Source organism: Aquarana catesbeiana, linkage group LG04, assembly GCF_042186555.1.
Source record: "Aquarana catesbeiana isolate 2022-GZ linkage group LG04, ASM4218655v1, whole genome shotgun sequence".
Classification (NCBI taxonomy): Eukaryota; Metazoa; Chordata; class Amphibia; order Anura; family Ranidae; genus Aquarana; species Aquarana catesbeiana.
Genome location: NC_133327.1, coordinates 542155508 through 542570948, shown reverse-complemented (window position 1 = coordinate 542570948; position 415441 = coordinate 542155508). Strand labels below are relative to the sequence as shown.

The window sequence follows — 415441 nt, the reverse complement described above, 5'->3', positions numbered from 1 at the left end:
CAGGTGCCATACACGCGGGCCGAATGTCGGATGGTTTTTATTGAACATCCGATGTCGCCTGACATTAGGCCTGTGTGTACTAGGCTTTAGATAGTAAAGACTTTATTATAATTATTAATATTATTGTTAGCCTGCAATATCTTATACCTCTCACAGATACATTCAAACATCTTGGATCCAGATATCTTTTGATATAACACAATCTAGTCAAAAATAATATAGCTTATTTGATATCTCAACTTAGAGATAAAGGTAGACTAAATATCCTCTTTTGGTAATGGGTTGAGCTAACTAATAGTAATTATGCCACATGTATTATACTTTCTCTGTAATACTTTGACTACAGTAAAATAAAAATATTCAAAAATTTAAAATACAACATACAGTGTATTTCTTTAAAGGAAAAATAGCTCTGAATCAAATTGGAACAATTGCAATATCTAAAGAAGAGGAGAGGAATTATCCTACCCAGACCATAGCTAAACTATTTAACTGAACAATGCCAGTATCTTGTATGCTTGAAAGGTAACACTACATCTAGGTGAAATGTGAGATTATGTGCTGTTGTCTCTATTTGCAAGAATAATTAACGTCTTCAGGCCTCTGTAAAGGAATATACCTGAGCATGTTTTATAAAATGAAAGGAATACTGTTCATCCTCAGGCCCAAGATACTGTATGAGGGAAAGTTAGACAGGTGCGAAAAGTCCCATATGGGCCAATCCCAGTTACCCAGAGTTGAACAAACTTTAGGGAAAAATGTCAGAAAGCTAAATTTCATCAGGTGTTTCAAAACAAAATCCTTAATTCCTTTAAACAATTGCGGTAGAAGTCTGGATTACCATAAAATACATTATATTAATATATTCAGCAATGAAATGATCCCAGCCGAGGTTAAGTCATTTGCCCTTTTACTTCACCTTGCAGCACAGCAAGGCAAAATGTAGCAAAAAAGTTTGGTTTAAAGACAAGGAGAGCAAAAGATTTCTATTGTCTCTAAATTTTGCAAGTTGCTATTTGGACTATATTTATCTATCTTTGAAAGCGAATAAAAGTATAGAACAATACATACAGGATTTTGATACTAGACATAATCAAGGCCATTATAGTGTCCCTTTAACCACTTCATCCCCGGAAGGATTTACCCCCTTCCTGACCAGAGCACTTTTTACAATTTGGCACTGCGTCGCTTTAACTGCTAATTGCGCGGTCATGCAATGCTGTACCCAAACAAAATTTGCGTCCTTTTCTTCCCACAAACAAAGCTTTCTTTTGATGGTATTTGATCACCTCTGCCGTTTTTATTTTTTATAAACGGAAAATTACTGCTAAAATTACTGCCCTTGATCTGACCTTTGCAGTGATATCTCACATGCATGGTGCAATTGCTGTTTACATTTGACGCCAGACCGACGCTTGCACTCGCCTTAGCGCGAGAGCAGGGGGGGACAGGGGTGCTTTTTTTTTTTTTTCTTTATTATTTTTTTGCTTTTTTATCTTATTTTTAAACTGTTCCTTTCATTTTTTTTTTTCAATCATTTTTATTGTTATCTCAGGGAAGGTAAATATCCCCTATGACAGCAATAGGTAGTGACAGGTACTCTTTTTTGAAAAAATTGGGGTCTATTAGACCCTAGATCTCTCCTCTGCCCTCAAAGCATCTGACCACACCAAGATCGGTGTGATAAAATGCTTTCCCAATTTCCCAATGGCGCTGTTTACATCCGGCGAAATCTAAGTCATGAAATGCTCGTATCTTCCCGTTTCTTAGGCCATAGAGATGTTTGGAGCCGCTCTGGTCTCTGATCAGCTCTATGGTCAGCTGGCTGAATCACCGGCTGCATTCTCAGGTTCCCTGTTGAACAAGAGAGCCAGAGAAAAACACGGAAGACAGTGGGGGGGGCATTCCCTCCCACTGCTTGTAAAAGCAGTCTAGAGGCTAATTAGCCACTAGGATTGCTTTTACATGAAAGCCGACCGCTGGCTGAAAAGAATGATACCAAGATGATGCCTAAACCTGCAGGCATCATTCTGGTATAACCACTCAAAGTCGTGAATGGCGTACCTGAAGACAAAATAATGGTTAACAATAAAACACAGTAAACAGTAAAGTATAAAAAATTGCATACCAAGGAGGCGGAGCCTAGCGGAGCAGACATGCATTGTTAGAGCTCCACACCGCTGAGGAGAGAAGAGAAGGACAAAACGGAGCCTGCAGACTCAAAAGGTATCCATTTGAACCTTTTTGCCCCTGGGAACAAACTGTGAAAGTTTGGGCAGGAAATATGGTACTGGGAGGAAACCGTGGCAGAAATAAAAATCACCTCACAAAGAGCTCACAGGCACTCACTGCAGCTGAAGCAGCTCCAGTCACCTCACAAGATACAGCATCAGGGCGCTCTCACAGACAGAAAATGTCACAGCAAGACTCTCCATTTGAGTCAGATACAGAACAAATCCTCTCACAAACTTCTCCACAAGCCTCCTCAGTATCCCCAGTAATATTATTACAATTTGAAAAGGTGCTTCATAAGGCTTTAAAACAAACCTCAGACCAAATAACAAAAAGCCTAACCAAAGAAATAAGAGAGCTGGGAAACCGCACCGCAGCCTTAGAAATAAAAATGGATGAAATTGAAATTACAACCCAAGAAAATATAACAGAATTGGAACAATTAAAAAAAGAGAATTTAATACTTCAAACTAAGCTCGAAGATTACGAAAATAGAGCCAGACGTTCAAACTTGCGCATAAGGGGAATACCTGAAACTGTGACAGACCTGCAATCTACTATTACTGCTCTATTACAAGAACTAAAGCCAGATATCCCTATTGAACGTTTAGAACTGGACAGAGTACACAGAGCCCTCACAGCCAAAAAGAAAGATGGACCCCCACGTGATATAATCACAAAATTTCATTATTACAGAACGAAAGAACAAATACTAATTGCTGCAAGAGAAAAAAAGGAACTTAATTTTCATGGACACAATTATCAAATTTTTGCTGACCTATCCCAACTTACTATTACTAAAAGACGATCCATGAAACCCCAACTAATGGAACTGCAAGGCCACAACATTATGTATCAATGGGGCTTCCCCTTTTCAGTCAGATTTAACTACCAAGGTACAATTTACAGAAGCAGATCAGCAGATGAACTGCAACAAACCCTTTTAAAATTAAATCTGACAGAACCCACAAGCAGCAACACTTTCACACGCAGAAGAATGGCATCATCTTCACCTTCAGGCAGCACCCAGAAAATATCAGAACAAAATGGGAATCATCATTCTCACAAAAGAGGCCGTTATGCCACATCATCCATGGACCAAGAAGATTCAATGGACTGACATCCTAATTCCTGATATCTCTTCATTTATTATACTAAGAGATGGTTCTCTATAAAAATCCTGTATTTATAACTGAATGTCACTGCATTCTGATAGTCACACACTGTGTGGGATCATGTTACATTCCAGTTATATTTCGTATTACTTCTGATTCATATAGCCTTAGAATATATTAGTGAAATAAGGAAATTCTTGTTCAGTTATATATTATCAGGTAATAATAATAGATTTATTACTTTTTAGGACAAATATGTTCAATAATCCAGAAGTAATGGAAGCTTTTTCTTTCTTTTCTTAAAACAAATATATTATTACCTAACTAGTTCCTAGAATTATGTTTTTGTTTATTCTAATCTGAAGCAATACAACCTCAATTTCATGAGTTAACATATCTAAACAGTTACATATGAATAAAATATGTAATTGTTTACTCTAAAAGGGTTAAAATCCCAAAATAATTCAAACTATCTTCATCAATACCAAAGTTATTAACAGTACCTTTCTAACTGAATTATTTAGCCTAGGGCAAGAATAACCATATACAACCACCCTGGAATAAATAATTTCAACAAAAACTATATTCTGCACTCCAATTAATGAAACATCATTTTGATGTCTTTTGACATAGCACTTCTCTCCTGTAAGCGGAAGATCCGTGTACCCCCATTAGCCCTCCTCATTCTCCCAACCATATTATGTGGGAGTGTGACGAAGGCACTTATTCCCCTGAGAGAGATATTTATTCTCTTTCACGGGTAAATTGTGATTACTTGCAAAAAATAATTTATACAATGTATCATCTAATCTCATATGTTTTTTGTTTACTCTTTGCTCCAGAATTCACTGGTTTCTTTTCTATCTATTCATCTCTTCAGTCCACACAGGTTGATCTGCGCAGTCAGCTCTGCATAACAAAAAGTAAGTCAAAACTATTTGATCTATTGCCATGGCACCACTGAATATACTTTCCCTGAATGTTCAGGGAATAAATGTCCCTCAAAAAAGGACCAAAGCCTTCCGTACTTTCCATAACAAGAAGGCTCACATAGTATGCCTCCAAGAAACACACTTCACCAAAGATTCTACTCCAAAATATATTTCTCCTTTTTATCAACAAATTTACACGGCTTCTGCCTGTACCAAGCAAAGGGGAACTCTAATTGCATTTCACCGATCCACACCATTCACCTTATCATCAGAAATTAAAGACCCAGAAGGTAGATACCTGATACTCATGGGTTATATAATGGATACAGCAATCACGGTGATTTCCTACTACGCTCCTAACAAACAACCTACACCATTCCTCTCACATATATTACAAGTGATTAATACACACAAAATAGGAACAGTGATAATGTGTGGGGATTCGAACCAGGTCCTCCTCCCATTTCTAGATAAATCACCTTTTACACCATCCAAAATAACCTCTAGATTACCTTTTTCTCAACTTCTTTCCAAATACAATCTGGTAGATTCATGGAGAGAAAGTAACCCAATGAAAAAGAAATTCACTTATTTCTCGCACCCTCATCAAACCTTCACCAGAATAGATCATATTTTTCTAACAATAGGAATGATACCAGAAATTATTGCATCAGATATAATTCCGATTCCGTGGTCTGACCATAATGCAGTATACACTACTATAGCCTCAGCCATACCAAAAGCGCATGACCCAACGTGGTACTTACCAGACATAATGCTCAAACACCCACTACATCAGATGGCCATTGAACAAGCTTTAAAGGAATACATATCAATTAATAATACAACAGACATCTCCCCAATAACACTGTGGGAAGCTCATAAGCCTGTCTTGCGTGGTACAATACAAAGACAAATGGCACTATTTAAACGGGAACGCAAAAATCTAGCAAAAAAACTAGAACTCAATTTTAATGCAGCCTACATATCATTTCAAGATAATCCATCTCAGAGTACAAAATCTCATCTGGAAAAATCTAGATTGGAATACGATCTATTTCTCACTGAGTCAGTTGATAAATCCCTCAAACGCTCCAAACACAATTTCTACATGAATACAAACAAACCAGGTACATATTTGGCTCGGGCATTAAATTCAACTAACAAATCTTTCAAACCAATACGTTTGAAATTATCAAAAAATGTTTACACTTGTAATCCAGTTAAAATAGTCCATAAATTTCACTCACATCTCGCAACTTTATACAAGACAAACAATGAATTTAATCCTACAGAGGCTGAATCCTTCTTCTCAAAAATAACCTTACCTGAGTTATCTCAGAATCAAAAAAGCAGTTTGGATGAGCCTATAACTATAGATGAAGTTGCTAACGCCATAAAAGACCTAAAACTTAACAAAAGACCAGGCCCAGACGGCTACTCGGCTTTATACTATAAAACATTCTCAGAAATACTCTCTCCCATTCTCACTAAAACTTTTAACAAACTTCTAGATGGACATTCTTTTTGGCAAGAAACACTAATGGCAATTGTTTGTATGATCCCAAAACCCCTTTCTGATGATACTTCCTGTGTGAATTATCGGCCTATCTCTCTGTTAAACCTCGATATTAAATTATTAACAAAAATAATAGCAAAACGCCTCAATAGCATTATAGGAAAATTAATACATAGAGATCAAGTAGGCTTCATGCCAAATAGACAGGCAGGCGATAATATACGCAGGGCAGTGTTATTGGCACATATTGCTAAAAAACGGAAAATCCCTTTATGTTTTCTATCTCTCGATATTAAGAGGGCATTTGACACAGTATCCTGGCAATATATGCAATATTCATTACAAAAATGGGGTTTTGGACCCCACTTTTTAACATGGATCAAAGCATTATATAATAAACCCAAAGCCTATATAAAATATGCTGGATACAAATCTGAAGCCTTTAATATCGAAAGAGGTACCCGACAGGGTTGCCCATTATCTCCCTTATTATTTGCCCTTATACTCGAACCCATGGCCCAATACATCAGAACAAACCAAACTATAACTGGCATTGAAGTAGGAGGTATTACACACAAATTATGTATATTTGCAGACGATATATTACTTTTTCTATCATCACCACAGGTCTCTGGTCCTAACTTAATACCAGCTCTTGATGGATTTGCAGCCCTATCCGGCCTTATGATTAATCCTAAGAAATGCCTAGTGCTTAATATTTCACTCACAAACATGGAATTGATCCCGGCTAGGGCTGCACTCCCATTCACATGGGCAGAAAAATCAATCCCATATCTTGGAATTCATTTAACAGCATCTCATTCTGACTTATTCTCAACCAATTATCCTCCTGTATTAAGACAGATCACAAATCTAATAAAACAATGGTCGCAACTTCCTTTATCCTGGATGGGGAAGATTAATGCAATCAAAATGACTATTCTACCCAAATTGCTTTATCTATTCAGAGTCCTCCCTATTCCAATTCCTTCCTATTTTTTGAGAATAGTACAAAAAAGAGCAACTTCGTTTATATGGGGCTCTTCTAAACCACGTATACCTATACACACACTACATCTTCCCAAAAATAAAGGAGGCCTGGGATACCCTAATTTTACTAACTACTACAGAGCAGCACATTTGGCCAGTCTGTCCAAATACCATGCAAAACAGGAAATCCCATTATGTGTATTTATAGAGGCTTCAGAAAATGACCCTCTATTAATATCAAATTTATTATGGCTTGATCCTAAAGACCGCTTTAAAATTCATAATCCCATAACTAAACACTTCTTATCTCTCTGGGATAAACTAAAAACCAAATATCAGTTACAATCTCCACACAATCCTCTCCTTTCTTTTATCAGAAATCCGGCCTTTTATCCGGCATGGATCTACCCAAATTCTTTTAAAGCTTGGACAACATCAGGCATTCAGACACTAAATGACTTCATAGCATCTAAATCATTCCTTTCATTCCCATCTCTTAGAGAAAAATATGATCTACCAAACTCTGAGATATTTAGATATCTCCAAATCAAAAATTTCTATACACCATTCCTAAAGGGGGATACACCATTATCCCAATTATCCATTTTTGAATCAATCTGTACAAAAGATCCATTTGCTAAAGGTACAATTTCATCACTTTATAATCAATTATATGGAGTAGCAATTCTTAATAGACCCTCTTACGTTCAGAGGTGGGAGGAGGACCTGGGACGAACTTTAGAAGACACGGACTGGTCTAACATATGGCTCACATCTAAGTCATCTTCACCCAACATCTTAGCACTGGAGACAAATTATAAAGTCCTAACTCGCTGGTACCTTGTACCCGCTAGAGTGGCAAAATATTCACCTAATACCTCAGCTCTTTGTTTTCGAGGATGCCCAGAAATAGGCACATATTTACACATAAGGTGGACGTGCCCAGTAATCCAAACCTTCTGGAAGGAAGTCTTCGTGATTGCATCTAAAATATTTAAAAAAATAATACAACCAGATCCATATTTAACTTTACTTAATCTAAAACCGGAATGGTTAACACTCTCTCAATTTAAACTAATGATCCAACTAATAACGGCTGCAAAACAAACAGTGGCCAAGGCATGGAAATCTCCTACATTGGTACTAGCAGAAACAATTCACAGAATGAATAATACAATGTCCCATGCTAAGATGGTAGCCATCGATCAAAATCAAATTCCTAAATTTGAAAAACTTTGGCATCCTTGGATAAAACAACAGTTCCTGTCAAACTTCAATGACTCTGTCCTGTTGCCATGGTAACAGATTAAATGACTTACAGAGACACCCATTCTAAGGCTTCAAAGAGAACTAAAAAGAATAATAAACTGACAAGCGGGACAACCTTGTGGACCATACCTCTACCTTTCAACCCTTTTTCTTCTTTCTCTTTCCTTTTCTCCACCTTACGATTAAAGCTCATTATCAGAATTTATTTGACCTATATACACTCTACTTGTAAACAATATGTATAGTAGGTATAAATCATTTAAATACCTACAAAAGTAACTAAGGAAATTATATATATCTTTAATTTAGGTTTACGTGAACCCAACGTTTAATATTTGAAATTTCATGATATTTACCTATATAAACCCTACTGTAAAACAATGAGCTTACTTTTTAGATCCTTGTAAACTTACTTTATGTATCTTTATAACATTGTATACTCAATAAACTTCTTTTGACAAGAAAAAAAAAATTGCATACCTGAAAAGCAAACGTGATAAAACATAATAACAATAAAACATTGCAGAATTGAATACAGTAAAAAAGAGCAGAACAATAGAGAGAGAGAGAACAATGAAACGACAACCATTATTTTTTATTTTATATATATTTTTTTTTCCTTTTACACTTTTTTTGTAACTAACTTTTATAACTGTAACCGGTTCCAGGTTCGGGTCTCTCAAAATGCGATGGCATCTTGGGAGACCCTGTGAAAGTGTGCCTAGTCTGTGCAATGCTGTACCCTGCGCTAATACTCAACTAGTGTATGGTAGCGTTCAAAACATTCACCAATGCAAAGACCAGGATTGTCAGGACAGGAGGGACAATAATAGCGGGTGTCACGCCTATATCCGCGCTTGCTGCAGACACAACATCTTTTTTGGGGGGGGTTCGTTGGGTAGGGGTATTCGGGAGGACATAAAGAAAATGCCTCTCATGCAGCCGACTGCATTTGGTTGGGGATGTGAATGGGGGAAGTACGGGTGCTGCAGAAGCGGTGGGTTCCCAATTAGGATTGGCGAATGCAGCAGGAAGAGTATTATGGGCACGACAGGCCTGTGTTTGTCTTCTTGGTGGCAGCGGGACACTACTTGTGCTTGCCACCTCACCAGCTTGAACTGCACTTATGGGACTCGCCACGTCACCAAGTGTTACTGCAGTGCTGGTTTGACTACGACCTGGGTGTACTAGGCCGCTGGTGCTTGCCAGTTCACCAAAATGCTACCAAAAAAACTGTTAGCGATCGCAGGGATCAGGCCTGACTCTGCGAACGCTGCAGTTATGCGTTTAGTGTTTTGTAAGTGACAGTGATCGATCGATACTGCACGTGGGTGGGCTGGGCTGGGCCGGGCGGAGGGGCAAAACGCAGGTGCTAGCAGGTATCTGGGCTGATCCCGCTAACACTGTGTTTTTGGGAACCCTAAACTGCTGGGGACGCTAGTATAAATCTGATCGGATCAGATATTGATCCGTTCAGATACTATACCACTAAGGGAGGTGTACAGTGCGTGCGTGGGTGTTAGCGGTACTGGCGCTAACCTGACGCTGCCTGGGGCTGGTGCTTGGCAGTTCACCAAAATGCTACCAAAAAAACTGTTAGCGATCGCAGGGATCAGGCCTGACTCTGCGAACGCCGCAGTTATGCGTTTAGTGTTTTGTAAGTGACAGTGATCGGTCGATACTGCACTTGAGTGGGCTGGGCTGGGCTGGGCTGGGCCGGGCGGAGGAGCAAAACGCAGGTGCTAGCAGGTATCTGGGCTGATCCCGCTAACACTGCGTTTTTGGGAACCCTAAACTGCTGGGGACGCTAGTATAGATCTGATCGGATCAGATATTGATCCGTTCAGATACTATACCACTAAGGGAGGCGTATGCTGCTTGTGTGGGTGTTAGCGGTACTGGCGCTAATCTGACGCTGCCTGGGGCGACGCATATCACCGCCGGGCGATCAGGGGGCTAAACCTTTATTCGGTAATAAACGGCGGGTGCCCTGACACTATAAAAATTAAACGAACTAACCAGCGTCACCCGTAACACTTATACGGTGATCAGTGGTGAAAGGGTTAACTAGGGGGCAATCAAGGGGTTAAAACATTTATTAGGTAGTATATGGGGGTCCCTGACGCTATAAATTGCTGACGGCGAACCTAAATATTTACCTACCTAACTAGCGTCACCAGTGACACTAATACAGCGATCACAAAAATGATCGCTTAGTGACACTGGCGACGGGGGGTGATCAAGGGGTTAAAACTTTATTAGGGGGGGTTAGGGGGGGTATCCTAGACCTAAAGGGGGCTAACCCTAACTGCCCTACCACACTAACTGTCACGAACTGACACCAATGCAGTAATCAGAAAAAAAAAACTGCTTGGTGTCAGTGTGACGGGGGGGGAGGGGTGATTGGGGGGTGATCGGGGGGGACCGGGGGTGTAATGTGTGCCTGGCATGTTCTACTGAGTGTGTGTGTGTTTTACACTCACAGTGATGTCTTCTCTCCTCGGCGCCGGAACAGAAAATACCGAGCCGAGGAGAGATGACATCATTTTCTTTGCTGCTGTTTAGCATACAGCAGCAAAGGAAGATTCTCATTGGCTGGGAGTGATCGCGAGGGGGGGCCACGAACGGCTGGTCTCCCCCTCACCTCTCATCGCTCCCAGACCAAAGCCGACCGCCTCGGGCACCGGGGGGGGTCCGATCGGACCCCCCGCCCACTGGAGGCAGATCACGTACAGGTACGTGATTCTGCCTGCCCGTGCCATTCTGCCGACGTATATCGTCGTGAGGCGGTCGGCAAGTGGTTAATAATATGATGATAAGCTTCTTGATATTCTTAAGGCACAGTTGTGGTTGGGGCTTTATCTGTTTAAAGCTTATGTTTTAGTATCATAAAGATTGTGTTTTAGTTCTTTACAGTAGCTTTGACCCACTGTGGCGATGAAATATGTCAGCCGCAGATTTTTTTTTGTCCCATAAAGGTATTAAAGAATATGTAAATACAGTATATTCCTGAGAGGTGCCTGCTATACCATGTACTTATATGAAAAAGTATCCTGTTCTCTTTGTATTGCTTCTTTTATGTTAAATCTCTGGTGATCTTGCCAGTCCCTCTGCTTTCCTATTAAAAACTGACCACACCATGCAGGAGAACACATCGTGGTCAGTTCTCTAGCTGTGCTGAGAACTCCTCCTGCTCTCCGCAAATGAAAAGAATTGTCCTGACATGTCCCCCCTGCACAGCCTTTCACTGGGCTGCTGCTTCTCCCCTGCTCTTATGTAGCTGAGAACAGAGGGAATGTGACCACTTATAAAAAAGGGGAAACAAGGTATTTATATTGTTTTTATATCTATACACAAATGTTTTGCCTTTCATTTCTATTTTAGACTGAATGGGTTGTTTTACAAGGTGAGGGTTTACAATAACTTTAAGTGGTATGTCGAACCTAAATGTACAGCAGTTTTCCTGAGACAATTAAAAATACTGGGGACAGCTGTACCTTCAGAAATGTAACACTGAAAACACAAAAATGACAAGGATATATGAGACTTTAAAGGTGCTGTAACTTCCACCCTCAGGAAAAAATACACTGAAAATAAATATAAAATCATCAATTTTATTAGAAAACTGGAATTAAAAAAAGTTGGGTATCATCCCCTTAAAATGCACCTTCCCTTGTCTCTTCCTTTTGTTTTGTTCTATTTGCGTATACAGTATATGATTCTTTTCACCTATGGATTAAAGCCTAGTACACACCATTCCTTTTTTTTTTTTTCATTCAAATCGGAATCAGGAGCTGGTCGGCCGCTGGTTTTCCATACATACCAACTGTCATACATTTGGCCCATGTCTACTAGGTTTTAGTCTATGTGGATTACATTGTCATTTAGGGAATGGGTATGGGGTTGCTGTGTTGATTATCCATGCTGATTGTTTTTAGCATTTTTGGAAGTAACAGCACCTTTAAAGTCCTGTACATCCTTCTTTTCAACGTTGTCATCTTGAAACAATTACTATTCAGGTTCAAATGAGAAAATACAAATTCCATGATATAAAAAAGCCCCTTTCAAAGCATTTTGTAAATTTTCTGATGCATATCGGCTTATTGAATGAAACATAAAAACAAAATAAAACACAAAAAAAAAAACAGAAAGTATTTTGTAAAAGAGAAGATCCTTTCATTCATGCATCTCTCCCCATTACCAAAACGTGTTGCAAATAAAAACAATACAAGGCAGGACTGTTCTGATTGGAGGAAAGGACAGAAAGGGGCAGATGGCCATCAGGGCTTCTTCAATGTTCTGCAATGTTAGAGCCACGGAAGCTAACCCTCGCAGCACAAGAAGTTCGGTGCTTTGGAGGGGACCTGTCATGACTGCAGAGAACATTTCACTAAGAAGAAATTAGCAGGACATGGGATACACTTCATTAGAAGTAAGTCATTTTACAATACCTAGAACTAAATTTCATCTTTAACCTTTATGGGGGAATCTTTGATGGCTTTACATGTCTATGCAACTTAAGCCAAACACAGCAGCGACAAGCTTGTCAGCATGATTCAAATAAACCTCAATGGTACAGTGTGGATGACAGTTCAGAGATTGCGTTTGACCTGCTTTGTGTTGCATTGAGTTTCTCTGAATGTAGCATGTCCCATCTGAGATGCTTTCAAACTTTTTGGTTTCAGCTGTGCTGCATTTAAATGCAAAAGCCAACAATGACAGCAACACCTGTGTATACAAGCTCTTATTGTGATACGACTGTAACTTCCCCATATAATTTCTAACATCACAATGCTTACAAATGCAATTAATTTTTTTGTGTGTCCCATTACAGTATTAATTGTGACATCAGAAAATCTACAATAGCATAATAGAACAAACAGTGACATCAGTCTAACACACTAGTTGTAATGATAGAAGAAATATAAATGCTTTATATTACTGTAGTCTCACAATACAGCTTTTGATATAACAATATCAGACTGCAAATTATTCATGTGTTTATTAATCTTCATCCTTAGACCCAGCATTGCTAGTTCATTATCAAATATACTAACAAACGGTTTATTGTTTTTCTTACATTGTCTTATTGGCCAAAAGTTATGGCCAATAAGACAATGTAAGAAAAACTGCATTCTTGCTTCAGAAAAAAAATATACAGTACTGTGCAAAAGCTTTAGGCAGGTGTGAAAAATTGTTAGTATTAATAATTTATTTATCAATTAACAATATGGAAAGCAATTGAAAAGAGAAATCCAAATCAAATCAATATTTCGTGTGACCACCCTTTACCTTCAAAACAGCATCAGTTTTTCTAGGTACACTTGTACATAGTTTTTGAAAGAACTCGGCAGGTAGGTTGTTCCAGACATCTTGGAGAACTAACCACAGATCTTCTATGGACGTAGGCTGCCTCAACTCCTTCTGTCTCTTCATGTAATCCTAGACAGACTCAATGATGCTGAGATCAGGGCTCTGTGGGCGCCAAACCATCACTTCCAGAACTCCTTGTTCTTCTTTACTCTGAAGATATTTCTTAATGACAATGGCTGTATGTTTGGGGTCGTTGTCATTAGAAACTATCTTCAGCGTAAAGAAGAACAAGGAGTACTGAAACTGGTGGTTTGGCCCCCACAGAGCCCTGATCTCAACATCATCGAGTCTGTCTAGGGTTACATGAAGAGACAGAAGGATTCAAGGAAACCTATATCCACAGAAGATTATTAGTTGTATCATACCACAGAGTGGTCCTGTGGATACAAGAACAGTAACCAGTGCCACGTCCTATGACTTTGAAATAACAAGTGAAATGGGACTTGGACTTTTTAGGCACAACCAAGCAATTATACAAAAATATAGTTTTTATTAAAAAAACATAAAATTTACATGATCTCTAAAAAACCCACATTAATAGATCAACACATAATATACAGAACCGCTACTGTACAAAACCATAGCATATCTAAAAGGAGACTAGGAGATGAAACAAAGTAATTCCATAGTATGAAAGAATCCAAGAGTGAGGTTTAATTACAGAAAAATGGTAGAAAGATATGTGTTGGTGTTGTACAGTAGTGGTATTATATAGTATGTGTTGATTCTCTTCTGTTCATTTACTTTCCATTTTGTTACTTGATAAAAAAACTTTTTATTTCTCTATATTTACATAAACTTTATTGAGAAATTATAAAAATAAACAATTAAAATATATATTTCTAAAAGCATTCTAAATTTACAGCATTTTTCACACCTACCTAAAACTTTTGCTCAGTACTGTATATAAAAAAATTACTAAGACATGGCAAAATGACCAACATGAAACTTCTGTGACACAACAATACTGTTTGTAAATTTATTCCCATAAAGGCAACATTATATTCAAGGCTGGGCCAAGGGGGAGTCTTGGATTTAAAGGACCTTCTTCCTTGGATTTAAAGGACTGAATATATGGATTGTGACATCATGATACCTACTATAAGATCATGATATTTAATACGACATAACTGATAAATGAAATTATAGTATTAATGTTGAGATTTCTAAAAATAACTGTGGCATAAGAATAGTAGTTGTGAGATCACATGAACAATATCATAATATTGGTGTCATACAGTGAATTTGTAACATTACAACACCTACTATGCTATGGATGTGCCACCTATGGATAGCAGCCCTGAGTAAAGGGGCATGGAAGTTTCTAGGGGTTGTAGCCATGGGAAGAACTTTCTCACTTCACGTCATTATTACATTATTAGTATGACAGGAATAGCATCAGAGTGACGGCTGTTTGTAATGTACTGTAATAGTGGCTCGTGGTGGAAGACTCTTTCCAACCAACGCATGGTAGGACAATAGGATCAGCTTGGAAGGTATGACGGAGTGCAAAGCATGGATACAGCATGAATTCCATGGATTATTTTTCCTGTGTGTACATCCAAATTGGGCAGTGGATATGGGAGGAAGGTATTCTAGGGGCTCACACGGCTCCTATAAATAGTACAGCTTGGATGCCATAGTAACATAAATATAGCTACAGGAGAGTGAATGTTATTGTGCTACTGTACAAACAGTAGAATTATTACAAAACCATGTATTAAAAAATTCAAATCCTAACGATTATGTAAAACAAAAGGGTAAAAACATGCAGAGCAAAGCAAGAAGAATGCTGATCGTTATTTAAAAAGCATGTAGGTCCATTTCTGGAGCAAAGGAATATTTTTGAAGTTCCTTGAAAAGCACTAAGGAGCATCCTAGAGATCTTTTGTCACTGGAAAAACTGTGAAACCACATATAATTAGAGAATCACTTGTTTTTTATCCTTATTTATGAGATAGAGCAGGTACATCTATTCTAAAGCATTCACAATCTTTTTTTTTTAATCCTTTATTTAAGTAAGGGTCACACAGACAAACATGGGAAAAATAATCAGAGCTGACCAAGAGAAGCAACTCATAATACACACATAGCCTGAGAGACTTCATCAGACAAATAGTCATACCCCATGTCGTTAAATGTTGCATATGGATAACTATCGTGTTTATACCACTCTGCCTGGACTTAATTTTTCAAACCAGCCAAACAATATCAGACCCAAAGAAACAATGAAAAGAGAAAGGGGGGGGGGCAGTACCAGTAAAACCACTTTTTGTTAAATTCCTCTTCTTTACCTCTCAAGACAGCTGTGATATTTTCTATGGCATAAATATCAGCCACTTTAGTGAGCCGCAATAAGATCATAGGAGGGGAGTCCTGGCAATCACAATCTTGATATGTATTGTACATCCTTCTAAAAGTTTTTTGTTTTTCCAAAAGTTTACATAATAAAATAAAGGTTACGGAAAAACAATTCCAACATCTTCACTATTGTATAGTAAGTTTCTTAGGTCAGAAAAATAAGCAGTTGCACACCCCTCTTAATTTGGGTGGCCTCAGAATTAGAGAAACAGCAATGGCCAGAGTGGCCATAGAAAATGGAGGAGAAGATAAATAGCAGATGATATAAAAAATCAGGATATAGAATAACCCAAAAGTTGCCCTATAGTTTGACGAATTAATTGGAGAGACTCAAAAATGTATCACTGTTTCTAGTTTATGTGATATACTGATTAATGGTGATATGAGTAAAGATTTCTTGTTTTGTGAAGCCTTGGAAAGGAGAACTGGGGAAGATATTTTTAACCATGTTAATATATTCTTTCAATCAAACAACATGTCTTGGGCCAACTGTGTTGGAGTTTGCATTGGCTACCTAAGAAAAAAAATCCTTTCAAGATGCTATTATTGTGAATGTAAATTTTTTTAAAGCAAATGCATTAGACAGACAGTTTTTTCTGCCTTGCTTAGGAAGAAATTTAGCACTGATCACAATAACCTCCTGACTCCTGTAGCACACAAAATTAACTGGCCCTGAAGCGGAAATGTATGCCATCTTTACAATCTTGAAATGTATGTATTGCATTGTATGTATTGTTTTAGGAAAAGCCTGGATTCTTCCCTAAATGCGCATAATATAACTGAACACTAATATTTATAGGTAAAGTTGATCCAGTGAATTTCTAATTGCCTCTTGGAGGATCATCAAGTCATTTTCCCCCTGCTGGAGCAAATTGGATCATGCTTTATTGTTTTTTTGTTTTTTTTTTGCCTTCCTCTGGATCAACTGTGGGTATTGGATAGTGTATATGGAGGTTTTCTGTTTGAGCGTGTTGGTTTTGATTTTGATTTTGATTTTCCCTGTTGGTTGAACTAGATGGGCTTGTGTGTTTTTTCAACCAGATTAACTATGTATAGCCAAAATGGGGTTTTTTTTGGAAGGGTTAAACCTGTGCTAGTTTATTTTTGCCTTCTGTGTTCCACTGGGGGAATTTACCTTCATTTCCTTCTCCAGAGATACATCAGAAAGTGTGTAAAATTTTATTTCTACAGCAAAGAATGGTATGACAAATCTAAATGAAAAGCGTTTGCTTACAAATCTCAGAAATCTGGCAAGCAAAATGAGTGAGTTAAAAATGTTGGTGTATGAAAAATACACCAAAAATTAATCTTTTTTTCTAAAATAAAATCTTACAATTTGAAAGATGACCTTGTCTATGCATGGGTCAGGTGAGTGTAACACACAGCAGCCAGAAGTGGATACTGCAAGAAGTTCAGGGGTCAGGAGTGCATAATGTACAGTGCTAAGGAGTGTGTTATGCACAGAGTGCAAGACTTAGAAGTGTGTCATACATAGAGTGCAAGGTTTAGGAGTGTTTTTTACGCAGAGCGCAGGGCTTATGAGTGGGTATCACACAAAGCACAGGGCTTAGTTATACGTAATGCAGAAAGTCGGGAGTCAGAAGATCGTAACGCACAGAGCACAGGAGTGCATAATACACAGAGTGCAAGGTTTAGGAGTGTGTATGTAACAATAGTTACATAGATACATAGCAGGTAAAGTTGAATAAAGTCCATCAAGTCCAACCTATGAAGTGTGTGTATTGCAAGGAGTGCATAACACACATTGGTAAGAGCTCAGATGTGCATAATGCATGAAGTGTAGGACTCAGAAGTGTGCACTGCACAGACTCCAGGGCTCAGAGGTGCATAATGCATAGAGTGAAGGGCTCAATAGTGCATATCGCATAGAGTGCAGGGCTCCGCAGGGCGTAACACGGAGAACACAGGGCTCAGGAGTGCATAATACACAGCGTGCAGGCTCAGGAGTGCTTATCACACAAAGTGCAGGACACAAGAGTGCTGAATGAACAGAGTACAGGGCTCAGAAGTGCATAATGCACAAAGTGCAAGGATTAGAAGTGCTTAAAGCGGTGGTCCACCAAATTTTTTTTTAAAAGACAGCAGCTACAAATACTGCAACTGCTGACTTTTAAAATAAGGACACTTACCTGTCCAGGGCGCCTGCGATGTCGGCACCCGAGGCCGAACCATCCCTTGGTCCTCGGATGCTGCCGTTGCCATCTTCGGTAAGAGAATCAGAAAGTGAAGCCTTGCGGCTTCACTTCCTGGTTCCCTACTGCCCATGCGCGAGTCGCGCTGCTCAAGCCGAATGGTCCCTGCTGTCTCTGGGACCCGTGTGTCTCCCAGCAGACAGCGAGGGGGGGGGAAGTGGCGTAGACCGCCCGCGGGGGTCTATGCCTGGAAGTGGGTGCAAATACCTGTATTATACAGGTATCTGCATCCCCCCTCCCCCCTGAAAGGTGCCAAATGTGACACCGGAGGGGGGGAGGGTTCCGAAAAGCGGAAGTTCCATTTTTGTGTGAAACTCCCCTTTAATACACAGAATGCAGGGGTCTAAAATCAGTTATTGCATGGAGTACAGGGGTCAGGAGTACAGAACACAGAGAGTTATGGGTCAGAAGTATGTAACGCACAGAGTGCAGCGGTCAGGAGTGGTTACTGCTTAGAGTATAGGGGTTAGGAATGCATAATACAGAGAATTATGAAGTGTGTAATGCATTGAGTTCTGAGGCCAGGAGTGTGTAATGCAAAGAGTGCAAGATTCCCAGTATAACCTCCTTACACCCCTATATACCCCGCAGTACAGATCTACCCACAACAGCCTCAATTTATTCCTAGCACATATCCCCCCTCCCCCCTCAATACCGACCTCCCTTCCGGACCCTCCAACTACACGCCACCCCCTCACAAATCCCTCCAACTATCATAGTCCCCCCCACCTTCAGTACAAATCTCCCCCCTCCCCTAAACTCACTCACCAGATGCAACAGCAGTTCGGAATGAGGAGAAGTCTTCCCTTTGTTGTGTCGAATGACGAGCAAAGAAGGAGGCTGCCAGGACTTTAAACTGCCACTGTCAGATGGACAGAAGCGGCACTGCAATGGAAATGTCATGAGCACTGCAGCACCATACAACACAAAAAGAAATGTCAGGCAGTTGTGGCCTTGGGACACGAAGCACCCCGTAAAAGATGGGATTCGACCTAAAATGTACTGGAGATAAAGCAAAGACGTATTTATCTTTTTTGATAAAAGATTATGGAGAGGCTAAGGTAGAACTATGGGCAAACTGATTTTTTTTTTGATAGAGTAAGGGAAGATAGAACCTCTATCAGTTTTTTTTCCCATCTGTGCCCCATTGTGGGGATTTCCTTTCACTTCCTGTCCCATCGCCAAAACAGGAAGCGAGAGGAAATCCTTCCAAAGTGAGGGGAATCCCAGTGTGTCACCAGAACTAGTGTCCCCATTGGAAGATTCCCCCTTTTACTGTTCTGTGGACAACCCAAAATTTGGGATTTTCCTTTGCTTTCACTTTTATTGATAACAGTCAACAAGACAAATAGGGAGGGTGAATCTTCCTAACAGGGGCTCAGAGCAGTAAAAAATTGACAGGTGTTCTAATCTATTTCCACTTCAAATTTTGCCTTTGGTTATATTTTAAAACCCCTAAAGTTATTTTTTGCTAGCTGTGTCCAACTGGAGAGATGTGCCTTTTTATTCAGTTTCTAGAAATGCAACAGGATATGAGAGTAAAGCTTCGTACACACGATCCGATTGTTGGCCATTCGAGCGTCTGGTTTTTGTCCAAAGGGCATGTGCCAGGAACTTGTCTTGCATACTAATGGTACACAATTGTCGGCCAACAAACACGAACGTAGTGATGTACTACGAGACTACAAAGAGGAATTTCATTTCTCAAGAGCCACCCTTTGGGCTCCTTCTGCTTATGTCGTGTGAGTGTCGATTCGCGCTTTTTTTCAGTTTGCGCTTTTCAGTTCGTGCTTTTCTGTTCGTTACTGAATGGCCGTTCGTCAACCAGCCATGTTGTGAAATCAGAGGAGAGAACGTGCTATTATTGGGCTTGGAGTTATTACTTTGACTCGAGTCCAGTCCAGGAACAGGAGGAGGAGTTCTTGGACCAAAAATTGGTTGCTTAATCGTGACCAATTATGTCATATGCCATTGCTACGGGAGCTCCAGTAGAATAATCCGGATGATTTTTCGGAATTCTCTCCGGATGATGGACCCCTGCTTTCACCAACTCTTGGCATTGGTGACCCCCTATATTAAGAAGCAGGACACATGCATGAGGCTTGCCATCACTCCAGAGCAAAGGCTCATAGCCACCTTGTGGTACTTGGCGACAGGGAGAAGTCTCCAGGACCTCAAGTTTACCACTGGGATCTCCCCCAGGCTCTTGGACTCATTATTCCAGAGACCTGCTCAGCCATTATTCAAGTCCTGCAGAAGGACTATATTAAGGTAAGTTTTTACCTTTAAGATCACATTCTATGTATTAATGTTTGCTAATGTATTGTATTCATTTGTTGATTACATAATTAGCAATATTGTAATATGCTGTGAATGTCCTCTTTGTCCTCATGCATGCTGTACGCTTTTCCTACTCCTTTTTTGGCCTACATGCATATTTTCCATAACTAACCTCCCCAGCATGCTATCCTGGGCCCAAACACACCTAGCCTAGTAACTTAACAATGTTTTTTGTCAGCTACATTTTGGGGCTTACCCTAAACAACCCTTAAAATGTGTACAAATGTTATTGTTGTCTTCAAATTCAGGCAGAGTTCAAAAGACCATTTTTGGGGGCCCAAACTCATTTGGAACCCTCCCTCCCCCCCAAAAATGCTAAGTCAACAGATACAAATACTCTATCTGCTGACTTTGCAAAATCCATACACACTATCCCTCTTTTGTGTTCATATTTCTGTATAAATTCCCCAAACCATGTAGTGCAAGGGCCTGCCTTTTTACCTACAAATTGTAACATAGAAAGTTTTTGTCTCCTATTATATTGATAGTTTTTTCAGAATGTAAAAATGTGCTGCAATTTGGACAGTGTGTATCCAGATTTTTAGATTATGACACTTCTTACCTGTCCACTGGGCTGCCAATAGTGTAGGAGGGGCTGGCTAAAGTATCGCAGATTATTTATGCAAACAGCTCTCATGGAAGTGGAGAGGGTTACCTGTCCAAAACATCTACCCATTACCTCCCCCCACCCTAAAATTTTGCTAATGGGCCACCAGAGGGGGTGATGAATCAGATAAGTTGACCTTACACTTTTGTCTTTAAATACTCATTTAAGTTTTATCCTTATGTTGGCCTAGCATGTTTGTGTCAAATCTGCTTGCAATGTTATGTGCAGAAGTAGTCATTTATTTTTTTAATTTTTAAAACCAAAGTTTCCTTCCAACCCAGAGCAATGGCAGGATGTTGCAGCCCAGTTCCACCATCAGTGGGATTTTCCCAACTGTGGTGGTGCTATTGATGGCAAGCATGTCCAGATTGTCCCACCACCCAACTCTGGCTCATATTATTTTAATTATAAGGGCCTTTACAGCATAGTCATGCTACATGTAGTGTCTGCCAACTATGAGTTTTTTTTTTATCTGGATGTTGGGAAGAACAGCCGCAACTCTGATGGAGGAGTGATTATGCAGACAGAGTTCTACAAGCGGCTCCAGAATGGTACCTTAAACTTGCCACCTACTGAGGAGAATGTTGAGGACCTCAATTTTGTTTTTGTTGCAGATGAGGCCTTTGCTCTGGGGGAACATCTGATGAAGCCGTTTTCTATGAGGAACCTCACCCCAGAGCAGGCTGTCTCATGCCAGAAGGGTGGTTGAAAATGCCTTTGGCATCCTATCAAGTAGTTTCAGGCTGTTTTTGACTCCAATCGACCTGGCACTCTACAAGATCAACCATGTGGTCCTGTGCTGTTGTATTTTACATAATTTTTTAAGGAAGAATGCTACCAGCTACCTTGCCTCACTGCTAAGTGACGTGGACCCTGCAGTGGCAGGCCCAGCTGAAGAGGCTGCAGCTCGGCTGTCTGTGGGTGTGCTGATGCCTTTTGAAAATACCCGTGCTGGATTGCCCTCACAAATTGCCAGAGATTTACGGCAGAAATACCTTGATTATTTTGTGGGTAGAGGGGCAGTGGCTTGGCAGCAAATTGTAGCTGATTATGCCTAATATAATTTTGAGATCATAAACTCATATTTAATTTGAACTACTGTTGTCTGTGTTTCTTATCTGTCTAATATGTTCACAAATGGGCTTTATTTTTGCCACTTGCTCCAATAGCGCAAATGTACCTTATTTGCTACATGAGATATCTTCTTCGGCTAACTATTATGGTGTGCTGTGAGTCTGCTACACACACAATGTTTTTGTTCTTAATGGATCTAATGCATGAAGTTCAAAAACATTATGCCTTTTCAATTTTTTTGATGAATACAAATTGCAGGAGTTGGCCACATTTAAGAGCACATTGTCACTGTAACTACAACAACTGTTGTTGAAATAATAAGCCACACATTGTTTAGTAAAAACATTCACATGTGCGTTTAAGGTTTTAAAACAAACCAACATCTTGGTGTATAGCATGTATGTTTTGCATTATTTCTCCTTTTTTGGGGCTAAACCGGCATGTTCTAAAACATTAGATACACATCCCAAACTCAGGAACTTACAAAGTTCAATTTTGGTAAAGTGAAGGCCAAATGAGACATTAGTATCCCAAGACTGTGTGGATGTTGCCTTCCTCATATGGGGTGAGCTCACCCCTTTAAAAGCCAAAATTTGAAGCCCATACACGTAGAGGCATAACAATTAAATTTCCCTTATGATCCCATGCCGCAAATGTGTGTAGTTACACACATCTTTTTTTCTAAACCCACAAAACACAAAGTGTGTCAACATGTGCTATCTCCTGTCACAGGGTATCAATGGCCGTGTTTCGGGGGTGCAACCCCTTCCTCTGAGCTTCTTTAGTTGTGAGGAAGGGGTTGCACCCCCAAAATGTGTCCATTGATACCCAGTGATGGTAGATAGCACATGTTGACACACTGTGTTTTGGGGCTTTTTGCAAACTAGATGTATGGAAATACGCACATTTTAGGCATGGGATCATGAGGTAAATAAGAATGTTAAGGCACAATATGGGGGCACCTTCACATTTTGGGTTTTATATTCTTAAAAACACAGAAACATTACAATTCACATTAGTTAGGGCAGTGTTTCCCAACTCTCCTCCTCAAGATGCAAACCCAGGTCATGTTTTCTATACTTGTAGAATTTGGCACAGGTGATGTTGTCATGTTCACTGTTAGTTTTGCACAGTCATTTTTAGACTGAGGCAAATACAGAAAACATGACCTGGTGGTGCACCTAGAGGAGTTCTGTCCCTAAACTTTCACATTTCAAAGTCCTAAAAACATGGTAAATATTAAAAGGGCAAACAGGAGCCAACAAGTGGAACAAAAATATTTAGAACAGACAAGAGGAAATTAAAATTTGGCAAGCATGTCCACAAAATCTCTGATTCTTCACTGTAAAGCAGTGGCAGCCTCCTTGATTTGTTCCAGATCCTTCAAACAATGCAACATATCTGCACTTATTCTGCCAATAGTGCATAGTGGAAAATCATGACCTAGTAAGAAGAGAAAAAAGTATTAAGGAAACGATGGTCAAGTGGCTGAGGCCCTACATAGTGAGTTATGGTCAAGTTACCAGTCAAATTCAGGAAATACTTACCTACCCAGTCTATTGTTGCTTGCAACCTGCTTGTACTTCAGACGCCTACACTACTAGGAATGTACACACTGCAACTACTCTGTAATCTTGGCCCTGGTGCCTGGTTCTCCAAAACTTGGGTACCTAGCAACACTGTCAGCTCCTTCTCCATGCTAATGTTAATGCACTACATACTTTGCTAATGTGTGGAGTGTGTGTTTTGTTTGGACATTTAAACACTCAACATGTATACATATTTGAAGTCAGATTACAAGAATACTTACTTGCACAAACAAGAGGCTCCCGAATACTTTCTTCCTCTTCTGGGTCGCTTTGGCCCTCAGTGTGACTCGCGTCAGGGGATTTGATGTCCACAATGGCAAGGTCTGTGCTGGGTTCAGGAGTCAGATCCCATGGCTCCAAACAAAGATCCTGAGTGAGCTCACCACACTCACTTTCCCTTAAGAAGAAACAATACACATACACCATTCACCATTCATTAAGCCAGCCCAAGTCCCATCTGTTTCTAGCATCCATTTTGCTACATTAATTGACCAACCTTGCACTTGGTCTGATATCAATGTTTGCTCTTGACTAGTGGACTCCACCATGCTGCACTCTGGTTGTTTTTCTGTGAAAAATGCATAGAAAAGGGAAGGTGAAGTCATTTTACAGAGGGCAAACACTGGACAAGTGCCAACATTTAAAAAGTCCATCAGTTGCCCCCCACCCCTCTTGTCTCCTATGGGATAGGGGATATATGATGATCATCCTTGCGTGTGTGATGCTGTGTGATTGTGATCCCTGGGGCCTCTCCTCTACCCATGTCTACACTGGCAAGGCTGCATTAATTGGCACTGATGAGCCAGGCAGCAACCAGAAAGTGTTCTCTACCCCTTAAGTTCTGCCCTAAGCCCATGGCCTTTGGCCCTGTTGGGGCCCAAGCGAGGGTAGCCTCCCTTTGTCCCTTGTGGTGGCTTGGCTGGAGCCTCCTTTTTTGGTGCCTCCTGTTGAAAAAAAATAATTCCAAAAATAAAGAAATGTCCAAAAACATGACCAAATAAGAATGTTCCAATCTGCTTTATATTTACCTTCATCTTTAGAATACCAAGTCATACAAAGATTTGAGAAAACCTTATATATAATTCTCTAGAGCTACTTGGAGAAAGAACATATACAGACAGCTAATTTACACACATATATATTGGTTAGATCCAAATATTGCTTACTTTTTTTATGATCTGATGTACTGTATGTACTCCATCTGGTTTTGTTCACAGTTTTTGAGATCAGACCATCGTTTTCGGATTTGGTCCTTTGATCGTTCCACCGAAAAATCATGTCCTTTCGGCTGTTGGGACTTTAGTAATTGCGCAGCTTTCAGTCGTAATCATGCTTCTCTAGGATGCGCACCATCTCCACATCTCACCCTTGCTCATGGGGGTTGCTTTGTGCTTCCTGTGAGCTCCACCACTGCGGGGCTGCCATGAATCCACAGAATCCGCCATGTTGTCCCTCCAGAATGTTCCGCCATGTGTGTCGCATGCAGAAGAGAGATGGCCACGCCACAGTTTCATGATGAACTGAGAGCAGAGTTTCACGCATGCGCAGTGTATATAAAGCCAGAACGCACGGTCAATGGAACGGCCATCTTGGAGAGGAGGACAAACGATCGCCAGCGCAAGAAAGAAGCCATAAATTGAAGGTACGATTGGAAATAGGGGGCATAGGTGGTTAGTGGCATATACTGCTAAGATTGAGGCCTATATTGGGACCAATTTATGAGTTAAGCCAGACATTATGGTTTGTCTTGTGTTCTGTCTTGCAGGCATCATATCATTTATCATGACGGATAATTTTACTGCGCCTGATTTTCTACCCCAAATCATTGACCTGTACCGGGAGCAGCCCTGTCCCTGGAAGGTCAAGAGTAGAGACTACTCCAATAAAATATTGAGGAAGGCATCTCTGGAGAAACTGCTCAAGTTGGTGAAACCAGTGTATCCCAGGGCAGACATCAACTATGTCAAGACAAAGATATCAAACCTGAGGAGTACTTTTAAAAAGGGAGCTCAACAGCCTGCAGTTTTTGACTGACCAGACAGAACCCAGGCCATTGCTGTGTACACTCCCTTTGACATTTGCTGAGGCCACAGCTCCTGAGGTCCACCCAGGTTCTGCTGCACAGGAAGAAGATGTGAAGGAGCCCAGCTTCACCCAGGTATAGCATTGTTGAACATATTTGTATCCAAAAATACAATGATGATAACTAGACGTTATTTTTAAAATATTTCTGCCTTAATAAAGTGGTTTGCATATCAATAGACACCAGTGACCAAAAATGATTTGAATAAGAATTAAAAATGCTGGGGTCAGAATGATAGTCTTTTCTATTTGTCCACATTCAATTTGCAACAGTGAGGAGATCAAAATTGTGTTTGATTGATGACCAAACCCTAAAAAAAGATTATAATTATGTCCCATTTTTATACACAGGAAAGTGTCAGTCTGAAGGAGCCAGCGGTCAGCAGCCAGAGTCCCGGATCCCTCCCCTACACCCTCCTGCTAAAAGGGCCAGGAAGAGCAGCAATCTGGAGGAGGCCACAGCTGCCTTCCTCAGCCAGGCCACTACTGCCATCCGGACAGACCCAGATGAGGCTGAGGGATTTGCCATGGTGACGGTCAATAAATTAAGGGAGATGGACGGTGAGCAAAGAAGCAGGTGTGAGGAACTCATCTTGCAGCTCCTCACACACCTGTGTAATTTTGTGGCCCCACATCCACCACCTCCACAGCCACCCCACCCACCACAGCAGCATGGCAGTCAGCATTTCCTTTTTTTTTTTTTTGGAATAATGATTTTATTTGTTATATTTTCTATATTTTTGTATGCATAGAATGCACTTTTTAGTAAGTTCTTTGTATTTGGATGACAGATAGCATCTCTAATTAAATTTGCTTTATTTTTTTATGCACAATAAAAAAATTGTGTAGAATAATACTTGGCTATGTGTTTTACTTCAAATGACAGTTTGGGGGTAGGCAGTTACAAAAAAAAAATACAATGTAAAATTAACAAGGGACACCAACATAGTTGTATCTTTGATTTTAAAAACTACCAGATAATGGTGTTGTGGTAACTTGCCCAAAAAATAAAACAACAAGCATAATAATAATATTCTTGATATCACTAGAAGACAAATGCCTTTTAAAATACGTTTACCATAACTCCATCAGTATCACCGGCAAAGTACCTTCATTATTATCCCATTAAAGAAGAAGAAAAGGGTGCTGCATTTCGACATTTCAAAATTTTTCCACGTCACGAATGTTAATTCTCCAATACAAACGCTAGTTTACAAGACTGACCGCTTCTGGCTCGTTCCTTGCTTCTGATCATACGTGTTTTTAGACTTTTGTGTGACGGACTTGTGTACAGACGATATGAAAATCATACAACAGACCGTTGTCCGCCAAAAATTTACTAGCCTGCTATCCATCATTTGTTGGCCGAAAGTTGGACAATTGTCTGAATGAGCGTACTAACGGTCTGATTTTAGGACAACAGTCTGTCAACAGAAAATCTCCTGCCAACAATCAGATCGTGAGTACGAGGCCTAAGTTTAGGTTCACACTGAGTGCGGGAATGAAATTTTATTTCCCACAATTTCATTCCCACATGTCAGTCCCAATTTCCGGGATGATTTCAGAGACATCTGTGTGGGTTTTTGTACAGATGTCAATGGAAATCGCATCCCGAAATTGCCAAAAGTAGTACAGAAACTACTTTTGGAAACCAGTGCAGTCCCGCAACTGCGGCGGGACGGTGCCATTGCCAGCAAATGCCGCTGATTTGGCATGCGATTTGAAATGTTAAATTGCATGCCAAATCACACCAATGTGAACCAGGGCGAAATGACAGAAGAAGTGAGGAGAATTCTATGGTGACATCTCTACTTTTTTTGTAGAAATAAAGGTGTATCTCCATCAGGTACAGCTATAAAAACTTGAAAGAAGTCTAATCCCGCCTTATTCTATCCAAAACTAAAAAATGATGATTGAAAAACAAGCTATTGTTTCAATGCTGGGGACATGTTTATAAGATGCCCAAAACTTCTCACAAAAATGATTCGGGTCTGTTGGAGTTGAATGACCTTTTAATGGAGAAGACAACAAACTGTTAGTTTATACTTTAGAAAGCTTGTGAGATAAACGAGGCATACGAATCAGCTCAGACAAAGGATTCAGCCCCATTAGCTGATACTCATGGCTGGGAATGAGAATTTGAAAACTGCCTCTGCAAAAATTGTACCTAAGTTAAAATCTTCTGTGATGGATGCATGTATCCATTACAGAAAATCGGTGGTTGGCAAATCATTGATCGTGATCTACCGATCAACTGTGGGCAGCCAATGGGTAGATTGCGACAATGTTCCTGCTTTGTCAGTCCTTCCCCTCAGGCGCCACCACTCTCATCTTCACTGCAGAGCGGACAGTAGGAGGCAGCACAGTACTGGATGAAGGGTGGGAGCGGAAGCTGCCTCAGTTAACCTTTCATGTTAACCAGCAGGTGATTGGTTGCTAGGACGCTGGGCGGTCCTAGTAACCAATCACCAGCTTGTTAAGCTTGTATGGGGAGCGTATCCAAAGTGGCTCTGTGAGAGGACATACTATTTGGAGGCTCTGGGATCCGGCATCCATAACACCTGCTCTTTACAGTGCAGTGTATACCCCTCTGATTCTTTTAACTCCCCAGCCACTGCTCTATCCCCTTGAGTTTGGTACAGTGACAGGAGACAGTGCAGCTGTGCAGGGCAGCAGCTGCTCTCAGCCTAGGAGCTCCAGCAATGCAAACAGGTGGCTTAATCCTCTGGCTCTGCAGCCTCTCCCCCACGTGGAGCAGTAAGCCTGCCCCCTCTCCTCAGTGTGCACATCCTCCTCCTGCACCCACTGTCCTGGGAGTTAGAGGGCAGAGGGGCACAGTACAGCCTTACTTAGGAAGTCCTGGGAGCCTGTGGGAACCAAACCTATACAGTGTGGGACATTTTACATACCCATTGCAGCAGCACATAATAAGCATCTTACAGTCTGTCACCTCTCCTCCTTAACTCCCCTTGTTGGGATATGCCCAGAGGGAAAAGTGTGATACCTACTCACCACACAGGAGCAGATAGTGGGTCCTCGAGACCAGAGGAAACTCCCATTACCTCCACCACCACTGCGCAGATGGCTACGCAGATAGATAGCCCCCAAGCTGGCAAGGAGGGGCAGAAGACACTACTGTGACACACTATGTGCTCTTCATGCCTACTGTCTTTTTATTGGGGGCTTTATAGTTATTTAATTTTTTTTTAAATAAAGGATGCTTTCCGCCTGGAGTTCTTTGATTTCCTCCATTTGTCCAGGTAGATCTCAACCTGTGATGCAGACACGGACACAGCACGCTCTACTCAATGGGCCCTCCAATCAGATTCACCCAGATAAAAGGCGACGGATCCCTTTCTGTTTGTTTAAGTGGATCGGATTGGAGATAGGTGGGTGTGAGCGCACACAAGTCCATTTACATCTGCCATTCTATGCTGCTGGCTGGTACTGCTGGGGAGTACTGCTGGCTGGTACTGCTGGCTGGTACTTCTGGTGAGTACTGCTGGCGGGTATTGCTGGATGGTTCTCAACCAACCATCCCCAAGCAACAGTGTGACAGGAGCCAATGCTACAGGAAGCATGCAGCTGCAGTAGAGAGGAGAGCCGTTGCTTCCGGTATTGCTCCTGTCACAGGCGAAGTACACTCCGCCTGTGACAGGAGCCGGTGCTATACAGGAAGCATTGGTTCTGCTTCCTCTAGTGTCGGCTCTGTTCTTCACACTGATGCTCTGGGGTGGCAGGTTGGGAATCCGCGATCTGGGCTTGCCGATCCGCCATCCCAGAGCAGGAGGTGGCGGGCCAGCAGTTGAGCACCCCTGGTGTAATGTGTGTAATATGTGGTACTTTTACTAAGTGATCTTGCTGTTTTCTTATTGCTTTGCAGGGAATAAAAAAAGCAAGATCGCTTGTCAGTGTGAGCTCTGTGTTGTTTACAAAAGGTGGTGGTGGTTGGCAGGGGGGGGAGTAGAGCCGGTGGTGGCAAAGTGATGGATCGGGGAAAACAGTATAAGGTTTTCCATGATCACAATGGTGGGAGGGAGGACAATGTGGCCCTCCAGGGCCCCTTGGAGACTTGTACCACCATGGCCTCCAGGAACTAAAGTGCAAACAGTGCAGACAAGTCCTTGTATGAATCCCTCAGAGCTGAGGACCTGACCCCCCACAACTAGTTAAGTACTACAAGTCCAAGCATTAACACCTGAGATCTAAGAATGTGACCCACTTAGATCTCACGGGTTTATCCTGTGACCTTTAGTTCTTCACTAGTCGGGGGGGAATGTGTGTGTGACACATCCTGAGCTCTGAGTGGTTCATGCTCGGATCTGTAGTTCTTCACTTTTGGGGGGCCACATCCTCAAAAGTGAAGGACTATAAGTCTCAGCATGAACCTCTGAGATCTAAGGATGTGACCCCCTTAGATCTCCTGGGTTCATGCTGTGACCTGTAGTCCTTTACTAGTTGGGGGGTGACACATCCTCAGCTCTGAAGTGTTCATGCTGGATGCTGGGACCTGTAGTCCTTCACTTTGGGGGGTCACATCCCCCAAAGTGAAAGACTACAATTCCCAGCATGAGCCCCTTAGAGCTGAAGATGTGACCTCCTCCTCTTCCTTCCATCCCTCCAAGAGTGTCATCTGCTCCCTGCTCTGCTCCCAGCTCATCTGCCGTCCTCTCTGTATGGGTCTCTGGTTGCCGGCTCCCTCATGACATACATGGTTCAATCCCCGGCGCCCAGCCACACCTCACAGTCTTGAGAGACTCTCACATCCAGTTTCCTTCTTCCCTCTGAGCATGCCGCTGCACAAGCTGGATGAGGTGGGTGGAGCTAAGCACTAGGCATGGAGGAGGAAGTTAAATCCTCCTTCGCTATGAATGCTGGGCCCTCGTCTTTGCAACTAGTGGCCAGCGGTGGTGGAACAAGTGAAAATGGTTCTCAGTCGGCCAGGACTCTCCTGTCTATAAGTGAAGTGGAGTTGGCGCTGTGGCAGCCTTTTTTTGTGGGTATCAGAGCAGCTCGGGGGAAAATTGCCACCCTGCCCCCGGCCCAGTCCGCCCCTGCTGTTAAGTAGGTTTTTAGGATTAGGTCCTAATCTAAAGGGTGTATATGCTGTGTGAGTGGATCCTCCTTAAACTTATATTTAAGCAGTCAAAACCCAGATGCACTGGGAGATCAAAAAAATTGTAATGTATATAGTTCACCTAGAGGGCTTCGGCCTAGGTAGACCATGGTGTACCTTGACTCTTTTAGGAGCCTTGTGCCCCGGAAGGTTCAGGGTTAGAGTTCTATTCTCTTTAGAGCATTGGGCATACTGTACCCTCTGTACACTTTTTTGTGTGCTATGATTTCACGGTTCACTTTTTATGTTCACAGGGGTTTTGGCAAAGTACCGCAGCAAGGAGCTTAAAATAAATAAATAAAATGTTATTGTTCTCAACAAAAATATAGTGGTTACACTTAAAGGGCAAAGTAAAACTGGTAAACGGGATTTTTAGGACCCCACCTAGATCTCTCCAGTACAGTGTGGTGTGTTGATGTGCATTGTTACGTGTTAATATTTGTTCTGTTTAGGCCTCATGCACACTGGATGTTTTTACAGCTGCTGTTTTTGGCTTCAGACATTTTTTTCTGCAGCCAATAAACTCCCCAGCATGTTATCCTATGTGTCCATGCACGCATAGGCTGTTATCAGCAGTTTTTGGTAGAGGCGTTTTCTGGCTCTAATGCTGAAAAAAGCTGAAAACAGCTTAAAAAAGCCAAAAAACACGGCTATTCAGCAGATCAGCGTTTTTGAGCCATAAGCTTTTATGGGAGTATAGTTTTTCTAAAAAAAGCTAAAATACGCTACAGCTAAAAACACCAAAAACGCTGAAAAAAGCTAGTGCAGAAACACTGAAAAACTCACTCTACAGCTTTCTACAACTAATGTCACTGGCTTTTTATAACGTCCAGCGTGTATAAGACTGAATAAGCTGCCAATGCACCACAAAGTGACAAAGCACACTATAATGCGTGGTAGTGAATTGTGAATCCAGCCGTAGTCTACATAACTATGATGGTATGGGTATCCTGTTTATTAATCCTCAGATGGCAACTGCAAAAATTATAAAGATACTTGCTGGCAGATGTTTAATATTAGATGTGAAAATAAAAGTGATATATTAAATAATTATAAATGTATATGCTCCAAGTACAGAGGAAACGGAACATCACTGTGCAGATTAAATTGTGTCGTTTTACTACAAAAGTTGGCTAATTAATTGATGTATGTAAATATCAATTCCCCCATAGCTTTTGTTATATTTTCTGCAACTGCAATAGACAGTTTGTATATAAAACAAGGAAACTATATGCTTAATTTACAAAGCTGTAACGCAAGGTTGAATTGGAGCTATCTGCAAAATGAAAAATGGCATATACAGTACTCTGCAGTCTATCATGAGCATTAACACATACCTCCCAACATTCTGAGATGGGAATGAGGGACACCTACTAGCAAATGTATGTAGGCATAGGACATGCCCCTCGCCACACCCCTTTTAAGGAGAATTAACCAAAAAAAAAAAGGTTAATTAAATCCACAAGTGCTTTTTTTTACCACTACTATTCCTTTATATTGGCTATTAAAATGTACAAATGCAGCGATTTAGAAACTGGATGAAAGGTTTAGCACTGGGAAACACTTTTTGAAAGATAAAAAGTGCATTTTATATACAACTATATAGATCAGACCAAAATGAGGAACAAATGAGGAGGAATGAGGGACAGAGGGACATTGGTCCAAATCAGGGACAGTTGGTAGGTATGTTAACACAGCAGTTTTTGTTTTTGTAAGTTCTCCCTGTAAAACAGTTTTATTACCTGTTGATACTACCAATAAATTGCCTCACAATAAATACTGTAAATTGTTCTATTTCATTAATAGGGTGATACTGCTGTTCATTCTGCATTCTGTGAAATCACACAGCAATGCTGGCGGTGTAAAAGAGAGGTGGGAACGCCTCATATTTTCTGGTACTGTCCCAGTCTGAGGCCATTTTGGAAGGATGTGACATCTACTTTTAAACATTCCCCCCCAGTCGACCTTAGTGGAAATCCAGGCGGTATGCCTTCTCCACCTGGTGGACAGACCCCTCCGTAAATACAAGTCATCACTTTCCATTTACCTACTGAATGTGGTGAAGGGCTGTATTCCATCTCTTTGGAGGTAGGCCCAGCCACCGACTAGAGCCCCGTGGTATGCCAAAATCAATGACATTTACCGTATGGATGAACTCACTGCCACCTTCATAATACTGAAGGGAAGTTCAGGGAGAGGTGGAGGCCATAGCGATACTTTACATGCATGGGATGGTTAAATCCAAAACATGATCTGCTCTGGATCAACAGAGAGTTAATCCACCCACTCACCACCTACTTATCTATTGGCTTCCCTCGATTAGCAATCCCTGGAGAGTGTCCCCTCTGTTTCCTCCCCTCCCTGTCCTTCCCCCCACATGCCCTATCCCACATCATGCTCACCCCTCATAGTTTGAGATACACTCCTGGCTGCATTGTGCCAAATCTGTGCAGCTAGAGTGTAATTTATACTCATTTTATCTTGTTTGCCGTATGTTCCGAACTTATGTAATAGGCCATGTTGCATAGGAGATATTTGGAAGCTAATCTTTATGAGTTTTTAACTAAAGATGACTTGAATCTTTTGGTTTTACTGTATGAAATAGTACTCTAAATACACTGGTTATTGATATTTTGCTTTAGATTCTCTTTAGGCTTCTCCTCCTATTTTGTACCTCATAGATGGCTGTGATTGTAACTGTATAAGACCCTGTTCATTGTATGTCACATTGTGACTTTCTGTTATGTGTACAGCGATTAATGTACAGCGATTCTTTTGAAAATAAACTCTGCCTTTAGGTTGTCTCTGAGGCTTATATTACATGCCCAGGAATGCCAAGGCTGCTGAGCATCTCAGGGGGGGATGACAAACTTCCTAGCTAATCATTCAACCATGACACACATCAGCAGGGAGTGGGGCACGTCCAATGATGTTGACACATTTCACCCTATAGTGGACTTCATCAGGGCATAATGATCCTCCTACAGATGGGGCCTTTTCACTCAGAAGTATGCCTCACATTTACGTCCACTTTTTTGCCCTAAAGGGAAATCAACTTTTGGTATTATAGTCAGTAAATATAATGCAGGAACATCAGTGCATTCACAATTAACTTGATCCAAGTCCTGGTTGTCGTTAAGGATCAAAATGACAAAAATGGCTGCAATTTAAATTCCTTGTTAAGGCTGCCAGGGAATAATATATCAAGATTGTAGATCCACCTCCTTTTGAAGAAGGATATTATTCTTATCTCCTCTTGGGTACCTGGTTTTGACAAGTACCCGCTCCCACTTCTGGGTAAGATCGCAGATCGGCGAGCTACGACATTTCTGGCACCCCCACTGCCTTCTGGGACCCACACAGGTCCCTAGAATATGGCAGGACCATTCAGAGAGCACAGCACGACTTGTAGAATCGGCTTGGGGTGCCAACATCGCGGGATCCCTGGACAGGTAAGTGTCCTTATATTAAAAGTCAGCAGGGTTGTTTCCTTGTGCGCACAGGGGTGGAACAAGTTAAAATGCTAAGTGTAGAGTGGAACAGACTGGTGGAGATGAGCATTTGCTCAGGGATACTATCTCAGAATGCTTTGGAGTCATATGTCGGGACAGGTAGGAAAAGACCATGTCACCGGCTGGAAGGATGAAGAGGTAGACACAGTTCTTTTGTAGAGGTGTGCTAACATAATTGTATTAGGGCATTTGGCCTGAAAGTATTGCCAACTGAAAAAAGTGTGCACTGTGAACTGATATACAGTATCATGAGGTGTCACTCAGGTGCCCCTAGGGGGCAATATTCCCAACCCACCTCCAAAAAAATGTGCTAGTGGGTCAAGGGGAATGTATGTTTTTCCATACTTAAGGGTGAGGGGTGGGTGTGTTATTTTTTCTGTAATATTTTGTATGTCATATTGTCTTAATAAATTTGATACATATAGATAATTGGATGGATTTGTTGCTGGGTGTGGTGTCCAGAGTCACTTTTACCTGTTTATTTCAATTAAATAATTAGTGGGGACACCTGTCCAGATTTTGGTGGGAGGAGCACGCTACACATAGCTGACCAGTAGACCCATTAATCTGTAGGTGTTTATATACAGTGTGGAGAATATCTACAGGGTGGAGTTTTGTTGTGGTCCTCAGGGTGCTGTGGCAAGATGGTCCTCAGGGTGCAGTGTTGAGATAGTCCTCTGGGCACAGAGTTGAGATGGTCTGTAGAGCTCAGAGAGGTGATTGTTCTCAGGGCACTAAGACAAGATTGACCTTGGGGTGCAGTGCCAAGATGGCCCTCCAGGCTTAGAGACAATATGGTCCACAAGGCTCAGAGAGAAGATTTTTTATCATGGGACAGAGATGAAATTGTCCTCGGGGTCCAGAGATGGGATGACACTCAGGGAGCGGAGCAGAGATGGGCTGTGGTGCACAGGGCTGAGATGGTCCTAAGGGCGCAGAAATGAGTTGGTCCTCAGGTGCAGAAATGAGATGGTCTAGAGTGCGCAGAGTTGAGATGATTTGAAAGACCAGTTTTTAAATAGTCCTTAATGTGCAGTGTTGAGAATGTCCTCAGGGATAGTTCTTAGGGTGCAGTATTGAGATGGTCCACATTGCACAGAGAGAAGATAGTCATCAGGGAGTAGTGTCAAGACTGTATGCAGGGTGTAGATTCAAGATGCTCTGCAGGGCACAGAGACAAGATGGTCCTAACTGAGTAATATTTATATGCAGTTTAAATGATGTAGTTATCCTTCAAGCCCACAGCAGCATTGTTTGTATGCAATGCAAGCAGTTCCCCTTTACTGATCATTTATGCCCACCTGGAGCAGTGTTGGTATGCAATGCAAATCATTTCCACTTGCTGCTCTTTAAGCCCTAATAGAGCAGTGTTATTTATGAAATGCAAATGGTGTATTTATCCTTGAACCCCACTGCAGCAATTTTTTGTATGCGATACAAGTAATTCCCCTTTTCTGCTCATTTATGCTCACCTAGAGCAGCGTAAGTATGCAATGCTAATGATTTCCCTTTGCTGCACTTTACAGCTCAAAAAAAGCAGTGTGATATATTTATCATTGAAGCCCACTGGGAGATTTTTTTTTTCTTTAGCAGTTCAAGTAATTCCCCTTTATTGCTCATTTATGCCCATCTGGAACAGTGTTTATATGCAATGCAAATTATTTCCCTATGCTGCTCGAGATGCGTGCCCAGGGTGCAAAGACAAGATGGTCTTCAAGGCACAGAGACAAGATCGTCCTCAGTGTGCAGAGAAGAGATTGTCCTTCGGACGCAGTGTTGCAATGGTCTTCATTGTGCAGAGACAGGATGGTCTTCAGGGTGCAGAGAGAAGATTGTTTTCAAGGCACGGAGATGAGGTGGTCCTCAGGACACAGGGCCGAGATGGTCCTTAGATCACAAGAACGAGATGAATGCAGTGCAAATAATTCCCCTTTACTGCTCATTCTTCATTTTTGCCTGTGGCCATCAAATTATATAATTCTTCCCTGTGAGTGCTGCATGTGAGGATTTAATCTGGTTTATTATCTGGATTTTTGTCATAATGTTATAGTATGTTGGTATTAGGTTACCGTAATTATGATTTTTGGTAATGTTAGCAAGAGTGGTTTACTATTTGCATCTTGGTATCTTGATTTTCTGTTATTTTTCAATCGGTGTTATTTACAGTATTTTATGTTGTATTTTAATAGTATGCATGGTTTATTAGAGTATAGTTTTAATTTTGTTTTATTTGGTACTAATTGCTGTTATTGGTAATTTTATTGTGTAATTGTGTCTTGTACCAGTGGCGGAATTATCAGGGTCACAGCAGTCACACTTGCAACTGGGCCCTGCAGTTCCACCACTTCAGGGGGGCCTGCAGGCCCTCCTGCCTGTCCATCTGCCAGTGTGGTGAGGGGCGCGTGGGCCCCCCGCCCATCCGTCTGCCAGTGTAAGGGGCCCGCAGGCCTCCCCGTCCGCCGGCCTGTCTGCCAGTGTAGCTTGATTTTCTGTTGTTTTTCAATCGGTGTTATTTACAGAATTCTATGTTGTATTTTAGTAGTATGGATGGTTTATTGGAGTATAGTTTTAATTTAGTTTTATTTGGTACTGATTGCTGTTATTTCTAATTTTATTGTGTCATTGTGTCTTGTACCAGTGGCGGAATTATCAGGGTCACAGCAGTCACACTTGCGACTGGGCTGTGCAGTTCCCCATTTCAGGGGGGCCCGCGGACCCTCTTGCCTGTCCATCTGCCAGTGTGGTGAGGGGCCCGCGGGCCCCCCATCCATCCGTCTGCTGATGTGAGGGGCATTCTTGTCCATTCTTGCTGTGCTAAAGCCCGCCCATTGTTCGCTCCGCCGCGGGGGGGCGGGCTTTTGCCCGCTGACGGCGCTGAGGGGAGAGAAGGCAGAGCTGGGACTGTGGACCACCCCGCCTATCCAGAGAGAATGAAGGGAGGCGGGGCGGACACTGAAAAAGAAAGTCAGCTGACCAGCTGACACCAATCGAGTAAAACAAATAAACTGGCGCTCAGAGGCTATAAGGCAAATGACTATAGATAGCCAATCGTAAGTAAAACCAGCTAAACAAAGGTAAATGCAAGAGAAACCATTCTGAATATATATAGGAAGGTGTTGATTTCCAGTTCCTCGCATACATGATCGCATTTGTATGCGATTTGTTTGTATATATTGTTTGTATGTATTTGTTTGTATGAAAATGATATATGCAACAATGCGTGAATAACATTATTACCAAATAGCCGATAGTGGGCTGGCAAGCTAAACCAAGACAAATAAAACAGATGTGCATGTAAGATGATCTAAGCACTGGAACATGGGTTGCAATATGTGCATTTGCAGATTTGCAGGAACAGCCATGAATCAAGTAATTTTTATTAAACTTTTTTTTTTTAAAACAAGACATCTATTAAAAAAGATGTATCACAATGAAGAGATATTAACAAACAACAGGGAGCTAACAGCAAATAGCACCTACCATGACAACACATGGAGACAGCTCACGTATTATATCAGAGACTGAGTAGCAATGTATACGTCGCCATTCCAAGCATAAATCAACATCCAGGGATGTTGATGTAAAGGTTGGCTCCTTAGACTCCAACCATTGGGGCCAAATTGTTCAGAACTTTTTAGGACAACTCCTGTGTTTGTATGTCAACTCCTCTCTCCTCAAGATGAAATTAAGTGCATCACGCCATTGGGTATATAATGGTGGAATGAGCAACATCCATTTTTGGAGGATTGGTTTTCAAGCGAAGTATAGGAATCTCGTCCACACTAAGTGTAATTCAGCTGGGAGCACTTCCTATTTGTTAACCCTAATACAAAAACCCAACAAGAGTGATTGCAGAGTCAATAATTATATGCTTCTGTTTCCCTTCAGAAAACATTTCTTACTTCAACAGCCATGTTTTGAAGAGGGAGAGAACACAGGGCATTTATTGGCCACAATTGTAAAGGCCCAAAAACCATTGGTTTATGTAACTGAGTTACAAAAAAACACCATGCACTGTGGTAAATACCTCCTCAGATATTTCCTTAGTATTCTGTGAATTTTTTCAAGGTCTGCATAGCAGCAAGGTATCCTATTTGAATGAGGATTTAAAAAGGTTTCTTGACTCAATCTCCTTACAAGTCCTGTCTGATGCAGATAGAGAGGCATTGGACAAGCCTATCACTCTAGAAGAGCTGCAAATAGCAGTTATGGGTGTCCCTAATAATAAAGCCATGGATGGATTTCTGGGAGAAGTGTACAAAACTCATGGAGCTGCACTTCTGCCTGATTTACTGGCCATGTTTGAGGATGCCTTTGCTACAGATTCTCTCCCTCCAGCCCAAGCCTGGTAAATACCCTATTAATCCGGATTCTTACTGTCCGATCTCATTGCTGACGTCAGATGTTAAGATTCTGGTAAAAATACTGGCTACAAGACTGGCAAAAAGTATTGCTAATGCTGGTTACACACGAGCGGACTTTCTGGCAGAAAATGTCAGATGGAACGAATCCGTCGGGCATTCCGATCGTGTGTGGGCTTAATCGGACCTTTTCTGTCGAAAAATCTGACGGACCTTAGAAATAGAACATGATTTAAATCTTTCCGACGGTCTCGATTCCTATTGAAAAAAACGTTCATCTGTATGCCAGTCCGACGGACCGAAAACGATGCAAGGGTAGCTATTGGCTACTAGCTATTGAACTTCCTTTTCTAGTCCGGTCGTACGTCATCATGTTCGAAACGATCAGACTTTGGTGGGATTGTGTGTAGGCAAGTCCGTTTCGTCAGAACTCCGTTAAAAAGTTCTTTGGGGTTCAGTCCGACAAGAAGTCCGCTCGTGTGTACACAGCATTAGACAGTACACCCAGATCAGTCGGAATTTATTCCAGATAGGTCAACAGCTATCAAAATCAGGTGACTATTTCTTAATCTGCAAATACCAACTGACAAAACTAGTACGAGCTGTCATGTCCCATAGAAGTGGCTAAAGCTTTTTGACAGCATAGCATAGAACTTCCTGTGACACTGTTTACAGAAATTTGGATTTGGGTCCAGATTCATAAAATGGGTACCACTCCTTCATACAGTTAAGGTACAGGTTAATGGTCATATATCAGACCTCTTTCCCCTACAACGAGGCACAAGGCAGGTTTGCCCCAAACAACTCAAACTTGTCTTGCATACACACGGTCACACAAATGTTGTTGGAAATTCCGTATGTCAAGAACGCGGTGACGTACAACGCGTACGACGAGAAGAATGAAGTTCAGTAGCCAGTACGGCTCTTCTGCTTGATTCCGAGCATGCGTGGAACTTTGTGTGTTGAAATTGTGTACACACGATCAGAAATTACGACAACGGATTTTGTTGTCGGAAAATTTGAGATCCAGAGCTCAAATTTTGTGTGACGGAAATTCCGATGGAAAATGTCCGATGGAGCCTACACACAGTCGGAATTTCCGACAACAAGCTCCCATCGAACATTTTCGGAAAATCGGACCGTGTGTACGGGCCAGTAGTCCAATATCAATTCCATCTCAAATGTACCTTTCCTACATTTCACTTACTACATAAGATATGGGAATCTGTAAAGAGCCTTACCTACCATAAAGGATACACACAATACATGCCTATTTGGCGAAACTGAGCATTACCCGAGTAAGAAAAATTGGTAGGGGTTCACCTTCCAAAAAGTGCATGCTGGATTTGATCTGAGCAACAATTTTAAAACTAAAGGAGAATGATCGGAAAGAACTTGGGCTGAATGCAGGACTTCCGAGACTAGTGGCAGTACAGAGGAGGTTCCTAATGCCAGATCAATTCTCCATAAAGCCTTATGAGTAGGGGAGAAATATGAGAAGTATCGTGTGTCTGGATACCATATCCTCCAGATATCAATCACTCCTAGTTCCTGAACATAATTTGCAAATGCTGTGCGAACTGAAGTCACCTGACCTGAATTAGAACAGTATTTATCTAAGGATGGGTTCAGGTAGTTGTTAAAATCCCCTACCAAGAGCCATGGAGTGTCAGATATGTCAATTACAGAAAATCTTTAAACACTTCTGAAGAGTAAGGAGGAGGAACATATAGGTTAGCCAACACATAAGGTTTTTTAAATAATGTACAGTATAAGAATATATATCATCCTCTGTCGTCCTGTCACACCTGCCTACAGGAGAAATTAACACTGTTAGCAATCAATATAGAAAAATCTAGAGAATAGGAGGTGTATAAGGAATGATATTGAGTACTGAATTGAGTACGTTTTCAAGTATCTAGGTGAAGATGAGTCTCCTGCAGGCAGATTATCGAACAAGAGAATTGTTTAATTGAGGTGAACATAGCTAACCTTTTTACCAGGTCACTTAGCCCTCTTACATTCCACGAAATTAGAGCATCTACCTGAGGACCCATGGTTTTGTATCGATTAACATACTGTTTGCATCTACCACCCTCTTAGATGGAGGGCACAAGTGGTGGCTGGTACTCCATCGGTTGGGGGGGCGGCCCCCCGTCGCTCCAGCCCATACCGCGCAACATACCCACACTCCCCCCCGGTCGCCAGCTCACTTACCCTGTGCTGCCCCCAGACTGACATATTGGTGGGTGCCCCCTCCGTCTCCTCCGTGTCCCAGCCTCCATGTCCCCCCTCTGTCTTCCAGTGGTGGCTGGTGGGTCAGTCGGTCGGGCTTCCCCTTTGTCTCCTCGGCATCACGGCGGCCATGCGTTTCCTCCTCCTCCTAGGCCAACAGGATCGCTTCTCCCTTCAGCTAATCGGGAAACGGGTCTCAGGACCCACTTCCTGACTGGCCGGGAGGAGAATCAGTGTGACAATAGCGAATACTCATTCGCCTTTGTCACACAACTGGGTGGGCTCAGGGAGCAGTGCTCTGCGCACCGAGCCCACCCTTTTTTGAAGCCTATTGCAGCCTCTGGCTCTAATCACATGCTTAAAAAAAACAAAAAACATTGTAATCCATGCGTGATGCATGATGGGGGGCAGCGCTCCTGCCCCCTGCATTACTAATCAGCAATTAGCAACAATTACCCGCCAATGTCCCTTGGAAAGAAGGAGTCCAGGAGACAGGTAATGATTATGGAGGCTAAACAATCTCCCAGGAGCAATGTAGGCTGTCTCCATGTCATCCTCTAGCTAAGAACAGATAAGACCGATGTTAAGGATCCAGAACCATGCACGATTAGAGAGTCCGCTGAAGGAAAAGTCAAACAAAGAAAAAAGAAAAAAAAAAGAGCAAAAATAGTCTAATGAGCAGTCACAATAAATACTGTAAATAACCAGAGAATTAACCTGCTTCTCGCAAGAGCCACTATCTGGGGGGCCATGTGACCAAGGAGAAAACTTTTGACTGTTTCTGGACGCTACACAAGACCCACACAGTGATGATAACCTGTGCCATTATACAGGCAACAGCCAGAAACATTCTTTTACATTGTAGATAGGACAGAGCATCACATGACTTCAATGTAAACCACAAAATCATATCGGGCTGATCAAAACCATGAAAACTGAAGATCAGGCTAATGTAGGAGAGCGGTCTGGTCGCCTATAGGTTTTCAACCACCGAGCCACAGCAGCAGGTGTTTCAAAGAAGTGGTCATTGCCTTGAGCGACTACCCACAATCTAGCTGGGTATAAAGTAGAGTAAGTGAGATCCATTTGGTATAGCCTTCTTTTACATCAGAATACTTAGCACGTTGGCGCTATACTTCCGCGCAAATATCTAGGAAGAAGAAAACTTTTGAGCCATCCAACTTGATATCTGCATATTGTCTGGCTTTCTGTAGGACAATATCTCTATCTTTATAATTCAGCATTCGCAGGAGAAATGTTCTGGGGGTGGTTCTGGAGGTGGTTTAACTGGGACCCTATGTGCTTGCTCCATGACAAACAGGGGAGTAAAACTCTCGACCCCAAATATGGTTTTGAGCCACCGCTCGATGAAATCAACCAGAGCCCTGCCTTCTATTCTTTCAGGCAGGCCCAATATTTTATCATTATTCCAGTGTAGCTGGTTCTCAAGATCTTCCATGCGAGCATAATGGGCAGTCAGCTTCTGAGATACAGCTTTAGATAATTGCAGCACAGAATATGCTGTACAGAGTCCTCGAGGGTACTAATCCTTTCCTCTACTCTAAAACCCTTTCTTTAAAGTTGCACAAATCTTTTCTAAGCAATGTGATTTCTTCCCTCATACCGCCAAAGCCTTGATTAAGAGAGATCAGACAGCCTTGACATGGGGTAATTGCCTTTATAATATCTGTTAAAGTGGGCTTAGCATCCATAACAGGAGAATCTGCTGAACTGGTATTATCTAGAGCAGGATTACACACTGCGTCATCTGTGGAGCCCCATGTGGCATCATCCTCTTCCCATGCTGGGTGGCTGGTGCTTCTGCTGCTACTGCTGATTGCACTGGGACAGGAGCAGTGCTGGGTCCACTGGAATCCTTGGTTGGTGTTCGGGCAAATCGCTCCAAGCGAGCAGTGGTGTCCCAGAGTTTCTCTTTGACTTACCGCTGTGGCATGGTGCTGGTGCCATCTTGGGAAGAATGATCGGCCGTCTCTTCTTTGTCCTTTTTTGTCATGGCAGACAATAAAGCACCCCTGGAAAGGGGGCTGAGACGATGCAGGAGGATGAAAGCTCACTAATCAGACGGTCAATGTAGGATGGATCCTGAGGCAGGATGGAGATAGACAGAATTATGCAGGACCACACGTCTGCTCACATCGCTGTCCAAGTCACGCCCGAGTCCGACCTTCTTGATAATATTTTTTTAAACCTCCTGTCCCGGAGAAACCAGTGAGAAGAAGTCTTTAAGCAAATGATAGATATCACTATTAGTGGCTGTGTAATGAGGTCTACTGTACTTATTTTCCAAACAGAAGAAGGGACTACACATACCTCTTGATGATGGTGGCTCCGATCTGTGGGGGGGCAGTTGCTTAACTGGGATACAGCCCACATGTATCCTCAAAGACTAAAGACTAAAACAACTTCTGGGCTCTACCCACATGACCACTTCAATCATTCACAGTTTCCTGTGAATGCACTAAACTACGACTACCGTCAGCCATTGCAGCTGGTGGCTTATAGTTCTGAATGGACTGCAAGGTCACCGATGAGCGGCCTTGTAAATCATTCACAGCTTGCAGCTTGTAAGATACGGGCTGAAAGCTGCAGGGCTTGTCTTCAGGAGTCTGGCACTGCACCCATGATCTGCTGATTGTGGGTGCAATGCTTTCCAGGCTCCTTAGGGAATACATGCACATTTTTTGCATAGTACATGCACATTTTTTAATGCAATAATACTGTATGTGCATTTAATATTTTTTCCCTTTAAGTTTTACAAATATGAAATACACTCACTGACTTTATTGGGCAGAAGACCTATGGTATCACTTACCGAATGATACCAATGCAGGACAAATTTCCCGCTAGTGAAATAAACAAAATGGCATGACCAAAATAACGCCACAACTCATTACCTTGGATTGACGATACATGTGGGCTGTATCCTGGTTAACCAACTGCCCCCCCCCCACAGCTCGGAGCTACCATCGTCGTCATTTTTTTTTTCTCATTTGTTGAGTCGCTATAATTTACTTTGCAATGTTATATTTTTGTTATTCTGTATATATTTTGCTATTTTGAAAAAAATGTTCTAGCATGCTGGTTGTTGCATCCAAAAGGCATGGTTCCTTAAGAAGGAAGTGCTACTGTGAAACGCTTCGATCCATTACGCCATTTTGGGATTTTGATTCACGCACCGATTTATCAAAATCTATATGGCAGTCTGACTACTGTATGACTTTTATTATGTTTTAATTGTATGTTTTAACATGTAACATGTTGTAATATGTTTTAACTATGTAATAAAGATTTGTAAGATGTTTTTATCAAATTTGTAGTGTGTATCCTCCTTGTGGCTCATTGAAAGTCCAGTCTTTTAACCCCCCATTTTTTTCCCCCTTTATATGAGGAGAGAGAGGGTAGTATATTTCAATGTTGTGAGCAACAGTGACGTATCATTCATGTGTGCAATGCGTGCGGTGCACATGGGCCCTGAAGAAACTGGGGTCCACTATGCTCTAACACACAATGCACACATGGAAGAGTCCTCTAACATGCCCCCCGTCCGCTATTACAATATATGTAACTATGAAAGATGTTTACATAAATTATATCATTCACAGGATATTTCATCAAAGTTTAATCTCTTCATGATGAAAGTAGAACAAATATCAATGCATCAATGAAACTTTGATACATGTTAGTAAAACTGTACATATCATTGCAACTACTTAGTGTATCCAGGTGAATTATACCTTCATTTTTCAGGACAAATTTGGATTTTATTTGCTGGTAAATAGTTATGGATATTTCTTTATTTTTTATTATAAAAGAACTGGCACAAAATAGTATTTTTTTTAAATTTAGCGCTATATTTCTTGCTATTACCATAACCTACTACCAAATTCTCCTATGTCAGGTGATCGCAGCAGTGTGTATATTATTTGTTGTTTGTACTCGTAGTAGGGCCCAGAAACCTAAGTGCGCATTATGCTTAAGGCCAGGTTCACATATTCACATAGGTTTCCCTGCATCCAATTCGCATGACATGCGAATGTGACTGGCTCTCAATGGAGCCGGTTCACACAGATCCAGGGGGGGACGCAGTCCTCATTCAAAAAGGGTCCTGTGTGTGTTTGGGTCAGGTTCAGGTGCGAATTTAGGCAAAAATTCAGACTTGACTCGCATCTGAACTGGTGAACAGGAGTGCACCGGACCACACGCTGAGAACCGCAGTAGCACATGTGAACCCGGCCTTATTATCCTATATCCTATAACTGACAATGATACTAAATTTTAAAAAGTTTTCTTTCAATCCTGCCTAAAAAACACTGAAATTGATCTTTGACCTTAATTTTTACTCTGAATATGACCTTTGACCCAAACCTTCACCCTAATTTTAACCTGACACTCACCGATATCAAACCCTGATCTAACTACTTTATCTTTATTTTTTTTATTATTATTTTATTCTTATTTTTTATTATTATTATAATTTTATTTTTATTTTTACACACCCTTTTTTTGTTTACAATTTTCTCAATGTTTTTTTTTCACCATGCAAGAGGGGAAAAAATATAGGGGCAAGCTGTGTAGTGAATAATCACTGTGATTGCCAATCACAGGCTATCATAGGGATCAGGTGATTAAGAACCTGTCCTCCTAGTTTCCGATCATTAGTAGGAGGCCTGGCAATTTTTGTGACACCGCAGACTCTGTGCTGGGAGCACGCTGTGCAGCGTTCTCTCAGCACAAACACAGTAGTGCATATATTCGGCCTCACGGATAAAGACCCACTTTCGTGAGGCTGGATATACTGTATGCGTACTCTCGGTGTGAAGGGGTTAAATACAGACACAGGAGATGATATGATTCCATGCCAATTGTGTTATGTAGCTGCCTTTAGAATGAAGTACACTATACATGGTCATTCTGCCAAGCCAGTAAACCTTCTGGGGAGACAAAGAAATAAACTTCTTCATCGCTAAGGTTCATGACATGATAACTGTGTAGGCCCATAAATTGCACATCTTGAGCAGAATTCAGGGGGCAAAGGGTCTAAAGATGCCCTCCTCTTTTACATAGTAAAAATGTTTGCTACACAACAAGTAAGCACCACATTAATAAAATTTTCAATATTCAATTTACTCTCAGAAAGGAAGAATCACCGCTTTGTAGAGTCTGAATGTGCACTCAGCCGATCATTAAAGATAGTAACTAAGTCTATGTCCACTGCAGAGCCACATCAGATTCTCTGCCAATCAATGCTTCATCGTCCATGATGACATAAAGTGATGATCCTTGGCCTACCGGAGCGTGGTCCAGGCCGGCAGAGTTCCCTGAAACCTTCTTGGCACGGCTACTGGATTTGCAAGTTCTCCCACTGACCTTTGTGGTTGAACGGGCTCATAGAGTCCCCTCTACTCTATCTATTCTGGGTGCTCTAGCGAGGCCCTTAATACTCAAAATGCTTAACTATTGTGACAGGATCCTGGCTGTGGTGAGGAACAAACCAGATCTCCATTATGAATTCAGCCTTTTATACCCTAGCAGGCTCTGGGTTGTGGATGGTGACCGTGTGCATTTCTTTGAATCACCTGAGGTGGCTGTTGCCCTATTATGGGTTCTTAGCCTGGTCTATGCTTAAAGCTGTTTGCATACCTTATGTGCCTTAAGATTCCACAATGTTACTTTCCTACATCCTGACATGAGGAGGGCCCGTATACTGGAGTTCAGATGGGCGCCATCCCAGTGCCTCTACAGTAACTCTACACCAACCGGGACACTAAAGTGTCTTCTAGCTGAAGTACTCCCCATCACAGAGTGGTGTTCTGAGCCTTCCTGGCCCCCCGTACTGGACATAGTGTACTGGTTGTGACCTGTTCAGTTACTAGTTCGTTTTGGGATTTATATCCCTACTTGTCACCCTTCTTGTTTTTGTTTTACAAACTCTTTATTGATAGGAAAATAAATTCAACAGATTAGTGTAATGTCGCGTACACGAGGTCGGACCTGCCAACGGGACAAGCTCCGTCGGCATTTCCGATGGAAAAATTTAGAGCATGTTCTCTATCTAAGTCTGTCGGAAATGGCGACAGAAAAAGTCCGATGGGGCATACACATGGTTGGATTATCCGAACAAAAGCTCCCATCGGAGTTTTTCTGTCGGAAATTCCGACCGTGTGTACGCGGCATTACAGTGTGATGGTTACATCAAACATAGCATGAAGAAGAAGATCCCAGTAAAGGGATGCTATACACATGGTACATTATTCATCAGTACAATAGAAATCATCAGCTGTACGTCACGATAAAGATCATTCAGTGCCCCAGATTATACTACATGGTATGGTATAAAAAATAGTGCAATAAAAAAAGGGGTGCATACATACATAGATAAACTGCTTATTAAATATGGATAAATGAGTAAAATTATTTTATTTTATCACTGTAACCATCTTCACTAGACCATATGAAAAAATGCAGCGCATAAATATGAATAAATAATAGAAACTAATAAAGTTGTGAATAGGTGCTAGAAAAATAGTAACAAGCCAAGGGTGAATGTCCATAAATGAATGTGAATGTCCCACAACACCGGAAATGGGGGTACTCCAGGGGATGGTGGTATTCCGATGGTTGTCAGAAGTCACCTTGCATCTAAACTGACCTCTCAGCAGGACAAGCCAAAAAAGCAGAAAATAACAGGGAGACTCTTACCAGATCCCGTGGATTCCCATGTCGGCCACAGGAAATCGCATGCGCAGTGTGTCACCAAGGACGTGGAGTGGAAGGTCTGGACGCTCCGATCCTCTGGGTTGCGGTCTGCGTGGATCTCCAGGGACAACGAGATGAGTCTTCACAATGGACGGCCAAAGCGTGGATCAGGAGGGCCAAAAAGACGTTGGTGGAGCAGTTGGAGGCACTAGACCTCATACAGTGGATGGAAAGAGAAAAGAGATGTGCCTCCATATAGTGCAGATAAAAAGGGTGTTTTTAATGAAAAAACAACCATATATACATAAAAACGTGATCATGATAAATAAAAGCAAGTGGGCAACATGTAGAGTGGTGTATGGGCCCGACGCGTTTCGACCTAGGGGTCTTCAACAGGGGCATAGACCACCCACTCCAAGTTGCCATATATATATAACTAAAATTATCAAGAAAGAACCAATCACAATGTGTGAGAAACAAGCCATTTGATTGGGTGAGTATAATCACCTGACTTGACTTTGCAACACACTATAATGTTCATTAATTGTACCTATAGGTTAACTGAATAACACTCTAGTGGGTAATAGCAAATGTAAACAAATTGTCCAAAGGTGAAAACAGCCTAAAAATCTCTCTAATAACCATAAGTAAACTACATATTCAGCTAATTGTCTGAGGTACTCCTCTGCTGACAGTACAGAACGGAGTTCCGCCCTGTCTGCCCAAGGAGCCAATCTTAAGAGGATTAACAAAAAGTGCTGGATAAGGCAGCCAATAAGCGGCTAGCTATAAACCAGCTCCTGTCACCGTCAGTCAGCGTATCAAGCACACGAAGGGAATGCCGTCACGTCCGCAGGCATGTCCGGCATCACCCCCGTACGTGACCTGAATGGCCAATCAGAGAGCGGGTATAGTACACCGCTCTACTAATCATACCATGCGTGTGCAGCAAACGGACATGACGTAGAGCCTGGAAGCGCGCCAAGCGCCCAGGCTCTCTCACATGACCGCCCACGGATACCTACTAGGGCCAAATAGCTAGTCTAACCTGTCAGTACCGGACTGGTATGAATTGGGCTGTTACCAGCAATCCAGATATAGAAACCCAGGTCACTGAACAGGAAACTGTTTAAATGGGGACACCAAAATTAAGATACATAGTGATAAAAACAAAAGATATCGTACTTATTGCACAAAAATTAATGTAACCATGTTTGAAAAAGTGCATAATATATGTGTAAAAGGTGTACCATAAACGTCTCACACATATCATGCTCTCTATGTAATAGGCATCTGCAGAATAAACCATAATCTATCCAATTTAAAGAGCCAGATCTTAGAGTGGATATCTAACCCTTATGCAAATATTGAAGGGGTTGAAATAAAGCAAAATAAGAAAAAGTAGGAAAAAATAAATTTAAGAAAAATAGTTTTTACGATTGATTGATAAAGGAGTTGAGGTGTCACTCCACGTTCAAACCGAACGGGAAGTAGGACCTCAACTCGTATATCCAGTAGGTCTCGAGGTGTGAAATCCCTCGCAGACGGGACTCTCCCCTCCAATGGGGAACGAATTTGTCAATTACTTGGAATAAAGTCCCCGTGGGGTCTTTGTTGTGACACTCCAGGTAGTGACGAGGTACTGTGTGTTTGCTTTTACCTTTCTTAATGCCTGCGACATTTTCATTAACTCGGATGGAAAAAGTCCTAATAGTGCGGCCGACATACTGTTTATGACAAGGGCAAGTCACTAAATAAACAATGTAATGTGAAGAACAGGTGGTGAAATGCTTCATGTGGTATATCTGAAAGGTGACCACAGATTGAAACGTGGTACTTTTTTGTCTACCTCCGATGTTGTGGAGGCAGACATTGCATCTGCAACAAGGGTAATAACCCTTGCAATCCTGAAAAAAGGATACTTTTTTGGGGGGATCTATTATGTTCGGAGCAATCTGTCCTTGCTCCCCTAAGTACGACAGCCGCCCGTTCTGGAAGAACCGAACCAAAGAGATTGTCGTTTAGGAGCACTTTCCAATGTTTCTTAAGTATAGCCTTAATTTGTTTGGATTGGATGGAATAAGTGGTAAAGAACGACCATTTATGCATAGATTCAGCTGTGGTTTTCACACATTCTGTCAAGGTAGATCATCTATCCGTAAATAATGCTCTATTAAATTCCTCATCTAGATGGTTAGGATCATAACCTTTTTCAATGAATCGATCCCTAAGGACCTGTGACTGTGACTGAAAATCAGTGGTACTAGTGCAATTACGACGTAGTCTCAAAAATTGGCTACGGGGGACAGACTTAAGCCATTGTTCATGGTGACAACTGTCGACCGGAATAAATCCATTCCGGTCGGTGGCCTTGAAGTACGTACGGAACTCCAGATGTTTTTCCACTACAAATATTTCCAGATCTAGAAAATGTACCTTGGTGGCGCTGGCCTCATAACTCAAGGATATCCCTCTATCATTAGTGTTAAGGATAGTCATAAAAGTGTCTAGTGATGCACGGTCACCATCCCATAGGAAGAGGATGTCGTCTATGTACCTGGCCCAGAGAGTCAACTCAGGTCTCCGGGTCGCATAGACGACTCCTCTTCCCACTGGGCCATGAAGAGGTTAGCGAGGCTGGGGGCAAACTTAGCCCCCATAGCCACGCCCCTCTTCTGCAAGAAAAACTGGTTATGAAACCAGAAATAGTTATGTTCGGTCGCAAACTTCAGTAATTGCATAATGAAATTGCGTTGAAGGGAGGGGAGCTTATTGTCTCTGGAAAGATGCTTCTCAACCGCCTCGAAGCCCAAATGATGCGGAATGCACGTGTACAGTGCCACCACATCCGCTGTGACTAGAAGCATCCCTTCTGAAAAAGAAACTGATTCCGATAATTTTATGGTATCCCTAGTATCTTTAAGGTATGACGGGGTAGAGCGAGCCAACAGCTGCAAATAAAAATCAACATATTTTCCAATGCGGGCCATGACTGAATTGATCCCGCTGACAATAGGTCTGCCAGGGGGATTAACTGGGTCCTTGTGAACTTAATGTTCTCAAGTTCACACGCAAATTGAGTATACAAAGGCATTTTCTTACTAGACCCTCCATCGGATCCACAAGTCAGGGGATCTCATCTACACAAACCCCCTTGGTCCCCCCTATTACTTGCATAGGTTTACAACCTACAGATACTATTTCTCCGGATTTGCAGGTTATGCATTCAGGATTGTCTAATCCATCTTTATTTAACCCTCCAGGTTCTCTGGCACCTTTCATTCAGGTTATTAAAAATCTTGTCTTGGGGGACCTAGATAAACTAACAGAACGCAAGAAACGTCTCTATGTCAAATCTGACATTAAAGATGGCCTTAGATCACTCTGTGATAAAAAGAACCTTTTAATCCGCCCAGCAGATAAGGGTGGTGGGATTGTAGTCCTTGATAAGGCAGACTATTTCAAAGAGATGCATAGAATCCTCATCGATTCTAACACTTATGGGGCGTACACATGGTCGGACTTTTCGTCTACAAAAGTCCAACGGACGCCGACGGACTAAAGCTGGCTGGTAATCCGATCGTGTGTGGGCTTCTCCGGACTTTCAGCAGACTTTTTCAGCCTCAAATCCGACGGACTTTAGATTTGAAACATGCTTCAAATCTTTACGTCGTAACTACGACGGACCCCGAAATCCGCTCGTCTGTGTGCTAGTCCAACGGACAAAAACCCACGCTAGGGCAGCTATTGGCTACTGGCTATGAACTTCCTTATTTTAGTCCGGTGTACGTCATCACGTACGAATCCGTCGGACTTTTGTGTGGTCGTGTGTAGGCAAGTCCGTTCGTTAGAAAGTCTGCTGCAAGTCCGCCGAAAGTCCGCCGGAAGTCTGTCGGACAGGCTGTCGGACTTTTGTAGACGAAAAGTCCGACCGTGTGTACGCCCCATTACAGTCTCATTCCCGCTGACCCTACCATGACCTTCAAAAAAGCCCCGGTGGAACTAATAGATGAGGGATTTGCACTGGGGATTCTAAACAAAAAAGAAAAAAGCTTTCTAGTTCCCCAAGTTCCGCACATCCCAGCCATATACTACCTACCTAAAGTCCACAAGGACCCAGATAATCCCCCTGACAGACCTATTGTCAGCGGGATCAATTCAGTCACGGCCCGCATTGGAAAATATGTCGATTTTTATTTGCAGCCGTTGGTTCGCTCTACCCCGTCATACCTTAAAGATACTAGAGATACCATAAAATTATTGGAATCAGTTTCTTTTTCAGAAGGGATGCTTCTAGTCACAGCGGATGTGGCGGCACTGTACATGTGCATTCCGCATCATTTGGGCTTCAAGGCGGTTGAGAAGCATCTTTCCAGAGACAGTAAACTCCCCTCCCTTCAACGCAATTTCATTATGCAATTACTGAAATTTGCGACCGAACATAACTATTTCTGGTTTCATAACCAGTTTTTTTTGCAGAAGAGGGGCGTGGCTATGGGGGCTAAGTTTGCCCCCAGCCTCGCTAACCTCTTCATGGCCCAGTGGGACGAGGATGTCGTCTATGCGGCCCAGAGACCTGAGTTGACTCTCTGGGCCAGGTACATAGACGACATCCTCTTCCTATGGGATGGTGACCGTGCATCACTAGACACTTTTATGACTATCCTTAACACTAATGATAGAGGGATATCCTTGAGTTATGAGGCCAGCGCCACCAAGGTACATTTTCTAGATCTGGAAATATTTGTAGTGGAAAAACATCTGGAGTTCCGTACGTACTTCAAGGCCACCGACCGGAATGGATTTATTCCGGTCGACAGTTGTCACCATGAACAATGGATCAAGTCTGTCCCCCGTAGCCAATTTTTGAGACTACGTCGTAATTGCACTAGTACCACTGATTTTCAGTCACAGCCACAGGTCCTTAGGGATCGATTCATTGAAAAAGGTTATGATCCTAACCATCTAGATGAGGAATTTAATAGAGCATTATTTACGGATAGACGATCCTTGAGAGAACGTGTGAAAACCACAGCTGAATCTATGCATAAATGGTCGTTCTTTACCACTTATTCCATCCAATCCAAACAAATTAAGACTATACTTACGAAACATTGGAAAGTGCTCCTAAATGACAATCTCCTTGGTTTGGTTCTTCCGGAACGGGCGGCTGTCGTATTTAGGGGAGCACGGTCTATTCAAGGACAGATTGCTCCGAACATAATAGATCCCCCCAAAAAAGTATCCTTTTTTCAGGATTGCAAGGGTTATTACCCTTGTTGCAGATGCAATGTCTGCCTCCACAACATCGGAGGTAGACAAAAAAGTACCACATTTCAATCTGTGGTCACCTTTCAGATATACCACATGAAGCATTTCACCACCTGTTCTTCACAATACATTGTTTATTTAGTGACTTGCCCTTGTCATAAACAGCATGTCGGCCGCACTATTAGGACTTTTTCCATCCGAGTTAATGAACATGTCGCAGGCATTAAGAAAGGTAAAAGCAAACACAGAGTACCTCGTCACTACCTGGAGTGTCACAACAAAGACCCCACGGGGACTTTATTCCAAGTAATTGACAAATTCGTTCCCCATTGGAGGGGAGAGTCCCGTCTGCGAGGGGTTTCACGCCTCGTGACCTACTAGATATACGAGTTGAGGTCCTACTTCCCGTTTGGTTTGAACGTGGAGTGACACCTCAACTCCTTTATCAATCAACCGTAAAAACTATTTTTCTTAAATTTATTTTTTCCTACCTTTTCTTATTTTGCTTTATTTCAACCCCATCAATATTTGCATAAGGGTTAGATATCCACTCTAAGATCTGGCTCTTTAAATTGGATAGATTATGGTTTATTCTGCAGATGCCTATTACATAGAGAGCATGATATGTGTGAGACGTTTAAGGTACACCTTTTACACATATATTATGCACTTTTTCAAACATGGTTACATTAATTTTTGTGCAATAAGTACAATATCTTTTGTTTTTATCACTATGTATCTTAATTTTGGTGTCCCCATTTAAACAGTTTCCTGTTCAGTGACCTGGGTTTCTATATCCGGATTGCTGGTAACAGCCCAATTCATACCAGTCCGGTACTGACAGGTTAGACTAGCTATTTGGCCCTAGTAGGTATCCGTGGGCGGTCATGTGAGAGAGCCGGGACGCTTGGCGCGCTACCAGGCTCTACGTCATGTCCGTTTGCTGCACACGCACGGTATGATTAGTAGAGCGGTGTACTATACCCGCTCTCTGATTGGCCATTCAGGTCACGTGCGGGGGTGATGCCGGACACGCCTGCGGACGTGACGACATTCCCTTCGTGCGCTTGATACGCCGACTGACGGTGACAGGAGCTGGTTTGACTTTTTGTTAATCCTCTTAGGATTGGCTCCTCGGGCAGACAGGGCGGAACTCTGTTCTGTACTGTCAGCAGAGGAGTACCTCAGACAATTAGCTAAATATGTAGTTTACTTATGGTTATTAGAGAGATTTTTAGGCTGTTTTCACCTTTGGATGATTTGTTTACATTTGCTATTACCCACTAGAGTGTTATTCAGTTAACCTATAGGTACAATTAATGAACATTATAGTGTGTTGCAAAGTCAAGTCAGGTGATTATACTCACCCAATCAAATGGCTTGTTTCTCACACATTGTGATTGGTTCTTTCTTGATAATTTTAGTTATATATATATATATGGCAACTTGGAGTGGGTGGTCTATGCCCCTGTTGAAGACCCCTAGGTCGAAACGCGTCAGTCCCATACACCACTCTACATGTTGCCCACTTGCTTTTATTTATCGTGATCGCGTTTTTATGTATATATGGTTGTTTTTTCAATAAAAACGCCCTTTTTATCTGCACTATGTGGAGGCACATCTCTTTTCTCTTTCCATCCACTGTATGAGGTCTAGTGCCTCCAACTGCTCCACCAACGTCTTTTTGGCCCTCCTGATCCACGCTTTGGCCGTCCATTGTGGGGACTCATCTCGTTGTCCCTGGAGATCCACGCAGACCGCAACCCAGAGGATAGGAGCGTCCAGACCTTCCACTCCATGTCCTTGGTGACACACTGCGCATGTGATTCCCTGTGGCCGACATGGGAATCCACGGGATCTGGTAAGAGTCTCCCTGTTATTTTCTGCTTATTGGCTTGTCCTGCTGAGAGGTCGGTTTAGATGCAAGGTGACTTCTGACAACCATCGGAATACCACCATCCCCTGGAGTACCCCGATTTCCTGTGTTGTGGGACATTCACATTCATTTATGGACTTTGTGTTCCATTCACCCTTGGCTTGTTACTATTTTTCTAGCACCTATTCACAACTTTATTAGTTTCTATTATTTATTTATATTTATGCGCTGCATTTTTTCATATGTTAGTTCACCGTTTTTGTCAGACTGTATGCAGCAACTCCTGTTAGCCGTACTAGTTAGCGCGGTGTTTCTTATTTATCTTCACTAGACCGACTGCTGGAAGCCAATTGTATCAGAGAGAAAATTATACAGAAAAAGAAAGGAAATGGTTAGACGGGATGTAGAAAGCAAGGAGGGACATAGGAAAGGGAGAAGAGAAGGAGGGAGAGAGAGGGGGAAGAGGGGGAGGAGTCCATCGGTTGGGGGGGTACATCGGGAGACCCTTAAATGAAAAGAAGTAGGTTATTGAACCTAGAGGATTGATTGTATGATATCCATGGTTACCAGACCCTGAGAAATTTATTGTGACTGTCAGAGTTAAGGGCGCTACTTTCTCATTAATCATAATGTCATTCATGCGGTTTTCAAAACTGAGCACAGGAGTTTTTTATGCCCTCGCAATGGTCAACTTAGTTGCATTAAAAAGATGCCAATTGGCGTACCGGGCGGAGGAGTTCAAGGATAGGTTTACACAGAAGGGCTTCATAAGGATCTCTTTTAATATTGGAATGGAGCATATATTACGGAGAAGGGTATAGACCCTGATCCATAGCCTACATACTTTAGGACATGTCCACCAAATGTGAGCCATGGTACCTTCCTGTGAGCAACCCCGAAAACAAAGAGGGTAATAGGAAGGAATAAAACAAGCTAATCTAGCTGGCATATAGTACCATCGGTAGATAACCTTGTAGGCATTTTCCAGAATGAGGACGTTCCTAGAAACCCTTCTTGTTTTTGAATGGGGTCAGGTATGGACAGGGAATGGGTCTTTTGTTTTTTATTTCCATTATGGTGCCATTGCGTTGGCTCATGCTCTTTTTGTTGCTCATCAGATGCCCCCTTACCCAGAGCATAATCAAGCCCCCATTTAATTGTTCCTCTTTTCATCATGGCCTTGAGTACTTTTAAGACAATGAAAATTATATTGTGGAATGTTAGAGACTTGAACTCGAAACTCAAATGACTCTATTGTTCCAATACCTTAAGCTTCATGCCCCCCAAATATTGTTACTTCAAGAAATGCATCTTATGAGCAGCAAAATGATGGCATTGAAGAAGCATTGGGTCCAGAAGGCTTTCAAATTATGCCAGAGGGGTTTCAATATTTATCAGCGAAACTTATCAGTGTAGTTGAAATGGTACATACTGATCCCCGTGGCAAATATATGATAGTGGTACTGACTTTGTGGCAACAAAAGTATGTGATAGTTGCTATATATATTCCCCCTCCCTTTTCAACGGATTTGTTATATGCCATACTGGAGAGGATTACCCCCGATTGTCCTCCTAAATTATTACTAAACAATTTTCAGGTGACCTGTTTTCATAACACCTGTTTTGAATAGGCTGAATACTGCAGGAAAAAACATCATGGTGCTGAGAGGTAGGCGAAAATAACAATTTGGAACAGACCCGAACCAAAGGCTGTATTTCACTCATGGAGAATCCGCCCTCATCAACTAAAGGATGTGCTGTCAGAATGCTTTCCAACAGTTCCTCATAAGTGAGATCCTACCAAAATGAGTGACCAAAGTTTTAATTTCCTATTACAAATTTCACAAATGACAAATAACCTTCGCTCGAAGCATCTTGACAAAAAGGAAAGTAAATACTCAAAAAAAAATGGCTCCCAGTTCCCAGGTGTAGCTGATCTGGTCATTAGTGGCCCCAGTGTTAAATTAGGAATCAGCAGCTGGGACACCAGATATACTGTATGAGGCTACACACACAAACTGAGGCCAGGCTATGTATGTATATCTTTAACCACTTCAGCCATGGATGGATTTGCCCCCTTATTAATGACCAGGACATTTTTTGCGATACGGCACTGCGTCCCTTTAACTGACAATTGCGCGGACATGCCACGCTGTACCCGAACAAAATTGACATCCTTTTTTTCTCACAAATAGAGCTTTCTTTTGGATATATAATGATATAACGACGGCGGCTGGTCGGCAAGCGGTTAAAGTGAGATTTATTTACAGTGAATAATAACCACACACCAACAGCAATAAACATAAGAAAGCATGAAAATCAAAACTGAACAACCAAAATGCAGAAACCTAACAACTAACTAAATATACAAATATATATATATACACAAGAAATACACAAGGCAGGGAGAAAACTGGGGGAGCGGATTGGAATAAGGGAAACAAGATTGAAAAAGGGACAAGGCAACAGGGTACTGGATACAGGGCAAGATCAAGGGTAAATGGCAACAGAATCTGGCAAGCAACACAGCAAACAGAGAACAAGGCAGGAGTAGCCAAAACACTGAGGCAAGAAGCCATAGCAGAAGTGGAATTTAGGTACCCTCCCAGCAGGTGCAGCCAGGTGGAGCTGATTGCTTGAATCTGCTAACTACTGGGAGATACCTGCTGGTGGACACTGGAACTGCAGCAACTGGCCCAGAGCACAACAGTGCCAACAGCAGACGAACTCGATCCTAAGGACTTCTTCACACTTGCTGGGAGGGTACCTCAATTCCACTTCTGCTATGGCTTCTTGCCTCGGTGTTTTGGCTACTCCTGCTTTGTTCTCTGTTTGCTGTGTTGCTTGCCAGATTCTGTTGCCATTTACCCTTGATTCTGCCCTGTATCTAGTACCCTGTTGCCTTGTCCCTTTTTCAGTCTTGTTTCCCTTATACTGACGCTTATCAAATGTGTCTATAGCATTATATAGAAATTCTCAAATTGATCAGTAGGACTAATTAAACAATGATATCATAACAATATAGGCTGTGGTAACCAACCTTAAACCTGAGGTCACTTTCACATATTATAAATACATTTTAAAAACAGAAAACATTCCTACCTAGGGGCTATGGTTCAGTCATACAGATGGGAAAGTGACCAAGCAAGGGTATCCACTGGTCCCTTGAAACACATACAATCTTTGGAGGCCATATGGCAATAACCAAAACCTAGGAGAGAGTCCCCAGTCAGCTTCTGCGGGTGATTCCTCCCCCCTCCCCTGCTCGCTGACACTGCATAATGCGAGCGTTCACACAACCACGGCCGCCTGATCTGCTCCTTCACCTGCATCCTCATTGGCAGGGAGAAGAGCGAGTTGCAGGAAGGACTCCACCAGGACTTTCAGTTACTGAAAAAACAGACTGATTTCTCCTGTCCTTAGGACAGGAGAACCAGCCTGTAAATTCCAAGAGATGCCAGACCAGCACTGTCAATAGCAGGGGCAGGACAGCAAGAGGAGGCTGGGGAACCCCACAGTGGCAGAACACCAGGGCCCGGAGGCAAGACAACCTTTGCAACCCTGATAGTTCTCCCACTGCTTTGGATCCTTATATTTTCTTGATATGCTGGTGACATATATCTCTTGTTTTCTGCCACCCTGGGGGACCCCAATACAGTAGGAAGGGAGCTTACTGCAGAACATGTGAAAGGGCCCGTTGTGGGGTCATAGTAAAGGGCACCAGGATATATATATATATATATATATATATATATATATATATATATATGCATTTTATAGTTGCCCCCCTACTTTTGTCCCTGTCCCCCCATGTGCCCCCCCTAAATTTGAAAGCTGGAGACGCCACTGTATAGCACCCATGCACAGAGTGCAGCCAGTTCTAATCCAGAAACTCCAGTGTTAAACATAAAGTTAATCTAACCTTGCTGTCAATGCATTATCAAACAGGCTGTAGAAAAGCAAATTAAGCTTAGCCGAAGTGTTAAAAATGCATTTGGCAAAAAGAAAATGCATGTAGGTCTGTAAACCAGCAGGCTCATCTCATTATAGAGGCAGAGACTATAGGGCAAAGCTGGATGGTTCACAGGTAGATGGAACTGTAGCTCTCACCAGATTAGCATATTGATTGCAGCTTGCAGTCTTAGTATGCCTTACCCCAGCTGAATAGCCAACCTGCTGTCTGGGGGGGTAACATGTCCGCCCCTGCCATGACTCCTCTCCGACTCCCCTCCTGTATGTGTGCAGGAAAGCATCACAGCCAAGGAGGAGGCAGGTTCAGCCATAAGCCACTGTGGGCTATGTATGTGTGAAGCAACCGGCATCTATCACCACCGACTGCCTGTCACATTTACACAGCTATGCTTGCAGCGTGCGGGACACCAGACACCCTGCACAAGCCGCAGGGTGGGAGTCACTGGTGCCCACGCTAGTGTGTACTCGTGGGCAAGCCACTGGAGCCAAGTGCTGGAACTTGTTCCAGCACTTGACTCCACTCCAGGACAAAGCCTTCATTCGCCGGAACGCCAGGACTTGCATCAAGTCTGGGGACAGACCCGGCGAATCTGGGACAGTTGGGAAGTATGCCTAGATGATGAGGACTGGTTGGACATTTGGAACCTTCTTTTCAGACATTTGGTCTCCTTAAGAGATAGACTCATTCAACTTAAAACTGTTCATAGAGCCTACTTTACCCCATATAGAATTGACTCTTCTGCCTCACACGAGTACTGACGATGTAACCATTCTCCTGGTGATTTTTCACATATTTTGATCTCCATTGTTAATAACATTGCAAAGACCACTCTTGTGCCCTCTATGAGTCTCTGTTTACTGGAGTTTGTGGAGGATCTGTCCCCCACTGTTACAGAAAGGACCATGATCAGTCTCTTCCTTTTCTATGCTCGTAAAATCATTACTATGTAATGGAAGAAAGCCAATCCTCCCTCCCTTACTCTTTGGAAACATTTGGTCAAAGTGAATTTACCCCTGTACAAAGATACCCTTTGCTAATAGGGGTTGCCCGAGGAAATATGAACAAGTGTGGTCAAAATGGCTGGCTGACCCCTCCACAGCCTCTATGCTTAATGTTTATTGCTCAAAATTGAGGCATAGTATTTTATCTAGGGACATCCTTCTACCAAGAGCATAGTCAGCAAGCACTGATGTTCATTTTCTCAAGTGTGAGCCATCCCTTTGTACACACATCTTGTTATATTGGTAACTGTTTGGCCTGGCACCAAGAGTTATGTTCCCTTTACAGCCACTTGTTCTTATTTTACTTTTTGTTGTTGTCTTTGGTTGTTTTGTGTATTGCACACTTGTACTATGCTATTAATAAGATATATATATATATATATATATATATATATATATATATATATATATATATAAAAAAAAAGAGATCCGTGCAAAAAGAATTCCAATGAATACCCATGTTACAGCAATATTCACACATATACAGATACATATGTTATGTCCCACTTATTTGTATTTTTCTGTGTAGTATTGAACTGCATCTGTTTACTATTGTTCTATAGCAGTGGTTCTCAAACTGGGGGTCAAATGATGATTTGCCAGGGGTCACCAATTCCTGGGCTGTTCCTGAAGCCCGCACTTCTTTCCCAGCCCTTTTGCGGTCCCCCAGCAGGGCTGCCCCTGGAGCCTGTGGCCGCCCAGCAGGGCTATCCCTGGAGCCTGTGGCCACCCCGCTGGGCTGTTCCTGGAGCCGCCCACTCAGCTTCTTCACAGCGGCCCATTCAGTTCACGGCATGGCTGGGGGGCAGAGACTAGAGGTCAGCTGACTGGTGAGGAATGTGAAGTGAGAGGGGCTGGTGGAAACCCTATCTCCTGATTTTGGCATAGGTGTCACTGCTACGAGACACCACAATGTCAGAGACACAGTGAAGCCTGAGACGCAGTGAGTAACACTACCTGTGATTGTATTTGCCATTAAAAGTCCCCACTACAGTTCTAAGATCAGCAGATGACCTTGATCAAGAGCACCCAAGTTGGCTGATCAGAACTCCCCCCCAGCATTGCCACTCATCCCATTCTCCCTACACCCCCCACCAAGGAGTAAGAGAAGGAATGAAAATAGAGAATACATGGAAAGGAGAGGAAAAGAGGGGGAAGAACAAATAAAAAGGGAGAGAAAGAATAAGAGAAAGAACAAGAAAGACAGATAGAGAGAGGGATGGGAAAAAAACCCAAGAAATTAGGATAGAGAGAGATAAAAGGGAACGAAAGGAGAACAAAGAGTGGTACATCCTAAAATGTACCATAAGGGGTTTAATACTGTACCAGTGGAAGGGACTCAGGGAGCGCTAAATGTCCATGGATTAGGGGCGCAAATTACTTGTCATGCCTTGGGTGCTGACAACCCATGCTATGAAAAAAATTTTACTGTTAGGGGTCCTCGCAACTTGTGAAATTTTATCAAGGGGTCACAACACTAGAAAGGTTGAGAACCACTGTTCTATAGTATGCTGACATCTAGTGGTGGTTTCAGATCACTAATACTTGTTTACTTATAGTATGTGATTTGGTACCTGCCTCTGTCTTCCTTTCCTGTCTAAAGCTAGTTAGTTTAGTCTTAGCTAGACCCTCACAGTTTCTTCCACATTCCTGTCACATGCCTGATATGAGACTGAAATGATGAGGGTGGCCTCTTTTGTATCTCTGATTCAAACACAAATTTGAAGTGAAACATACATTCCCAAGGGACACGAGGAACACGAGTGCCAAAAGATGTTGATTGCAGAACCTTCGAATGGAGATGCCAGCCTGGAAGATCCAGCAGAAGATACGAGGTGTGTCTAAAAAGTTTGGTGAATGGTCCGATATCTCAATGGCAAAATGGGCAAGGTGCACGCGCATGCACATGGCTATCCAGAGACACGTCGAGCAGCACCACCTAGTGGGGAGTACACGTGACCGTCAGGGTAAGCCTGCTGCCGAACATAGTCAGTGTGAGAGGTAGGGTCACAGTGCAATGGAGTAACGAGTGCGCATCAAGTTCTGCTACAAATTGGGGAAAACGGCGATGGAGACACATTAAATTTTGGTGCAAGTGAAGCCGTGAGCAGAAAATGTGTTTACGACTGGTTCAAACGTTTTTGCGATGGCAAGGAAACAACTGAGGATGAGCCACATTCACGTCAGCCGTCAACAAGCAGAACCCAAGACATGATCAAGCGTGACAAATGCTGGCATGAGATCGGTGACTGACTACGATTGATGGTGGAGGAATTGGGCATTAGCAAGGACTTGGTGCGCACCATCGTCAGTGATGGTGCGCACAAGCTGACAGACGAACAGATAGCAAAACGGATGGAAACCTCTGGAGATTTAATTACCATGTGTGACCAGGATCCATCCTTTCTGCGAACCATCATCACAGGGGATGAGACCTGGTGCTACCAAATTGATCTGGAATCCAAACAGCAATCAATGGAATGGCGTTCACCGTCTTCCCTGCGAACCAAAAATTCTCTGCCTGAAGAGCATCATGAAAGGCGCATGTTTTATGGACATGGCAGCAATCGAAGAATGTGTGACAGTGGTTCTGTGATTGATTCCTAAAAAGGCCTTTGCTGACAGTTTCTAGCTTTATGAACGTTGCCAAAAGTGTGTTATGAAGAATGGTGATTATTTTGAAGGCCAATAAAGGTAATTTGTTTGTATCTTCTGTTTTGTTTTTTGATACCATTCACCAAACTTTTTAGACACACCTCGTATAGCCAGCAGTGTTGGTTGAGGGATCAGCAGCACCAAGAGGGAAAACAGCAGAGGTTAAAGGGCAACCCTGGTTGGGTCGCAGGCTCAGGATCTTTAAGCATATGATGGCTTGATGAAGGGGTCCTGCGTGGCCCAGAAATGTCACAATTTCCTGTTGTGATATGATAGCCATAATACATTTTTGGATGCTATTTTGAAGATCCATGTGTGCTGACTATGTATGCTTTGAATTGTATCTAGTTGTGAGACATCAGGGGATGTGTCCAGTACTGATGCCTGGTTCTTTACTCCTCCAACTCTCTCAAAATTCAACTTTTCCAGGAATGGCATCAGGTATGTTCGGATGCTAGGATCCTGCCAGGAAGCTGCCACTGCAGATCACCAATCAGCCTTGTGTATACATGAGACTTCAGGGAGGGTAATGCCTTGGCCACTAATGATTGGTGGTGTGCAGTGACAGCTTCTTGGCGGGATAACTAATGTGGTTTTGAACTAGTATCTGAACATACCTGAGCTCATCTCTTTACTCTTCAACAAAGAAGAGGAAAGCCACAGCAATCAATTTGCTTGTACAATCCATGAGATATTCCGAAATCAGCAGACAGCCAGTTAGCACACCTCTCACAGGATCAGAAAGCAGGAAAATGGCCCTAAGGTGTTATATTTGCATAATTTATTTACATAGTATATTCATTTTTATTAATTTGGGGATCATTTATGACCTGGGGGAGTGATTACAGTATCAAACATGTCTAAATGCTTTCACATAACCATGAATGATCTACACACCAACATGCTTGTTTTTTTTTTTTTTTTTTTTACGCTGACAGCTGGATTTGTCATTTATTGGGGTATTCCCACACGCCAAGTGAATGAGGCCTTTCACTTTGTGGTGCGGTGCCCATTTGTATGGCTGTTCATTCTGATGCTACATTAGACCTGCTTTGGGTTTGGTCAGATTCAGCAGGACCAATTGAGGGGTGCGTTCTACTAGAGGCAATGCAGGCAAAACCTCTGCTGCATCTTTCATGCGTTTTTTGAACGCAAAAAGCAGCATTAGACAATGCCAGTCTACACGAACCTTATTCCTGACTGGTCCTGTGGAAGCAGAATATTGGAATCTTCTTCATCGAATAGAAAAGGGGTAAGACAGATTTATGAAGCACCATTGTACAAAGGCCAGATTTATTGATGATGAATTGGCACAGATTGTGATTTTATGAGAAGAAATGTTCGGTATTACTCGCCCCCTAACACTGGTCTGCATGTAAGCACTGAGGTAATCAGGTATGATGGAGGTTTCTAACATCTGGCTCTTGATATAAATAGGTGGTACCTATGGGAAAGGGGATGTTTACATGAATGTGACGTTTCTTTCTGACTGTGAGGAAAAATGAAAGCTCCCACAGCAGCAGCACACTATAGCATGCCTATGTGCAGGCCTTGCTGCCAGTATTCTGGGCTCAACCATTCCAGTCACACACTCCAAAGGCTGGCAGAGAGAGGATGAGAAGGAGGAGGCAGGGGGGGAAGTGACAGACAGCCTGGAGCAAGGGGCAGGCTTGGGAAGCCGAGTCATGTGACAGGGATCACGTGTCCAGAGAGATGGAGGAGGGGGGGACATTGGAGAGATAGGCCCTGCATTGAAGAGCAGAGACAGACAGAGGAGGGCTGCTTCTGCACTGAGGTGAGGTGCGGGACATGGAGGATTATGTGTGTTGTCCTAGGTGTGGGAGCCCAGCACGGAGCACAGGATTCGGAGAGGGGGGAGCCGCCATGTATAGCGCTCATTGCTGCAGGCTGGGATCTGTGTGATTGCATGCAGGCGGCTGTCTAGCCATGCATTGGTGGGTGCGCGGATTGGTGCAGATTGCAGGGCTGCTGCTAGGCTGGGTAGGGGAAGTTGTTGGTGGCGGAGCAGTGCGGGCACCATGTATTGTATGTGTAGGCGGAGAGCAACCATCACCACCATCATCACCATCTACCCATCCACCTTACCCATCGACGGAGGCTTTCATTTCTTAGATTGCTGCCCTCTGATTTTCAATCGTGTGTGATCATTGGTGTGCAGCAGGTTATACACCCCTGCCATGGCACCATGCAAACCTACCACCATTCATAAATGTCATGACATCATACATGAAACCCACTTCTTCATCACCTGTCACCCCTGCCATGGCACCATGCATACCTACTACTATTTATATACATGAAATCCATATCATCAACTGTCACCCCTGACATGACACATCTACTAATATTTATAAACATCAATATACATGTCATTATGCATGAGATCCATATCAACTGTCACTCCTGCCATGACACCATGTAATGCTGCTATTATTCATAAATATCAATATAAATGTCATGACATCATACATGAAACCTATTTCTTCCATCGCTGTCACCCCTGCCATGGTATCATACAAATTTACTAATATTTATAAACATTAATATACATGAAACCCATATCATCAACTGTCACTCCTGACATGGCACAATGTCATGACATCATACATGTAACCCACTTCTTCATCAACTGTCACCCCTGCCATGGCACCATGCATACATACTATTATTTATATACATGTCGTCCTACATGAAATCCATATCAACAACTGTAACCCCTGACATGTTACCATGTAATCCTACTATTCATCATAAACGTCATGACATCATACATGAAACCCACTTCTTCATCACCTGTCACCCCCGCCATGGCACCACGCATACCTACTACTATTTATATGCATGTCATCATACATGAAATGCATATAAACTGTAACCCCTGACATGACACCATACACATCTACTAATGTTTATAAACATCAATATACATGTCATTATGCATGAAATCCATATCAACTGTCACTCCTGCCGTGACACCATGTCATGCTACTATTATTCATAAACATCCATATAAATGTCATGACATCATACATGAAACCCTCTTCTTCATCGCTGTCATACAAATTTACTAATATTTATAAACATCAATATACATGTCATCATGCATGAAATCCATATAATAAAATGTCACTCCTGACATGGCACCATGTCATGCTACTATTATTTATAAATGTCATGACATCATACATGTAACCCACTTCTTCATCGCTGTCACGGCAGCACGCATACCTACTACTATTTATATACATGTCATCATACATGAAATCATCAATTGTCACCCCTGCCATGACACCATGCATACATACTACTATATATATGGATTTCATGTATGATGACACATAAATAGTAGTATGTATGCATGGTGTCATGGCAGGGGTGACAGTTGATTATATGGATTTCATGTATGATGACACACAAAATCAACTGTCACCCCACCATGACACCATGCATACATACTACTATTTATTTATGTGTCACTATACATGAAATCCATATAATCAACTGTCACCCCTGTCATGACACCATACACATCTACTAATATTTACTAACATCAATGTACATGTCACCTGTCACCCCTGCCATGGCACCATGTAATGCTAGTATTATTCATTAACCTCAATATAAATCTCATGACATCATACATGAAACCTATTTCTTCATAGCTGTCACCCTTTGCCATGGCATCATACAAATCTTCTAATATTTATAAACAACAATATACATGTCATCATACATGAAATCCATATCGTCAACTGTCACCCCCGCCATGACACTATGCAAAGGTGCTACTATTTATAAACATGTCATCATACGTAGAACCCATATTGTCACCACTGCAACCCCTGCTGTAGCACCATGTAATGCTACTAGTCATAAAAATCAATATACATGTCGTGACATCATACTTGAAACCCATGTGGTCATAGCTGTCACCTTTTGCCGTGCCACCAACAATCCTACCAATATTTATAAACCTCAGTGTACGTTATCATACATAAAATCCATATAATCAGCTGTCAACTCTGCCATGGCACCATGTAATGCTACTACTAATCATAAATCTCAATATAAATGTCATGACATCATACATGAAACCCATTTCTACATAGCTGTCACTCTTTACCATACAAATCTAATATTTATAAACATCAATATACATGTCGTCATACATGAAATCCATATCAACTGTCACCCCTGCCATGGCACCATTCAATGCTGCTACTAGTCATAAAAATCAATCTAAATGTCATGACATCATACATGAAACCCATATCCTCTTCACTGTCACCCCTGCCATGGCACCATGCAAACCTCATAAAATGTATAAACATGGATATACATATCAAGTCATCATACATGAAATCCATGTTGTCATAGCTGGCACTGCTATTTATAAATATCAACATATATGAAACGTATATTCTCATAGCTGTCACCCCTTGCCATGGTACCATTCAACCAGCTAATAATTCTAAACACCGATATACATGTCATCATACATGAAACCCAGATCATCAGCCGTCACCCATTGCCATGGCACCATTCAAAACGACTTCTACTTAACAAAAACCTCAATATACATGAAATTCACATCGTCATAGCTTTTGCCCCTTGCCATGGCACCATGCAAACCTTCTATTATTTGTAAACACTTATATACAATACGTGTTATGACATCATACATGAAATCCATATCGGCTGTCACTCCTTGCCAAGCTACCATGCAAAGATTTGTAAATGTTAATATACATGAAACGTGTGTCATAGGCTATACCTATTGCTATGGCACCATGTAACTGCTAATGTTTTATTATAATGAATACACATCATAGCAAAATACATGAAATCCATATCATTAGCTGACACCCCTTGCCATGCCACCATTGAAAGCTTCTAATATTTATAAACCTCAATATACATGAAATCCATATCATTTATAGCTATAGCGCCTTGCCATGGCAGCATGCAGACCTGCTTATATTTATAAACGCTGATATACGTGTCATAATACATGTCATCAGCTGCCACCCCTAGCCATGCCACCATGCAAGCCCTAATAAGATTTGTAAACATTTATATACATGAAATCCATGTCATAGCTGTCACCCATTGCCAGGGCACCATGCAAACTACTAATAGTTTATAATCATTATTAAACGTCATATCAAAATAAATGAAATCCATATAATCAGCTGTCACCCTTGCCATTGTACCATGCAAACCTACTGATTTTCAAAATCATTATTGTTAACATGAAATCCATAGCTTCATAGCTGGCACCCCTTGTCATGTCATCCTGCAAACCTACTAATTTTTAAAAACATCTTAGTACATGTCATGTCATCATACATGGAATATTGATCTACACAAAGTCCATATCATCATGAAAACCTACTAATATTTACAACCGTCAATATACATATCATCATACATGAAACCTACTTATTCATTGCTGTCACCCCTGCCATAGCACCATGCATACCTACTACTATTTATATACATCAATGTAAATGTCATGACCTCATACATGAAACCCATGTGTGCTCTCAGTCCTGCCTTGGCACCATACAAACCTACTAATATTTCTAAACATCAAAATACATGTCATGTCATGATCAATGGAATCCATTTCATCAGCTGTCATCCTTACCACTGTACCATGCAAACCTACTAATATATAAAAACTTTGATATAAGCCAGATCCACATAATCATAGTTGTCACCTTTGCCATGGCATAATACAAGCCTACAAATGCAGTAGTTATTATTAATACACATGTCATGTCAACATACATGGAATCTCTATCATCATAGTTGCCACCCCTGCCATGTCTCAAGCAGATCTACTACTATTTCTAAAAATCCATATACTTAAAGGAGTTGTAAACCCTCAAGGTTTTTCACCTTAAAGTATTCTATGCAAGGTGGAAAACCCGTGCTGCAGCTGTCCCCCAGAGCCCCCCTTTTGTCTTACCTGAACCTGATCATTTCAGTGACAGGGACGAGCACAGCAGCTCCAGCCACTATCTCGGGTCCTCATTTGATAAATTGATAGCAGCGCAGCCATTGGCTCCCTGCTGCTGTCAATCAAATCCAGTGACACGGAAGCCGGGGGTCAGGGCCGAGTCCTGCTGTCTGTGTCAATAGACGCAGTAGCGGGACTCGGGAGCGCGCCCGCACGAGTGCCCCATGGAATGCGGCTATCCGTGGGGGAACCTCGAAGAGCCAGGAGCGCCGCCAGGGGACCCTAGAAAAGGAGGATCAGGGCCGCTCTGTACAAAACCCTTGCACACAGCAGGTAAGTATAGCATATATGTTATTTAAAAAGAAAAAACCTTTACAATCGCTTTAACATGTCAACATATATGGAATCCATATCATCAGCTGTCACGCCTTGTAATGACATCATGCAACCTACTTATATTTATAAACCTTGATATAGATGTTATATCAACATAACCATACCTGACGTCCTGTATGAACATAGGCCCAATTCACAATGCCTTGATGCAAGGATAAGAGTCTTTATTTTTTAGCTATGTGACTGTATGTTTCAAATCTAACCTGAAAACTCCCCTTTTTAAAAAAATAAAATAAAGATCCTTATCACGGTGTGTTATCTGTGTGAATTGAGCCTCCTAGCTCATACATGAAATCCTCTGAGCCGAAGGCTTGCTAGGGATTGGTGTTACGGTATGTTTAGATTTCAGCCCAGGCTTCCATGGTATATTAGCATTCGGCTGGAAATTGCACTGTATGACTGTCTACTGTTCACCAAAAGCAATAACCCAGATAGGTGATATTATGTATTAAAAATCAAGATGTTTTGCCATCCTGTGTGAATATTGCTGTCAGTATTTTAGGGCAGTATGTCGGTAGTATTTTTTTTTTTCTGTTTTACTACAAAGCAAAATTGAGGTTTTTTTTTTGTTTTTTTTTTTTGTATTTTTTGTTTTGTTTTTTCCATCATGTTTAAATTGAGTGGCACATTTTGTCACAATAGCTTTTATATCTTTTTCTTATACATATAATTGCCATTTGTATTTGTTTTTTTTTTTCTTTCACAATATCCTAAATACATTTGTTGCCTTTGCTGCTGTTTGTGGAATTGCTACCCTGAAGAAGTGAATTTCTTTTGAACAAATAACAATTCACACAAGCTTTACCGGATTGTTAAATCTATTGTCTTTAAAAGAAAACTTGTGGCTTGCGCAGATTGAAAAGAGCGCTTTCAGAAACGAAGATTTCTGGTATGACCACTCCCGATTGTTGTGTTTTTTTTTTTTTCCTTAGGTTACCTATAACAATAGAAGATGGCATGTGCTAAGCTGTAATTGTCCTCTCCCGTAATCTAAGATATGAGTGCATGGTTTGCTGTGAATTGAAATATTTTGTAACTGAAATCTCTCTTTCGTAATGGAAGCATAGAAGTGCTTTTAACAGTCAATGCTGTCAGTTGTGTTTGCTCAATGGGTCTGTCTGCTGTGCCACAATTGTGTTTTTTTTTTTTTTTTTCCTGCTTACTTTTCTGTTCGCAATGCTGCTTCTTTGTATGTAGTAACATGCAGAGAGAGTAAAAATCACTGGCTTTCTCGTCTTTCAAATGAAGCTGTACTTGGCACTATATCTGAAAACAAATGTCACCTAAAGTATTAAACTACCGGCAGATAATTTTATACGGAGCCTCTGTGAAAGTGACCGGTCTTTAAATATGGTTTAGCTAACTACGCATTATTTTCACTGGCTGATTTTGTGCCCCATCGGTAGTGGTGTGCACGATACATATTTTTTTTTCTTTGCTATATTTAATTGGGTAATCACATTTCTGTCCTAGTTTCACATTCAGATGGTCTTATCTAGGGAAGTGGTGGTCAACTTGGGTGACATAAAGTACCCTTAAAGTGTCACTAAACCCACATCATAAAAACTATCAATAAATGCTGTATTATATGCTGTTCATACTCAGTCACTTTGAGATTTGTTTTTTGTATTCTGCAAAAAAAAAACCTGGTTGATCCTGCTGCTCTCTATCTACAATTTCTGTCCATTTCCTCAATTCAGCTAGGGATTTTCCATCTGTTTTGGCAACTCTGCACATGCTCAGTTTTCAATAAGTTTCTGTGCTGTGCATTTCCTCCCTATCACATCTGAGCAGCCCATGTGACTATAGAGTCACGCGTGTGGGCATATACATGGTGTTAAATGACAGCCCACTCCCTCCCTGCTCCTCCATGCCCACTAACCAGCTAAACACAATGAAGGTGAGATATTACATGTAGATTAATGGAGGCTTTACCTCCCTCTCATTCTAAGACACAGGCTGGAGGGGCGTGACACAGTCTGGGACTGGCAGAAATCCGCCCACACAATGTTATTGCCAAATAATAAAGATGTGATCTTAAATATATATTTGTATGACAATTTAAAACAGTTTATTGATTAATATTAATTTATTTTTACTCTGTATTCCAAAGGCTGTTTTTTTTTTTTTACTTTGGACATGTGACCAGCAGCAGAGGACTAGAAGCTCCTCCTGCTTATGTTTCCTTACAGACAGGCTGGGAAATAGCATTTGTTTATGCAGCATTATGTAATCAATAAATTGATTTATTGCATTTTTTTGTGAACGTGTGCCAAATCTCTCCCACCTCACTCAAAGTCCCAGGGCTATATTTCTGTTCTTCTAGCTGGGTCATGTGACAGCTGTATATCGATTAGGAAAAAAGGTACTCAGATGTTTTTTTTTTGTTTTTTTTTTAATGAAATTTACTACAGTGCCATTATCCATATACAGAAATAGAAGGGAGAATATAAAGTAAACAGTGTGTTTTAGTGTCACTTTAAGTGCGGCCCTTCACATTTTCAAAGGGCCACACTTAGCTGGCCATGCACTGTACAATTGTCATCAGGAACTGGACAAAATTTGCTTTGTAGATGATGCTGTCAGCTATTTCTAGCCTTATATACTTGACTGAACAGCATCCAGTTTAATGCACCCACTGTTCAGGTATTCTGACAGCTGTTTGTGGCGGCTGTCCGATAACTATACTTCAGGGGGATTTGTCCATTCATGTAAGCTTATATTGGATTGTCAAATACAACTACTTTTTGTATTGCTGTTACAATGCTGATGATATAAAATGAAAGTGTATGCCGTGACCATAGATTTCCTTTATTATTTTTCTTTCAATGTCCCCAAGTGAGCAAATAGGCATGAAAAACACTGACTACTAGTGGCTGGGGTCCAGGGACAGAACACGAAGTACCAAAGGGCTGCAGGGTGGGCAGCAATCATCTTGAGGAGAGACAGAGGCAGCTGGGTGGAATGTCTTTTTTTTTTTTTTTTTTTTTTTTTTCTTTATGTGCTGGTACAATAAATCAAATTTCCCTAATTTGCTCCATCTGAAAATTCTAAAGCCAACCATAGATGGAGCGATTTTTCTTTCCTGAAACCCATGAAAATCGCTAGATTCCCCCATCAACACTGAATGTGTTGATGGGGGAATCCCTCCCACGGAGCCATTGTGTTCTCTGTCCCCGCTGGGTAGAGGGGAGGTAGGAGAGCAGACACACGTCCCCTCTCTTTCACTTGTTGCTAACCTCGAAGTGACGTGTATGACATTAATTCCGGGTCCCCAATGACAGTTTCCCCGGCCATCAAGGCCACGAAAGAATGTAATGCAGTACGATGTGCATTGCATTACATTACATTCAGTGGAGCACAGGGGAGACATCCAGGGTCTTTTAGACCTTGGATGTCTCATTAAAGAGAACCTGTCACCAAATAAAAAATCATCATGCAATGTAAAAAAGGTAAGTAGCAAAAAAAATGATTTAAAAAAATTAGTTACACCCAAACACATAAAATGCCCCCCCAAAAATTGAGGTCCCCCCCACTTATACCCACACATGTAAACACAGAAGTTGTGCTGCCTACACCTAAAAACGTGGATTATGTTACATATCGCCGCGCAAGCCAGAATGAGAGCACTAATTCTAGCACCAGACTTCCTTCGTAACGCTAAACTGATGACCAATAGAGGGTTTTTAAAGTGTCGCCTATGGAAAATATAGGGTATTGAAGTTTGTTGCCATTTCATCAGTCATGCTTTGCAAACTTGTTCTGGGTCCGTGACTCAAATTATTGAAGCCCCTGGATAATTATTAGACCTCTTGTACACTACTGCCCAGAAACTTAGCATTTTTAGGCATACAGGCGGTTTTTTAATTTTTTTTTTTTTTATCTAAATGCAACACATTGTTTTCAGTGTGCTGGTACACACAGGCGTGTAAACATGCACAGCATAAAAATGAGTAAAGAAAAACAGAAATCTCTATTGCCTGTCAGTATTTTACACAAGTAAGATGTTCATTTGAAGAGGTTAGAATTGCATTGGGGAAGTAGAATTTATTTTTCTCGTGTACGTGCAAATACATGTGCAGAATACATGAAAATTTGGCCAGGAATACAGTTATTTTTTTTTTATAAAATATTTATTGAACTTTTCAAAAATTACATGCAGCACAAGATCTCAATACAGAAGGTAATATTTAAAAGAGTAGTGCGAAAACAGATCCATATACAGGTGATACTCGAAAAATTAGAATATCGTGCAAAAGTTCATTTATTTCACTAATGCAACTTAAAAGGTGAAACTAATATATGAGATAGACTCATTACATGCAAAGCAAGATCGTTCAAGCCGTGATTTGTCATAATTGTGATGATTATGGCTTACAGCTCATGAAAACCCCAAATCCACAATCTCAGAAAATTAGAATATTGTGAAAAGGTGCAATATTCTAGGCTCAAAGTGTCCCACTCTAATCAGCTAATTAAGCCATAACACCTGCAAAGGGTTCCTGAGCCTTTAAATGGTCTCTCAGTCTGGTTCAGTAGGAATCACAATCATGGGAAAGACTGCTGACCTGACAGTTGTGCAGAAAACCATCATTGACACCCTTCATATGGAGGGAAAGCCACAAAAGGTAATTGCAAAAGAAGTTGGATCTTCCCAAAGTGCTGTATCAAAGCACATTAATAGAAAGTTATGTGGAAGGTGGAAGAAAAAGGTGCACAAGCAGCAGGGATGACCACAGCCTGGAGAGGATTGTCAGGAAAAGGCCATTCAGAAGTGTTGGGGATTTTCACAAGGAGTGGACTGAGGCTGGAGTCAGTGCATCAAGAGCCACCACACACAGACGGATCCTGGGCATGGGCTTCAAATGTCGTATTCCTCTTGTCAAGCCACTCCTGAACAACAAGCAACGTCAGAAGCGTCTTACCTGGGCTAAAGAAAAACAGACCTGGTCTGTTGCTCAGTGGTCCAAAGTCCTCTTTTCTGGTGAGAGCAAATTTTGCATCTCATTTGGAAACCTAGGACCCAGAGAATGGAGGAAGAATGGAGAGGCACACACTGCAAGTCCAGTGTGAAGTTTCCACAGTCTGTGTTGATTTGGGGAGCCATGTCATCTGCTAGTGTTGGTCCACTGTGCTTCATTAAGGCCAGGGTCAACGCAGCCGTCTACCAGGAGATTTTGGAGCACTTCATGCTTCCTTCTGCAGATGAGCTCTATGGGGATGCTGACTTCATTTTCCAGCAGGACTTGGAACCTGCCCACACTGCCAAAAGCACCAAAACCTGGTGGGATTACTGTGCTTGATTGGCAAGCAAACTTGCCTGACCTGAACCCTATATAGAATCTATGGGGCATTGCCAAGAGATCGATGAGAGACATGAGACTGAACAATGCAGAAGAGCTGAAGGCCGTTATTGAAACATCCTGGTCTTCCATAACACATCAGCAGTGCCACAGGCTGATAGCTTCCATGCCGCATTGAGGCAGTAATTGCTGCAAAAGGGGCCCAAACCAAGTACTGAGTACATATGCATGCTTATACTTTTCAGAGGTCCAAATTTGTTCTATGTACGATCCTTGTTTTGATTGCATGCAATATTCTAATTTTCTGAGATTGTGGATTTGGGGTTTTCATGAGCTGTAAGCCATAATCGTCACAATTATGACAAATCACAGCTTGAACTATCTTGCTTTGAATGTAATGAGTCTATCTCGTATATTAGTTTCACCTTTTTAAGTTGATATAGCACTTTGGGAAGATCCAACTTCTTTTGCAATTACCTTTTGAGGCTTTCCCTCCTTATGGAGGGTGTCAATGATTGTTTTCTGCACAAGTGTCAGGTCAGCAGTCTTTCCCATGATTGTGATTCCTACTGAACCAGACTGAGAGACCATTTAAAGGTTTAGGAGCCCTTTGCAGGTGTTATGGCTTAATTAGCTGATTAGAGTGGGACACTTTGAGCCTAGAATATTGCACCTTTTCACAATATTCTAATTTTCTGAAATTGTGGATTTGGGGTTTTCATGAGCTGTAAACCATAATCATCACAATTATGACAAATCACAGCTTGAACGATCTTGCTTTGCATGTAATGAGTCTATCTCATATATTAGTTTCACATTTTAAGTTGCATTAGTGAAATAAATGAACTTTTACACAATATTCTAATTTTTCGAGTATCACCTGTAATACAATACAATATGGGCCAATAGGTCATAAATGGCAAGAACAACACAGAATGGCTACTGATACAATAATGGCCGAATAGGCCTCACAGCCAAGCTTCAAACAGACAGCTATGTGTATAGGAGCATTTAAACTTGCAGGTTCTGCATCTTGTGATTAGTTGGGGCCACCAAAAACCCTATGGAGGAAGCAGTATATACACTCTGGACAAGCTGGGGGCTTAAAGCCCATGTGTAGGGCATTCTGAAATCATCTGCTCGCTCTATTGTGGTCATAGTTGGACAACACATATACCATTCTAATTATTATGTAATCTGTGTGAAATGAAAATAATATTCATGAAACTTATGATGGCTAAAGTTCATGCAGTACAAGATGAGACTCATGTATATATTGAATTCAATTATATTTAAACCACTATATCATCAGTACATATAGAATATCATTTGGTATTCTTTATACATCTGCTATAGAAACATGTCCAGGCACATTCTAGACCAGTGATATGCAATTAGCGGACCTCCAGCTGTTTCAAAACTACAAGTCACATCATGCCTCTGCCTCTGGGTGTCATGCTTGTGGCTGAGTCAGAGTCTTGCCACGCCTCATGGGACTTGTAGTTCTGCAACAGCTGGAGGTCCGCTAATTGCATATCCCTGTTCTAGACTTACCACTTGTTTACCAGAAATCAGTCATCTATGTTGGTACAATGCCAGTGGCCATCTTAGGGTAAGTTTAATTAAACTCTATGGGAGATGTCCACCATATTATGGAAAGTCTAACCTTACTTGATACAGTGCCTTGAAAAAGTATTCATACCTCTGGAAATTTTCCACATTTTGTCATGTTACAACCAAAAACGTAAATGTATTGGCATTTTAGATGATAGACCAACACAAAATTTCACATAATTGTGAAGTGGAAGGAAAATGATAAATGGATTTCAAATTTTTTTACAAATAAATATGTGAAAAGTATGGCCTGCATTTGTATTCAGCGCCCCTGAGTCAATACTTTGTAGAACCACATTTTACTGCAATTACAGCTGCAAGTCTTTTTGGGTATGTCTCTACCAGCTTTGCACATATAGAGAGTGACATTTTTGCCCATTCTTCTTCTTTGCAAAATAGCTCAAGCTTTGTCAGAGTGGGTGGAGAGCGTCTGTGAACAGCAATTTTCATGTCTTGCCACAGATGCTTAATTGGATTTAGGTCTGGACTTTGACTGGGCCATTCTAACACATGAATATGCTTTGATCTAAACCATTCTATTGTAGCTCTGACTGTATGTTTAGGGTTGTTGTCCTGCTGGAAGGTGAACCTCCGCCCCAGTCTCAAGTCTTTTGCAGACTCTAATGCCGTGTACACATGGGCAGACTTTTCGGCATCAAAGGTCCGACGGTCTTTCCGGCAGGCTTTCAACGGACTTTAGACGGACTTCTGACGGACTGTCGAACGAACGGACCTGCCTACACACGATCTCACCAAAGTCCGATGGATTCGTACGTGATGACGTACGACCGGACTAAAATAAGGAAGTTGATAGCCAGTAGCCAATAGCTGCCCTAGCGTCGTTTTTCGTCCATCGGACTAGCATACAGACGAGCGGATTTTTTGACCGGACTGGAGTCCTTTGGAAAGATTGGAAACATGTTTCAAATCTAAAGTCTGTCTGATTTTCGCCTGAAAAAGTCTGCTGCAGGTCTGATGAAGCCCACACACGGTCGGATTGTCTGGATTCGTCCCGTTGGACCAGTCCGGTTGAAAAGTCTGCCCGTGTGTACACGGCATAACAGTTTTGGTCTCATCTGACCAGAGCACCTTCTTCCACATGTTTGCTGTATCCCCCGCATGGTTTCTCGCAAACTGCAAACAGGATTTCTTATGGCTTTCTTTTAACAATGGCTTTATTCTTGTCACTCTTCCATAAAGGCCATTACCTCTGCTGGGTTAGCCCCCCCCCCCCCCCCATCAAAATTTTTGAAAAAAATCTTATGCAGTGGTTTATTAAGCCCCATACACTTTATCAGATTTTCTGCTGATTTTTGGCTTAAAATTTACCTAAATTATGTAGTGCAAGGGCCTGCCTGATTGCGTACAAATTGAAACTCCTAAGGTTTGACCTCCTATTATATGGTTTTGGTAAATCTGAAGACAAAAATCAGCAGAAAATCTGATGGTGTGTATTGGGCTTTAGATCTTTGTTAGATCAGGTTAGATCAACTGTTTGCATTAGATCTCACACAGAAGAAGCAATATTAACAGTTATTTGCTGGGGGGGCTAACCCGTCATCAGCCCCCCCTTATTAAAAAATTGACCAAACAGTTAGCTATTTTGGAAGCTATTTGTTAGATCCGGTAAGATCAAGTGGTTTTAACGTTGGATCTCACATAATTTCAAAGATATTCCATATAGAGATATTAGGTGGTACATAAGGATGGGTTGGCCTTCCCACATGCAACTATCTGGCCAAAAATCATTCAGGCTAATAGATATTTAATAGATCCGGTAAGATCAAGTGGTTTTAACGTTAGATCTCACATAATTTCAGAGATATTCCACATAAAAATAGAGATATTAGGTGGTACATAAGGACAGGTTGTTCCCCCCCCCCCCCCCCCATACAGTTTTTTAGGCAAAAAACATTCAGGCTAATGGATATTCATGTAGCGCTACCCCCATAGGAGCCGCAGTTTGTTCAGTCCGTTACTTTGCCCTTCAACCCCAAGAATCGTCCCAGCCCCTACTGGCACACCTAGCAATAAGGTTAGTGTAATAGCACAATAAATGACACACAGACACAGTTCAAACTGTTTTAGCTCTCTCAGATTTACTTAATCAAGAGAAGAGACTTAAAAGGGCATTAGTCAGCCAAGTCCTGGGTAAACAGCCAAGACGTGGTTGAAATAGTTCTTAAAGCAGTTAAATAACAATTAGCAACAACCAGCAAATGATACCAATGTACACAATATCAGACAATCAGTGAATTGATTCCTCAAGAAGGCTATTGGTTGCTGTTAATACTACCACTGCTAAAGGGGAACCCCAGGCCGGCCTATAATACCTTTAATCTTAATGAGAGATGCGGTAATATAGATACCAGTAACATGTTTCCTTTTAAGAGCAATAAGATAACATTGTACAGAGTACAAGGTCTTGTAAATGTCTTCACCAGCAGTTGGATCTCATAGAAGAGAATAAATCATTAGTCAGCATAGAGGATTTGATATGGCTGTAACAGGCCCTCTTATTATTTCCAAACTATAATGTCTGCCTGCAGGGTTCAAAAGTGGGTAATGCGTCAGCAAAGTGGGCAAGTGCCCTCTTACCAGTCTCTGGAACAGTCTTTGGATGTTTCTTCAGCGGGTGCCTGTAGTCTCTCCTTGCATGTCCGTTCACCTCCTTGCCTCGTGGTGATCTCTCCTCAGACCAACAAGCTGGAGTCTTTAGCTAAGCCCCCCTTCTTGCAAAGCAGGCTGGGTTTGGTAGTTCCGCCCCCTGTAGAAATCAATGGGGTCATTTTGTGATGGGACTTTAAGCCCCATGGTCATCTGCTGCTGCTGCTTGATTGGCTCCCTCTCCCTGCCAATAGGGACACAGAGGACAGAGCAGAGTGGGTGGATGCCTGTGAGTGAGTGCCGCTTGTCACTCAAGGAAGAGGAGAGGGAGGGGGAGAAATCCCCTGCAGAGACTGACAGGCGCGCTCTCACTCAGTGAGTGCCTGTGTCAGTGTATATTCAGTCTGGCAGTCACCGGCGGGAGGTGCGGGACCACGGGTGACAGAGCAGCCCCCGCTAGACTCCCCCCATCAAAGAACCTTTGGTCCACCAAAGAAGGTAAAGAATCTATGACCTGTTACATGCTTTTGATATACACCTGGAGAAAAAAACAGGTTAGTGTGCACAGGAAACCATACATCTGCATAAAACCCTGGCAGAGAAACCTCCCACCAATTAGCATAGGAGGGGAGGTTTTCCTGCCTACAGGTCACTTTACCTGGAATGGCCCAGCTAGATGTGCCAGGGGGGGAGTTGGGATTGTCCACCACCAAATCTGCGGTGGAAGGGTCAGGTGCTTCAAGAGTCCTTTTTGCAGTGGGAACGACTTCCTCAGAGCTTTCACCCAAAGTGTCATATGTTAGTCTTTTCGGCGGGTGATTAACCCTTCGCTTTCTCTGTTCTTTTAGGCTCTGGGGTTACAGGCACACTGGTCTCTTCTTTTTTTTCTTCCTGCATTTCAGCTTCCTCCTCAATGTAGGTTGGAAAGTCTTCGGGGCCTTCTTCTGCAAGGGGTACAGAATGAAATCCAGTCACTGGCCAGGATCTCTGAGAGGCCGTGGGTGTGGACTGTGAATCTGGCTGTGGTGGCACGCCAACTGCTTCGATTGCGAAGTCTTTAGAGGGCCTGTGCTTTTCTCTGGCCAGATTTGATATACTGAGAGTCCTGGCAGCTGCTTGCAAACGACATATGGTTGCGACTTCTGGTGGTTAGCCAAATTGTGCTTTCCAGGGACACCCAGGTTTCTCAGCAGTACCTTGTTGTCCAACTGCAGGTATTCGTACTCTGAGGTCAACATTTATTATGTTTCTCTGTCCTCGGGCATATGGGGCAGGTTGAGCCTTATCATAGGCAATCTTCAGACTTCTCCGCAGGCGATCCACATACCCTCTGTGGGAAGTTGCTGAGGTATGGTCATGGGATGTGCCGAAGGTCAAGTCTACAAACGATGAGGAGAGTATCCAGTGGCATCATTGGCAGTGCTGTTATAAGCATGCACAATAGCCGCTTTATGCTTGCTCAAGTGCTGCTTTTGTTCTGAATTTAGAGTTACGAGCATATCCAGGAGGGTTCGTTTGTATCTCTGCAGTTGAGGATCTCCTTGAGGATGATGCGGCATGGTTTTAGACTTCCTGATGCCCAACAGGTCTAAAAGTCTGATGCCGCATCTCAAATGCCGCGTGCACACGAGCGGACTTTCCGGCATACTTGGTCCGGCAGACCAGAGTCCGCTGGGCAATCCGATCGTGTGTAGGCTTCGGCGGACTTTTTTTCCCCAAAAGTCCGCCTGACCTAGATTTAAAACATGTTATGTTTTAAATCTTTCCGTTGGACTCAGTTTCTGACGGAAAGTCAGTTCGTCTGTATGCTGGTCCGACGGAAAGCCCGCTTGTCTGTATGCTGGTCCGACGGACCAGATACGACGCAAAGGCAGGGTATTGCATCTCGCGCTCGCTGCAATAGGAAAAACAAATTTTCCTATTGCGGCGAGCGCGGGGCATACCAGGCCCTTAGGTCTGGTATGGATTATAAAGGGAAGCCCCTACGCCGAAAAAATGGCGTGGGGTCCCCCCTAAAATCCATACCAGGCCCCCCACCCCAAAGCACCTTGTCCCCATGTTGATGAGGACAAGGGCCTCTTCCTGACAACCCTGGCCGTTGGTTGTCGGGGTCTGCGGGCGGGGGGGGCTTATTGGAATCCGGGAGCCCCCTATAATAAGAGGGCCCCCAGATCCCCGCCCCCCCACCCTATGTGAATGAGTATGGGGTACATGGTACCCCTACCCATCTACCTAGGGAAAAAGTGTCAATAATAAAACACACTACACAGGTCTTCAAAATAATTTATTAGACAGCTCCGGGGGGTCTTCCTCCGGCTTCGGGGGTCTTCTTCCGGCTTCGGGGGTACCTCCAAGTTCCTCTTCTCCCGGCGTCCGGTTGGTTCTTCTCCGCTCTCTCTGGCCACTTCTCCCGGTGTTCCAGTGCTGTCACAGTCCCAGCATGCCCAGGGACTGTGACGGCATAAGGGAGCGGGGTCTCCGCCTATATAAGTCACAACGGAGCGCTCAGAGAGCATTCCAGCCGGAGAGAGCGTCGTGTCAACATCGGGGGAAGAAGACAAGAAGCCCAGAAGTCCGGACCTCCGCTAGCAAAAGAGCGACATGAAGACAGCGGAGGAACCGGCAGAAGAACTGGAACACCGGGAGAAGAGGCCAGAGAGAGCAGGGAAGAACCAACTGGACGCCGGGAGAAGAGGAACCGGAGGGACCCCCGAAGCCGGAAGAAGACCCCCCCCGGAGCTGTTTAATAAATTATTTTAAAAACCTGTGTAGTGTGTTTTATTATTAACACTTTTTCATAGGGTGGGGGGCCGGGATCTGGGGGCCCTCTTATTATAGGGGGCTCCCGGATTCCGATAAGCCCCCTGCCCGCAGACCCCGACAACCAACGGCCAGGGTTGTCAGGAAGAGGCCCTTGTCCTCATCAACATGGGGACAAGGTGCTTTGGGGTGTGGGGGGGCCCCCTCCCCCAAAGCACCCACCCCCCATGTTGAGGGCATGCAGCCTGGTACGGTTCAGGAGGGGGGGGGGCGCTCGCTCGTCCCCACCTCCTTTCCTGACCGGCCAGGCTGCGTGCTCGGATCGGTGTCTGGTATGGATTTTAGGGGGGAACCCACGCCATTTTTTCGGCGTAGGGGCTTCCCTTTATAATCCATACCAGACCTAAGGGCCTGGTATGACCCGCGACGGGGCTTGCAAGGTGTCAATCTCGACGATAAAAGCGGCAACGTTGACTTCCTTTTCTAGTCCCGTCGTACCCGAGTCACGTTCAAAATGAACGGACTTGTCCGTGTGTGGGCAAGTCCGTTCATTCTGAAAGTCCGGCAAAAGTCCGTCGGAAAGACGGGCGGACCTAGCCTGCCAGAAAGTCCGGTTGTGTCCGGTCGTGTGTAGGCAAGTCCGTCCGTTTCAGGTAGTCCGGCGGAAAGACCGTCTGACCAGGTCTGCTGCAAAGTCCGCTCGTGTGTACGAGGCAAAAGTCTCTCTCTTGATCAGGGTGGATGCGTTGGGACAGACTACAGTGCACAAAAAATTTCTCCACTAAGATCTTGGCCACCGTGGATGCTTGTTGGTACCTCGTGGAAAACACCAAAGCATACCGAGTGAAATGGTCCGTCACTACCAGGATATTTCCCTGCCTGCTCAGATCGGGCTCCAAGCACAGAAAGTCAATGCACACCAGCTCCTTGGGTCCCTGACTCTGCAGATGGCCCATTGGGGCAGCTTGGTGAGGCAGTCTTCCTTTGGATACATCTCATGCAGGAGTGGCAATAGCCCTCAACTTCAGCCTGCATGCAGGGCTAGTAGAACCAGTCCTTCACCAGGTGAAAAGTCCCCTCGGACCCTAGGTGGCCATGGTTTTCGTGTAGGGCAGTTAATTCTCTCTCTCTCTCTCTCTCTCTCTCTCTCTCTCTCTCTGTGTATGTATGTACAGGGGGTCCCCTACTTACAAACATCCGACTTACAAACGACTCCTACTTACAAACGGAAGGAGACAACAGGAAGTGAGAGGAAATCTACCCCTAGGAAGGGAAATTCACTCCTGTAAGAGTTAATATGGGAAAAAGGTGTCTCCACTGATGCTTTATCACCTATCCTTATTTCCCTAATAACCCCAAATTTTCAAAATCCAATTGTCATTGGGACAGAAAGTGAGGTGAAATCTTCTGAACAGGGGCACACACAGCAAAACAAATGTTACAGGGGTGATAACCCTTTCCTATGCTATCTACAAAACTTAAAAATAGATTTTTTGGCTGGAGCTACACTTAAAAAATGTACCTGTTCCGACTTACAAACAGATTCAACTTAAGAACAAACCTAAAGTCCCTATCTTGTTTGTAACCCGGGGACCCCCTGTATATGTGTGTGTGTGTATATATATATATATATATATATATATATATATATATATATATATATATATATATACATATATACACACAGTGGGGACGGAAAGTCTTCAGACCCCCTTAAATTTTTCACTCTTTGTTATATTGCAGCCATTTGCTAAAATCATTTAAGTTCATTTTTTTTTTACTCATTAATGTACACACAGCACCCCATATTAACAGAAAAACACAGAATTGTTGACATTTTTGCTGATTTATTAAAAAAGAAAAAACTGAAATATCACATGGTCCTAAGTATTCAGACCCTTTGCTCAGTATTTAGTAGAAGCACCCTTTTGATCTAATACAGCCATGAGTCTTTTTGGGAAAGATGCAACAAGTTTTTCACGCCTGGATTTGGGGATCCTCTGCCATTCCGCCTTGCAGATCCTCTCCAGTTCTGCCAGGTTGGATGGTAAACGTTGGTGGACAGCCATTTTTAGGTCTCTCCAGAGATGTTCAATTGGGTTTAAGTCAGGGCTTTGGCTGGGCAATTCGAGAACAGTCACGGAGTTGTTGTGAAGCCACTCCTTTGTTATTTTAGCTGTGTGCTTAGGGTCATTGTCCTGTTGGAAGGTAAACCTTCGGCCCAGTCTGAGGTCCTGAGCACTCTGGAGAAGGTTTTTGTCCAGGATATCCCTGTACTTGGCCGCATTCATCTTTCCCTCGATTGCAATCAGTCGTCCTGTCCCTACAGCTGAAAAACACCCCCACAGCGTGATGCTGCCACCACCATGCTTCACTGTTGGGACTATATTGGACAGGTGATGAGCAGTGGCTGTTTTTTTTTAAAAAAAATGAAAGCCTGCATTAAAAAAAAAAAAAAAAAAAAAAATACAAAACCGTTTTTAAATTGTGCAAACAGGTAATTTTTCTCCTTCATTGATGTACGCTGAGGCTACACTAATGGGCACCGATGGGCTGCATTGATAAGGCGGCACTGGTGGGTACTAATAGGTGACACTGATGGGCATTGATAGGTAAAAAAGTCTCAATGACTCGGGTGATCACAGCGCACGCCGCACGCACCCTGCAGGGGGGCTTGGCCAGCTTGCTAAGGGGAGGAACGTCTATTGACGCCCTCCCGGCAAAGCAGATCCGCATTGTAGCTGTCATTCAGCTGTAGTGCGGATCTGAAGGAGTTAAGCGGTGGAGGCCTCCCACCTCTCCTGTCCATTCCCTGGTCTTTCCCCTCCACTCCTTCCTCCAGCACCTCCTCCATCCCATCCTTGCCTTACAATTGAATCCACTAGCAGCAACTGTGTACAGCAAGAGATGGAAAAATACAACCTATATAAAAAAAGGGTAGGTTGATTTCAGAGTGATCAATGTTATGCTATAATGTGACATGGGGAGCATTAGATCTGGTCGTTACATGTGATGACGGTTTGGTGGATGCAGAGATGCACCCTGTCGCTAGTGCAGGGACATAGCCTCCTCTCTATGGGAGTAAAAATGTGCCTAGATGGTTGACAGCGTGATTTAATATGTGGTATGTTTTGATGGATGGACATGGTAGGAGGCTCCCATCGGGATGGATGTGACAGGCCCTGGTGGGCGTCCACCCAGACATGTTAATGTGGCTTTATATAGAGGGAATGTAGAGAAAATTAGTCTGCTATCGTGGGAGGGCAGCAAGACCTTTGACATTCCATATTTTATCCGAAGGGTTGGCTACACCACCTACACATTGACTAAGCTCCTGCGCGCAGGAGATTGTGTTGTGTTGGTGAGAGGATTGTTGTCTTGATCACAAACTCCGCTCCATAAGGTAATCCCTCAGCTTATCCACCACCGCCCACTTCAAGGCCAGGAACTCAAGTTTGTGCATGAGGTAATTCTTCTTGTCGGGGGCCAAGCTCCGACTCACGTAGGCAACAGGCTGTAGATGGCCATCATGCTCTTGATATAGCACCCCACCTAACCAATCTCAACTGGTGTCAAAGTGTAGCTCATATGGCTTGGTTGGATCTACATAGGCCAAGACTCGAGCGGTTGTTAGGCTTCACTTCAGCTGCCTAAAAGCCTCATCACACTTTGAAGTCCGTTGTTCCTGAATGGACTTTTAGTTTTCTGGGCCCTCCAGCTGGTCTGACAGGCTTCACCAAATCTGGGTCATCTTCTTCCTCTTTGTCCTTCAGCAGCTCATTAAGTGGGCAAACTATCTTGGCGAATCCCTTGACGAATCTTCTGTAATACGAGCAGAATCCCAGAAATGACCTAAGCTCAGTCACGTTGGTAGGCCTCGGCCAGGAGGTGACCACTTCCAGCTTCTGGGGGTTGGTGGCCACTCCGTCGGTAGACACAATGTGGCCAAAGTTGACTAAGGGTTGATAAAACTGGCACTATTCCAGAGACCGCTTCAACCCCTCATTATGGAGTCTCTTCAGGACCTCCAAACGCCTTTCCTGCTCTTCCAGTGTCTTGCTGAAAACAATGATGTCGTCTAAGTACACCAACATCTTGATCAGTTTCTTTTCACACACGGTCTTCTCCATTAGCCTTTGAAAGGTGGCTGGGGCATCAGACAGGCCTCGAGGCATACGGTCGAATTGAAAGAACCCCACCGGGGTAATGAAAGCGGTCTCTTCTCTATTCTCATGGTGCATGGGGATTTGGTAATACCCACTCTTCAAATCCAGCACATTGAACTGCTTCGCTCCTGACAGGCTCTACAAGGCATCCTCTGTCTTTGGGGTGGTATATTGGTCGGGAATGGTCCTTTGGTTCATTGTTCGGTACTCAATAGACAGCCTCAGCGACCCATTCTTCCTCCGTACCACCACTATCAGGGAAGCGTATGGACTCTGGGACTTTCTGGTGATGCCTGCCCTCTTCAACTCTGCCAGTTGTTCATGCAGATCTTCCAAGTCCCCTAAAGGAATCAGTCGAACTCTTTCCCTGAACGGCTTATGCATGCGAAGAGACTGATCCAGTGTTTGGCACTTTTTGCACACCCCACATCAAATTCACTCTTGGAGAATGCAGCTTGCCATCTCAGGAGCTGAGTCCTGGCTCTTTCTTTCCATTCCGACGAAAGAGGAGCATACTTCGCATAGAACTCTTTGAGAGGGATCCCACGCCAAATAAAAAATAAAATAAATGGCATGGGTTCAACCCCTCCAAGACCATGCCAGGCCCTTCGGTCTGGTATGTATTTTAAGGTGTGGGGTCCCCCCCCCCCAAAATCCATGCCAGACCCTTATCCGAGCACACAGCCTGGCAGGTCAGGAGAGGGGGTGGGTGCTTTGGGGCATGCGGCCTAGTACGGTTCAGGGGGGGGGGGGGGCGCTCGCTTGTCTCCACCCCCTTTCCTGTCCTGCTGGGCTATGATGCGCTCGGATAAGGGTCTGGTATGGCTTTTGAGGGGGAACCCATGCCTTTTTTTTTTTTTTTTTTTTGACGTGACGTTTCCCTTTTAAGATTCATACCAGACACAAAGTGCCTGGCATTGCTAGGATCAAAGTCGGATCCCCGTTCATGGAAGTCGGACAGATATTGGACTTCAAGTCGCAGGGCAGAGTCAGATCCACAGTCGTACGACTGTTGTGTCGTTCCAGTGTGAACGTGGCCTCAAGGCACTGTACATCTGGTCCTTCCATGTGACATAGGGAATGAAGTAATGTCTAGAAGCACCTTTTATATGATTGGATGATACTATGTAGCAGGAGTGTGGGGAATTTGCAGTTTTATTGGATATATTTCAATTCTTAAAGTGTAAGTTCACCTTGACAGAAAAATCTGTAAGGTGAACTTGTCTGGGGCTTAGAAATCTCCTTTCTGAGATTTGTTGTTTACAAGTTAAAAACAGTTTTTTTTTTTTTTTTTTTGCTAGAAAATGACTTAGAACCCCCAAACATCATACAATTTTTTTTTCTAACACCCTAGAGAATAAAATGGCGGTCGTTGCAATACTTTCTGTCGCACCGTATTTGCGCAGCAGTCTTACAAGCGGGCTTTTTTGGGAAAAAATACACTATTTTGAACTTAAAAAATAAGACAACAGTAAAGTTAGCCCGATTTTTTTTTTTTTTTTTTATATTGTGAAAGATAGTGTTACGCCGAGTAAATTGATACCCAACATGTCACGCTTTGAAATTGGGTCTGCTCGTGGAATGGTGACAAACTTTTACCCTTAAAAATCTCCATAGGCGACGTAAAAAAATTTCCACAGGTTACCAGTTTTGTGTTACAGAGGAGGAGGTCCTGTACTAGAATTATTGCTCTCGCTCTAACAATTGCGGCGATACCTCACCTGTGTGGTCTAACCACAGTTTTTATATGTGGGCGCGACTTGCGTATGCATTTGCTTCTGCGCGCAAGCTCGGAGAAAGACAGGGTGCTTTTTAAATTTTTTTTTTTTTTTCTTATTTATTTTACTTTTTATTTTTAGACTGCCCTTTTAAAAAAAAATAAAATTTGATCACTTTTATTCCTATTACAAGGTAGAGCTGCACGATTCTGGCCAAAATGAGAATCACAATTTTTTTGCTTAGAATAAAAAGATCACGATTTTCTCACGATTCTCGCGACGTAAAATCTTTCACATTATACAAAAAAAAATTGGGCTAACTTTACTGGTTAGTTTTTTTTTAATTCATTAAAGTGTAATTTTTTCCCAAAAAATTGCATCATTTGAACGACTGCTGCGCAAATACAGTGTGACATAAAATATTGCAACAACCACCCTTTTATTCTCTAGGGTCTCTACTAAAAAAAAAAAAAAAAAAATATATATATATATATATATATATATATATATATATATATATATATATATATATATATATATATATATATATATATATATATATATATATATATATATATAAAATGTTTGGGGGTTCTAAATAATTTTCTAGCAAAAAAAATGATTTTAACTTGAAACCGAAAAAGGTTTAGTGTTTAAGTGGTTAAACTTCCCTCATTTACACACCAAAGTGTATTCCTTTGATCTAAAGGACAAATTGCTACAATGTTTCTACTTAAGTTCCACTGCTAAAGAATGTTGTGATTCTTTTTTTTTTCCTTTGCTTTTGATGGCTGTCTGCTTTAGCAGAGCAGAGAGCATTCTCTGCATAGAAAGAATCGGGAAATAATTTTTTCAAGATCGCAGCGGGGAAAAAAATCGCGATAACGATTCTTAATGATTAATCGTGCAGCTCTATTACAAGGGTTGTAAACATCCCTTATAATAGAAAAAAAAGCATGACAGGACCTCTTTATTGTAAGATCTGGGGTCAAAAAGACCTCAGATCTCACATTTACACTTAAAAGCAATAAAAAAAGTGTGTGTGTTTTTTTTTTTTTTTTTTTTGTTCTTTTTTCCAATAAAAAAAAAATTGTCCCTTTTTTTTTTTTTTTTAAGGCCATTGGGCGGAAGTGATGTTTGACATCGCTGCCGTCATCCAATGGCATAGAGTCTAGTGGGGGGCCATCATTCCCTCACTCAACTTGGTGCCAAGCCAGAAAGGTTCGGATTGTCTCTGCCACTACCGATGGCTCCGGTAAGCAGTGGAGATGACCGGGACGCAGTGGGAGGGGGGTGGGCACCTTTCCCGCTGCCGATAAAAGTGATCTTGCGGCAAATCCGCTGTAAAGACCACTTTTATCCTATCCGCCCGCCGCTAAAGAAAATACCGGATTATGGCAGCTCTCTGCTGCCATAACAATGGCATTTAACGTCAAAGGACCGACGTATATCAACGGCGGGCGGTCCGGAAGTGGTTAAACTGCTAATCTACTGGAATTTTCATGCACAACCATCTCTAGGGTTTACAGATAATGGTCTGCAGTTGTGTGGATGAAAATGCCTTTTTGATGTCGGAGGAGAATGGGCAGATGGGCAACAGTAACTCAAATTACCACTTGTTACAACCAAGGTATGCAGAATACCATCTTTAAATGCACAACACAATGAACCTTGAAGCAAATGGGCTACAGCAGCAGAAGACCACACCAGGTGCCACACCTGTCAGCTAAGAACAGGAAACTGAGGCTACAATTTGCACAGGTTCACCAAAATTGGACAATAGAAGATTGGAAAAACGTTGCCTAGTCTGATGAGTCTTGATTTCAGCCTCAACATTCAGATGGTAGGTTTAGAATTTGGCGTAAACAACATTAAATCCATCCTGCCTTGTGTCAATGGTTCAGGCTGGAGGTATGATAGTGTGGGGGATATTTTCTAGGCACACTTTGGGCTCCTTAGTACTGATTGAGCATTGTTTCACCAGATCTCAATCCAATAGAGCACCTTTGGGATGTGGTGGAACGGGAGATTAGCATCATGGATGTGCGGCCGACAAATCTGCAGCAACTGCGTGATGCTATCATGTCAGCATGGACCAAGATCTCTGAGGAATGTTTCCAACACCTTGTTGAATCTATGCCACCAAGAATTAAGTCAGTTCTGAAGTCAAAAGGGGGTCCAACCCGGTACTAGCAAGGTGTACCTAATAAAGTGGCCTGTGAGTGTATTTCAATCCTTAACCACTTGCCGACCGCCGCATGTACATGTACGTTGGCAGAACGGCACGGCTGGGCAAATGGGCGTACCTGTACGTCCCTTTGAATTTGCCACTGTGTGGTCGCGTGCGCTACCCTGCCACGAGCTCCATGAGTAGGATCGCAGGTCCTGTGGACTTGATGTCCGTGGGGATACCCGCAATCATCTCACAGAGCTGAAGAACGGGGAGATGCTAATGTAAACAAGCATCTCCCCGTTCTGCCTAGTGACAGTGTCACTGATCATAGCTCCCTGTGATCGGGAGTGGTGATCACTGACGTGTCACTCGTAGCCACGCCCCTAACAGAATCACTCCCTAGTACACACAACCCCTTCCTAGCCAGCTAGTGGTTAACCCCTTCACTTCCAGTGTCATTTTTACAGTAATCAGTGCAATTTTATAGCACATAATGTCGCAGTCACGATAAAAATCGCAGATCGCCGCCATTACTGTTACAAAAATTTTTTAATAAAAATGCCATAAAACTAACCCCTATTTTGTAGATGCTATAACTTTTGCGCAAACCAATTAATAGACGCTTATTGCTATTTTTTTTTTTTTTTTTTTTTTTTTACCAAAAATATGTAGAAGAATATGTATCGGCCTAAACTGAGGGGAAAAAAAAAAATTTATAGATTTTTTTTGGGGATATTTATTATAGCAAAAAGTAAAAAATAATGTGTTTTTTTTTTTTTTTCAAAATTGTCACTATTTTTGTTTATAGCGCAAAAAATAAAAACCGCAGAGGTGATCAAATACCACCAAAAGAAAGCTCTATTTGTGGTAAAAAAAGGACGGCAATTTGTTTGGGAGCCACATCGCACGACCGCACAATTGTCAGTTAAAGCGACGCAGTGCCGAATCACAAAAAGTGTTCTGGTCTTTGGCCAGCCAAATGGTCCGGGGCTTAAGTGGTTAATGTGTAATTGGATGAATTTGGATCTGTAAGATGATTGGTCAGTATTGAGCCAATGGTAATTCAAGTTAACTTCTTATCTCAATGTACTAAGAATATATATACCAAGGCAAATGATTTGTTTGGCGGAGATCTGCCACCTTACTCCCCGCACAGTACATCCTGGTTCTTGAATTTCACTGCTGTAGGAAAAACGTATCCATAATACTCGCCCATAAAGTCCTAAACAAGAAATGAAAAAAGCAAAAAACAGGACTGTGGGAAGAAAGAAGAAGAGAGAAGAAAGAGGAGAAGTTGAAGAGAAAAGAGGGAGGGGAAGAGAAGGTCCCACGGGAGACCACCACAATGGGGAGTCTTGTCAGCGTTCTCAGTTTGAAAGCAAAGTTCAAACATCAGTACCGTGTACAAGTACCACTACTAGTCTAATGGTCTATACATAATCATTTATCATACTCTAGTATAATTGCACTGCATTATGTAATGAGAGCGTTTGGGGAACACTGACCCGCAGTTCTCCTAGGATGACTACCTAATTGCAGTGGACAGAGCTACTCTATCCTTTTTCCAGTGTCTAAGTACCTACTTTTGGTTTTAGATACAATAGAGAAAAATCGATATTTTTGTAATGATTTTATTTCTTTTTATGACCCTGTTGGGGTAATACCCCCCCTTTTCGTGGCTACTGTACAAGAAATGAAGGGAAAGGGGGTGCAGTCAGTGTCGCTATTAGAAATCATTGGGCCTCATACAGGTTACCTGAGGGCTTCCCCAGTACCTGGAGAAGAATGAGGCTAATCTGTTGCTGCCTGCAAAGTCCATCTCCAGGGAAGCAGCCATCACCTTGCCTGGCCAGATGGCATGCTGATCCTGGCACTCCTCTCCAGGCTTCGGCTACAATGTTCTCGTTGCTGGTCTCCCCATAGCTAGCTCCACTCCTATCCACCTAATATAGAAAGGGAGAAGGTGTGATCCACTCAGAACTCCCTGGACAACATCGCAAGGAAAGGGTCGCATAGCAAAGCAGAGTACACACTTCAAGTACAGATTCTTGTATCTCCCATGTTCCTAACAGATACATTGGTGTAGTCAGAACTGGCAATAACTGGTCCTCAACATGGAAAGGACTGACCAGAGTCCTCCTGCTGGCATTAATCACTCAGTGCCCCTTGTTTTGGTTGGGAGATTATCATTCGATCTGAATTAGAGCGATTTCTATCTCTAGTATGCCATACCAGGGCTCCTCTGCTGATCTTATAGAGCCTGGTACTGGAGAACTACCTGTACCCCCCTGTTGGTGGCTCTAGGTAGTGCAGTCATCCACATGGCAGGAAGGCAAATCAGTCAGATCATTTGAGGGAGCAGGGGGTGGGGCTGCACTGTGTGTGTGTGTCTGTGGACGCACACAGCCCGGCTCGGGTGGGAGACCGCATGTCTGCCCCAAGCAAGCAGCTTGCTCCAGCATGTCTGCCCCAAGCAAACTATTGCATAGAGCAGGCAAACCTACTGTTAACATGTTTTTCAGAACCTTTTACATCTGCTTTAATAAACGTCCTGTGGCCATATAAATGGCATATTATGGAATGTCCTGTTTTCTGAGGTTTCATGTTACCATGGCAGTGCCACATTTCAGTAGATTTTCTGGATTTCGAAAGTAAAGTTTTATTTCCTAGAAGAAATGCGTGTGCTCCTAACATGTTCCCCCCTCCCTTGGTGACAGGTGTACTATGCTGTCTTGTGTTGACATATTGGGCTTCATCCCACTCATCCTGGCATGTAAAGATGAAGAGCTTTATGCTTCTAGTAGAAGAGAATGGCTGCTTCGGCATTGGTTATTATGGGATAGCTACATACTGAGCTGCCGTCTTTTGAGTGTAACATGCCAAAAATTAAGTGAGACTGGTAAAAAAAAAATCACGTCGATGTCAGATTGGTAGGCAGTTATACATTAAGTTGCAAATCGTCATTTCTGGTAAGGGGGCAATAACCGTTTCTGAGGCCAAGGTTGTATATACTTTTTCAGCAGTTTTACATTACATATATTTTTTGTAAAATAAATGATAGGGCACATTAGGACTCATGTACACTGCTGCTGGTAAACGGACGTTCAGAGGCAGTTGGATGCTTTTTTCAACTGCCCCTGAACTCATCCAATGTAATCTTATGTGTACATGTACACAGGTTTTAGGTAGTTTTCGTTTTATAGGCTTTTTTCTTAAGGCAAAAAAATGAGTTCAGACACCAACGTTTCCAACGCCAAACACGTATAAATGTGGTAACTCGCGTTTACAGGCGTTTTTCATTTTTGGCCATTTTGGAAAAAATAAATAATTTTTTTTCAGATGCTTCTAAATGCAAACGCGGCTAAATGCGGCATGTAAACGCGGCAAAACGGATGTTTTAAACGTGGGTTACTATCTGTTAAGTCGTTCAGGAGAGGTTTTAAAAACGTCCCGTGTACATCAAGCCTAAGGCCTCTTTCACACGAGAGATCCTTCCGTTTTCGGATGAAAAACGGACATACATGTATCCCTATGGAACGTCGGATGTCAGCGGTGACATGTCCGCTGACATCCGACCCGCTCCGATCCGAAAAGTGTAACGGAGGAAAATCCTACTTTTCCATCCGTGATCGGATCGGGTGACGACGGACACTACTGTCCGTCATCATCCGCTCCCCCATAGGGGAGAGCAGTGCTCTGACAGGTCCGTCGCTGCACAGTGTGCAGCGATGGACCTGTCATCTTTCTGCTCCGCGATCCCCGCTGAACAAGCGGGTGTTCACGGGGCGGATCATCACTGATCCGCCTCGTGTGAAAGAGCCGTAAGTCTTGTGTTCTTATTCAAGTGTATCACATTTATCAGAAGGCACTGATTAAAGAAGAATCTAATGTTTACCTGGTCAAATATGTTGAATAACTTCCATGGGATGTGTTTATTTTTTGCATGATTATATATGCAAGAGAGAGATGTTATTGCTGTGTGTGGTTGCCTTCTCGCTACACTTGAAGTAATGATGGTTAACAGATTTTAAAAGAAATTAAAACTAGTATAAAGCCCCTTTCACACAATGTCCGTTGATCTCCGCTGAGCTGGCGGATGACAGGTCCCTCTCTGCTCACTGAGCGGGGAGGGGCTTGTCAGGCGCTGCTGCCGCCTATGGAGGGATCAGATGAAAACGGACGGCATGTCCGTTTTCATCAGAACTCACCTGATCCGATCCGCCAGCGACGGACCTGGACGTAGGGCCATTCGTCTGCTTTTAGCGGATCGGACCGGGTCGGATGTCAGCGGACATGTCTCCGCTGACATCCATCGCTCCATAGGCTAACATGGAGCGCCCGTTCAGGGCCGCCGTCAAAACTGACAGGCGGACCTGAGCGGTCCGATCGTGTGAAAGGGGCCTAAGGCACATAGTCATGTGAAACCCTAAAGGGGAAGTTCCATTTTATGCCCTCCTCTTCTATTTTTTTACATTTTTTGGGAGGGGGGGGGGGGACGGGTATCTGGTTTTGGCAGGTACCCCCTCCCACTTTTATTCAGATCACCATGGAGATTCCACCGGAAGTTCAACTTCACAATCGCCACCCCCCACCCACGCCTGTAGCCTTCTGGGACACGTCTTAGGACCCAGAAGGCCACGGGACCATTCACAAAGTGCTGCGTGGCTTGCGCATATGCAGTGGACAACCGGCCACAGTAAACATGCCAGTGCTGCAGACCTGAAGACTGACGAAGAATTGGTTCAAGTGAGGATGTCGCCGGATCCCTGGACAGGTGGGTGTCCTTTTATTTAAAGTCAGCAGCTACAGTATTTATAGCTGCTGACTTTTAATTTTATTTTTAGACTGAAGAACCTTCTACAAGTACACCCCATGGAAGTTGTACATTGTCATGTTTTTAGGATTTCCCTCCGATGAAACGGCTGTGGTAATTACTAAGGCAGTGAAACTGATCAAATCACATGTGCAAAATAATGGATGGCCCGAAAACATGACCTGTTGGGGCGCCTGGAGGGCTGGAGTTGAGAAACACTGTCCTATGGGGTCAAAATTGTGCTGGAATTGCACCAAAGTAGTTAAGGAACCTATCCCAAAATCGTGGCATGCTGAGTTGCACTTATGTGAACGGGCACCATTAAAAAAACAAAGTGACTTTCATTGTCATGCAATTCTGTGCGACTCCAGTTGCATCTGAAATCAAATTAGTGTAGATGGAGCCTAACTGCTCTCCAGTCTTTGACATTGGCTGAAATTTTTGTCCATATCTCCTGCAAAATCCATTCAGTTGCAAGGTTTTTGTAGGTTTCCTTGCATAAACTGCCAAATTCAAAATCCCCTTACAAAATGTCAATGAGACTGAATTCAGAGCTTTGACTAGGACAGTCCATAATCCTTTATTTCTTATTTTTGAGCCATACCTTGGTGGATTTGCCAGTGTGCTTCCTATCATTGGCGTGTTCATTTCCGTTTCAGGCTGCCCTAAAACAGTAAAGCACCACTATAACCTTTCCACCACTTTGCTTCACAGTTATGAGGTTATTCTCCTGAAATACTGTCTTCAGTTTGTATGCAGCAAGGTCCCATGCCTCGTTTTGATCTAATGAGGACCTTCAGGGCCAGGGATCGCTGATATTCTTCTGTATGTAGTGGGTTGTGAGGCATGGTGGGAGCAAATTAGTTAGTTATTGGGCGCCAGACACTTCTTGAATACAAAAAGTTTATTTCTCTTAAACTTTTTGGGGGAGAGGAGAGGGTTAGGACCAGGATATCCTTAGGTAGTAGCAAGATTAATTGGCAGACTCCAAGACTTCAATAGGAGGACAGCCATGCAGGGAAAGGCATCCAGCAAGATGCCACATCTGCATGTGCAGGAATTCTGTCTCCTATGGCAACAGTCTTTACCAGTTCCTAACATAAAGCTGAACAGTTCCTCTCTATTCCTCTACAATCGCTCCTTGTAGTTCTTTAGCACACTGAGCTCCCGGTCTCTCACTAGGCTCACTGATTCACTGCCACCTGAATTCCTTGAGCTCCTCCAATCTTCATGTGGTATCTTCCTCAAGCATCACCCCTGCTTCTCTGCTGGCTCCCTAGCTTGGCACTCTAGATACTGCTCAAGCTTCACCCCCGCTGGCCTGTTTGGTCCCTGGCTTGACACACTAGGCTGCTCTGCAAGCGTCACCTCCGCTGGCTGGGTCCCTGGCTTGATATCCACTGAAGTTTCCTGATTCTTCACTGTCCCTGGTTGGTGAGAATGCTGCCCTGGTACTTGCTTCAGTTACTCACTGTGGTCCCTGGTAATTAGGAGGATAGTCCCTTACTGGCGACAGCTTCTCCTCTAACTCCGACCACGACAGGTTCTCCGACCGACACAGCCGTCACTGTTGGTTGGACTGCAAGCCGCAATCCCAACCCTGCACTGCTCTCTTGCTTCTGGATAGGCCCTCAGACAGCCTAGCAGCCAGATGTGCCTATGCAAAACCAACTGCACAGAGGAGGTAAGTACAGGCATACCCCACTTTTAAGTACACAATGGGGTTTATTTACTAAAGCTGGAAAGTGCAAATTCAGGCTCACTTCTGCATAGAAACCAATCAGCTTCCAGGTTTTATTACCAAAGCTTATTTGAACAAGCTGAGGTTAGTAGCTCATTGGTTTCTATGCAGAAGTGAGCCTTATTTTGCACTTTCCAGCTTTAGTAAATAAACCCCATTGTGTACTTAAAAGTGGGGTATGCCTGTATGATGTTTGTTACTGAAAAAAAAATGAGGGTTTAGTACCCCTTTAGTGTTTAGGAGTGCAGTATTAGAAGGTTTTAAGCTCTTTCAGAGCCAAACTCTAAATTGATGCAATGTTTTTATTACAGCAGCAATTACAGTAAGTAAATAAAGTAAAGACACGCTTTTTTTAAATCCTAGGTTTTATGTGATTAAAATAATTTACACAAACGGATGCTATAATATATGCAATTTTATAGTAGACTTACCAGCAATCTTTCAACCAGTGAATGGCATTGTAACAATAACACAATTATTCACTGGCCCTATTCCCATTGGTCATAATGCTGTGTCTCTATTAATGAAGAGGCTAGGTGAAAGAGACTGTTTCTAAGCAACTGTCACTTTTTTTTCCCCATCCATGTGATTCAGGTAAGGTTAGGCATGTCAGAAGTTGTACCCAGAGAAAAAAGGATTGTAATACAGTATAATATATAGTAAGCTTGTTGTTTAGACTTCATATATATTTCTAGGTCATAAAACTCCTAATTAACCTTTAATGCAGTTTTGTGCAGTTTAGTTACATTTTATCCAATTTTTATTTTGAGACCGTGCTGTTTAGAAGGCAAGGTCTTTCCATCTAGATGGTTTACCTGCACTGACAGGTATACATTTAATCATAGAACACTTTTAGGGGTTCAGGTTACATGGCTGCAGTAGTAATACAAGCAATTTACATAAGTGTAGGCTGAGTAGGAACCATTGTAGACATGCGTAATTGTACGATATATGTGGATCTGACATTTTTGTGTGTACATCACCTTTACAGAAAAATAGACACTGCATTATGATGGGAAATGACCATTCATCTCTTGGTGAATTGGATAGAAATTTGTAGTGTAATTGGCCAGCTAAGGTTATATTTCAGATTTTAAATGTTGACTCTTGGCTGCTCAAAGACAGTTAATAGCTGATATTCCATGCATTTGATTTCATCAAGAGCAAGAATTCGATTTTGGAAGCACATAGCCTTGGTCAGGACTCAAAACCGGTTAAAATAACATTCATAAAGACTGACTGCCTTAGAGCTTAGTCTGAGCAGTTTAACCTGGGGGACTCAAACAGGTAAAGTTTAAATAAAAAAAAGACTGGGGTGGGGATAGGGAGTACTCTAGGACAGTGTTTCTCAACTCCAGTCCTCAAGGCGCCCCAACAGGTCATGTTTTCAGTCTTACCATTATTATGCACAGGTGATTTAATCAGTATCACTGCTTTAGTAATTACCACAGCCATTTCATCTGAGGGAAATCCTGAAAACAAGACCTGTTGGTGCGCCTTGAGGACTGGAGTTGAGAAACACTGCTCTAGGATACCATGATCTTTTTTTTTTTTTTACCTACTAGCAGAAATGTGCAGACGGGTCTGATGAGTCTGAGAGTAAAAAAAGTGTGGAGAAATATCCTTAACTGCTTCCGGACCGCCCCACGTTCATTTACTGTGGCAGGGCTGCCTGGGAGCGCAGAATCGCATACCTGTACGTGATTTTGTGCGTGCGGTTTAGGAGGCGGGTGCGATGGCCACCTCGACCCGCCGATGTAAACAAAGCACACCGTTGATTTGTCAGGGGGGAAAGTAAGAGATCATGTTTCAGCTAAACAGAATCACCATCTCTCTTTTCCTCCAGTGAATCCACTCCCCATCACAGTTAGAAACACCTCCCAGGGAACACATTTAACCCCTTGATCGCCCCCTAGTGTTAACCCCTTCCCTGCCAGTGTCATTTATACAGGGATCAGTGCATTTTTTTTTTGCACTGATCACTGTATTGGTGTCACTGGTCCCCAAGAAGTGTTACTTGGTGTCAGATTTGTCTGCCGCAATGTTGAAATCAATATACGCTTATTGGGATTTTTTTTTACCAGAAATATGTAACAGAATACATATTGGCCTAAATTGATGAAGGAATTTTGTTTTTTTACAGTTTTTTTTTTTTTGGGGATATGTACTATAGCAGAAAGTAAAAAATATATATATTCTTTTTTTCAAAATTGTGGGTTTTTTTTTTTTTTTTGTTTATCAAATACCACCAAAAGAAAGCTCTATTTGTGGGGAAAAAGAGGACATTTTATTTGATTTTGTTTCGGTACAGCATCGCACGGCCGCGTAATTGTCAGTTAAAGCAACGCAGTGCCCATATAGCAGAAAATAGCCTGGTCAGGAAGTGGGTAAAACCTTCCGTGGCTGAAGAGGTTAAGGCTCCTTTCACACTTGTGCGACCTGAAAGTCACGCAATTTTTTTTGCCCTGATTTTTTTTTTTTCCTTGGGATTTTGACGTGACTTGAAGCAATGCCTGCGTAATCTTGAGATTTGTAGACCTCAAGTCTCATCAAAGTCGGACTAAAGTAGTACAGGGACTACTTTTGAAGTCACTGCGACTTGAAGACGCACAGATATGAATGGTACGCTTTGAAAATCATGGGGTACGACTTGTCATGCCACTTTGGAGTCACAGGACAAGTCACGCAAGTGTGAAAGGGGCCTTAGCTGGGTCAAACAGAGACTTTTCAGTGGTGTGCAGTAAGTAATGTAGATTGCAGTGTAGAAAACATCCAGTACACAGTGGATTGTTATTATATTCAGCACTATGAACAGAGCCAAGCCGTGTATCCGTATATAATGTACACCACAGTGTACATATCAGTGCAAATTTCAGTATACAACAGTGTGGCATATCTAAGGTATAGCACGTTGTACTGAGTGGAGCGGTGTGACATATATAATGCATAGCACAGTGTACAGATTGGAGGGGTTTGCAGTATGCAGCAGAATGTATAACGTAAAGTGTGGAGTATATAAATATAAAGCACAGTGTATGCAGTACAGAATGCACCACACATTGTAAAGAGTGATTCCTCAAACAGATGCTCAAAATGTTGATGTTATTGAGAAACAATACCTGCCAATTATGGGTATGTCAAGAATAACTGGCACACTGATAGATAAGCATGGTAAAGAAATGACATGTGAAGGGTTGTAAACCCTCCTTTTGTTATTTTTCTAAAAAAAAAAAAAAGTGCCTATACTTACCTGCTCTGTGCAATCGTTTTGCACAGAGAAGCCCCAATCCTCTTCTTCATTGGGTGCCCTGCCGGCGCTCTCCAGGCCTTTCCTCTTCATCGGGTGCCCCCATGGAAAGCCGCTTTCCATGAGGGCACCTGTGCGGGCTCACTCCTGAGTCCCGCTGCTGCTTCCATTGACACAGACAGGGGGACTTGGCCCTGCCAAGTTCCCGTCTAAGTTTTTCACCTTAATGCATAGGAGGCACACAATGGGGAAATTATGCAATGGGAGAAAGACACTGAACAGTAAACACAGAACACCATAATCAGCAGATTACACAACAGCAGGAGACCCCACCATCAGATTTTTTTTTAAGCTGATTATAATCATCTGCTTTGAGTCTAGGAGGGGATTGAAGCAGTTAATGCTGGTTTGGCTGTTGGTTCTATACTCCCAGAAAACACACAGGTCCTGAATCTGTATCTGGATCCTCCAGTTCTCAGATTCTGTCTGTTTCAGGGAAACATGGACTTGAACCTGAAGTAAAATTACTCCTAAGGTCTCCCAGGCAAAAACCTCCTAAAGAATAGAGCCCCCTAAAATGCCAGGGCACAGAGTCAGCAGGCAAGAGGCAAGCCTACAGTCCCCTCCAAAAACCCCTGTCCTGGTTGGGTCTGTCACACTTCTGTCCTGGATAGTCCCTTATACTGTATTAGCCTTGCCGTCCCTCCAGTAACTACAAAAAGCATACCCTCCAAAGTCAAAGCATCTGCCAGTTTTAAATGAGCTGCCAGGTTTTTGGGGTACTATGGTGGCCAGTTTATTTACAGCTGGAATCACACCTTTTATTTTATAGGCCTTATGTACACTGCTGCTCCTAAACTGAAATTTTTGAGGCTTCTGCCATTTTTTTGCCAAAGCCCCTGAATGAACCCTCGATAACCGTCCATGCACACGTAGAGGGTTATTTGCTACAACTGGAGCGTACAAAATCTGGTGCAGCTGTGCACAGAAACCAATTGGCTTCCAGGTTTTATTGCCAAAGTTTAACTGAACAAGCTGAAATTAGAAGCTGATAGGCTACCAAGTGTGAAGGGAATCACTTTTGGTCTGGGGGCCGCTGGAACCTAGAATCCCTTGAAGAGGATGGGAAACCCTTGTTTCAGCTCCCCATGCTCCCACCTATGTCTAATTGAAAGAGCTGATCACATTGGCCCCTGTACAATGTAGCAGACGGATAGTCTGGTACTGGTGGGCTCCTGCTATTGTGAGAAGGTGTCCTGTGTTTATACTTATGATTATGTGGATTGTGTCTTCTGAGTTAGGAGATGACAAGGCTGACCTGAAGGGTCAAACCTCTGAGTCACCTAGGCTGGTTAAATGATTAGCTAATTAGCTCCTGTTAATTTATGTTTCTGGTTACAGTTTATATTGTTAGGGTAATATGATCCTCAAGTGTACAAAAGCCTGTATACTTACATAATAAGTAATCACTTACATAATCACTTACGTAATAAACTGTTCTATTTCTGGTGTACTGCAAAACTGGTGTTGCCTGGTTCTTGGGGTTACTATAGCCAAATCCATTGATTCCGTGTTCCTGCAAGCTAGTGTCGGCCAGTGTTGTACATTTGGCTGTAATATCTTATATCTGAAAGTCCGGACTGGAGGAAGCAGTGTACCGACAGAAGCACTCAAGCGGAGTGTGACGGGGTTCCGTTATACCATGCACAGCTGCACCAGATTCTGAGTGCTCCAGTTTTAGTAAATCAACCCCATAGGCTTTTAGGGGAGTTTAGGAGCAGCAGAGTTTAGAGTCAGTCAAAGCTCCTTCTCCTGAATGCAGAAGAATCGCGTTCAGGAGAGGAGCTGTTGGGCATAAAAATGCCAAACTCGGCTAAACCAATAAGCACTAGGCACCTTTTAACACTCCAGCGTTTAAGTGCAATAAATAAATGCCCAATCACCAAACGCTGCTAAACTCACCTACACTGGTTTGAAAAAACAATGTTTACGGGAGTTTTAAACGCTGATTTTCTTCTGGCAGGAGAAACAATATTTACAATAAACCAGTGGGCATGAGGCCTTAAAGTGTTTTGATGTCCTGAAGTGTGAAAAAACACTTGTATTAAAATGCAGGCAAAATGTACCAAAGTACACCTCTATGCACATTAAAAATGTGCATTCATGTATCAAAACGTTCAATGAGGAACCTAAATATGTGCTTTTAAAATGCATGTATATCCAGCTTAATAGTGGGTGTCCTAGATACTGAAATAATCGTTGAGGTTGGATGCACACGCATTTAATAAAGGTAATGTTTTCAGCATACCTAAAGTGTTTTTTAGTTTATTTATTTATTTTTTTTTTAGGAGCGTGTTTGGTTCTAGTAAAATGAAGTGAGGCACATGGTGCAGAATGCAGTGTATCACACAGGTGACCCTCCACAGCCTACTCTATTTGCCAATTGTTGGGGGAATTTACGGTTGATATCCCTTTCCCATGTGTGAAGTGGAGCTCCAGCTTTCTGCACTACCCACAACACGGGATACATTAGTGATGTAAGATCCGATGAATTAAAACTCAACATGTGGCAGGGGATGCAGACAATCAACACATAGAAGTGTGTTGGACATGAAGATTCTGCCACAAGCTGTAGCAAAGTTTCGAGTAATGGGTGGTAGGATAGGAGATTTGCGAGCGTTGTATCTGCTTTTGCAATTATTTTTAAAGCTGACGCTGTTGCTTTACACATCGTAGAAAGATATCAACCAGCTTTGGTTTAAAGACTCATGTTTGGGGGCTCTGGTATCCCTAAACAGTTGGCTTCATTAGCTATCTGCTTATATCTCCTACTGTCTCCTTCAAGCAAGTTGGCCTTTAACGAGCATTAAGCAGATAACTAAAAGCAAGTCATATAGAAAATGGTTTCTTGATTGAAGCCTTGCATTCCCAATGCCCAGGTAGCAGCCTTACAGACACAGTTATGCATTAACCTGTGCAGGGCCATACAACATGCCCCACGTTCGAATAGAAACTTCTGACATAGAAATGTGAAGATTTTTGCTACTATAGGCTGTGTGAAGTAAATGGCACCCTGAAACTTTGTGATCAATGCACATCTAATTCAGGTGAAAAACAAGGTGCAGCTGCCAAATCTAAGGACTAGTGAGCTACCAAAATATATGATTTATATAGCCTGCACTGTGTCCGTGATGTATGAAAAATAAATAACTACCTAGGTTATGCGTCACTTATAAGTAAATTGACGCACCTCATTTTCTTCTCCAGTGTCTGAAAGGTGATGGTTGCTGAAGTGCAGCTCTCTGCATGGTAATACCAGGTTCTCAAGTGATTCCAGCAGGGATCAGATTGGTCAGCCAGATCTATTCCTACAACAGATGGGGTGCTAAGATAAGATGGTACCTGGGCCCAGCTACGATGGGAGGGGAAGTTTTAAGCAGGAATTTCCTGTAATGCGGCCAGTCGGCACTGGTCCTTCCAGATACAGAATCCTGGGCAGTTATTACTGACCAAGGTGTTTCTAGTGGGAAATGTACAGGTGCAGGGCAGTGTACTCCAGGAAGAGGGATTGAGCGTCTGAAGGGATATGGCTCGTTGTGATGGGTTAATCGGAGCCTGTGGCAAGATTTGGTCAGTGTTCCTGCAGTACTAGGGTCCTTTAAGAGAGGATCACTGTTTTGCTGCCATAGGTGTCTTCCTGGTTTTCTCTACTAGGAGTAGTGGTGTACATTATGGGTGCTGTAATGCTGCAGCTTGATGCAAGTCACATCTGAGGTTGTGATCATGCCAGTCTCCCCTTTCTTTTCTGGGGTCCCCCGTGTTTATTTTGTACTTCGGCGATAGAAATGGGAGCGATCACCTTTGCCAGCCTCCTCTCCAGTTGAGGAATGCGTGGATATAGATGAGGAGGCGGTAGGGATGGAACCTAAAGAAGGTCAGCAGTTGATTCCGCATCTGGCGAATCTGAACCCAAGGAAGTCCAGGGGTTGTCTGTCTCTCAGACGCAGAGGACGTTAGTGCATTTCCTCACTGAGATGGTTCAGGCCAATTTCAAGTTGCCACCTGCTGAGTCTTCATCTGTTAAAGTTATTATAAAGCTTTCTTTTTAAAAACAAAAAAAAAGACAGACAGGTACTAAGTCGACCATTTCATGGTGCATTTATCAGCTTATTGCCCAAACCTTTGGCTTGAAGGGTAAGAATACACATTTTCAAGTGAAGGTTTACTCTATACCAGAAGTGTTGGAGCTTCTTGAGCTATCCGTCATCAGGTGACAGTGGCTAAGGTTTGCAAGGCTGCAAACTGTTGTTCAGCACACGCTTTTAAAAGATTATACCATTATACCAGGAGGATTTAAGAGCCACTAAGGATGCTGCCTTTGGCCGCAGTATTTTGCAGGCTGCTGAGTAATTTCTTTTGGCCTGATGGTGGCTGCTGTCTCTCTCACCCTGTGTGCATTACATTGGGACATCATGATTTATAGCCTGCTCTGTGTCCCCTGATATACGAAAAAGAAAATTGGAGTCGCTCACCCTCTTTTGGTGTTCATTGCTTGTTACAAAATTGAGAAGTTTCCCGAGTAGGAGGGGTTATTTAGGGGGACTTCCTGTCTGTTTCTTCGGCCAGTGTCCATTCACCAATAGGTGGTGCGTAACCCAAGTAGTCATGATTTATAGCTTGCTCTGTGTCTTGTGATGTACTTCAAGAAATTGATTTTACAGGTAAGTACAAAAATCCAATTGGTCTTTTGGTTTTAGATTTTACTTTTAAGCCTGGACAGCAATGTGGTCATGGCAGTAGGCACTTACAGCCTACATGTGGGGAGTAAGGGGATGGGATATTCAAATGGGTAGCTTTGCTTCCTCCTCTATTAGCATGTAAAGTGTTGTAGAGTGGTGGGATACATGTGGGGAACAGGGGTTGACAGTTTGCATTTTTGCAGGGAACCCAGCCTAATGTATATTATAGGAGGCTGGCTTACAACTTTTTCTAGGCCAGAATGATGTACCATGCTTCAGCAGCCCCCTTTGGAAAACCTTGTTACATATTCCAGGAGGCCATGGGATCGCTTTCACAGTGCAGTTGATGGGGCAGAGCTGAAAGTCAACGGGGGCTAAGCTGCCTGAACCTTGTTGGGGATCAGGATGGCGGCTCTGACAACCAAAGAGTGGTTTGCTGCAGGACAGATCTAGATCCACTGGGCAGGCTGGTATGGTTCTTCTTTTTTTTTATTTTTATTTTTAGAACCCAACAAAACAGGAGAGAGGGAGGGTGGAGTTATATTCTGCTTTAATTAATTTGATTTCTCCCTGATTTGAGTATAATATATGGCATATTTTTGTTCTTGGCTATTTTATTATTTCTTTATTTTCTGTTGTGGCTTAATCCGAATATTTAGATAAAGCTACAATATAAAAAAAAAATAAAAATTGTGAAACATTTCATCTCGTTTACAACTAGAATATGGTAAAATGCGGTTTTAATTGATTAATAATCTAACTATATATTTGATTTGTCTGGTCCTTTTTATATTCTCTTTCCCTCATTTAACTCTGAAACCATATGTTTGTCAGTGTGTTTGGCAAATTTCAAAACGTGTTTTAAAAATGCTACTTCACTTGATCTGTCTTGATCTCCGTTCTAACTAGTACTGCAGACATGTTTTTCCATGTGTGATAAAGCATCGGTGGTAAATTCTACTTGGGTAAGTGCTCAGTGTTGGGTGGGGCAGCTGAAGAATCTATTTGTGTAAACCACCGCCAGACAATGAAATAAAATCATGCAGTTGCCAGGAGACTGGCTGCGCATCTTTGTGCTATGAAAACCATAGAAATATTGACTCAGGTCCACAAACTCTGGTGTGCAATTACAACCAGAGCAAAAGACCTTGTAAAATTCAGTGTTGCGTATTTTATAACTGCAGTATCAAAACAGCAAGCAAATACAGCTATTTACTTGATTTTCAAAACCACCCATCCTTTTTTTAAATTTGCGTTTAAAGCAAACCTGTTGGATGTGAAATCAGTGTTGCAGAACAGGCTGAAGGACTGAAGAAATTGCTTAAGTTGTTTTTCACACATGCTGCTATTGCAGAGTAAGCAGTAGTTAGGAAAATAATTGCTTTTGATGCCATTTGTTTTAAAGTGTATCTCTAACTAAAGCTGGCCATACTGCGTTTGAAATTTGGCCAGTCCAGTAGGGATTGGCCAAATTTGTTTAGTGTTTGGGCTCTCTTGCTTGACCAGAAGTCGATTGTTTAATCCAGCCCTTTTCACCCTGGGGTGCCTTGTCAAAATGTCTAAAAATGAACACAAATTGCCAAAAAATAGACAAGCCAGTGAGTGAATCAAGCCTGCCTTTAAGTTACACAAAGCCACAGGTTTTTATTGTGCACCATTACAACCATTATAGACCAGCAGCTGGCATCCTAACAATGATGTCATTGGTTGATAAGGAGGACATCCTGCATCTGCACAGCATCCTTGTTTGCCTCTCTCCTGCCCCGCTCTGTCAGCACTGGGGGCACAATAGCAGAGAGGCAGAAGAGAAACGCTAGGATACTAGTCTGTACTAGTTTGCAAAGATGGAGGAATAAATCTCCTTTAACCGCTTGCCGACCAGCCGCAGTACATACGGGTTCAGGGCGCGTGCATGTGCCCCCGCCAGCATTGCTGTGATTGAACACACCGGGACTTGGCACGTCCTTGCCAATGATTCATGGCCAGGACCTGCTGATCGACTGTGTTCAATCATAGCCCAGAGTCCAGGGCTGTGTACAGAGGGTGCAATCTCCTCAAAAAACAAGAGATATTTAGTAAAAAGGAGCCCGCATTAAATACCTTGCACATTGTTAGGCACACACTTAACCCTTGATTGCCCAAGATGTTAACCCCTTCGCAGTCAGTTTCATTAATACAGTGACAGTGTATAATATTGGCACTTATAACAGTGTCAGTTAGCCAGTTCTCGCAAAGTATCAGTGTCAGATCGACTGCCGCAGTATCGCAGGCCCACTATACGTCACTGACCACCGCCATTACTAGTATAAAAAAAAAAATTATATATATATATATATATATATATATATATATATATATATATATAAAAATTATTATTATTATACAGGATTTATATAGCGCCAACAGTTTGCGCAGCGCTTTACAACATGGGGCAGACAGTACACTTACAATACAAATCAATACAGGAGGGATCAGAGGGCCCTCCTCGTTAGAGCTTACAATCTAGAAGAGAGGGTCAAGTGGAAACAAAAGGTAATAACTGTGGGGAATGAGCTGATGGAAAAAATGAAAATACAGTTGTTAGGTATGGGTAGGATAGGCTTCTCTGAAGTGAAGGGTTTTCAGGTATCTTCTGAAAGCTAATAAAGTAGGAGATAAGCGGACAGATTGGGGTAAGGAGTTCCATAGGATTGGAGAGGCTTTGGAAAAGGCCTGGAGGCGAGCATGGAAGGAGGTGACAAGGGAGCTAGAGAGCAGGAGGTCTTGAGAGGAACGAAGAGAGCGAGTAGGTTGGTATTTAGAGACTAAGCTAGTGATGTAGCTGGGGGCGAAATTGTGGATGGCTTTGTATGTAGTTGTTAGAATTTTGAATTTAATTCTTTGGGCGAGTGGAAGCCAGTGGAGGGATTGACAGAAAGGAGTGGCAGACACAGAGCGATTGGTAAGGTGGATGAATCTGGCATCGGCATTCATAATGGATTGAAGAGGTGATAGACTATGTAGAGGTAGGCCAATGAGAAGGGAGTTGCAGTAGTCGCGGCGAGAGATGACCAGCGAGTGAATTAAGAGCTTTGTTGTGTCATTGGTTAGAAAGGGGCGTATTTTGGAGATGTTGCGGAGGTTGAGGCGGCAGGATTTGGACAGTGATTGGATGTGTTGCTTGAAGGAGAGTTCAGAGTCTAGGACTACACCTAGAACCTTGGCATGTGGGGATGGGCTTATAGTTGTGCCATCGATTTTGACAGAGAGATCAGGGGAAGAGGCATATGGGGGAGGAAAAATTATAAGTTCGGTTTTGGCTAGATTGAGTTTAAGGAAGTGGTGAGACATCCAGACTGATATGTCTGAGAGTAAATTACTGATACGTGAGGAGACAGAGGGAGTGAGCTGAAGGGTAGAGAGGTAGATTTGGGTGTCATCAGCGTAGAGGTGGTATTGGAAGCCATGGGAGGCTATCAGTTGACCCAGGGAGGCAGTGTAGATTAAAAATAGTAGAGGTCCAAGAACAGAACCCTGAGGGACCCCAACAGAGAAAGGAAGAGGAGAGGAGGAAGTAGAGTTATAAGAAACGCTAAAGGTGCGGTTGGATAAGTAGGAAGAGAACCAGCGAAGTGTACAGTCACGGAGACCAAAGGCGTGTAGTTTTTTGAGGAGGAGGGGGTGGTCAACCGTATCAAAGGCAGCAGAGAGGTCCAGGAGTAGGAGTACAGAATAGTGTCGATTGGTTTTGGCCGTTAGTAGATCGTTTGTTAGTTTTAGGAGAGCAGTTTCTGTGGAGTGTTGAGGACGAAATCCAGACTGAAGGGGATCAAGAAGGCCATTATCAGCGAGGTATATATATATATCATAATTTGTAGATGCTATAACTTTTGCACAAACCAATTATTGTACACTCATTGGGATTTTTTTTTTACCAAAGATGTATAGCAGAATACATTTTTGCCTACATTTATGAAGAAATTTTTAATTTATTTTTTTTATTTTAAATTCTGTCTTTTATGTTTTATATAATCAACAACATTTTTTAAAAAAATGTTTAAAAATGTTGTTGGGTCCCCACCTAAAATTCATACCAGACCCTTATTCGAGCATGCAGCCTGGCAGGCCTGGAAGGGGGGGGGGGGGGCGAGGAAGCGCCCCCTACCCCCTCCTGAACCATACCAGGCCACATGCTCTCAACATGGGGGGGGGGGGGTGCAAGGGCCTCTTCCACACAATCCTGGCCATTGGTTGTAGGGTTTGCGGGCTTATTGGAATCTGGAAGCCCTCTTTTAACAAAGGGGCCTCCGGATTCCGCCCTCCCACGTAAATGAGTATGGGCCCTACTCATTCACCAAAAAGTGTAAAAAACTAATAAAAACCCAGCACAAGTTTTTGACAAGTCCTTTATTAATCAGATTAATTAGTAGTAAAATCTATCATCAATCACAACGCCAGCCAAAACCTCCGGTCTTGACGAAGGCTTGTGCCATCTGGCAGCTTTTAAATAACTAAGAGGCGGGCTACTCGGTGACGTCGCTGACCGAGGGCATACCAGGCTATTGAATTGGAGGAGCAGCAGAATTCAGTTTGATTTTTAGTAGAAATGTTGTGATCAAATGCCTTGCTCTGATTATGAGTGCAACACTGGGGAAAAGGGGCAACACCTGTTACGTGTGGCATTATATATAATTTTAAATGAGATCTTCCCTTAAAAGTGTTAATTGACCAATGATCTGTGGTTTGCCAATTCTCCTGCCACAGACCGCCTCCAATCTCTCTCTCTCTCGGGAAGGGATTAGGGGCCTATCCTGTACAGGGAATTAAATATCTTGCTGAGGGATCACGTTTTCGTTTTTAGCATTTGTAAGCAAGAAAAAAGCATGGGCAACAAAGTTTTTTTATGTGTAGGTAACTGAATATTTCCATAGATGAGTGTAGATTTTGAAGGGAAGGAAAACTAATAACTCCTTAGAGAATTACTAAGTTATAAAGGCTCATTGCCACGCACCACCTAAACCTAGTTTGTTTTGCGTATCCCACAGTGATTAATGGATTCGGTTTGTAAATAATGGAAGTGCATGGGGTGTAGGGAGGAATTAATTTACTGGAGTACTTGATGCTGTCTGAAACTTTGAGTGGTGTATTATAGGGTTGAATCCCTTTATGTGAAGAGGGGGATCCAGGGTAATGTTTCTACCAGGGTCAGATCTACTTCAAAGGCTTCCAGTGCCACCCATATTGGTGGGTTTGTCGTATTGTGGTAGGCTGAAGATTAAGATTAAGCTGCTGTAAAAAAAAACCCCAAAAAAACCAAAAAAAAATGATAAGACAATTCTTCCATTGATACAGGATGGCCCCAGATAAACACCAATATTTGCCTATGGAGAATGTTTAGGCCCCTTTCACACTGGGGCGGGGACGTTGTCTGCAGAGGCGCTTTGCCGGCGGTATAGCCGCACCGTCCCATTGATTTCAATGGGCAGGAGCAGTGAAGGAGCGGTATACACTCCGCTCCTTCACCGCTCAGAAGATGCTGCTGGCAGGACTTTTTTTCCCGTCCTGCCAGCGCACCGCTCCAGTGTGAAAGCCCTCGGGGCTTTCACACTGGAATTAAAGCAGCAGCACTTTCGGGTCGGTTTGCAGGCGCTATTATTAGCGCAATAACGCCTGCAAAGTGTGAAAGGGCCTTAATATGAGAGGGAATTTTAACAAGGGAGCATGTGGAATAAATGCGAAAGTTCAAGTACAAATGTAATTGACTGCCGTTTATGCAGTCTAGCCAAGAAAATTTTCTCAGGGAAAAGGGAAATTGATCTAGACTAGCAAGGTACTTTTGCCCCTTACTCAGTAAAGCTGTTGGCACAATATTAATGCTAAAAAATGAAAATGTAGTGGAAGGTAATGCATGTCACAATTTTTTTTTTTTAATTCTTTATTTCATAACCTAAAGGTGTGTTGACAAGTGGCATTGAAATATCACTTCTCAAAACCTTTATATCCATCCAGACAGTTTCCTCTGGTTTAAATATCCTTACTAAATACAGGATTGTGTTTTTGTTATCTAACCACTTAGGCATCATTCCCGTGAGGCGGATCCGCTGCCTTGGAGTCCGCCTCTGTCCGCCAGCTCAGCAGGAGATCTCTCTGTTGATCTCCGCTGAGCTGGCGGATGACAGGTCCCTCTCTGCTCACTGAGCGGGGAGGGGCTTGTCCAGCGCCGCTGCTGCCTATGGAGAGATTGGACGAAAACGGACAGCATGTCCGTTTTCATCAGATCTCGCCCGATCCGATCCGCCAGGGATGGATGCGAACATAGGGGCATCCGTCTGCTTTTAGCAGATCGGATCGGGTCGTATGTCAGCGGACATGTCACCGCTGACATCCGTCGCTCCGTAGACTAGCATGGAGCGCCCGTGCAGGTCCGCCTGTCAGTTTTGATGGTCAGACAGTGTGAAAGGGGCCTTAAAGACCGAGTCTCTTTGAGATTTGTTGTTTACAAGTTTAAAAACAGTTTTTTTGCTAGAAAATTAACCTCCAAACATTTATACATTTTTTTTTTCTAACACCCTAGAGAATAAAATGGCGGTCGTTGCAATACTTTCTGTCACACCGCAGCGGTCTTACAAGCACACTTTTTTTGGAAAAAATGCACTTTTTTGAATTAAAAAATAAGACAACAGTCAAGTTAGCCCAATTTTTTTTTTTATACTGTGAAAGATAATGTGACGCCAAGTAAATTGATAGCCAACATGTTATGATTCAAAATTGCGCCTGCTTGTGGAATGGCGACAAACTTTTACCTTTAAAAATCTCCATAGGCGATGTTTAAAAAATTCTACAGGTTGCATGTTTTGAGTTACAGAGGAGGTCTAGGGCTAGAATTATTGCTCTCGCTCTACCAATCGTGGCGATACCTCACATGTGTGGTTTGAACACCGTTTTCATATGCGGGCGCTAGTCACATATGTGTTCGCTTCTGCAAGCGAGGTCGTTGGGACGGGGTGCGTTTTTTTAAATTTTTTTTTTTTTATTTATTTTACCTTTTTTTTTTTTTTTGGCCCTTTAAGAGCTATGGGCGGAAGTGACGTTTTGACGTCGCTTCCGCCCTGCAGTAATATGGAGATGGGTGGGGGCCATCTTCCCCTCACTCGTCTCCATACCCAGGCAGAGGACAGACTCAATCGCCTCCGCCGCTGCCAACGGCTGCGGTAAACAGCGGAGGGCACCGAAGCGCAGCGGGAGCACTCTCCCGCCGCCGATTAAAAGTGATCTTGCAGTGAATCCGCATCTTGTAGCGGACCGCCCGCTGAAGAAGAGGATACTGGGGTTATGGCAGCTGGCTGCTGCCATAACAACAATATCCTCCTTCAAAGTCATCACGTAAAACGACGGGCGGTCCAGAAGTGGCTAGCAAAGGACTCTAACCTACATAATTTTACTGATAAATCTGTTCTATTTGGACTGTGAGCAGCATGTGGTTGAGAAGGAAGTCTAGATTGACTTGGCTAGGATTAGGAATGAAGGGGTCATTATCACAACATGACAGAAATCTGAGGTTGGTTTATTACAGCGTGTGCGTCTTTCCCTTTCATATATTTTAAATCAACACATGCTTCCACATACAACAGGGACAATTGATAGGCTTCAAAGCATTAAAATGTTATGCTATTTGGCTATCGATGTCAAGTCCATGAATGGGCCTTAGTTTTAGAATACAGATTATTCGACAGAATGTTACTATTCAGTTGACTGGATTCTCTTTACTTTTTAACTGAATTTTACGCTGATCTATGTAGCTACTTGCTTTAATGTCTTTAGTATCAGAGGTGGTAAATGATGATGTCCATACTGCTGGGATAACCAAGCTCTGGCTCATTCGTTCATGTTGGCAGATGCCGAAATTCTACATTGAACTGCACATAACATTGTTGGGGAGATTGCAAACAGGCAGGTAAGACTTATTTCTTGAAAAAGACACAAAGTACTTCTCTTCTGCAACAAAAAGCCTGCTTAGTTGCCCCTTTTTAAATTTGTTTTTATGGCTGGTTCACATCAGAATGCGGTACAGGAAAGGTGGTTTCCGTGTGCAGTTCTGACACCATGTTGATAATTCGCTGCCTTTGCAATCTGCTGTTTGTGCCAATACGTTGTTAACAGCACCCCAAATGCAGGTCGCAAATGCAGTGCTATTGCCTGCACCAGATCCCATGGTACTGCAGTATAAGGCAATTTGGTGCAGTGTGTTTTTGAAAATTGGTGCATGCACAACATTTTGCGCAATCCGGTGCGATTTGCAGCCTATTGAGCCATAATGCATAGAGGTACCCAAAATTCAAGAAGCACCTTTTGGCTTTCATGGAGCATAAACTACGCATCTAATTTCTTGACTACCTGTCACATTTTTGGAGGCCTTGGAGCACTAGGCTAGTGGAAATTTTGAGTTATTTTTAAATTTTCATTTTTTTGCCACAAGTTTTTTGAAAATGTATTTTTTTTTTTTTTTTTTTTTTTTTACACAAAGTTGTCAATAAGATATTTCTAACACATATCATGTCGTTCTTAGATTATGCTGGCATACACTGGTCTGGTGGCACTGGGACTGGTGTGGCACTGATCAGGGACACTGGTCTGGTGTGTTGGCAATTAGGGACAATATGTCTCTTGTGGCAGTAAACAAGGACACTGTAACTGTTGTGGTGGTGAACAGGGTCAATATAACTGGTGTGGCAGCAGGGTGGATTTGATTTAAATGAAGTCGATTTAAATCACGATTTAAATCACTAGTAAAAAGGCTTGATAAAAATCAGTAAAAATCAACTTGATTTAAATCATAATTTTTAAAGCGCAACTGTCGTCTCTGTCCCGCAGCGGCTCCTACTCTGACCCGCTGTTGACTCACCAACAGCCCCATTCACATTAATGGGACAGCTGGTGATGCGGCAGTGACACAACAATGTGAGGAACGTGGTGGCAGCAGGTGAGTGGATGCCCGCTAACAGGCACTGCCATGATGGATCTGAAATGACAGGTGCTCTTTAAATGTAAGGACTTATTCTTGCTGGTAGTTAGAATCTTTAATATTTGCAAACAAAATTTAAAGCGGTGTTCCACCCGCAATTTATTTATTTTTTTAAGTCAGCAGCTACAAACACGGTAGTTGCTGACTTTTAATAAGGACACTTACCTGTCCAGAGAGCCACCGATGTTGCCCCCCCCCCCCCCCCGGAGCCGATCCGTCTATCGGATTGGTTGCAGGCACCACCATTCTAATTAAGGGAGCATTGCGGCTTCATTGCCCGTTTTCTAATGCGCACGCGCGAGTCGCGCAACGCTTTGTGACTGGCCGGCTGTCTTCTGGGACACACCCATGTCCCAGAAGACATTAGGGGGGCTCGCCGAAGAAGAGGATATGACGACCTGCACCGTGGACCGGATGGATTGGAAGTACAGGCTATACTTCATAAAAAGGTAAGTTAGAAGAAAAAAACCTTTTTTTTTAACTAGTCAAAAAAGAGCAGTGGAGAGGTGGTCTTTCATTTAAGACCACCTCTCAAAAGTGGGTGGAACTCCGCTTTAAGGTTTCCTATTTAGAATAATAAGCTGTCAGGTTAGTAAAACGGCGATATCCGAACCGAGTCAATCATACAGTTTGTAGTGTACATAGATTTGCAAAAACAATGGGCTAAAGGAATATCCCCGAAATTAGTTTTATCTCCTGGTTACTGTGAAATTGTCTGAATGTGGGGCGTACTTCTGAGAGTACTTGTGGGTGCGTCCTCCCAAAATAACACTTGTCCCACCTGTGATACTGAAACTCCATGATTGAAAGAACTGGTATTCAATAAACGAAATGGATGGACCAAGGACAACCAGATTGAGAAGGAAGGGGCTAGCAAGGATCTTCAAACTACGGCCCTCCAGCAGTTGCGGAACTACACATTCCATGGATAGTATAAAACAGCACTGGCAGCCTATATCAAACAATATACATCCTAATGAATAGTGCCTAATACATCAATATATTGTGATAAAACAAATATACACAAAATGTGAAAAAAGTGCTTAGTTGCTTCTGTAAAAAGTGCAACGGTGCTCCAAAACTTTGGACGGGTGAAGCGACTCCCCCTTCGGTGACCCCACTCACCAGAATTAATAGATACTCAGCTTCGCAGTCTGGGATCAAAAAAGCATTGATCAAATAATCTGGGGATATGCAGGATGTTTCCTCAGCAAACTCTTGCAGAAAGAACTCATAGTAAAACACCATTTAGCATAGGTTATCAAGCGCATTAAATGCGCAACTTACAGGATATTTGGCAAAGACAGGCTTCAGTAAAAAAACATACGAGTTCACCGCTGTATGGCGTGCATTCCCCGGAGGCGGAAATTGCATCACTGGTTAACACGAGCCGGAAGTACGTTGACGTGTTTCACCCCTCCTCCAGGGCATCATCAAGGACATCACTTTTGGTTCCATTACAATCTATTTATACCCAAGGGAAGATAACCCCTCCCTCTGTGGAGGACAAAATGACCAATTACGATCAGTGTATGGAAAACAGACACTCACTTCCTCCTCTTACATCATTTCCTGTTGCCAAATATAAAACTTTAATATCAACAAAAGCTCAAACAGACAAATTGCCTGTTTAGCTATATAACAACAATAAAAACACATGATGCGATAGACATATGCAAAAGATTTCCAATACATGATAAACAATGAATGAACAATTTTAAATAAAAATAAAATGAAATAAAATAAAAATAAATCTAAAATTTAAAATTCTAAAAATAAATATAAATTTGAAAATAAAAAATGACAATAAAAATAAAATACAATCAACGAGTGAAAAAAGCACTTCTCAAGTAGTATTACCAGTTTGACAGAAAACAATTGAGATCTAGTTCAATGTTAAGGCCATAAGGACTCAAAGTCCAGAGCCTATGGATCCATTGGGTCTTATTCTGTGAGATAGCTCTCTTGAGATTGGAACTTCTCCAAAGAGCTCAAAAATGTCCTGCCCGCATAGCCAAGATTTATTTATACTAAACCACCAACACTTAGGCTTAAACTGGCACATAATGTTATTAATCCTCCCAAAGAAGCCATTTACCTTTTTAGACCAAACAGTTTTTTTCAGTTGTGGTAAATGTGTGATGTGTAAAACCTCCAAACATAGGAAAAGAAAAACTACCCACTTTAGCTCTTTTTCAGAGGGTAGGTCTTTTGAAATGAAAAAATTAATTACGTGTGGGACCACGCATGTTGCCGACCTCTTTTCCAGTCCCTGTGGTCTCCAATACGTGGGCAGGACCACAAGGAAATTAGGGGTAAGTCTCAGGGAGCATATTAATAGAATTAAAAAGGGCTAGAAGTACCATGGCCTGTCCAACCATTTTAGATTATTTCACAATAAAGATCCAAGGGGCCTTACATTCTGTGGGATAGATAGAGTGGTGGAACATTGGAGAGGTTCCAATCTCAAGAGGGCTATCTCACAGAATGAGACCCAGTGGATCCATAGGCTCCGGACTTTGAGTCCTTATTGCCTTAACATTGAACTAGATCTCAATTGTTTTCTGTCCAACTGGTAATACTACTTGAGAAGTGCTTTTTTTCCCCTGTTGATTGTATTTTGTTTTTTTTGTTTTTTTTTAATTTAATTTAAATTTAATTTTTATTTTAATTTTATTTACGGTAATTTTATTTTTATTTATTTAAATTGTTTAATCATTGTTTATCATGTATTTGAAATCATTTCCATATGTCTATCGCATCATGTGTTTTTATTGTTGTTATATAGCTAAGCAGGCAAATTGTCTGTTTGAGCTTTTGATGATATTAAAGTTTTATTTTTGGCAACAGGAAATGATGTAAGAGGAGGAAGTGATTGTCTGTTTTCCATACACTGATCGTAATTGGTCATTTTGTCCTCCACGGAAGGAAGGGTTATCTTCCCTTGGGTATAAATAGATTGTAATGGAACCAGAAGTGATGTCCTTGATGACAAACTGGAGGAGGGGTTAAATGCGTCAACTTCCAGTTCGTGTTAACCAGTGACGCAATTTCCGCCTCCGTGGAACGCACGCCATACAGCGGTGAACTCGGATGTTTTTTTACTGAAGCCTGTCTTTGCCAAATATCCTGTAAGTTGCGCATTTAATGCGCTTGATAACCTATGCTAAATGGTGTTTCACTATGAGTTCTTTCTCTGTCTCCCCATCTATGGAGTGTGGCATATCCTTCCTGTCATAAAACACATTCCTGCAAGAGTTTTCTGAGGAACCATCCTGCATATCCCCAGATCATTTGATCAATGCTTTTTTGATCCAAGACTGCGAAGCTGAGGATCCATTAATTCTGGTGAGTGGGGTCACCGAAAGAGGAGTCATTTCACCCGTCCAAAGTTTTGGAGCACAGTTGCACTTTTTACAGAAGCACCTAAGCACTTTTCAGATTTAGTGTACATTTGTTTTATCACAATATATGGATGTATTAGGCACTATACATTAGGATGTATATTGTTTGATATAGGCTGCCAGCGCTGTTTTATATATATATATATATATATATATATATATATATATATATATATATATATATATATATATATATATATATATTGCTTTAAGGTTGTAGCACCTTTGTGCAGCAGCTGCAGTCTTATCATTTTTTTCATTTGTATTTATTTTTATTTTTTGATTTAACACTCCAGTGCGAGCTTTTGAATTAGATATTTTACACATTCCATGAGGCATTGTAAAACTCTGACATTCACAGACATGACTAGGCATGATGGGAATTGTAGTTCTTGTACAACTGGAGGGCCATAGTTTGGAGACCCCTGCTAGAAGATGATGAACATCCTCCAGCCAGGAAGCGAGGCTGGCATCAGACGTGCTGTGCATTGAAATTGGAGTAAGCCATTTCAGTACAGGAGATGAGCGTGTGCAACTGTGCAAGACTGAAGGGAGGACCGGAGTTCAGCTTTAAGCTGATTTAAACTGTGGGTTCAATTGGGCTTTAAATTTTCCCTACAGTTCTGTGCTGACATCTGGGGAAAGCAGTGAACCAATTACTCAAGCAAGAAATTAGATTTCTGAAAGTGTTCTGGGCACAAACTGTATTACCACAACTTCAGTGTTGCTGTGGTTAATGAGAAGTAACATTTTAATTTTTATAGCTGCCTGTAGCTTGAAATGGAAGGATAATAATTAAAGATGACCTGTACTGTGGATTGTTCTTACTAACCTGCCAAACCTTGTTTTGAGCTCTGACACTTTGTGGAGGCCGCCATCTTACTAGAGAAGCAGAGCTTTGCTTCCTGATGCCAGAGCTGCCCCCTGATAACTATTGATCTGGTGGGGTGATGTCCAAGAAGCTGCAGAAGAGGTAAAAAGGTGGAGGAAGCAAACGTACACAAAATTAAGCAGAAGCAGGCTTTGCAGATCCCAACATGAACACGGCCCTATCAAGTGCTGTGTGTTATGCCCGTTTATGCTTCTGTGTGTGGCGATCTGTGAAGCAACCCACCGCCCTTTGACTTCTTTTCCAGTGGCTTAAAGAGGAGGTCCAGCCTGGGTGAAAAAAAATTAAAAGTCAGCAGCTACAAATACTGTAGCTGCTGACTTTTAATATTGGGGCACTTATCCAGAGAGCCCATGATGTCGGCACTCCAGCTGATCTTCGGATCGACTCCCAGGTGCTGCCGCTGACGCCATTCTGTTCCCCACTTCTCCCTGAAAGGTGCCAAATGTGGCACCGGAGGGGGGAGAAAGCATATAAGCGGAAGTTCCACTTTAAGCCCCCTTGCTCTTGTGTGATGAATTACATTAGTGACAAATGACCGTCAATACTTTATCTATGTATTTCTCATGAGCATTTGGATGCAGTTACTTCTTCTCCACCTGATAGCACTCCTACATTTCTGCGTGCCAGTTTAAGCCTAAGTGTTGGTGGTTTAATATAAATAAAACCTGGGCTGTGCGGGGGCCGGTATGGGGGGGGTGATTAGAGTAATTGGGGGGGGGACACATCTGGACCCCCCCAAGCAGCACCTGAAGCCGGCGGGAGCGGCAGAGGAGGGATATGCCAGATTATGATGGTAGCTGCAGGGGTGGGGGGAATCGGTTGGGCTGCTTACTCAGTGCTGGGGGTGAAGGGGATAGGAAAGGAAAGTGGAGGAAGTAGTTCTATGTAGAAGGGAGCGGCGGGGGTGGAGAGGCTGGGGACAGGGAAGCAGCGGCATGGAGGGTGGGTGATCACATTTAGGGTTAATAACTCTGATCAGCAAGTTGCAATTAGCTGATCAGAGTTATAGAATTGCTCAGCAGAGCCTGCTGAACAATTCGGCTATAAATTTATGGTCATTGAAGTGACCATGAGCTTATAGAAGAGGGAGAAAAGAGGTCTGTAAGGACTTGGCCACCTGGGGGCAGTGTTGTAGGTCCGTACGGACCAGGCAGCAATAGGATTAAACAAGAAAGTCTTGGAAGTTACTTCCGGTAAGGGGAGGAATAACGATGGGTTTACAAGTTCAGTAATTGGTTTGGAATTATTTTCTTTATATAAACACAGTGAAGGATGGGGGCCCATACCCCAGATGCCGTCTTATTAGACGAAACGCGTCGTTGAGGCTCTTCCATATCATTGCATTAGACCACAATACCTGCTACCCAAGCGTTTTGGATTATTTGATGAAATGCCTGTTTTTCCTATGGGATGTAAGTGTTTCATTCCTTTTTAATAAATATTACTTAAATGGTTTTACACTATGTGGAGATATTCTTTGTTTACATGATGATTAACCTACTGGATTGAAAGAGAAGTTCTATCCTGAGATACGTGGAATCCGATTAGTTGGCCCATCACATAGTTTGGGAGAGCTTATTCTCCTAATGCCTGCTTGACTCTTGTTGCTGTTACTATGTAAGCGCATTTAACCCTTTGTGTGGGTGGCAGATATGTACACCGTGGTGATCTCTTGTATGGATTCTCCAGGTCTCTCCTATCAATATTGAAGTTAAAAAAACTTGTGGCCTTCCCTTTTTATATGAACTTTTTTTGTTTAATGACAAATCCATTAATGGACTTTTGAGTTTACTGTTTCCACCTATTTGCACTACATGTATGTCGAAATGTCGTATTGGTGCATGTGAGTGAATCCATATATTGTGACATTTGACACTTTTTTTCTTTGTTGCGGTACTACACAATATTTTGTCAAGTTATTGTGCTTGCAGCTGTTTAGCTGTTAATAGTGCGGTATATTACAATGTATGCTCATAAAGTGTATATTTTATTAAAGCAATATAATATTGTGGTCGCATCTAGTATCTGCATTTCTTCTTTGGGGTTCTACTTCCTTTTTTGTTTGCAGATGATCCCCAGGTACAGCTTTCTTGCTCCAGGAAGCCCTCGGGAGAAGGGTGAACGGCACAGCAGTACCATCATTAAATGTCACAAGACTAGATGTCAGGGGCAGCAGTGCCATAGGTCAATACTTCTCAAAAGTTTTCCAGCCATGGCACCCTCTAAAAGTATGCAAAATCTCGAGGCACCTATGTAAATAGGACCATCAATGGGAAATCTGAACCTGGAACAATGCACACAACCCCCTTGATGAAATACGCTTCATATCAGTTGCCCCCCTTATCAGAAGTTCACCCATAACATCCAGGTCCCATCATCAAATCAGCAGTGTCCCCCATCATAGAATCCTCTCACATCAGAAACCCCACCTTTGCCATCAGAATCCTCCCTATACATCAGAGTTCCTTCCTTCCTTCAGAGTCCTAAGGCTTAAAGCGGAGTTCCACACAAAAATGAAACTTCCGCTTTTCGGAACCCTCCCCCCCTCCGGTGTCACATTTGGCACCTTTCAGGGGGGAGGGGGGTGCAGATACCTGTCTAAGACAGGTATTTGCACCCACTTCCGGCATAGACTCCCATGGGAGTCTATGCCTCTTCCCGTCCCGACCGCGCTGTCTGCTGGGAACACACAGCTCCCAGGAGAGAGCGGGGACCACTAGGGACGCGCAGCGCGACTCGCGCATGCGCAGTAGGGAACCAGGAAGTGAAGCCGCAACGCTTCACTTCCTGATTCCCTCACCTAGGATGGCGGCGGCAGCTGCCGAGAACCGAGCGGGTTCTCTGCATCCCCTGCCGACATCGCTGGACCCTGGGACAGGTGAGTGGGCATGTACTAAAAGTCAGCAGCTGCAGTATTTGTAGCTGCTGGCTTTTAATATTTTTTTTTTTTTTGGCGGTGTGGGTGAACCCCCCGCTTTAATGTACACGGGACGTTCTAAAACCTCCCCTGAATGATTTAACTTGACAAACAGTTTATTTACATGCCACGTTTACGTTTAGGAGTGTTTGGAATTTAATTTTTGACTATGTAAAAAAAAAAACAAAAAAAAAAAAACGCCTGTAAACGAAACATGGCTAAATGCTTGTTACCGTGTTTACAAGCGGTTACAGGTGTCTCAAATGCCTCTGAACATCCGTTTTGAATGCATTTTTTTTGCTTGTCAAAAAATGCTTCTCAACTCAACTGCCTAGAAACGACTTTGTGTACATGTACTGATAAGATAACCGAGGAGAGTTCAGGGGCAGCTGAAAAAAAAAACGCCCAACTGCTCCTAAACGTCTGTTTAACAGCAGCAGTGTACATGAAGCCTAACTTATTCCAGCAGCATGGCAGAGGACAGAATACGTGCCTACGCACAGTCACATGTTAAGAATGCAGGTATAATAATAATAAAGGTATAATATTCAGGGTACTTCTTAGGTACATCTAACCTTCCTTTACTTTTTGATTTCAGGTCCAGTATAAACACATTTAAGTTAGTAAACCCATTCTAAAGCAGAGTATACACACATCTGTGGATTGAAGGGGAAAAAAAGTACAAATTCCTGCAACTGCACATGCGATGTTGTATTTTAGCCGACTAAAATCTAATGGGTGTATTTAAATTGTAATGCATTATTAAGACCCCGTTCACACTGAGCACCTCTGTTAGCGCTATAGCGCCGTTCATTTTAGCGCAGTTTTTCAGCTGCTTGCGGGGCACTTTTAACCTCAAAAAAGGGTTTAAAACTCTGGTTTTGCGGCGCATTCAAATTGTTTTTCTGGCGCTTTGGAAGTGCTGCCCATTCATTCCAATGAGCAGGGAGCTTTGGGAGTGCTAAATACAGCGCTCCCAACCCGCCCCAAAGATGTTGCTTGCAGGACTTTTCAGAACGTCCCGTAAAGCAATGCTCGAGTGTGAAAAATCACACTTTAATGAATGGAAGGCGGTTTTCAGGCGCTTAGCAGAGGCTATTTCCAGCGCTAACACCGCCCCAGTGTGAAAGGGGTCTTAAGCATTTCTCTAGAATTGCCAAACTCGTTATATACTCCTGGTGTAAAAATCTAATAACGTTATTATTTATGGTATTAGGGTTTGAACATGCACCACAGACTCAGATTTAGCTGTTGTGATATATAAAGTCTTTATAAATGAAACCAAGTTTCATAAACAAATAAAAATATTGCTTTTTGACAAACAGAAGTTTAAAATATAAAAAAGAAAAAAAACAACGGAAAGCTCTATTGGCTGTAATGCCATTGCACATATTACATTAATATATTACCAAAATTTAATATGAAGGAAAAAAAATAAGAAAAGCCTTTTTTTTTTTTTTTTTTACAGCAGCTTAGTAGATGCCCCCTACTTATTTTTATGTGGTAGTGCAGTGTTTTGACTTCAAATTTCAATTCAGTTTCAGTTCGTTTTTTTACTAAAATGCCATTTTAGTTTTAATCGTATTTTAGTCAACTAAAATCATGTTAATTTAGTTGATAAAATGAACACTGGTGATCATAATGGTATAGCTGGTTGGTGTAGGTTTAGTCACTTAGGCTTCATAGAGAATATTTTTTTGTGTTGTATTTTAATTTGTTAATTTGGTGATCATAATGGTATAGCTGGTTGGTGTAGGTTTAGTCGCTTAGGCTTCATAAAGAATATTTTTTTGTGTTGTATTTTAATTTGTTAATCTTGCTGTTTTTCTATCAGTCTTCTTACTCCCCTGGGTTTTAATGTGTCCTGATAGTTTTCTTCCTGGGGGCCAGGTTTATGCTATTGTAAAGTTGCTTTGATCTTTCAGAGCTCTGTTTTCTCCATAAGAAGTATGTATCTTCTATGTAACACTGTAGTCGGTCTTCTAAAACCAGATTATACAAAGACTTTCATGCTCCTTCAAAGATCTATGGGATGTTTCTATTTAATTGGATGTGTGTCATACCTCAGTTTTTGAAAAGTAACACAATGGCCTTTCAGACCAAGCATTTTTTAATAAGTAAATGACCTGCATTACTGTACAACAAATTAGTAAAATCTGAATAAAAAGTGTGTGTGTGTTTGTGTGTATTTAATACTAACACACACACACACACACACACACACATATTTTACCTTTCATTTTAACCTGAAAGGGCTGTTTTACAAGATAAGGGTTCACATATACTTTAAAGTGGGGGTCAGGAACCAGTAGATCGCGGTCTGGGCTTGCTGACACGCCATTCCAGAGCATAAAACAGAGTCCAATGCAGAGGGACAACTTGTTAATTTGGAGCTGTAGTAGGTAGCAAGAGCCGCATAAGCTGATGCCTCCTCTGTAGTGCCGCCTCCTATCCCATGCGGCGTGATACCAACTGCACTCCACCCCACCTCTTATCCCGGGTAGTGGTCTCCAGAGTGGTGCCAGCAACAGGAAAGAAGAGATCTTAAGGTCAGCGTTAAGCAATACACCGGGTATAATAGTATAGGGCTGCTTTCACACTGGTGTGCTGCAGTTGGGTGCAGGGCAGTGTACCTGCAGCTTTCCTGCGGCTTTTCTGTGCTTAGCCATAGACTTTTATTACCCTGCGGGTTTGATGCACTTTCTGAAAGCAATATGTTGCCTCCTCACCACCTGATTTAAACCCATAATTGCCTGCAATGCACATGTTTACACACAGTAGTACGGCAATTAGAGGTTTAAATCCGGTGTAAGAAGGCGACACTGTGCCTGGTAATCTTACTTCTCCCAAGTTGTTCAGGTAAATCTCCACCTCTTTAACCAGTTGCCGCCCGCCCATCGTCAAATGATGGAGGGACAGTGCGGCTCTCATTCTGGGTGGACGTCATATGATGGCACACCTGTGCACCCGCTACCGGGTGCCCCCAGGGGCGCAGTGATCACGGCCGCGCCGTGTTGCTAGGACATGGCACGACCCAGATCTCTGTAAAGGGCAGCTGTCCAATCACAGCCGGTTACATGTAAATACAGGAAGTGCTGGTAATTGGCTCTCATCGACTCACACTGACAGAGTGTGTGGCGAGGAGAGCCGATCAGCGACATCTCCTCACAGGGGACAACAAGACATGTAATCAGGACACTGACCATCAGTGCCCTGATTACACTAAAGTGCCACCAGTGCCAGCAATCAGTGCCCATTAGTTGATGCCAGCGCTGCCCATCAGTGCCCACAAGTGCGACCCATCAGTGCCACATATCAGTCGTCATTGCACATCAGTGAAGGAGAAAAATGTGTTTACAAAAACACTGACAGAAACTAAGAAACCTTGTTTTTTTTCAAAAATTTTGGTCTTTTTTTTTTAGTAAAAAATAAAAAACCAGCAGTGATTAAATACCACCAATAAAAAGCTCTATTTGTGTGTAAAAAATTTAAAAAATGTCACATGGTTACAGTGTAGCATGACCGTGCAATTGTCATTCAAAGTGTGACAGCGCTGAAAGCTGAAAAATGGCCTGGGCAGGAAAGAGGTGAAAGTGCCCTTTATTAAGGTGGTTAAGATTGCCTACCCCTGCTTTAAAGTGATAGTAAAGGCAGTTTTTTTTTAAACAACATATCATACTTTTATGTGCTTTGTGCAGCGGTTTTGCACAGAGTAGCCCGGATTCTCCTCTTCTCAGGTCCCCTGCCAGTGCTCCTGGCCCCTTCCTCCTGCAGCTTGCTATTGGGCCACACAAGATGGCTCCCCCCAAGCCGCTGCTCTGTGTGTCCATTCACACAGGAAGCGTGGGTCAGCCCCACCCCAACTTTCTCCTCATTGGCTCGCTGGCTGTGATAGACAGTAGCTGCTGTCTCAGCCAATGAGGAAGAAGAGACCCAGGAGCGCCACTGCTCTTGTGCACATTGCTGGATCTAGAGGGGGCTTATGCAAGTATTAGGGGGGCTGGCGTTGCTGCATACAGAAGGTTTTTTACCTTAAAGCATAGAATGCATTAAAATGGTTGTAAAGGCTCAAGCTTTTTTACCTTAACACTGTTTTAAAGCCATTCTTATGTACTATACTTTTGGCTGGGGTCATTGTTTTACTGGAAGATAAGTCTTCTCCCTTGGCTCAGGTTACTTATAAACTACACCAGATTTTCCCTGTATTTTGCAGCATTTTGTTATTCTACTCTCATAAGCTTTCCAGAGAAGCATGCCCAAAGCATGATGCTGCCACTATCTGTGTTCCATGCTTGCAGTATACTTATGTGATGGCACACTTCACAGTGCACCCACTATTAATGACAAGTCCAGCCTCGAGTCTCTGTTCTTTGAATTGGGCTTATTGATTATCTAGAGACTAAGGCCATACATTATACACTTTTCTTGTACAATTTTCTTTTGATTTACCAAAACCATATATTAGGAGGACAAACCTTAACACTTTCAGGCCCTTGCACTACATAGTTGAAGGTAAATCTAAAGGAAATTTTATAATGTATGGCCAGCTTAACCGCTTCCAGACCACCCACTGTACATATACTGCGGCAGGGCGGCCCAGCTGCGCAAAATCACGTACCTGTATATACATGATTTTGTGCAGTGCCTTATTGCAAAAAATGGCCTGGTCAGGAAGTGGGAAAAACCTTCTGGGGCAGAAGTGGTTAAATCCTACAGTGTGTTTTGCTTTGCCCAAAGTGCTAGTTTTTTTATTTTTTGTATTCTTTATTTAGGTTTTTCAACATGTATAGAAAAAAGATACATGTGCCAAACATATGGCGCTAAGCTTTGAGGATAAGCACACATTTTCAAAGGCCTACATAGGCTTACATTTAGCACAAGAGATAAGAATATGTGATGCAAAAACATAGCAAGAGCAAAAAACTGCATAGGTGATGTCCTCAAGACGAGACATGAGGACCAACCCATGTACTTGAAATATAGCTGGTGAGTGTCTAAGAGCAGTTCGCCCTTGCAGATATGCACATGCAATGAGTGCGCATCCACACAAATAAAAGTCCCCAAACATCAAGTGAAAAACATCAGTAATGTGCAAATCTTCTTAAAAACAGTAAAGTCCAGGAACAAGTGAAAAGATTCAATTATCCACCGACTCCGTGAATGTTTCTTGAAGAGACGGCCAAGACACTCATGCCCTTCACCACAAATAAGGTTGGCCTTGTACCAAATGTGAAAGATTCTCACCACAGAGATCAGCCAGGCATGTAATTAACAGACCTCCAGACATTCATCATTGGCAATGGCAGGACACCAACTTTCGTTGCCAGTGATTCCAAGGATCAGAATGTCAGATCAGGCCGCATCTGCACTCATAGTGGAGAACAGAGGCCACAGATGGTGTAAAACCAGCAAACAATTTATTTAAAACAATAGACCGGTACAAACAAAATATGATAAATATAATGTAGTGCAAGAAAAACCCATAAATCGATTTAAATATTGACAAAATTCCAACATAGTGCAACTTTCAGTGACAGTTCATTGATATCCAGTGACTTCAGTGACCACCACCTCTAGCTGGAATGCTTGCTCACCTCCCAATGTTGACCCCACTACAAAATAACACACGCTTTTACTAATGTCTCTCAGGATGCTTCTGGGAAAACCTTCCTCCTGGTGTTCTTGGACAAGACAGACGACCTCCCGGGTTCTCACAGTATGGTCTGTCTTGTCCAGGAACACCAGGAGGAAGAGTTTCCCCGAGGCTTCCTGAGAGATATTACTACAGGCATGTGTGACTCTGTAGTGGGGTCAACATTGGGAGTTGAGCAGGCATTCCAGCTAGAGGTGGTGGTCACTGGATATCAATGAACTGTCACTGAAAGTTGCACTACGGTGGAATTTTTTCAGTATTTGACTTGATTTATGAGTTTTTGGTTGCGCTAAACTATGCTTTTCATATTTTGTTTATTACGTATTGAGAATCACAAGTGGATAACACTCTAAGTGGTGTGGGCAGCAGTAATGTCAAGCCTATTGTTAGGGTCGGTTCACACTACAACGACTTGGGATCCGACTTGTCAGCCGCTTGACATTGGGAAATGCCTTATAGTCAATGAGAGCGTCTTAATGTACACTACTGAAGTCGCTCCGACTTCAAAAAAGGATCCTGTACTACTTCAATCCGACTTCTAGGCGACCTGTACCCATAGAATTCAATGGAAGTCGCCTCCAAGTCGGATCTCCATCTATATTGAAGCGACTTTACAGGAAAAGAAATTAGTTTACCCAGGCAAACCCCTCCCTCCCAGAGAGCTGATTATTCTGTGATTGGCCAAAGCCAAAGTCGCCTGTCCTGGAGGTGACTTGAAGTTGCGCTGTAAGTCGTGTTGAAGTCGCCTTGCAAAGTCGCGCTGAAGTCGTGTTGCCCCTGTGTGAATCGGCCTGTAGGCTATTATATTGATTATTTCGTTTTTATTAGGGTTGTCCCGATACCGATACTAGTATCGGTATCGGCACCGATACCGAGCATTTGCCCAAGTACTTGTACTCGGGCAAATGCTCCCGATGCTTCCCCGATACCTAAAAGTCAGCTGTGATCGGCGCATGGGGGAGATACAAGCTTCTCCCCCAGCGGCTTTCAGCTGCTTTAGTGACACAGCGGTGATCGCTCACCGCTGACTGTCACTGCATTATCCTCCATGCCCCCTCCTTTCCTCTGTGCTTCTTCGCTGTCCCCCTCCGTTCTTCTCTCCTTTTCTGTCCCCCTCCGCTGTCCCCTCCGTTCCTCTTTCCTCCTCTGTGCCTCTCCGCTGTCCCCTCCGTTCCTCTTTCCTTCCCTGTGTCTCTCCGCTGTCCCCCTCCGTTCCTCTTTCCTCCTCTGTGCCTCTCCGCTGTCCCCCTCCGTTCCTCTTTCCTCCTCTGTGCCTCTCCGCTGTCCCCCTCCGTTCCTCTTTCCTCCTCTGTGCCTCTCCGCTGTCCCCCTCCGTTCCTCTTTCCTTCCCTGTGCCTCTCCGCTGTCCCCTCCGTTCCCCCCTCCTTCTCTGTCCCCCTCCGTTCTCCCCCTCCGTTCTCTCCCTCCGTTCCGCCGTCCTCCTCCTCCTTCCTTTGTGAATAGACAGAGTCAGCTGACTCTGTCCATTCACATAACTGAAACATTGTAATCTCTTGTGATTACTATGTGTCAGTTTATGAATGGAGAGGAGCCGCTGTCTTCTCTCCATTCATTCTCAGTGCAGCTGAGGCTGCAGAGAAAGGGACTGGGGAATCTCTATCCTCTGTCTCTTTCTCTGTCTCAAGGGGGAGATATCAGAGGTCTGTTAAGACCCCTGATATCTCACCAAAGCCCCCCAACAGGGCTGATTAAAAAAAAAACAAAAACAAAAAAAACACATATTGCAATAAAGAATAAAAAAAAATTATTGTAAAAAATAAAAATTGTAAATTAAAAAAACAAAACACACACACACACACACACACACACACCGTTCACCCCCCCCCCCCCCCCCCCAAAAAAAAAAAAAAAAAAAAAAAGCACTGTTAAAAAAAAAAAAAAAAAAAAAAACACTGTCACGTGACATAAAAAAAAAGTATCGGTATTCGGTATCGGCGAGTACTTGAAAAAAAGTATCGGTACTTGTACTCGGTCCTGAAAAAGTGGTATCGGGACAACCCTAGTTTTTATATTCACAATCACATTGTTTATTGTGCTGTTTATATATATATATATATATATATATATATATATATATATATATATATATAAATATAAATTTTTTTATTTAATAATTTTTTTTTTCAATAGACAGGTACAGTCATGGCCAAAAATATTTTTTTTTCGGCCGATATTTGGCTTTTTTTTTAAATAAATCGGCATTGCCGATTATTATGCAAATTAGGCCGATTAACACTGACCACACCGTGCCCCATAGACCCACCAGTATTCCTCCTCCCTTCCCCACATCCATTGGCAGAGCAGCTTGACGCTTGCCAGAGCCACTGAGTGTGTGAAACTGACATATGTAACTGAATGCAGAGAGAGACCAGCTATCAAAATTGAGCATTGATGTCGGGGGTGGGCGGGACCCAGGACCCAGCAACTGGGATCTGAGCGGGTGGCTACGTGTATGTGGCCCCGCCCCTTCCTTAAGCAGCCCAATCATTGGCTGGTCTTTGGTAGGTGCTGGGTCCTGCCCACCCCAGGCCCCGTCCACCCCTGATATCGACGCTGAATTTTGAAGCTGGTCTCTCTCTGCATTCAGTTACATGTGTCAGTTTCACACACAGTTACACTATATTGGCTCAGTGTGAAACCTGCCAGTGCCAATCTGTGCCATCTGTCAGTGCCAACCAGTGCCACCTGCCAGTGATGATTAGTGCCAACCACTGCCACTTGCCAGTGCCAATTAGTGATGCTTGCCAGTGCCACCTGCCAGTGCCAATCAGTGTCATCTGTACTGAGGACATAGAGTGTGTGGTAGAGTGAGAAGAGCAAGCATGAGGGAGTGGAGTGGGAGTGGGTGAGATGAAGGGGGAAAAAAAGAAGAAATATCGGCTGCAAAAATTGGCATCATATATCAGCCATTGGCTGCCCCGATTTCTAAATCGGCCAGAGAAAACCCCATATAGGTCGACCTTTACTCATGTTCATTTCTTTTGTTTGTATTGAAATGACACCAAAAAATGCAAAATTCCAAAAATGGACTGGACAAAATGAATGGCACCCTCAATTTAATATTTGGTAGCACACCACTTGGAAAAAATAACTGAACTCAATTGCTTCCTGTAACATCTATACATTTCTTACACCTCTCTACTGGAAATTTGGACCTCTCTTCTTTTGCCAACTGCCCCAGGTCTCTCAGATTGGAAGAGTTCCTTTTCCCAACTGCTGTTTTGTGATCTCTCCACAGGTGCTCTATGGGATTTAGATCTGGACTCATTGTAGGCGAGTTCTGTACTCTTCAGCACTTTGTTTTTAACCATTTCTGGGTGCTTTTTGACGTGTGCTTATGGTCATTGCCATGCTGTAAGACCCATGACCTCTGACAGAGACCCAAATTTCTGACACTGGGCCCTACATTGCGCCCCAGAATTCTTTGGTTGTCTTCAGATTTCATAATGCCATGCACACAGTCAAGACATCCAGTGCCTTAAGCAGTAAAGCAACCCCAAAACTTTTGTGACCCTCCACCATGTTTGACTGTAGGGACTGTTTTTTTTTTATTTTTTTTTTTTGAAAGCCTAATTTCTTTTTCTGAAAACAGTAGAGGGCTTTACCAAAAAGCTGTAATTCTTGTTTCATCTGTCCACAGTACATTCTCCCAAAAGGATTTTGGCTTCATCAGGTAAGTTTTGACAAACTCTTTGATCAATTTTTCTCTTTCACCCATGTCCAGGGAGATCACCTACAGTGCCATCTGCTGTAAACTTCTTGACAATGTGGCGCACCCTGGACACAGGAACATTAAGATATCTGGAGATGGACTTGTAACCTTGAGATTGTCCATGCTTTTCCACAATTTTTATTCTAAAATCCTCAGACGATTCTTTGCTTCTCTTTCTCTTCTCCATGCTCCGTGTGGCACACAGACACTCAACAGAAAGGTTGAGTAAATTTTTCACATTTCGACTGGTTGCCGGTATGATTTCTATATTGTCAGCACCTGTTAATTGATACAGGTGAGTTTAAATACAAATTACAGGAGCATCACAAACTTGTAAGAAATAATTGCATTCAAATTTTGAGAAGGTGCCAATAATTTTGTCCAGTCCATTTTTGCAGTTTTGCGTGGAATTTGTCAGATTTGGCTTTTTGTTTCTCCAATTTTTTGTGTCGTACCAATACAAACCAAAGTAATAAACCTGAGAATGCCTAAACATTTGTAATTGCAACAATTTTCTCCCAATTTTATGGCTACAGTCACTGTCTGCCGTGATCTTGGAGCCTAGGAAGATAAAATCTGTCACTGTTTCCATTACTTCTCCTTCTATTTACCAAGGAGTGATGGGAGCGGTTGCCATGATCTTTAGTTTTCTTAAACTCTCCTCTTTCACCTTCATTAAGAGACTCTTTAGTTCTTCACTTTCTGCCATTAGTGTGGTATTAGTATGGTAATTAATACATTAACATAAGGCAAAAACAACAGTATGATCTCCAATACACGGTACTCCCATCATATCTAAATACTACCGGGGCTGGTCCATATAAAAAAAAAAACGAGGGGAGGTTTGAGGTGATTGTTATATCTCAAAGATCACGTTACAGTGGGCTACCAGGTACCCACCTGGTGCCCCGCTCAGGGGATTCTTGGTTAGTGGTCCATCGTCCACCACTTTCAATCCAGACAGCCTAATCCAGGTCGGGGCTCAGCTGATCTCAGTCAGCCATATAGTTTGGCAAGAAAGTATAATTGAACCAGTAAAAACAGGTTTTGCAGTATTGTTCTTTATGATTGGAAGATGCTAATATTTCTTCCATAGTGCAGATTTCCTGAAGTCACATCCCCTTGAGTGGTAGTTTCGTTTGATGCCAGAACAGGTGTATACAGGCCTTGGCTGGGTTAAGCATTTGGATCAAAGTGCCAGTTTTGTGCTTGCCATGTTTTATTCTTGCATTTGACTGTTGTTGAATCCATAGCAGGCTTACATTTGATTAGATGCCATGTTAACTCCAAGTTCCTTTTGTAAATTATGTGCAATATATTTTCTTTTATTTATCAACGCAGCCAAAGTGAGTTATATTGACATTTCCCACATCTGTGGTAAACCAGGGAACATATATAAAGCAGCAGTGAAAAGAGTGTTAGAAGCCTTCGGACATATTTTAATGAATATTTTTTTTTTTTGCTTTTGTTTTGTAGGCCACCACAAGATTTCACCTGGACTGAAACACCTCCTCAGAATTCTCCACTGCACAGCACTGCCAAAGTCTGCTAAATTAAATTGCCCTTTGTTGCAGGCAGCTATGCAAATCTCCAACATCACCGTACCACTTCATCACTCCCAACAGGAAAAAATAACTGAAATGTGTGCCAATGTACTGCCCAGAGTTCAGTAACCCAGAAATAAACCTTTGGTTGGATTTTTTTTTTTTTTTTTGTGAAATGCTAAGGAGTTAGTAGCCAGCTGAAAAGGAAACTGGAAAAAAACACTACTAAAACATATAATTAAAAAATGGTCAAACATGTATGCTACAAACTATCAGAGGCCAGTAAATGGCAGCATCTAATGTGTGCCGATGGTGTGGAAGGGAGCACGTTAAAATAGACAAGTCTGGGCATTCAGCTGACAAATAGACTTTACTGTGCACTGTGTGAACTGGGTCGTGAAATTAATTTACTTTTTTTCCCTTCATGTCTTTTACTCGCTCTCTTCTCACTTCCTTAGATGGTTTAAATGCCATTTAAATCATAACTTGGTGGTTGACTGGTTCTCGAAAGGAAAGAGGCATGCCTGATTTCTCTTACTTCATCCTTACAAATCATCGAATATATTTGTGGGGCCAGTAAAAGGGCTGTAAGCAAACAAAAAACTGAGTTAAAACAAGAAATGTTGGTTCTTAAACTACATTGACCTCCCAAAAGCTCTTTTCCAGGAACTTTTTATATCTTTGAAATTTTGTCAACTTGCTGGCAGTATAAGACTTTTGCACCAGTGTTCATAGTAGTAAAGCACTAGTGGCAGTGGAAAATGAATATGCTGGTTTATAATCAGTGTTTTAGAAAGTACAGGGGACACTCTAGCTAGCAGAAAAATCAGCTGCTTCAAACTAACATGGGAGAGTTATTACTTCTGCACTACTGGTTAATCAGATCTAGGAAGGGATGTTGTGTATGGGTGGTCCGCATTTCTGATCATTTGTCTTTAAAGAAAACCGTTGGCTGCATAACCAAAATAGGGTTAGCAATAGCTGTACTGTAGGGTTGTAACAGGCATTAAAAAAAATAAATAAAAAAAATAAAAAATAAAAATAATTATTTTTGCACAACTGGATATATCTTAAAGCCGTTCAGAAGAAAAAAAAAGTTGGCCTGGAAAATTTGCACAGTTCATGTGCCTTTTTTGCTTCTGCTTTTTATGCAAATATGTGTTGGCTGTAAGAACCTGCCAGAATGTGACACAATGTCAAATATATGTTAAAGCAGATGTGTTGTGCATTTGAAGGATATCGGTGTATGTACACGAAGCCTTAAAATACTTGAAACCTTTACAATCCTCTCCTTTGTGGGAACATGTCTGTGATCTTATTGAGCAGATCTAATGTCATCCTGGAACTGGAATCTCAGGCTGTGTAAACTATTGCATAGTAACTTGTTGGTAAAGTAAACCAGGCAAGCGGAAAGGAAACCGGACCAGTAACCATGACTTTCCAAAGGGAAACTAAACCACACAACCTTCATGGCAAGAATCCAGACTGCTGGGTAATTTTTTTAAGCTAGATCACCGTCATCATTTTGTACATGGATATCTGTTACTATGCATTAAGAGGACCTTTGTCAGAACTGACCTTTTAAAACACTGAAGGTCAGCTTTAACATTTAAAGAACTTTGATTATTTATTTATCTTTTTTTTTTTACATCTTAGAGGGTGTTAATCTAAAACTTTGTGACAGCATGCATGCATCCGTGGAGCATGGGCCTGTGCTTTGCAGCGATTCCAACATATTATGCCTCTCTTGGAAGGGTAGGGTTCCAAAAAGTGAAAAGGAAAAGCCAGTGTGTCGGAGACGTTACTATGAAGAAGGGTGGCTGGCTACAGGAAATGGAAGAGGAGTTGTTGGAGTAACATTTACGTTGAGTCATTGTCGGAGGGACAGAAATACACCTCAGAGGACCAACTTTAATCTACGGGGGCATAACAGTGAGGTAAGCGGCTCTTTTCTTTTTCTATTTTTTTTTTATTTTTTTACTTTTTGGTTTGGCTTACTGGCGTGTACCATGTAAAATGAGTGCTACAGAAATACCCCAATCCTGAACAAGTTGTTGTGCCTCTCTTGTCCTCCTATCTGTCCCCCATCCTCTCTCTCACTCTTTTTGTCTCCGCTCTCATCCTTCTATCTGTTTCTCTGTCCCCGCGTCCTCTCTCTCGTCCATCCTCTTTCTGTCTCCTCTCTCCCCTTCTATCTTTGTTTCTCTGTTCCCCGTCCTCTCTCTCGCTCATATTCTCCACCATTCCCCCTCTCCCTCTCTCATTTTGTCTCATCTCTCATCCTTTCTCTCCCCCTTTTTCTCTTTCTCGCTCTCTCAACATCCCCTCTTTGTTCATTTGAAAAAAAAAAATTTACATCCTGCTCCTTTGAATTTTCTTGTCACTATTTGAAAACGAATGTCTGTTTGTTTGTCAACACTAACAATTCTAAAATCAAACGTTTTTAAAACCATAAATTATGACCAAAATTTTAGTGGCTTATTAGAAGCACGCTGCTCTCTGGCATTTCTTGGGCTTACCCGTCTTGCCGGGGAGCCCAGCATCCTATCTGGCAGTGTCAAAATAAAACATTTCTAATAAGCGCCCCTGTCCCTCCCATGCTCACGCACAGAGGTGAACGCATATGTAGGTCATGAGTGCATATGTAAATAGAGTTCGTATCGCACATGTGAGATATCGCCGCAAACGTTCTAGCAAGAGCAATAATTCTAGCTCTAAACCCTTTTTGTAACTCTAAGCTGGTAACCTGTTAAAATGTTTAAAGCCTCGCCTATAGGGATTTTTTAGTATTTTGGTTTGTCGCCATTCCATGAGCGTGCACAATTTTAAAGCATGACATGTTGAGTATCATCTTCTATATTTTACCAAAAAAATAATATATTGTGGTTTTTTTTTTTTTTTTTTTTTTTGCATTAAAACTTATCAGTGTATTTTTTCCCCATAAAATTGTGTTTGAAAAATCACTGTGCAAATCCCGTGTGACATAAAAAATTGCACTGACCCCCATTTTATTCTCTAGGGTCTCTGCTAAAAAAATTATATTTATATAATGTTTGGGGGTTCTTAATAATTTTCTAGCAAAAAATACAAATTTTTACTTGTAAACGAAAAGTGTCAAAAATGCCTGGTCAAGTGGTAAAGCTCCCTCCATTGACCCCACCTCCCACTCGCTCTCATTCCCCCTTTCTTTCACCTTAACCACACCCTTTCACTCTCATCCGTTCTCTCTTGTTTTCACAATATATATTTATATACTGTATTTTTTTTTTTTGTCGCTTTGATGCTGTTCACGTTCTTCAGCTTGGGAAAAACAATATGGTTAGCAGGTTAACTTCCTGGCAGAAATATAATTAGAAAAAAAATAAAAATATTTTGACTGAATACAAGTATAAAAATAAGTTTAAAGTGGATGTAAGCCCGAATTTTTTTTTTTTTTTTTTTTTTTTTTTTTTTTTTTTATCATACTGTAGAGTATAAGATTTCCTATCATTTGAGCCCAGTCTTGCCACACAGAGTTAATCCATCTCTGAGCAATCCTCTTTTATTGTTCAGTGAGAAAAATCTTGACAGAGAAAAACTTTGTCAGATCCTCCCCCTTGCTGTGAGTGACAGGTGATTTACATCTTGTGCACTAGCCTAAGACACAGGCATTATTTTTTAATTCCCTCCCCCACTCCTTTCTTCAGCAGCTCTGCAAGGATTGGCTGTTCCACACCTCAGCATGATTTGGCATGCTGAAGTCATGTGGTTACTTTCCTGTCTTTTCAATGGATGTTAGAGATCATAGCAGAAGTTCAGTGTTAGAAATACACAGGAGAAAATGCATATTGACAAGGGGAGTGTAGAGGTGGGCGGGGAGTCTACTGACATCACGACTCCACCCACTGAGCTCCAGACAACAGACCAGCCCACAGAATATGCAGTTTTTCGGGTCTAATAACAGACAGAGGGGAGACATTTGACACGTAAAGATACATGCAGGAGGCATGTATATCCTTATAGATAACCCAAATGGCAGTAGTTTAGAAAGGATGAGATCCATGGGACTGAGGCCCAGAGTGTCCAGCCAAAGACCCCATAACTTCTCAAATCTGCCAGGGCATCCCCTATGCATCCCCTATGCTGATAAACTAGATGTGCTTAAACTAGATGTGCTTGCTTAAGCATTTCACCCATATATTTACCCATTCAACGTGGGTAGGTGGGTCATGGGACTTCCAGTGTACAAGGCTGAAGCAGGGCTCAAGTTCTCCACTTGCAGGTCATCCCAGGATCCCCAGAACGCATATTTTAGGGTCTACGACAATGCTGTGTGGAACACCCTATTAAAGGGGTTGTAAACCCTTGACATTCTAAGCATTAAGGTGAAAAACCTTCTTTACTGCAGCAGCACCCCCCGAGCCCCCCTTATACTTACCTGAGTCCCGAAATTCGCATTGACGGGAGCGAGCACATCAGCTCCGGCCGGTGTCTCATATCCTGATTGGATAGATAGCAGCGCAGCCATTGGCTCCTGTTGCTGTCAATCAAAGCCAATGACGTGGGGGGCGGGGCCGAGTCCTACATTCGGCATCTATGGATGCCGAATGCTGGACTCGGGCGCGCGCCCGCAAGGTAACCCCCCTGGAGAAAGCTTCTCCTAGGGGGTTATCTGATGCAGGGAGGAGCCGAGAGAGCCGCCGGGGCACCCCAGAAGAGGATGTGTGGGGCCACTCTGTGGAAAACGAACTGCACAGTGGAGGTAAGTATGACATGTATGTTATTTAAAAAAAACAAAAAAAAAACATGAAGCCTTACAATCACTTTAAGGGTGGTCACTATACCTCCAGTATGTGTGCAATTTTTGGCAGATCCATAATAAGTGTATTAGGTCGCAATAGTTCCTTTATACTTTATACATATGGGTTTAGGTAAAGCACCCATTTTAAATAGATTTGTTGGAGTGTAATAGGCCCGCAGTATAATATAGATCTACATAAGCCTTTTTGTGACATTTAGGGAACAGGCTTGAGTTGTCGCAAAGGCCTCTAAATTAGAGTTTAAATGTAGATTTCCCAATAGAATTTAAAATTAGTCTTTGCTAAAAAATGTTTTTTTTGTTATCTGTTATTTTTTCTGATGCTGTATGTTCTAATTCTCCTTTCAGCTTGCAGTATAAATTCCTATTTTACCTTCTATATAGCTTGCTTGTTTTTTGAAGATAGTTCACTAATACTGTGCTATATTTTTTTAAACCTATACCTTTGATCAAGACGCCACTTGTTTTTACTGTGAAATGAATGAACATGTACCTAAAGGCTTCCAGTGAATTCTTGCATACTTGATCCAAAACTGAGGGTGGGAGAAGGTTTGCAGCAAAAACATAATCCACAGCTATTTATGGCTTTTGCTCTTGATGGATTGAATTGCAATGAGGGGTTCCTGAGGTCTGAAAACTGTTTGAAATGTTTGAGAAATTATTATTGTACAATTGGGGAATTTGGTCATAGATTATATGTTTCAAGCCTTCAATTCCAATTCCTACAGTTTTGTTTCTGAAAGGAAAAGGTGTTTTGAAGCTTGAAAAGCGTATGTGAGTTTTTATTTTTTGCTTAACAAATTTTTGTAAATAAGTAATTTTGCTCCTTCACTGATGGGCGCTGATAGGCTGCACTGCTGGGGGGCTGATAGGCTGCACTGCTGGGGGGCTGATAGGCTGCACTGCTGGGGGGCTGATAGGCTGCACTGCTGGCGGGCTGATAGGCTGCACTGCTGGCGGGCTGATAGGCTGCACTGCTGGCGGGCTGATAGGCTGCACTGCTGGGGGGCTGATGGGCTGCACTGCTGGGGGGCTGATGGGCTGCGCTGCTGGGGGGCTGATGGGCTGCGCTGCTGGGGGGCTGATGGGCTGCGCTGCTGGGGGGCTGATGGGCTGCGCTGCTGGGGGGCTGATGGGCTGCGCTGCTGGGGGGCTGATGGGCTGCGCTGCTGGGGGGCTGATGGGCTGCGCTGCTGGGGGGCTGATGGGCTGAGTTTTGTTTCTGAAAGGAAAAGGTGTTTTGAAGCTTGAAAAGCGTATGTGAGTTTTTATTTTTTGCTTAACAAATTTTTGTAAATAAGTAATTTTGCTCCTTCACTGATGGGCGCTGATAGGCTGCACTGCTGGGGGGCTGATAGGCTGCACTGCTGGGGGGCTGATAGGCTGCACTGCTGGGGGGCTGATAGGCTGCACTGCTGGGGGGCTGATAGGCTGCACTGCTGGGGGGCTGATAGGCTGCACTGCTGGCGGGCTGATAGGCTGCACTGCTGGCGGGCTGATAGGCTGCGCTGCTGGCGGGCTGATAGGCTGCGCTGCTGGCGGGCTGATGGGCTGCGCTGCTGGCGGGCTGATGGGCTGCGCTGCTGGGGGGCTGATGGGCTGCGCTGCTGGGGGGCTGATGGGCTGCGCTGCTGGGGGGCTGATGGGCTGCGCTGCTGGGGGGCTGATGGGCTGCGCTGCTGGGGGGCTGATGGGCTGCGCTGCTGGGGGGCTGATGGGCTGCGCTGCTGGGGGGCTGATGGGCTGCGCTGCTGGGGGGCTGATGGGCTGCGCTGCTGGGGGGCTGATGGGCTGCGCTGCTGGAGGGCTGATGGGCTGCGCTGCTGGGGGGCTGATGGGCTGCACTGCTGGGGGGCTGATGGGCTGCACTGCTGGGGGGCTGATGGGCTGCACTGCTGGGGGGCTGAAGGGCTGCACTGCTGGGGGGCTGATGGGCTGCGCTGCTGGGGGGCTGATGGGCTGCGCTGCACTGCTGGGGGGCTGATGGGCTGCGCTGCACTGCTGGGGGGCTGATGGGCGGCACTGCTGGGCGGCACTGCTGGGCGGCACTGCTGGGCGGCACTGCTGGGCGGCACTGCTGGGCTGCACTGAGGGGCAGCCTTTATGGGCAGTGATAGGTTGAACTGATAAGTGGCACTGATGAGTCACTGACAGGCATCACTGGTGGGCATTACTGGTGGACATCACTGGGGGGCACTGGCAGGCATCGCTGATGGGGCTGCACTGTTAATCAATGCACTGATTACCAGCGCTGACCCCCCCCCCCCCCCGTCAGGAGAGCCACTTATCGGCTCTCCTCTACTCATGCCCTGTCAGCGCGACTAGAGGAATGCCGATAACCGGCACTTCCTATTTACACTGTGATCAGCTGTGATTGGACACAGCTGATCACTTGGTAAAGAGCCTACGTCATAGCATTAGTACAATCTCTGTAAACTTTGGCAGCTATTCCTTGACCCCACGCGGTGGGGACAGCCTATAATGTTGCTTTGGGCACTGGATCTTGTATGGGTGCTAATTTTGACATTTTTTTTCAACTTGTATACGAAGCCGCAGGGTGCTATATAGGTCCAGGACTGTTGTCCACCCCTATGGAACTCAGTCCCTGAAGACCCATTTGGGGCTATGCCCACCATGATGGGCAAAGCCTGGACTTTACATACAGTCCAACCTCATAGACAGGTAAGACGGGGTCACCCTGTATGCTTCTGACTGCTGCTATAAAAGACTGGGCCATATTTGACTTGTATTTATTATGGTGTATACAGTGCCTTGAAAAAGTATTCATACCCCTTGAAATTTTCCACAATTTGTCATGCTGCAACCAAAAACATAAATGTATATTTTATTGGAATTTTATGTGCTAGACCAACACAAAGTGGCATATAATTGTGAAGTGTAAGGAAAATGATAAATGGTTTTCAATTTTTTTCTTATTTTTTACAAATATGTGCATTTGTATTCAGCCTCCTTTACTCTGATACCTCTAACGGTAATCTAATCTAGTGGAACCAATTGTTTTCAGAAGTCACCTAATGATTAAATAGAGTCCACCTGTGTGTGATTTAATCTCCGTATAAATACAGCTGTTCTGTGAAGCCCTCAGAGGTTTGTTAGAAAACCTTAGTGAATAAACAGCATCATGAAGGCCAAGGAACACACCAGACAGTCAGGGATAAAGTTGTGGAGAAGTTTTAAAGTGGTTGTAAAGTGGTATTGTTTTCCTTCCACTTCACAATTATGTGCCACTTTGTGTTGGTCTATCACATAAAATCCCAATAAAATACATTTACGTTTTTGATTGTAACATGACAAAATGTGGAAAATTTCAAGGGTTATGAATACTTTTTCAAGGCACTTTTCAAATTTAGTGCTAAAACGCAAACACTCAGCTCATCCCATAGGTGGATGACCGGGTACTACATCAAACCACAGGTCACACATTTTACACCCACTTCCTCCTAGAGCCCCCATTAAGACGAATCGACGAGACCAGTGCATTACACATGGGTTTATGCATTCTCCTTCTAGACCAGGGGTAGGCAAACTTGGCCCTCCAACTGTGGTGAAACTACAAGTCCCATGAAGCATTGCAAGACCCTGACAATCACAGGCATGACTCCTCCTTGTACCAGTGTTGCCAACCCCCCTGAAGTGAAATTTACCAAATTTACAAATGGCACCAATTTTTTACTGGCAAAAACCCATGAAATTTGCTGGCCGGTGCATTTTTTACTGGCACTGCAAAAAAAAGTGCCTAAAATGCCTGTTTTCAGTGCTAAACAGTACAAATATCAATATTTAAATGATAAACATGTTGCTAGTGCTATTTGCAATGTGTTTAAGTTAAACATAAGTCAAGAACCATATTTCTCCATTTACATGGAACAGGAGGGGGTCAGAGGCTGCGTGGACATGGTACAGGGGGGTCAGAAGCTATGCGGTCAGAGGCTGTGTGGACACGGTACGGGGGTCAGAAGCTGGGTGGACACGGTACGGGGGTCAGAGGCTGCGTGGACACGGTACAGGGGTCAGAGGCTGCGTGGACACGGTACGGGGGTCAGAGGCTGCGTGGACACGGTACGGGGGTCAGAGGCTGCGTGGACACGGTACGGGGGTCAGAGGCTGCGTGGACACGGTACGGGGGTCAGAGGCTGCGTGGACACGGTACGGGGGTCAGAGGCTGCGTGGACACGGTACGGGAGTCAGAGGCTGCGTGGACACGGTACGGGGGTCAGAGGCTGCGTGGACACGGTACGGGGGTCAGAGGCTGCGTGGACACGGTACTGGGGTCAGAGGCTGCGTGGACACGGTACGGGGGTCAGAGGCTGCGTGGACACGGTACGGGGGTCAGAGGCTGCGTGGACACGGTACGGGGGTCAGAGGCTGCGTGGACACGGTACGGGGGTCAGAGGCTGCGTGGACAAGGTACGGGGGTCAGAGGCTGCGTGGACACGGTACGGGGTCGGTCAGAGGCTGCGTGGACACGGCACAGGGGGGATCAGAGGCTGCTTGGACACGGCACAGGGGGGGTCAGAGGCTGCTTGGACACGGCACGGGCGCATCAGAGGCTGCTTCAACATGGCACAGGGGGGGTCAGAAGCTGCTTGGACATGGCACAGGGGGGGTCAGAGGCTGCTTGGACATGGCACAGGGGGGGAAGTGAGAGGCTGCTTGGACATGGCACGAGGGGGGGGGGGGTCAGAGGCTGCATGCGTAGTAATGTTCTATTGAATGGCTCAGCTCTGCTCTAGCTGTCCTCTCCCTCCTCGACTCAGGCTGGTAAGCACGATTCATTCTGACTGACCTGGAGTGGAGAGTGTCAGGCCAGCACAGCGGCGTTCTGTTCAGCACTCCCGAGTCCCTCCGATCCAGGCAGAGACGGACAGACCTCCTCGACCACCTCCTCTTCCTCCTCCTCCTCCTCCTCCTCCTCCTCCTCTGCTGTCATTGTGGCGAGCCGCGAAATGAACAAGAAGGGAGCGCGGAGCCTGACATTCAAAAATGGCACCAGGCGGCGCCGTCACTTCACTGCGCATGCGCCCGCCCTTTCCGAGCATGTACGAGTTCTTCCAAGCTCGGCCGGCTTCAGAATGGCGCATGCACAATTGCGCTGTCGGCAGGCAGCAATCTTTTTTTACGGGCAAAGTTGCCTGTAGCGGACATTTACGGGTGGCCCGAAAACAGGGTGAAATTCACGGGCTGCCTGTAAAATAATGGACGGTTCGCAACACTGCCTTGTACCAGAGCAGGCGCCATCTCTGCACCTAATTCTAGCTCCATTTTAGGCACACAGTAAGCTATTTGACAAAAGCAGAATTCTTTGCATCTGTGTCACAATTCCTTGGACAAATAACCGCCTTAATACACCCATCTTTACACAGGGGCTCAAAAATGTCACGCCTTCCTCTACTCCCTTTTCTCTACCTGATTCGGATCTCAAAATGCCTTCCCCAAATGAGGTAAGCACAGAAGGCAAAGACTAGGACATTGAGGCAGCATTGGAGGAAGCTGCAGAAAATTGTTCCCCCCAGAATGTCACTATATTGTAGAGGGCACTTTATGCAACAAGTTTTCTAACATGGAATGACTCATTAGTGCCCTCTTAGCATTGTGCAGCTTAATTTTCCTTCATCTCACCATGTCTCTTTGGGTACAAAGAGACCTGCAAAATCTTTCAAAACATTCCCTGTTCATGCATAGATAGCATATGCAGTCTATAATGGGTGAATCACTCCAGACGGGATTTTTACTTTCCCCACCTCCACAGAATTTTTGCCGTTTGCTATCCAGTGGAAAAAGAGTGGTCTACGCCTGTGGTTGATCTTTGCCGTATTACCCTTGGACATGCATTTCACCATACCTATTGAAGATGATCCTTTTTTTTCAAATATTCTGTAGATAGAACATTTGAGATGTCCTTAAAGTCTCTTATTACTCGTGCAGGTCCAGTCCTGCAAGCAGCTTTCGATGCACTTTTTAGTTAAACTTCAACTAACTGGACTAGCCCAATGAAGAACCAACATGACCCTGTTTTCCAGGATTGTGCCTTTAAAGTGGTTGTAAACCACTTTAAAATATGAACAAAGCATATCCCTCTATAGTGTGCATTTGTCTCAGTTAAGAGCACTAAATGTGATTTCTGTCTGCTGCTTCCTTCTTACACCAAGAGAAAAAAAAACAGATGACAAGGGAGGGATCTCCAGCTGATTGACAGCCTCAGCTCTGTTCCTGTGTGCTGTTTGAAAAGGGGGGGGTGTCCCCTTCCCATTCCCCTACTTTCCCTCCTCTTCTTTCCCTCCCCTCCCCTCCAATCAGCTCTCAGGCCTCTCCTCACGGTGCTCTTCAGAGTAAAACTTCAGCTCTCTGCCCCCTTTTTCTCACAGCTCATACAGGGCTGTATAAATTCTGGACCTTAAATGGATGTAAAGAAGTGAAGACTGCATGTAGACAGGTAGAACTTATGTAGGAGGGTTTGTTTAATCTCTGTGTATCACTTGAGGCCAGTCACTTCACTGGCTATATGTAAGGGTTTACAACCACTTTAACAGCAATTATGGCAATTGCCCTAATTTCCATTCACATGTGCAGAATCTTGTGACTAAAAAGCCTGGATAGCTGAAGCTGCCTGTAAGAAGCACCACATACAAGAATGTTTAAGGTAGACATCTATTTGGAGAGGCACTTGACCAATTCATAAAAATTGCCCGAATAAAGAGTTTTACTCTTACAGTGCAAGATACGAAAACTCTACCTGCACCTAACCGCTCTACCCAGATTTTAGTACTTCTTTTCAGCACAAGGCTTGGGCCACTAAACACAGCAAGTCTTCCCCAAAGCCCTCTTCCTAATGCGGGGCCACCCTCACTCCTAACAGTGTGGAGATCTCTGTTACAGTTTTTGTCTTTCTCAGGGTCACCAATGTACCAGACCCCTGGATTCAGTTGGTGATTTCAGAGAAGTGCAAAAGAGAGTTCAAAACTATACCCCCACTGCTTTCTTCTCTGAAATCAACCAAAAACTGCCTAAGGCCAGTCAGATTTGCAGAATGCCCTAAACCACCTCTTGTCCCAGGGAATAGTTGAGCCAGTACCTTCACATGACAGGTTCAAAGGATTCATTCAAACCTGTTATGGTACCAAAGCTCAACAGGTGTATTCATCCTATTCTGGTCTGTTTAATCAAAAGTGATATTGTTTAAGATGGAACTTGGTTAGCTCCTGGCTACTTGGGTGTCCCTATCCACTCACCCACCACCATCTCCCCTGCACTTTCTGTTGCATGCTTCTATCCTAAAAAAAAAAATCCAGAAAGGATGGTGGGAGGCCCTCCATAATGGGCACAACAGGTGTGTAGAACCTGGAACTCCCATCACTAGGTTCCTAGGAAGAAAAATGAGAACTGTCAGGGTTATTTTAAAGTGGTGTTAAACCCAAAACCAAAAATGTGGTATATTGCAGCTTACCAGTTCTTGGATGTGGTGACTACATTAGTTTTCTTAGTTTTCTTTTCTTAGGCTCCCCCCCCCCCTCTGTTTTTACCTGATGATCTGGCCAGTAATGCACCTCTTGTGTTAGAGTGCCATTTCTATGGATGAAGGAACACAGGGAGCACCTTTGGACTGCAGCATTGTCAGTCTAGGGCACACGTGTCAAACACACGGGCTGTGGGTCGAATCCAGCCCACCAGGCCATTTCATGTGGCCCTCGCACTTGTCCTGCAGCTCTGACACCCCCTTGTCTCAGCAGTCGCCAGCAAAGAGATGGACAGAACTCCTCCATTAGATCCCACACTTCTCCGTGCAGCTGCAGAGAAGCTCGTCTCTGCCTTCCATCATTTCAGGAGTCAGCAGCAGAGAGGACTGGACTCTTACAGATCCTGTGCCTCTCTGTGTAGCTGCAGTCGGCTTGCCTTCTTCCTATACTGCATCCTGGTGCTATCTCTTCTCCAGTAAGCAATTCGCCTGGCCATCCACATGATTTAACAGAAGACGTGATTCATCAGACCAGGCCACCTTCTTCCATAGCTCAGCGGTCCATGTCTGATGCTCATTGTGGGTGCTTTTGGCTGTGGACACAGGTCAGCAAGGACACCCTTACTGGTCTGCTTTTACGCAGGCCCATTCACAAAAAATTGCGTTGCACTGTGTGTTCTGATACCATTCTATCAGAACCAGAATTAACTTTTTCAGCAATTTTAGCTACAGTAGTTCTTCTATTGGATCTGACTACATGGGCCAGCCTTCGCTCCCCACAAGCAGTAGTGAGCCTTGGCCACTTATGAGCCTTTTGCCTGTCTGTCGATTTTCCTTCTGTGGACCAATTTTGGTATGTCCTGACCACCACAGGAAAAAGTAATACATCACCAGGTACCAACAAATATGTTGAATACAGTGGATGACATTTACTTTTACTGCTTGAACATCATTGAGCACAATTTCAATTAGAATTTTAATGATCACAAACCTGCGAAAATGTCACACTGCATTTTTTTATTTTTTCCCAAGTAAACCCAAATTAATCTTTTCCTAATGATACTAATGACACAAACAATTTTCAATAATGGTAGAAAACTTTTTGTTTTGATATCTCATTGATTGCTTCTTTAATTATTAATAGAACATGTACACAAACTAGGCTGTTTTTATAGCTGAAAATTGCAGGCAGTACAATTTGGAAAGCTGGAGCAAAGAATGGGAGTTGGGGTGTAAGAGAAATGCTCTAGGAAGTTTATTGAAGTTTTTAGGTCATGTCTCCTAGGCCTAAAGTCTGGAACAAGTTAAAGTACACCTGTAATGAGAAAAATATATAGGCATTTTATTTTTAATCACTGAAATTGCCACTTGCCTGGCTGTCTCTCTGATGCTTTGTCTTTGATGATTTCTGAGTAAATGACCCAAAAGAAGCATAGAAATAAGGAATTCTGACACGATGTGCTGCTTGTTTGTTCTAGGCCAGAAGTTGCAAAGCTGAAATATTTGCTATGCATTTTTTGAGCAGCGTATGTTTACCTTAAGATAATTTTGATATGACTTCCCGTTCACACCATAATGCATGCATTTTCATGTGTTGAGGCACATTGTGTTAAGCTACCCAGTTATTTTGTATGAGTGGACAATGTGCCTCAATATTAGGTCTTGTACAGTTTTTTTTCTTTTTCAACACAGCACACAGAACATGTGCAATCATGTGCTCTGGTATTCTATGGTGCATTGGATATGTACATTGTGATGCAGTTAAAGCCCCATACACATGGGCTGAATATTGGCCAAAATCAGCTGTTACAGTAGAAACCGGCCAATTTTTGGTCCATGTGTACAGCTGCTTGTCCGACTGAGATGATCTTACGATTGGCTTCTGTCAAACGGGCATGCTGGAAAACCAGCAGCTGATCGGCATCTGAAAAGCACTCTCAGCCAATGGCTGCAAGTGCTAGCCAGTTTGTTCTGGTGTGGGGGGGCTCTGTCAGAACACAATAGGACGGCTGGGAGATCGCTGTACTAACATTGCATAGATAGTATACAGTCCTGGCCAAAAGTTTTAAAATTGACACAAATTATTGTTTTTCACTAAGTCTGCTGCCTCCGTTTTTATGCTGGCAATTTGCATGTACTCCAGAATGTTATGAAGAGTGATCAGATGAATTGCAATTAATTGCAAAGTCCCTCTTAGCCATTTAAATTAACTTCCCAAAAAACAAAAAAAAAACAAAATTCCACTGCTTTTCAGCCCTGCCACAAAAGAACCAGCTGACATAATGGCCGTAAACTCTCTCGTTAACACAGGTGTCCCTGTTGACGAGGACAAGGCTGGAAATCACTCTGTTAAGTGGGGTACACACTATAAGAAAATCGGGCGAACGTTTGTCCGATTTTTCTCAATGTTTCACAGCAAATCGTAACCGATAAAAGAAAATTCTTACGAATATTCTCATACGACAAAGGCTTTTTTTTTTGTTGTTAATTGTTTCTGATCATGTGCGCAGTCTTGTCTGATTTTTCTTGTACGAGTACTCATTAACCACTTCAGCCCTGGAAGGATTTACCCCCTTCCTGACCAGAGCACTTTTTACAATTTGGCACTGCGTCGCTTTAACTGCTAATTGCGCGGTCATGCAATGCTGTACCCAAACGAAATTTGCGTTCTTTACTTCCCACAAATAGAGCTTTCTTTTGATGGTATTTGATCACCTCAGCGGTTTTAATTTTTTGCGCTATAAACGGAAAAAGACCGAAAATTTTGAAAAAAAAATGATATTTTCTATTTTTTGTTATAAAAAAAATCCAATAAACTCAATTTTAGTCATACATTTAGGCCAAAATGAATTCGGCCACATGTCTTTGATAAAAAAAATGTCAATAAGCGTATATTTATTGGTTTGCGCAAAAGTTATAGCGTCTACAAGCTAGGGTACATTTTCTGGAATTTACACAGCTTTTTTTTTTTTTTTTTTCTTTCTTAATTCCATACTTCTTTATTATAAACATTTCAACATTACAAACCAAAATATATTATTGGATATAGTACTTATCACTTATACAGTTTGTACATAAATTCCTTATTTCGAATATCATACATATGGTCTATCCACAGCAAATTCTGAAATTTTTCTATCTTTTTTTTTACATATATTCTCCAATCAATATAACAAGTATTTAACCACAAATAATAACAACATACAACAAAACATCACACACAAAAAAAACAAACAAAAAAAAAAAATTCCCCAGCACAAGCAACTTGGATGACTGTTCCATTTCCTGTATCTTTATACAGACAGGTTTCTATGAACAAGGCCGCGCGGACTGACTTTTTGTCCAGATGTCGTAGTTTTGAGGAGGGTGAAAAAACGGGCAGAATGTTATCCGTAATTGCGAAGTCCCAGGAAAACACCAAATTTATTTCAGCCATTCGTACAATAGGGGGAGATATTTCTCAAGATCAGAATGTAATCCTGGGATCTTTTGTCTCTTTCTATAGTAACCTATATCAAAATAAAACTAAACACTCCAAGATAAGAATTAAGGAATTCCTAGATCCACTAAAACTCCCCTCCTTATCGGTAAATTCTAAAGAGGAAATTGATGCCCCCCTGACCTTAGAGGAACTGGTCAGGGCAGTATCAGAAAGCCCAAATGATAAGGCGCCGGGTATTGACGGCCTACCTTCAGAGGTATGTAAACATTATGGAGAGGCGTTGCTTCCGGAACTACTGAAGGTTCTCAATCATGCCTTGGAATTATTTAAGCTTCCAGATTCTATGAAGGATGCCTGTATCATTGTATTGCCAAAAACTGGAAAGGACCCTTTGGCCCCGGAATCTTACCGCCCGAAATCATTGCTGAACTCGGACGCTAAGATTGTAGCCAGGGTCCTTGCCACAAGACTAAATAGACATATTCAGGGATTGATTCACCAAGACCAGTGTGGCTTTATCCCTACAAGATCTACAGCAACCAACTTGAGAAGGCTATATTTAAACATGCAATTACCATCTGATAACCCTGGGAGCAGTGCGATTTTGTCACTCGATGCGGCGAAAGCTTTCGACAGCGTCGAGTGGACATACCTGTGGGAAGTGATGGGTGCGTTTGGCCTCGGGAAAAGATTCATATGGTTGATTAAAATGCTGTATTCTACCCCAAGGGCCTGTATGCAAATAAATGGTATGGTATCCGAATCTTTTTCATTATACAGAGGAACAAGACAGGGATGTCCCCTGTCTCCCCTGCTATTTGCAATGGCCATTGAACCCCTGGCTGAAGCCATCCGACAATCAGAATCAATCTGCGGATTTATTAGAGGAACGAGGATTGAAAAAATCTCTCTATATGCAGATGATGCTCTGCTATTTCTTGGGGACACGGATAAATCTTTAAGATCTTTATTGGCACTTATACAAAATTTTGGCATGCTTTCGGGATATATGATTAACTGGGATAAATCTGTTTTGCTCCCTTTAGACAACCCTAGCTTGTCCATGCTAAGAGAAGCTCCTCAGGTTAAAATTGTTTCTTCATTTAAATAATTGGGAATAATGATACATTCCAAGGTAGAAAATTATTTGGCAGATAACTTATCTCCTATTCTTACTAAATTCCAGCATAACAGTACGGCATGGACTAAGTTGCCATTATTGGTGGTGGGTCGAGCAAACCTTATAAAAATGATCTGGGCCCCTCAATTATTATATATTTTTCATAACTCACCGATATGGATACCTCTCAAATGGTTCAAAAAGATTGAATCAGTTTTTCGAAGGTTATTATGGAAGGGAAAAAATCCCAGGATTAGGTTATCAATTCTCCAGAGAGAAAGGGATGAGGTGCTAAAATGGCAGGGCAGTACAAACCACCCCCCAAATGACCCCATTTTGGAAAGTAGACACCCCAAGGAAATTGCTGAGAGGCATGTTGAGCCCATTGAATATTAATTTTTTTTGTCCCAAGTGATTGAATAATGGAAAAAAAAAAAAATTACAAAAAGTTGTCACTAATTTATATATTGCTCACACAGGCCATGGGCATATGTGGAATTGCACGCCAAAATACATTTAGCTGCTTCTCCTGAGTATGGGGATACCACATGTGTGGGACTTTTTGGGAACCTAGCCGCGTATGGGGCCCCGAAAACCAATCACCGCCTTCAGGATTTCTAAGGGTGTAAATTTTTGATTTCACTCTCCCCCCCCCAAATGACCCCATTTTGGAAAGTAGACACCCCAAGCTATTTGCTGAGAGGCATGGTGAGTATTTTGCAGCTCTCATTTGTTTTTGAAAATGAAGAAAGACAAGAAAAAACATTTTTTTTTTTTTTTTTTTAATTTTCAAAACTTTGTGACAAAAAGTGAGGTCTGCAAAGTACTCACTATACCTCTCAGCAAATAGCTTGGGTGTCTACTTTTCAAAATAGGGTCATTTGGGGGGGTTTTGTGCCACCTGGGCATTCCATGGCCTCCGAAACTGTGATAGGCAGTGAAGAGTGAAATCAAAAATTTACGCCCTTAGAAAGCCTGAAGGTGGTGCTTGGTTTTTGGGGTCCCGTACGCGGCTAGGCTCCCAAAAAGTCTCACACATGTGGTATCCCTGTACTCAGGAGAAGCAACAGAATGTATTTTGGGGTGTAATTTCACATATTCCCATGGCATGTTTGAGCAATATATCATTTAGTTGACAACTTTGTGCAAAAAAAAAAAAAATTGTCTCTTTCCCGCAACTTGTGTCACAATATAAAATATTCCATGGACTCGACATGCCTCTCAGCAAATAGCTTGGGGTGTCTACTTTCCAAAATCGGGTCATTTGGGGGGGGTTTAAACTGTCCTGGCATTTTATGCTTAACATTTAGAAGCTTATGTCGCACATCACCCACTCTTCTAACCACTTGAAGACAAAGCCCTTTCTGACACTTTTTGTTTACATGAAAACATTTTTTTTTTTTTTGCAAGAAAATTACTTTGAACCCCCAAACATTATATATTTTTTTTAAGCAAATGCCCTACAGATTAAAATGGTGGGTGTTTCATTTTTTTTTTTTCAAACGCATTTTTTGGGGAAAAAACACACTTTTTTAAATTTTAATGCACTAAAACACACTATATTGCCCAAATGTTTGATGAAATAAAAAGATGATCTTAGGCCGAGTACATGGATACCAAACATGACATGCTTTAAAATTGCGCACAAATGTGCAGTGGCAACAAAATAAATACATTTTTAAAAGCCTTTAAAGGTTACCACTTTAGATTTACAGAGGAGGTCTACTGCTAAAATTACTGCCCTCGATCTGACCTTCGCGGTGATACCTCACATGCATGGTGCAATTGCTGTTTACATTTGACGCCAGACCGACGCTTGCTTTCGCCTTAGCGCGAGAGCAGGGGAGACGGGTGTTTTTTTTTTTTTTTCTTATTTTTTTGCTTTTTATCTTATTTTTATATTGTTCCTTTCATTTTTTTTTTTTTTTAATCATTTTTATTGTTATCTCAGGGAATGTAAATATCCCTATGATAGCAATAGGTAGTGACAGGTACTCTTTTTTGAAAAAATTGGGGTCTATTAGACCCTAGATCTCTCCTCTGCCCTCAAAGCATCTGACCACACCAAGATCAGTGTGATAAAATGCTTTCCCAATTTCCCAATGGCGCTGTTTATATCCGGCGAAATCTAAGTCATGAAATGCTCGTAGCTTCCGGTTTCTTAGGCCATAGAGATGTTTGGAGCCACTCTGGTCTCTGATCAGCTCTATGGTCAGCTGGCTGAATCACCGGCTGCATTCTCAGGTTCCCTGTTGAGACAGGAGAGCCAGAGAAAAACACGGAAGATGGTGTGGGGGAGGGGGGCATTCCCTCCCACTGCTTGTAAAAGCAGTCTAGTGGCTAATTAGCCGCTAGGATTGCTTTTACATGAAAGCCGACTGCTGCCTGAAAAGAATGATATCAAGATGATACCTAAACCTGCAGGCATCATTCTGGTATAACCACTCAAAGTCGTGAATGGCGTACCTGAAGACAAAAAAATGGTTACCAATAAAACACAGTAAATGGTAAAGTATAAAAAATTGCATACCTGAAAAGCAAACATGATAAAACATAATAACAATAAAACATTGCAGAATAGAATACAGTAAAAAAGAGCAGAACAATAGAGAGAGAATAGAGAGAGAGAGAACAACAAAACGACAACTATTTTTTTTTATTTTATATATTTTTTTGTTTTTTTGTTTTTTTACACTTTTTTTTGTAACTAACTTTTATAACTCTAACCGGTTCCAGGTTCAGTTCTCTCAAAATGCGATGGCATCTTGGGAGACCCTGTGAAAGTGTGCCTAGTCTGTGCAATGCTACACTACGCTAATACTCAACTAGTGAATGGTAGCGTTCAAAACATTCACCAATGCAAAGACCAGGATTGTCGGGACAGGAGGGACAATAATAGCGGGTGTCACTCCTATATCTGCGCTTGCTGCAGACACGACATCTTTTTTGGGGGGGTTCGTTGGGTAGGGGTACTCGGGAGGACATAAAGAAAATGCCTCTCATGCAGCTGACTGCATTTGGTTGGGGATGTGAATGGGGGAAGTACGGGCGCTGCAGAAGTGGTGGGTTCCCAATTAGGATTGGCGAATGCAGCAGGAAGGGCACTATGGGCACGACGGGCCTGTGTTTGTCTTCTTCTTGGTGGCAGCGGGACACTACTTGTGCTTGCCACCTCACCAGCTTGAACTGCATTTTTGGGACTCGCCACGTCACCAAGTGTTACTGCAGTGCTGGTTTGACTTCGACCGGGGTGTACTAGGCCTTTTGCTTGCCAGTTCACCAAAACGCTACCAAAAAAACTGTTAGCAATCGCAGGAATCAGGCCTGACTCTGCGAACGCTGCAGTTATGCGTTTAGTGTTTTGTAAGTGACAGTGATTGATCGATACTGCACTTGGGTGGGCTGGGCTGGGCCAGCAGAGGGGCAAAACGCAGGTGCTAGCAGGTATCTGGGCTGATTCCGCTAACACTGCGTTTTTGGGAACCCTAAACTGCTGGGGACACTAGTATAGATCTGATCAGATATTGATCCGTTCAGATACTATACCACTAAGGGAGGTGTACGGTGCGTGCGTGAGTGTTAGCGGTACTGGCACTAACCTGACGCTACCTGGGGCTGGTGCTTACCAGGCCAGTTCACCAAAATGCTACCAAAAAAACTGTTAGCGATCGCAGGGATCAGGCCCGACTCTGCGAACGCTGCAGTTATGCGTTAAGTGTTTTGTAAGTGACAGTGATCGATCGATACTGCACTTGGGTGGGCTGGGCTGGGCCGGGCGGAGGGGCAAAACGCAGGTGCTAGCAGGTATCTGGGCTGATCCCGCTAACACTGCATTTTTGGGAACCCTAAACTGCTGGGGACGCTAGTATAGATCTGATTGGATCAGATATCATACCACTAAGGGAGGCGTATGGTGCGTGCGTGGGTGTAAGCGGTACTGGCGCTAACCTGACGCTGCCTGGGGCAACGCATATCACCGCCGGGCGATCAGGGGGCTAAACCTTTATTAGGTAATAAACGGCGGGTGCCCTGACACTATAAAAAATAAACAAACTAACCAGCGTCGCCCATAACAGTTATACGGTGATCAGTGGTGAAAGGGTTACCTAGGGGGCAATCAAGGGGTTAAAACATTTATTAGGTAGTATATGGGGGTCCCTGACGCCTTTAAAACGCTGACGGCGAACCTAAATATTTACCTCCCTAACTAGCGTCACCAGTGACACTAATACAGCGATCAGAAAAATGATTGCTTAGCGACACTGGCGACGAGGGGTGATCAAGGGATTAAAACTTTATTAGGGGGGTTAGGGTGGTACCCTAGACCTAAAGGGAGCTAACACTAACTGCCCTAGCACACTAACTGTCACAAACTGACACCAATGCAGTAATCAAAAAAAAAAAAACAAACAAAAAAAAAACAGCTTGGTGTCAGTGTGACGGGGGGGGGGGGTGATTGGGGGGGATCGGGGGGTAAAGGGGGGTGTCATGTATGCCTGGCATGTTCTACTGAGTGTAGTGTTTGTGCACTCACATTGCAGTCTTCTCTCCTCGGCGCCGAAACGGAAAATACCGAACCGAGGAGAGATGACATCATTTCCTCTGCCTCTGTGTACTATACAGAGGCAGGGGAATGATCCCATTGGCTGAGAGCGATCGCGGGGGGGGGGGCACAAATGGATGGCCTCCCCCTCACCTCCGATCGCCGGGGGACAAATGCCGACCGCCTCGGCCACCGGGGGGGGGGGGGGTCCGCCCGCGGGAGGCAGATCACGTACAGGTACGTGATTCTGCCTGCCCGTGCCATTCTGCCACAGTATATCTGCGTGAGGCGGTCGGCAAGTGGTTAAAGGAAAATTGTTCATTCTGTTCCCGTATGAGAAAAATTTTGGCGTTTGTCCCTTCGGGAATTTTCGTATGAAAATTCGGAATCAGCTGTTGAAAGTTGTGTACACACTAAACGAAAATCATATGAAAATTATTTGGACGAAAATGTTCGCCCGATTTTCTTATAGTGTGTACGAGCCTTAATGCTGATTGAGTTAGAATAACAGACTGAAAGCTTTAAAAAGAGGGTAGTGCTTGATATCGCTGTTCTTCCTCTGTTAACCATGGTTACCTGCAAGGAAACACATGCAGTCATCATTGCTTTGCAGAAAAATGGATTCAGAGGCAAGGATTTTGCTGCTACTAGGATTGCACCTAAATCAACCATTTATCGGATCATCGAGAACTTCATAGAGAGGGGTTCAATTGTGAGGAAGGCTTCAGGGTGCCCAAGAAAGTCCAGCAAGTGCCAGGACCGTCTCCTACAGTTGATTCAGCTGTGGGATCGGGGCATTCGGGTGAGGCGAAGGCTTTTGAAGGATGGCCTGGTTTCAAGAAGGGCAGTAAAGAAGCCACTTCTTTCCAGGAAAAACATCAGGGACAGACTGATATTTCTGCAAAAGGTACAGGGATTGGACTGCTGAGCACTGGGGTAAAGTCATTTTCTTTGAATCCCCTTTCCATAGAAGAAAAGGTGAATGCTACCATCAGTCCTGTGTCATGTCAACAGTAAAACATCCTGAGACCATTAATGTGTGGTGTTGCTTCTCCGCCAAGGGAGTGGGCTCACTCACGATGTTTCCCATGAATAACAAATGGTACAAAAACATCCTCCACGAGCAACTTCTCCCAACCATCCAAGAACAGTTTGGTGAAAAACAATGCCTTTTCCAGCATGATGGAGCACCTTGCCATATAGCAAAAGTGATAGCCAAGTGGCTTGGGGAACAAAAAATCGAAATTTTGGGTCCATGGCCAGGAAACTCCCCAAACCTTAATCCCATTGAGAACTTAAGGTTAATCCTGAAGAAGAGGGTGAACAAAAAACCCTTTAAAATTCTGACAAACTCCAAGCATTGATTATACAAGAATCGTCTGCCATCAGTCAGGATGTGACCCAGAAGTTGATTGACAGCATGCCACAGCGAATTCTCGAGGTCTTGAAAAAGAAGGGTCAACAATGCAAATATTGACTCTTTGCATAAACTTTGTCATTGTCAATAAAAGCCTGTGACACTTATGAAAGGCTTGTAATTATACTTCAGTAACCATAGTAACATCTGACAAAAAGATCTAAAAACACTGAAGCAGCAGACTTTGTGAAAATTAATATTTGCATTATTCTTTTAGCCAGGGCTGGCCCCATGTTTACCGACCACACATCCTTTTCTTTTTTTTTTTCTTTTTTCCCCCGTTAGCAGTAATTTTTATCTCTGGTCTGGTGTTAGGCAATAGGAAACGCTCATGCCAAGTAATTGGTAAAAGGAGGCATGGTGTTGTGTCCAGCAGACTTTTGAAGATTTTCTTGTAAGATGCTCTGCCAAAGTATTGATTTCTTTTACACTACCCCCAGGTCAAACGTGATCTTTGTTTGCTACTGTTCCTTTATGCTTTATATATCCCACCTTGATATGAATGCACACCTGCCACATTTATTATGTCCCAGTGACTTGTCTATGATTGGATAGTGAACTGCAGTTCCCAACCTGTCATTTACTATTAATGTTAACTATTAGTAAATATTGCATTTACAATCTTCCCTAATAGTCATTTTCTGCACTGATGAGTGCAAGAAGGATGCCTGATAATCCATTGGCTGCCCATTCATAAAATATGGGGTAGAACCAATCTCCATTGAATAGCTAAGCTCTGGTTGGAAACTGCACTTCAGCTGCATCCTATTATGCCCCGTACACAAGGTCGTATTTTCCGATGGAAAATGTCCGATCGGAGCATGTTGTCGGAAATTCCGACCGTGTGTGGGCTCCATCGGACATTTTCCATCGGATTTTCCGACACACAAAGTTTGAGAGCAGGACATAAAATTTTCCGACCACAAAATCCGTTGTCGGAAATTCCGATCGTGTGTACACAAATCCGACGGACAAAGTGCCACACATGCTCAGAATAAATAAAGAGATGAAAGCTATTGGCTACTGCCCCGTTTATAGTCCCGACGTATGTGTTTTACGTCACCGCGTTTAGAACAATGGGATTTTCCAACAACTGTGTGACCATGTGTATGCAAGACAAGTTTGAGCCAACATCTGTCGGAAAAAATCCTAGGATTTTGTTGTCGGAATGTCCGAACAAAGTCCGACCGTGTGTACACCGTAATGCCCCGTACACACGGTCAGACATTGATCGGACACTCCGACAACAAAATCCTAGGATTTTTTCCGATAGATGTTGGCTCAAACTTGTCTTGCATACACACGGTCACACAAAGTTGTCGGAAAATCCCATTATTCTGAACGCGGTGATGTAAAACACATACGTCGGGACTATAAACGGGGCAGTAGCCAATAGCTTTCATCTCTTTATTTATTCTGAGCATGCGTGGCAATTTTGGCGTCGGATTTATGTACACATGATCGGAAATTCCGACAACGGATTTTGTTGTTGGAAAATTTTATAGCAAGCTCTCAAACTTTGTGTGTCGGAAAATCTGATGGAAAATGTGTGATGGAGCCTATACACGGTTGGAATTTCCGACAACAAGGTCCTATCACACAATTAAGATAAAAAATGTGTGATGGAGCCTACACACGGTTGGAATTTCCGACAACAAGGTCCTATCACACATTTTCCGTCGGAAAATCCGGCTGTGTGTACGGGGCTTTACAACATGAACCTGCTCCCCTTTTTAATTAAAAACATGGCACTGTGTGGTTTAATAACATCACAGTGATCTGCAGCAGCCCTCCAGTATTCCTAGGTGCTGCGCATTCAATTGGTAGCCAATGGATTATGGAGCGTATGTCTTGCATACACCCACTTCAACATTTTCCACTTCATATACAGGCTAGAGCTGTACGATTCTGGCTAAAATGAGAATCACGATTCTTGCGGTGGAACACCGTCTTTCACATTATTAAAAAAAAAAAATGAAAAAATGGGCTAACTTTACTGTTTCGTTTTTTTAAATTAATTGAAGTGTATTTTTTTTCCCCAAAAAATTGCGTTTGAAAGAATGCTGTGCAAATACAATGTGACATAAAATATTGCAACAACCACCATTTTATTCTTTAGGGTCTCTGCTAACTCCCCCCCCCCAAAAAAAAAAAAAAAAAAATATATATATATATAAAGGCCCCTAAGGTCAACGCTGCGCTCAGTAATTAGCAAATAATAAAAGTGTAAAGCAGCCAGCACCCAAAGTTCAATACCATAAACTTCCAATAGAATAAACAACACAGTAAGTGCAGAGCTAAAAAATGTGAAATAGGATATCAATTAAGATAAAAAATTATGAACTACTAAAAAATTATGAAATACTCACAGTGGAATTAAGAAATAGTCAAACAATGATGCTTCAAGTAATAAGTGAAATTGAAAAATACCAATAATTACATAAAAAAGAAAAAAAAGAAGAAACGAAAACTAAAGCAGTGTCCCATAGTGATCAATAGGCTGTGACACCAATCTTCCTAATGCAAACCAGCGTGTATTCAGGTCAACACCCAAAAGTGAGGTAGCTTGCTTACCAAAAAGCCATGACTGCTGCTAGCAGTCTCTCCCAGCACAGGGAATTTGGAAGTCTCCTCAAAACGTATAATCCTCCGGATCAGCCGTTCTTTCTGTTATTACTGTTGTTTTGTTTATACAGGACTAGTGGAATTCCACTTCATTCTCAAACTATTACCGGACATGGAATGTGGTGATCCATGATTGGCTCTTTTATTATGTGTACCAAGACCTTCTGTGGGTAAGGGCCAATCCTGATGACCACAGTGGTCTGTCCTTCTTCTAGCAAGCAAGATGAGATGGCTGTTCAGTCTGCTGACACCTTTTCTGTCAGTGATGCTGCTGGGGTACCCCTGGCATGGCGAGCAGAGTCTGTCCCACCTGGGCTGGAACTGCAGTTGCTGTGGATAGCGGGGTAAGCTGCAATCCTCCCAGGAAAGTGGCAGAGCAGTGTCACTCGATGGATCCCAGGAAGCAAGAGGAAGATCCCTCTCTTGCTCTCATATATATATATATATATATATATATATATATATATATATATATATATATATATATATATATGTTTGGGGGTTCTAAGTAATTTTCTAGCGGAAAATAGTACTGATTTTAACTTGTAAGCAACAAGTGTCAGAAAAAGGTTTAGTCTTTAAGTGGTTAAACTGACCTCTTTTACAGACCGAAGTTCATTCCTTTGATCTAAAAGAACTAAAATATACTTTTGTTTTTATAGTTCTCTCCCAGTGCTGACAAACATTGTTGATAAACATTTGTTTATTGTTGATAAACATTTTCCGGCTTTTTTTTTTTTCTCTTTTCACAGCTCTGAGTGATTAGAGAACATCTCTGCACTTACATGGATGAATCGTGTAGGCTCGGTTCACGCTTTTGGGATGCAGGAACCCTGCAAGTCCACTGCGGGTCCCGACATGGCACCCGACTCGCACACCAGTTCACACTGCCATATGCGAACTGCCGGGAGCGTCAATAGATTGTTAATGACACCCCCATTTCAGCTCACATATTGCACTGCGAACTGATAGTTCGGACATGAATCGCATCTGTTTCTGGTGCGGACCAAAAAAAAAAAGGGTCCTGTGGGAGTTTGCACAGAATGCAATATCAGCCATACTCTCTGTATGACTGAAATCGCATCACACGAACCTTGCATGTCATTTGCAGTGTGGTCCGAATCACATGTGATCTCGCAGAGCACGCTGGTGTGAACGGGCACTAAATGCTGCATAGAGATCGTAAAAGGGGATTGAATCGAGATCGAAATTCTTTTTTTAACGATTAATTGTGCAGGCACAGATTTGCTGACAGAGTATTTTTGGAAGACCATGGCATAGTGCTGCACGATTAATTGTTAAAAAAAATTGCAATCTCGATTCAACCCCCTCACAATCTTAAAGCGGAACTTCAGTAATTTTTTTTTCAACTTTCCATCTATTAAATCCGCTGCCCTTGTTGTTTTAACTTTGGATAGTAAAACATTTTTTTCTGCCAGTAAATACCTTATACAGCCCACTTCCTATTTCTTGTCTGGTACAAAGCCTAGGCTTATGACATCATGCACAGCTCTCTCTCTCATGAGAGTTTGCCAGGGAGGGAGGGGGGGATGAGTCATAAGAGGGCCAATGAGAGCTGCAGGACTGAAGGTGTGCCTCTGTGTGTCTGTGTAAATCCAGGAAGTGAACAGGCAGCAGCTTCAGCTGCCCACAGTAAAATGGCTGCAGCCAGACTTAGTGGAGGGAGATTTCTGCAGCATATTTAGCAAGTGCAGAATCACAGTATATATAAAATAATATGCAAAGTGGTTGGAAGGAAGCTTCAGAATGGCAAAGATGTTTTTATTACAAATTATGTGAGTAGACTGCAGTTCCTCTTTAAAGTTGTCTAATGCCGCGTACACACTGTCGGAATTTCGGCCCGCAAAAGACCGTTGAGATTTTTTTCGTCGGAAAATGCGACCGTGTGTATGCTCCATCTGTCTTTTGCTGGCGGAATTCCTGCCAGCAAAAGATTGAGAGCATGCTCTCAATTTTTCGGTCGGGAAAAGTTCCCATCCGAAAATGCGATCTGTGGCAATTCCGACGCGCAAAATCCCTACGCATGCTCGGAAACAATTTGACGCATGCTCGGAAGCATTGAACGTCATTTTCTCGACTCGTCATAGTGTTGTACGTCACCGCGTTCTTGACGGTCGTAATTTCAGCGAACTTTTGCGCAACCGTGTGTATGCAAGGCAAACTTGAGCGGAATCCCGTCGGAAAAGCCGTCATATCTTTTTCCGACGAGAAAACCAATCGTGTGTACACGGCATTACGCTACAGAGTGGCTAAACAATTACCACTTTGCATTGGTTTGCTCTAAAAGTAGTGTACATGTACACCATTTTGCATTGATACAAGTATTTATCTATAGTAAACTATGAACATTCCCTCACTAAAACTTGGAGGAAAAATATCTAAAGATTGTTGTTAATGAACTATGGCATTTGTATGTATTTACCTGCAAATGTTCTTTAGAGCAATATAATTTTTATTGTAGTATAAAAAAATGAAGAGGATAAAATGAGAAGGTTTATAGTAATATTTCTGACTTGAATGACCCTTGCTGTATTTGCTTCATCAGCAATCCTGTTCCATTTTGAAAACTATTTCCCAGGGTGAATAGGGAGTTGTCATGTCAGCACCTCAATTCCTTTCTTCTAGATTGGTTCCACACTCTTATTTAGGAAGCTACTGGGGTCACTGGATGCCAGACTCAGGACTTTTTATTTCTAACAGAATTATTGACAAGGATCCTATTCAAGGGACTTCATATACACATTAAATTCACATATGGTACTGTTACTTTACTGACACTGGCAGCTTTCATTTCTAAATTTACACTGCAAAGTAGCTAACACCTACAGGTCACTTATTAGAAGAGGAATGGTATAAATATCACAGCAGTACAACTAGCTCCCAACTTGGCTTTCAACATTTCTTATGTTTAGACCTACAATACTCTGTTGAAAAGTTTTAGGTAGGTGTGAAATAATGCTGTAAATTATGATTGCTTTCAGAAATAGAAGTGTTAATAGTTTTATTTTATTTATCAATTAACAACATGGAAATTAAACGAACAGAAGAGAAATCCAAATCAAATCAATATTTGGTATGACCACCTTTTGCCTTCAAAACAGCATTAATTCTTCTAGGTACACTTGCACACAGTTTTTGAAGGAACTCAGCAGGTAGGTTGCTCAAAACATCTCAAAACATCTTGGAGAAGTAACCACAGATCTTCTGTGGATGTAGGCCGTCTCAATTCCTTCTGTCTCTTCATGTAATCCCAGACAGACTCAATGGTGTTGAGATCAAGCCATTACTTCCAGGACTCTGTGTTCCTTTTCACATAAAATAGTTCTTAATGTCATTGGCTGTATGTTTGGGTCCCTTGTCCAGCTTGCAGAATAGATTTGGGCGTAATTACATGCCTCCCTGATTGAATGGCATGATGGCTAAGTATGTGCCTGAATTTATCAGCATTAACCACTTGCTGCCCGCCATATAGCAGAATGACGGCTGCAAAGTGGTTTCAATACCCTGACTGGGCATCGCGGCGATCGTTGTTGCGATCTGTCAGTCTGACACACCGCAACTCCGATCTAGGTAAAGAGTCTCTGATGAGACTCTTTACCATGTGATCAGCCGTGTCCAATCACGGCTTATCACGATGTACATAGGAAGAGCCAGTGATCATCTGATCATCTGACAGACGCGAGTAGAGGAGAGCCGATCGGCTGCTCTCCTGACAGGGGGGGGGTCTGTGCTGATTTGTTTATCAGCCCATCCCCCCTTGGATCCCACCCAGGACCACCATCATGCCGCCCAGGACCACCAGGATGGCCATCCACACTGGACCACCAGGTATGCTCCCCCTGGACCCCCAGGGAAATACTAATTTGTGCCAGGCAGCTGCCAATCAATGCCCAGGAAGCTGCCAATCAGTGCCCACTCACAATGCCTGCCAGTGCCACCAGGGATGCCTATCAGTGCCTCATATCAGTGCCCATCAGTGCTGCCTATCAGTGCCCAGCAGTGCCGCCTATCAGTGCCACCCATAAGAACCCAACTTTGCAGCCTTTCAGTGCCCATCAGTGCCACCCAGTGCCACGCATGAGTGCCCATCAGTGCCGCATATCAGTGCCCATCAGTGAAAAAGAGAACTTATTTACAAAATTTTATAACAGAAACAAAAGCAAAACTTTTATTTATTTTTTTTTAATTTTCTGTCTTTTTTTTATTTGTTTAGCAAAAAATAAAAACCGCAGAGATGATCAAATACCACCAAAAGAAAGCTCTATTTGTGGCAACCAAATGATAAAAATTTAGTTTGGGTACAGTGAGGATGACCGCGCAATTGTCATTCAAACTGCGACAGCACTGAAAGCTGAAAATTGGTCTGGGCAGGATGGTGTATAAGTGCCCTGTATTGAAGTGGTTAAAGACCGCATAGATCCTGACCAAATGTCCAACTCCATTTTTAGAAACGCAGCCCCAAACTTGCAAGGAACCTCCACCAAGCTTGACTGTTGCCTGCAGACACTCATTATTGTACCTCACTACACCTCTTTGTGAACAAACTGCCTCCTTCTACAGCCAGATATATCAAATTTTTGCTCCTCAGTCAAGAGCACTTGCTGCCATTTTTCTGCACCCCAGTTCCTATGCACAGTTGAGTAGCCTTGTTTGCACGTCCTATACCCCATGTTGAGGGCCTGTGGCCTAGTATGGTTCAGGAGGGGACTGCTTCTCAGTCTGGTTTTAATGGCAGTATTGCAGCCTAGAGGGGGTTTTTGAGTCTGTGATTTCTACCTTGTTATTACCACACCTGGGAATCCTTTTTTGCCTGGTGTGAAAACAAGCACTTCAATCCCATATATTACTCTGTTCCTCGCATTCTGGCCTTCAGTTTGACCTTGACCAGAAATTGGCCTTAAATACTCTTAAAGGTCCTGTCTCTGCCTTTACCCATTCTTTTTTAAAGACCTGTGGCTTTACTCTCCCTTCTATAAAACTTTCTTCAACAAGTATCTCATATTGGTCCCCCTTTGCAGCACCCTGTCCTTCCTCTTAACTTGTTCTCTCTGCCCTGCATAAACCATCCTTAGATGGGATGTTCCTCTAGAATGCAAAGTAGCCTATTTGGTTGTTATCACCTCTTGTTTTTTAACTGAACTGTAAAAACATTTCTTCATACTTCACAATGACAAGGTTCTCTTATACCCAATGCCGTGCTTTCACCCCCAAGGTGGTTTCAGCATTCCACCTCAGCTAGGACATTGTGCTCCCTTATGCACTGCTCTTAAAGTGGTGCTTCAGCCCCCCTCCCAAAAACAAAAAAGAAAAACAAATACTGTAGCTGCTGACTTTTAATATTATGACATTTACCTGTTCCGCGATGTTGGCACCCCAGCCAATTTTTCAACCAGCTCTCGGGTGCTGCTGCTCCATTCCTTTGTAGGGGGAAACCGGCAGTGAAGCCTTGCAGCATTACAGCCGGTTCCCTCCTGTGCATGCGTGTAGCATGCTGCATTTCCTGAATGGCCCGACAGCGGTGGAAGGAGGAGGGGGGCCGAACTTCCAGGGGACCTCGTCTCTCTGAAGTGGGGATGGGTACCTGTCAAAAACTGGTACTTACTACCTCTTCCGTACCCCCCTCCCCCCCCCCGAAAGGTGGCAATTGTGACAGGGGGGGGGGGGAGCAAGCAAACAAGTGGAGCTTCACCTTTTGGGTGGAGCTCCACTTTAAGCATCCAAAGGAAATTGCTTTAAGGTGGTTCTAAAGGCTGAAGGTTTTTTTAACATTATTGCATTCTCTACATGAAGGTAAAGGTGAAAAAACTTCAGTGTGCAGCCCCCCCCCCCCCCTTACCTGAGCCCAATCTTGATCCAGCAATATGCATGAGAGGAGTGGCTCTCCTGGCTCTCTCCCTCCTCATTGGCTCAGACACAACAGCAGGAGCCATTGATTACCGTTGCTGTCAATCACAGCTAGTGAGGATGTTGTGGGGGGTGGGGCCGAGCCACATTCTGTGTGCCTATGGATGCACACAGCCGACTCGAGAGCAAGCCTGCATGTGTGCCCCCCTAGCAAGTGGCTTGCAATGGTGGGCACTTGGAGGGTGGAAGGAGTCCAGGCGGAGTACCTAAGAAGAGCAGGAGCAGGACTTTACTGTCCAACAAATATAGCAAGTCTGCTATTGTCTTATGTATTATCCATTCAACTTGTAAATTATAGCTAAACTCTAGTCAAATATACAAGCTTAAGTACAACCGTAATAATAAAAAAAAAACACACAAATCAGTGCAAGGGACATAACTTACATGTCAGTAGGGCATGTCCCTTGTGCTGATGCCTCTTCTGTTATGTGAAATCTTCCTCTGTCCATGTCCTCCCCGCCACCGTAATCTTCCAGTGCGGCAGGGATTAAAAAAGCTAAGGGGCTGTTAAAGGCTTTCATCAAGAACTTCCAACTATGCCTGCCCTTTCTGCCCAGCCAGTACTACACCTTCTGTGAATGAAACAGGATATCTGTATAGAGCAAGTGGACCTTGCATTCGTTTGCCCGTCCTCCATTTATTGATCGCTTTGCTGTCATGGAAGCAGTAGTATGGCTTCTTTGAATGTCTGAGCTGCATGGAAAGGCTGAGCATAGTAGAACATTCTTGATGGGAGACCGTGTTGTATAAAATGCTGCAGAAAAAGGTTGTGTCACGAAGCTGTCTGTGCAGTAAGGCTGTTGAAATCTCAGAATTTATATTTTGTCAGGTAATATAGCTTCTGTATATATTTTCAAATGTATTGAGCTGTTATGCACTGGCAACATCTGTTTTTGTTTCTCGAACTAACAGCAGGAAGCCTATTTGGTTGGATTAGGAAAACCTGGCCTTTTTATTCACATGGCTTGCCAGGCAGTATGAGCAGGGGAAGACCAGGTGCACTATAAAGAATATATATATATATACACTACCGTTCAAAAGTTTGGGGTCACCCAAACAATTTTGTGTTTTCCATGAAAAGTCACACTTATTCACCACCATACGTTGTGAAATGAATAGAAAATAGAGTCAAGACATTGACAAGGTTAGAAATAATGATTTGTATTTGAAATAACATTGTTTTTACATCAAACTTTGCTTTCATCAAAGAATCCTCCTTTTGCAGCAATTACAGCATTGCACACCTTTGGCATTCTAGCTGTTAATTTATTGAGGTAAGCTGGAGAAATTGCACCCCACGCTTCTAGAAGCAGCTCCCACAAGTTGGATTGGTTGGATGGGCACTTCTGGCGTACCATACGGTCAAGCTGCTCCCACAACAGCTCAATGGGGTTCAGATCTGGTGACTGTGCTGGCCACTCCATTACCGATAGAATACCAGCTGCCTGCTTCTGCTGTAAATAGTTCTTGCACAATTTGGAGGTGTGTTTAGGGTCATTGTCCTGTTGTAGGATGAAATTGGCTCCAATCAAGCGCTGTCCACTGGGTATGGCATAGCGTTGCAAAATGGAGTGATAGCCTTCCTTATTCAGAATCCCTTTTACCCTGTACAAAGCTCCCACCTTACCAGCACCAAAGCAACCCCAGACCATCACATTACCTCCACCATGCTTAACAGATGGCGTCAGGCATTCTTCCAGCATCTTTTCATTTGTTCTGCGTCTCACAAACGTTCTTCTTTGTGATCCAAACACCTCAAACTTGGATTCATCCGTCCACAACACTTTTTTCCAGTCTTCCTCTGTCCAATGTCTGTGTTCTTTTGCCCATCTTAATCTTTTTCTTTTATTGGCCAGTCTCAGATATGGCTTTTTCTTTGCCACTCTGCCCTGAAGCCCAAAATCCCGCAGCCGCCTCTTCACTGTAGATGTTGACACTGGTGTTTTGCGGGTACTATTTAATGAAGATGCCAGTTGGGGACCTGTGAGGCGTCTGTTTCTCAAACTAGAGACTCTAATGTGCTTATCTTCTTGCTTAGTTGTGCAACGCGGCCTCCCACTTCTTTTTCTACTCTGGTTAGAGCCTGTTTGTGCTGTCCTCTGAAGGGAGTAGTACACACCGTTGTAGGAAATCTTCAATTTCTTTGCAATTTCTCGCATGGAATAGCCTTCATTTCTAAGAACAAGAATAGACTGTCGAGTTTCAGATGAAAGTTCTCTTTTTCTGGCCATTTTGAGCGTTTAATTGACCCCACAAATGTGATGCTCCAGAAACTCAATCTGCTCACAGGAAGGTCAGTTTTGTAGCTTCTGGAAGGAGCTAGACTGTTTTTAGATGTGTGAACATGATTGCACAAGGGTTTGCTAATCATCAATTAGCCTTCTGAGCCAATGAGCAAACACATTGTACCATTAGAACACTGGAGTGATAGTTGCTGGAAATGGGCCTCTATACACCTATGTAGATATTGCACCAAAAACTAGACATTTGCAGTTAGAATAGTCATTTACCACATTAGCAATGTATAGAGTATATTTGTTTAAAGTTAGGACTAGTTTAAAGTTAGCTTCATTTAAAAGTACAGTGCTTTTCCTTCAAAAATAAGGACATTTCAATGTGACCCCAAACTTTTGAACGGTAGTATATATATATATATATATATATATATATATATATATATATATATATATATATATATATATATATATATATATATATAATATATATAATTTTTTTTTTTAATATTTTTTTTCATAGATGAAAACAGAAGTACGTAGACTGTAAAGGGGGGGAAAAAAAAACAGAATGCAGGAAAATCAAATACTTTAAAAGACCTAAAATTTTTATTGTAATTATTCAAATTTGTTGATATTTAAAAAAAGGTTGTTAGTATCGTCCTAACATAAACCATGCAGTAAAGAAATATAAAGGCTACTATAATAGGATACTCTATGGCTAATACATTTATTTACAGTTGATATCTATGAGGTATAGTCTTAAACAGCTTTTTTTTTTTTTTTTTTTTGTAATTCTCCACTGATAGTGGTTTTTATTGCAGAATGGTAGTTATTTTTTTAAAGCTTATCTATTCTGTGTCTATAGTGACTAACCTTTTTGTGATGAAAAATATTCCAATTTAATTTCCATAGCTGATGAGCTGACTTTAATTTTTTTCCTCTATTGCATAGCATCCCTTTCATGTAAGCAGTGCCATTGATTCTGGCTCTATTGATCTTAATCTGTGAGCTTGTGATAAGAACCATTCTTGCTGAATAATTCATTATCTTATCTGGTAATTGACATTTGTTTCATGAAGAAGTAGGATGAAATTGGGTAAGAAAAAGAAAATATATTATTTAGCATTAATGTTACTTTACACCTTGGCATCCACTTATAGGGGTTATATGCTGCTGCTGTTTTTTTTCCTCTAAAGCTTTTACCATACAATTCCAGGTGAGCTAAGGTAATGTAGCTGCAATCTCAGCACACCATAGTTGCCGTGTAGGCAAGCCAAAAATAGGCACCAGACAAGAATAAAGGGGGGATTGTTTAGAGACTAGCAATTTTATTTTGAACTATATGCTAGAGAACACAATTTTGACAATAAAATAGACTGTTTTATTAGCATTCTAATTGCAATGAAAGAAACACTAATAGAAATACATAAAATATCCCTTTGAAAGATATTACATGTTTACAGTGACAATGAAGAAGACCATTTTCAGAGAGTGTATTGATTGATCTGTCATTTCAGGGCTTCCCTTTTGACTAATCTCCTGGCTGTCATGATGACACTCTGAATTCAGTTTTTTAAGGTGCTAACTGAACATTAAGACTCCAATCTGCATAGTTCTGACTTCTGATCTGAATACTTGTCAGTGCCTTTTGACAGTACTAGAGATGGGCACGGGCATGTTCGAGATCCCACCTGCCCAATCCCGCCAGGATGCGGACACTGCACATGGCTAATCATGGGCAGTGAAAGATTTCTCGATCTGTGCAGCTGTGGATCGGGAAATGTCTCGCTGCCTGTCATTAGCGGTGTGCACTGTTGACTTCCTGGTGGGATCGGGCAAGTGGGATCCTAAATACGCCCCAGCCCTTTCCTACCGATGACATTGCGGGAGATTTACTAAAACGGGAGCACTCAAAATTAGGTGCAGCTAGCTGCACATGGTAGCCAATCAGCTTCTAACTTCAGCTTGTTCTAACAACCTTTGACAATAAAACCTGGAGGCTGATTGGTTTCTATGCAGAGCTTGACTAGATTTTGCATGCTCCAGTTTTAGTAAAGTCTAGTCTGGCAACAAGGTTTTTCAGAAGGAGTAAGACTACCCTTACAGGCATAATGCTGTGGAGGGGATCAATAAAAATAAAACTGAAATAAAAGCATTGTCCATTTGCTTTGATGCAGAGGCATGAAACGCGAATCATTCCATAGACCCTTGTTTTGCACTCATTTCTATGAGATCTTAATGCCAGTAAAGTTTTACTGAGCTTTGAGAGGGCGACAGAGAGGACTACAGAATTGTACACCAAGCCTAAAATTATATGTGATCTAAGAAAGCCAAGTAGAAAATTATAGGAAAGTGTGAGCCTATATATAATATGTTTTTGTTATGCAGATACACCTATGGAGCCCTTCAGCTTAAAAGGAATATCAATCTTGACAGATTAAAACCACTTGGTGTCCATAGGTAATTTAACAAGTTCTCGGTTACAACTTGGTATCTTTTTTTTTTTTTTTTCTTCTTGCCTGGTTTCCAGGTTTTCCTATTCCTCAGGGTAACCTAGGACCATTGTCTCAGAATGGAGAGCAAGAGGAGCTCAGGGAACATGGCTAATTAACCTGGAAGCGGCAAGCATTTTTATCACTTCCAGATTCAGAGCTGTCATTCCCCAGCTGCTGTAGTCAGGGAAGCAGCTTATTAAGCACAGTTTTTGCTTGATTAGCTGCAGTGGAGACCAAGGGAGACATTGGGAATCTAGTAGACCCCTGATGTCTCTATAAAGATGTCTCTATAAAGAGAACTGATCACCTGCCCGTGCTATCACATAGGGGCTTTTGGCCTAAAGTTATATGAAAATAAAAGCATTACAAACAAATTATAAAAGGGTAAATAAGAAGGGGTTAAAATCACCCGGGTTGCGGCGCTTCCAAAACGCTTTTCAGGTGCTTTGGAAGCGCTGCCTATTCATTCCAATGGGCAGGGTGTTTTGGGAGCAAAACAGCGATCCCAAACCGCCCCAAAGATGCCACTTGCAGGACTTTTCAGAACAACCCGCAAGCGCACCGCCCGGGTGTGAAAAGTCACACTGGAATGAATATGAGGTGGTTTTCAGGAGCTTAGCAGAGGCTATTTCCAGCGCTAAAGTGCCTGAAAACCGCCCCCGTGTGAAAGGGGTCTAAGAAAGTTGATCAATGGATTTATATACAGTAGATAACCTTGAATGTAGAAGTGTGTTCAGGAATTCATAGGGGTCGATTTACTAAAACTAGAGTGCAAAATCTGGTGCAGCTTTGCATGGTAGCCAATCGGGTTCTAAAATCCCTCATCAATGATTAGAAGACCACATTCCCAACATGCCCGATCAAGTTCCATGACCGCACGAAAATCGAATATTACTACGACCCTGCTACTGATGCAAAAATTGACCGATCGTTCTGTCAACGTGAATTTTTGCCGGTTTTTGACTCATGTGTATCGCCAGCTTTCCTTTAGCTTGTTGAAGTAAGGGCTCACACAGAAGCAGTGGGGGAAACGGCATGCAATTCAGACAGTAAATACACCACATTCCTGTTCAAATCACATGCGATTCTTTGCAGTGCGATTTTAGCCCATTCATTTTGTATGGGCTCAAATCTCGCTGCATAGGTATCGTTTTCAGGTATTGGAGCATTTGCATGAGTACTCGTGCAAATGCTTAGTATTGGCACCAAATATACCAAATATCCGGTATCAGTACTCGTTCAACCCTAGTTTCTGTGCACAGCTGCATCAGATTTTGCACTCATATATAATTTTTGGACACCATAGTCTGATAACCTGCATATTTTGCACTGGGGATTGATGCTAAAAAACAAACTGGGCCATGACCTAAAGCCATACATTGCACCTATAACACTAAGATAGATAGATTGGATAGATTGGCAACCACTGATCTTTGCACTTGTGGTCAGTGACAGATGCTTATACCTTGGCCTGACTGTGGTTCTGGAATACTCTCATGTTCTCAATTTCTGCTCCCAGGTCTTCTGTGGTATGCGTTTCGGGGGGGTGCCCCCCCCACCCCCCGTTGCCTTACTTACAGTTAATAAACGAAGGCTTTCCTGCATATAGACATACTTACTTACATTGCAATGGAGTCAAGGTGATAATTCACTAAGCTCTCTTAGAATTGTTTTCTGCATATCTTTAAACCTCACGCATTTTGCATGCAGTGATAAAAGGTTGACAGTTTCAACTTGGAAAGATAAATTAGAAGTTAATGAATCATAACAAGTGTAGATATATTAGGATCAGGCAGCCTTTGGTAATGTTGATTGATCTTGTTTGTGTTGTTTTTCAGGTGGTGTTAGTGAGATGGAACGAGCCATTCCAAAAGCTGGCAACGTGCGATGCAGATGGAGGGATATTTGTATGGATCCAATATGAAGGCAGATGGTCTGTGGAACTGGTCAATGATCGGGGAGCACAGGTGGGCAGTACACTAGAAGTCTTATGGATGAATGTGTTATGTTACTTTATATTACTTCTTTACAATAAATTTAGCTTTTCATTATATTTCGGCTAATGCTATAAATTAGTGTTTACATTATATCATTTTAGTGTGTGCAGATTTGTTGTATTGTGTATATTCAGAAAAAGTGTGCTTTTTTTTTTTTATTTATTTATTTTTTTGTACTTACAGCATTTTTCTAATTTGTTTTTGAATCGTTTTAGTGCTCTTCTCCCTTGTATTTGAATAGGTAGACCTACATAAAACAAACCTGTGCTTTGCACATGTATGGGAAAGTGACAAGTTTAGTTTATTGTGAACCCCCAAAACTACACATAAAAAGATTTGCCAAATAAACTAGCATTTCCATGTATAGAGACTCAAATGATTCACTCTCCTGCCCCCTACATAATTGCACTGATGCGTAAGCCCCATACACACAATGAGAATAAATAATTGATAATAAATGATTGTATTTTTTGTTTTTTTTTTTGTTTTTGTTTTTGTGCTAGTCTCATATCGAAAATGAAGAGGTTACTAACGTTGTGAAATTTTCGTACAATACAACTTCAGAAGTGATGTAATGTGTTGTATTAAATTGTACGAGGGGCATTCAAGTCAAACCGAGACTTTTTAGTTTATATAATATAAAAGAACAAATTTCAAGAATTGGAAACTGCGTTTATTTTTCGACATTTTTCGACATTCTTCCCTGCTAAAAATTGGCCTAAACTGATGAAAAAATTCGATTTTTTTTTTTTTTTTACATATTTTTGTAGGATATGTTTTACAGCAGAAATTAAAAAATTGTGTTTTTTTTTTCAAAATAGTTGCTTATTTATTTTATAGCGCAAAAAATAAAAATTGCAGAGGTGATCAAATACCACCAAAAGAAAGCTCTGTTGGAGAAAAAAAAGGACATCAATTTTGTTTGAGTACAACGTCCCACGACCACGAAATTGTCAGTTTAAGTAACGCAGTGCCATATCGCAAAAAATAGCCTGGTCATTAAGAGAGTAAATCCTTCCTGGGGCTGAAGTAGTTAACTAATGCCTGGAAGCTTTGGCATAGAAAGATTTGTCAGTACGCCTGAACCATCCTAGGACAGCCTGCTTCACTTCATCAGTGCTGACTTCCGAGAAACTCTTTTAGAGGTCCAAACAGGTGGAAATCACTCGGAGTGAAGTCCGGGCTGTGAGGGTGATGTGGCAATACCTCCCAGTTGAGTTGCTGTAATGTGTATGTAGTGTGATGAGCAGAATGAGCTTGTGCATTTTCCTGGAGAAACAGGATGCCCTTAGTGATCAAACCAGGCTGTTTTTTCCGCAGACGCACATCACTCAGAACACAACAGTAATATTCACTGTTGATAGTGGCACCACGGGGTAGAAAATCCACATGAATAACACCACGTTTTGTCCCAGAAAACACTTGCCATCACTTTACCAGCAGACGCAGTTGGAATTTTTTTGGTGGTGAGTCTGCATGCATCCACTGCTTTTGGTGCTCGTTTTGATTCCGGAGTGAAATGATATGCCCAGGTGTCGTCACATGTAATGATACAATCCAGAAAATCCTGGCCTTCTCTGTCAAAATGCTCCTTCAGCGCAGTGCAGATTTCAATTTTTCTGTGCCAGCCAAAAACAGAAAGTTGTCTTGGTACCCAGCGTACGTAAACGTTTTGAAAATGCAAATGTTTGTGAATGATTGTGTTCACAGTTCCCACAAAAAGATTTGTCACGACAGGTTATGCATTGATTATTCAGGATCAGGCATTCCAAGCGCTGAATGTTCACAGGAATGACTGCTGTGGGCTAGGGACTACCACGGCCGCGATCGTCACTGATGGACGTACGGCCATCTTTAAAATGCTTACACCGTTCAAATGACTTACAGCATCTAGGTGTCTCCTCACCATACTGTGCTTGAAGTCTTCTGTAGATATCTGCGGGTTTTACGCCTTCCTTCACAAGAAACTTCATCATGCACTGTTCCATGCACACACTAACACTGTTGTCTGCCATCTTGATAAACGGTCTCTAGACTGGCCCTTGACATGTGTGCCGCCTATCAGTAATGGGACACACTTGCCACTTACTACTGCATGTAGTACCTCCACGCTTGCACCTTTTTTTTTATACCTGTAAAATTAAAAGACCTGGTTTGACTTGAATGCCCCTTGTATTCTGCAGTTTCTGAGCATGCGTGGCCTTGGCCTTCCAATGTTTTTCGGGCAACTACTGTACTGATTAAACAAAAATTGTTCGTTCTGGTATAGTACAAGAAAAATGTTTGTGTTTGTCCCTTCGGATAATTTTCAGATGATCTGTCACTATTGACTCTTGAAAGCTGTGTGCTAATGATTAGATTATTGTACGATCGCTTCGAAAGTGGTATTTTTCATCTGATTTTCTGATCGTGTGTACTAGACATAAGCGGTTGGTGTCTCATGCTCACCCAGCACTTTCATATTGGTAGTGAAAGTCAGCCCTGCCACAACTAGCTGTCTATACAGGACTTCCTCTCTTTGCACTGAGCAGCCTAACAGAACTGTAAAGTACATTTATCTGGTGGGATTGGTGATAAAGTGAACCTGTTGCTTTGCCCTGCATGGAAAAAGCATAGGTTCACTTTAAATTCTTTGGCTGCATTTGAACAAAACAAATAAATGTAGTTCTAATGCAGTGGTTTATGGAATAACGGTATCTAACCGCATGCAAATTGCATGTGTTGACCACTACCAGAGCAAAAACTATTTTTCCAAACATTTAGCCCAGACCTGAGCAAACTGTGACCCCAAGGCCACATCCGGCCCTTTGGCTGTTCATCTCTGGCCCTTGATGCCTCCATGCCTACCTGAGCCTGGCAGCTTCCTCACTGAGAAAGGCAGGCAGACAGATGTCTGTGTGGAGAGCTGCAAGAACTGGGAGAGAGCCTGAGGAGCTGATGGGTACAGCAGGGAAGCTTGTTTCTAGTGGGAAAGTGTTGCCTAGGAGACATCCAGAGGCTCTCTCTCTGCCACTCCTCTACCTGGCCAGGTTCTTCCTGTGTTAGCGCCTGCATGCTGCAAAACCCAATAGCCAAACCTTTCCTTCACTCCAGGTCAGGGTCTGTAGAAATCCCCACTGTACTGATCTCAGGCTCTCTACTTACAGCACTTTTCAGAGAGCATTTGACAGGCAGTGTAGATATGCTATGTTCTCCTTACTGCCTGATTTAAAAGAAAAGTATTGGTTTCCAAAAAACTTTAAATTTTACTCACTTAGGTGGATAGAGCATTGATCTGATGCTGCATCTGTCTCCCCTGCCAATTCTGCACCGAGAACTGAGTGATCAAACACCACTGATCACTCAGTTCTCCCCCTTTGTTCTGAGCAGAGAGCAGTAACTCAGTTACTGGCTCTCTGCTCTGCCTCTCCAGCACTCATTGGAGTGCTGAGCTGTGCAGGCAATGAGAATGGCTGGGCACAGCCTCCCAGCAGCCCGATGAGAGGCTGATCCAGCTGCCCGTCCAGGCATCTGGGTGGATCCTGACTGCACTCCTGTGATCATAGAAGTAGGGCCAAAAGAGCTTTGGCCCTACCTCTCCTTTAACTCTATAATGCTGCACTCCCACTCTCCGCAATGTACTTAGTAGGCGGGTTTGTCAGGCAGTCTCATTTGTCAAACTCTGCTTTCCAAGTTAAAAATGTTGCGGCCGCAAAGCATCATGGCTGTCTCATGTGAACAGCCCTGTCTAGCTGTTATTTTACAGTTCGGATTTGCGTCCCAGCTAAAAATAACAAGATAAACATGTTTGGCCCATGAGCCACTTGCCAACCAGTAATGTACCTGGTATGTCACTGGACTTCAAATGGTTATACCGTGATGATGCCAGCACCTGCAGGCATTATCTCGGTACCGTTTATTAGAGTTTTTTTATGGTCGGCTCTCTCTGGTAAAAGTAATCCTTCCGGCTAACTAGCTTCTGGATTACTTTTACAAGCAGTGGGAGGGGACATCCAAACCCCACCCCAACACCCCGCTGCCTTAGACGGCTTGATCGGGATCTCCCGTCCCACCTGGAGTCCTGATTGACCAGCCTGGTGCTTTCGCCAGCTGATCGGAGACCCAAGCAAAGACTGATTGACTTTGTTTGGCTCTGGGCTATGGTAACCCGGAAGTGATGACCTGACATCACTTCCAGTTTAACCAGATGTTAACACCACCATTTTCAAAAATCAAAGGCATTCAAACACAGATCTTGGTGTGATCAAATGCTTTTAAGGGCAATTTTAAAGTGTGACATGTTTGGTATCTATTTGCCCGCCTTAACATCATCTTTTATATTTTACCAAAAAAATTGGGCTATGTATTGTTTTTTGCATTAAAATTTAAAAAGTGTATTTTTAACAAAAAATTGTATTTGAAAAACAACTGAACAAATAATGTGTGACACAAAAAAATAGGAAAACCCACTAATTTATTCTCTAGGCCCTCTGTTGCTATATAATATATGTTTGGGGGTTCTAAGAAATTTTCTGTCAACAAATGATAGTTGCAAACCGTTAAACAAAAAGTGCCAGAAAAATCCTGGTCTTCAAGTGGAAATAACAAAACCAGCTTTTGGTGTAATATTCCCCTTTAATCCAGAGATTCTCCCTGCAGTACTTTTTGTGACACTAGATGTGTTCAGTCTGATGACCAGCATTATTCAAACCACTACTTCTGAGCTCAGGTTGTCCTGGACACACCCCGATCTGTGATTGGGCAATAAAATAAAGCAGTATCATTATTTGCACATCTCTCTGTCCCTCTGCTTTTCTTCCTATCGGCATATTTCTTGTTAGTACAGAAGTGATTTGCTCCTTGTACTGCTTTTTCCTCTCCCACCCCAACCCTACTTACAGGTACTGGAAAAGGCTGATGCCAGGTCAGACGCAGGGGCTTATATTGCTTGCATTTAAAAATGCATTTACGGATGTATTAATGATTATAGTGGTGCATTGACTTTTGGCTTTTATATCTGCCTAGAGCTCAGCTTTAATCTTCATGTATGCATTTTATTGCTGCCTGCCTGTACATATTTTAAATGGTCTCTCAAAGAATATTAATAAAGCAAGACATAAACCTAAATCTCTAGCACAGAAAACACTTTGCATTTTCAGAAATGACTCTAGACATTGATGTCATCATGTTGGCTGCAATAATGAAGCTAAGCATGGTAGCCTGAGCATAATAATCTATTTAATGGGCTTTTACATGAGGCCATCCATCTAAATTAGCCAAACTGGATCAAATATCTATCATTTCTCTTTTAATGGAATTGCTTGCTCTAATACCAGCCATTTAATTGAAATGCAAAGCATGCAGTTCCTTTGAATGACATTATACCTGAGGTGCAAATCTGCAGAACTGTTTTGAGCAGGGTAATATATGTAAGAAAATTGCCATTAAATGTAGATTAAGTTACAAGGTATAGATGACACTGTAGATGCAAGTTTATCCCCAGACATATTTAATAGTCATCAAGTGAAAGGAGCAGTAAAGCTATAAATACAAGTTAATATAATAGGATGCAGTGCTTTTCATAAAAAAAGGTGAGGTGCAAGACGGGCCTTTTTCCCAAAAGAGAAGTGACAGCTTGATGTAATAAACAAGACCTACAATATCATGTGTATTATAAAGGTACAGGGCTCAACATTTCAAGTCCAGAGCTACTAGCCAGGCCTTAAGGGTTACTCACCACCAGTTGCCCCACCCCGCCCCTAATTCCGCCCCTAAACGCACCCTTATAAATGATCTCATGAAATGACACTTAAATGTTTTATGCAGAATTAAGTTACAAAAAAAAAATATTAACAACTTCTTTATCAGTGCTCATCAACGCAGCCTCACCTGTGCCCATCAACGCAGCCTCACCTGTGCCCATCAACGCAGCCTCACCTGTGCCCATCAACGCAACATGACCAGTGCCCATCATTGCAGAGTGACCAGTGCCCATCATTACAGCCTCCTCCTGTGCCCATCATTGCAGAGTGACCAGTGCCCACCATTACAGCCTCCTCTGTGCCCATCAATGCAGCGTGACCAGTGCCCATCAATGCAGCCTCCTCTGTGCCCTTTAATGCAGAGTGACGCGTGCCCATCATTGCAGTCTCACCTGTGCCCATCATTGCTGCCTCACCTTTAACCATCATTGCAGCGTTACCTGTGCAGATGAAGAGAATGGTCGGCCGGATCATTACAGTGGAGGAAGAGGAGAGCCGGCTGGATCACAAAGTTGGGATTGCCTGCTGTAACAGCTTACATTTGAATTGCTTCTGCTCGCAGTCACACACAGTCCCGCCTCCTGACCCGGCGCCTGTGACAGACAGAACACATCCACACCGGCATTGGACCGGCGTTCTGCCTGTCACAGGCACCGGGTCAGGAGGCAGGACTGTGTGTGACCGCGAGCGGAGGCAATTCAAATGTAAGCTATTACAGTGGACTATCCCTGCTCTGTGATCCGGCAAGCTCCCCTCTTCCTCCACTCTTCCCCTGTAATGATCTGGCTGTCCTCTCTCTTCCTCCATTCTCTCTTCCCCTGGGCAAAAGGCTCCCATTCAACCCTGCCTACTGGCGGTGCTCCCCCCCTGTTCCCAGGCAGACCACGCTTGCCAGCTATCATTTTCCACTTGAGTGGGCGAGTGGAAAATTTGAGAGCTGATATAGTACATATAAAGTCCTTTTCCTTTAAGAGAAATTAGAGCTGAGCAGGATAGGCAGGAACATAAATCCAGATTGGAGACCGCCACCTTCACCTCCGACACACACAGCCTCTTACCAAATGTAGTTGACCATCCTATTTACAGAGGGTCAAACACACACAAACGTGAGCTTTAGGCAGCTCTCAGGGTGGTCCCCTTACTTTGATAACTTTGTCACATATAGTTCCTTCCAAATTTTGATGCTCACACCAGAGATGATTCTCCCATAAGCACACCCAGTTTGATCCACAGTGTGTGTGTCTCATTGATAAAAATAAAGCCTCTTGATAGCGTAATATGTTTTAAAATCCCATATAATGAAGATAACAAAAAGCCACTCACATGAACTCCAATAAAGCAGCATTAAATATACTTAGAAAAAGTTTCCTACCGAAAAGATGGCCGCTTAGTTCCTGGTGCCGTGATGACGTCACACTAAATACAAGTTGCCTTAAGTATAAGATATAAATTTCTATATTGGTGCAGAAATCAAGATGGATAACATTTTCTGTGCAGTCTACTGTATTTGAGTTTTCTAATAAATCAAAATAAGTGCCCTCATAATCTGTATGCAAGTGTGATAATATTAAATTAATTGAACGTACATAAATCAAAGTGCAATGGATAAAATATCCTAAAATGAGTGTGCACTAGTGTACAGAAAACACATATATCAAGCACTGAATAAGTGATCACATTAATATATCACTAAACACAACAAAACTTATCAGCAGTGAAAACACTTGAAAATAGTGAATATAGTCCATAAACTGAACGACAGAAAAAAGTTCCATGAGTGTATGTCAAATTCATGAAAATAGGAGAACACATCCACGATCCATCAAGCCATAACCCATATAGATGAAGGGAGAAGAGAGGAGTGTATAGATGTGACTCTCAGTTGAAGTGAATCCAAAAATATTAAAGGTGGACCCTTACCTTAAATGGTGGACCTCCCTATTAGCAAGGTCTTGCATGCAAGCAGATTTAGCCCTCTGCGGGGACCGTGGAATGATGGTGTCCAACACAGCTGATGTGTCCAGCGTCTCCAACCTGGCGTGGTCCAAATCGTCCGCCTGAAGGGGGAAGAACACCCACTGTTTTTAGTTCTCATCCAGGTTCTTGCCTACCACGTGAGTTACTGATCTGGAATAAGCATGATGGGTAGAAATCTTCATTCCCTTTTTTTTCATCAGCTGTATATAGCAGTTAGAGCAATCTTGCGGCTTGTCAGTATCGGTGTGTGCAGATTGTAGGAAGAGTTTTCATTTCTCCCATGATTGTCCTATCAGGCTTCAAGACTCCTGACCCTGTGTCTGGACAGTGCTGATTGGCCCTGTGCTGATCACATGCACCCTCCCTCTGTGGATGATTAGCTCTCACTTCTCTTGCTTACTATTGGCATGCTCCATACCCTGCAGCACAACTGATTGGTTCCATGTGCTGTTCCTCTGACCACCTCTGGGTGCGGCTCCTGGCGGCAAATTAAAAAAAATGTAAAAACCATAACACATACAGTACTGTAATCTTACAGATTACAGTACTGTATGAAATTATTTCACATCCCTTTTGTCCCCAGTGCTTTGTCCATAGCAACCAAAAAGTGTCCCTTTTATGTCAAAAGTGGCTTTAGATCAGCTAGAAAACAGCGATAGTAAATTAGAACACTTGCAGAATTGAGCGATAGTGAATCGTGGGGAAATTTATTATTATTATATTATTTTTTTTTTTAATTATTTATATTTATTTATTATATTATAATTTATGTTTTTGTGTTTCAAACTTCATCATACCCGGGATATCTACTAGACTCTTGTTTGGACAGATTTAAGTTTGTTATTGTTAAGAATTACAGGCCTACAATATAAAACGCCAAATTTCCATGCAAAATAATTGTACCGCTTTCAGCACCTAAAATCCAAATTAATCATACCGCCAGAGAGGTTAAACTAAGGGGCGTGGCCGGGATGGAAGACTGAGCGGACGTGTTCCTGAGCTCTCCTGGAGTGCGATCCGGTAATTTATCCGTATTTACTACTTTTATCTGGGAAAAAAAGAGACTTAGTGATCCCTGGATGCCTTCTAAAACTTCCGGCTACCAGAAGAGGGGCAAGAAATTGAAGTTTCCCCCAGATATCCCGGTAGAGACTGTCTCGATCTCCTGCTCCACAAGATCTCCTGCGCGCCATAGTAATATGGCGTCGCAAACAGACCACGAGGCGAACCCAGTGTCGGCGTCTCCAGGACTGACAGAGATCATGGCGGCTATTACAACCTGCCAGGCTGCCATTACCTCATGCCAATCCACCTTGGCTTCAAAAATAGAAGAGGTTCAGCTGGACATCGGCCTGATTCGGCAGGATCTGGAAAAGATCCGCTCCAGAGTAACGGAGGCGGAGAACAGAGTTGGGATGGTGGAAGACACAGTATCTGACCATGCTGCTTCTATTCGCACACTCCAAACAAAGGTTAAGGCGCTCGAATACTGAGCTGAAGATGCCAAGAACCGGAGCCGCAGGAACAATTTGAGGATCGTGGGGCTGCCGGAGGGAGTTAAGGGCCGTTCCCCGTCTCAGTTCACGGAGGGTCTATTGCGCTCCTTGTTACCGGCGGCTCAGCTCTCCCCTTATTTTGCGGTTGAAAGAGTCCACCGGGTGCCGCCAAGACCTGGCCCTGAGGGAGCCCCTCCAAGAACTTTCATTCTCAGGCTGCTAAACTTACGGGATCGAGATGAGTTACTCAGGGCGTCTCGGGCTGCGGGAGATTTACCCTTTCAGAATACCAAGCTCCTACTATTCCCAGATTATACAATGGAAACACAACGACAACGGCGATCCTTTGATGCTGTAAAGGCTGCCCTGCGGAAAAAAGGTATAAAGTACAGTATTTTATTCCCCGCCAAATTAAGAGTGATTGATGGGGAGACGACACGCTTCTTTACTAGCCCCAGGGATGCATCGGCCCGGTTGGACACTCTGCCCCCGTAAGAGGATTACACTATAAGGACTGTGCTCTGAGTTATCGGCCAAGTTGTTTTTCCTGCCTTACTAGACTGAGTTTCCCTATGTGTCTCCCGGCTTTGAACATTGCCATACGTCAGGTGCTTGTGTTCCGGTTGCAATAATCGTGACTGGCAAAGGTTATGCTAGAATGTCACCTGCTCCTGTTAATCTGCTTAGCCGGCCTCCAGTGAAGGCTGTGTAAGTGACCCGGATGTACAGAATATATTCCTATAGCCGTTGTTTAGTATTCAGTGGTTGTTTGCCTTCTGTTTGGGACTACACTGGAACTGTTTATATGGATCCCTTCGGTTCTTTTTGGAGGAGGAAACCGGTCGAGAAAGAGGCCATCCTCTGGTAACAGACTTTAAGAATGTGCCCCTGCTTAAGCAGGTGTAAGCTGAGATTCTTTTTTTTACATATGCTTTTTTTTTTCTATTTTTCCTTTTATTATTAGAATGCTTTTCACTCCACCAGCTCCAAGAAGGAACTTACCACATCCACATATAGCCCCTGGTTATCGGGGAGGATGTGAGGTCTCTACCAAAGCTCACAACCCTAACTTAGGTTACTAACTTTAGTATTATGGGTGTTTTGGGATCCAGGTGCTCCTCATGTTCCCGAGGTGCATGGGGTGGGAGGGGGGGGGTTGGTTTGGGATGCTCATGTTTGGGCACCCACGTTATTTTCTTGTTTTGTTGTTTTTACTTATTATTTCTGCGTTCAGTCATGTAGATGCAAATTGCAAGTATATGATGGTATATCCCTACCACACGGAACTCAATCTTTTTGGGGATCTGTGTGTTATGGATCTCCAGTATGTCCCGGGAGGAAAAAGTTCCCCCTTGGAAATATTGATCCCAGGCACTTTTAACATTTTATTTTTATTTTTAATGCTGCACCCCTCTCATGGCTAAGTGTATGGTGGTATCTTGGAATGTGAGAGGACTTAATTCGGCGGTCAAGCGTTCGCTGGTATTTGCCTACCTGCGGAGGCTCCGCCCACAAGTGTGTATACTTCAGGAGACACATCTTGTTGGCTCCCGCATTCTTTGTCTGAAAAAGGCCTGGGTAGGTGCGCATTATCGTGCACCATACTCTAACTATGCAAGGGAAATTAGTATATTAGTGAATAAATCCCTTCCATTCCAAATTATAGAGGTCAAGTTGGATCCGGGAGGCAGATACATTCTCCTACATGCTTTATACTCAGAAATTCCTTTTGTAATAGTGGGGATATTCTGCCACCCCCTGCTGACGTTACTGTCCTTCACGAACTTGTGCAAAAGGTCACATTGTGCAATGTTGAAAATGTATTATTTATGGGTGATTTTAATTTGGCCCCCTCCAGAGACATTGACAGACTTCCTGCTTCGGGACCACCCCAGCATGGACTCTCTCATTGGGCTTCCGCCTTCCACATGACAGATGTTTGGCGCCATTTTCACCCGTCGGATAAGGCTTTCACATGTCTCTCTACAACATACCGGACCATGTCTCGCATTGATTTGACTTTTGCCTCCTCTGCACTACTTCGGAGGATTGAGTCCTCCGAAATCCTTTCCAGAGGTATCTCGGATCATGCTCCGGTATCGGTTACTATCCGACTCTCCCATGTGGTGGGTGAGAGAATGTGGAGGTTGTCTAAATACTGGATTATGGACCCTGACATCCAGGAAGAGCTACCTGAGGCTTTATGTAATTTTTGGATAAACAATGATGAGTCCACCGGACCATTGGTTCTGTGGGATGCATTTAAGTCTTGGCTTAGGGGGGAGTACATGGCCCGCATAGCAACCAAAAAACATGGCTCTGTGCAGTCTCTGAGACATCTGGAGAAGCAGGCGAAATTGAAGAAAGAGGAGTATATACAAAATCCTGACGAGAATCACTATGTGCTCTGGCAGGATTCTCTGAGGGAACTGTCCCTTCTTAGAGTTGAGCTAACTCAAAAATCTATGCTGGATAGTGCACAGAGGGTATTTGAATTTGGTGATAAGAACGGAAGATTGTTGGCCTGGTTGGCAAAGGGAAGGACTAATATGACCCACATTGGAAGGCTGAGGGCGCTAGATGGTCTACTATTGACGACCCCAGCTGACATTAATGCAAGATTTCTTGAGTTTTATCACAAGGGAGGTTAAACTAAAGCCTAGTACACATGGTCTGAATGTCGGTCAGCATCGGGCAGTTCAATAGAAACCAGCCCACATTTGGCCCGTGTGTACTGCAGCCAGTCGGACAGGCTTCTGTCGATGGGGCGTGACCGAAAAAGGTCAGCTGATCGCCCCCCCGGTCAGGGCTCTCAGCCAATGGTTGAAAACGCTGACCAGAGTGTTCTGACGGGGCGCCATCCCCCTGTAGGAACACAATAGCACAGCAGGGGAGTTTGCTGTACTAATATTGTATGGTTAGTACAGTGGCTCCTCTGGAGCTGTCAGGTTTTTTTTGTGTTAAGCCCTGCTGGGTTGAATGAAAAAAAAACTAATATTGTGTATTAGGCTTTAGGAAGACTTACAAATAGCAGTTGATTACATTCATTACATTACATTTTGCTCTGCCTGGCCTTGCCTCCTCCCTATGTGTTCCTTTTGCATGCTGTACTCAGTATATTACTATACTGGCCCACTATCTCACTCACTAGCAAGAAGGTGACATCTCACTGGTCTGGGGCATCACCACAGTATCATGCACTACTGTATAGTGTAATGATGCAGAGACCAGCACTGATAATTTTAATCCTGACAAGCTGTGATAAGGAAAAGTATAGTCGTTTCTGGGTAATTTTACTTTATTAGGTTTATTCAGTAAAATAACTGTCACCGCACACTGTGAGACTTGCAGTAAAATGCAGGGGAAATGGATGTACATTTCCATCCATTTTATGCACGTTTTAACACAAGTTCAGTACTTGTAAAATGCAGGTCAACACATAGACACATAAAGCAATTGTTTTTTTTAGAATGAAGATCAACACAAGTCTACATGCGTTAAAATGAGCCTAAGATGTATGGAAATGTATATCCATTTTTACTGAATTTTATTTTAAGTCCGTGTGAATTCAGACTGTGTCTGGTGGCAGGCCATATCCTCAAAGCCCACACCTCCTCCCCTGTTGGTGGAAAAATTGTCTTTCTCTTTCATTCATTGACAGACACAGAGCTTCATTATTCAGAACCATAAAGTTATATCGCCCCCTACAGGAGTAGGACGCTAGGCAGAAAAAAGAAGTGGCTACGCCTATGGGCAGTCCTAGGTGATTTACACCTCTCTCTCTACTACAAGCCTTGAGGTTTTTTTTTCTGCCTAGTCAGTAGTAAGGACCTAGTTCCCTGCTGGGGTCTCTGGTCCTGGTAATTTTTTGTTTTTGCTTTTTAAAGTACTTTTTTTTTCTTGGATTTTTTCCTGTGAGATCTACAATTAACTGCCAGATTGGGTGACAGGCTGGACACTAAGATCCAGTGGTTCCCTCCAGTCTGGCCAGCGAGCAAGTGCAGACCGCAGCTACGCTCTAGGTTGGCTGTGATATAGCCCCACTGGATGGGCGCTGGCCCTGCGAGTTAAACGTCTTGTGAGGTCGCATACGAACGGGTCTCGGCCTGAGTCGCAGTGTTTCTCATGGCCAACAGCCCGCCCACTTCGGGGGCGAGGAGGATCCGTCTGGGAGCGTTACCCACGCTCTCGCTGGAGCGGTAAGGGGCCCCCTCCTCTCCTTCCCTGAAGTAGTGTGGGGCGCCGGTACTCCCTGGGGTGGTCGATCCCTCTGGGGTTCCCCTCCACATCCCCCCCTTCCCCCGGCGAGGCCCAGGCCTCTGGCTTAGGTGCTTCGGACACTCTGTCCACCCCTCCCCTCCAGGGTTGTCACTATGGGGGGTACACCTTGGCTCCAGCTGGATGGTTGGGTAGGTGACCAGGCATCCACAGATCCGCGCCCCTTGCGGCGGCCCTCCACTAATTTAGACCACGGCTTTGCAGCCTACCAAGCACTCACAGCGGGCGGCCGAAAATTTAGGCCACGGCTTTTGCGGCCTACCGACCGGGAGACGTGTGGGGTGGCCCTAGAGCAGGCGGTGAGGCCGCCGTTTTTCATTGCAGGCATCCACCCTCCTTCCTCGGCTCTAGCCTGGTCCGGTCCTCCCGCAGACCTGTGCACTCGTGGTGGGCGACCAAAAATTTAGGCCACGGCTTTTGCAGCCTACTATTCCGCGCAGCCATGCCGGATGCCCTCTTCCTGGGGGGGCGGCGCTGTGGGGGCTCTGAGGGCGACCCCTTTTTGGGGGGCTTGTTTGAGTGGGCCCTCCGTAGGTGCCCCCTGTGAGGGGCCTTAGTGGATCCCCCCTGTGAGGGGCCTTAGTGGATCCCCCCTGTGAGGGGCCTTAGTGGATCCCCCCTGTGAGGGGCCTTGGTGGATCCCCCCCGTGAGGGGCCTTGGTGGATCCCCCCCGTGAGGGGCCTTGGTGGATCCCCCCCGTGAGGGGCCTTGGTGGATGCCCCCCGTGAGGGGCCTTGGTGGATGCCCCCCGTGAGGGGCCTTGGTGGATGCCCCCCGTGAGGGGCCTTGGTGGATGCCCCCCCGTGAGGGGCCCTGGTGGATGCCCCCCGTGAGGGGCCCTGGTGGATGCCCCCCGTGAGGGGCCCTGGTGGATGCCCCCCGTGAGGGGCCCTGGTGGATGCCCCCCGTGAGGGGCCCTGGTGGATGCCCCCCCGTGAGGGGCCTTGGTGGATGCCCCCCGTGAGGGGCCTTGGTGGATCACCCCGTGAGGGCCTTAGGGGATGCCCCCTGTAAGGGGCCTCAGCCATTGCCCCCTGTGAAGGGCCCAGTGGTGTCCCCTGTGCGGGTCATCTGTAAGTGCCCCCTGTACGGGGTTTCCGTAGGCACCCCTTGTGCGGGGTCTTAACCAGTTCCCCCTGTGAGGGGTCCAGTGGTGCCCAATGTGCGGGGTATCCGTAAGTGCCCCCTGTGCGGGGTCTCAGCCAGCGCCCCTATTAGGGGTCCAATGGTGCCCCCTGTGCGAGGTATCATTAGACCCCTCAGTGCAGGGTCTCGGCCTGTGCCCCTTGTGAGAAGCCTTTGTCTGCGCCCCCTGTGCGGGGGCTTGGGTGGAACGTCCTCCGCGTGGGACCTCTGTGATGCCCCTGTGTGGGGCCTAAGGCGGTGGTGGTTTCAGTCGGTGCCCCCCCCTGTGTTCTTAGGCATATAGGCTAGTAAATGGCGCCCTCCCCTGCCTCATCGGTCTCGACTTATCCTATGTCTGGCTCTGCCGTCGTGGATGTGGCCCACCTTGTGGGGTTTGTAGCCACACTCCCTTTACTGTCAGTGAGGTTGTTCCTCCACAACTGCAGTGGCACACAAGAAGGTGCTGGTTGTCTCCCTTATTACATCTGTGCTGGAAACTTTAAAGATGGAGGATGCAGCTGTGGCTGCGGCAGAGGTGCCGGTCCACTTGGCACCCATTAACTGTCTCGCACAGCAAAAGCGGTCCCTTCTCCCTCCTATTTTGGAATATTTGTTTGTATAGACTGGGAGTGTCCAAAGCGTTCCTTTTGTGGTTCCAAAGACGCTCTGCTGTGAGGTACCCCTTGCGGGGTCCCTCCTTAAAGAGTGGACTGTTCCACCAGTAGTGGATCCCCCTGTCTTTAGGTTGCGCAAGGCGACCATGATTCTGGTAGAGGAGTCTCCGGCTTTTAAGGATCCTGCTGACATACCTGGAGGGGGAGCAGATTCCCTCTGCTTCGCTGAGTGGGCGGACCAGTTAGTCTGGGGGCTGCAGTTTGTATGCGATGCCTCTTGGACGCAGTTCCCTTGGTTGCTAAGCTCTCTGTGTCGGCAGTAGTGCTTAGATATGTATTGGGGCTTGTCTTGTGTTGACATGTGTTGGTCTGCGGACTGGGATTCTAAAAAAAAAGCTCTGACTGGGTTACCATTTCAAGGCAATGTCTGTTTGGGACTACCCTGGATGACATCATTAGGAGTCTCACAGGAGGGAAGTGTACATGTCTTCCACAGTCTGAAATGGGGAAAAGGGCCTTGTAGCGGATGCGGTCCTTTTCGGCACACAATGGACCTGCTCTGGGGTGCCGAGAGCGGGGATCCCTAGACCCACAGGCAAGGTCCCTTCAGCATGAAGGCATGCCATCACCTATGTCCTAGTGTCCTGGCCTTGAATCCCGAAAAGGGTTTTTTCCTCCCAATTGGTGTCTGTCACTGGACTGTTGGCAGTTCTTCTTGGGGCTGTGCAAGCCCTGTTGCTTCAGGGTGTGCTTGTCCCGGTTCCAGTGGGTACAGAAGGTCAGAATGGAGTCCATCCGCACAGTGGTGGTGTCCCTTCTGTCAACATCACAGATGCTGATTACGCACTCCAATAGGTGCCCAACACCCACACTTCCTCCATTTTACTGGGGGAAAAGAGCATTTTCAGCTTGCGGTATTGACGTTTGGTCTCCCCTCCACCCCTTGCGTACTCACAAAGGTGTTAGCCCCAGTTCTGGCGTGGTTACATCAGCGGGGGATTGCAGTCCTGGGCTGCTTGAACGATCTTCTTCTGCGAGCAGAGTCCTCGGCTACCCTGAGGGGCGATGTAGCTCGCTATATAGAAGTTTTCAGTTGGCTTCTATACTACCTGAAGCCTGCTCTGGCTTCTTCCAGAAAATTGGATTATCTTGACCTGACTCTAGTTTCATCTCTGGCCAGAGTGTTTCTTCCTCTGGACAAACTCCAGAAGTTGCATGCTATGTTTCATCTACAGTTGTCATGTGGGTGTTGGGCCTGATGGTATCTACCTTCAAGGCGGTTCTATTTGTGCAGCTCCATACAAGCTCCTTTCAAGTGAGATCCTAGCGTAAAGTACCTGAGGTCTCTGGGCTATCAAATTCGGCTGAGCCAGAAAACCAGGGGGCCCTGGCCTGTTGGCTTTGCTCTCCAGGATTTCGGCAGGGCACATCCCAAGGGCCGATCTTCCATCCTCTTTCAGGCGCTGGTTTTGAAGGCCTGGCTGTTATGAGCAAGGTGCGGAAGTTAACGACGTTGCTGAAGGCTAGGAAGCCTTCCTCTGGGAAGATTTATCACCGGACATGGATAGCATACATATCCAGGTGTGATGTGCTTGCCATTTACTCTCGTTCTTTCTCGGTGGCTCAGATTTTGACCTTCCGTCTCAGGGGGGTTGAGCAGAACTTGGCCTTGAGTACCATCAGGGGCCAGGTGTCAGCCTTGGCGGTTTTCTTCGGCATCCCCTGGTCTCGCACTCTCTGGTGCGTACTCTTAAAGAATGGGTTTGACATCTCCACCGGTGCGGTAGCTTCTACCGCCGTGGGATCTACTCTGGGTGTGTTCGGTTCTAGAGGAGCCTCCCGTTGGAAATATTCGGGAGGTTCCTCTGCTTGCTCTGTCCCAGAAGGTGGCTTTTTTGGTTGATATCACCTCTGCGCGCAGAGTGTCAGAACTGTAGGCATTACCATGTCATACTTCTTACCTGGTGATCCACAAAAATGAAGTGGTTCTTCGTCCTTGTCTGTGGTTACCTCCTCTGATTCCTTTTGACTAAGGACTTGTATCGCCTTCACTGTGTCCCAGGTCAAAATGTCCTAAGGGATTTACCTTACATGCCCTGGATGTGTTTGGGCGATTCGGGTGTATTTGGCAGTCACAGGGCCTTTTCGGAGATCAGACTCACTGTTTGTGATCACAGATGGTTCAAAAAAGGGGCTGTCTGGTTCTTCTGCGACCTTTCTAGATCGATCAGACAGACAATGACTCTGGTCTATTCTATCAGGTGTTGGGTTCCTCCTTTCCCCATTACGGCGCATTCTACTTGGCTGCTTGTTGCTTCTTGGGCCTTCCATCATCAGGCGTCAGCTGCACTGACTTGCAAGGCGGCCACTTGGTTGTCGGTGTACACTTTCCCAAAATTCTACAACGTGGATGTACTGGCATCTGAGGATGCTTCTTTTGGCTGCAAGGTGTTGCAGGCTGCTGTTTAGAGGGTCTATTCCCTCTTGAAGGGGTATTTGTTCAGGTTGGGCGCCAGTAACAGTGTGGAGCGCCTGTTACCTGGTTGGCCCTTGTGTTAGCCTTGGGATTTTTTGTTGTCCCACCCCTCATGTTTGGCACTGCTTAGGGAGTCCCTATGGTTCTGAATAATGGAGCGCTGTGTCTGTCAATGAACGAAAGAGAAAATGGGATTTTTTGACAGACACAGCACCTACCCCTCTAAGGAGTTTTAATGCTTCTGACACTGCTTGTTACTAAACTGAAGGCCTTTAACAGAGAGGGGGGTGTGTATCACCTAGGACTGCCCATAGGCTTAGCCAAGTCTCTTTTCTGCCTAGTGTCATACTCCTGTAGGGGGCAATTTAACCCTATGGTTCTGAATAATGGAGCACTGTATCTGTCAATGAACTCTGAGAAATGGATTTTACAGTAAGTCAAAAAAAATCCCATTTCCACGGATCTCTTCCCTGGTGCCACCAAAAAGGTTGGGGACCACTGTTTTATAATACATGTCTAATTGAGCATTCAGGCTGTTGCCATTTATCAAGGAAAACTACCGTCTATCAAATCTCCGTAAAAATATGGTGTGTCAATGCAGTGCCCATATGTTGGGTTAAGGCAGTCTGTTTCTGTTTGGATAGAATTGGCATTGGTTCAAAAAACATGAATTAACTTTTTATTTTTTTTAACACAACTCACCACAGCTCTTAACAGTTTGCCAGTAACTGTCATTATTATTTGGGGTACTATTCAAAAAAAAAATTCACTGCACAAGATACCATTTTACCATACATTACTGCAACTGTGGCATTGACTATATAAGGTAGAAAACGTGAATGGGACAAAACCTAGAAAAAGCGCCTTTTTATAAGTAAATTGGTTTTGGATAAAAATTATTTTCTTCGCTTTGGCTCACTTATTTAAAATGCTAATAGTTTATGAAAATCCTTAAAGTGTATATTCATACTGCTTACACCACTCTTCTTAACATAAAAATGGAGCAGATGCTGCTCCTAAATACCAAAAAGGGCCCAAGCCCCTTTGTCAATAAGGAGCGATCGGTTTTCTGTTCTGCTCTGTTAATGACAAAGTAAAGACAACAAGAGACCTGAAGTTGCATGTTTGAGCCCTCTACCTGTCCTCACTCAGCTAAGTTTGGGAGGAAGGAGGATGCTTGTGAGCTCTGAAGGCTCGCAATGTAATCACTGCGCTGGCAGAGAGGAATGTGAGCTGTCTGCTGACAGTTCATATCCAGTAAGCCAGCTCAGAGCCAGTGGGATCTACGGCTGTTGTATAAATGGAAAATCGCCTCATTCCTTCTGTTGGTGCAGACTGTGCCAGTTTCTGTATCACTCTGAAATAAAAACTGGCGCAGGTGGTGCAGATTGACCTGAAACAGGTCAATCCACTTGGGTAATGTGGCGCATAGCACTCCCAACTGTTTCCTGTGCCATTATAATGACACTGGAAGCTTCATAGTTAGGCTGGTTAAAAAAAGGCACATGTCCATCCAGTTCAACACAAAAAAAAAAAAACACACACACCTCCATATACACAATCCTATACCCACAGTTCATCCAGAGGAATGCAACCCCCCCCCCCCCCCTCAAATAAAGCAATCCAATTTGCACCAGTGGGGGTGGCGATCCTTCCTGATACCCCAAGGGGCAATCGGATATTCCCTTGATCAACCTTACCTATAAATACTAGTAACCACTGATATTTTGTGCATTTACAGTGGGGACGGAAAGTATTCAGACCCCCTTAAATTTTTCATTCTTTGTTATATTGCAGTCATTTGCTAAAATCATTTAAGTTCATTTTTTTTCCTCATTAATGTACACACAGCACCCCATATTGACAGAAAAACACAGAATTGTTGACATTTTTGCAGATTTATTAAAAAAGAAAAACTGAAATATCACATTGTCCTAAGTATTCAGACCCTTTACTCAGTATTTAGTAGACGCACCCTTTTGATCTAATACAGCCATGAGTCTTTTTGGGAAAGATGCAACAAGTTTTTCACACCTGAATTTGGGGGTCCTCTGCCATTCCTCCTTGCAGCTCCTCTTCAGTTCTGTCAGGTTGGATTGTAAACGTTGGTGGACAGCCATTTTTAGGTCTCTCCAGAGATGCTCAATTGGGTTTAAGTCAGGGCTCTGGCTGGGCCATTCAAGAACAGTCACTGAGTTGTTGTGAAGCCACTCCTTCGTTATTTTAGCTGTGTGCTTAGGGTCATTGTCTTGTTGGAAGGTAAACCTTCGGCCCAGTCTGAGGTCCTGAGCACTGGAGAAGGTTTTCGTCCAGAATATCCCTGTACTTGGCCGCATTCATCTTTCCCTCGATTGCAACCAGTCGTCCTGTCCCTGCAGCTGAAAAACACCCCCACAGCATGATGCTGCCACCACCATGCTTCACTGTTGGGACTGTATTGGACAGGTGATGAGCAGTGCCTGTTTTTCTCCACACATACCACTTAGAATTAAGGCCAAAAAGTTCTATCTTGGTCTCATCATACCAGAGAATCTTATTTCTCACCATCTTTGAGTCCTTCAGGTGTTTTTTTTTTAGCAAACTCCATGCGGGCTTTTATGTGTCTTGCACTGAGGAGAGGCTTCCGTCGGGCCAATCTGCCATGGGTGGAGGGCTGCAGTGATGGTTGACTTTCTACAACTTTCTCCCATCTCCCGACTGCATCTCTGGAGCTCAGCCACAGTGATCTTTGGGTTCTTTTTTACCTCCCTCACCAAGGCTCTTCTCCCCCGATAGCTCAGTTTGGCCGGACGGCCATCTCTAGGAAGGGTTCTGGTCGTCCCAAACGTCTTCCGTTTAAGGATTATGGAGACCACTATGCTCTTGGGAATCTTAAGTGCAGCAGACATTTTTTGTAATCTTGGCCAGATCTGTGCCCTGCCACAATTCTGTCTCTGAACTCTTCAGGCAGTTCCTTTGACCTCATGATTCTCATTTGCTCTGACATGCACTGTGAGCTGTAAGGTCTTATACAGACAGGTGTGTGGCTTTCCTAATCAAGTCCAATCAGTATAATCAAACACAGCTGGACTCAAATGAAGGTGTAGAACCATCTCAAGGATGATCAAAAGAAATGGACAGCACCTGAGTTAAATATGAGTGTCACAGCAAAGGGTCTGAATACTTAGGACCATGTGATATTTCAGTTTTTCTTTTTTAACCACTTCAGCCCCGGAAGGATTTACCCCCTTCCTGACCAGAGCACTTTTTACAATTTGGCACTGCGTCGCTTTAACTGCTAATTGCGCGGTCATGCAATGCTGTACCCAAACGAAATTTGCGTCCTTTTCTTCCCACAAATAGAGCTTTATTTTGATGGTATTTGATCACCTCTGCCGCTTTTATTTTTTGCGCTATAAACGGAAAAAGACCGAAAATTTTGAAAAAAAATGATATTTTCTACTTTTTGTTATAAAAAAAATCCATTAAAATCAATTTTAGTCATACATTTAGGCCAAAATGTATTCGGCCACATGTCTTTGGTAAAAAAAATGTCAATAAGCGTATATTTATTGGTTTGCGCAAAAGTTATAGCGCCTACAAACTAGGGTACATTTTCTGGAATTTACACAGCTTTTAGTTTATGACTGTCTATGTAATTTCATGAGGTGCTAAAATGGCAGGGCAGTACAAAACCCCCCCAAATGACCCCATTTTGGAAAGTAGACACCCCAAGGAAATTGCTGAGAGGCATGTTGAACCCATTGAATATTTTTTTTTTTGTCCCAAGTGATTGAATAATGACAAAAAAAAAATTACAAAAAGTTGTCACTAAATGATATATTGCTCACACAGGCCATGGGCATATGTGGAATTGCACCCCAAAATACATTCAGCTGCTTCTCCTGAGTACGGGGATACCAAATGTGTGGGACTTTTTGGGAGCCCAGCCGCGTACGGGGCCCCGAAAACCAAGCACCGCCTTCAGGATTTCAAAGGGCATACATTTTTGATTTTACTCCTCACTACCTATCACAGTTTTGAAGGCCATAAAATGCCAGGATGGCACAAACCCCCCCCAAATGACCCCATTTTGGAAAGTAGACACCCCAAGCTATTTGCTGAGAGGCATGTTAAGTCCATGGAATATTTTATATTTGGACACAAGTTGCGGGAAAGTGACAATTTTTTTTTTTTTTTCACAAAGTTGTCACTAAATGATATATTGCTCAAACATGCCATGGGCATATGTGGAATTACACCCCAAAATACATTCTGCTGCTTCTCCTGAGTACGGGGATACCACATGTGTGGGACTTTTTGGGAGCCTAGCCGCGTACGGGGCCCCGAAAACCAAGCACCGCCTTCAGGATTTCAAAGGGCATACATTTTTGATTTTACTCCCCACTACCTATCACAGTTTTGAAGGCCATAAAATGCCAAGATGGCACAAACCCCCCCCAAATGACCCCATTTTGGAAAGTAGACACCCCAAGCTATTTGCTGAGAGGCATGTTGAGTCCATGGAATATTTTATATTTGGACACAAGTTGCAGGAAAGTGACAATTTTTTTTTTTTTTTTTTTTGCACAAAGTTGTCACTAAATGATATACTGCTCAAACATGCCATGGGCATATGTGGAATTACACCCCAAAATACATTCTGCTGCTTCTCCTGAGTACGGGGATACCACATGTGTGGGACTTTTTGGGAGCCTAGCCGCGTACGGGGCCCCAAAAACCAAGCACCGCCTTCAGGATTTCTAAGGGCATAAATTTTTGATTTTACTCCTCACTACCTATCACAGTTTTGAAGGCCATAAAATGCCAAGATGGCACAAACCCCCCCCCAAATGACCCCATTTTGGAAAGTAGACACCCCAAGCTATTTGCTGAGAGGCATGTTGAGTCCATGGAATATTTAATTTTTGACACAAGTTGCGGAAAAGTGACAATTTTTTTTTTTTTTTGCACAAAGTTGTCACTAAATGATATATTGCTCACACAGGCTATGGGCTTATGTGGAATTGCACCCCAAAATACATTCTGCTGATTCTCCTGAGTATGGGGATACCACATGTGTGGGACTTTTTGGGAGCCTAGCCGCGTACGGGGCCCCGAAAACCCAGCACCGCCTTCAGGATTTCTAAGGGCGTAAAGTTGTGATTTCACTCCTCACTACCTATCACATTTTTGAAGGCCATAAAATGCCCAGATGGCACAAAACCCCCCCAAATGACCCCATTTTGGAAAGAAGACACCCCAAGCTATTTGCTGAGAGGCATGATGAGTACATGGAATATTTTATATTTTGACACAAGTTGCGGGAAAGTGACAATTTTTTTTTTTTTTTGCACAAAGTTGTCACTAAATGATATATTGCTCAAACATGCCATGGGCATATGTGGAATTACACCCCAAAATACATTCTGCTGCTTCTCCTGAGTACGGGGATACCACATGAGTGGCACTTTTTGGGAGCCTAGCTTCATACGGGGCCCCGAAATCCAATCACCGCCTTCAGGATTTCTAAGAGCGTTAATTTTTGATTTCACTCCTTACTACCCATCACAGTTTTGAAGGCCATAAAATGCCAAGATAGCACAAAACCGCCCCAAAATGACCCCATTTTGGAAAGTAGACACCCCAAGCTATTTGCTGAGAGGCATGGTGAGTATTTTGCAGCTCTCATTTGTTTTTGAAAATGAAGAAAGACAAGAAAAACGTATTTTTTTTTTTCTTTTTTCAATTTTCAAAAGTTTGTGACAAAAAGTGAGGTCTGCAAAATACTCACTATACCTCTCAGCAAATAGCTTTGGGTGTCTATTTTCCAAAATGGGGTCATTTGGGGGGGGGTTGTGCCATCTGGGCATTACATGGCCTCCGAAACTGTGATAGGCAGTGAAGAGTGAAATCAAAAATTTACGCCCTTAGAAAGCCTGAAGGCGGTGCTTGGTTTTCGGGGTCCCCTATGCGGATAGGCTCCCAAAAAGTCTCACACATGTGGTATCCCCATACTCAGGAGAGGCAACAGAATGTATTTTGGGGTGTAATTTCACATATTCCCATGGCATGTTTGAGCAATATATCATTTAGTGACAACTTTGTGCAAAAAAAAAAAAAAAAAAAATAATAATTTGTCTTTTTCCCGCAACTTGTGTCACAATATAAAATATTCCATGGACTCGACATGCCTCTCAGCAAATAGCTTGGGGTGTCTACTTTCCAAAATGGGGTCATTTGGGGGGGTTTTGAACTGTCCTGGCATTTTATGCACAACATTTAGAAGCTTATGTCACACATCACCCACTCTTCTAACCACTGGAAGACAAAGCCCTTTCTGACACTTTTTGTTTACATGAAAAAATTATTTTTTTTTTGCAAGAAAATTACTTTGAACCCCCAAACATTATATATTTTTTTAAAGCAAATGCCCTACAGATTAAAATGGTGGGTGTTTCATTTTTTTTTCACACAGTATTTCCGCAGCGATTTTTCAAACGCATTTTTTGGGGAAGAAACACACTTTTTTAAATTTTAATGCACTAAAACACACTATATTGCCCAAATGTTTGATGAAATAAAAAAGATGATCTTAGGCTGAGTACATGGATACCAAACATGACATGTTTTAAAATTGCGCACAAACGTGCAGTGGCGACAAACTAAATACATTTTTAAAAGCCTTTAAAAGCCTTTACAGTTTACCACTTTAGATTTACAGAGGAGGTCTACTGCTAAAATTACTGCCCTCGATCTGACCTTCGCGGTGATACCTCACATGCATGGTGCAATTGCTGTTTACATTTGACGCCAGACCAACGCTTGCGTTCGCCTTTGCGCGAGAGCAGGGGGGGACAGGGGTGCTTTTTTTTTTTTTTTTTTTTTTTTTTTTAATTAATTTTTTGATTTTTTTATCTTATTTTTAAACTGTTCCTTTCATTTTTATTTTTTTTAAATAATTTTTATTGTTATCTCAGGGAATGTAAATATCCCCTATGATAGCAATAGGTAGTGACAGGTACTCTTTTTTGAAAAAATTGGGGTCTATTAGACCCTAGATCTCTCCTCTGCCCTCAAAGCATCTGACCACACCAAGATCGGTGTGATAAAATGCTTTCCCAATTTCCCAATGGCGCTGTTTACATCTGGCGAAATCTAAGTCATGAAATGCTCGTAGCTTCCGGATTCTTAGGCCATAGAGATGTTTGGAGCCATTCTGGTCTCTGATCAGCTCTATGGTCAGCTGGCCGAATCACTGGCTGCATTCTCAGGTTCCCTGTTGGGACAGGAGAGCCAGAGAAAAACATGGAAGCGGTGGGGGGGGGGCATTTCCTCCCACTGCTTGTAAAAGCAGTCTAGAGGCTAATTAGCCGCTAGGATTGCTTTTACATGAAAGCCGACCGCTGGCTGAAAAGAATGATACCAAGATGATACCTAAACCTGCAGGCATCATTCTGGTATAACCACTCAAAGTCCAGCAACATACCAGTACGTTGCTGGTCCTTGTTGGGCATATATTGTAAACTTTTTTTTCATGCAGCCTGTGGGCTGAACGAAAAAAAGATATTGATCGGTGGGTATGCCCACCATTAGAATACCTCCCTTCATCCACCCACTTCTAATGATGGGCATACATGCACCATTTATATATGCCGAAGCATGAGGGCATCCTCCCGCAAAAGGCAGGAGCAAATTGCTCCTCCACCCACTGCCCCCACGCTTCGGCATATATGCTGAAGTATGTAACTGTGGTGGTGAAATCACCTCCGACAGCGCTGGAGTCACGGCTTTATGTATCGTGGGAGCAAACGCTGTTGCTGTCAAGATAAATAAATCCGCGCTGCAACTGAATGGCGTACCTGCTAAGCAAATGATGGTTAACAAAAAACAAAGTAACATTACAGTATAACAGTAATACTTACCATACCTGCAAAGCAAATACAAAAAAAAAACCATAGTAAAAAATAAAACATTTAACGCAACCTGTGCCTACCTAAAATATATATATGCCGAAGCATGGGGGCATCCTCCCGCAAAAGGCAGGAGCAAATCGCTCCTCCACCCACTTCTGCCCCCACGCTTCGGCATATATGCTGAAGTATGTAACTGTGGTGGTGAAATCACCTCCGACAGCGCTGGAGTCACGGCTTTATGTATCGTGGGAGCAAACGCTGTTGCTGTCAAGATAAATAAATCCGCGCTGCAGCTGAATGGCGTACCTGAAAACACAAAGGTGGTTAACAATAAAAAAAACAAAGTATAAAAAAATTACATACCTGAAAAGCAAACATGATAAAACATAACAATAAAACAATGCAGAATAGAATACAGTAAAAAAGAGCAGAACAATAGAGAGAAAATAGAGAGAGAGAGAACAATAAAACGACAACTATTTTTGGTTTTTTTATTTTATATTTTTTTTGTGTATTTTTTTTTTTTTTTTTACTTTTTTTTTTTTATAACTGTAACTTTTAAAACTGTAACGGTTCCAGGTTTGGGTCTCTCAAAATGCGATGGCATCTTGGGAGACCCTGTGGAAGTGTGTCCTAGTCTGTGCAGTGCTGTACCCTGCGCTAATACTCAACTAGTGTATGGTAGCGTTCAAAACATTCACCAATGCAAAGACCAGGATTGCCAGGACAGGAGGGACAATAATACCGGGTGTCACGCCTAAATCCGCGCTTTCTGCAGACACGACATTTTCTTTGGGGGGCTCGTTGGGTAGGGGTACTCTCGAGGACATAAGGAAAATGCCTCTCATGCAGCCGGCCTACTGCATTTGGATTGGGAAGGTGAGGTGGAGCACCGTCTGGAAACAGAAGGTCTCTGACGATCTCTTCCTGGAATTTAAGGAAGGATCCAGTCTGTCCTGAAGCTCTGTATAGCACATGAGCGTTCAGCAAAGCCAATTGAAATAAATAAACAGACACTTTTTTGTACCAGCGTCTGGCCTTACGGGCAATTAGGTACGGCGCCAACAACTGGTCGTTGAGGTCCACCCCTCCCATATTAAGGTTGTATTCGTGGACACAGAGGGGTTTCTCCACAACACCAGTCGCCGTAGTAATTTGGGTCGTCGTGTCTGCATGAAGGGAGGTGAGAACGAAAACATTCTTCTTATCCCTCCACTTCATAGCGAGCAAATTATTATACTTCAAGCAGGCTCTCTCCCCCAGCCTAAGACGGGACTCTACAAGCCGCTGGGGAAAGCCCCGGCGATTAGGTCGCACGGTGCCACATGCTCCAATCTGCTGATCAAACAAGTGACTAAAAAGTGGCACGCTCGTATAATAATTGTCCACGTACAAGTGGTACCCCTTTCTGAATAAGGGTGACACCAAGTCCCACACTATCTTGCCAGCGCTTCCTATGTAGTCAGGGCAGTTGATCGGCTCTACGTGACTATCTTTGCCCTCGTAAACCATAAATCTACATGTATAGCCTGTGGCCCTGTCACAGAGCTTATACATCTTGACCCCGTATCTGGCACGCTTGCTGGGAAGGTACTGTTTGAAGGACAAGCGGCCAGAAAACTTAATCAGGGACTCATCAACGCAGACAACTTGATGGGGGGTAAACAAGTCTGCAAAACGTTGGTTGAAGTGGTTTACGAGGGGCCGAATTTTGTAGAGCCGATCGTATGCAGGGTCTCCACGAGGACGACAGAGTTCATTGTCGTTGAAGTGCATGAACCGCAAAATCTGCTCGTATCGTGCCCTGGTCATGGAGGCAGAGAACACGGGCATATGGTGAATTGGGTCAGTGGACCAATATGACCGCAACTCACTCTTTTTGGTTATGCCCATGTTGAGGGAAAGGCCCAGAAAGATCTTAAATTCGGAGACCGTAATTGGTCTCCAATCTCTGGCAAGGGAGGACTGGGGATTAGCGGCGATGTGTTGACCAGCGTACAAATTGCTTTGGTCCACAATAGATCTATAGAGATCTTCGGTGAAAAACAGTGAATAAAAATCCAGTGGCATAAAGTCAACTGTTTCCACCTGAATTCCGGGTTGGCCAGTGAAAGGGGGAAGTACGGGTGCTGCAGAAGTGGTGGGTACCCAATTCGGATTGGCGAATGCAGCAGGAAGGGCACTATGGGCACGACGGGCCTGTCTTTGTCTTATTGGTGGCAGCGGGACACTAGTTGTGCTTGCCACCTCGCCAGCTTGAACTGCACTTATGGGACTCGCCACGTCACCACGTGATACTGCAGTGCTGGATGTACGACCAGGGTGTACTAGGCCGCTGGTGCTTGCCAGTTCACCAGAAGGAGTAGCGGCACTAGTACCTCTCTGCTCCCTACGAGAGCCCTGCGGTTCTTGCACTTCAAGGACAGAAGAAGAAGATCGGGGTCTGGTACGCCTGACCCTAGCAGGGACCACAACTCCGTCGTCAGAGCTATCTGTCATGGAGCCGCTGTCCTCTACAGGTTCGTATTCTGAGCCTGAACTTGACAGATGAGTGACTTCCTCTTCACTATCTGTCATACTCAGAAACGTGTAGGCCTCTTCACTAGTGTACCTTCGATTTGCCATTTTGGCCTCTAAATTTAGGGGTACACTAGTGAGACTCACAGGCAAAAAAGCTCCTGACTGTCAGCGACTGATTCAAACCGCTACCAAAAAACTGTTAGCGATCGCAGGGATCAGGCCTGACTCTGCGAACGCTACAGTTATGTGTGCTTAGTGTTTTGTGACAGTTATCGATCGATACTGCACTTGGGTGGGCTGGGCTGGGCTGGGCCGAGGAGCAAAACGCAGGTGCTAGCAGGTATCTGGGCTGATCCCGCTAACACTGCGTTTTTTTGGGGGACCCTAAACTGCTGGGGAGTATAGATCTGATCGGATCAGATATCGATCCTTTCAGATACTATAGCACTAAGGGAGGTGTATGCTGCGTACGTGGGTGTTAGCGGTACTGGCGCTAACCTGACGCTGCCTGGGGCGACGCAGACCTTATCTGACCCTAAAAACTTAACTTCTATCACCGCCGGGCAATTAGGGGGTTAAACCTTTATAGGGTAATAAACGGCGGGTGCCCTAAAACTGTAATAAACTACAATAAACTACAAAAAACAAACCAACTAACCAGCGTCACCTGTAACAATTATATGGTGATCGCTGGTGAAAGGGTTAACTAGGGGGCAATCAAGGGGTTAAAACCTTTAGAAGGTAGTATATGGGGGTCCCTGTCGCTATAAAACACTGACAGCGAACCTATATACTTACCTCCCTAACTAGCGTCACCTGTGTCACTAATACAGCGATCAGAAAAACGATCGCTTAGTGACACTGGCGACGGGGGGTGATCACGGGGTTAAAACTTTATTAGGGGGGTTAGGGGGGTACCCTGGACCTAAAGGGGGGTACCCTAGACCTAAAGGGGGCTAACCTAACTGCCCTAACACTTGTAACTGACACAAACTGACACCAGTGCAATAAATCAGAAAAAAAAAAAACCTGCTATTGGTGTCAGAGTGACAGGGGGTACAGGGGGGTGATCAGGGGGTGATCGGGGGGTGACAGGGGGGTGACAAGTGTGCCTGCGTGTTCTACTGTATGTGTAGTGTTGGTGCACTTACTTGGATGTCTTCTCTCCTCGGCGCCGGACGAAAAGACCGACTCGAGGAGAGATTACATCACTTCCTCTGCTTCTGTTTACATTCACAGAAGCCGAGGAAGCTTGTCATTGGCCAGGAGCGATCGCGAGGGGGGGGCCACGAATGAGTGGCCTCCCCCTCACCTTTGATCGACCCTGACCTCGATCCGACCGCCGCTGGCACCGGGGGGGGGTCCGATCGGACCCCCCACCCGCGGGCAGGCAAGGACGTACCTGTAAGTCCTTTTGCCTGCCCGTGCCGCTCTGTCGACGTATATAGTCGTGCGGCGGTCGGCAACTGGTTAATATATCTGCAAAAATGTCAACAATTCTGTGTTTTTCTGTCAATATGGGGTGCTGTGTGTACATTAATGAGGAAAAAAAATGAACTTAAATGATTTTAGCAAATGGCTGCAATATAACAAAGAGTGAAAAATTTAAGGGGGTCTGAATGCTTTCCGTCCCCACTGTAGGAAAGAATCCAAGCCTTTTTTTAACCGGTTCAATACAGGGCAATTTCACCCCATTCCTTCCCAGGCCAATTTTTAGTTTTCAGCGCTGTCGCACTTTGAACGTCAATTGCGCGGTCGTGCGACGTTGTACCCAAAAAAAATTGACGTCCTTTTTTCCCCACAAATAGAGCTTTCTTTTGGTGGTATTTGATCGCCTCTACGGTTTTTATTTTTTGCGCTATAAACAAAAGGAGAGCGACAATTTTGAAAAAAACACAATATTTTTTACTTTTTGCTATAATAAATATCCCAATTTTTTTTTTAAAAAACAATTTTTTTCCTCAGTTTCGGCCGATACGTTTTCTTCTACATATTTTTGGTAAAAAAAAATCGCAATAAGCGTATATTGATTGGTTTGCGCAAAAGTTATAGTGTCTACAAAATACAGAATAGATTTATGGCATTTTTAAAAAATATATATTTATTTATTTTTTTAGCGGCGATCGCGATTTTTTTTCATGACTGCGACATTATGGCGGACACATCGGACACTTTTGACACATTTTTGGGACCATTCACATTTATACAGCGATCGATGCTATAAAATTGCATTGATTACTGTATAAATGTGACAGGCAGTGAAGGGGTTAACCACTAGGGGGCGGGGAGGGGTTAATATGTTTCCTAGGGAATGATTCTAACTGAAGGGGGAGGGGACGCTCAAGGGGAGGAGACCGATCAGTGTTCCTCCGTTCTGGGAACACAGATCGCTCTCCTCAGAGCTGACAGGCTGTGGATCTGTGTGTTTACACACACAGATCCACGGTCCGGCCCAGGTAACGGGCAATCGCGGGTGCCCGGCGGACATCGCGGCCGCCGGGCACACGCACCGGGTCCCGAGCAACACGGCGGCACGCGCGTGCCCCTTAGATGGCCGGGAATCCCAGGACGTCATATGACGTCCACCCAGGATGGGAGATCCCATCTGTGGACGTCATATGACTATGGCTGGGTAGGGAAGTGGTTAAACAATCTACTGAGCTGGCCAGAACCAGCTCTTGAGGGAGTCTGTCTCCCAGATTGCAAGCTCTAACGAGCAGGGCTCTCAGATTCCCCCTGTATTAAATTGTATTGTAACTGTACTGTCTGCCCTCATGTTTTAAAGCGCTACGCAAACTGTTGGCGCTATTTAAATCCTGTATAATAATAACAACAATATTCCACATCTCTTACTGTGAAGAAGCCTTTCCGTATTTGGAAATTTATCTTGTCCCCTTGTCCTTTTGTGATGACATTAAAGTGTTTGTCAGCAACCTGTAGATTGTGATCTACCAGTAGATCATGGACAGGTGACTGGTAGATCGCAGCCTGGATTTGCTGACCCACCATCCCAGAGCATCAAACAGAGTGCAATGCAGAGGGATTACTTTGAAGCTGTAGTAGGGAACAAGATCAGCATAAGCTGATGCCTCCTCTGTAGTGCTGGCTCCTGTCCCATGCTGAGTGGCCCCATTTACTTGAATAGGTTGTGATTGGCAGACGGTAGCACCCACCAAAAGCATCAGGGGGCTTAATTCCTGCTGCAGCATGCGTACGCCTTTGGCTGCTGCCTCAGCAGCTAAAGGGGTAGGGACTGGGGGTGGTAAAACCACAACTTAACCACAGGGTTTTATGTGTGAATGAGCCCTAAGAGTGCTGCTGCCGAATTCAAGAAAGGGCTCACTCACAAGTGCAGCAAAAAAGTTATCTGAGTGTATTTGACTGGTGGTGAGGAGTTGATATGTTGCCTCCTCACCACTTGATTTAAACCCATGATTGCCATGCAATGCATGCGATTGCAACACAGTAGTATGGCAATTACAGGTTTAAAATTGGTGTGAGAATGTGACACTGTGCCCGGTGATCTTTGACTTCTCCCATGCTGTTCAGGTAGATCTCCACCTCTTTAAGGTTGCCTACCTCTGCAAAAAAGTGAATGAATCTACACCATGTTCGCTATATGGACCACTTATGTATTTATACATGTTCATCATATCCCCCCTTAATCTCCTCTTCTCAAGAGAGAATACATTCAGTTCCTCTTATCTTTCCTTACACTGGAGCTCCTTCGTTCCTCTTATTAGTTTGGTTGTCCTTCTCTGCACTTTCTTCAGTTTTCTGATTATTCTTTTTGAGAACTGGTGCCCAAAACTGAACTGCATATTCCAGATGAGGTCTTACTAATGAGATATGTACAGGGGCAAAACAAAGTCTCTATCTCTGGAGTCTATATCTCTCCTGATATGAGAAAGGATTTTGCTTGCTTTGGAAACCGCAGCTTGGCATTCCATGCTATTATTAAGCTTATGTTCTACCAGACCACCCAGATCCTTCTAAACCATTGTTCTCCTCCTAATATGTATGGTGCATGCATATTTTTTATATTTATCAATATTTAAACCTAATTTTTCATACAGTTGCCCAGTGAAACGGTGCATTGAGGTCAGCTTGTAAATTGAAGACCTCATGTAAGGACGTTATTCCACTGCATAGCTTGGTGTCATCTGCAAACACTGAAATGGTAATTTTAATCCCAGACCCTATATCATTTATAAATATATTAAAATGTAAGGGTCCCAACACTAAACCTTGGGTACACCACTGATAACCTTAGACCATTCAGAGTAAGAATCATGAATCCCTACCTTCTCAATATGGTCTTTTAGCCAGTTTTCTATTCATATTGAATCCAACTAAATTTCCTAAGCCTGTAGACTTTACTTTACACATTAGCCGCGTGTGGGGAACTGTGTCAAATGCTTTTGCAAAATCCAAGTATACCATGTCCACAGCCATTCTTTTGTCTAAGGTTTTGCTTACCTTCTCAAAAAAAGAAATCAGGTTTGTTTGACAACTTCTGTCGTTCAAGAATTGTGCTGTCTATTGCCTAAAATATTTGTTTTCTAGCTAAATCTCATCTATGTGGTCTTTTAATAAACTCTCCATTCTTCCCAACTATATTATTATTTTTATTACTCTTATTATACAGGATTTATATATAAGTTAAATAACAGGTATACAGTTACTTGGTAAAGACTTCGACTGCTTTTTAAATATAGGCACCACATTAGCCTTACATCAATCCAATTGTACTATGCCAGTCATTAAAGAGTCCCTAAAACTTAGAAGCCGTGGCTATGAAATGACAAGGCTAAATTCTTTTAGGGCACATGGGTGTAGGCCATCTGGTCTAGGTGCTTTATTTCTCTGGATTGTGCTAGAAAATGTCCCTCTTTCTCATCTAGGGAAGTTTGGAGGTCTTCAAGAAATAGATGATTACTGCACACCCATGGGACATCATTTCTCACAACAGATTTTAAATGTCTTGGTTACTTTAACTTTAAGAAAACTAAGGAAAGAAGAACTTTTTTAACCTTTTTAACCACTTACCCACTGGGCACTTAAACCTTCTTCCTAACCAGACCAATTTTCAGCTTTCGATGCTCTCACATTTTGAATGACAATTACTCAGTCATGCAGCACTACCTATATGGAATTTTTGTCCTTTTTTTCACACAAATATTGCTTTCTTTTGGTGGTATTTATTCACCACTGGGTTTTTATTTTTTGCGCTATAAAAGAAAAAAGCCCGAAAATTCTGTTAAAAAAAATGCATTTTTCTTCATTTCTGTTATAAAATTTTTCAAATTAGTAATTTTTCTTCATATATTTTGGCCAAAATTTATACTGCTACATATCTTTGGTAAAAATAACCCAAATTGGTGTATGTTATTTGGGCTTTGTGAAAGTTATAGAGTCCACAAGCTATGGTGCCAATCTCTGAAAATTGATCACACATGAAGTTCTTGAGACCCTAACAAGCCAGGAAAGTACAAATACCCCCCAAATGACCCCTTTTTGGAAAGTAGACACTCCAAGGTATTTAGTAAGAGGCATGGTGAGTTTTTTGACGTTGTAATTTTTTCCCACAATTCTTTGCAAAATCAAGATTTATTTATTTTTTTTCACAAAATTGTTATATTAGCAGGTTATTTCTCACACACAGCATATGCATAGCACAAATTACACCCCAAAACACATTCTACTATTCCTCCTGAGTATGGCAATACCACATGTGTGAGACTTTTACACAGCTTGGCCACATACAGAGGCCCAATATGCAGGGAGCACCATCAGGCGTTCTTGGAGCATAAATTACACACATCATTTCTTTACCACCTCTTACACTTTTGAAGGCCCTGGAAAACCAGGACAATGGAAACACCCCAAAAATTACCCCATTTTGGAAAGAAAACAACCCAATGTATAATATATGAGGCATATCGAGTCTTTTGAACGTGTCATTTTTTTCTACAAGTTTTTGGAAAATGTATAAAGAAAATGAAAAAGCGTTTTTTTTTTTTTTTTACACAACGTTGTCCATTTACACAATGTTTCTAACACATAGCATGTACATACCAAAAATTACACCCCAAAATAGATTCTCCTACTCCTGAGTACGGCGATACCACATGTGTGAGACTTTTCCACAGTGTGGCCACATACAGAGGACCAGCATGCAGGGAGCACCATCAGGTGTTCTAGGGACATAAGTTTCAAATCTAATTTGACTACCTATTACACTTTTGTGAGGCACTGTAGTGGCATGGATGTGGCATGGATGAGAACTGATGTGGCATGGATGAGCATGAATGGGGATGAATGAGCCGTGGATGGGGATGGCTGAGCATGAATGAGTATGGCTGAGTATGGCCGGGTACGACTGAGTACGGATGGGTACAGCTGAGTATGGCTAGGTATAGATGGGATGGCTGGGTACGGCTGAGTATGGATGGGTATGGCTAATTATGGATGGGGGTGGATGGGATGGCTGAGCATGGATAAATGGATGGCTGAGCATGGATGGATGAGTATGCTGAGTATGGATGGCTGAGCACGGGATTCTGGGAGGACATCATAGTACGCCCTCCCAGAGTTATTCGACCGCGCTGCAGCCATCATTCGGCTATAGCGCAGTCGGCAAGTCGTTAATGATAATTCTATTAGACACAAGAAGTTTTGGACTAAATGTATTTTTTATATTACTATCCAAAAGTTTTATGACCATTCTCATCTCTGTGATTCTTACCCTAACCCCACATTCTCCTTGTCCGTTCCATTACCCACTACTTTATTTTTTTCTTATCAACTATCCCAGTTTAATTACCATTACTGTGGTTTTTGTATTTTTTTTTCCCCCTGTGCCTAGTACACATGATGAGATTATCGGACGAATGATTCTTTTTTTTTTTTTTTTTTTGCATGCTAATCTCATATTGAAAATAAAGAATTTACTAAAGTTAAGAAAATACTCCTATGACGGAATAGAATTCAGAAGTGATATAATGTATTCTAGTGGATTTGTATTGTACTTTTTAACAACAACTGTACTAATTAAACAAAAATCATACTATCTGAAATTGTACACAAAACATTTTCGTGTTTGTCCCATCAGATAATATCGGGGGAAATGTCGCGATCAGCTCTCAAAAGATCTGTACTAATGAACAGATTATCGTACGATTGCTTAGAAAGCGGTATTTTTTGTACGATTTTCTGATCGTGTACGGGCCTTTAGAGGGTCGTCCTGCCTAACATTTTGTTAAGCCTTTGTGTAACAGTGCTGCTTGGACCAAAAAGAAGGGAACACCCTAAAAGCGTGTCCTGAAAATAAGTTATTTTTTGTGCACTAATACGGCTACGGTCATCCTTGTTGCATAGGCAGCCAACTTTAACCACTTCTCCCCTGGAAGGTTTTACCCATTTACTAACCAGGCCATTTTTTGCGATACAAAACTGCGAGAGCTTTCTTTTAGTGGTATTGGATCACCTCTGTGGTTTTTATTTTTTGTGCTATAAACAAAAAAAGACCGACAATTTTGAATAAAAAAACAATATTTTTTACTTTCTGCTATAAAACATTCCCAATTAAAAAAAAAATGTAAAAAATCTAATTTCTTCATCAATTTAGGCCAATATGTATTTTGCTACATATTTTTGGTAAAAATAAATCCCAATAAGTGTATATTGATTGGTTTGTGCAAAAGATATAGCGTCCAAAAACTATGGGATATGTTTAGGGACTTTTTTTTTTTTTTATTGATTTTACTAGTAATGGCGGCGATCAGCGTTTTTTTTTTTTTAGCGGGACTGCAACATTGTGACGGACAAATTGGACACTTAAGTGACACTTATTGTGGACCAGTGACATCAATATAGTGATCAGCGCTAAAAAAAAAAAAATACACTGTTACTGTACTAATGACACTGGCAGGGAAGGGGTTTACACCAAGGGGCGATCAAATGGTTAGGTGTGTCCCTGTAGGGTGCTTGCTAACTGTGTGGGGGGGGGATACACTGGAGTAAAAGAGAGATCCGTGTTTCAGCTTAGCTGAAGAAAACACTTTGAAGATTATGATTTGAAACAAGTTCTTTCTTTTGCTCCCTGACAGATCAGCGGCTTGCCTTGTTTACACAGGCAGACCGCTGCTCCGTCTCTCCACAGAACGATCGCCCGGTCACGGCAGCCGCCAGACCTGCTGATTGGCTCCTGCTGTGTCCAGTCACAGCGGGAGCGGCACGCGCCCGCCACACAGTGTGCACAAAATCACGTAAAGGTACGTGATTTTGCGCCGCCGATCTGCCCTGCCCCAGTATATATGCGGTGGGCTTGTCCGGAAGCGGTTAAAAACACCAAGAAGGTTTAATCTTTCAGCCCTGGTCTGTGATTGCCTGCTCCTTTCAAATCATAATCTCCAAAGTGTTTTTTTTTTGCAATTAATCACTTCTGGTTCCTGGCAGTGAAGACACTGAATCAAACAAGAATGTGAAGCAGATACTGCCCCAGTTCTTACTCTGTGTTCAGTTACAGTTCAGGCTGCAGACAAGCCTAGGACTCTGGTGGAGGTTCTTCAAGTAGATATTAGATTCTTATTTCTGTCACCACTGTGGAGATGTCTTGAAACTGTGGGCGAAGGAAGTTGTATCCAATATAGACACAGCAATGAAAAACTTTTCATAGGGAAGGCATACAGCCTCTTTGGATTTTTGCCAGACATATCGTTTGGTGTTGAGGCCAAATAATTCAATTTTTAGTCTCATCTGACCACCTTAAACGTACCTTGTAGATTCTGAAGCCAAATGGTAAAATGTGTTCTGGTCAGATGAGACACAAATTGAATTACTTGACCTCAACACCAAACAATTTGGTAGAAATTCAATACAGCACACCATTACAGTAATGCATGGTGGTAGTAATATCCTGTTATGGGGTGTTTCTCTGCAGCAGCGACTGGAGCTCTTGTCAGGATAGAAAAGAAATGGAAGAATCTAAAATGTAAAAAGAAAAAAAAAAGTTTAAAACAAGTAATTATGATATACTTTTTTATCTATTTACTAATGCTATTCAGCATAATGGGTAAAAATAGTCAATATTAATTGAGTGTAAAGTTCCGCTCTCAGTGTTAAGAGACGTGCCCATCAAGTCCAAATAATTTGTTTTACTCTATCCCTTACAGGTTAGTGACTTTACCTGGAGCCATGATGGCACTCAAGCTTTGATCTCATACCGCGACGGATTTGTGCTTGTCGGTTCAGTGAGTGGACAGAGGCATTGGTCATCAGAGATTAACTTAGAGAGTCAAATAACCTGTGGGATCTGGACACCTGATGATCAACAGGTTAGCAATGTGTTTATAATATTTACTGCCTTCTTTACAATAATTATTTTTCTTCTTGTGTGACTAATCTAAATACCCAATAATTTAATGTGCACCTGTTGGTTCATTACAATGGCTTTTTGCATTATATAACTGTTACAATATAAAAGTTTTTTTTTTTTTAACCCCCAATGAAACTGGCACCTCCCGGCCCTTTAAGGGGTTTAGGATGCCAGGAGGCGGGCTTTATGATTATGTGACCGCTGTGATTAACCGCTTGCGATCGAGAGCCTTCCGTTGGCCGCTGGTAACTGTGCCGGGTGCGCGCAGGGCACGCGCTCTTGGTACAGCTGTATTTGCATTAATGCACGCAAATATGCAGCCGCTCGGCACCAAGGCCCATCTGCCTAGAGGCCGCATATTTGCGTGCAGCTGGCACCAAGAGCTTAATGCTTACAAGGCACTTTCTATATGTGAACTTTGGCAAGTAACATTATCTACAACCACCACCGTTAAAGGAGCTTTTTTTTTTCTATAGGGGGAGTTCTCAACTTCATGATCTGTAAGTTCTATTGAAGGTCTCTGTGCCATCCAATGAAGAGTAACAAAGCAGTATTCAGTATATTATATAGTTGACCATTTTAGTTTTACTTTGAGCCCTACCATTATTTTTTTTAGTCTCCTTTTGAGACGCGGCTCCCATAATAGGAAGTCATTGCTATAGTAACTGTAATGTTTGCATAAACACAGAGGCTTAGCTCTCCATTAGTCAGGAAGCACAAGAAAGAAAATTGCATTATATGAGCAGAATCTCTCGGTTACTAATATGTCTTCGTTACTAAAGTTCTGGTCTGTGTGCTTAATCTATGTGCAGTCAAGAGAGGAGCTTGTAATATATACAGTACTGTGCAAAAGTTTTAGGTAGTTGTAAAGAAATGCTGTAAATTAACAATGCTTTCAAAAATATAGTTTGTTTATTTTTATCAGTTTACAAAATGCAAAGTGAGCAAACAGAAGAAAAGTAAAGAAAAAGTTAAGAAAATCAAATCAATATTTGGTGTAACTATCCTTTGGCTTCAAATTCTGCTCCTAAGCTGGTTTTGTGGAAGACTGTTTCCTGTCACAGGTCATACGCCATGGCAGGAATGAGCACAACCACAAGACACAGGGTAGTTGTACTGCATCAGCAAGGTCTCTCCCAGGCAAAGATTCAAAGCAGATGGGTTTCAAGATGTGCTCTTCATGCTCTTTTCAAGAAGCACAAAGAAGCTGGCAAGGGCGAGGACTGTTGACATAGTGGTCGGCCAAGGAAACCTAATGCAGAAAATGAAAGACAGAGCATGCTTCACTTCAACATCGGAAGATGTCCAGCAGTACCATCAGCACAAAACAGGCAGAAACCAGCAGGACCCAGGTACACCCATCTACTGTCTGGAGGAGTTAGGTCAGAAGTGGTCTTCACGGAAGATTTGCTGCCAAAAAAGCTGTACCTCGGACATAGAAACAAGGCTAAGCGACTCAACTATGCATGAACAACATAGAAGCTAGGGTGTTGAAAATGGCAACAGGTGCTTTGGACTTATGAGTTAAAATTTGAGCTATTTGGCTGTAGCAGGAGGCTGTTTGTTCGCGATGGGCTGGAGAGCGGTACAATAATGAATGCCTGCAGGCAACAGTGAAGCATGGTGGAGGTTCCTTGCATGCTTGGGGCTGAATTTCTGCTAATGGAGTTGGAGATTTGGTCAGGGGTGTCATCAGTGCTAGTTGCAGATACTTATCCATCATGCCATGTCATCAGGGAGGTGTGTGATTGGCCCCAAATGTATTCTGCAGCAGTTCAAAACCCCCCAAAATACAGTCAATGTCATTAAGAACTGTCTTCAGTGAAATGAAAAACAAGGAGTCCTGGAAGTGATGGTATGGCACCCTGATCTCAACATTATCATGTCTGTCTGAGATTACATGAAGAGACTGAAGGATTTGAGGCAACCTATATCCACAGAAGATCTGTGGTTAGTTTTCCAAGATGATTGGAACAATCAACCTGCAGAGTTCCTTTTAAAAACTGTGTGCAAGTGTATTTAGAAGAATTGATGCTTTTTTGAAGGCAAGCGGTGGTCGCACCAAATATTGATTTGATTTGGATTTTTCTTCTTGTTCATTTACTTTCCATTTTGTTAATTGATACAAATAAATTAACACTTCGATTTCTGGAAGCATTCTTAATTTTTAAGTATTTTTTCCCACCTGACTAAAACTTTTGCACAGTAGTGTATGTTATTGTTAATATGTTGGATTTTTTATGGAAAAAAAACACTGGGATGTATATGGCAGGGGCTTAGATACCTCTTAAATTGTTGAAATTTCAGGGAAAGTCAGTTTGGCTAACTATGGTTACTGTATGCTATAAAGAGAAAGCAACCATCTTGCAATCCTTAGGGAAGAAATAAGCTACACTGGCCTGCAGAGAGAGATTGTGGTGGCAGTTTGTAAGTAAAAAGCTATTGTTTTACATAGCTGGACACAAGGTCCATTTCCTTGTTAGAGAGGGATTTGGAATCATGTAGAAAGGGACATAAGCGAAGATTTATTCTTAATGCATTTTCTTATTTGTTAAAATGTTGCCCAAATGTGTTTGGTGCTGGAAATGTGGTAAAGCCTGGTTGCAAAGTTTGTTAATTATGCAGAAATTGTGCAAGAAAACAGGCAGGCCACTGTTTCACACAAATACTTGTCTGAAATACAAGGCGTTAGAGGGACGACCTTCCTCATAGTCACTCCACACCCTTCTACTCTTCACTCTTCCTGCTCTCAGACCCTTTCTCTGCTCTTCTTCACCCCTAAGGACGCTAACTTTAAGACTCACAAAATTGTTACCATATTTACCATTTGTGCCTCCAAAAGGGATTCATTTAAAGGAATATGGCTGCTCTGCAACAGCCCTGCAATGCACATGGTTGCGGCACGGTGGTTCAGCATTTTGAGGATTAAAACAGGCAGTAAGGAGGCGACATATTGTCATGTAGGGGGTCTTCTTCTATGCAGCAGCTGTCAGAGATCTGTGATTGAAAAAACCTACAAGTCCTATCTTCTATTGTGGCAGACGGATTTGTAGTTCTCGGTGGAACACAAGTGCGGTGGCCACAGCACTCATAGTTTATTGGCACTTCCTCCACCTCCCTAGCTGAAAGATTGTGCTTTTCACATGGAGCTGGAGGAAGAGTCTGCAGGAGCTTTGCATTACACCTGTGAGTCACTGATTACAGTTGAACTGCTTTGCAGGCTTATCTGCTAAAAAAAATAATAATGCACATTGTTTTCTAATAAAGGATGATTATATTGCATCTTGGTGTGCAGCATTCCTGTTGCTGATACAATTGATTACTTTGGAGATGAGCCGAGCCAGCACCTGAGACGTGATGGGTGGAGTATGGAGCCTAATCTTGCCTGGAGTGTCATCTGAAATATTTAACAAAGGTGCAAATAGAAACCGTATGTAGCATCAGGGAATGGAATTGGAAGACCCCATACTGCTGCCAGAACACAGCACTGTATATTAAATGTTTCTGATGAATACATTTGCTACAGTGCTAACAGCAGCTGCATTTCTTTGTAATTGTTCATTTGAGCTAGCTTGGCCCAAACAAACTGTTTAAAGGAACACAAAGCTTGGAGTAAAGCCGGTCATAGATGGTTCAAATCTTGACTGGTTCAGCAGGGACCGGCCAAGTTTTGAACCATCTATGGACAGGCTGATTGTGCCATTGATCGGTCGACTTGGGTACAACCAGTATGTCAGATTTTTACATGAAATTGCCGAAGGCTATAACGGCTAGCAATAATCCTTGTGTTATTCTCTCCACCCCACCTGCTTGGAGAACACAATAGCTCTGCCGGAGGGATTCCCTCATCAACACTGACTTTGTTGATTGGGGAATTGAGCGATTTTCTTTATTGCAACCTATGGTTGCAGGAAAGAAAATCTCCTCATGTATGGCCTGCCTTATGCTGGCCATACACTATACGAAAAATCGGCCGAAAAATCGTTCGTATGGACACCATTCGTTCGTTTTTCGGCAAGTTAGTGGGTACAAATCGATAATCGTTTATGACGTTTTTGTGGAAAAAAAACGAACGGCATGTTTGGAAAATTTCTGCCGAACGTACGATAAATTGCAAGGTTAATGTGTTTCCCGTCCGAACTGCCTGCACTAGGTATATGTAAAAAAACGAACACAAAATTATTTATTCATGTCCACTGAACAGATTATCGGACATTATATGATGGCACGATCGTTTGCGGTCACGGTCGAACGTTCGTTTTTCGAAAATGGGTTCGGCCGATTTTCTGTATAGTGTATGGCCAGCATTAGTCTTTGATCTAAATCAGATGAAAACTAAGGATGAGCTCAGGAGTGTTCTTATTTGAACCCACTTAAGCTAATCCACCAGGAAGTTGTCACTGCATACCACCAATCATAAGTGGCCAAGGCATTCCCATCCCTGCAGCTGCATGCTGTCTACAAGGGGCATGCATATGTGTGGAGTTGGGGAATCCCTCAGCTGCTTATGGTCAACAGTATGCAGCGACAGCTTCCTGGCTGGATAGTTACGGTGGTTTCAGGCTAGGATCCAAACGCATCTGAGCTCATCCCTGATTAATACAATTTCAGAGATGGATTAGTTCTGTGACCTTTAGGACCTCTCAGTATTCACCTACATTTTTCTAGCAATGAACTTCTATAAGCAGCTGAGTGAGGCTATGATAAAGTTAATTGGCTTTTACAAAGCAAGAATAGCCTGTAAAATAACATTTTAAAGGATAGTTTGATATTTTAGGAAAAAATAACAAATGCACATATGTTTGCAGAAAAAAATAGACATTTATTATGTTTTTCCTACAGGAGCCTGCAAAGCATTGCAACTCTGATTAGTGGATCATGGGTGCAATGTCAGGCTCCTGCAGACACTCCAGCTTTCTTGCCCGTACATCTGTACAGGCTTTCTATTGAAAACCTGGTGGAGAAGTCATTAAAATTTGAGGTTGCTCATCAGTGCCCCTGTATTCATTAAGAACTACAAGCCATCTGCTGCAGTGCCAGATGGGACTTGTAGTTTATTCATTCACAGATTACTCTAAATAAATTAATTTAATGAATTTAAAATGTGACATCGGCTGTGCAGGAGAGGTCCCCCATCCACTGTCACGGGAAAGGGGTGAGTGAGGCATGAGCATGTTGCACCCTAAATACAGGTGATACATTTTCCAAGGGTGAATCTAGTCTTTAAATGCTGTGCATTTGCAAATTGCGCTGCCTAGAATGTCATTAAAGGAAAGAATAATATTCACTAGAATACTGTTGGTTTTTTTTTACCTGTAAAGTGTTTGTAACCTTAACAAAATAATTCACGGTCAGCCCCTCTACTTTATCCAGCGTTAAGGCACAGTGCAATTTGCACTATGCAAGAGTTTACTGAAATATATGCCTCTAAATACCCTTTTTTTTTTTTTTTTTTTTTTTTTGAGATCTTTAGGCTAGTTACGTGACTCTCAGCCGCTCTGCTACTCTGATTCCCGGGCCACAGCGGGAGGGGCCGAGCTCTCCCTCTGACATCAGCCGGGAGGTCACATGACCCCCATGCTGACTACTCAGCCCCTCCTGTTGTAGCCCTGGATTGGAGTAGCAGAGTGGCCGGGAGTCACTTGACTGGACTGAAGATATCTAAAAAATGTATTTAGAGGCTTCGTTTTCAATAAACACTTGCACTGTGACACACAGAGCTGACGGGCAGGGAGGAGGACAGAGGAGAGCTGCAGATGAGGGAGGCATGTAAACTGACCACTGTGTCAGGGTCAGCAGCCATGATAAACCGTGGTCAGTTTACAAGGGGGAGGACAGAAACTGGCAGGATCAGCCTGGTTTTGTACAGCTTCCAGAGGGGCAGGTTAGACAGCACAAGCATTGTGCGATTTAACCTGCTATAAGGGAACAGGATCAATTTATTTTTTAGGGTTACAAGCACTTTAATGTATTCCCTACATTAAGGTAATTGTGCCCCTGTTCCTAAACACTTACCCGACTCCTTCACTGATCCAGCGCTGTCCTGTCTGCAGCCGTGCTGCTCCCATTTCCTTCTCTCACAGGGAACACAGTGCAGCAGGAGCTGTAGGCTCCCACTGCTGTCATTTAAATCCTGTGAGGAGGAAAAGGGGGCGTGTCCATCAAAAGGAGTAGCAGAGAGTGTTGATAGGGGATCCCCAAAGAGGAGGTAAGCCACCACAGAGCAGGTAACTATACCATGTTTTTATTTTAATGAAAACAAAACTAGCCCTAAATATTTAAGTACACACAGGCAGACCTGGGCTGCTTTGTAGAGCAATAACCGTGTCTTTAAAAATATATTGTATAGTTTATTTTCATTAGGTATGTTTTTATTGAGTTGTAGCAGTGTTTAATTTAAAAGTATGACTTTCACACTTTATGGACTTGTTCTTTCATATGTTTGTACTAAATATAGATGCTTGTTGATTAGCTGACAGAGTAAATACTCAATTTACAGTCACTTTGCCTCCCTTCTTTATGATTAAAACACGATATTTGCAAAAAAGGCAGTATATTGTTTTCTGTAAGTCAGCTGACTCAAAGTTGCATTGTAAAAATTAGTACTGCAATTCGTAGGAAGCAGAGGCTGCATTTATAAATATGACTGCCCCCATGTACATATAGAATTACAAATTCTATATATTAAAAAGGTATTTAAAAAAAAAAATCACATATGTGCGCAAGATTGCTTAGTTACCTTTTACTTCCTCCACATTCCATTACACTCCCCTCAGTTGCTTTCCTTTCCAGTGCTGCTTATGTGCTGTAAAATTACAGCCCCTCACTGCTTCAGTTTATTGACCTAGTTGTAGCTGCCAGCTGAGGACAAAAAGCTCCCTCAGCTCAGGCTGCCCATGGTTTTCTATGAAAGAAAAGTGGAACTCTTTGCTATGGTTGCCCAAGGCATGGAGTACAGAGGCAAAGCATTTGAAGAACACCTTACCCACTGTTTAGTATGCAATTTATTCTCTTCAGTTTTGGGATGGTGTGACAGCCAACGGCGCCGGAAAATGGGGAGATGGATGGAAGAATAGATCTACTATGCGTCAAGAAATACAGAAGATTAATGGTCCATGGTCAGTGAGGAAACGCAAGCTGAAAAGTGTTTGGATATTTCAAGAAGACAATGATCTGAATTTTAGGGTATAACATGGAACATGTTTACAGTCTGCAGTGTCCATCTCCAACCTCCTAAGAGGGGCTTGTAGTTACTAATAGAGCACAAGTATGGTGATGTCACTGCACTTGTAGTCTATTGATAATCCATTATAATCCATTGATACTTCCTGCAGCCCCATGACTCAGTATGAACCTGCAGTCTGCAGGGGCCAAAATATTGCACCCACAATCCACCTGCAATGCCGATAAATGCTCTTTTTTTTTTTTTTTTTTAAATTAGTCAATATGTGTGTGTTTGTGTGTGTATATACAGTTGGGTCCATATATATTTTGGCTCTGCTTGCCAATAAAATGTAAACAAAACAATCCAAATGGATTTGAATTGCAGACTTTCAGCTTTAATTTAAGGGGTTGAACATGAATATCAAGTACAAATTTTAGCAACTGCAATCATTTTTATACACAGTCCCTCCATTTTTGTAGGGGCTCAAATGTAATTGGACAAATGAATATAATCATAAATAAAATGTTAATTTTTAATATTTTGTTGAGAATCCTTTACTGGCGATGACTGCCTGAAGTCTGGAACCCATGGACATTACCAAAGACTGGGTTTCCTCCTTTCTGATGCTTTGCCAGGCTCTAACTGCAGCTGTCTTCAGTTGTTCTTTGCTTGTGGGTCTTTCTGCCTTTTAGTTTTGCCTTCAGTGAGTGAAATACATACTCAATTGGGTTGAGATCGGGTGATTGACTTGACCATTGCAGAATATTCAGAGGAAACACATACACAATATTGGTATAATGTTCAGCGCTAAACCATCTGATGAAAAAGATTAAAGTTTAAAATTTAAATGAAAAGGCATGCATATGCATGCTGATACATGAAGGTGTAACCGTGTGAATGGTGAGTGGATTTAAAGTTCTGGGGGATGAACCCCTAAAAATTACAGTTTTACACGCTTTTTTTTATCCCTTCCCATCATTCTGGTACAGATTAATCTTAGTTTCATCTGTCCAAAGAATGCTTTTCCAGAACTGGTCTGGCTTTTTTAGATTTTTTTTTTTGACAAAGTCTAATCTGGCTTTTCTATTCTTCAGGCTTCTGAAATGCTTGCACCTTGTGGTAAACACACTGTATTTGCTCTCGTGAAGTCTTCTCTTGTTTGTAGACTTTGGCAATGATATGCCCACCTTCTGGAGAGTGTCCTGCACTTTTCTGGATGTCGTTATTAGGTTTTTCTTTACCATACCATTCATCCACCACTGTTGTATTCCATGGACGTCTAGGCCTTTTTATGTTGCTGAGCTCACCAGTGCATTCTTCTTTCCTCAGAATGTACCAAACTGTTGATTTGGCCACTGCTAATGTTGCTGCTATCTCTCTGATGGATTTGTTTAGTTTTTGTAGCCTTACAATGGCTTGTTTCACTTGCAAGGACAGCTCTCTTGAACGCATGATGTAGGTTCACAGCAATAGATTTCAAAGACAAATACCACACTTAGAATCAGCTCCAGACCTTTTACCTACTTAATGAAGAAATAAAGGAGTAGCCCACACCTGGCCATGAAATGGCTTTTGATTCAATTGTCCAATTACTTTTGGTTCCTTGAAAAAGGGGGGATGGACCTAACTGCACACACAGTTGTGCTCATAAGTTTACATACCCTGGCAGATTTAATGATTTCTTGGCCTCTTTTCAGAGCAAATGAATGATAACACAATAACATTTATGTTATTGTGTTATCACAATAACATAACATTATGTTTAGCTAAATCCATTTATTATCAATCAACTGTGTTTACTCTTTTTAAATCATAATGGCAACAAATTACCCTGATCTAAAGTTTACATACCCTGGTGATTTTGGCCTGATAACATGCACACAAGTTGACACAAAGAGATTTGAATGGCTATTAAAGGTAACAATCCTCACCTGTGATCTGTTTGCTTGTAATTAGTGTGTGTGTATAAAAGGTCAATGCATTTCTGGACTCCTAACAGACCCTTGCCTCTTTCATCAAGTGCTGCACTGACGTTTCTGGATTCTTAGTCATGAAGAAAGCAAAAGAATTGTCAAAGGATCTGTGGGAAAAGGTAGTTGAACTGTATAAAACAGGAAAGGGATATAAAAAGATATCCAAGGAATTGAGAATGCCAATTAGCAGTGTTCAAACTCTAATCAAGAAGTGGAAAATGAAGGGTATTTAGAGTGGAAGGGTAGAATCAATGAGAGTTCTCCACTGTCCGACCGTTGGGGGCTCAGGCTGCTTCCACTTAGTCAAGATGGCCTTCCTGGCATAAAATGAGGCATAGAAGATTAGTAACCTTTTGTGAGTATTTGTGGTGAGAGTGTCACAGATACCAAGTAAGAGGACACGAGGGTCAAGCCCGATGGTCAAGTCTCCATTTGAGTTAATACACTGCACCACCTCCCTCCAGAATTGTTGAATAAGGGGACAAGACCACACTACATGGAAGAATGTACCCAGTTCAGTATTGCATTTTGGACATCTGTTAGAGTGGGTAGGATATATCCTAGCAAGCCTTTGGGGTGTTATATGCCCTGTGAAGGAATTTGAGCTGGATGTACCGGTCCCTAGCAGATATCATCAGAGGGATATATTGGATTCCTTCTTCCCAATCATCATCCGTCAGGGAGGGCACATCCGCCTTCCAATTGTTAAAGAGCCTAGTCCCCCGGCTGTCAGTCTCACAGGATATTCGAAGGTACAGGGACGAGAGGATACGGTCCGCACTGGTGGAAATAAGAAAACTCTCCACTACATGTGATTTTAAGTGTATGTCAGTGGAAAATTGGGCTCATGTTGCATGTCGCAATTGTAGGTAACGAAAAAAAACATTCTCGCTGGGAGTTGGAAGGCGTGTTTTAGTTCGTCGTATCAAAGGAGTTTGCCATCTGGCATGATATGTTGTAAAATTTTAATTTCGTATCTAGCCCAGACTGCTGTGTCTGGGATAGACAAGAGTTGCGGTAACTTAGGATTACCCCAAAGTGCCGTATAAGGAGGGAGTGTGGGCGGATTGAGTTTAGCTGTCAGCTGTCCCCAGACCTTGGTCGTAGTACGCATGGGGACGGTCATTGCTGCTTGTGCTCTCGGGCCTCTGAACACTAGGTTGCTTAGTGCCGAGTAGGACCCCAGGATGGCTGCCTCTAGATTAACCGATGGGTTATGTTGCGATTGGGTGAACCACCAACGCACTGTTACCATCACCACTGCCCAATAGTATTGTTTGAAGCACAGCAATGCCAGTCCGCCTGTGGACAGGGAGAGTTGTAAAATAGCTTTAGCCACCCTGGAGGTCAGACTGGCCCAAATGAAGGTATTGATCACTTGATCCAGTTTGTGGAAAAAGGAGTTGGGAATGGGGACTGGGGTATTTCTGAAAACATACAGAAATTTGGGGAGAAATGTCATTTTGAGGAGGTTGATCCTCCCCACCGGCGTTAAGGGGAGGGATTTCCAGGCCAGGCATCTCCGTGTGAGTTGTTGTAGGATAGGGTATACATTATCAGTTAGATAGCAGGAGGGATCCTTCTGAATTTCAATGCCTAAATATCTGAATTTAGTGACTGACTGCAAGGATATATGGGGAGGAGGGGCGGCTGGGATAATGGGAAGAGTATGGATTTGTTCTAATTAATATGTATCCCAGAAAAGGACCCGAAGAGGTCAATAACCCGCAGGGCCGCCTCAAGGGAGCTTGAGGCATCGGGGAGATAAAGGAGGGCGTCATCCACATAGAGGGAAATCTGTTCCCTCAGTGGGCCCACCTCCACCCCCCTCGTGATTGTAGACGACCTAATGAGGATGGCAAGGGGTTCGATAGCCAGGGCAAATTGCCCCGGGGACAGTGGACAGCCTTGCCTAGTGCGCCTGTGCAGATTGAAGGGGGGTGAGAGGGTGCCATTAGTTCTGACTCTAGCAGTGGGACTGGCATACATTAACTTTATCAACGAGATGAATTTGGACCCAAAATTGAACTTCTCTAATACTCGCCAGAGGAACTCCCATTTGACCGAGTTGAAAGTTTTTTTCGGCATCTAAAGAGGCCACCACTCCCGGAGATTCCGTGGCCACCGCTTGGGATATGTTCGTATATAACCGACACAGGTTAATGTCCGTGCCCTTACCTGACATGAAGCCTGTTTGGTTTCCATGAACCAGGGAAAGGATGACCAAGTTGAGATGATTTGCTAAAATTTTGGTAATTATCTTGGCATCGACATTAGGAGTGATATGGGTCAATATGACTCGCAGAGCTCAGGTTCCTTATGTGGTTTAGAAAGACAAATAGTGTAGCGCTCTAAAAAAACATGACGTGATACTTATATCGAACAAGGGGCGATGAACCCAAATATTCACAACTTATAAATTGAGAAAAAAAGGAACAAGTGCAAATGTGATAAACAATGTGACTAATAAATGTCCATGAAAAATCAAAGTGACACTATTCAAAATATAATTCAAAGCTTCATGTGAGTATCCAAACGGTGAACCTTGATGTATGGCTAAAGTGAGGGGTACCGCTACAGAAAATTAGGAGGCTTACCGGAGCGTTTGAACCCACAAGAACTTATGTTGTGTCAGTCAAACGGGCTTGTATTGTGTGAACAACCAATGGGAATGGATACTGGAATCTTCAAATTGCTGGAACAGAAACACCCGGCTATCCACAAGATGGAAGATATCCTTGTAGGCTTTGTCTCATGGGAGACTATAGTCAGATGTCCATGGGAAGGGCCACATAGAAAGGACCACATAGCATAATTCCGTTTTGAGTACAAATACATTTTAATGAAGTTAGTAAACTTACATTTAGCAGGTAAAATCAGCGCTTTAAATCAAATGACGGCAGTGGAGTCCTTCCCGATGCCTTTCCTTTCCAAGGACATCGTCTGGGGTGTCCCTCCACTGCAGCCCTTCAGATATTTTTAGAAAATCTGACCCCATTCATGAGAGCCAGGCCCCCATTGTGTTTCCAGTGTTTCCGATATTACTTCCTGTTTGGAAAGATGGCGGACCGGTGTGCGTTCCACGCCTTGGTATGGACATAGCTGTTGTATTCCAAGCCTCAATATGGCCGAAAATCAACTAATAGCGGACATGTGCGTTCCAAGCCACGATGTAAGAAGGCTGGGAATATGTCGTCGTTCGTCATGCTGGAACGGACGCACGCCGAAGGACACATGACGGCGTAGTGACGTCATGCGTCTCAACGGCACGACAGACATGCTTTCCACAATTTTGGGATGAGGGGCAAACTGCCTATCCGGCCAGAGGATTCCCTGTGTTGCGCTAACGCACACACCTGGAAAAATATATAAATAAGGGTGCCATATAAAAAAAAAATTATTTAAGGGGGCAATATTAACTAATGTAAATATATGTCCTGTATGATTAAAAAAACACAATGTACATTGTACAAATAGCAACTTTATATTTAATAAAGTCCATCTAACGGAGCACATGATCGTATATGGAAATGAGATCAATTAAAAAATGTTTTTTAAAAAAATAAAAAGTAAAATGACAAAATAACAAATTGGCTCACCTCTGAACACAACAGAAGGGCTCCATCTGGGTAACGTGATACAAAATAATTGTAGGATATAAACCAACAATTGATAAGTTAATCACTGCAAGAGTCTAAGAGAAAATTGTATATATAAACCTACCACTTGTATAGTTCCATTGAACACAAAATTATTATATCCAATGAACGATACGGAATAATGAATAAATGGCCGGTAGTTGGTAAATATACAACAACCTTAACCTTATGAGGAAAAAGGGAAGAATTAATCAAAATCTTCCTAAAACCAGAATAGTAAAATTTGTAAAATTGTTAAAAAATGTATTTATACATATACACGTGAAGTGGACTCTCATGTGGGGTCATATAAATATAAACCAAATATGATACAGCAATGTAACTATAAATAGAGCAAAACGGAGAGAGACATCTACAAATAAAAATAATATATAAAAAAAGGCCTAGAACCCAAGTAGTGTGTGATATCTATGCTTTGTTAATGAAAGATGTCCCACTCCACGTTCAGGCCGAACGGAGAGTAGGACTGCAACTCATATATCCAGAAGGTCTCCAATCTGGAAACGCCCCTGGTCATGGCACCACCCCTCCAAGGAGGGATGAACCTGTCTGTCACCACAAACTGTGTTCCTTTAGGATTCCGATTGCGGTGTAGTTTGTAATGCCTAGGTCCAGTGTGTTTTATGTCACCATTTTTAATCAAAGAAATGTGTTCAGCAACTCTAATTGAGAAGGTGCGGATGGTACGACCTACATATTTGTATCCTTCGTGGGGAGGTAATCAAGTATACTACGTACTTAGTGGCGCACGTGCAGAACTGTTTGATGGAATATTTTTTGTTGGTGACATAAGATGTAAAATCAACAGTCTTGCGTTTCACAACAGAGTTGTGTTGACACACAATACATTTTATACATGAGAAAAACAGTCAGTTTGTGGAAAAGAGACTATTCTGCTTTGTAGATTAGGGGCTCCTCTAAAAATGACCCTGGCCTGATCAGGTAAAGAAGAATTGAGAATACGGTCATTTTTAAGAATGCTCCAATGTTTAGCAAAAATTGCTTTAATCTGCCTGTGTTGGGTATAAAATGAAGTCATCATAGCCCACTTAAACTGGTCATCAAGATCTTGCTTGAGTCTGACTTCCAATAAAGACTTTCTATTCACCTCCAATGTGCGTTGAAGTTCACAATCATCCTCATTGGGACTGTAACCTTTATCAAGTAACCTGTGTTTCAATACTTTGGCTTGTACCTTGAAAGTTTATTTATTCATGTAATTTCTACGTAGTCTCAGAAATTGGCTACGTGGAACTGAGTGGAACCACGATCGATGGTGGCAACTATCCGTTGGGATGAAACTATTTCGATCTGTTGGTTTGAAATATGTTTGAAATTCAAACCATCTATTCTTAATCCTGATTTCCACTTCTAAAAACAAATTAGCGAGGCTTGGGGTAAATTTGCTGGTTAAACCAAAAATAGCTGTGTTTGGTTACAAACTCCAACAACTCAATGATAAATTCACACTGGAAAGGAGCAAGAGATGGTTCCTTGTCCAGAAAGTATTGGACAGCTTCAATACCCCTTTCATGTGGTATGCACATAAAGAGGGAGGCGACATTGGCAGTGGCCATGATATAGTTGCCCTGTACGTCCGAACTTTCCAATAATCTGATAGTGGCTCCAGTGTCTTTAAGATAAGATGGTGTCTGTCTTACTAAAGGTTGCAAATAAAAATCTATGTAGCAGCCTATTCGTTAAGTGACAGAATCAATGCCACTCACGATAGGCCTTCCCGGGGGGTGAAATGGGTCTTTATGGATCTTGGGCAAATAAATGGTGGGGATTCTAGGTGCCAAAGGTACTAAAAACTCTCTCTTTTGTTCAGAATATTACAATCATAGCCCTTCATAACAATATTCTGAAGTTTTCTTTTGTATGAAAGGGTTGGATTGTTAGGCGATTCCTTGTGGGTGTTTGGTTCATTTGAGATCCTATACATCTCTTGTTCATAATCTTGCTTGTCTAAAATTACAATGCCTCCACCCTTATCGGCCGGACAAATTGCTAAGTCCTCGTGTTGACACAAGAACTTGAGGCCAATACTGGACACGGGTTGATGGCATATACGTTTCTCAGGTAATTTGGCCAAATCTTTGAGAACAAGGTCTCTAAAGATATTGATAGAAGGTGCCACTGGAACAGGTGGATTAAACAAAGAGGATAGTCAGATGTGCATGGATTTGGTAGGGGTAGTTAAAGAAGGAAGAACAGAAAGGGCCACATAGTGTAATTCCGTTTTGAGTACAAATAAATTTTAATGAAGTTAGAAAACTTACATTTAGCAGGTAAAATCGGCGCTTTAAAATCAAATGGAGTGGAGTCCTTCTTGACGCGTTTTGTCTCCAAGGACATCATCTGGGGTGTCCCTCCACTGCAGCCCTCCAGATATTTATAGAAAATGTGACCCCATTCATGAGAGCCAAGCCCCCATTGTATTTCCAGTGTTTCTGATATTACTTCCTGTTTGGAAAGATGGCGGACTGGCGTGCGTTCCATGCCTCGGTATGGCCATAGCTGTTGTATTCCAAGTCTCAATATGGCTGAAAATCAACTAATAGCGGACATGTGCGTCCCAAGCCTCGATGTAAGAAGGCTAGGAATATGTTGTCACTCGTCATGCCGGAACGGACACACGCCGAAGGACATGTGACGGAAATCTGTTCCCTTAGTGGGCCCACCTCCATCCCCCTCGTGGTTATAGACCTAATGAGGATGGCAAGGGGTTCGATAGCCAGGGCAAATAGCCCCTGGTGCAGTGGACAGCCTTGCCTAGTGCACCTGTGCAGATTGAAGGGGGGCGAGAGGGTGCCATTACTTCTGACTCTAGCAGTGGGACTGGCATACATTAACTTTATCCTCAAGATGAATTTGGGCCCAAAATTGAACTTCTCTAATACTCGCCAGAGGAACTCCCATTCGACCGAGTCGAAAGCCTTTTCGGCATCTAAAGAGGCCACCACTCCCGGAGATTCCATGGCCACCGCATGGGATATGTTCATATATAACCGACGCAGATTAATGTTCGTGCCCTTACCTGGCATGAAGCCTGTTTGGTCTCCATGAATCAGGGAAAGGATGACCGAGTTGAAACGATTTGCTAAAATTTTGGTAATTATCTTGGCATCGACATTAAGGAGTGATATGGGTCGATATGACTCGCAGAGCTCAGGTTCTTTATGTGGTTTAGGGATCACCACGATCATTGCCTCTGACATAGATGGAGGGAGACACTGGTCATGAAACTGTGGGGTAAGGAATTTACTATTTGTCTTATAAAATTCAGCTGGTAGGCCATCTGGGCCCAGGGTTTTTGCAGGTTGGAGCGATAAGATCTCCAACTGCACCACTTTAAGGGTGATTGGTGCGCATCTAGTTTACTATTGGCTACGTCCGATAGGGTAGGAAATTCTATCTGGGCCAGGAAATCTTGTAGGGAATCTGGTGTATAGTCTGTCCTGGACTTGTATAAGTGTTCATAGTATTGTGCGAATCTAGCATTAATCAGGATAGGGTCAGCCTGTACATGTCCCTGATCATCTTTTAATATTCGCAATGTGTGCTATAGTAGAGCGTTCCCTAGCCAGCCATGCCAACAATCTGCCTGATCTCTCCCTTTGCTTGAATATTCTCTGTGACTGTGACAGCAAAAGCTTCTGAGTGGCGGTGGCTCTCAACACAGATTTCTCGGTGGAGCGTTTGGAGTGCTGCATATGTCCCTGCATCTCTAGTAGTCACATAGCTGGTTTCTAAGCTATGGGCTCGTCCCTCCGCCTCCTCCAGTGCAAGCTTGTTGTTCTTCCTAACCTTGCTAATAATCGTGCAGTATTGTCCTCGTGTATATGCCTTATAAGCACATACCATTGGCGGGGGGGCCGTCCCCCTGTTATGCAGCCAGTATGTGCCCATCTCTCCCGCAACCTCAGTGGCAACACGCTCGTCAGTTATCCAGAAACCTGAGAGTCGCCAGAGGCTAGTGCCCACTGGTGAGTCCGTGTTACGCTGTAGGAGAAGGGGAGTGTGGTCAGAAATGCCACGTGGCAAATTTTTAACCTCTTTGGTGCCAGAGAGTAGGGGGCCGAGTGGCAGGTATATTGCCTTTTCCCTGGGGTTTCGCCACCTCCACACATCACTAAGGCCATATTTCTCCACCCATCTTGACAGTGGAGTGTCAGAGGCTACATCAGTGCCAAGTTTATCCATGCTGGGATTAGGGGTCATATTAAAATCACCTGCTAGTAACACAGCTGCAGCTGGATATTGAACCAGTATAGGAGTCAATTTATGAAGAACATTTAGGGAGGCCAAATAATACAATTTTAGTCTCATCTGACCATAACACTTTTTTTCATGTGGCCTCAGAATCTTAAATGTGCGTTTTGGCAATGCTCAGTCGTGATTGCATGTGGCCTTTCTTGAGGCCACATTTTTGGAGAATTTGTGAAATTGTTGTCACATGCACACAATGACTACACTTTGTCATAAATTCCTGCAACTGCTTCAGAGTTGCTGTAGGCTTCTTGGTAGCCTCTCTGATCGGTTTCCTCCTGGCTCTTTCATCCAGCAACATCCTGATCCAGGGAGTGTTGTACCAGATACCTTTTATTTCTTATCAGACTTCACTGTACTTTTGGCCAGTGTTTCTCAACCTTTTTGCCTTCGGGGAACCCTTGGCAAAAAGTTAGATCTCGGAGTACCTCTGAAAAAAAAAATTCAAATCTACAGCTCACAGAACATTGGATCTAATTAGCAATAAAGAAACAGTATCAAATAATAGAATAAAATAAATATTGTAAAAAAAAAACAAAAACAAAACAACCCACTTACCTCCTTAATGTGAAACTTGGGTTTTCTTTTTTTTGTATAGATATGCCTGTGAAATTTAGAGGGCAGCACCACAGAGGAACGAAGAGAGAGGAAGCATGTGGCTAGATCAGGAGGTGACATCCTGTCTGTGCTGAATCCTGGCAGTGCAGAAAGGGGGATCAAAGAGCAGGGTCACGTGGCTGGAGGTGACTGATTGTAGCAGGAGTTGAGATCATTGCATAGCTTTGACATGTTGTTGTTCCATAATAAAACTATTATGAACTCACCTCCTACTAAATTCACCACTTCCATACACAGGATGTCACCTGTGGCTTCAATAACATGCTCCATATCTCTGATTACCCCCCCCCCCACCTGTGTTATTGGACGGTGCCATACACAGATCTCACTGCAGATAAGACATTCCCCTCCTAATCCAGCCATGGGCTCTCTCTCTGAGACACACTGCTCTGGCTGGCAGCTCTCACCTCCCGATCCAGATGCATGCTATGTGTGTCCCTGCGCCGCTCTGTACCTCCTTCAGCTCTCGTGTCCCAAAGCAGCCAGGTGTCCCCTGCCAGCTCTGTCCATCCATCCCCGCATCTCTGCCCTTCAGCCATGTGCCCTGATGGCTCTCTGTCCCTCCTGCACTCTGCATTGCCACAGCTTTAAGATATAGCTGTGGTAATGCAGAGTGCAGGGGAAACAGAGAGCCATTGGAGCACATTGCACAGTGCAGGGGGAGGCAGAGAGCCGCTGTAAAAGGTCATCTTTGGATTGAGCCACGTGTTCCTGCCCAGTCAGCGCTGCCATATACAGAAGACCTCCTCCTTCTTTGGCTCCCGTTTCTGCTCTCTGCACTCCTCCCCTGCTCCACCCCCTGACCTTATAGGGGCCGGAACTTCAGAGGTACCATTGGGCACTCATGCGCGCTGAGTGTCAGCATGCATTAAGGACAAGTCGGACAACATTTGAAAATACATTAAGCGGTGTAGCTTTCTCGAGGAATCCCTGGGTACTTCCCGCGGAACCCTAGAATTCCTGGTTGAGAAACACTGTTCTAGGCATTGATAAAGCCTTTCAAATTTTTTTTGTATCCATCTCCTGATTTGTGCCTTTCTACAACTTTATCCCGGGGATCGTTTGATAGTGCCTTGCCATCCATAGTTGATTGTTTCCTTCAGTTGCACTATCAGGGACTGCTCCAGATAAGCTATTTTCATACCAAGCTAATCAAAATGACCACAGCTGATCACAGTTGAAAGCTCCTTTGTGTGCCATTAAGAAGGTGATTAGCTACACCTGATTGAGTTTACAAGTCATTTTTTTTAGGATGAGTGATCCTTTTTCCAACTCAGTGATTCTGTTTTTCAATTTTTGAATTTTTTTTCTGACATTTTGGTGTTCTATCCTTCACTTGGATGTTATAAGTTGCACTGAGTAAATCCAGCTGGCTAAAACAAAAACTGTGTATATAACTATATATTATATCTCTTTTGCACCCTGTCAATAGGCACTTGGCAATGCAGCCTGTTCCAGTGCATTTTATCCTTGGCAGCAACAAGTTCCCTGTCTGTTATGAAGTGGGTATTGAAGGACCAAAATGAATTGTGCAATGACGTACCTGTTCTGAATGATTCTCTCTTTGTTTGTGAAATACTGTATCTTACAAATCTGTGAACACGATTACAGTATGCATCTGTTGAGGTCAAATGATTGAGGCAGTATGATGTAGTGAAAATGGTTAATAGTACATCTATTTCTGGAATTGGCCATATGTTAGATACTGATATCTCAAGAGCAGTTATTAACCTAAATTTGCTCTCTGTCTCTAATTGTCAGAACATCATTAAATCCTGCTTGTCATCAACCATCTGAATTATCTTCATATATACTCATTTAACTTGATTTCCCTTGGGAAGATTAAAAGCATATTTATCTGTAGAAAACAGAAAAATTCTAAATGGCTTTCTTTGCATTTCTAATGTGTTTCAGGTCATACGTAGGCTTGCAATATAGCCCTGTTAAAAATTGTGGATTGTCCTTTCTAAGCCCAGTGGGTTAGCCATCAGCTGCCTCCCTTTACTGCTATATTCTACTGAAAAGAGGGACGTGAGATAGCCTAAACCCCCCTGACGTTAAATAAGAATAATTAATAAATAATAAGAATAATTAAGCATGGTGTGTTTGAATATAATACAGTTGTGTAAAAAAAAGAATGTTCAATTGTTGGCCTGTCTGAAAATTAGTAAAATGTTGGTGTACAATTAGAGAGCAAATTACATTTTAATAGACAGACGAGCAGTCTTTTTGGTTCTTATACATCAGGCCTAGATGAGTAATGGCTAATAAAATTGTGCTGTTGGAAAAATTGCTGATTTAACGTGTTGCAGATAGATTGATAAACAGACCATAAGATAAGAGAGGCAGACACATTCTATTCAAAATAATCCTGTTAATATCAGATCAGCATTTTTAGTGCTGGTACTGTTTGGTATAGGACAGTTATTTTTGGGCATCTGTACTTTGTCCGCATAATTTAAGAATCTCTCTTTGGTATAGTTGATCAGTTTTCTTTCACAAAGTTTTTATTAAGAGTAAACCGAATATACGGATATTCAACAGTCGTTAAATTTGTGATTACAATAAAGCCCAAATAAATGATCGTCCTGCTAGCAGAGTAGTAGATAATTCCACAACACAGAAAACTCCACTCACCGGCACAACTGGTCAGTGATCAGTTTTCAAGGTAAATTAGATTATGAGCTTAAAGTGGGCATCAGGGGGAAGAAAAAAAATCTGTACAGCTCTATGTTACATTCACATTTCCCCATATTTCAAAGGATATCTAAAGCTTTATTTAAAAAAAAAAAAAAAAAAAAAAAACAAACATGTCATTCTTAACCTCCTTTGTGCAGTTGGTTTTGCACAGAGTGGCCCAGATCCTCCTCTTCTGGGGTCCCTCAACGGTATATATGAAAAAGTCCATTTTGCTACATTTCACACCCGAACTCCATTAGGCATCAATTAACCAATTAATTCAAATTATCATAATTATTTTCATCCTAGATTCCAGAGAGATGGTTCAACAAGATGTAATCGCGCTCAAATCATATAGAAAAAGTTCCATTTATCCTAATAGTAAAACCTACAAATCCATTAACAAACCTCCAGAAAAAATTGTGATTGCGATATGGGAAGCGAATTGAACACTTTATCGTTATTTAATACCTATATTAATTATTTAAAACCTGGTCTGAAGTTTAATATGACTTATAGTCAAGAAAAAATGCCCATCTTGGATACATGTGTTAGTATGGTAAATGGGAGACTAGGTAGTGATTTATGCACAAAACCGACAGATCATAATCAACTTTTGCATTTTAATAGTTTCCACCCACCTGGGGTATTCAAATCAATTCCCAAGAGTCAGCTAATTAGGGTAAATAGAATTGTTACTAATAGTGAAGACCGAGATAAACGTTTAGATGAAATGGAAAATAAACTTGCTCAGAGGGGTATCCCATAGAGACTATTAAGGAGGAAAGGAGAAATATGGCCATGCTAAAGAGAACTAGCATGAATAAAAGATTACCATTTGTGTCCCAATTCCATCCACATTCATTTCAAATACATAAAATTATTAAAAACACTGGCATGTATTAAAAGAAAAAATTTCTACAAATCCCTGAATTTCTTTATCACCCGCTTTCATCGTATCAGAAAGGCAGAACCATACACAGCAGATTGGTCAGATCTGACCAATGTCGACAAAAAACTCCAAATTTAACCTTTTTGGGACCTCAAAACCATGGATCCTATCCATGCTTAAGTTGTTGGCAAGACATAATGTTGAGATTGGACATACTGTATCGCCAGTGAAATATATGGTCATTGATGCAGTTCCCCTAAACACACGGGGGGGGAGGGGGGGGGGTAAATTTTGAATTACATTTAAAAAATTGACAGAACAATGGATAAATTGGATACTTTACAACCTGGAGGTTTAAACTCAGATTTTGACTTGCATTTATCTCTATAGATCACTAAAATAAGGTTTATTTCATATAGCTTATGATTTGAATGCATTATTGATTATTTATATATTTATTTGTTTTCTGGTGTGAAATGTAACAATATAAAATGAAGTGAGATAAATATCCGTATACATTTTGTTCTCATCTGAAGAAGGGCATAAGCTTTGTAGCGCGAAACTGTTATTTGGAATGACATGAAAAGCATGTAATTTATTACACGTGGAATTAATACATTTTTAGTGCAGCAATCCCTTTAGTTTTTCTTTATATATGGCCTCTGGGAAGGCTTGATTGCTGCACTAGGACGTATACCGTGTGCTGTCTATCACACCTGTGAAGTTATATATAGATAAATATATATATATCTATATAATATAACCATCTTCCGAAATTTGAATGATTTTGTATAAAATTAATTCTAATTCGAATAGAATAGAAAAAAATAAAATATAATGCACACAGATATTTATATATATATATATATATATATATATCCACTCGCCGACTGTCCGCCGTCGATTGATGGCCACAGAATGGCACTCCTGCGCAAATCGCTGTAGCTGAACGGCGGGCGCTTTAAGGAGTATAGGGGGGCGTGTGCGCCCGCCGCGTCCCTAAGGAGCCAATGCGCGTGCCCGGCACCCGCGATCGCTCCTGACAGATCAAGAACCGGGATTTGTGTGTGTAAACACACAAATCCACGTCCTGTCAGGGGAGAGGAGACAGATCGTGTATTCCTAGTATATAGGAACAACAATCGTTCTCCTCAAGTCAGTCCCCCCCCACAGTTAGAACACACAGTGAGGGAACACGGTTAACCCCTTGATTGCCCCCTAGTGTTAACCCCTTCCCTGCCAGTGACATTTCTATAGCACTGATCGCTGTATAAATGGCAATGATCACAAAAATGTGTCAAGTGTCTGATCTGTCCGCCACATTGTCACAATCCCAATAAAAATCACAGATCGCCGCCATTACTACTAAAAGAAAACAATATAAGAAAAATACCATAAATCTATCCCCCGTTTTGTAGATGCTCTAAATTTTGCGCGAACCGATCAATATACGCTTATTGCGTTTTACCAAAATATGTAGAAGAATATATATCGGCCAAACTAATGAAGAAATTTTGTTTTTGTTTTTTTCATTTTGGAATATTTATTATAGCAAAAAGTAAAAAATATTGTGTTGTTTTTCAAAATTGTCGCTCTTCTTTTGTTTATAGCGCAAAAAATAAAAACCGCAGAGGTGTTCAAATACCACCAAAAGAAAACTCTATTTGTTTGAATGAATTCGAATACAATAGAATAGAATTAAAAAAAATATTTAAGCATCTTCTGAAATTCGACTTTCAAATATAATGAATTTGAATAGGAAATACAATAAAAAAACTGAAAATAATAGAAAAGAATAAAATAGAAAACAAGAGAATAGAACAGAATATAATAAAATAGAATCTATAACCATCTTCCGAAATTCGAATTTCATATAGAATGAATTTAAATAGAATAGAAAAACAATAGAACAGAATAGAATAAAATTTAATATATAACTATCATCCGAAATTTGAATTTCGTATAGAATGAATTCCAATTTAAATAGAAAAGATTAGAATAGAAAATGATAGAAAAGATTAGAAAAACGATAGAACTTGAATAGTTTTTTTTATTCTATTACTTTCTATTCTATTCTAATGCTTTCTATTCAACTTCAAATTTATTCTGTTCGAAATTGAAATTCACTCTATTCAAAATTAGAATTTTGGAAGATGGTTATATATTATGTTCTTAATATTTTATTCTATTTTCTATTATTTTTCTATTCTATTCTTTGTTTTATAGTATTCTATTATTTTTTATTTTCTTATTTTCTATTCTTTTGGAATCTTTTCTATTTAAATTCATTCTATACAAAATTTGAATTTCGGAAGCTGGTATGGGGGGGGGTATATCATTATATATATATATATACATACACACACACACACACACACAGAGTTGTGCTCATTAGTTTACATACCCTGGATTGTATCTTGTCCATTTTTCTGAGAATGAGTAACACAAAATCTTTTCTTTCGCTCATGGTTAGTGTTTGGCTGAAGCCATTTATTATCAATGGTGTTTGATGTTCAATTAGTGTTTGCTCTTTTTAACCACTTCAGCCCAGGAATGATTTACTCCCTTCCTTCCAAAATTGACATCCTTTTTTTCCCCACAAATAGAGCTTTCATTTGGTGGTATTTGATTACCTTTGCGGTTTTTATTTTTTGCGCTATAAACAAAAAAAGAGTGACAATTTTTTGAAAAAAAAACTTTTTTTGCTATAATAAATATCTTCAAATTAAAAAAAAAAAAAACATTTTCCTCAGTTTAGGCCGATGTGTAATCTTCTACATATTTTTGGTAAAGAAAAAAAATCACAATAGGCGTATATTGATTGGTTTGTGCAAAAGTTATAGCGTCTACAAAATAAGGGATAGATTTATGCCATTTTTATTATTATATTTTTTTACTAGTAATGGTGATCTGCGATTTTTATTTGGACTGCGACATTGCGGCGGACAGATCGGACACTTTTGACACTTTTAGGACCACTGACATTTATATACAGCGTTCAGAGCTAAAACTAGCCACTGATTACTGTATAAATGTCACTGGCAGGGAAGGGGTTAACACTAAGGGGCGATGAAGGGGTTAAATGTGTTCCCTAGGTGTGTTCTAACTGGGGGGTGGGACTGCCAAGGGGAGGAGACTGATTGGTGTTCCTATATACTAGGAACACATGATCTGTCTCCACTCCCCTGACAGACAAAACACATTCTCGTTCTGGCTCTGTCAAGAGCGATCTCGGGTGCCCGGCGGACATCACAACCACCGGGCACTTGCATCGCCTCCTCAGTACCGCGGCGCGCGCCCCTCGCCCCTCTACCCCTTAAAGTGGCCGCTGTAAAGCTACGATGATTCGCGCAGGGGAGCCATTCTGTCGCAGTCAAACGATGGTGGGCTGTCGGCAAGCGGTTAAATCCAAAAACTACCCAAATAACCCTGATCAAAAGTTTACATATCTGGGAATTTTGGCCTGATAACATGCACACAAGTTGACACAAAGGGATTTGAATGGCTAATAAAGGTAACCATCCTCACCTGTGATCTGTTTGTAATTTGTGTGTGTGTATAAAAGGTCAATGAGTTTCTGGACTCCTGATAGACCCTTGCATCTTTCATCCAGTGCTGCACTGACATTTCTGAATTCTGAATCATGGGGAAAGCAAAAGAATTGTTAAAGGATCTGCTGGAAAAGGTAATTGAACTGTATAAAACAGGAAAGGGATATAAAAAGATATCCAAGGAACTGAGAATGCCAATCAGCAGTGTTCAAACTCTAATCAAGAAGTGGAAAATGAGGGATTCTGTTGAAAACAAACCACGGTCAGGTAGACCAACTAAAATTTCAGCCACAACTGCCAGGAAAATTGTTCGGGATACCCACAAAAATACAGGACTCTCAGAAAACATGTGGTGTGGCTGTTGCAAGATGCACAATAAGGAGGCACTTGAAGAAAGATGGGCTGTATGGTCGAGTCGCCAGAAGAAGGCCATTACTACACAAATTCCATAAAGTATTACAATACGCCAAACAGCACAGAGACAAGCCTCAAACCTTCTGGCACAAAGTCATTTGGAGTGATTAGACCAAAATTTTGCTTTTTGGCCACAACCATAAACGCTACATTTGGGGGGGAGTCAACAAGGCCTATGATGAAAGGTACACCATTCCTACTGTGAAACACGGAGGTGGATCACTGATGTTTTGGGGATGTGTGAGCTACAAAGGCACAGGAAATTTGGTCAAAATTGATGTCAAGATGAATGCAGTATGTTATCAAAAAATACTGGAGGAACATTTGCATTCATCAGCCAGGAAGCTACGTATGGCACGTACTTGGACATTCCAAGATGACAATGATCCAAAACACAAGGCCAAGTCGACCTGTCATTGGCTACAGCAGAATAAAGTGAAGGTTCTGGAGTGGCCATCTCGGTCTCCTGACCTCAATATCATTGAGCCACTCTGGGGAGATCTCAAACGTGCAGTTCATGCAGGACAGCCCAAGAATTTATAGGAACTGGAGGCTTTTTGCCCAGAGGAATGGGCAGCTTTACCATCTGAGAAGATAAAGAACCTCATCCACAAATACCACAAAATTCTTCAAGCTGTCATTGATGTTAAAGGGGGTAATACACGGTATTAAGAACTGGGGTATGTAAACTTTTGATCAGGGTCATTTGGTTAGTTTCTGCTGTCATTATGATTTAAAAAGAGTAAACACAGTTGATTGATAATAAGTGGTTTCAGCCAAACACTAACCATTAATGAAAGAAAAGTTTGTGTTATCATTCATATTCTCTGGTAAAGAGCCAGAGGTATGTAAACTTATGAGCACAACTGTGTGTATGTGTGGGTGTGTGTGTGTGTGTGTGTGTGTGTGTGTGTATATATATATATATATATATATATACCCATCTTGCGAAATTAGAATTTTGGATAGAACGAATTTGAATAGAAAATATTAGAATCGAATCGAATAAAATAGAAAGAATATAATATATAACCATCTTCATAAATTCAAATTTAGAATAGGAGGAATTCCAATTTCGAACAGAATGAATTTGAATTGAAAAGATTATAATAGAATACAAAAGAATGGAATAGAAAAACCATAGAATAGAATAAAATATATAACTATTTTCCGAAATTCTAATTTCGAATGAATTCCAATTTATAATAGAATGAATTTGAATTGAAAAGATTATAATAGATTAGAATAGAAAAGAATAGATTAGAGAAAAGATAGAATAGACTAGAAGTCAATAGAATCAAATTAAAATAGAATATAACATTTATTTTCTTTCTATGTTAAGCTATTCGATATTGTGTTTCTATTCTTTTCTAGGCTAGCGCGGCCTCGTTAGTCGTAAAGCGCCGCTAGTTTTAGCGGCACTTTTCAGCCGCTAGCTGAGCACTTTTAACCCTGCTAGTGTCAGAGGAAAGGGTTAAAACCACCCGCGAAGCACCGCTGCCAAAGCACATTGCAGGTACTTCGGCAGTGCTACCCATTGATTTCAATGGCAGGGGCGGTTTAGGAGCGGTGGATACGCCTCTCCCGCACTGCCCCAAAGACCCTGCTTGCAGGACTTTTTTTCGGTCCTGAAAGCGCACTGCCCCAGTGTGAAAGCACTCTGGCTTTCACACTGGGGAGGCTTGAGAGGTGCTTTACAGGCGTTATTTTTAGTGCTAAAATGCCTGAAAAGCACCTTCTGTGTGAAAGGGGTCTTAAAGTGTTATTAACCACTTAATCCCCGGGCCATAGCCGAATGATGGCTACAGCGCGGCTCAATAACTCTAGGAGGGGGTAGATTGACATCCTCCTAGAATTGCGCTCCCGCTCGCCCCCCAGGGGCGCATCCGTGGATCACGGTAAATGGCCGCTGACAGCGACCGTTTACCACGTGATCGCGCCGTCAGATGACGGAGCGATCACTTGTAAACAAACTGGCGTCATGTCCGGTTCCTCTCTCCCCTCTGTACCGATCGATACAGTGTGAGCGGAGAGGGGAGAGATCGGGTGCAGCAGAGCTGTGGGCTGGATCTGTAGTGCCCACAGCACTGATCTGTGCCCATTGCAGCCTCATCCAGCCATCCATCCCTCTGTCATACTCATCCAGCCAGCCATCAATGCTCAGCCAGCCCTCTATCATACTTATCCATCCATCCATGCTCAGCCATCCCTCTGTCATACTCATCCAGCCAGCCATCCATCCATGCTCAGCCATCCCTCTGTCATACTCATCCAGCCATCCATCCATGCTCAGCCATCCCTCTGTCCTACTCATCCAGCCAGCCTTACTCAGCAATACTCATCCATCCACGCTTAGCCATCCATACTCAGCAATACTCATCCATCCATCCACCCCCATCCATATTCAGCCATACCAAGCCATACTTAGTCGTACCCAGCCGTACTCAGCCTTATCCATCCGTACCCAGCCGTTTCCATCCGTATCCATTCGTACCCAGCCATACCCAGCCATCCCAGCCGTACTCAGCCATACTCATTCATGCTCAGTCATCCCATCCATACTCAGCCATCCACATTTACGGCTCAACCATGCTTAGCCATCCCAATCCACAGATCATCCATCCCCATTCATGCTCATCCATGCCACATCAGTTCTCATCCATGCCACTACAGTGCCTCACAAAATTGTAATAGGTAGTCAAATTAGATTTGAAATGTATGCCCGTAGGACACCTGATGGTGCTCCCTGCATGTTGGGCCTCTGTATGTGGCCTGGCTGTGGAAAAGTCTCCCACATGTGGTATTGCTGTACTCAGGAGTAGGAGAATCTATTTTGGGGTGTAATTTTTGGTATGTACATGCGTTAGAAATATTGTATAAATTTACCACTTTGTGTAAAAAAAAAAAAAAAAAATGCGTTTTTCATTTTCTTTCCAAATTTTCCAAAAACTTGAAGAAAAATATGACATGTTCAGAAGACACATTATGCCTCATAGATTATATGTTGGGGTGTTTTCTTTCCAAAATGGTGTAATTTTTGGGGCTTTTCCATTGTCCTGGGGCTCCAGGGCCTTCAAAAGTGTAAGAGGTAGTCAAGAAATTGTATGTGTAATTTATGCTGCTAGAACATCTGAAGGTGCTCCCTCAATGTTGGGCCTCTGTATGTGGCCAGATTGTGTAAAAGTCACACATGTGGTATCGCCGTACTCAGGAGGAGTAGCAGAATGTGTTTTGGGGTGTAATTTGTGGTATGCATATGCTGTGTGAGAAATAACCTGCTAACATGACAATTTTGTGAGAAAATAGATTTTGCAAAGAAATGTTGGAAAAAATTACAACTTCATAAAATTCACCATTCCTCTTACTAAATACCTTGGAATGTATACTTTCCAAAAAGGGGTCATTTGGGGGGTATTTGTACTTTCCTGGCTTGTTGGGTTCTCAAGAAATGTGATCAGTACTTCAGGTTGGTGATGAATGTGATCAATTTTCAGATTGTCCAGCTTGTGGACTCTATAACTTTCACAAAGACCAAATAATATACACAGATTTGGGTTATTTTTAGCAAAGATATGTAGCAGTATAAATTTTGGGCAAAATTTATGAAGAAAAGTGACTAATTTGCAAAATTTTGTAATAGAATTGGAGAAAATGCATTATTTTAAAGAATTTTCAGTCTTTTTTTTATAGTGCAAAAAATAAAAAAACCCAACAGTGATTAAATACCACCAAAAGAAAGCTCTATTTGTGTGAAAAAAGGACAACATTTTCATATGGGTAAAGTGTTGCATGACTGAGTAATTGTCATTTAAAATTTGAGAGCACCGAAAAACTGAAAATTGGCCTGGTTAGGAAGGGGGTTTAAGTGACCAGCGGGTAAGTGGTTAAAACCAATATGTGTAAGCAGTACTAGGCTCCTGTACTTTATACCTCTGAGCAGCTTTTCTTTCTTGTTAAAGTTAGTCAACCAGCCTTAGTAACCAGGACTGCCAATTTGAAATATGATGGATTCTGGGGCTGCTGGTTATCACTCTCTAGAATTTGGTTAAGGTCCAGAGGACCTTAAAATGATAAAATATCTAATGGTACCATCAATTGCCCTTAGCAACCAGGGCTGTCACTGTAGAGTAAACCACATGCTTAGACATGAGGTTTTGAAATTTAGTTTGCCATTAACCAGTCACAAGTGACAAGGCAATAGAAAGGCTCATCTTCTCACTCCGGTTGGAGTGAAAGCACATTAGAACCGGGGGCTGGTAGATCAGCTTGTGCTTGAAATACTTTAATAAATGTACACCAGGTTTTTAATGAAGAGACATTTCGTTTTTTGCATTTGAAAGTGGATCTTTATGGAGAGGCCAGTGACTGTTAGAAGCTTGCATCCATTGTCAGAGGAGTAAAGGGGTTTGTAAGCCTGCAGCAGGACAGGACATTTTGCTACATATATATGGTAAATATCTTCTAAATCGTGCAGGTTTAGGAGATATTTACAATACCTAGGTTTACAACCACTTTAAAGTGTTACTAAACTCACAACAGTAAAATCAGTTTGTATATGCAGTAAAGCATGCTTGTTATACTCCCTATGTTGTGGAAAACACCAGCACTCATCTGAGTGCAGTATAATAAAATGATTAATGACGAATTTATTAAGATAAAAAATTAAAATGTCACAGCCTGAAGGAGCACGCATGCTCCAAACGCGCGCCTGCTGGCCCTGTGCCCCACATCCAGTGAAGTCACAGCCAACAGGGAGACGATTGGCAGTTTGAGTCGGAGCCTTGGAAACCCCTGCACCGCCGGCTATTTGGATCAGGACTATACAGCGAGCCTCCCCTTGTGACTAGCCATTTTAACCCTTACCCTCTGAGTTAATTCTTATTTAAAATTTTTATCCTTATAAATTCATCATTAACCACTTCCCGACCGGCGCACGCCAATGTACGTCGGCAGAATGGCACGGCTGGGCAAATGGACTTACAGGTACATCTATTTGAATTCCCCGCCGTGACATTGCGTGTGCGCCAGCCGGGAGCACCCTAGTGGTTAACCCCTTCACTGCCAGTGTCATTTACACAGTAAGTGCATTTTTAATCGCACTGATCGCTGTATAAATGACACTGGTCCCAAAAATGTGTCAAAAATGTCCGACATGTCCGCCATAACGTCACAGTCACAATAAAAATTGCTGATCGCCGCCATTACTAGTAAATAAAAAATTATTAATAAAAATGCCATAAAACTATCCCCTATTTTGTAAACGCTATAACTTTTGCGCAAACCAATCAATAAACGCTTATTGCGATTTTTTTTTTTTTTTACCAAAAATATGTACAAGAATACGATCGGCCTAAACCGAGGAAAAAAAAATGTTTTTTTTATATATTTTTGCGGGATATTTATTATAGCAAAATGTAAAAAATAATTTTTTCAAAATTGTCGCTCTTATTTTGTTTATAGCGCAAAAAATAAAAATCGCAGAGGTGATCATATACCACCAAAAGAAAACTCTATTTGTGGGGAAAAGTTTGAGAGCCACGTCGCCCGACCGCACAATTGTCAGTTAAAACGACGCAGTGCTCTGGTCAGGAAGGGGGTAAAATATTCCGGGGCTGGAGCGGTTAATCATTTTAATATACTGCACTCAGATGAGCGCCACTGTTCTCCACATTATATATCTACAGAGCTGCTTCTTCTTCCACAGCTGGCTGCACCACTAGAGCGCTATATACATCTTTAACCCATCAAACTTGTTCCTAACCCATTCAAGCCTGAACTGAACTTTCCAGGGTCCAAGCTACACCCAACCAATGGATTTTATTATCATAATCACCTTTACCTATAGTTTTGTTTCCCACCCATCCGTCTCTCTCCAAGCGCCACAATACTCACCTCTCTTGTTATACTCCCTGTGGAACCTAAGAGGAAGGTGCATGTGATCAGCACTGTCCAGACAGAGGGTCAGGGGTCCTGCTTCTTCATCGGATAATTAGAGTAGAATAAAAACCTCCTCCTACAAGCTTAAACCAGACTGTATTGTGGGAGACCAGATAAGGTGAATGCAGGGTCCAGGGTTTAGTAACACTTTAAAATTTCATTGGTCTGTCATTGCACAAAAGAAACACATCCCTGTGGTTTTAGTGAACATAGCAATTACAATTATGTCTAATGGGCCTTGTCAAAACACCTGCCACTTTTATTTTTTTTATCCTCTTTTTATCTTTTTTTTCTTGTTTAATATTTTTTATTGACAAAAGAATGTAAACCTACAAAACCGTGAAATGTACAAAGAATGGGTTATCCATACTTTTTCAATGGATTGAGTATACAATTATACCATAGACCACAAAAGCAGAAAAACATAGAAAACTATCCTGCTGTTATTTCAGAGGTGAGTGAAAGAAGCAATAAGCCACCCGAAAAAATTTGCAATGTATTCAGGTAGATAGGGTGCAGAGCTAATATTCCATCAGATGAGGATAAGGTAAAAAATAAATTAAAAAAACATACTATGTAAACCCCATTTAGGCCCCTTTCACACTACCGCGACTTCAAAGTCATGCGATTTAGCTGCGATTTCAGGGTATGCCTGTGTAACTTGGACCAAAGTAGTGCAGTGACTACTTTGAAGTCAGTGCGACTCGAAGTTGCACAGATATGAATGGTACTCATTGGAAGTCATGAGACTTTGCAGTCCCAAGTCGCAGGACAAGTAGCACAAGTGTGAAAATGTGGCCTTATAAGCCACTAAGACTGTAGCAAAAGGAGGGAAAAAGAAGAGAGTAAAGAAAAAGAGGGCAAAGAAGGAAGAAAGAGAGGTCAGTACACACTATAAGGTTTTCCTCGATGTTTCACAGCAGGTCGAAACTGAGGATGGTACTAATTGTAAGAAAATTCTCAAATGACGAAAGCTTTTATTTTTCGTTGTTTATTGTTTCTGATTGTGTATGTGATTTTTCTTGTACGAAAACTGTACAAAAACCGTACACATTAAACACAAATTGTTAGTTTTGTTCACATACGAGAAAAAATTTGGAGTTTGTCCCTTCGGAAATTGTGTACACACTTTACAAAAATTGAACGATTGTGCCTGGTATGACATTTGTCTTAGAATTTTGTAACAAGTGTGTACCCAGTTTTAGTCTCCAAGATACAGAGTGACTGAGTACTCCCCTTTTTTTTTTCCAATGTTTTTTTTGCATCCTGAAAGTGTTAAAATATTCTCTATACACAAATGGATTATAAGGACATGACCCATAATTATAACTATATTGTAATTCACTTGCCTTATTTCTTGTTGTCATCGACCTGACTTGCTGGATAATTATCGTGAAGGAGCTTTTTTCATATGTACCCACAGTAGAGGCAAATAATGAGATGTGTGCTAAATTAATTGTTTGTGATTGATGATAATACCTATCCAAAGTCAACAGGGACTTGATGAAGGCAGCAAGGTATCATTTTGTATTCACATAATTGTCCACAGACAAATTAGTATCATTGATGAATTGCTGCATTGTATAATTCATGTGGCACAAGTGAAAAATGAAATATTCATCTCCTGTCCTATTTGGATACTTTGGATTTTGATGTGAAGTACATATTCATAGCCTGTATGATCAAACAAAGGTATGATAAGTTAACCTATCTTAAGTAATATATTTAACCACTTCAATACCAGACACTTTTACCCCCTTCCTGCCCAGGTCAATTTTCAGGTTTCAGCACTGTCGCACTTTGAAGGACAATTGTGCGGTCATGCAATGCTGTATCCAACAAAATTGTTATAATTTTTTGAGACAGATAGAGCTTTCTTTTGGTGGTATTTAATCACAACTGAGGTTTTTTTTTTTTTTTTGCTAAACCCATAAATAAAAAACTGAATATTTTTGAAAAAAAATTTTGGTATAAAATTTTGTAAATTAATAATTGTTCTCCTTCACTGATGTGCGCTGATGAGGCTGCACTGCACTAATATGTGACACTGATGCCGTATATTGATGAGCAACCTTTATGGGCACTGATGGATGGCACTGAGGAGGCACTCATGGGCATCACTGATGGGCACTGATGGACGGCACTGAGGAGGCACTCATGGGCATCACTGATGGGCACTGGTGGACATCACCGGTGGGCACTGGCAGGCATCACTGATGGGGCTGCACTGATTATTATTGCACTGATTATCAGTGCCGATCCCCTCTGTCAGGAAAGCTGCTTATCGGCTCTCCTCTACTCACGCGCTGTCAGTGTGAGTAGAGGAATGCCGGACTCTTTACTCTGATCTGAAATGCGGTGTTTCCGAACGACTCACCATGCTGCGCGCCCTCGGGGGGCGCGCATTAGCGGCATGTTGTGAAGAGTGTCCTATGACGTCCAGTCTCAACAAACCACCGCCCGGCCTTCATTTTGCTATAGCTCGGGTGGGATGTGGTTAATATGTTTGTGTGTACACTAGTATTAAATTAGAAAGCTAACGCCCCTACTTAAGGATCCTTAAAGCTGAACTCCAGGATAAGCAAATATTGTCTAGATACAAGAGGCATCTGTATTCTTCCTTAAATCTTGGTGTGCTTTGTGTATTTCTTTCTGATCTCTGCAGTAATCGAGTGTGAACTTTGCCCCTGTGCTGAAGCTTCTAGTAATAAAGACAATGAAGGGGTTAATATGGTGCACTCAGAGTTTAGCTATATACATACAATATAAAAGAAAATAATTATTTAAGAAATAAGTAAAAATCGGCAGAGTGCGAGACACTTGAGGGGAGTGGGGAGAGGGAAGCTTGGTGGTAATGTGGATTGTCACAGTTCAAGTCCAAGCATTAATCCATGTGAGGATATGAGGTGCTGAGAGCATAGAAGGCTGCCAGTCCAAAACAAGCTAGAAGAGGCTCTGGAACAAAGACAAAAAGGAGAGAGGACGGCGCCCTCCAAGTGCAGCGTGTGTAATACGATTTATTTATAACGGGTTAAAAACGCTCACATTTGAGCAGATAATAACCAGCATTGTAACAGTAGTGTCCGTTCATCCGCACGTTCCCGGGTGGTGGAGATGTCACGGGCCGATGGAGGGAGTCCTTTTGGGAGCTTCAATACGTAAAATACAACAACCCATATGCGTCCCACATAGTCTATTATGGGCGATACATAGACAACGTGGTCATTATTAGGGACGGCCCTGAAACCTCCATCTTACCATTTGTCCAACACTGTAATAACAATACTATGGGTTTATCTTTCACCTCGGTCACAGATGGCGAAAAACTAACCTTCTTAGATCTAGAACTGTTTCATCACGAGAACAAAATCTGTGCCCAGAACTACACTAAACCTAACTCAGGGAATTCATATCTGCATTTCAACAGTTGTCACAATCCTCGATGGGTGAAAAATATTCCAAAAAGTCAGTTCTGACGTTTAAAGCATAATTGTACGCGTCTACAAGATTACAAAACTCACAGCCAAATATTAAAAGTTACATTTATGGACAAGGGTTACCCGGATCATATTGTAGAAAATGCCTTCCAATATTATCTCCATGATTATCTACATGGATGATGAGCACTGATGTCACTGCTATTTTTACAAGGTAATTACCTGGGTTTGCTGAGGCATTTGGGGCATTTAAAGTGAATTGTGGCCATTAAGGAATATATTTATTGTTTTCGTACCCAGAGTTCAGCTGTAAGTTGGCAAAACACGGCTTGAATTTAGGCCAGTTCTTCTGATTCAGCCCAAACTCAAGCTATGGGTGGCTTTGCTTGACACAGTCCCGTAAGATTTGAAAATGAAGATCCTTATCATTGTGTTTGTGAATTGAGCCTATAGTGATTGATTTAATAATAAAATAGTAAAATATTACAAGAACAATATCACAATGTAGTATGTAAAAATAACATACTAATAATAATGTATTATATTCTTAAAATGAAGATTGAATCAGATATGTGTCTTTGTGTGTGTGTGTGAAGCTTCCTCGTTGTGTGTCTGAAGCAAATCTGCCCAACTGTGCTTCTGTTTCTAGCTTTTACTCCTAAAATCTGACCCCCACTTTATCTTTCAAAGGGCTGGTTTAAAGTTCCTCTGAGCATTATTGTCCTACTGAGACATAGCTTCCCTCCCACCTCTCATGCAAGGATGGGAGTTGTTCAGTTGTTCAATGTGTGAAACTATTTTAAGTATAGGATATAACTTCTTTAACATCTAAATCAAATACTACATAAACCGGTATGTATATTATATTCATTAAAAACCCAATTTTTTTATTAATATCCTAATCAAGAAATATTGTAGTATAAAGAACTTATAATCTTAACTAAAGCATAAACTTTTACATCTTAAAGCGGGGGTCCACCTATCTATCGTTTTTTTTTTTTTTTGAGTTCATTCACAAACTTTTCTTCTCAGCATTACATACTCACATATTGTGTGTAATATGTCCGCCTGTGTCAGATTTCGTCGGAAAGAATAACTTATATTATTCACTGCAGGCGGTTTCCATCTTCATTGTGGGCATTTGAAGCCCACAAGCATTTATTTCCTGGATGTGGTGAATGCTGTGCTCCCAGCATTCACCGCTCGTTCCCGCACATGCTCAGTGGCATCCTGGGAAGCCTGAGACTAGCTCCCAGGAGTCTGGGAGAGGCTAGAAACACGCCTACTCCCACGGGAGGAGAACCAGGAAGTGCAAAGAAGAATAGAAAAATAAAAGGTAATTACCGCGATTTAAATTTTTTTAAACGGCATGTCAGCATCTAGGCAAGGAAGAGAATACATACAGATATTGTTCAAAATTTGGGTGGAACCCTGCTTTAAGAAATGTGAATCCTTCCTTCTTTATCTGTGATGGGGGGGAGGTAAGAACTAATTATTACCATATGTACGCTCTCCAAAGAAATACTTATTAAGCTTATAACAATATGTATACTTTCACAAGTATAAAAATCTATATAATTTCAGTTTTTCCATAACTAAATGATATATATATCAATTATTCTGTAAAGATATAATCCATTCATTTGTTAATATTTGTTAATTGATGGATATTAGATATTCAATTAAAGAAACTTTCTAATATGGGTGTATTGTCATACAAAGTCAATGTTCTTTTAAAGTCTATCTCCAGCCAACATTTATTTTGTTTTGAATGGAGCAGAAAAGGGTTGAAACTTCTGTCTGGTTTTGATTGCCATCTATGACAATGTTGGGAAGAGCATCCTGCACTCCTAGATTTTCATTAATTTCTTTCATATTTTTTTTTATTTTATTTACCAACACATTAACGGATAATATTTTATGAAATTCAGACTGTAAAGTGATACGTGCATGAGATAGTGACGCTAAACGCAAATTTGTTTTTTACACCAGTCGTTCTAAAATACCAAGTATACTGCAGCACTGGCTTTGTTTTTGTTTTTTTTAGTCTCTTACCATTGCTCTACACTATGCATACTATAATTATTTCTGGTCACATGTTCTGCTCTATGCATTCTACAATTGCCCAAGTCTGCTGGTAGATGTGTAGTCTATATTAGGGGTGAACAGGAAAGGGTGGCTACGTTTACATACACAAGGGTGACATAGAGAATGAAAATAGTTACCCTAGAACAGCAAGTCTGGGAACAGCAAATAAAAGCTTGCATTTAATGGATGAAACAAAGAGAGACATGGAAGATACATTTTAGTTATATTTGACATGTTGCATTTATTTTATTTTATAAAAAATGCATCCAGAGATGATCACTCACATGTAATTGCCATATAGACGATTACATTCAAGTAGCCAGGATTAGCTGCAGGAACTGACAGCCTCCCATTGCTTTCAATGGGGCTGCCTCCCGCAGCTATTCGGCATCGGGTGCATTGACAATTGTCAATGCACCTTTGAAATAATGAGCGAATGATGGTTAATTTGCACAATTTGAATGTAGATTGAGTTTTGCTGCATAAATAGCAATGCATTTTTTTATAATTAGACTCCTAAGTGTTATAATAATCAGTGTTGCTCCTCTGTAGACACAGTACAGGGAGTGAATGTTGTCACCGTAGGACACGAAATGTGTTAATGCCAGGATAAAAGAAAAAAATAATGCAGCCATCACATTTAAGGACTGGTAAGCTGCAATATAGTACATTTTTGTTCTTGAGTTTAGATATACTTTAATAACAGAACCATCTTTTTAACTCTAGGGCTGATAATCATGAAATTGTGTAAAATGCATCTACAGCCAAAACGTTTTTTGTTTTGAACAGCGTAGGGAAGGGTTCGATTCCTTTCCAGATATGTGTTGCTGTCTGCGAGCTGAGAATCTCTATGTCCTGGTTTCCATTGTTGCCAGTGCAGAGACTGATGAGAGATCCAAACATTTTACTGTTGTTACTGGAACAAGAATTGTAGTCAAATCTTTTAGTTGGGACATCTGTTCTTTTTCTTTTTAGTCTAAATTGGCAAGTACTTAGTAGAGGTGCACCGAATGGAAATTATGGTGCGGAAACCGAAAATGCAGGAAAATGACAGTTTTTTTTTTTTAAATATATATTTTTATATATAATTTGTATTATATTCAACTTTTTAATATCATGAATTTAAATGAAATTGAATTGATTGGTGACACCTTTTTCTCTTATCAACAAAATGGCGATAACACAATTTTTGGCCGATATTTCAGTTCATCTCTATATTAGTAAAACCATAAAATAGAACCTACTTCTTTAGACTGAGTTGATACATGAGGCCAGTTTACTGCATAATGTAAGGTACAGATTACTGCCTTCAAGTAACAGAGTTTTCTAAATTTTATAGGTGTTGTTCGGCACTGCAGATGGCCAAGTTATAGTAATGGACTGCCATGGCAGAATGCTTGCTCATGTTCTCTTACATGAATCTGATGGGATAGTGAGCATGTCATGGAATTACCCAAGCTTCCTAGTGGAAGACAGCAGTGAAAGTGACACAGACTCTGATGACTACTCACCTCCACAAGGTAATTCATTTTCTTATATTTTTTTGTACTTTATTATACCATGCCCATCCATAGCATGACCATGCTAGGTTCACATTGGGTGGCTGCGATTTAATCAGAATTTCAGCGTGATTATGTAGTGCAGCTCTTTTTTATGCCTTTTTGATACTACTGTCAGCCAGCAGGGATGATTCATTGATTGTTAAGGAGCCTGCACCCACTGGCATCCTAACAACCATTGACTCATCTGTGCTTTCAGCTGGAGGCTTCACTGCTGACAGCAGAAGATAAACCAATGAGCCTGTCAGAACAAAAAAGGGGGTGGGAGGTGTGGAGGTCCCCCCACAATATATACCCGGCCCTTTTGGTCTGGTATAGATGTTAAGGCGAACCCCACGGCAAAACTAAAATCTAAAAAAAAACAATGTGAGGTCCCCCTCAAAAACTATGCCAGACCCGAGCATGCAGAGCAGTAGGCTAGGAAAGGGGGTGAGCGTTTCAACAGATAACCCCAAACCCCCCCCCCCCCAAACCATACCAGGCCACATGCCCTCAAAAAAATGCCCAAAAAAGTTCAATCTGAATAAAAACACAGTTTTTGACAAGTCCTCTGTTTTAGATCCAACGTCAATCATATTGTCCAGGGATGTAAATCCATGCCAGTCACGCAGGAGAAAAAAGCCCGTCATCACCTGACCGCACCAGCTGCTTGTCGCTGAATGACAGCTACACTTTCCCCCCCTCCTTAAAGTGGAATTCCACCCAAAAAACAAAATGCGCCAATAATTAATATGTCAAATTACCTTTAACTTTAATAATTTGCATTAACTGAATTGCTGGTTGTCTAGAGTAGAATAAGTTGTCTATGCTAGACATTTGACAATCTCCTGTTCTGTACAATGGTCTGCCTGTTGAGCTGAATGTGGCAGCTCACAGGCACGTCCGTAAACCGCTGTCGGATACCACACCCCCTGGGAAAGGGTCTGGTATGTATTCTGAGGGGGGACCTCAAACATTTTTTTTATTTTTGCCGTTGAGTCCTCCTTAAAATCCATGCCATATCCGAAGGGCCTGGTATATTGTGGTAGTACCCCTCATGCAATTTTTTTTTTTTTTTTTTTTTTACTGACAGCTCATTTGTTTACATTTTGCTGTCAGCCAGGAATCCCCCAGCTGACAACAATGATCAATCATTGGTTGTTAGGACACTGGCGTGTGCCGGCTCTTTAGCAACCAATGATTCATCCCTGCTGTCAGAGCAGGGATGTTTCGCTTGTGGTTAGGAAGCCGGAAGGTGTTGGTTCCTTTGCAACCAGCACAAATCACAAAAATGCACCAAAAAACGCTTGTACATGCGTTTTTTGTTCATCTCCATTTAAGTCTTTTTTCATCGCACCGAAGTAGCACAGGTACCTTCTCCAAAGTCACATTGCAGTTGCTTTGCATTGATGTGAACAGGCACCACTGAAATCAATGCAATTCCCATTCATGGGACAGATTCATTCATCTGAAATTGCACTAGTGTGAATCAGGCCTTATATATGACTACCATAAATACCTGAATCTGTGTTGAGCTCAGCGTTTTGATATTCCCAGTACAATAAGGCTAGTACTTCAAAAATAAGGGGCCAGACTCTGAGCTCTGGCTCTGTTGCATTATAGAGTGGTTTAAGACACCATTTTGAACATGTAATAAAGAATGGAGAGCAAAGTGATAATTTCATCAATCAGTATTTCCTTCTTTGCTTGCACTTCAAGTTAAAGTGGAAGTCCAGTCAAAAACGAAAGTTTTTCTATTAATTCTATGTAAAATATCTTTATCTTTGACGTTATTAATTTTCTGTATAGCTGATTACCAAGCTTAGAAAGTCTAATCAAAGCTAGACAATCGACTTCTTCCTGTTCTTCATTATTTTTTTTTTAACCACTTACGGGCCCGCCCGACGCAGTTTTACGTTGGTAATTTGAAGAGGAATATTGTTGTTATGGCAGCAGCTAGCTTGCATAACCCCGGCCTCCTCTACTTCAGCGGGCGGTTTGCTTTCAGCTAAAAGTGGTCTCTGCGGCGGATTCGCCGCAGGATCACTTTTATCGGCTCTGGTGCCCTCTGCCGCTTACTGGAGCCGTCGTTAGCAGCGGAGGCGATCAGATCCTTCTCCTGGCTTGACATGGAGACGAGGGAGGGGAAGATGACCCCCCCCTCCATATCGTTGCAGGGCGCAAGCGACGTCAAAACGTTACTTCTGCCATAGCTCTTAAAGGGCCTTTTTTTTTTTTTTTAAATTGCATTTTAGTGTAAATATGAGATCTGAGGTCTTTTTGATCCCTGATCTCATATTTAAGAGGTCCTTTCACGCTTTTTTTTCTATTACAAGGGATGTTTACATTTCTTGCAATAGGATTAAAAGTGACACCATTTTTTTTTTAAAGAACAGTATAAAAAAAGAAAATAAAAGGTAAAATAAGAAAAACTTTTTTTTTTTTTTTTAAACGCGCCCCGTCCCACTGAACTTGTGTGCAGAAGCGAACGCATGCGTAAGTAGCGCCTGCATATGAAAACTGTGTTCAAACCACACATGTGAGGTATCGCCGTGATCGGTAGAGCGAGAGCAATAATTCTAGCCCTGGACTTCCTCTGTAACTCAGAACATGCAACCTGTAGAATTTTTTAAACGTCTATGGAGATTTTTAAGGGTAAAAGTTTGTCGCCATTCCACGAGCGGGCGCAATTTTAAACCATGACATGTTGGGTATCAATTTACTTGGCGTAACATTATCTTTCACAATATGAAAAAAATTGGGCTACTTTACTGTTGTCCTATTTTTTAATTCAAAAAAGTGTATTTTTTCCAAAAAAAAGTGCGCTTGTAAGACCACTGCGCAAATACGGTGTGACAAAGTATTGCAACGACCACCATTTTATTCTCTAGGGTGTTAAGATAAAAATATATATCTATATAATGTTTGGGGGTTCGAAGTAATTTTCTAGCAAAAAAAAATAAAAAAAAAAATAACTTGTGTACAGCAAATCTCAGAAAGAGACATTAAGTGGTTAATTCAATAAAGTATTATTTTTTAAATTTGTATTTAACACTACCTTTTACCTTTTAACCAATGCAGCCCATCAGACACAGATCAGTTTGATCAGCTGCTTTACTGGCCATTAACGGCCAGTTAAACAAAGAGCAGAAACAGGAAGTGACGAAATCCTTGTCGCTTTCTGTTTTTGATGTCACACAGTGAAAGGGATAATATCTGTGACACTGTGTGCCCAGAGCTGGATGTCCGCAGTAGCATCTTACAGGGCTCTCCGATCACACGGGAGAGCCCAGTAAAGGCAGCGGGAGGGGGATGGGACCCCCTTCCACCACCTGTAAACGTAATCCAGCCTCTCGTTACTCGCTAACATTACTTTTTACTTTGAAGGGAATTGCCAGCCAAACAAAATGATATCTTGATCATCGCTGATATCACCCTTCCTGCACGTCAGTCAGGAAGTGGTTAAGTAGTTTGTTTTAATTGATCAACATGATAATAGATTTAATTTGATTATTAGGGTGTCTTAATTAATTTAGAGATTTAATTAGGTCCGACTAATTTTAGACTTAATGTTTTAGTTTATTCACTTAATTGTGGGTTAATTGATAGGTTAATCTAATTTAACTGCTCTGTTAGTGTATATGATGGTAAACTAATGGTTCTGTATTGATTCATTTAATTCATTCTTTTGTTTAAAGTGATTGTAAAGTCTGATTATTTTTTCTAGTAAAATAACAAACATTTTATACTCCCCTGCCCCGTGCAGTGATTTTGCACAGGGCAGCCCAGATCCTCCTCTTTTCGGGTCCCTGGCTGGGTCTCCTGGCCCCTCCCTTCCTATTGAGTGCCCTCACACCAAGCAGCTTGCTATAGGGCACCCGAGCCAAGCTGCAGCTCAGTGTATCCATTCAGACATGGAGCTGCCAGTCAGCCCCACCCTCTCTCTCTCCTGATTGGCTAACTGAGTTTGATTGACAGCAGCGGGCGCCAACGGTGTGTCTCAGCAAATCGGGATCGCGGGCTCCGGCGCTGTGATTGGCCGGAGTCGCGATGACGTTACTCCAGCTGGTAACAGCACACTGATGCAATGGCACGAACGTGCGCATGTGCCGATGACGTCGGCACATGCTGATACATGGGATATCTCCTAAACTGTGCAGGTTTAGGAGATATCCGGGGTAACCACAGGTAAGCCTCATTATAGGCTTACCTGTAGTCAAAAATGGGTCGTAAGGGTTTACAACCACTTTAACCGCTTGCCGACCAGTGCACGACAATATACGTTGGCACAATGACACGGCTGGGCAAATGGGCGTACCTGTACATCCCCTTTAAGACGGGGCACTGTGGGCGCGCACCAGCCGCTTACTCCGTGACCATGCCTGTGGACTCGATGTCTGCCGTTTCCCACGATCGTTTCACGGAGCAGCAGAACAGGGAGATGCCTATGTAAACAAGGCATTTCCCTGTTCTGCCTAGTGACATTATAGGGATCTACTGCTTCCTGTCATCGGGAGCAGTGATAGCTGTCATGTCAGTGGTAGCCCACACCCCCACAGTTAGGATCACTCCCTAGGATAGACTTAACCTTTGATCGCCCCCTAGTGTTAAACCCCTTCCCTTCCAGTGTCATTTATACAGTAATCGGTGCATTTTTATAGCACTGATCGCTGTATAAATGACAATGGTCCCAAAATAGTGTCAAAAGTGTCCGATGTGTCCGCTATAATGTCGCAGTCACAATAAAAATCGCAGATCGCCGCCATTGCTAGTAAAAAAAATGCCATAAACCTATCCCCTATTTTGTAGACACTATAACTTTTGCGCAAACCAATCAATATACGCTTATTGCGTTTTTTTTTTTTTTTACCAAAAATATGTAGAAGAATTTACATATTGGCCTAAACTGCGAAAGAAATTTGTTTTTTTTTATATATTTTTTGGGGATATTTATTATAGCAAAAAGTAAAAAATATTTTTTTTTTCCAAAATTGTCGCTCTATTTTTGTTTATAGTGTAAAAAATTAAAACCAAAGAGGTTATTAAATACCACCAAAAGAAAGCTCTATTTGTGGGAAAAAAAGGACATCAATTTTGTTTAGGTGCAATGTCGCACGCAATTGTCAGTTAACCCCTTCCTGCCGACCGTACACACATCTGCGTACTCGGCTTTTGGGGGTTATACCGGGATGATGCCCGCAGCTGCAGGCATCATCCCGGTACCGTTGTTTAGAGCGGGCGATCGGCTACCCGTATATAACAACCGATGCGGCTAAAAGCTGCTCGGCTGTTATACCGGAGGAGCGGGAGGGGACAACCCCCCTCCCGCCGCCTCCCTCCGCTCTTACCGGGCCTCCCGTGCGATCGGGAAGCCTGGTGTCCAATCGCCGGCTGAGGGGGCGGGCTGGAACGAAGCTGTGGGCGGCTTCGTTCCAGCCTTCTGAATGTAAACGCGGAAGCGACGTCATGACGTCCCTTCCCGTTTACTCGGCTGCCAATGGCGCCGAATTTAAAAAAATACACAGTATTCATAATCGCCGTTTTCGGCGATCTGAATACTGTGAAGTGCAAAGGAGGGATCGGGGGTCTTTTAGACCCCTGATCCCTCCATAAAGAGTACCTGTCACCACCTATTACTGTCACAAGGGATGTTTACATTCCTTGTGACAGCAATAAAAGTAAAAAAAAACAAAAAAAAGTTTTTTTTAAACGCAATTTACAAGTATAAAAAAAAAAAAAACAGAGTATTGGTAACTGTAAGCGCAAACACACAAGTCCATATATAACAGGAGATATAAAAGGCTGAGCAACTTAGTCCATAGGGGACAGGCTGGAAGTTCAAGGGTTAAGTGGTAACCGGTAATGTAATGGTTAAAGTAGGCTGGTAGGCTAGGCGGCTGCTGTTTCCTCAGAGAGCTGGCTCTGTGATGGATGAGAGAGGGGTAGAGAAGGAAGCGCCACCTGAATGTAGTATTAACAAATGATGTTTAATGACACCAGGTAAAAACACACTTACAGGATAAAAACATATAAAAGGCTCATCTGTATAGGTATGTGGTCCTCGGTGTTCCCTCTGATCCTATGGTGGTGATGCTGCAGGGATGCTGGGCTGCAGAAGATGGATTTCCAGCCGGGAGCTCCTTCTGTGGCCATCAGGAAGAGACTAGGGGCCGGCGTGGAGCGCACGTGAAGCGTGCATGACGTCACAGGTCGTCCGTCTGCTTCCGGGTTCAGTATCCAGGGGAGGGATCGTCCAGGGAGGAGTGGCACCGAGGACCACATACCTATACAGATGAGCCTTTTGTATGTTTTTATCCTGTAAGTGTGTTTTTACCTGGTGTCATTAAACATCATTTGTTAATACTACACTCAGGTGGCGCTTCCTTCTCTACCCCTCTCTCATAAAAAAAAATAAAATAATAAAAAAAAAAATTAAAAAATTTTTTTTAAGCGCCCCCGTCCCCACGAGCTCGCGCAGCGAAGAAAACGCATACGGAAGTCGCGCCCGCATATGTAAACGGTGTTCAAATCACACATGTGAGATATCACCGCGATCGTCAGAGCGAGAGCAATAATTCTAGCCCTAGACCTCCTCTGTAACTCTAACCTGGTAACCGTAAAAAAAATGTAAAGTGTCGCCTATGGAAATTCATAGGTACCGTAGTTTGTCGCCATTCCACGAGTGCGTGCAATTATAAAGGGTGACATGTTTGGTATCTATTTACTCGGCGTAACATCATCTTTCACATTTGATTGACATTTTAGCGTTAACATTTTTTTTTTTTTTAATTTAGTTATTTAGAACTTATTAATTTACTATAATATGTAGGATTGTTTATAGGTTAACTTATTGACCAGTAAGAAAGCTAAAAAATACAGTGCCTACAGTTGTGCTCATAAGTTTACATACCCTGGAAGAATTTATGATTTCTTGGCCATTTTTCAGAGAATATGAATAATAACACACAAACTTTTCTTTCACGCATGGTTAGTGTTTGGCTGAAGCCATTTATTATCAATCAACTGAGTTTACTCTTTTTAAATCGTAATCATAATATAAACTACCCGAATGACCCTGATCAAAAGTTTACATACCCCAGGTCTTAATACCGTGTATTGCCCCCTTTAACATCAATGACAGCTTGAAGTCTTTCGTGGTATTTGTGGATGAGGCTCTTTATCTTCTCAGATGGTAAAGCTGCCCATTCCTCTTGGCAAAAAGCCTCCAGTTCCTGTAAATTCTTGGGTTGTCTTGCATGAACTAAACATTTGAGATCTCCCCAGATTGGCTCAATGATATTGAGGTAAGGGGACTGAGAGGGCCACTCCAGAACCTTCACTTTATTCTGCTGTAGCCAATGACAGGTCGACTTGGCCTTGTATTTTGGATCATTGTCATGTTGGAAGATCCAAGTACGTCCCATGCGCAGCTTCCTGGCTGATGAATGCAAATGTTCCTCCAGTATTTTTTGATAACATACTGCATTCATCTTGCCATCAATTTTGACCAAATTTCCTGTGCCTTTGTAGCTCACACATCCACAAAACATCAGCGATCCACCTTTGTGTTTCACAGTAGGAATGGTGTACCTTTCATCATAGGCCTTGTTGGCTCCTCTCCAAATGAAGCGTTTATGGTTGTGGCCAAAAAGCTAAATTTCCCAAGGCATCTTTCAGGACAGCACCTGAGAGATAGTGACTCCGCCCACCGGACCATAGGAAACACCTTCTTCCTCCAGAACTTTAAAGGGAGACACCTCCCTACCATACCTCAGTTTTTGTGTTTCCTCCGGCCCAGAGGGAACATCTTTTGGGAGGGGAGTCAATGTCTCTCAGGTGCTCCTGGGAGACGGAGCTTCCTTCTCTTTTTCCTCCACATGAGACCCGCTGTCCTCCTGGCCTACCCAAGCAGCGGTAGCAATCAGGCTCCTCTTCCCCTCCTAGTGCTCGGTGAGAGCCGATGATCCGATGGGCCGTGCGGTCGTAGGAAGCGACGCTGCGCCGCCGCCATATTGGCCGGCGGCCACGCCAGAAATGACGGAGCGGGTCACTGGGTCATCGAAAACGTCATTTCCGGTGTGGGCGCAAGGGGGGAGGAGGGAGGACAGGAGCTGGTGCCTATTTCTGCTACCGGTCCGGTGCAGATGCACTATGGGAGTCCGGAAGCAGCATATCAAGCCACGAGTGGAAAGGTGCACACCAGACATGGAGGAGTCAGCATCTGCAGCGGTAGGGACAGGCACAGGCGCCAGCAAAGCTCAGGTAGGAGCAGCGGTTAAAGTCTGCCTTTCTTCCTTTACCTGGTGTTTGGTCTATTCCTTTTTTTCCTCTACCCCCTAGTGGCAAGGGGCCTGTCTGGGCACTAGAGGCTGACTGGTTTCTTCTTAGTGCACCTGTGGGTGATTCTTGTGAAGCTGAGACTGGGTCTCACTAAAAGGTCCCCTGGTTTTTTTTTCCCTTTTTGTTTTTTTCTCACAGGCTAAAAGCTCTGACCCAAAAAAGAGATGTCCTTCTCGCAGCGCCAAAATGGGAGAGAATTGGAAAAAAGCCCTGTGCAGTGCTTGCATCACTTCTTTAGTCGGGGAGGAATCGGCTTCGGTTGGTGATGACCTGGTTGCCTCTGTAAAGAAGGAACTATATGCCACGATTCGTGACTCTTTAGTTAATCCAGCTGCTAGTCAGCCATCCACTTCTGAGGCTTCCCAGGGTTCCCTTTCTATCCCGGTGGTGGAAGCTTTAGCTGAAGACCCTTCAACCAGGGAAGAGCAGTCCCCTGCTCCTTCCGTTAAAGATTCGGAAGAGGAGGGTGGGGAGGCTGAGGTGGCTGAGGTGGCCCCTTCTAAATTTAAGCTATCCCTAGAAGAGGTAGACGGGCTCCTTAAAGCTATTCATGTTACGCTTGGCTTAAGTGAGGAGCAGGAAGGAATTATCTCTTCATGACCGCATGTACGCAGGGTTAAACGAACCTAAGGGGCAAACCTTCCCGGTCCATTCCATCATTTCTGCCGCAATTGCTAAGGAATGGCAAAATCCAGAGAGAAAACCCTTTTTTCCCAGAGCCCACAAGAGGCGTTTTCCTTTTGAGGAGGACCCTGCTGCAGTGTGGAATAAGGTGCCCAGGTTGGATGCTGCATTTTCCCAGGTCTCAAGATCCACAGACCTGTCTTTTGAAGACATGGGGGTTCTGAAGGATCCAATGGACAAACGCATGGATCTTTTGCTCAAGAGATTGTGGCAATCAATCCTGAGCAATTTGAAGCCAACAATGGCCACAACATGTGTAGCCAGGAATCTGAAATACTGGGTGAACCAACTTAGATCACATATAGTGGCAGATTCTACCAAACAGGAGATCTTAGATTCCTTTCCTACCCTGATCAATGCAGTTGCTTATATTGCGGATGCTTCGGCTGAAGCAATCAAAATGTCAGCTAGGTCAGCAGCTTTGACTAATGCTGCAAGAAGAGCTTTATGGCTAAAAACCTGGCCAGGTGATACAGCTTCAAAGAGCAAGCTTTGTGGTATTCCTTTTTCAGGTGATCTTCTTTTTGGCCCTGATCTAGATAATATCCTAGATAGAACTGCCGATTTAAAAAGAAGTCCTTCCCAGTCAAAAAGAAAAAGCAGGCCCCAAAATGTCTTTTTCGACCTCAAAAAGCTCAAGAGCAGGACAGTAAGTTTCAGGGGAGGAGGTAAAATTGGTCCGCACAAAAAGAGAAAGGGTAAAGGCGAATTCTCTTCCGTCCTCCTTCAGAGGCCGAGAAATCGAAATGACTCGTCCATTCGGGTTGGCGGAAGATTACGAGAGTTTCTTCCGCAGTGGTCAGGGATAACTTTAAATCAGTTTATTCTGACCACTCTCTCGCAGGGCTATACTCTCGAGTTTTCCAGAAGCCCCCCAAGAAGGTTTCTGATAACAAATACCCCTCGAGATCCAATAAGGGCCCTGGCCATGAAGTCCTCTCTCAAGGAACTGATGCAGCAGGGTGTAGTAATCCCAGTGCCACCAAAAGAACGGCAGGAGGGGTTCTATTCTCCGGTCTTCCTGGTAAAAAAAAACCAACAGGAAGATTTCGATTAATTCTCAATCTAAAGCCGCTAAACGTAGCCATCAAATGCAAAAAGTTCAAGATGGACTCAATTTTCACTGTCAGAAATCTACTGACTCCAGGTTGCTTCATGGCGTCAGTGGATTTAAAAGATGCATACCTGCATATTCCAATCTCGTCCCAGTCCCAGAGGTATTTCAGGTTGGCGGTAAGGATGGAATGCAGAATTCAGCATCTACAATTCAGAGCCTTACCCTTCGGGCTATCATCCGCACCCCGAATTTTCACCAAGGTGATGGCAGAGGCCCTAGCTCCACTTCGTCTTCAAGGAATCGCAGTAATTCCTTATTTAGACGATCTGCTATTTTTCGCCCCCTCAAGAGAGGAATTGCAGAGCAATTTAGGCAGAGCATGCAGCCATCTGGAGTCTCTAGGATGGATTCTAAATCTCCAGAAATCTTCCCTGGACCCATCTCAGGAGTTTCGGTTTCTAGGGTATATAATAAATTCTGTAGATCAAAAGATCTTTCTTCCTTCAGAGCAGAAGGAAAAAATTTAGGATACAGTGTCTTTACTGCAGACCAACCAGCAGCTGACGGTAAGGCGGGTCATGTCAGCTCTAGGTGTTCTGACTTCGTCAATACCGGCTGTTCAGTGGGCAAGGCTACACTTCAGACATCTGCAGGCCTTTCTTCTGAGATCTTGGGATCACAATTTGGAATCCCTAGATTCAGAGGTAAAAATTCCAACTCAGGTGAAAAGGTCACTATGGTGGTGGTAGAGGCAGGATATCCTATCGGAAGGGTTAGTCTGGGCCTTTCCAATCGAAAAAAGACTGACAACCGATGCCAGTTCCTGGGGTTGGGGGGCCCACCTAGGAAAGGGTTTCACTCAGGGAAACTGGTCCAGGAAAGAGGCAACAAAGTCCTCAAACTGAAGAGAGCTCAAGGCGATCGACTTGGCTCTGAGGTCATTTGCTCAGGATCTTCAAGCTCAGCATGTTCAGATACTAACAGACAATGCCACGACCGAGGCTTATATAAACAGGCAGGGAGGTAAAAAGAGCAAATTGCTGCAGGTACTAGCCATGAACATTCTTCGGTGGGCCGAAGGATACTTGCTGTCTCTATCAGCAGTCCACCTAAAGGGGTCTCTGAACAGGGTGGCGGATTTCCTGAGCAGGAACCCCATTCAGGAAGCAGAATGGTCTCTAAACCCAGAAGTTTTCGCTATGATTGCCAGAAAATGGGGGCTGCCAGAGGTGGACCTGTTCGCCTCAAAGGAGAATGCCCTGGTTCCTCAATTCTTTTTCCCTAAACAATCACGACGGGTCACTAGGGACAGATCCTTTGGCGTTTCCATGGAAATTCCATCTTTGCTACGCTTTCCCCCCATTCCAGTTAATTCCGTTAATATTAAGGAAAATTCAGAGGGAAATGGTACCAGTCATCCTAATCACGCCCTTTTGGCCAAGAAGGGCCTGGTTTTCAACCGTTTTGAGAATGGCGGTCAAGCCTTCTTGGCATCTGCCCCTCAGGCACGATTTACTGTTACAAGGTCACGTAAGTCGTCCAGAGGTAGCCACTTTGGCACTCACAGCCTGGTATCTGAAGAGCAGCTCCTAAAAAGCAAGGGTTTTTCCAACCGGTTGATTTCAACACTGTTAACAAGTAGGAAAAAGGTGACTAGGGACATTTATTCCAAGGTCTGGAAGGTCTATAATACATGGTGTAATTCATCTGCCCAGGACCCAGGGAGTCTTGTTACCATTCTAGAAATTTTACAAGTTGGAGCTGACAAAGGGCTAGCAGTTAGTACCCTGAAGGTGCAGGTTGCTGCGCTAGCAGTGTTCTTGGAAAAATCTGTGGCCTCGAATCCGTTGGTAACCGGATTCTTTAGAGCTCTTACGAGATCCAGACCAGCGCCGCTTAAAGTTTTTCCTAAATGGGATCTGTCGATAGTCCTTCAGTCTCTAATAAAGAGTCCGTTTGAGCCTTTAGAGGAAGCGTCACTCAGATATCTCACATTTAAGTCTGTGTTTCTGATTGCCATTGTCTCTGCACGCAGGATCAGTGAGCTTAACACTTTATCAATCAAGGAACCCTATTTGTCTATTTTTCAAGATAGGGTTATACTTGGGACAGACCAGAAATTCTTACCTAAGGTAGCTTCAGTACAGAATTGTGTTCAGGACATTGTACTTCCAACCTTCTGCCCTAACCCAGCAGGGGAGAAGGAGACTTGTTTCCACATGTTGGATGTCAGAAGGAGTTATGTTACCTGGAAACAACAAAGCTCTTTAGACATTCAGATTCACTGTTTGTGCTATTTTCGGGCAACAGGAAAGGTTGCCAGATTTTTATAGCAAGGTGGCTGAAACTATCCATTTCAGATGCTTATTCGCATGCAGGTGTCTCCACCAGCAGGAATTTGAGCACACTCAACAAGAGCACTAGCAGCCACTTGGGCAGAGAGAGCTGGTGCCGCCCCTGAACAAATATGCAAGGCAGCAACATGGTCAAGTTTTCACACATTCGTGAAACATTACAGGCTGGACCTCGCATCTGCTAATGATCAGGCTTTTGGCAGAAAGGTCCTGCAAGCTGTTGTCCCGCCCTAAGGGGGGTAAGTCTCTGTTATCCTCTCAGGTGCTGTCCTGAAAGACGCCTTGGGAAAAACCAAGTTAGACTTACCTGTAACTTGTTTTCCAGACGTCTTTCAGGACAGCAACATCCCGCCCTATTTGTATTTAATATACTATGCTGTGACTAACGTATGTGTTCCAGCCGGGGCCGGAGGTTGTCTCAACTACAACTGAGGTATGGTAGGGAGGTGACTCCCTTTAAAGTTCTGGAGGAAGAAGGTGTTTCCTATGGTCCGGTGGGAGGAGTCACTATCAGGTGCTGTCCTGAAAGACCTCTGGAAAACAAGTTACCGGTAAGTCTAACTTGTTTTTTTGGTCTCATCACTCCAAATGACTTTGTGCCAGAAGGTTTGAGGCTTGTCTCTGTGCCGTTTGGTGTATTGTAAGCGGACACTTTGTGGCATTTGCATAGTAATGGCTTTCTTCTGGCGACTCGACCATGCAGCCCATGTTTCTTCAAGTGCCTCCTTATTGTGCATCTTTTCCCGCAGATCCTTTGACAATTCTTTTGCTTTCCCCATGACTCAGAATCCAGAAATGTCAGTTCAGCACTGGATGAAAGATGCAAGGGTCTGTCGGGAGTCCAGAAACTCATTGACCTTTTATACACACACTAATTAAAAACAAACAGATCACAGGTGAGGATAGTTACCTTTAATAGCCATTCAAACCCCTTTGTGTCGACTTGTGTGCATGTTATCTGGCCAAAATCACCAGGGTATGTAAACTTTTGTTCAGGGTCTTTTGGGTAGTTTCTGTTGCCATTATGATTTAAAAAGAGTAAACACGGTTGATTGATAATTGCTTCAGCCAAGCACTAACCATGAGTGAAAAAAGTTTTTGTGTTATCATTCATTTTCTCTGAAAAAGGGGCAAGACATCTTAAATTTTGCCAGGGTATGTAAACTTATGAGCACAACTGTATAATGTGCATGTGCGCAGTACTTTCTCTGTGCATGCATATGCCTTGTTGCCTTCCCACCATCTCTTCTGCATCGGTTCTATGATGAATTTCTTGCTGCCCTACAAGTGACTTGGTCACAAACAGCATTAAAGTGCTTCTAAAGCCTCAAGGTTTTTTAACTTAATGCTTTTGTATGCACCTCAGAACAGGCTCCCCCCACCCTATCTATTCCCCCTTGACTGATGCCCTCTTTCCTTTTGGACCACCACTGTAGTATCTTGTATATGACTAATCCTATAATGTGTAACTGATGCTCGTGGAACTTTATACTTTTGTAAAAAAATGTCAAAGTATTGTGGAAAGAAAAAAAATGAGAAAATAAGTCCTAAAGAGTCTTATATCCTTTCTGTACTGTATATATACACAGGAAAGTTTTTTAACAGGATTTTTGGCGGTGCTTTAATCATAAATGGTACCAAAGAGTAATTAAAAATTTGACAAAGTTTTATTCGTACATCTTTTAAAAAAAAAATAACACATAAAAAAGGGAGGTTAGCAAATTGCCATATCATATAATAGATAGCATATTGAGGATAGGTGATGATGAGATTGTATATTATCCCGACATGTTTCGCCCAAGTGGGCTTACGCAGGGGATTAATTCAGACAGTCATCACTATAAAAAGAAAGACAGAAAATTTAATACATAAAACAATATATAGATATATATATTCGCTTATATATTCGCCATGTCCAACCATTCTGTCACTTACCCAAGCCAAGTCTCCACACTGCCAAGTCAAGGAGCCAACGGGACATCGCAGACAAGACAAGGACAATCCGTGGGGCCACAGAGTTCCCACATAGACAAAGCTATAACATATATGGTATTTTACTATGGAGACATAAATTTTAAAGATGGAGAAAACAATCTCCAGCCAAGAAACTAAAAAAATATATTATGTATATTCACAATGTGAATCACTAACATAAGATTAGACGAGGGCACCAGGTATAAAGGAACATGAAGCTGCAAGCCTGAAAAACGGCTAAAGTCACAAGAGTCAGAAAAATGCAGAAAAGGGAAAAAAAAAGAAAAAAATCCTTTAAGGTTGCACATGACATTATTCATGATATTTTGTCAGCCCATAGAGCAGGGCGCAGCATTAGAAAAAGAGAGACTGAGTATGAAGAGGAGAGGGCATAATAGTATAGGAATTAAATCTGAATTGCTTAGACATTTACTGCTGCTGAATGACCGTGTGCTAATAAAGCATCTAGTCGGCAGCAGTAAGGCATTTACACCGTTATAAAAACTATGCACTCTGCGGTTGAGAATGGATGCAATAACCAAAAAGTACTTGGAATATAGACTAAAATAAAAAAGCTCCAAAGAGAAAAAAAGGAAAGGATAATCAAATGTACAAAAACAGGGAGACAAACGATCGGTGGATTAAATACCTCTATAGTAACAACGTGCACAATGGTGACCCACGAGCTTCCTGTCAGCTGGAGTACGGGAAGGCCGGCTTTATGAACCCCTCATCCTGTCGACATCATATGTCGCCGACCGGATGCAGACGCTCAGAGGCCACCACGCATGCGCCGGAGCCCAAAGTCATACCAATTTCTACAAGGACCAGAGTGCACTGCAGCCAAGGGGCGGGGACTGCATGCAAAGGGCTCGAGGTACACCAGCCAGAGTGTGCATGCACCCAAACCCCAACGAGGCGGGCACCTGGCCAGTGCTGCAAGGATCTGAGCAGCCCCATATGAATATGGGGGCGGAGGTCCAATGCAGATTGTGTTGGAACATGACTAATGCCGGATGGCAAAGGTTAAGGAGAGGTACAGGGGTGCACAATATGGGGCAAGGTGGCACCACCAAGGTGGAAACCCTGCAAGTGCCCTGGGCATCCATACGCAAAAGCCCTAATTGCTGTTTTATTTGGAGCAGCAAAGTCTCTCCCCATCTTTGTTCACAATCTTTTTCACAATGTTTAATTATACTAGTGGAGCGTGGAATTCTGGGTAATTCCAAAATATGAGTTATTCCATAAGTTTACAGGACCTTATCTCTTGAATTCTATTAGTCAGTCTGCGCTTTGACATAGGAGTGTGGGAATCTCCTTGATTTACACGTTACAGTACTGTAATGATTCTCTGACATAGTCATTCTGTGAAATTTAGGCATATAAAAATGTACCAGTTAACTGGGGAAGAGTGTATAATAATAATGAGTAGATCAGTTCCCAGGAACGGGGGTTAATGTGCAATCGACCGGTAAAAGACAAATGGGTTGGTTTTGACAAAGTGAGTGCAGTTAATATTTCTGAAGGGGAGAACTTGCACACTTTTAACACATAGGCAGATCTGCTGAAATGTAAGATGTCTGTCCAATGGCTGCATTATTTGGGTTTGATTTAAGCCTAATGGATTGGTTCACTTTGATTATTTTTACCATTTATGATAATTTCTCAATGATTCTATATGTTTGCTTATTTATTCATTAAATATGTGTTTCCAGAAACGAAAGATTTTTATTTTAAAGTATAAATGCATTTTCGGAGGAGGTGTGAGTATCCTTTTTGCCCCCTCTACCTAAAGTATCCCCTGTTCCATCTTTATCCCATGGCACACCACAATGTTTACAGCCTTTTGAGAGTTCTACAAGGCCATCTCGCGATGATTGGTGGACCATTCCATAGCCGTCACCTGAAATACTGTTAACATTACAGTGAGATATGGCCATGGGGATCTGAAAGTGCACCTCTCCTTTTAAGCAATAAATGATAACGACCATGTTTAAATAATTTTTCTCTATTTGGAAGTATGTATTTACATTAATTCAGCAGGTTTGCCAGTTGCGATTTGCATTTACCAATTTATTTTGATGTACTTCACAAATCCTAAGCATGTTTTATTATTTATTTCTTTTGGGCTATTCCTAAAATGCTGTAGTATAGAAAATTGTAGTCATCCCTCAGTATTTTCCATAATATATCATTAGTTTTGTGCTTGTTATCTGGGAATAAGGCTTTATAATATGCCCATTGTCAGTGTTTGACAGTTACATACATCAGGAACCTGTTGATATGTGAGTCACCTTGAGGAGTGGGTGGCAGTTTACAGCTATTTAACATTCTCTGAATCACTGTTTCTCTTTTAGAAGTACAAAATGGTAGAGTTATCGGCTATGCATATTACAGTGTTGCTGCATGACTTGGGATTTTACTTCAAAAAGTGTCTTGAATATGCTAGTTGTGCATGTTGTTCCAAATATCGAAAAATCAAATGCCTTCAAATTCAGTATAGTACACATGGAGAAAAAAAGCTGTAATAAATGCAGAAAGTTCAACCTGGTAACCATAATCGGAGTTCTGTGTAATTCTCTTCAGAATAAGCGCCTATTGCTCTGTACAGGATCAATAGGGAGGAAAGTAAGTGTTCTTCCTAAAACTGTGCTTTGCTTTGCAAAGCTGGTCATACGCTGGACACATTTCACTTCCTATGTGGCTCTGTCAGCATAATGGAGTCAGGCAGAAAATTGTCGACTGAACAGCATGCTCCTTACATCTACTTTAAAGGGTAGATAATGGGAACATTATTATCAGTGTAATAACCTTTTTAAGGTGTGTTTTTTAAATAGCAAGCTGGTTTGTAAATGCAAGATAGAAAGACCCATTGTTTAGGCTTCTTTATTTCCACTCAACCTACTTATTGTGGTATTTTGGATGGAAGCTCAATGAAATGTGCAAAAGTTGGTAAACTCTCTATTTTGTTTTTTACAACTGCAAAACAATATTATACGGTATATCCTGGTGGGTGTGTTCTGGTGTCAGGATTTTAGCAATGTGTAGTATCTTAATTGTACTGTACAGGGTTATAGGCTGGTACTAGACCCTGGGTTATAGGCTGGTACTTTCAGGTGATTGGACACTGGCAAGACTTTTGAGGACATGCTCCCTGGGCATCCTTTCTGTAACTCTTCCCCAATCCGTGAGTCCTCCGTTTGTTGCTAGTTTTCTAAGGTGAAGGACCTCCTCTTCTCTATGGAGAAATCACTCTTGGCTAACTAGTTTACTATTTCACGTTGAATCTTCAATCAACTATTTAATTAATTCCTCACTGTCATATAATACAATACAAGCAGTGCATGCAAATCAGTATAACCTTGGTCTAACCTTAGTCAGAACTTACACCATTGAGATAGCATGCATTTCCCTGGATAGACCACTTTCCGCCTTCTCAAGTGACCTCCCGATTCTTAGAACTGTAAAGGTTCCATGTGGTATAGCTTAAAAACCCCTGGGGTGCCTGTTTCCCCCCTCTATTTCGCCTCCTTTCTTCTCCATTTTTTTCTCTTTTCTGTCTGCTTCTTGCCTCTACGTCCTTCCTTCCCTCTTTGTGGAACTCCTGTAAGCCCCAGATGCATAGCACAGGCCTGTGGCTATATATAAATTGTAATAAAAGGGAGACATACATAAAAGAGAAGAGAACAAGGGAGCTGCACACCCCGAAATAGATAAAAGAATTTTGGATTCCCCTAATTGGGCTTTAAAGCAGCAAAATGTACCATTGCAAAAGGTCATTGATATAACAATTTATTTGACAAAATGTCGTATATACATGTAGAATCTGGTACAGTGATGAATTCATATTCCATAAAACGGCAAAATGCTTATCACATCATTACATTACATGGAGTAATAAAATGTCGAAGCCCCGACGCGTTTCGACCTATGTACGGTCTCTTCAGGGGGCACATCTGAATCTATAAATACAAATATTGAAAATAGTATATGATTTTCTAAAAAAGATCACATTAAATGAAATAAAACATAATGATGGGTTTTACCGTTAAAGTGAAGTAAGCATATCTAGTGGGGGCATTGGGGAGCCACTGAGGGGTCCGGGCGGTGCGCGGGCCATCCCCAACCCCCCACCCGGTGAAAGAGCTAGCCCCCAGGGGCTTACAAGGAGCCACACTGATGCACGTCCCCCCGGGGGAGCGGGAGACCGAACACCTGCAACAGATATCCATAAACAGCACATTAGAGAATTAACATATTTGTGTATAAGTCATCGTAATAAATATTGATTTGAATTATATATATATGGAGACCAAAAGATGTGTGTATGTTTTTAGAGATGGTAGTTGAATCGCAAAATTAAACAAATGAATAATCAAGTTGAATTAGTATTGCTAGCAACCCAAATAAAATGTGCAAGTAGTGTGCTATAAGTGAAAAAGGGAATCCTTGGGAAAGTGCCTAATGAAAAAAATCCTAGTGTGATGGTGTGATGAGAAAAATCCTAGTGTGGTGGTGTGATAGACCTAATGTGATAGTGTGATGGACCATGTGTTGGCAAAAGTGTGGGATAAAAACACAAAACAAACCAAACAAATAAAGTGAGGAAAAGATATGATGAAAAGCCAACAAAATGGCAGTGTGTGAGAAAAGAAGAGAGGTGAAATGAGATAACGTGACTATGAAACATAAGAAATTTACCTTGTGTTGTGTAAAGTTGTATAAGGTATGTGAGACTGGTTGGCTTGGCAATGACCAAGCTGCAATTACTAAAAAACAAATACTGTTTGTCCTGGCCAGCATGGAAGGACTGTTAGCTGGTAGACATTAGGTCTCCTAATATATGTAGGCTAAGGCTGATGGAATAATCACGTGCAGGTGCCCAGCTCCCCCACCCATCCAGGACGACGGCGTGTGGGCCGCCAGCTACAGCCCACGTGTGGCTCCCTCGGCGTCCCGGAAGACCGAACGGTCCCGACCACCGTCGTCATCTCCGTCGCAAAACGCGTGACGTCATGACGGCGCGCGCGCGCCGGGCCACGCACGCGCACACCGCCATAGACACTCCGGAGGTGAACACGGGACGCCGCCGGCAGGGTGAAGCTCACCACGGCGCCTAATGAAAGGCGCCAAGCAGAGCAAACATGGGGGCGTGCGGATGATCCACACGCCCCCACCCTGCCGGGAAGTCTCAAGGAGGCCATGCTCCACCCAGGGGGGGGGAGGGAGAAAAAGACCGCACCCACCGGGACCCAACAGCGATCCCCCAAGTATGAGAACCACATATAAATTAGCATTTGGCATAATTATGAGATGTACCAAGAAAACAATAATAATAAATGTTTGCATATGTTAGACAGGAGCAGTGTGCCAGAGCCCTAACTCCGGACTTCTGCATATGAGCCAATACAGTTACAGTCATAAACTGCCAAATGAAAAATTAAATATCATGCAGTCCAGGGGTCAGTTGCTCCTGGTGCATGGAAGGGGAAAGGATTGAATCGCAAACCAATTCCCCCTTAGTTAGAACAAACTATGTTCAAAAGTAGTAAATATGTTACAATTAAATTGGTAAATGCAGGAATCCGAAGGTGGCATAAGACACACTGCTACCTGTTTTTGTTCTCAGGTATGTCAAAGCGGGGAAGGGTGTTTAACCACCCAAGGAAAATTGTAATAAAAGGGAGACATACATAAAAGAGAAGAGAACAAGGGACCTGTTTTTGTTCTCAGGTATGTCAAAGCGGGGAAGGGTGTTTAACCACCCAAGGAAAATTGTAATAAAAGGGAGACATACATAAAAGAGAAGAGAACAAGGGAGCTGCACACCCCGAAATAGATAAAAGAATTTTGGATTCCCCTAATTGGGCTTTAAAGCAGCAAAATGTACCATTGCAAAAGGTCATTGATATAACAATTTATTTGACAAAATGTCGTATATACATGTAGAATCTGGTACAGTGATGAATTCATATTCCATAAAACGGCAAAATGCATATCACATCATTACATTACATGGAGTAATAAAATGTCGAAGCCCCGACGCGTTTCGACCTATGTACGGTCTCTTCAGGGGGCACATCTGAATCTATAAATACAAATATTGAAAATAGTATATGATTTTCTAAAAAAGATCACATTAAATGAAATAAAACATAATGATGGGTTTTACCGTTAAAGTGAAGTAAGCATATCTAGTGGGGGCATTGGGGAGCCACTGAGGGGTCCGGGCGGTGCGCGGGCCATCCCCAACCCCCCACCCGGTGAAGAGCTAGCCCCCAGGGGCTTACAAGGAGCCACACTGATGCACGTCCCCCCGGGGGAGCGGGAGACCGAACACCTGCAACAGATATCCATAAACAGCACATTAGAGAATTAACATATTTGTGTATAAGTCATCGTAATAAATATTGATTTGAATTATATATATATATGGAGACCAAAAGATGTGTGTATGTTTTTAGAGATGGTAGTTGAATCGCAAAATTAAACAAATGAATAATCAAGTTGAATTAGTAATGCTAGCAACCCAAATAAAATGTGCAAGTAGTGTGCTATAAGTGAAAAAGGGAATCCTTGGGAAAGTGCCTAATGAAAAAAATCCTAGTGTGATGGTGTGATGAGAAAAATCCTAGTGTGGTGGTGTGATAGACCTAATGTGATAGTGTGATGGACCATGTGTTGGCAAAAGTGTGGGATAAAAACACAAAACAAACCAAACAAATAAAGTGAGGAAAAGATATGATGAAAAGCCAACAAAATGGCAGTGTGTGAGAAAAGAAGAGAGGTGAAATGAGATAACGTGACTATGAAACATAAGAAATTTACCTTGTCTCACATACCTTATACAACTTTACACAACACAAGGTAAATTTCTTATGTTTCATAGTCACGTTATCTCATTTCACCTCTCTTCTTTTCTCACACACTGCCATTTTGTTGGCTTTTCATCATATCTTTTCCTCACTTTATTTGTTTGGTTTGTTTTGTGTTTTTATCCCACACTTTTGCCAACACATGGTCCATCGGACTATCACATTAGGTCTATCACACCACCACACTAGGATTTTTCTCATCACACCATCACACCATCACACTAGGATTTTTTTCATTAGGCACTTTCCCAAGGATTCCCTTTTTCACTTATAGCACACTACTTGCACATTTTATTTGGGTTGCTAGCAATACTAATTCAACTTGATTATTCATTTGTTTAATTTTGCGATTCAACTACCATCTCTAAAAACATACACACATCTTTTGGTCTCTATATATATATATAATTCAAATCAATATTTATTACGATGACTTATACACAAATATGTTAATTCTCTAATGTGCTGTTTATGGATATCTGTTGCAGGTGTTCGGTCTCCCGCTCCCCCGGGGGGACGTGCATCAGTGTGGCTCCTTGTAAGCCCCTGGGGGCTAGCTCTTTCACCGGGTGGGGGGTTGGGGATGGCCCGCGCACCGCCCGGACCCCTCAGTGGCTCCCCAATGCCCCCACTAGATATGCTTACTTCACTTTAACGGTAAAACCCATCATTATGTTTTATTTCATTTAATGTGATCTTTTTTAGAAAATCATATACTATTTTCAATATTTGTATTTATAGATTCAGATGTGCCCCCTGAAGAGACCGTACATAGGTCGAAACGCGTCGGGGCTTCGACATTTTATTACTCCATGTAATGTAATGATGTGATATGCATTTTGCCGTTTTATGGAATATGAATTCATCACTGTACCAGATTCTACATGTATATACGACATTTTGTCAAATAAATTGTTATATCAATGACCTTTTGCAATGGTACATTTTGCTGCTTTAAAGCCCAATTAGGGGAATCCAAAATTCTTTTGGCTATATATAAATTATTTTTTTTTTTTTGTGCCAGGCCTTTCCTTTTATATCCTTCATTCATGTCACAAACTTGCTAGGACATTAATGGTCCAACGCATGATGATGATTTGATTGCCTGGATGTTGTCTTTTTTGGTATCTCTTGCAAACAATCTTTATATCTTAGATGTTCAACTTACTCTTACAAATTGATGTTCCAAACGCCTGTCTTATCCATGGCCTATTGCGGTATAAGACAGTTGCTGCTCTCATTTTGTATTTGGGAATTTGATTTCTTGGCCATTTTTCAGAGAATATGAATTATAACACAAAAAATTTCTTTCACTCATGGTGAGTGTTTGACTGAAGCCATATATTATCAATCAACTGTGTTTACTCTTTTTAAATCATAATCACAACAGAAACTACCCAATTGACCCTGATCAAAAGTTTACATACTCTGGTGATTTTGGCCTGATAACATGCACACAAGTTGACACAAAGTGGTTTGAATGGCTATTAAAGGTAACCATCCTTACCTGTGATCTGTTTGCTTGTAATTAGTGTGTGTGTATAAAGGGTCAATGAGTTTCTGGACTTTTGAAAGACTCTTCCATCTTTCATCCAGTGCTTCACTGATGTTTGTGGATTCTGAGTCACGGGGAAAGCAAAAGAATGGTCAAACGATCTGCGGGAAAAGGTAGTTGAAAAAATGCCAAAGTTAGCCCATAAAGGAGCCAGTGCCCAAAGCAACATTGCATGCAATCCCTTTTACTGAAATTTTATTGACATTTTCTGGTATAACAAGAGAGGTAGGAATGGTACAGAAACAAGATGTAAACATTAATAATATCAATACACTTTGCACATACAGTTGTGCTCATAAGTTTACATACCCTGGCAGAATTTATGGTTTCTTGGCCATTTTTCAGAGAATATGAATAATAACTCAAAAACTTTTCTTTCACTCATGGTTAGTGTTTGGCTGAAGCCATGTATTATCAATCAACTGTGTTTACTCTTTTTAAATCATAATCACAACAGAAACTACCCAAATGACCCTGATCAAAAGTTTACATACCCCAGTTCTTATTACCTTGTATTGTCCCCTTTAGCATCAATGACAGCTTGAAGTCTTTTGAGGTATTCGTAGATGAGGCTCTTTATCTTCTCAGATGGTAAAGCTGCCCATTCCTTTTGACAAAAAGCCCACAGTCCCTGGAAATTCTTGGGCTGTCTTGCATGAACTGCACGCTTGAGATCTCCACAGAGTGACTCAATGACATTGAGGTCAGGAGACCGGGAAACTTGTGTAGTCGCAGGGTGCTATACAGGTACAGAGCAATGGTCCATCCCTATGGAACCCTGTTCCAAACACCCCTTTGGGAGATGCCCACTGCAGTCGACAGGACCCGGAGGTGGTGCTCAAGGTAGCTGTGGAAGATTTCTCTCCAAGCTCTCGTGCACCTGATGTTAAAGCTTAAAGCAGTGTTCTTGCAAATATGGACACGCTCACTTCTGCGGTGTGCAGAAGCCTTGGCATTGTCACACTTGATTATCCTCTGTCTCGCCATTCCTCTTTGGGTTACAAGAGGCCAGCTAAATCAAAAAAGACATTCCTCTTCACCTGTTTTAAATTTCACATGGATTCCATCTCCAATTGATTCCTTGCCACCTCCTGGATCTGCGCTTCCCAATTCTGTTGTTTTTGTTCCATTGGTATACACTGCAGTCTCAATCTTAAACAAACATCCCATTATACTTATTGCAGATGTTCCTTCTTTCAGAGAGTCTGCTGATAGAAAGTTTATGATGCTGTTAAAGGCCCTCTTTTCACGCAGGCTCAGCTATTAACCAGCCAGCCATGCAGTTTCAAACTGCCAAACCTTAGCTACCTGTACTATTACAATTAACAACCAACACAAACCTGTATTCCAGAGCCGTACCTTGACCATATTACAGTATTTACCTTCTGTTTTGCTTCTTTTTTGTATTGGTACTCTAGAACAAGTTATGGCACAAATCTCCAGAATGGCTTTGATTTCCATTCACACATACAGAATTTCTGTGGCTCAAAACCTCGTCAGCTGTTGCTGTCTGCAAAAGGCGCCTCAGACATATGCCCTTTGAAGGAGGTTATTTCTTTGGTGAGGCATTTGACAAATCCATTAATGAGATCACGGAGAAAAGTTCTTCCACAGAGCAAAGTTCCAAAACCTCCCTCCTCAGCAACCTCTACCTCCTCAAAACGAAGGGCTTCGCAACACTCTACCCAGGCTTCCACTTCTAAATCCAAGTTCAGCAAGTTCTGGGGTACCCCCTCGCTGCTTTCCCCTTCAAAATCATGCAAAATCTGCCCAGGGAAAGTCAGATATATATTATGTCCTAAACCATCTCTTGACTCAGGGCTCAGGGAGTAGTTGTTCCAGAACTTCTAAGGACATTCTCAAAGGCTTCTACTGAAACTTGCTCACAATATCACAACCTTTCGGAGTATTTTTCATATCCTTGACCTAAAATCCCTAAACAAATGCATTCAAAATTTCCAAAATTTCACATAGAATTTGCAAGGTCTTGAATTGCCTCTCTGAAACAAGGGGAATAAGTTGGATCTGTAGACATCCAGGATTAATATTTTCATATTCTCATTTATTTTGCTCATCTGCGCTTTATACACATGGCAGTAGTAGACAATCCTTTATAGTCGGGAAAAACCCTCTGTGAGATTCTCAGTGAGAGTTCTGAGCCTTGTCATGACCTCCTTCGAGACTGTTCCATTCCCCCAGTTTCATTTCAGACCTCTCCAACAAAACACTGGCATGGAATAAGCATGCTCCTCCTCTTTATCTAGCAATGCTCCTGTCCAGCTAGGCCATTTCCAACCTGGATCTGACAATGGAGAAGTAATTTCTGCCATATCACTGGAACATAACAACAGATGTCAGTCTTTTGGGTTGGGAGGAGTGTTCCAATCCTGTACGGTCCAAAGAACATCGTCACCAGAGGAAGCCAAGCTCCTCATCAACATCCTGGAGCTCAGACCGATAGAGATGACTTTTCGATATTGTACCCCCTTTTGCAGGGACACTCAATCAAGGTGAAATTAGATAATACCACAGCTGTGGCTTACATCAAACATGAAGGGAGTACCACTTATGTAGCCTTGAAGGGAGAAAGACAGATTATCTCACGGATGTAAACACATTGTTCAGCAATCTCTGCTGTCCACATCCTAGGAATGGACAACTGGAAGGCAGTTTACCCCAGCCATTACCACCTACACCAAGAGTAATGGGTCCTTCTCCCTGATATTTTTAGCCTAATTTTTCAGATGGGGGACTCCGGACATGGATATCCTGGCCTCCAGATTTAACATCAAGTAATCTGTTAGTAGCTAGGAGCAGTAATGGCATTGTATGTTCTGGTAATTTCCTCAACTCAGTTCAAGTTAATCTATGTCTTTCCTCCCAGTGCGAATTCTGCTTTGACTGCTCTGTGAAATAAAAAAAAAAAAATTACAAAAAGTGATTCTCATTGTATCAGTTCAGCCCAGAAGAACCTGTACACAGACATCAGACTGCTAAGAGCACCCCTGGCCTCTTCTCAACAGATCAGACGCCAACAGTTTAGAAAGGTTGGCGCAAGGCCCCCACAGGCTAAAGCTAAGAGGAGTGGGTAAAGAAACAACACTGCCAGGTTCCTGAGGATTTCCTTTGAAATTCCAATCGAGGACATTGTGTGGAGGTAGCACTTGGAGATCTGTGAAGGCTCAATAACTACAGAGGTTTGGTGGGTTTAAACCCCAGAGGGGCGTGTGGCACACTGTTTCGAGGAGTCTGGTGGAAGGTGCACGTTTTACAGACCACACTTATACTACCAGCTGTGTGCACTTTGGACTATTTCTTTCATCACCATTTGCTACCCCTGGTGTTTCCTTTTTGTGCACTATGTTGATGGACATTTGGTAGCTAGTCATTTTAAATAGTGACAGGAGCGGATGGATGAATTGGATGAATATTTTGATGCTTTTTAGTATTAATAATTTTTTATCTGATGAGAGGATCAGACCTGCTGTCTTAAGGCCCTCTATTCCATCTTGCTTCTCAGTCCTTAGCTTTAATGGCATAGCTGTTGAAGCCCAGGTTTTAAAGGACAGAGGGTCTTTTATCTCACCTTACTAAAATCAGGGAAAAATCCATTTGCGGAAAGATCTACTATGGTACCTGCATATCCTTCTTTGCTTGGTGTGAACAAAGGGACTTCAATCCAATTCTACATGCCTCATATCCTGGCCTTCCTACAAAATAGGGATAAATTAATGTTAGGCTTCATTCTAGGTGTCTCTCTCTCATCTCACAAAAGTGAGTACACCCCTCACATTTTTGTAAATATTTTATTATGTCTTTTCATGTGACAACGACTACTCTGAAGAAATGACACTTTGCTACAATGTAAAGTAGTGAGTGTACAGCTTGTATAACAGTGTAAATTTGCTGTCGCCTCAAAATAAAAATTGTTGCTCTACATAAACATGGCCTAGGCTATAAGAACATTCCCAGGACCCTGAAACTGAGCTGCATGGTGGCCAAGACCATACTGTGGTTTAACGGGACAGGTTCCACTCAGAACAAGCCTCGCCATGGTCAACCAAAGAAGTTGAGTGCACGTGCTCAGCGTCATATCCAGAGGTTGTCTTTGGGAAATAGACGTATGAGTGCTGCCAGCATTGCTGCAGAGGTTGAAGGGGTGGGGGGTCAGCCTGTCAGTGCTCAGACCATACGCCGCACACTGCATCAAATTGGTCTGCATGGCCGTCGTCCCAGAACAAAGCCTCTTCTAAAGATGATGCACAAGAAAGCCCGCAAACAGTTTGCTGAAGACAAGCAGACTAAGGACATGGATTACTGGAACCATGTCCAGTGGTCTGATGAGACCAAGATAAATTTATTTGGTTCAGATGGTGTCGAGCGTGTGTGGCGGCAACCGAGTGAAGAGTACAAAGGTGTCCTGGTCTGGGGCTGAATGCGTGCTACCGGCCTCCCGCAGTGGCAGAAACGACTTGCAGTTCTATCATTTACAGCTCTCTGTGAATGAATGACACCACTGTGCACCCTGCTGTGAGTGCTGTATGCCCTGCTCAGCTGCGCAGAATTCAAAAGAGACAGCTGCTGCAAGGGAGAAGAATCTCCGTACACTGTTATAGGATGAGGCGGCATTCTGGTGGTGGTCCGCTGGCCACCATGTTATACTCTAAATATGAGCGTAGAATGGTGTAAAAGATGGAGTTGGCCATTAAAACAAGCTAGGCCAACTACAGTATTCACATTTATTCCAGCTTTCAAGATTCAAGCATCAGATTTCACGCAACAAGATAACAATGTATCCTTTTTATATATTGTTATGTACAGTTATTGAAAGATGCACTTTTGATAAGCTCTTATTGAAATAGACATTTAACAAATCCGCCTGGCCCTCTGATTTAATCTTTTTCACTTTTTCTTAGCTCGGTTTGTGATATCAGATTGCTACTTATTTCTATTTGCCTGGATACAGTTAGACAGGACTTATAGTTACCCAAGAATTGTAGTGCACATTTGATGTCTGGAATCGATATGTTATCCTCCATGCTTAAGGCCCGTTCACACCTATGCGAATCAGATGCGGCTTACACCGCATCCAATTCGCAGGACATTTTAAAATACCTTCATTTGAATGCATCTGGTTCACATATGTGCGTTGCATTCACAATGCGCATTGCCCAAAAAAGTGTGCGTTTTCTGGGCATTGCGGTGCAAATTACAAGCACATTATCTTCTATGGGAATGCATCTGATTCGCAGATGCATTCCGTTGTGAACAGGCATTCTCTTCTTCTCCTCACTACACCTACCCCTCTCCCCCCTCTCCTGCTTAGCTGATCCGCAGATAGAAGGGAGAGGCACCGCTGAACAGCTGCTTTTTTCTCTTCGCAGAGAAAATGTAGCTGGAATTCGCACCGGACTGGTGTGAACCCGGCTTTAAGTGGTTGTAAACCCTTACATATACTCAGTGAAGTGACTGGCCTCAGGTGATACACAGAGATGAAACAAATCCTCCTGCATAAGTTGTATCTGTTTATCTGCTGCCCTTTCTTCTCTACATCAGTTCAAAGTGCTGAATTTTAAAGTTTGAGAGTTCAGGGAAAAAGGAAGTGGAGAGCTGAGGTTACTTCTGCAGAGCTCAGTTAGAAGAGCTCTAAGAGCTGATTGGAGCAAAGGGACACATCCCCCTCCCACAGGGGAACAGAGCTGAGGCTGTCAATCAGCTGGAGGTTCGTCCCGTCACCATTTCTCTCTTGGTGTCAGGAAAACTTTGTCAGAAGTGATTCATGCTGATAGCAGAGGTACATAGCAGTAGACAAAAGTTACACTTGGTGCTCTGTATCTGTATTGAGACAAGTACACACTATAGAAAGATATGCTTTGTTCATGTTTCATGTCTGAGGTTTACAACGACTATAACTTTTTTTACTACTAGCTTTAAATTTGGTTCATTTAAAGTAGATGTCAACCCTAAAACGAAAAACCCCTGCATCTATAGACATCCACTATATAACACTTACCTATCTGGCCCTGTAAATAAGAAATCCGTATACATACCTTTTTTGAAGCCGATCAAACCCGATCTCCAGCGGTGGAAGCTCTGCAGAGGACACAGCTGACAACGGCTGTGAATGAATAGGGAGTGACATCCCCCATAGAGTTACTATGGGGCTTACGTTCGGATGTGTCCTCTGCACCCTCCTCAAAGCGAAGCTGCAGCTGACAACTCAGCGTGGGGTCGGATCAGCTTCAACAAAGGTATACTGATTTCTCCTTTACAGGGCTGGATAGGTTAGTGTTAGATCGTGGATGTCTAGAGATGCAGGAATTTTAGTTTTAGGGTGGACTTCCACTTTAATAAGACAGTTGACGACCTGGTTGGGAATGTGAGATTTTATGTTACAATTGTTTGTTGGCTTGTGGATTTTATATGTACATTTATTCATATAAAGTACATATAAAATACTGAGTTGAAAAATTAAGGCTTACTGACCTGAAATGAATCTATACGACATCTTTCATATGAGTTAGAAATTATAAATTGAAGATACCGGCTAAGAGACAGTTCAACAAAAGTCACAGGCTGCTTGATCAACTACATAGACGTACTGGGACATCATGTGCTTTTACACAAGTGAAGTAGAAAATCATGAACGTGACTTTCTATAAGTAGAGGCAAACATAGAGTAGCCATTCATTTTTAATGAAAAGCAACAGAATACATGTATTGAAGATATACAGGCAGGTAACGCTTCGATGATCTGCGTCCTCTTTCTCAGGGCTAGCAATAAAACTATTATATGAACAGTAAAACCAGCTGGATATTGGAATGGTTGACATTATTCTTTTATACGGAAAGAGTAGACCTCAAGGCTTCTTCAGTGAGAGAGCATTCTCTGTGTGATTGTTTAGAGACTTTTAGGCAAACTGCTTAAGGTAAACCTTAGCTGGAATTATACTTGCATATTTAGGCTCAGCTTCCTTCTTAACCGTGATGCACGATGACTCATGACACCTTAATGTTCTTCATGTTCGTGTTTATAAACCGAAAACAGAAGAAATTGATAAACCTTAACAATCTACTTATTGCTGATGTCAGAATAGTACATAATAAGTTCCTAATTGCGTGTTATAAATTGCACAACTTTGCAAAACCCTGTAAGAAGGTGTTTTTACAGCCTCAGCCTGGACTCCAACCGGGCCACTCCCCAATCTGTTAAACTCTGCCCATGGGGATGACTAAGCTTCATGAGCAGAATGAAACATGTTGGGGGCATGGCCTAGTTGAGTAGAGGCTGCCGTACACCACCTTATGGGTTGTGCAGAGATGTGCTACCTACAGAATGTTTCCCTTTTCCATTATACGTCTAGAGCCGAGACAAGCTCTGTCCTTGTTTGCACTCCAAGCGGCTGCTACATAAGAGGAGCCTTGCGTGGCACCTGTCAATTAAGTTTGTGTCACTGGTTGTTATAGGTTACTGAATGTAAGAATAAGAAATTCTTATTTGAACCTCCAGACATTAAATGCAAAATGTTTATTGCACTGTCATAGGAAACTTTAAAGAAAACATTCAGCGGGTTTCATATCCATGAACTGTGTTTTAGGAAAATATAGTGGGCGGAAGTATCGTATTCATAAAAAAATATCCTTTGGCCCAGGAAATGTTTACTTACGAATAAACTAGAATTTCTCTATAATATATAATAATACAAAGTTTTATCAATCCAGATGTCCTCTTTCCATGCAGGTGCAAATGACCAGCCCTCAATTCACATTCCCCTGAGGGCTTGAGGCTTTCCTAGGTTCTAAAGCTGGCCATACATATTACGATCTTATTCCACAATCTCTGTAAAATCTTTAGATTTATTGAAACTATCTAATAAGAGTGTCAACATTAACAATAAAGTCTTCTTGCATCTAATCATACAGACCCTCAGACTAGATAGTTGCTCATAGATCTAAAGGAGATTGCACAGTCACACCCTAAGCTGTCCATACCCTTTTCAGTCTATTGAATGCATTATTACTAAACCTATACTTTCCAGACATTTTAGAATCTAGTAATAAAGAATTACGCTGGGCCTTTGAGAAATGTTATGGAAAGAACAGTGGAAAAGGGTTATGGATGTGAAAGTCTTTTGTATGTGGTACAATCAATAAAAGAGTTATGATGCAACACAATAAATGGTCTATTGAATTGATGCAAGTGTATTCATTTCTGTTGGTTTCTTGGTTACCTTACGCTGATTGATCATTGCAGATGGCCCTGCCGCATATCCTATTCCAGTGGAGAACATCAAGCCACTGCTTACAGTTGGATTTACTTCTGGGGATATTAGTTTGATGAACAACTATGATGACCTGTCACCAACCATCATCCGCTCAGGTCTTAAAGGTATAGAAGCTATTTTCCGTTTATGACTTTTGTATGATAAAAAAATTTCCAATATGGCACGATGAGTGCAGCCTGGGCTGGGACAAACTGCATGGAAAGTACAGTGTGGTCCAAATCCTCAGGATAAATCCTATGGCTTTAGCAACTACTGAAGAATCCAATCCTGCACACTTAGTGCAACACTTCTGAGAGAATGAAGAGATATCTAAGCGGCAAACAGACAAAAGAGCAAAGTGAATATTGTAGTGAAAGGATTGGTACTGGACTTTATAGGCACTCAGAAACACAAAAATTATAAAATTAATTTTATTAACAATTTGATCAAAACGAGCACAACCAGACAGAGACTAATTAAATCTTTGCAAAGTAAAGATCACCTATATGCTTTTAACAATACATAACCCAAACACCAAGAGGTATATTCCTGAATTATTAGGACAAGTTGATCATAATGTACAGCAGCTCGGCTTTACATGTTACGCGTGTAAACACTTCTGCAGGGGATTAGACATGCATTCTATATAAAATGAAAAAACAACAATAAATCTTTGAAACAACAAACTGGTGTACATCAAAAATCAATGTTATAACTTATATTAATATAACATATGCTGGCTGTTTATCGACCCAGACACATAATCCCAGGGTTCATGGAACCCAACCACAGGGGAAACGGGCCACAACCAGAAAGGTCCCTATAGGAAAATCAAAAAATGTATCGTCACAAAGATAGTAACCGTAAATGGACAAAAACCCTGTATACTTTGGGAATGGCAAGCAAACTGATCAGATTTAAAACTTACAGTATATACATCACCCAGGAGTGGATAATAAGGTAGGTTTGATGTACAAGATACGGTGGATGTTGCAAGCGGAGATCAACGGCTGTATAACTGGTCTGTATAATAGTAAATAGTGAAACAAATATAAAGGTATAATAATAGAGTTGCTTGCTAAAAAAATGTTTGCAAAATGTGATATATAGCTAAGGTTATATCTTGAAAATGGGGGTATCAAAACTTACCCATATAAGTGGAAACAGTATTAAGCCCCAGTTCAGCAATAATTACACAGATAGCATAAAATGGCATACTGGATGAAGGAAGGCATAGAAAAAGCCTGTAGTTCCTAAACCGCAAAACGTCTAAGGAGAGCGATTTCTCAATGGTTGCAGCACAGGGGTAGTCAATTATATCCTAAACTGTATGATAAAAGAAACGTCCCATAGTCAAAACGGCTGTATATACCAGATAACATTGAGGACAATATAATAAAAGCTACAGATCACAAGGACAACAGATACATACCATAGTGTGAATCTGCATTACGATAGATGCCGCTCCGAGGATCCCTCAGCAAGAGGGCGATGGGGATGTAATGCACGGTGCTATTGCGCCCATTTATACACCCATCTCAGACCCAGATGCCTCGAAGGCCGAAAACTCCACATCTGCATAACAATAGATATATACACAAGGGAAGATGCCTACTCTGGTGAGCAGACATCTAGACCTATATCATAGATTTGACAAATCCTATGTCTCATTCATTGCCCTAGCTGTAGTTCCCAAGGACCCTAGGGGAGGCAATTGGGATAAAAAAAGTCTACAAAAGGAACATCTGTGGATTGAACATCTCAACACCACCCGTGCTCTGGGCATTAATGAAACCCAGGCCTACAAACCTTTCCTATAAGGACCCGGTCTTTGACTTTACAGCAGTGATCGGTTCTGTTGAGCGTTTTTTGCCTGTGTCTCCGTCTTGCACTTTTGTACATTTGTGTGTTGTTGAACAGGAGGATTGCTGTAATCTGTATGACCATACAATGGACTCTGATGCCCCCAAGAGAAATCTCCCTTTTTGGGAATTGGGGGGGGGGGGGGGGGGGGGGATTGTACCTTACAGGGCATAAGAGCTTATAATCTGACAATCTTCCCTATGTTCTGTATTCTGTGTAGTTTTTGTAGCTTGGGATTTGCCATATCCTTACTTGCTTTGTCAATCTCTGCTGATCTATTTTGATTTTGCCTAATGCCTGTTAGGTACTGTTTGTTGCTAGGACATCATTATCTCCTGTGTGAGGTTAATACCTGCCTAATTCTTTTCAATATCAGTTAAAGCTAATTCATGGCTTTGTCTGAACCTTTTTTGCTTGCTTACACTAGCAATTTGTTTTTGATCAAAAACTTTTCCAAATGTAACATATTTTAAGCCTATGTGGGGTCCTACGGGTCCCCAATCTTGTGAATGTCTTTAATTTGGCTGGCTGTTTGTCTCCCCTGTCCCCTATGGTGCCTAGTCATGGTCCCTTGTCTCTCAGGGGCAGCACTCTGCAGCTACATGGCCATCCAGAGATTTACTATCATTCCCTCTCATACTGACTAGGAGATGCGGCGTATGGAGTTTCGGCCAGGGGACGCTGTCCCATGAATGGTCCTCCTCAGATCACCACTTTATGATCCTTTTTGGACTGCACTATGCAGCACATGCTCAAACGGCAGCCACCGGGGAGGTGACTTCACGTCTGGGCCGTCTGACGCCACTGTGGACGTGACCTACGAGGCGTCTGGTCTGAGATGGGTGTATAAATGGGTGCAATGGCCCCGTTCATTACATTCCCATCACCCTCTTGCTGAGTGATCCTCGGAGCGGCATCTATCATAATGCAGATTCACACTATGGTATGTATCTGTTGTCCTTGTGATCTATAGCTTTTATTGTATTGTCTTCAATGTTAGCTGGTATATATAGTTGTTTTGACTATGGGACGTTTCTTTTATCATACAGCAGGATATAATTGACTACCCCTGTGCTGCAACCATTGAGAAAGCACTCTCCTTAGACGTTTTGCTGTTTAGGAACTACAGGCTTTTTCTATGTATTCCTTCATCCGGTATGCTATTTTATGCTATCTGTGTAATTATTGCTGAACTGGAGCTCAATACTGTTTCCACGTATATGGGTAAGTTTCGATACAGTCATTTTCAACATGTAACCTTAGCTATATATGACAGTAATTCCGCGCTTAGGAATAGGAAGAAAAGGGACTGCTGCCCCCCTAATAAATGAATATCACCGAAGTGATATCTAAAAATGGATAATAATCTAGGCAGGGGAATTGGCGCTGTCCAGCTATATGTGCATAGAAGAATATAAAACTTCTTTGAAAAATAAAATAAAACGGAAATACTTTTAAAAGTGGTGATGTGTGTGAACAATACGTGACAGGAGCTGTGGTGTACCAAGTACAAACAATACCCTTAGTAGATAATAATAAAGTGCAACGGGCTCCTAATAATAAAGAATGTGCCTTAATACCAATTTCTCAAATGCCCATGTGTGCGTAAAGAAATATACCCCAAATGTAAAGTGTGTAGAATACAACCAGTATCCCTAGCAGAAAAAGCAATAAAGTGCAATAGTGCTTTTAGACAGATATGTAAATGTGCCTTGACCTCAAATAAATCAGCTTCCAAATAAGTATAAAAAAGCTTCCAAATAAGTATAAAAAATTAATATAAATTATGCCCGCAAGTGGATGAACAATTGTGGCAATCTAAATAATATTGACAAGTCAGGTAGACAATTATAGCATAAAAAATGAAAGAAATCCCCAACAGGTGTGCATAAAAATGAAAATTAGAAATATATATAAAAAATGTTAGACATAAATGTCCAAGTTCCAAGTCCCAGAGATGTGTCCTTATGATGGAAAAAACGTGATCTCCGCTTTAACTGATATAGTCCCCGTCCTCCACTACACCCCCACTCGTGCTTGCACTCACCGGACTACCTCACCCCTGCAGGGGTAAAGGCATGTGTGGAGAAATCCCGCAGGGGCGAGTCCAAGGAGCGTTCCTCCGTCCAGGGGTATAGTGTCCTTAGTGATATCCCCAATAACAGACATCCATATAAAATGAGGAAGAAGGAAACTTCATAGCGTAACTCCACAAAACGATTTTATTACAAGTCCTTGACAAACGTAGTAAAAAGTATAAAATCAATGTAAAAAGCACCGGAGCTGACAATGCTCCAGATCCCGGATCTCAGCTGTTGAGCAGCGTGGTATGGCGTGCGTTCCACCGCCCGCAGCTGGAAACCGGAACAAACACAAAGAGATAGGTCCAATTGCATACATCATTTTTTTAGATGTTTACCATACATATATATTTTTTACATATAAATGGTTTGCCATGTCTGATGTTGCTACTCCCATTACGCACCATGTTTCCAATGTCCGTAGTTACATCCTTTTTTTCTATTTTACATACGTTTAGTGTATTATATATATGATTTTTACGCATATATACATCTTTTGTATATCTTTGTATACACATTTCCTACATGGTACTGTGCGTTTTGGGGTATGCAGTTTTATATCCATTATTGTTTTTACACCTTCAGCAGATTATAACATGTTTTTCGTATTAATCTCACGTTGTGAAATAAATGGAGGCGCCCAAACATGTTATTATCTATTTCATCCACATGATGGCGCATTACCATCAACTAGTATACCACGAGATCTTGATTAGAGGTCACGAGGGTAGGTTAGCAGTAGCTGATTGGCTTCCGCGGCACCTCCATTTCCCTATATAGACGTGTGGAGTATCAAGATGGCCACGCCTCGGATGACGTCTTGATGACGAAACGCGTAAGGCGTGGCCTTGTGATACGCACACGTTACTATCTCTTTGTGTTTGTTCCGGTTTCCAGCTGCGGGCGGTGGAACGCCCGCCATACCACGCTGCTCAACAGCTGAGATCCGGGATCTGGAGCATTGTCAGCTCCGGTGCTTTTTACATTGATTTTATACTTTTTACTACGTTTGTCAAGGACTTGTAATAAAATCGTTTTGTGGAGTTACGCTATGAAGTTTCCTTCTTCCTCATTTTATATGGATGTCTGTTATTGGGGATATCACTAAGGACACTATACCCCTGGACGGAGGAACGCTCCTTGGACTCGCCACCGCGGGATTTCTCCACACATGCCTTTACCCCTGCAGGGGTGAGGTAGTCCGGTGAGTGCAAGCACGAGTGGGGGGTGTAGTGGAGGACGGGGACTATATCAGTTAAAGCGGAGATCACGTTTTTTCCATCATAAGGACACATCTCTGGGACTTGGAACTTGGACATTTATGTCTCACATTTTTTATATATATTTCTAATTTTCATTTTTATGCACACCTGTTGGGGATTTCTTTCATTTTTTATGCTATAATTGTCTACCTGACTTGTCAATATTATTTAGATTGCCACAATTGTTCATCCACTTGCGGGCATAATTTATATTAATTTTTTATACTTATTTGGAAGCTTTTTTATACTTATTTGGAAGCTGATTTATTTGAGGTCAAGGCACATTTACATATCTGTCTAAAAGCACTATTGCACTTTATTGCTTTTTCTGCTAGGGATACTGGTTGTATTCTACACACTTTACATTTGGGGTATATTTCTTTACGCACACATGGGCATTTGAGAAATTGGTATTAAGGCACATTCTTTATTATTAGGAGCCCGTTGCACTTTATTATTATCTACTAAGGGTATTGTTTGTACTTGGTACACCACAGCTCCTGTCACGTATTGTTCACACACATCACCACTTTTAAAAGTATTTCCGTTTTATTTTATTTTTCAAAGAAGTTTTATATTCTTCTATGCACATATAGCTGGACAGCGCCAATTCCCCTGCCTAGATTATTAACCTTAGCTATATATCACATTTTGCAAACATTTTTTAGCAAGCAACTCTATATTTACACCTTTTTATATTTGTTTCACTATTTACCATTATACAGACCAGTTATACATCCGTTGATCTCCACTTGCAACATCCGCCGTATCTTGTACATCAAACCTACCTTCTTATCCACTCCTGGGTGATGTGTATATTGTAAGTTTTTTTAAATCTGATGAGTTTGCTTGCCGTTCCCAATGTATACAGGGTTTTTGTCCATTTATGGTTACTATCTTTTTGATTATACATTTTTAGATTCTCCCATATGGACCTTTGTGGTTGTGGCCTGTTTCCCCTGTGGTTGGGTTCCACGTACCCTGGAATTATGTGTCTGGGTCAATAAACTGCAAGCATATGTTATATTAATATATGTTATAACATTGATTTTTGTACACCAGTTTGTAGTTTCAAAGATTTGTTGTTTTTTTTTTTCATCTTATATAGAATGTATGCCTAAGCTCCTGAAGAAGCGTTCACAGGCGTAAAATGTAAAGCCGAGCTGCTGTACACTAAGGGACATCGTCCTAATCATTCAGGAATATACCTCTTGGTGTTTGGGTTATGTATTGTTAAAAGCATATATATATATATATATATATATATATATATATATATATATCTTTACTTTGCAAAGTTTTTAATTCGTCTCTGGTTGTGCTTGTTTTAATCAAATTGTTACACAAAAATTATAAAATATTTGATTTTATTATCTTGGTGCCTGTTAAGTCCAGTACCAATCCTTTCACTACTATATTCAATTTATGGGATGTGGCACTTTGTTATATATTATTTTTGGTATCCACAGCACCACCCTGTGGTGATACCCTACAATCATCTATTTCAAAAGAGCAAAGTGCGAAGACTAAGTGTAGTGGGTGTGTTAACGTTTTATAAAGGAAGACAATTAGCAACTCACATAAAGTAGGACGAATTATGCTTATCGTGGTTCTCAAAAAGATTCCCAGCTGGGAAAGACACCAAGGAAAATGTCACCGTGGATACACTGGATATGGTCTGGATGGCACCTGCAATAGCTAAGAGACAGCAAAGGGCCACCAATCTAAGTGCAGTAGGGTAGAGAGGTGCATACAGCACACAATAATTGGCAACTCAATGTGTGGATGATCTCATGCATTACAGTCATTGCTGCGTCTGCAGCTGGGAGGAGGAGACATCCAGGATTCCAAGATGGAGCTGCTGCTGTAAAAGGAGTGGAGTATGGAAGCTGGGGTTACCAAGAAGCAGCACATGTGGATTGATGGAGCACATGTGAGGACAGGAAATGATGTCAGGGGGTAGCAACATGTTTCAAAGCCAACGCCTCTTTTTTAAGCCAGCCAACCAGTGGGGTTTACACACCCACTACACTTATGCTGGCCATACACTATACGAAAAATCGGCCAAAATTCGGTCATTTAGACAGTTCATTCGTTTTTTGCCCAGTTGATGGGCGCAAATTCGATAATTGTTGGGACGTTTTTGAGCCAAAACGAAGGACAAGTTTGTAAATTTTCTGCCGATCGCACGATAAATTGAAAGGTTAATGTTTAGTGTCTGGCTGAGCAACCCTTGGTGTAATACGACACCTCATCCCAATAGTTTGAGAATCAAATTGGAGGGGGAAGAAGTATAGGGATTATGGCGGTGCCAAGAGAAACAAGATATAATACTTGAGAATAAAAAATTATATTTATTTGACCAAATTCAATAAAATTAGACATAACAATCAAATAGACAAGGTGTGCGGAAAATTCTAAAATCAATTCTGTAGCAAAAAATATTTCACATCACTTGGCCTGATGATTGTGACGGCCAGTTCAGTGAGTAGGTATTCAGATGCCCGATATGTTTCGCCAGTATTGGCTTCTTCAAGGACAGTTGTTTGATACCTAAGGCGCTACAGAGTTTTCTATGAAGAGAGATATAACGATCAATGAATGTTTTTAGAACAATTGATACATTAAAGTACAAAATAATATATATATATATCTCCATATGTTTGCGAGCTGTCAGGGCAGACTATCCCCCCAATACCCAAAGTAGCCCCTTAGAGCCCACCCACACCACAGGGTGCCAGAGAGGCCCCAACCAGGCTGTCCAAAGGTGGTAAAATACCTATAATTCACCAGGGATGGATGCTACATGCCTCCGGAGCAAGGCCTCAAAAACAGAGATCACAGTAAATGGCTGCAGGAGACAATAAGAGGGACCTGGCGGAGAGTATGCCTAAAGAAATACACAAACAAGTTATATACATATAGCGGGGCCAGAGGGCCACACATCAATTTAAAGTGAGGAGTTTCATATTGGACTAACATAGTCTCTAATTTACTTACAAGTAAGCTATTCAAATTGGGAAACAGGACACCGGTAAACAGCCAATATTTAGAAGTAGTTCATTATAGGATGAAAAATATAGAAGGTGTCACTGAAAAATGGTAGACAACTGTCCTTGAAGAAGCCAATACTGGCGAAACATGTCGGGCATCTGAATACCTACTCACTGAACTGGCCGTCACAATCATCAGGCCAAGTGATGTGAAATATTTTTTGCTACAGAATTGATTTTAGAATTTTCCGCACACCTTGTCTATGTGATTGTTATGTCTAATTTTATTGAATTTTGTCAAATAAATATAATTTTTTATTCTCAAGTATTATATCTTGTTTCTCTTGGCACCGCCATAATCCCTATACTTCTTCCCCCTCCAATTTGATTCTGAAAGGTTAATGTGTTTCCCGTCCAAACTTTTTGCACTGGGTATATGTAAAAAAACTAACAAAAATGCCTTCATTTATGTTCACTAAAAGATGTATCTGTCATTACATGATGGCACTATCATTTGCGCTCATAGCTGAATGTTTGTTTTTCTAAAATGGGTTCGGACGATTTTTCGTATAGTGTATGGCCAGCATTAGTCTGCACAGTTTGCTTTTTTGTCTGTTATGACACACTGTAGGTGCACAGCAGCAGTGAAAAAATCCCAAAGATCAGCCCAGGAAGAGTTATGAGAAGACACATACGTTGCCCATGCCAAGCCCCAACATTTCTAATTGCTGCTGTGTACCTTATCACAGTTTCTCTGCTTAAAGTTATTTAATGTTAATTTTAAAGTGGAGGTCCACCCTGAAAAAAAAAATTGCACAAAAAAATACCTAAAAAAAGGAGGAAAAAAATAATTTTTTTTTTTACTTACGTGAAATGGCTGTTGCTAGGCAGTCTTCCTAATCTGCCTCTTCCTACACCGCAGTGATCTTCAGTCTTCTGCTCCCCGCGATGTCTTCTGGGGTAATGGGGCGCGGTGTGTTATGGGAACTGTGTGTGTCCCACAACACATTGCGTCCCATTCACAAAGCGCTGCGCCGCTCGCGCGTGCACAGCAGGAAACTGGCAGTGAAGCCGCAAGGCTCCACTGCCTGTTTCCCTTACTTAGGATGGTGGTGCCGGGACCCAAGAGCCGAGGGACGGGTCGGCCTCGGGGGGCTGACATCGCGGACACCCAGGACAGGTAAGTCTACTTATTTAAAGTCAGCAGCTACAGTGTTTGTAGCTGCTGACTTTTAAAAAAAAATGTAGCTGGCCAGAATCCCGCTTTAAGTTGTGTACCCGGCCCTCTAAACCCTCAGGCCCTATGACAAGATCCAAAATCCAGCAAATTAAACTTCTGTTAACTGAGTGACAAACCAAGAACCACAAACTATTCTACATCTACCAAGATATGGGTGCACCAGGAGAGGCCAGACATGAGAACAAAAGGCAATGATGTAAAATGAGTCCCACGATAGTTCCACTTAGAGAAGAGCTATCACCTTGTATATTTTTGATGCTTCAGGGCCCCAAACGAACAAAGCACTTTGTCCCATCTTATTAGGAACTCTATAAGTGGAGATCCAGTATGTGACATCACCCCAAGCTCCTCCCACTGATTTCCTGTCAAAAAGTGTGTCTATCAATTTAATATTGAGCAACACAGGTTTGCTCACATGTGCTGCGGCTGTTTGCAAGCTGCAGTCTGTGTACAATTGGAAGTGGAAGTAGGGCCAGCCATTCCCAACTGGTAAACAGATATAACGTGTTAGCAGCACAGGAACGGCACTGCTGTGAGCGTACCTGTGTTGGTCAGTATTAACCCGACACGCCCCCTCCCTTGACTTTAGAATGACGCAGCTTGTGTCGGGAAAGCGCACAGAGGACACCACAGGCGCTGTCAATCACATATCTTGAAATTTTGTGGTTGAAAATCAGTGGGTGAAGCTTGGAGTGGGCTGTCACAGCTTCTACAGCTCTTAGAAAGATGGGACAAAGTACTGTATGTATTTTCGAATAGTGCAAAGGGAGCTTGCAAAAAAAAAAAGGCCTGTCAGTTGTCTGGCAGAGGCTCCTGGAGTAAGGTGTCAGAGAATAGGTCTGTTTTGTATACAGTGGGGATGGAAAGTATTCAGACCTCCTTAAATTTTTCACTCTTTGTTATATTGCAGCCATTTGCTAAAATCATTTAAGTTCATTTTTTTTCCTCATTAATGTACACACAGCACCCCATATTGACAGAAAAACACAGAATTGTTGACATTTTTGCAGATCTATTAAAAAAGAAAAACTGAAATATCACATGGTCCTAAGTATTCAGACGCTTTGCTGTGACACTCTTATATTTAACTCAGGTGCTGTCCATTTCTTCTGCTCATCCTTGAGATGGTTCTACACCTTCATTTGAGTCCAGCTGTGTTTGTTTATACTAATTTGACTTGATTAGGAAAGCCACACACCTGTCTATATAAGACCTTACAACTCAGTGCATGTCAGAGCAAATGAGAATCATGAGGTCAAAGGAACTGCCTGAAGAGCTCAGAGACAGAATTTTGGCAAGGCACAGATCTGGCCAAGCTTACCAAAACATTTCTGCTGCACTTAAGGTTCCTAAGAGCACAGTGGCCTCCATAATCTTTAAATGGAAGACGTTTGGGACGACCAGAACCCTTCCTAGAGCTGGCCGTCCGGCCAAACTGAGCTATCGATGAGAAGATCCTTGGTGAGAGAGGTAAAGAAGAACCCAAATATCACTGCGGCTGAGCTCAAGAGATGCAGTCGGGAGATGGGAGAAAGTTGTAGAAAGTCAACCATCACTGCAGCCCTCCACCAGTCGGGGCTTTATGGCAGAGTGGCCCGACGGAAGCCTCTCCTCAGTGCAAGACACATGAAAGCCTGCATGGAGTTTGCTATATAAAAAAAAAAACACCTGAAGGATTTCAAGATGGTAAGAAATAAGATTCTCTGGTCTGATGAAACCAAGATAGAACTTTTTGGCCTTAACTCTAAGCGGTATGTGTGGAGAAAACCAGACACTGCTCATCACCTGTCCAATACAGTCCCAGCAGTGCATCATGCTGTGGGGGTGTTTTTCAGCTGCAGGGACAGGACGACTGGTTGCAATAGAGGAAAAGATGAATGCGGCCAAGTACAGGGATATCCTGGACGAGAACCTTCTCCAGAGTGCTCAGGACCTCAGACTGGGCTGAAGGTTTACCTTCCAACAAGACAATGACCCTAAGCACACAGCTAAAATAACGAAGGAGTGGCTTCACAACAACTCCGTGACTGTTCTTGAATGGCCCAGCCAGAGCCCTGACTTAAACCCAATTGAGCATCTCTGGAGAGACCTAAAAATGACTGTCCATCAATGTTTACCATCCAGCCTGACAGAACTGGAGAGGATCTGCAAGGAGGAATGGCAGAGGATCCCCAAATCCAGGTGTGAAAAACTTGTTGCATCTTTCCCAAAAAGACTCATGGCTTGCATTAGATCAAAAGGGTGCTTCTACTAACTACTCAGCAAAGGGTCTGAATACTTAGGACCATGTGATATTTCAGGTTTTTTTTTTTAATAAATCTGCAAAAATGTCAACAATTCTGTTTTTCTGTCAATATGGGGTGCTGTGTGTACATTAATGAGGAAAAAAAAATTAACTTAAATGATTTTAGCAAATGGCTGCAATATAACAAACAGTGAAAAATTTAAGGGGGTCTGAATACTTTCTGTCCCCACTGTAAATGTCTTTATTTCCTCCGTAAAATGCATTTTGTGGCTTAAATTGCCACTTCCTCAGTTCAAGGAGATAACAATGAAGTTGATTCTGGTGAGGTGATGTCTTCTTGTGAGAGAGGATCTCATATTGAGATTAGCCAGCAAGTGGACTTGTGGGCTAATTTTTGACTTTTTCCAGCTTTTGTTTTCTGTTTTGCTGGAAAGTGTCGAAGAGCTCCATAACTCAAACACAAAAATAGAGGTAGTGTAAAGGCTGTTCCTGTTTAGCTCTTTACAGTGCTTTGTGAACTTGCACCTTGCATCAACCTGCAATTAGGCTTTTTTTGTTAAAAAAAAAAATTACTGGAATATTCCTTCAGCTCCCGATGCTACACATAGCAGAGGGGAATTTAAGGAAAAATTATCCGAAGATACAGTATGTTTGAACTATAGCAAACCTGTTGCAAGAAGGGTGGGGCCATCCAACAGAATTTTAGTGTTTTTTTTTAAGGGTAACTCCACTTAAGTTGAGAAAAAAAAACATACTCGGTATGATCAATGGACATTGCAAGGATTTTATTAAACTTTGCAGCGTCCTACTTTTTGTTGCTCTGAAGAAAAAGGGGTTTGTTCTTGTATGTCTTTTAGATACTAATTCTGAATGGGAGTGACATTCATTATTAATGAGAAGAGTGTCAGGGTCTGCATTCCTTTAGGCCCGGTTCACACCTATGCAGGTTGCAGTTTGCATATTCCAGGTGCATTTTGCATTTTTCAATACACATTTTTGATCCCTTGAAGACTGTGGAACAAAAAAAAAAAAAAAACTGAAAAAAAAATTCCCTGGTCCTTTCCATAAAATGCATAGATGTGAACATGTCCCATAGGAAACCATGTTAAATGGGCTGTAGTGTGTTTCTGCAAAACTGAAAACTCACTAAAAAATGCATAGATGTGAACCAGGCCTTAAAAGGGATTAACCCTGTAGGAACATCTCACCCAAACTGAAATGTTTGTTGCAGAGGATGTATAAAATCGGACTTATATCTTAGTGCAGACTTCTGGGAAAATCATTGAGCCAGTCACACAAGCAGGAAATTACTTTTCTCTGGGAGCTCTGTACACCAACAATATGCATACATTGAATTTTACCAAAAATTACAGTGCTGCAGATTGAATGATAATAATAAAATGAAATTACAACATGGCTTGTGTTGCAATTGTATATGCCATATAATTTATTTTTATTTGACATTTTTTTCCCACTAAAGCACAGTTAACCCTTTAATAGTATATTTTCTTTGTTATTGGCTTAATAACTTTTAAAAGACAGATCTACTTGAACCCTTTTGCATCCAGAGATTTATTGCCCTGGCCAAATATAGCAACATTGGTATCCGTTGGTAATTTTTACAATTCTACTTTCTATCATATTAGACTTTTTATTTAGTAAAATATTTTATAAAACTATGCTCAATGTTGTATAATTCTTGTTATTATAGGCTTCATGTTAAAAAAAAAATTGTGTTTTCATGATTTTTAATTAAAGCTAAACTGGGAATTTGGAAAAAGTTACAACTGCAGTGGGGTCCCCTGAACTGCAAGTGTTAACTGATTGTGAATATCAATGGGGCCAGAATCAGAAGTAACATTTACCTTACTCACACTGGCAGGCTCCCTTGACCCAGGTGACTGGTCCGACACTGCCTCCCCTCCAGGGAGAGGAGGAGGAGAGTGCCCTGTCAGAACACAATAGCTCAGGGGGGAGACCGCTGTACTAACATTGAATAGTTAGTACAGCGAACTCTTCCTGAGCACCTCAGTTTTTTTTCGTTCAGCCCGCTGGGCTGAACTAAATAAAGCATAATGTGTACCAGGCATGTGCGCGGATTGTGTCCTCCGTGTCTCCTACCCTTCGTTCTGCTTCTGAAAGTCTATCACGGTATTTATCTATGTCTCGCCTGATCAGACCCATCTCCATCTGCATTTGCTCTATCTTGGCCGTAAGCGTTGTCTGGCAGCCCTTGATGGCTTGCATCAGGGCAGTAAACTGTTCAGTCCCCATAGGAGATGGCTCAGGCTGCTCAGTCTGGGACGCCATGTTGGTAAGATAAGGCGCACGTGGGCCCCGGGAAGACGGAGCCGATTGCCGCTTACGTTGCGAACTGGAGTTCCCCCTTTTCATACCGAGTGTTAGACAGCTCCACTCCAGCTAGTTAGCAGTGTTGTGGATCCTTTAAAGTCAGATAATTAGGCCATCCAGGTGCGGAGCTCCAGTCACACACGTCTGCTTAGGTCACCATCTTGACCACGCCCCCCAAAGTCGTGCGATTTTGACACAATTTCAGGGAATGCCTGTGTAAACTTGAGGTCTATGGACCTCAACTCGCATCAAAGTCGGACCAAAGTAGTACAGGGACTACTTTGAAGTTGGTGCGACTTGCAGTCGCACAGATTTGAATGGTAATCATTGGGAATCATGGGGTACGACTTGTCATGCGACTTTGATGTCTAAAGTCGCACAAGTGTGAAAGGGGCCTAAGAAAACTGTACACAGTGAGCTATGATGCCAAACAAATTGCTCCAGGAATTAGGAACAATGTAACCTTGCAATAGGGCCTCCCTGCACTACAAGGATAAATGTTTATTATGTCTAAAGCATGGTACACATCCATGGCACAAGCCATCATAGTGGTGGTTCCTAAGCCAGGAAAGGACCCCCAACTATGTTCGTCTTATAAGCCTATCTCCCTCCTTAACTCGGATGCTAAAGTATTGACTAAGATTCTTGCTAGGCGTCTTAATGAAGTGATACATACTTTAATCCATGAAGATCAATCGGGCTTCATGACGGGCAAGGGAACAGATATTAATCTTCAGAGACTGTATGCGGTCTTGGCCTCTGGGGTTGGAGACGACAGAGATGCGGTGGTGGCCTCCCTGGATGCAGAAAAAGCTTTCGATTCAGTAGAGTGGAAATATCTATTGGAGGTCCGCAAGTTTGGTTTTGGACCCGTCTTCATCTCCTAGGTCGAGGCTGTGTACAGATCTTCGACAGCCAGGATACGTACTGTTCTCTCCCCACCATTCCCCCTGAGCAGGGGAACGAAACAGGGCTGTTCTATGTCACCAGGGCTTTTCGCGCTAGCAATAGAACCCATGGCTTTTCTTATATGATCTACTTCTGAGGTCCAGGGTATAGTCATAGGCCCCCTTCGTGAGAAAGTGTCACTACACTCTGACGATACCTTACTGTATCTCAGAGATGACGGAATCTCCCTACAAAAGGCACTTTCGGTGATAGATCGGTGCGGGCGATATTCTGGAATATGCATAAACTGGGAGAAATCTATATTGTTTCCGCTCCACTCCAGAACCGACCCCCTACCGTCGGATGTGCAGCTCCAGCGGGTATCCCAGTTCAGATACCTGGGAGTGGAGATACATAGAGACCTCCACCAATTTATTGCTCTTAAGCTGAACCTGGTGGTCTCTCGGTTGTCCCATCGATGTACGACCTGGGAGTCTCCAGTAGGACGAGTTAACTTGATTAAGATGTCAATCCTGCCTAAATTTAACTATCTCTTTAGACAAACTCCTGTCCCCATACCTATCTCCTTCTTTAACAAACTAGACGGTATTATTATCTCCTTCATTTGCAATGGAAAGGTCCCTAGGATAGCGAAAACGACCCTGCAACTACCTGTTACGCTAGGTGGTCTAGCACTACTATGTTTTCTAAAATATTATTGGGCTGCGGTCCTGGTGACACTTAAGTGGTGGTTGGCAGAGGAGCCAGCTAACCAGGCATCCACTGTGGAGGCAGCACTGCTAGGTTCCTACTCAGAGTTGAAGAACCTCATACATAGGGGCCCCTGATCCAACCCGAAGGTTACCCCCTCTATGAGGACAACCCTCAGAGTGTGGGATGCTGTTAGTCTGAAATTCGGGAAGCCAAATACATGGTCCCCCGCAACACAACTGTTGGGCAACCTGCGACTACCCCATTTTCACTCTATCCCAGACCCGGTTGTGTGGGCCAGACATGGGATCACAACATTAGGAGACATAGTGAACCGGGGACAGTTGACATAATTTCATACTCTTAAGAGCAACAGAGGTCTCCCAAACCAAATGTTTTTTTAGGTATCTCCAAGAACGTCATGCTTTTCGCTCCCAATTCCCCATTCCGGTTATCCTACAGATGTCAGACTTGAAAATGGAGTTTTGGTCCTCTGAAAGCAGCAGAACGCTCTTCGACTCTCTATAATATGTTTGCTGTGCTAGACACATCCAAGGTTTCCCAATTATTTACGTGCTGGCAGCGAAACATCCCTGAATTAGCTGGTGGTGACTGGGAGGAGGGGATACAACAATATCTAACTCTGACGATTTCGTCAAGAGATAGATTTACCCAATTGAAATTCTTACACTGCGCCTACTACTCTCCAGTACACTTAGCGAGAATCTACCCTGACAGATCAGCAGTGTGCCCCAAATGTGGCTCTGATGATGCTGACTTCTTCCATATAGTTTGGTCCTGCCCAAGGGTGGAGGGTTTCTGGAGGGTGGTCCTGGACGAAATTAACTCCATAGGGAAGCTGAATGTCCCAAACAGTCCTATCCCTTTTCTCTTGGGCATCTGTGACTTCCTTGAAGCCTCCCAGAGGAAAAAATTGTTTGTCTTCTATACAACATTCTACGTTAGGAAAGCAGTCCTCCTCCACTGGAATCAAGCCCAACCCCCCACTAAACAACTATTGCTTTCCCTGGTAAATGCAGCCCTACCCCTCTACAAACTAACATATTTAGGAAGGAACTGCCCAAAGAAATTAGATAAAATCTGGCCGGCCTGGGTGAAAGCTAGGCACCTGACCCTTCAGTAGGGACCGGAGGCCCTCCCCACATATCTGCCCCCTTCACTCCAAATAGCTCCCCCCCTTCTTGATTCTCACCTAGCCCAGGTCTGACTATCAAGAAGATATGCTATGAATGGTCATATCGGCCCTGACCATCCCCCCCCCCCACCCCAATTTGGTATTCATGATCCACTTATTGATTACTACAGTCACTGGTTGCAATTTTATTGTACAGTGGGGCAAAAAAGTATTTAGTCAGTCACCAATTGTGCAAGTTCTCCCACTTAAAAAGATGAGAGAGGCCTGTAATTGTCATCATAGGTATACCTCAACTTTGAGAGACAAAATGTGGAAACAAATCCAGACAATCACATTGTCTTATTTTTGAAAGAATTTATTTGCAAATTATGGTGGAAAATAAGTATTTGGTCAATATCAAAAGTTCATCTCAATACTTTGTCATATATCCTTTTTTGGCAATGACAGAGGTCAAACGTTTTCTGTAAGTCTTCACAAGGTTGTCACACACTGTTGCTGGTATGTTGGCCCATTCCTCCATGCAGATCTCCTCTAGAGCAGTGATATTTTGGGGCAGTCACTGGGCAACATGGACTTTCAACTCCCTCCAAAGGTTTTCTATGGGGTTGAGGACCTTGAAATGCTTCTTACGAAGCCACTCCTTTGTTGCCCGGGCAGTGCGTTTGGGATCATTGTCATTCTGAAAGACCATGCCACGTTTCATCTTCAATGCCCTTGCTGATGGGAGGAGGTTTGCCCTCAAAATCTCATGATACATGGCCCCATTCATTCTTTCATGTACATGGATCAGTCATCCTGTACTCTTTGCAGAGAAACAGCCCCAAAGCATGATGTTGCCACCCCCATGCTTCACAGTAGGTGTGGCGTTCTTTGGTTGCAACTCAGCATTCTCTCTCCTCCAATGAGTTAAGTTGTGTTTCTACCAAACAGTTCTACTTTGGTTTCATCTGACCATATGATATTCTCCCAATCCTCTTCTGGATCATCCAAATGCTCTCTAGCAAACCTCAGACGGCCCCGGACATGTACTGGCTTAAGCAGGGGGACACGCCTGGCACTGCAGGATCTGAGTCCCTGGCGGCGTAGTGTGTTACTGATGGTAGCCTTTGTTACGTTGGTCCCAGCTCTCTGCGGGTCATTCACTAGGTCCCCCCGTGTGGTTCTGGGATTTTTGCTCACCGTTCTTGTGATCATTTTGACCCCACGGGGTGAGATCTTGCGTGGAGCCCCAGATCGAGGGAGATTATCAGTGGTCTTGTATGTCTTCCATTTTCTAATTATTGCTCCCACAGTTGATTTCTTCACACCAAGCTGCTTGTCTATTGCAGATTCAGTCTTCCCAGCCTGGTGCAGGTCTACAATTTTGTTTCTGGTGTCCTTCAACAGCTCTTTGGTCTTCACCATAGTGGAGTTTGGAGTGTGACTGTTTGAGGTTGTGGACAGGTGTCTTTTATACTGATAACAAGTTCAAACAGGTGCCATTAATATAGGTAATGAGTGGAGGACAGAGGAGCCTCTTAAAGAAGAAGATACAGGTCTGTGAGAGCCAGAAATCTTGCTTGTTTGTAGGTGACCAAATACTTATTTTCCTCCATAATTTGCAAATAAATTCTTTCAAAAATCAGACAATGTGATTGTCTGGATTTGTTTCCACATTTTGTCTCTCATAGTTTAGGTATACCTATGATGACAATTACAGGCCTCTCTCATCTTTTTAAGTGGGAGAACTTGCACAATTGGCGGCTGACTAAATACTTTTTTGCCCCACTGTATATCACAGTCACTATACCTACATGGCTCGGTTTTGTCTATTCTCTTAATGTACGACTTCTGTCTGACTGTACTTGTACCTTGATTTATTCCTTGTTTGTTTGTTAAAACGAAATAAACTTTGTTAATCACACGACTTTCAAGTCGCGGCAGTGTGAAAGGGGCCTTAAACAAAATTGTTTTTATTAATTTATTGCAATGTTTCTTACCTGGAGATCCTTCCAGCAGAATCATTTCTTGTTGCAGGCCAACAAAGCTGAGCCACTGCCTCGCAATTAGCAGCAGCGTTGTCAGTTCTACTGGCAGAACAAATAGTACAAATTCATGTTGTCAGCAGAAATAGGAGACTGGTGTCATTACTTGAATTACGAGATCTTTCTTAACAACATAAAAGGAAGAATACCATAAAATATTTGCTGGTTTCACTAGTACCCTATTACAGGATTTAAGCAGGCTGTACAGTATTTGATAAATAATTAACCACTGCTAGTTGCTAATCCAATTAAGGCTTCTCTGTTTGATTTCAGATGTAGTAGTTCAGTGGTGCACACAAGGAGATTTGCTTGCTGTTGCGGGGATGGAGAAACAAAACCTTTTACCAGATCTTGGCAATGGTCCTTCTTTGAAGAGTGCCCTTATAAAGTTTTATAATGTGCGTGGTGAACATATCTATACTCTGGAGACTCCAGTACAGGTATGAAAGCATTGTAAAGAATAAAAATTCCTACATCAATTATAAACACAAATGGGTGGTTGTATGTTACGTTTACTGTAAGCAAAAGACATTCTTTCAACAATGTAGTGTAGATAGATAGATATATATATCTATATATATATAGATATATAGATATATAGATATATATATCTATATATATATATATAGATATATATATCTATCTATCTATATATATATATATATATATATATATATATATATATATATATATATAGATATCTATCTATCTATCTATCTATCTATCTATCTATCTATCTATCTATCTATCTATCTATCTATCTATATATATCTATATATATATATAGATATATATATATATAGATATATATATATATAATTTATTATACACACACATTTTATTATTCTCTTACATTTTTAAATCTTGGATGTACTGGGGATGAGTTGCTTTCTAGAAAAACCTGAAAATTTGATTTCTGGGTCCTTCAAATTAGGTGAAGCCTGCTAAGATACCCTGAGAAACTTAGATTTCCACTAAGAGGCTTCCTTTGGGATTGTTTACTGCTAACTAGAAGGAGCCACTAGGAGAAACCTGGAGCATGCTAGAAATACTGTTTTTACAGTCACCTGGCAGTGCCTTGTTATCCCTTACACCTTGAATCCACGACCAAACAAAGCAATCTCTGGCATTGAGTTTTGATCCTACAAACTTTCATTACAGCTACAATAACCAGTGGATGAAGGATGTTTCATAAATCAATAGGACAGATACCTTCTAACACAGTTTACATGAGTTTGGAAGACATGAAATCACATTTTTATGTATATGTGGCCATGATATTAGGAGCTATAGCCATGCAGAGTGTTGTATTGTATGTATGCACAGTTGCTGTATTTAAGACATGAAAGCAAGACCAGACAAACAACTGCAAAATCAACTTTCTTGAGAAAAGCAGAGAAAAACGAAACAAATCATCTTCAGGAAAATTGTATGGATTATTAGAAAACCATACTGCAGACTCCTAGTTTGAAGAATTTGAAGTACACCTTAACATGTACTTTCTCAAACCAACAGCTATTGGGAGTGTCACCCTTCATTTTAACCACCTGATCAGTCTGTATTGTGATTAAGGAACAGCCCCATTTAGCCTTAGGACATTAAAACTATGTCACCAAAAGTGAAACTCCTAAAAGGAAAAGCCTCTAATGTTACTTGGCCAATGACACGGCCCGAAAATCTGATTTCTTTCTGATCTTATTGTCGTCCCTGGCCAAACAGTTGTCTTTGCAACCATTTAAAACATTTATCAAAATTGACCAAAAAACATATTTCCCTTTTAACTTCTTCCCAGCCCGGCCACTGCATATAAACTGCCTGGTGGGTACGTTCCTGAACATCCCACAGGAGGAGCAGGTTTGCGCAGCTGCGTGATCCCGATGTGCTTGTGTCCCCCTGACATGGCGCATCTCTGATTGGCAGGAGAGCTCTGTGATTGGCCCTCCTGATTACATGGTGGCTGTGGGGTGTAATTGCAAGTTTACCTATGCCATGTGTGAGAAATAACTTGTTAATATGATAATTTTGTGGGGGAAAAAAAAATCTTCATTTTCCAAACAATTGTGGCCAAAAAAATTGCAACTTCAAAAAATTCACTATGCCTCTTACTAAATACCTTGGACTTTCATCTTTACAAAAATGGGTCATATTTGGGGGATATTTGTACTTTCCTGACATTTTAGGGCCTCAAGAAATGAGGCCCTAAAAGAAAAGGATTGATCAATTTTCAGTGATACATAGCATAACTTGTAGACACTATAACTTTCACACAAACCAATTATCATACACTTCTCAGGATTTTTTTTACCAAAGATGTGTAGCAGAATACATTCTGGCCTAAATTTATTGCAAAATTCGATTTTATTGGATTTCTGATAAAACAGAAAGTAGAAACTATTGTTTTATTTTTCAAAATGTTCGCTCTTTTTTCGTTCATAACGCCAAAAATAAAAAACCCAGTGGTGAATAAATACCACCAAAAGAAAGCTCTATATGTGTGAACAAAATGTTAAAAAATGTAGTTTGGGTACAGAGTAGCATGACTAATTGTCATTCAAAGTGTGAGAGCACGGAAAGTTGAAAATTGGTCTGGGAAGGAAGGGGGTGAAAGTGCCCAGTATTGAGGTAGTTACACATTTTTCAGACAGCAAGGTATAAAAAAAAATAAAAAAATACAGAGGTTTGATTGTAGCCCATGACTTGGCCATAAATTACAAAAGAAAATCTGAGAACTGACCCCTAACATAAACCACCTCCATCCCTAAATATCAGAAAAAGAAACAAACGTCGCCCACGGGACTTTAAATGAGGTGTAAATGGTGATCAAAGGGTAAACAAGTATAAAAGTACAAATATTTTATTGAGAACAACAACATGATCCATAGTATGACATGAGCATGGGTGAACAGGTTCATAAAACAGCAACATTGCATTATAGTCCTAAAACATAGCCATAATATAATAGTAATACATATAATACAGGTATGCATGGTACATCTCTAACCCGACGCGTTTCGCGAGCTTTCCTCGCTTCATCAGGGGCTGATGTGCATATCTGCTATCTGTAAAAACAGATTAAAGTAATTAGAGTATCGGTTATGATTGGATGAAGGCAAGAAGCCAGAACTGATCATCCCATACTTACTAGTAGGACCCTTTGATCACCATTTACACCTCATTTAAAGTCCCGTGGGCGACGTTTGTTTCTTTTTCAAGACTTGGCCATAGGTTTGCAGATATCTTCCCAGAAACAACGGATCCAGAGAGATCTGCCCTTTTTTGGATTATACAAGCATCTTGATCAACCATGATCTGCCCTCAATGTTTACAATGATGACAAATTGGTATTTTCATGCTTTACTCTGTAGCAGAGGAAAGAATTGGGCCTTTTGCGAGGGATTTTTCAGTTGGAAAGCTTCTGTCTCACAGCCATATAAATGTTTTTTTTCCCCAAGGACTAGGACACTCAAAACTGGTTCAGTGCTTTCTTTTATCTGGTCATGTAGAGATGGCCTTCAGTGATGCAAAATGTACTGTCTAGGGAATTCCCTAACATGTAATTTTATTCTGCAGCGTCCTATCACTTCCATTTGCTGGGGCCATAGAGATTCCCGCCTTTTCCTGGCCTCTGGTCCGGCGCTGTATGTTGTCCGTGTTGAGCACAGGGTTGCTAGTTTACAGCTTCTCTGTCAGCAAGCAATTGCCAGCTCCTTACGTGATGACAAAGATATCAGCAAACTAAGTCTGCCTCCTCGGCTCTGCTCTTACCTCACCACCGCCTTTATACCTACCATTAAGGTAACCAGTAACATGTTTAATTATTAATTTGTTTATTAGTACTTAAAAAATGATGTGGCAAGTAAAGTAATCCAAAAACCTAAATTTAGAACCGGTGTCAGCGGGTTTTGGGCTTGTGTCGATTGCATCTCTTTTACAGCAGTTCAAGGTGCTTGTGAGGTCAATCAGAATTCACTGACAGGTGCATCTGGTTTTGCATTCCTGCATACTAGTATGGAAGTTAAAAATTTGAACTGAACAAAAGCCCATTGACACAGGCCCTGAATTGGATTTGATCTATAGGAAACCAATATATATTTTCTTGTATCGTACTTGTGTGGTTAACACATTTGACATGGTCTGCACTACTTTAATGTCTGTGAGTGAGTAAAATTATTTTAGTCTTATGTAAATATCAAAAGCCCTTCTTTATTATCCATTGAGGGACATGGTCATTTTTAAACACTCAGGTTATACTGCTGCCCACAGGGGTTTGAGACGCTAGTAAAAATGTTGAAGACAGCCCCTTTATAACAATAGAAGGTTGGACATCTTTTCTGCTGAAAAGAGTCTTATACTTTTGCTAGCCTTTTTAATATTTCACTTTGTTCTGCTCTTTTAAAGTAGAAATCCACCCTAAAACTAAAATTCCTGCATCTACAGACATCCACGATCTAACAGCAACCTATCTAGCCCTGTAAAGTAGAAATCAGTATACTTACCTTTTCTGCAGCCGATCCGACCCGATCCCATGCTGAGCTGTCAGCCACGGCTTTGCTGTGGCGGCGGGTGCAGAGGACACATCCGACAACGGAAGCCCTATAGTAACTCCATGGGTGATGTCGCTCCTCATTCATTTCACAGCCGTTGTCCGCTGTGTCCTCTGCAGAGCTTCCATCGCTGGAGACCTGATCAGATCGTCTTCAGATAAGGTATGTATACTGATTTCTTCTTTACAGGGCTAGATAGGTTAGTCTTAGAATGTGGATGTCTGTAGATGCAGAGGTTTTAGTTTTAGAGTGAACTTACACTTTAACTTCAATCAAGCTGCTTAGCCCATTGTAGATATTTTTTTTCTTTGGTTACTTCATTCATGATTTCAGAATTGCTGCTTTATAGTCTCTACACAGCAGGTATTCGGACCAGGGTATCTTCAGCAACAGCTATAGAAGTTGTTCCTTAACCATGCTGGACTGGAAAGGTAGCCTTGTGAGGCTAGCCTGGAATGTGACCTTGAGGGACTGGGCTCTGCTTGTGTCGCTTTCCAGACTTTTGTGTATTGTGTTAGCCACAGAGCACTTTCATGGTTCAAAGTCGTGGCGCAGCCTGTGATGTGATCGAGTCTTTGAAGACTCACTTTTTGTGTAACAGCCAGTCAGACTGAAGCATAGACAGCTACCTCACTTTTTTATACTTCCCGCCAACGGTAGTTAATACTGAGAGAAGGGTTGCGTGCGCACTCAGCTCATTCTCTTTCTAGGGGAGGTTTCTGGGTATCCCCAGAATGAACCAGCACCTGTGCCTCATCACATCCCTTTCTAATCCACCTGATTAAATGATGGTTTGCAGTTTTCAAAACACTACAACCATACAATCACCAAAAAAAAATAAAACAGAAGATCCCACTCTAATATATATATATATATATATATATATATATATATATATATATATATATATATATTTATTTATTTATTTACATAGTTAGGTTGAAAAAAGACACAAGTCCATCCGGTTCAACCATAAAAAAAAAATATCGTACAATCCAATAGACCCAATTCTATACCCACAGTTGATCCAGAGGAAGGCAAAAAACCCCAGCAGAGCTTGCTCCAATTTGCTACAGCAGGGGAAAAAATTCCTTCCTGATCCCCCAAGGGGCATTCGGATTTTCCCTGGATCAACTTTACCTATAAATGGTAGTACCCAGTTATATTATGTACATTTAGGAAAGAATCCAGGCCTTAAAGCAATCTACTGAGCTGGCCAGAACCACCTCTGGCGGGAGTCTATTCCATATTTTCACAGCTCTTACTGTGAAGAAACCTTTCCGTATTTGGAGATGAAATCTCTTTTCCTCCAGTCGTAAAGAGTGCCCCCTTCTCCTCTGTGTTGACCGTAAAGCGAATAACTCAACACCAAGGTCACTATATGGACCCCTTATATATTTGAACATGTTGATTATATCCCCCCTTATTCTCCTTCTCAAGAGTGAATAAATTCAGTTCCTCTAATCTTTCCTCATAGCTGAGCTCCTCCATGCCTCTTATCAGTTTGGTTGCCCTTCTCTGCACTTTCTCCAGTTCCCCGATATCCTTTTTGAGAACTGGTGCCCAAAACTGAACTGCATATTCCAGATGAGGTCTTACTAATGATTTGAACAGGGGCAAAATGATATCTCTCTCTCTAGAGTCCATACCTCTCTTAATACAAGAAAGGACTTTGCTCGCTTTGGAAACCGCAGCTTGGCATTGCATGCTATTATGATCTACCAAAACCCCCAGATCCTTCTCCACTACGGATTCCCCCAGTTGTACTCCCCCAAGTATGTATGATGCATGCATATTCTTAGCCCCCAAGTGCATAACTTTACATTTATCAACATTAAACCTCATCTGCCACATAGATGCCCAATCAGACTGCGCATTGAGGTCAGCTTGTAAATTGGAGACATCCTGTAAGGACGTTATTCCCCATGCATAGCTTGGTGTCATCTGCAAAGACAGAAATGTTATTTTTGATCCCAGACCCAATATCATTTATAAAGATATTAAAGAGTAAGGGTCCCAGCACTGAACCTTGGGGTACACCACTTATAACCTTAGACCATTCAGAGTAAGAATCATTAACCACTACTCTCTGAATTCTGTCTTTTAGCCAGTTTTCTATCCATTTACAAATTGATATTTCCAAGCCTGTAGACTTTAACTTACACATGAGCCGTGTGTGCGGAACTGTATCGAACGCTTTTGCAAAATCGAAGTATACCACGTCCACAGCCACAGCCACCCCTCTGTCCAAGGTTTTACTTACCTCTTCATAAAAAGAAATCAGGTTTGTCTGACAACTTCTGTCTTTCATGAATCCATGCTGTCTGTTGCTTAAAATGTTTTTTTCCAGCAAGAACTCGTCTATGTGGTCTTTTATTAAATGCTCCAGTATCTTCCCGACTATAGAAGTTAAACTAACAGGTCTATAGTTACTTGGTAAAGACTTTGATCCCTTTTTAAATATAGGCACCATGTTCGCCCTGCGCCAGTCCAGTGGTACTATTCCCGTCATTAATGAGTCCCTAAAAATTAGATACAATGGCTTTGAAATTACAGAGCTCAATTCTTTTAGGATCCGTGGGTGGATGCCATCAGGTCTAGGTGCTTTATCCACCTTTATTCTGTCTAAATATTTCTGGACCATATCACTTTTGAGCCATTGTGGATCATTCGGGGCTGTGTCAATACCACCCCCATTATGGACATGAGCTCCCCCATGCTCTTTTGTATACACAGAGCTGAAGAAAGTATTTAATAAATTAGCCTTCTCCTTGTCCCCAGTCACCCACTCTAGATTATTTTGCAAAGGGCCTACATGCTCAGACCTGACCTTTTTACTATTAATATATTTGAAGAATTTTTTGGGGTTTGTCCTATTTTTTGCGATCTGTCGTTCATTTTGAATTTTTGCATCCTTGATTTCCTTTTTACATATTCTGTTAAATTCTTTTTAACATTTAAATGACACTAGTGTTCCTTCATTTTTATATTTTTTAAAAGCTCTTTTCTTATTGTTTATAGCTTTTCTAACTTTGACCGTGAGCCACATAGGTTTTATTTTTAGCCTTTTAAACCTATTGCCCATGGGAATATACTTTGCAGTGAGGTCCCAAACAGTCTTTTTGAAGAATTCCCATTTCTGTTCTGTGTTTATCGATGCTAATATTCCCTCCCAGCAGTCTAAGTCCTGGAGAGCAGCCCTCATCCTTGGAAAATTTGCTCTCTTGAAGTTAAGTGTTTTTTTTTCCCTTACAAAGTCTGTTTATTGAACAAATAAGGGAAACTACATACAGTAGATAAACATAACATATATCAAGATCAGTGTACAGTATTGTTTGTACAGAACATATAGCTATATCCCTAATTTTTATATATATTCATGTAAGACATTCACATTGGTACCATGTACAGTCGACTCCTTCTGGATTACATGCAGTTTATATTAAGTCTGACTCCAATTTCCCCATGTAAGTATATTTTGTGAAGTGAGAAAGGAGACCTGAGCAAGGGTAATAAAAATACCAATACAGGATCTGTAAAGCAAGTTGTATTAGGCACTATTAATACAGGTTTCTGAGGATTTGAGCCACCTCTCCCATATCTTCTCATATTTAGTGGGGCATCCTCTATGGGAGAGATTACCAGGTCCAACAGAGCTTCATTCCTAGTTGGGGCCTCAATAAACTGGACCATAAAATTGTCCTGTGCTAGGTTTATAAATTTTTGCCCTTTAACTGTCCCAGCAGTACCATTACTCCAGTCAATTTCTGGGTAGTTAAAATCCCCCATTATTATCACCGTCCCAGCCCTTGCAGCCCTTTCCATCTGTGCAAAGGAGCTGAGTCTCCACCTCCTCGTTAACGTTGAGTGGTCTGTAACAAACTCCAATGATTAACTTTGAACTACGCACATCTATATGCAGTTCCACCCATAATGCTTCAGACTCATCACACTCTCCATCAATCAGGTCCTCTTTCACACTTGCTTTGAGATCACTTCTCACATAGAGACAGACCCCACCACCTTTCCTTTTTACCCTGTCTCTCCGAAAGAGTGCATAGCCAGGAATATTAATAGCCCAGTCATGTGAGGATTGAAGCCAAGTTTCAGCAATACCGATTACATCATAATTCACCTCATGCACCAGAGCTTCCAACTCACCTATTTTGCTTGGCAGACTTCTGGCATCGGTGAACAAACACTTTAATGCATTATTACATTTTGCTCTGGTGTTTTTCATATAATTTTTAGTAGTACAAATGGCACTACAGTTTCCAATGGCTGTTTGCAACATGGGAAATTTCTTGTCACCTGCCATCACCCTCCCCCAATCTATCCCCATTCCACCCTCCATTAATATTTGACCCCTAACTGACCTGTCTTCTTGATGTAATTCTAGTTCACCCTCCCCCCTCAATCCTAGTTTAAATACTCCTCCAGCCTTCCCCTAATCCTCTCCCCCAGCACAGCAGACCCCCTTCTATTCACGTGCAAACCGTCTTTAGCATATAGTTTGCACCCCAATGAAAAGTCAGCCCAGTGCTCTAGAAACCCAAATCCCTTCTCCCTACACCAGGTCTTTAGCCATGCATTCAGCTCTCTAATCACCCACTGCCTTTCCTGTGTTGCGCATGGCACAGGCAATATTTCAGAGAATATCACCTTGGAGGTCCTTCCCTTCAACTTGCAGCCTAGTTCTTTAAATTGATTCTTAAGGAGCCTCCACCTTCCATGTATACTGTCATTGGTTCCAACATGGACCAAGACAGCTGGGTCATGCCCAGCCCCTCCCAGTAATTTATCCACCCGGTCCACCACATGCCAAACCCTAGCACCAGGGAGACAGCAAACCATTCGGTTGAGGCGATCCTGGCGACAAATTATTCTATCAGTCCTTCTGATTATAGAATCCCCTATTACCACCAACTGTCTAGGCCTACCTGCACTCCCCCCACCACCTCTACTAGATGGGCTGCTCTCCCAGCTGTTAGGGGTAGCAGTGACATCTAGGGCTGCCACCTCTGTGTTTGCCACCTCCACATCTTCACCCAACTTGACAAATTTGTTTTGATGCACAAACACAGGATTGGGCTTCCTATTCTGCGAGCCCCTTCCACTCCCTCTAACTACATTAACCCATCTTCCTATCTGATAATCCTGACTTACCCCTCCACATCAACCCTACTGACCACCTGCTCAGCGAGCAGAGGACCCCCTTCAAGGTTGTCCTTTCTGCCCAGTGTTGCAACTTGCTCCTCCAGATCTCTAATGCGAGCTTCCAGAAGGGCAACCTGCTCACATCTGTCACAGCGGTATCCATCCTGGAGCTGTTGCACCAATTTTGCATACATGTGGCACACTGTGCACTGAGCAAAACCTTCAACCCTGCTAGCACTCATTTCCCAGTTACAATACAGTTACTTAAGGGAAGTTTAAGATGTTACTTACAGATTAGAAGACTCCTGTTTTAACTCCTGTTTTCAACTCCTGGTTTTTAACTCTCCACTTTAGTTCACAATTCCACTTGTGTTCACAAAATCCACATGCAAGCCACAATCAGCCTCTTATTTATATATATATATATATATATATATATATATATATATATATATATATATAGTTCATTCGAAAAATAATTAGACTGGGACTTAGATCCTGGGGCCCCATTATTATAGGGTAATCCTCATAGTAATTTTTTCAACTCTGTCGGGTTAGGCCAATGCCTCCTCCATGTCCAATTTTTTTGTCCACCTGTTGCCATGTGCTGGAGCCATCCTCAGCACCTCTGAACCTTTCAGGAACTCCATCTCAAATTATGTCTGGGGCTCCTATTACCATTACTGATTCAGTGTCCTCACAGTCTACTCCTGGAGAGGCTGTTTTTGAGCAAACTGCATATGGCCTCTAACAAGCATCAAAGCTTGTGTCTTGCATGTGGCTGATGTCTGTTCGTATGAGTAGGGCACTTTGGCCATGTGCATGGGATACCAATGATTCTTCCAAAGAACATCTGACTTGGTTGCCCTTCAAGGGAATTTGTCTCTTTGGATCTGTTCTTAACACTGTCATTTGTAATGTCACTGCTGAGCGTGTTCCTGTCCCAATGCAGGAGGTCTCTGGATGGAGGAACCTCACCCTTCTCCATTTACTACAGAAGTAGTACCTAGTAGGCAGTCAAAGCCTACCTCTTGTTCAGGCCATGGGTCCTGATTCCAGAGGTCCCCTATCCCCTGGGCTCAGCATTCTGAATGAAAGTGCACCCCCACATCTGCAAGTAGAAGGCTGTTTGTTCATTCTGATGGGTCTTATATTTATTTGGTTCCTAGCCATTTGGGTGTTTGGATTTGTAGCCTCCATTCTAGACCCCTGACTCAGGGGTGTTTCAGCTACCCCTCTTCACCCCTCTGGTATTATTGCACCCGTTTTACATCTTTTTAGGTACGTTTGAGCACCCTGTGACCTCTGATTCTTACTTTAGTAAGAGCCTATTCTTAAGGAATGTATCCAGTTTGAACTTGCACTCCTCCCCGCAGAAAGTACTGTGTGAGACGTGTTTGCAAATTTTGTGATGCTTGACTTTCCTCAGCCCCATCTCTGTCCTGAGGGTCCTCTTCAGTTGCAAAGGGAATGCTTAACAGACCCTCCCTAAAGACAGTCCTTTCCTAGATTCTTTGACATCAAGCAATACAGAGGGTTGTGTAGTCTCTGTTCCTTTTGGCCTCTCCATCTGGATCAAGGAGTCTGGGCAGGACACCAAGATGGTCTCTTAAGACCAAGAAGTCATGGACGCCATTTTTTTGTCTGTGGGTGGAGAGGGGGGATTGTCCCTTCCTCCCACCTTGATTGGTCCTCCCTAACAGACATATACTTTTGCTTCACCCATGAGTTTGCGTCGCCTTTTTTTTGTCCCTCTTCTGAGCTGACCTCTGCTGGCCATAATCTGGATACTGCAAGACTGCACCTCGAAAAGATTTGGGAAACTTTATTCCTCAGAAGGAATATCCTTTGCCAGAAGATACCATGGACAGTCAGCAGGTGGGTCGTGCTGATACTGTGCTACAGATTCCCCCTAAGGGGGTTAGTGTGAGTCCAGTGGCCTTCATGGGAACTGATTCCTTAGGAGCTAGGTCCTCTCCCTCTGGTTGAGCCATGGTCTTCAAAAGAAGTCTCTTTAGATTCCTACTTCTCTCCTTTAATCTCCAAATCAGGTGAATGTTCCTAGCTCTAGTATTTCGTGCTAATATTTACATGGGTACATTTGATGATTATTGGAATCATATAATTGGTACGTGTTTAGGCACATTTTTAGTGTAGCTATCACATGCCAAAAACGCCTATAGTTCCTACGCTTTCTTCTGGTCCTGGTGTTACCCTTCAGTTTGGGTTATCATATATTCTCCTCCCTGCCCCTCCTTTTGAGCAGTTGTAAAGCACCCTATCCTCTCTTTCAGGAGCATTCGGGGTGAATACTCTTCAGTCTTTCTACCCCCCCAGCTTAACCCCTGATCTACCAAGGTACATTTTAAACCAGTTTGGTATTCAATAGGCTAATGCAACACATGGCTGTTGCTGCATTTGTGGGCTTGATGTTGATTTTTAGAGCCGACAAAAAGCTTTCAGCTTAAAGTGATCCAAGCATCTCAGGAGCCAACTAATCATTTTTGCAGAGTTCAGTAGGTGCGCCCCTCCCCTGCCAGTTGTGTCCACGGTGGTTCCAGGCTCCCCCGTTCCTCCGGGGGAGGAATAATGGTCTAATACACCCTAAATGTATAAATAAAGAGAAACTGTCATCTGTCCATGCTATTACCACCTATGTGTTTTCTGCTGTGCAGGCTTTCGCATCCAAAGCTATCTCCTTATGAGATTGATGGTCTAATCAGATGATATCCTTACTCATCATGAACTTCTTTTCCCTGAAGACATGGGTTATGTATACTGAGAACTCAGAGAACTCATGTGCATTTCCACTTTTGCAGTCAAATATGAGAAAACCCAACTAATATGTTTGTTACATGTTCCCAATCACCCATCATACCTGGAAACATATTTTAATATTCAGCTGACTGCAAGGATTTATGAATGTGTCAGAGTAAATTTGTCCTATTCTCATTAAAATGCAGTGCCAGAAGTCCAAGCTTCTAAACATTTAAGCCTTTGTTAGGACAGACAATGTTCAAATTTAGTTTACAATTGATAATGAAGATCTGCCCGCACAATACAGACATGGTAATTATGGCAAACACAGCTGCCCAGGCCCTCATAAACAATGACTTAGTGGGGTGTGGCCAGGACCAGCATGTGAGAAGACGTGTTTCTCACAGCTCCACTCCAGCACAATCAATTGATCCTCTCCCAGCAGCGTTCCAGAGCTAAAAATAGGCGTTCCAGCTGGCTACCGACCCGCTCACCCTCCCGCATCACCCCCCTGCTTTGTGTACCCGGGGGAAAGCAAAGAAAAAGGCCGAAAATATGACCTCTGAAATCCAAGATGGCGCCGCTGCTGCCCTTGCACAGCGCACACCGAGGGGCAGTGAAAAGTTCAGAGATGCGGCTAACAAGAAGGCAAAGAAATTACAGGGTAAAGAGTACCCGAGGGATATGTTATATTACGCTAAAAAGCTGGGGGGGCACCAAGAACAAGACGCAGGGGGGTCTGCTGAACCATCCCAGGATGCAGCACATGTGATGGGAGAGCTGGGCACACTGCAAATTGATATGCAGGGAGAGACAGACGCTTCTGCGGAGCGGCCCCCCTCTCTCCACATAGAAGCTGACAGTGAGGACTCGGAGCAGCCAACTTTAGCTGACATACTTAGGGCTGTGCATGTCTGCACAGCCTCTGTAAACACCCTTAAAGAGCAATTTGGTGGGCTGAGAGAGGATGTGTCCCTGTTGAGACAGGACCTGCAGAAGATTAGAGAACGTATGACTGCAGTGGAAAGCAGAGTGAGTGATATTGAAGACAAACTCCCGCCGGTTGCTCGGGAGGCCCATGCTGCCTATCAACTTGCTAAAGACACCAATAACAGAGCAGATGACATGGAAAACCGCCTAAGACGTAATAACATACGCATAGTAGGACTGCCAGAGAAAACTGAAGGTAGAGATGCTACCACATTTGTGGAGACCTGGCTGGCTGAGATATTTGGGAGGGAGGCCTTTTCCCCATTCTTTACAGTGGAGAGGGCACACCGCACACCAGGTCGCCCGCCACAACCAGGAGGCCCCCCCCAGACCCATCCTGCCCCGGCTTATGCATTACAGAGACAGAGAAGCAGTATTGCGGAATGCACGAGAGAAGGCTAATGTCCAGGTGAACGGGGTCCGAGTGTTGATTTACCCCGACTTTTCTGTGGAGGTACAGAAACGCAGGGCTAAATTCTCGGATGTGAAAAGGCGCCTGCAAGCTCTGCAGCTTCCATATGCCATGCTGTACCCAGCTAAACTTAGAGTCACAGCTAACAGACAGGCCCACTTCTTTGAATCAGCCCAGGATGCAGCCATGTGGCTAGACCGTAACGAACAGGCCCTACGACACCGGGATAGAGAAGACGGAGACAGACCCGCCTGATATACCCACTACTGAAAACAAGTGGAGATCCACACAACTGAAATACAGAAGATTTGTTTGACGTTCACCTGTTGCCCCTTGAAAGGAGCAAACATTCCCCCCTGGATCCTGCAGTATTTACTAGCCATATTTCCTTTTTGGGGAATCTTCTTGCCTTATGCTGCTGGGAACCATGATAGTGTTACGCGAACAGTGAGCTATCTTGTGAAGTAGGCAAGAGAAAATGTGTTCTCTTTATGCGAGAGATAAAGCAAGAATACCATGTTGGTTTTTGTTTCAAGTTCACTTGAGTTGGCTTGTCCTGTTGACAACCTGTTTTTTTTGTTTTTTCTTTATATTTTTTTCGCTTATACCGAGAGATATACTACCAAAACACTGCATACGGGAACTGCTGCACTGTACAAATCATTGCAACTGACGCCACTGACTTCAGGCTCAAGCTTGAACTCCCTGACCGGAGACGACGTACGCTGACATGGACCCCACCACACCTACTGTGTGTGGATCCCCCAACCTTACTTAGCCCTATCGGCTCTGATATGTCACGGATTTTCCTGGAGTGGGCCCTTGTACCGTACCCCTCCTTAAGGCCATGCATTGTTTTGTCCAATGGCTGAACTGCCAATAATCTCCTGGAATGTAAGAGGCTTAGGCTCCCCACTTAAGCATATGATGATTTCCACCTGTTTGAAAAAATACCATCCTATGATTCTATGTATGCAGGAGACACATCTAACTGTTAAAACTAAATGTTGTCTTAAATATGCCTGGGTGGGAAAAGCATACCATTCCACTCACACCTCATATTCAAGGGGTGTGAGTGTAATGATCCATGATTCTGTAGATTTCCAAGAATTAGATGTTTGTATAGATGATGAGGGAAGGTATATTTTTTTGCATTGTAGGGTGAGAAAGATGTACTGTATACTGGTGTGTGTATATGTACCCCCGCCGTTTACGGTGGCGGTACTCCGGTCATTGCTAACTTATCTTAGAGGGCCGACCGGACTTGCCGTTGCTGATAGTGGGGGACTTTAACTGCTGGCTGAGTCCTTCCATGGACAGACACCCCAGTTTGGGGGTCTCTGTCACATCGAGGGACTCTCCATTGCTAAGATTGCTTAATGAGGTTGGCTGGGTTGATATATGGAGACACAGAAATACGAGGGATAGACAATTTTCCTGTTTCTCCAAGACTCATGGGACGTTGTCTAGAATTGATCTGGCTGTGGGCAACCTTGCTATGCTCCCATCCGTCTCAGAAGTGATATATAAGCCCCGTCGTGTGTCAGATCACTCACACTTAGTGATCAGCTTGATTATATCCCTGAAATCCGGGCTTACCAAGAGCCCCATGGAAATTTAATGCCTTTTGGCTGAAATTATTTTTAACTCACAATGAGATGGAGCAGAGCATGAAGGAATTTCTGGATGCCCGGGAATTTTTGGAGTCCCTGGCGGTACAGTGGGACGCTTTTAAGGCTTATATGAGAGGATTTCTCATTTCAGAAATAGGAACGGTAAAGAAGAATTCATGTGGGCATAGGGAAGAACTTGAAAAGCAAGTGGCGGCTCTGGAGGAGACATATGTACGTACCTCGACAGACTCGGGCAGGGAGGCCTGGCAGTCGGCTCAATCTGCTTACAAGCGACTGGTATCCTCCACGGCAGAGAAGAAATTATTCTTCTCCAGGTTGGCATTTTATGAGGAGGGAGAAAGTACAGGGCGTCTACTGGCCAAGATAGCTAACTCTCAACAACGTTCCCCCCGCAATTGGAGCTTTTAAAACATCTGAGGGCAAGTTAGTGAGCTCCCCTGACCTTATACTACTGGAACTGGCCAAATTCTATGAGACCCTGTATCTTCCAACGGGGTAATATACCCCGGAAGACCTAGTGAAATACTTACAGGACATTGACTTCCCACAACTCACAAATGAACATAAAGAGGCCCTAGATGCCACCCTCACTTTAGAAGAACTGCAGATGGCATTGGCAGCATTCCCTAACTGTAAGGCCCCTGGGGCAGATGGGATACCCATAGAAGTTTACAAGCAATACGCTGAAATACTTCTACCTAAATTACTGGCAGTTTTTAATGCGGCCCGGGAACGAGGGGTTTTGCCCCCCTCTATGACTACGGCCAACATAGTACTCATACTGAAGCCTGGCAAGGACCCGATAGACCCTGGCTCATACAGGCCCATATCTCTTTTGCAGAGCGATATCAAGCTTTTAGCTAAGGTCCTAGCGATGAGGCTGAATGGGGCCATTACGGGCATTATTCACCCTGATCAGGCTGGATTCATGCCTAATAAATCAATGGCGGTAAATTTGAGAAGGCTTTATCTAAACATGAAGTCTTCGGCGGATAATGTGGTACAGAGGGCTTTGCTCTCACTGGATGCTATGAAGGCTTTTGATAGCATTGAGTGGGAGTACTTGTGGGAAGTTCTTAAACACTTCGGTTTTGGTGACATATACATTTCATGGGTGCGTCAGCTATATCACAACCCGCAAGCGGCTATCCGGGCATCTGGGTCTATGTCACACACCTTCACTCTGGGGAGAGGTACGAGACAGGGGTGCCCTTTGTCACCCTTGCTCTTCGCGCTAGCCATAGAACCCCTTGCAATTAAAGTAAGAGCCAATCCTGGTATTGTAGGATTTCGATACGGAGAAAAGCAGGAGAAATTGATGCTATATGCTGACGACACCATGATCCTGCTTGGAGATGTAGACAAATCTCTCACACAGGCTATGTCCACCATAGTGGAATTTGGCAGGTATTCGGGACTCCAGATTAACTGGACCAAATTCTCCCTGATGCTTATTGACAAGGGGGGAACCCCCCCATTCCACTAGTATGGTACCCTTGACTACCTCGTTCATATACTTAGGTATCCAGGTGACGCCTGGGATCCGGGACTACGGTAGACTAAATATATCTCCATTGTTACAAAGGTTTAGGGAACGGATTAAAATGTGGAATTCACTCTGTCTGGCGGTAGCAGACAGGGTGAATTTGATTAAAATGATTCTTATGCCCCAATTATTATACGTACTCCATAATGCACCCATGGTAGTGCCCTTAAAGACGTTTAGAATCATCAATTCCCTATTTCGAATGCTCATATGGAAAGGCCGTTCACCAAGGATTAAACTCGAACATCTCCAACATCCCATGGATGAAGGAGGACTCGCCCTACCAAATCCGTGGCTCTACTATATAGCTGCACAGCTACAGCAATTAATAGGTACACTACACACAGGCACAGAGAGGGAGAGAGATATCTGTAATTCCTCAGAACTTGTGATGTTGCACACAGTAAAGAGAGACTCGGTTCTGACAGCCCTGGAAGCGTTAGGCTTTGGCAAACCGAATAAGAAATACCCGACTTATGACCTAATCTAAAAAATCTGGACCAAGACTAAATATATACAGGGAGTAACAGGATACACGGACTACAGCCCAATCTAGTTCAATGATCCATACCCAGAATTAGCCAAGATACAGCATGGGGCGATGTGGAGGAGATATGGGGTGGTATATATTAGACAGATTTTCCAAAAATGCTCTCTAAATGTTTCGCAAAGATTGACACAATTGTATATTGTATTAAGAGTATATTATACCCCCCACAGACTGTTATGGGTCTTAGACCTACTCCACTCTGTACCAGATGCAAAAGGGAGCATGAAGACCTGGTCCACCTACTGTGGAGGTGCCCAAAGCTCCACCCTTACTGGAAGGGGGTGGTGGACACTGTTAGCAGGGTATTCCAGGTCTCGTTACCCACAGATCCAAAACACTGTTTGCTCAATGTGATAGATGAGTTGGGGTGGGATGAGAATACCAAAGTGGCAGTTACTAGAGCTATATTCATGGCACGTAAGCAAATAATGCTACATTGGATTTCAGAAGAGCCTCCTGCTCTTAAAGAATGGATTGATGCTGTGGGGGAAATGCTAAGGAAGGGAAAAATAATTTACCAACACAGAGGTTGCCCACAGAAATTTGAGAAACTTTGGGGACCGTGGCTGAATGTACCTGGGCTTGCCCCGGTGGATTTGGTCGTGGGCAGACTGTTGGGTGTGGGGGTCTGAGGTACTAAATGTCAGACTGACAGAGCCATTCCTTTTTCCAATCTCCCTTTCCTTTTTCTCCTCTTCTTTAGTTTTTTTTCCTTCCTCTGTTTCATTACTGTTGCCGGTGCCTTAAATCTGACTGTAGTATGAGCTTCAGACAGATAGTCAAGTAATGTATAGACAAATAAATGGTTCAAGAGATGGTAGATCAATGTTCAGTATGCAAAGTATACAAGTTCGATGCATCTAATGTTAGAATGTATCCTTCAATATAATTGAAATGTCAGTATGTATTTATATGTTTTTCTTAATAAAATTTTTCTTTTGGATAAAAAAAAAAACAATGACTTAGTAGGATTTTGCAGTGCTGGAGTTTCCAGAAAAGAGCATATAAAGTTTTTTCTTTCAATTAGACAAGGTATGTCTGTTTGAACTTCTCTTAAAGATCCACTTTCTTCTCTGGGTCTCAGTCCAGTAAACCTTTTTTGTTGATGATGGTATTTGTTGGTCAGGTTTTTCTCCCATTTCAGTAATGTTTTTGTTTCACCTGTTTTTATGGTGGATGATTGGTTGGTCCTCTACTTTACTGGCTGAGGTCAATGTTTCCTTTTAGGTACCAGTTTCTCATTAGCAGTGATTATCTGTCCTAGTCTGGAACATTAAAGTGGAGTTCCACCCACTTTTACAACTCTTCAGCATCCCTCACTAAACTGTGCACTGTAAACAAATTGGATATTTTTTAATTTTTTTTCTCAGCACCTACTGTATATCTGCTGTATTCATTTTTCACTTCCTCCTCCCTGGCCGCGGCCCATCGCATCATTTCCTGTTTGCAATGCCTTCTGGGAAGCGGGGCAACTTCCTCTGAAACTGCCGTTGCTATGCAAACCTGACCTGAAACCTATTACACTGCTTGTGCTGCACTGAGCATGTTTGAGATCTGCAAGGATGAGATCCAGGAAGAAATACAGTCTGGCTTCAGATGCCCACGCTTAAGATGGCCACAGCCTGCTGTAAGTTTATAAAATAACAAACTACTGCTATAAAGGAACAAAACAGACCTTAGTTTACAGACTAACTTTACTAGAACACATTAAGCTTGTGTATTATAGGGGTATTTTTATTTAAAATGTATAATTTCGGCCGGAACACCACTTTAAGTTGATCCTTGTTGTCCTCCCCTTGGTCGTGGCAATTTCAATATATTGTATAGATTTGACACATTTTTTTTCTATGTCCCTCAATGGATAATAAAGAAAATAAGATTTGTATACTTGCTGTTAAATCTTTTTTTCTTGAACCCTACTGAGGAACCTGTGTGGGGCAGTATAACCTGACTGTTTTAAGATTTCCTGAATTTCTTGTTCCTCAGTAAACTTTAGCAAAAAACATTATGGTAAGTCCACAAATCTTTTTACCTCCCATGACTGAGTCAAATCCTTCTTCATTATTATCTCGCATACACCCCTCTTAGATTTTTTTTTTTAAAGATCATAGTTCTACCTTAAAGCAGAACTATGCTGCATCTGAGCACCAAAAACGCTATTTAATTCATTTTTAATATTCATAGCAAACCCCCCCATCCATTCATGTCTCCATGCTTTTTTTTAGTGAGAAATCAGTTTGAAAAACACAAACCCTAGCATTTCTGGCCATGGCCATCTTGAATAAGGGCAGATGAGTCATGTAGCATTTACTTCCTGAAATCCATGTACCCTTAGCTTAAGCATGCGGGTGTTCCGTCAGATTAGGCGACTCATCAAATTTTGTAACGCAAGTGACATTCTGTCACGGCCATCTTGAAACACCCCGCACTCAGCCGCCGTAAGGATACAGTGAGAAGGCCTCAAGCGGACATCCTTTTACACCCACGGGTGTCTTGCATTTCACACTTATTTTTAATAGTAAACTGAGCTTATATAGTGAAATACAGTATTTGGAAATCTGTCTGCTGTTTTGATGTTTAATTTTCAAAGTAGCGGTGTTCTGTCAGATTAGCAAACCTGTGAGATCAGCAGGCTTGCCGCTGCTTTTAAAATTCAACATCAAAACAGTCAGATGGATTTCAAAATCCTGTATTTCACTATATAAGCTCAGTTTAGTGTTAAAAATAAGGGTGAAATGCAAGACTCTGGTGGGTGTAAAAAGATGTCCGCTTGCCGCCTTCTCACTGTATCCTTATTGCGGCCGAGTGCGGTGTGTACCAAGATGGCCATGCCGGAACGTCACTTACGTTACAAAAGCTGACGGGTCACCTAATCTGACTGAACACAGGCAGCAGGGTGTACATATCTGAGAAAACCCCTCCTGGTGTGTGTGACATCATTTTCCTAGGCTTGGAAACCAGGAAGTAACTTAAATGTAAAAAAAAAAAAAAAAAAAAAAAAAGGGTTTAAAACATAAATATGATATACTTTCCTATCAGCATAGCAGCATAAGAATTAAAAATAGTAAATATTGATTGAGAGAGTGACGTTCCACTTTATGCTTTTAAAATAGGTTTTTATCAGTGAAACTGTATGAGGCAAAAGTAGCAAAGTGTGACTATAATATAACTGCTATAATGTATATCTGATTTTTTCGGGACTATGTTGTGTCCCTACCCATTATTGTGGAATATGTAATTGGTGTAGAACAGAAAAAACTGTCAAAGCAGAATTATGTCAAATATTGATGTTTTCGTTAAAAAAAGCTAGTTTCAGCAAAGAACAGGGAGTTATAGTACTTCAACTATGTCATGGAATTTCTAAATTGTTTAATTATGTTCTATCAAGCCTCCCATTCCTGACCCTAATAACATGCGAGATTTTGTGAGTTACCCTACGTCGGGAAATGAGAGGTTGCACTGCACTATGAAGAGGACAGAGGATGATCCAGAGGTTGGAGGACCGTGCTATACTCTTTACTTGGAGTACCTAGGTGGGCTGGTGCCTGTTCTCAAAGGGCGAAGAATAAGTAAACTGCGACCAGAGTTTGTAATTATGGATCCTAAAACAGATGGAAAAGCAGGTATTTTTTTTTCTTCTCATTCATGGAATAATTTGTGAAATAATTTTAACTGTCTTTTTGTAGAAAATAAGTTTGAACTCTTTCTACCCATTTGCATTTTGCAATATAATTAGATTTAATTTTCATGTTAGTCTAAAAGAGAAACAAAGATGTTTTTAGTGAGCATTCATTTTCTCTATTATAACATGTAAGAAAAAGCACTTTCTGACATCGTTTATACATTATTAAAATGCTTGCTTATGTTCTTGGTAAAATTTCCTATGTTTTTAGTGGTGCTTCCCCTAGAGGCTATCTGTATGTCGGAATTCAGAATTAGGCTGTGAATAGGGGTGTATATTCTTTTTAAAGGCTAACTCAATCTTTCTAAACATGTATGATGTTACATCCATATTTAGGGTGTAATATGATGCATGCACAGCATCTGCAGCTCCCCTGACTCAAGCCGCCACCCCCTCTTACAGAATTCTGGGGTGCTTCTCAATGCCGGCTTCTGACAAATTTAAAATCAGTGACCGTCAATGTGAGGTCTTTAATTTTTTCTGACCAGTGTAAGGGATAATCCTTCCTGCCCTATACCCCGCTTCAATGTAGAGGGGCATCCTACCTGCCCCTGACCACCTATGAAAGGGAGCATCTCTTCTCCTCCTGATTACCTATATAGGGGAGGTATCCTTTCTGTCCCTGACCACCAATGTAGGGGGCATCTTTTTCTTGCTTCCTGACCACCAGTTTAAAGCGAGCATTTTTACTCCCACTGACCAGCAATGTAATGGAGGGGAATTTTTCTTCCCACTGGCCACCAATATAAAAGGGGGCATTTGCATTTACACTGACCAATTTACGAGGTATGATTATATGAATTGCACATTTTAAAGGGTCTTTAAAGGGGCCTTGTCTTTTACTGGCCATCAGTATACATGGAGCTTTTATTTGGAAATGCCCACTTATTAGTGTAAATGGGGCAAAAATAAGAGGTTTACAAAGGCCACTAGTAAGCTGTTTATATTATAGTACAGAAAATGTTTAAGCCAACAGAGATTTTATCAGAAAGATGGGGCACCAAGCTGTTTAGAGGACCTATCAAAATGTTTCTTCAGGGCCCAATCATCTACAGTCATTTGTACATTTCCATGCTGGATCCACTTTGAGTAGGTTTTGATATTTATACACAAGGATAGCATTTCAGGAATTCCCTCATTTCTGTTATGCTGGTGTTTTTTATAGGGTCATGCTCTACTAATTCATTCTTTTATTGTGTTTCTAGATGAAATCTATGGCAATGGGTTGATCTCTGCAGTTATTGACAGCTGTAATTGCTCAGATTCCAGTGATATCGAACTTAGTGATGACTGGGCAGCTAAGAAATCTCCGAAGGTTACAAGAGCTAGTAAATCTCCCAAACTCCCCAGGTTCTTATATGCCTTTTTGTTTTTATGTATGTGCATGTGTGTGTATTAATACTTATAAAGCAGAACTCTATATTTGCTGGCCACATTCGTTTTCAATTTTCATGCTTTTAACCTTTATTTTTACCTGGTAATCCTGCAAATAACTACACTCCACCTTTGGTGCCATGGCAGTCATTCACACTGGAATGTATACATCAGCCTTTGTTCATCTCTATTACAGTGCCTTGAAAAAGTTTTCATACCCCTTTAAATTTTCCACATTTCGTCATGTTACAAACAAAAACATGCATTTTATTGGAATTTTATGTGATAGACCAACATAAAGTGGCACTTAATTGTGAAGTAGAAGGAAAATTATAAAAGGTTTTTAACATTTTTTACAAATAAATATCTAAAAAGTGTGGCATGCATTTTTATTCAGTATTAGTGGAACCAATTGCCTTTAGAAGTCACCTAATTAGTAAATAGAGTCCATCTGTGTGTAATTTAATCTCAGTATAAATACAGCTGTTCTATGAAGCCCTTTGAGGTTTTTTAGAGAACCTTAGTGAACAAACAGCATCATAAAGGCCAAAGGATCACACCAGACAGATCAGGGATAAAGTTGTGGAGAAGTTTAAAGCAGGGTTAGGTTATAAAAAAAAAAAATCTCAAGCTTTGAACATCTCACGAAGCACTGTTCAATCCATCATCCGAAAATGGAAAGAGTAGGGCACAACTGCAAACCTATTAAGACATGGCCGTCTACCTAAACTATCAGGTCGGGCACGGAGAGCATTAATCAGAGAAACAGCCAAGAGGCCCATTGTAACTCTGGAGGAGCTGCAGAGATCCATAGCTCAGGTGGGAGAATCTGTCCACTGGACAACTATTAGTCGTGCACTCCACAAATCTGACCTTTATGGAAGAGTGACAAAGAAGAAAGCCACTGTTGAAAGAAATCCATAAGAAGTCCTGTTTGCAGTTAGCGAGAAGCCATGTGGGGGACACAGCAAACATGTGGAAGAAGGTGCTCTGGTCAGATAAGACCAAAATTGTACTTTGTGGCCTTAAAGCAAAACGCTATGTGTGGCGGAAAACTAACACTGCACATCACCCTGAACCCCATCCCTACCATGAAACATTGTGGTGGCATTATCATGTCGTGGGGATGCTTTTCTATAGCAGGGACAGGGAACTCTACAAAAGTCTACAAAAGACTTGAGACTGGAGCGGAGGTTAACCTCCAACAGGACAACAACCCTAAACATACAGACAGCCAGAGCTACAAAGGAATGGTTTAGATCAAAGCGTATTCATGTGTTAGAATGGCCCAATCAAAGTCCAGGCCTAAATCTAATCAAGAATCCGTGGCAAGACTTAAAAATTGCTGTTCACAGATGCTCGCCATCCAATTTGACAGAGCTTGAGCTATTTTGCAAAGAAGAATGGGAAAAAATTTCACTCTCTAGCTGAGCAAAGTTGGTAGAGACATACCTATAAAGACTGTAGCTGTAATTGCAGCAAAAGGTGGTTCTACAAAGTATTGACTCAGGGGGGCTGAATATAAATGCACGCCACACTTTTCAGATATTTATTTGTTAAAAAATTTTGAAAACCATTTATCATTTTCCTTCCACTTCACAATTATGTGCCACTTTGTATGAATGTATGTTGTATATGCCCGTCCCAAAAAAACAACAATGCTCTGCGCTTAGTACAATATTCTAGCGGTGTATGTGCGGCACATAAATAATTATATGACTAGTAGCAGCTGCTTAAATAGTAGAACATGTATATAGGCAATAATTAATCAATTAAATTAGATAAATATATAAATACACAATTATAAATATATAAAGTGTCTCTTCAGTATTGCAGCAGCGCTGTGCACCCCAATTATACAGGGTCTCTTTCTTAATCTATTTCAGAAAGAAACTTGACCCTGAGACCCTGTTTAATTGGGGTGCACAGCGCTGCTGCAATACTGAAGAGACACTTTATATATTTATAATTGTGTATTTATATATTTATCTAATTTAATTGATTCATTATTGCCTATATACATGTGCCACTTTGTTGGTTTATCACATAAAATACATTTACGTTTTTGGTTGTAATATGACAAAATGTGGAAAATTTCAAGGGTTATGAATACTTTTTCAAGACACTGTGTATTAAAAGAACAAATTTTAAGGAGTGGAAACTGCATTTAATTTCGACAAACTCCCCTGCTATATTTTTACACTTAGCCCAGCGTTTAATGTCTGAAAAGCTTTGGCATAGAAAGATTTGTCAGTACGCCTGAACCATCCTAGGACAGCCTGCTTCGCTCCTTAACCCGCTGAAGACTTCAACTCTTCTGTGCTGGTCAAAAGTGGAAAGCTGTCTTGGTACCCAGCGTGCGCTAACTTTTCAAAAATTCATATGTTTGTGAATGATTGTGTTCAAGCACAGTACAGTGATGAGACGCATGTGGGAACAGCAAAGTCTTTTTGTAAATTTCCCTGGGTTTTGCGCCTTCGTTCACAAGAAACGTCATCACCACGCGCTGTTCCATACACGCACTAACACTGTTGTCTGCCTTCTTGATTAATGGTCTCTGGACTGCCTCGTGACATGTGCGCCTATCAGTAATAGGACACACTTGCCACTTACTACTGGGTGTAGTCCCACCACACTAGCATCCCTTTTTATACCTGTAAAATTACCCCCCCCCCCCATACAAAATTTTAGATTGTGCATAAGATTGAGATATTGCACAAATGGTTACAATTAAATTACTACAGGAGCTGTTTATTGCTGAACTGTATGTGCTAGCTTTAGGAATGTTGTGATTAATCCCTTCTGCTGAGCTTCTTGGCTAATTTTAATAGCTATGAACTATATAAAGGTATGTGATAAGTGTTACAAATTTGTCTTTTGATTGAAAGTCAAAATCATTGTTTCGGACCATCATTGTGCTGCTTTGATCCCACACCACTCAAATCCTTTTGCTTACTGCAGAATTAATATAGAAGCAAGAAAATCCCCAAAGCTTTCCCGAGCCACTCAAGAAATTACCAGGTCTCCTCGCTTACCTATACGAAAACCATCAATTGGGTCACCAAGCCTAACTCGCAGAGAGTTTCCTCTGGAAGACATTACTCAGGTGAGACCTGCCTTTAATCTTTTTGTATTTAGAAGACTGACAGATTCACACTAAGTTTCAGTAAGGGCTATTCTTACTAGATATGTAATTCTTGAAATTCTTCAGTGCCTCTAAAGGAAAGGCATGCTAGCCAAGGTCATTTCCATTCAACACCGAATCCCCCATCAAGCAAGAAGGTAATTAGAAACATTTCATGCTATGTTTAAGATGCCTATATTTTATTTTGCAGCATAACTATCTTGCTCAGGTCACATCCAACATATGGGGAACCAAGTTCAAAATTGTAGGATTGGCAGCTTTCTTACCAGCTAATCTTGGGGCGGGTAAGTTCTTATACAGATTTAAAGGTCTTTGTAGAAAACGAATGTAAGAAATGTAAAATCAGCTGTTGTGAGAAGATGTTTTGTGGCACTAAGAACTGTTCTGTATTTTGCATGAGCAGTTCTTTTATTTTTAATCAACAAATTTTTTTTATCAATTTTTGACAATACAAATACGCTACTACAGAAAAGTTTCTGATACCAAAATCAAAAACAAAATAAACATATAAAACAATACAAAAACTGACATAGCTTTTCACAGACTAAATGAAATCATTAATGGCAAATACCCATATCTGCCAAAAAACATGTGTTCATACGTATGGACTCCCTGGTCTTGTAGAAACCAGTTGTCAATGACTTTGCATATTCTCAACACTTGCAGGGTATGGATTACTGTATCTTAAACATTCGATAGCTCCCTTCTGACCTTACCCTCCATCCACCTTATTTTTTTTTTCACTGCTTACCCCTGTATGCATGAGCAATTCTTAAAGTTAACCTGTGCTTTACCCATAGAGAACAAATGCCTATGCCCCCTACTGCATATATTTGTCTTCCTTGGTAATACTTGGTATCTTCCATATGACACATGCTGGTGTTTAGCGATTTGAATACTCAGAAAGTGCATGGTCACAGGGCTGGGGTAAAGAGTCCTTAGCTCTGTGTGATCTCCAGCTGGAATAAACTTAGAGCTTTACACAGGGCTTTTAATTCCCAGCCATAAGGGAAGGCAAGTAAAATATGCTGCGAGGATGAACTTTAAATTAAACCTGTTGCTTAATGCCTCTTTCACACTGATCCGCTGGTGCAGTGCCGCATACCCATGGTTTTCATGTAATTTACCTGTGCTTTGCCAAAGACTTTGTTGGATTGAGTGGTTTTGGTGCCTTTTCTAAAAGTGCACCAAAAGTCCTGGACTTTTGGTGCACTTTCAGATAATGCACCAAAACCGGTGTAAAAAAAAAAATCCATGTACAAATGAATCAATGTGCAATATTTGATCATGTGCACCAATATGTGAACTAAACAGTAAAGTCCATAATACATCATGTCTATTTAACCACTTGCCGACTGCTGCATGTACATATACGTCCCTTTTTTGGGGGCGGGTATCGTTGTTATGGCAGCAGCTAGCTGCCATAACCCCGGTATCCCCGTGTTCAGCCATCGGTCAGCCACAAGATAAAAGTGGTCTCTGCGGCGGATTCGCTGCTAGATCACTTTTATCTGTGGTGGGAGAGGCGGCCCCCCCTCCCGCTGCGATCCGGTGTCCTCCGCCGCTGCCGACGGCTCCGGTAAGCAGCGGAGGCGATCGCGTCTGTCTCCTGGGCTGACATGGAGACGAGTAAGGGGAAGATGCCCCCCACCCGTCTCCATGACACTGCAGGGCGGAAGCGACGTCCTAACGTCACTTCCGCCCATACCTTTTAAAGGCACATTTTTTCAGTGTCATTTTTTTCAAATGACAACATTTTTTTTTTAATTGCATTTAAGTCAAAATATGAGATCTGAGGACTTTTTGACCCCAGATCTCATATTTAAGAGGACCTGTCATGCTTTTTTTGATTACAAGGGATGGTTACATTCCTTGTAATAGGAATAAAAGTGACCCAATTTTTTTTTTTTTTTAAAGTGTAAAAATAAATAAAATCAAGTAAAATAAGAAAAAAAAAAATGTTAAATGCCCCGTCCAAGCTCGCGCGCAGAAGCGAACGCATACATGAGTAGCGCCCGCATATGAAAACGGTGGTCAAACCACACATGTGAGGTATCGCCGCGATCAGTAGAGTGAGAGCAATAATTCTAGCTCTAGACCTCCTCTGTAACGTAAAACATGCAACCTGTAGAATTTTTTAAATGTCGCCTATTGAGATTTTTGAGGGTAAAAGTTTGATGCCATTCCACGAGCGGGCGCAATTTTGAAGCGAGACATGTTGGGTATCAATTTACTCGGCGTAACATTATCTTTCACAATATAAAAAAAAAATTGAGCTAACTTTACTGTTGTCTTATTTTTTTTATTCAAAAAAGTGATTTTTTTTCCAATAAAAGTGCACCTGTAAGACCGCTGCACAAATACGGCGTGAAAAAAAAGTATTGTGATGACCGCCATTTTATTCTCTAGGGTGTTAGGGGAAACAAATATATAATTTTTGGGGATTCTAAGTAATTTTCTAGCAAAAAAAACTGTTTTAAACATGCAAACACCAAAATCTCAAAACGAGGCTGGTCTTTAAGTGGTTAAAAAAAGTTCATATGAATATTCAGGGTGATAAACTGCTTGGTGCTTGTGGAAAAATGCAGCTTTAAAGTGCTCCAGTGCTTAAATGTGCTCCTTATATTGAAAGGGTAGCCTCTTGCCAGATAACGTGGATCTCGAATTACAGATCTCAAACAAGCACACCCTGCATCTCCACGGTGGATTATTATTTCAATGGTAAAATAATCCTGATGTGGCACTATTGATGGTGGATGGTGCTCACCACACAAGCATGTATAGGATTTAAATAGGGAGAAGCATCATAGTGTAAAAGAATTAAGATGAGCTTTATACCAGGCACTTTTGCCCCTTCCTGCCCAGGACAATAATTAGCTTTCAGTGCTGTCGTATTTTGAACGACAATTGCGTAGTCATGCTACACTGTACCCAAACGAAATTTTTATAATTTTCTTCGCACAAATAGAGCTTTCTTTTGGTGGTATTTGATCACCACTGTGGTTTTTATTTTTTGCTAAACAAACTAAAAAATTTTTGAAAAAAAAAAGTTTTTCTTCATTTCAGTTATAAAATTTAGTTTTCTCCTTCACTGATGATGTGGCACTGATGAGTTGGCACTGATATGTAGAATTTATGGGCACTGATATGCAGCACTGATGGGCAGTGATAGGCGGCACTTATGGGCACTAATAGGCTGCACTGATTGGCGCTGACAGGTGGCTGTGATTGGGGCTGACAGGTGGCTGTGATTGGGGCTGACAGGTGGCTGTGATTGGGGCTGACAGGTGGCTGTGATTGGGGCTGACAGGTGGCTGTGATTGGGGCTGACAGGTGGCTGTGATTGGGGCTGACAGGTGGCTGTGATTGGGGCTGACAGGTGGCTGTGATTGGGGCTGACAGGTGGCTGTGATTGGGGCTGACAGGTGGCTGTGATTGGGGCTGACAGGTGGCTGTGATTGGCGCTGACAGGCGGCTGTGATTGGCGCTGACAGGCGGCTGTGATTGGCATTGACAGGTGGCACTGATGGGCAGCACTGATGATGAGGTACTGATGAGATTCTGACAGGTGTTACTGTAGGGCACTGGCACTGTGGTGGGCACTAATTGGCACTGATTGGCACTTTATTGGGCACTGACAGGCGATCCTTAGGGGGCACTAACTGGCAGCTGATGGGCACCTTTTTGGCAGCTGTGGTGGCACATCTGATGGGGCTGTGCTGATAATCAATGTGCTGATTATCAGCACAGACCCCCCCCCCCGACAGGGAGAGCCATCGATTGGCTCTCCCTGTCAGCGCAAACTGAGGAATGCCGTTTACCGGCACTTCCTGGTTCACGCGATGATCAGCTGTCAGTCACAGATGATCACGTGTTAAGAAGCCTCTGTCAAAGGCTTACCACAATCGGAGATGTGGCGTGTCAGACTGATATGCCACACTCGCGATTGCCGCAGGTGCGCGCCGGCATGTTATCCTGCTGGACATCATATGACGCCCAGTCAGGATAACAGAACCACTTCCCGGCCGTCATTCTGCTATAGGCCGGGCGGGAAGTGGTTAAAAGATCAAAACGATCACTTACAAAGAGGCAATGAATCATAAGCTGTGTATAAAACCAGCCAGCCGCTTTGTCATCCGTCTTGCCGGTCGCGATGTCGCACACAAACTCCGGCTGACGCGTCTTCCCACAAATGACATCCTCTGGTATTGGATCCACGTTATCTGGTAAGGTGATACTCTTTCAATGTAAGGAACACATTTGAGCATTGGATCGCTTTGAAGCTGGATTTTTTCCATAAGCACCGAGCACTTTATCAACTTGCATATTCACATTTAAGTGCTGGCATGCAGAGGGGTGTGTCTTTGGATCGACTTTTATCAAGGAAGCAACTGATGGATACAGCACCAATCTTCCTTAGTGGAAGAAGCCTAAGGAACAGACTGCAAAGTCCTCTCTCTTCTATCTGTTAAGAAATTTCCCTTACATTTACTCACTTCCACGCTCACCACATCGAGACCCCCAAAGCTTGATACTCAGTTAACCTGCAAGGTCTGGTGCTTGAATTATGACAAATCCTCAGACACACCTATAAGCTCAACATGAAGTTGCACCCCAACTTTCCAAGCTTTGAGGACACTTGGTCAGCTTGAATCACCGCCACTTAGAAGTAGCAGGTAAAATCCCAGGGTTTCCAACGCTTTTCTCTGGGGCCCCTACACTATGAGTTTATGGACGTACCCTTTAACCTCTTGTCTGCACTTCAGGTGTTCGCCAAGATCCTGACACCAGCATTGTCCTTACTGTGCGCTCGAGGAATACCGATTGTGGGATAAACAACCAACCTCCTGTCAAGGGAACAGTTGGCGTAGGCTTTATCTGACAGCATGGCCTTGACTGTCTAGATGTTACAGGTCCATTCCAGGACACAGCTTAGACAAGAGTGTTTCCTTCACAGGAGAAACTGCAGATTTCCCCATCTCAGATTTTAGCTCTCCAGTCCAGGGTTCATCCAACTCTCTGCTTTTGTATGAAAATCTTGGGCCTTATGGTAGCCTCCTTTTGAATCAGTCCCAATTGCCCAGTTTCTCTGTAGAGCTCCACGATGCAACATACAGTATCTCACAAAAGTGAGTACATCCCTCACATTTTTGTAAATATTTTATTATATCTTTTCATTTGACAACACTGAACAATTGACACTTTGCTACAATGTAAAATAGTGAGTGTACAGCTTGTATAACAGTGTAAATTTGTCCCCTCAAAATAACTAAACACACAGCTATTAATGTCTAAACCGCTGGCATCAAAAGTGAGTACACCCCTAAGTAAAAATGACCAAATTGGGCCCATTTAGCCATTTTCCCTCCCCATGTCATGTGACTCGTTAGTGTTACAAGGTTTCAGGTGTGAATGGGGAGCAGGTATTTTAAATTTGGTGTTATCGCTCTCACTCTCTTACTGGTCACTGGAAGTTCAACATGGCACCTCATGGCAAAGAACTCTCTGAGGATCTGAAAAAAAGAATTGCTGCTCTACATAAAGATGGCCTAGGCCAGTGATGGCGAACCTTGGCACCCCAGATGTTTTGGAACTACATTTCCCATGATGCTCATGCAATCTGCAGAGTAGTTGAGCATCATGAAAATGTAGTTTCAAAATATCTGGGGTGCCAAGGTTCGCCATCACTGGCCTAAGCTATAAGAAGATTGCCAAGACCCTGAAACTGAGCTACAGCACAGTGGCCAAGACCATACAGCGGTTTAACAGGACAGGTTCCACTCAGAATAGGCCTTGCCATGGTCGACCAAAGAAGTTGAGTGCATGTGCTCAGCTTCATGTCCAGAGGTAGTCTTTGGGAAATAGAAATATGAGTGCTGCCAGCATTGCTGCAGAGGTTGAAGGGGTGGGGGGGGGTCAGCCTGTCAGTGCTCAGACCCGACGCCGCACATTGCATCAAATTGGTCTGCATGGCTGTCGTCCCAGATGGAAGCCTCTTCTAAAGATGATGCACAAGAAAGCCTGAAAACAGTTTGCTAAAGACAAGCAGACTAAGGACATGGAGTACTGGAACCATATCCCGTGGACTGATGAGACCAAGATAAACTTATTTGGTTCAGATGGTATCAAGCGTGTGTGGCGGCAACCAGGTGAGGAGTACAAAGACAAGTGTGTCGTGCTTACCGTCAAGCATGGTGGTGGGAGTGTCATGGTCTGGGGCTGCATGAGAGCCACAGGCACTAGGGAGCTACAGTTCATTGAGGTAACAATGAATGCCAACATGTACTGTTACATACTGAAGCAGAGCATGATCCCCTCCCTTCGGAGACTGGGCCGCAGGGCAGTATTCCAACATAACGACCCCATACACACCTCCAAGACGACCACTGCCTTGCTAAAGAAGCTGAGGGTAAAGGTGATGGGACTGGCCAGGCATGTCTCCAGACCTAAACCCTATTGAGCATCTGTGGGGCATCCTCAAACGGAAGGTCTCTAACATCCACCAGCTCAGTGATGTTGTCATGAAGGAGTGGAAGAGGACTCCAGTGGCAGCCTGTGAAGCTCTGGTGAACTCCATGCCCAAGAGGGTTAAGGCAGTGCTGGAAAATAATGGTCGCCACACAAAATATTGACACTTGGGGCCCAATTTGGACTCACTTTTGTTGCCTGCGGTTTAGACATTAATGGCTGTGTTTTGAGTTATTTTGAGGGCAACAGCAAATTTACACTGTTATACAAGCTGTACACTCACTACTTTTATGTTGTAGCAAAGTGCCATTTCTTCAGTGTTGTCACATGAAAAGATATAATAAAATATTTACAAAAATGTTAGGGGTGTACTCACTAATATTACTTATGAGACAATTGAGTCCCTGGATTGTCTCTGGAATTAGAGAAGTCCTCCTTCCTGTCCAATAGAAGATCCTCACAATGGCTGGTAGCCTGTCAAATTAAAGAAAAGTCCTGGAAATTCCATCCAACTGCCCTTGAGTGACAGAAGGAATAGTTTTTCATCCCTTGTGGCACAAAGGGCAACAATTGCCCAGCAGGTTTTGTTTTTACTTCTTCAGGGCCAAAACTTCAAGAGTTGCAAGAGGTTGAACTTTTCATGGATATTGGCCTTCTTAAAGCCTTTTTAACTATATAAATGCCACACAGGACAAATCTTTTTTTTCTTTAGCAGTAGTTTTTTAAATAATTGTAAGAATTATTTACTTTAATATATTCAATATGTTTTGTGTTTCGATGTAGTTATTTATAAAACGAGTTTACTACACCTTCAACCAAGACAGATGACCATCTACCTTCCGGAAGTGCGGAAAATTTCAATGGATTATATTAATTTGCCTGTATTTAACACAAATGTTTTCAGTGAGGATGAAGATGACTTACCTGGTGAGTGATGGTTCATAGAAATAAGAAAGGACTATTTAAATGTGTTTTATTTTTGCTTTAAGGATACCAGGAAAATATTAGTACATATCACACCAAAGGCAATCTTGTACAGTTCGTAGTAACCAATCCATTCCAAACGTTCATCTTCCCACAGGTTCCAAGGCAAACTAGATTTTAATTGGCTACTATGAATATTTTGGGACCTATTATTTTTTTAGGCATATACAACATATCTTGGTCATCTATTTATATGGTGTTGTATCCTAGTAATTTGCCTTAGTAAGTTGTCTTTTACCCTCTCCCTTATTGAAACCCAGGTAGTAAAATATTTGCCTTCATCTTTGTTCCTGAACCCTGGCTGCCTCTAGCTCTTACTACACCACTTGGCTTATTCATTTCTATGTCTGGAACTGTACTCCTGTGATGGTTCGGAACAGCTATGAGTATAGACCAGCCATAGGAATGAATTGCCCTGAGAATGTGTAGTAGTGGCTGCATGTGGTCGAATGTTTTTACTGCAAGGGCTTTTCCATGTCAGGAAGGGCCACATAGCGAAGATCTCAGGAGCAGGGATGAAGCTAAGTATTTTACAATCTGGGCTTCACTGATTAGTGTGGGGTGGAATGTTAAGGGGCAGCTTCACTAAAAATGAATTTTTCTGTTGAGGTATCATTTATTTGGGTTCCACTTTTGTTCCTTCAAGCATCTTTATTATGTTAGCTAGGATTTGGAATCAACCTTTTAATTAGATGATAAAATTAATTTAGATATTCTTTCCATTTCCTAAATCAATATTTTCATTTTCTTCAGCAACTGGAACTTCTGGGACACCTGAAAACAACCCCCCTTGCACTGTGAATATCCCCATTGCACCAATTCATAGCTCTGCTCAAGCTATGTCACCAACTCAAAGCATAGGCTTGGTTCAGTCTTTGTTAGCCAATCAAAATGTACAACTAGATGTCTTGGCCAATCAAATGGTAGCTCCTGCTCCTCCGGATCATCCAGTAGAAAATGCTATTCAGTATCCAGCACCAAATAGATATTCCAATCCAGGACAGGTCATATTTGGTGGAGTTGAAATGGGACGCATGTTACAACCCACTCATCCTCCTTTACCACACCCATCACAGGCTACTGTTCAGATGCCGCCTGTTGAAAACATTGAAAGAGACCATGAGCATCCTCAAAAGCCAAAACCATTACGTCCAATCCCCCAGTTTGCAGAAGGAGATGCTGTTGTTTTCACCACTGTTCAAGAAATGCAAATAAACAAACTCAACCCTCCACCTCCATATCCAGGAACTATACCAGCTCCTCCAACTTCAGCTGCACCTCCACCACCAATCCCTCAACCTCCTTTGGACCTCTGCCTCAAGAAGGGAGACTTTTCTCTCTTCACAAGTGGACACTACCAAACCCCATTGGGATATGAGCGTATAACAACATTTGATAGTAGTGGGAATGTAGAAGAAGTGTGTAGACCACGGACACGGATGCTCTGCACACAGAACACCTATACTCTTCCAGGCCCAGGAAGTTCTGCAACCTTAAGGGTTTCTGCAACAGAAAAAAAGATTAAGCAACCATGCACCAGTGCCACATTAAATAGGTTGACTGTTCCACGTTATTCTATACCACCTGGGGATCCACCACCATATCCTGAGATTGCAGCACAGCTTGCTCAAGGAAGAATTGCTTCTCAGAGAATAGACAGCAGTCTTATTCATGCCACGCTGCGCAGAAATAGTCGTGAAGCAACTCTTAAAATGGCCCAAATGACAGATAATCAAAGAGCAACACTGCAACATCCTCCTAAAACAAAAAGCAATGTTGTACCTGGACAGTATCAACCACGACCGCCCACAGCATTGTACACTTGCAGCCAATGCAGCAGTGGCACTGGAGTAATTAGCAGCAGCATCAGTAATCATAGTGGCAATTTCGGCACTAGTACCATAGGAGCAGGAAATATCCGTCCTGAATTATCAACAGCTTGTGGTCCACAGCAGAGTACTGTTATTGTTCACTCTGCCAGCACAGCCCCTTTAGCATCTCAGTCTTCATATAATTTATTAAGTCCCTCTGAAAGCTGTCGAGACAGGACAGACTATATTAATTCTGCTTTTACAGAAGATGAATCAGTTTCCCAACACTGCACAGTAGAAAAGCCAACCAGGCATTTAAATCTGACTGAGACAGGCCTTACAATAAAGCGGCCCCCACCATACCAGTGGGACCCACTGGTGAGTGAAGATGTATGGGTTCCCCAAGAAAGGACAGCTCATAATACATTGCCAATGCCCCAGAGACCACCCCCCCTAATCCTTGGACAAGGTCAGCATTTAGATATGTCTCGTGTGCCATTTATTTCCCCTAAGTCACCCACCAGCCCTATTTCAACATTCCAGACAAATTATGGAGTTGGGATGCCATATAGCAGTGGTTATAATGTCCCACCTTCTCTCCAGAAAATACCGAAACCTTGCTCTCCAAAGGAAGCTTTACCTCCAGCACAGTTTGTGCAGCAAGAGCCCACTATAGTAGTACAGCCAGCATACCCACCCAATTTGCCTTGCTGTCCCTTGCCACCAATGTATCCAGGAAGTAGTAATTGCAATGGGTTGCAACTTCCTCCAGTGGCACTACACCCATGGAACACATACAGCCCATGCCCTCCAGCGCTGAGTTCACAGTCTACATTAACACCGAAACCTCATTTAGTGCCAGAGAAGCCTGTCATGTCTCCATCTCAGCCAGAGATGCAAAATAATGTGGGCAGTGAAGTCATGGTGGAAACTACAGATAACTTCCAGGAAGTTCTGTCATTAACAGAGAGCCCTGTAGCTCAGAGAACTGACAAATTTCCTAAAAAAAACAGAAAACGTTTAGATAGCAGAGCGGAAGAAGGAAATGTTCAGGCTATCACTGAAGGCAAGGTGAAAAAAGAAGCAAAGACCCTGAGTGACTTTAACTCTCTCATAGCCAGTCCTAGGCTTGGAAGAGAAAAAAAGAAGGTTAAAAGTCAAAAAGATCAGCTGAAATCCAAAAAGCTAAATAAGACAAATGAGTTTCAGGATAGTTCAGAAAGTGAACCTGAACTCTTTATTAGTGGGGATGAGCTGATGAACCAGAGTCAGAGCAATAAGAAGGGATGGAAAACCAAGAGGAACCTTAGGACTGCTAGTGACCTGGATGAGTTTAAATGTCGGAAAGCTAATGACAAAGATGATGGTAGGTTGGGAAGCCAAGGATTTGTCTACGTCATGGCAAACAAACAGCCTTTATGGAATGAGGCCACACAAGTATACCAGTTGGACTTTGGAGGTAGAGTGACTCAGGAATCTGCAAAAAACTTTCAAATAGAGCTTGAAGGTAGACAGGTATGGTAAATTTTTTGTTTAACATTTCTTTAACAGTGTCATTTATTTTAATCTTTTATTTTTATGAATGTAGTATATATATATATATATATATATATATATATATATATATATATATATATACTGTCTATTCAAATATTGCAGTATATCCCTTACATTGTACTTGTGTTTTTGTAAGAAACGTGAAGGAGTAGACAGAAATAGATACTGTATACATCTGTGTACATCTGACACAACCTATTTCATCCAGTTAAATCAAGCCAGTCTGTAAACATTAATGGCCCACCTCTTTCCTGCTTCTTGTTGTCCTTAAGGTGCTCATTAACAATTCTGCAAGCTGAAATTTTTTTTTTTTTTTTTTTTTTTTTTTTTTTTTTGTGATTGTTATAAACAGATGATTCACGTTCTGCATCCATTTCAAATTTGCATGTTTCCTAGGCTATCGTACCATTCGCCTGCAGGGTTGAACTGCTAAAAAAATGTCATGTGTGCATTCCTTTCGCTAACAAAAAACATTGCATGCTCTGATCAAATGCTGGTTTTCCAGCGTGACCTTTTGACAGAAGCTGATTGTTAGACCAGCTTCTGATGGACATATCGAAAGTCGGCCGGTTGCTGCTGAACTGGCTTTAGGCTAGTTTACAATTTACCTATGAGGTGAGCAATAAGCATATTTGTCTAAAGGTGAGTCTTAGAAAACACTACAACTCCGCTCTATTCCTTTCCATCAATTTTTTTTTTGGACAAAAGCTCAGAGATACTCTGTGTTCAAGTATTTTATTTTCTGTGCACTGGACTTGTCTGTTAGTATTCTTTTAGCAATGTTTTCTTATGACAGTTGATTCCTGTCAAACTAGCTAAGCAGGTCCTGTAAGGTGGTGGCAGAACACACTTCTCCTTGATGATTGCTACAGGGCATTGCTAATGAAGAAGCTGGGGAGGCCTGTTTCAGTAAAACATGGTCATCTATAGCGGGGGTCTCCAAACTATGGCCCATGGGACGCATTCAGCCCACTGCAAGATTTTGTTTTCCTGGAGCAAAAATATCCCAGCTGGTTTGCAGTGGATGCACTGATGCACATGGTGCATTCACTACCAGCCAGACTGGTGCATTAGATAGATAAAAGGGGATATTGCGAGCCACAATGGTATATTGCCTCAAATGTGGAAATCACCTAGCTGCCCGCACAGAACATGTTTCATATGCCGTGCAATACAATGTATACAAAAGATACGCTGCGCTAAGGTGAAAATATCAATCTGGAGATTATTAATGCATATGAGGTATACTGAAAATACCGCATAAGCAGCTTATCCAGCCACAGCAAGGCACAAAGGATATATATAAAAACCAAGTGATTTAAAAGTGCAATGTGCAAATAATATACTACATGTATACCATTAGAATGAGAGTAACGATTACTGAACTACTACCTGTATATATAATGGATGAAAAAATCATTTATATAGTCTGAAATTTACTGTGAAAAAAAAAAAAAAAAAAAAATATATATATATATATATATATATATATATATATATATATAAATAAATATATCACAGTGATAAGGGCAAAATACAACAAAGTGCCAAGTGCCACACAATGAGTGTGAATATCAAATCCAAGATGTGGTACGTGATTATTAAAGTCCAATATATGAAAGAAATGCACATAAAGTCCATAAAAACAGTTCATAAAAAATGCAACGTGCATGCATTAAGCTTAGTGCTCAGAATTCCATGCTCAAGTGCCATCCAGTGACCCCCCCGGGGACAGCCGCTCACCTCAGAGTGTGCGACTCAGCTGTGAGACTGAGTCTAAAAAAGCTTATGAGCCATCCCACGGCTCAGTGATGGAATCCAGATACAACAGCAGATATACATGTAAAACTTATGTAGGGAGATTTGTTTTCTTTATCATACATCACAGGATACAGAGTTAGACTAATATTCAATACTTACTGTGTTATACGCCATCTCTAAGTGAATGGACACTGGTAGACAAAGTCTTAGACAGGAAGTCTGCCCCTTATATAACCCCTCCCATACAGGAAATACTTCAGTTTTTTTACAAGTGTCTGCAAGATGGATGGGCACGTTTGTTTGAGCTCTCTAGAGCTCCAGGTCTTTGGTCCCAAAACGGTTCTTAAATGAATCAAGGGATTGACTGATCGGAACCTTTTTTAAAAAAGGCTTACATGCTTAAATAAATGTTACCTGAACCTTGCAAAGAAGACGCAAGGTTCCTGCAAGGTTTTGCCTGTAACGCGACCTTTGGGCACTGGACCACTGGTAGTGAAATTTTGGACACCACAGAGCTAAGGCATTCCTGCAGGGTGCTGTACAGGTCCAAGGGAGTGGACCCTAAAATATGAAAGGGCACCCAGTCCTTAAAGGTCCCCCAAGTGACGGAACCCGCCGTGATGGGTGAAGATTGGGCTCTTAGTTTCTAAGGCTGCCCTGCGCCTGGATGGGTAAGTGAAACCCCCTTGTTTACTTATTGTTGGGTGCCCCAGTGATTGTAACAATCTGTCAAACTAGCTAGAGGCTGGACACCTGTGTGCGGTGACCTCGGGGGAGTTTGGGCTAGCTGCGGGTGTTTGCAAGAGTACCTTTTCTTTGTTATTTTGGCTGTTTTTTCCTTAATGGATGCCCTAGGGTGCGCCATTGCGCATCTTGGTTCACCATGCCATGGCACCTGCATTCGCCAGAGTGCATGAGTATTCGCAGCTGTTGGCGGCCATTTTGCATGCATCTTTGCCACAGACCTTGTGTGCACACGGAGCCACGCATGCGCCATAGCCTGATCTTGGTGCATGAAAATTTGTGTCAGTATGAATACGGCCATGTGCGTTCGCCGGGACCGTGCACGTATGTGCAGAGTGTCCCGGCGCACAGCCATCTTATTTAAACAGAGAATGGCTGACATGCGGTGCTTCCAGGGGACAGCTGTGGGACACAGGGCAGCTCTGAACCATTCACTTTCAGCAGTTCCTTACCCGGGTCACGTGAGTCACCAGGTGTTGGTTGGCAGGCTATGGTGCTTAGCAGGATTGTTGCATAGGGCTTGGTGAGCCCTATTAACCACTTCAATACCATGCACTTATACACCTTCCTGCCCAAGCCAATTTTCAGCGCTGTCGCAAATTGAATAACAATTGTGCGGTCATGCTACACTGTACCCAAACACATTTTGTAACATTTTGTTCCCACAAATAGAGCTTTCTTTTGGTGGTATTTGATCACTTCTGCAATTTTTATTTTTTGCGCAACAAATAAAAAAAGACAGAAAATTTTGAAAAAAAAAAGTTTTTCTTTTGTTTCTGTTAAATTTTTTTGTAAAAAAGTATGTTTTCTTCTTCAGTGACGGGCACTGATATGGCTGCACTGACTGGCACTGATGGGCACCGATGAGGTGGCACTGATGATGGGCACTGATAGGCGGCACTGATAGGCGGCACTGATAGGTGGCACTCGTAGGCGGCACTGATGGACACTCGTAGGCGGCACTGATGGGCACTCGTAGGCGGCACTGATGGGCACTCGTAGGCAGCACTGATGGGCACTTGTAGGCGGCACTGATGGGCACTTGTAGGCGGCACTGATGGGCACCCGCAGGCGCCACTGGTGGGCACTCGCAGACGGCACTGGTGGGCACTCGCAGGCGGCACTGAAGGGCACTCGTAGGCGGCACTGATGGGCACTCGTAGGCAGCACTGATGGGCACTCGTAGGGGGCACTGATGGGCGTTCGTAGGCGGCACTGATGGGCGGCACTGATGGACACTGATGGGCGGCACTGATGGACGGCACTGATGGGCGGCACTAATGGGCGGCACTGATGGACACTGATGGGCGGCACTGATGGACACTGATGGGCGGCACTGATGGGTGGCATTGCTGGGCATCACTGATTTTTATTGTGCCATAGAGGTGCCAGTCAGTGCCCATTTGTGGGCACTGATTGGCATATGTTGGGCATTCATTTTCACGTGTGGATGGCCATGGGGGATGTACCTGGCCATCCACATGTTAGGTGCTTCCCTGGTGGTCCTGGCGGCTTCCCTGGTGGTCCAGTGTGGGCATCCGAGGGGGGGCTGCGCTGATAAACAATCAGTGCAGACCCCCCTGTCAGGAGAGCCGCCGATCGGCTCTCCTCTACTCGCGTCTGTCAGATGCGAGTGAGGAAAAGCCGATCAACGGCTCTTCCTGTTTACATCGTGATCAGCCGTGATTGAACACGTGGTAAAGAGCCTCCGCCAGAGGCTCTTTACCGAGATCGGTGTAGCGGTGTGTCAGACTGACACACCGCACCACTGATCACCGCAATGCACACCCGTTATTCTGCAGAACGTCATATGACGCCCAGTCAGGATAACTGAACCACCGCCCGGCCGTCATTCTGGTATAGTGGTTAAAGGGTCTCCCTTCTGGGGTATGTAAATACTAAACCCAGGAACTCCCTTTTTGTGGCTTGCAATGTCTTCAAAAAAGAGGAGCAGAACTAACACTACAGGGAAGGGCACATCTGTGTTGTCAGTAGCTCCTGAGGAGCCTAGTCGAGACCCTAGTGTTGTATCCCCTGAAAGACCAGAGGCTTCCGGGCAGTCTGAGCCGCTGCCCGTCTGGTATGTTTCCTACTGTCAACACTGCTGCTTAAGCCTTTTCGCCAGGGATGATCTGTCCTCAGCTCTAGTCGGATTAGGGAACAGGATTGCTGACATGATTGCCTCCATATCGCAGGGTGGCAAGAAGCATGACAGATCCCCCTCCCCTGATCCTCCTAGCAGGAATGGGTTGATGATGGGAAAGAGCAAAATGTCAAGGATTCTTTTGGAGAGCCTAGCAGATGAGTCTGCTTCTGAGCAATCTGGGCCAGAAGATGTCCAGTTTGTATCGGCCTTTCAGTCGCAGAGGCTTTTGATCCAGACTCTAGAGATGTAAAATTTCCAGAAATTTTGAAGCTCAGAAAAAGACCCTTTTTTTCGTTTTTTTTTTTTGGGGGGGGGGGGATTTTCGGAAAAATTGAAAAAAATGCTACATTAGCACTTTTTTTGTCTTTTTAAGATTGAAAGTCATTCTGTTACTTTAGGAACATAAAATATGACTATGGACAATTTGACTTGGCATAAAATTATCACAACTAGCATAGTAAAAATATAGTGTAGCCAAACAATTATCACAAACAGAATTAACTTTTTTATAATATTTCTTTGTAACAAAGGGAGCAACAATCTCCTGAACTGCTTACTAGTTTATGTGGAACAGCCAAAAAGCCTCCACAAAACCATTTTCAAAACCAAAAGTAACAATTTTTCATATTACCTGTCCACAGTATTAAATAAAAATAAGAACCCCATTCTCATAAAAAGAATTGAAGATGGGGGAAGTGTTAAGAAGAGAGTGGGACTAAGTTTCAATGGACATTTAATCAGAATCATTTTCCGAATTTTTCAGTTTTTTTTCCGGGCCTGCACATCTCTACTCTTACCGAGATGGTTCGTTCTGCCTTTAAGTTACCTCCCACAGAGGTTTCTGAGCTCCCCTGGTCCTCTTTGGGGTCCCTGAGGCCTGCACAGGCTTTCCCTTTGCACCCACTGTTGGAACAGTCGCCGTATGCTGATTGGGAACATCCTGACAGGATTTTCGTTCCTCCTAAGAGGTTTTCAATTTCATATCCTATGGAGGAAAAGTTTGTAAAGAAATGGAGCATGCCAGCTGTAGATGCGACAGTGTCTTCCTTAAACAGAACTTAACTTTTCCGGTGGATAACGCACATGGCTTTAAGGATCCTGTTGACAAGAAACTGGATTTACTATTAAAGGCTTCCTTTTCTTTGGCCGGTTCAGCTATTCAGCTAGCTGTCGCAGCAGTTGGAGTCTGCCAGTCCTTAACCACTTCAATACAGGGCACTTTCCCCCTTCCTCCCCAGGACAATTTTCAGCTTTCAGCGCTGTCACACTTTTAATGTCAATTGCGAGGTCATGCAACACTACTCAAACTAAATTTTTTTTTTATCATTTTCTTCCCTCAAATAAAGCTTTCTTTTGGTGGTATTTGATCACCACTGGGATTTTTATTTTTTGCTAAACAAACTAAAAAAGACCAATGTTTTTGAAAAAAAAAGTTTTTCTTTGTTATAAAACTTTTGTTTTCTCCTTCACTGACGGGCACTGATGAGGCTGCACTGATGAGGCGGCACTGAAAAGGAAACACTAATATGTAGAATTGTTGGGCACTGATATGCTGCACTGATGGGCGTCACTGATTAGCACTGACAGGCAGCACCGATGGGCACTGACGGGCAGCACTAATTATGAGGTACTGATTGGAATCTGTGAAGGGCACTGACAGGTGTTACTGATGGGCTCTGACTGGCACTGATTGGCACTTTGGGGGACACTGACTGGCACTTTGGTGGCCACTGACTGGCAGCTGATGAGCAGTGATTGGCAGATGTGGTGGGCACCTCTGATGGGGCAGAGCTGATAATCAATGCACTGATTATCAGCGCAGACCCCCTCTCTTACAGGAGAGTCACCGATCAGTGGCAGAGTGACACACCACACCACCGATCACCGCGCTGCATGCCCCCCGCGTGCGCGGATTATCCTGCTGGACATCATATGACATCCAGTCAGGATAATTTTAACCACTTTGCGCACATCATTCTGTTATATGGTGGGCGGGAAGTGGTTAAAGGATCAGGTCAGACTGCCTGACAGGCCTAACAAAGAGGATCCTGCTAAAAGCATAGCAGATCTACCTTGAGCACTGTGTTTTGCTGTAGATGCCTTAAAGCAGTGGTTATTAACACTTTCCTCAAATACCCCCAACAGGCCATGTTTTGGGAATAGCTGTGTAAAACACCAAGCCATTGACTCTGATTTAAGCCACCTGTGCAAGATAAAGGAAAACCTGCAAACATGGCCTGTTGGGGGTACTTGAGGACAGTGTTGAGAACCACTGTCTTAAAGGACTCGATACAGCAAGTCTCTCGTATAGCTCTCCTGTCTGTACACATGTGCAGGCTTCTGTGGCTTAAGAACTGGTCAGCTGAACTTCCTTGTATGAAGTTATTGGCAGGTTTCCCCTTCCATGGGGAACGTACGTTTGGTGGTGATTTGGACAAATATATCCAAAAGATTTCTGGAGGGAAAAGCGATCTACTTCCTGTGAAGAGAAGGACCAGGTGTACCTCGTTTAAAACCTCAGGGACCGCTTCCTCAGGTGTCTCAGCGCCAAGGCAGTTCTGCCACCAACAGGGAGCTGGAGCCCAGGGGCAAGCCGCATGGCCTGGACAGTCGCTGTACAGATTGTATCAGTAGCCTTTTGAAACATAAAGTAGAGGCCAAATCTCAGAGGCAGCACCGAACTATCAAATACTGCCAAGCATTAAAAGAGACCTGCTTTATGATCAGTAGTAGGAGTTTTGTGGGTTTTTTCCACTTTCATTCCCTTCTTTGGTATCTTTCAATAGTGGTATGTTTAGAATCCTGAGCTCCATCAGTAGTTGCCCTTGCTGTTTTGTATGTGAAGTGTTGTTTACATAGGCCTATTATGTTGTGTTCAAATAGATCCTTTCTAGTTCTGGATCTATGTCCAGATTGTACAGAACTGCTAGTTAAAGTGTATGTAAACCCTAACTGCTTTTATTTGCTACCTTCTGGTCTGTAAAGTATATGGTATGGTATAATGGTATGTCTAGAATCCTGAGCTCCATCAGTAGTTGCTCTTGCTGTTTTGTATGTAAAGTGTTGTTTACATAGGCCTATTATGTTGTGTTCAAATAGATCCTTTCCAGTTCTGGATCTATGTCCAGATTGTACAGAACTGCTAGTTAAAGTGCTTCTGGTCTGTAAAGTACATACTTTTGTGTTATCTCGTTCTCAGATAAATAGCCCTCTTGGTTGATATCTTGGGACCACAGAACCATTAATCTCTTTGCTGTGTACAGTAGGATAGGTGGGTTTGAGTTGGTTCGCAAAAGAAAACAGTGCAGGGCTGACACCACTCAGTGCACAAAAATGTGCGTTGTCAGCCCACTACAGGACTGAGATGCATTTTTGGCAGCTCGACTGGTATTTTTTTGTACTTGCAGAGTTTTTAAAAGAGAAGTACAGGCAAAAAAAAAAATTCAGAATCATACAGGTGGATGAAGCATCAGTTATGAGCGATCAAACACCACCGATCGCTCGGTTCTCAGGGCTCCCTGAGTAGAGAGCTGGTGGCTGTGAGTGGCTGTCTTCTGGTGCTGTGAGAGTTAGCAGCCGTCCTCTCTTCCATTTATATTGCTCATATTGCTACTCTCTCACAATTCTTCACTTTCTCCCTTAAAGTAATTGTAAACCTTCATGTTTTATGCTTTTTAAATAATAAACATGTTATACTTACCTGCTCTGTGCAAAACCATTGCACTAGCTGCCCTGATCCTCCTCTTCAGGTGTCAAGTGCTCCTGGCTGCTCCTCCTTCAGTGAGTGCCACCACAGAAAAACGCTTCTTATGGGAGCACTAGTGCGTGCTCGATCCTGAGCTGCATTGGTTGTATCTATAGACAGAGATGGCATGGCTTGGCCCCACTCCCTCCTCATAGGATTTGTTTGACAATCTGCTGTGTGAGGAAGGATCCACTGCTCTGGGGCACAGCGCTGGATTTTGATCAGGTAAGTATAAGGGGGGGATCCTGTTGCACAGAAGGTTTTTTTAGCCTAATGCATAGAATGCATTAAGGTAAAAAGCCTTGAGCCTTTAGAAACATTTTAATCTGTCCAAAAAAACGTTTTTGGTTTTAGATAGCTTTTAAATCTTACGAACTAACGTTTGGAACTCTTATTTACGTTTTTTTTTTTGGCAGGTAATGCAGTTTGGAAGGATCGATGGCAATGCCTACATTTTGGACTTTCAGTATCCCTTTTCAGCCGTCCAAGCCTTTGCAGTTGCTCTGGCTAATGTGACTCAGCGTCTCAAATGAGTCCAGTATGGGCTACTACGTGGACATGTCATCTGTTCTTTGAACAGTGGATAAACCAATATTTTAGTAACATAAACAGAACAAGCGGTGAAGCATTTCAACTGGAAACAAGACATGACTGCCTATGTGAAGGCACTCTGTGTGTATTTTTTTTTTTTTTTCGTTTTTTTTACATGCAATATAGCTGAGGATGGTTGAACGGGAGCCATTTCATGCTACGGTGGGAACGTGGCTTTTGACTTGTATTGATGGTTATGTTCTGTTGTGTTTGGTGCAATAGATGTTAGAATATTACGTGGAAAAACTGCCTTATTTATAATAATATTATTTTTGAAAGCCGTAAACTATGTTGTTCATTGATCTTTTTTGGTTTGGAAAAAAAATCACAAAATTAAATGCAACTAAACAATATTTTTAATACTTGAATGCATAAAACAATGGGTACTGAAGGTTGTATAAATATCCTTACAGGTGAGTTTTAGGGTGTTTCTATAACCTGTGAGTTCTGTTAACATTTATTTGTATAAATGCTAGTATTTCGGTATGTGAAAATGTGCTACATTTTAAAACTTTTTGACAAGATGCATTTTTAATTAGATTAGAAAACAACTTTAACAATCATAGGTATGTGGAGACATCATGAGATGTCTTTAACATATGTATTTCATTCTAGAAGCAGATCTGGGCACATTGTAGATAAATCTCCACTTCCAGCTGAGGTTCCAATGCAGTCCAAAATCACACAAGTCAAATTGTCTACCTCTTTGTAAGTCCTGCTGACCAGCAAAGAAACACAACCTTGGAATTGTTGGATATGAAGAATGTAACAGTGCTTCTCACTTCAAGTGGATGTTGAGATTAACGTATATTTAGGCTTCTTGGTTCACAGGTTCCAACATTGTGCATAAATGGTTTTTGAATGAAACTTAGCATGTGCATGAGCTATGAGGGCAAAAAAGTACATACTGGTTACTTAGATGTGGGGATAGGTTTGCTTTGAGAAGAAATTTTTTCACACAAACCATAAACCCCCCTGGTCGTATTTCAGGGGGTTTTTTTGGCATCACTATGGACATCTGAAATATATTATAAGGATGTTGAGCTCTGCACAATATCTGCAGCAGAAAGTATTGCTATATTCGGCAGGGCAGGGCCCACAGCAGGCAGATGGGGGCTGAGTAGGTTGGCATTCATAAAGATACCTTAGGTCAAGAAAAATGCTCCAAAAAACAATGTTTGTAACAATAAAATATGGACAAACAATGTCCCATAATATTTAGTTTTTTTGGTATTTATCCATGGCAAAATTGAATATACCAATTCATATGACGAATAGGAAAGTATATCTATATTAGGTATTTGCACATTAAAATACATAGAAAAGAACAGTAAAACAATAAAAATAAAATAAATTAACCTAACCATGAATAAACACATCCGCTAATACCAAACACACACACACACTGCATTTATCCTTTGGGCAAACTTACAAAATCTGCAGGGGATCAAATATTTTTTCCCCACTGTACTAATAGTCAGTGAAACAAGATACATGATTGTGTGGTACAAACGATACAAAAGAACTACTCAAAGCTGCAAGGTGAAAAGGTACAGTAGAAGGAGATGCTGAGGTGAGCCAAATAACTTGCTTTCCGGTACTGTTTTTCTCAATATTCTAAAAAAAAAAAAAAAAAAAGTATATAATTATTTTCAGCCATTAAATACTTTGAATCTACACACGAAAAAAGCAGGTCCATATAATGCAATGTTTGGGAGTGTATAACCCATGTAAGTAGGAATCTGAAATTCAATCCTAGGCGGTGAACAGAACTATTATTCAGTCTCCCGATGAGCGTGGCATCTATCCAGTATATCTATTAGGGCAATTCTTCTCTAGGCAATGTACCCAGTATATATGTTGGAAGGATGCAACCTTAGGCACATAAGCAGTATATGTGGAGGATACAGTTGTACTCATGTACCAATTATATGTATGTTAGTAAATATGCTAAAATGGTTACAGGTCAAAAACAACCACTTAAAACCTGAAACATTCGACTACACCGAACCTCAAACTAATGTTTACAGTAAACCATGTACATAGCATAAATTTGGAGCATACAAAATTATGACTTTAGGGTCTCTTTCATAGTTCAGCATCGTTATCTACACCTGGTTTTGGCAATTCCCAAGAAATGTGTTAACTAATGCACTTTTTAGCTCCTAAACATCAGTATTTTTGAATAGGATTAGTTTTTTGCTCTTTTAAATTATGTTTATTTAGGTGCATATGACTTTGACCATGATTTAGCATCTTTTAATGACAGGACTTTGATAGCGCTTTTTCTATTGTTTAGTGTGTTATTTAAAAAAAAAAATGTAAAGTAACATAAGCAACCGTAACAATTCTATTTAAAGCCATCTTTTCCATTAAAGTAAAATTATAGACAAAACTTTTTTTTCATTTTGGATAGAGCAAGGGAGGGTTATTATCCGTCAGATTTTTTTCACCATGTGTCCCATTGCGCAGATTTCCCTTCAATTCCTGTCCCATAGCCACATTTTTTGGGGCCCTCGGGTCACCAGAACAAGTGTCTACATTGGAAGATTTCCCCTCTATTGCTTTTTTGGGGACAACCTAAAATTTGGGATTTTCTTTTACTTTCATTTTCACTGAGAATAGTAAACAGGACAAATAGAGAGGGTGAATCTCCATAACGGGTGCACAGACAGCAATAAAAACTGCTAAGTATTCTAATACCTCAGCACTCTATCCAAAACAAACAAAAAAAGTTTTGTCTTTAGTTATATACTTTAATGGTTATTCTGAATGTAAAATAGACAAGGCAACAATGCAATCTATGAAGTGTTTGAGGCATTACTTTAAAAAAGGTAAAGGTGCATGTGTTTCTGTGTAGGATGTGCTGTCAGCTGTGGCATCAAGTAGGAGGTTGTTGAAGCACTTGCTGCTCTAACCCTGAGGCTGCCAAGAATGAATATGCTGCTACAGTTTTGTGTATAAGGTTCTCAGTGGTGCTCTAGAAAAGACCTCTTTCCACTACATCACTCAATTGTCAGCATCCACCCAAGTATTTACATCATAAATGGATATTTAGTCCTAGCACTAGGAGGGAACCTAGTGTACACTCTAAAGAGTCCACAGCTGTAGGTTTAAGGGGCCATTTTCCCATGTAAAAAATGATAAATGTCATGCCAAATGCAGAGGATGGAGATGTTTGAGAGAGCATAATAAGGCATTTGAGTTGAGCGATGTCTCCATATGATTAGTACAGTGTGAGATGTGGATGTAGGAGTAGGTAGTCCATTTTATCTGTGACCTTGTTTCAAATGGTCATAGAGCTTTGAGCTAAAATATGTGATATTATTAAACCGATTTCACTTTTGTAATGTAAAATCAAAAATTATTCCAACATCTGGAGTAGAACCAGTTTAGATTTGTAAAACTTGAATGCTTGAAAATAAATATATTCATGATGTCTGTAATTGCCAATAACTTTACAGTGATGCACAGTTCTGTATGCTTAAAGTCCCCAGTGGAGAACTCATGAGTTTATTCTTTGCCATGCAGGCAACAATTGTTCACTTTAAACTCTGGTTCTTCAGCATTTCCTCATTCTCCTACTTTACAGTATGAAGGGGGATGACAGTCCTCTTTCTCTAATTTGACAGTGCAGGTTCTTGGTGATTAGCCCAGCACTGTCACACTGGGAATTGAGACAGAGCTGTGTAAGCCCCAATTCACATATATGTGAATCCATTTTTTTTTTAACAGAAGAGGCACTGGGTTACTTTAACTGACAATTGCGTGGTTGTGTGACACTGTACCCAAATAAAATTTGTCCTTTTTTTCCCAACAAATAGAGCTTTTATTTGGTGGTATTTGATTACCTCTGCGTTTTTGTTTTTTTTTTTGTTTTTTGTTTTTTGTTTTTTTTTGCACTATAAACTATTAAAAAAAAGACCAACAATTTTGAAAAAAAAAAAAATTACTTTCTGCTATAAAACATATCCAATAAAAAAAATGGAAAAAATTGAATTTTTTATAAATTTAGGCCATAGTGTATTCTGCTACGTATTTTTGGTAAAAAAAAATCCCAATAAGCGTATGTATAGATTGGTTTGCACAAAAATTATAACGTCTACAAACTATGGGATATTTTTATTTATTTATTTATTTTTACTAGTAATGGCTGTGATATTGCAGTGGACATTCTGACACTATTTGGGGACCAGTGATCAGTGCTAAAAAAAAAAAAAAGCACTGGCATTGTACTAATGACACTGGCTGGGAAAGGGTTAACAAGCCTGTGTTTTACTACAGTGTGGGAGGTGCTTTTACTAGGAGAAGACATGGATCCTATTTCCTGCTTTGCAGAGACATGGGATCCATGCCCTCCCCTTGTCAGAATGGCAATCTGCTTTGTTTACATAGGCAAACCGCCGTTCTGCCTCTCTGCTAGGTAATCGGCGGGTGCCAGCGGACATCGACTCTGTGGTACCCGCCGCTGCGTTATCATATTAGTGCCACCCTGTAGCAGTAAAACTGATATGGGGCAGACCTGAAGTGGTTAAAAGTTTGCACCTGAACCACTGAACGAAATTGCATCGGAGTCTTTTTACAAATCGTACTGAAATCAGCCACGCACATAAGTGAACCCGGTCTGAGGTCTGGCTTGAGTTTGTAAAGGGGCTGTATTTCCTTAATACCAGTAGTTGAATGGAGTGGGAGGACAGTATATGATGCTGAGTAAGGGGCATTTAAGTATGAGCAAAAATGCTAGTTTGCGTTAAATAACATAGATTACATAAGGAAACATAATACAAGAGCAGTAAATTTAGCATTTTCTGCTCTTGTGTACAGTATTAAATCACCTTATTGAAAACTATATTTTAAATTTCAGTTTAAGACAGGATAAAGTGGGCTCCTTATGTGCCTGAAAAACAAGCTGACGGTTTTAACTCCTTTTATTGCTCTACATTGGTAGTTAAAGTGAGTCTTTCCTATTGCTTCCTGTCTGATGGAACATTTGTCACTAAGACGGTATGTGAGGGAAAGCTCAGCTGGAGCCCAGGATAGCCATATAAATCTATCCTTCCCCACTCTATCCAAAATTAACAAAAATTAGGTCTTGTATTGGAGTTAATGCCTAGTAAGCCGCTGATCTTTAAGTATGAAGAAATGAAACTCAAGCTTTTCAAACTGCACTGGCGACATGCTTTCTCTAGGTCACTGACTCTTAATTAGTCTTAAGCCTCACATTACTACACTACACACTACTCGTTTTTTTTGTTTTTTTTTTTCCTGGGTTGAACGAAAAAAAAAAAACTGACAGCCCAGGTCAGAGCTGCCGTACTAACAATCCGATGTTGGTAAATCCATCTCCCCTGCTGTTCTATTGTGTTCTGACAGGGGGACGGCCCCCCCCCGCCAGAACACGCCGCCCATCGTGGCTGAGAGTGCTGATCAGGAGCCGGTCGGCAGACCTTTTCCGGTCATGACCCTTAGACAGAAGGCGGCCCAGCTGCCATACACAGCCACAGTATCCAGTTCAGTTAAACCGGCCGATGCCACCCGGCATTTGGCCCATGTGCACTAGGCTTAAGGCTCACAGTCTCAAAACTTGCATAGAGACAAACCCCCCCCATGGCAGCGCCTATATTTCTATCTTTATATGATTGCTACTAAACCATTGTGTATAACAAAAAAAATCTTGTTAAATACCTTAAGTTATGTTTCTTCCTTAATTGCCTTTTTTAAATCCAGGCCTGCAGTTTGTCATATAATATAACAAAATTGATCCCCTGGGGCTTTTGTAAGGGTGAAAATGCTGCTTTCTCTTCCCTGTACACAGTGGCAGCGTTGTAGCCTTATACAGTATCTCACAAAAGTGAGTACACCCCTCACATTTTTGTAAATATTTTATTGTTTCTTTTTTCATGTGACAACACTGAAGAAATGACACTTTGCTACAATGTAAAGTAGTGAGTTTACAGCTTGTAAAACAATGTAAATTTGCTGTCCCCTCAAAATAACTCAACACACAGCCATTAATGTCTAAACCACTGGCAACAAAAGTGAGTACACCCCTAAGTGAAAATGTCCAAATTGGGCGCAATTAGCCATTTTCCCTCCCCGGTGTCATGTGACTTGTTACTGTTACAAGGTCTTAGGTGTGAATGAGCAGGGAGCAGGTTTGTTAAATTTGGTGTTATCGCTCTCAATCTCTTACTGGTCACTAAAAGTTCAACATGACACCTCATGACAAAGAACTCTCTGAGGATCTGAAAAAAAGAATTGTTGCTCTACATAAAGATGGCCTAGGCTATAATAAGATTGCCAAGACCCTGAAACTGAGCTGCAGCATGGTGGCCAAGACCATACAGCAGTTTAACAGGACTGGTTCCACTCAGAACAGGCCTCGCCATGGTTGACCAAAGAAGTTGGGTGCACGTGCTCAGCGTCATATTCAGAAGTTGTCTCTGGGAAATAGACGTATGAGTGCTGCCAGCATTACTGCAGAGGTTGAAAGGGTGGAGGGTCAGCCTGTCAGTGCTCAGACCATACGCCACACACTGCATCAAATTGGTCTGCCTTGCTGTCGTCCCAGAAGGGAGCCTCTTCTAAAGATGATGCACAAGAAAGCCCACAAACAGTTTGCTGAAGACAAGCAGACTAAGTACATGGATTACTGGAACCATGTACTGTGATCTGATGAGACCAAGATAAACATATTTGGTTCAGATGGTGTCAAACGTGTGTGGCGGCAAAGGGGTGAGGCGTACAAAAACAAGTGTGTCTTGCCTACAGTCAAGCATGGTGGTGGGAATGTCATGGTCTGGTGCTGCATGAATGCTGCCGGCACTGGGGATCTACAGTTCATTTGAGGGAACCATGAATGCCAACATGTACTGTGACATACTGAAGCAGAGCCCCAAACACACCTCCAAGACAACCACTGCCTTGCTAAGGAAGCTGTGGATAAAGGTGATGGACTGGCCAAGCATGTCTCCAGACCTAAACCTCAGTGAACATCTGTGGGGCAGTGGAAGAGGACTCCAGTGGCAACCTGTGAAGCTTTGGTGAACTCTATTCCCAAGAGGGTTAAGGCAGTGCTGGAGAAAACATGGTGGCCACACAAAATATTGACACTTTAGGCCCAATCTGGACATTTTCACTTAGCGGTGTACCCACTTTTGTTAGCGGTTTAGACATTAATGTCTGTGTTGAGTTATTTTGAGGGGAGAGCAAATGTACACTGTTATACAAGCTGTACACTCACTACTTTACATTGTAGTCAAAGTGTAATTTCTTCAGTGTTGTCACATGAAAAGATATAATAAAATATTTACAAAAATGTGAGGGGTGTACTCACTTTTGTGAGATACTGTATGTTTGTTCCTGCAGCAGGCTACAAGACTGTCCCACCAACAGACACATCCTCTTGGAGCTCCCTGCACCACCCACTAGGGTCATGCATTTCGGTGCAGGCCTGGAAATCTCAAAAACTTGGTAGAAGTGCTAAATGTTTTGGCACTTGTCACGGTAAGATTTTGTCTTATAGCCCACTGTTGGAACAAGACTGCTTCAGTTTTACATCCAGGTATTGCTTCTGTACAATAAATCATTTCTTTCCTCTATCTGGTTATCTTGGAACTCACCTGCTTGTCTATCTTCCCTGCTGATTCTTACATAAAGCAAGCCAAAATATAAAAATGTGCCAATTTGAAGATTTTTTTAAATGATACATTTCGGATGTCTTTAAATATGTAGTTTACAAATATAAATATTTCCAACTTGTCTTCTAGTTGGTTAAGTTTCTTTACAATATTGGTACCTGTGATACAGATGCCTTGCAGTTAATGTGTATGCTTTATTTCTGCGCACAAAATGTAATGAAAAATTATAAATTTGATTTACTTGAGCTAAACCGACACAACCTCACCTATTCACATGTTCAGAACTTCACCCCGTTTCTTCCTCTGTAGCCACCACTGCAAAACGCTGGTTTCTGGGGTCTAGCAGCGCAAATGTTCTCCTCCCATGATGCAGTGCTTAGTCCTAGATACCATTCTCTAGGCCTGAGAACTGTCAAAGTGAGGTGATGTCACTACTCCCCTGAGCTCCAAAACCAGGTGTTTTGGTGGCAGCTGTGACAGGGGAAGGTGCGGCAGTGATCACTGCAGGCAAAAGTGTAGTAGGGGGGGCCAAGGATGTTCCATAGACACTGTCATTTTGCTCTAAATGGGCAAGGTGACAGTGTCTGCACATTTCGTTGAACTGGGACAAAAAAAACAATGAAAACACTCCTAAATGTATAGGAGAACACATCTACACCGTTGCCTAATCCGCCTGTTCATAGTTATTTGCCATCTGTTTAAAATGTAACTGTCAGAACAGAAATATGGGATCTTCCATTGCTGACTTGTTTTTGAAGATGCAAGTCACAGGGCTGTAATCCTTACTTTTCTTCATTGCCTGGTAAGTCACAAACCTGAAACATGCAAGATGTCAGGACAGCAATATACATCTACTGTAAGTGTTCCAAGTCTGTGACTCACAAAGTAGTGATGTAAGGATGCATGTGACAGACCAGGAAACTACAACCCCCAAAACAATTTACCAATGTCAGTTTCCATATTTCTATCTGGACACCCTTTCATTTAACCATGCCTGAGTGTACCATGACCATGTGTACAGTAAAGTTATCTTTTGCATTTAACACTAATGCACATATTTTTGAAACTTCTCCACCACCAATTCAAGGACTACCAGGACAGAGGGCTCTTCAGTAGATATGCAAATACATACAGTTCAATTGTTGTCTATTGTCTCTGTTCAGCCTTAAGAAGTTTTAGGTAACAAAATGACCCATTCTTTTTAGGGTTCAAAGGTCCATTATTTAGCTTTTAATGATTTCTACTGTCAACTTAGCCATTAAGCCTCTACCCTAATCCAGGCAAACACGATATATATAGTATGATCTATAAAGATATGAGAATTTGTCTGCTTCCTGAGAGGATTTAGATGTCAAGAATCTTAAACGTATAATTCTGCACTATTTTCCATTGGTAATATTTAGCACACCATACTTTCTGTGGCACTGTACTAAGTGGTGGAGCTCAAGTGATCTTTATTTTGGTAATTTTTAGATCTTAAAATTATCCTGAGGATAACAGGCTTATGTTCTTAAACTGGCCATAGCCGTTTTAAATCTCGCCCTGTTCAGCAGGAACCGGAGATTCGAACCATGTATGAGCAGGCTGAATGTTCCCAATTTGATCGAACAACTTGGGTACAACCAGCCTCCCGGATTTTACATGCGGCTATTGCTATAATAGCCACTAGCAATAATCGGTCTTCTGCCGGGAGCAATGGCTTCATCCTGCAACCACCTGACTGTCATTGATGTATGTCTGTAAAACCCCTAGCTGGCACATGGCATGAGGAAATTAACACTACAGGACGCCCATGACTGAGCATGGCAGGGCATGGCATATGCATTTCTGAAGTCTAAGGATTGATGCTAAATGAAAGAAAAATGGTGAGTCACTGCAACACCACATTGCTAACGGTTAAGTGTATTTGTTCAAATTTATGTTGATATTTTTGGCAAAAAGCAAGGTAGTTAATGCACATTTACATTCATGAGAGCATGTACCGAAAAGGTTCTTTTAACCACAGTATGCACTGAAGTATAGCTAAACCCAAGAACAAAAGTTTAAAGCAATTTTTAAAGGAAAACTTTTCATTTTTACAAAATAAACATGTCATACTTACCTGCTCTGTGTAATGGCTTTGCACAGAGCAGCCCCGATCCTCCTCTTCTTGAGTCCCCCCGCCCCCCTACTCATGCATGCTCGCTCCCGAGCTTGGCTCCCTCCTCCCTGGCTGTGATAGACAGCAGGGGGAGCCATTAGCTCCCCCTGCTGTGTCTAAGCCAATGAGGAGAGAGCCTCTGCTCTAGTGCACATCGCTGGAATGAGATCGGGGTCAGGTAAGTATTTAGGGGGGCTGGGCTGCTTACAGAAGGCTTTTAACTTTGATGCATAGAATGCATTAAGGTTAAAAAAAAAAAAAGTTTGCCTTAACCACATTCATACCACAGGCCTTCCATCTCCCTCCACCCTCTGGTGCTTCTACCGGCTCACCCGTGTGATCGCTGAGCCGGCAGCGGCCATTTACCATAGAGAATACTGCGAACCAGATGGTCCCCGGCAATCTCTATCACCTTTTTTTATACTCCGGCTTTCCAGCATAGAGGACATCAAGGGACTTATAGACACCAGATCTTGCTGTAAAGAGGACCTGTCATGCCCTATTCCTATTACAAGGGATGTTTACATTCCTTGTAATAGAAATAAAAGTGATCATGAAAAAAAAAAATGTAAAGGTAAAAGTGTAAAAATTAAAACAGTTTAAAAAAATGCTCCTCCATCCCCTCGTGATTGCACACAGAAGCGAACGCATACGTAAGTCGCGTCCGCAAATGTAAACAAAGTTAAAACCGCACATGTGAGGTATTGCTGTGAAAGCAATAATTCTAGTGCATGACCTCCTCTGTAACTCTAAACTGGTAACCTGCAAAAAAAAAAAAAAAAATTGAAGATTTTCATATGGAGATTTTTTAAGTACGTTTTCCACGAGTGTACACAATTTTAAAGCCTAACATGTTGGGTATCTATTTACTCGGTGTAACATCATCTTTCACAATATACAAAAGAAATTGGACTAACTTTATGGTTTTCTTTTTTTTTTTTTTTTCATTCATGAAAGTGTTTTTTTTTTTTCCCCCCATAAAATCGCGTTTGAAAAATTCCAGCGCAAATACCGTGTGACATAAAAAATTGCAATGCTTGCCGATTTATTTCGTAGGGTCTCTGCTAAAAAAAAAATATGTTTGGGGTAATTTTCTAGCAAAAAAAATGATTTTTACATGTAGGAGAGGAAAGCCAGAATTGGCCCGGTATGGAAGCGGTTAAAGCAGAGTTCCAGTCATATTTTTGTTTATTAAAAGTCAGCAGCTACAAAAAATGTAGCTGCTGACTTTTAATAAACAGCCACTTACCTATCCAACGATCCAGTGTTGAACTCACCTGCACTGTGTTCTCCCCCCGGCAACGCCGGCATCGCTACTATGGGCACCCAACTGTGACAGCTTGCGGCCTCACAGCTGGGTGCTCACTGTGCATGCGAGAGCGGCACTGCGCTCTGTGACTGAAGTCTTCTAGGACCTTTCATTTGCCCCAGAAGACTTAGTGAGGGAGAGCTTCCACTTCTGATCGCCTAAGGCGACCGTAATGGAAGTGGGAGCTGGTACGCGTCAAAATCAGGTACCTGCTTCCCCCCCTCCTCCTCCCCAAAAGCTCAGTTTCACAAACAGGAGCTGGGGAGGAGGCCTTAAAGCGGAAATTCCACCTTTAAGGATAAGGCTTTGGTAACATGATACATGTTCCACCTGATTTTAGGGTGGAACATGTAACATGTTTCCAGTGCTGCAGCTACCGCCTCCTGCCCTGCCCCCCCCCCTCCCTGTGGCAGCAGTACAGGGAGAAGTTCTCTGTACCAGCTGTCGCTATTTGAAAACAGCGCGCCCATGTGGGGCTCTGCCCATGCAGCCACATCATTCATACACACAGCTCTGTGTGTAAATATACTATAAGCCCCGACATCCCTGGTGGCTATTGGCTTGTAGTTCTCAATTAACTACCACCGTGCTGTGGTAGTTCATTGAGTTTTCCTGTCAGCGAGTATCTGCTTGCCCTTACAGAAAGTATGGACAAGCAGATAACACTGACAGTGTGCAGGAGACCTGCATAGCATCAGCGATCTGCTGATCACTGGTGCAATGCTTTACAGGCTCCTACTACAAAAAATAATGAATGCATATTTTTTTTTACCTGCAAAAAGATGTGCATTTATTATTTTTTATAGAAAGGGGAACTTATAACTTAATATATTGCAGCTTACTAGTCCTTAGATTTGGTGGATGCATTTGTTTTGTTATCATAATCATGCAGCACATGATAAAGGAATTGTTTCTTAGACCATGGACCATATGCCGCTACCTTCAGTGATTGGACACTGGCAAAAAGTTTGGCTGAAACCACCCACCCAGGGTATCCATATAACCCTGCCTACTCTTTGAGGCTCCAGTCTTTTGCTAGTGCCTTTGACACCCCTATCAAGATCTGACTGTTTATTGCCGCATGGCTCGCTGTTTCTGAACTCCACATTAGAGGGGCCGGTCTGTAATGTTTGCTTTGGGCACTAGATCCTGCATTTGGTGCTCAACTTGGCACATGGTGTGGCAAGTGTACTTTGCTGCAAGGTGCTTTACAGGGCCATGGTCTATTCCCCTGTCACCCAGGCACTGAAGACCCCCTTCATGAGTATGCTCACCGTGACAAGCAAAGCCTGGATCCTAAACGGGACTAGTGATGTGGACAAGGAAAAGGCAGGGTTTCCCAGTACCATTTATATAACATTTCCTGGCTATACATGTCTTGTTGGATCATTAAGTGGATCTATATTACACACTACATTATATCCTTGTATCCTGCAAGACACTGCAGTGCTAAGCATACAAGCGGTTTTAAAGGCAAAGGTTATGGGGTAATCTACACTTTTTTTGTAAAGAATTTGGATAGGAAGATCTTTGACTTTTTAGGCACGACAAAACAAAGTACGTAAAAAAGATATATTTTTATTTATATAAATATGAAAAGAACATATATTAAAATCCACGTCAACCAAGAAATAATTGATACGACTTGGTTCCTCGAAGTGTAGTATTTTTGTATATCTATAGGCACATTTTGTCTATGTCATTTTCTCCATACCCTGTTAGTACACTGTTACCATGTTATACCATGTTATGTACGCCCCCATAGTTGTTTGGGTTGCCTGCTTTGCTTGTGTGGGGGTTTCTACGATTGAGCCACCTCTGGGTTGTATGAAAAGAAATGCTATAGTTCATCTATTTTATATATATATATATATATATATATATACACACACACACACACACACACACAGTGGAACCTTGGATTACAAGCATAATTCGTTCCAGGAGAATACTCGTAATCCAAAGTACTCACATATCAAAGCGAGTTTCCCCATTGAAGTCAATGGAAACGAAAATAATTTGTTCCGCATTGACTTCAATGGCATGCAATACCGCATGCGGCCATAGGTGGGGGGGCGCCAGAGAGCCTCAGAAAACGTCCGGAAAGGCCAAAGGACACCTCGGTAAACCTCGTAAAAACTCCCTTCCTGAGGTTTTCCGAGGTCAGCCAAGCTGTCCTCAGGCCTTTCCGTGCATTTCAGAACGGCTCTGCTCCGGCGCCCCCCCCCCACCTCAGGCCAAACGTGGTACTGCACGCGCTTTGGCCTGAATCATGCTCATTTCGCGAGACAACACTCGCAAAACCGAGTTACAATTTTTAAAAATACAGTGCTCGTATTGCAAAACGCTCATTAACCGTGTTAGTCGCAATCCGAGGTTCCACTGTATATGTAAAATGTATATTTTATTCATGTTTTTTCTTCTCCACTTTTAATAGTCACCTTTAAAAGCTCCTGAAGAAACGCATGGCACGTAACATGTAGATCACGATCAAGTTTACATCGCTTCACTGCATTATAACTGAACTCTGGGATCTATTGTTACTATGGAACGTTCCCATCTCCCTCTAGATTCTATGTAGTTGTATTGAGGTTATATACAGTTGCAATAATTTATTTCTTGGTTGATCTATTGATGCGCATTTTAATATATGTTCTTTTCATATTTATATAAATCAGATTGGGACGTGGCACTGTTTATTGTATGGAGTATCCACAGTATTACTCTGTGATGATACAGTATTTGTTTGCTACACTTTTTTGTGTTTTTTCATTAGTAGTTATTTCCTCCCTTTATTCGGCCTTGTGGGTAACATTGTAGCATTTAGTATTTATCTAAATTTGTCTTGTGTTTGTTTCCCATCTTACTACCAAAAGTTCCTCTCTGGCTAGGGACTTAGTTGCTTGTAAGACTCCTAACTATATATTTTCGCCATTTTCTACCGACACCGCAAGCTGATCATTTGCTAGCTTACCTGTTCCCTAATACACAGCTACAGGAATGTAGCCCCTGGGTTATTGCAATTCCTTCATACAAAAAACTCTGAACCCCCTCGGTCCACATCCATTCTGTGAATACCCTGCAGGAGAAGATCATCCTTTAGCAATTTGTGGATTACAGATGTGTAGGAGCGTGTGGGGCAAATACCAATAATTCCACTACAAGCTCCAAGAAAACTCCAAGCTCCTCGCAGGTTGGCAGATGTTTCCTTGTTCCCGAGCAAGGTGTTTTACTGACACCCAAGCCATCCCCCTGAAACGGGCTTCCTCACAGGCACCAGCATGTGGCCTGTCTGACTAAAGCTAAATTCTCTGCCACTATGTCTGATATATTCCAAAAACTATTGCCACTTCTGGGAACGTTGTGGCCAATAGCAGAGAATGCAGTTCTGCCTTTTTCCCCCTCCCGCTATGTTCATGGGTTACAACCTGAATTGCTTTGTCCACTTTCATTTGCAAAAGGCAAAGGGGACAATGACATTTTATCAGAGGTTGCTGAATATTTTTCACCACCAAAATATCAAGAAATTCATTATTTGGCTTCCCATCACATGCTGGGTACAGTGCACACATTAATTTGAGGTAGTGCATACTATCCTCTAGCTAGATACATGCCTTGCTCTGCACAGCCTCCACATATTCCATTAGGCACAAGAAAGAAGGCACTATCTAGAAAGCCTTTCCCTATTCCTGATCAAGCCAATTGTGCTTTAAATAAGCATTGGCCTAAATTTGACACGTCTTTTACCCCTCTTGGCATTTTTGTTACCTTGTACCCGAAGGAATTAAAAAAAGAACTGGACTGTTCCCACTGCAGACCCAGCCTTTCTTGCACAAAATAATTAGTCTGCTGTGCCTATTGAGGGCATTCCCTCCTTTAAGGATTCAGTTGATAGGCATTTGGGGACACTTTTAAAATCCTGCCTTGCTCTGGCAGGTCAAGCCCAGCAGCTGGTAATTGCCCAAACTATAGCAAACTGGACTTGAAAACGAACAGTAAACTTTCTCCTTTATAGATAATCCTGTTCTTTCAGTAAGATTACAGCCCTTGTCTTCAGCCATACTATTCTGCGTAGATGCTGTGGAAAATGTGATTCGTCAAATCCCTAGAAGGTCTTTACTTTGCATATGTGCAGATTTTTTTGGGTTAGGGCTTGGTTGGTGATCCTGGTCAGGAAAGGTGCCTCTTGAACAAGCCCTTTAAAGGTGAACAACTTTTTGGAAGTCCCTTGAAGAATACATTGAGGTGGTTGCAGAGAGAAGGGGGTCCTCCCCAACTAACCACAATTGCACCACACTGTTGATTTGTCCTTCTCTACCTTACATATACAATGTTTGCCCCCTCCAGGCCCAGTCCCCATTCCCCTCATCGTCTAATGCATGTCCATCCTTTCATAGCAGGCTCTTCACCTCTAAGCCCATCATACCTGCACATAAACCTTCCTAACAATGAAGATTCACCCGCACCCCTGGAGCTGGTGGGTTACCTACCAACTTTTGCTCCAGCTTAGAGCAGAGACATCCTGGCCCTTTATATCCCTCTGTCTTTCAGAGGGTATACACAGTCTCTATTGCTATCATCTCTCTGTTTTCTACTACCCCTTTCTACTTGTTGCTTCACAAAAAAACTTTCCCTACACCACCTTGCAATTTTACAGTCACAAGAGGAGTGGTAATTTCGTTCCCTTTTAGTAAGATCTACAAGGACTTTCAATATCCTGCACTGTACCCCTTGAACATTTATGAGTACATTTCCCATCATAGCCTGAAAAAGTCCCTCCTAATCACTGCAGTAACTAGACCTCTGCCCGATCTCCTGTGGACTTTCCACTAAATCTCTTGTATGAGGGTTTTTTCGAGCATCAATAGCAAATGCAATATGATGGGTTACACTCCATATCTATTCACATATCAATGTAGTTCTTCCTTGCTGAGAAATCACCACACTTTGTGGTGCTATTTTAATTTTTTTTTTTTTTTTTTTAATTAGGCTTCTGAGCTTAACACTTTGAATCATTTGCCCTAATGTTGGTGCTCACACTTCTCCATTTCAGTTAATCCCGCAGCTTTCTCAGGCCCCTCACCAACCTTGTACTGTCTGGGGTACCTGAGTCTAATCCTGACCTCATTCTCTCTTCACCTTGATATTTTTGTTGTTTGGTGCCATGTTCAGGAACATACTCTCATTGGCACCCCTTGGTTGCCCCTCCATCGAATTTCTCTCCGGTTCTGCTAGTGGACTCCTTTGAGACAGCCCGTGCCCTGTTTTCTCCACTCAGGGTCACTAGAACTCTTCTCCTTATGTGGTGAGGTTAGCTTTACTACATTGAGCTGTTGTTTAACTTTTGTTTTTCCATAACACATCTTCCTTGCTTGCAACCCTCAGATTATTTTCAAGCTGAGAGCCTTTTGATGTACAGAAAATATCTTTGGGTCTTGCCAGAAGTGTCCTTTTCACTGTGCGATGAACTCCGAGGAAAAACAGTGTTGTCTATGTTGTGTAAACTAATAATCCCATCACCACCATGTAATGAAGATGAACAAAGGCATTTTTGATGTTCAGCCTGTTAATCAACCATGTCTCCTTTCACTGATACTGTGGAGGAGTGAGAGTAACCTCTCGGGCATAAGAAGTGTTTTATTCACAGGATTACTAAGTTAAAATAAAGCAAAAAAGGAACAAATGCAGCCACCTCATCTAAAATCTTTTAAGCTGCAATATAATACCTTTTAGTTTTAGTAACTTTGTTATATATGTTTCCTCCTGCCTCAGGACAAGGGTACCTGCATTGGCCACATCATAATGGTTGTTACATAAAAACAAAACCCTTTAGTTTCACCAGTCATAAACTGGTATTAATAGCAGTGGTAATTTTTATAATATATCTCAAAAAGCACTCATTTCGGTACTGTCATCCTGTTTCCATCTTTTATTGCCCCGCTTGAGATTAAATGTTTTGGACCTTTTGGCACTAGGTAAATGTTGCAACAATGGTCATTCATTGTAGATATGTTAGTTACACCTGTACACATTGGACCTCCCTGTTTCCATACTGTCTCAAATGTTTCGTCTTGTTCACAGCAACAAGGTAATAAGATTCCCTTTTGTTATTAAACCTATTATAGAAAAAATGTTAGGTGGAATCTGGATGTTGGAGTAATACCGTCTGCAATTTGCAATTGACCTTCTAATTATCCAAATTTCTACTGATTGCAAATGACTAGGTTCTTGCTGTGACCAGATTTTGAAATCCAATTTCCAGCCAAGTTTTTTCCATTTTGAATTGGGTGGCGAAGAAATAAAATTATCTCCTTTTTTTTTTTTCTGTCAAAACAGAAAGCGTTATAAAATCTCTCCTATGGGTACACGCTTACTAACAAAAAAACATATTTTTATTAGAATGGGCACAGCAATAAAAATCTGACAGAGGTTTTAAACTTGCATGCTCTCTCCCCCCCCCCCCCCCCCAAAAAAAAAAAATCAAACGTTTTGGCTGGAGTTGGGCTTTAGCCTAGGTGTTTATATATATATATATATATATATATATATATATATATATATATATATATATATATATATATATAATATTCTACAATTTAACTCTCCTTCAAAACAACCACAAGTGTTAGGCAAACCATGTGCACTGCAGCCCTATAATGGCCCTACCTCCCTATGCTAAGCCTATGTGGCCTTTCACAAACTGTAGGCCTACTTACAAGCCTTTTTTTTCTGAACCCCTATTTTCAGAATCATTTTCTGTCATTTAAGCCTATGTGTTTTACTTGTATAATTTTATGTTTAAAGATTAAGCAGCATGTCATTGCACTTAAAGATGGATGTTACACATCACTTTGATACTGTATCTTTGTATATGCTTTCTATTCATCAAACCTGTGTTTTCTACAAATTCTTTAACCTGACCTGCAGGTGCACTAAAAGGATCCTAGATGGATCAGTTCTACATCGCATGTGCTGTACTATAGTCCATATATAAACTTTTTACTTCTTTGTGAATATTTTTTTTTTTAAGATGCCTTTTATTACTCATTGCTGATGGCATTGTACAAATAAGATGGATTTTGAGATTTTTCATGGTCTCTTTTAGATGCGTGTGTTATGTACTGTATTAAAACTGTGTTGCAGGTACCCAGAAGGCATTATGTGTTTTTGTCTGGTTGGTTAGATGTATATAATGATCGTAAAGAAATGACTGCCCTGTTTCTTCCAAGATGACTTGGATTTGTAACAGACATAATAGCTGTTGCTAAATAAAACCAACAAAAAAAAAAGTTACTGTCAAAATCTGACCTTTTATTAATAATGGCAACACAATCGACAGATTTTTTTTCATTTAAGATTTGTTTTCTAATCTATAATGCTCATCAGTACCTCTCTCTGTGTCTCCTTATCTATTGTGAATCAATATGCCTGATCTATTTTAGCAAACTATGGAAATTCCTAGTGTTTCAGTATAAATTGTGTAAAAAAAAAAAAAAAAATTTAGAAAAAGTGTAGATTCTGCCATCCGCTCTCCACTGGACCCCACAATTTGTACTCCACGATGTGCCCTGCATTTTATGCTCCATTCATAATGTTGTAGAAAACACCCCACAATATCAGGAGAGCTTAGTCACATGACCTGTCGAAGTTAAATGACTATGTTCTCTCCTCCTTTTAGCATTTTTTGTTTTTTGTTTTTTTTTGTTTTTTTAATCATTTACTGAGATTTATGGGGCTTTGCCTGCTTTGAAGCAAGTCACAAAACAAGCAAAGCGTTATGGTTCATTCAAATAGGCATTGACACCCATTCTGAGTGCAGGCCATGTTTGATATTATGCCTGCATCCACACCCTCAGCTGGGCGCAAGTGATGCAGATTCAGCTAATGAACAGAAACAGCCACATGTCAAAATTTGAGAAGTGTGCATGAGTGGGTTTTTTCACGCATTTTTGATCCATGCACCTGTTTTTGCATGCATATCAAATTTTGACATTAGACTCTGTCCATGGTTCTGCTGTGTTTGCATCCACCTATATAGGCTGGCTGCGCAAACTTCAGGGTGAATGCAAGTGCAATAACAAATGTGCCCTGCACGCAGAACGGGTGTCGACACCCATCTGAATGAAGCCTTAAAGGGTAACTCCACTTTTGTAGGGAAAAAAATAGCAAATAAAGAAAAAATAATATAGCATATACAATTGCGACACAAATCATATTGTAATTGTATTGTAATTTTCTGAAAATGTGATGCAATATGGCTACATGTACTGTACACAGAATGTCCCCCAGAAACATCATTTCCTGCTTGTGTGATTGTCTCACTGATTTTCCCAGAAGTCTACACTAAGTCAGATTGCTGGCAACCCCTGCAACAAAAATGTCATTTTTGGTTAGATACTCCGAATAGGAACACGTCTAAAGGGATGCAGGCCCAGCAACTTTCCACATTGGAGCTCTGCAGGTGCACAGCTGATTGATAATTTTGAAACCACTCCCATTAGATTCACATTCCCACATGGGCATGGAGAAACACACAGGGATTTCTTCAGAATAACAAAAGGTAGGAATCTGCAACAAAGTTTGTTAAAATTCCTGCAATGTACACAGATCACCCGGGGGGGGGGGGGATGTTTTTTTCCTCAACAAAAGTGAAGTTGTGCTTTAAGCATATTTGATTTAATACTGGGCTCCCAATGTGCAGTTTCCAGGCTAAATACACATAAAGGAAACTTCTATTGAGAAAGAGGTATAGGTTTCCATTTCCGACCTCTTTCCAAAAATACTAGTTGTCTTGACTAGCTACAGTGTTTGAAGACTCCCAGAAAAAGCCCCTTGCTTAGAAAGTACATAAACCTTTTAATTAGAATGGGCAGCTAACATTTTTTTTTCTAAGAAAATTCACAGTAGCAGGCTAATATGCAGTACAGGTTTATTTTCTACGTATTTCTGACAAATCTTATCTTTTAGACACTGGGGGATGGAATAGGTTCAGATTAGACAGTTTACAGAACACATAGTTCCGGTATGTCAAGATACAAATTATAAACCATACAAAAAAGGAAGAATTGTAAGTACATAACCTTTTGTTTTCAGGCTAAATCAGCTTTATCGCATTGATGATACTAACAGATCAAGGAATTATCTAAGCACAAAAAATAATAAGCACTAGCAATTAAACTGTAGAAAAATGTCCCAATTCCTACACCTGGGTGCTCTTCAAGGGTTAGACTGCAGACAATCCTTGGTAACTAGCCATGAGTCAGAAGAAAAGCCACCACTTGAAAATTTCATGGTATCACAAATTCTTTATTTATTAGAAACCTATAACGCCAAGGGTGGGCATGGCTAACTGATCAGTTTCGTGTGTAACCTATACAATTCATCAGGGGTAAGAACTAGACTCTGTAATTTTTTTTCTTCTGGCCAGTAAACAATGCCATTGTATGACATCTATGAAGAATCGCCTGATGCACAGGATGCAACCCCATCAGTGGCTAAAAAAGGGTGCCTGGCATAGGACCTTCAGAAAAACTACTTGCTGGCACGTGGGTAAGATGCAAACTGTTCTCTAGAATCAGATATATTTTCATGTTGCATAAATGGTAAGTGATGTTTAAGTGTAACGATTGCATGTATTATTCAAGAGGATGACTCCTGATCATGCCTTCAGTTTTCTCCCCCTAGATAGTCAGCACCCTGCTTGTTCAGGCATTATGCAAAAAAGCACTGTAAAAAAATGTAAAAGTAAAGTGCAACAAAAAAATAAAGAAGTACAAATAATTAAAACTGTAAAAAATTATAAAATAGTTTAAAGAAGAAAAAAAAAAAAGACTTTGTTCCAGAACAAGAGAGCCCTTCACTTTTCAATACAGCAGGCCGGAGGTGATTAAAACCTAATATGTATTGTAATGCTTAGTTCAAATATATAATGGGCCCTCTAAATGAATATTTGTTATGGCTCTTGATTACTGTGCAGTAAACTACATACCAGAGGTGGTCAGGTCAGTGGCATAATAAACTAAATATGCCTAGCATCCTATGCTAGGTGGGAGCTACATCTTAATAAATATTTTCTTTTATATATGCTTTATAAAATAATTTTTTTTTTATAAATTTAGAAAAAAAAAATATATAATGTACAAGGAACCGTTATGAAGACATGTCATTGTTCGTTCATTGAGTGCTTTTTGCACATGTGTGGAATTGAGGGCTAAAGTACAGTAAATACCTGAAAGCCCCACATTCAAGCTACCTGTGTAAACCGATAGTATTGTAAAAAGTTTTGTACCAAGTAAATCCCTTAAACATCAGTTACTATGATGCTGCAACTTTTTTGTCAATATTGTTAAGCTACTTTTAATAAAGCTTTGTAACCCCCTTTTGACTCCTTCTGTAAATAGGGGAGCAGTGATTGTATGCTCTGGCCTGATCGGGGTCTCACAGACTGGGAGATTGATTGCTTCCCCCTGCCTCTGAAAGAGGTTTCCAAACTTGGGGAGAATTCAAATAACCAGCCTGAATATTTATCGGGTCCCAGCCAATCCATGGAGAGGAGTGTACAGTAGGGGGCTGGAGCTACACTATCAGGGAATCTGGTCCTGAGAGGCGCCATTTCACTCCCTGGGTTTTGCCCGGACAAAGCTGGCAGCTGTCCTAGGGACTTGTGAGTAGTGACCCTAAGTTGATCCTTGAGACTCAGTGTTGGAAAGCTGCTCTGGCTACTGATTACTGTACTTTGCACAAGGTACCCAAACGCTCAAAGGATTTGCCTCATGGCAGCGTTGAGGCCTTAAAATGTTCAGCTTTCAACAAGTACTAAGGAGAAGAGTATACTGTATGCCTCATGGTCCCCACCTGTGAGACCTTAAAGGATATGTTCAACTTTAAAAAAATAAATAAATGCACATCTTTTTTGCAGGTAAAATAATGTGCATTTAATTTTATTTTTACTAGGAGCCTGAAAAGCATTGCACCCGCAATCAGCAGATCGCAGGTGCCATGCAGCACTCCTGAAGATTTGTTAGTGAATCTGTCTCCTCGTACGAGCAGACAGTTACACACTGACAGGAAAAGACAATGTGTTACCAAGAGCGATCAACCGCGCCATGGTAGTTCATTGCGAAGTACAAGCCAACAGCCGCAAAGGCTTGTCGATACATGTAGTTTCCTATGCACAGAACCCTGTAAATAAATAGCGAGGCTGAATGGACACAACCACATTATTATTTTTTAAATAGTGACCGCGAGCGGGGGAAGAACATCCCCCTGCTTGCTTTCACTCGATGCAGCGGATTGGGAAAATGTAACATGATCCCAAAGGTGACCTTATCCTTTAACCTAAATAATTGCCCAATATTCATCATTACATTCTCAGGTCAGGTTAACATACAGAATCTCACAAAAGTGAGTACACCCCTCACATTTTTGTAAATATTTTATTATATCTTTTCATATGACAACACTAAAGAAATTATACTTTGCTACAATGTAAAGTAGTGCGTGTACAGCTTTTATAACAATGTAAATTTGCTGTCCTCTCAAAATAAAGCAACACACAGCCATTAATGTCTAAACCGCTGGCAACAAAAGTGAGTACACCCCTAAGTGAAAATGTCCAAATTGGACCTAATTAGCCATTTTCCCTCCCTGGTGTCATGGGACTCGTTAGTGTTACAAGGTCTCAGGTGTGAATGGGGATCAGGTGTGTTAAATTTGGTGTTATCGCTTTTACTCTCTCCTACTGGTCACTAGAAGTTAAACATGGCACCTCGTGGCAAAGAACTCTCTGGGAATCTGAAAAAAAGAATTGTCGCTCTACATAAAGATGGCCTAGGCTATAAGAAGATTGCCAAGACCCTGAAACTGAGCTGCCACATGGTGGCCAAGACCATACAGCGGTTTAACAGGACAGGTTCCACTCAGAACAGGCCTCGCCATGGTTGACTAAATAAGTTGGGTGCACGTGCTCAGCATTATATCCAGAGGTTGTCTTTGAGAAATAGACTTATGAGTGCTGCCAGCATTGCTGCAGAGGTTGTAGGGGTGGGGGGGGTCAGCCTGTCAGTGCTCAGACCATGCGCCGCACACTGCATCAAATTGGTCTGCATGGCTGTTGTCCCAGAAGGAAGCCTCTTCTAAAGATGATGCACCAGAAGCCCACGAAGACAAGCAGACTAAGGACATGTATTACTGGAACCATGTCCCATGGTCTGATGAGACCATGATAAACGTATTTAGTTCAGATGGTGTCAAGCGTGTGTGGCGGCAACCAGGTGAGGAGTACAAAGACCAGTGTGTCTTACCTACAGTCAAGCATGGTGGTGGGAGTGTCGTGATCTGGGGCTGCATGAGTGCTGCCGGTGTTCTGCCGAGAAAGTTCCTCTCGGCGGATAAGGACCCCCCACTACTGCGCAGGTGGAAATAGCTGAAGCAAAATAGACTAGAAATCAGCTGTACACGGCGCCTGTAAGAGGGCCCCTCGCGGGCTCACTTCGCTCGCCACACTTCGGGCACGGCCTCGCTGCGCTCGGCACTTTTTTATTCTCCCTCTAGGTCCACTTGGATGGTGGGGCTTGAACCTGGACCTAGGGCGCAGGTGCAGTGTACAGCTGATTGAAGTTTTTCATCTTCGGCTATTTTCGGCGGCTCCTAGTCATTCGTACTGCGCAGTACAGAGGGGTCCTTATCCGCCGGGGGAACTTTCTCGGCAAGACACCGGCACTGGGGAGCTACAGTTCATTAAGGGAACCATGAATGCCAACATGTACTGTGACATACTAAAGCAGGGATATGCAATTAGCGGACCTCCAGCTGTTGCAAAACTACAAGTCCCATCATGCCTCTGCCTCTGGGTGTCATGCTTGTGGCTTTCAGAGTCTTGCTATGCCTTATGGGAATTGTTGTTCTGCAACAGCTGGAGGTCCGCTAATTGCATATCCCTGTAAGAAAGCATAGCATGATCCCCTCCCTTCAGTGACTGGTCCGCAGGGCAGTATTCCAACATAACGTCCCCAAACACACCTCCAAGACGACCACTGCCTTGCTAAAGAAGCTGAGGGTAAAGGTGATGGACTGGCCAAGCATGATTCCAGACCTAAACCCTATTGAGCATCTGTGGGGCATCCTCAAACGGAAGGTGGAGGAGCACAAGGTCTCTAATACCCACCAGCTCTGTGATGTCGTCATGGAGGAGTGGAAGAGGACTCCAGTGGCAACCTGCGAAGCTCTGGTGAACTCCATGCCCAGTTCACCAGAACTGGCAGTGCTGGAAAAAACGGTGGCCACACAAAATATTGACACTTTGGGCCCAATTTGGACATTTTCACTTAGGGATGTACTCACTTTTGTTGCCAGCGGTTTAGACATTAATGGCTGTGTGTTGCGTTATTTTGAGAAGACAGCAAATTTACATTTTTATACAAGCTGTACACTCACTACTTTACATTGTAGCAAAGTGACATTTGAAAAGTGTTGTCACATGAAAAGTTAGAATAAAATATTTACAAAAAATGTGAGGAGTGTACTCACTTTTGTAAGATACTGTATGTGTGGCCGCGGTTCCTTGCATGGGGTCCAGTGCGTTCCTGTTCACTGGTTCAGGTGCGACCTGGGTCCAAATTTTTGCCTGAATTCCCACCTGAACTGGACCCAAACGCACAGGACCCTTTTGGAATGCGGACCACGGCTGCCCCGGACATGTGTGAACCGACTCCATTGAGAGCTGGTCACAACTGCATGTCATGGGAATTGGATGCAGGGAAACCCGCATCCAATTCGTACATATGTGAACCCAGCCTTATGAACTGTGCTTCATGGTTTCCAGCTGTGAAGTGTTAGCCTATTCAGAAATTCACCTCATGGTCTTCAGCTGTAGGGGTTTAGACAGTTCAGCACTGGTTGCACATTAAAGGAGATGATTGTCCTCCAATTGCTATGTGTTACACAATTTTGGAGTGTCCTGTGTCCCAACCCCTCTCCTTTTACAAGTTTTACCAGCAATAAATTACAAAAAGACAACCCTAGACTATTTATTGGACCTGGAGTGTATGGACTATTAAGAGTGTAAAAAAAGGAGACCCAAATTGGGTAAAAGCTGCGCTTAGATTAATAAAAAGAAAAAAGCTGCCAGCACCCTGAAAAAATCCTGTATCTGACTTCCAAAAGTATAATAAACAATAAAGTGCAGCGCTAATATGATATGTGAGAAAATACAATTGAGTTCTGCCAAGTGACATATAAAACAATTAATGACAAAACATATTGCAAATATAAATAAGAAGCAAAACTGAAATCACAAGTGTATGTGAGAAAAATCCAAAAGTTCTTAATAAGTCCACAAATATATAAATAAAGAACACCCATCCAAGAGAGGTTGTGACGAAAGGTGCCTAGATATGATCCACCAAAACGTGTATGAGTAGAGTCTGCTTACCAGACGGCGACGACTGCTATTATGGCAGTCTCGCCCAGCATAGGGATTATGGTCTCCCAAAACCCAAGGTACAATGCAGGATCAGTAGTTCTAATACTCCATCAAACCGGAAATACAAAAGAGAACACCTCCATAGTGCAACATTGTATGATATAAAATTTAATAGTATATAAAGAATCGCACTTACAATGTTGTAGAAAGTATGCAGCATATGAAAAATCAAACGGAGCGGCGGCGTCTCTGTGTGCCGCGATTCACTTCCTGTGTTCAAGCCCTTCCGAGAACGTGATGACGTCACCGTCGTAGGCTCCTCCCTACGCGTTTCGTCACGATAGGACGTCGTCTGGGGATTGGCCGAATGACGGGTCATCACGTCTGGGCTAATAAATACATAGAGGGAGCCATTTTAACTACTGGCGAACATGGTATGTGTGATAGAAATGAATCTAAAAGAGCCATGTTAAATTCTGGCTGTTAATGGTAAACCAATATGTAAACAAGGAAGTGATAAAAAAGAAGATCGCCATCTTGTGGAGAAAAAGGAGATCAATGGAAAAGGCTCTACACAGGAAGGAAAAAAAGGGCACAACCGATGCACCTGCCGTAACAAGAATAATAAAATGACATAAAATAAAAATCTGCTCACATCAGATTCGGAATAAAAACTGATTTACTAAAGGAAAAAAGAAATAAAAAAATAAAAAAAGGGGATAAAAAAACGGGGGTTCATAGTAAATAAATATGGATAAACCTCATAATCTCAACTAAAAAAATTTGTTTTTAAGAAAGTAAAAAATTCATAAAATTGTGGAAGAGGAAATAAACAATACAAAAGGCCAAACAATGGTGTGTTGCTTCATGCGTTGTTTATGAAGCAGTTTATATCCCATTCCACATTTAACCCCTGCGGTCTGGAAGATGCCATGTCAAAGATCCATCTGGTTTCAAGTCTAGAGATGGATCTGACCATGTTGGTCCCTCTCCAGTGGGGACGTATTCTGTCGATAGCTACAAACAGGGTACCTTTTAATTTTTTATTATGGTATTTGGCATAATGCCTGGAAAGGTTATGTTTCGTAAATCCTCGTTTGATGTTAGCGACATGTTCAGAAAGGCGCACATGAAGTTCCCGTTTGGTGCGACCAATATACTGTTTTGAACAGGGACATTGGATAAGGTAGACCACATATTGAGTGGAGCATGTTATAAAGGACTCTATGCTGTATGTCTTACCCGTGGCTGTCGAGCTAAAAGTTTCACATTTCCTGCCCCTGAAGGAATTGATCTGGCAGATCTTGCATCTATGGCAGGGAAAGAAACCCTTCATATTTTGAAAGAAGGAGATGGTACGTGGAGGGTCGACCACATTTGAGGCTACACTGTGTCTTAGGGAGGGGGCCCCTCTGTAGATCAAAACTGGTTGGTCAGGTATGGCTGTACGAAGTATTGGATCATTCTGAAGAATACTCCAGTGTTTACGGAAGATCTTTTTGATAAGATAATGCTGATTGGAATAGCCCGTGATCATGGACCACTCAAATTTATTAATAGGTCCCAGATCTCGTTGTCTATCTCCCCTCAGCATCTGAGATCTATCCATAGTGGCAACCCTATTAATGGTGGTATCTATATCACTCTCCAGATAGCCTTTGTCCAGGAATCGTTGTTTTAATATTAGAGCTTGTGAATGAAAGTCTGAAATATCAGTACAATTGCGTCTGATACGTTGAAATTGACTTCTAGGAACAGACCTCAGCCATGATGGATGATGGCAGCTGGAGAGTGGTATGTATGCATTTCTATCCGTTTCCTTGAAATGTGTGTTGGTGGTTAGACACCCATTTGTAACCATAATGTTTAAATCAAGGAAATGGATACTCGATTGGCTAGCTTCAAACATCAAAGAAATGCCTTTGTTGTTAGAATTGAGTCTGGAGAAGAAACTATGAAGAGATGTAATATCTCCGTCCCATACGAGGAGGACATCATCGATATATCTTCTCCATAGACGCAGTTCCTTGGGGGGATCGGTGTCTATGACTTCTTTTTCCCACCTGGCCATAAATAAATTGGCCAGGCTGGGCGCAAACTTGGCGCCCATAGCTACACCGCATGTTTGCAAGAAAAAATCGCCCCCAAACCAGAAATAGTTATGGTTTGTAGCGAAATTAAGAAGAGTCATAATAAATTGTTTTTGTATTGATGTTAATGTTGGGTCTTGATCAAGATAATAATTGACTGCCTCAGATCCTTGTTGGTGGGAAATAATAGTGTAGAGAGAGGCTACATCCGCCGTAGCTAGGATGTAGCCGTCTCTCCACTCAAAACTTTCAAGTAAATTAATGACTTGGGTAGTATCTTTCAGATATAAGGGAGTCAGAACAACAAGAGGTTGGAGGAAGTTGTCCACATATCTTCCAATTCTTGCCGTAATGGAATCTATGCCGCTAATGATCGGGCGGCCAGGTGGATGAATCAGATTTTTGTGTATTTTTGGTAAATAGTACATAACTGGGACCCTCGGAGCTGAGGGGACCAGGTATGTTTTTTCTTTCTTGTTCAGAATTCCCTGTTGATATCCTCTATCAACAAGGGTCTGAAGTTCTCTTTTGTATTTAGTGGTTGGGTTACATGCTAGGGGTAAGTAGGTGGTACGATCAGACAAAAGTCTGTTCATTTCCTCCAGATAACTGGATTTATCTAAAATAACCACCCCCCCACCTTTGTCTGCGGGGCGTATAACTATTTCGTTGCGCTCACAGATCTGTTTAAGATGACACTGAAGGCCATTGTTGGTATTGTTCTTTGAGACATTAAGTGTCATCAGATCCTTAATGACCATCTCCTTAAAGACCTGTACTGAAGGGGCAACAAAGCCTGGGGGGTTAAATAGTGAGGCGTTAGAAAAGTTGGTATGTCTGATAGAATTACCATCAGTATTTATCGTAGAATTGGAACCATTGTGGTTAGCTACAGAGGAAGTAAGTGTATTAGTAGATACAATCTGACTTCGGTTACCAATAGGATTAAGAATGAAATGTCTTTTAATGTTAATCTTCCTTATGAATTTATGTATATCTATGAAAGTTTCGAATTTATTTAACCTGTGTGGGGGTGCAAACTTAAGGCCTAAACTGAGGACCTTTTGTTCGCCTTCAGATAATTGTATTTGACTTAAATTGAAAACACCACTGATGTCTACTGTTTTCTTTTTTTTGGACCTGATCCTCCTCCCCCCTCTGATGCCTCTCTTTCGTCGTAACCCCTTTTGGTTTTGTAATTGCCCTGGGGAAAAAAACGTGTCTGATTGGTCTCCATATAATCATGAGGGGAGTCCTGATAGTCATCTCTGGGGGGGCCTCTAAACTGGTTAGGGTGCCTAGAGATGACAGGATTATCCTCTAAGTAGGAATCTTGTTGGTATGAAAGAGGGGCAAATCTATTTTGTAAAGGGATCTGTCTATCTTGAAGGTGGTAGGCTTGTGGGGTAGATGGTAAGTTGGCATAAGTTACCCTATCATCGTAGGGTCTTTGGTAGTAGTCCCTGGGGTCCTCTCGGTATTCCCGTGGACCCTGTCGATGGTAAGCAACATTGGAATTTTTTCTAGGGGGGTAGTTACCCCGATTGTTACCCCTAAAAGGTTTTTTCCCATGCTGAGGTGTTAATGGAGTACCCTGGGGGGGATTCCTATAAGGCATAGGTCTATCATTGTTTCTAAAAGTTTTAGGTCTTACTGCGAGTTGTCCTCGCTGGTTGGTCCGAGGGGGGGGGGATAGGAGGACCTCTGACCATGTTATTACCCAGCAAGGGTCGGGGCTGTGTGTCACCACCGAGGGGAGGCGGTGGAGGTTGTGATGAAGAAGATAGAAGGTTAGCTGTCTCAGTGTCACTTGTAAGGTCGTCTGCAATAATCTGCCATTTAAACACTGCTTTATTAGAATAATCCGCAAGGTCGCGGTTATACTTTTTCTTTTTCTTATTTTTTTGATCACTGTCCTCTTTCTCAAGGACCTGCCTTAAATGATCAGATTTCTGTTTATAAGTTTCATGATCTTTATAGGCCATGAGTTTATCTTTGACAGAAGAAACCTCATCATTCAAGTTTCTTAATTTGATCCTTTTTTTATCCAACAGAAAACCTAAAAATTTAATACCAGTATCGTTAAAATAAACAAACCATCCTTCCAAGTCTGTTTCCCCTCTCTGGGGGTTGACCTCCCATCTGAGACTGCGGGGGTACCATCTTTTGGGCAACATATTGTTCTAGGTAAGCCACGTCCCAGCTGGTATGTAATTCATACCAACAAGATTCCTACTTAGAGGATAATCCTGTCATCTCTAGGCACCCTAACCAGTTTAGAGGCCCCCCCAGAGATGACTATCAGGACTCCCCTCATGATTATATGGAGACCAATCAGACACGTTTTTTTCCCCAGGGCAATTACAAAACCAAAAGGGGTTACGACGAAAGAGAGGCATCAGAGGGGGGAGGAGGATCAGGTCCAAAAAAAAGAAAACAGTAGACATCAGTGGTGTTTTCAATTTAAGTCAAATACAATTATCTGAAGGCGAACAAAAGGTCCTCAGTTTAGGCCTTAAGTTTGCACCCCCACACAGGTTAAATAAATTCGAAACTTTCATAGATATACATAAATTCATAAGGAAGATTAACATTAAAAGACATTTCATTCTTAATCCTATTGGTAACCGAAGTCAGATTGTATCTACTAATACACTTACTTCCTCTGTAGCTAACCACAATGGTTCCAGTTCTACGATAAATACTGATGGTAATTCTATCAGACATACCAACTTTTCTAACGCCTCACTATTTAACCCCCCAGGCTTTGTTGCCCCTTCAGTACAGGTCTTTAAGGAGATGGTCATTAAGGATCTGATGACACTTAATGTCTCAAAGAACAATACCAACAATGGCCTTCAGTGTCATCTTAAACAGATCTGTGAGCGCAACGAAATAGTTATACGCCCCGCAGACAAAGGTGGGGGGGTGGTTATTTTAGATAAATCCAGTTATCTGGAGGAAATGAACAGACTTTTGTCTGATCGTACCACCTACTTACCCCTAGCATGTAACCCAACCACTAAATACAAAAGAGAACTTCAGACCCTTGTTGATAGAGGATATCAACAGGGAATTCTGAACAAGAAAGAAAAAACATACCTGGTCCCCTCAGCTCCGAGGGTCCCAGTTATGTACTATTTACCAAAAATACACAAAAATCTGATTCATCCACCTGGCCGCCCGATCATTAGCGGCATAGATTCCATTACGGCAAGAATTGGAAGATATGTGGACAACTTCCTCCAACCTCTTGTTGTTCTGACTCCCTCATATCTGAAAGATACTACCCAAGTCATTAATTTACTTGAAAGTTTTGAGTGGAGAGACGGCTACATCCTAGCTACGGCGGATGTAGCCTCTCTCTACACTATTATTTCCCACCAACAAGGATCTGAGGCAGTCAATTATTATCTTGATCAAGACCCAACATTAACATCAATACAAAAACAATTTATTATGACTCTTCTTAATTTCGCTACAAACCATAACTATTTCTGGTTTGGGGGCGATTTTTTCTTGCAAACATGCGGTGTAGCTATGGGCGCCAAGTTTGCGCCCAGCCTGGCCAATTTATTTATGGCCAGGTGGGAAAAAGAAGTCATAGACACCGATCCCCCCAAGGAACTGCGTCTATGGAGAAGATATATCGATGATGTCCTCCTCGTATGGGACGGAGATATTACATCTCTTCATAGTTTCTTCTCCAGACTCAATTCTAACAACAAAGGCATTTCTTTGATGTTTGAAGCTAGCCAATCGAGTATCCATTTCCTTGATTTAAACATTATGGTTACAAATGGGTGTCTAACCACCAACACACATTTCAAGGAAACGGATAGAAATGCATACATACCACTCTCCAGCTGCCATCATCCATCATGGCTGAGGTCTGTTCCTAGAAGTCAATTTCAACGTATCAGACGCAATTGTACTGATATTTCAGACTTTCATTCACAAGCTCTAATATTAAAACAACGATTCCTGGACAAAGGCTATCTGGAGAGTGATATAGATACCACCATTAATAGGGTTGCCACTATGGATAGATCTCAGATGCTGAGGGGAGATAGACAACGAGATCTGGGACCTATTAATAAATTTGAGTGGTCCATGATCACGGGCTATTCCAATCAGTATTATCTTATCAAAAAGATCTTCCGTAAACACTGGAGTATTCTTCAGAATGATCCAATACTTCGTACAGCCATACCTGACCAACCAGTTTTGATCTACAGAGGGGCCCCCTCCCTAAGACACAGTGTAGCCTCAAATGTGGTCGACCCTCCACGTACCATCTCCTTCTTTCAAAATATGAAGGGTTTCTTTCCCTGCCATAGATGCAAGATCTGCCAGATCAATTCCTTCAGGGGCAGGAAATGTGAAACTTTTAGCTCGACAGCCACGGGTAAGACATACAGCATAGAGTCCTTTATAACATGCTCCACTCAATATGTGGTCTACCTTATCCAATGTCCCTGTTCAAAACAGTATATTGGTCGCACCAAACGGGAACTTCATGTGCGCCTTTCTGAACATGTCGCTAACATCAAACGAGGATTTACGAAACATAACCTTTCCAGGCATTATGCCAAATACCATAATAAAAAATTAAAAGGTACCCTGTTTGTAGCTATCGACAGAATACGTCCCCACTGGAGAGGGACCAACATGGTCAGATCCATCTCTAGACTTGAAACCAGATGGATCTTTGACATGGCATCTTCCAGACCGCAGGGGTTAAATGTGGAATGGGATATAAACTGCTTCATAAACAACGCATGAAGCAACACACCATTGTTTGGCCTTTTGTATTGTTTATTTCCTCTTCCACAATTTTATGAATTTTTTACTTTCTTAAAAACAAATTTTTTTAGTTGAGATTATGAGGTTTATCCATATTTATTTACTATGAACCCCCGTTTTTTTATCCCCTTTTTTTATTTTTTTATTTCTTTTTTCCTTTAGTAAATCAGTTTTTATTCCGAATCTGATGTGAGCAGATTTTTATTTTATGTCATTTTATTATTCTTGTTACGGCAGGTGCATCGGTTGTGCCCTTTTTTTCCTTCCTGTGTAGAGCCTTTTCCATTGATCTCCTTTTTCTCCACAAGATGGCGATCTTCTTTTTTATCACTTCCTTGTTTACATATTGGTTTACCATTAACAGCCAGAATTTAACATGGCTCTTTTAGATTCATTTCTATCACACATACCATGTTCGCCAGTAGTTAAAATGGCGCCCTCTATGTATTTATTAGCCCAGACGTGATGACCCGTCATTCGGCCAATCCCCAGACGACGTCCTATCGTGACGAAACGCGTAGGGAGGAGCCTACGACGGTGACGTCATCACGTTCTCGGAAGGGCTTGAACACAGGAAGTGAATCGCGGCACACAGAGACGCCGCCGCTCCGTTTGATTTTTCATATGCTGCATACTTTCTACAACATTGTAAGTGCGATTCTTTATATACTATTAAATTTTATATCATACAATGTTGCACTATGGAGGTGTTCTCTTTTGTATTTCCGGTTTGATGGAGTATTAGAACTACTGATCCTGCATTGTACCTTGGGTTTTGGGAGACCATAATCCCTATGCTGGGCGAGACTGCCATAATAGCAGTCGTCGCCGTCTGGTAAGCAGACTCTACTCATACACGTTTTGGTGGATCATATCTAGGCACCTTTCGTCACAACCTCTCTTGGATGGGTGTTCTTTATTTATATATTTGTGGACTTATTAAGAACTGTATGGACTATTGCCTGGGTGACTGGTGGTTGGTGTACTGCTTGGGGGGAGAACCAGTTAAAATCAGCAGCTCCTGCAGGGGTATCACTACATATAAAACCAGTTTTGCTGCAATATTTACTTTCACTCCAGATATTCCATCCAGTGGGTTTTTTTTTTCCTTTTTTCCTTTTTTGCTGCTTGATGTCCTCCATGGCCACCATCATTCAATTCACTTTCTCTAAGTACAGGTCTTCCTCAATCTGTCCCACTCTGTGACTAAAGTGTGACTTACTGTGAAAGTAAAATCAACACAAGGAGCTCATCTCTGTGTCATACTACTCTCCTTTTAGTATGTTTTATGTTAGCTCATGAACATATTTGGCTCTTTATTCTGCTTCTTCTCCACCCTGCTGAAACAAGGGAAAAAAATGTATTCATGATTACAGTATGACATTACCTTTTGTCTTTTATATCTGTCCAGAGTATTGCTTTAATCCTTCACTGGGGCAAACCAATGCAATGATGCATTTATATAGATAGTATTAAGCACAGGTGGTTTATTGATCATTTTCAGTATGGTGTTATGTATTGCATGGCCAGACATACAGTATGTGAATGGACAATATTAACACAAACAATATTCACATTACATTTCTGACTCAATAACCTTAAAATGGAGCTCCACCCTAACGGGGAAGCTTCGCTTGTTTGCTCCCCCCCCCTCGCTGCCATATTTGGCACCTTTCGGGGGGGTTACCTGTTTGACGGGTGCCCGTCCTCACTTCTGGGAGAGCTTGCCGCAGTGAGGTTCTCCAGAAGTTCAGCCCCCCTCCTCCTTCCACCGCCCCTGGGCCATTCAAAAAGTAGGGGACCGGCTGTGAAGCCGCAAGGGTTCACTGCTGGTTTCCCTTACAAGGAATAGCGGCGGCAGCACCCGAGAGCCATCTGACAAATCGGCTGGGGTAACAACATTGCAGGATCCCTGGACAAGTAAGTGTCCTAATATTAAAAGTCAGCAGCTACAGTATTTGTAGCTGCTGGCTCTTCATTTTTGGAAGGGGGGTGGCTGGAATCGTAGGACAAGTTACACCCCCTTGCCGACAATGAAACTGTTCATATCGCCACGACTCATGTTGCAGCGAAATTAAAAAAGGGTCTTGCGCTACTTTTTATCGATTTCACCGCAACTTGCAAAGACTTCTGTTAAATGAAGTTGCAAGCCGCAATGAAATGGGCAGTGCAAATTGCACTGATAAATAAACATAAGGAGCTGCGCTCACAAACCATATATCTAAAAAAATGATGAAATTGGCATATGAAACCAAAAAATGCAAGTGAATAAATGTGACAAAAACAGTCCAAAACATAAGAATGAAAAATAAAAATATTTTATATTGAATGAGGTATAAAATAAACAGTCCTGAAAAATAAGTGAGTGATTGTAACAACACAATAGGGTGACTATCTCCTGTGACTTTATGGGACAATGTGAATCCACCACCACATAGAGTGCAAGCTTACCAGCTGCACAAACATTAGAGCTTGTGGCTAATACCCAGCCAGGGCCTTTAATCCTCTCAGTGCCTCCGATGGCCGATCAGGCCAGGTACTCCTAGAGACTGAAGGTGTTTATGATCGACCAGCAGCCAAACATATTAAATCCACTCGATGTAGATGATCAAAATGATCCCGGTGTGTGCGGCAGGCTGGGCTTCTCCACATGAATAATATCCTCTCTCTCACTCCGGCTGCTGGATGTCACACTCATCTCCACCCGGACCCAGGAAATTGCACTGATGTTCGCCTTTGAAATCTGAGGTAGCACGATTTCAAAGCTGCACCAGTGTGAACCAGGGCTTAGATTCAGGTGTATGAATAACCAATTATACCAAGCAGGTGCAAATGATCATCAATTTCATATGTAGGTCGAAACACTCATTAACGGAAACAGAAAAAGCGGTGTAGGAGGCTTAAACCTGGGTGAGGAACAGCCAAACTCTGCTACTAAGGTGAGGTTACGGAAGACCGTTTCATGTCACCGGTCATACCCCATGGCAAGACTGAGCACAGCAACAAGCAAGGTAGTTATACTGCATCAGCAAGTTTTCTCCCAGGCAAATATTTCAAAGCAAACTGGGGGTTCAAGATGTGCTGTTCAGGCTCTTTTGAGGATTCACATAGAAATAAATAGTGGTGAGGACCCTAGAAAAAGTGGTCAGCTTCATATCAAGTCAAATTCATGTACTTGATTTCCCGCATTTAAAAACATTTATTGATGCGCAGTTACATTAATATTTATCTTTTATATCAGCCAGGAGCTCAGCATTAACCACTTGCAAACAGTAGGACATTATATGATTTCTTAGGGTTTCAGTGGTTTTATGGGATGATGCCTGCTCCTGCAGGCATCATCCTGGTATCAAATTTTTCGTTTGGTGATTCCTTTTACCGTAGAAGTGATTTGAGTGACTATAGAGTCACTTGATCACTTATATGGGTGGTGGAAGGGGGTGCCCCTATCACTGCCTTTCCCAGGCTCTCCCGTCCCATTGGGGAGCCTGGGACCTCTTCGATCAGTGGCAACCTATGAACTGAACAGAGAGGAACTGATGTTGTTCCCCTCTATATGTGAGATCAGAAACTGGAAGTGACAAGGATTTTGTTACTTCCCGTTTTGGTTTAATGTTTACAAGCCATTATCAGCTTGCTTTAGAGGCCAGAGGAAACATCTGGGGTCTAACAGACCCTAGATCTCTCCATAAAGAAGACTTGTCATAGCCCATGCTATTACAAGGGATGTTGTTAATGCTTTGTGATAGCAATAAAAATTAAGGCCACAGTCTAAAAAAAGTTGTAAATCAATTTAGTAAAAAACTAAAAATGCCTTAACTACTTGCTGACAATCCGCCACAGTTGTACTGTGGCAAAATGGCACGGCTAGGTGAAACAACGTTATGTAACGTCGCTTCGCCCTGTAGCCACTATGGGGCGAGTGCGTGCCGCCTGCTCGCCCCTGGCGCCGATGCGAGTGCCCGGCGGTCGCTTGGGGCACACGGAAAATCAGGATCTGTGTGTGTAAACACACAGTTTCCAGTTTTCTGAGGGGAGAAGTGACAGATCATCTGTTCATACAGAGTATTAACAGCGATCTATCTCTTTTCCTACACAGTCCCCCCCCTTCAGTTGGAACACACAGTAGGGAACACAACCCCTTGATTGCCCCCTAGTGGTTAACCCCTTCACTGCCAGTGACATTTTTACAGTAATCAATGCATTTTTATAGCACTGATCGCTGTAAAAATGCCAATGGTCCCAAAAATGTGTCAAAATTGTCTGACGTGTCTGCCATAATGTCGCAGTCCTGATAAAAATCGCAGATTGCCGCCATTACTAATAAAAAAAAAAAAATTAAAATGCCATAAAACTATGCCCTATTTTTTAGACACTATAACTTTTGCGCAAACCAATCAATATACACGTATTGCGATTTATTTTTTTTTACCAAAAATATGTAGAAGAATACATATCGGCCTCAACTGAGGGAAAAAAAATCGTTTTTTTATATATTTTTGGGGGATATTTATTATAGCAAAAAGTAAAAAACAATGCGTGTTTTTCAAAATTGTTGCTCTTCCTTTGTTTATAACGCAAAAAATAAAAATCGCAGAGGTGATCAAATACCACCAAAAGAAAGCTCCATTTGTGGGAAAAAAAGGACGTCAATTTTGATTGGGTGCAACGTTACACAACCGCGCAATTGTCAGTTAAAATGATGCAGTGCCGAATCGCAAAAAGTGCTCTGGTCAGGAAGGGGGTAAAATCTTCCGGGGCTGTCACTGCGAACGTCAGAGTGAGAGCAAAAAAAAAACCCAGGCCAATTTTCAGCTTTCAGAGCTGTCGCAGTTTGCAACACGGTCATACAACAAAAAATTTCTGTCACTTTTTTGAGACAGTTCCCTGATTATCAGTGTAGATGCTCTCTGCTCTTCTCTCCTCACACTCTGTCAGCATATTCTGTTTACACTGTGAGCAGTTGTGATTGGACACAGCTGATCACGTGGTAAAGAGCTGTTGTGATTGGCTCTTTACCTCAATCTGTAATCAGCTGTGCCCTAAGGACACAGAAATCACAGATCCCTGCTGTTGCACGCTGCAGGGGGCGCGTGGGCAGCATGATCACAGGAGGATGCAGCAATCACAGATCCCTGCCGATGCGCACCGGCAGCGTGATCCCAGGAGGATGTCCATAGACTATGCTGTCTTTCAGCTATAGCGCGGAAAGTTCAGGGATTTAAAAAAAAATAAACATTCATACCCACCTAAGTGGATGCAGCATTGATCCAATGCTACATATGTCCCCTGCCACCTCAAGATCGAGTACTGTACGACCAAAGACCACCGATCAATCAGTTCTAGGGCCGGGTTCTCTGAATATGTACAGTGGGTATAGAAAAGAATCACCCCCTTTTAAAATAATCACATTTTGTTGGTTTCCAGCTTGAAATAAAAACAGTTTTTCTTTTATCTAGCTGTATTTACTCAACTTATAACATCCAAGTGAAAGATATAACACCATCATGTCAGAAAAAAACAAAACCATAATCACTGAATTGGAAAAAGACTCAACCTCCCCTAAAAATGACTTGTAAACACAATTAGTTGTAGCTAATCACCTGCTCAATGGCACACAAAGCCATTTGACTTTCAGCTGTGGTCATTTTGATTAGTTCAGCATGAAAAGTGCTTTCCTGGAGCATTTCAGTCCCTGGTAGTGCAAACCATCTATCGGTGGCAAGGCACTGTCAGAAGATCTCTGGGATAAAGTTGTAGACAGGCACAAGTCAGGAGATGGATACAAAAAAAAAAGGCCTAGAAGCACAGGGATGTCTATTATTAAGTAGAAGATACTGCATTTGGTACAACACAGGCCTTCCCAGATCAGGATGTCACTCCAAACTGGATGAAAGACCCAAGAGAAAACTGTTCAGAGAGGCTACCAAGAGGTCTGCAGCAACTCTGAAGCAGTTGCAGGAATTTATGACAAAGAGTGGTCATTGTCATGACTGAGCTTTGCCAAAACGTACCTTGAAGATTCTGAGGCCACATAGAAAAAACTGTTGTGGTCAGATGAGACTAAAATTGAATTATTTGGCCTCAACACCAAGAGATTTGTCTGGCTGAAATCCAATACAGCGCCCCATTCATATAACACCATTCCTACAGTAAAGCATGGAGGAGATAATATCCTTTTATGGGGTGTTTCTCTGCAGCAGGGACTGGAGCACTTGTCAGGATAGAAGGAAAAATGGATGGGACAAAATACCGTAATTTTTATATTGTTTTGTAAATTATTTTTATTGAGTTTTTAAGAAAGGGTAAGGTTACAACACAAAGCCTATTGGGCATACCCAGGCTTAATTAACCACTTCCCGCCCATAGGCCATCATACGATGTCCTGGACTTTGAGTAGGGATATCGGAATGATGCCTGCAGCTACAGGCATCATCCAGATATCTTTTCCAGCCAGCGATTCTGTACACTGTAAGAACAATCATAGTGGCAGTTCAGCCGCTTGATCATTCTTACAGGCAGCGGGAGGGGACGCCCCTCCCGCTACCCTCCGGTGCTTCTCCCGGCTCACCCCTGCGATCTGCCAGAAGTTTACCATAGAGATTTCTGGAGACCAGATGGTCCCCAGTCATCTCTATGACCCTCGGAGGCCCGGGCACAATGTTTTTTAAAAGAAAAAAACGCTTTTAAAAAATCGCTGCGTAAATACCGTGTGACATAAAAAGTTGCAATGACCGCCATTTTATTCCCTAGGGTCTCTGCTAAAGAACATATATAATGTTTGGGGGTTCTGAGTAATTTTCTAGAAAAAAAATTATGATGATGTTTACATGTAGGAGCGAAGTGCCAGAATTGGCCCAGGTGGGAAGTGGTTAAACAAAACAAAAACAAGACAAAACAAGCGCACAACTAAAGTAAGTGGCAACCAAAGTGTAAGATAACCTCACATGATACTTCTGGTATGTTTCAAGAATATGACAGAAAACAACTCTCCCACAGTATACTATATTAGTTAGTATAGGATAATAAAAAGCAGGTTAGCACTAATCATGGGGGCATTGCCGTTGAGACGACAGTATCCTCAGACTCCATCCAGATGTCCCATACCTTAGAGAATTTGTTGGGGCATCCTTTAGATTCATATGTATATTTGTACAATGGTATCATTTTATTAACAACAGACTTCCAGAGGTCTAAGGTAGGTGCCTGAGGAGATTTCCATTTAAGGAGTATAGACTTACAAGCATAAAATGGTAACAAGCCTATCAAAATTCTCATGGCCCTGGAGGTAGCTAATAAATGGACCAGGCCTAATATACAAACATCAATGGATACGGGTACTGAGATGGTAGTAACTGAACAAATGCACCAAGAAATTTCAGTCCAAATACCGTCAAATTCTTGAGGAAGATCTGCTGCCCTCTGCCAGAAAGTTGTCAGTGGGAAGAAGGTTTACCTTCCAACATGACAATGACCCAAAGCACACAGCAAAAATGACCACACAGTGGTTGAATGAGAAAATGGTGAATGTCCTTGCATGGTCTAGTCAGAGCCCAGACTTAAAACTCATTGAAAATCTGTGGAATGACTTGAAGACTGCAGTCCACAAATGGTCACCATCAAATTTAACTGAACTTGAGCAGTTCTGTAAAGAAGAGGGGGCAAATATTGCAAAGTTACAAGAGACATATGCCAACAGACTAAATGCTGTAATTAAAGCAAACGGTGGTTCAACAAAATAAAAAGTAAAATACAGCTGGATAAAACAAAAACTGTGTCTTCTTCATTTCAGGTTGCAAAGCAACAAAATGTGATTATTTAGGAGAGTGATACTTTTCTATACCCACTGTAAATATTCACCTTTTAGTTATGCTTTAAGGGAGAGAAGTAAGGGGCAGTAAAAACACATAATAGTTGCTTACTCAAGCTTTATTTAGAGATTTTTTTTCTTTCGAAGTACAGAATAACAGAGACTCACTGTCACACAGAATAAAAGAACTAAAAATAGAAAAATGTTAACAAAATAGCAGCAAAAGAAAGAAAGAAAAAAATTACAGGCATTAAGACCCACAAGTTACCATTAAATTAAATATATAAATGTAGCACCTGTACCCCTCTAACATACCGTACTTGGCAAACTAATACATATCCCACAAGTAACAATGAGAGCAACTTTCTCAACAAAGAGTAATAGACAGGCCCATCACATCTATCCAACTAGACCCTATTGCAGCAAACTTATGTAGAGCATTGCAAGAGTGGTACGTACTGTATGTTTCTCAAACAGAATATATTTATTCACTTCACACATCTACTGATGGTGGAGTAGAGGATACCCATCGTAAAGCAATCAGTTTTCGTGCAATAAAAAGAGATCTTAAAACGGCAACAATTAACTCTTGAGTCCAATGTTCTGGAATCAACATATCCCAGGATACATAAAATAGGGTCAAGGGTAGAGAAATACCATATAAATCATTTAAAGTTGAGATAACCCCCTGCCAGTAACGCCTAAACTTTGGGCATCTCCACAGTAAATGTATAAAATTACCATGTGGATGGCTACATCTAGCACAGTGTGAGTTCTTCCTGCAGCCTATCTTATACAAAAATTCTGGTATAAGATACATTCTATACAAAATAAAGAGCTGTGTTACTCTGTGGGATGGAGAAAGCAAAATAATCTGACTATTCTGCAGCACCTCATCCCAAAGCTCATGGAAGAGGGGACCCAGATTCTGCTCCCATCTGTGCTTACATGGAAGAGAAAACTTAAGAAGAAATTGTGACAACAACTGTGTGTATGTCAATAAGATGAGCCCCTTAGTCTCAGCCTGGACAAGTATATCAAGCAAAGGCGTTGAGGCAAAAGAAGTGAATGGAAATAAGCCCTGTGCAGGAAGTGCATGACGTAATTGTAAATATTGATAGAACCAATGCTGTTCCAAGTTAAATTCTGAACGCAATTGTTGAAAAGATTTTTTTTTGGAATTGTAATTTTGTATTAGTTCAAAAAAGAAAACAGAAAAAAGCAGTTTACAGAATGCAAAACTCAGAATGTCAAAGGCATAAAAACAGAAAGTCATGAAACAGTAGCTAAAACATACGAACTCTCAAATGTACAGCAAAAGAAAAATGGTAAGGGGTGGTAGGAAGATTAAGTACATAGTATTGGGTAAATAAAATAGATTGGCATCTAGTTGGGCAATGACATACAGAGAAGCATAAAAAGGACATATATGGTCATCAAAAATAGTAATATGAAAAGTCAAATAGACATACAGAAACCACAAGTAATAAAGTTAAGATGTATAATCTTCTCCATATTAAGATTGATCTCAAAGTAGTCAAATTTTATTGAACTGGGGAACTGCAACATGTACTGTGACTGTAAGGTATTCCATCCTCCTAATTTCCACTATGAGTTGTAATAGTTGCAATTGGGAAGGAGGAGCATGTGACAACCAGCACAATGGTAAAGCCCTCCTAACGGCCAGGATATATACAGCCATTTAACTGGTTTAGCAATACCCGGAAAGGGAATAATGGATGTGAATAATGGATGGGATCTAAAGGAAATGGTAGGCCCACCACATTTGGAAGTACTAAGCATTACATCTGACCAGAATGACTGAACAAAGGGACATAACCAGAATATATGGAAGTGTGAACCTGTCTCCAGCCCACACTGCCAACAAATAGCTGAATGGGTAGGATCTAAATGGTGTATAATCTCCGGAGTCCTATACCAGAATATCAGGATCTTCACAGCAGTCTCTCTCTGCACCACACATTTAAAGGGCAACAACCACATTTTTGCCCACATCTGGAGAGAGATAGGTTGCCCCAAGAGTGCACTCCACTTACGCATATATAATAAGTGTGAGTCCTCCAGAATAGTGGTAGAATCATGCATTATATGATATATGGAAGACTCTAAATGTAATTGGTGCAGGCACTCAGCACACGTACGTTGCAGGTAAAAATAAAACAAATTTTGAGGGGTGGAGAATTTTTCCTGTAATGTCGTAGAAGTATGCAGTCTGTGAGTAACAGGGTGCACTAAATTACGCAGCTGCAAAAGAGAAGCCTGCATCCATGGCAACATACGCCCAAAGGATAGGCTATCTGGCAAGACCGGGTTAAATAGAATATTGGATAAAGGAGGGCATGGTGAGGAGATGAGGAGAGTACTTCTGAGCACATTTATACCAAATAGACAAGGTGAATAGCAGTGGCGATAAACCCATACGCTTCAATACGGGGTCAGAACGTAGGGATCGGAACCACACTAAGGAACTTGGGTGTACTGGATACAGGGAACCCCGTTTGTTGAAAAGATTTTAAGGTTCCATCAAAATAAAGCTGAAACAGAGCTGTGATTCTTGCTCTCTCCCACCTCAAAAAGCCTTCCAGCTGAGAAAGTTCCACCAATGTAGCACTGGACCAAAGTGGAGTATATCTGGTGTATCCAACAATTTCTAAAAGAGTTTTAACTGTTTGCCACACTTTATGCATCAATTTTAATGTAGGATGTGCAGATTGTACTTAATAACAGTAATGCCCTGTACACACGGTCGGATTTTCCGATGGAAAATGTCCGATCGGAGCGTGTTGTCGGAAATTCCGACTGTGTGTGGGCTCCATCGGACATTTTCCATCGGATTTTCCGACACACAAAGTTTGACAGCAGGCTATAAAATTTTCCGACAACAAAATCCAATTGCGTCAATTCCAACCGTGTGTGGCCTGTTCCGACGCACAAAGTGCCACGCATGCTCAGAAGAAATTCCGAGACGGAACAGCTCGGTCTGGTAAACTTAGCGTTCGCAATGGATACAACACTTTCGTCACGGTGCAATGTTAAAAATGGTTTAATACAGCGCACTCTCTTCTTCTTTATAATGTGAGAAGAATTAAGTAGTTTTGCCGCTCATATTCACACAGACTTCTCACAAACTTCTTTCTTTATTATTTATCGGGATTCACTTAATATATTTTGATTTGTCACATCTGACAAAAATATATATTTTTTTTTTTTTTAGGTTTGTATTTTTTCCAAGGCTGTTCTTTGTTTTATTTTATTTTTAGTTTTACTCCAGAATATTTTTGTGTGTGTTTTGTGTGTCAAGTTACCACAACACCATTGATATCTTATATTATTTAATCTCAAGGAGATTGTTTGGTGTTGGCGTCCCTTTTGTAATTTCACATTGTACTTTAGAAATGTACCTGAATCCTCACAAACAAACTGTCCTTTTTGAAGGAAAACACACATAGGAGAGTATAATTGAAACCAAAAATCCTTTATTAAGGGCTCAGAACCAAACAAAGAGGGAGGCAACACTGGAGAAACAGCAGAAATTATTGAAGCCTCAACATCAAAATTGGTGGCCTGAGGAGTCCATATGTAAGGGAGTCCAGTCTGGTCCAGAAGTCCCAGAGATCCAGGGAGGAGCAGATGACATCTGTGTCCCCAGGCTGTGGTACCACAAGAGGCTGCATCTTTTGCCAGACCAGACTGGATCCAGGGTCATCACTTTCTGGTGTTCCTTCCACGCTTCCTTCCTAGCTGTGGCTCTGCTGTTGGAGATGTGGCAGGAGAAGGAGTAGGACCTGGAGGAGGAGGAGAACTAGTAGGACCTGGAGGAGGAGGAGGAGAAGTAGAAGGACCTGGAGGAGGAGGAGGAGGACCATGTGTGAGGTCACAAATGTGGGTAGCAGATGTTATTTGGGCCCTCAACCCCTTATTGAGAGCTTCCAAAATGAATGACTCACACATGAGTTGTTGGCCCTCCTCCATCCACTGCATTTTACAGGCAATTATGCCAGCAAAGTCCTCCTCCCCAGTGTGGGGGGCTCTCAGGGCCTCTGTAGCCTTCCAAAAGAGGCCTATGGTAGCCTCCTCCAGGGTACTCCTCTTCCTGCCACTTTCTCTTTGCGGGTGTAGGGGAGGGACCTGGATATCAGGCAGCCTGCTCGGCCACCTCCTGGCTGAGACTTCCCTGTGTATGAAAAAGGGACATGGTTTTAGTTTCTGCATCATCAATCCCAATCATAAATTAGTACTCCAAACTAACATCTAGTTAACGTCATTGATTGGACAACCTGAAATATTTAGAGGAATGCTATACCTTACTCAAGCTGGGCTCCTCCACATGTTGCTGCCTGGAAGGCCCAGGTTGGGCGTCAGAAGCCTCAGCTGGGGGGAAGGAAGACTGGAGAGTGATGACCTGGGTTCAGTCTGGCCTGCCAGAAAATGCAGCCTGTCATAGTACCACATCCTGGGGACATAGATGTCATCTGCTGCTCCGGATATCTGGGAATCCTGGACCTTCTTGTGCTCCCTTAGATAAGTGCTCCTCAGGCCACCAATTAGGATCTTCAAATACTGTAGGTCATGTCTGCCGTGGGGATCACCGTCTTCACAAATTCCAGCAAATGATCCAGGGCTGCCTTCCTCTTTGTTTGGTTCTTATAATGTGGGTGGTTTATCTCCCAAAGACAAGGCAGCTCCCTGAACATATCTATGAAGATTGCCATAAAGTCGGTATCTTTCAAGATATCCATTTTCACTGCAAGACACAACACAAGACAAACCCTAATGTCAGGCAAAACTCTCCTAATCTAGTTACAATATAGGCCTCAATCTAGAAGCAGTATAGGCCCAAGTTTGGCTCTTACCTTCGTTATCACGATCGACACCTCCGATACTCCTTCCTCCGCTCACAGATCGTATGTACTCTGCACGCGTGTAACGCTTTATACACACTGCGCATGCGTGTAACTCCGCCCACCCCTGACGTTCTTTCTAGTCTATTCCCCGCCCCTTTTCGTTCGGCGCAGTGGGTGAAGAGCACATGGCGGAGTCAGAGCAGGTGCGTGTTAATTATAGCAACGAGGAGGAGGAAAGCCCGGATCCGGAAACGTCCCAATCCAGAAGGAGACGTTTTAAGGCCTCAAATATGTCCTTTGGTGAGATGTTGGAGATGGTCGACATCCTGAAGAAGGCCGACTATGATGGAAAGTATGGACCTTACCCCAACCCCAATATCAGAAAGGCCAAGATCATGGCGAAAGTGGTCAAAAGTCTGCACCGGAATTTCGGGTACGTCGATCGAAAGATCAGCTCAGGAAGCGGTGGTCGAACCTGAAATTAAGAGAGCCCGAGCAGTACAGAAAGATCCGGAGAGTGCTGTAGAAAAATAAGTAGTTGTGCTGTGTTCCTATTCTTTTTGTCTTTATTATGTTCGTGCTGCTCCATGTGCTTTTCTTAAGTGTTGTACAGTTTAAAATGGCAACTTTCATGTTCATGGGCACATTATTCGTTCGTATCAAACATTTTTCTTTTGGCCTATAAAACACCATTGTTTAGGCCATATGCATTTGCCCACATTTTTTAGGGCCTACTTGTATGAAAAATATTTGGTTGTGTAGATGGGTTTGTTACTAGAATGAAATGCAAACTAGATTCTGTGTAAGGAGAGGACACTCAGCAGCTGTTTTCACATCTGGACGCTGGAGCACTAGTGTGGGACACCAGAACACCCTTTTTATTAGGGGGTCCACACAGGTGCTCCAGTGTATACTATAGGGGGGTCTCCATCTGTGAAGCTTGTACAAAACAGGTAAAGTCTTGAAGCTTGACAACGGACAATAAAAATTCTACATCTTGGAACTCTGCAAAAATAGACAATTGTACACCACTTCCAAGCAAGGTTTCATCTTTATATTTCGGCCATCAAACATCTGTGTGCTAATTATACCATTTTTGTTTTACATAGGGGAGAAAAGACTCGGAGGACACCCCTCATCCAAGGAGACCACAGACCCCCCACCTTGGGAAGAAGGGGAAATACCCCCAACCCAAGAAGAGCAGGAGGAGGAAGAAGACTTGGTGGAAATTGGCACCACAACAGGTGAGTGTCTGCGACCACAGACTCAGGTAAGAGATGGATGCCGGCATATTTATAATACCTGGGTTTTTTTTGGGTTTCTCTCTTTTTAGGTGATCGTGATGTTGTGGATCCAGGGCATTTCACCTCGGAAAGTGCACAGATCCTGATTGGGGAGATCATGAGGTGTAATTTAGCTTTGGAAAACATCAAGAAAAACATCAATGATGTTATTCAAAAAAATAATAACATCATTGATGTTTTGGGGAGAGTTTAAAAACCCTCCAAATCCCTTTGTTTTTTTGTGTGCTACAATGTTAAAAATGTTTAAGCGATTTTTAGAAAAGCCAAATTTTGAGGATGCACACAGTGTGTCAACATGTGCTATCTGCCATCACGGGAGATCAATGGACGGATTTTGGGGGTGCAACCCCTTCCTTAATAATAAAGTAGCTGAGAGGAAGGGGTTGCTCCCCCAAAACACGTCCCTTGATCCCCCGTGATGGCAGCTAGCACATGTTGACATTCGTAAATTGGTGTGCATCTTCAAAATTTGGCTTTTCCTGGGGTGACTTCACCCCATCTGAACGCAATATCAAACACAGTTCCTAAATACTCATGTCTGATATAGCCTTCAAGTTTTACCATATGTGAACTTTGTAAGTTCAAGATTTGTGTCTTTCTTGTTGTTTTGAAACATGCCTGTTTTATCTTAAATGGACATTTCTATTTTTGATAATGCCACCCCAATAATTGTTATACAACAAACATGTTGGTTTGTTTTAAAAACCTTTTCTAAATGCACATGTGATTGTGCAGGTATTTAAAAGATTGTTAATCAAGAATTTGTGGATTATTGTCTCAACGCTACAACACTTTTGTGGTAATGTAATTGCTGCTTTCTGTGACAATGGGTGTTATTTCCTAAGGGCAAATCCACTTTGCACTACAAGTGCAGTTTCAGTGCATTTTCAAGTGCACTTGTAGTGCAAAGTGTATTTGCCTTTAGTAAATAACACCCAACAGTGCTTTGTATAAGGTTACACAATCACGCCATTTTCAGGGCTCATCACATTTCGGTCAGGGTCACCTAAAACAAACACAAGCAGTAAATGTCACCAAAGATTTGCTTAATTTTTTTCTTATTTGATCAAGGTTTCACAAATTGTCTGGCATATTGATGGCCCCCCTACCCGCAAAGAACTCAAGGTATCTTAGCCGGACATCACGGGCACTCAGGGAGGGCATGCCAGGACGGCCACTTTCAAGCGCCGTCAGGGTTGTTTCATTTATAATTCCGGCCTCAGGCCCAACTGAGCCAGTATAGTTGGCAGAATGTTGCCGTAAAAAGTTATGTAGAACTCAGGACGCCAGGATTATATGATTCAGTTTATACTCTGCCATATGGATGGGTGTAAGAAATAGGCGGAACCGGCTGGCCATGATTCCAAATGTGTTCTCCGCCACTTCTCCACCACTTCTGGCTCTGGCCAGCCGGTAATTAAAAACCCTCTGGTCCGGGGTGAGGGTCCTCATCGGGAATGGCCGCATAAGATGGTCCCCCAGCGCAAATGCTTCATCCGCAACAAAGATGAATGGGAGTCCTTCCACATTCTCTTCTGGAGGTGGCAAGTCCAAGCTGCCATTCTGGAGACGCCTGTAAAACTCCGTCTGGGCGATGACTCCACCATCGGACATCCTTCCCCACGTCCACATACAGGAACTCATAATTAGCCGACACCACCGCCAACATCACAATACTATTGAACGCCTTGTAATTATAATAGTACGACCCCGAGTTGGGTGATGGGACAATGTGGACGTGTTTCCCATCAATTGCCCCTCCGCAGTTAGGAAAGTCCCACCGCTGGGCAAAGTGGGAGGCCACAGTCTGCCATTCCTGTGGCGTGGAAGGAAACTGTTGAGGATAACAAAAATAAATTAGTATTTTTGCACAAACATGGAAAGCAGATTAGACACAAACATTCTTGGCCAACATCCAGATAACATTTATTAAGGGGAATTTTACAACACCAAAGTATAAGGTACACCTATCATATTCCCCCCCCTCTCATGGGCCATTTCTAACATTATAGGGGGGGGATCTTGGGCAGGTAACCCTCTCCACTTCATTGAGAGATGAATGCCTAAATAATGGGTATTACTTGGAACAGCCCCTCCTTAGTTACACTATTGGCAGACCACTGGACAGGTAAGAAGTGTCATAATACAAAGATATAAATGCACACTGTACACATTTGAGCACATTTGGACATTCTGCTATTACCTATCAAGATAATAATAGAATACAAAAACTTTAAACAGTACCATTTGAAAGTATACAGGCAGGCCCTTGCACTACATGCTTTGGGGAATTCATCCATAAATCTGACCACAAAAGAGGTGGGTATAGTGTGTATGGGTTTGGCAAAGTCAGCAGATAGATGATTGCGGATAGATAGAGATTTGGGATCAGCTGACTTAGCAGTTGGGGGGAGGGAGAGTTAAAAATGATTTGGGGACACCACAAAAAAAAGCCTCTGGCACTCTGCCTGAATTTAAAGCACAAATCACATTTCTAAACATTTTAGGGGTTGTTTGGGGTAAAGCACTACTATGGATCTGATAAAATACATTGTTAAGTGACTACATGATGTGAATATAGGGCAGGAGACCATGCTGGGGAGGTAAGTGAAGGCAAAAAAAAACCCCATAAAATTCCAGCATGCATGAAGACAAAGGGGACATTCACAGCATATTACAATCATGGTAATTAGGGAATGAGGAAAGAAATACAATACATTAGCAAACATTATATACAATAAAATGTGATATTAAAGGATAAAAATCTTACCTTCATATACTCCTTCTGCAGGACCTGGATGATGGCAGAACAGGGCTCTGGGATAATGATCCCCAGAGCCTGGGGGGAGATGCCTGTCGAGAACTTCAAGTCCTGCAGGCTTCTCCCCGTCGCCAAGTACCGCAGGGTAGCGACAAGTCTCTGCTCCGGAGTGATGGCTTGCCTCATGCAGGTATCCTGCCTGCTGATATAGGGGGTCAGCGAAGCCAACAAACGGTGAAATACGGGGTCCGTCATCCTGAGAAAGTTCCTGAAATCATCAGGATTATTCTCACGGATCTCACGGAGCAAAGGCATATGAGAGAACTGGTCACGCTGAAGCAACCGATTCTTGGTCCATGAACTCCTCCCCACCCTGTTCATGGACTGGACTTGTGTCAAGGTCAGGACCCCAACACCAAGCCCCCGCACAGCACGAACTCTACGAGGAGTACGTATACGCAACATGGCTAGAAAACGGTCGGCTCAGAACGAAGTAACAGAACGCACTGAAGAACAGCAAGGCCTGTGAAGAGTGACCTGAAAAACAGTAACGAACGAACAAGAACACAATGACAAGTCACGCGTAGCTTGCATGCACGCACTGAAGAGCAGATACAAACCCACAAGCACAAACTGAACCGCAGAAAACGATCTGAAAGCCACGAGTCTGAAAAAGCGCAAATCGTCTCTCACCAGACTTTTACTAACATAAGATTAGCAAAAGGAACCCAAAGGGTGCCGCGTTTGGTTCTGAAATGGCCTTTTCTAGTCTCGTCGTACGTGGTTGACGTCACCGCGTTCTTGGCGATCGGAAATTCCGACAACTTTGTGCAACCGTGTGTACGCAAAACAAGTTTGAGCCAACATCCATCGGAAAAAATCCTAGGATTTTGTTGTCGGAATGTCCGATCAATGTCCGACCGTGTGTACGGGGCATTAAAGTATTTATCATCTGTAATGGATTTTTACCTTTAAGTAAAAAAGAAAGCATGTTAAAGGAGGACCCCCGAGGTCCATGCCTCCTTCATCCCGCAATTTGCTGAAGCTGAGCAGGAAAGGAAATACACCCATGGGTTAGGAGCAGACAGTCCCCTCTGCTCTCTAGAATTTTGCAAAAATTCTAATTTAATCCAGGGAGGTTTCTTTCACCAGATCAAATTTCTAAACACTGCATTAATCTTCCTAAAATACTTGAGTGGGATCCAACAGGGAGAATTATGTAAAAAGTATAACAGTTGGGGCATCCAGACCATCTTAAGGAGGTTGGTGTGGCCGGCTACAGATAATGGTAATTTACACCATACAGAGCATTGGGATTGAAACCTAATAAGTAATGGATTTACGTTCAGGGGGATGTAATCCTGTATCTGGTTAGTAATCTGCACTCCTAGGTATTTAAACTGAGAAACAATTTCAGGGAGTGGATCAAGTGGAAGCAGTACAGATTTGTCCCAGTTAATTATAAACCCTGAAAGCGTACCAAACTCTGCAATAAGAGACATTTAAGATGAGAGGGATGTGTAAATATCAGAGAGAAAAAGATGTATATCTTCAGCGTAAAGCGTACCTTTTCCTCATGCATTTCCCTATAAAAGCCACACACTTCTGGGGTCTGTCTTAAAGTCGCCAAGGCTATTGTGACCGCAATTAGAAGCAGCAACAGAGGGCAGCCCTGTCTCATTCCACAATAAAGAGGAAAGACTGCACACCATTGATCCGGACCGAGGCCTTTGGAGAAGTATATAACAATTTGAACCAGGTACAAAAAACATCTCCAAACCCATTTTTTTTAAAACTTACCAGATAAAACACCACTCTATTATTAGATGCATCAGTTGGAATATGAATATTTAGGAAAGTACACCTAATGTTAATTGCCAGTGGAGAGATTAGGCATAAAGCCCATTTGATCTGGGTGTATTAATTTAGAAATTACCTTATTTAATCTATTAATGAGTACTTTTGCTAAAATCTGTCATGGAAGGAGGGAGAGAACCTGAGGAAACGGATTCCTTAACGGGATTTAATAAAACAGGCAGAATAATCTCGCCATACTGTTTATAGATCTCATTGGGCAGCCCGTTCAACCCTGGTGCTTTACCAATAGGGAAACTAGCAACTGCAACCTCAAGTTCCTCTAATGATAGAGGAGCATTGAGTATATGTTTATCTCTTAAAGAAAGCGTGGCCAGAGTAATTTCATCCAAAAACTGTTACAATTAAACAATAGTAAAATTATCTTGAGAGGAATACAACTGTTGATAAAAGTATTTAAAAATCTCCAAAATATCGACAGTACTAGTGGGAATTTGGCCCGTAATAGCATTTATAGCTCCTACATGAGGAGTAGCTGATTGGGAACAGGCGATATTAGTTAGTAACTTAACATTTTCCTCTCCCTTTGCCCATGACAGTCACTTTTGAAAAAATTGCTTCTGGTGTGCCCTTTTTGACAACAATTGTTGCAATCTGGATTGCATATCCAACCAATATGCATGATTACTGAAGGAGGGGTCCTGAATATTATAATATATTCAGCTTCATGTACCAACCTGTTTGCTTGATCCACTTCACGTCCACCTGCAGCTTTAATAGTGTTAACCTCCTTAATAAGAAGACCACGGAGATGTGCCTTAAATGCATCCCACACCAATAATGGTGGTGCCGTATTAATATCAAGAAATAAGTAAGGGCATTCTGGATGGACCTATGGGCAGGAAACAGTGAAAGCCAAAAAGGGTTGAGTCTCCATCTAGCACCACTAAACACGTGGCTTATGGTAACAGATATCAATAGTGGAGAATGATCAGAGACTCCTCTTGCCTGTATATCAGTAGAAGTAATGTAAGTGAGTCTCTTTTACCTGGTGATTTTGGCCTGACAACATGCACACAAGTTGACACAAAGGGGTTTGAATGGCTATTAAAGGTAACCATCCTCACCTGTCATCTGTTTGCTTGTAATTAGTGTGTGTGTATAAAAGGTCAATGAGTTTCTGGACTCCTGACAAACCCTTGCATCTTTCACCTAGTGCTGCACTGACATTTCTGGATTCTGAGTCATGGGAAAGCAAAAGAATTATCAAAGGATCTGCGGGAAAAGGTAGTTGAACTGTATAAAACAGGAAAGGGATATAAAAAGATATCCAAGGAATTGAGAATGCCAATCAGCAGTGTTCAAACTCTAATAAAGAAGTGGAAAATGAGGGGTTCTGTTGAAACCAAACTACGGTTAGGCAGATTAACTGAAATTTCAGCCACAACTGCCAGGAAAATTGTTCGGGATGCAAAGAAAAAGTCACAAATAACTTCAGGTGAAATACAGGACTCTCTGAAAAAATGTGGTGTGGCTGTTTCAAGATGAACAATAAGGAGGCACTTGAAGAAAGATGGGCTGCATGATCGAGTCACCAGAAGAAAGCCATTACTACGCAAATGCCACAAAGTATCCTGCTTACAATACACCAAACAGCATAGAGAAAAGCCTCAAACCTTCTGGCACAAAGTCATTTGGAGTGATGAGACCAAAATTTAGCTTTTTGGCCGCAACCATAAATGCTACATTTGGAGAGGAGTCAACAAGGCCTATGATGAAAAGTACACCATTCCTACTATGAAATACAGAGGTGGATCGCTGATGTTTTGGGGATGTGTGAGCTACAAAGGCACAGGGAATTTGGTCAAAATTTATGGCAAGATGAATGCAGTATGTTATCAAAAAATACTGGAGGAACATTTGGATTCATCAGCCAGGAAGCTGCGCATGGGACGTACTTGGACGTTCCAACATGACAATGATCCAAAACACAAGGCCAAGTCGACCTGTCATTGGCTACAGCAGAAAAAAAAGAAGGTTCTGGAGTGGTCATCTCCGTCTCCTGACCTCAATATCATTGAGCCACTCTGGGGAGATCTCAAACGTGCAGTTCATGCAAGACTGCCCAAGAATTTACAGGAACTGGAGGCTTTTTGCCAAGAGGAATGGGCAGTTTTACCATCTGAGAAGATAGAGACTCATCCACAAATACCACAAAAGACTTCAAGCTGCCACTGATGTTAAAGGGGGCAAAACACGGTATTAAGAACTGGGGTATGTAAACTTTTGATCCAGGTTATTTTGGTAGTTTCTGTTGCCATTATGATTTAACAACTTCCCTACCAGGCCAATTCTGACATTTCTCTCCTACATGTAAAAATCATAATTTTTTTGCTAGAAAATTACATAGAACCCCCAAACATTATATATGTTTTTTTGGCAAAGACCCTAGAGAATACAATGGCGGTTGTTGCAACTTTTTATCTCACACAGTATTTGCGCAGGAATTTTTCGAACACATTTTTTTTGGGAAAAAAACTGTTTTGTGTTTAAAAAAAAACAAAACAGTAAAGTTAGCCCAATGTTTTTGCATTTTGTGAAAGATGAAGTTACGCCGAGTAAATAGATACCTAACATGTCACGCTTCAAAATTGCACACGCTCGTGGAATGGCGCCAATGTTCGGTACTTAAAAATCCCCATAGGCGACGCTTGAAATTTTTTTACTGGTTACATGTTTTGAGTTACAGAGGAGGTCTAGGCACAAAATGATTGCTCTTGCTCCAATGTTCGCGGCGATACCTCACATGTATGGTTTGAACACCGTTTTCATATGTGGGTGGGACTTACGTATGCGTTCGCTTCTGCGTGCGAGCACACGGGGACAGCGGCGCTTTAAAAAAATGTTTTTTTCTTTTATTGTTCATTATATTTTATTTTTTTTATTTTGACACTTTTTTGAAAAAAAAAATTTGATCACTTTTATTCCTATTACAAGGAATGTAAACATCCCTTGTAATAGCAATATGACATGTCAGGTGCTCTTAATAGTGAGATATGGGGTCAATAAGACCCCATATCTCACCACTAGGCTGGGAAGCCTGAAATAAAAAAAAAATAAAGCGATCACCGCTTCCCAGCCGAAGCAGCGCCGTTTTTTTTGAGAGGCCGGGCGTGACGTCATAACATCGCGCCCAGCCTCCGACGATCATAGAGAATCCGGCGACCATCTGGTCCGCCGGAAATCTCTATGATCTACATCCGGCTCCGGCGGATCCGCTCTCCGCCTCATCGTAACGGTGAGTCGGAACAAGCACCGGAGGGGGGATGTCCCCTCTCGCCTCCCATAGGAACGATCAAGCGGCAGAACAGCCGCTATGATCCTTCCTATGGTATAGAGATTCGCCGGCTGAAACCGTCAATATCTGAATGATGTCTGTAAGTACAGGCATCATTCAGATATACCCGCCCAAAGCCCAGGACGTCATATGATGGTGGGCGGGCGGGAAGTGGTTAAAAAGAGTGAATACAGTTGATTGATAATAAATGGCTTCAGCCAAACACTAACCATGAGTGAAAGAAAAGTTTTTGTGTTATCATTCAAATTCTCTGAAAAATGGCCAAGAAACCATAAATTCTGCCAGGGTAGGGAAACTTATGAGCACAGCTGTATATTGAAGCTCAGTGGGGTTTGCTATACGCCAAAGATCATAAAGGCCTAGTTATCTACAAAAATTACCAAATGGGGTTAATATACCCCGAATTGAGGATTTAGGAGTATATCTAAGGCATATCTAAGGCTACATCAAATACATTATTAAAGTCTCCAATAACCAATAAAGGCATATGCTTGGATAAAAATTTTACAAGCAGCTGGAGTACTTCAGGCGACTAGGGAGGCGATATATAACATTTAATATCAAAAGGAAAAAAGCTGCGCAACGTGAGATTTAAACAAGGAAAGTGATCAAAAAATCCTCATATAACTATAACTGAAGTTTGCACCCCCCAAGAAATTAAACAAATTTCAAACATTTATGGACGTTCATAAGTACGTTCGCAGGATGTCAAAAGACATTTTGCGAGTATTCCTGCCAAACCAAGAGAAATAATCCAACACGAATTTCAACATTCTGGATTGGCAAATGCCTCCACATTCAATCCCCCTGGTGTTTGGCACCTTCGTTGAAGGTATTCAGGGACATAGTCTTGAGAGACTTGGAATCCATTAAAGTCACTAACCAAAAGATGGACAAAGACTTGGAAGAGGGATTCACTTTGCAACAATAAAGAAATAGTCATCCGTCCAGCGGACAAGGGTGGAGGAATTGTCGTTCTGGACAGAAAAGACTATTTGCAAGAAATGCATAAAATTGTAGGGGATCGAGATACTTATATTCCCTTACCGGGCAATCCTGTCAGTCAGTATAAAAAATCCTTAGAACTAATTGTACAGAAGGAATTTCAGCTAGGTATATTCAACGAAAAGGAAACAATATCTCTGGTTCCTAAGGCCCCAAGGGTCCCAGTAATGTATTGCCTTCCAAAGATCAACAAGAGTCTTACTTGCCCCCCAGGACGTCCGATAGTGAGTGGCATCGACTCTGTCACATCCCAGGTGGGCAAGTATATAGACTATTTTCTCCAACCCCTAGTGCAGCAAATGCCCTCTTACCTAAAAGATACAAGACATTTGATTAATTTATTGTCTGGGTTAAAGCCTAAGGATCACACTTGGCTGGTGACAGCTGATGTCACATCATTATAGACCATTATTCCACATAGTCTAGGGCTGTCAGCTGTCAGACATTATTTGGGAATATTTTCTAAAACTCCTCAACAACAACAGGAATACATTATGGATTTGCTCGAATTCGCAGCAAACCATAATTATTTCTGGTTCGACCACAAATATTATTGACAACAGCGTGGTGTAGCAATGGGAGCCAAGTACGCCCCATGCTTGGCCAACCTCTTCATGGCCAAGTGGGAGAAGGACATCATCTATAGGGACCGTAACCCACATCTCACATTCTGGACGAGGTACATTGATGACGTCCTCCTCCTATGGGACGGAACCATCTCCGAACTTGATAAATTTTTTCCTCTATTAATGCAAATCATAGAGGGATCAAGTTTGTTCATGAAGCAAGCCAGGAAAAAATCAACTTCTTGGACTTCACTATAATTAAAGATGGGGGTAGCTTTAAGACGATCACATACTTCAAACAAACAGATCGTAGCGCCTTCATATCTTTAGATAGCTGCCATAACAATTCCTGGTTGAAGTTGATTCCTAAGAGTCAATTCGTTACGATGAGATGTAATTGCTCAGCACTGGAGGATTATAGACTTCAAGCTGACGTCTTGAAAAAAAGATTGCTCGAAAAGGGTTACGATTTGGACCCTCAAGAAGCCACTATGGAGGAAGTAGCGAAGCTAGATAGATCGACCCTATTAGACGCTGGACCGAAACAAAAGAAGGAGGGACCTATCCTACCTTTCATTACCACGTATTCAACCCACCATTTTTTGATCAAAAAAATTATTCGCAAACACTGGCTCCTGTTGGGTAATGATAGGATTATTAATACCTTCCTACCAGCTAACCCACAGGTAATCTTTAAAGGGGTCCCGTCCCTTAGGGACAGGATTGCCCCTAATGTTGTGGAACCACCCACAAAAAGGCTGTCCTTATTCCAGAATCTTTCTGGATATCATCAATGTCGCAAGTGCCAAATTTGTACGTTGAATAAAAACAAGACAAGAAGAACTGAGTCTTTCTTTTCAACTAGTACCTTCAGGGAACACAAACTTGAACCATTTGTCACCTGTAGTTCCACAGGGGTTGTTTACTTACTCCAATGTCCATGTGGGCTCCAATATATTGGCAGGACCAAACGATCAATGCAGGTCCGTTTAGGGGAACACATTGCTAACATCAAAATTGGTTTTAAGTATCACTCAGTCTCCAAACACTACGACATGTTTCACAATCGCAATCCAGCTAACACAATTTTCTTGGCGATCGACAAATTGGTGATTGTCACCTGTAGTTCCACAGGGGTTGTTTACTTACTCCAATGTCCATGTGGGCTCCAATATATTGGCAGGACCAAACGATCAATGCAGGTCCGTTTAGGGGAACACATTGCTAACATCAAAATTGGTTTTAAGTATCACTCAGTCTCCAAACACTACGACATGTTTCACAATCGCATTCCAACTAACGCAATTTTCTTGGCGATTGACAAATATAGCGCACATTGGAGGGGAGGCTCTTTAGTGAGAGAATTGTCGAAGTTAGAGATGGCTTGGATACATAGGGTACGCTGCTACACCCCATATGGCCTCAATATTGATACTGACGTCATTGCCTTTATAGACAATGGTTAGATTTATTAATGTGAACCAGACCTGAGCTCCCAGATGACCCCCGCTTTATGGTTGAGAGCATCTGTTTACTAAATTTACAATTATCAATTGAGATTAGAATATATTGTGGGAGCTTTCTGTTACACATAGGTTCCAAATATATAATGAACTTGAGGAGACAGATTACCCCTTTTCCTTTTTACAAGCCGGAGAATTTTTTATCTCTTATTTAATTTTTATTTTTAGTCTTATTTTTTGTTTTTAGTATAAAAATAAGATATTAATTTTCTCTCCAAAAATAATTTTTAAACAAATGGGGGTTTTTCTCCCCTTTTCCCCATTTTTTTCTTTCTTTTTTTCTCTTTTTAATATGGAATGTAATCTTTTCCATTGAGCATGATTTTTCTTTTTTTTTTTTTTAAATATAATTCTTATGGTTATAGTTATATTTCTATGGGAGATTATTTATCATTGTGTTATGGCTCAATTAATAAAGTAACTCATTGGGAAGCCATTAGAGGTCGCTGTAATGATGTTTCTTCTTCTCTTTTTTCATTGAGCACGGCTTTATTTTAGCATAATGATTGCAAAAATATCCAGATTGTAACGTACACAGTGGGTTATACCGAATGGGATTCAGCCCTTTTTTACCCTCTCTATCACCTTTTCAAGAGGAGATTTGAGAAATGGCAGGATTCATAGTTTCGACTGGGGTAAGGGCAAGGGCCCTATTCCAAAATGGCGATACAGATGATGGGGACACTTGGAGCTCAGGGCTGGACGTTTCTTGTTTGTGCTTATAAGGTGGCGAGTCAGCACGCTGCCCGTGCCCCTGGACGACGTCATCTGTGACGAAACGGTGTAGGGAGGAGCGGCGTGCTGACGTCACCACAACGACAACGCAGTCCCGGAAGCAACGGGCATTTTATTGAGAGCCGGCCAGCTTGAGTGTGTTTTACTTTGCTTTTACAATACGACCATCTTGTAAGTGAAACCTTATCTTTTAAACTTTAATAAAGTATTTACGGTATCACACTATGTAAGCCTTTTCTCAACATGGGGAATTGTTGATCAGGAGTCATTCAGAGATAATCTTTGTGGGAAGAGAAGTGACATCTGGCATGAGTATACAAAGACCCTGGCAGGGGTATCTGCCACAAGCGGATACGATCTCCTTAAAAAATAGATCTAAGCAGCTGGTAAGCGGCAGCTATTTTCCAGGTGGAGAAATGCTTTTCTATCCCTGATCACTCCTTCTGAGGTGTTTTTCAGTTTGAAGTCACTAATGACCAGCAAATTGAGGACATCACATATCTGGGATTAATCATATTGCTCTTTATGAGGACTTTCCGTTAACCAGAACTACACTCTGATCACATGACGCATATGGTTATCTCATAGATTTATGTTAAGCATTACATTGAGAGCAACTACACTTTTCATCTATACAGTTATATGAGGATTTTTTCCTTGTCAAAAGAAGTTTATTGAGTATACAATGTTATAAAGATACATAAAGTAAGTTTACAAGGATCTATAAAGTAAGCTCATTGTTTTACAGTAGGGTTTATATAGGTAAATATCATGAAATTTCAAATATTAAACATTGGATTTACGTAAACCTAAATTAAAGATATATATCATTTCCTTAGTTACTTTTGTAGGTATTTAAATGATTTATACCTACTATACATATTGTTTACAAGTAGAGTGTATATAGGTCAAATAAATTCTGATAATGAGCTTTAATCGTAAGGTGGAGAAATAGAAAGAAAAAGAAGAAAAAGGGTTGAAAGGTAGAGGTATGGTCCACAAGGTTGTCCCGCTCGTCAGTATATTATTCTTTTTAGTTCTCTTTGAAGCCTTAGAATGGGTGTCTCTGTAAGTCATTTAATCTGTTACCATGGCAACAGGACAGAGTCATTGAAGTTTGACAGGAACTGTTGTTTTATCCAAGGATGCCAAAGTTTTTCAAATTTTGGAATTTGATTTTGATTGATGGCTACCATCTTAGCATGGGACATTGTATTATTCATTCTGTGAATTGTTTCTGCTAGTACCAATGTAGGAGATTTCCATGCCTTGGCCACTGTTTGTTTTGCAGCCGTTATTAGTTGGATCATAAGTTTGAATTGAGAGAGTGTTAACCATTCCGGTTTTAGATTAAGTATAGTTAAATATGGATCTGGTTGTATTATTTTTTTATATATTTTAGATGCAATCACGAAGACTTCCTTCCAGAAGGTTTGGATTACTGGGCACGTCCACCATATGTGTAAATATGTGCCTATTTCTGGGCATCCTCGAAAACAAAGAGCTGAGGTATTAGGTGAATATTTTGCCACTCTAGCGGGTACAAGGTACCAGCGAGTTAGGACTTTATAATTTGTCTCCAGTGCTAAGATGTTGGGTGAAGATGACTTAGATGTGAGCCATATGTTAGACCAGTCCGTGTCTTCTAAAGTTCGTCCCAGGTCTTCCTCCCACCTCTGAACGTAAGAGGGTCTATTAAGATTTGCTACTCCATATAATTGATTATAAAGTGATGAAATTGTACCTTTAGCAAATGGATCTTTTGTACAAATTGATTCAAAAATGGATAATTGGGATAATGGTGTATCCCCCTTTAGGAATGGTGTATAGAAATTTTTGATTTGGAGATATCTAAATATCTCAGAGTTTGGTAGATCATATTTTTCTCTAAGCGATGGGAATGAAAGGAATGATTTAGATGTTATGAAGTCATTTAGTGTCTGAATGCCTGATGTTGTCCAAGCTTTAAAAGAATTTGGGTAGATCCATGCCGGATAAAAGGCCGGATTTCTGATAAAAGAAAGGAGAGGATTGTGTGGAGATTGTAACTGATATTTGGTTTTTAGTTTATCCCAGAGAGATAAGAAGTGTTTAGTTATGAGATTATGAATTTTAAAGCGGTCTTTAGGATCAAGCCATAATAAATTTGATATTAATAGAGGGTCATTTTCTGAAGCCTCTATAAATACCCATAATGGGATTTCCTGTTTTGCATGGTATTTGGACAGACTGGCCAAATGTGCTGCTCTGTAGTAGTTAGTAAAATTAGGGTATCCCAGGCCTCCTTTATTTTTGGGAAGATGTAGTGTGTGTATAGGTATACGTGGTTTAGAAGAGCCCCATATAAACGAAGTTGCTCTTTTTTGTACTATTCTCAAAAAATAGGAAGGAATTGGAATAGGGAGGACTCTGAATAGATAAAGCAATTTGGGTAGAATAGTCATTTTGATTGCATTAATCTTCCCTATCCAGGATAAAGGAAGTTGCGACCATTGTTTTATTAGATTTGTGATCTGTCTTAATACAGGAGGATAATTGGTTGAGAATAAGTCAGAATGAGATGCTGTTAAATGAATTCCAAGATATGGGATTGATTTTTCTGCCCATGTGAATGGGAGTGCAGCCCTAGCCGGGATCAATTCCATGTTTGTGAGTGAAATATTAAGCATTAGGCATTTCTTAGGATTAATCATAAGGCCGGATAGGGCTGCAAATCCATCAAGAGCTGGTATTAAGTTAGGACCAGAGACCTGTAGTGATGATAGAAAAAGTAATATATCGTCTGCAAATATACATAATTTGTGTGTAATACCTCCTACTTCAATGCCAGTTATAGTTTGGTTTGTTCTGATGTATTGGGCCATGGGTTCGAGTATAAGGGCAAATAATAAGGGAGATAATGGGCAACCCTGTCGGGTACCTCTTTCGATATTAAAGGCTTCAGATTTGTATCCAGCATATTTTATATAGGCTTTGGGTTTATTATATAATGCTTTGATCCATGTTAAAAAGTGGGGTCCAAAACCCCATTTTTGTAATGAATATTGCATATATTGCCAGGATACTGTGTCAAATGCCCTCTTAATATCGAGAGATAGAAAACATAAAGGGATTTTCAGTTTTTTAGCAATATGTGCCAATAACACTGCCCTGCGTATATTATCGCCTGCCTGTCTATTTGGCATGAAGCCTACTTGATCTCTATGTATTAATTTTCCTATAATGCTATTAAGGCGTTTTGCTATTATTTTTGCTAATAATTTAATATCGAGGTTTAACAGAGAGATAGGCCGATAATTCACACAGGAAGTATCATCAGAAAGGGGTTTTGGGATCATACAAACAATTGCCATTAGTGTTTCTTGCCGAAAAGAATGTCCATCTAGAAGTTTGTTAAAAGTTTCAGTGAGAATGGGAGAGAGTATTTCTGAGAATGTTTTATAGTATAAAGCCGAGTAGCCGTCTGGGCCTGGTCTTTTGTTAAGTTTTAGGTCTTTTATGGCGTTAGCAACTTCATCTATAGTTATAGGCTCATCCAAACTGCTTTTTTGATTCTGAGATAACTCAGGTAAGGTTATTTTTGAGAAGAAGGATTCAGCCTCTGTAGGATTAAATTCATTGTTTGTCTTGTATAAAGTTGCAAGATGTGAGTGAAATTTATGGACTATTTTAACTGGATTACAAGTGTAAACATTTTTTGATAATTTCAAACGTATTGGTTTGAAAGATTTGTTAGTTGAATTTAATGCCCGAGCCAAATATGTACCTGGTTTGTTTGTATTCATGTAGAAATTGTGTTTGGAGCGTTTGAGGGATTTATCAACTGACTCAGTGAGAAATAGATCGTATTCCAATCTAGATTTTTCCAGATGAGATTTTGTACTCTGAGATGGATTATCTTGAAATGATATGTAGGCTGCATTAAAATTGAGTTCTAGTTTTTTTGCTAGATTTTTGCGTTCCCGTTTAAATAGTGCCATTTGTCTTTGTATTGTACCACGCAAGACAGGCTTATGAGCTTCCCACAGTGTTATTGGGGAGATGTCTGTTGTATTATTAATTGATATGTATTCCTTTAAAGCTTGTTCAATGGCCATCTGATGTAGTGGGTGTTTGAGCATTATGTCCGGTAAGTACCACGTTGGGTCATGCGCTTTTGGTATGGCTGAGGCTATAGTAGTGTATACTGCATTATGGTCAGACCACGGAATCGGAATTATATCTGATGCAATAATTTCTGGTATCATTCCTATTGTTAGAAAAATATGATCTATTCTGGTGAAGGTTTGATGAGGGTGCGAGAAATAAGTGAATTTCTTTTTCATTGGGTTACTTTCTCTCCACGAATCTACCAGATTGCATTTGGAAAGAAGTTGAGAAAAAGGTAATCTAGAGGTTATTTTGGATGGTGTAAAAGGTGATTTATCTAGAAATGGGAGGAGGACCTGGTTCGAATCCCCACACATTATCACTGTTCCTATTTTGTGTGTATTAATCACTTGTAATATATGTGAGAGGAATGGTGTAGGTTGTTTGTTAGGAGCGTAGTAGGAAATCACTGTGATTGCTGTATCCATTATATAACCCATGAGTATCAGGTATCTACCTTCTGGGTCTTTAATTTCTGATGATAAGGTGAATGGTGTGGATCGGTGAAATGCAATTAGAGTTCCCCTTTGCTTGGTACAGGCAGAAGCCGTGTAAATTTGTTGATAAAAAGGAGAAATATATTTTGGAGTAGAATCTTTGGTGAAGTGTGTTTCTTGGAGGCATACTATGTGAGCCTTCTTGTTATGGAAAGTACGGAAGGCTTTGGTCCTTTTTTGAGGGACATTTATTCCCTGAACATTCAGGGAAAGTATATTCAGTGGTGCCATGGCAATAGATCAAATAGTTTTGACTTACTTTTTGTTATGCAGAGCTGACTGCGCAGATCAACCTGTGTGGACTGAAGAGATGAATAGATAGAAAAGAAACCAGTGAATTCTGGAGTAAAGAGTAAACAAAAAACATATGAGATTAGATGATACATTGTATAAATTATTTTTTGCAAGTGATCACAATTTACCCGTGAAAGAGAATAAATATCTCTCTCAGGGGAATAAGTGCCTTCGTCACACTCCCACATAATATGGTTGGGAGAATGAGGAGGGCTAATGGGGGTACACGGATCTTCCACTTACAGGAGAGAAGTGCTATGTCAAAAGACATCAAAATGATGTTTCATTAATTGGAGTGCAGAATATAGTTTTTGTTGAAATTATTTATTCCAGGGTGGTTGTATATGGTTAGTCTTGCCCTAGGCTAAATAATTCAGTTAGAAAGGTACTGTTAATAACTTTGGTATTGATGAAGATAGTTTGAATTATTTTGGGATTTTAACCCTTTTAGAGTAAACAATTACATATTTTATTCATATGTAACTGTTTAGATATGTTAACTCATAAAATTGAGGTTGTATTGCTTCAGATTAGAATAAACAAAAACATAGTTCTAGGAACTAGTTAGGTAATAATATATTTGTTTTAAGAAAAGAAAGAAAAAGCTTCCATTACTTCTGGATTATTGAACATATTTGTCCTAAAAAGTAATAAATCTATTGGTATTACCTGATAATATATAACTGAACAAGAATTTCCTTATTTCACTTATATATTCTAAGGCTATATGAATCAGAAGTAATAAGAAATATAACTGGAATGTAACATGATCCCACACAGTGTGTGACTATCAGAATGCAGTTACATTCAGTTATAAATGTAGGTTTTTTATAGAGAACCATCTCTTAGTATAATAAATGAAGAGATATCAGGAATTAGGATGTCAGTCCATTGAATCTTCTTGGTCCATGGATGATGTGGCATAACGGCCTCTTTTGTGAGAATGATGATTCCCATTTTGTTCTGAAATTTTCTGGGTGCTGCCTGAAGGTGAAGATGATGCCATTCTTCTGCGTGTGGGAGTGTTGCTGCTTGTGGGTTCTGTCAGATTTAATTTTAAAAGGGTTTGTTGTAGTTCATCTGCTGATCTGCTTCTGTAAATTGTACCTTGGTAGTTAAATCTGACTGAAAAGGGGAAGCCCCATTGATACATAATGTTGTGGCGTTGCAGTTCCATTAGTTGGGGTTTCATGGATCGTCTTTTAGTAATAGTAAGTTGGGATAGGTCAGCAAAAATTTGATAATTGTGTCCTTGAAAATTAAGTTCCTTTTTTTCTCTTGCAGCAATTAGTATTTGTTTTTTCGTTCTGTAATAATGAAATTTTGTGATTATATCACGTGGGGGTCCATCTTTCTTTTTGGCTGTGAGGGCTCTGTGTACTCTGTCCAGTTCTAAACGTTCAATAGGGATATCTGGCTTTAGTTCTTGTAATAGAGCAGTAATAGTAGATTGCAGGTCTGTCACAGTTTCAGGTATTCCCCTTATGCGCAAGTTTGAACGTCTGGCTGTATTTTCGTAATCTTCGAGCTTAGTTTGAAGTATTAAATTCTCTTTTTTTAATTGTTCCAATTCTGTTATATTTTCTTGGGTTGTAATTTCAATTTCATCCATTTTTATTTCTAGGGCTGCGGTGCGGTTTCCCAGCTCTCTTATTTCTTTGGTTAGGCTTTTTGTTATTTGGTCTGAGGTTTGTTTTAAAGCCTTATGAAGCATCTTTTCAAATTGTAATAATATTACTGGGGATACTGAGGAGGCTTGTGGAGAAGTTTGTGAGAGGATTTGTTCTGTATCTGACTCAAATGGAGAGTCTTGCTGTGACATTTTCTGTCTGTGAGAGCGCCCTGATGCTGTATCTTGTGAGGTGACTGGAGCTGCTTCAGCTGCAGTGAGTGCCTGTGAGCTCTTTGTGAGGTGATTTTTATTTCTGCCACGGTTTCCTCCCAGTACCATATTTCCTGCCCAAACTTTCACAGTATGTTCCCTGGGGCAAAAAGGTTCAAATGGATACCTTTTGAGCCTGCAGGCTCCGCTTTGTCCTTCTCTTCTCTCCTCAGCGGTGTGGAGCTCTAACAATGCATGTCTGCTCCGCTAGGCTCCGCCTGCCCTGATGCCATATGAGGATTTTTTGATCACTTTCCTTGTTTAAATCTCACGTTGCGCAGCTTTTTTCCTTTTGATATTATTGCACTGTGTGTATCTCGCATTTGAGCTGCAGCAGAATTTGTTTAGGCTAATACTTTGAGCAGATTTGTTTACGAGACAGCGCTGTATTTCCACCTTTGACATCTCGATATATAACATTTGCAATGACAAAGCACACATCAAACCATTTGCAGCATAGGAAGATGTATCGTCCCAGTTTATCTACTACTTGTTCACAAGAGAAACTGGTGCCACTGCAGATCAGAAAAGATACACCTTATGCATGAGAGGAAAAAAATGAGTGATAGGCAGACTGAATACAGCGCCGTTCTAAAAACTTATTGGTCTCTGCAGTGGCATGTGTCTCCTGCAGACAAATTAAAGTGGGTTTGAAAGACATAAGAGTGTCAAACACAGACTGATGCTTTAAGGAGTTATTAGTACCTCGCACACTCCATGATATCAATCTGATTATATGACCGGTCATAAAAATAAATCAGTAAAAGAAAAAGGGAATGTATACATATATATGTATATGTATATGTATATATATATATATATATATATATATATATATATATTATATATATATATATATATATATATATATATATATGTATACATACATACAGTATCTCACAAAAGTGAATACACCCCTCACATTTTTGTAAATAGTTTATTATATCTTTTCATGTGACAACACTGAAGAAATTACTCTTTGCTACAATGTAAAGTAGTGAGTGTACAGCTTGTAACAGTGTAAATTTGCTGTCCCCTCAAAATAACTCAACACAAAACCATTCATGTCTAAACCGCTGGCAACAAAAGTGTGTAAACCCCTAAGTGCAAATGTCCAAATTGGGCCCAATTAGCCATTTTCCCTCCCCAGTGTCATTTGACTCGTTAGTGTTACAAGGTCTCAGGTGTGAATGGGGAACAGGTGTGTTAAATTTGATGTTATCGCTCTCACTCTCTCATACTGGTCACTTGAAGTTCAACATGCCACCTCATGGCAAAGAACTCTCTAAGGATCTGAAAAAAAGAATTGTTGCTCTACATAAAGATGGCCTAGGCTATAAGAAGATTGCCAAGACCCTGAAACTGAGCAGCAGCATGGTGGCCAAGACCATACAGCGGTTTAACAGGACAGGTTCCACTCAAAACAGGCCTTGCCATGTTCGACCAAAGAAGTTGAGTGAACGTGCTCAGCATCATAGCCAGAGCTTGTCTTTGGGAAATAGACATATGAGTGCTGCCAGCATTGCTGCAGAGGTTGAATGGGTGAGGGGGTGAGCCTGTCAGTGCTCAGACTATAGGCTGCACACTGCATCAAATTTGTCTGCATGGTCGTCTCAGAAGGAGGCCTCTTCTAAAGATGGATGCACAAGAAAGCTCGCAAACAGTTTGCTGAAGGCAAGCAGACTTAGGACATGGATTACTGGAACCATGTCCTGTGGTCTGATGAGACCAAGATAAAATATTTGGTTCACATGGTGTCAAGCGTGTGTGGCGGCAACCAGGTGAGGAGTACAAAGACAAGTGTGTTTTGCCTACAGTCAAGCATGGTGGTGGAAGTGTCATGGTCTGGGGCTACATGAGTGATGCCGGCACTGGGGAGCTACAGTTCATTGAGGGAACCATGAATGCTAACAAGTACTGTGACATACTGAAGCAGAGTATTAACCCCTTCCTTTGGAAACTGGGCCACAGGGTAGTATTCCAACATGATAAGGACCCCGAACACACGTCCAAGATGACCTCTCCCTTCCTAAAGAAGCTGAGGGTAAAGGTGATGGACTGGCCAAACATGTCTACAGACCTAAACCCTATTGAGCATCTGTGGGGCATCCTCAAATGGAAGGTGGGGAAGCACAAGGTCTCTAACATCCACCAGCTCCATGATGTCATCATGGAGGAGTGGAAGAGGACTCCAGTGGAAACCTGTGAACTCTGTGCCCAAGAGGGTTAAGGCAGCGCTGGAAAATAATGATGGCCACACAAAATATTGACACTTTGGGCCCAATTTGGACATTTTCACTTAGGGGTGTACTCACTTTTGTTGCCAGCGGTTTAGACATTAATGGCTGTGTTTCGAGTTATTTTGAGGGGATTTATACAAGCTGTACACTTACTACTTTACATTGTAGTAAAGTGTAATTTCTTCAGTGTTGTCACATGAAAAGGTATAAGAAAAAATTTACAAAACTGTGAGGGGTGTACTCACTTTTGTGAGATACTGTATATATGTACATATATGCATGCATACACATACATACACGTTAACATTATACATTGTGGGAAATAATACTTTACTGATGAAAAAGTATATAAACAGTGGATATTGGAACATGAAGAAGTCCAGGTGTAGTGCTGTAGAGGAGGAAAAAAACAAAGGGGACAAAAACAACATGCAAATATTGACTGACAAACATCCCTGGGGTTGCAGGTACACCAGGGGAAAAAAAAACACAAACAGCTCCCCGCAGGAATATTCAAAGGGGTGCCTTAAGGCTAACGTGCAAAATGCAGCACCCTGAGCTAATAGTTGCTTACACTCAGTATGTTGACCAGATCTATATAGAATTTTAAAATATTCACATGAATGGGATCGCCTTACAGCTCAACTAAAGGCTGGCCCCCATATGTGATTAAACCTTTTTTATACTTACCATTTTGACAAGCCTTTAAGCCTGTCACGTGACATAGTTTTCTTCTTTTCTTCCTCTCTGGCATTGAGTGGTCCTTAGTAATACAGAGAGCAGTGCTGATAAGATAACATCAGCACCTCTCTCTGTGTCATGACACTATGAATGGGACCTATTGGGGGGCTGGTCAATGTTTCTCTGATCTCCCCCTTGACCAGTGCCCCCAATGGCAAGTTGCTTGCTATAGGGACACTGGTGTGTGCTCGCTCCCAAGCCCTGCTCCATGTGTTCATAAGACACATAGGGCCATGGCTCCGTCCCACTCCTCGCTCTCTCTTTTTTGCTCACTGGCCGTGATTGACACCAGTCAGTCATGGGACAGCCGGGCTCTCGTGCACATCGCTGGATCGAGAGGGGGCTCAGGTGAGTATTAGGGGGGCTGTGGAGGGAGAAACACACAGAAGGTTTTTTACCTTCAAGCATAGAATGCATGGATGAAAAAACCTTTCAGCCTTTACAACTACTTTAAATGATGGGATGTGCATATATAGGAAGCCATATGTGTTCGTCATATATACTGTCTTTGCTTCTTACTACATATGATCATTTTCTGGCAAGTTAAGCCACTTTCAACTAGCTTTTAAATGCAAAAATTGCTAAACAAATCAAGGCAACTTACCACTAACTGCTTTGATACTTTTGTTTAAAATTGGTGCTTGTAGGTTGCTATGATCCAACTCATTATCAATAGAGAATTAATTGAAATTGTCAAATAATTACCATCTGCATGGCCAGCGATACGGGTCATGTTTGACCTGGCTAAGAAAAAAAAAAACATTCACTAAGCAAAGATGCTAAGTTAGTGACTTGATATATAGATTACCACTAGATGGAGTATTTACAAAACTCTATATGAGATTCAATAACCAAAATGAAAAAACAAGTAAAATGGTAAAGCCAGGTGAAAAATTGCAGTCGGGATATTAATATTGTGTGTGATTACCATGTACTGTATGAAAGTTACTATATTGAAATTCAGCTTATATTTAGGCTGAATATTTTTTCACTCTTATGCACACGAGTGGAATTTCTGTCGGAAAAATCTTGGATGGTTTTTCCAACAGAATTTCGCTCAAGCTTGGCTTGCATACACATGGTCACACAAAAGTTCTCTGAACTTTTGACCATCAAGAGCGCGGTGATGTACAACACTACGACGAGCTGAGAAAATGAAGTTCAATGCTTCCAAGCATGCATCGAATTGTTTCCGAGCAAGCATGTTTTTTTGCGCATCGGAATTGCATACAGACGAACAGAATTTCTGTCAAGAACTTTTTCCGTCGGAAAAATAGAGAACCAGCTCTCAATCTTTTGCTGGCAGAAATTCAGACAGAAAAAGTTGGATGGAGCATACACACGGTCGGAATCTCCGACCAAAAGCTCCCATCACACTTTTTTTGACGGAAATGTGTATGCAGCATTAGGCCTAGTTTACACTTGCAGTTGGGGGATCATAAAACACACGTTAAAATAAATGGGGCAGAGATGCAAGCACACACCAAACACCAAGTTCATGTTTGCAGTGCATTATTCCCAATCAGAAAGCTTTGCTGTCTAAAAAAAAAAAAAAAAAAAAAAAAAAAACATTCAGGAGGTGGGATCCCTTTCATAGACCAATGCAGGTGAAAATGAGTCCTAAGTATCTAAAGAAATCCAAAAAGCTTCTTGTTACACAGAAACAAATCAATGTCATGCAGACCTGACTCTTGTTGCCCAAGAATAGGTCTGTGGGGCGGTAATTGTGTAAAATGCCATACACTATACCTAAAGTTCATCTCTAGGCAAATTTTTTTGTCTTTGTTTTTGATAGAGTGGATTAGGGTGAAACCCTCTGTCATGTTATTTTTTCTCTCTGTCCACATTGGGAAGATTTACGCATCTATTTGTACTGGTGTACATTGTCACAGAGAAACAGAATGAGAGGAAAAACCCACATTTGAAGTTGTCCGCAGAGGTAAGGGGAAATGTTCTGGAGACAGCTATGTAGTAGGGGGAGACTTCGCATATTGGGAGATTTCCTCAAACTCCCTCTTCCGCCTCCATTTCCAAGAAGGAAAGGGACATTTTCCCAATGGTATACTGACAGCAAAAAACATTGGCAGGGGTTGTAACTTTTCCCTACTCTATAAAAATACAGGGTTTAAAGTTGAATTTCTGGATATACACTTAACTAATCTTAAAAATGCTCCCTTCCCTCTCCTAACACCCATGCTAACTAACCTGTATAATAAATATTTGTATACTTACCTATTTTCAGACCACTCCAGTCCAGTCATGTGATCCACCTCCCTTGTGTCAGCCAGCAGTGGCTGCAAGGTAGAGGAGGGAGTGCTGACAATGGATGGGCCATAGTGAGCCTATTTATGACATCACCCATTGTTAGAAATCAATATTTATGAATGTTTGGGACTCTGAGAACAATGGACATGGATACATTTATATCATTTATTAATCTTCTATGTATGGAAAAGGTGACGCTATATAAAGTTTTTATACTCATAAAAGTTTATGCTGGTATAGGCTTCGTATGCATTTCTTGGGAGAACTTCATCTCACATATGGATATAATTTAGAGTAAGTCGGCCATTCACCTCCCCCATCGTAAGAGATAAGGTTACAGTCTTTTCCAAAGACACAAAGTTCCAGTATGTTAAGAATATAAGCTGTTTCTTTACATTACTATATTTCTTGATTAGGATATTAATAAGAACACTGCATTTTAAATATATATATATATATATATATATATATATATATATATATATATATATATATATATATATATATATATATATATATATATATATATATATATATATATACTGTTATGTAGGATTTTATATGTTTAAAGGAAATGTCTATATTGTAAGTTAAATGATTCTTATTTTAGCTACTCTCACATAGTTCATAGCCCCACCCTTAGGAATGTTGGAGGGAGTGAAATTCAAAGTTTCCGGTCTTTTCTGTGGGACTATAAGGAAAAACTAGCCAGCCTTTATGGAAAAAGGTGGGGATTAATTGTAGGAGTACAGACAGGCTGTGGGGGAAAGGCACATTCCTCCCAGCTCTCCAGGAGGACACATTCACACACATCTCAAGACATTGAAGCTACTTTTACACACAGACCTATCTGATTTAAACTTCATTTTAAGAATAATCTATTTTTATATTCTACATTGTTTTTGTAACATTTTGCTATTTTATTATTAAATCAATTTTGGAGTTTTTACATGAGAACTTAACGGATTTTTCTTGGAACTTTTCTCATCAATATGAATTATTGAAATATAGTTATTAATACAGTAATGACTCAAATTTTACAGTGGTGAGCCTTTGCCAGCTTCTTTTTGTCCGATTATCAAACTTTTTTCAATAATTTCTCCCTTCTGCTTGTTGAGAGGGAATACAAGCAAAAACAGTGACTATTCAGACAAGCTTTCAGGAGAAATTGAAAAAGCTAATTTTCGTCATCATTGAATTGAACTTGGAAGGAAAAGAAACATCAGAATTGGTGAGACGTTTGCGCACGTGCAAGAAAAATCTATTTCTTGAAGACGTAATTTCCCGCCAAGAGAGGGAACGCGTGTTACATGAAAGAAGTCGTCTTACATTGGTAAGTTATGGATTTAATTCACGAATTGTCTAGCGAGAGTGAATTAGAATTTAAAAATCTGTCAAAGTTTGTTAAAGATGATGAATTATGGTGTTACATGTTCAATGAATGTTTACAGGCTAAAATGAAAATACAAAAGTCAAAATTTACATTTAAGAAATTCAGCAAACAGGCTAGGAATTTGATTAATTTAATTAAAGTTTATGATACAATGATATCAGGAGTTCTTGAAAGCAATGTAGTTGGTACAAAAGGGGAAACAAAGGACAATAGTTTATGTACTAATTGTCAGATTTTGACTGAAAGGATAGATGATTTGCAGAGTGCAATTCAAATAAAGGATATTCAGTTGTCTGAGTTACAGAATAATGTAAAGTTTAAAACAGAGTCAAGCAAGAGTTTAGAGATTAATGTTAATGCAGACTCTATGAATGTTAATGCAGATTCTATGCAGAAGTCTTTTGTACAAGATATGCGGTTTATCAAGGTTGATGACCAGGAACATGAAGTTTTGCTTAAAACAAAAATATTGAATAAAGCTGCTGCATGCAGACACAGTCTAGACAGAGGAAAGCAAAATGGCGTTCAGAGTACCACGTGTAAGGCCACACCCAGAGATGGTGAGATACAGGCAGAACTAAAGTTTCAGAGCAGACAGGAAATACTTCCCTACATAGTACACAAAGGAAAACTTTGAAAGTAGGAAATACAGAACATATTTCTGAGCAATTTATTCTTTCTTCTTTAAACAATAGTTTGATTGATTTGCCTTTTGCCTCAGAAGTCAAACAGATTAGTACATTGACTGTTAATGACAGTTCTAACAATATGAAAAACAATGATGAAAATGAGAGGGATGGATTACTTCCATCACCATCAGGATTTAGGAAAAAAGGTTCTGAGTCACCTCCAACATTAAAATATGTGACTTCACTTTTATTAGATGAAAGTGGAAGGCCATGGTAACATGATTTATTAAATGGCAAGAATACTAAATGGTTAATAGATTTAGGATCTGAATTCAGTTTACCTAAAAACAAATTACATGTGAATATTGATTCTCCAAAATGTAATTTAATTGGTTTCAATGGAAAAGGAAATATAGTTGCAGCTAAAGTTTCTGATGTGAATTTCGAGATTCCAGGAGTTTTCAAAACTAAAATAGACATCTGGTGTTGCCAAAATACAGATAATATTTTAGGCATGGATGTGATTAGTAAACTAGATTGGATTATTGATTTAAGTAATTCTACTATATGGAAAGATTCATCTAGGCCCAGATCTATGTTAATAGATTCTTCCATGTACAGTAATGTTGGAAGTATTTGTACAGCAGTCGCTGACATGTCTTCAGATTTTAATTGGCCATACACAGGAACCAATCTCGAATTGGAACAATCGGTAAGAGCACATAAAAGTCTTTGGAGTCAAAACAAAATGGATACAGGTTTATTTAAAGATAATGAGATAGAAATTGAGGGACGAGACCCCAATCCAGCCACAAATTCAAAATAAGTTGCCACAAGAATCAATAGGTCCAGTTTCTGGACAATCTTTTTTACAACAAGGAATATTAAAGAAGGCACAATCGGTGGTAAATAATTGTATTTGTCCTATCAAGAATGCTGATGATTCGTATTCTTTATCAGTTGATTTAAGATCACTGAACACAGAGTCAGTTCAGTTAATGAAAAATAAAGTTAATTTTCTTCATATGCAAATTAGTCATGGACAGAGACAGTTATCACAGGAAAAAGTTAGAAACATTTCTGCTATTTCAGTTCCAACATCTTACAAGGCATTATATCAATTTTTGAGTGAGGTAAATTCTTGCAAAGAATTTTTACAGGAATATGATGATAAAGTTAAACCATTATTTTATTTCCTGAAACAAAAAGATGTTGTGTTTGATCAATGGTCTCAAACCCATGCAGATGTTTTTGAAATGTTGAAAAAAGATTTGCAGAATGCTGTTTCATTGCATACAATCGAAATTGGAATATCTATGCCTGTTTTATTGTCTACTAAGGTATCTGAGAATTCCATCTCAGTAATTTTATTTCAGGTAAAAGATGGTGAACTGGAAAATAATAGGTTTTTTCTCCAGAGGTTTGACAAATATGGAAAAGACTTTTGACACAAATATGAAGCAATTGTTAAGTGTTTATTTTGCAGTCAAAGTAACAGAAAAGATTGTGAGATCTAGTAGGATCATATTACGGACACCTGATCAGTCATTAAAAATTCTTTTAAAGAGAATTCAGTCAGGAGAATTATATGACAAATATTGCCCATTTTTTAAAACTTTACAATCTAAATCCATAGAGGGAGATGTGATAACAGAACATTCTCAGCTAAATGTATTCAGAAAGCCTATAAATGGGATTGTTAGAACAAGTGCTGAGAGATGCTTTGAGACAGGATTTGTCAATAATATTAAGAATTGTTCAACAGGTCTTTCTATGTGTTACCCAAAGAATGGTTATGCTATTCAGCAAAAATTCTACAGAAAATGCTGAATTGAAAATGTTAGAAGTACAGTACAGCACGCATTACTCTGAAATATTATAGAGGAGAAGTGAATGGATATATACTTTGCTTCAATTTTCTTGGGTTGATTTAAAATCTTTTATTTGGTTTATGAAAACAAGATTTTATATCATGACTAAAAAAAAAAAGAGAAATTGCGTCCTGTCGTTTAAATACACAAAATAATAAATTAAAGAGTATAGGTCAGTTTAAGAAAAATAGAGCAAAGTAAGGTAATTAGAAATGTTATTATTAAAATATGGTTTGTATGTCATAATAAAATATTAGAATTTTGGTATGTAAAATGAATAAGTAAATGAAGGTATATTTTGCATTTATTTAAATTCTCAATAATGATACTGCATTCTTTTTTAGGATCTGATTTGTAAGTCACCAAAAGAAAGAAATTTAATATTTATAGACCTTCCAGATGGAAACAAAATCTTGAAGTTTAAGAATATCATTTCTGGGAGAAGAATTGACAGAAGAGATTCATTTTTTATAATTATTGTTGTCATTTTAATGTTCAATAAAGTTTTTCAACCTTACAGCGTGCAGGAAGAAGAAGATGAAAAAACTCTCGAGAACCTCTGATATAAGAGGAAATTCTAAAAACAATGGACTTTTGATTTTTTTGACTACTGATGAAATAATTTATCCATCAGATATATTGCAGTTTTTATATATCATTTTTATGTGACAGGGCATGTTTATCATATAAAGATGAGATATTTTTTACACATCATTTTTTACAATCACATATAGTATATGTATAGTTGAAAGGGTTAAACATCTTTACAATAGAGTCATTCTAGTTAGAGGGAACATCTGTTGTTAACCGGTTCAATACAGGGCATTTTCACCCCCTTCCTTCCCAGGCCAATTTTTAGTTTTCAGCGCTGTCGCACTTTAAACGACAATTGCGCGGTCGTGCGACGTTGTACCCAAAAAAAATTGACGTCCCTTTTTCCCACAAATAGAGCTTTCTTTTGGTGGTATTTGATCACCTCTGCAGTTTTTCTTTTTTGCGCTATAAACAAAAGAAGAGCGACAATTTTGAAAAAAACACAATATTTTTTACTTTTTGCTATAATAAATATCCCAATTTTTTTTTTTAAAAACAAATTTTTTCCTCAGTTTCGGCCGATATGTATTCTTCTACATATTTTTGGTAAAAAAAATCGCAATAAGCGTATATTGATTGGTTTGCGCAAAAGTTATAGCGTCT

General features: G+C 42.0%; 1 protein-coding gene across 1 annotated transcript; it reads left to right on the top strand.

Moving 5' to 3' along the window:
* The first annotated feature begins 64056 nt into the window (after positions 1–64056).
* On the top strand, positions 64057–340487 carry TULP4 (TUB like protein 4). The gene is made up of 15 exons (XM_073627891.1): positions 64057–64208; positions 130753–132757; positions 168735–168863; positions 206193–206354; positions 244420–244600; positions 275712–275846; positions 294810–294976; positions 298107–298331; positions 315515–315749; positions 317014–317158; positions 320144–320288; positions 320518–320611; positions 327579–327722; positions 328533–331105; positions 339960–340487. The coding sequence occupies exons 2-15, from the start codon at positions 132506–132508 to the stop codon at positions 340074–340076; spliced, it is 4704 nt and encodes a 1567-aa protein (XP_073483992.1). The 5' UTR covers positions 64057–64208; positions 130753–132505; the 3' UTR covers positions 340077–340487.
* The last annotated feature ends 74954 nt before the right edge of the window (positions 340488–415441 follow it).

Excerpts from the sequence above, each read along its gene's own strand:
- TULP4 (XM_073627891.1), top strand. The coding sequence starts at position 132,506 with ATGCATGCATCCGTGGAGCATGGGCCTGTGCTTTGCAGCGATTCCAAC. Across the intron at positions 315,750-317,013 it reads TAAAACAGATGGAAAAGCAG|ATGAAATCTATGGCAATGGG; the intron begins GTATTTTTTTTT and ends TTGTGTTTCTAG. Across the intron at positions 320,612-327,578 it reads ACCAGCTAATCTTGGGGCGG|TTATTTATAAAACGAGTTTA; the intron begins GTAAGTTCTTAT and ends GTTTCGATGTAG.